We start from the raw sequence: 576,716 nt of genomic DNA on the forward strand, positions 1-576,716 counted from the left end.
CGCTTAAGTTAATTGCAATTAAGCGAGAATCCCCTTGGAGATAGTTCGATCCAAAGTTAGTACGATAGGGCCTGGTAATGGTCTCTAAGGTACGGGTATTAATAATTTCTATCTTCATTATGTGTATTGTACAAGCTTTTGCCACCCACCCACTTTCCGGTAGCTTAATGTCCTCAGCCACTTTGGAGAAGGGATTATAAATAGGCTATATCAGGGACAGAATTCATGCAGGCCAGAGATCGCCAAGTCATGTTGAAGTAAACGGTTTCCTTTTTTAGGGTTTTAGGAGCTTTACCCCGGCAGTTGATCCTTTGAAGTTGTCACTGCGGCGCATTTTTAGAATAAAGAAATAAAAAAATATAAGATATAATAATTTGTTCCTTATTACCTGCTCTTTAGGGCCTACAAGAGGTCACCTAATTTGTTATGTTCTTAATTTTTCGAAAATTTCATTTGCTCTCAGTCTTTCAAATATCTGTGTTATTTTACATGTAACATATAGCGGCCAGGGTGGTTTCTTTGCGGAGTGTTTACGGTGGTTGTTCACCCCTAATTTTTTTTTTTTTTTTTTTTTTTTTTTTTTTTTTTTTTTTTTTTTTGCATCTTCAAACAGGGCTTGGCAAAATTAATAAATAACGATGCAGTTCTTAAAAAAAAAAAAAAGATATGCATAAATGAGCTCCAACGAAGCAGAAGCACGAAAGACCGCTGAAAGGCAAGTGCAAGGTAAAACACAATCACGGTTGAGACACCGAGGCGTCCTTGGTTAACCTCGCGTCAGGTCCGATAATTTACGAGATTCAAAACGTGAATGGAGCCTCTCGTGCTTGTTTTCTGCTCAACCAGTTAGTTTGCCAGCCGTGCCTGGTATGGGGTCCTGGGTTATGGTAGATGATAGGAAAGAACGTACGTCAAAAACTTGGGTGTAGACGACAGTAGTCTAATGTAAGTTTACGCACTATCACTGTGTTTTCTCTACACTTAGCCTAGGCCTAGATCAGTGACAGCAGAATGTAGCCTTGTAAGTTACAGGGCGTGTCTACAGTCACGGCTTACCACGTGGGTGCGTTGAATTTGGTTATCTGTTCCTTTTCTGTCGTGATTACATATAATATTTTTATGCCTTTATGTGCCTGATTGTGGCAATATTGCTGTCTTGACAAATAAGATTACATCGTTAATGTTTTTAATTATTTTAGTAAATTGAAATTTTTATAAATGTAAGTTCAATAGAAAAATCTGTATTCTTTGCACTAGTATATTTATTATATACTAGTATATAACTTCTACAAGTTACAACAGGGCCCCGTATCTCAAAAGCTTTGCTTATGGCGAGCAGGCGCAAGCATGGCAATTCCGCGCTATCGCATATCTAGCAAGCCTCGCAAATTGCGACCGCAGGGCCGTAGCCTCCGGGGGGGCAGGGGGGGCAGCTGCCCCCCCCCCTGGGATTTGAGGTGCAAAAAAAAATAATCGCAAAGGTAAAACAAAATAATTGCGAATTTGGTATCAATTCTGTGAGGAAATGCACTCATGGCCACTAGACAATCATTCAACAATCTGTTTACAAAGGTGTACTGTTTTTAGCCAACTCAGTTCATGCCAAAAAGCTCACCCTCCCTTAGGGAGCTATCCCCTAAGCTGTACTTATGACAAAATGAACCCACAATTTCTGACTTCTGATTGAGCAATAAATAGCAGTTAAAATGCACCAGAATGCAGTATTATACGCACAGTTTTTTAAAACTTTTCCACACCGTTGGAGGGGGAGACCCCCTCCCACACCCTCCCCCCTCGAGGGCTTCACCCCCTCTCGTGTCCGCTTACTGCCCCCCCTGGCATTTTGCTCAGGCTACGGCCCTGGACCGTGCACTAATAGCGAAATCACCATTTGTTTTGAAGGTATTATTTGTCGCAGTGGCCTCATTGTATGCATAATTCGTCATTTTAATGTGTCTTTCATGTAATTAAACATGGTGGCAAGTTTGGGTTGCTAGTCATAATAGCATATAACAAAACATTTAACAAAAACATGGAAGCTTATAATAGATTGAATCACTCGGTACCTCTGATAGAAAAACTTGCTGTAAATATTCACGTGAAGAATGCTAAAGTCATGCTCATGTACAAAACATGAAATGTGGCAAGTTTTATGATAAATGGAATGTGAAAAGCCAGAAATGGGGAACCATGGTAACAGGTAATTGCACGGTCTCCTTCCCTTTCTCCACGAAGAAAAAATCGCCAGTAATCACCTCTTGTGTTTCTTTTGGGTTTGAGTAGTTTTTGTCTTGTTGACCAGTTACTGTAATTTTCCCACTTTCCTTACATTAAATCACAAAAGTGCACTTCAAGTAGTTACAACCAACTGGTGTGCCTAATATTATAGCTTAATATAGATACAGATATTAATATTGATCTCTATTTTTTACTGCTGTAAGGATTTACATGTTCAAGTATCACAAATATTGAAACAGATTTTGCAAAGTTAACATTGTTTTCATTTCTTTCAGTCTGGGAATAGTGCTAGTGTCAGAAGTCAAAGCTGTCACCAGTAGCCCTCATAATGTAAGTACATTTGAATTTTTTTTTTCACAGTCCAGTCACCAAATTAGCTGGGGCAGCCAGCTAGCACACCATGAATTGGAATTTTTTGACAATTGATTTCTTCAATTATTAAAGGGATAACAACTATTCCTTTTGATGAAAAAAAAAGAAAAGATTTTACTGGGGCAAACGACAATTTCCCCATACTTGTACCATGGTTAATGAATCCATTCCTACATTCATTTCTATGAATTGTTTCGTAGAATTTATTACAAAATATGAATCTTATAAGAACAGTTGTTATCCCTTTAAGATAAAGTGTGTCCCTTCACAAATCCACTGTTCCCAGTCAGCCACTTGTGGTCATGAAGGTGTCTGGAGATGTCACCAGAAGACTCCCAACATGGCTTTAACTCCATAGAAATTTCCCCTGGACCCAGTTGATTACAGAGGCACCTGGAAAAAGTGGTGTTCATAGTAGTAACTTGACATTTGTTTGCCAATGTTCCCTATGTGTATATGCATAATCAACCATATAATAATGATTACATGATTCATGTTCAAGGATGTACTTTCTGAATCCGTGAAAATGGCCACAGAATGTAATTATATTTCAGCAGGTGCACTAATACTACCAATACCAATTGACAGATTTTCACAGAGATTGCTTTCTAACGTTATCATGGCATTAAGTCATATGGCACAGTTCATCATGCATATGGGTGGTGCTTGATTTAGAATATTCTTTCTTGCTTTGTTGCATGTTGGATCATGGTGAACCATACTCTTTATTTACCATGTTTTACAGTCATACGGTAATATGCCAAACAATTCGACCAAGATTAATTAATTAATTTCATGGAAATGTCAGTTTGGTCGAATTGATTAAAATACAGCAAATGGAAACCTTTGATATCGTCGGATTGTTAGGGGCATTTGCCAAAACGTCCATCTTTCCGGAAGTATTGCATTTTACCGGAAGTGTTACGCAAGATAAGCCGCAATTTTCGTCTAACACGTGTTTCAGGCATGTTTTATCCTCCTTTTGAAATCTTATTTTGCTGTGTACAATATGTGCTAACATAACTTAACATTAAAAAAGACGACAATTATAATTTCTATTTATATATTTCCCTCACCTACGATTATTTTCATGATGCGCTTCACAAGTGGGACGAGTATTTCCCCGGAGACAGGTGTTGTAAACAAAGGCCGGTCACTTATATTTGAAACCGGTAGCTTTAGTGGACTTAAACTAGTTATGTGATCTACGTACGCCCTATTTGAATTTTAATATGACAACTGAAATCGACCGAATTGAAATTTTTTACCAGTCTGAGATCAGTTGTATTCAACCCGCAAGGCTTACTCAGCGTAGACGTACTTACTTCCGAAGAAAATTCAGTCACCCGTATCAAAGAATACCAACTGGTACTCAAACGGAATTCAGTGTAACTTCAAATTACTTTTAAGTATTTTATTTAAAAAGCATGTCATATTAAAATATATTGAGAAAAGGCAAAATACCGAGCCTACCTGTGCCGATAGACATACCGGTACAGTATCTTGCTGGCACTCTTCCGATTTTCTTACTTATATACTAGTACTCTCGCTGTGCACAAACCACGGTGTATATTGAAAACCCCAATGATACAACGTAAAAAAGCATTTAATCGCCATAATTTTCACAAAACAGGTGCATTTATAATATGACGTGAGAATTGAGCACATGCAGAAATGAGAGACTAGTTTTATCTGGTCTGCTCCAGCATAGCGCAAACCACATGTTAATGAAGACGGTCCCATTTTGGGGGAGGGGGTCACAGGAATGGAGTACTTCGTGGATTACGTTAAATATTATCAACATTTCATGCATCTGGGGAAATAAAAATTGACTCACAGGTAACGTAAATACCCAGTGGAACTCTCTATGAAGCTCCCATGGAGTTAAGGAAGACGTCATTTTTATTGTTGACAAATCAGTTATCCATGTAGGTGAACAGCTACACGTGTTCGTCAGATTTTGACAGCGCGTGGTATTTGGCGCCAAGAAGTCTGGGCGGTCGATCCCGCTGATCTGTCGGGCGATTGTAGTAAATGTAAGATCTTGCGGTGTTGAAGAACATTTCCCCATCTGCATATACTGTATATTACAACTGAACTTGAAAATAAATTGCATATATCCTTCCCAAACTTTTTAATGCTAGCAAACGCTATATATGGTCTATATGAAGGTGTTTACGACGTATTCTACCCACTGTCGATATTTAGTTTCATCCAGAATAGACCTTTTTTAACCCCCCCCCTCCCCCAGATACGGGCGTGATGAATCACTCAGCGAGGGCAAGTCTGCTTAATTTGCACAAATTGTATGTCTTTGAGCACTGTTCGGGGACAAAGGAAATGACAGGTACGTCATGCTTCCAGATTAGATCTTCAATTATTTCTTCTTCATTGACGAGAGCTATTGAAAGGACAACAATTGACAAAAGGCCGAGGCATGCAGCATCTATTTCACTGGCTTGAAAATTTACCGGGACTTGCCGACGATGTGGTCGAACAATCGGAACAAGAAAAAAATTCTGTCGCATGATTTTGACGTATGGACTAAATGTTTGAGCCCAGAAAAATTAATTTTATAAAATAATTTTTGTGGTCGGATTGACTGGGCCGGTCGAAATGCCTGGCACATTACTGTATATGATTGCAGAGGATATTTGAGTTGTTTGCTGGAGTTTTTGTAATGATAGTTTAAAGGGATAATAACTTCCTTTCAGCCAAAAAATTAATTTTCCTGGAGCAAACAACAATTTTCCCATACTTAACAATGTTTAATGAATCCATTTTTACATTCAAAGTTAGTCCCCTTTTTTTTCTAAAAAGTTTGTTTTTTGTAAAAATCTCTTAAGAGATTTTAACAGAGTATAGCCATCAGTGGAGGTCACATGGTCTAAAGACAAGCTCAGATATCAGAATAATAGCTATAACTGCCGTTTTTATGGTAAAACAGTATATATTATATTTCTATGAGTTCTTAACAATGTTTTTATTGTGAAATATAGATCTCATACGAAGAGTTATTATCCCTTTAAGGGAAAAAAACAAGGAACAGGATACATTCTATCCTTGCAAACACTATAAATATGTATAGTGTGACTGCCCACAGCTTATGCATATATATGTATACATTTTAAAATTTCTTATCCTCTAACATAGGTATATGATATAAGTTTTGACCAAAAGACGCATACAGGGAATGTGGCAGGATATGTAGGTCTACCTAGTGTTGTGTCCTTTACATGTGTGCCTGACTTCTTCCATTTGGATTTTAAAAGGGTGTTAATAGATAAGGCTGAACAGGGTACCCTGAATCCCCTAGTAGGTAACTCTGGGACATTTGGCCTTCATTGAACTTCTGCTGGATATTGGATGAGGTTCAAACAAAGGAGTCATGACCACTTTGCCACCCCATTGGTGAATCTGAAATGTTAACTTGTGCTTCCATCTTTCTGAAAAAGTGTTTTTCCCATTTGGGAATAAAGTTGGGAAAGACTGTGCTTCCTTGTTGAATGAAGATTCAGGATGTTGATTTTCTGATGGAGCAAAACATAATATTCTGTCTTTGTACTTATCTAATATATACTGCAACAAATCTGGTTGCAAGCATGTTACAAGGAGTGCACTTGCTTTTGTAACTTCATCTTCAATATTATCATCAATATTATCTGAAAAATGCACTTTTTACTTCAAAGTATTTTCACTATTATTACCTTTATTACTGGCAACTACGCACCGAGGTCTAGTGCCCATTCTCTTCTGGATATGGCCTGTGCATTCTCCTTAAGTAATCTCAATGTCCGGACCATAGGGCTGCTGTTGCTGGACCCTCCAGAAGGCTGAGCTGTCCCCATCCCCTACAAATGGATTGTATCGTAATCCATAAAGTTCCATGGAACGACTGTATAAAACAGACGCACCCTCAGCTTCCATGGCCTGGGCTGAGCCTTCGTGGTTGTGGTGGCACTCCTCTAAGTGTTTCAGTTGAAAGTCAACCTCTTCTGCCGTGGTTTGGAGCAGCTTTAGAAAATTGTCACATGTCCGACACATGGTACACATATAGTGAACGTCCAGAATTTCTCTCGTATCCAAATTGCAGCTACAAATCCATGTTTAGACAAGTTTCTGGTTTGCCAGGAACCGTCGATGGTAACCCCATAGTCCACAATTTCCCCTGGATCGACATTGCTCCCTGGGAAGACCTGCTTCACAGGAAGCGCGGTGCCATCCATGCTTTCCTGAGCTCTCTCCCTGGCAGGGTTGCCTAAGGCCTGGGTGTGGAGACACCAACTGTTGTTTGCCACTGGAGCTGGCATGGAGAGGTACACTGAAATCTTCTCAGCAGAAGTGTTCCCCCTTGCAATAGATGAGGTGCAGCATTCCTAGTACACTTGCCCTGTTGACTTCGAAATACCTCCCTATCTTTCGTGACATAGAATTCCAGCCAAAATATGTTTAACCTGGCCTCATTGACATTACTAGCTTCCTTCTGTCTATAAAGATTGCAGACAAATTGTTCCATCACTTTTGATTTTCTTTCTGCAACTGCGAAGACTGCTCAAAGACAGGAGAAAGCCTCTATGAAGTCACTATTGCCAAAATTCATGTATATATCAAAAGCTTTCTTCTCTCCTTTCCCCAAAAAAAGGGGTTGCAGATTGTTAGAACCACTGGAAGTTTTGGTACGCCAAGCATCGAATATTTGAATTCACTAAATGAGAATAGAATTAATGATTTTTTTTTAAAGTGTGTGGATGTTTCGTTGTAACTTTGCCTGCCTTAAACATAGCCAGCCATCCTGTGTTTTTCAGCAGTTCCTCCAGTTAGTCCATGTATTGAATCTTTGTAGGAAAGTGTGGGTAGTCCTGCCAAAGATTTTGTCTATTCTCTTCTGATACTGGACTGAGCTGGGAGGTCCACAGCTGGCTTCTCCCAGACTCAACCATCTGGATCTGTCACAACATTTCTTGCTGGGTCTGCTTGATACACCTAACTGTAAATCTGTAAATTTAAAAAAATATATATAAGTACAAAAGAAGGTTTTACATGTAGTTTCAAGTCTTTGTTGAATACAATCAGTCCTAAACAAACATATGCATCAAAAAATAAAGAATAATTGTTGACAATGTATTTTTTTCTTCCAACACAATGTTTCAGGCACCAAACAAATTTTGTACACACCAGTCACAGCCGAGTTGTCCATTGTATTGTTTGCAGTTCCTTATCAAAGCCCGTGCAGATGAATGGAAATACGTTGAACCCCTTGAAAATGAATGCATGAAGTGAATAATGAAAAAACTCAAACCTTAATAGATAAAATCACCGAATATTGTACCAAATATCTTTTGGCATACTAAATCAAAATGAAGTTATAATAGCTTGATCTTTGGAGAATTTACCCATTTGACAAAAAAAAAGTGGAATTCCAGGATCCCTGCTGATTGAGTGTTTTGTTGTATAATGAAGTTTCTGATATTAAAAAATTTAAATATGGCTGCCTTGCCAAACTTGCCCACCTGTATGGCAACTATGTGGTGATCAATGGGCATACAAGAATTATCTCTGAACACCCAGCTCAGCATGGCATGGCTTGTTGGCCTCTTCACTGTACATTGCAATCAGACACAACAAAACAGTAACCTGATTTGACAGCACTGAAGTCAAAAAGACCTACTTGGATTTAGGCTATTTGCAACCTTACATCTTTGATCTTTCAAAAGAGAACATTCAGTTTCTGTTTTATCTTATAGGTCTTGGGGGGGCATTTCACTTTCTTTTTGGCATATCTTGCTTTCTTCTCACTTGTGGACTCTTTCAGGGAGTCAGGAAGACGTGTTCTATACTACATATTATGTTCAGTTGCCTATCCAAACAAGGGAAGAAAATATTGTCAGCATAATCATCCATTGTGTTTACACTGGCAGGAAGACTGTGGACAATGGTTGCACCATGTAGCACCTCACAGTCATGTGTTGGTGGTTGATCTGGTTGTTCACATGGCTCGGGGCTTTCAAATATCTGAAAGTGAAGGAGGGAATGACAGGTCCACCTAAAGGACAGGAATTTCCTAGAAGTTACAAAGTTTTGCTTTGAGATGTATAATTGACCATATAGTCATGTTATTCTGTACAAATTTAAGTCTGTAATTTTTCTCAGGATTGATCTTTCTGTTGGCTTTTCTGGAGAGAGCTGAGGAATTCTTCTTGGTAGCAATATGAATAGACACAATGCATCCATGGAAGAGACTATCTAAAGAAACTGCTGGTATTGTTTCTAGCATGTCCATATGAAAATGCTGGGTTCTCAGTCAAATCTTAAGTTTGACTTGTACTTATCTTTTACCATATTGTTCTCCTGCTCATGACCCTGATTGAATGGGATGGCTGAAAACAATTGGCTGTTTCAGAAATCACGCAGTTTGAAGCATTTTCCAGTCCTGCACAGCAGAGACTTAAGGACAGACACCTGCCTGGCCTAGTAAACATGGGCCAAGGCAAAGAAAAGGTGCTGCTTGATCCAATGCTTCAACATGAAAGGTATATTTTCTCTCCTTAAGGGCTCTGCTACACAGTGGAATGTCATCATAATATGTCATGATCTGATCTTAGAACATGAATGTTGACCAGATTCTAATGTAGCAATTAAGTCTTTTCTGCAAGTGTGGATGGGATTTTCATCATTTGAACCTCTATTAAGCTGAGAGATTACACAGGGTTAAGTGCAAGATTATGAGCATCATGTACTTGTTTTGAACCAGTGTGAGGACTTCATAGAAAGAAGAGATCTCTTCAGTCTCAGTCTTCTAAGAGATGACACCAAGGGTCTTTTGGATTGAAATTTTTGTCCAATCTTCTCCCCCCCCCCCCCCCTCCCCCAGTATTAGAATGCTTCCCTTCATCGTTCATTAATTACTATAATTGCACTCGCTGCACTTGGGCAAATAGTGACTGATCAAATATGGTTACTGTTACTGGGATTTGGCCTGGATTCAGATATTCAACTGTTTGGCCAAAAACATCCATGTCATGCTTAATTTGATTGCCTTTATTGTGAATTCTAAAACCATCAGATAATTGATTTTGACTTTATTTGTATAATGTTTATATTTACATGCAGAATATGATTGAAAATGTGCATTTGTCATGAAAAAAAATCACTGCAGCAGTAAAAGAGGTAACAAAAATAAATAAATAGCTCCCATTTAACTACAAAATTTCTTACTGGCTGTATGTGTTTATAAAGTAGGTTTGTTTCAAAAATCAGCCTGGTTGGATCATTATTACATAAATTCTTGATTACTTTTTTGCATTTTTTCAAGCGTCATATCTTTTGGTATAAGTGTATGCCCCAAAAATGCAAAGCTATTTTTGTTTTTACTTAAAATTTGCTGGCTGGCTATATGTTGATAAGGCAGCTTCATATCGATAATCAGCATGATGAATTATTTATGTGAAAGTTCCAATTGCTTTATCGTCTTTCAGACATGTTGTTTTTTCCACGGATCCATTTAATTCTGCATTTTTTATGTGATCTCAGAGCATCTAAGATAAAAAAAATGGGTTAGTTTTTTTACCCCATGATAACTGTTCAGAGGTTATTTTTTAAGACCTCAGCTCACTTTTTACTTTAAATTTGCTGAGTCACCTTATTTGTTATTATGGCAGGTTCAGTTTGAAAATCAACACGATTGAATATCCTGACAAAAATCTTTTCAGAGGTTTTTATGTATATATGTCAGATAGACTAATAATCTGACTTTCAATTTGACCTTGACTTCTGTAACCTGGTACAATCATTAAAAAGTATATAGGATAGACAATTGCCAAAGACATCAAAAGTAAGTTTCTTTATGGAGAAGTATCTGAGATGTGTATATTTTTCATACCATAAATTGCAGGCCCGTAGCCAGCAATTTCAAAAGGGGGGTTCTTTTTCTGAAAAAGTGGACCTTTTTCAATAAAAAATTCATGAACCTAGATCAAATTTTACCCAGAGTGGACCTTTTCTCAGCAAAAGGGCGGTTCTTTCAAACCCTCCGAACCCCCCCTGGCTACGGGCCTGCATTGGTGACAATCTTGAACTATTTGCCCAAATAGGGTTATTCTCCAGAGGGTTAGGAGGCTAGTATGATTTAGTATGTCAAAAGGTATCTATATATATGTACACCTGCAAAATTTGGTGTTTTTGTCTATCTAGCTGCCAATTATAGATGATGCTCTTAAAAATCTATCATGTGCTGAGATTGTGACTGGTTGTGATTGCATTGTGTCCTGTGCGCACTACTGTCACAATCTATGAAAGCAGGGCAAAGTGTTTCTTATTCATTTCAGTACTGTTTACAAATATTAGTAATTTATGAAGATTAATTAAAAGTGTAAAGTAGCCATAGAAATTTGAAGTCAATAATGATATTTTTTTATTTATCAAAGGGGCTAGTAAGAGAACACGTATCAGTATAAATTCATGGTAATCTCTAGTAATCTCAAAGTATCTTATTGTTTCGTAACTTTTTGTCAAATTTGCCATTTTTGAGTACAACTTTTTGGGGAACCAGCTATATTGTTCTATAGTACTGTTAAGATAATATGGACATGCAGTCATCCTTTTAGATTTTAGAGTCATCAAAATTACTTTATAAACTGTCCTTTGAGAAGTCAGTCCATCAATTCTGCAGGTATGTTAAGTTGGATGTTGTCTATGTCCCAGATATTATAATGGACATGGAGATTTTCCATTTATAAAGCACCTTCAGTTTGTCTTTTAGCCAAACTGTGTGAACTGACAGTGTATTAATAAAATGCTTTGTTAATATTCTTATGCTGGCTTATATTTGGCTTTCTGCCTTTCTTTTCTGAAGTATGCCTGCTCATCCCAAGCGCTAAGTTGTTTTCTTAATTTTTTTTTTGTACAAAATTGGAGCAAACTTGCATGAGCAGATGGTCTTTTGGAAAGAACAGTCTGTTACTTGTGTGAACTATTTACTTGAACAGGTTATTGTGTCGTTCTGCTAGCTAAATTCATAATCTTGGCAGATGTTGGGAAATCTGACATAACATTGGAGGTTACTTTGCCTGGTGTTTCAGATATGCCTCCAATGAGGTGCAGATTGTCAAAGTTCCTTAATGTTATCAATAACACAAACACTCCCTAAGTGCAACCTCTACCCATGTTTTAATTAGCTTTAATAAATCATTAATTGATTTTATTTTATTAAACTATTTAACAGCAGATAATATTCATTTAATTTTCATGTAACCCTGCTAACAAAAACACATTTTAATTAGCTTTAATTGAGCATGAATTGAAATTTATTAAATGGCTAATATCATTAAAGAATTCTGGTCACGTTTAAATCCATTTCTCGAAATTTGTAAATTCAACAATCAATCCATACACTATAGATATGTTTGAATCAACACCTACCTTTTAAATAGTATAAAAACCTTCTATTAGTAGAAAAACCATTTTAGTAAACCTCACCTCAATATGCAAAAATGAAGCAACAGATCTGGGTAACGTGATAGTAAGACAATATAGATGATAAAGGAGAAGGGCCTGAAGATTTAAGATTCCAGGATCAAGGAATTGCATAAAAATAAGTATGAACTGAGTAAACAAGTTTTTGGTACACATATTAAATAATTTAACAGAAAACAAGTAAAAACCCTGTCAGTACAATATAATTTATTACACACTGTGTTGATCCCTGAAAATGAATGCTCAAATTGTTATCTGAATATTGGGATTGTAATCAATGATAGTGTGGATTGTACGAAGGACAGCAGAAACAATGGAAGCAGGTGAGGTCACTTCTGTGCTGATGTCATTTTCTCCCAGTTGACAAAAAACTATATCTAAGTTTGCTGCCTAAATAGTTATGAGTTGTCTGTCAAATTCTAATTAAGAAATTCCAAAATAATTACTCATAAAAGATTCATCAAATGCTTCATTTAAGACTTCCATTTGAGGGTTATCAAGAGGGAGATACAAACATTTAAGCACGTTCTGCTTGTTGGCATTATTTGTGCTGAAAATTCTATTCAAGGCGCCAAAGTGAAACTTATTTCTCCTGGATCCCGTGATGAATGCTAGGACATCCTCTAGCATTACTGTCCTTTCATCCGCTGTCTTCTGGCGTCCTGCTGAAACAATGAGACTTGCATAACCAGAAAGACATTGATTTCCAATTATGTTTAGAAGAGGCCTTATATTGGGATGTTTTTAATTGTCTTTCTGTACAAGAACACAATTTAAGTAGTGTAATGACTGAAGTGATTACAAGATCTAGAAGTTTTAATGATTTTCTGTATTGACAAAAAATTAACATCCCAATTGTTATCAAACTATAAACAAAGGTACTTTCTCCTACCATTCAGTATTTTCTAGGTGTGGATCCTCCCACTCGTCAGCTGAAAAATCTCCTTCAAACCTCCGATTCCTCAAATGCTGACTTTCGAGGGAGGGAGGGGGGGAGGTCTTTGTCCAGTTGATACCATTTTTTACTCCCAAAAAATTCTTTGTTCAAGCAAATCTTGCACCATTTTCAGCGCCGATGCTTCTGATGTTAGCAAACATTATAATTACTCCCTCAACCTGGTTTTGAGGAAGTTTTTGAGGACCCAGATTTGGGTGGATATCACCTGAAATTAGGAGCAAAAGACATATATTAGTTTTATAGAACAGACCAGGAGTTGTGGGTAATATAAGCAAAGAGGATGGAACATGGGTACCGGTAAGATCTGGCATACTTATTGACATCTTCACACCTCCTCTCAGACCACAGCCTCCTTAGATGGCCTTTCACTGGCTTGTTCAAGGGGCTAGGTCTTAGAGGTGCAAACTCCTGGGATGATGGCTGGCTTTGCTGACACTCACTTAACACCCAAACCCAATACAGAGGTGCAAACGATGTCACAGGCATGTTCCTAAAAATATTTAGCGCATAGATTACAAACTATGTTTGATTATTTTAGGGTCCCACATAAAGAAGTTTGTATTAAAGTTTCACTTTCCTGGAACCACGAATAATAAAAAATAATTCATCATCTAACCCCAAAAAGGAACATACGTTACTGTCACAAATGCATAACGTCTCGCTGTGGAAACGTTTTAATCACATTGAAAAATCAATCATCACGGGTTTTGTTCTTTAATTTATCTTCTACAAGTATAACGTTGTAAAAAATTACGAAAAGCTTCTGTATTGAGCAGTTAATTGTTTTTTAGCGACTTAAGTTTGCCTGTCACTGAATATTAAAAAAACGGGGAAAATACACCCTACCGATAGTAAAATAAGCATTTAATAAATTATTTTTCCCCTTGTGCTCCAAATATTATATCTGAAATGTCAAACTATCATGGAATCACTATATATTTTTCTGTCAGCAAAAGAAAACATTGTTTTCTGTTGCACCAAGTATTTGTACAAAATGAAACATTTTGTCAATTTTCCTAGGGAACATACGTTACCTAGTATTAGCCATGACGCAGGCCCCATTAGTTACGGTTTTTATATTTATTAAAAACGTCCTTACGTCATATTTAACTTAACATGATCGAATCACTTCAAAATATATAAGAAAACGTTATGAAAATAAAAATTAGGTGGCCTGGAACATACGTTACCGGAACATACGTTACCAGTGAAAATCTACGTGTGCCCGAAACTGGCTCCGAAAGAAAAACTAGCTTCTGTTTGAGATGTCAGGTGGTTCTTTCTGACGTCTGCTCGAGCTAAAGATTAGATGAGGCTAGTTACATGTGTAAATAAATCCATAAAATACTCAGTAACGATGTAGGCGAAGTAAATGATTTTGTCGTAATAAAAAAATTAATTCAAATACAGGAATGAATGTCAAAGACGGAAATAGATGTCAAACAAGACTATGCAAGAAAAAAATAATCGCCAACGAGCGTAGTGAGCGCAGTGCCAAATACATTGATACCGAACGGAACATCATTATTTCAGAAAAATGCGAAAACAAGAGCTGAGATAAAAAAAATATATCGATCTCGTAAAAAAAAAATGAGGGTGACGCTTATTTGGAAGCGACAGAAAACGGGTTCAAAATACTATGTAGGCCTACCTTCTGCCTCCCTGTAAATGTCGTGAAAGACAAAAGAGGCATGCGAAGACTAAACCGCGAAAACGTAGACTTCACCAAAGGAAAGAAGAGCTCCTAGCTGCTATAGAAGTTGCCGAGGCAAGTCCACAGCAATCACCACCTGAGAGACTTGTTGTGTGTGCGAGGTGGCCACAACGTGGAAACGATTGAGAAGAAACTGAAGGCAGTCATAATGAACAATTAAAGAACTACAGTCACAGGTTAATGCCATAAGAAAGAGGGAGAATGCTATCCGGCAACGACTTAGCCATTGTAGAACACGAAATACGGAACCACCTGAATTTCCCACATGCCCCAAAATATAGACAGAACGCATCATACAGCAGGCTATGGACCCTAGCTAACACTGGGCAGTGTCTCCTCCATCCCAGTGTACCACAAACTTTCATAGTCTTATTTATAACAAAAAGAAGGCAACAAAGAATATCGATTGTTCAAGATTTGGTCAAACAAGGCCGCTTTTATTTTATAACCCCACTACCCTATATTATTTTAGCAATAATAACAATGTAGCAAATTGTTGACTTTATCCTTAGGGATAAAAATAATATTATATATACATATAATATCCAATAGGACTCATCATCCTAAAAATATGACTTATATAAAATGATTTTTTAGCTACAGTTACACCTAGAAGTAAGATGAAAATCTTTCATAATATAGTGGCTGAGAAGATTGCGAAGACGTACCGTTGTCTCAGATTTCTTTCAGCTGCTACTGGCATTTGCCGGAATCATTGGTCGAGAACTCGCGAAAAGGGGATGAACTGGTCGAAAAGTCGACGGATGGGAGTAGCAGGAAAAAAAGGCAAGCTGTATACGATTTTTTGAACGAGACGACTATAGTAGAGGCCAAGAACGCCAGTAACAAAAAAAAAAACAAAAAAAAAAAAAAAAAAAAAAATCATCCAGCACGTTGGCAGAGTAAAAACACAGTATGAACATCTAAGAAATCTCAAGGAAACTTTTACAAGAAATCATGCAGCCTATAATTTGTCTTAAATAGCGACTGATAAGGACCGTAGAGACCCTTGAACTCTAAAGTGATATCTGTTTCTTATACCCACTCAATGGAAAGACTTAAAAACGTAATTTTGTGAGCCACTTACTTTTTATAGATGGAACACACATTATATATATATATATATATATACATTTTTTTTAATAGACCTTTCAGAGAGGATAGTAAAGCTCATTTTGAACGAATTCTCTGCTGTACTGGAAAACCTATAGGTGTGTTGAAAAAGGCTTCGTTTAAAGGGGTGGTAAGTTAGATGTTTCTGGGATCTGCCTTTCTTTACATGCAGATGATTAAGACGTTTGATACGCGGATCGTGTTTGTGTAAATATGTTATCACTTTTGATGTCTGAGTTACTTTTAAACACCTCAATAAATTCTACGAAAAAAAAGCGAAAAAATATCTTATCAATATCTATTAAACTCGTGTCCCGTATCTTTTCTATGGCTGTGGAACATACGTTACATTACGGTATGCGAAGGATGCCAGGCGTAGTTGGTATTGTAACTAATACACCCAAAATTTGAAACTGCCAATGAGTTTTAAATTCACGACGAATATGACCAGTGGTAGATAACTTTTAGGTAACAAAGTTTTCAATTCTCTATACAATTGACAATTACTGCTATTGAAAGAGTCATCAACGTGGACATTGTAAAGAAAAATGATCTTTAGTTTGAAAGTAATTTTCCTAGATCTGGTCAATTTAAAAGTATTTTCCTATCACTTTTCCATCATTAATGACTCATAGGGTTCTGATAGTGTTTAGCTTGCACAAATTTCCACAGCGCTCAACTAATGATCGTGTTTGTATCAGGCGATTCAGTGGTAACGTATGTTCTTTCTTACGCTTTTTCACTTCAAACGGTTATCAGTTTATTTGCTTACAAAACAGAAACGCGTGGGCGTAAAATTGGGACATTTGTGGATTTTTGTTCTATACACATGTAAGTTTTAAAAAATTGGATAATACATCAAATTCATTCAATTTCATTTTTTGAGACTTGAACTTGTGAAATGCACCTCTATATTGGGTTTGGGTGTTAAGTGCCTGCACCACTCTCTCAGTGGTATGGGTGGAGAAGGCATTCATACTCAGTATAGAAGGGCGTGGCTCAGTGTAGACTCTAAACGTTTTGGCTACCCATTCTAGCAAGAGGTCTTCTGTCGTCTAGGCTGTAGGACCTTTCCTCTGGACTTTCCACTACTGGATTTCTCTTGCCTTAAATAATGAAAGAATGCCATATTAAATAGTGATATTTATAACTGAACCTCGTAACTTGCATGAAATGTTAATAAGAACAATGCAGGCGGTATCATCCGCAAACTTAAAAATCAGACAATAGGGATTTGAAGCGTCACAGTTTTTCATGCAGTTTAAAAAAGCAGTATCGTGTTAAAGCAGAGCTAAATCCATAAAGAGTACTTGTGCATATTTGGGGATTTTACGTTTTAAAAACGTAAGGACATTATATAAAGTGATATCAACAGCATCCTCAGTAGACCTGTTCTTACGATATGCAAATTGAAAAGGATAAGAATTAACAATATAATTGCTATTATACTGCATGTTTTAAAGGTTTCATAACATACTGGTATAAATACTTTTCTCAATATGAAGTGGCCCTAAAAAGAGCCGTTTGGTGACAGTTTACAAGTACTGTCGGGCTTCCTGTCGATATTGTTACCAACACCCGGTAATACATGTAGAAGCTGAAATGTAATGTCAATCAATCAAGTGGTCGGTCATCACTAAAATATCAAAACCACTTTTTGAAGGCTCAAGGCATAAATAGTCAATGCACACTAGCTCCATTAATTGGTTGAGTTGTCTGAATATTTACCAGTGATGCAGCAGGCATTGAAACAGGGGTTTTTCTTTTCACACAACGACCTCAAGTACTCACTTTTTCTGACACATCTTTTGCCATAGATGGCGAAAAGAACCGATTTCTCACCAACTCTAAAGTGCAATCTCTCCCAAAATGACCCATTTGATCATGCAAAATTTCCAAGCATTTGGGAATTTTTAAACAAAATACATGACTTTTCCATTCTTCAAACTTTCAGTGCAGTAATGCAGAAAGGGGTGGATGATGGTTGAGTGTTGATTTCGCACATTTCGTAAGTTCTGTGGATCTCGTAGAAAGCTTCTGCTTGGAACTCTTGTGCCGAGGCCTCTGCTAGCCTGTTCTTTGCATTCTTGACGAAGTTTGAGATGTGGTTCTCTATGGCTTCTTTAATTTGTGCTGATGCCTTTTCCTGTATTTCAATTAACTGGGTTATTAAAGCCTCATAGTCCAGACATCCCTTGACGCCCACTCTGGCTCGGATGTTGTGAGTGCCCCTCACTAGCTGTTTTGGTAGTGTGTTCGGCCCACTCTTGGCAGCCGGCAGCGTATTGTTTTGCTTCCTTCACCTCCTCTTGGTGGGGGTTGTTTGAGGTGTGCGGCACGGTCAAGAGTGCAGGTTCGTTTGTGTGGAGTGATTCATAATCTACTTGTTCTGCTATGTTCTTGCACCAATTTTTGTCATATCCTTGTTCTGCTAATTTTTCAATTAAATAAGTCTTTTTTATTTCAAATTCTTCCTTCATTGTGTTGTATCTGGCATATGGGGGTGCGTCCTCCTTTAATAAAGCCTTTGAATACCATTGGATTTAAAGCTTTTATATATTAGTTTTTACACCTTCATTGGAATACAGCAAAATGTCCTCCAAAGTGAAAAAAAAATCCAAACTATTTTTGTATCACCTACCTCTTTTTATGGGTGGTGAGTATGGCTTACAGTAAAAGGAAATTAGACCGACTTGATAGCTTTGATGAACAAAACAAAAATAGTGAAAACAAACTAGTGCTTGCAGTTACCACTCCTAGAAATATGTAAACAAACCAAATATTTCATTTTTTCTTTTTTTTTCGACATTCAATAGGTGGAGTAAATGAACATATTTTCTGAATATGAAAAAAACGGGGGAAATATCTTGTGCTTTCGTGTATAGAGGTGTTGTAAGAGAAAACATATCCTGGTAGGACATCATCCCATTTCTTTGGGTCTTCCGTAGATTTAGCTATCATTTTTTTGATTGTTTGATTAAATCTCTCTGAAATGAACACCAAGACATTAAAATGAATGTAAACATGAAAGACATCAAATAGTTTTGTGTCCTCCTTATATGTGAATTATTCAGTCTAAAACAGATGACTGGTTGGAAGGTTTTTCTGAATGTACATGGGACTTCAACAAATGGAAATGCAGGGGTTATCTCACAGAGTCTGGCTTATTACTAGCATGGACAGAGCAGACTTCAGCAAGAAGGGTGCAGTTAGACTTAATGTTGTTCTTAATAGTCCCAAAAAGCTGCTTGCTGTTTTCAGTTTTGCTTGCTGGCTTTGTTCCCCAGTGCCACTGGTATATACATATGATGATAAACATAATTAAACTCATTTTTTGTAATATGTCCTAATGTTAATTCCTATTCACTTTGTTCAAGACAGTGCATTTTTGCAAAAAATAAATTGTTTATTGCTCCTGTTATATACATTTTGTGTGCCCTGTCTCTTATATAATTTAATCTACATTTAGACCTAACAGGACCAGGTACCTTTTCTTTCTCTTCATCTAAAGATTCATGCAAAGAATCATAATGTTACAGCATCAAAAAAGTTAAAGTAGCAAAAATTAGATTAAAAATGAAGTGAAATAAATGTTTTTTGCAACTAAAATTATCACAAACAATAGTCGAAATTTGAATGTAGAGGAAGGTAATCATTTCATTTATGCTGTTAAAATGAGTCAACACGGCCAACAGAGATTACAACTTTTATAACTCCTAAAATTCCTGTTAACTGTGTTCATGGCAGTCACCATTTTGCTCCAAAAGTTGTCTTCCCTATGTTTGGGGTAAAATTTATGGATGGCGTTTCTTATAAAACCTACTCCTTCAACGTCCATCAACACACGTTTGTCTTGGCCTTTGGTTGATCCTTCAACATTCCTTCTTTCAGTAGTAGTAGTAAAAAGGCTGGTGGCCATTACCTTCATGCAGAGGTTTCCTGGTCCTTTGGATTGCATTTTAATTTTTGTCAACCCTAAATTGGAAAGCAAAGGGATGGGACCTTGGGCGGCAGGGATGGGGGCACTGTTTCCAGTGATGAGGGGATATTGGGAAGGCATAATTGGCAAAGGACTGGGGAAGGCAGGGGCGGATTTAGGGCGTCTTCTGGGTCTTCCGGAAGACGGTCAGATTTTCAAGTTTACATTGAAGGGTATCCAATTTTTTCTGTCGGAAGACGGTCAAAAATGAAGAACGGATCAACAAAGATAATTTGGAAGACTGTCAGAAAATATCTCTGAATCCGCCCCTGGAAGGGCACATGAAAGGAGTTGGAGAGGGCAGGAGTGTGAAAGGAGTTGGAGTGGGATAGGGTTGGAAGAAGTTGGAGTGGGATAGGGTTGGAAGAAGTTGGAGTGGGATAGGGTTGGAAGAAGTTGGAGTGGGATAGGGTTGGAAGTAGTTGGTGTGGGAAGGGCAATGGAAGAAGTTGGAGTGGGACGGGTGGTGAAAAGTTGGAGTGGGACAGGTAGAGGAAGAAGTTGGAGTGGGACGGGTGGTGAAAAGTTGGAGTGGGACAGGTAGAGGAAGAAGTTGGAGTGGGACAGGTAGTGGAAGAAGTTGGAGTGGGAAGGGCAATAGAAGAAGCTGGAGTGGAAGGGGCGCTGGGGCAGGCTTCAAGCCTACTATTTTGTCCTTCATGAGTTCTTGTATGGCATACATTTTCTTGTTTAATTCCTCCAGTTTGTCCATAATTTTAATGAGTGCCCCTCTACAATTGCACTGCAACACAGGCGCAGGTTGCTCTTGACCATCGTGTGGCCCTGCTGCACCTAGGGCCTGCAAGGGTCCAGGCTGAATATTCAAATATAACAAGAAATGTAACTATTGGTAATAACTGCAGTCCATCGCTTTCAATTGTTATTAACATGGCGCCAAATTACCAGTCTTTGGTATTTCTTAAAGTCAATCTCTAAAAAAATACATTATATCTCACATGCAGCAAACATACTACAGCTGCCAAGTTCACCATTTTCATGATACTGTTTGGATAACATTATAAAGACGTACACATTAATTACCTCAAATTTATTCGAAAACCAAAATTTTACCTTCATATATAGAAAATTATTGTAATTCTTTTAAATATGAGAGGAAGGAAGTAAGTTTTAACCGTATAATTATATTCCTTCGAAACTCCCCTTTTTTGGTTTTTGGAGCTGGGACCTGATCATTCTCAGTCTCCGAATTTGTCTCTGTCTCAGTTGCGGTCTCTGTAATACCTTCCTCACTATTTTTGGTGTTTCCATTCGAAATTATTGAGTTGTTTGTACCAGTGTAACAGCACACCTTAGCTATGTGTGCTTGTATGGAATCTGGAATAGGGGAAGGGGGTATATTACAAAAAAATAAGGTAATAAAGTGAACCCGAGTGGCTAAACTCACTTATTCTTGTGATAACTACAGTCTAACTAGCAGTGATGCACAAAGGCAGCTGACACACCCTGATCAGGGGCATGAACAACTTCCCATTAATTTTCCACTGTCTGGACTCCTATGCAAACTTCAAAAAGCTCCTAGTCTGTCACTACTATCTGTACCAATTGGATTTATCCAGTAAGAAAAACTTGGGAATATTGGCTTAGTGAAGAATATACGGGCTTGTTTTCCTTGTCGCCAAATTAAGTGAACCCAAGTGGCTTAACTCACTTATTCTTGTGATAACTACATTCTAACTAGCAGTGATGCACAAAGGAGGCTGCAACACCCTGATCAGGGACATGAACAACTTCCCATAAATTCTCCACCTTTAGGCACTGCTCCTATGATCACCATTTAAGGAAAACCATGTCACTTACTGTTCTCAAACTTATAGGAAAGAAACATAAGACTAAAATACAGCTTCAGTAGGCAATGCAGACTGTTTGGTAAATTTTTCTGGCAGATAAACATTTTTTTTGTGTGTGTGTGTTCAATTTTTTACATATTGGTATTTTCAAGGTGTGACTTAGAACCTCCACGGGCTTGAAGACCCATGCTAGTCGCATTTTCTGAAAATCCATGATACGTATATTTTATTATTAAAAATTGATGGTCATTATGCTGTTAAGCATTATGTAATGTTGCATCAAAATGGAAGAAAACACAATTTTTGGTGCTGCTGCCATGATGACCATTATGGGAAAACCATGTTACTTATGACTGTCAAACTTTCAAAAAAGAAACACAGGACTAAAATGCAGCCTGAGCTGGAAAAGCAGTCTAATTGGCTTCTTTTTCTGAAGTTATACATTTTAGTGAAATATTCATTATTGTCCTTTTGGCATATTCATTGTGGGACTCGGAGCTCCCATGGACATGAAGCTGAATGGTAATCAAGTTTTCTACATTTCCATGCTATTTATAGTCAGTTATCAAAAATTGGTGATAATTATTCTGTTATTTATAATTAATAATCCATATTTATTTATAATTGATAAATTGACAAAAATCTTTTTCCACTGCTACTACAAACATAATGAAAAGAAAACTGTGTTACTTATAATTATTTTTAACTTTCAATTATGATTTTAAGGATTGGCATTCAGTTCAAATTAGAAAGCCAGCTCAATTGGGTTATCATTTATTATTTTATTTATGCAATTTTGTGTAAATTTTTTTAATTTTTCTCATTCTGGCATTTTCAAAGTGTGATCTTGAATTCCCATCAGCCTGAAACCTTACGTTTGTTACACATTTTACTTACATCAGTATTACCTGTTGAGCATAATTAAAATTTGATGTTGAATTTGCAGTTAAGCATAATGTACTTTTGCATCAGAATTGACAGTAGCCTATTTTGTGCATTGCTACTTTCTGCTCTTTGTCTGTACATTTGACAGCTTTGCTGCCTTGTTTTAAATGCATCCATTTGTTTTAGTTTTTGTCCGTAGGGATTTTAGCGATTTTCCTAGTTTGCACGTGCTTCTGAAACTCTTCCCTCACCATTTTGGTGAAGTCCAAACCTACACCATTGAAAAGTATCTGATTGGTATATCAGTCTGACATCATTGAAATATGCTAAGGCCAGTTACAAACGAAACAAAGTTTCATGAACAACATTGGGGGCTTGATACTGATATATATATATATATATACACACACACACACACACACACACACACATCACGGCTGGAAAGGGGCATTTAACCTCCAGTGTTGTTGCTTCATTAATAATTCTGTCAGGTGTACTTGCCAAGTATGGATACTGTGCTGATGTACAAACATGCCACATCGCATTGTTCTGACATCTGATGTCTCTTCACATGCTGACAGCTATGTGTTCATACAGACATCCATGTCAGAGTGATGGTGCATCAACCTTCTTATGGCACACAAAAGATTTGGCCAGTTTAATTCTATCAGTTCTAACTGTACACTTGCAAATTTCTACAAAGTTAGAAGAGGTTAAACGGATAAACTAGTCCTTTATCCATCGCTTGTCCTTGCTTTGTTTCCTTGTGTTTCTCTCAATGTCATCGATTGGTACTAGTACAAATTGTATTTGACAGCAAAATATATTTTTCAATATAAAATACCTCTACTTCTCTCTATGATCTGCCTGAGTCTGCTTCCCATCCTTTTCTGTATATGTAAGTAAGTAAGTTTATTAAGACATGGAAACCAAAAGGTTGAAGTTATACATAAAATGGAGTGGGAATAAAATTTACAAATTAAAGTATTGATATATGATATAGGATATGCGAATAGAAATTAATGAGATTAAAAAATAAATAAATAAATAAAATAATTTTTTTACACAGGCATATCTGAAAGTTAGTGTAAAAGAGGATGGAGTAATGAAAATTAAATACAATAAAGGCCAAAATGGGTTTCAAAAATAAAATACAGACCACTAATGGTTTAATAAAGAGGAAAGGAATAAAAGTGTTTTTAAAACGTTCAGTTCTAATTTTTGTTAAACTTTGACAGGCTATTTCTTAGTGTAACAGACGGACTCTCTGGTTGTGTAAAATGACTTTATTGCTACAACTAAAATTTTCACCCTGTAATAAAGGTGACATATGATTAAATAAAATGACATACAACAAATAACTTATAATTCTATAGTTTACCTCTATGATAAGGAAATAATAAATTTGATATATATAACTACGGTTTATAAAGGCTATAACGGCTTACCCTGATCTTATTCAAGGGCGTTTAGAAAGAGTGCTGGATATACCAATACGGCTTGGTCTGAAAACTAAAGAGTAGAAAACGATGTAATACAGTATAGTATAGTGGAGTTGGATACGCAAAAGACAAGATAAAATATAACTAGAATTAACTAGACGACATCCAACTTACCACATAGAAACAGACAGACGAACAGCAACTTCAGCACTATTTGAAAATACGGCGCCAATGCCTTTTATAATGTGAAGTCACATGACAAAGACGCGGGAAGACAGAACAAAGGGACATAGACAAAGGAACAGACAAAGGAACAATTAGAGGGCGTCAGAGTCACATCAAGTCACAAGACAAGACGAGTGACGAGTGCATATTTACACATAGTTACATTAGTCTCCTCTGGTTTGCAGGTTAAAAGGTAGTTCAGCTTGTCTGTGTCATTTTGTATTTTTGCAAAAATTGATTTGCAGAGTTCAAATCTGCACTCTTTTAATATAATAAGTTTTGCTTTGGCTAGAGCATCAACATAAGTTAATTCAGGGAATATGATCCTAAGTGCCCTTGACTGGATGGATTCTTTTATTTTACATTGTTCTCCAGTTAATCCAGAGTGCCACACAGGACAAGCATATTCAACCACGGTCCGAATTAAACTCTGATATACCTGAACAAGATCAGATGAGGACAGTTTAGCACATTTAAGCTTGCGCAGAAAAAAAACGATCGTGTGCATGCTTTTTATGTACAGACACAGATGTGTCTGTACATATTGCCATCACCTGCGTCTGTCGTCGCCGTCGCCGGCGCCGTGCACTTTCCTTGTAAACACGATAAGTGGAAGGCAGTTTTACTTTTTGGCTTTATATTAACAGAGCTGATGAATATTCATAAAATGCAGGTCAAGTTCGAAAATCAGCATGATCGGGCCATTATTGTAGAAGTTATGCTGTTTTTTCACTTTTCAGCATATATGCAACCTTGTAAACACATTTAAAGGAAAACCGTTAGGCCTGTTGTCATGAAACTCACAGGAGTAATCAATCTTACTAAAACGCAGGTCAAGTTCGAAAATCGGCATGATCGGGCCACTATTTTAGTACTTATGTTGTTTTTTCATTTTTCAGCATATATGCAACACTGTAAACACAATATAAGAAAAACATGTAGACCAGTTGTCACTAAACTCACAGTAGTGGTTAGTCTTACTAAAACGCAGGTTGAGTTCGAAAATTAGCATAATCGGGCCATTATTTTAGAAGTTATGCTGTTTTTTCAAATTTCCTCAGATTCAATTCTTAGGCATGTTAACAGTCTCATTATTTAACTAATAAGATACGTAAAAGTGTTTGTTTGACATATCCTGCATCTTTATAACATTGTTAGTTGATTTTGTAAAAATGATGGTAAACTTGTTATCGTGCATTGTGTAATAAAGTTTCAAAAATGGAAATAAACTCATATCATTTCAGTTTGTCAGATTGAATCATTCACTATGTTCAGAATCTCAGAATGGAGGAAATTGGACATGTAACACTATTCTATTGATATTTTTCCCATCTCATCAATTTTCTTAGTTGATCATATAAAAATGGCAGTAAACTGTTAATTTTGTTTTATGTTAAAAAATTGTTAAAAATGGGAAAACACCCATTTCAGAACAGTGCTGTCTTGTTTACATTTTGGCATTTTCAAGGTGTGACTTTGAAGTTCCATGGGCCTGCAGACCTTTGCTAGTCACATTTTCTGAATATCCATGATACTAATATTTTATTATTAAAAATTGATGGTCATTATGCTGTTAAACATTATGTAATATTGCATCAAAATTTGAAGAAACCCCTATTTTGGGCACTGCTTCCATGATGACCATGTAAGGAAAACCATGTCACTTACTGTTCTTAAACTTACAGGAAAGAAACACAGGACTAAAATACAGCTTCAGTAAGCAATGCAATCTTTTTGGTAAATTTTTTCTGGCAATTAAACAGTTTTTTTTTTGTGAAAATTTAACTTTTCACATATTGGCATTTTCAAAGTGTGACTTGGAACCTCCACGGGCTTGAAGACCCATGCTAGTCACATTTTCTGAAAATCCATTATACATATATTTTATTATTAAAAGTTGATGGTCATTTTGCTGTGAAGCATTATGTAATATTGCATTAAAATAGAAGAAAACACAATTTTTGGTGCTGCTGCCAAGATGACCATTATGGGAAAACCATGTTACTTATGATTGTCAAACTTTCAAAAAAGAAACACAGGACTAAAATGCAGCCTGAGTTGGAAAAGCAGTCTAATTGGCTTCTTTTTTTGGAAGTTATACATTTTAGTGAAATATTCATTTTTTTTCGTGTTGGCATATTCATTGTGGGACTCGGAGCTCCCATGGACATGAAGCTGAATGGTAATCAAATTTTCTACATGTCCATGCTATTTGTAGTCAATAATCAAAAATTGGTGATAATAATTCTGTAATATATTACGTAATGTTACATAAAAATGGACAGAAATCTTTTTGCACTGCTACTACAAAAATTATGAAAAGAAAACTGTGTTACTTCTTATTTTTAACTTACAAGTATGATTTTTAAGATTGGCATGCAGTTCAAATTAGAAAGCCAGCTCAATTGGGTTGTCATTTATTATTGAATTATACAATTTTGTGTGAAATTTTCATTTTTCTCATTCTGGCATTTTCAAAGTGTGAACTTGAACTCCCATGGGCCTGAAGCCTTATGCTTGTTACACATTTTACTTACATTGGTATTACCTGTTGAGCATAATTAAAATTTGATGTTGAATTTGTAGTTAAGCATAATGTATTTTTACATCAGAATTGACAGTAGCCTATTTTTTGCATTGTTATTTCCTGCTTTTTGTCTGTACATTTGACAGCTTTGCTGCCTTGTTTATATTTATATACATGTTCAGACCATTTAAGATTGTTAGTGATAAAAACACCCAACAGTTTGAAATGGGATACTTCACTGACACGAGTTCCTCTAATATTAACTGATTGACATTTTGTCTCTGATTGTGTAAAGTTTACTGTCATAGCTTTTGTTTTGTTCAACACACTCCTCCTTGACCAGCTCAAATTCTGGACCATAAGGCTGTTCATGTTGCACACACCAAATGCCAGTCTGTCTCCATCGCCCACAAATGGGTTGTAACATAGACCATACTGCTCCATGGAACTACAAAAGTGCTATGACTGAATATCTTAAACTTTATAGCACAGGGTCATTCCATATCAACTCATCCAGCGAGGGTACCCTCCGTCAAGAAAGTTGCTGATTTTCACATATTTTGTAGATATTATAGGGACTAGAAAAAACCTAAAATTTTAGATTGAGATCTCAACTGGTTTCAGAGTTATGACACTCCAAAGTTGGACCCAGCTGAGGGCTTGCTGTGCCTCACATGAATGTAGGTCATGGTGACCTAGTTAAGAAAAACACTTTAACAATAGTTCTGCATATCCCATTGCTTTGTTGCTTTCATGACTTTATATTTTAACATTTCAGGAATCCAACTATCACACTGAAAATGGTCTGGCATATTTAAAAAGCACTTAATTTTCACTTTGAAAAATCCTTGTCATTTTTTCAAAATGACAGACACCCCACCCTTTTAATCTAATTTTTCTCAATGTCTCCAAAGGGACAGGTGTTTTTGCTTTATCTCATATTAAAGAGGAGGCTTTGAACTTAAAAGTGAAAGTGTTAAATCAAATTGTATATTTTGGAGACAAAAGTAATAAAACATTATAAGAAAATATGTGATATGGGCTATTGCATGGTCACTGATCCAGAACAATGTGCTATCAAACACCCAAATTTAGAAATATCTACATTAGTTTACCTGTTATCTTTCAGAATAAATTGCCTATGATGTTGTTATACTATAAAATATTTTCTTTTGATGTGAATGAAATTGTTTTATGCAGATATTCTTTTAATTATTGACATCCCAGCAATAGACCAGTTTCCATGTCTCCATCCAACCTACTTGTTGTCTCATGCCTTTTAAAAGATATTTAAAACCTAAATAAATAACCATATTATACATGTGCCCAAAAATTTATTGTTTTATTTTAATGTACATGTTTTCTTCTTTTTTGTAGGTCAGAAAAGTTACATGTTTATCATCCAAACCCAATCTAAAGCTGCAAATAATGTTAGAGGCATTGCTCTCAAAAATATTCAATGTATGGATTAGAAACAAAGTTTGGTAATTCTTATGGTCCCACATGAAAAAGTGTGTATCAAAGTTTGTCCTGGAACCACTTGTCATAAAAGTTAATTCATAGTCTGACCCCAAATGTTACTGTCACAAATGGAAATTTTTCAACTATGAAAGTGTTGTGCTCACTTTGCAAGCTCATTAAGTGCTGATTTCTTTTATTATTTCATCATCTAATTTTTACAATTTGTATAAAGTTGTTAAAAACATAGCAATCTTCTCTACAGAACAATAATTTTTGCTGCAATTTTAGTTTGTTTGTCACTGAATTTTATAAATACAAATGCAGCATGCTAACAGTAAAAGAAACATAAAATGAACTATTTTCTATATATGGTGCAAAAATTATGTCAGAAATGCCAAACACTGTGCATTTTATGTATATGTTTCAGTTGATAGCAAAACACCCTTTTACCTACTGCACTAAGGACTTGGTCAAAAATAACCTTTTTTTTTCGAACATTTTTCTGGGAAACATAAGTTACCTATGTTTTAACCATGTGGCAAACCCCCTTGAGTTACAGTTAAAATATTTTGAAAGACATCCTTATGTCAACTTTACATCACAATGTCCCATGACTGGATCATTACAAATATTATATCACCTGGAACATCCATTACCAGTACAGTACATGTTGAGTGTGCAGTACCATTTAGGCTTCTTACATAATGGTACACACATGATAAATATTGCATGTATAAGTAAATTTGAGACAGCAATGCATTTTTGTTCTACAGACTACACACAGGTTATAAAAATTGATTACAATTTCAAAATTCAATTGGTAATATTTTTAATACTACAGCATGTGAAATTCACCTCTATTAGGTTGGGGTAATATGCAGAATGCTTTGTATAACTATTTACATTAAATGTATTCTAAGGATAACATTTTATCTTACATAATCTACTCACCCAGAATTTTCTTTGGTCAGCAAGCATGATATACTTTGCAAAATTATCATCCCTGTTCCTGTCACTGGCAGATTATATAATATTATGCAGGGTGGCCAAAGGAAAATTTGTGAGAAGTCCCTTTAATATTATGTATCATAGGTTAAATTTTTTTAATCATCTTTAACTAAAATAAAAATGGTTATTATGGAAAAATCATATTTTTTAGGTTGTGTAAGATATAATGTTAACTTGAAACTACATGTTACAGTTGTACAAAGTTGTAGCATTCTGTACATGTATATACATGTGTACATGTAACTATTTTGACATTTAGATAAATAGATAAACATGTACATTATAATAAAACAATAAGTTTATGGGCATATGTATGATATGGTTATTTATTTAGGTTTTAAATATCTTTTAAAAGGCATGAGACAACAAGTTGGTATGGATGGAGACATGGAAACTGGTCTATTGCTGGGATGTCAATTTAATTAAAAGAATATCTGCATAAAACAATTTCATTCACATCAAAAGAAAATATTTTATAGTATAACAACATCATAGGCAATTTATTCTGAAAGATAACAGGTAAACTAATGTAGATATTTCTAAATTTGGGTGTTTGATAGCACATTGTTCTGGATCAGTGACCATGCAATAGCCCATATCACATATTTTCTTATAATGTTTTATTACTTTTGTCTCCAAAATATACAATTTGATTTAACACTTTCACTTTTAAGTTCAAAGCCTCCTCTTTAATATGAGATAAAGCAAAAACACCTGTCCCTTTGGAGACATTGAGAAAAATTAGATTAAAAGGGTGGGGTGTCTGTCATTTTGAAAAAATGACAAGGATTTTTCAAAGTGAAAATTAAGTGCTTTTTAAATATGCCAGACCATTTTCAGTGTGATAGTTGGATTCCTGAAATGTTAAAATATAAAGTCATGAAAGCTACAAAGCAATGGGATATGCAGAACTATTGTTAAAGTGTTTTTCTTAACTAGGTCACCATGACCTACATTCATGTGAGGCACAGCAAGCCCTCAGCTGGGTCCAACTTTGGAGTGTCATAACTCTGAAACCAGTTGAGATCTCAATCTAAAATTTTAGGTTTTTTCTAGTCCCTATAATATCTACAAAATATGTGAAAATCAGCAACTTTCTTGACGGAGGGTACCCTCGCTGGATGAATTGATATGGAATGACCCCACATTTTATTTAACGAATGACATAATGACTGTACTTTTTATGATACTATGTTCACATGAGTTCAGCATGAAGAATGTGTGTCCAGCACTTTCCCTGTATCTACTGATATCACTGCAACGAACCCGTGCTTAGAATTGTTGCGGCTCTGCCATGAACTATCTATCGTGATGGCATAGTCCACAACCTTCCCCGAACTACGTCCACGCCATGCAGAAGTTGTTTTACTTGTAGCACCACCTTATCCATGCTCTCCTGGGCAGTCTGTCGTGCTATGTCTCCTAACTGTTTGGTATTGTCCAGCCAGGGATGGCTATGAAGAAGGAGAGGCATGGATAAAAATGCACTCAGTCTTTTAGGAGCATGACAACCTTTTCCAACCGCACGCATGCCCAAAACGCTAGCCCTTTTTATTTTAAAAAATATCCAGTTCTTCTAGAGGTCAATGTCTACCCTTCCTCAGACACGCTGCTGCAGAACACACATGCCCATTTCAATTAACTTGACCATCCCGCTTGGCACCTTGTTGATTTCTCTGTCAGCCGTACCTCATCCCCAAGCTCAGGTGGCACTGACGCTTTGTTGCAACTGGCTGCAGTGCCAAATACTGTATCCAGTACAAAAGCAAACCAGACTTCTTCATGACTTAAAGTAGTGGTTGACTGGACTGTTTTATTTTTTCCAGCATCTTTCTGTATGACATGGTGGCTTCTAGGGCATGGCTTTTTATAATAAAGAACAGATAGTTAAAGACCAGCGAGAACATCCCTAGCCTTCATCTCATCCAGATATACAACACATGGGATGTGACAAGTTTTAGGACAAGTGGGATTTACACAGCCAGAGACAGGCAGGTAATATGGTAAGCAGTGTCATTACAGTAATGTGACAAACAAATTTGAAGTTCACTCAGTTGGAATCGATAAATTATATTCTAAAAAATTTGTTTCTGGACTCCAATATTTGAAACAAAAGATAATCTCCTGCAACTATTACTGTATTTTTTTTTATTTTATTTTGGCAAGACATTATACACATGAAGTATGTGATACTGTATGCAAGCTGGTGAATTGATTATGTTTTCTGCATACCATGTCTCTTCGTATGTTGTTATGCTTTCAGTGGCATGGATGAATTGGTACATTACGGCTTTTTTCCTTATTTGTTTAGGTAATGTAGAAAAAAATATTGCCATGTTATGATTTAAAACTATTGCATCAAATATAACTTCATGCCTCCGGCATGTTTCTTAACCTGCTTGTTGGAAGAAGTTAAACTATGTATTTGTAAGGTACATCTTCATTTTAAGCTGGAAATCCCTGGAATGTTCCATCATAAAGAAAAATACTATAAACAGCTATGACAAGGGGATGTGGATCAAAATAAGAAAAATGATATGTCTGCCCTTAACATATTTTCAGTATTTCATATATTTATTTTAGAAATATGTACAGAGTAAAAAAAAAATTGCATGTACATTTGTGTAAAATCAATCTTGTTACTAGCATCTTTCATAAATACTAACATGAGCTACTGCTATTGTTAAACGTACTTTAACGAAGTTAAAGAAATTCATTTGTACATTCAGCACAAACTTTATTTTTCACTTAGCTACATGGCTGAAATTTGTGTTTTGAAAAATAGGTGTATGATATGAAATAGTTTTTGTATTTTGTTTTTTTTTTATTTTTCCAGGACTTCGACCTACATCAAGGAGGTCCCTGCCCAAGACGACTTGATTGTCTTCTAAGCAGAGTAGGCATATAGAAAATTCTTGAGATATTCAAGAGAGGCTACAGGTAATAATTAAATAGTTTTTTTATTTTAAATTGACAAAAACATTGTTTCATTATAATTTTAAGACCTTTTGTTTCAAAATGTCAGTAAATAATTGGATTGAGTTGTTTGTGTAGAACATTCACAGTGTCTAGGTTGCCCTCTAAGGACCCAATCTAAATGAAACTACTGTTCTACAGAGATAGATCCAAATCCGTGTGATTCTTGCTGAATGCAATCAGATTAACATGCTTCTTCCTTGCATTGAGTAAAATGTAGAAAGAAGCTGGTGATTATACAAGTTTGTGGAAACGAGGTGTGTTAATCTGATTGCATTCAGCCAGAGTCCCTGCAAAGTTGGATCGATCTACATAGAATGATAGTTGCATTAGGAATGTGCCCTAAATCAAAATAGTGGGTAAGTCTACATTTAAGTTTGGGTTTGATTTTGGAAAAATTATGACTGCTGCTGCTTCTTTATTGTAGAAATTTTCTATTGAGGTTTTGACTTTGGCAAGTGCTTTTTATTTTGGGAACAAACTATGAATGAATTGTGTTCATGTTATGCTTACAAGAATTCTAATGGGGCACTACACTATTTCCCTTTCAGCTGGCAGAAGAAAAGGATTAGAGTTTTCAAATATTATGACCTTCATCACTGGACTGATGGACATGCAGTTTCTGGGATTTCAGCGCCAACCAAAAGTCACATTCTCTTTTACTGTGGACTCTTTTTTGCATACCCACAGAAATTATTGCATTGAACTTACAATTGCCCTTGCTATGAGGTGAGAAACATCACCAAAACAACTATTTGATTTGTGGGACTTTTCTATCATTACACATTTTGGACTATGTTACAGAAATGCCATACACTGAGTGTATTGTTACTGCTGTTTCTCTGTTGGAATTGGATTGAGATAATTGTCGTGTTTTAATTCACCGAGAGGAACCTTTATTTCTTTTGTGTGTGTGTGTGTGTGTGTGTGTGTGTGTGTGTTGTTGGGTATTGAGAACTTTCAAATGGCTGTTCAGTGCAAGGAAACGGTGGAGTTTTGGGAAGGACACTAGGTTTATATACACTGTGCTTGGTGTCAGTATACATTTGACAAGTTGATTTTTTTTAATTTGATTTTTACTGAAATATGCCTGATTATGGCAGTGGGAGCCAGTGTGGATGACTACACCTGAAGTGCCCAGTGCATGCTGGGAGCTTATCAGATGTGCATGCAAAGACAACTGTACAGAATGTCAATATTGAACTGGATCAAGATCCATGTTCTCCTCTTAGTAGATGAAATTACCAAATAATAATGATATCAGTTGTTATTAATGATAATCATTTGCATTGAAATCAGTATGAATCTAGCTAATCATACAAATTGTAGGATGACAAATACAGTTATCTTGTTATGTTAGCAGTTCTTCTAAATTTAGTTAAAAGGGAGTAAGTAAGTGCTAGATTTTGTGTTCAAAGATCAAAGTTTGTATGTGATATTAAACTATTTATTTTATAAACAAAATAAATATTGTTAATATTTCAGTAATGCGTTTTTCCTTGTTATTAAAAAAACTCACTCATATGTAAAATAAATGTTTGCTTTTAGAAAAAAATGGATAAAATGGTAGTATTTGTTTATTTGACAAATAAAATGTTATGGCAAATTTGCATTTATAGCATCTGATTTAAGGTTACCTCTAAGTTCTGTTTAAGCGCATAAGTCAGCTTCCCAAATCTTATAATGGTAGCCAGTCTTTTTTCATTTTACCCTTTTTTATATTCAGTAAACCATTATAGAAATGTATAAATGCCTCAAATGGATAGTTCAAAAGCAACATATTCTTTCCTGGGATGGGGGGGGGGGGGGGGGGGGGATTATCCTGAGGAGTGTCCTAGAATCGTCCGACACGCCAGTCGCTGTAAACCGCCAAACCATATTTTGTTTTACTTTAATTTAACTGGGTGGCTTTGTTTGGTCAAAAATAAGGTTCATTTCTAAATCGAATTCTTTTGTAAATATTTTTCCAATGTTGTTTTATTCGGGGTTGTTTATTCGGCCACGTAAAACCACCACCCTGGTCCCATAAATGGACGTTTATCCAAGAAAGTGTGGAATTATAGAATTATATCAACGATCGATGTTGTTGCGATTGTAGGGTAATTCCCCCATACTTGGACCCATATTATACAGAAATAATAATTTTTAGAATGTAGATATTTCGTCCCTGACAGTCTATGAATTATAAGTTGCGCGTCTGCATCCAAAGATATTCAACAGATTTAAAGAAATTAATGGAAGATACTGTATTGACTCCCGCCTATCAATTGGCAAAAATTATCAACCTTTCAAATACATTATTATGAAATTTGTATTTCCTTGAAGCATTTCTGGTGCTTTTTACTGCGTACCATTCAAATAGAATGTAGTCTGCTTTTCAGTTTTGTTGTTACCATGCACTCGACGTCCTCAACGGGAACATTCTGATTTAAAGAAATCATGACAAAAATACAGTGTCCGTAACATTCACAATTATCCTCATTGGAAAGATCAAGTTATTACCGCAATTCATCAAAGATTGTTTCAATAATCCATAGCACTGTGAAATTCATGAAACCTAGGGTTCGTGTACATGCATACAGAAAATGTAGCCCCTTACTTGGGTGTCATCTACAGGGATATTGTCCCACATTTCTGTGTGGTTAAGATTAGAATATATGAAATGGCAGATATGATGAATTTTCACCTGACAAGTAAAACTATAATACTGTCTCCACGGGTGGGCTGCATGAGTAGCAAAACTCGCCAGTTAGGGCAGCGTGGCTGTAACAGCTCTACTTGATTCTACTGGACGTTCACTACCCCGGCTCAACCGGTACTTTGTGTTGGTCGTACGGGTCAATGTCATCGCCTTGTAAAAATCAAATATTTTCCGCCAAATATTGCGAGGAAAGCGATGAAACGGCTGAAACGGCATGTTTTAATCTTAAAGGGATAACTCTTCATATGAAATTCATTTTTCATAATAAATACATTGTAAACAACCCATTAAAATATAATAAATTCCATTTTCCCACCTAAACAGTGGTTAGCGCAATTATTCTGGATTTTGTGCTTGTCATCAGACCAAGTGGGCCTTCATAGATGGCTATATCTCAGTAATAATCTCTTAAGAGAACATTACAAAAAATCGCATTTTTTTTAACCTTATAGGCTAACTTTGCTCACGGGCAAAGTTTTGCTTCTACCTGCCCAAGAAGCACAGAGTCCCAGCAAAAATTTATGTAATACTGACAGTGACATAACTTCGTTACCGCTGTTATTTTCACAAAGATATGCACGGACACGGCACTCCACTGGCCGCAAGCTGACGATCCGAGTTTTATATCTTGACAGTTATGACAGCTTTCTTTATTTTAATAACTGCTATATATAAAAAAAGATATATTAAAAAAGAGATAAGAATGAGCCAGTTTGTTCAATAAATTGCGTGTTTCTACTATAAGGCCACACTTTTTTATTTTTATGGATGACATCCTCTGGGTACCCCAAAATCGGTGCGAGAGGGCGAAAAAAAAAAAAAAAAAACAGTCCAAAAAAAAAAAAACTGCTTAAGTAAAGGAATGCTGTCAGTACACAGCTGGAAACACAAATTTAACCACAGAAACACGTATCAAACTAACAATATGTCTTTATCCATGCTCTCAAAATATTAAAGCATTGTGAATACTTCGTAGAAATGTAAAAAAAAGTCATGAATTGATATACTTCATATTACCAAATCTATTAATTTAAGGTTATTTCATGCATTCATTTGGTATAGCAATCAATAAAACAAATATCAATCAAACAGTGCGTCTTTATTTGTATTCTCAGAATATTAAAACATTTTGAACACTTCACAGAAATGTTTAAAAAATGATGCAAAGATATGCTTAATACTACCAAATCTATTAAAGGTCATTTCAGACGATGCCATTTTGTCAACTTCAACTCACACAAAGCAGCTAAACTGTCAGGTGGCCTGTCCGACCTTCAGCCGACCAAATACCTCGACGCCCTTGTCGACCCTTTTTTCGCTACAGAAAACCTGGTATTAATGTGCTGCTTTATACAGAATGTCACAGAAATGTTTCGGCCGCCTCCAGCCTTTCGCACAATTGTAAAAAGGTGATATCTCCATGCCCAATATCAATGGCATACCAATCCAAAACGATGGCGCCCGTTCTCTTGATGACTTTTATTGTTGTGTAATTTGAAAGTAATCCTAGAGATGAATTTGACAGCAAAGTGGCCGCATTTCCACGTGGCGAAAATACGCATGCGCAGAAAGCTCATTTCCTTGCAAATTCAATAACATCGTTTGCAACAACCGACTTCGTTGGGGGCTGGGGGGGGGGCTTTTTTTTTTTTTTTTTTTTTTTGGAGAACGGGCGAAAATCCGTGCGCGCGCAGGATGTCATCCATAAAATTAAAAAAGTGTGGCCTAACCTAACTAACAGACTAACAGCGACCTCTGTGGCCAACGTTGTAATAAGGGTACAAGTGGGCATTTGAGTACTATACCTGTTGCAAAAAAAGTTGTCCACTGTATATGCGGCATACAAGAGTATAATTATCTTATGTAATTAGTTGAGCCTACATAATTACCTACGGTTAGGGTGGGTCCAAGCCCCTCTCTGACCACAGGGTGCGCTAGTAGTCTGTTACAGCCAGTATTTTAATTTTGTATGGTGTTTTAGTCTATAAGGTGTCCCAATATCGTTTCAAACTATTTCAGTTTTCGCGAGTGTAATTTCTGTTTATAGATTTTGATAAAAAGATGATAAATTAAGACATATTCAAGGCTGTTAATCACACTAAATGTGCCAAATATCCGTAAGTCGTCAGTAAGAAGCAAAACTATTTGTCCTCTCGGAACAGTTTGCACTTTCCAACCAATAGGAAGGCTTATATAGCAGTTTTTATATTGCCGGTAATAATGCTAATTTGTTTTCCTATGACGTCACAAGAAGTAGTGATATCAGAGTCCTAGCTAGGGTGCATTCCCAGAGATTTAGCTCGACCTAACTCCCTGGTGTTTCACGCTAAATTGCAGTCAGCCGAGCGCGCACCATAGTTAATTACCCCCTTACAGCTTTTAGTAGGCGGGACAGACGCTTAAGCCGGCTAAGCTGACAGTAATCTAGTGAGACTCCCCACAGGGGTAGATCGATCTAAAATCTATGGGAATGGGGTCCTAGTTATAGCTATAGCTATTGCATGGGAGTACAATTATTCTATTGTTCCGTCGAGGGATAGATACCTATAAAAGAAAAGTGTGGAAGACAAATTTATCAGGAGCTCAATCTGGACGAATTCGCCGCCAGTTCAACAGCTCTGCTATACAAATACAACTTCCATTTGGACCAAAAAGTTTGAGATTTCTGGACAATGTAGTGCAGCATCTTTGCCTCGATTGTCTAGATTAATAACTGTCAAGTATTTTCAAAAATCACTACATTATGTTGCTTTTATAAAGATGATTTGCCACTGCTTTTGTCACTGTTTTCAGACTCAATCGCTTCTGATAATCAGTAATATCTATGTGTATGATTGAAGATGTTACTTTGATTTGAGATTATTCTTTCTTTATTCAGAGCCATAAAGTTTGAAAAACAATGAAAATTTCACTAGTTGCCGCTGCATTGTTACTGGTGGCACATTTGGTGGAAGCCACCAGTGAGAGATCAGGGAACGAAGTTTATTCTGCCCAGAAACGGTCTTCACTCACGAAAGGTCTTGCTCGCAGAAGAGCTGCAAGTATGTAAATCTGTACTTTGGTGTTAACTGTTGTAGAGCCAATTTAGAATAAAATATCCTGATTGAAGAATATTCTTCACATTTGTCGGGTGCTTATTATTATTATTTTCTGTTTGCTTTTAGAAAAATTTACAACACACAGTCCAATAAATTTTCTAAATGTTGTTACTGTACTAATTTTGTGCCCTTCTCTGCAAGGAAGATTCCAGAAGAAATGATAAATAGAAACATTTTTATACACGTTGGGCCTATATATAACAAATTAATGAATAAAAATAAAGACACACCAGTAAATGAATGAATGATTTCCATATTACTACATGGGAACTGGGGACGCAATAGCCGTCTTTGTAATAGTGCCCAGTTTATCAGATCAAAATTAACTGTTTAATGCATTTTCTACTTTCAGGGTGTCGGGCTGTGAGTCCAGGGGTGGCTGGTGGTTTGTGTCGAATTCCGCCGGCTGGAACATCCGGGGCTCTGACCGCGGTTGCTGTGGCAACTACGGTGGCTGTTGCAAGCATGCTTCAGACTTGTGCTACATACACGACTACACGTGTCGCTGTTGTATACCTAGATTGTATTGTGGACCCCAGTGCAAGAAAAATTCGGGCTGTTGACACCTTGTCCTAAATATCATTACTTGAAACAAACTTGCATTTACCAGGCTACGCCCGGTTTGCCCTTTCTAAAGGACCCTAGACTTTGCTGACATTGGAAATAGTTCCTATACAGATTGTAGTATATTTTTCATTTTAGTGTAAACTTTGTCATATCCACCTTTGGCACGAGCTCCTGAAAATGAAATGACTACATGAATGTTCTAGATCGTCACCACGATTGGCGTTTGTAAAAGAACACTATATTAGACCTTGGACCTAAATAGAGGTCTCTATTTAGGTCCAAGATTAGACCATTAACCGTTTCAGCGGCCAAAATGGTCATCATATATGCATAACAGAAATCAAATAAAACGATGTTTGCCAATAGATAATGCTTCATGCATTGTGTCTTCTGATATCTGCAAGAACCCGTGTATGATATCATTGCTCCCTACACTTTGCAAGATTTGAACTCGAACACCAAATTATGAAGGAAACTCCTGCGCTATACAAGCAAATGTGTAAAGTCACAAAATATCCTTGGACGCAGTCAAATTGATCTCAACTCTGAGACGTACAATGTATTTTGACCGAAAATAAGTGAATCTGCAGTATTTCTCAGATCATAATGGCAAACATGATGATAAATTATCTTTTTAACGTCTGAAATCCATAAAATGACCACTTGACTTAAATAAAAACATATAAACTTAATAAAAGTTTATAGATAAGGATTGTTAAGATATATATTTACGAAAACGCCTAATTCGGAAGAAAAAGTGCAATTTGCGTCAAGGTAAATACTACACACACTGGACAAAAGAAGTGTCACCCCCTAACTCAGAGTAAGAAAAGTAGGCAGATCTGGGGCACTTATGATGCCTGGTCTACTTATAATGTGACTAATGAGTATAAAACCGCTATACCATGGAATTGTATTGTTAGTCTTGTACATGTACAGCAAATGTCATTCCTGTCTTCCTCCAATTTGGCAAGATACAGGCAATTATCTAACGGTTATAGGTGCAAGTTATTAACCTGAAGAGGCGGAATATAAGCAATGTCAGAATATCGATACAATTGAATTGTTCAGTCAGAACCGTGCAGAGGGACTGGTCTCGGTATAAAAACACTGGATCAAGAGACAAATTGCCTCTAATGGGTCTTCCAAGAAAAACTACTGGCCGTGAAGACCGACGACTGATTTTGATGCCCAGGTTGTCAAAGTTCGACATTGCTTGTCAGTTGACAACACAGTGGAACAATTTCACACATAAGAATGTGTCTGTGAAAATTGCTAGGCGTCGGTTACATGCTCATAGAGTGTACAGCAGGGTAGCAAGCCTGAAACCTCTTAAATCGTTACAAAACAGACAACGTAGAGTGAACTAGGGTCAACAGAATCTGGAACTGGACAGTCCATGACAATTGGTCCTATATATTTTTTCTGATGAGTGTCGCTATGGTCTGACCTCTGATGACAGACGGGTTTGATCCTGGCAAACTGCTGGTAAAGCATTTGAACTACATGCACTGAATTTTCGAACCCTGAGCAGCATATTCATCATGGTGTGGGGCTGCATCAGCAACCATGGCTTGGGCGAATTGATAGTGGTTGATAGAAACATGAATCACTAGAAATATATCGATGTTTTGGAGTCAGGCTTGCTACCATCTATTACTAACATGTTTGGTGACAGGAATTATCCGTTTGTTCACCAGGATGACAACGCTCCTTGTCACAGGCCCAGAGCAGTTGATGATTGGTTTGAACAACAGGACATTCGCAGGGTGATGTGGCCTGCCCAGAGTCCGGATGCAAACATAATAGAAAATCTGTGGAATGATATGTCAAAACTTTTTACAAATGCCCGTCTAACCAGCAGATAAACTCTGTTATATTCAGTGTTTCATTCTTGGGCCAGCATAAGTCCTGAACGCATCAGACAATTATATGAATCCTTGCCTCGTATACTGGCACCTATTATTAGGTCACGTGGCTATGCCACTAAGTAATAATTTTGGACTTAAACCTGCAAATTTTGGTAGAATGTATATTTTGTTCTCATTTTGTGATTTTTCGTGAAATTTGATGTTAATAAAATGATACAAGGAGCATATCATTCCACAGTCATTTATCTCCCCCATAGTATTGGCTCAGTAGGGGTGACACTTCTTTTGTCCAGGGTGTGTAGTACGTCCGTCTAAATGGATGTGTTGGCTGGGTTTTATATATAAAAAAAGTATGGGAACCGTTTACCCGAGGAAAATCAATTTTTTTTGCCAAAATGAACAGTTGTTATCTTTTTCATAGAGTTCAAAACTTTGCACCCCACTACTCAGTGCCTTCATCTGTGATACTTACACTCTGTGTTTTTCTGTCCCCTTTGTTAACACAAAGACACGGTACAGGGGCATTCGTGTATATTTAAAATTTCAATCACAACTGTTGTGGAAAAAAACTGATAATTTTTAATGTTTTTGCATTTATGATTTCAGCAAACCCGAATCACCTTCCAGGGATGGGGGGGGGGGGGGGGGGTCATGTTTGCGCCGTATCATTCAACAAAGACTAGTTGAAATCGAGGCTTCAGTATGGAAGGTGGACAAATGTATATAATCGTATGCATCATTTTGGTGAGAGGTGTTCAGAGTGGACCGAGGTCAGTAGAAGGTGGAGAAGAAAGCAGCCTTGTGTTTCATTGCTACAATTTCTACGAAATGGTCGGAAATCTGGGACTGAAATTGGCATCGACCTGTTGTAAGTACTGTGCATGTATAGATGATAGAAGATAACATTTGTGAATGATATTTGCGAAAAATGTGGCATTTTGGACATAAAACATCATGTCGACATTTTGTCTTGACGTCAACAATATTTTCCCTTAAAAGTCCAAAATTCAACTTGACGTTTAAATAGTTAATTTTCTGTTAATTATTTTCAGATGGAATGCATTTGCCAGTAAACAGGTGGTGAGAGGTTTGCTCCAGGAGTGAACGCGTCTTCCGTCTTAAACAATGTAAGGACAATTTGGCAGGTAACTGCATTAGCTTAATTTGTTTTTTTTTTAATTCAAAATCCACCTAAGCAAATCCCTACCCGCCAATGTGCACATGTCGTGACTATGTAGTTCTTCTTTCTAATATCTCATAAATGTTGTTTTTACTACCCTCCTGTCATAAGTTTATTTCTAAAATTTCACTTTATACGTAATGGAAGGGTCACTATCTTTTCAGTAGCACCACTGACGTGTGATTCTAAAGACACAGAATGTTGTCACGTTACAGTGTGTACACGGTGTAAAAGAATAGAAATTATATTGTTTGAAAGTGCATGTTTACATAGAACGTATCAGCTCAGTATATATATATATATTCCTCTAATTTAAAAGTTGAAAAGTGGTTTGTTGAATATTACTATAAGAATCGAAATCGGTTGCCGTAAAATTAAAACTTGCTTCATTTAATCAACCCTTAGACATTGATTTGTAAAGGTGGTTTTTGTTTAATTTCAGTGACTCAACCGTGCACGAGAAGATTGGATATGCTCTCCATCAATGACGTCAGACTCGTGTTCCACAGCGGCTGCATCCATGTCAAGATTACATGTCGCATGTCAGAGTTTGTCCGCTAGTAAATTTGCAGGGTTGAAACTTAATATAAAGTGTAATATTTACTTTGGGTTGTGAATCGGCTGTAGTTATTTTCAAACTATTACAAAGTAGTGTTCAGGAAGAGTATTTTGCTACACGTACATGTTGTAGTGGTATATTTCCGTGTAGGTGTGGAAACATAAACAACAAGCACATGTAGGACGACCGGTTTTCTTTTTGATAGTAACATATTTGTGAGGGAAATCTGCAATTTGGCACTTCTCCGTGAACAGTTATTTATTTAAAATTGATTTCTAGTATTTATTTTGGCGATGTTAACTTTTGGAAAGAAAGAAAACGTCCCAACCGTGTAAATTGCATTTATGGAAGTCTCTGGAAGTTATAGTGTGTTCAGTTTAAGAAAAAAAGAACGAGATGTGCATCCACCAAAAATAAATAAATCACTGTAATTTAGATAATAATGTTTCAGAAATTGCAGCATTATCAAACTGGCAGAATGTGTTATTAGTATTGCAGAGCTGTCCACACGTTTTGAAACGATCTTTCTTAAGTTTGAATGTGCGATTGTGACGCATATAAATAAACTTCGTATTTCTTGTGTTAGATGTGACGGTCCATATTTTCAGTGATGGTAGGGGGTCAAAAGTCACCCTGGCTTTAGAAACGAAACCAAGGAGTTGAAATTTTCCCGAAATTAAAATGCATTTGTTATTGTAGTAGTGGTAGGTTAAAAAGGAAAATTGTTGAATTTTAGAAAATGATTCATTTCGAAATATCATCTTCATTAAGGGGTCTATGTAGGACTGGCATTCATAAGCAACTTTCACATTCTGAATTTTCGACAAATTCTTGACAAATTCGAATCGACCACTGTAGCTTTCACAAAGCCGATTATTTAGAATAATGATTACTCAGTGAAGTTTTTAAGACTGCCAATTTCTGTTAATACTCTCAAAATAGTATGTGATACAACTAGAGCAAATTTTATGGAAAAGTTTGTGGTTGAAATAAGCTAGAAAATTGGTTATGTCTTACATGTATGACGTTTCTGATTCGCATGCTGTACAAATTTCAGTTTTCCCTCAAAGTTGTGTCATGAAATGCATATTTTAGGAATTCGTATGAAAAAGAAACACGTTTGCTTTGGACATGACAATATTGTAAGGAATCTTACAAAATTTTATTATTTTGACCACCTATTTTTGTTTTGTGAACATCAGCAAGACGACATAGTGCTTGCATGTGGGTGCATGCGTCGGGATAGGATGAGGTTATATGCATATTGAATTTTCTATACCGTTCACACCAGTGAATTTAGACAAACATTTTTTGTAATTTTCTTTTTTTTTTTTTTTTTTTGTTAATCTTGTTAGTATTATGTCTATCATAATATTCCTGAACTCCTTCATAAATAAAAAAGCTACGCCGGCCAAAGAGAAATTTTCAAAATGCATAGAATCTCGACATGTTTTAGTTAGATATAGAACCAGTTTTGTTTTTATGTAAAACCTTAATTCACATTTCATAGTACGTTTTATGAAATTGCCATTTATGTAGAAGAAAAAAAGATATTCCAAGTTTTATAATATTTTGTGAAAACAATGCTGTTACTTTTTGTATTCATTTGTGCAATAATAAATGTGCAATATTGTTTTATGAACAAAATAGAAGTTATTTTTCTTAACTACAGAACCGCCGACTCCTCTTACCATTCTGTGTTCGTAGCACTGTTTTGTAGAAGTCGAAATTCTTTATTTGGATTTATTTTTGCAAAAGGTAATTTGCTGGGACCCAGTGGCGCCAGGAATCGAACCTGCAACCTTCTGTCTGAGAGGCAAGCGCGTTACCTACTCCTCTAACTGTTCCCACCCACCCTCCCCAGGTAGACTTTCTTCTTATAGTAACCAAAGGGAATTTTTAAAAAGACTGGGAAGTACTCTGTTTTATCCAAGTACGCGAGCAGGAAAGTGAACCCCAACCCGTGGGTACCAATGAACATGAAAATACAACAAAGCATTGCATAATTTTGGTATTTCTTTATTAAGACCAAAACAAATTTCCATTCCATATATGCATGCATAAATATACATCTTAAAATACCATCTTAAAACATCAGTTTGTGCGACTACATTTGTGATTCTTTTTAAGTTTTGAAGGCTTGAATATAATGATATAAACAGAAATATTGAGATCTTCATTAGAATTCACTAAAAATGTAACAAATTCAATCTATCTGATTTGACAAATAAAACTAACAACTAAACTTCTCATGTTTGATCTTATGCTTGATGTGAAAGAAAATATTTCGGAAAAGACTTTTTTCCTTTAAAAAACAACGCCGGATCTAGTATCCACCCCACCTTTAACCTCAGAAAAAATTTAAAATGGAAAACTACTCTGGTCTAACATTATCAAATACACATAATGTTACAAATTGCCTAGAACTTCACAGTTTGACCACATTTAAATGCCCCGGATCCGACGTTAATGTTATTTCTCTCTTTCTAACCACGCGGTATTATAAGAATTATTTCAGTAACTAAATATTAAATACAAAATACAATGAAGAGCAATTCAACAACTCTTGTGACAAATGTGAACATGAATTAACCTCACATAACACATGTAGAGAGTAATCATTTTTGCACATGCCGATCGATCTAATAAAAGTAAGAGGGGTTTTTCAAAGTTGAGCAGATTTTTAAAAATAGTATCAATAATTCCTATATCTTTACACAGAATCTAGAATTGTTTAAAAAAACATCACGGTCCCACGGTGTACATACTACGAATCTGGACAGTGAAAATTTGGAACGTTAACAAGAACAAATTTATGAAATCATGTATTCTAATCTCTTATCTGAGCATTTAAAGTAAAGCCACCGTTAAAGGCACATAGTGAGCGCAATTTCACTCACGGCGGGAAAAGTTGAAATTGACAACTCCAAAACGTGGTATTATCGTAATGGAGTTAGGCATATAGCAAGCAGCCTTTAAAAAACTTTTATACATCGTACTTTTGTCGACGGTGTTGGATAAGACCGTGCTTTGGCGATGAAGGGGAATTGCTCAATTTTTTCAGGATTTTACTCTCTAGGTAAAGATCTAAGGCGCACTATATGCCTTTGGATTAAAATAAAATCCCGTGAATGCCAAGAGAGTGAAATAATTGTATATGCTGAGTTTAAAGTACTGATGACAAGAAATTAAAAATTGAGCATTTATTATTCAATGTAATATTCCCAATTAATTTTTACTGGAAAAATTATAGCTCACAAGACATAAGCAAAAAATATATCACTTAATGTAATGTGGTTAACTTGTCATAAACTTTATTGGATAAAGGAATAATTTTTAAAGATATTTGCTAACAACTTCAATAACTACCTATTTTTCTACATATACTGTGTCTCCTATAGCAGAGAGAATCAGAAAAAAATCCACACGTAAAACGTTTACTGCTAAGACTACATCTACCAACGGTGTTCAGAATAGTTTACATGAAGTGCAACTGCATTCCTCGTTTTCATGGGATATGAAGAGCTGGCGAAAATGTGGAGGAAGCAAAATTGGGAAATAATGGGGTCTTTCCAATACCAGTTTTAAACATTCAGGCATCAAAACTGAATCACAAATAAGTTATCATCAAATACCTAACATTAATATCTTACAACGTACTACGTTGTACTAAATCAGTTGAAACTGATATATTCGTATACTTAGTATCTGGACCGCCTCGCATCCACTCCCTGGTCACACAGAACTGATGAAGACGTGACATCTCTTTCTGGAGTGTTGGTTACATATGATTCATGGGGGAGGAGGCAGGATATTTTGGACGCATTGTTTACTCAGTTATCTTCATTGTCTGATAGGTAAACCTTCATTGACAATTTATTGCAATAAAAATGCATAGGACGCATTTGTGTTAGATATATTTCAAAACACGCCATTGATAAAATTAATCTCATACCCTAACACCCCCCACAATGAAACATTATTTACGTCACTGGTTATAGTCAAGTGCATTTTTATCTGAACAGAGTTTAGTATATGTGACCAACCTGATCGTACTATGTCGCCATCTGCTGGAATCAACAGACTAAAACTTTATAAACTTTAAATCATGTGATCATATGTGGATGTACGATGTTGTAGTCTTCATTTACCTTCACAATGACAGATAAACTTGCGAATATATGTCTGTGTGTGTGTGCGTGCGTGGAACCTGGTCATGATAACGAAGGCGTTTGTTAAATTATCCAGATTTTTACAGAATTTTGGCCAGTGACAGGAAAGAAGGGTTGATTAGTTGGAGAAAAATACCACTTATCCCGGGAAAATCCGTGCAATATTTTAACAAATCAGCACAAACGCCGTGAAAATACGCTATGCCTATATTTTGCCGAAGGATTTTATTCAAACTGATTTTTCCACTTTACATCATACAACTAGTTATCATAACGCCCGTCTGTACTGTCATGCACAAGTTATAACAGTTTTATTCTACTTCCACAATATCCTCCTGTCATTTCATGCTGTCAATATTGACATATACAAGATTTCAACATATATCATACATCACATGATTCTTTCACATACAGCACTCAATTAACACATTTTATATTTAAAAAAATGAAATTCCATTGGTATAATTTTTTTTTCTTCGGGAATTGATATTTCAAATTGTCACGCCTCCGCCTGGCGTTTGGTAGAATACAGAAAAAGTGGTGATGATACGAGAAAGTTTGAAACAAGAGGAGATGTGTTAATCTGTTAAACTGATTGCATTCAGCAGAGTTGGATTGATCTACATAGAACGAAATGGAATGAAACCTATAGTGTATCTTATTATTATTGTAGTGCTCTTAATATTTTATCTAGAACTTCAACCCACTGGGTTATCAATATCTTATCAATAAATAAGAAATAATCATTATTATACAGGGTGATATTTTGCCGTCTGTTCTGTCTCAACATGATTGTGACGTCTTCCACAGAATTGATGATAATGTGCTAGGTGGGACAAGTCGATGACCGCTTTTGATTTTAGGCAAAAAAAAATAAAATAAATAAATAAATAAAATAAAAATAATAATAATAATAATAAAATTTAAAAAAAAACGAATTTTAACATTTTATTTTTCTAAAAATGCCGATAAAAGGAATTTTAATGCACTTCTCTTGGTGCTTTTTGTTCCTCATCTACGGATCCGAGTTACAAGATCCTTCTATACAAATGTAGAATTAAGTTATTCATGAATATCTAGGATGTAGTATTACTTGTAAGGTGAACTACCAATGCGCAAGACACCGTGCATTTTTTCTATTTGTGTAGAATGTAGTTCAATTGCCTGTACAATTCTCCCATAGCATTATTGATTTTTTCTGGGGTGGAACATTTTAGGGGGAGACGGACGGGAGAGAGAAGTATCAGTTTAACAGCAAAATATAAAAAGAGCGCGGAGAATTTATAATCAGAAGGTTTTACAATATTTTAGAAAAGTATGAAAATAGCCCATGTTTCCAATTTCACTGTGTAGAACTTTGTAGAAAACATGATACATCTCTCTGACGTCTTTGTCTCCCTAAAAATTTTTTGACCACGTTAACTGTTCAACTCCTGTCAGAAGATGAACCAACGATAGTTTTGATACACAGGTGTAGGAGCCGGGATGTGGGGCGAGACGTTGGGGGGGGGGGGGGGGGGGGGGGGCTGTCTCACAATCAACTACGTCAGTCCTAATGAGGGTGTGGAGAGGGGGAGGCACATCGAACACGTTCCTTCTACATGAAGACAGAGTGATCGCAGCACTATTTCCACCCTGGTCCGGCAACCCAAGGCCTTCACTTAGTGGTCAGTTGTTAACAAGTCAAGAAGACAGCACTAGGGACACTCAGGTAAACTGACCATTAGTGATGGGGTCATCAGTTGACCACAATACAGAGGACACTGTGACATGATGATGATGTTTATTTACGTTAATTTAGGCCACCAGCCTATATTACATTACAGTAACAGGAGTCAAATTTATGCCTTCTACATGTATATATCCCTAAGTTTGAAGCACTCATACACATACATTGACAGATTTGTCAAGAGAGTTGCATCTTCAGATTTCATGAGCTTATTAAAGTTGAATATGTTTGCCTGAATGCCGGGAATATATATATTTTGCTCTGTAACCATTATATCGTGGACACACAAGCACGAAATGGTACTCGTCCTCTATGTATGCTTCATTATAAGCGTTGCAGCAGAAATCACAATGTCTAAATTTGGGATCTATATTTTGATGTCTACCCCTCTCGATTTTTAGATCATGACACGAGGTTCTAAGCCGTGATAAGGCATTTCTAATCTTCCATGACGTAATTACAGTTAAATAGCGCTCCACATTTAGCATAGTTTTATACTCACTATAGCTATTCAGCTTACTATTGCCCTTCACATCAGCGGACCACTGTTGAAATGCAGTGTCTTTCAACCGTTGAGTAAACTCACTTAAAAAGAAATCAACATTTCCTATATCTTGTGACAGCCATAACACACCATAGCCGTAGCTGAATAATACATGTTTTATCTTACTAGCCCATGTAATTCTACCGGACAGCTCTAGGTTATATAACATTTGGTAACATTGCCTTGGGTACCTGTCTCGTCCCATACATAATAATTTCAACCAGTATTTAATGCTGCGTGTGAGATAATGCACCGTCAGAGGTAGTCTTCCACATTCTCCTAGGGCTGCAGCGTTTGATGCGGAGCTTGGTAAACCTAAGAAATATTTACAAAATTTGATTTGCACTTTCTCTATCACCTCAACATAATTTGAACCCCATATCTCTGCGCCATATAACAAAATAGGCAGAAACATACTATCAAAGATATGAAAGGCTATATTATATGCTAGCCTCCCGCATTTTTTCTCAAAACATCTCAGCATTGTAATCGCTCGTAGAGCCTTAGCCGCATTATTTCGTTGAGTTGATGACCAATTATTACGTGTTGATACTAGCACCCCAAGATATTTATAATGTGAAACAGTCTCAAGTTTGTTACCCTTGTAGTAAAACTGTTCATATTTACGTAGAGGTCCTCCATTCCTACACACCATGACTTTTGTTTTATTTGTACTGACCTCCATGCCCCATTTATTACAAAATTCACTTAACACATTCAAATGCCGCTGCAGATGTATAACAGTATCTGTAATATTTACTATGTCGTCTGCATATAACAATGCTAGTAAATTTTGACACTCTGGAGATAAATATATACCACGACATTCCTTGTACTCTAAGTCTTTTATATAATCATTTAGATATAAAATGAAAAGCAGTGGACTGACCATGCATCCTTGTCTAGTACCAATAGTACACTCAAAAAAATTAGTTAATCCGGCAGGCGTTCGTACGCAAGACTTAAGATTTGAATACATTGATTTTAATACACTCAGTACCTTTCCGTGTACACCACAATTAATGAGTCTGTGCCATAATAATACATGTTGTACTCTATCAAAAGCTTTCGAGAAGTCTACGTATAATAGATATAACCTCCCACCTTTCTTTGATAGATATTTTTCTTTAATAGCATTCAATGTAAATATTTGATCAATAGTTGACCGACCTGTCCTAAAGCCACACTGGCTTTCATGTAGTTTACCCGACCTTTCTGCCCATTTTAATATCCTATTGTTCATAATTTTGGTGAATATTTTGCTACATACAATCAATAAGGATATACCTCTATAGTTGACAGAGGACACTGTCAATGGGTTATATTTGCATTTTTCATAGATTTTCTATCAGTACTAAGTTTATGATATCAATAATTACCTGTGATCAAACATGAAATTTCTGTCAACAGAAGTCTGTAGCCAGAAAAGCTAGATTTGTCTAGATAGATCATCAAGACAGGGATGGGTTAGCCTCTTTTTTTAACTGCTAAATGTTCCATGTTTGGACATTTTGATTCATTACAATAAGATGTTATGTGGATTTATCATTATTATTATTTTTATTATCATTATGCTAGAAATACATTTGTTGAATACAGCTAAGTATCACGTATGGTTTACTGATACAGAATGTTGTCAGTGTAATATGGTCTGCAGGGTGGATCCAGGATTATTTGAAGGGGGGGGGTCCAGAACAACAGGCCTCGGATGAGAGGTCAAACATCGTCCCCCTTGTGTTTTGGTGTTTTGGAGAGCAGACAGTGCCCTTTGGTACAGTTTAGCTCTATGATTTAACTAGTCTTTCAGAAACCGAAGGGGGGGGAGGGGGGGGGAGGGTGTCAGGAGGGTGTCAGGGGAGGCTGCCACTGCAGCATCTCTTTTGGTGTATTCTGTGGTTCATCTTTCTATAATTTTTACAAAAGGCTACTTTGAAAACTTTACTTGATACTGATCACTGAGACTCCTGCTTCTATTACATAAAACACCTGGATAACACTGCTTCATGTTGAAATGTTCATTAAAACTGTCTGCATTTAGACATACATAGACTTGCAGACTGTGGAGAACTGCAAATCTTGGAAGAGAATATTACATATCAAAGCAATGTTAGGAAAAAGTTATCAAACACTCACAATACATCAGATGTATTCAGCAGATGATAGCAATATGTATCACAGTCAGGAAATTAACAACTACATCCTAGATGTAACTTTTAGTAAAAAAGAATTAATTTTAAAGCTCAATTTAGCGGCTGAATTGGTGTCTGTGTTGCTTTGTGCTTTCAGATTTTAATTCACTTGTATACTATTGGAACTTTATATTTTAATATCTATAATTATAACCAAAAACTGAGTGAAAAGACACAGAAACACCCTTAAAGCAACGACCATGACAAGGATTATATGCAAAATAAAAACCATTTTTGGAATGTTGAAGTTTTAATCCATTTTACCATCACACTGTTTGCACCTTAACAACAACTTTACTATTTGGGACAACAATTTAAGATGACAATTATATCAGATTCTGTAATTTTAGCAGGACTCAAATATGAATTTTTCATTTCAAATTATAAGCAATTTCACTTCCCTTTTTATTTAACAAAAATTGACTAAATCTTTACCCACCACAGATTAAGAAGGAAGAGTCCCAATGCTATAACTGTGGCTGGTTAAGTTGGAAGATAGATAATGATATGTGATTCATTGCCATACCACGCCCCATTTTCCATAGGGGTCACTTTTTGAAAATAGTAAAAAAGAAAATCGCTATCAACAGTTGTCCCTGTTTTAGTTATAATTTGCCAAAATATAGGTTACAAGTGACAATGCAGTTCGTTAAAACGTAATTCAAAAATCTGTCTGCGGTCTCTTCGCCAACCAATCAGCTATCTTTGGGAGAGCTTTAATGCGGTCAATGAATGCTGGCAATTCTTTGCATTTGTCCATGCACTTGGGGAACTTTACCACCAGCCCTGAACATTGATTGAAGACTGCTAGGTCCGCAATGGAGAGCTGAATGTGAAAAGAAATACAGTCAAGTATTTAAATGAAAAATAATTATAAAATGGTTTAGATTTTAATATTTTATGTGTCTCACTTAATTTTGAAAAACTTATAAATAAGACAGCCATCTGCATTTTGAATATAGAAATAAAAATTTCTGTACATTTAATTTTTTATAATATGAGCAGCACGATATAATATTTCAGGAAAAAAGTATTTTGTCTGACCTTGTTTCCTGCAAAGTATCCTTTGCCGCCATTTCCTTTTAAAAGTTTATCAAGGCGTTGCATGGATTCAGGCAGTGTTTCCTCAGCTAGCTTCTTTTCTTTCTCTGCCTAGCAAAAAGATGGAGGACCAATGAAGTCAATAGAACTATTGCTTGTTATTCTACTGACTTGGAATAAAAATGTCCTTTATAACCCGGGTCACTTGTGCAAAATTCCACTATGGCACCATGGTTACCCCCCCCCCCAAGACAATGCCCCTTAAGACAACCCCATCCCTTTTCCAGGAAACAAGATACACAGTTTTTGTACTATGTACTTAAGACATTCACACATTTCTTGAATAGTTTACTGAATATAAGAAAGAAGACAGAAAATGAAATAAAAGCAATGATTGGCTATTGATTATAAGACTCTGTATGTAGGCTCATTACACACTTCAACAGACCTGAGAGGTCACTTTAAACTTTAAGATGCTATTATAGATGCAAATTTGACATTACTTGTCATTTTTTAATAAAACATTTTATCAATTTTTCTATACTAATTTCACTTGATTAAGGGGAAGAGGGGGTGGGTTAAACAATTAGTAGTGTCAGTTCATGAAAGGTATTCCTAGATGAGTGAGAGATGATTTGTTTAACCTGCCTCTACCTGGAGATACATTTTGATTTAAGGCAGGCATTATTTTGTTTCAATATCACGCTGTTCATGCTCAGTTTGATATTTATTACAGGGAGGGGAATTGTCAGGGGGGAGAGATTATCGGGGGAAGTGGGGGTATTGTCCTGATACATTTAATACACCACTTGTCACAATTATTAACCATTACGCCAAATAGACCAGTTACTAAAAATGCTACCTTCTTTGCTTCATCTTTCTCAAAATGCCAATCGATAAGTGGCTTGGTCAAATCATCTAAAGTGTAAAGGACCTGGTCTATCATGGCACCGTCCATGTTACTTTCACCATAAAGACCTAGAAAGAAAGAATAAAGTTGTAAGAAAAACTCTGAAATGACCTTAAAGGGATAATAACTCTTCGTATGAGATCTTTATTTCACAATAAAAACAATGTGAATAGCTCATAGAAATATAATATATTCTGTTTTACCACAAAAATGGCAGTTATAGTTATTATTCTGATATCTTAGCTTGTCTTTAGACCACGTGACCTCCATTGATGGCTATACTCTGTTAAAATCTCACTAGATTACTGTCAGTTTAGCCGGCTTAAGCGTCTGTCCTGCCTACTGAAAGCTGTAAGGGGTAATTAACTAAGGTGCGCGCTCGGCTGACTGCAATTTAGCCTGAACCCCCGGGGAGTTAGGTCGATCTAAATCTTAATCCCTGGATCGATCTAAATCTCTGGGAATACACCCTTAAAAACTTTTTATGTACAGACACAGATGTGTATGTACATATAGCCATCACCTGCATTGTGTCTGTCATCGCCGTCATCGCCATCGTACACTATCAACTATAACCTGATAAGTGGAAAACTCTTTAATCTTTGGTTTGAAACTTACAGAACTAATGAATTGCAATAAAAAAAATGGTGGTCATATTTGAAAGTCAGCATGATCAGGCCATTTTTATTAAAGTTATGCTGTTTATTTTCCACTTTTTTCAGCATATATGTAACACCCATAACACGGTAAGTGGGAAACTCTCTAACCTTTTGGCTTGGAACTTACAGAACAACTGACTATTCATTAAATGCATTTTTTTTTCAAAAGTTATGCTGTTTTTTTTTTTTTTTTTTTTTTTTTTTTTTTAGCATATATGCAACACTGATAACACAAGGAAAACCAATTGGCCTATTGCCTTGCAACTCACAGGAGTGATCAGTCTGACTAAAATACAGATCAAGTTTGAAAATAAGCTTGATCAGTTAAGTTTTGATGAGGTTAAACCTTTTTTATGTACAGACACAGATGTGTCTGTACATATTGCCATCACCTGCGTCTGTCGTCGCCGATGCCGTCGCCGATGCCGATGCGGATGCCGATGCCGATGCCGATGCCGTCGCCGATGCCGTGCACTTTCCTTGTAAACACGATAAGTGGAGGACAGTTTTACTTTTTGGCTTTATATTTACAGAGCTGATGAATATTCATAAAACGCAGGTCAAGTTCGAAAATCAGCATGATCGGGCCATTATTGTAGAACTTATGCTGTTTTTTCACTTTTCAGCATATATGCAACCCTGTAAACACATTTTAAGGAACACCGTTAGGCCTGTTGTCATGAAACTCACAGGAGTAATCAATCTTACTAAAACGCAGGTCAAGTTTGAAAATCGGCATGATCGGGCCATTACTTTAGAAGTTATGCTGTTTTTTCACATTTCCTCAGATTCAATTCTTAGGCATGTTAACAGTCTTATTATTTTACTAATAAGATACATAAAAGTGTTTGTTTGACATTTCCTGAATCTTAACAAAATTGTTAGTTGATTATGTAAAAATGATGGTAAACTTGTTATCGTGTATTGTGTAATAAAGTGTCAAAAATGGAAATAAACTCATATCATTGCAGTTTGTCAGATGCAATCATTCACTATGTTCAGAATCTCAGGATGGAGGAAATTGGACATTTAACACTGTTGTATTGATATTTTTCCCATCTCATCAATTTTCTTAGTTGATCGTATAAAAATGGCAGTAACCTGTTAATTTTGTTTATGTTAAAAAAATTGTTAAAAATGGAAAAAAAACATTTCAGAACAGTGCTGTCTTGTTTACATTTTGGCATTTTCAAGTTGTGACTTTGAAGTTCCATGGGCCTGAAGACCTTTGCTAGTCACATTTTCTGAATATCCATGATACTAATATTTTATTATTAAAAATTGATGGTCATTAAGCTGTTTAACATTATGTAATATTGCATCAAAATTTGAAAAAAACTTATTTTGGGCACTGCTCCCATGATGACCATTTAAGAAAAACCATGTCACTTACTGTTCTCAAACAGTACAGTAAATATGTACAGATGTGTCTGTACATATTGCCATCACCTGCGTCTGTCGTGGCTGGCGTTGCCGTCACTGTCACTGTCACTGTCGCCGTGCACTTTCATTGTAAACGCGATAAGTGGAAGGCAGTTTTACTTTTTGGCTGTATATTTACAGAGCTGATGAATATCCATAAAACGCAGGTCAAGTCCGAAAATCAGCATGATCGGGCCATTATTGTAGAACTTATGCTGTTTTTTCACTTTTCAGCATATATGCAACACTGTAAACACATTTCAAGGAAAACCGTTAGGCCTGTTGTCATGAAACTCATAGGAGTAATCAATCTTACTATAACGCAGGTCAAGTTAGAAAATAGGCATGATCGGGCCACTATTTTAGTTATGCTTTTTTTTTTCACTTTTCAGCATATATGCAACACTGTAAACACAAAATAAGAAAAACAGATAGGCCAATTGTCAGTAAACTCACAGGAGTGGTCATTCCTGCTAAAACGCAGGTTGAGTTTAAAAATCAGCTTAATTGGGCCATTATTTTGAAGAAATGCTGTTTTTTCACATTTCCTCAGATTTAATTCTTAGGCATGTTAACATGCATGTTTCATTATTTAATTAGTAAGATAAGTAAAAGTGTTTGTTTGGCATTTCCTGCATCTTTACAACATATGTAAAAATGATGGTAAACTTGTTATCTTGTATTGTGTAATAAAGTTTCAAAAAATGGAAATAAACTCATATCATTGCAGTTTGTCAGATTCAATCATTGACATTCACTATGTTCAGAATCTCAGAATGGAAGAAATTGGACATTTAACACTGCTCTATTGATATTTTTCCCATCTCATCAATTTTTTTAGTTGATCATATAAAAACGGCAGTAAACTGTTAATTTTGTTTTATGTTAAAAATTGTTAAAAATGGAAAAAAAAAATTCAGAACAGTGCTGTCTTGTTTACATTTTGGCATTTTCAAGTTGTGACTTTGAAGTTCCATGGGCCTGAAGACCTTTGCTAGTAACATTTTCTGAATATCCATAATACTCATCATTATGCTGTTAAACATTATGTAATATTGCATCAAAATTTGAAAAAAAAAAAACTATTTTGGGCACTGCCCCCATGATGACCATTTAAGAAAAACCATGTCACTTACTGTTCTCAAACTTACAGGAAAGAAACATGGGACTAAAATACAGCTTCAGTAGGCAATGCAGTCTGTTTGGTAATTCTTACTGCCAGTTAAACAGTTTTTTTGTGAAAATTTAATTTTTCACATATTGGCATTTTCAAGGTGTAACTTTGAAGTTCCACGGGCTTGAAGACCCATGCTAGTCACATTTTCTGAAAATCCATGTATATTTTATTATTAAAAATTGACGGTCATTATGCTGTTAACCATTATGTAATATTGCATCAGAATAGAAGAAAACACAATTTTGGGTGCTGCTTGAGCATAATTAAAATTTGATGTTGAATTTGCAGTTTAACATAATGTACTTTTGCATCAGAATTGACAGTAGCCTATTTTGTGCATAGTTATTTCCTGTTTTTTGTCTGTACATTTGACAGCTTTGCTGCCTTGTTTGTATATAAGTGTTTTTTTTTTCAGATTTAATTCTTAGGCATATTAACAGTCTCATTATAGAACTTATTGGATATGTAAAAGTGTTCTTTTGACATTTTCTCAGTTTGATCATATAAAAATGACTTATTGATTATTCTTTTTTATGTAAAAAAAAAGGTGTTGAAAATGGAAATTATTTTCAGTACAGTTATCACTTGTTTACATTTTTGGATTTTCAATGTGTGACTCCATGGGCTTGAAGACTTTTGCTTGTCACATTTTCTGAATATCCATAATACTTATGATTAAAAAATTAATGATCATTATGCTGTTAAGCATTATGAAATATTGCATCATAATTGAAGAAAACCCTATTTTGGGCACTGCCTCCATAGTGACCATTAAAGGAAAACCATGTCACAGCTCTCAAACTTTCATAAAAGTAACATAGGCCTAAAATACAGCTTCAGTTCTAAAACCTGTCTTATTGGTTAACTTTTCTTGAATTATATAATTTTTTGTTAGAATTTAAATTTTCACATATCGACGTTTTGTACTTCCTTGGACTTGAGGACCTTCGCTAGTCACATTTTCTGAAAATCCATGATGATTTTATTTTAATATTAAAAACTGATGTTCATTATGCTGTTAAGCATTATGTAATATTGCATCAAAATTGAAGATAACCCTATTTTGGGCACTGGTTTTATTATGACCATTAAAGAAAAAACATGTCACTTACTTTTCTTAAACTTACAGGAAGGAAACATAGGGCTAAAATGCAGTCTGAGTTGGAATAGCAGTCTAATTGGCTTCTTTTCCAGTTGTACATTTTTGTGAAATTTCTTTCTTTCCCATATTCTTAGGCGGATTGAGACTGTCTTCTGGGTCTTTTGGAAGACGGTCAGATTTTTAAGTTTACATTGACAGGTATCTATTTTTTTCTGTTGGAAGAGCATCAAAAATGGAGGATGGATAATTTGGAATACTGTCAGAAAATATCTCTGGATCTGCTCCTGTTATTGACCATGTTACCTGTTGTGCATGATTAAAATTCAGTTTTGATTGACTGCACTATTAAAAGCATTTATTAAATATAGCATCAAAATTGAAAAAATGACCTGTTTTCTGCATCCTGATTTTTTTTTGTCTGTACATTTAACAGCTTTGCTGCCTTGTTTTTTCTAAAAGGTAATCTCTTACTTATTTAAGCAAAAACTACAATACAGGCAAAGTTTAAATATCTGTCACATTCCTTACCGTGTTCTCTTGCCACAAGACGCGCAATAGCCAAACTCTGACCAATCTTCTTCCCCTCCACCTCCAGGAATGGACACTGTCCGGTGGGGCTTACTGTAAAATAAGTGAATTTATCTCAAATGGTAATTCTTGACTCTAAAACCTGATCTGGGTGTCAGGTCCATGCAGCTTCGTAATTTTGAAATATCTGCTTCTTCAGGTAAGCATGGATATGTGAAGATTTAAAAATGAAAAATGCTGGCATGCATAGAACCTAAATCTTAGGGTCTGTTACTAACAAGGCAGAACATGTAACTGGCATAAGGCTTCAGGCCCATGAGAGTTGAATTTCACATGTTAAAATGCCACAATGAGAAAATTTGAAATTTCGCAAAAATTGCACAAATTTTTAAAAAATTTTATCAAGCAGGCTTTCCAATTAAACAATTAGAGCTATATATCAATCCCAAGAATCATTCTTGTCAGTTGGTAAATAATAAGTAACTTGGTTTTCTTTTCAGGGCTTATGTAGTAGCAATGCAAAACAATTTTTGTGAATGTGATGCAATATTATATAATAATTAACTACATAACATGGGCTTGCAAAAATGTAACTGCCATAAGTTTGAAGACAATGCAATGATGTGCATGGACACAGCAAAGATAATGGCTATAAAAGTCAGAAACATAACAATACCAATGCTGCTAGCTACCACTACTGGTTTTATCTAAAATTCATATGCTGTTTCACAGGTTAGATGTAAAATACTGAACTAGTTATCTCCTATTATGCCAAGGGATGTATAGTTTTGGAGTGTCTAGCCATCACTGCTGGCGTACCTGCACAGTATATCACAGAGATGATCACAAGACTTGGAGCAATGGCATGTCCTCTCTATCAAAGGTCAGCAGGGGGATGACATCATTTTCCCAAAAAATTTACACGCTCACGGTACAGAAAAGATTTAGAGATTTAGCCAGAGAAATAACAGTGAATATCAAGTGGAAATTGTCTCCTGGGACCTTGGTAGTAGGTTTATGTAAAGACTTAGCTTTAAGTCCTATTTAAAACACACACAGGTGGGGACAGCTACGTTACGTCACTGCATCCAGGACACTTAAGTCTCGTTTTCCGGTCATAGAGTGATTAAATTCGGTCAGTTGCAAACCTTTATGCAGAGAAGACGTGCTATACTTAATATGGCAAGGACTGGATTATTGAGATTTTGTTCATTATTTTATTACTGTAGATGTAGTGACGTAGCGTAGTTTCGAAGCTATAATAAAAAGCTTCCAACCCACACCTGTGTTGTTGTTTTAAAGGTATATGATACATGGACCTAAGCATAAAATGAGGTAATTGGTTATTATGCTTTGTCCCCTGATTGTTGGGCACGCTGAACCATACACTCGGTACTTCCATTACATGTACCAAGAACTGTAAGAGCAGGTGCCACTGGGTCAAGACTAGTATTTCACAACTGATAGATCAAAGAATCAATTGAATGACCTAAATGTTTTTTATGAGAATCAAACATGTAAGATTACAAATGGAAAAAAACTCACAGTGCTTGTAGTTATTAAGCCAATCATCACGGTCTTTAAATCTGATGTCTTCATATTCCACACCAGCAGCAGCAAACACCAGACGGGTAATCTCTGCGTTCCCTTTTGCATTAAAATAGTACAGCTTGTAGGTTGGCATCTTGGAAGTTAACAAATGCAGCTTAATAATGAAACAGAAGTTCTAGACTTGCTACTCGTACAACTTGGCTTATATGTATGTCTGAATTAATGCTGACTCATGACTAATCCTGCTGACTAACCCAATGTCAACACAACATTGTACACCATTGGTTTACTTGTTGAGGTCATTATATTGGTTCCTCGTTGGAGTCAATATACTTAAAACGACTTACATTTACCTTGGCAGTGACGAGTCACTGGCACTTAGGCCATGCAAACAAAGTAACACACACAAACCCAATATAGAGGTGCATTTCACATGCTAAAGTGTCAAAAAATAAAACTGAATGAATTCAAAGTTGTATTCAATTTTTAAAACATAAATGTGTGTAGAACAAAAATCCAGGACTATCTCAGTTGATATTCAGGTTTGAATTTTTACCATGTCTTTTACATTATGCATAGAGCCCTAAATGTAACATATGTTCCAAAAATGTATGGTAATATTCAAACATAGTTTGCAATCTAAATATATTTTAAATGTCAATTGCACCACTATATTGGGTTTTGGTTTACACTTCTGCCTCAGCTATATAAAGGCCTTGTTTTATTGTTGTAGGTAGGTAGGTGCTAATAATTGGATATAAGAGTTTACAGAGGTATATGGTGCAGGTTGCACAATTCATTTAGTATTTCCTTTACATATGCAGCGACTACAAACTGTATATACAGGGGCAGATCCAGGATTTTTTGAAGGGGGGGGGGGGGGTGTCCAAAGCAACAGAAGGAGATTACAGGCAAGCCTCTCTATTGTCCGATGTCTGTTACTGTGGGCAGAGCTAGCTAGTAGGGGGGAGCTCATGTCTCAAGGTTTTGCCTGTGTCGCTCTCCTCAGCTTGGAGATTAATTTCATATGCGTCATTTTGAGTTAGAATTCGAGATCAGTAGTTGTTACTTGTTGTAGGGTTCAGGCCTGCTTAAAGGCCCCAAAGTTTTTTTGAGTTTGGAGAGCAAACAGGGTCCTTTGGTACAATTAAGAACTATGATTAGCTTTTCAAAATTCTAAATTCAAGAGGGGAATATTGATGTGGTTCCATCCCTATACGTCCCTGCACCCATACTCCCCGCACCGATATTCCCCCACAGTATCGATGCAGGAAAGCAATGATGTGGGGGAGTATCGGTGTGGGGTAATAATAGTGTGCTTTCATCGACAATATTACTGGGAATGTGTTGATGCGGGGATCTATCAGTATGGGGGAATATCAATGTGCATAATACACAAAAATTTACTAAAGGGGAGTAACGGTGCTGGGGAGTATCGGTGTGAGAGAGTAACGGTGTGAGGGAGTAATGTTGTGGGGGAGTATCAGTGTGAGGGAGTAACGGTGCAGGGAGTATCAACATGACCCCATTGGTGTGATATAGGCCTGTTTTTCAGAAACCGAAGAGGGGGGGTTATAACCCCCTGCCCCCCCCCCCTTCTATATCTGCCACTGAACTGTTGTGTTCAGTTGATAACTAAGAATATTAAAATGGTTGGACAGTAATACAGGGAACAGTGATATAACACTGAATTCTTTTCGACAAAACATACAGTATTGCATTACATTTTATAGGTGTTTTTCTTTATTTTCAACATCACACTTGTCTAGCTGTCATTGAATCTGTTTCTTTAAAGTCTGTAATATGTGTTGTCTTCTATGTCTAATTTAATCTTCTTTGGAATTTGATATTTCCAGTGAACAAAATGATGTTTCTTTTTTAAAGGTACTTACAAACCAAGCATCAGTAGAGCGTGGATTCCCAGTAACACATGTAAATTACTTCTACTAGATTCTAATATGCATCAAATAAATTTGACATGCCAAGGGATAAACTGAATAGATCACTCGATCAGCCATAAAAGACCTTTAGACTGCTCCTTTCTTTAAATTTATGGTTGTAAATTTAACCTACTTCCATGACCTACTTTCCTGCCCTTTTGACATACAGCTTAGAATGCCAGCAGAAAAATCTGTTCAAACATCATTTTCGGGTAAAATTAAACAATGCCTTTTGGTAATTCTCTTAGTTATACTACTTGAAACTATATGCTGGCATTTGGTTGGTTTTTGTGACAAAAATGACTTTGTATGCATCTTTAACTGTTTATTCTGTGACAAAGTCATTGAATATATATAAATTTGATAAAAAATGAAATGATTTAAATTGTTTTCATTTAGTAAACACATAAAATAAATGAAAATGAAACACTTGTCTATTTCTCTATCTGTTTTCAACAATAAAGATAGAAGAGAGGCATTTTCTAGTGTAATATCATGTATTTGACTAAGTACAGTTCTTTTATTATATATGATCTGTCATAGATAATGTGTCTGATCATGGAAGTAAATGATCTGATGAAAACTGAACCTACACAGAATAAAAGTAATAATTGTTGATAATCACTGAACAAATAAGAATTGAAGCAGTTACATATGATTATTCCTAGGTTGTCTAAAAATAACAAAATTATAAGGTAAAAGTTTTTTTTTTTTTTTTTTTTTTTTTTGTCATCTGAACATATCATTAAATGTTGTAGAAAGAATTATTCATAATTGTAGTGATGAGACCTGGCGTGGTCCTTTTTATGCCAGTATTTCATAGACATCATTGTCAGTAATGATGGTGACATTCTCTGTGGTAAAAGTGTCATCATCTTTATGATAGTATTCTGTTCTTTCTTCCTTGTATATGTGATAGGTTATGGCATTATTGTCAGTTTATTTTCCACATTTCTTATTTCATCTGTCTCCCCCTCTGAATCTGGAGCATTGTTAGGCTCATCTTCATTGCCTAAAGTTCCATATATATTATTTGAACTGTGTTTTCTTTTGTTGTATGTTGTTTTGTGTGTTCTGCAATTATTCCCTTGATTAAATTCTACTCCACATTTGTCTGGTTTCTCACAAATTCTTTTAAGGCTAATGCAGGCCAATTTTGTTATGAACTCTTTGTCACAGAACTTGCATGTATCATGCTTTTCTCCAACTGTATGAATTGTTTCATGGACAGTGCAAAAACCTTGCTTAAAAGTTTTGTCTCCAGTGTAAATTGTTTCATGGTAAGTGCAATTTCCTTTTGTAGTGAAAGATTTTGCAGCAAGTCTACGCTTCAAATGTTTGTCTCCGGTGTGATTTTTTTCATGAAGTTTGCAAGATTTTTTTAGTGTAAAAGTTTCCTCACAGAATCTACACTTGTAAGGTTTCTCTCCTGTGTGAATTCTTTCATGTTCAATGCAAGCAATTTTGTCTTTAGAAGTTTTGTCACAGAATCTTCACTTTAAAAGTTTCTCTCTTGTGTGAATTCTCTCATGATATATGCAATTTTTTTTCTCTTTAAAATTTCAAATGTTTGTCTCCGGTGTGATTTTTTTCATGAAGTTTGCAAGATTTTTTTAGTGTAAAAGTTTCCTCACAGAATCTACACTTGTAAGGTTTGTCTCCAGTATGAATTCTTTCATGCACAGTGCAATGGCTTTTTTGAGTAAAATTTTTGTAACAGAATGTACACTTGTAAGGTTTCTCTCCTGTGTGAATTCTTTCATGCACATTGCAATGTCTTTTTTGAGTAAAAGTTTCCTCACAGAATCTACACTTGTAAGGTTTCTCTCCTGTGTGAATTCTTTCATGCTCTTTGCAAGAATATTTGTCTTTAAAAAATTTGTGACAGAAACTACACTTGTAAGGTCTGTCTCCGGTATGAATTCTTTCATGCATGTTGCAATGACTTTTTTGAGTAAAAGTTTTGCCACAATATCTGCACTTAGAAAGTTTCTCTCCTGTGTGAATCCTCTTGTGACATATGCAATTTTTTTTGTCTTTAAAAGTTTTGTGACAGAAACTGCACTTGTAATTTTTCTCTCCTGTGTGAATTATTTCATGCGCACTGCATTGGCCTTTTTGAGAAAAAGTTTCCTCACAGAATCTACACTTGTAAAGTTTCTCTACTGTGTGAATTCTTTCGTGCTCTGTGCAAGATTTGTTTTCTTTAAAAGTTTTGTCACAGACACTACACTTGTAAGGTTTGTCTCTGGTATGAATTCTTTCATGCACATTGCAATGACTGTTTTGAGTAAAAGTTTTGTCACAGAATCTGCACTTGTAAGGTTTCTCTCCTGTGTGAATTCTTTCATGCTGTATGCAAGAAGTTTTGACTGTAAAAGTTTTGTCACAGAAGCTGCACTTGTAAGGTTTCTCTCCTGTGTGAATTCTTTCATGCACGTTGCAATAACTTTTTAGAGTGAAAGTTTTGTCACAAAATCTGCACTTGTAAGGTTTCTCTCCTATGTGAATTCTTTCATGCTTTATGCAAGAAGCTCTGTCTCTAAAAGTTTTGTCACAGAAACTACACTTGTAAGGTTTGTCTCCAGTATGAATTCTTTCATGCTCAGTGCAATGGCCTTTTTGAGTAAAAGTTTTGTCACAGAATCTACACTTAAAAGGCCTCTCTCCTGTGTGAATTCTCTCATGATATGTGCAAGATTTTTTGTCTTTAAAAGTTTTGTCACAGAATCTACAACTGTAAGGTTTCTCTCCTGTGTGAATTCTTTCATGCACTATGCAAGAAGTTTTGTCTATAAAAGTTTTGTCGCAGAATCTACACTTGTAAGGTTTGACTCCAGTATGAATTCTCTCATGCTCTGTGCAATGTCCTTTTTGAGTAAAAGTTTTGTCACAGAATCTACACTTGTAAGGTTTGTCTCCGGTATGAATTCTTTCATGCTGAGCACAATGGCCTTTTTGAATAAAAGTTTTGTCACAGAATCTACACTTAAAATGTCTCTCTCCTGTGTGAATTCTCTCATGACGTATGCAAGAATTTTTGCCTTTTAAAGTCTTTTCACATAATCTACACTTGTGAGGTCTCTCTCCTATGTACATTTTTACTGAATGCTGTAAGAACTTAATTGGTGGTATAAAAGTCTTGCCACAGAATCTACACTTGTAAGGTTTCTCTCCAGTATAATTATTTTCTTGAATTTCATGAGACAATTAATTGTTGAAAGATTCTTGTCACAAGTAACATTGAGTCCTGATTCCAAGGTTATTTTCCACATAATTTTTATTAGCCATTGTTACACTACTGTCTAACATTTTGCTGTGAACCTGGACAGAGAGGCTGAAAATTGTTGGACGCCGGCCCCTTCATACTGCTTATGACGAGTGAACAGTTGTCAAAAACAAAAGACCCAGGTGTGGTAGTTCGACTACTGTTCATGCGTGCCGCAAAGACCAAACCTAACCTCAAGGTCACAAAACAATATCCGGTACTGACGGCTGGGCTCGTCATAATCATACAAGCGCGTTTCCACCGACTGCGGAACTACATGGGGGCAGCCATTTTCAGTAGGAACGCAGTATATAGTAGGCCGCAGCATTTACTGTCTGTCGGTTAAATGTGCACAATGTTTACTTGAAATAGGGTAAATATACAAATTAATGCGAAAAACATTCGGGTCAGCAATTTCTTGTCTGGACCTGCAATATTCAGATCTAAGCAGGCCTTCATTGCCCTCAGAGTTTTCAGGAGCTAGTCGATCATTCGCTTGGATAAGGTGTTAGACTTATTCGAGGCTTGATATGTTTTTTCCAATGCTGAAATAGTGTTCGCAATTCAACTCGATCTCACCTTAGAAATATCCATTTGGATTCCATATGAACTTGTAGTTAACAATTCACCCAGTTTTGTACTGAGCAATGCATAAAGTTGTATTAGCAACCCCCTGTTTAAAATCTTGAATCCAGTCTTTCTATTGGATAATGTTAACTGTTGGTTACAGTGGACATATCTGATTGGTTGAAGTCATTTCTCTACAATACTTCAGATGCCATAATTTAAAGATGTTATCTGCACAACCCACTGCATATAATTATCTGTTCTTCACTAAGCATAGGTAAACATGTAACATGACATTCCATCAAGGTACATCTAGTTAGTTAAAAGACAAGAATTGATTTTATCAGTCAGTTTGTATCTGTCACACATGCCAGGCTGATTCTGTAGATGATGTGATGAGTCATTCAATTAATTCAATTTATGAAACCCTTCAGCAGCCAGCATGCAGTTCAAAAGTAGGTTCTTTTTCTGAAAAGTTGACCTTTTACCATGCAATCTTGATGTACTTATGTTAAATTTTTCCCAGAAGGAAATTTTTTTCCAAAAAAAGGGATCCCATGGACACACCCCCAGGGCCTGGCTACTGGGCCAGTTCAGGTTATTGACATTTATAAGTTATAGGTATTAAAACTTTATTCATGAACTCCCCCAAGGCGTGTTACTTTCAAAAAGGAGCAAGAATAGACTTTTTTGGTGTGTGCATGTGCATGTGGAATACTTTTTACTGTTTGTGACTACATTTTTGCCAGCTTTTCTGTTTCAAACATAATTTTTCTCTCTCAGCTTATGTTAATTTTTGTCTTTCAGGTGAGTGTTCCAATAGGCCAGGGAAACACTACTTGAAAATAGCTGTAATATCAGCGAGCCACCACACCATTAAGACAGAGATGGAAACACACCTACAATTAAGGTACCCCAACTTAAAATTTTGGAAGCTTTCTGACATGAAGGCATGCACTGATGATCATAAAACCAAGGAGTTATAACTCCTTGATAAAACCAACAGAGCTTGTGAAGAGTTAAAAAAAACATTAACTTCTTTTACCTGTTGTTAAAGAGAACACTTTGATTGCTTTTAGAATTTTTAAAACTCTTTGCTGATGTTGTTGAAATTATTATGCTGTTTGGTGTCTGTATATTTGCCAGTTTTGCTAATAAGTTTATTTTTCCCTTCAGAATTTTGGCTCATTTCTTGTGGAAGTAGTAACCATGCAAGGACCAGACATTGTGGGTGTTTACTGAGGCTCTTGACGCCATCTTTGATGTGTTTGCAGATGATCATCTGGACCTGTTGTCATGGAGATCAGGGTCACAAACAAACTCCAGACCTTATGGTACCACAGCAAATAGCTAAGGTAAAACTGTTCTCTGTGGTAATTATTTATTTATTTATTTATTTAATGATCAATACAAATAAAGACATATAAGGAGCAGTTGCATTATATGCACAGTGGACAATATGAAAAAGCATCATGTTTTTTTTACAAAAATAATTCCTGCAATTGGGTATAAAATATTTTTGTTCACAGTGTAATGGTAATCTTTATTTTGAAACATTAATGAACGAAAATGGTAGATATCTTTTTAAGGAATATTGTGAAAAATTTCCAGATTAACAACAGATATGAGAAGCTTAGGAGACCACTTGACTATCAGCATAACAGGAAGAACAAATCTCATGTACTGTACTTCATCAAATGCAAATCTTGACCAGTAGATTAACTTGGACATGTTTTTCTTCTTCAAAGTAACTTTAAACTCAGCAGTAATATGGATCAGAGAAATAATTGGAGCGTACCACACCAAGTTCTGTAGTTTTCTGGTGTTCAGTCACTTTAATTTCAGGCAACACTGATATTTAGTATTAAGTTTTTCATTTTTTCCCCACAACTTCTATCATGGTCCCATTGAATGATTCATGTGTTATCACAAGACACTGTTGTAAAATTCGTTTTTAGCCTTTTCTTTTAAAATTAAATATCAAAATGTGTGGGACTGTATTGTGTGTTTAAACTTTGACCCACTAACTGAGACAACCAAATGATTAAATTTCTTTTCAGTTTGCTCACCAGCAATATAATTTTTTTATTATACTTTTGTGAGGCTTAAGTTGTTCAATTATTGTCTACACCACATTGAATTGGTTTGATTTGATTAAACTTTGTATAACACTCTAATAATCTAATAAATTACATTGTTTTAAATGGGTGTAGATGTTAATAAAATATTTTTTTGTTAAACTCAAGATATAAAAATCATAAAACTTGTTGGAAATATAGATTATTAGTTTAATTTAACAGGTATAGATACATTGTATGGCAGTATTATATTCTATAAATAACATAGTTTTAGGATGGGCTGGATGTATAAAAAGAATTAATTCCTTAACTTTTTTTATTTAACCATGGAGGGGGGATATATGGAACCTTTAATGATTCCAATGGCTTTCATTTGTTTTCTAGGTGAATTAAGATGGTTTGCTTATATTACTTTTTTCAAAGCATTTGTTACAATATGTGTTAGTTTACTGTAACTTCAATTTTACCAACAAGTGCACATCATACAATGTAGTTTTGACATGTTTCATAGTCTTCTATTGCTGCATAAGAAGAAAGAAAGGAAAAGAAAGAACAACAAAACATTTGATTACACAAAATTAATATTTTATTGTAAAATTAAGAGAATGTCATTTGAAGTTTGTTACTGGCTGCTACAGAAGCAATAGTAGTACAGCAATGATGACCCTGAAAAATAAGAAGATGAAAATATTAAAACATAATTTAGTTAAAATGTATTAGCTGTAAAAAGATGTTGACAGTAACTTTACAACCACCAGCTATCATATAATTACTGTACAGGTTTTACCAGCTGTTTGACATAGTGTACCTGTTAAAAACTGAAGGTTCACCTAGTTATGATGCCAAAAAAACAAGGAAACAAACAAAAGAACTTCCTTGTGACTGTGTAATGAATCTGTTCTTTTTTGAAATGCTGTCAAATTTCTAAATATCAGGAGTGTTTAGATTTATTTAATAACAACAACAATAATAATAATAACCATTTATGTTCTTGATCTTTGTCTGAAGCAAGATGTAAAAAGACTTAAAAATCTTCTCCACCTAGATGGGCGTATGTCCTTGGGAGCTGAAATATAGGACACAATATTACCTTACTAATATGCAATAATATATAACCTTCAATATGTAGTTAGTGTACCACATTATTTCATGCATGCAACTGTACTGAAAATCTTTTACAATTATTTAAAATAAACAAATTAGACAATTAAAACTACTTGAAAAAAATGCCATACACATCAATACGCAGTGTGTGTGTGTGTGTGTGTGCACATGCTTGCAAGTTGCATGCACAATCACATTCCATCAGTGTAATAAATAAATCCCTATTCTATTGACCCTGATATCTTACCTCTCTCTTTCATGTCCTCTGTCACAGTTGTTATGTCATTGATACTGACTGAAGAAATACAGGAAAACAAATTAAACATTCCATACATGTGCACAACAAAGATTCGATACATATTTAACACTGAAAGTCACACTGAAAGATTTAGATCACTAAACAGTGAATTTAAACTTGTTTGTGCATGAGAATCTCCACCCTAAAGTCCATCTGTGTGTTTACACTTTTTAAATGTGTTAAATGAATTCCTGTTAAATTGACCTTGCTGTCTTACCTTTTTCTTTGATGCCCTCAGCATGTGACAAACTCTTAGTGTCTTTGATATCAGCTAAAGAAAAATGATATCAAATAAAATTTTAACATTCTATATCTGTGCATGTTCAAACAGGATTTAGCATTACAATTTGTTGAAGACACATTCAAAGAATTAATTGGCTTTAAAAAAATAACAATCTTCTAAAGTATACTAAAGACCAGACTTTGCTTGAGCAACATGCTTGCAGTGTGTAATGAAGGTGTGTGTATGTGTGTTTGTTAGTGTATGTGTGTGTGCACACATGTTTCATAAGTATATTAAAATTTATAATTATTCTACTGAGATTCCAGCCTTACCTAGCTTCTCAATACTTAGGGTCTTAACAATTGCTACATTGTTCTCTTCTTTAATATCACCTGAAAGAATAGAATTGAATTGAATTTTAAAGACAACATTATGTGTGTTCAATCTTTACACAGCAAAAGCATTGATTTTTAAGAAGATAAAATATCTTCTTAAGTCTATCAAAGGCCAGATTTTGCTTGTGCAACATGTGTTCATGTACAGTACAAGTACAATATGTGTGTGTGTGTGTAAATGCACAATCATATATCACCAGTGTGATAAATAGATACTAATTCTATTGACCCTGCTGTCTTACCTCTCTCCTTCATTTCCTCTGTCAGGGTTGTTGTGTCTTTGACAACAACTGAAGAAAAAAAAAATGGAACACAAAAAATTTAATGCCTCTCCACAACAAGAATTCAATACATTATTTTACTTAGTCAAAGACACGTTCAAAGATTTAAATCACTGAACAGTGAATTTTAACTGTTTGAGCATGAGAATCTCCACCCTAAAGTCCATCTGTGTGTGTTTACACTTTTTAAGTTTGTTAAATGAATTCCTGTTAAAATGCCCTTACTGTCTTACCTTTTTCTGTGATGCCCTCAGCATTTGACACACTCTTTGTGTCTTTGTTATCGGCTAAAGAAAAAATTAAATCAAATAAAAACTTCTATATCTGTGCATGTTCAAATAGGATTATGTATCACAATTTGTTGAAGAGACATTCAAAGATTTAATTGATTTAAAAATAAATAAAATTTCTTAAGTATACTAAAGACCAAAGTAAGCTTGAGCAGCATGCTTGCAGTGTGTAATGAAGGTGTGTGTATGTGTGTTTGTTAGTGTATGTGTGAGTGCACACGTTTCATAAGTATATTAAAATTATTTTACTGAGATTCCAGCCTTACCTAGCTCCCCAATACTTTGGGTGGTAACAATTGCTACATTGTTCTCTTCTTTGGTGTCGCCTGAAAGAACAGAATTGAATTTAAAGGAATACCAAACATGTTTACCCTGAGTGTCAGAGCAACGTGAAAGTTAGTTTGTTTCATATTTAATATACCTTGGAGTCACTTTTGCGACATGGGTTATATATATGAAATCAAGATCGAGCTGGCAATACCGGAATCTAGAACCTAGGGTAAGCATGTTCAGCAAGCGCATTAATTTTTCTGAAGATAAAGTTTCTACTTAAGTTTGTTAAAAGAGCAGACATACATGTACTGTGCAACATAGTGCGCATGTTCATGTGTGTAGTCATAATTATTTTACTGAAATTCCAGTCTTATCTATCTCTTTAGTGTTAGGATTCTTTACAATTGTTACTCTTACTATGTTGGTATCAGCTGAAACATGAGAATTGAATTGAAATCTAAGGAAACACAATACATGTATTAACCCATTACAGTGACGTCATATTTGCTCCGTAACACTAGTCCTGCGACCATTCTGGAGGGAGAGAAAAATGGCGAACGGTAGCGTTAGAATGGGTGAGCAAAGTGAAACTAAAGAACCTTCGTATCCCAACTGCTTAGGACAAAAAGAACGGGATAGGTATGACGATAAACTTACACTGATCAACGGGAGCGACCCATATGAGATCAATTCTTGGACAAATGATGTGAAATTGCTGCCTAATGTTACGTACCCCGACATTGTGAACTATCTGGTATTCAGCAAAAGTCCATACACGGCAGAGGATTTGAAAAGCTACAAGAGTTTAACAGCTTATACTCAGTTTGTGTCCGGATGGGTGAGGGAGTTGTGTACAGTGGTGATTGAACATCGGCATGTTGTAAAAGCTAAGGTAAGTTTGTTGGTGTAATCTCAATTGTACCATGCTCTTAAACATCCATTCATGCACAAATTGAAACTTTTTACTGACACACATGCACTGTTACCTATCTGTTTTAGCTGTGTACTCCAACTACAATATATACTCCCTAACCAGTAAAGATTTTTCCTTTTACTGTAAATATTGACAATGAACATCGCTAGGAAACATTTCTGATTAGAGTGCTAATATCATTTTTACATTCATAATTGGTGAAGACTTTTTGAATATAACAGTTTTTTTTTCTGTGTAGAAATGGGTAGTATTAACACAAAAATGTTGTGACACCAAGATTCTATTAATTATAACCCACTCACATAAACAGGGGTCAAAACATTATTGTAAATAATGTTTTTTTGTCTGTTATTTTACTTCAAAACAAGTTTTAAGTTCCTTTCTTTTTTCACTTATCTGCAACATTACATTTTAACAGGTACTTCACTCACAGCGATTGAGAGAAAAGCCCTTAACCCCCTGGGTCAGGGCCGTAGCCTGAGCAAAATGCCAGGGGGGGCAGTAAGCGGACACGAGGGGGCGAAGCTACCATGGGGGGTGGGTATGGTATGTAAAATTCCAAATTCCAGGGGGGGCAGCTGCCCCCCCTGCCCCCCCGGAGGCTACGGCCCTGCTGGGTTATAACTGAGAAAGATGGCAATGTAAAAGCAGCCCACTGTAATTGCATGGCTGGACTAGGGGAAGCATGTACCCACATTGGAGCCCTACTTTTTGCTGTAGAAGGTACAGTCAAGCTTAGAAATTCAAAGACGGTAACCCAGGAAGCTGCATATTGGAAGACGCCTTCATCTACACCTGTTCCATATAGTGAGGTGAGGGAAATTGACTTCACAGCAGCAAAGACACACAGGAAAAGAATGATGAGCTCTGCCGAATGCACCCCTGAACCTGCTGCTCTGACAACACCGCCCACAGTGCCACAACCAACAAATGAAGATCTAGAGGGTTTTTTCAAGAACTTGCCAGCAGTCAAAACAAAGTAGCTATTTTGTCAGTCATTGGTGCCCACAATGATAGCTACGTATGTACCTATATCAGCCAGTGACTGTTTCCCAAAGCCTCTTACTGAACTGCGGGATGATAATGCTGTTGGACTAGGTTACAGTGAACTGATTAAGTACTGTCATGGTGTAGACACCAGTGTCACGGCAGAGCAAGCTGACAGTGTGGAAAGAGCTACCAAGGTTCAGTCTCAGACAAAGACATGGTTCAATTTTCGCGCAGGCAGAGTCACCGCCTCAAAGATGAGAGAAGCATGCCATACAGACCCCTTAAACCCCTCCCAAAGCTTGGTGAAAAGGATATGTTATCCAAGGGAGAAACAGTTTCAAACATCTGCCACAAAATGGGGATCTACATGTACTCATGAACAAACTGCCAGGGAAGCACTGTTGTCGTAACTACAAAAGCACCACCAGAATGTTGTTATTGAAGATAGTGGCCTTGTCATCTCTCCTGAACACCCTTACATTGCAGCATCCCCTGATGGCATTGTGCGGTGTGATTGCTGTGGCGAAAGTTGCCTAGAAATTAAATGTCCTTTTTCCTTAAAAGACAAAAAACTATCAAAAACTCAGCACTCAAATTCTTACTTGAAGCCAGCAGAAGATGGGACTTTGACTGTGGACAGGAAACACCCATGCTACTACCAAATGCAGACTCAGATGGGCGTTACAAAGTTGGATGCATGCTATTTTGTAGTGTGGACTTTACGTGATATTCATGTAGAAGTTGTTAACTTTGATGTAGATCTGTGGGACACAATTTGTTTGAAGTCGAAGACATTGTTTGAACAGGCCATATTACCTGAACTGGTAGGGAAGTTTTATTCCACATTAAGCAGCCAACCAGTCTCCCCATGTGTTGATGACAGCCCTAGGAATTGTAATACAGCTGCTAGTGAAATATGGTATTACTGTGGCCAGGGAGAATTCGGGCGGATGATTGCATGTGAAAATGAAAACTGCAAAATTGCATGGTTTCACTTTCCTTGTGTAAAGATCTCAAGTGCTCCCAAGGGAAAATGGTTTTGTGCAGATTGCAGAAAAGAAAATTCTCGTAAAAGGAGAAGAGTCACTAACCCTTGTTCAAAAAGGAGGTAAATGTCAAAGATGACATGTAAGAAATTGAAGACTAGCTCTTAACAGGTCTTGTCAGCATGTGCAAGTGTTGTCTACTCTGAACTGTAATGTTTATATGCAGGAACGAGTTCAATTTATGAATTTGATCTTTACCATAGTTTACACTGTTAAAAAAGCTCTGAAGCTAATTTTTCTCCTAATCGACAGTTGAACAGCAATATCAAATTGGATGTTTATTCTGATTAGAATAATGCCTCAGAACATTGTACCTAACGTTTGCTTATGTTTTACTGGGTATCTATATCACTGTTCCGAGTCAAGTGGAGGGAGATTTTATTTCTCTCAAACTGAAGCCCTGCATGCCTGGACTGAAGTAATTCTAACAGGGCATCGTGATATTGTCCTTAGGATAATTTTTCTTGACACATGAATAAATTATTTGTCTACAAGAAGGTGCTAGAATGTATATTTTAATAGAACACTGGTTGAAGACTATGCTGCTGTATATAATGCATTATCTGTTAGTTATCTGTCTAGTTAAGGGTCTAATAGTTCATTAATTTTAAAGATATAATGGGAGCATTTTTTGTCTGTATCTGTGTTAGAAAGTATTTTTATGATCTTGTAAGTTGTGTTTTGTTATTTGTGTAATAGGAAAATTAAATGAAATAAGTTGTAATGCTTCATCATTAGTTCTAGACATGCTAATTTAATCTTATTATTATTGTAATCAGTAAATTAATTTTTTCACACTTATTTGACTTTTTTTTTAAATGTTGTCATGCATGGAAACTGGTGCAAATTAACAATAAAAAGGTCACAATTCAATCTTTATTATATCTTCATTCATTTACTTAAAAAACTGAGAATATTGCACAATTCACATGAATAAAAGGTGTTGCCAAGCAACCCATATTCAATATATATGGCCATCAAAATTGCACAATTCTAAGACAGCTGCCACAACCATTTCCTTCTGAATGATTACACTGCTGAGAAAAATAATATTTTTTAAATGATACACTTTATAAATATCCACAGATTGCACGAGCAAATAAAAACATAATGGAGTAAAAATGCATAAAGAAAGCTTTTTTTCAGTGCTACCCAGAATAAATATGCATGGACATGTACAAATGATTTCTGTGAATACAATTTCAGTAAGGACCTTTCAAATTAGTTGAAATCAACAATTGGCGGGCACAAATTAACCAATGCACAACAAACATGAGCTATTTTGTCAATTAGAGGCAGACCCCCATTTCTACATATTAAAAAATCAATAGGAAGTGTACTCTCTAAAATGGTGTATTTCTGGCGCACTAATCCAATAACCCTTTCGACATGTATCCTAAGGTGTGCAAGATTTCTTGTGTTTTCTACATCAAGTGGTGCTAGTTGATTTCTTCCCTTTGTAAATGCTGGGATTCTGACCTCAGCACACATGCTCCCTACACTGTCAGCAATGTCAAAACCCCGATCTGCTAGAATCAAATCGCCAGGGAGAATCTTGTCCAAAAACCCGCTATTTTCAGCCTTTGATAAAAATGATACAGTGCCCTGAGGTGTGACGCCCAGGAGAAACTTGATGGTATTATGATGTTTATATGAAGAAAATGTCTGGCTCCTAGGTTTGACATTGGAAGGCTTCTCAATAAAAACTTCAAAGCAATCAATAATCACTGCACGTTTTCTACCACAATACTTCCTAAATTGCATGGGCATAGTTTTCCTTAAACTATCCCTGTCAGGCCACATTACCAGAGGTTTGAAACGTACATACATTATGTCAATCACTATTGCAAAAAGCCTTGAAACAGTAGCGACTGACACTTTGAACTCATATGCAAGATATCTACCAGGGAGGTTTAATCTCAGTTTCATCAAAGTCATGATAAACATCTGGAATTTTGTCAAAATAGAGTTGTTCGGCAAATACTCTTCAAGTTGGCGGAAAATGATCATCAACATAACAAAATTTGGAACACCAGTATAATACAGAACCTTGTCATCATTTCCCTTAAATTCCTCTTCAGACAAATGTTTTTCACTAATATTTTCTTTCAAGCCAATGTCTTCAGTTCTTAGAGTCTGGAGTTCTGGGCTCCGTATCTCGAAAGGTTCGCTATGTCGTGCACGAGCCTTAGTGTCTCGATTCCATAACCGATTCTATTTCGAGATACGGGGCCATGGAATCGAGACACTTGCGCACGTGCAAGTCCAGTCAGACCCAGGGTGGTAAGGCTGAATGAATTATGAATGAATAAATAACTTGATAATATGTTAATGTCTAAAATGAAAAATAAAATGTTTATAAATATATACAATAACTGATAAATCAAATACACTAGAGAAATGAATGAAGGTATAAATAAATACTTCAACATGTTGGATTTTAAATTTTCTATTTAAATTTCAAAGAAAATCATTTTTACCTTAGATTATCATTTTTGTAAAAAGATATAATACTAACATTTTTTGGCTTGATGAATTTCCATTCCATTTTAGAGCCCTTTGGCAGGGGAAACTCTGCCCTTAGAGATGGGACACCCATGCTGGTTGTCCTTGGCATGTTAATGCCGCGCTGGGTGTCCCAGCCTCCAAGGGCAGTTCCCCTGCCCACCACTTTTGCTTTCAACAGGTTTTCTCTCAAAATTAGTCTGACAGTGGCTTTGGCTGTTCAAAATAAAAAGTGAAATAGAAAGAAATCCTATCAATATATCTTTTTGATATTTCCACTACAGATATTCAAATTGACCACTTAATTAATGTAAATAAAGAATGGGATATCTTACTTTCATATTACAAAGAAATTAATTAGTTATTTTAGGCCCATAGTAAGGAATTGCCAGCCCATTTATCAAAAACATACAGTCAAACACACACACACACACACACACACGTACACAACTTACGAGCACACTGTTCTTTTTTGTTTATTTCAATCTCCATATCAGCTGTCATCTGCAATATGTAAAATAAATAAATGAAATCTTAGTTAAACAAGATACAAATAATAGATTTCTGCATCCTCATTTGATTGTTTTTGTAAAAAAAAAAAAAAACATTTGCACCATTACAAGAATGATTCTCAAAACGTCTATGTGACAAGAAATTTTCAAGAATTTCATTTCGAATGTTAAATAATCATAAAAAAAATCATGACCAACACCTTACTTAAAACTTGATACGGTTTTTCAGTTTGGAATAAAAAAAAATCTTACCAGCGATTGTGTAGATCTAGACATTGTCTCTTTTTGCTTTGTTTCAGTTTACAAAACAAAAAATAAGAATAATTATTGTATAAAGGAATTTCATTGGACGGCTCCTGTATTGTTTCCATAACTTTCAACCAATCATATTGACGCTTCGTTGAAGCTCTCGACCTTGAGTCTTTTTGCTAAATACAAATTACAATATTATATCACAATATATAATACAATGCCTGGACCCTGGTAATTTCTGTTGTAGTGCCAGAACCCTCTCCCTCCTTCCACGAGTTTCTTAGAAAGCAGGCGGTGAACCTGTTGCTGATACTGGCTGCAGTCCATTACAAATCCAAAGTCTCACCTCTTGCACATCGCCATCTATACTAATCAATGTTTATAAATATGGCGTATAAGGCAAAGGGTGATGCCGAAAAGCCGAATTTTCATCAAATGTTCTGTACACTAAGTGACATCTTCCACCAGGACACTTTTCTAAGATGGTTCTGTTATAGATTCTTTCGGCAAACTTAATCGGTGAGTTCAGGATGAGACATCTGAAGTGAAGGACACATATGGTATTGACTGTGTCAGTTGTTCACTGTTCACATCACGATGCAATGTGCTTGTGAAGATTTTACAATATGTGCTACAGAATATTGACGTGCAGATAAAAAGTGCTTTTGGAGAACTGACAAGATTGCACACCGTCATCTACTTCAAGTTTTGCCATTCCCTTTTCATCTGTAGTTTTGCATTGGCTTATGAAGGTAAGATAATTAACTGGAGAACTGATGTTGTATCTGATTTATAAGTAGACCTTTTTCCTTCTCAGCCTTGACTTACAACAACGCGTTATTTTGTAAGTTTTTTATATTTATTTCTTCACAGTTAATGTGATGTACACATGTAGAAAACTTACTAAATTACTCTAATATTCTGGATCTTAAAGAAAAAGCTTCAGATCACTGACCTTTTTTTGTCTTTTCCAGTCCATCATCTGACTCCACACTACACTGTACTACACTGTACTAGGAGGTACAGGACTATACTGCCACAATGGAACACAATGACTCCAGACTACTACACTGTACTAGGAGGCACAGGACTATACTGCCACAATGGAACACAATGACTCCAGACTACTACACTCCACTAGGAGACACAGGACTATATACTGCCACAATGGAACACAATGACTCCAGACGACTACACTGTACTAGGAGGCAGAGGACTATACTGCCACAATGGAACACAATGACTCCAGACTACTACACTGTACTAGGAGGCAGAGGACTATACTGCCACAATGGAACACAATGACTCCAGACTACTACACTGTACTAGGAGGCAGAGGACTATACTGCCACAATGGAACACAACGACTCCAGACTTCTACACTGTACTTGGAGGCACAGGACTATACTGCCACAATGGAACACAATGACTCCAGGCTACTACACTGCACTAGGTGACACAGGACTATACTGCCACAGTGGAACACAATGACTCCAGACTACTACACTGTACTAGGAGGGACAGGACTATACTGCCACAGTGGAACACAATGACTCCAGACTACTACACTGTACTAGGAGGGACAGGACTATACTGCCACAGTGGAACACAATGACTCCAGACTACTACACTGTACTAGGAGGGACAGGACTATACTGCCACAGTGGAACACAATGACTCCAGACTACTACACTGTACTAGGAGGCACAGGACTATACTGCCACAGTGGAACACTATGACTCCAGACTACTACACTGTACTAGGAGGGACAGGACTATACTGCCACAGTGGAACACAATGACTCCAGACTACTACACTGTACTAGGAGGGACAGGACTATACTGCCACAATGGAACACAATGACTCCAGACTACTACACTGTACTAGGAGGGACAGGACTATACTGCCACAATGGAACACAATGACTCCAGACTACTACACTGTACTAGGAGGGACAGGACTATACTGCCACAATGGAACACAATGACTCCAGACTACTACACTGTACTAGGAGACACAGGACTATACTACCACAATGGAACACAATGACTCCAGACTACTACACTGTACTAGGAGGGACAGGACTATACTGCCACAATGGAACACAATGACTCCAGACTACTACACTGTACTAGGAGGCACAGGACTATACTGCCACAATGGAACACAATGACTCCAGACTACTACACTGTACTAGGAGGGACAGGACTATACTGCCACAATGGAACACAATGACTTCAGACTACTACACTGTACTAGGAGGCACAGGACTATACTGCCTGCGTAGAGAATGTGGAAACAGATATTTCAGCCAGTGAACAAAATCCACAGTTCTCAGCGAAAGAACAGCCAAAATCACCAGATTTAAGAAGATCTCAAAGAGCAAGGAAAATCCCTGAAAGATTCAAGGATTTTGTTATAAATATATTTTATAATAAAAATGTTTAGTTAGCTACCAAGTGGTTAAGAGTTGGCTTAGAGAGTGATGTGCTGGCAACCTCTCCTCTCTTGTAGGACTTAATTTTTATTTCTTTCTCAAAGTAATTCAAACTGTGACAGTGAACACTAAGATCTCAAAATACAGTAAAGGATTTTAATCATTTGTTTTTAGAGACATTAATTTGTTAGAACAACATTTAAAGTTTCAAGTTTGTATTTAAAAAAATCAGAGAGAGAGAAAGACAATAACACAGTGCTACAATTTAAGTGATTTTATTCAAGAATCGGTAACCAATGGATCAGTGACTGTTTATGTTTCACATTTTCGAAGACTTTTACATGTAAATCACAAAGAGAATTTTGTGAGAGACTGTCAGACACTGCACATATATGATTATTATTTTCAATTTACTTTTCAACCCCAGGTAAAAGTAATTCAAGGGGGGGAAGGATGTAATGTAGTTGTTTGACTTTATGTGTGTGTTACATCTTATATGTAGATCTTACGTCATCTGTTTTACACTTGAGTTAGTATAAACGGAATAAAGAACACATGGTCTCTCAAACCACCAGCTACTCTAGTCACTTTATTATAACTACTACACTGTACTAGGAGGCACAGAACTATATTTCCACAATGGAACACAATGACTCCAGACTACTACACTATACTAGGAGACACAGGACTATACTGCCACAATGGAGCACAATGACTCCAGACTACTACACTGTACTAGGCAACATAGGACTATACTGCCACAGTGGAACACAATGACTCCAGAATAATTTCCAATATGGTTATATAAGATTTCATTTTCATTTTGAATGTTCCTACACAGATCACATTGTTTTCTGGATCTTGACATATTTCAGTAAAATTTTGAATCTGTAATGACGTTTAGTTACAGCCTTTCAGCAAGTTTTTCATCTTTTACAGTACCGGATGATATACAAATGATATACAAAATAGGTTAATTTATTAATTGTAATATAATAATCAATATCAATACTACTCTCAGCAAGTTTGCTGTCATAAATCACCATGCTTCTCAATCTTGTGTCATTGGTATGCTTTATGTATATTTTTGATTGGTTCAATCTTTAATGTTGTCCATCCATGCTGTTTTAGGACTTTTTTCTCCATTTCCATTTAACCCAGAAACCCATTGTAAGGAGTTATCTGCATCTGGCACTGTTAATAAGAAGAAGACTCAACCTCAAATCATTACGTTTGCTGTTTTCTTTCAGAGTAAGAAATACATTGCAATATTGAAATATTTGTTTTGGCTAAGTGTCACTCTTCTTATGATGAATTTCCTATAGTATAAACTTGACATTTAAAGGATAACAGAGACAGCTGATCAGCTTATCACAGATTTTTATTGTTTTTAAGCATTATTTGTACAAATTTCAGAAATACTGGACCAGATTTGACAAAATTATTAACATTTAACTATTTTGAATGATTCAGTTTGCATGTCTTTTCAATGTAATTTTCAGTGTTCCCAAAATATATAGTCCTTAAAAACACTTTTCATTAGACTTGGTCAACTAATCAGCTTATCACAGATTTTTATGGTTGTTAAGCATTTTTTGTACAAATTTCAGGCAGTGAAAGACAGCACCAAGGGCAGCACTATGTCTTATCCATGTGTACAATACATGATATTTGGCAAGATTTAGGACATTGTCAAATACCGTGATAACAACAACCCCTTCCACAAACTCGTTGTAAGGATTGGCATTGGAAGTAAGGAGAAGTCTTGTATGGGCATGTATTGTTTTCCAGATGACAGTTATAGGTACTTTGCAACCTCTTACACAAACAACCTCAAATCATCACATTTGCCGTTTTCTTTTACAGTAAGTAATACATTGCAATATTGCAATATTTGTTTTGGTTAATTCTCACTCTTCTGATGATGAATGACACTTATAAAATAACAGAGACAGCTGATCAGCTTATCACAGATTTTTATTCTTGTTAATCATCATTTGTACAAATTTTATAAACATTGGACAAGATTTGACCAAATTATTAATGTTTAACTATTTTAAGACCTGCGATTTGCCAGTCTTTTCAATGCAATTTTCAGTTTCCCCAAATATATTGTCCCCAAAAAGCACTTTTTATTAGTCCCATAAAACTGATCAGCGTATCACAGATTTTTATATTTGTTAGTCATCATTTATACAAATTTTATAAACATTGGACAAGATTTGACAAAATTATTAATGTTCAACTATTTTAAATCATTGAATTTGCCCGTCTTTTCAATGTAATTTTCAGTTCTCTCAGTATTTTTTTTTCTTTTTCCAGAGTACCCTTACCATGAAAAAGCAGGCAGTGAAAGACAGCACCAAGAGCAGCACTATGTCTTATCCATGTGTACAATACATGATATTTGGCAAGATTTAGGACATTGTCAAATAATGTGATAACAACAACCCCTCCCAGAAACCCATTGTAAGGAGTAATCTGCATCTGGCATTGGTAGTAAGGAGAAGTCTTGTATGGGTATATATTATTTTCCAGATGACAGTTATAGGTAATTTGCAACCTCTTACACAAGCAACCTCAAATCATCACATTTGTCGTAATACATACATAATACAGAGTAAGTAATACATTACAATATTGAAATATTTGTTTTGGTTAATTCTCACTCTTCTGATGATGAATTTCCTATAAACGTGACACTTAAAAAATAACAGAGACAGCTGATCAGCTTATCACAGATTTTTATTCTTGTTAATCATCATTTGTACAAATTTCATAAACATTGCACAAGATTTGACAAAATTATTAATGTTTAACTATTTTAAGGCCTGCGATTTGCCAGTCTTTTCAATGCAATTTTCAGTTATCCCAAATATATTGTCCCAAAAAACAATTTTCATTAAACATAGTCAACTGATCAGCTTTTCACAGGTTTTTATTCTTGTTAATCATCATTGGTACAAATTTCATAAACATTGGACAAGATTTGACAAAATTATTAATGTTTAACTATTTTAAGGCCTGCGATTTCCCAGTCTTTTCAATGCAATTTTCAGTTTTCCCAAATATATTGTCCCCAAAAAACTCTTTTCATTAGTCACAGTCAACTGATCAGCTTATCACATATTGTTATTCTTGTTAATCATCATTTGTACAAATTTCATAAACAATGGACAAGATTTGATAAAATTATAGTTTAACTATTTTAAATCATTGAATTTGCCAGTCTTTTCAATGTAATTTTTAGTTTTCCTAAATATATTGTCCTTAAAAACACTATTCATTAAACACAGTTATTTGATCAGCTTATCACAGATTTTAATTGTCGTTAAGCATCATTTGTTTAAATTTCAGAAGTATTGAACTAGATTTAACAAAATTATTAATGTTTAACTATTTTAAATCATTGAATTTTCCAGTCTTTTCAATGTAATTTTCAGTTCTCTCAGTATTTTTTTTCTTTTTCCAGAGTACCCTTACCATTAAAAAGCAGGCAGTGAAAGACAGCACCAAGAGCAGCACTATGTCTTATCGTTTTGAACAATACATGATATTTGGCAATTTTTGGGACATTGTCAAATAATGTGATAACAACAACCCCTCCCAGAAACTCATTGTAAGGAGTAATCTGCATCTCGCATTGGTAGTAAGAAGAAGTCTTGTTTGGGTATATATTGTTTTCCAGATGACAGTTATAGGTAATTTGCAACCTCTTACACATACAACCTCAAATCATCACATTTGCCATTTTCTTTTAGAGCAAGTAATACATTGCAATATTGAAATATTTGTTTTGTTAAAACTCACTCTTCTGATGATGAATTTCCTGTAAACATGACACTTAAAAAATAACAGAGACAGCTGATCAGCTGATCACAGATTTTTATTCTTGTTAATCATCATTTGTACAAATTTTATAAACATTAGACAAGATCTGACAAAATTATTAATGTTTAACTATTTTAAGGCCTGGGATTTGCCAGTCTTTTCAATACAATTTTCAGTTGTCCCAAATATATTGTCCCAAAAAACAATTTTCATTAAACACAGTCATATGATCAGCTTATCACAGATTTTAATTGTTGTTAAGCATCATTTGTTTAAATTTCAGAAATATTGAACTAGATTTAACAAAATTATTAATGTTTAACTATTTTTAGGCCTGCGATTTGCCAGTTTTTTCAATGCAATTTTCAGTTTTCCCAAATATAATGTCCCCAAAAAAGCTTTTCTTTGGTCACAGTCAACTGATTAGCTTATTACAGATTTTCATTCTTGTTAATAATCATTTGTTCAAATTTCATAAAAATTGGACAAGATTTGACAAAATTATTAATGTTTAACTATTTAAAGGCATGAGATTTGTCAGTCTTTTCAATGTAATTTTCAGTGTTCCAAAATATATTGTCACAAAAAACACTATTCATTAGACACAGTCAACTGATCAGCTTATCACAGATTTTCATTCTTGTTAAGCATCATTTGGTCAAATTTTAGTAATATTGGCCAAGATTTGACAAAATTATTAATGTTTAACTCATTTAAATCATTGGATTTGCCCGTCTTTTCTATGTAATTTTCAGTTTTCTCAGTTAAATTTTTTTCTTTTTCCAGAGTACCCTTACCATGAAAAAGCAGGCAGTGAAAGACAGCACCAAGAGCAGCACTATGTCTTATCCATGTGTACAATACATGATATTTGGCAAGATTTAGGACATTGTCAAATAATGTGATAACAACACCCCCTCCCAGAAACCCATTGTAAGGAGTAATCTGCATCTGGCATTGGTAGTAAGGAGAAATCTTGTATGGGTATATATTGTTTTCCAGATGACAGTTATAGGTAATGTGCAACCTCTTACACAAACAACCTCAATACATCACATTTGCCATTTTCTTTTAGAGTAAGTAATACATTGCAATATTGCAATATTTGTTTTGGTTAATTCTCACTCTTCTGATGATGAATTTCCTATAAACGTGACACTTAAAAATTAACAGAGACAGCTGATCAGCTTATCACAGGTTTTTATTGTTGTTAGTTATCATTTGTTCAAATTTCATAAACATTGGACAAGATTTGACCAAATTATTAATGTTTAACTATTTTAAGACCTGCGATTTGCCAGTCTTTTCAATGCAATTTTCAGTTTCCCCAAATATATTGTCCCCAAAAAACACTTTTTATTAGTCCCATAAAACTGATCAGCGTATCACAGATTTTTATATTTGTTAGTCATCATTTATACAAATTTTATAAACATTGGACAAGATTTGACAAAATTATTAATGTTCAACTATTTTAAATCATTGAATTTGCCCGTCTTTTCAATGTAATTTTCAGTTCTCTCAGTTATATTTTTTCTTTTTCCAGAGTACCCTTACCATGAAAAAGCAGGCAGTGAAAGACAGCACCAAGAGCAGCACTATGTCTTATCCATGTGTACAATACATGATATTTGGCAAGATTTAGGACATTGTCAAATAATGTGATAACAACACCCCCTCCCAGAAACCCATTGTAAGGAGTAATCTGCATCTGGCATTGGTAGTAAGGAGAAATCTTGTATGGGTATATATTGTTTTCCAGATGACAGTTATAGGTAATTTGCAACCTCTTACACAAACAACCTCAATACATCACATTTGCCGTAAAACATACGTAATACAGAGTGAGTAATACATTGCAATATTGAAATATTTGTTTTGGTTAATTCTCACTCTTCTGATGATGAATTTCCTATAAACGTGACACTTAAAACTTAACAGAGACAGCTGATCAGCTTATCACAGGTTTTTATTGTTATTAGTTATCATTTGTACAAATTTCATAAACATTGGACAAGATTTGACAAAATTATTAATGTTTAACTATTTTAAGGCCTGCGATTTGCCAGTCTTTTCAATGCAATTTTCAGTTTTCCCAAATATATTGTCCTTAAAAACACTATTCATTTGTCACAGTCAACTGATCAGCTCATCACAGATTTTAATTGTTGTAAATTATAATTTGTACAAATTTCATAAACATTGGACAAGATTTGACAAAATTATTAATGTTTAACTATTTTAAATCATTTAATTTTCCAGTCTTTTCAATGTAATTTTCAGTTTTCCTAAATATATTGTCCTTAAAACACTATTCATTAAACACAGTTATTTGATCAGCTTATCACAGATTTTAATTGTTGTTAAGCATCATTTGTTTAAATTTCAGAAATATTGAACAAGATTTTACAAAATTATTTATGTTTAACTATTTTAAGGCCTGCGATTTGCCAGTTTTTTCAATGCAATTTTCAGTTTTCCCAAATATAATGTCCCCAAAAAAGCTTTTCTTTAGTCACAGTCAACTGATTAGCTTATCACAGATTTTCATTCTTGTTAATATTCATTTGTTTAAATTTCAGAAATATTAAACAAGATTTAACAAAATTATTAATGTTTAACTATTTAAAGGCCTGAGATTTGTCAGTCTTTTCAATGTAATTTTCAGTGTTCCAAAATATATTTTCACAAAAAACACTATTCATTAGACACAGTCAACTGATCAGCTTATCACAGATTTTTATTCTTGTTAAGCATCATTTGTTTAAAGTTCAGAAATATTGGCCAAGATTTGACAAAATTATTAATGTTTAACTATTTTAAATCATTGAATATGCCAGTCTTTTCAGTGTAATTTTCAGTTTTCCTAAATATATTGTCCTGGAAAACACTTTTCATTAAACACAGTCAACTGATCAGCTTATCACAGATTTTAATTGTTGTTAAACATCATTTGTTTAAATTTCAGAAATATTGAACTAGATTTAACAAAATTATTAATGTTTAACTTTTTTAAGGCCTGCGATTTGCCAGTCTTTTCAATGCAATTTTCAGTGTTCCAAAATATATTGTCACAAAAAACACCATTCATTAGACACAGTCAACTGATCAGCTTATCACAGATTTGTCTTCTTGTTAATTATCATTTGTACAAATTTCATAAACATTGGACAAGATTTGACGAAATTATTAATGTTTAACTAATTTAAATCATTGGATTTGCCTGTCTTTTCTATGTAATTTTCAGTTTTCTCAGTTATATTTTTTCTTTTTCCAGAGTACCCTTACCATGAAAAAGCAGGCAGTGAAAGACAGCACCAAGAGCAGCACTATGTCTTATCCATGTGTACAATACATGATATTTGGCAAGATTTAGGACATTGTCAAATAATGTGATAACAACACCCCCTCCCAGAAACCCATTGTAAGGAGTAATCTGCATCTGGCATTGGTAGTAAGGAGAAATCTTGTATGGGTATATATTGTTTTCCAGATGACAGTTATAGGTAATTTGCAACCTCTTACACAAACAACCTCAATACATCACATTTGCCGTAAAACATACGTAATACAGAGTGAGTAATACATTGCAATATTGAAATATTTGTTTTGGTTAATTCTCACTCTTCTGATGATGAATTTCCTATAAACGTGACACTTAAAACTTAACAGAGACAGCTGATCAGCTTATCACAGGTTTTTATTGTTATTAGTTATCATTTGTACAAATTTCATAAACATTGGACAAGATTTGACAAAATTATTAATGTTTAACTATTTTAAGGCCTGCGATTTGCCAGTCTTTTCAATGCAATTTTCAGTTTTCCCAAATATATTGTCCTTAAAAACACTATTCATTTGTCACAGTCAACTGATCAGCTCATCACAGATTTTAATTGTTGTAAATTATAATTTGTACAAATTTCATAAACATTGGACAAGATTTGACAAAATTATTAATGTTTAACTATTTTAAATCATTTAATTTTCCAGTCTTTTCAATGTAATTTTCAGTTTTCCTAAATATATTGTCCTTAAAACACTATTCATTAAACACAGTTATTTGATCAGCTTATCACAGATTTTAATTGTTGTTAAGCATCATTTGTTTAAATTTCAGAAATATTGAACAAGATTTTACAAAATTATTTATGTTTAACTATTTTAAGGCCTGCGATTTGCCAGTTTTTTCAATGCAATTTTCAGTTTTCCCAAATATAATGTCCCCAAAAAAGCTTTTCTTTAGTCACAGTCAACTGATTAGCTTATCACAGATTTTCATTCTTGTTAATATTCATTTGTTTAAATTTCAGAAATATTAAACAAGATTTAACAAAATTATTAATGTTTAACTATTTAAAGGCCTGAGATTTGTCAGTCTTTTCAATGTAATTTTCAGTGTTCCAAAATATATTTTCACAAAAAACACTATTCATTAGACACAGTCAACTGATCAGCTTATCACAGATTTTTATTCTTGTTAAGCATCATTTGTTTAAAGTTCAGAAATATTGGCCAAGATTTGACAAAATTATTAATGTTTAACTATTTTAAATCATTGAATATGCCAGTCTTTTCAGTGTAATTTTCAGTTTTCCTAAATATATTGTCCTGGAAAACACTTTTCATTAAACACAGTCAACTGATCAGCTTATCACAGATTTTAATTGTTGTTAAACATCATTTGTTTAAATTTCAGAAATATTGAACTAGATTTAACAAAATTATTAATGTTTAACTTTTTTAAGGCCTGCGATTTGCCAGTCTTTTCAATGCAATTTTCAGTGTTCCAAAATATATTGTCACAAAAAACACCATTCATTAGACACAGTCAACTGATCAGCTTATCACAGATTTGTCTTCTTGTTAATTATCATTTGTACAAATTTCATAAACATTGGACAAGATTTGACGAAATTATTAATGTTTAACTAATTTAAATCATTGGATTTGCCTGTCTTTTCTATGTAATTTTCAGTTTTCTCAGTTATATTTTTTCTTTTTCCAGAGTACCCTTACCATGAAAAAGCAGGCAGTGAAAAACAGCACCAAGAGCAGCACTATGTCTTGTCCATTTGTACAATACATGATATTTGGCAATTTTTGGGACATTGTCAAATAATGTGATAACAACACCCCCTCCCAGAAACCCATTGTAAGGAGTAATCTGCATCTGGCATTGGTAGTAAGGAGAAGTCTTGTATGGGTATATATTGTTTTCCAGATGACAGTTATAGGTAATTTGCAACCTCTTACACAAACAACCTCAATACATCACATTTGCCGTAAAACATACGTAATACAGAGTGAGTAATACATTGCAATATTGAAATATTTGTTTTGGTTAATTCTCACTCTTCTGATGATGAATTTCCTATAAACGTGACACTTAAAACTTAACAGAGACAGCTGATCAGCTTATCACAGGTTTTTATTGTTATTAGTTATCATTTGTACAAATTTTATAAACATTGGACAAGATTTGACAAAATTATTAATGTTTAACTATTTTAAGGCCTGCGATTTGCCAGTCTTTTCAATGCAATTTTCAGTTTTCCCAAATATATTGTCCTTAAAAACACTATTCATTTGTCACAGTCAACTGATCAGCTCATCACAGATTTTAATTGTTATAAATTATAATTTGTACAAATTTCATAAACATTGGACAAGATTTGACAAAATTATTAATGTTTAACTATTTTAAATCATTTAATTTTCCAGTCTTTTCAATGTAATTTTCAGTTTTCCTAAATATATTGTCCTTAAAACACTATTCATTAAACACAGTTATTTGATCAGCTTATCACAGATTTTAATTGTTGTTAAGCATCATTTGTTTAAATTTCAGAAATATTGAACAAGATTTTACAAAATTATTTATGTTTAACTATTTTAAGGCCTGCGATTTGCCAGTTTTTTCAATGCAATTTTCAGTTTTCCCAAATATAATGTCCCCAAAAAAGCTTTTCTTTAGTCACAGTCAACTGATTAGCTTATCACAGATTTTCATTCTTGTTAATATTCATTTGTTTAAATTTCAGAAATATTGAACAAGATTTAACAAAATTATTAATGTTTAACTATTTAAAGGCCTGAGATTTGTCAGTCTTTTCAATGTAATTTTCAGTGTTCCAAAATATATTTTCACAAAAAACACTATTCATTAGACACAGTCAACTGATCAGCTTATCACAGATTTTTATTCTTGTTAAGCATCATTTGTTTAAAGTTCAGAAATATTGGCCAAGATTTGACAAAATTATTAATGTTTAACTATTTTAAATCATTGAATTTGCCAGTCTTTTCAATGTAATTTTCAGTTTTCCTAAATATATTGTCCTGGAAAACACTTTTCATTAAACACAGTCAACTGATCAGCTTATCACAGATTTTAATTGTTGTTAAACATCATTTGTTTAAATTTCAGAAATATTGAACTAGATTTAACAAAATTATTAATGTTTAACTATTTTAAGGCCTGCGATTTGCCAGTCTTTTCAATGCAATTTTCAGTGTTCCAAAATATATTGTCACAAAAAACACTATTCATTAGACACAGTCAACTGATCAGCTTATCACAGATTTGTCATCTTGTTAATTATCATTTGTACAAATTTCATAAACATTGGACAAGATTTGACGAAATTATTAATGTTTAACTAATTTAAATCATTGGATTTGCCTGTCTTTTCTATGTAATTTTCAGTTTTCTCAGTTATATTTTTTCTTTTTCCAGAGTACCCTTACCATGAAAAAGCAGGCAGTGAAAAACAGCACCAAGAGCAGCACTATGTCTTGTCCATTTGTACAATACATGATATTTGGCAATTTTTGGGACATTGTCAAATAATGTGATAACAACACCCCCTCCCAGAAACCCATTGTAAGGAGTAATCTGCATCTGGCATTGGTAGTAAGGAGAAGTCTTGTATGGGTATATATTGTTTTCCAGATGACAGTTATAGGTAATTTGCAACCTCTTACACAAACAACCTCAATACATCACATTTGCCGTAAAACATACGTAATACAGAGTGAGTAATACATTGCAATATTGAAATATTTGTTTTGGTTAATTCTCACTCTTCTGATGATGAATTTCCTATAAACGTGACACTTAAAACTTAACAGAGACAGCTGATCAGCTTATCACAGGTTTTTATTGTTATTAGTTATCATTTGTACAAATTTCATAAACATTGGACAAGATTTGACAAAATTATTAATGTTTAACTATTTTAAGGCCTGCGATTTGCCAGTCTTTTCAATGCAATTTTCAGTTTTCCCAAATATATTGTCCTTAAAAACACTATTCATTTGTCACAGTCAACTGATCAGCTCATCACAGATTTTAATTGTTGTAAATAATAATTTGTACAAATTTCATAAACATTGGACAAGATTTGACAAAATTATTAATGTTTAACTATTTTAAATCATTTAATTTTCCAGTCTTTTCAATGTAATTTTCAGTTTTCCTAAATATATTGTCCTTAAAAACACTATTTATTAAACACAGTTATTTGATCAGCTTATCACAGATTTTTATTGTTGTTATGCATCATTTGTACAAGTTTCAGAAATATTGGACTAGATTTCACAAAATTATTAACGTTTAACTTTTTTACGGCCTGGGATTTCCCAGTCTTTTCAATGTAATTTTCAGTTTTACCAAATATATTGTTTGAAAAAAATCTTTTCATTAGTCAAAGTCAACGGATAAGTTTACCATAGATTTTTATCTTTGTTAAGCATCATTTGTACAAATTTCATAAATATTGGTGAAGACTTGACAAAATTATATATTATATTTGTATTTTGATTCGTTTGCAAAGTCGTCTTTAGAAAATTCGTACATTTTTTCAAGTACTTACACCATTAAAAGCTCTTTTACTATTTAAAATTCTCCCTTTGAATGACTTAATATTTTAGGCTGGTTTCTTATAATCATCAAAAATATTTACAAAAAATTCATCTTAATTTTAGACTAACTTTTTGGATCGAAATGTACCATAGATCACAGCGATTGTCCCAAGAGAGGATTGAAGATTAATCCAGCGAACTTTGTAAGTATATTTTTTGGACTTTATTTGAAAAAAAAATACATTTGTCTTTTTTAGAAACCACTTTATTTTCCTATTAAATATAATTTTCAATGGAAATTAGTCTAAAAAAACATAGTTAAAACAAGTTTTGTCTTCCTTTAAATTTCTGTATACTGTCCTTCTAAAATTAACAATAAAATTTTGAAATGCAGCTGTGGTGAGATTTGACACAAATGATTTTTTAAGATATTTAAGAAATAAGTGATTTTATAGTTCTTTAAAGTGCTATATATCAATAATTTTATGTGCCACTTTGAATAAATGGAAATTTGTTGAATCATAATATTTCAGGTGGTCCTACAGAGTGGACAAGAAGCAGAAGCAGGCAGGACCTGCCTAGAAGGGATGGACCTTGTTCTATTTTTTATTTGGTTAGTAAAGTACAATATATGACTGCAATATCATGTTTGTTGTTGATAAACAGATTTAAGAATATTTCTGTTCAGTGACAGAACAGTCACTGAACAATTTCAGAAAAAGATAATTGTTACTGTTCTTACATGCCATTTACAATTTAAAGATATTTGCATATGACTTCAAGTGTAACTCAAAACCTGTCTTTGAAGAATTAATTTAATTTAATTTAATAATAGATTCAATTTAATTGTCTATTGTATTTTTCAGCTGAGGAGACAGTAAAACCCACATCAAGTCAGACATGTCCTTGCAAGAATGGTGTCAAATGTAAGCCAGATCCAGAAACTGGTGGGCTGGTGTGTTTGTGCTTGAATAGTAAGTATCTGGGTTAGAAAAACAATTATAATAAAGAAATTGAAAATGTTGTTGTAATTGAGACGAAAACGTGATTTGTGTCAGTAATCAAAAATCACAGCAAACACATGACGATTTTAATAGGAAGAGGAAATATAGTTGGTGCCAAGCTGATGATTTTACAAATCAAAAATACAATCATGGAGTTTGTGGAGATGAAGAAAACCAGGGTTTGCTGTTGTATACTGGATGTTTATCTTGTGAAATCTACCCAAGTTTATGAATTGATATAATTAAAGAAAACCAGGGTTTGCTGTTGTATACTGGCTGTTTATCTTGTGAAATCTACCCAAGTTTATGAATTGATATAATTAAAGAAAACCAGGGTTGCTGTTGTATACTGGCTGTTTATCTTGTGAAATCTAACCAAGTTTATGAATTGATATAATTAAAGAAAACCAGGGTTTGCTGTTGTATACTGGCTGTTTATCTTGTGAAATCTAACCAAGTTTATGAATTGATATAATTAAAGAAAAATGCAGCATGGCTTGCCTACATCTGAAATGGCAGAGTTTTTGTTTTTAATTTATTTAAAGTCAATAATTTTTGTCACTCTGTATTTGAATAAATTTTATCAAATTTCAGACTATTATGGGGAATACTGTAAAAAGGAGCCTTCACCATTCACTGGAGCTGATGCAAGTTCAAGTAAGGTAATACTACATAGAATCCTTTTCAAGATCCTTTTTTTGAGTTTAAATTTGAAAAACTGTATTTGCTTTTGAATTAAAATTTGATTTTCTTGATTATATCTCTTAATCATATTATATCTCAAGTAAAAAAGCAGTTTTAAAATTCATCAAAGGGTTACCTGGATGTGGGAGATGGTTTGTTTGCCCCACTTTACCTAGAGATATACTCTGGTTAGATTTTTAATAAAAAAATTTTCTCTACTCTACATGAATATAATTTGTTTAATAAAATTAACATTGGCTATCCTTGAGTTGTATCATCACACTAAGAAATATTCATACAATGGATGAAAAGATTTGAACTTTTTATTCTGTACTTAATATTTGCATATATTAAATGTATATTCTTCAAGAGGGGGGGGGATAGTCCTGATACCGTCCATATCTTAATCTGTAATGATATCAAACTATTCCCCTTCATATTGAAATAGTTGTTGCTATGCTTTCAGTATGAGCAAGGCCCTGCATTCCAGTGGTGGGGGCGAGTTCAGACTGGGGCACCTGCAGGAACGGTGGCTTTCCATGGAGGAAATGTTGTGGCCATCAGTATGCCAGACTTTGTATATGACAGCTCTGTGGCACAGAATTGGGTAAACATAGTCATATATTGTATAGAAATGTGGTCAGTAAAAGATTTTAGTGTTGAATTTGGATACTCAGTTGACAAAAAAGACAGAAGATTTGGAACTTTAAAATACTCATTATTTTGCATTTATAGTAGAAAATTGTGTTAAGCTTCATTTTTTATTTATTTATTTTTTTTTTGTTTATTTGTTTTTTACCAATTGCCCATGAAAGCATTTTATATTTATGCTTCGTAGCTGGAAGTTTTCTTTTTATTCATTGATTTAAAATGCTCATCCTTTTTCTCATAGGATGCAATGGAACCAGAGTACAACAAAACAGAATTTTGAAGACCACAACAAACCGACCAACTTCTCCAACCCAATGTATGGCAATATAACAGCATTAGAACTTGTTAAACCTCCTAAAAAAGGACATGACCAGCCCCACTCACTCCAATGGGGTAGCAGACAACCAGTCATCAGAGATCACAGTCCATATACCACATAAATAACTCTGTTCTTCAGATAGAAAAACAATTACGACACTGATGTTTTAGTCACTAATACAGATTTATGAGACTAAAGATTTTTTTTACCATAAGAATTCTTGATGATCGTTCCAAGGCTTGGGAGGGAATACATCTCACAGCAAGCAGATTAGATGTTTGTAGTTATGATGAAACTTTATTATGAAGTGATACCGGGTATATCAAACCCATACAAAATATTTGTTCTTGTGAAACAACTCAATGGATTTAATGTGAAGATTCCATATGAAAACTTTACAGTTTGTTTTGATACATTATCCTAGAAATACATCTTTTGATTTAAAGATGCTTGTGAAAGAGTATTTTTTTTTAGTACATTCATGTCAATATTATGTATGTTCTTCATTATTTCACTGTAATAAAGGATGTTTTTCAAGAAAAAATGTGTGTTAAATTGTTTCTCTTTTTCTCTGATCTTTTTCTTTTCACTTAAATTTTAAGAAAGAAGACTAAAATAATTTTTGTGAAAAAATGGAATAATATTAATAAGCAGATATTCCTATTTAAAATATACAAGTATATAAATTTTGATTACCTCCAAATTAATGGATTATGATTTCTTGTATGAAATGCTTTGCTGAAGGATTGTCTGTATAATTAAATAGTTTTTTTGATGATAACAGACAACTGCCCATGTTTTTCATTTAAATTTCTGCTATGTGTCTGCTCTAATCAGTTTACCTCAAATGATATCCAAAACTTTTAAATATAATACTTATTTCATCATTTTTTATTTCTTCGTGTGATGAGCCCTCTTTTCCTTTTTAATAAATCTTTATATTTTTTTTTCAAATTCGCCTGCAGTACTTTTAAATGACCCCCAAACTGTCACTTGCTAAACGTCTTTCCATTTACCAAAGAATCAAACTAGATCAGAATTTCAGCAACATTTTTTCATTATTTGTCATGTTTTTCTATTCATTCTTTGCTGAATTTTCTCACTTAAAAAAATCTAAAAGCTTTTCCTTAAAATTTCCACTGTAACTTCACTAACTAGCATTTATTTCAGACACAAGTACAATATTTTATCAGTGTTTGGCCATTTCTGCTCATTTTCATTTACTTCCTTCTTTTTTTTCTTTTCTTTTTTTTTTCGTTTTTGTATTTTTCGGTACGTCATGCTGATTGCCGCATAGTTTAAGACCAGGTTTACCAATTAGGGAGGAGGGTCGATCCCCAAAGTGCAATTTTGGTTGATTCTTTTTTTTTCTGGGAAACACTTTCCTGGTATTTCCGGCGTGCCCCCCCCCTTTTTTTTCCTACTGTTTTCGTATTTTTCTGTGCTCAAAGGTAACATGGCTGTTAATTGTAGGCCAAAACAAACCTTTTTTTACATTTTATTTTTCTAAAGAATATCAATAAAGGAATTTTAATGCACTTCTCTTGGTACTTTAGTTCTTAGTACAAGATCATTCTTTATAAATGCAGAACCAAGTTGATTATTAATATCTACCGGGGCTCTCGTCCAAAAGACCTACTCAGCCTTCCAGCTGTTACAAAATTCATCCGTAGGGCGATTCGAGCAATGATTTATAATGAGAAGGAAATTGTTTTATTTCTTGGAGGAAATTACATTTGGTAGCTTCAAATCTATACTATTTTTATCAAATAAAAAAAAAATTGAAGATAGCTTAGATGATCAATATCACCGCTATTTGAAATCTCTGATGTGGACATCACTTCCGGACAGCCTTATATTACCACAGGCAATCTAATTTGCATATAAGAGAAAAATGCATTCTTTTTCTGTTTTTGAGATGTATACAGTTTTTCTTTCATTTTCGTAAATAGCAAGTCCCACTACACTCATAAATTCCAATCATTTCATCGACATGCCCTGTTAATTAATTCATTTATATTAATTATAAAACTTCATATCACAGACGTGAATCACGTTATCACGTCCAAGTCATAACATTGTTAAACTAGCGCCAATAACTGCAGTGGAGAATGTAGGTCAATTGCCTGTACAATTCTCCCATATAGCATTATTGATTTTTTCTGGTGTGGAACATTTTAGGGAGAGACGGACGATAGAGAGAGGTATCCATTTGAACCGCAAAATAAAAAGAGAGAGCGGAGCTGTTATAATCAGAGTCTATTATGCTTTTTGAGAAGAGTGTAAAAATAGCCCACTTTTCCAGTTTCACTGTGTAGCACTTTGCAGATAACATGATAATTCTCTATGCCATCTGTCTCTCCCTAACAATTTGTTGATCACGTTAACTGTTCAACTCCCGACAGAAGATGAACCTGCCAACGATAGTTTTGATACACAGGTGTAGGAGCCGCACCCTGAACTTCAGATCTTAATAGCAATTAACCCTTGCCGTTTCAAGTAACTGGAAACGACAAGGGTATGCCATAGTGTAGATGTTTATTTCAAGTTATCTCTGAAGCTCAGGGTGAGGAGCCGGAATAGGGCGAGAGGGGAGGAGGGGGGGGGGGCTTAACCCTTTCACAACCAACTGCGTCACCCCTGAGCAGTGGGGCGAATGTGTTCCCTCAGCACTAACCAGTCAATTTATTTAAGAATCATTCACTGTTATTATTATTAATAACTGAAAATGATTCCGAGTTTTTTATTTGAAAACTATTTAATGAAACGTAAACAGAACCATAGAAAATATCTGGTTGAAATTATTTTCCTATTTTTAAATATACGTTCACAAATGAAAACGAATAAAATCCAATAAAACATACATGTGTTTGCACTGACCGAGAACCTATCCAGTGGCAGATTTAGAGGGGGGGTCAAGGGGGTCCTGACCCCCCCTTCTTCGATTTCTGTTACCCTCTAGAAATTAGAATTTTGACTAGCTGAATCATGGTTCTAAACCATACCAAATGGCACCTTTCGCCCTCTTAAATACCAATTTTTTTCAGGGCTCTTCATCGGGCCCCGAACCCCACGCCAAGTTGGGGGATGGGGGGTCGGCTTCGCATCCGCGGACCCCCCCTTCAGATAATTCTGGATCCGCCCCTGCTAGCCAACTGATTTCCAATTTATTGGCATAGGGGCGGATCCAGATATTTTTTTTCTGACAGTCTTCTAAATTATCTTTGTTGATGCATCCTCTATTTTTGACCGTCTTCGGACAGAAAAAATTAGAGCGCATTCTCAACGAATTAAGCCAGGCTTTACAAAGCCGGTGACCTAAAAATGGCGGACGTACATGAAAGAAAAACCGCCTAATCTTTTAATAGTCTCTCCGCCTCCCCACACGTCGTCCCTGCGGGGTACAGTAATTAAATCTCGGCTCCGTTCGCCATGCGGAAGCTACCTGAGAAATATTAAGTGCGCATGCTCATCAGTTAAACTCGTGGTGAAGAAGGCATGGCGGCTGAAGGCGATCGAAGGAAAAAAGCTCTTCTTTTCTATTATCTTTGAAAACAGAGACGAAAAAGGAATAATTTTGCCCGTAGAGCAGCAATGAATCGACTATCTAAGGAGATAATATCACCAGAGATATTCACGGAAATATTAATGTTCGGAGCCTATCCTTTGAAATTCCTCCTTCCCCCGCCCCCTCTTTCTACTACTACCATTCAAACAAACCGCTTTCAGCTCTTTGTGTGTAGTGTGCGTCACAAGTTTTCACTTATTAAAATACATATTTGAAAATAACATAATGTAAATAACATGTTTTAAAATATGGGAGAGCAAAAATTATACGGACCATGTTACTACAGTTACTGACAAGGCAACCAGATGATGTCGCTTGATGAGTGGATTGTTCCTTGTTATCAGCAATTTTTGCTTGTTTCTTTGTCGGAGATAAAAAAACCGTTAAAACATTTTTGCATCGGCCGGGAATCGAACCCGGGCCGCCCGCGTGGCAGGCGAGCATTCTACCACTGAACCACCGATGCTTGATACCTAATTCTCTCCCCTCCCCCCCCCCCCCCCACCCACCCCTCATCCCGCCTCTCCCCCCATTCCCTTCAAACCGCGGTGTTCAACGGTTGTCAAAAGCCTGGGTCCGGTTGGGCAACACTTTAAAGATATCACAAGATATTAAAGACTGAGTAACCAATGTTTCTTTTATTTTAAATATCAATAAACATACTTATTTCCGTGGAATGCAGTGATTTACATAATCACAGGTAGTCGTATCTCTGCCATGGCCACTCATAGATGTGCGTGATGACAATGATTACTGGCACAGGTATTCGTTTTACGCGTTCAGTGTATTTTGAACACGGAACATGTATAACATACGTCCTTTAAACAAAAGATGTCCTAAGAGGCATTGTTTATTATTATTATTATTTTATTTTAATTTTTGAAACTACTGCCGACTTTTCCAACACTGTCCCTCTGGCGCAATTATTAATTTCTAAATTTGTGCTATTTAAACGTTATTTAAACATGTCATTGCTCTGCCTGTCCTTGTATTAAGATTCGATGTTTAATATAAACCTTAATATTATAGTTTACCTCTAAATGAATGGCGAATGATTTACAACAACACTTTCCTGGCTAGTACATGTAGGCCTACATCCACAAATCGCATACTGTACCGGGCATGGCTTCGTTTTCCTTGTATAAGCCACAAGAAACTGGCATGTTTTTATTTTTATTTATTGATTTATTCATTCTTTTTATTAAATTTTTTTTCTGACGTGACTTTGCATGGCGTCAAAAACAAACGATTATTTCTGGCTTCAAGTTGTGAGATGTCACGGCTACCTCCATGACTGAGAAGTTTAGAGGAATCCACTTGCAATCCATGAAAGTAAGGCTGGATTCCCCTCCCTAGATCGATCTAACAGGATCGGTTCATGTCCACGGGGTTTCTCGCTAAATTCCTTGCAGCTTAAGTGGCTTAGATGTCTGAGACCCCTACTGAAGCTGCTAAACGATAGTTAATGAATTAATCAGCTTCAGTGGGCGTGACAGACATCTAATTAAGCCGCTTAAGTTAATTGCAATTAAGCGAGAATCCCCTTGGAGATAGTTCGAACCAAAGTTAGTACGATAGGGTCTGGTAATGGTCTCTAAGGTACCAGTATCAATAATTTCTATATTCATTATGTGTATTGTACAAGCTTTTGCCACCCACCCACTTTCCGGTAGCTTGATGTCCTCAGCCATTTTGGAGAAGGGATAAGTACATAGGCTATGTCAGGGACAGAAATCATGCAGGTCAGAGATCGCCAAGTCATGTTGAAGTAAACGGTTTCCTTTTTTTTAGGATTTTAGGAGCTTTACCCCGGCACTTGACAATAATTCCTTTGAAGCTGGCACTGCGGCGCATCTTTAGAATAAAGAAATAAAAAAATATAAGATATAGGCCTAATAATTTGTTCCTTATTGCTTTTTAGGGCCTACAAGGAGGTCACCTAATTTGTTATGTTTTTTTTTTTTTTTTTTTTTTAAGTCCATTTGTTCTCAGTTTTTCAAATATTCTGTGTTATTTTACATGTAACATGTAGCGGCCAGGGTGGTTTCTTTGCGGAGTGTTCACTCTTAATTTTTTTTTTTTTTTTTTTTTTTTTTTGCATCTTCAAAACAGGGCTTGGCAAAATTAATGAATAACAATGCAGTTCTTTAAAAAAATGCATAAATGAGCTCCGACGAAGCAGAAGCGCAAAAGTCCGCTGAAAGGCAGGTGCAAGGTAAAAACACAATCACGGTTGAGACACCGAGGCGTCCTTGGCTAACCTCGCGTCAGGTCCGATAATTTACGAGATTCAAAACGTGAATGGAGCCTCTCGTACTTGTTTTCTGCACTTGTCTCACCCAGTTAGTCTGCCAGCCGTGCCTGGTATGGGGTCCTGGGTTATTTTATAGCAGAAGATAGGACAGAACGCACGGCAAAAGCTTGGGTGTAGACGACAGTAGTCTAACGTAAGTTTACGTGCTATTACTGTATTCTCTCTACACTTAGCCTAGGCCTAGATCTAACAGTGACAGCAATGTAGTAGGTATGTTACAAAAATTTTCAAAGTCCCCAAAACCTCCTAAAATCAAGACAGTCAGATGGACCATAAAAAAAGATGGATTTTGATACCAAAACCAAGTCTGTAGCCCACAAATTGACAAAGATATTGCAAAAATAATCTTTCCAATTTGACGCATTTTTTCCTATTGGTTTAACATTATGAGTTGTGAAAAACTGTGATCATCAAAATTGAAGTGTTACACAAAAACGTCCATTGTTCCCCTAGAAATAAAGATAATTCAATGAAATTTTCAGGAGAAACAGCTTGAAGCATCCTGGATAGAGTACTGTATCTAAATCTGAAATAGATGGAGAAAATCAATTAATTTATAAATTAATAAGCAATTAACCCCCCCCCCCCTCTACATTCCTTAGTCGGGTAATCAATTAAAAATTACTTGGATCTTCTCCCTTATACTTAATCCTAGTTAGGAAACACCTAAAATGAAAAGTGGGAGATAACACAAGCAGATTAATCAGAAATTGGTATGTTTTCATATAGCTAATCAATATCAATCAAGTAATTAGTGATCAATAGGCGATCTGGAAAACTGATGACATTATCTTTGTGAACGAATGTTTTCCCACATGTCAGCTAAAAAAGAGGTATCAGTTAGCAAAATTAGATATTTGCCTCTATTCTATCTCCATGAGCAATGCCAGATCAGCATCATCTTGGCTCTGCTGCTGAAAGGAAAAAAAGACATAATTCTAAGGGATATAAAAGTTCAAGACCCTTACCTTGTTAGTACTGTACATGCGTTTCTAATAGCTAGCTAAATCTAGTTCACCAAATAACAGGTCAATGACTAATTCATATTTTGAAACATCATAGTCAGTTGCATTATCAGGTTCCTCAGACTGGTCCCAGTATGAAATCTTGTACTTGTTTTGTTTGTGTTTACTTTTGTACAGTTTTCTAATCAGTCCATAATACGGCCGCAGAGTACAATCTTCAGACCACACATGGCAAATTTTCCTGCCAACAACCTTTCCTTCAAGTATAGCAGTAATTTCCTCTTTCTTTGAGTAATCTAACTCTGGTTTTTCTAACTTAACAGCTTCCAATCCCGAGTTAGATAGCAAATTTTCCAATCTCTTTCTCTCCTTTTGGTCTTGGGCTTCCTGTTTCCTTTTCTGTCTTTGGATCATCTCAATCCTTAGTTCCTTCTGCGTTTTTTTCCTTTTATTCCTTTGCATCCTTCCATAAGAAATTGCCTTCCTTATCACAGAATCTCTGTGTTCATCTGCCATACTGTCTAAATATGCGATCGTATTGTTTTTACATGCACGCATACGGGAAGACAAGAAACAAACTGTAGCATTTGGTGACTTCTGCTTGGCTGAACTAAACATTCCCATCAACTCTTCAGCATCCATGTTGTGAGACCTGGCAGATTCCGTTTCTTCTCTAAGTTTTTCTGTAATATCCATTGTAAAATATTTCTTATACTGCCGTTCCAAAACTCTGATGATACCCTGGAGGCAACTTCCCATCATTTGACTGAAAAGGTGCATATCCCCTGACACAGACCTCAACTTGATGAGGGTATGGTCCCCAGTGACATCCCCACCCAAGAAATCTTTTTCTGATGTTAAAATACTTTCTGGGTTTTTCTGCATTTCTTTTATGGCCCCTAACACCCCTTGGACAACACTAATTCCATCCACATGATTAATTTCATTATCAGATGAGGTGTAAAACTTTTTCATCCAAGGGCCAGATAGATATTTTCCAATCAGGCCTAATACTTGCAGTTCCATTCGCGTAATATCATTTGAAAAATCCTCGAGAAGCTTCTCTCTTAGTCCATCAAGGGACGTCCCTAAGCAAAATAAAGTTTGCAGCAAAGTTGAAGCAACTAAAAGCAACTAAAAGACTGTGGCAGTGAGTTTGCAAAAAAATAAAAAAAAAAAAAATAATGATAAAATAAATAAATAAATAAATAAAATAAATGAATAAATAAATAAATAAATAAATAAATAAATAAATAAATAAATGAATGAATAAATAAATAAACAAATAAATATAAAGCAAGCAAGCAATAAATAAGAAAAAAATAAAAAATAAAAAAAAAGTAATAATTTGCTACAAATTTGCAAGAACATCTTAAGTTTGCCACAGGCCTGGTGTTTTGGTCAAGTACATACCTTTTTGGAGGTGTTCAGAAAAGGTGTCATGGTGTTCAGTCAATACTCCAGCAATATGAAAGAGAATGTGCAATCTGTTGCCCCTGTACCTAGGAAGAATGCCTCTGGGAAGATTTTTTTCATCAAGAAAGGACAGAAATGCCCGTGGGTCACCCTTACCATCCTTATATCGCAGCTTGTTAAATTGCAAGATACAATTTGCAGACATACAGTCTTTTCCAAAAAGCACCCCTTTAATGCCTTCAGCCTGTTCAACATCTTTCAGTGCAGTCCTGCAGGATGTGGCTATGGAATCCAAAGGATGTAAATGGCAGTTTAACTCATTCAGAGACTTGTTCCACACACCACCCACTATACGAAGAGCTGCATGATTGGCAGCACACCTGTCACTCATTGAGTTGGTAATGTTATCAATGAGACTTTGCCTTGTCTCTTGGTAATCGCTCCCATCATTGAAATAAACATAAGTTTCTGCCATGCTGTCAACTGTCTGGCAAATGTGGCTGGCATAGTCTTCTGCTGTCCCACCAGCCAGTACATCAATTGCTGCAGAAAAACATTCTTTCTTAGTGGTAAAGTGAATGCTATTTATATGGGTTCCTTCCTGAGTTGTAGCGTCAAAACCCAGGGTGACATTTTCTTCTCTAAGAACCATTTCAGAAGCCTGGAGTTCAGCAATTGCACCAAGTTCACGGGCCATTAATTCTACAGCACTTCTTTTGGGGGCAGGCTCTGGCTTTTGTCCTGGTTGTGTCCCTAACTCCTCCATGATGACAGGAATACTTGCAGTGGGGACTTTATTTACAATGCAGACAAATACTTTACGGCGGGCTGATGATGAATAAGTCTTTAGGTCTTGCTTATTACTGATAGTGGGATTTGCTTGCAGCTCATCTACCGTTTCTTGCAGCAGTAGATTTTCATGCTCAAGATTTATTATGGTTTCTTCCTTTTCTTTTAGTTTACTAAGTAGTTTTTTGTACTTATAAAGCGGAACAGTAGGAACACGCTTCTTTTTTTCTCTATATTTCAAAAGATTATAATGGGTGTTTTGGGCTTTGTGTAATTCTGCCTTTGTTTTTGCAAATTTAATATACATTTCATTTGAGTGTAGTTTTCTCTTCAAATCTCTGATGGTGGCATCTTTCTTCTTTATTATCTCAATTTTTCTGCCAATAGCCTGGTTTATTACTCTCTTTGGTGTTTTCATTTTTTGTTTTAGTTCTTTGATGTCACCCTTCAACTTTTTCCTCATTTCAGCACTTGAGGAAGTTAAAAATTTGAGCTGCTTCCGCATCCGAGCTTTTCTGGGGGTTAGTAGTTCAGTACTACTCCTGGTTGTAAATGATGTCGATGGTTCACTGGGAAGGTTTTCAGGTGTGTCCTGTGCATGAGAACTTTGTCTGGTAATAAGCAAGTTATCTACAGTGCAGGGCACACTGTTATCATCTGGGTTGTTTCTAGCTACAGATGCCATTGCATGGTCAGAACTTGTGCTTGGATAGTCCATAGGATCAGTTAAAAGTTGGAAATGTTCATGGCATATACTGTGAAAGGTTTCAAACTCCTTTGGCTCAGTTAATTTTTTGAATTTATCCAATGTCTTTGAAACAATCCTTTTTATATCAGCATTTAAGGTATGAGTAAACGAATGGCCTACAAAATGTTCCTTGAGCTTCCTCTCAGTCTCTGCCCGGCTTTTGTTGGAGGTAACATATAGGTAAAGGACGTGTCCATTTCTCAGATCATCAGCTGTAGGAAGTGTTGAAAATTTATCCTGCAGCAGCATTCTTCCAGGGCCTGAAGGCCTTGGCGGTTCAGAGAGACTTCGCTTCTTTTTGGGGGGCATGATCTTTTATATATATTTAAAGATAGTTTGTCAATGAGAGGTGCGAGATATATATATATATATATGTATGTATATATTTATTCTTTCAGATAAAAAAATTATTATCACAAAAATTATATTTCTGTACACATTTGTGGTGTTTTTGCTGTACAGAATAGAACTGCTTTTTAATTTTGTACTGCTCAATAGGAATGTTCTCAGTTTAAGAAATGAAAACTTTAACAATTTAAATGATTTGTTGTTATTTTTTTATTATCTACCTTTTTTGTAATTATTATCAGGCACTGTTTGCTGTTACTGTTATCATTATTCACCCTATACTAGCTATCGTCATTCAATACATCCGCCATCTTGATTTTCGGTAAGTACCCATGGCACGTTTCGGACAAAAAAAATACCAGTTCTAATGCTCCAATTGTAATGAAACTACGTCAGTTTTTAGATAAAAGTTAATACTCAATGTCCATATACCTAAGATTAGTGTCCATATGCTGGGTCACTGTTTTTGGAGACGTCAAAGTCCGGCAACTTTTTCAAACTCACCGCACACGAGAAATATATCACTGAAATGCAAAAATCGAATTCGAGGCAATAGAGGGGATTCTCCTCTACGTCATTAGCTAGGAATCACTGGGGTATTCCCAATGAGGACCAATCAGCAGTCCGACATTGCGGGCAACCCCTCCGCACATAGCGCAAGCACTACGCATGTGCGATCTGAGAAAATGGCTGCCGCTTATATCGGAGATTGTAACATACCTAAATGTAGCCTTGTAAGTTACAGGGCGTGTCTACAGTCACGGCTTACCACGTGGGTGCGTTGAATTTGCTTAGCTGTTCCTTTTCTGTCGTGATTACATATAATATTTTTATGCCTTTATGTGCCTGATTTGTGGCAATATTGCTGTCTTGACAAATAAGATTACGTCGTTAATGTCTTTTAATTATTTTGATTAATTAAATTTTTTATAAATGTAAGTTCAATAGAAGAGTCTGTATTCTTTGCACTAGTATATAACTTCTACAAGTTACAACAGGGCCCCATTTCTCGAAAGCTTTGCTTATGGCGAGCGGGCGCAAGCATGGCAATTCCCCGCTTTCCCATATCTCGAAAGCCTCACTAATATCGAAATCACCATTTGTTTCGAGGGTATTATTTGAGGCAATACAAGCTTGTCGCAATGGCCTCTGTGTATGCATAATTCGTCATTTTAATGTGTCTTTCCTGTAATTAAACATGGTGGCAAGTTTGGGTTGCTAGTCATAAAAGCATATATAACAAAACATAACAAAAACATTGAAGCTTATAATAGATTGAATCACTCGGTACCTCTGATAAAAAAACTTGCAGTTCATATTCACGTGAAAAATGCTAAAGTCAGGCTCATGTACAAAACATGAAATGTGGCAAGATTTATGATAAATGGAATGTGAAAAGCCAGAAATGGAAACCATGGTATCAGGTAATTACATGGTCTCCTTCCCTTTCTCAACGAAGAAAAACTCACCAGTAATCACCTCTTGTGTTTCTTTTGGGTTTAAGTAATTTTTGTTTTGTTGACCAGTTACTGTAGTTTTCCCCACTTCCCTCACATTACATCACAAAAGTGGACTTCAAGTAGTTACAGCCAACTGATGTGCCTAATATATAGCTTAATATAGATACAGGTATTAATATTGATCTGTTTTTTACTGCTGTAAGGATTTACATGTTCAAGTATCACAAAAATTGAAACAGATTTTGTAAAGTTAACATTGTTTTTTCTTTCAGTCTGGGAATAGTGCCAGTGTCAGAAGTCAGAGCTGTCACCAGTAGCCCCCACAATGTAAGTACATTTGGATTTTTTCATAGTCCAGTCACCAAAGTAGTTGGGACACTTGCCAGGTAGTATACCATGATTTGGAATTTTCTTACAATTGATTTCTTCAATTATTAAAGGGATAACAACTGTTCTTTTTGGTCAATAAACAGATTTTCCCGGAGCAATCGAAGTTTTCCCATAATTATACCTAAGGTTAATGAATCCATTCCTACATTCATTTCTATGAGCTGTTTCAGTAAATTTATTGTAAAAAATTAATCTTATAAGAACAGTTGTTATCCCTTTAAGATAATGTGTGTCCCCTCACTAATCCACTTCCCAGTCAGCCACTTGTGGTCATGAAGATGTCTGGAGATGTCACCAATAGACTCCCAGCATGACTTTATCTCCATAGAAACTTTATTCCCCTGGACCCAGTTGATTGCAGAGGCACCTGGAAAAAGTGGTGTTCACAGTAATAACTTGACATTTGTTTGCCAATATTCCCTACGTGTATATGCATAATCAACTATGTAATTATTATTACAAATATTTAGAATATTCTTTTTTGCTTTGTTAATATTCTTTCTTGCCTAACAATGAAGATTTAAAAAGGGTGTTAATAGATAGGGCCTAACAATGAAGATTCAGGGTGTTGATTTTGTGATGGAGCAAAACATAATATTCTGTCTTCGTACTTATCTGATATATACTGCAACAAATCTTCTGGTTGCAAGCATGTTACAAGGGGTGCACTTGTTTCTGTAACTTCATCTTCAATATTATCTTCAATATTATCTGAAAAATATAAGAAAAATAATCCTATTTATCAAAATATTTTATGTAAATGTAAGTCACTGTCAGTGTTTGTATATATATTCTCATTGGTTTGTCTCTCCGCGTTGTAGCTGTTGCTGTCACTGTCAGACACATGACATATCCCATAACTGTCCAACTGTATTTTTGTTTTACTTTAAATTTACTGAGTGGCTTTTTTTTTTTTTTTTTTTTTTTTTTTTTTTTTTTTTTTTTTTTTTTTTTTTTTTTTTTTGGCTAAGAAGCAGATTGCAAATTTCACTTATCACAGAGAGGTAAAACAACATATCATGGGGCCATGGATCAGTCGTAAAGTTATGTTTTCAAAGTCTAAGCAATAACTAAAGCAGATGTAGTGTTGAAGTTAAGTCAATCCTGTATAAATGCACTTTTTACTTCAATGTATTTTCACAATTATTACCTTTATTTTTGGCAACTATGGGCCGATGTCTAGTGCCCTTCTCTTCTGGATATGGCCTATGCATTCTTCTTTAGTAATCTCAATGTCCGGACATAGGGCTGCTGTTGCTGGACCCTCCAGAAGGCTGAGCTGTCCCCATCCCCTACAAATGGATTGAAGCGTAACCAATAAAGTTCCGTGGATTGACTGTATAAAACAGATGCACCCTCAGCTTCCATGGCCTGGGTTGAGCCTTCGTGGTTGCGAGGGCACTCCTCGAAGTGTTTCAGTTGAAAGTCAACCCCTTCCACCGTGGTGTTGGGCAGCTTTTGAAAATTGTCACATGTCTGACACATGGTACACATATAGTGAACGTCCAGAATTTCTCCCGTATCCACCGACATTGCAGCTACAAATCCATGTTTAGACAAGTTTCTGGTTTGCCAGGAACCATCGAAGGTAACCCCACAGTCCACAATTTCCCCTGGATCGACATTGCTCCCTCGGAAGACCTGCTTCACGGGAAGTGGGGTGCCATCCATGCTTTCCTGAGCTCTCTCCCTGGCGCGGTTGCCTAAGGCCTGTGTGTAGAGACACCAACTGTTGTTTGCCACTGGAGCTGGCATGGAGAGGTACGCTGAAATCTTCTCAGCAGAAGTGTTCCCCCTTGCAATAGCTCGCATTCCTAGTACACTTGCCCTTTTGACTTAGAAATACCTCCCTGTCTTTCACGACGTAGAAGTCCAGCCTTCCTCTGGCATACCACCGCTTGCCGTGCATGCCCATCTCATGATGGGTTCTGACCATAGTTAAATAAGCTTGCCAGTTGCCTTACTTGTTTAAAACTCAGAAACTAGTGGTAATTAATCTAACGAGCACATGCCGGTAAATTTTAAATGACCTAAACATTAAAGATAATCGGTTTCCATATAGTAATAACCCCTTAAGGTAACTCGAGATAACTTGTCCTCTTATAGAGATAACCCCTTAAGATAACTTAAGATAACCTACAGAGATAACCTAAGATAAGCTTTGATCTCATAGAGATAACCCATTAAGATAACTTAAGATAACCTATAGAGATAACCTAAGATAACCTTTGATCCCATAGAGATGACCCCTTAAGATAACCTGGGATAACCTATAGAGATAACCTAAGATAACATGTTCTCTTATAGAGATAACCTAATAAGATAACTTAAGATAACCTATAGAGATAACCTGAGATAACCTTTGATCTTATAGAGATAACCCATTAAGATAACCTAAGATAACCTATTAATATAACCTAAGATAACATGTTCTCTTATAGAGATAACCTGTTAAGATAACTTAAGATAACCTATAGAGATAACCTGAGATAACCTTTGATCTTATAGAGATAACCCATGAAGATAACCTGGGATAACCTTTGATCTTATAGAGATAACCCATTAAGATAACCTAGGATAACCTGTAGAGATAACCTAAGATAACATGTTCTCTTATAGAGATAACCTGTTAAGATAACTTAAGATAACCTATAGAGATAACCTGAGATAACCTTTGATCTTATAGAGATAACCCATTAAGATAACCTAAGATAACCTATAGAGATAACCTAAGATAACATGTTCTCTTATAGAGATAACCTGTGAAGATAACTTAAGATAACCTATAGAGATAACCTGAGATACCGTGTTCTCTTATAGAGATAACCTGTTAAGATAACTTAAGATAACCTATAGAGATAACCTGAGATAACCTTTGATCTCCTAGAGATAACTGCAGTAACATAGACGAACAGGTAAAAGAGAAATTAACTGAACATCACTTAATTACTTGCACAGGGAGTGCAAAACAACAGAAACGGGTAATTAGTGGTGAAAAACGGTTAATAGTAAAAAAAAAAAGGAGGTCATGGGGAAGCTACGCGAAATATCTAAACAGAGAACGTAACTTCGATCTAGCAACTTCTACAAGTTGTACTTACTAAAATTAGATAAAGTTTCATTAAATTCAGTTCCAAACTACATAGAAAATGGCTAATGACAGGCGGGTTACCCCCGCGGGGGCACCCTCTAAATAAAATCTAACTCACTGGTACTAAAGGCTGTTGATTCTAATTCTGTTGAAAGGGGAGTCAGCTTTTCGAAGAACCCACGCTTTGGCTCTGCAGCCCTATTTATAGACTCCGTTACGTCATGCTCGCGCTGCGGTCAAAGGTCGAAGGTCGCGACCTAACAGCATGGCCGCTCTGCATGGAAGTGTCACTAACTTGTGTATTGTAGATTTAGCGCCATATTTCCATTATTTGGGATTTAAATGAAGAATTAACCTATGGGTTTAGTTGGATAAACTCTGGGACATATGTCTCTAAGGAAAAACGAAGTCTTAGGTAAGATTTAATGTAAATCGTGCAGCACATGTTTACATTGTTTCTAATGATTTTAAATAGCAAATTCGTGGCTCCTGTGACCCCCTTTGTTACACTGCCCCCACCCTTTTAAAATTGATTCTCCTGAATCAAGAACAAGTACTGTAGGTAGATAAACACTATTTAAAAAAAAAAAAACGTGAAAACTTTATAACAGATGGCCATGAGTACATTTTAAGTTATTGAATATTGTCCGCAAGAGTATTGTCCCTGTATAGTCTGTGAGAAGAGATTCATTTTTAGTCTAAAAAAATGATTACACTTTGCCTAAAAAAAAATGATTTTAATAGTAATAATAATTCATAACCATCATCTTAGATAAGCATTGCAGTCAACAAAAGAAATTTCTAACGATCATTCATCTTCCATCTGGATAAATTGTTTCCTTTTCAGTGAACCTTGTCACCCTGCCATACAGGGTGGCAATGCTTGTGTTTGACTGATCTACACGTGCAGCAGGTAACTTCCTGGCAGGCATTGGTGTACTCTCACCATCCTCCACGTCCACGTCCTCGTCCGATGACCAACCTCCTGTTGGGGGCTCTGGCGTCATGTTCAGCCTGATACCCTTCCCACCTGTTGTCGGGCGTGGAGCTTTCCTTGGGGGCTCTTCTACTGGTGTTTCCTCAAGGAGGGAGGCTTCCTCCTCCCTCCCCACCATTACCTGCACTGGCTGGTGACGGGCCTGTTGGTGTTTCATCAATTCGCTTTCTGTGGTGTAGGACCTGTCGCAATTCTTCTCCATGCACTTATACGTTTCGTGTATGGCCGCTTCATGCCTCCTGCGGTTCGATCTTGAGGAAAAATGTAAACTGCAGTACTTGCATTTCTGACCTGGCATCACTAAAATAAAGGTGGATTTATTATTCATTTCATTTTATGCGTTCATAAGAGCACAGATAAGGGGGTAGGTTATTCAGTGATTAGTAAAAAAAAAACAAACAATTCTGCCAAATTCCTTTATAAATTTGAATAAAATTAAGTGGATGCGGAAACTCTCACTCCTCCCCTTTCAGTGGCCTGGCTGCCTGACCTTTGGACAGCTCGCCTCGCCCTCCACTCTCAGGGGAGCTGAGAGCTTTGAGCACTTGAGCCAGCCGAGACAGAGTGCCACCGTCTGGGAAGGAATAGAGAGATCCATACATCACACCTGTAATCTACGGGCAGTAGCGTTTCAAATTGTCGTAGTGGACGACACAAAATTTGTTGCGATTTAGTCTAATTCGATAGATCAAATCCGAAATTCTCTCTAAAATTTCAAAAGGGCCAGACCACTTCTGCTGTAACTTCGGGCTGAAGCCTTGCCTAAGGCCTGTGTGTAGAGACACCAACTGTTGTTTGCCACTGGAGCTGGCATGGAGAGGTACGCTGAAATCTTCTCAGCAGAAGTGTTCCCCCTTGCAATAGCTCGCATTCCTAGTACACTTGCCCTGTTGACTTAGAAATACCTCCCTGTCTTTCGCGACGTAGAAGTCCAGCCTTCCTCTGGCATACCACCGCATGCCGTGCATGCCCATCTCATTACACTACCATAGCATGAAATATTTTACTTTTAATACTGCCTTAAATTCTTTAAATAAATTTTGATTTAAATATCCATTGATTTAAATTTCCCATTACAAATTTCCTACATATACATTGAACTACAAACCTTAACAACATGTATTCCTTGCCTTATTACCGTATAAAAACAAATTTTTATGGATACAACAATCCAATACAAACATTTCATATTTAAGAACATAATATTATACATATTCACAATATGGAAACATCTTGAATCCACCTCAACATAGTAAGACTTTTGATATCTCCATTCTTCCAAACTTCTTCTGTCACAATCACCTATAACCAATAAAGATCAGATAAATATAAAAACTAAAAATATATCATTACATCTTTTATCACATAAGTACTAAAATTGAATGATATAAATGATATAAGCTACATATTTACTCCACTAAATCCGTATAACAGATATCCAAATTTCTGTCTTCAAATATATATAATAGTGTTATAAATAAAATCAAGAAAGTATCTCTTACCTCAAAGAAACCTTTTTAGTATAATACAAAAATTCCATAACTTCCCCCATTTTCTTCAAACTTGTAACCTTATTACATTTCCCTAAGTCACCTGTAAACAACAATAAAATAATAAATCAATACATTTATAAATACTTCCAACATACCATATTATATATAACTAAATATTAACTAAATAAAAACATATTATATACACACATAAAAAAATATACCCCTACGGATACATCTTCTGCTCTGCAATAAGAAAAAAGGAAAAACATCTCTACCATACACAAATTCACCTGAAATAATATCTATCCCTCATAAGAAAAGTAACTCTAAGCATTGTTCCGTGCTTATAAAGGTCTTTATCTTTTCTAAATTTTCTACCAAAATTTCTTGTGATTTTACATACAGTCCTTCAAAACCCCATATATTGAAAAAATATATCTAAACAGGTGCATCTTCTGCTCTGTAGCAACAAATACACGTTTTCCCATCCTCAACTTTACAAATTCCTTGGACCTCTTTTTCCTGCAACATTCCAAGATAATCAAAGTAATATTGTTTTCATAAAAAATAACAATTCCAAACATTTCTTACAGGATAAACTGCTCTTCATGCCTCCAAATTCCTAACCAAAATTTCTGCTGAACATTCATACAGCTTTTTATCATTCCATTTTTTGGACAATTGCTCTAATACAAGCAGGTTTACAGCCTTTAAACTGTAATATTTTAAATGCCTTTTCGTAGCAATCAAGAGGGGTATCAACCCAATCACCTTTCTCTTTCATCAAAATGGTGCACACATTTTGGCCATCCATAACTTAAAAATAATCAATGTGCTTACTCCTGCTGGTGGTATAATACCAGGAGGCGGTATCGCCTCTCTGATCCTCTAGTTTTCATTTGCTTAATTCATTTTTGCATGAAAACAAACATTTATCAATAAAATCTGTCCTAATTTCTTCAAAAATACAATGTAAAAATGGTTGACAAGTCAATAGGAAATTATTTCTATTTTTAAATATCTAACAATAGTCCCTCACCTGATAAGGGAAAAGACTTCTAGAAAAGCACTTTTGCTAAAAGATTCATAGGGCAAGACAATTTTCACTGTGAATGCAGATAATCAGTAAACATGACAATTAATATCCATGACCTGAACGCTTTTTTGAATCACATTTTAGAAGCTTTACACTTGCAACTAATGTGGATGACGCAGGACCTAGCCCCTTAAAGTATTTTGCTATCCAGTGAACTTTACTTCAAGTTCATTGTTTTTTTTATTTCTCACCCACTTCCATTGGGATGTGGTGCTTCAATCCACTGCTTGGTAGCAGATCTGTGGATTTTTGTTTGCTAACTTGATCTCTCAATATACAAAATCAGAACATCTTGGGTAAGAGGCATTCTCTGCTCACTTGGGGTTGACAAGCAAAATGTGTTGGACCTGGCCTCGTCGACTTTACTAGCTTCCTTCTGGCTATTAAGATTGCAGACAAATTGTTCCATCACTTTTGATTTTCTTTCTGCAACTGGGAAGACTGCTCAAAGACAGGAGAAAGCCTCTATGAAGTCACTATTGCCATAATTCATGTATATATCAAAAGCTTTCCTCTCTCCTTTCCCCAAAAAAGGGTTGCAGATAGTTAGAAGCACTGGAAGTTTTGGTATGCCAAGCATCGAATATTTGAATTCACTAAATGAGAATAGAATTAATGATTTTTTTTTAAGTGTGTGGATGTTTCGATGTAACCTTGCCTGCCTTAAACATAGCCAGCCATCCTGTGTTTTTCAGCAGTTCCTCCAGTTAGTCCATGTATTGAATCTTTGTAGAAAAGTGTGGGTAGTCCTGCCAAAGATTTTGTCTATTCTCTACTGATACTGGACTAAGCTGGGAGGTCCACAGCTGGCTTCTCCCAGACTCTACCATCTGGATCTATCACTATATTTCTTGCTGGGTCTGCTTGATACACCTAACTGTAAATCTGTAAATTTAAAACAGGGTTCTCCCCAGGATTTGAAAATAGCCCTTATTTTTTTTTACGCGAGAGTACCGAAGCTCGCGAAGCGAGGCACAAAGGGGGGGGATGTGCCCTCCGGAGGAAAAACTTTCATTATTTCATGCAAAAAGGGTGCAATCCCATGCAATCTGAAGCTGTCATTAAATCGTTACGACATAGCCCACTTGCAGGACCAAATCAGGGCTAGACACTAACTTTTATGAGCACCTGTCCGAATTTCAATCCAACCTGTCCAACAAAACTAATATTTTTTCTATTCATACCATTGAACTTTGTAAATAAATATGTGTAGTCATACATTTAATGCATTTATTGCCAAGACATTAAATTAAATGAGCCGGAAAATGCATCTTAAAGTGGATTTATTTTCAGATGAAAAATTGTTTTTTCATACTTGTGAACTCCTGAAGATTTAATCTTGCATATAAGTCTGATTTAACATTATAAAGTTTCAATCAGGGCTTCTCCTAGGATTTTGGGTACAGGGTCTGCTAATTGTAAATCTGCAATTTGATAACAAATTCACATGAAGTTTAACCAAAGCAAAATATAAATACCCTGAGTGGCAGGTGGGGAGGGGGTTCTGTTAGATTAATTTTATTAAAATATTCAAAAGTTCAATGAAAAATTAAAGAATATTCATCTTATAATACTTTACTTATATTTATGTTAACAATTTAAATTTTTAGGGGTTATCTTGGGTTTGATTTTCTTAAATATATGAGTTAAATAAAATCAGTATAAAAAAGTTCCCCTTTTTATTTAAATACTCATATTTGTTATTACTAATTTCTTCCTTACATCAATACCACACTGGTATATGACAGCAATGTTAATTTATCATATTCCAGCACTAAATTTTTAACTGTAAATAATATAGGTGATGATAAAGTCATTAAAGAAAACATCATACAAAATTTCAGGTTATATTTTGGCAAATAAACAACATTCAACAATATCTTCAGTCCCAAAGATTTCACGTTCTGTAGTGAGTAGATAGCATACAACGTATTTGATTGACAGGCAGTATGTTGCCTGGACAACGAACTAGATATAGCCAGTTCATCTAGTCCAATCTGGCTTTGTAACCAGCATAGTACTTGTGTTGTTTCTGTAACGGTCTTTCTCTCTAGAGCACGTAGATTTTTAACCAAATAAATATTCAGTAGTGAGCCTGTTATGTGAATAAATTTTGTCTGATGAAGTTCTGGAGGGTGTTCACTTTCATAACTTGGCGGTAAGTTTGCTCAGACTTCGTTTTGTGACTGCACGTGTTTTGTGCCAAAAGTAGGTCATTCTTCTCAGTACCGTGTAGGAGGAGACAAAAAGACGTTAGTATGCATTAAAAATGATTTTTTAAAAAGATTTTTGCTCCAAATTTCTCATAAACCATGACCTGTCTGTCGGACAGCCAACCCTGCAACTTCACCTGTCAGAGCTGAATTTTTACCTGTCCCGGACAGGCCCTAATGTATTAAATAGCGTTGCATCTTTTCTGACATTTTCTCTTACCGCATGGATACATTTATTTATAAATGATCACGACTGCTACTATTCTTCAGTCAAAATAACATGAAGGATTGACTATTTATTATATTTCTCCAAAAATATAGATAAAGCAAACAAATCTCACAGAATTACATTGATGACGAAACTAATAAGCGGATGTTGATATTCGAAACTTGTCAGTACGCAGGTCCCGCGCCCTCAACATAAGATGTTATAGGCCTACTTGTATTACTGCGCCAGGCAGAATAAAAATAAACAACTTAACGTGCACACAAGAGATCCAAGTACGCACACACTCGTTTTTATTTTACGGTTTACGTCGCGACTGTCAGGAATAAAGGCATTAAAGGCATTGGTCACACACGGAGTTCAAAGAAGCGTATCGGCAAAAAAAGAAGCGTATCGGCAAAAAAAATAGCGTATCGGGGCCGATACGCTATAAAGGCCTGGGGAGAACCCTGTAAAAATATATATGTAAGTACAAAAGAAGGTTTTACATATACTTTGTTAAATACAATTAGTCCTGAACAAAAACATGCATCAAAAAATAAAGAATAATTGTTGACGATGTATTTTTTTCTTCCAACACAATGTTTCAGGCACCAAACAAATTTTGTACACATCAGTCACAGCTGAGTTGTCCATTGTATTGTTTGCAGTTCCTTATCAAAGCCCGTGCAGGGCTGTCTGTGCAACAGATGAATGGAAATACGTTGAACCCCTTGAAAACTGAATGTATGTTCTTCTAGTTGTGTGCATTCATCGATGAAAAGTTTTAAAAATCTATTCATATTGTTGGGCTTGCTATGTCCAAACGAGACCAATTAAAAGAACACTATCAGAGGGAAGATATGGAAGAAGTTCATTTACGAAACACTGCCCTGGCCAAATTTTTCTGATTAAACTTTTAGAGACATGAAGTTATTATATCTGAAATGGCATTGGCAGCCAGCAGTGTCTCTACATTGCAGTTTTGTAGATGGTGAATCAGTTTGTCATTTTGTAAAATATCCAACAACTGTTCCTTTGTGGGAATATATATAGGAAGAATGTCCCATCCTTGATTGCTTGCTCCCAATCAAATGATGCTTTACATGATTCACAGAACTGCCTTGCCTGTTCTCTGCCTGAGTAGGAAGGGCATGATGGCCATAAAAGTAGACCTAAAAATCAGTTAATATCAATTGTTTTATTCATCTTTGTTAATAGGTATGGGTAACATGGGCAAATTTTGACTAGGGAGTCAGATTTTCATTATGAAAATCTGACTGAGGAGACACCTTTTTGGGGAGTTACATTTTCATTGTACATTTGCATACTTCCTATCAGCTGCACATTGCAAATTGTTTTAAATTCCATGAAGTGAATAATTAAAAAAACTCAAGCCTTAACAGATAAAATCACCAAATATTGTACCAAATATCTTTTGGCATACTAAATCAAAATGTATAAAGTTATAATGGCTTGATCTTTGGAGAATTTACCCATTTGACAAAAAAAAAAAAAGAAAAAAATCAAAGATGGATGCCGATTGATGGTTATATTATTTTTAAGTATCTGCTAAAAAGGGTTTTTTTATTTTTGACTAATGGAATTCTAGGATTTTTCTGGGTCTTAAGGTGGCCCAGGATCCCTGCTGATTGAGTGTTTTGTTGCATAATGAAGTTTCTGATATTAAAAAATTTAAATATGGCTGCCTTGCCCAACTTGCCCACCTGTATGGCAACTCTGTGGTGATCAATGGGCATACAGGAATTATCTCTGAACACCCAGCTCAGCATGGCATGGCTTGTTGGCCTCTTCACTGTACATTGCAATCAGGCACAACAAAACAGTAACCTGATTTGACAGCACTGAAGTCAAAAAGACCTACTTGGATTATGGCCAGTTGCAATTTTACGTCTTCAATCTTTCAAAAGAGATTGTTTCTGTTTTATCTCTTAGGTGGGTGGGGGGAGGGAGACATTTCACTTTCTTTTTTTAATATCTTTTTTCCTTTCTTCTCACTTGTACACTCTTTCAGGGAAGACATGCTGTATACTACATATTTTGTTCAGTTGCCTATCCAAATAAGGTAGGAAAATGTTGCCAGCAAAATCATCCAATGTGTTGCCACTGGCAGGAAGACTGTGGACAATGGTTGCACCATGTAGCACCTCACAGTCAATATGTTGATGGCTGATCTGGCTGTTTTCTTCTTAGGATTGATCTTTCTAATGGCTTTTCTGAAGATAGCTCAGGAATTCTTCTTGGTAGAAGTATAAATGGACACTGTGCGTCCATAGAAAAGACTATTTAAAGAAACTGCTGGTGTTGTTTCTAACATGTCCATATGAAAATGCTTGGTTCTCAGTCAAATATAAAGTTTGACCTGTACTTATCTTTTTACCATGTTGTTTTCCTGCTCATGAGCCTGATTGAATGGGATGGCTGAAAACAATTGGCTGTTTTAGAAAATACCCAGTTTGAGGCATTTTCCAGTCCTGCACAGCAGAGACTTAAGGACAGACACCTACATGGGCAAATTAAGGCAAAGAAAAAGTGCTGTTGATCCAATTCTTCAACATGAAACGAAAAAACTTTCTCCTTATGGGCTCTGCTACACATTAGAATAAGGTTTCAATATTTCATGATCTGATCCTAGAACATAAATGTTGGCCAGATTCTTATGTAGCCCAAGCCTTTTCTCCAAGTGTGAACCTCTATTGAGCTGAGAGATTGCACAGGGTTAAATGCAAGTACACTTGTTCTGAGCCAATGTGAGGCCTTCATAGAAAACAAAGAGGTCTGTCCAGTCTTCTAAGAGATGGCACCGAGTTTTTTTTGGATTGAAATTTCTGTCCAATCTTCTTACCGCCCCTCCCCCAGTATTAAAATGCCTCCCTTCACCGTAAGACTTTGTTCATTAATTACTATAATTGCACTCACTGTAATCTGGCAAATAGTGACTGATCAAATATGGTTACTGGAATTTGGCCTGGATTCAGATATTCAACTGTTTGGCCAAAAACATCCATGTCATGCTTAATTTGATTGCCTTTATTGTGGATTCTAAAACCATCAGATAATTGATTTTGACCTTATTTGTAATATTGTCATATTTACAAGCAGAATATAATTGAAAATGTGCATGTGTCATGAAAAAACACTGCAGCAGTAAAACAGGTAACAAAAATAAGTAAATGAATAGCTCCCATAGTTATTAGTTAATAAAGTAGGTTTGTTTCGAAAATCAGCATGATTGGAAAATTTTTACATAAGTGTATGCCCCAAAAAGTACAAAGCTATTTTTTTTAAACTTATAATTTGCTGGCTGGCTATATGTTGATAAGGCAGCTTCATATTGATGATTGAATTATTTTATATGAAAATTCCAATTTCTTTATTGTCTTTCAGACATAATGTTTTTGCCAGGGATCCACCGAATTCTGCATTTTTTACTTGACCTCCTAGCATCTAAATAAAAAAGTTTTTTTTGAAATTATTGTGGTAGAAACATTGCATTGTATAGTTCACCTGACATGGCGCATCACACACTGCAATTTCCCGCTCTTCAAACCCACGTGACCAAGACGCAACACACCAAGCTTCAGGCACATATTACAACACTGTGTACAATCACTATAAAGTATATAGGGTAGACAATTGCCAAAGACACCAAAAGTAAGTTTCTTTATGAAGAAGTATCTGAGAAATGTATATTTTTGTAGAATTCCATAAATTGGTGACCAACTTGAACGATTTTCCCAAATGGGGTTATTCTCCAGAGGGTTAGGAGGCCAGTATGATTTAGTATGTCAAAAGGTATCTATATATGTACACCTGCAAAATTTTGTTTTTATCCAGCTAGCTGCCAATTATAGATGATGCCCTTAAAATCTATTATATACTTAGATTGTGACTGGTTGTGATTGCATTGTGTCCAGCATGCACCACTGTCACAATCTATGAAAGCAGGGCAAATTGTCTCTTATTCATTTCAGTACTGTTTACAAATATTAGTAATATATGAAGATTAATTGAAAGTGTAAAGTAACCATAGAATTATGAAGTCAATAATGTTGTTTTTTATCTATCAAAGGGACCAGTAAGTGATCACCTACCAGTATAAATTCATGGTAATTTCTACTAAAATATACAATACTTCTTAGTACTTCTTTACAAGTATCTTCTTGTTTCTTAACATTTTGTCAAATTTACCCATTTGAATCTAAGTTTTCTGTGGAACCAGCTATATTGTTCTGTTATACTGTTAAGATAATATGGAAATGCAGTCATCCTTCTAGATTTTAAAGTCATTAAAAAATACTTTATAAACTGTCCTTTGAGAAGTAATTGGTCCATCAATTCTGCAGGTATGTTAAGTTGGGATGTTGTCTATGTCCCAGATATTATAATGGACTTGGAGATCTTCCATCTTTTAAAGCACCTTTGGTTTCTTTTAGCCACACAGTGTAAACAGACAGTGTAATAATCAGTATTACAATGTCCCTTTTAGACCTTTGCTTTGTTAATATTCTTATGCTGGCTTATATTTGGCTTTCTGCCATTCTTTTCTGAAATATGCTTGCTCATTCCAAGCGCTAGGTTGTTTTCTTGATTTTTTTTTTTTTTTGTACAAAATTGGAGCAATTTTGCATGAGCAGTCAGTTTTCTGGAAAGAACAGTCTGTTACTTGTATGAACTATTTACTTGGACTAGTTCTTGTGCCATTTCTGCTAACCAAATTCATAATCTTGGCAGATGTTGGGAAATCTGACATAACATTGGAGGCTACTTTGCCTGGTGTTTCAAATATGCCTCCAATGAGGTGCAGGTTGTCAAGGTCCCTAAATGTTATCAATAACACAAACACTTTCCCTAAGTGCAACCTCTACCTGCACTAACAACAAAAGTGTTTTAATTAGCTTTAGTAGATCATTAATTGATTTTATTTTATTAAACTATTTAATGGCAGATAACATTAATTTCATTTTTGTGTTATCATGCTAACAACAACACATTTTAATTAGCATGAATTGAGCATGAATTGAATTTTATTAAATGGTAGATATCATTAAAGAATTCTGGTCACATTTAAATCCATTTCTCGAATTTTATAAATTCAGCAATCAATCTGTACACATTAGATATGTTTGCATCAACACCCACCTTTTAAAAAAGTATAAAAACCTTCTGTTAGTAGAAAAAAAACATTTAAGGAAACTTCACCTCAATATGCAAAAATGAAGCAACAGATCTGGGTCACATGATACTGTGACTACATAGAAGATAAAGGAGAAGGGCCGGATGATTCAAAATTCCAGGATCAAGGAATTGCCAAATAATAACTATGAAGTGCGGAAACAAGTTTTTGATACATATATATAATTTAACAGAAAACAAATGATAACCATGTCAGTACAATATAAGTAATTACACACTATGTTGAGCCCTGAAAATGAATGCACAAATTGTTATCTGAATATTAGGATTGTAATCAATGATAGTGTGGGTCATACGAAGGACAGCAGAAACAATGGAAGCTGGTGAGGTTACTGCTGGGCTGATATCATTTTCTCCCAGTTGACAAAAAACTACATCAAAGTTGGTCAGAAGAGGCAAAAAATTGGGATCATACAAGAAACTAGTGAGCATTGCTCCCCCTGAGCAATAAAAGTTCGTCGTGAGGCCATCAACACTAACATTGTCTGGTAGGGATGGCTCCTGGTGTAAACACTTTAAAAAGCTGTGCCCCATGAGTAGAGTCGGTCATGAACTGGTGCCTATAAAGACGTCTGAGTTATCATGGTCTTGCATACTTGTGCAATTGCATACTGTGTGCTCCTCGGATGGAAATGTCCCTCTATTTTATATACAACACAGGAGGGAATAACCATTCTCTTTTTCCTTCCTAAATTATGGTGGATCTACCTTGTAAAGGAGTGATAAGCTATGTAACTAAATAACCTGGAACAAATGTTCGTAAGAAAATTTTAGCGAGGAATGTATGAAGATAAAAATGCCACAGCCACAAAACAGACTGTGTGGTAATTGTAATTTAATTTTTGTTTATTTATTTATTTTTTATTTATTTATTTTTTTTACATTTAATTTTTTTTAGTACAAAAGGAAATGCACTTATAATATATACTTAGAATAATGAAAAACAGTGCTTGTTCATATTTATCATTATATCTGACTTGGTAATTTATTTCAATAATATGGACATTACGTAAAAACGACCTAGAATAAAAGTAAAAAAGTTACTTGTTGATGGGCACATTGTCATCAGTTGGTCCTTCCTGTTCCACATTCTGGTACATATTCACTTCAATCACGTCTCTGTTAAGACACACACTGGAGAAGGTAGCCATGTGCAATGCGTGGTGCAATTTTCATTTTCTAGTCTTTCTTCTATGGGGCTCAGCTCATGACAACATATGCATTCTAGTCCATCAGACATTGGATGACATGAACAACACAAACACCTGGAATATATTTTTGAATAGTAAAGAGAGATAAATGTCTACCACTTCAACTGAGCTTCATTGTCTACCTGTGAGATGACTTTTCAAACTCCTGATAACAGTACATACACATTCAAATCTCTTACCCGAGGAATCTAAAACCTCTTTAAGCCGTGTGAAGCCATTTTCCTGTTTATTCAATTCTTTAACCTGCTTGGCTCTCTACTCTGGTGGCCTTATGTCATCATCAGACAACTTGACCACATAGCTCATTAACTCCCCGACTGAGCAAAAAGGACATTTTTTAAAGCCCAATTTTTACAAAATGAGCTTTTAATTTGTGTATTTTGCATAAAGATACGTATCATTAGCAGGACATGTTTTCTGAAGAATGTGATTTGTTCAAGCCATTCTGACGGTCTGGCGTGAAACCTTTAATTTCAATTTTGTATAACCTATTTGTGTATAAATAACTCATAGTCCTTACCGTTCAATCACCACTGGCATGACTTTCCTCAGGTGGCCAAGGTATTTCTTACATTTCTCGTTGTCCACAGTTCTCCAAAAGTCTCTTAGACTGCAGCCAACTCTTCTTTTCTTTTGTGTTTGGTGTTTCCTCAGGTGATGCTTCATCTCAGCCCAGAGCAGTTCAGTTGGGGCTTTCAGGGGGGTCTTCGTCCAGTTGACACCATTTTCTTCCAAAAATATTCTTTGGTCAAGTGGCTTGTGTGGGTTTTGGTGTTGTCTTGAAAAAAGCGATGACCTTCAGGGAGAGTTTCACTTAGGAATGGAAGAAGGAAGAAGGAAGCCACCCACTATAGGATCCTATAAGATTTCCTAAGATTTCCTAAGGTCAAGGACGTTTCAGAGCACTGACGGTGCGCGCGAGCCATCTGGTGTTAAGTCTGCGAATGACCGTTTGCGGTAACTGATTGAGTTGGGGTAACTGACTTTTGAATCGTTTATTGATTGTTAGATTATGACGAATGATTAAAATGACCAAAACTAATTTAGTAGAATTAAGTTTAGATAGTTAAAGTAGGTTTTCGCTGTTAAATAGTGCCGATAGATTGTTGAATTGAGGTCTGCATTTTTTGCGTGAATGGCGTTTAATACCGATGCATCAGGGCACTCTACATTTGTCAGAAACAATTTACTTGGCTTCAATTCAGAGGAAATTATTTGCGCATAAATAACTTATCTTATGTTGTTTGCGATGTCTGTGCTTTCATCAGCAAGTGCTTTAACTACTGGTGATTCCCTGAGAGACTCCGTTATTTTTCTATCTACAACATTTGAAAGACTGTCTAAAAATCCGGAGTAATTCGTTGCTGAGTCATACATGATGTTGGACTGTTTCAGAAGTGATATTGCTTTGAGATCATCCAGGGTTAATTCATGAAAGAAATTGTCAATGACTTAAGCCTTGTATTTTAGGGGTATGTCTTCTGTCGCCAACCAATGGACGCATTTCAGAAGCACAGTCATAGCAGTGTCCAATTTTGAAGATCGTTTCCCTTCAACTGCCTTTCTGTCAGCTTGGAGAAGGGATGCTTCAATAAGCATCTTGTGTTCCGGCAGATTTGCGTGCCTTGTCAGGGTTGAATTTTGGAAATTTGTATTCCCCAATTTGCACAAGTTGCAAAACATATAGCTGGCCAACTTGTCCTCTGAAAAACACAACCAGCTGTATTTTTGTAGCCAGGAGTGATTAAAATTTTGCTTCAGTTTACTTGCGCCTTGTGTTTCAGACTGAGAGCTAGGTTTCGTCGTGAGATACACTGATATTCCCGTTCTCAAACAATAATGTTCCTTGTTTTGGATCATATTTAAGTCTTTTGGCCGCCATATGTTCTCATTCTTGTTCTGGCGTGCTGGAGGCTGGGAGCATATGTTATACGTTCTGTTCTAAAGAGCTCTCAAATGTACTTTTGTTTTTCATTGACGAAGCTTATGATTGGTTCACGTAAACTAACTTAGACCAATCAAATGTAACGAAACAAAAGCAAGAAAAACACAACAACAAACAGAAATATTTTAGGCCTAGGTTTTTAATCGGCAAGATTACAACACTTTTGAAAGTAATTAGTTGTGGCTGTCATACATTAGGCTCAAATGACACAATAGATCATATTTTTTGCATCATTTTTAGGATTTATACGTATTTTACACTTGACACAAACATAAATAAAACACTGAAGTTGCTAGCTTCTTTTCTTTAAGTTGCTCTTCATTGACCTGCATTTCTAATGACTTGAGTTCCTGGTTCAGTGATCCCAGTTTACAAAGCCCACCAGCACACTGCTGCTTTTACTGTAGATAAGGTCAGATTTAATTTTAATTTCATCGAACAGAAGAGAAACATTCTTCTGATGTTCTGCAAGCTCTGAAAACTTGACAGCAGTAAGATGTCATTTTAAACTACTTGGACTCACACCACTAGAGATTGTGCCTAAATTCTCATAATCAAACAAAGTTCTACAAGTGGGAAGTTTCATAAAACCACTTTGTGAAATGAATTCATATGCAGTAGATGACATGGCCCCCAGATTCATGCACCATTTCATCATGGTTAAATGCCACCTCATTTGTTTTGCACTTTTCTTTTGGGTTGCCTGCAGGGGTGCGCTTCGCTATGCCGAAGGTTCGCTGTGCCGAGGGTTCGCTATGCCGAAGGTTCGCTGTGCCGAGGGTTCGCTATGCCGAAGGTTCGCTGAGCCGAAGGTTCGCTATGCCGAGGGTTCGCTATGCCGATTGTTTTTATTTTGTGCCGAAAGGTTCGCTGCGTCGACGGCTCGCTATGCCGAAGCCATCGTAGAGTTAGATAGCCCATACTTTGAAGAAAATATTTTGAAAAAAAATACCTTTTTTTCCCGGGAAATTTTCACAAAATCTTGAGACAGATCTCACGATTTTGCACCCGTCGGAGGCGCTCTCCGGACGCCTGCGGGTTGTCGCAGATTTTTTAGACATCGCCACACCCGTCGCGGTCCCCAACTTTGAACTTAAAATTTTAAGATTGCTCGCAAGATTTTTCACCCAGTTTGGGCATCCCAGACACAATCTCCGATGACCTACGATGCCCTCCGATTAATCGGAGGCGTCCTCCGAATATATACCCATATATAACCACATATACCCAGGGGAAAAAAAATTACGAGAAAAGACGCTCGCAGAAATCGTCTCCGATCGCCTCCGATGCAATCGGAGGCTAATCCCACGATTTTTCGACAAAACCGGGTCAAAATCCTTGAAAAAATCTCTGTGACAATGTGACTGCTCCACTTTTATTAGGATTATTGCTAGGATTGTTCAAGGATTCTTTATTTTCTACGACGACCCCCGGCCAAAACTAATCAAATATAAAACTATATGTCATTAAATAAATAATAAATAGTAATTAAATAGATAACAACAAAAATACGAAGCTAAAATAACTGCATGTGACAATAACGACTACTAAAAGTATAATGATAATAAATAAAAAGATGTTAATTTTACACACACCCAATAACTACAAGTTCGCCAAAAATAATTAGAGAATGTTTTCTTTCAGTAATTTCCTAAAGTGGGTGACGCCCATAGTGCCAAAAATAATTAATAAATTAACTTACAGAACTGATTATTTAAAGCGATTTAAGATGTTTATGTCCATTAGGATTAACTTTCAATGCGCAGTTTTAACAAATTCAAATGGTACGGATGGAAGAAGAGAACTTTTTAAACTCGTTTATTTTAAAAAAAAGGCCACTGCTCGTCACGTTATATAACAAGCACAATGGGTGATGGGTAGCCGACTTTTTCGGCGCAGCGAACCCTCGGCACAGCCAAGAAGTTATAAAGAGAAGGAGTAGAAACAAGGGGTTTCCTTTCATCCTATCCTCGTAACGGGCTTAATCCTAATAATAGAGAGTTTCCGTTGCCGGTGAGATACGCCGGCCAGATTGTTACGTATGTTACGTATGTGCAAAGGTATCGAGTAACGCGCTACTCTTTTCACGTTCCGGTAAAGTCCCGGAATGCTGGCGCTTCCCGCCATAGGTGGCGCTCATTTCAATATGGCGGCAGCCGCGGAGTATCAGCATGTTATGCTTTCAGCGATGGAAAATGATGATGATGAGATGCTTTTAATGCTTTTACAAGACCAAGAAAGAACAGGACATGTAACTTATGATCCCGAATGGCCAAGGTAATTTTTGCTGTCACAGAAATCGTATAAAATTCTTGGTACAATTATTTTTTTTACCAATAGGAGTTTCGTACATAACAGTGAAAACATACAGTAACTTCAGAACTGCGGATGGACTTCTGTTGTCGATTGACGATACGTAGTAACTTATACTGGCGATAAACGAACGATGTTATACATCTATGAACTAATGATGTAATTATTTAGATATAATTGGTGGCAATTGCATAGGATGTGAGAACATGTAGGCCTAGTTTGAAGTTCCGTTTTAATTCCTGCAAATCTGGCACTTTACCCGAATTTTGTTCTTATTCCAGGTTTGATTTGGAGACCTTGACAGATGACCAGTGTAGAGAATATTTTAGGTTTTATAAAGATGACATCAAGAGGCTGGTCAGGGTTCTACACATTCCCAATAAAATAATATGTGAAAATGATGCCTTTGCTAGTGGCACAGATGCCTTTTGCATTCTTTTAAGGAGAATGGTTTATCCAAATAGACTGGCAGATTTGGAGCCAATGTTTGGAAGACCCAAGTCCACACTGTCCATGATTTCGAAAGAAATGTTGAACTTTATTTTACAAGAACATGGGCATCTTTTGGAAAATTTTGACCAGCCATGGTTGGATCAGGCCCATTTGCAGACGTATGCAGATGTTATCCATGCTAAAGGGGCACCACTAAGGAATTGCATTGGATTCATAGATGGGACTGTGCGTCCCATATCCCAGCTTGTGGTCTTAGGGAGAGCTTTTGCCTAATACATATTCAAAAGACCGTTCACGTGGGTTGCTTCAGCCAATTGGGATAAAGCCTCGCGAAGTCTCTAATAATCTCACAGAGAAAACATGGTGGGATTACAGAAGGGTGTAGAGAGAGATTTCAAGCCTGGACGCAACCATTTTGGGAAATAAAACTCAAATCATGCGAGATACACCTTCATTTGATCTAGAGCCGATCAGTTATACAAAAATTAGTTTCACATCAAGAATGTATGAGAACAATTTCACAAACCCACCTTCAACGCTAAAATTTGCACCTGTAGAAGTCTCACATTTATTTTAAATTCTTTTTGTCGTGTAAAGGAAATTTACCTTCATCTAGGAATGACACATTCAATTCAGAGCCGTGTACACAAAACAGTAGTACTTGCAATTTCCGTATGCCAGCCTCGTTTCTTTCTTTTTTGGCACATTATTGCTTATATACCAGGTAGAGCTTAAACAGGAAAATTGGGGAAATGAAAATAAGTTATTGCACTTAATATGAATCTAAATAACATACATATTTTTGTTTATATCTTTGTCTATTACATGAGGCCAACTAATATTAGACTGATAGTTTAAATTCATTAGAAGAAAAAATCATAGAAATATTTTTATTGATTGATATTGCTTTATTTCAACATTCGAGCAACTTGTATAATATCTAAAACAAAGTACCAGCAATGAAAATATGTCAATATTGTTACACCCAACAGTGATTAAAGCAATACAAAAATGGTTAGTTTTTATTTTGATGTGGTGATTATTTTATTTTATACTTTAGACAATTAGCCAGTGAACACTAAATTTCCTTTTAAAACTTGGACCACTAAATTTCCTTTTAAAACTTGCACCTCTTGTGCACTATAGTTTAATATTAGTGGCGGTAAGAAAACAGAGCCTTGTGCCTCATCAAGTTGCTGCTGGAAACAATCATTTTGGCTGTTTAATTATGGCTGTTTAAACATTTTGGCTGTTTAAACATGTACAGCTGCCAGCAAAACTAAAGATCTTTCACCTGCATTCTCTTCAACCTGAAATGAGTAAGTGCGGAATTCATTACAAAATATAACTCTACATCATAAACGAAACTCTGCAAACATCATATTGCAATAAAAAATTGAAAAAAATTCCGAGAGTTCCCTGTCATCAAATTTTGGACCCACCATTTTGAAAAAGTCCCATGAAAAGTTGTTTATTTGAAACGATGTTTTTCATCTGAAGGATTGATTCATTTAATATCACAATGTTATATTGTAATGGTGCACGTGCTTAACTAACCAGAAAAACATAAATTATGTGCTTACACCACGTTAAAATTACCAAAAATTGTCCCAAACTGTCACCCAACTGTCTCTAACCAATTAAGGGACCCGCCATTTTGAAAAAGTCCGATGAAAAGTTGTCTATTTGAAACGATGTTTTTCATCTAAAGGATTGATTCATTTAATACCAGAGTGATGTATTGTAATGATGCATGTGCTTAACTAACCAGAAAAACATAAATTAAGTGCTTACACCACGTTAAAATTACCAAAAATTGTCCCAAACTGTCACCCAACTGTCTCTTACCAATTTAGGGACCCGCCATTTTGAAAAAGTCCGATGAAAAGTTGTCTATTTGAAACGATGTTTTTCATCTAAAGGATTGATTCATTTAATACCAAAGTGATGTATTGTAATGATGCATGTGCTTAACTAGCCAGAAAAGCATAAATTATGTGCATACATCACGCACTTAAGAAGAAAAAAGTCCTTAACATAGAGGTCCCGCTGAATCGGCCTCAGATCTTTGAGGTAACGCTGCTTTCTGCACAGACAAATTTGACTGACAGTGACAGCCACCGTATGAACATAAAACAATGCTCAAAGCAGATTATCAACTCTCACTCACCTTTATATCGCTCGACTTGGCGTTTTTCTAAGTATAACTTCCAAATATTCGCATTAAACATGAATAAATCAAGACGTTTACGCACTGGTTCAGCTTCTCCATCTTGAGTCACGCGGTGGCGAGCGGAGGATTAGACCAGTTACGAGGATCGAATTTCAAAGGACGCCGCTTTGAAAAGAATGCTGCGATCTGATTGGACGAGAGAGATAATTGATGTTCCGTTTCTACTCCTTCTCATTATAACTTCTTGGCACAGCGAACCAGATCCTTTCGGCACAGCGAACCTTCGGCATAGCGAACCTTTGATTTTGGGGCTCCGGAAAACTTAGCCGATTTTAGACCAATTTTCCGGTTTTGTCGGCACAGCGAACCCTCGGCACAGCGAACCCTCGGCACAGCGCGCTGTCCCCGCCTGCAGCTGCTCTGTCCACAGGAGTTCTTGTACGGAACCTTCTGGAAACTCTGATGTGTTTGACTGAAGGATGTCAACCAACTTATCATGCAAATCTGGTGAGACACTGACTCCTTCTTCCACACTCCGATTTTCAATTTTCCTCAGCTTTTCTTCTCTCTTTTTGTTCTGCTTCCGTCCAGCCTTTTCCACTTCCTTCACCATTTTTAAGTGTTCACTGTACAGTTAGGCTATTGATGGGGGCATGGCTGCTTGGACTGGTGTTGGACTTGTTTTCTTTGTTGGTTTCTCTATGGAAGATGCTCAGTAGCGTAGGCCTGCATTTGGCACAAGGTGCACATTTTTCATGATTACTGGTAATTAACACTGGACATTCAGATTGTCTTACTGTTGAAAAAAGGTTTGGCCCCTAATCTTGATGGAAAAATTGCTTTCCTTGGCAATGACTATTTACACAGGAATATATAGAAAACTGCAAGTCCATCTTTATTGTGGTTCCTGCATAACTGAATAATGCTGTCCCCACTGCTCCCTACACAGATTGTACCACATTTCTGATGCAGTAAAATCAATTCAGAGTTCGAAGTTATCTTCTCTGGTACATCACTGAAGATAGGATTCCTGGTGTTTGAGGTTTTGCTTGAGCACAGCCCACAAATTCTCAATTTGATCAAGGTCCGTACCCTCTAGAGGCATTTTAAACTAGTTGATATTATTGGCTTTATTGAATTGCTTTGCCAATAAAGTGTTTTACTCTATTTCTAACAGCAGTAAAATACACTGCTGGTACTTACTGAGAGTATTGCCTGTTCCTCCTGTTTAGTAGGGACAGCACTGCTTTGTAGTACAATTTATGGAATCTTCTCTAGAGGGAGCGTGATGTGCTGTCTTGAGCACTGATCTGGGGGGGATCTTGGACCTCACATGGTTGGCTGTTACTTTATAAGTGCAGTCCCCATAAGCGCAACCGGAATTCAAGGATCCTCTCAGCAGTGACAGATAACACTACACCAATTTGCTGGTGTGCTTTTAGTCATATGTTTATCTGTCATTTTGTCAGTAAAGAATGGAACCAGATATCCCCGTAAAATCTCCACAAAAAATTCATTGATTTTCACTTTTCCAATGTAAATATGTGACAATGCATTTAACTCACCTATGCCTATCCTTGAAATTATAAATTTTAAGTCACAATCTTGAAATTAAAAAATAACAAAATGTGAAGTAGGTCTTTCTCCTATGAAGTCACTGGGTGGAGTGAAATGAAATGTCCAAACTGATGGGAGTACTGTATCCCTAAACTTATAAGTTATCATTTATGCAAATGAATGTTGCATCAGATGTGCCAAAACGCTGGCCTCTCAAGCACAATATAAAGGTTAACTAAATTCTACAATGTTTTAATATCAAGTATCACCAATTAGTAATCTCAACTATTTTTTGCCTTGACAAAATATGAAATTATGACAAATCTGCTGTCACTTTGCTAGAATCAGTTTATCACAAATACAGGGTGTATAAAAAAAAAAGTGAACACTTAATAAATGTCTCGAATTAAAAAAATTTATTTCATATAACAAATGTTAATGTTAATATAGATTTGTAGGGAAATTATGCTTTAATGCACACCATAGATTGTTGTGTCTTTCCATGCATAACTGAGCAGTGTCAAATTACATCATGAGGATCAAATTTTTATTTCGAGAACTTTTTTTCTCAAAAGGTTGATCAGTTGCCATAAAATGGTTCTATCAATGGTTTTCAAAATAAAAGCCTGCCAATTAACCTTTTGTTTCCTGTTATCTGCCACTTATGTTATTTTGTCATGAACATCCAATGTTACAAGAACTTCTCCACTACTTTTAACTGAAGCCGCATCAATATGCACAGTTTGTAAGTATACATGTGTGATAACTTCAAAGTTTTAACCATTAGTCTTCAACATGCTGTCCATTTCTGTCCAAGCAGATTTCGGGCTCTTCTCCTCATGCCATAAGCTGCACGTCATACTGTGGCTCTATCCCGTTGAAGAACATCCACCTCATCCCTGATACGCCTGTCAAGGTCATTCAAGTCTCGTGGTGGGGTTAAATAAACCTTGGGCTTGATACATACATTTGCAAATGTCAAATATCAAACAAGGTAATTTTTGATGATAGCTGCTGTCAGTAGCCAACTGCTACCCGGGTATTTGTTGCTCTGCTTGCAGTTACTTGAGTTTTCTTTTACAATCATCACAAGTATAGGAGTTATTGGTGACTAGCGTAGCAGCAGACTTGGCATCTATTCTTATACACATGTAATGATAGAAGTTATAACAGTTGGTACATCTTATCACTGGTGCCCCAGGACGGTGGGTCAAACACTTACAGTACACACTTATGGTATGAACCATTTCTTGTGCACTATGTCTCTGAGTTGAGGGTCTTTCACAGGGAAATAAAGTCAGTTTCTGACTCTCAAAGCTCTGCAAAAGGTGAGACCTCATCTCATAACCATTCTAAGAATATTTAAGTCTTGAGCACCCATAAGAAAATTAAACAGTTCATTAAAGCTGAAGTCGCCTAGGGATAGGAACTCTGACAGCTGCCCTCTGAAGGGATCACGTATTGAATCAAATGCTTTGCACTCTAGCAGCAGGTGGAACTCATCTACTTTATTCAAATGGCAAAGTTGACAAAATCCTAGGTATAATACGATTAAAAAAATGAAAAGATAAATTAAAAAGTAAATAAAAATTATATGCTATATTCCTAGTTATTATACGATTTAAAAAAAAAAACAATTGAACTGTGTTTTGATCGGCACTAAAACATTCGACTATCAGCCTTAGCATCTCATCGCTAGGGGCCGCCATGTTGGATTTCTCACTTCCGTCCCGCTGCCGTCTATGATCTACTGCTGACCCTATGAAAAGTGTATGGTACTGTCCAAAGAATCTTTTCCTCTCTATCCAAGGTCACACCCAGAATCGCCCAGCTCTTGGATGGCTCTGTCTCTCTCGCTCTCTGATTAAAGCCATCAAAACTAGGTTGTGTTGTGCTCGTGTGCAATTTTGTAAAAAAAAAATTGGTTTTGTTTCTGTTATGCACATTTTGTGTGCCATGTCTCTGATATAATTTGGTCTATATTTAGATCTAACAGGACCAGGTGCCTTTTTATTTTCTTCAGCTAAAGAATCATGCAAAGAATCATTATAATGTTATGGCAAAAAAAATTAAAGAAACAAAAATTAGATTGAAAATGAAATGAAATAAAAGTTTTTTCCAACTAATCTTATTACAAATAATTGTCAAAATTTGAATGAAGAGAAAGGTAACCATTTCATGTATGCTGTTAAAATGAGTCAACATGGCCAACAGTTACAGTTTTTTTTAACTCCTAAGATTCCTGTTGGCTGTGTTCAGGGCGGTCACCATTTTGCTCCAAAAGTTGTCTTACGTTTGTTCTAGGTAAAATTTACGGACAGCATTTCTTATGAACTCCCCTCTAACAATGTCCATTGGGGCGCGTTTGTCTTGGCCTTTGGTTGATCCTTCAATATTCCTTGTCAGGTCCATTCTTTAAGCAGTAGTAAAAAGGCTGGCCATTACCTTCACGCAGAAGCTTACTGGTCCTTTAGATTATATTTTAATTTTTGTCAACTCTAAATCAGAGAGTAAAGGGATGAGACCTTGGGCGGCAGAGGTGAGGGCACTGTTTCCAGTGATGAGGGAATTTTGGGAAGGTGTGGTTGGCAAAGGACTGGGGAAGGGCACATGAAAGGAGTTGGAGTAGGACAGGTGGTGGAAGAAGTTGGAGTGGGACAGGTGGTAGAAGAAGTTGGAGTGGGACAGGTGGTGGAAGAAGTTGGAGTGGGACAGGTGGTAGAAGAAGTTGGAGTGGGACAGGTGGTGGAAGAAGTTGGAGTGGGACAGGTGGTGGAAGAAGTTGGAGTGGGACAGGTGGTGGAAGAAGTTGGAATGGGTCCGGCGCTGGAAGAAGTTGGAGTGGGACGGGCGATGGAAGAAGCTGGAGTGGCACGGGCGATGGAAGGAGTTGGAGTGGAACGGGCGCTGGGGCAGGCTTCGAGCTCTACTATTTTGTCCTTCATGAGTTCTTGTATGGCGTACATTTTCTTGTTTAATCCCTCTAGTTTGTCCATAATTTTAATGAATGCCCCTCTACAATTGCACTGCAACACAGGCACAGGTTGCTCTTGACCATTGTGTGGCCCTGCTTCACCTAGGGCCAGCAAGGGTCCAGGCTGAATATTCAAATAAACAAGAAATATAACTATTGGTATCAACTGCAGTCTGTCGCTTTCAAATGTAATTAACATGGTGCCAAATTACCAGTTTTTGGTATTTCTTAAAGTCAATCTCTAAAAGAAATACATTATATCTCACATGTAGCAAACATACTACAGCTGCCAAGTTCACCATTTTCATGATACTGTTTAAATAACATTATAAAGACAAACACATAAATTACCTCAAATTTATATTTGAAAACCAAAATTTTATCTTCATATAGAAAATTATTGTAATTCTTTTAATTGTGAGAGGCAGGAAGTATGTTTTAACCATATAATTATTTTCTTTCAAAACTCACCTTTTTTTTTGTTTTTGGAGCAGGGACCTGACCACTCTCAGTCTCAGAAGTTGTCTCTGTCTCAGTTGCGGTCTCTGTAATACCTTTCGCACTATCTTCAGTGTCTCCATTCGAAATTACTGAGTTGATTGTATCGGTGTAACAGCGCACCTTAGCTATGTGCGCTTGTATGGAATCTGGAATAGAGGAAGGGGGTATATTACAAAAAAACTATAAGTAATAAAGTGAACCCGAGTGGCTGAACTCACTTATTCTTGTGACAACTACAGTCTAATTAGCAGTGATGCACAAAGGCGGCTGCCACACCCTGATCAGGGGCATGAACAACTTCCCATAAATTTTCCACCTTTAGGAATCCTATGAGATCTTCAAATAGCTCCTAGCCTGTCTCTACTATATACACCAAGTGGTTTGATCCAGTAGGATGAGCGTAGGAATGCTGGCTTATTGAAGAATAGCTGCACAGGACATGTTGTCTCTATGGCGGTCTTGTAGGATTGATAACAGATGCCTGATGGCATACACAGAGTCACCACTACCCATTCCACGGCAATGCAGCACTAACACCTTGCTGTCAATTACTGAGGGCAGTAAATCATTGAGCAGATCTTCCTGATCCTGCCAGACATGGGAGGACTCTGAAAAATCAAGACTGACCTCTCTGATGGTGGTGACATGGTGACATGAACCATCGTCCTGAAGGCTGTGAGATTTTGCTCCCATAAAGCAGGGGTTTGGACGGCCTTTTTTGGGTGAAAGCCTATAGCTACGTACATGTTCTCCGGCTTATTTAACAAGACACTCCGAGTCAGATACCTCTCCGGATCACAATATACCGCTACTGAGCCCACCAGATTAACCTCCTTGCCCTCTGGCATAGGAACTTTCTCCCGCAGACTCAAGGTCCCATTGGACGGCAGATTATAAGCTTGGAGAGTCCTGTCCAAGTGGAAATGGCTATCGAAAGCCTGGACTCCGACTCCCATCACTACATCTGCCACTGATGTCCGTTGGATACCTGCAGGCACCTTGAAATTGTTGAGCCATAAATCCCGTTGGGCTAGATTCATGTATGAAGCTAACTTCAGCCAATAAAATATTTACTATTTTCTTTTCTGAGACATCATGGCTGCCTCACGGACTTTGATACCCTTCTCCTCCTTTTCAGCCTCCTCTTTCTTTTTGTTCTGTCTCTGGCTGTCCTCTGCAGCCGCATTCTCTTCAAGAACATCAGTCAGTTCTTGAAGCAGATGCTCTCTTTCCCCAACTTCCTCAGCTGTTCCTGTTCTACAAAAAAATGAAGTAAAATCAATGTGCTTCTAAAGCCTTACTCTATGCAATTGTTAGCGATAAAAGAATTTTACTGGCAAATGAGGTATACATAAAAGTCTTGGATACATGAACCTATTAATTAATTTTTGCTGACATTAATTACAAAGCTATATATATATATATATATATATATATATATATATATACTCACGCCTTTAAGGACTCTACAGTTTTCTGGCTGAAAGCAAGTTTTAGGGCCCTAATTCGTGCTTGGCAACTTTTTATGCTAAAGCTGCCTTCTGTATCAGAAAAACTGTTGAGGTTGGTGACCACCTCCTCCCATTTGCCCCTCTTTCCTGCAAATGGGTTGAGGGTGATGACCTCCCTCAATAGCATCAAATCGTCCTTCACAGTGAACCTATTTTGAGACATGTTGGTTAACTATAAAAAAGGAAACAAAATTATTATTTCATTTCATGCACGTACATATAACTAAAAACCATTGCTTATCTCAAGAAAATAGCAAGCAAGTTACAGAGGAGCATATGCTAGGTTATGCCTCGCCTTTCTACCACAAATATAATAACAATTTACGGTCCTGTAGCCATCTATTTCCAAGGGGCAGTTTCTTTTTTTAATGACATTTTACCGGCAAAAATGGCGGTTAGTAAGAACCCCCTGATCAACTCCCGACTACGTGCCTGATAAACCAAAACTAGTGACTCCTCTCTCTTTAAAAGTCGGAATTTGCATGAAGGTACACTTGAAGTATTGTAAAAAAAGTATATATAGCATATAAATTAGCAAACATTACCTTAAATAACTATTTATAATAATCTTCTGCACTGGCTAGATAGGAGCGCTTGTATTACGCAGACTAGATAGGAAGATGGTATATATATAATGAACTCGTTGAACGTCACAAGTGTGCACAAACTGATGACATATTAATCAAGCCGGCGTATCTAGCCTGAAGATGAAGGGAGTGGGAGCTATATAAAGGTCTCCTGTGAAGAGAGGATCAGTCAAAGTTTGAAAATTTTGGTCTCCATTTTTGGCTGCCATGGCCATTTTCTCTAAATTCAAATTCATCTTTTGATCTCTGGCAAAAGTGTTTTGGCAAAATCGTGCTCAAACAATTGGAATGGTGGGATGCTGACATTTAATGTTTTTTCAAAAGTTGAATGACCTAGAATATAATGAAAATAGTCTTCATCAAAGAAGTATTGTAGAAGTGCCAAATTAATTGGACGGGCTCTTGTGATTGAGTCATTATAGTGACAGTTCTGGAGTCTGGGTGAGAGATATAGATAATCTGTGGTAACTGAACACTGACATGGTACGTACATTCATGATGCAGAACTGACAACCTTGTATTAGGAATGTTTTTCTATTTGGGCAATGAAATACCATTTTGCTAACATTTGAAACCAAAATTTTACCTTGTTCCAACTCTCGAATTTCCTGTTTGCTTGCATTATGTACAAATTGGAAGTTACATAATGTTTTGACTTGCTTGTTAAGTCTCAAAAATAGTGACATAATGCATCATTTCTGTGAAATAGGGGTAAGGGTTTTAGAAATAGGGCAAACTTTTAGGGTGGACCCATAACAGTTTTCATACTCTTCCCATGACATCTCCGTAGAGTACTGCCTATCCATGGTCACGACTAATAAATTTAGGGTATTAAAAAAATGAGTTGCATGTGATGTTGAATCATTTAATGGGACTGGAAAATTGGAAACTTTATAAATCTGGAATTTGCTTTTTAATGGAGTGAGGGTACCTTGATTGTAACAAAATAGTGTTATTGATTCTGGATGTCGCGAGCTTGGCATGTGAAAAGTTAAAGCTGGGTTGAGTGATTGCAATGTTAAAGTCTGTGTTATCTGTTTTTAAATGTTTTTGGATCATTTCTGGCATTGTTTTGATCATATCTATCGAAACTATGTCTGGGGATAATTTATTTGTGTGTTCTGTTATGCCCTGGGTGAAAGTGTCTAAATTCCTGGGGATTTCAGTGGCTAAGTGTGTTTGATGCTGGGTTTTCGCTAGAATGTTTATGATCAATTTAGTCTGTTCTTGTATGGTATCAATGTTGTTGTGTAGCTGTGTTAGTTCCATGTGATTTTGTCTGATGGCCAAGATGGTGTTACTGACTCTTGTGTTAACTGCTGGAAAAAATGAACCTAACTTTTGTGTTTGCCTGTAAAATGCAGTTGTTGTAATTGTTTGTCTTTTCTGCAGTGCGTTTAAGTGGTCAATAACCTTGTTTACGTCATCTTCTGTGGCTGTCCCAAACAGTGAATGTGACAAATGTCCAACAAACGGTAGCAGCGATCTTTTCTCTCTGGAGTTACCGTGCTCTTCTGCCAGAGCTTTCAATTGACAGAGTTTATGGCCTTGAAGAGTCTGTCCTTGGCTTGTTTGTGCATTTGGAATATCTGACGTTCTGCTGACTTCACAGCGAGATATTGCGGGTACTTCTGTGTTGCAAACAGATCAATTTCCAATTTCTTCCTTGAGGGGTTGTGGTAAGGGGACTTCAAATGTGTGGAGCCATTAATCTTTTGATGTCCGTGTGATTGCTACTTCCTTGAACTGGACTCCATAATTAACTTGGGTTAATGTGGAGATAGCTGATGCTGGATGGAGTAGCATTATTATAAGAGTGCACATGATGATGATGAGGCTTCCTGGGAAAAGAATGATTTAGCCATTACCTTTTATTGCTTTTTGAGTTCTAATTGATTTGCTATAGCATTTAATCTAGGGTATCTCACCAGCAATGGAAACTCTCTAATGTACAAGTGCACCCACAGAGTTGGCTGGCTTTAGGGTTACTTGCAGGGGCAGAGTGATGCCAAGATCTTGACAGAAGGCTTGCATGGCTTGCCGTTGGGCTTCGCCAATCCCCCTGATTTTTTGTTGCCTGATGTGGATATAAAATCAGATAGGCTTTTTAGGGGTTTATTGATACCAAATATGAGCGAGGTGTTTTTTTTTTCCGGATTGGGATTTCTCTCCCGTACTTACAAATTCAGAAAAGGGGTTCTTTCCAGTTTGGGATACTTGCACAACTGAATGTGCTTTCTCACCCGTACTAGGAAAAGAAGGGAAGGAGAGGCTCATAAGGGATGGGATTGGCCTTTGATCTTGCTTTCTGCTTTGGGATATCTGCCCAATTGAATGGGTTTTCTCTCCCGTACTAACAAAGACAGAAGCAGAAGAGGGGGTGGTAAGTTTGCGGCAATGCGCACCAAAGCTGCCCGTCTACTACCCTCCATGGAAAATACAAGGGACTTTTCCAAAGCAGACTCGGGGTTTAGGGCTCCCTTTGGCAGCAAATCCATCTGAGGATCCAAGCAATTCCGAAGAATTGCAAGACTCCCAAGAATAGACCTCCCCCTCCAGGACGTCCACCTCCATGGCCTCTGTTGATGTTGAAGGAACTGGTGTGGAAGTCCCCCCTCCCCCAGACACCACAAAAGAGGTTTGGGTAATTGTGGGGTCAGTTTCCAACCTTATATCCCTGACTGGTCCCGAGAAAACACTTGGCTCCCCAATATGTTTGGGTCTCACTGGCGTCTTGGATTTCCCAGTCTTAGAATTAGGTGGGAGTTATTTTTTCCACCCAGTTTTTATTGGAAATCCCCTTGGAGAGTACTTCAGACGCTAAGTTGTGCAGCCACGAGTAGTACTCACCCTACTTATTATCTTTGGCCATTTGGATTTTACATAAGTCCACAACGTCTTGTACTAAGTTCTTAGATATACCGCGGGTACAATCTAGTCGCTAAGGGCTCTAATCCACCGTTGAAAGATTCTAGGTTCAGTATGCTATTCCCGACTTGGGTTATGCCCAGAGAGAAGAGTAACGCAACACCACTGTTTGGTTACAAAAATCAAAACTCATTTATTTCCAGGTCGCAGCCTGATTTTATACCTAAATTTGCATGACAGACTTTATTGAATATCTTTATTGAAACTTTATAATTAAAGGAGATGAGATATGAAAAGAGATTAACTTTAGATATGAGCTATAAACTTTAAAGGACATGAGATATGAACAGGGATTATAAGAGCTATAAACTTTGACACGTATTACGAGTCGTGCGCTCAAGCCCGCGATTCAGGTTGAATAAATTCCTAGTCTGAACAGTCTTATACTGACTGTTAGATCTTGTCAATATCCCCAGGCAGAGCTTCTACCAGATCACAGACAAATTTCCCGGGCTGGATGACTGGAAACACACGGTATTTTATCTACGGTAAAGTGCCATGAATTTCGAACGGCTCTTGAATTTCGAACGATCTTAAAATCGGCCGTCTGGAGTTTTTTCTGGACCATGAATTTCGGCCAGTCAGCAATTTTGCGCGATCTTGATTTCGTGAATTTCGTACACCTTAAAATCGGCCACCGGGCTATTCTCGCGCTTGTAAAGATCTAACAGTCGGCAATGTTGCCCTAGCGTACCTTTACCTGAGTACTACGTGTGCGGCCCAAGGTGCAAGATAACGATCAGTACAGTTAGTTTAGGACGCTAAACAACATCGTCATATCCATTCATTCAGATAACAGGAGAATCTATTAAGAGTTGTACCGTCGGGCTGTTGTTTCTTTACCGCAGTATTCGGTGTGAGATAGCGATCGGTAGTTTTGCTGAGGCGCACAATAGCATTGTTAACAGTAGAGACTTCAGTAACAGAACAAAAGAGCAATATTAAGAGCTGCAATAAAGATTACCATTATTGCTTTCTTGTCTCGCTCAGATCGTTCACGATCTCCCGCTGACGATCTTCCGCTAATGAGGTCCCTTGAAATGTACAAATGAAATGAAAAATATTTTTAAAAATTATAAATTCCAATGGGGAGGGATAGAGGGTTAAAAACAATCGAGAACGATCTCCGGCTGACGATCTGCCGCAAACGAAAGCCACTGAACGAGTATGAGCTTTCTCGTTTCACTCGGATTGCGACGCTGATGATACGAAAATTGCGTTCTCGTCTCGCCCTTTGGCTTACGAAGTCTCTTTAACAAATATGAAAATTGCCTCCTGGTCTCTCTCGGATTGCGATCGATCTCTCGCTGAAAATTTGAAATTTTCCTTTTTGTCAATCAGCTTTGTCAGTTGCCGTGCGTATGAAGGTCCGGAAGGTGTCCCCTTTCACAAATTGGCCTGTAGTTTGCTTAGTGTTTTGTACCGCATGAAGGTCACTCTTGTCACTGCTGCATACGGCGTGGAATGTGTATCTTAAGGTTCATAGAAACATTTTATTGTGTTTTGTAAGCTTTAGGAAGTAGTTTCGTCGTGACTGAATATCAGCGTACACTACAAAGTAGTACCATTCATCTGTGACGCATCATAAAAGCTAGGTATGTCAAATTACTCTAAGAAAATTTCTTACAACGTCCACGGCTGTCCCGACAAGCCAAGACGTCATTTAAAAAAAGTCGCAAGCCGTCTAGCCGTCTTTGAAAATATAGGCCGTCCGGTGATGTCAGCGGCCGTCCAAATGACGGCTGGACGGTTCGCTGGGAAAAGCCTTGCTCATAAGGGTATATTTATTTAACTAGGGGCTTACTGACATCACCCAACTTACATGCGGGTGCATGCCTCCCAAAATTATATTAAAGGATAAAATTGTAATATATCTAAATATAATTGTTTGTAAATTTTGTAAAAATTGCCCATGCCACCCCGTTAGTTTGGAGGGTTAAGCTGGATCAAGTCCGTGTCAAAATTCTTTGAAACTATGCAGGATAAATCAATCTTCCTTTGTTTCTCTGGCTCCTTGTTTATCCCGATGATCAGATTTATCTAGTGCCCCCAGGTCTGCTGGAGCAGCTCTTTGAAATAATACACAGGTAGATTTTTATCTGAGATAAATATCGCGTTCGATACACTCAAGACAAAAGCTACATTGTACCTGTGAGCTGAAGGGCACTTTACCCTTTAATTAAGAGGTAAAGCAAGTTCCAGCTAGATGGACGATTAAGATCGGACTTCAGATGGTAACTAGTATTGTTTACCTCAGTTCTGTGAAAGCTAACGAGAAGGGTGTCAGAACAATGGTGCATATATAAATTATACAGAGAATTTGTACATTCAGGTGACATTAACTTATAATCGAAGGGGATTTTCGATAATATTCCTTGAAAAGTACACTAGATTTATAGAGAATAATATCATGGTTGGCCAAAAAATTATATACGCACAGTGTATCCGTGCGTATGCCTGGTTACGCCCCTGTCGCAAACCAGCAAACCATATCCTGCTGACTACATGAAAATTGCCTTCTAGCATGGACAAAAAGTCCAAGCTTCTATGCTTGCTCGGATCGCTGACGATCTCTTGCTGACGAATATAGTAACGAAGTCCCTTGAACTAGTGTGGAAATTGGCTTATTATCGCACTCAGATCGCTCACTATCTCCCATTGACGATCTTCCAGTCCCTTGAACGAATATAAAAACTGCCTTTTCGGTTTACTCTAGATTACCTATCTCTCGCGTTTGTTTGAAGATGACAAAACGTACACGCTTTTCAAATGCGTACATTGACGCAACTATGCGCCAGGAAATCAGTTGCTGCTGCTGGTTAAGATTGGGTTGCCTGAGCGAAAAAAAAAAACGGCCCTGCACCCCCCCCCCCCCCCCCAAACCTAGTATATTTGATCGCAGACAACAATCAGCGGTCATCTTGGTCGCAGCGCACGACGGAGAGAGACCGTAATACACAGTTCTGCTGCCGTGGCGAAGGCTACCTGTGCCCCGCACATACCGATCTGCCGTCGTAGGGGCCTCCCCGCACGGAGGAGAGGCCGTAGTGCAGAGGCCGGCTTATGCAGCGAAGGCTACGTATGCGTCGGAGACACCGACCCGCGAAAGGCGAGATGAGGACGCATTCGCGCGTAAAGCTCCGCCCAACTTAAACAGTAAAGGCAACGAACCTGGTCGCGGAAGACACTTATCGCAGATGAAGGCTACCTGCACGTGCGCCATAGACATTGATCGGCTGTCGTCTCCGTTTCAGTGCACGGAAAGGAGCAACGGTAACACTAAGCTTCCATAGTAAAGGTTATCTGGCCGTGGCAGACGCTAATCGTCAGCCGTCTCTCCCTCCGTCCACTCCCGTTCTGAGCGCCAGGAGCGTTTTTGAAAAACGACACTAGTTTCTGAATGTCAGAATCGCTTTTGAAAAACGACACTACTGATAACGATGCTGTTTTGCGGCCCTAGACAAGAGTACCGCTCTATCTATGGGCCATACACAGTGATCGGGTGAAAGTACGTGTATACCTTTGGTCGCAATTACCGACACTCACACATCATACATTATGGTAACTCTAAATAGATCGTCGGGAGAAGATAACAGAAGGCCTAGCGACGAACAGACAACTTCCGGTCAAAATTGACAGAATTCCATGAAATTCGAACTTTCAGGAGTTTTGAGCACCTCCTTTTCATGAATTTCGGCCATAACGATCTTTTCCCAAATTTAATTATTTTTTACTGTTCGAAATTCATGGCACATTACCGTATGTAGCCAGTTCATACACAACTGTATTTTTGGACTTGGGGGTTTTTGCTGCTGGGCCATCTGAAATGATAAATGAACACACATGTATTAGGTTATATGTTGTTCAGCTTTCTTGCAACGAGGACATTTATACTTATCAATATCCCAGGCATCAGTCACTGTGATATTAACACAGGACCCATGATACCATTCATCACAGAAATCACACTGAATCATGAACCTTCCACCATATGGTTCTCTACAAACAACATAAAGTGGTGACAGTAGTATCATTAGGAAGTAAATGGCTACAAATATACAAAGAATCAATACTTACTGGTTGTAGCTAAAACTGTTTCTTTTCCCTCTGAAATCTTGAAATCCATATGAAACAAGCACACCTTGTTGGATTTTCTCATTTGCAGTTAATTCTGAAGTCTTCATTCCAGAAATGGTTTTATCATCCCATTCAATGACCGCATAGGCATCTGAAAGCACAAACGACATCTGTGTATTAAACTTTGTAACCAAAATTACAATATTGTATGATATTCACAGCACAATCACTGTTCCTCAAGATATACCAGTAGGTCCATGTGAAAAAATATAGAGGAAAAAAAATTACAGATCAAGAATTTAATGACACAATCACTCTTCCAGCACTTTACCCTCACTACAAATGACCAAACACACCTACCTGACACAATATTGAAGAAAAAAATTTTTCATCCCTACCTGGCCAAAATTGAAGAAAACTGCCATATCCGGACCTTACGAAAATCTCTCAAAATCACCCAAAAATGACCCGTCACCAATTTTTCCAAAAAGTGATGAAAATTAATTTACCACACCTGACATTCATAAAAAATGTGGAAACGCGCCCGGGTCACTTCATTAAAGCCCCCAATTTCAGCTTTAAAGATTGCCAGAAAGCACACCTGAGAACAGGATTTGGAGAGAGGGGGGGGTGGAGAGAGTTTTTGCTCTATTTCTTCCTAAATAATGACACAATCACTCTTCCAGCACTTTACCCTCACTACAAATGACCAAACACACCTACCTGACACAATATTGAAGAAAAAAAATTTTCATCCCTACCTGGCCAAAATTGAAGAAAACTGCCATATCCGGACCTTACGAAAATCTCTCAAAATCACCCAAAAATGACCTGTCACCAATTTTTCCAAAAAGTGATGAAAATTAATTTACCACACCTGACATTCATAAAAAATGTGGAAACGCGCCCGGGTCACTTCATTAAAGCCCCCCAATTTCAGCTTTAAAGATTGCCAGAAAGCACACCTGAGAACAGGATTTGGAGAGAGGGGGGGTGGAGAGAGTTTTAACAGTACATCGACATAGATAGCCGTTCACCTTACAGTTGTATTACTTGCCTTCTGACACACCGCAAAGGGTGATTAAGTGTTAATGGGTGACGGTAATGTCACAATATCCGGAATGCACCAGTGGTGTGGAATTTTATGAGATTACTCATATCTGCATAGTTAAAATAAAAACAACACTCATGTTCCTTTAGTCAGGCCAAGCCAGAGACATGTCGGTCTAATAGCCAAGGCACTGCAACGAAAAAGAAGTGGAATTAAGCACTGCTCTATAAATTAAAATTTTGAATTTAAAAATTATAAACATATGATAAATATATACACTATTTATACATGTCCAACCAGTAAGAAATAGTTTGAACAGATCTGCACTTATGACATCCCATCACTAGATGCTGTTATGAAGTTGACAATGAAGCTGCGAAAAATATAGCAGCGTTTTCCATTACAGAATCTGATGATGTCGCGACAGGAGTGTAAATCTATTTAATCGTCCCCTTTTTTTGTAAAGCAGTAAACTGTAAACTACACTAAATATATAAAAATAATATATAAATAAATGTAAAATAAAATACTGATTTGAAACATTTTCCTTTAAATTAAACATAATATAATACATATACATATACAATGTTGGTGTTGAAAAATAAATACAAAGTATATACAAAGAAAAGAAATATAAATAATCTATAAATAATCTTAATTACAAAAAAATAACCCAAACAATATTGTACATATTTACAAAGTCAAAGCCTAAAAATACCTGGACAGACATGGCAGTAACTTAATAACCTGTGGCTCTGCCTTCAACACAAATTACTTCGGGCAATACCTTCTGAATGTGGTTAATATACTTAACACACTTAGCCTGATCCACAGTGGTCCAGAATTCTTCAATGGCAGCCACAAGTTGATCTTTCGTTCTTGGTTTCACCCGGTTCCTGATGAAGTACTTTAGTTCAGCCCAAAGCATCTCAATGGGGTTTAGATCAGGGCTCTCGGGGGGCGTCTTGAACCAGTTGATATTGTGCTGCTCAAAGAACGTGGCCGTCGACCTGCTGGTATGCACGGGGGCATTGTCTTGCTGGAACCTGTGTCCCAGAGGAAGTCTGTGGTTAAATCAGAAGAGATACGTAAATGTTACTATTTTCCGAACTTTCAGCTGATGGACAAACATTAGCAATGCATACTCTAAATCGCTACTGACTCTTTATTATTTTAATTGCTGATTTCCGCTTACCTTTCTTGCAGAAACGGATTAAGAGTGTCCCGAAGAATGTCCTGGTACGCCTCGCTGTTCATCGCGTCAGTAAACATAACAATGGGAGTTGCCCCTCTTTGCAAAATGCCTGAAATAGAAAATATCAGTCCGTTAGTTTACATGAACATGCGCTTTTATTTTAAAAGCCTAGTCATAATCTTGGCGAATTAGTTTTCAGACCCGGAGTGTTAAATTACACTTGTTAAATTTTGATTCATTACATTTCAACAAGCAAAGTTTACCCTTTTTTATCACAACAGTATTAAACATTTTACTGTAGTGTCTCACCTGCCCATTCATGAACCTTGTAGGGGAGCTTCGGTTTGCTGCGCAGTGGGCGGGCGGACTTATGTCGTTGCCGTCTTTATCCCTGATGACTTTCTGAAAAATTTATCGACCATTCGTGTCCATCTCCACGGTACACTCATCTGAAGTGAATGCGCAAATAAGATAAATAAGACACATTTTGAAATTCAAAAGGCAAATTCAAGAAAAGAAATAATGTTTGTATACCTTTTTAACAACGGTGCTAATATATATACATGTAGTTTTACAAAGTGAGCGGAATATTCGGGAATAGATCTTAAACAACAATACATGTACATGTTGTTTTTTTAATGCAGATCTGTGGGTTGTGGCTTACCAGAAAACACAACGTCCTCAAACTTGTCCTCTACTGCCAGGGCCTCCTGGCACCAGTTCACTCTTTTCGGACGGTTCACAATGCTAACAAGCTGGCAGTAGCCCTTCGCACTTTTCACCCAGCCAACCTTCTTCCTTAATCTCCGCACAGCACTGGATGACACAATCAGATCTGTTAAAACGAACGAAAAAGAGCGGTATTTATATGAACATTCGGTCAATAATTTATTATTTCTTCACTGTATGAAAAAATCAATTTGACAAATTACAGTGTATGTTAACCACTATGTGATGTACCAGATGCTTTCTCTTGTTTAGCTCAATGAGGAGTAGATTTCCTAACATTTCCTCCATTTGATGCGCGATGATCGCCACGGTAATATTTCGATGTGCGTCATTTTAAATACATCTTCAATGGTATTATTACATAATTATTACCTGTACCTTAGTAACTTTTTTTTGGTATCAAATAACAATTTAGCTATGCTTTTTTCCATCTTCATTAGATTAGATTAGATTAGATTAGGGTTGATTTCCAATTCAGGTTCCTACTGGATCCTCTTTATCGGACTCTTCCTCCAAAACTAACTTGTGACTTCTGATGATGTTGATTTCGGACCTATAACTGTTGGTAGTCCAAGTTTACATAATTTTTCTGGGTAACTAAGGTTATTCATGTCGTCCTATAAGTTAGTTGTGAGAAGACACATTTCTTCTTGAACAACGACTCTCTCTGATACGATGCATAATGTCCTTGCCTTCATCATCTATCTAAAATATGATAGTTATAAGTATACATTTAGAAACATGTACCATCTTTACCTGCTTTGACGATCTTGTCCTAACTAACTGAGGCATGTATTGCCATGGGCAATTCACTTGTTATACCCTCCTCGCTTGTTATTAAGAAAAGTCCCTCAGCAATTTCTTTATTCATTGCTGTTTCCCCCTCTAACTCTTCAGTTAAGAAGAGGAAATCCCCATCGTCAGAGGAGGAAAAACAGCAATCAGAGTCAACTGTTCCTCCACATCCATGCTTGGTTGTATCTGAAATGAACAAAGAATACATACCTAAAACATTGTATTTGTTATTTATTATATAAAACATTTAATTGTAGTGAAATTACAGGTCTAAGGACAGTGTTGACCTGGGTACAGTACCAGTATGTGTATTCTTGCTTGTTGGGATGAAATCATGCATGTATGGTTTATATTCAAGTTTTAAGTATGGAAGCACAGTTTTAAAAAGGAAAAGACGTCGACATGGATAAATGAAAACACTGAGATGTGTTTGATAATTTTTGGAATCATGTTTGTGGGTATTAACACTGAAAGTTTCTAAATTGCATAAAAATTGTATTGATGAGAACAATATAAATTGCACGGAGGGCAATTTTTTGTGTGAAATGAACTGAATTTTGGTGCCATTCTGAACAGATTTTAAAACATTTATTCCTAGTAAAATGAAGTAGTTATTGACATCTTTGCATGGTTTAATTTAATATAGTAATAATTATTAATGGATGGATATACAGTGATATGGAATTGTTTGATTGAAATACCCTCATCAACATATAAAGAATGTTTAGTATGGATTACAAAAAAAAAACAAGTTGTTACCTCCACATCTTTTGCATCATTAATTTGACATACTAGGCGTTTTTCAAATGAGTTGAAACTTATTCTTCCACGAAATTCTGCAGAACTGCCGACCTTGACTGGTGAAGATGAGGCATCACACCACAAGTTTACAGGAATTGAATCTGTTCCATCTTCTACTGTGATGGTAGTCATTTTGGTGGCTACTCCTTTTACCATAAGGTCCTTTGTCCTTTTTCGTCTAAATGTGACTGTCCAACTTGCTGGAATATAGTACAATAAGATGCATATGCATATAATAACAGTGGTGATGTAGATGTAGAGCAAAATTAGGTATAATAGAATGTTATGAGATTAACCTTGATTTCAGCCATTTGAAGCAACTTTATGTGAATGTGGTAATAGTTAACAAAAATTATAGAAATAAGTTTTGTATGAATCAGTTTAAAAAATAAAGACAGGTAGTTGAAATCACAGAAATAAAACTATTAATAACCTTTGTTACTTTTCTTTTAAATAGTGCCTTAATGCACCCTTTTCCATGCATCTTTTTCACTTTTTCAGTGGATGATATTTTTGGTAACACCATGTTGAGTGCAACATCCACAAAATCTTTGGGAATTTCCTCATCGCAATTTGTCCTACAATAGAAGAGGAGTAGAAACACTTGTATAAATTATTATTATTCACAAGTATCTTTAACCATTCTAAAACCACATGGACGCTCAGTGTTGTTGTACTTTCTTTTTGTGAAAAGGACAAAATTTTACAACGATCACAAGATCTGTCTTGGTATGGGAACGATGCCTTAGCTTCTCCTGTGTGTTCCAAACCAACTTGGTCATTAGCCAGCCTTCTTAGTAAAATGGTAGAACAACACTTAATGTTAATGAATAAATTCTTTTTACTGCTTGTCTAGGGAGATAAAAATCTGTTTGTCCCTGATTTACCACTTGTGAAATATGAATATGATAAAACTCAACAGACTGCAACCAAAAGTGTCACTAAAGTTGTCAGTTTGTTTTGGAGACAACACTAGAATTTGTCTTCTCTTGACTGTCAGTTCTTCAATTAATGTCCCTATGTTTTGTAGCTTTCTCACAGGATGTATGTCATCAAATCTGTCGAATGCAGCTGTATGAGAATGCCTAAAATCAACATCATTTTAGCAACATTTCAAGAGAGTCTCCATCAGATGTCTCTTTCACCTTAAAACAATCCTGCCACTTTTTTAAAAAAGATTTCTATGTGCTTTTATGTACCAATTAAAACCTTTCAGTTTTGTACTGATATTTTGGTATTTTTCTCGTTATGTACAGTTACAGATCTGAATTTTAAAAAAATCAAGTTCTTTCTCTGGTGAAGAAAACACAGCCAGCAAAACCCACACTGCATTGGGTTTTGACATGTTTTGTATCTTGGAGGAGCCTTTGCAGTTTGGTAAAATTCACCAGACCTGTATGCATCTTAGCATTTTTTAAATGCGTCCATTTGTTTAAGCTTTTGTCCGTAGGCATGTTGGTGATTTTCCTAGTTTGCACTTGCTTCTGAAACTCTTCCCTCACCATTTTGGTGAAGTCCAAACCTACACCACTGAGAAGTATGTGATTGGTATAACAGTCTGACGTCATTGAAATATGATAAGGCCAGTTACAAACCAAGTTTCAAGTACAACATTGGGGGTTTGATACTGGTATATATATACATCATGGCTGGTAAAGGGGCTTTTAACCTCCAGTGTTGTTGCTTCATTAATAATTCTCTCAGGTGTACTTGCCAAGTATGGATACTATGCTGATGTAAAAACATGCCACATGGCAATGTTCTGACACCTGATGTCTCTTCACATACTTGCTGACAGCTATGTGTTCATACAGACATCCATGTCAGAGTGATGGTGCATCAACCTTCTTAGGGCACACAAAAGAATTGGCAAGTTTAATTCTATCAGTTCCAACTGAACACTTGCAAATTTCTCCAAAGTTAGAAGAGGTTAAACAGATAAAATAGTCTTTTATCCATTGCTTGTCCTTGCTTTGTTTCCTTGTGTTTCTCTCGATGTCATTGACCTGTACTAGTACAAATTGCATTTCTACTTTGATGGTAATAGAACATAAACTACATTTGACAGCAAAATATATTTTTCAATATAAAATACCTCTACTTCTCTCTATGATCTGACTGATTCTGCTTCCCATCCTTTTCTGTATATGTAAGTAAGTAAGTTTATTAAGACATGGCAACCAAAAGGTTGAAGTTATACATAAAATGGAGTGAGAATAAAATTTACAAATTAAAGTACTGATATATCATATAGGATATGCGAATAGAAATTAATGAGTTTAAAAAAAATAAATAAATAAAATAAATTTTTTTACACAGGCATCTGAAAGTTAGTGTAAAAGAGGATGGAGTAATGAAAATTAAATATAATAAAGGCCAAAATGAGTTTCAAAAATAAAACTCGACCACTAATGGTTTAATAAAGAGAAAGGAATAAGTGTTTTTAAAACGTTCATTTCTAATTTTTGTTAAACTTTGACAGGCTATTTCTTAGTCTTCTGTGTGGATTGCAGGTTAAAAGGTAGTTCAGCTTGTCTGTGTCATTTTGTATTTTTGCAAAAAATGATTTGCAGAGTTCAAATCTGCGCTCTTTTAATGTAATAAGTTTTGCTTTGGCTAGAGCATCTACATAAGTTAATTCAGGGAATATTATCCTAAGTGCCCTTGACTGGATGGATTCTATTATTTTACATTGTTCTCCAGTTAATCCAGGGTGCCACACAGGACAAGCATATTCAACCACGGTCCGAATTAAACTCTGATATACCTGAACAAGATCAGATGAGGACAGTTTAGCACATTTAAGCTGGCACAGAAAAAACGATCATGTGCATGCTTTTTTATATTTATATACATGTTCAGACTTGTTAGTGATAAAAACACCCAACAGTTTGAAATGGGATACTTCACTGACACGAGTTCCTCTAATATTAACTGATTGACATTTTGTCTCTGATTGTGCAAAGTTTACTGTAATAGCTTTTGTTTTGCCCAACACACTCCTCCTTGACCAGCTCAAATTCTGGACCATAAGGCTGTTCATGTTGCACACACCAAATGCCAGTCTGTCTCCATCGCCCACAAATGGGTTGTAACATAGACCATACTGCTCCATGGAACTACAAAAGTGTTATGACTGAATATCTTAAACTTTACAGAACATTTTGTTTAACGAATGACATAATGACTGTACTTTTTATGATACTATGTTCACATGAGTTCAGCATGAAGAATGTGTGTCCAGCACTTTCTCTGTAACTACTGATATCACTGCAACGAACCCGTGCTTAGAAATGTTGCGGCTCTGCCATGAGCTATCTATTGTGATGGCACAGTCCACAACCTTCCCCGAATCGAAGTCCAAGCCATGCAGAAGCTGTTTTACTTGTAGCACCACCTTATCCATGCTCTCCTGGGCAGTCTGTCGTGCTATGTCTCCTATCTGTTTGGTAGCCAGGGATGGCTATGAAGAGGGATAGGCATGGATAAAAATTCACTCAGTCTTTTAGGAGCATCACAACCTTTTCCAACTGCATGCATGCCCAAAATGCTAGCCCTTTTAATTTTAAAAAATATCCAGTTCTTCTAGAGGTCAATGTCCACCCTTCCTCAGACACACTGCTGCAGAACACACATGCCAAGTTCATTTCACTTGACCATCCCGCTGGTACCTTGTTGATATCTCTGTCAGCCGTACCTCATTCCCAAGCTCGGGTGGCACTGACGCTTTGTTGCAACTGGCTGCAGTGCCAAATACTGTATCCAGCACAAAAACACACCAGACATCTTCATGACCAAGACTAGTGGTTGACTGGACTGTTTTGTTTTTTCCAGCACCTTTCTGTATGACATGGTGGCTTCTAGGCAGCAGCTGGCTACATGGACATGGCTTTTAATAATAAGGAACAGACAGTTAAAACTAACGAGAACATCCCTAGCCGTCATCTCATCCAGATATGCAACACATGGGATGTGGCAAATTTTAGGACAAGTGGAATATACACAGCCAGAGACGGGAAGGTGATATGGTAAGCAGTATTATTACAGTATTATTGCAGTAATGTAACAAACAAATTTGTGAGGAACCATGTTCTAAAATGATATTTTGCTAGACTGCAATGTTTGAAGCAAATGATTATCTCCCACAACTGTCATCTTTTTTTCATTTTGACAGTATCATTATATATACATAACATATACTGGGGTAGCGCTAGCAATTTTTTTCGCTTAGCCAAATCATCACTTTTTTGTCAATTTCTTATGAAAATAGTTTTTATTTGACTAAAATTTGCCAAATCAAGCCCTTTTTGTTAAACCAAATTAAGTCAGTTTTAGCATTTGGCTAAGTTGGCGAGTGCTAGCGCTACCCCAGATATATAAATATATACATATATAAATAAATTTAAAGCATTTTCAAGCTGTTGTATTGATTATGGATTCTTCATGCTGCGGTTCTTTGTTAATTGTTATGCTTTCAGTGGTATCACTTAAGAGAGATTGATTGTTACATTTGGGTTTTTTCCTTATCTTCTTAGATAATATGGAAAATAAATATTGTCATGTTATGAGATAATCCTGCTGCATCAAAAATAAATCGGGGTGAATTTGCCAATTTCATGGTGTAAAAACAGCATTCTTGGGTTGAAAACTGTAATATTAAATTCAGATATATCTCCCTCATCATCTGAACAGCTAACAGCACTGTTTTAACACCCATTTGATCACGACAACAAATACTGCAAACTGATGCCGGAAAAAGTTCTGGAAAGTTTTACTTCGGATTTTATCACAAAAGATGCAAAATAATGTCTTTGTTTAAATAAATTATTTAAATGATTAATGAAGCATTATGATTAAGGGTTCATATCTCCTATCACTTAGTTACAGAGCTATGTTCAATTTTTTTCCCACAGTGTCCACTGGGAACTAAATGCGCATTTTATCATTTAGCTTTAAGTGGCCCTATTAATGTCATTTATTATTTCAGCCCCAGCCTGCAGGTATCCTAGGTTGGAACATCTCTCTGGCCCATCTCCTAGGAGTATTTTTTTATGTACAGACACAGATGTGTCTGTACATATTGCCATCACCTGCGTCTGTCGTCGCCGTCGCCGTCGCCGTCGCCGATCATGTCGCCGTCGCCGTGCACTTTCAGCGTTAACACCATAAGTGGAAGACAGTTTTACTTTTTGGCTTTATATTTACAGAGCTGACTAATATTCATAAAACGCAGGTCAAGTTCGAAAATTAGCATGATCGGGCCATTATTGTAGAATTTATGCTGTTTTTTCACTTTTTAGCATATGTGCAACACTGTTAACACATTTCAAGGAAAACCGATAGGCCTGTTGTCATGAAACTCACAGGAGTAATCAATCTTATTAAAACGCAGATCAAGTTCGAAAATCGGCATGATCGGGCCACTATTTTAGTAGTTATGCTGTTTTTTTTTTCACTTTTCAGCATATGTGCAACACTGTTAACACATTTCAAGGAAAACCGATAGACCTGTTGTCATGAAACTCACAGGAGTAATTAAACTTACTAAAACGCAGGTCAAGTTCGAAAATCAGCATAATCAGGCCATTATTTTATACGTTATGCTGTTTTTTCACATTTCCTCAGATTCAATTCTTAGGCATGTTAACAGTCTCATTATTTAACTAATAAGATTCGTAAAAGTGTTTGTTTGACATTTCCTGCATCTTTACAACATTGTTAGTTGATTATGTAAAAATGATGGTAAACTTGTTATCATGTATTGTATAATAGAGTTTCAAAAATGGAAATAAACTCATATCATTGCAGTTTGTCAGATTCATTCATTCACTATGTTCAGAAACTCAGAATGGAGGAAATTGGACATTAAACACTGTTCTATTGATATTTTTCCCATCTCATCAATTTTCTTAGTTGATCATATATAAATGGCAGTAAATTGTTAATTTTGTTATATGTTAAAAAATTGTTAAAAATGGAAAAAAACACATTTCAGGACAGTGCTGTCTTGTCTACATTTTGGCATTTTCAAGGTGTGACTTTGAAGTTCCTTGGGCCTGAAGACCTTTGCTAGGAACATTTTCTGAATATCCATGATACTAATATTTTATTATTAGAAATTGATGGTAATTATCCTGTTAAACATTATGTAATATTGCATCAAAATTTGAAGACACCCCTATTTTGGACACTGCTCCCATGATGACCATTTAAGGAAAACCATGTCACTTACTGTTCTCAAACTTACAGTAAGAAACATGGGACTTAAATAAAGCTTCAGTGGGCAATGCAGTCTATTTGGTAAATTTTTTTGGCAGTTAATCAGTTTTTTGTGAAAATTTAATTTTTCACATATTGGCATTTTCAAGGTGTGACTTAAGAACCTCCACGAGCTTGAAGACCCATGCTAATCACATTTTTTGTATTTTTGTGTAAGATATGATATATACGTAGTATTTGTATGTTGTAATTTCACAGGAGTTTGGCCTACTTCAAGGAGGTCCATGCCCAACATTCCTTGATTGTCTTCTAAGCAGAGGAGGAAATTACATGTGGAGAATTCTTAAGATATCCAAGAGAGGCTACAGGTAATAATAAGATAGTTTATCATTTTAAATTGACAAAAACCTTGTTTTGATATTATGAATTTAAATCTTTTGTTTCAAATTGTCGGGAAATAATTGAATGAAAATGTTTCTGTAGAACACAAACAGTGTAGGTTGCCCTCTAAGGACCCATTCCCAATGAAACTACCATTCTACATAGATAGATCCAACTCCATGGGGACTCACGCTGAATGCAATCAGGTTAACATGCCTCGTGGCATTGAGTAAAATATATATAAAAAAAGCTGGTGATTATACAAGTTTGGAAACAAGAGGTGTTTTAATATGATTGCATTCAGCCAGAGTCCCTGCAGAGTTGGATCAATCTGACTACATAGATTGATAGTTCCATTGGGAATGTGCCCTAAATCAAAATAGTGGGTACGTCTACATTTAAGTTTGGGTTTGATTTTGGAAAAATTATGACTGCTGCTGCTTCTTTAGTGTAGAAATTTTCTATTGAGGTTTTGACTTTGGCAAGTGCTTTTTATTTTGGGAACAAACTATGAATGAATTGTGTTCATGTTATGCTTACAAGTATTCTAATGGGGCACTACACTATTTCCCTTTCAGCTGGCAGAAGAAAAGGATTAGAGTTTTCAAATATTATGACCTTCATCACTGGACTGATGGACATGCAGTTTCTGGGATTTCAGCGCCAACCAAAAGTCACATTCTCTTTTACTGTGGACTCTTTTTTGCATACCCACAGAAATTACTGCATTGAACTTACAATTGCCCTTGCTATGAGGTGAGAAACATCACCAAAACAACTATTTGATTTGTGGGACTTTTCTATTATTACACATTTTGGACTATGTTACAGAAATGCCATACACTGAGTGTATTGTTACTGCTGTTTCTCTGTTGGAATTGGATTGAGATAATTGTCGTGTTTTAATTCACTGAGAGGAACCTTTATTTCTTTTGTGTGTGTGTGTGTGTGTGTGTGTGTGTGTGTGTGTGTTGTTGTTGTTGGGTAATGAGAACTTTCAAATGGCTGTTCAGTGCAAAGGAAACGGTGAAGTTTTGGGAAGGGCACTAGGTTTATATACACTGTGCTTGGTGTCAGTATACATTTGACAAGTTGATTTTTTTTAATTTGATTTTTACTGAAATATGCCTGATTATGGCAGTGGGAGCCAGTGTGGATGACTACACCTAAAGTGCCCAGTGCATGCTGGGAGCTTATCAGATGTGCATGCAAAGACAACTGTACAGAATGTCAATATTGAACTGGATCAAGATCCATGTTCTCCTCTTAGTAGATGAAATTACCAAATAATAATGATAACAATTGTTATTAATGATAATCATTTGCATTGAAATCAGTATGAATCTAGCTAATCATACAAATTGTAGGATGACAAATACAGTTGTCTTGTTATGTTAGCAGTTCTTCTAAATTTAGTTAAAAGGGAGTAAGTAAGTGCTAGATTTTGTGTTCAAAGATCAAAGTTTGTATGTGATATTAAACTATTTATTTTATAAACAAAATAAATATTGTTAATATTTCAGTAATGCGTTTTTCCTTGTTATTAAAAAAACTCACTCATATGTAAAATAAATGTTTGCTTTTAGAAAAAAATGGATAAAATGGTAGTATTTGTTTATTTGACAAATAAAATGTTATGGCAAATTTGCATTTATAGCATCTGATTTAAGGTTACCTCTAAGTTCTGTTTAAGCGCATAAGTCAGCTTCCCAAATCTTATAATAGTAGCCAGTCTTTTTTCATTTTACCCTTTTTTATATTCAGTAAACCATTATAGAAATGTATAAATGCCTCAAATGGATAGTTCAAAAGCAACATATTCTTTCCTGGGATGGGGGGGGGATTACCTCTAACTTAGGTTACCTCTAAGTTCTGTTTAAGCGCATAAGTCAGCTTCCCAAATCTTATAATAGTAGCCAGTCTTTTTTCATTTACCCTTTTTTATATTCAGTAAACCATTATAGAAATGTATAAATGCCTCAAATGGATAGTTCAAAAGCAACATATTCTTTCCTGGGATGGGGGGGGGGGATTATCCTGAGGAGTGTCCTAGAATCGTCCGACACGCCAGTCGCTGTAAACCGCCAAACCATATTTTGTTTTACTTTAATTTAACTGAGTGGCTTTGTTTGGTCAAAAATAAGATTCATTTCTAAATCGAATTCTTTTGTAAATATTTTTCCAATGTTGTTTTATTCGGGGTTGTTTATTCGGCCACGTAAAACCACCACCCTGGTCCCATAAATGGACGTTTATCCAAGAAAGTTAGTCCAGTTGCTTAGGGCAAAAAAATGGCCAAATCGTGACACAGCGGATAAAAGCACCAAACTTTGCATGTGGGTACCTTTTGACATACTAAATCAAATTAGAGCCGTAGCCCACGGAAAAAATTTACTGTTTGGCCAAAAAATCCAAAATGGCCGCCAATTTGTGAAATTTTGTAGAAATATATACATATCTATGTTGATTTTTATCAAATTAAGTATTTTCTCAATGTTTTCCACATCGTTATTACCCATATTATGCATATGTGTCAGATACCAAACTAGTGTCCTTGGACTTATTGAAAAATCCAAGATGGCCGCCGTATGGCATAGGAATACTAGACCATATACAAGGGTATTCAACTAACTAATGCCAACTAGGAAGATGCATTGCCCACTATCTAATTAATTTTGTTTCTTATTACACAAATAATATATTTGTGGTGAGTAACTAACCTTTATTCACAGGCAATTCGAGAAAAATCCAAGATGGCCCCCATATCAAAGGAATACTAATATACACATAGGGCTTCTTCTGCCATGGAGATATAATATTAATTGATAAATTAGGTTTGTTTCTGAGTATTTTCCACATCTTTTTAATTCATATAATATATATGTGATGAGAATGTTATGTGTATCATTTTTGAAAACAAAACAAAATGGCTGCCATTAGCCATAGAAGGTGGGGTTCAGTTAATACCTGCGAGAGATAGGCTTACAAATAAAAAAGCTGAATTCAGTTGTTATTCTGTTTTTTAGTATTATTATCCCATGATACATATCTGTTAGGTAATTAATGTCCATATTTTATCATTTTGGGGAAATCCAAGATGGCCTTCTTTTCCCCATAGGAAAAGTGGTGCATTAGATTTAATAGGCACTTCTAAGGCAAATGAGGGTAATCATGATATTTTTTCAAAATACTTAAGGGTATACACTTGTTATCCACCAGATAGATATCTAAAAGTCCAAAAAGAATGTGGGAAATACAGAGAAACAAAATTCATTTTATATTGAACCCAATGTCTCTCTGGCAGTAGTTGACTGTACTATTCCTATTGTGAATTGCAGCAATCTTGAATTTTCTCAAATACGCAAGATGCACACTTGTTACACACCAGATTTATAAAGAGTAAGGTTAATAAGGTTGTCAACATGTTTAAACATCAAACAGCTTTATTTCATGTTGGAATCAATGTTTGAACTGTTTTATTAATTGACACCTATGTGCATTTGAATGATATATTCCTATGACAACTGGCAGCTATCTTGGATTTCTCCGAATAATACTCAAGGATACATACACTTTCAAAACACACAGATTCTTTCATAAGGATAAATAGGATATGAAAAACATTAAAAACAACCCAACGTTAACTACGTTTAAATCGTACTCAGTGTATTTCTAGCATTATTTGATTATGTGTTCGAAAATTCTAATGACAAAAGGCAGACATCTTGAATTTTTTCAGAATACCCAAAGATACACACATGCTACAGACCAGGTATACATCATAGGAGTAATAATAAATGGAATGAAAAACATAAATTATTTTTAAAACAAACCCATGGAAATGTAAATGTATAATGAACCATATGCCTCTCTAGCAGCAATTGAAACCCACCCATTAGTATTCCTATGTTAAATTGTAGGTATCTTTTTCTCAGAATATCCAAGGATGCACACTATTTACCCACCAGATATATATCATAAGACTAATAAGGATGGGCAAAACTTGATAAGCAAACACAAATTCACCCTGGTAGTAGATGAAAAACCATGGATGTGCAGTTGTAATTCCAGTAGTATTCCTATGGCCAGTGACGGCCATCTTGGGTTTTCTCAAAATGATCAAATATGCACATTTATTACCTGCTAGATATGTATCACAGTGTAATAATACTGTGTAAAGCACTAAAAAATAAACTGAATTTGATAGTGAATTCGCTGGCATTAGTTCCAACCCTTTGTAATACTATAAGTATTCCTATTACATATGACGGCCATCTTGGATTTTCTTAAAATGCCCAAGAATACTGTTAGTTACTCACCACATACATATTGTGTGGGTAGAAAGGATGTGGAAAAACACTCAGAAACCAGCTTAATTTGATAGTGAAAAATTAATCTTTCCAGTTGCCATTAGTTGAATCACCGTATACTAGAATTCCTGTGGCACATGGCAGCCATCTTGGATTTTCCAAAATGCCCAAGAACACTTCGTAGTTACTCACCACAAACATATTATGTGGGTAACAAAGATCTGAGAAGCAGACTTAATTTGACAGTGGGCAACGTATCGTTCTAGCTGGTAATAGTTGTGCACTAGTATTCCTATGGTTGTTTCTATGACAAATGACAGCCATCTTGGATTTTTTCAAAAAGTGCAAGGGAACTTGTTTGCTATTTGACATATATGAATAAAATGGGTAATAAGGGTGTGGAAAACTTTGAGAAAATAATTTATTTGATAAAAATCAACATAGGCATATACATATTTCTAAAGAATTCAATAAATTGGCGGCCATTTTGGATTTTTGGCCAAACGGTAATTTTTTTCCGTGGGCTACGGCTCTAATTTGATTTAGAATGTCAAAAGGTACCCACATGCAAAATTTGGTGCTTTTATCCATCGTGTCATGATTCTTTCCTTAAGCCACCGGACTAAGTGTGGAATTATAGAATTATATCAACGATCGATGTTGTTGCGATTGTAGGGTAATTCCCCCCCTACTTGGACCCATATTATAGAGCTATAATTTTTAGAATGTAGATATTTCGTCCCTGACAGTCTATGAATTATAAGTTGCGCGTCTGCATCCAAAGATATTCAACATATTTAAAGAAATTAATGGAAGATACTGTATTGACTCCCGCCTATCAATTGGCAAAAATTATCAACCTTTCAAATACATAATTATGAAATTTGTATTTCCTTAAAGCATTTCTGGTGCTTTTTACTGCGTACCAATCAAATAGAATGTAGTCTGCTTTTCAGTTTTGTTGTTACCATGCACTCAACGTCCTCAACGGGAACATTCTGATTTAAAGAAATCATGACAAAAATACGGTGTCCGTAACATTCACAATTTTTCCTCATTGGAAAGATCAAGTTATTACCGCAATTCATCAAAGATTGTTTTAATAATCCATAGCACTGTGAAATTCATGAAACCTAGGGTTCGTGTACATGCATACAGAAAATGTAGTCCACTTACTAATGTGTCATCTACAGGGATATTGTCCCAATTTCTGTGTGGTTAAGATTAGAATATATGAAATGGCAGATATGATGAATTTTCACCTGACAAGTAAAACTATAATACTGTCTCCACGGGTGGGCTGCATGAGTAGCAAAACTCGCCAGTTAGGGCAGCGTGGCTGTAACAGCTCTACTTAATTCCACTGGACGTTCACTACCCCGGCTCAACCGGTACTTTGTGTTGGTCGTACGGGCCAATGTCATCGCCTTGTAAAAATCAAATATTTTCCGCCAAATATTGCGAGGAAAGCGATGAAACGGCATGTTTTAATCTTAAAGGGATAACTCTTCATATGAAATTCATTTTTCATAATAAATACATTGTAAACAACCCATTAAAATATAATAAATTCCATTTTCCCACCTAAACAGTGGTTAGCGCAATTATTCTGGATTTTGTGCTTGTCATCAGACCAAGTGGGCCTTCATAGATGGCTATATCTCAGTAATAATCTCTTAAGAGAATATTACAAAAAATCGCATTTTTTTTTTAACCTTATAGGCTAACTTTGCTCACGGGCAAAGTTTTGCTTCTACCTGCCCAAGAAGCACAGAGTCCCAGCAAAAGTTTATGTAATACTGACAGTGACATAACTTCATTACCGCTGTTATTTTCACAAAGATACGCACGGACACGGCACTCCACTGGCCGCAAGCTGACGATCCGAGTTTTATATCTTGACAGTTATGACAGCTTTCTTTATTTTAATAACTGCTATATATAAAAAAAAAGATATATTAAAAAAGAGATAAGAATGAGCCAGTTTGTTCAATAAATTGCGTGTTTCTACTATAACCTAACTAACAGACTAACAGCGACCCCTGTGGCCAACGTTGTAATAAGGGTACAAGTGGGCGTTTGAGTACCTGTTGCAAAAAAAGTTGTCCACTGTATATGCGGCATACAAGAGTATAATTATCTTATGAAATTAGTTGAGCCTACATAATTACCTACGGTTAGGGTGGGTCCAAGCACCTCTCTGACCACAGGGTGCGCTAGTAGTCTGTTACAGCCAGTACTTTAATTTTGTATGCTATTTTAGTCTATAAAGTATCGTTCAATATCGTTTCAAACCATTTCAATTTTCTCGAGGTTAATTTCTGTTTATAGATTTTGATAAAAAGATAATAAATTAAGACGTATTTAAGGCTGTTAATCACATTAAATGTGCCAAATATCCGTAAGTCGTCAGTAAGAAGCAAAACTATTTGTCCTCTCGGAACAGTTTGCACTTTCCAACCAATAGGAAGGCTTATATAGCAGTTTTTATATTGCCGGTAATAATGCTAATTTGTACTTGGCGATTTTGACGGGTCTGGCTTGATTTCTGAGTTGTACTCACTCACGTTTTCCTATGACGTCACAAGAAGTAGTGGTAACAGAGTCCTAGCTAGGGTGCATTCCCAGAGATTTAGCTCGATCCAAAGATTAAGATTTAGATCGACCTAACTCCCTGGTGTTTCACGCTAAATTGCAGTCAGCCGAGCGAGCACCATAGTTAATTACCCCCTTACAGCTTTTAGTAGGCGGGACAGACGCTTAAGCCGGCTAAGCTGACAGTAATCTAGTGAGACTCCCCACAGGGGTAGATCGATCTAAAATCTATGGGAATGGGGTCCTAGTTATAGCTATAGCTATTGCATGGGAGTACAATTATTCTATTGTTCCGTCGAGTGATAGATACCTATAAAAGAAAAGTGCGGAAGACAAATTTATCAGGAGCTCAATCTGGACGAATTCGCCGCCAGTTCAACAGCTCTGCTATACAAATACAGCTTCCATTTGGACCAAAAGGTTTGAGATTTCTGGAAAATGTAGTGCAGCATCTTTGCCTCGATTGTCTAGATTAATAACTGTCAAGTATTTTCAAAAATCACTACATTATGTTGCTTTTATAAAGAAGATTTGTCACTGCCTTTGTCACTGTTTTCAGACCCAATCGCTTCAGTAATATCTATGTGTATGATTGAAGATGTTACTTTGATTTGAGATTATTCTTTCTTTATTCAGAGCCATAAAGTTTGAAAAACAATGAAAATTTCACTAGTTGCCGCTGCATTGTTACTGGTGGCACATTTGGTGAAAGCCGCCAGTGAGAGATCAGGGAACGAAGTTTATTCTGCCCAGAAACGATCTTCACTCACGAAAGGTCTTGCTCGCAGAAGAGCATGCGGCTCCATTAACTGCAAGTATGTAAATCTGTACTTTGGTGTTAACTATTGTAGAGCCAATTTAGAATAAAATATCCTGATTGAAGAATATTCTTCACATTTGTCGGGTGCTTATTATTATTATTTTCTGTTTGCTTTTAGAAAAATTTACAACACACAGTCCAATAAATTTTCTAAATATTGTAACTGCACTTATTTTGTGCCCTTCTCTGCAAGGAAGATTCCAGAAGAAATGATAAATAGAAACATTTTTATACACGTTGGGCCTATATATAACAAATTAATGAATAAAAATAAAGACACACCAGTAAATGAATGAATGATTTCCAGATTACTACATGGAGCTGGGGACGCAATAGCCGTCTTTGTAATAGTGCCCAGTTTATCAGATCAAAATTAACTGTTTAATGCATTTTCTACTTTCAGAGTGTCGGGCTGTGAGTCCGGGGGTGGCTGGTGGTTTGTGTCGAATTCCGCCGGCTGGAACATCCGGGGCTCTGACCGCGGTTGCTGTGGCAACTACAGTGGCTGTTGCAAGCATGCTTCAGACTTATGTTACATACACGACTACACGTGTCTCTGTTGTATACCTAGCTTGTATTGTGGACCCCATTGCAAGAAAGATCCGGGCTGTTGACACCTTGGCATAAATATAATTACTTGAAACAAATTTGCATTTACCAGGCTACGTTCGGTTTGTCCTTTCTAAAGGACCCTAGACTTTGCTGACATTGGAAATAGTTCCTATACAGATTGTAGTATATTTTTCATTTTAGTGTAAACTTTGTAATATCCACCTTTGGCACGAGCTCCTGAAAATGAAATGACTACATGAATGGCGATTGTAAAAGAATACTATATTAGACCATTAACCGTTTCAGCGGCCAAAATGGTCATCATATATGCATAACAGAAATCAAATAAAACGATGTTTGCCAATAGATAATGCTTCATGCATTGTGTCTTCTGATATCTGCAAGAACCCGTGTATGATATCATTGCTCCCTACACTTTGCAAGATTTGAACTCGAACACCAAATTATGAAGGAAACTCCTGCGCTATACAAGCAAATGTGTAAAGACACAAAATATCCTTGGACGCAGTCAAATTGATCTCAACTCTGAGACGTACAATGTATTTTGACCGAAAATAAGTGAATCTGCAGTATTTCTCAGATCATAATGGCAAACATGATGATAAATTATCTTTTTAACGTCTGATATCCATAAAATGACCACTTGACTTAAATAAAAACATATAAACTTAATAAAAGTTTATAAATAAGGATTGTTAAGATATGTATTTACGAAAACGCCTAATTCGGAAGAAAAAGTGCAATTTGCGTCAAGGTAAATACTAGTACGTCCGTCTAAATGGATGTGTTGGCTGGGTTTTATATATAATAAAAAAAAGTATGGGAACCGTTTACCCGAGGAAAATCAATTTTTTTTTTTTTTTTTTTGCCAAAATGAACAGTTGTTATCTTTTTCATAGAGTTCAAAACTTTGCACCCCACTACTCAGTGCCTTCATCTGTGATGCTTACATTCTGTGTTTGAGGTGGGGTATTTTCCTGTCCCTTTTGTTAACACAAAGACACGGTACAGGGGCATTCGTGTATATTTAAAATTTCATATCACAACTGTTGTGGACAAAAAACAGATAACTTTTAATGTTTTTGCCTTTATGATTTCAGCAAACCCGAATCACCTTCCAGGGATGGAGGGGGGGGGGGGAGGATGGGGGGGGGGGTGGTCATGTTTCCGCCGTACCATTCAACAAAGACTAGTTGAAATCGAGGCTTCAGTACGGAAGGTGGACAACTGTATATAATCGTATGCGTCATTTTGGTGAGAGGTGTTCAGATTGGACCGAGGTCAGTAGAAGATGGAGAAGAAAGCAGCCTTGTGTTTCATTGCTACAATTTCTACGAAATGGTCGGAAATCTGGGACTGAAATTGGCATCGATCTGTTGTAAGTACTGTGCATGTAAAGATGATGGAAGATAACATTTGTGAATGATATTTGCGAAAAATGTGGCATTTTGGACATAAAACATCATGTCGACATTTTGTCTTGACGTCAACAATATTTTCCCTTAAAAGTCCAAAATTCAACTTGACGTTTAAATAGTTAATTTTCTGTTAATTATTTTCAGATGGAATGCATTTGCCAGTAAACAGGTGGTGAGCTGTTTGCTCCAGGAGTGAACGCGTCTTCCGTCTTAAACAATGTAAGGACAATTTGGCAGGTAACTGCATTAGCTTAATTTGTTTTTTTTTTAATTCAAAATCCACCTCAGCAAATCCCTACCCGCCAATGTGCACATGTCGTGACTATGTAGTTCTTCTTGCTAAGATCTCATAAATTTTGTTTTTACTACACTCCTGTCATATGTTTATTTCTAAAATTTCACTTTATACGTAATGCGAGGGTCACTATCTTTTTAGTAGCACCACTGACGTGTGATTCTAAAGACACAGAATGTTGTCACGTTACAGTGTGTACACGGTGTAAAAGAATAGAAATTATATTGTTTGAAAGTGCATGTTTACATAGAACGTGTCAGCTCAGTATATATATATATATTCGTCTAATTTAAAAGTTGAAAAGTGGTTTGTTGAATATTACTATAAGAATCGAAATGGGTTACCGTAATATTAAAAATTGCTTTATTTAACCAACCCTTAGACATTGTTTTGTAAGGTGGTTTTTGTTTAATTTCAGTGACTCAACCGTGCACGAGAAGATTGAATACGTTCTCCATCAATGACGTCAGACTCGTGTTCCACAGCGGCTGCATCCATGTCAAGATTATACATGTCGCTTGTCAGAGTTTGTCTGCTAGTAAATTTGCAGGGTTGAAACTTAATATGAAGTGTAATGTTTACTTTGGGTTGTGATTCGGCTGTAGTTATTTTCAAACTATCACCAAGTAGTGTTCGGGATGAGTACTTTGCTACACATGCATGTAGTAGTGGTTTATTTCCGTGTAGGTGTTGCAACATAAACAACAATGCACATGTAGGACGACCGGTTTTCTTTCTGATGGTAACATATTTGTGAGGACAAATCTGCAATTTGGCAGTTCTCCGTGAACAATTATTTATTTAAAATTGAATTCTAGTATTTATTTTGGTGATGTTTAGTTTTGGAAAGAAAGAAAACATTCCAACCGTGTAAAATGCATTTATGGAAGTCTTTGGAAGTTATTGTTATATTGTTATATTGTCAAGTCGTCAAGTTATATTGTCAAGTACGCGCCATATTTGATCCACGGACTAGATAGACGGTGGTTCAACTGGTTGTGAACTCGGTCTAATGCTTTAGAAAGTGTCAGGAAGTTGCAGTGTGCGTTCAGTTGTTCTTTGGAAGAAAAAAAAAACAGCGAGATGTGCATCCACCAAAAATCAATAAATCGCTGTAATTTGAATAATTATGCTTCAGAAATTGCAGCATAATCAAATTGGCAGAATGTGTCATTAGTATTGCAGAACTGTCCACACACATTGAAACGAACTTTCTTAAGTTTGAATATGCGATTGTGACGCATATAATATAAACTTCGTGTTTCAATGAGGGGAGGGGTCAAAAGTCACCCTGGTTTTAGAAACGAAACCAAGGAGTTGAAATTTTCCCGAAATTAATGTGCATTTGTTATTGCACGGGTGGTAGGTTACAAAGGAAAATCGTTGTATTACAGAAGATATTTTATTTCGGAATATTTTCTACATTAAGGGGTCTATATAGGACTGACATTTATCAGAAACTTTCACATTCTGAATTTTCGACAAATTCTTGACAAAGTCAAATCAACCATTTTAGCTGTCACTTAAAGCCGATTTTTTAGAATAATGAGTACTTGATGAAGTTTTTTTTAAGACTGTCAATTTCTGCCAATACTCCCAAAATAGAATGTGATGCAGTTTAAAGAGAAATTTATAGCAAGAGATGAAAAACTAAGGAAATATTTTTCGTAAATTTACTTAGATTTTGGCTAGCAGTTATTTATCTTTTAAAAATATCCAAAAGTGTTTAGATCAGCGCTCTGTTAAAGGTTGGCATTGTACTTTGTATTTTTGTAGTTTATTCTTTGGTAGAGATCAAATGGTGATTCAAGAATAACTTCTTATATGTCAGTCCTGCATGTCCTGTTGAATTATAATGTCGAATGTCGTTAGATCACTTAATACCGGAGACCAGTCTTAAGTTTATTAGCATTGTCTTAGTAAGTGTGGATTTCAAGTAAACTGATATTTACGTATTCTTTTCCGTTTTCTTTGAAATGTATGGGCGGCCAAAAGGGCAAAAATTCATGTCGTCGATTCAGTTATGTTTCGTCGATTCACTGCCTTCCCATCGATTCAGTTTCAAGTTAAAACGATCCTGTCATAAATTCAACATCTACTTTCGTCAATTCAATTGTCAAACATTTCTCATCTATGGTGTATTAAAACCAATGCTGTCACTATTTTCGTCGATCGTGTAACTAATCTCGTCGATCGTCAAACTGTTTTCGTCGATCGTGTAACTATTCTCGTCGATCGTCTAATCTCGTCGATCGTGTAACTATATATTCTCATCGATCGTCTCATCGATCGATCGCCAGAGGGCGCTGCGGTAGCAACACGTGCTTCTGTCTGTCAATCACGCGGTAATTTTTAACTCGGCCAGCCATGGTCAGAGTTAAGCACAACTAGAAAATAATGTCCCTACAACCGAATATCTTTTAATTATTAACAACTAAAATTGAAATTGTTGAGAAAATGTTCTTATTTCACTAGCAATCATTTTGTTGTCTGCCATTTTGATAGTCATGTGAAAGGCCAATGTGCTACCGCAGCGCCCTCTGGCGATCGATCGATGAGACGATCGACGAGAATAGACGATCGATGAGAATAGTTACACGATCGACGAGATTAGACGATCGATGAGAATAGTTACACGATCGACGAGATTAGTTGGACGATCGACGAGATTAGACGATCGACGAGAATAGTTACACGATCGACGAAAATAGTGACAGCATTGGTTTTAATACACCGTAGATGAGAAATGTTTGACAGTTGAATTGACGAAAGTAGGCCCTAGATGTTGAATTTATGACAGGATCGTTTAAACTTGAAACTGAATCGATGGGAATGCAGTGAATCGACGAAACATAACTAAATCGACGACAGGATTTTTTGCCCTTTTGGCCGCCCATAGAAATGGCTATGGTTGAAATAAGCTTTTTAGTTGGTCATGTCATGTGACGTTTCTGATTCGCATGCTGTATAAATTTCAGTTTTCGCTCAAAGTTGTGCCATGAAGTACATATTTTAGGAATTAAGAAAATACGTTGATTTTGGACATGACAATATTTATCGATGAACTAAACAACCAGGAATCTTACATAATTTGATTATATTTGAACACCAATTTTTGTTTTATGTGCGAGTATCAGCAAGACGACATAGTGCTTGCATGTGGGTACATGCGTCGGGATAGGATGAGGTTATATGCATATTGAATTTTCTATATCGATCACACCAGTGAATTTAGACAGACGTTATTATTATTTTTTTGTAATCTTTTGGTTAATTTTCCAGTTTGCCTGTAAATTTTGACAAAAACCTATAAATTCTACCTTCTTGTTGGTATTATGTCTATCATAGTATTCCTGAACTCCTTTGTAAATTAAGGCTACGTCGGTCTAGTAAAAGTTTTCCAATATGCATAGAATCTCGCCGTGTTGTACACTAGTTAGCTACAGAACCATTTTTGTATGTAAAAGCTTAAAGCAATAATAACTCTTCCTTTGAGATTCAAAATTCCGCATGAAATACATTTTAAACAACGCATGGAAATATATTCTATCGTATTTTACCACTAAAACGGCCGTTATTGGAGTAAAACTAAAATCTGTGCTTGTCAATGGGGCTTACGATGCCATTTTTCCCAGTCATCAAGGCATTCGTTGCTAATGACGTAATGGTGTCACGCGGATTCTCGCGTTCATTCGAGACCAAAATAACATGGCGCCAAACACATTAATGCGGACGCAGACGTAAGTTGCGAGTTTTTGTACAGTGCGTCGGATAACGTAAAGCCCAGAATGGCACACATTGTGGATATAAATGCATTTTTAACAAAAAGACGAATATATTTCATGAATCTTATATAGTGTTGTTGTTGTCTGCTTTTCCCGCGGTTTTAAGTAGGTCACCAGTGACTTTGCAATGTCAGAGAGAGCTCCGTCAGTTAAAATCTCTTAAGAGATTTTAACAAAAAACCGTACGTTTAGGAAAAAAACCCTGGATTAACTTTGAATGCAGGAATGGGGTCGTTGACCATTGGTAAGTACGGGAAAATTGCCGTTTTTTCCAGGAAAATCCAATTTTTGGCCAAAACGAAGAGTTATTATGACTTTAATTTACATGTCATAGTACGTTTTATGAAATTGCCATTAATGTAGAAGCAAATGATATTCCAAGTTTTGTAATATTTTTGAAAACAATGCTGTTACTTTTTGTATTAATTTGTGCAATAATAAATGTGCTATATTGTTTTATGAACAAAACAGAAGTTATTTTTCTTAACTACAGAACTATCGACTCCTTGCTATTCTGTGTTCGTAGCACTGTTTTGTAGTAGTTGAAATTGTTTATTTTGGTTTATTTTTGCAAAAGATAATTTGCTGGGACCCAGCACCGCCAGGAATCGAACCTGTAACCTTCTGTCTGAGAGGCAAGCGCGTTACCTACTCCTCTAACTGTTCCCACCCACCCTCCCCATGTAGACTTTCTTCTTATAGTAACCAAAGGAAATTTTTTAAAGTCCTTGGGGAAAATACTCAGTGGTATCCAAGTACGCGAGCAGGAAAGTGAACCCAACCCGTGGGTACCAATGAACATGAAAATACTACAACGCGCTGAATTATTTTGGTATTTCTTTATTAAGACCAACACAAAATTCCATTTCATATATGCATGCATATTGAACCATCTTAAAACATTGATTTGTGAGACTACATTTCTGAAAAATCATAAGTTTTGAAGTTGGAATATAAAGATATACACAAAGTTATTGCTATCTGCATTAGAACTCACACAAAAATGTAACAAATTCAATCTATTTGATTTGACAAAATAAAATTATCAACTAAACTACCCGTGTTTGACCTCATTAATATTAAAGAGAATATTTCAGAATAAAACTTTTTCCTTAAAAAAACAACGCCGGATCTGGTATCCATCCCACCTTTAACATCAGAAAAATCGAGAAGGAAACCCACTCTGGACTAACATTATCAAGTACACATAATGCTACAAATTACCTAGAATTTCACAATTTAACCACATTTAAATGTTCCGGATCCGACGTTCTTTTTTCTGTTTCTCATTGAATCATTTCAATAACTAAATACGTACAATTATGAGCAATTCTACAACTCTCGTGCTGTGTTGTGCTGTAAACCGAACATGAATGAACCTCACATAACACATGTAGAGAGTAAACATTTTTTCACCTGCTGATCCATCTTATAAAAGTTATTGTTTTTTTTTTCAAAATTGAGCAGATTTTAAAAAATAGTATCAATAATTCTTTAAACTTTACACGAAATCTAGATTTGTTTAAAAAACATCACCGTCCCAGTTGCATTTTTACAAAGATCATAGTGTACAAACCACGAGTCTGGACAGAAGACAGAACATTAACAAGCACAAATTTATGAAATCAAGTATTCTAATCTCTTATCTGAGCATTTAAATTAAAGACAACTTTAAAGGCACATAGTGAGCGCTGGTCCCGTAAAAAGCAAACATTTGATTCCCTATAAATTTCATCAATAAATCACCAAGGTATCCGATATCCAAAAACAGTTCACAGCAATTCGATCCACAAAGTCATTAAGTTTTCCTAAAATTTTTTACAATAAATAAAGTGCATGGTGTCCAAAAGCAGTTCACAACAATACGATCCTTAAACTCATTTTAAGCTCCAAGCAAGTCTCTCTAATAATGAAAATAGAGAATGGTCAATTTCGCTCACGACGAGAAAAGTTGAAATTTACAACTCGAAAGCATGTTTAAAACGTAATGGAGTGTAGCATATAACAAGCAGACTTTAAAAAACTTGTACATCGCACTTTTGTCAATGGTGTTGGATAAGACTGTGCTTTGGTGATGAAGGGAAATTGGTCAAATTTTCAGGATTCTAGCTAAAGTCTAATGCGCACTATATTCCTTTGGATTAATATAAAATTCCATGAATGTCAAAAGTGAAATTATTTTATATGCTGAGCTCAAAGTACTGATAACAAGTAATTAAAAATTGAGAATTTATTATTCAATGTAAAATTTCCAATTAATTTTTACTGGAAAAAAAGAACACATTTTTAATAACAGCTCACAAGACATTCAATGAATATTGTCAATTTGTCATAAAGTTTAACTGGATAAAATAATAAATTTTCTTAAAGATATTTGCTAGCAAGTACAATAACTACTTATTTTCCTTCCTTTACAATCTCTCCTATAGCTGACTACATCCACCAACAGAAAAGTTTTAACATGAAGTGCAACTGTATCCTCATTTTAATGGAGGAAGCAAAATGGGGAAAATACTGATGTATTTTCAAAACCAGTATTAAAAGTTCAGGCATCAAAATTGAATCATAAACAAGTTATCATCAAATACCCAACATTAATATCTTACAACGTTGTACTAAATCGGTTTAAACTGACATATTCGTATACTTAGTATCTGGACCGCCACGCATCCACTCCCTGGTCACTCAGAACTGATGAAGACGTGACATCTCTTTCTGGAGTGTTGGTTACATATGATTCCTGGGGGAGGAGGCAGGATATTTTGGGCGCATTATTTAATCAATTATCATCATTATCTAATAGGTGAACCATCATGTACAATTTACTGCAATAAAAATGCATAGGACGCATTTGTGTTTGATATATTTCAAAATACGCCATTGATAAGATTAAACCTATACCCTGACACCCCCACAATGAAACATTATTTACGTCACTGGTTATAGTCAAGTGCATTTTTATCTGAACAGAGTTTAGTATATGTGACCAACCTGACCGTACTATGGCGCCATCTTCTGGAATCAGCAGACTACAAATTAATAAACTTTTAAATTATGTGATCATATCTGAATGTACGATATTGTAGTCTTCATTTATCTTCACAATGACAAATAAACTTTCGCCGGAATATATGTCTATGTGCGTGCGTGCGTGTGTGGAACCTGGTTATGATAACAAAGGCATTTGTTAAATTATCCAAGACTTTTACAGAATTTTAGCCAGTGGTAGGAAAGAAGGGTTGATTAGTTGGAGAAAAATACCACTTATCTCAGGAAAATCTGTGCAATAATTTAAAACGTCAGCACATACGCCGTGAAGATACGCTATGCCTATATTTTACCGAAGCATTTTATTCAAATTGACTTTTTTCACTTTGCATCATACAACCAGTTATCATAACGCCCGTCTGTACTGTCATGCACAAGTTATAACAGTTTTATTCTACCTCCCCAATATCCTCCTGTCATTTCATGCTGTCAATATTGACATATACAAGATTTCAACATATATCATACATCACAAGATCATTTCACATACAGCACTCGAATAACACATTTTATGTAATAAAAGAAATGAAATTCCATTCGTATCGAATATTTTTTTCTTCGGGAACTGATAATTCAAATTGTTACGCCTCCGCCTGGCGTTTAGTAGAATACAGAAAAGGTGGTGATTATACAAGAAAGTTAGAAACAAGAGGAGGTGTGTTAATCTGTTAAACTGTTGATCTACGTAGAACGAAATGGAATGAAACCTTAGATTCATTAAAATGTATCCTATCATTATTGTAGTGCTCTTAATATTTTATCTAGAACTTCAACCCACTGGGTTATCAATATCTTATCAATAAATAAGAAATAATCATTATTATACAGGGTGATATTCTGGCGTCTGTTCTGTCTCAACATGATTGTGACGTCTACCACAGAATTGATGATAATGTGCTAGGTGTGACAAGTCGATGACCGCTTTTGATTTTAGGCTAAAACAAACGCATTTTAACATTTTGTTTTTCTTGAAATGCCGATAAAGGCATTTTAATGCACTTCTCTTGGTGTTTTTTGTTCCTCATCTTCGGTTCTGAGTACAAAATCCTTCTATACAAATGTAAACTTAAGTTGTTAATAAATATCTAACATATATGCATGTAGTATTACTTGCAAGGTGAACTACCAATGCGCAAGACACGGTGCATTTTTTCTATTTGTGTCATACGCCAAAACGTAACACCAAATATAATCCACAAATCATGATTTGGCCACTTATTCAATGTCAGATTTAAGGGAGATAGCGTGCCTCTCACTTTTACGTTTTGTTTCACATGTTTTTTCTCCCCCCCCCCCCCAAAAAAAAAGAGGATAAAAGAAAAAATTCTATGTGAAATCTCAAGAGGGGCTGGTTTTCCCTTATGCGTACATGAGTATGTGACAAAAAGATAATAAAATCAATTAAAACATTATAACAAGCAAAATGAAACAAATCCAAGACTTTTTACCGTCACTGTGCACTACATATGAGAATAAAATTGCCTTCCTCTACTATTTTATATCCAATGTTTATAACCACGTCAACTATAAAACAGCTTTGTTTTAAGGTGACACGTTGAGTGTCTTCTCTCTTTGTCGGGGTAGATTCTACTGTATTTTGAATAAGACTGGTTGTAGGTTGTGCCTCACGACAACCATGACTGAATTTTTACCGCGTTCGCTTTTCATTTGAGTTTCACCAGGATCGACACGCTTATCTATTCCATGTATTAATGGGAGGTTAATTTTCACGAGACTGGACACAGGTAACTGTTATGTCTCTATATGCAGTAAAAAAATAAAATAAAAAATAAAAATAATAATAATAAGGTATCAGTGACACATTTAATTTTTAGAAACGGGAAAAATGAGTACGTTTTCAGTTGAAAAACCAAAATAAAGTCAACTGGTAAATTATTGCATTTGGATTTTGTGGAAAATAGAAATGCAATCTTTCTTGAATTTGATTTTTTCATTTTTCTCAATTTCTTTATTAATCACATTATCTTGTTATCTAAATCTTATTGCCGAATTGATCATTCAATATGGACATGAAAGTTATGGAAATTTCATAGCAGTTAAATACCACATCCTCGGATCTAACGTTAGACAGATTCTCTCTCTCTCTCTCTCTCTCTCAAAAAATCAGCAGAGCCACAGACAAAATGAAAAAAAAAAAAAAAAGCATTGGAATATGAGTTATTTATATCTTTAAAACAATCATGATCAGTTTTTCCTATTCGCTGGAACATATTAATAAAAGTGATCTTTACAGTACCTCTCGAGGGGAGGGGGGGGGGGCGTACACCGGGGCTCTCGTCAAGAAGCCCTTCTCAGCCTTCTAGCTGTTACAAAATTCTTCCGAAGGGCGGGTCGAGAAATGATTTATAATGAGAAGAAAATTGTTATTTTTCTTTGGGGAAATTACTTTTGCTAGCTTCAAATCTATATTATTTTTATCAAATAATAGAAATTAAGATAGCTTTGGTGATCAAGATTGCCGCTATTTGAAATCTCTGATGTGAACATCACTTCCGGACAACCTTATATTACTACAGGCAATCTAATTTGCATATAAGAGAAAAATGCATTTTTTTCTGTTTTTGAGTCATGTACAGTTTTTATTACTTTTGTAAACAACGATGTCCCTTTACCCTCACAACTTTCCAATTATTTGATCGACACACCCTGTTTATTAATTCATTTATATAAATTATAAACCTTCATATCACAGGCGTGAATCACGTTATGTTTATACACATCATGAATACAAAAGAAATGGATGTGATTACGCCCCTCCTCATATTCGTACAGAAATGCATGGAGAAGAGAGTAAGTCTTTCTGCGCATGTCCAAACCAGATCATAGTACCAGTGTGAGACCCGTTATGCGCTGTCAGCAGAGACTGGGCGTGTAGATCAAACCTGGTAAATTGATTATGGAATGCGACATTCGTATACATGTGTACAGTCACTGATTTCAACAATTGCTAATCTATATGTGTATATATATATATTTATTTATCTATTTATTTGTCTGTTCTATGTTCTAGCCACTAGTATCGTATTGTAATTGATTGTACCTTTATGTGAAGGTGTTTGTCAATAAAGAATCTGAATCCGTTATCGCGTCCAAGTCATAACATTGTTAAACTAGCGCCAATAACTGCGGTGGAGAATGTAGGTCAATTGCCTGTACAATTCTCCCATAGCATTATTGATTTTTTCTGGAGTGGAACATTTTCGGGAGAGGTGGACGGGTGAGAAAAGTATCAGTTCAACAGCAAAATATACAGAAAGCGTGGAGCTGCTATAATCAGAGGCTTTTACAATCTGTTAGACAAGTGTAAAAATATCCCACTTTTCCAGTTTCACCTTGTAGCACTTTCAGACAATATAATACATCTCTATGCCATCAGTGTCTCCCTAAAAATTTGTTGACCACGTTAACTGGTCGACTCCCGGCAGAAGATGAACCAGCCAACGATAGTTTTGACACACAGGTGTAGGAGCCGCACCCTGAACTTCAGATCTTAATAGCAATTAACCCTTGCCGTTTCAAGTAACTGGTAACGCCAAGGGTATGCCATAGTGTAGATGTTTGTTTCAAGCTATCTCTGAAGCTCAGGGTAAGCAGCCGGAATAGGGCGAGGCGGGAGGAGGTGGGGGGGGGGGGGGGGGGGGGCATTTAACCCTTTCACAACCAGGGGCCGAATGCGTTACCTCAGCACTAACCAGTCAATTTATCTATTAAGAATCAGTCACTATTATTATTATGCATTTTCAAACTTTAATTAGGCGTAAGAGGGGGAAAGTGGGTCAACTCTTTCACAATCAACTACGTAATATTTATAATATTTTTGTCCAAGTTCTACATGAAGACAGAGTGATCGCAGCACTATTTCCAACCTGGTCCGGCAACCCAAGGCCTTCACTTAGTGGTCAGTTGTTAACAAGTCAGGAAGACAGCACTAGGGACACTCAGGTAAACTAACCATTAGTGATGGGGTCATCAGTTGACCACAATACAGGGGCCACTGTCAATGGGTTAAATTTGCATTTTTCATAAATTTTATATTAATACTAAGTTTATATATGGTATCAATTATTACCCGTGATCAGACATAAATTTTCTGTCAACAGATTTCTGTAGCTAGAAAAGCAAGTTTTTGAGATTTGTGCAGATAACAGATAAAAATCAGTAAGAAGACAGGAATGGGTTAGCCTCTTTTTTTTTTTTTACCAAATTGTCTATGTTTTGACATTTCGATTTGTTACAGTAAAATGGTAAGTGGATTTATTATTATTATTATTCATATTATTATTATGCTAGAAATTCATTTGTTGACTACAGATCAGTATTCCTTATGGTTAACTGATACAGAATGTTGCCAGTGTTAGGTGGACTGTAGTGTTCAGTTGATAACTTAAAATATTGAAATGGTGCTGACAGAGAACAGTGATAAAACATTGAATTCTTTCTGGCAAATCATATAGTATTACATTTACAGGTGTTTTTCCTTTATTTTTCATTTTTCTTTCTTTTTATTTTTTTGAGATTTTAAACTCTTCCAACATCTCATTTGCCTAGCTGGCATTGAATCTGTTTCTTAGACTGGGTTCCCATGCCTAGATCGATCCATCTGGATCGACCTTACTCCCTTTCACACTAAATTGTTATCAGCTTAAGAGGCTTAAATGTCTGTCACACCTACTGAATCAGCTCAGGGAGGGGGTAATTAACATTCTTGTACGCTCGACCTCCCCGATAGCAATTTAGTGAGACTTGCAGTGGAGATCCAACTCTCTGTGAGAATGGTCCCTTTAAAGTCTGTAATATGTGTCATGGTTTAATCAAATATTCATTTGGAGTTTGATATTTTCTTAAGTTAACAAAACGATGTTTCTTTTTTAACTGTTTATTCTGTCACTAAGTCATTGGATATATATATACATTTGATACATTAAAAAATGAAATGGTTTAAATTGGGTTTTAACTAGTAAACACTTGAATTCTTTGAAAATGAAACCCTTACTTATTTCCCTTTTGTTTTTCAACTGTAAAGATAGATGAGGGATTTTCCTGCGTAATATCATGTATTTGACTAAGTACAATTCTTTTTTTTATAGATAATCTATCAAGACAATGTATCTGATCATGGAAGTAAATGGTCTGACGAATACTGAACCTACACAATATAAAAGTAATAATTATTGATTAACAATGAACAAATAAAAATTGTATCAATTACAAAATATGATTGTTCTTTAGTTATCCAAAAATAGCAATGTTTTAAGGTAGTAGTTTGTTTTCTGTTTCTGTTTCTGTTTCTATCATTGAGAGTTATAGAAAGGATTTTTTATGATTGTTGTGATGACACCTGGTGTGGTCCTTTTTATGCCAGTTAGTATTTCAAAGACATCATTGTCAGTAGTGATGGTGATATTCTCTGTGGTAAATATGTCATCACCTTTATGACAGTATTCTGTTCTTTCTTCCTCATATATATGTTGGGTTATAGCATTATTGTTTGTCAGTTTATTTTCCACGTTACACATTTCTTCTGTCTCCCCCTCTGAATCTAGAACATTGTTGGGCCCACTTTCATTGCCAAAATTTCCATGTATTACTAACTGAATTATGTTTCCTTTTGTTGTGCATTGTTTCATGTGTTCTGCAATTATTCCCTTGACTGAATTCTACTCCACATTTGTCTGGTGTCTCACAAGTGTGCATTCTTTTAGGGCTAGTGCAGGCCAGTTTTGTTATGATCTCTTTTTCCCACAGAACTCACATGTATCATGCTTTTCTCCAGTATGAATGGTTTCATGGACAGTGCATAAACCTTGAGTAAAAGTTTTGTCTCAAGTGTAAACTGTTTCAGGGTAAGTGCAATTCCCTTTTGGAGTGAACGTTTTCTCAAAAAAATTACAGATATTTTTGTCTCCAGTGTGATTTTTTTCATGAAGTTTACAAGATTTTTTTTGTGTAAAAGTTTTATCACAGAATCTACACTTGTAAGGTCTCTCTCCTGTGTGAATTCTCTCATGATGTATCCAATTTGTTTTGTCTGTAAATGTTTTGTCACAGAATCTACACTTGTAAGGTCTCTCTCCTGTGTGAATTCTCTCATGATGTATGCAAGATTTTTTTTCTGTAAATGTTTTGTCACAGAATCTGCACTTGTAGGGTTTCTCTCCTGTGTGAATTCTCTCATGATACATGCATTTTGTTTTGCTTGTAAATGTTTTGTCACAGAATCTACACTTGTAAGGTTTGTCTCCAGTATGAATTCTTTCATGCACAGTGCAATTGCCTTTTTGAGTAAAATATTTGTCACAGAATCTACATTTGTAAGGTCTCTCTCCAGAGTGAATTCTTTCATGCTTTATGCAGGAAGTTTTGTCTTTAAAAGTTTTGTCACATAATCTACACTTGTAAGGTTCTTCTCCTGTGTGAATTCTTTCATGCTTTATGCAGGAAGTTTTGTCTTTAAAAGTTTTGTCACAGAATCTGCATTTGTAAGGTTTCTCTCCTGTGTGAATTCTTTCATGCCTTGTGCAATTTGTTTTGTCTATAAAAGTTTTGTCACAGAATCTACACTTGTAAGGTTTGTCTCCAGTATGAATTCTTTCATGCACAATGCAATGGCCTTTTTGAGTAAAAGTCTTGTCACAGAATCTACACTTGTAAGGTCTCTCTCCTGTGCACATTTTTACTGAGTGCTGTAAGAACTTAATTGGTGGTATAAAAGTCTTGTCACAGAATCTACCTGGTAAGTCACTTGGATAAGGTGTAAGACAAGGCTTGATCTGTCCTTTCCAATACTGAAATTGTGTTCACAATTCAACTCTCAGAGCACCATAAGAATATCCATTTGAATTCTGTATGAACTTGTTGTTAACATTACCAATGCACCCAGTTTTTGTACTGAGCAATGCATAAAGTTGTACTAGGAACCCCCTGTTTAAAATCTTGAATCCACTCTATTGGATGATGTTAACTGCTGGTTACAGTGGACATATCTGATTGGTTGAAGCTAAGATCTAATATCCGTTTATTAGATCTTAGGTTGAAGTGATTTCTCTCCAATACTTCAGATGCCATAATTTAAAGATGTTATCTGCACAACCCACTGCATATAATTATCTGTTATTACTTCACTAAGCATTTATAAACATGTACCATGACACCATCAAGCTCATATCTAGCTACAGTAGACAGGAAGTGATTTTATCAGTCAGTTTGTATTTGTCACACATGCCAGACTGGTTCTGTAGATGATGTGATGAGTCATTCAGCAGCCAGCAGTTTCAAAAGGGGGGGGGGGGAGGTCTTTTCTGAAGAAAATGGACCTCTTACCATCCAATCTTTGTGTACTTAGATGAAATTTTACTCAGAGGGAACATTTTCCCAGCAAAAAGGGACCCCACACCCCCTGGCTACTGGGCCTGTTTAGGTTAAGAAATTTATGAAAAATTTAGTTCAGTTATACAGTACAGTAGGTACCTGTATATTACAACTTTATTCATTAACTCCACCAAGGTATGTTACTTTCAAAAAGGAGCAAAGAATGGACTTTTTTAAAGGGATAATATTTGACAGTTTTTGCATTTACTCCACCAAAGCATGTTACTTTTTAAAATGAGCAAGAATAGACCTTTTTAAAAGGGATAATAAAGGGATAATATATGACAGTTTTGCTGGCGTTTTGGCCAAAAAGCGAATTTTCCTGAAAAAAACAACAATTTTCAAATACTTAACACTGTGTAGAGTTCACAAATATAATTCCCAGACTTTTTTATTAATTTGATTAGAGTCGATTGCTTGTGCACTTGACTAGTTAATGACCTTACCTGTAAAGAGTTAATGCTTATACGGTATATGCATATTAAAAAAAGGAGTAATGGTATATGTATGTTGAAAATAGATAAACTGAAGGGGGGTTTAACTTAAGAATGAAAAAAAAAAGACAATGAAACTTTGTTATAACGAAGAAAGTTTATTTTCCCCTGTGTCTTGTTTCAGGTGACAGTGAATGGTCCTTGCATCACCGTGCCTGTGTCATCCCCTCCGACCCACCGCCTGCCCCGCATCCAAGGTGGAGGGTTTCCAGCGCTTCGATCCATTAGACCTATCAGTCCTGGGCCCTGGAACCCAAGTAACTCTACAGCCAAGAGTGGTGGACTATGGAGCGCCATTCACGCAAAAAATGCAGACGTCAATTCAACAATCTATCGGCACTATTTAACAGCCAAAACCTACTTAAACTATCTAAACTTAATTCTACTAAATTAGTTGTGGTCATTTTAATCATTCATCAAAATCTAACAATCAATAATAACGATTCAAAAGTCAGTTACTGCAACTCAACAATCAGTCACCGCAACTCAACAATCAGTCACCGCAAATCAACAATCAGTTACTGCAACTCAACAATCAGTCACCGCAACTCAACAATGTATCAATGTATTTTTGCGTGAATGGCGTGAAAGCATGGTGCGCCATTCACGCAAAAAATACAGACGTCAAATCAACAATCTACCGGCACTATTTAACCAAAACCTACTTTAACTATCTAAACTTAATTCTACTAAATAAGTTGTGGTCATTTTAATCATTCGTCAAAATCTAACAGTCAATAAACGATTCAAAAGTCAGTTACCGCAACTCAACAATGCATTTTTTGCGTGAATGGCGCGAATGCATGGTGCGCCATTCACGCAAAAAATGCAGACGTCAACTCAACAATCAGTTGTCGCAAACGGTCATTCGCGGACTTAACACCAGATGGCGCGCGCGCACCGTCAGCGATCTGAAACGTCCTTGACCTTTTCCATGTTTTCAATTCCGCATATTATGGGAGTACATGTGGTTCATCGTGTTCGTATTGTCATGATATAGTTAAGTATATAATAGTAGGATTGCGTTCAATCACATCATACTGAAATTAGATATGGCAATGAACCACATGTAGTTCCTACTCGAATAATATGCGGAATAGCACAGGTCTCAAACTACTGCGCATGCGCGATAAGTACGCTGTTTGAAATAAACAAATACATTTATTTTCTCTTCACAAATAGGGTAATTCCTTTCGCATTTATAGTGTTATATGTGGCACCAAGGGGATTTTCCACCCCTCCCCCACTCTTGATTAATAAAATTATCCATCGGGAGGAATGAAAATTATATTGCAAAATACATTAAAAATTGCAGATAATGCTGTGAGGATATTCTAGGGGGTCATGCCGATACTCCCCCGTACTAATACTCCCCCGCACCGATACTTCTCCTTAGTAAATTTTTGCATTATGCACGTCGATACGACCTCACACCGATAGATCCCCGCATCGATAAATCCCCTCTAGAATTGCCGTTAGGCCTATACGCGCACCGTTACTCCCCCGCAACGATAGGCCTACTCCCCGCATTATTAGGCCTACTCCCCCTATGCAATTTCCACGAAACTGAGGGTCTGGGTAACGGAGAGTCATCCATCCATTTAATTATAGGCTACAGGTTAGGGTCAATCGACGTAAGTGGGTCAAAATCTAGGGCGGGGCTGAATTACCTATATGCAAATTGATGGGAACCGGACTGTCTATCATGGGAGAGTCTGTCACCTTGCATCGATTTTTTTCACATATAGATTTGAAAAATTGGTCAACGACTCGGAAGCACGGCCTACATTGTATAAGAAATACTTTTTTCAAATGGAAAAACGCTTTGGATATTGGTGAGATAAGTGAAAAAAAATGGCCACAGGGAGATCCTTGGTGATGTTGTTTTTATGCTATTGCGCAGTGCATACAAATCTTAATTGCTTACAATTGAGCATCGGTATTATACAAAAGAAGCCGCAAAGTTCCTAAAAAATCTTGGGCGACAACACATTAGTCTCGGTCACAACCGGCCGCACGGGCTCTTACGACCCGTTTGAGTCCAAATTTTGCGGAGAATCTCACGTGCCACGCAAGTCCTTTATGCGAAATTTCGAGTTCGCACGTATGTAAGCACGTACGGAGGATACTAAACATTTCCAATAGATTCTACAAATAATCTTTGTTACGCTTTATTCTACAAATAATCTCAAGTTACGCTTGCGGCCTCGCTGTTTAAATAATCTTTAAACAGCGAGGCCGCAAGCGTAACTTGCTCCCTTCGCAAGGAGTTTGCGAGGAGTTTTCAAGTGAGACTTGCGTGGTCCAAGATGCACGTCGCAAGCAATGAAAGAGAAAGTGCCCTTTGCGTGTTGAGTACGGCGCACGCCCTCACATCTATGACGAAGTAAGTCGAAAACACGGCGGGACTGCGAGAATAAAAGGTGTGCTCACGACGCATGCTCGTGTCTCTACAATTTCGTTGTCCAACAATTTTCAAAAATTTTGAATTTTGCTCAATTCAGATTCTAATATGCCTCCAAAAGACAAGGGAAAGAAGTTTAAGAGCAGAAAAGAAGGTTGGAGGAAGATAACAGAAAACGAAGCGCTTTAGCACTGCTTTTTTATTATTTAATAATTAAACAAAATCATCGTTGCCTGAGGAAAAGACATAGCTGCGTCATCTTAGATTAAAACTAACTTTGCCTTAAGTAAATAAATAAAAGGGCGTATAATATAAATACGGTAACTACAGTAGGAGAACAATATTAATTTTGCACAAACATTTCTCAAATTTACAAGGCATAGCTGTAGGCCTACGGACTGTTAAGCTGCACGCAAAGTCTGAGATCGACTTCGAGTAACGCCCTTTATTTTCCCCAATATATTTCGAATAAAATGTGTCAATTATGTGTCCCAAGAGGGTTGTGCAACTTTGAAAAAAATAGCATAATAGAAAGGGTTTTGAAGCACGATTTGTGTCTACAAAGCCCAAGGAATCTTTGCTTTGGGGAATAGTGTTTTTGCGGAGTATTGGTACGCGGGAGTATCAGGGGGGGGGGGAGGGGGGGTATCGATGCGGGGATGTAAAGAAGCGGGGGAGTATCGGTGCGGGGGAGTATTGGTGCGGTGATGTAAAGAAGCGCGGGAGTATCGGATGAGGGGACTTATAGGCATTCTAGTCGGTGGCGAACTCGGCCAATATAAAAATTTTAACTTCGTCTTACGATTTTGGAGCGCCTGTTCCAATTTTTGAAAGCGAGGCAATGGAACCAAACGATACGAATCTCATAAAAATTGATATTTTTTAATAGAGGTTATAGCCGGGCGTACATCAAAAGGCGACTCGTTTATTATTGTGATATGTAATAATAATTAATATAAAAGATACGATATAATAGGTTCTTGTCGAATAGCTTTATTGATTTTTTTAAGTATTTGGAGATTAAAAAAAACACTTTAAGCTGAATGGTTTCAAATCGAGGCACCACGTATTTTAATACTGTTAAAACGATGGAAAAGGTCAAGGACGTTTCAGATCGCTGACGGTGCGCGCGCGCCATCTGGTGTTAAGTCCGCGAATGACCGTTTGCAGTAACTGATTGTTGAGTTGCTGTAACTGATTGTTGAGTTGCGATAACTGATTGTTGAGTTGCGGTGACTGATTGTTGAGTTGCGGTGATTGACTTTTGAAAAGTCAATTGACTTAAGAAATCTTACTTAAAAATCATTAACTGCATTTAAAAGTCTGAAGCCTACTGGTGCAATTGCTGTGTAAATCGAAAAAAAAAAAGAACTTGCTGCATGTGTGGGATCCACATAATACATTTTGTTTTCTCTATTATGTCTTTCATGTTATACAATTTTATGTCATATTTAATGTTATGCAATGTACATTATAAAGAAAATACATGTCAAATGGATGAGATCCTTTGTGTATTTGTTACTAATTATTTGTGTTTTATTATAATAACCTTATTTATCTATTGTAATTAAACATGAACATACTTGAATATAAAAGCAAAAGTGTAGTTATCAATAATTCAGCCATTTGGTAGGGTATGTGAATGAGTGTTTATGTGTGTAACTCAGTATAGTTAAATGTTTGTTCAATGTAAAGTTCATTTCTTAAGTTTAATAGAAGGCATTTAAAAACAAATTTAATTTAACAAGGCAGCAAAGCTGTCAAATGTACAGACAAAAAGCAGGAAATAACAAAATAGGCTACTGTCAATTCTGATGCAAAAGTACAGTATGTTAAACTGCAAACTCAACATCAAATTTTAATTATGCTCAACAGATAATACCAATGTAAGTAAAATGTGTAACAAACATAAGGCTTCAGGCCCATGGGAGTTCAAGTTCACCCTTTGAAAATGTAAAACTTCCAGAAAAAGAAGTCAATTAGACTGCTTTTCCAACTCAGGCTGCATTTTAGTCCTGTATTTCTTTTTTAAAAGTTTGGCAATCATAAGTAACATGGTTTTCCCATAATGGTCATCATGGCAGCAGCACCCAAAATTGTGTTTTCTTCTATTCTGATGCAATATTACATAATGGTTACCAGCATAATGACAATCAATTTTTAATAATAAAATATATGTATCATGGATTTTCAGAAAATGTGACAAGAATGGGTCTTCAAGCCTGTGGAACTTCAAAGTAACACGTTGAAAATGCCAATATGTGAAAAATTAAATTTTCTCAAAAAAAAACTGTTTAACTGGCAGATTGCATTGCCTACTGAAGCTATATTTTAGTCCCATGTTTCTTTCCTGTAAGTTTGAGAACAGTAAGTGACATGGTTTTTCTTAAATGGTCATCATGGGAGCAGTGCCCAAAATAGTTTTTTTTTCAAATTTTGATGCAATATTACATAATGTTTAACACCATAATGACCATCAATTTTTAATAATAAAATATTAGTATCATGGATATTCAGAAAATGTGACTAGCAAAGGTCTTCAGGCCCATGGAACTTCAAAGTCACAACTTGAAAATGCCAAAATGTAAACAAGACAGCACTGTTCTGAAATGTTTTTTTTTTCCCATTTTTAACATTTTTTAACATAAAACAAAATTAACAGTTTACTGCCATTTTTATATGATCAACTAAAAAAAATAATGAGATGGGAAAAATATCAATAGAGCAGTGTTAAATGTCCAATTTCTTCCTTTCTGAGATTCTGAACATAGTGAATGATTGAATCTGACAAACTGCAATGATATGAGTTTATTTCCATTTTTATGTACAGACACAGATGTGTCTGTACATATTGCCATCACCTGCGTCTGTCGTCGCCGATGGCGATGCCGTCGCCGTGCACTTTCCTTGTAAACATGATAAGTGGAAGGCAGTTTTACTTTTTGGCTTTATATTTACAGAGCTGATGAATATTCATAAAACGCAGGTCAAGTTCGAAAATCAGCATGATCGGGCCATTATTGTAGAAGTTATGCTGTTTTTTCACTTTTCAGCATATATGCAACCTTGTAAACACATTTTAAGGAAAACCGTTAGGCCTGTTGTCATGAAACTCACAGGAGTAATCAATATTACTAAAATGCAGGTCAAGTTCGAAAATCAGCATGATCGGGCCACTATTTTAGTAGTTATGCGGTTTTTTCATTGTTCAGCATATATGCAACACTGTCAACACAATATAAGAAAAACAGAAAGCCCAATTGTCATTAAACTCACAGGAATGGTCAGTCTTACTAAAACGCAGGTCGAGTTCGAAAATCAGCATAATCGGGGCATTATTTTAGAAGTTATGCTGTTTTTTCACATTTCTTCAGATTTCCTCAGATTTAATTCTTAGGCATGTTAATAGCCTTATTATTTAAGTAATAAGATACGTAAAAGTGTTTGTTTGACATTTCCTGCATCTTTACAACATTGTTAGTTGATTATGTAAAAATGATGGTAAACTTGTTATCGTTTATTGTGTAATAAAGTGTCAAAAATGGAAATAAACTCATATCATTGCAGTTTGTCAGATTCAATCATTCACTATGTTCAGAATCTCAGAATGGAAGAAATTGGACATTTAACACTGCTCTATTGATATTTTTCACATCTCATCAATTTTCTTAGTTGATCTTATAAAAATGGCAGTAACGTATTAATTTTGTTTTATGTTAAAAAAGTGTTAAAAATGGAAATAAACCCATTTCAGAACAGTGCAGTCTTGTTTACATTTTGGCATCTTTAAGGCGTGACTTTGAAGTTCCATCGGCCTAAAAACCTTTGTTAGTCACGTTTACTATTTGTCCATGATACTAATATTTTATTATTAAAAATTGATGATCATTATGCTGTTAAACATTATGTAATATTGCATCAAAATTTGAAAAAAACCTATTTTGGGCACTGCTCCCATGATGACCATTTAAGAAAAACCATGTCATTTACTTTTCTCAAACTTACAGAAAAGAAACATGGGACTAAAATACAGCTTCAGTAGGAAATACAGTCTGTTTGGTAATTCTTACTGCCAGTTAAACAGTTATTTGGTGAAAATTAAATTTTTCACATTTTGGCATTTTCAAGGTATGACTTTGAAGTTCCACGGGCTTGAAGACCCATGCTAGTCACATTTTCTGAAAATCCATGATACGTATATTTTATTATTAAAAAATGACGGTCATTATGCTGTTAACCATTATGTAATATTGCATCAGAATAGAAGAAAACACAATTTTGGGTGCTGCTGCCATGATAACCATTATGGGAAAACCATGTTACTTATGATTGCCAAACTTTCAAAAAAGAAATACAGGACTAAAATGCAGTCTGAGTTGGAAAAGCAGTCTAAGTGACTTCTTTTTCTGGAAGTTATACATTTTCAAAGTGTAAACTTGTCACATATTTTAATTACATTGGTATTACCTGTTGAGGATAATTTAAATTTGATGTTGAATTTGCAGTTTAACATAATGTATTTTTGCATCAGAATTGACAGTAGCCTATTTTGTGCATAGTTATTTCCTGTTTTTTGTCTGAACATTTGACAGCTTTGCTGCCTTGTTGAAACTTTATTACACAATACACGATAACAAATTAACCATCATTTTTACAAAATCAACTAACAATGTTGTAAAGATGCAGGAAATGTCAAACAAACACTTTTAATATGTTATTAATTAAATAATGAAACTGTTAACATGCCTAAGAATTGAATCTGAGGAAAAGTAAAAACAACATAACTTATAAAATAATGGCCCGATTATGCTGATCTTTTAACTCAACCTGCGTTTTAGCAGGATTGACCACTCCTGTGAGTTTAATGACAATTGGCCTAACTGTTTTTCTTTTATTGTGTTAACAGTGTTGCATATATGCTGAAAAGTGAAAAAAAAAGCATAACTGCTAAAATAGTGGCCTGATCATGCCGATTTTTTAACTTGGCCTGAGTTTTAGTAAGATAGATTACTCCTGTGAGTTTCATGACAACAGGCCTATCAGTTTTCCTTGGAATGTGTTTACAGTGTTGCATATATGCTGAAAAGTGAAAAATAAAGCATAACTACCAGAATAATGGCCCGATCATGCTGATTTTTTAACTTGACCTGCATTTTATGAATATTCATCAGTTCTGTTAATATAAAGCCAAAAAGTAAAACTGCCTTACACTTATCGTGTTTACAATGAAAGTCCACAGTGTCGGCGACGGCGCTGACGGGGACGACAGACGCAGGTGATGGCAATATGTACAGACACATCTATATATATTTACTGTACTGTTTGAAAACAGTAAGTGACATGGTTTTTCTTAAATGGTCATCATGGGAGCAGTGCCCAAAATAGGTTTTTTTCAAATTTTGATGCAATATTACATAATGTTTAACACCATAATGACCATCAATTTTTAATAATAAAATATTAGTATCATGGATATTCAGAAAATGTGACTAGCAAAGGTCTTCAGGCCCATGGAACTTCAAAGTCACAACTTGAAAATGCCAAAATGTAAACAAGACAGCACTGTTCTGAAATGTTTTTTTTTCCATTTTTAACAATTTTTAACATAAAACAAAATTAACAGTTTACTGTCATTTTTATATGATCAACTAAGAAAATTGATGAGATGGGAAAAATATCAATAGAGCAGTGTTAAATGTCCAATTTCTTCCATTCTGAGATTCTGAACATAGTGAATGATTGAATCTGACAAACTGCAATGATATGAGTTTATTTCCATTTTTGAAACTTTATTACACAATACGCAATAACAAGTTTAACATCATTTTTACAAAATCAACTAACAATGTTGTAAAGATGCAGGAAATGTCAAACAAAAACTTTTACGTATCTTATTAGTTTAATAATGAGACTGTTAACATGCCTAAGAATTGAATCTGAGGAAATGTGAAAAATATGCTGAAAAGTGAAAAAACAGCATAACTTCTACAATAATGGCCCGATCATGCTGATTTTCAAACTTGACCTGCGTTTTATGAATATTCATCAGCTCTGTAAATATAAAGCCAAAAAGTAAAACTGCCCTCCACTTATCGTGTTTACAAGGAAAGTGCACGGCGCCGGCGACGGCATCGGCATCGGCATCGGCGACGACAGACGCAGGTGATTGCAATATGTACAGACACATCTGTGTCTGTACATAAAAATTGGAGATAAATTTGAATCAGATATCAAATGTTGGTGTATTTTATTTATTGTACATAAAAGTCAAGTGCTGGCTTCTTACCCCACATTTCAAATGCCTTAAAGCAAGAATCACTATATTGTTTTTTAAAACATTTTAATTAAAAGAGTCCCATCAAGTTTTTTTTTGTTACCTTTGAAAGTCACTTTTTATTTCCCTGAGATGCATGAAATGTTCATATTATTTAGCTTGATCTGTGAAGCACCTTATTCCTGTGACTTGTTAATACACCATTGTATTCTTTGCTATTATATATATATATATATATATATATATATATATATATATATATATATATACGGTAATTCTCCAATCTATACGAACGATTAAAATTAATTATTTTTGGAAGATAATCATTTTGTTCGTAAGGCTTGAAATTCAGTCTGCTAAAAATTGCCACGCGTTCGTATCCATTGAAATACGAATGGAATACGGCTGTACCGGAAATTATCTCCACTTACCTACATTGCTAAGTGTAAGCATTACTTTCAGATTAAATCATTGTGATCAGCTTTTAGCACAAACAAATTATTCTTGCGATATTGCAATGAATTAAAACAAACTAAACAAAAGTCGGGAATTCAAGTTAAGAAACAATTTCTTCATACTAAAGAGGTACATTTCTCCCAAGACAAGACAACATCGTTTTTCCCTGTTATGTTTTACCAAGACAGGACAACATCGTTTTTCCCAACTTCTGTCAAAAACAGACAAGAATATTTGCGTATCCAGTTGCATATTTTATTTAATGCGCATTTACTTTTAATATGATTTCACATATAGAAAATCTGCAATATTAATAATGTCACCCCCCCCCCCCCCCCAATTAGGCCTACATAAATTTCTTCCGCCAAAACAAAATACTTGAAACTCCTCACAGTTGATATCACTGACGTTAATAGAGATTATACTTGATATGAAAAATAACATCAGCTCAATTCACGTCTATTTATGAAAGTATTTTACAGCATATTAATTTGCACGCAATCAATGTAAACTTAATTAGAAAAAATACAGAAAACTGCAGGTAAATTTGTATAAAGTCATACGGCACCTTTATTTTTCACAATCACCAATATCAGTAAGGTTTACCTAATAGTTGTTCATGAGACAAGGTCTTTAACAAGGAAAAACAAACAAACAAAAAAGCATGAACTTTATCACAACTCAAATTAGAAAAATAAATACAATACAAGACAGAACTCCTCTTAAAAAATTTAATTTCCTAATGACTACCAAAAACAAAGAAAAACTCGATCATTGACTATGGATTTCTCATACTCTTCTGTTCTGCGTGGGTTTCACGTTTATAGATTTTACTGAAAACCAGTTATCGGTGAAACACCGATGGTGGATGTTGATGATCCAGTCGGCCGGCAGAAGTTAAAAAATGATAATAAACAGTAAGTAATTTATGTGTACTGATGCTTTCAATAATTTCTAAATAACAATAGGGTTTTAAAACTGGCCTGCAGCTGCCGGCGGGCAGGTTGAGTCCTTTTATCGTCTCATTCAAAAACAGCACAAATACATGATAACAATCTCTCCTGTCAAGTGGCAGTTCCTTTGTTTGGAACGGTGGTCTGAAAACTCGCTTTGACGAATCATGGGGCGAGTTTCAATTGGGCACACTTTCTTGCGTTCGGAAAATTTAAATTGTGCCCAAGGTGAGTTTAGCGATCGTTCGTACAGAACGGAGACAAAAAATTCAGATTCAGAGAAAAAACGTTTCGTTCGTAATTATTGCGGCGTTCGTATAGATTGGAGAATTACCGTATATATATTCTGTTGCATATACATATCCATTTGTTTTACTTATTTAATTTTTTGGAGAGCATCTAATGCTTTAAGTGCTTTGCCTCCATTTCTTTTGAATAAATATTTTTTTAAAAAATTATTCTTTGCCCTACATGAAACGAAGTATTATACCTGGTGATTCATGATTTTCATGATTTTCAACAGCATTGTCAGTGAGATATGCATAAAGTTTTGCATGCTGTGATTTTTAAATTTACTTTATTTCCCCCCAACTGTGATCACCCCTCCCCAATGCTACCCTCAATTAAGAAAAGAAAGAAAAACAAAACACATTTGATTACACAAAATTAATATTTTATTGTTAATTTAAGAGAAAAACATTTGAAATTTTAAACTGGCTGCTACAGAAGCAATAGTAGTTCTGAAATGATGACCCTGAAAAATAAGAAGATGAAAATATTATAATATAATTCAGTTAAAATGTATTATCTTAAAATGTTGTCAGTAACTCTCTGACCAGCAGCTTCTGGCTGCTATCATATAATTATGTACAGGTTTTACCAGCTGTTTGACATAGTGTACCTCTTAAAAACTGAAAGTTTACTTAGTTATGATGCCATCAAAACAAGGAAACAAACAAAAGAAATTCCTTGTGACTGTATAATGAATCTGTTCTTTTTTAAAATGCTGTCAAATTTCTAAATATCGAGAGTGATTAGATTTATTCAATAACAACAACAAAAATAACAACAACAACAATAATAATAACCATTTATGTTCTTGATCTACGTCTGAAGCAAGACGTGAAAAGACTTTAAAATTTTCTCCACCTATATAGGCGACTGTCCTTGGGAGCTAAAATATATGACTCAATATTTAACTTACTAATATGCAATAATACATAACCTTCAATACGTAGTCAGTGCACCACATAATTTCATGCATGCAACTGTACTGAAAATCCTTTACAATTATTTAGGATAAACTGGACAAGTAACACTTGAATAAAGGCCATACTGTGTTTACACATCTCTACGCAGTGTGTGTGTGTGTGTGTGCGTGCGCGCACAATCACATTCCGTCAGTGTAATGATAAATCCCTATTCTATTGATCCTGCTATCTTACCTCTCTCCTTCACATCCTCTGTCAGGGTTGTTGTGTCATTGATACTGATTGAAGAAAGACAGGAAAACAAATTAAACATCCCATACATGTGTGCACAACAAAGATACAATACATTACTGAACATAGTCAAAGATACATTGAAAGATTTAGATAACTGAACAGTGAATTTTAACTCAGTGTTTGTGCGTAAGAGTCTCCACCCTAAAGTCCATCTGTGTGTGTTAACATTTTTTAGGTGTCGTAAATGAATTCCTGTTAAATTGCCCTTACTGTCTTACCTTTTTCTTTGATGCCCTCAGCATCTGACACACTCTTTGTGTCTTTGATATCAGCTAAAGAAAAAATGATATCAAATAAAATTTTAACATTCTATATCTGTGCATTTTCAAATAGATTTCAGCATTACAATTTGTCAAGAACATTCAAAGATTTAACCGACTTAAAAAATTATCTTCTTAAGTATGCTAAAGAGCAGACTTTGTTTGAGCAACATGATTGTGATGTGTGTGTGTGTGTGTGGGCACGCGCATGCATGTGTCATAAGTATATTAAAAGTCAAAATTATTTTACTGAGATTCCTGTCTTACCTATCTCCTCCATACTAAGGGTCTTTACAATTTTAACATTTTTCTTGGTTTTTGTATCATCTGAAAGAACAGAGTTGAACTGAATTGAATTTTAAAGACAACATTATGTGTGTTCAATCTTTAAACAGCAAAAGCATTAATTTTTCAGCACATTAAGTATCTTCTTAAGTCTGTCAAAGGCCAGACTTTGCTTGTGCAACATGTGTACAAGTACCATACCTTTCTTTTGTGTGTGTGTGTTTGTGTATGTGTGTGTTTGTGTGTGCACATGTACATGCACAATCATATTCCATCAAATTGAATGTGATAAATAAATCCCTTTTCTGTTAACCCTGCTGTCTTACCTCTCACCTTCATGTCCTCTTGTAATAGAGATGATTTTAAAATTTGAAACTCATTTTAATTTCATAAGATATCTAGTAAAATGCCTTCATGGTGACCTTAATCTGCAGTCGGGATCATTAAATTATATTCACTGTGTGTTGATAACATCACAGGATAGATAGCTATTGTTGTTTTGGAACAATTAACTGATCCCGTCTGGAGATGAAGATAGAGTTCTAAAACATCAAAGTCAAAGTTTAAGATTTATATCACATCTATTGCGTATTGTTGGCTGGGGATAATTTAATACTGAACTGACCAATGAAAGGGAAGGGGACCACCCCTCACCTCAAGAGTGCCACTGGACTTTTAGGACAGTTGAGCTTCAGCCACGACTCTGTTAACATCATTTTTAGTTGCTCAGCTTAGCTTAATAAAGTTCTATAACTACACGAAATCTTGTTGGTTATACTCTGTCAAGGTTGCTGTGTCTTTGACATTGACTGAAGATAGACAGGAAAACAAATTAAACATCCCATACTGTACATGTGCACAACAAGGATACAGTACATTATTTAGCATAGTCAAGGATACACTGAAAGATTTAGATAACTGAACAGTGAATTTAAACTCAGTGTTTGTGCATGAACGTTTCCACCCTAAATTCCACTTGTGTGTGTTACATGAATTCCTGTTGAATTGCCCTTACTGTCTTACCTTTTTCTTTGATGCCTTCAGCATCTGACACACTCTTTGTGTCTTTGATATCAGCTGAAGAAAAAATGATATCAAATAAAATGTTAACATTCAATATCTGTGCATGTTCAAATACAATTCAGTATAACAATTTGTTGAAGACACATTAAAAGACTTAATTGACTAAAAAAATTAATATATTATCATATTATGCTTAAGACCAGAGTTTGCTTGAGCAACATGCTTGCAGTGTGTTTGTTAGTGTATGTGTGTGTGTTTGTTAGTGTATGTGTGTGTGCACATGTTTCATAAGTATATAAAAATTCATAATTATTTTACTGAGATTCCAGCCTTACCTAGCTCCTCAATACTTAGGGACTTAACAATTCCTACATTGTTCTTTTCTTTGGTATCACCTGAAAGAACAGAATTGAATTTTAAGGAAAGTGGTTCAATTAAAAAAAGTTAAAATTTAAAAATTCAATTCAATTCTGTTCTTTTAATTTTAAATTGTGTTCAATAATAACACCACAAGAGCATTAATTTTTCTGAAGATAAAGTATCTTCTTAAGACTGTCAAAGGCCAGACATACTGTGTGTGTGTGTGTGTCTGCACATGTGTATGTTTCATGCAGGGGCGGATTGAGGCCGTCTTCTGGGTCTTCCGGAAGACGGTCAGATTTTCAATTTTACATTGACGGGTATCTAATTTTTTCTGTCGGAAGACGGTCAAAAATGGGGGATGGATAAACAAAGATAATTTGGAAGACTGTCAGAAAACATATATCCTGGAACTGCCCCTGTTTCATGTGTGTATTAAAGTCATAATTATTTTACTGAGATGCCAGTCTTATCTATCTCTTTAGTGTTAGGACTCTTTACAACTTTTACTATGTTGGTATCAGCTGAAACATGTGAATTGAATTGAAATCTAAGGAAACACAATACATGTGTTTGTTTTGTCTAAACTTAACACATCAAATACATCATGGCATTGAGTAAAATACAGTAAACCTGGTGATTATGTGTGTTGGAGACAAAGGGGGTGTGTGTGTTAGCCTGTTAATCTGATTGTATTCAGCAAGAGTTTCCATGGAGTTAGTGTATATTAACTAGGTCTTCCAATTCATTGTGAACAGGCCCTGAAGGTCCAGACTTGCACCCTGAGAGTCAGGGTGTTGTTGTCATCAATAATTTTATTTCATGAATCTTTGCTAGTAGATAAAAAAAATGCACCAAGTTGATTCCTAAATCTCCTAAATTATTGTCTTGAATAGAGCAATACAATTATATAATGCAATTCACTTACCACTGGTGTGGACTTCAGGCTTGTACATGTAGTTCAACTCTGGAATAAGATGTCACATTTATTTGTCATTCACATATTATGATATAGATTAAAATATAGTCTAAAATGTATTTGACAGAATTAAAGGACCATTTCATCATTTCATTCCATAGGTAATATTTCATAAGATTATAAGATCAAATAATCTTTTTTCCATAGATATACATAACAAAATAAAAAGTTTAATTCACCTTTTATTTCCATTGGTTATATCAAATACAATAATAAGATCAATTAAGCACCTTTTACTTCCATGTCCAGTTCTCTCCAAGTACAGGTCACTTCCATGCTGTCCTTGGTGGTCACCTGGAGGCACCTGTTCCTAAAGGGTTCAGGCTCCCATGTCCAGCCAGACCCAGGGTGGTAAGGCTGAATGAATGATGAATGAATAAATAAACAATTTGATGATATCTTAATGTCTAAAATGAAAAACAAAATGTTTATAAATATATACAATAACTGATAAATCAAATACACTAAAGAAATGAATGAAGGTTTAAATAAATACTTTAAAAACATGTTTGACTTTAAATTTTCTTTTCCAATTTCAAAGAAAATCATTTTTTACCTTGAATTACTTTTTTAAAAGGATATAATACTTACATTTTGTGGCTTAATGAATTTCCATTCCATTTTTGAGCCCTTTGGCAGGAGAAACTCTGCCCTTAGAGACAGGACACCCATGTTGGTGGTCCTTGACATGTTAATGCCACGCTGGGTGTCCCAGCCTCCAAGGGCAGTTCCCCTGCCCACCACTTTTGCTTTCAACAGATTTTGTCAGAATTATTCTGACATTGGCCTTGGCTGTTCAAAATAAAATGTAAAATAGAAAGAAAACCTATCAATATATCTTTTTGATATTTTCACTACAAATATTTAAGTTGACCACTTATTTAAAGTAAATAAAGAATGGGATATCTTACTTTTAAATTACAAAGAAATTTATTAGTTGTTTTAGGCCCACTGTAATGAATTGCCAACCCATTTAACGAAACACATACAGTCAGTCACACACACACACACACACACACACACAACTTACAAACACACTGTTCTTTTTTGTTTATTTCAATCTCCATATCAGCTGTCATCTGCAATTCTAAAATATATTAAAATATATTAATAAATGAAATCTTAGTTAAACAAGATACAAATTATAGATTTCTGTATCTTCATTTGATAGTTTTTGTATAAAAAAAAAACATTTGCACCATTACAAGACATGAAGAATGATCATCAAAACGTTGTGTGACAAGAATTTTAAAGAATTTCATGAAGAATGTTAATAATCATTTAAAAATCATGAACAACACTGTAAAAAGGCGCTATGTGCGCTTACTTTATACTTGATACAGGGTTTCAGTTTGGAATAAAAAAAATAAAACTTACCAGTGACTGTGTAGACATTGTCTATTTGCTTTGTTGTTTACAAAACAATAAAAAATTATTGTATAAAGAAATTTCATTGGACGGCTCATGTATTGTTTCCATAACTTTCAACCAATCAGATTGACGCTTCGTTGAAGCTCTCGACCTTGAGTCTTTCTGCTAAATACAAATCACAATATATCACAATATATATAACACAATGCCTAGACCCTGGTAATTTCTGTTGCAGTGCCAGAACCCTCTCCCTTCTTCCACGAGTTTCTTAGAAAGCAGGCGGTGAACCTGTTGCTGATACTGGCTGCAGTCCATTACAAATCCAAAGTCTCACCTCTTGCACATCGCCATCTATACTAATCAATGTTTACAAATATGGCGTATCAGGCAAAGGGTGATGCCGAAAAGCCGGATTTTCATCAAATGTTCTGTACACTAAGTGTCATTTTTCTCCAGGACACTTTCTAAGATGGTTCTGTTATAGATTCTTTCGGCAAACTTAATCCGTGAGTTCAGGATGAGACATCTGAAGTGAAGGACACATATGGTATCGACTGTGTCAGTTGTTCACTGTTCACATCACGATGCAATGTGCTTGTGAAGATTTTACAATATGTGCTACAGAATGTTGACGTGCAGATTAAAAGTGCTTTTGGAGAACTGACAAGATTGCACACCGTCATCTTCTTCAAGTTTTGCCATTCCCTTTTCATCTGTAGTTTTGCATTGGCTTATGAAGGTAAGATAATTAACTAGAGAACTGATGTTGTATCTGACTTATAAGTAGACCTTTTTCCTCCTCAGCCTTGACTTACAACAACGCGTTATTTTGTAAGTTTTTTATATTTATTTCTTCACAGTTAATATGATGTACACATGTAGAAAACTTACTAAATTATTCTAGTATTCTGGATCTTAAAGAAAAAGCCTCAGATCACTGACCTTTTTTGTCTTTTCCAGTCCATCATCTGACTCCACACTACACTGTACTACACTGTACTAGGAGGCAGAGGACTATACTGCCACAATGGAACACAATGACTCCAGACTACTACACTGTACTAGGAGGCAGAGGACTATACTGCCACAATGGAACACAATGACTCCAGACTACTACACTGTACTAGGAGGCACAGGACTATACTGCCACAATGGAACACAATGACTCCAGACTTCTACACTGTACTTGGAGGCACAGGACTATAACTGCCACAATGGAACACAACGACTCCAGTCTACTACACTGTACTAGGAGGCAGAGGACTATACTGCCACAATGGAACACAATGACTCCAGACTACTACACTGTACTAGGAGGCACAGGACTATACTGCCACAATGGAACACAATGACTCCAGACTACTACACTGTACTAGGAGGCAGAGGGCTATACTGCCACAATGGAACACAATGACTCCAGACTACTACACTGTACTAGGAGGCACAGGACTATACTGCCACAATGGAACACAATGACTCCAGACTACTACACTGTACTAGAAGACACAGGACTATACTGCCACAATGGAACACAATGACTCCAGACTGTCGCACTGTACTAGGAGACACAGGGCTATACTTCCACAGTTGTTCCAGAGTACCCTTACAATGAAAAAGCAGGCAGTGAAAGACAGCACCAAGAGCAGCACTATGTCTTATCCAAGTGTACAATACATGATATTTGGCAAGATTTAGGACATTGTCAACTATTGGGATAACAACAACCCCTTCCAGAAACCCATTGTAAGGAGTAATCTGCATCTGGTATTGGTAGTAAGGATAAGTCTTGTATGGGTATAAACTGTTTTCCTGATGACAGTTATAGGTAATTTGCAACCTCCTACACAAACAACCTAAAATTGTAAGGAGAAGTCTTGTATGGGTATATATTGTTTTCAGATGACAGTTATAGGTAATTTGCAACCTCTTACACAAACAACCTCAAATCATCACATTTGCTGTTTTTTTTTTTTTTTTTTTTTCAGAGTAAGTAATACATTGCAATATTGAAATATTTGTTTTGGGTAATTCTCACTCTTCTGATGATGAATTTCCTATAAACTTGACACTTAAAAAATAACATAGACAGCTGATCAGCTTATGTCAGATTTTTATTATTGTTAAGCATCATTTGTACAAATTTCATAAACATTGGACAAGATTTGAAAAAATTATTAATCTTTAACTATTTTAAGGCCTGCAATTTGCCAGTCTTTTCAATGCAATTTTCAGTTTCCCAAATATATTGTCTCCAAAAAATGCTTTTCATTAGTCACAGTCAACTGATCAGCTTATCACAGATTTTTATTCTTGTTAATCATCATTTGTACAAATTTCATAAACAATGGACAAGATTTGACAAAATTATTAATGTTTAACTATTATAAGTCATTGAATTTGCCAGTCTTTTCAATGTAATTTTGAGTTTTCCCCAAATATATTGTTCCAAAAAACACTTTTCATTAGATTCAATCAACTGATCAGTTTATCACAGATTTTTATTGTTGTTAAGTATCATTTGTACAAATATCAGAAAAATTGATCTAGATTTGACAAAATTATTAACATTTAACTATTTTAAGTCACTGAATTTGCCAGTCTTTTCCATGTAATTTTCATTTCTTTCAGTTATATTGTTCTTGTTCCAGAGTACCCTTACAATGAAAAAAGCAGGAAGAGAAAGACAGCACCAAGAGCAGCACTATGTCTTATCCATGTGTACAGTACATGTCAACTATTGTGATAACAAAAACCCCTTCCAGAAACCCATTGTAAGGTGCTACCTCCTACACAAGCAAACTCAAATGATCACATTTGCTGTTTTCTTTCAAAGTAAATAATACATTGTAATATTAAAATATTTGTTTAGGTTAAAGGGATAATAACTCTTTGCATCAGACCTATATTTACAAAAAAAAAAACAAAAAACATTGTGAATAACTCATAGAAATATAATATATTCTGTTGTACCACAAAAACGGCAGTTGTAGCTATTATTCTGATATCTGAGCTTGTCTTAAGACCACGTGACCTCCATTGATGGCTATACTCTGTTATAATCTCTTAAGAGATTATAACAAAAAAACAAACTTTTTAGAAAAAAAACATGGACTAAATTTGAATGTAAAAATGGATTCATTAACCATTAGTAAGTATGCAAAAATTGTTTACTCCAGGAAAATTCATTTTTTGGCCAAAACGAAGAGTTATTATCCCTTTAATTGTCACTTTTGTGATGATTAATTTCCCATGAATTTGACACATAAAAAAGTCATAGACAACTGATCACTTTATCCCAGATTTTTATTATTGTTGTTAAGCATCATTTGTACAGATTTCAGAAAAATTGGACAAAATATTCTAAATCATTAATGTTTAACTATTTTAAGTCATGGAATTTTGTAGTGTTAATTTTCAGTGTAATATTCATTTTTCTCAAATAACTTTTCATTAGTCACAGTCAATTGATCAGCTTATCACAGATTTTTATTGTTGTTAAGCATCATTTTGTACAGATTTCAGAAGTATTTGACAAGATTTGACAAGATATATTATATTTGAATTTTGGTTCCTTTGCAAAGTCGTCTTCGGAAAATTCATACATTTTTATCAAGAACATATGCCATTAAGACCTCTTTTACAGTGTATTTAGAATTCAATGGACAAGATTTGACAAAATTATTAATGTTTAACTATTATAAGTCATTGAGTTTGGCAGTCTTTTCAATGAAATTTTCAAGTTTCCCAAATATATTGTCCTAAAAAACACTTTTTATTAGATACAGTCAACTGATCAGCTTATCACAGATTTTCATTGTTGTTAAGCATCATTTGTTCAAAGTTCAGAAATTTTGGTCTAGATTTGACAAAATTATTAACGTTTAACTATTTTAAATCATTGAATTTGCCAGTCTTTTCAATGTAATTTTCAGTTCTTTCAGTTATATTGTTCTTTTTCCAGAGTACCCTTACCATGAAAAAGCAGGCAGTGAAAGACAGCACCAAGAGCAGCAGTATGTCTTATCCATGTGTACAGTACATGATATTTGGCAAGATTTAGGACATTGTCAGATATTGTGATAACAACAACCCCTTCCAGAATCCCATTGTTACAGTAAGGATTAATCTTCATCTGGCATTGGTAGTAAGGAGAAGCCTTGTATGGGTATATATTGTTTTCCAGATGACAGTTATAGGTAATTTGCAACTTCTTACACAAACAACCTCAAATCATCACATTTGCTGTTTTCTTTCAGAGAAAATAATATATTGCAATATTGAAATATTTATTTTGATTAATTCTCACTCTTGTGATGATCAATTCCCATTAACTTTACCATTACAAAAAGACACAGACAACTGATCAGCTTATCACAGATTTTTATTGTTGTTAAGCATCATTTGTACAAATTTCAGAAATATTGGAACATTTTTGACAAAATTTTTTGCGTTTAACTATTTTTAGTCCTCGATTTCCCAGTCTCTTCAATGTAATTTTTAGTTTTCCCAAATATATTTTCCAAAAAAACACTTTTCATTATAAACAGTCAACTGATCAGCTTATCGAAGATTTTTATTGTTGTTAAGCATCATTTGTACAAATTTCAGAAATATTGGACCACATTTTACAAAATTATTAACGTTTAACTATTTTAAGTCATTGAATTTGCCAGTCTTTTCAATGTAATTTTCAGTTCTTTCAGTTATATTGTTCTTTTTCCAGAGTACCCTTACCATGAAAAAGCAGGCAGTGAAAGACAGCAGCAAGAGCAGCACTTTGTCTTATGCATATGTGCAATACATGAAATTTGGCAAGATTTAGGACATTGTCAACTATTGTGATAACAACATCCCCTTCCAGAAACCCATTGTAAAGAGTAATGTGCATCTGGCATTGGTAGTAAGGAGAAGTCTTGTATGGATATATCTTGTTTTCCATATGACATTTATAGGTAATTTGCAACCCCATGCACAAACAACCTCAAATCATCACATTTGCCGTTTTCTTTCAGAGAAAATAATACATTGCAATATTTAAATATTTGTTTTAGTTAATTCTCACTCTTCTGATGATCAATTTCTCGTAAACTTAACACTTAAAAAAAAACACAGACAACTGATCAGCTTATCACAGATTTTTATTGTTGTTATGCATCATTTGTACAAATTTCAGAAACATTGGACCAGATTTGACAAAATTATTAACTTTTAACTATTTTAAGTCATGGAATTTTGCACTGTTAATTTTCAGTGTAATATTCAGTTTTCCCAAATATATCATCGAAAGATAACTCTTATCATTAAACACAGTCAATTGATTAGCTTATCACAAATTATTATTGTTGTTAAGCATCATTTGTACAGATTTCAGAAATATTGGACCAGATTTGACAAAATTATTAACGTTTAACTATTTTAAGTCATGGAATTTTGCACTGTTAATTTTCAGTGTAATATTCAGTTTTCTCAAATATATCATCCAAAGACAACACTTATCATTAAACACAGTCAATTGATTAGATTATCACAAATTATTATTGTTGTTAAACATCAATTGTACAGATTTCAGAAACATTGGACCAGATTTGACAAAATTATTAACGTTTAACTATTTTTAAGTCATGGAATTTTGCACTGTTAATTTTCAGTGTTATATTAAGCTTTCTCAAATATATCATCCAAAGACAATACTTTTCATTAGACATAGTCAACTGATCAGCTCATCACTGATTTTTATTGTTGTTAAGGATCATTTGTTTAAATTTCAGAAATATTGGACAAGATTTGACAAAAAAAAAAGACACAGGCAACCGATCAGCTTATCACAGATTTTTCTTGTTGTAAAGCATTATTTGTACAGATTTCAGAAATATTGGACCAGATTTGACAAAATTATTAACGTTTAACGATTTTAAGTCCTGCAATTTCCCAGTCTATTCAATGCAATTTTTTAGTTTTCCCATATATATTGTTCCAAAAAACACTTTTCATTAGACACAGACAACTGATCAGCTCATCACTGATTTTTATTGTTGTTAAGGATCATTTGTTTAAATTTCAGAAATATTGGACAAGATTTGACAAAATAATTAACGTTTAACTATTTTAAGTCATTGAATTTGCCAGTCTTTTTTATGTAATTTTCAGTTCTTTCAGTTATATTGTTCTTGTTCCAGAGTACCCTTACAATGAAAAAGCAGGCAGTGAAAGACAACACCAAGAGCAGCACTACCGTATGTCTTATCCATGTGTACAATTCATGATATTTGGCAAGATTTAGGACATTGTCATATAATGTGATAACAGCAACCCCTTCCAGAAACTCATTGCAAGGAGTAATCTGCATCTGGCATTGGTAGTAAGGAGAAGTCTTGTATGGGTATATATTGTTTTCCAGATGACAGTTATAGGTAATTTGCAACTCCTACACAAACAACCTCAAAACATCAACAACCTCAATCATATTTGCTGTTTTCTTTCAGAGTAAATAATATGTTGCAATATTGAAATATTTGTTTTGGTTAATTCTCACTCTTGTGATGATCAATTTCCCATAAACTTGACACTTAAAGGGATAATAACTCTTCATATGAGATCTTTATTTCACAATAAAAACATTGTGAATAACTCATAGAAATATAACATATTTTGTTTTACCACAAAAACAGCAGCGATAGCTATTATTCTGATATCTGAGCTTCTCTTTAGACCATGTGACCTCCATTGATGGCTATACTCTGTTAAAATCTCTTAAGAGATTTTAACAAAAAAACGAACTTTTTAGAAAAAAACCAGGGACTAACTTTGAATGTAAAAATGGATTCATTGACCATTGGTAAGTATGGGAAAATTGTTGTTTACTCCAGGAAAATTCATTTTTTGGCCGAAATGAAGAGTTATTATCCCTTTAAAAAAAAGACACAGACAACTGATCAGCTCATCCCAGATTTTTATTGTTGTTAAGCATCATGTGTACAGATTTCAGAAATATTGGACAAGATTTGACAAAATTATTAACATTTAAATATTTTAAGTCCAGTGATTTCCCAGTCTATTCAAGTAATTTTTAGTTTTCCCAAATATCTTGTCCTAAAAATACTTTTCAGTAGACGCAGTCAACTGATCAGCTTATCACAGATTTTTATTGTTGTTCAGCATCATTTGTACAAATTACAGAATCATTGCACAAGATTTGACAGAATTATTAACGTTTAACTATTGTAAATCCTGCAATTTCCCAGTCTTTTCAATGTAATTTTTTAGTTCTCCCAAATATATTGTCTTAAAAACACTTTTCATTAGATACAGACAACTGATCGGCTTATCACAGATTTTTATTGTTGTTAAGCATCATTTGTACAAATATCAGAAATTTTGGTACAAATTTGACAAAATTATTAACATTTAACTATTTTAAGTCACTGAATTTGCAATTATTTTCAATGTAATTTTCAATTCTTTCAGTTATATTGTTCTTGTTCCAGAGTACCCTTACAATGAAAAAGCAGGCAGTGAAAGACAGCACCAAGAGCAGCACTATGTCTTATCCATGTGTACAATACATGATATTTGGCAAGATTTAGGACATTGTCAAATATTGTGATAACAACCCCTTCCAGAAACGCATTGTAAGGAGTAATCTTCATCTGGCATTGATAGTAAGGATAAGTCTTGTATGGGTATATATTGTTTTCCAGATGGCAGTTAAAGGTAATTTGCAACCTTCTACACAAACAACCTCAAATCATCAACAACCTCAATCACATTTGCTGTTTTCTTTCAGAATAAATAATACATTGCAATATTGAAATATTTAGACAGCTGATCAGCTTATGACAGATTTTTATTATTGTTAAGCATCATTTGTACAAATTTCATAAACATTGGACAAGATTTGACAAAATAATTAATGTTTAACTATTTTAAGGCCTGCGATTTGCCAGTCTTTTCAATGTAATTTTCAGTTTTCCCAAATATATTGTCCAAAAAAACACTTTTCATTAAACATAGTCAACTGATAAGCTTCTCACAGATTTTAATTGTTTTTAATTATCATTTGTACAAATTTCATAAACATTGGACAAGATTTGACAAAATTATTTATGTTTAACTATTTTAAGGCCTGCGATTTGCCAGTCTCTTCAATGTAATTTTCAGTTTTCCCAAATATATTGTCCAAAAAAACACTTTTCATTAAACATAGTCAACTGATCAGCTTATCACAGATTTTTATTGATGTTAATTATCATTTGTTTAAATTTCATAAACAATGGGCAAGATTTGACAAAATTATTAATGTTTAACTATTATAAAGCCTGCGATTTGCCAGTCTTTTCAATGCAATTTTTAGTTTTCCCAAATTTATTGTCCCAAAAAACGCTTTTCATTAGTCACACTCAACTGATCAGATTATCACAGATTTTTATTGTTGTTAAGCATCATTTGTACAAATTTCAGAAATATTGGACCAGATTGTACATAATTATTAGCGTTTAACTATTTTAAGTCCTGCAATTTCCCAGTCTCTTCAATATAATTATTAGTTTTCCTAAATATATTTTCCAAAAAAAAAAAAACACTTTTCATTATATACAGTCAACTGATCAGCTTATCACAGATTTTCATTGTTGTTAAGCATCATTTGTACAAATTTCAGAAATATTGGACCAGATTTTACATAATTATTAGCGTTTAAGTCATTGAATTTGCCAGTCTTTTCAATGTAATTTTCAGTTCTTTCAGTTATATTGTTCTTTTTCCAGAGTACCCTTACCATGAAAAAGCAGGCAGTGAAAGACAGCACCAAGAGCAGCACTATGTCTTATCCATGTGTACAATACATGATATTTGGCAAGATTTAGGACTGTCAAATATTGTGATAAGAACAACCCCTCCCAGAAACCCATTGTAAGGAGTAATCTGCATCTGGCATTGGTAGTAAGGATAAGTCTTGTTTGGGTATATACTTTTTTCCAGATGACAGTTATAGGTAATTTGCAACTCCTACACAAACAACCTCAAATCATCACATTTGCTGTAAGTAATACATTGCAATATTGAAATATTTGTTTTGGTTAATTCTCACTCTTCTGATGATGAATTTCCTATAAACTCAACACTTAAAAAATAATATAGACAGCTGATCAGCTTATGACAGATTTTTATTATTGTTAAGCATCATTTGTACAAATTTCATAAACATTGGACAAGATTTGACAAAATAATTAATGTTTAACTATTTTATAGGTAATTTGCAACCCCATGCACAAACAACCTCAAATCATCACATTTGCTGTTTTCTTTCAGAGTAAATAATACATTGCAATATTAAAATAATTGTTTTAGTTAATTCTCACTCCTCTGATGATCAATTTCCCATAAACTTGAAACTTGAAAAAAGACACAGACAACTGATCAGTTTATCTGAGACGTTTATTGTTGTTAAGCATCGTTTGTACAAATTTCAGAAATATTGGCCAAGATTTGACAAAATTATTAATGTTTAACCACTTTAAGTCATTGAATTTGCCAGTGTTTTCAATGTCATTTTCAGTTTTCCCAAATATATTGTCCCAAAAAACACTTTTCATGAAACATAGTCAACTGATCAGCTTCTTTATATTATATAAGCCCATCTCATAAAATCAAGTGCAAATTGCATTTGATGCTGTATTCAAATAGCATTCAGTAAGATATTTTTATTTCTGTTGCAGATATTAATCAATGTGAAGAGACTCCCAGGGTGTGCAGCTTGTGTGGGTATCAATGAACACTTCTTCATCACTTCAGTGATTGCACCAAATGTATCTGGAGGTCAGTGCTCACTACAACATGGGAAAACATAAAGTTATGTTTCCATCTGATATGTTTCAAGAAAGCTGGAATTTCTTTTGACTTGCTTTGACTTGCACTAGCTGTCACAAATTAAAACAGAGGCAAAAGCTAAGTACAATTAGAGTCGTAAATTGTGCCATATTTTGTTTTGCATTATTAGTTTTCCTGTGCGGTCCATGTGTCATGAGTGTTCAAAACAGGAAGTTAAACCTGGAATTTTTTAGCGTGGGATTAAGTTTTGCTCTGCGTGTGTGAACAAGCAAGTGAATCTGATTTTTACCAAAAATTTGAATTTAAAATATCCAGATTTTTCAGATGGCAGTGTGAATGGGGTACTAGTGTTCTCTACTTTATCAGATGCACTGATTCTAGGCATATCTAAGCAGAGTAGTTTGAATTCATCATTTATTTTTTTTATCATTATTATTATTATTCTTTGGACAAGGCTATTTGCAATACTGATTTATTCCTCTCATTTTGTTTTTTGCCATAATAAAGATAAATGGAATTATGATCTAATTGCTTAAAAAAAAGAACTTAAAAAATTCATAAAATAGATATTTATAATAATAATAAATATTTAACGTTGCGATAAAAAAGTCAGTGACCAATACTCATGTTTGATATTAGCAGTTGATTTAAATTACTAATTTAAATTATGTATGACATGCTAAGCATTTTATTCCAGATATATTTACTGGACAGACTGGGATCATATCCCTTATGTTGTTTGTGTGAGAATGGACGTCACCAACTGGTCATCTATGATCACAGAGAATCTGGGCTAGCCTAATTCCTTGACCATTGACTATGTCACCAGGAAGATGTGGTGGGCTGATGCACATCTGGATTATATTGAGTTAGTATCAGCTTTGAGTTATTGATTTTCTAGGAAAATGTGATGGAATACTCCCATTTTTTGCGATTGGAAAAATGTGGCTAAACTATATTTGTTTACATATCCTTATGCCTTTCCTTTGTTTTGATAAAATGTGTCATATTTATAACATCTTCAGTTGGTGAATGTAACCAAATTTGGTATGTTGTACTGTCAAAGGTTATTACCTGCACCACAGCCAAGCATTCTGGAGGTTGTTAATTTGATCTTCTAACGGAGACATAAACAGTTCACTGCAGGTTCTGTAGTTTTTCTTGTTTCATTTAATATATATAAAATGACATGAAATCTAATACATACATACATTACATTTCAGGTATGCCAACCTTGATGACAGCAACAGACAGTTGGTCATATCAGGAGTCAGAACATCTGAAAAATACAACTCTTACAAAGGCCATTGAGCGTAATGTGTCTTCAACTCCTGATTGGAGGCCATACAATGTCGAAGTTTGGAGACAACTACATGTAGGTCAGTTCTTATAAATTGTAAAGTTTGTGAGTGAACTAAATATTTATTTGTAGTGGCTTTTTATGGTACTGCCAATGTGTGTTTTGTAGAATATTGTAAAACTGTAGGGCCTGGTTTCATCAAGGCTGGATAGCGCTATCCTATGGATAAAAATGGTCGCTATCCTCTGGATAGTGCTATCCATAGAATAGTGCGTTTCATCAACAGTGGATAGCATTATTCAGGGAATAAATCAGAGGATAAATTTCATTTGTTTACTTGAAATAGGTGGGATAAATCTGCTATCATGCTGTTAAATCATCCAAAATGGCGAACCTGCTGGGTTTGGCAGTAAATCCTTTGAGATTTCACAGACGTAGAATGATTAGAGAGAAAACTTTGTACTGGTTGCTATAAACATTGTAAAAGTCATGATAGTTGCTGACAACAGAAGTGATCTATGCCATATTTGGGAAATAAATTACCCACAATACCCCTGTGTTCTGGTGCCATCTGTCGTCTGCTTTTCTATCTTGCAGGATGGAACCTGCTTCAACAAGCAAGAGGAAGAGAAAGGCAAACTGGACGAAAGCAGAAACAGCACTTTTAATAGAGTTTTGTGAGAAACATCATGCCATGATAAGGAACAAATTTCTTCCACCTTGGACAACATGGCCAAGGTGGAAGTGTGGAAATCCACTGCAACTGAAATATCATCAGTCGCAGTTTCAACAAGAAGTTCAGCAGAGTGTTGGGATAAGTGGAGGCACCTGGTTTCCTCTGTTAAGAGTTGTCTCAGTGAATTAAATAAGTCCAGACACCTAACTGGAGGTGGTCCACCACCCCAGGGACTCAGTCCAACCAAAAACAGAACAGTGAACATATATGCTGGAACTCCAGCCTTTGAAGGTTTGAAAGGTGGTAAGATCAGGTTGCCACTGTTTGACTCTTTATAAATTTAATACACTTATTGTTGTTACAGACATCACCCTTTGAAATATCAAAGTTACTGTGATGAGGAAGCAGCATCTGGTTCAGAAAGGTTAGTTTCCCCCATTTATTCATGTACCTTGTATGTAAAGAATTTGTGCTCATAGTTTAATCTGTTATGAATCAAACAGTTTAGTATGAACACAGAGGATATTCCAGGATTCCTCGTGGGGGGATGCTGGCTATACTCTGCACCCATATCTGATGACACCAAAAACAAAGCCTCTGACAGAGCCAGACATAACATACAACAGGGCTCATATCTCAACTAGAAACACCATGTGTGTAATTTTCTCTTTTGAGACATGATACAGTTACTACTTTATCTCTTTCTTGAGAAATGATACACAATCCATTGATTTGATTAATTTAGTAGGATTATTTAGCTTTTACCCAGTAATAGTAAAAAACAATCTTTAATTAATTTTTTTACTATTAAAACAACAATATTTTTGTTCTAAAATATAGCAGGACAGCTGTACTAGGTCAAATTATTTGGGAGCTTTTACATAATAGATTCAATTTAATTGTCTATTGTATTTTTTAGCTGAGGAGACAGTAAAACCCACACCAAATCAGACATGTCCTTGCAAGAATGGTGTCAAATGTAAGCCAGATCCAGAAACTGGTGGGCTGGTGTGTTTGTGCTTGAATAGTAAGTATCTGGGTTAGAAAAACAATGACAAAATATTGAAAATGTTGTTGTAATTGAGATGAAAATGTCACAAAGCGCGGCAAACACATGAAGACTTGAATAGGAAGAGTTGTAAACTACTTTGTATCTTGTAAAATCTCAGGCCTGTAGCCATCAATTTCAAAAAGTTTTTTTTTTTGTCTGAAAAAGTGGGCCTTTTCCAATGAAACCTTTGTGTACCTAGATCAAATTTTACCCAGAATAGACCTTTTCCTGACAAAAAGGATGCTTCTTTTGAACCCTTGAACCCCCCCCCCCCCCCCTCCCTGGCCACGGGCCTGAATCTACTCAAGTTTATGGGATGGTATTAAAGAAAAATGCAGCATAGCTTGCTTACATCTGAAATGGTGTAGTAATGTTTTTGTTTTTATTTTATTTAAGTCAATATTTTTGTCACACTGTATTAAAATTAATTTGATCAAATTCCAGACTATTATGGGGAATACTGTGAAAAGGAGCCTTCAGCATTCACTGGAGCTGATGCAAGTTCACGAAAGTTGAAATGACCATAGAATCTTTTCTTAGATCCTTTTTGAGGTCAATTTGAAAGACTGTATTAACTTTAAATTTTAATTTTTTTGATTATCATATCTCACTTTTAAGAAAAATTTGTTAAGCCATCTAAATGATATCAAATGCATCTTAGAAAATAAGGTATTCAGTATCAAGCTGTTTTTTCTTAAAGGCACATAAGGTATAATCATTGTAGCAATTATTAAAAGATTCATTTAATATTTATTAGAAGTCCAGATATTAATTTTTTGGTAATGATATCAAAGGATTACCCCGCATATTGAAATAGTTGTTGCTATGATTTCAGTATGAGCAAGGCCCTGCATTCCAGTGGTGGGGGCAAGTTCAGACTGGGGCACCTGCAGGAATGGTGGCTTTCCATGGAGAAAATGTTGTGGCCATCAGCATGCCAGTCTTTGTATATATGACAGCTCTGTGGCACAGAATGGGGTAAACATAGTCATATATTGTATAGAAATGTAATTAGTAAAAGATCTGAAGGTTGAATTTAGCTACTCAGTTGAGACATAAGACAGAAGATTTGGAACTTTGAACTTGAAGTATTCCATATTTTCATATATAGTTGAAAAGAATGTGTAAAGATTCATCTTTTTTTTTTTTTTACAAATCATCTGTGAAAACATTTTATATCTATCTATGCTTCATTTACTGGACATTTTCTTTTTATTCATTGCTTTAAAGTGCTCATCTTTTTTCTCATAGGATGCAATGGAACCAGAGTACAACAAAACAGAGAATGTTGAAGACTGCAACAAACTGACCAATTTGTACAACTCAACATATGACAGTATAACAGGATTAGAACCTGCTAAACTCCTAAAAAGAACATGACCAGCTCCACTCACTTCAATGGGGTAGCAGACAACCAGTCATCAGAGATCACAGTCCACATACCACATACAAAAGTCTGTCCTTCAGTAACGGAAAATGATTACAACACTGATGTTTTAGTCACGAATACAGATTTATGAGACCAAAGATTTTTTACCATAAAGTTCTTGATGATCATTCCACAGATGAGGCAAAGCTCAGAGGAAATATATCTGGCACAAAGCAGAATAGATGTTGGTAGTTATAGTGAAACTTTATTATGAAGTGATATATCAATGAAACCCATACAAAATATTTGTTCTTGTGACACAACTCAGTCAATGTAACAGTGGAGTTGATATGAAGATTTCTGATGAAAATACAAAACAGCACTTTGCAGTTTGTTTTGATACATTATCCTAAAAATACATCTGTGTTGGCTTCTTTGGTGTACTCAACATTCCAAGAACTTTTGTCTTGCTTCAGAAAAGGGTAGAAGATAAATTTATATTTTACAGTGTACAAGACATGTTAATGTTTTTTTCTTTTGGCTTTGAACTGTATGTTATGTGACATTTATATAGATGTCTTCAGATGGATATTTTATTAATACTGTATAAATGCTTTTAGGAAACTGGAAAAAAGTTTGTCCCACACCATTGCAACATTCACTTACATGTAATTTTTATTTACAGACAGAAATCTGATGTGTCTGTTCATATTGCTGTCATCTGCGTCTGTCACAAGGCTTATTCAGAGTTATAATGATAAGTGGAAAACTATTTGACTTACACAAATAGCATTAAAATCATGTCGAATTTTGCTTTAAAACTTAGAGGGCTGTTTCATATGTACAGGTTTAATTTGAAAATTATCTTAATTGGTTAAGCTTTGATGAAGTTATCCTTTTTTTGTATATATATTAAGTGGTTTTTCCTCAGATTCAATTCTTAGACACGTGAAAAGTCTCATTATTGAACTTCTAACATATTTAAATGTGTTCTTTTGACTTTTTCTGCATCTTTAGAATTTTGTTTATTTTATAAAAATGATGTTTAATCTGTTATCATGTTTTATGAAATAAAGAGTCAAAAATGGAAATAAAATTATATCAGTACAGATCGTCAAATTCAATCATTCACTGTGTTCAGAATCTCTGAATGGAGCAAATCAGATATTTAAAAATCTTCTATTGATGTATTTTTAAAAATTTTGTTTGAATAGAGGCTTACAGATACTGTAATACTGCACTTCAGATTTTGTAATTCTTTTGGTGTTAGTGCATTATTCTTTATACATGAAGATGTATTAATTTCAATTTTTAGATATTAGTGCAAGAGTATTTTTTGTTTGTTGAGTACATGCATGCCAATATTATATATGTTCTTCATTATTTCACTTTAATAAAGGATGTTTTTGGGGGGAAATGTGTATGTTTAATTGTTACTCTTTTTCTCCCCCTAATCTTTTATTTTTCACTTACATTTTTAGAACAAAAATTGAAAAAAATAGAATCATATCAATAAGTAGATTTTCCAATTAAAAATATGCAAATTGAAAAATTCTGATTACCTCCAATAATGGATTATGCTCTGTATAATTAAATAGTATTTTTGATGATAACAGAAAACTGTGCATGCTTTTTCTTTTGATTTCTGCTATGTGTCTGTTCCAATCAGTTAACTTCAAATGATAATAAACACTTTTAAACTTTATACTTATGACTTCATCTTTTCATTTCTTGGTTTGAAGAGCCTTTTAATATAAATTCTTATTATTATACATTTTTTTTCAAATTCGCCTGCAATACCTTTAACTGCTATATCATATTTTTGTTCTACTTTATACTAATTAGTAATTTAGTCCTATTTGTTTTGTCTGAAAGACAAGGTAGATTATCTTTTTTTCTAGCTATGAGTTATAATATTGAATCTGACTATAAGATATTATGTTTAATGACCATAACGTTTTTCCTGGGTAGATTTTAAAATTTATTTTGCTGTTGCCCTGAGTAGCCAGCCATGATGGAATATACAGGATGGGTGTCCTGTGACTTGGGAAACTCACAAGGTTTCATTTGCAACAAGGCAGTGTATTGTGTGTATGACGGAAATGGTGTTTCTAGAATTGGAAAGGGTTTAAGTTTTTAACAGTAATAAACTATTTTTAAAAACCATTTTCAGTTCTGTGCTTTAGAGGATTACATCTTCAAATAAAGACGTTTTCTACATTTGGCAAAACATTTAACCCACTTATGATTTCTTCTCACATTTTCATTAATTCTGAGAGAGGTGTGATTTTTGTATCTCTTCGAAACTTTCCAAAATACTTGTCTGATATTCCACATGCTGACAAAATAGTTATAACATCATTATTATCTTCATTAATCAGACATGTACCCAATGGATATAGTATGGATGGAGTACTGTGTTCTGAGGTGAAGTGGTTAATTTGTCTCTTATTAATTAATCCACAGGCAAATGGAACCAAAGAAGAAGTGCCTTGCTTTTCTTTCGGCGGGTGTCTAGATGAGTGCCACATGGTAAAAGCAAAACTTATATAGTCTGTGAGCAAACCCGTTTGTCTCTGAGCAGGAAGCAACTCCACAATTTTGCACCTCAATGTGCTAACTTTTTGATTGATAGTGATAACAAGATTTATTTTACAACAAAAACCTACTGCCAATCTTGAGCATTGAGGAGAAATTTTATCTATACACAAAAGTTTATTTATTTATTTTTATTTTTTTTTTGTATATGTAATGCCATTAAATATACAATCACCACCACCAGTTGAAGTGGAAGGCTGCATCCTTAATAACACCAGCTGCTTTACATATCTAGGAAGCATTGTAGCCACGGATGGAGGAACCAGTAGAGATGTCAACAACAGACTAACCAAAGCCAGAAATGCCTTTAAGAGCTTAAACAAAATCTGGAAATGCTCTCAATATAGTATAAAAACCAAACTCCGAATATTTGAGAGCTGTATACTATCAACTCTTCTCTATGGTTCGGAATGCTGGCGCATAACTGAAGAAGATATAAAACAGTTGTCTACTTTTCACACTTCAAGCCTCAGAAAAATATTAAAAATATTTTGGCCAAGAACTATATCTAATGATGATCTGCTAAAGCAAACAAACCAGAGAAGTATAAGTGAAATCATCAGGACAAGAAGATGGAAATGGATTGGCCATGTTCTGAGGAAAGACCCAAATTCCACCACTAAAGTAGCCATGTACTGGACACCAGAGGGGCATAGAAAAAGGGGCAGACCCAAGACCACATGGAGGAGGACAGTTGAAGCAGAATTGAAACAACTGGGTGAAAGTTGGGGGACAAATTCAACACCTAGCGAGAGACAGAGAGGAGTGGAGGACCTTTGTTGACGCCCTAGACGCCCAACGGCGTAACAGGAGATAGTAGTAGTAGTAGTACAAAAGTTTATTTTTTATTTTAAATATGTGTTTATCTTTCACAGTTCTCTATGAAATTTCCTTGTTTTAATGTTTTCATTATGTATCTAATAAAATATCTTGAAATAATATCTTGCTTAAGTAATTACATTAAATCTGAAAATGTAATAAAACAGGAGATATTTTTGATATAGGCATGCAAAGATTTTTTAAATACAAAATAAAAGCAAAATACATGTTGATCTTGAGTGTGTGTAAACAATGAAAATTGATACAATACCCTACAATATCTAAACCGATTATTTACCAATGTGGACTTGAGACTATGGATGGAAAAGTGTTCATGTAAAATTATTCCAGTTATGTATGTAGAAATACACAATTTACAGGAACTATGGAATTCTAAGAATAAAGATGTGTTAAATGTCAAGTCTGCAATTGGGATGTAGAAAATTTAAAAGAGTTCATTCAAATCACGACTTTCAAAACCCTTGAAAGTGTTTTATTTGAAAACATTACTAATTCAAATTTAATTTGGACGATACCAGAGGATGTAGTACATTAATTCAGACCTTCCTCAGACTGTTATTTTGTTTTACTCAGATCTATTTGGCAAAAATTAATATACCTTATAATTTTGCACCTCACTGCTGAATGCCTGATACTTATTTACACACTGTGTTGGGGGTGGGGTCATTTTCCTGTCCCAAGTATTAACAAAAAACATGGAAGGTTAGGGGCACTTGTGTATGTTGAACATTTCATATCACAACTGTTTTGGGGAAAATATAAGATATGTTTAAAGGGATAATACCTCTTCATTTCGGCCAAAAAATGAATTTTCCTGGAGAAAACAATAATTTTCCCATACTTACCAATTGTTAATGAATCCATTTTTACATTCAAAGTTAGTCCCTGGTTTTTTTCTAAAAAGTTTGGTTTTTTGTTAAAATCTCTTAAGAGATTTTAACAGAATATAGCCATCAATGGAGGTCACATGGTCTAAAGACAAGCTCAGATATTAGAATAATAGCTATAACTGCCGTTTTTTTGTGGTAAAACAGAATATATTATATTTCTATGAGTTATTCACATTGTTTTTATTGTGAAATATAGATCTCATACGAAGAGTTATTATCCCTTTAATGTTTTTGCCATTTTGATTTCAGCACACCCAAATCACCTTCCAGGCATGGGGGGGGGGGGGGGGGGGGGGGAGGGGCATGATTGCACCGTATCATACAACAAAGACTAAAATTAAAATCGAGGCTTCTGTGCGGAAGGTGCTCAACTGTACATTATTATGTAACCCAGGTGAGCATTTTGGTGAGAGGCGTTCAGGAAGGACCGAGGTCAGTAGAAGATGGAGAAGAAAGCGGCCTTGTGTTACATTGCTACAGTTTCCACGAAATGGTCAGAAATCTGGGACTGAAATTGGCATCGATCTGTTGTAAGTACTGTATAGATGATGGAAGATAACAATGGTTATTTGGCGTTGATGATATTTGCCCAAAAAAGGTGCAATTTGCAAATAAGGCATCATGGCGACATTTTTTTTCTTGGCGTCAACAATATATTTCCTTGAAAGTTCAAATTCAACTTGGCGTTTAAATAGGTTATTTTTTGTTAATATTTTCAGATGGAATGCATTTGCCAGAAAGCGGGCGGTGAGAGGTTTGCTCCAGTAGTGAACACATTTTGGCAGGTAATTACATTTGTAGGTCCTGATTTGATTTTAAAATATCCAAAATCCACATGAGTAAATCCCTACCCGCCAATGTCGTGACTGTATTGTTCTTCTTTCTAAGATCTCATAAATTTTGTTTTACTACCCTCCTGTCATATGTTTATTTCTAAAATTTCACTTTATACGTAATGCGAGGGCCACTATCTTTTAGTAGCACCACTGACGTGTGATTCTAAAGACACAGAATGTTGTCACGTTACAGTGTGTACACGGTGTAAAAGAATAGAAATTATATTGTTTGAAAGTGCATGATAACATAGAACGTGTCAGCTCAGTATATATACAGTATATTCCACTTATTTAAAAGTTGAAAAGTGGTTTGTTGAATATTACTATAAGAATCGAAATCGGTTGCCGTAAAATTAAAACTTGCTTTATTTAATCAACCCTTAGACATTGATTTGTAAAGGTGGTTTTTGTTTAATTTCAGTGACTCAACCGTGCACGAGAAGATTGAATACGCTCTCCATCAATGACGTCAGACTCGTGTTCCACAGCGGCTGCATCCATGTCAAGATTACATGTCGCATGTCAGAGTTTGTCCGCTAGTAAATTTGCAGGGTTGAAACTTAATATAAAGTGTAATGTTTACTTTGGGTTGTGAATCGACTGTAGTTATTTTAAAACTATCACAAAGTAGTGTTCAGGAAGAGTACTTTGCTACACGTACATGTAGTAGTGTTTTTTTTCCATGTAATGTAGGTGTGGCAACATAAACAACAATGCACATGTAGAATGACCGGTTTTCTTTTTGATTGTAACATATTTGTGAGGACAAATCTGCAATTTGGCGCTTCTCCGTGAACAATTATTTATTCAAAATTGAATTGTAGTATTTATTTTGGTGATGTTTAGTTTTGGAAAGAAAGAAAATATTCCAACCGTGTAAAATGCATTTATGGAAGTCTTTGGAAGTTATTGTTATATTGTTATATTGTCAAGTCGTCAAGTTATATTGTCAAGTACGCGCCATATTTGATCCACGGACTAGATAGACGGTGGTTCAACTGGTTGTGAACTCGGTCTAATGCTTTAGAAAGCGTCTGGAAGTTGCAGTGTGCGTTCAGTTGTTCTTCGGAAGAAAAAAAAGCGAGATGTGCATCCCCCGAAAATCAATAATTCGCTGTAATTTAAATAATTATGTTTCAGAAATTGCAGCATTATCAAACTGGCAGAATGTGTCATAAGTATTGCAGAACTGTCCACACGTATTGAAACGATCTTTCTTAAGTTTGAATGTGCGATTTGACGCATGTCAAATAAACTTTGTGTTTCAATAAGGGGAGGGGTCAAAAGTCACCCTGGTTTTAGAAAAGAAACCAAGGAGTTGAAATTTCCCGAAATTAATATGCATTTGTTATTGCACAAGTGGTAGGTTACAAAGAAAAATCGTTGTGTTACAGAAAATATTTTATTTCAGAATATTTTCTACATTAAGGGGTCTATATAGGACTGACATTCATCAAAAACTTTCACATTCTGAATTTTCGACAAATTCTTGACAAAGTCAAATCAATCATTTTAGCTGTCACAAAGCCGATTTTTTAGAATAATGAGTACTCGATGAAGTTTTTAAGACTGTCAATTTCTGTCAATACTCCCAAAATAGAATGTGATGCAATTTAAAGCGAAATTTATAGCAAGGGATGAAAAACTAAAGAAACATTTTCGTAAATTTACTTAGATTTTGGCTAGCAGTTATTAAGCCTATTGTTTGAAAATTCTTTTTAAAATATCCAAAAGTGTTTAGATCAGCGCTCTGTTAAAGGTTGGCATTGTACTTAGTATTTTTGTAGTTTATTCTTTGGTAGAGATCAAAGGGTGATTAATGAAGAACTTCTTATATGTCAGTCCTGCATGTCCTGTATAATGCCGAATGTCGCTAGATCACTTAATACCGGAGACCAGTCTTAAGTTTATTAGCATTGTCTTAGTAAGTGTGGATTTCAAGTAAACTAATATTTCGTATTCTTTTCCGTTTTCTTTGAAATGGCTATGGTTGAAATAAGCTTGTAAGTTGGTCATGTCAAATGACGTTTCTGATTCGCATGCTGTATAAAATTCAGTTTTCGCTCAAAGTTGTGCCATGAAGTACATATTTTAGGAATTAAGAAAATACGTTGATTTTGGACATGACAATATTTATCGATGAACTAAACAACCAGGAATCTTACATAATTTGATTATATTTGAACACCAATTTTTGTTTTATGTGCGAGTATCAGCAAGACGACATAGTGCTTGCATGTGGGTACATGTGTCGGGATAGGATGAGGTTATATGCATATTGAATTTTCTATATCGATCACACCAGTGAATTTAGACAGACGTTATTATTATTTTTTTGTAATCTTTTGGTTAATTTTCCAGTTTGCCTGTAAATTTTGACAAAAACCTATAAATTCTACCTTCTTGTTGGTATTATGTCTATCATAGTATTCCTGAACTTCTTTATAAATTAAAGCTACGTCGGTCAAGTAAAAATTTTCCAATATGCATAGAATCTCGCCGTGTTGTACACTAGTTAGCTACAGAACCATTTTTGTATGTAAAAGCTTAATTTACATGCCATGTAGTACGTTTTATGAAATTGCCATTAATGTAGAAGCAAAAGATATTCCAAGTTTTGTAATATTTTTGAAAACAATGCTGTTACTTTTTGTATTAATTTATGCAATAATAAATGTGCTATATTGTTTTATGACCAAAACAGAAGTTATTTTTCTTAACTACAGAACTATCGACTCCTTGCTATTCTGTGTTCGTAGCACTGTTTTGTAGTAGTTGAAATTATTTATTTTGGTTTATTTTTGCAAAAGGTAATTTGCTGGGACCCAGCACCGCCAGGAATCGAACCTGTAACCTTCTGTCTGAGAGGCAAGCGCGTTACCTACTCCTCTAACTGTTCCCACCCACCCTCCCCAGGTAGACTTTCTTCTTATAGTAACTAAAGGAAATTTTTTAAGTCCTTGGGGAAAATACTCAGTGGTATCCAAGTACGCGAGCAGGAAAGTGAACCCAACCCGTGGGTACCAATGAACATGAAAATACTACAACGCACTGAATTATTTTGGTATTTCTTTATTAAGACCAACACAAAATTCCATTTCATATATGCATGCATATTGAACTATCTTAAAACGTTGATTTGTGAGACTACATTTCTGAAAAATCTTAAGATTTGAAGTTGGAATATAAAGATATACACAAAGTTATTGATATCTGCATTAGAACTCACACAAAAATGTAACAAATTCAATCTATTTGATTTGACAAAATAAAATTATCAACTAAACTACCCGTGTTTGACCTCATTTATATTAAAGAGAATATTTCAGAATAAAACTTTTTCCTTTAAAAAACAACGCCGGATCTGGTATCCATCCCACCTTTAACATCAGAAAAATCAAGAAGGAAACCCACTCTGGACTAACATTATCAAGTACACATAGTGCTACAATTTACCTAGAATTTCACAACTTAACCACATTTAAATGTTCCAAATCCGATGTTGATTTTTTCTGTTTCTATATAACCATACGATATTATAAGAATTATTTCAATAACTAAATACCTACAATCATGAGCAATTCTACAACTCTCGTGACAAATGTTTTACCATTAACTGAGCATAAATAGACCTTACATAGTTCACGCAGGAAATATTTTAGCCCCTGCTGGTCGGTCTAATAAAAGCAAGAGCCTTCTTTCAACGTTGAGCAGATTTTGGAAAATAGTATCAGTCCCTTCAACTTAACACATTATTTGTTTTGTATACAAAACTCTCTTCCGTTTCTAAGAAAGTCTCTCTAGTAATGATAATAGAAACTGGTAAACTTCACTAACGGCGGCAAAAAATTGAAATTTACAACACGAAAACGTGTTTATATCTATTGTAAACGGCATTGCGGCGTAATGGAGTACGGCATATAACAACTAGACTTTCTTTAAATTCTATACATCGTAATTTTGTGAACGGTGTTGGATAAAACTGTGGTTTGGTGATAAAGGAAAATTGCTAAGTTTTTCAGTATTTTACATTCTAGCTTCAAGTCTAGCGCACACTATCTCCGTTGGAATTAAAATAAAATCCTATAAATTTGAAGAGAGTGAAATTTTTTTGTATGCTGAACTCAAAGTACCAAAAAACAAGAAATTAAAAATTGACACTGTCAAAAATTATTATTCAATGTGATATGGTCAATTTGTCACAAATGTTAACTGGATAATGTAATACATTTTCTTAAAGATATTCAGCAGCTGCCTATTTTCCTATATATACCGGCTCCCCTATAGCAAAAAGAATCAGAAAAAAATTCTACACGTAAAACGTTTACTGCTAAGACTACATCTATCAACGGAGTTCAGAATAGTTCACATGAAGTGTATTCTTCATTGTCATGGGATATGAAGAGCTGGCGAAAAGTGGAGGAAGCAAAATAGGGAAAATATTTCCAAGACCAGTTTTAAACATTCAGGCATTAAAAACAAATCGCTAATAAGTCATCATCAAATACCTAATATTAATATCTTACAACGTGGAACTAAATCGGTTGAAACTGATATATTCGTATACTTAGTATCTGGACCGCCTCGCATCCACTCCCTGGTCACTCAGAACTGATGAAGACGTGACATCTCTTTCTGGAGTGTTGGTTACATATGATTCGGGGGGGTGGGGGGTGGGGTGGGGGGGGGGGGGGGAAGGCAGGATATTTTGGACACATTGTTTACTCAATATATCAACATTATGCGAACCTGACAATTTACTGCAATAAAAATGCATAGGATACATTTGTGTTTGATATATCTCAATATGCGTCATTGATTAAATTAATCTCATAGCCTAACACCCCCCACAATCAAACATTATTTACGTCGCAGCTATGATCAAATGCACGTTTTTATCTGAAGAGTGTTTGGTATGTGACCAACCTGATCGTACTATAGCGCCATCTGCTGGAATCAGCAGACTAAAACTATATAAACTTTAAAATCATGTGATCATATCTGAACGTGCGATGTTGTAGTCTTCATTTACCTTCACAATGACAGATAAACTTGCGAATATATGTCTGTGTGTGTGTGTGTGTGCGTGCGTGCGTGCTTGGAACCTGGTCATGATAACGAAGGCGTTTGTTTATTAAATGATTCCAGATTTTTACAGTTTTGGCCAGTGGCAGGAAAGAAGGGTTGGTTAGCATTATCCCAGGAAAATCCATGCAATATTTTAACACGTCAACACAAACGCCGTGAAGATACGCTATGCCTATATTTTGCCGAAGCATTTCATTCAAATTGATTTTTTTTTTCATTTTGCATCATACAACCAGTTATCATAAGTTATTAACGCCCGTCTGTACTGTCATGCACAAGTTTTAACAGTTTTATTCTACCTCCCCAATATCCTCCTGTCATTTCATGCTATCAACATCACATATACACGATTTCAACATGATATCATTTTATATAAAGAAAGAAATGAAATTCCATTCGTATCAAATATTTTTTCTTCGGGAATTGATATTTCAAAATGTTACGCCTCCGCCTGGCGTTTGGTAGAATACAGAAAAGGTGGTGATTATACAAGAAAGTTTGAAACAAGAGGAGGTGTGTTAATCTGTTAAACTGATTGCATTCAGCAGAGTTGGATTGATCTACATAGAACGAAATGGAATGAAACCTTAGTTTCATTAAAATGTATCTTATTATTACTGTAGTGCTCTTAATATTTATCTAGAACATATCAATAAATAAGAAATAATCATTATTATACAGGGTGATATTCTGGCGTCTGTTCTGTCTCAACATGATTGCGACGTCTTCCACAGAATTGATGAAAATGTGTTAGGTGTGACAAGTCGCTGACCGCTTTGTTTTAAGGTGACACGATGAGTGTCTTCTCTCGAGGTAGATTCTACTTTATTTTGAATAAATTATGGAAATTTCATAGCAGTTAAATACCACATCCTCGCGATCTAACGTAAGACAAATTCTCTCTCTCTCTCTCTCTCTCTCTCTCTCAAACTCAGCAGAGCCACAGACAAAATGCGAAAAAAAGCATTGGAATATGAGTTATATATATCTAAACTTTTCTTATTCGCTGGAACATATTAATAAAAGTGATCTTTACAGTACCTCTCGAGGGGAGGGAGGGGGCGTACACCGGGGCTCTCGTCAAGAAGCCCTTCTCAGCCTTCTAGCTGTTACAAAATTCTTCCGAAGGGCGGGTCGAGAAATGATTTATAATGAGATGAAAATTGTTATTTTTCTTTGGGGAAATTATTTTTGCTAGCTTCAAACATGAAATAATAGAAATTAAGATAGCTTAGGTGATCAAGATTGCCGCTATTTGAAATCTCTGATGTGAACATCACTTCCGGACAACCTTATATTACTACAGGCAATCTAATTTGCATATAAGAAAAAAATGCATTTTTTTCTGTTTTAGAGTCATGTACAGTTTTTATTACTTTTGTAAACAACGATGTCTCTTTACCCTCACAAATTTCCGCTTATTTGATGGACACTTCCTGTTTATGAAATTATTTATATAAATTATAAACCTTCATATCACAGGCGTGAATCACGTTATTATGTCCAAGTCATTACATTGTTAAAATAGCGCCAATAACTTCAGTGAAGAATGTAGGTCAATTGCCTGTACAATTCTCCTATAGCATTATTGATTTTTTCTGGAGTGGAACATTTTAGGGAGAGGCGGGCGAGAGAGAGGGGTACCCATTGAACTGCAAAATAAAAAGAGAGCGTGGAACTGTTATAATCAAAGTCTATTACAATCTTTGCAAAGAGTGTAAAAATAGCACACTTTTGCAGTTTCTCTGTGTAGCACTTTGTAGACAACTTGATAATTTTCTATGCCATCTGTCTCTCCCTAACGATTTGTTGACCACGTTAACTGTTCAACTCCCGGCAGAAGATGAACCAGCCAACGATAGTTTTGACACACAGGTGTAGGAGCTGCACCCTGAACTTAAGATCTTAATAGCAATTAACCCTTGCCGTTTCAAGTAACTGGTAAGGCCAAGGGTATGCCATAGTGCAGAGGTTTGTTCAAAGTTATCGCTGAAGCTCAGGGTAAGCAGCCGGAATAGGGCAAGACGGGGGGGGGGGGGGGGGGGGGGGGGGGGGGGGGCATTTAACCCTTTCACAACCAGGGGCCGAAAGCGTTCCCTCAGCACTTACCAGATAATATATTTAAGAATCATTCACTATTATTATTATAATGCATTTTCAAACCTGAATTAGGCGTAAGAGGGGGAAAGGGGGGGTCAACTCTCTCACAATCAACTACGTAATATTTATGATATTTATGTCCAAGTTCTACATGAAGACAGAGTGATCGCAGCACTATTTCCACCCTGGTCCGGCAACCCTTCACTTAGTGGTCGGTTGTTAACAAGTCAGGAAGACAGCACTAAGGACACTCAGGTAAACTGACCATTAGTGTTGGGGTCATCAGTTGACCACAATACGGGGGCCACTGTCAATGGGTTATATTTGCAGTTTTCATAGATATTGTATTAATACTAAGTTTATATATGGTATCAATAATTACCCGTGATCAGCCATAAAATTTCCGTCAACAGATTTCTGTAGCTAGAAAAGCAAGTGTTTGAGATTTGTGTGCAAATAGCAGATAAAAATCAGTAAGAAGACAGGAATGGGTTAGCCTCTTTTTTTAACCAAATTTTCCATGTTTTAACATTTTGATGTGTTAAGATAAAATGGTATGTGGATTTATTATTATTATTATTATTATTATTATTATGCTAGAAATTCATTTGTTGACTACAGCTCAGTATTCCTTATGGTTAACTGATACAGAATGTTGCCAATGTTAGGTGGACTGTTGAGTTACATGTCAATACGTCCCCGCACCGATACTCCCCCGCACCGGTACATCCCCGCACCGATACTCCCCCACAATTACAGATATACTGAGGGGGAGTATCGGTGTAGGGATGTACCGGTGCGAGGTTGTATCGATGCACATAACACAAAAAATTACTAAGGGGGATTATCGGTGCGGGGGAGTATCAGTGCAGGGGAGTAACGGTGCGGGGGGAGTATCGACATGACCCCGACTGTTGTGTTCAGTTGATAACTTAAAATATTGAAATTGTGCTGACAGAGAACAGCAATAAAACATTGAATTCTTTTAGACAAAGCATAAATATAGTATTACATTTACAGGTGTTTTTCTTTCTTTCTTTTTTTTTTTTTTTTTTTTGAGATTTTAAGCTTTTTCAACATCTCACTTCCCTAGCTGGTATTGAATGTTTCTTTAAAGCCTATAATATGTGTCGTGGTTTAATCAAATATCCATTGATATTTTCTTAAGTGAACAAAACGATGTTTCTTTTTTTATTGTTTATTCTGTTGCTAAGTCATTGGATATATAAAAAAATAAAATAATCTAAATTGTTTTCATCTAGTAAACACATAAATTACATCAAAATGAAACACTTGTCTATTTCTCTTTCTGTTTTCAACAATAAAGGTAGGAGAGAGGGATTTTCTAGTGTAATATCATGTATTTGACTAAGTACAGTTCTTTTATTATAGATGATCTATCATAGATGATGTGTCTGATCATGGAAGATAATGGTTGGAACTTACACAGTATAAAAATGATAATTATTGATAAAAATTGAAGCAGTTACATTTGATTGTTTTTAAGATGTGCAAAAATAGCAAAGTTAAAAGGTGATAGTGTCTTTTCTGTTTCTGTCATCTGAACATATCATTGAGAGCTGTGGAAAGGATTTTTTATAATTGTTGTGATGACACCTGGTGTGGTCCTTTTTATGCCAGTAAGTATTTCATAGACATCATTGTCAGTAATTATGGCAATATTCTCTGTGGTAAAAGTGTCATCATCTTTATGATTGTATTCTGTTCTTTCTTCCTCATATATATGATGGGTTATGGCATTATTATTTGTCTGTTTATCTTCCATGTGACTTATTTCATCCGTGATCATGATGTGATTTTTTTCATGACGTTTGCAAGAATTTTTTCTTGTAAAAGTTTCCTCACAGAATCTACACTTGTAAGGTTTCTCTCTTGTGTGAATTCTTTCATGCTCTCTGCAAGTCTTTTTGTCTCTATAAGTTTTGTCACAGAATCTGCACTTGTAAGGTTTCTCTCCTGTGTGAATTCTTTCATGATAGATGATAGCTTTTTTGTCATTAAAAAGTTTATCACAGAATCTACACTTGTAAGGTCTCTCTCCTGTGTGAATTATCTCATGCTCTGTGCAATGGCCTCTTTGCGTGAAAGTTTTGTCACATAATCTACACTTGTAAGGCCTCTCTCCTGTGTGAATTCTTTCATGGTATATGCAAGAAGTTTTGTCTTTATAAGTTTTGTCACAGAATCTACAATTGTAAGGTCTATCTCCTGTGTGAATTTTTTCATGATATACGCAAGAATTTTTATGTGTAAAAGTTACCTCACAGAATCTACACTTGTAAGATTTCTCTCCTGTGTGAATCCTTTCATGCCCACTGCAATTACTTTTGACTCTAAAAGTTTTATCACAGAATCTGCACTTGTAAGGTTTCTCTCCAGTATGAATTCTTTCATGCAAAGTGCAATTGCCTTTTTGAGTAAAAGTTTTGTCACAGAATCTACACTTGTAAGGTCTCTCTCCTGTGTGAATTCTTTCATGACGTATGCAAAAAGTTTTGTCTACATAAGTTTTGTCACAGAATCTACACTTGTATGGTTTGTCTCCGGTATGAATTCTTTCATGCACTGTGCAATGGCCTTTTTGAGTAAAAGTTTTGTCACAGAATCTACACTTGTAAGGTCTCTCTCCTTTGCACATTTTTACTGAATGTTGTAAGAACTTAATTGGTGGTATTAAAAGTCTTGTCACAGACTCTACACTTGTAAGGTTTCTCTCCAGTATAATTATTTTCTTAAATTTTATGAGATGATTAATTGCCAAAAGATTCTTGTCACAAGTTACTTTGAGTCCTGATTCCAAGGCTACTTTTCACATGATTTCCTATTTTTGGTTTGTCATTCCTTTTCCTGCCATTGTTACGTACACTACTGTCTTACATTTCACTGTGAGCCAGTCACTTGGATAAGGTGCTAAGACTTATCAAAGCTTGATATGTCCTTTCTAATACTGTAATTGTGTTCACAATTCAACTCTCAGAGCACCATAAGAATATCCATTTGGATTCTGTATGAACTTGTTGTCAACATTACCAATGCACCTAGTTTTTGTACTGAGCAATGCATAAAGTTGTATTAGGAACCCCCTGTTTAAAATCTTGAATCCAGTCATTCTATTGGACAATGTTAACTGCTGGTTACAGTGGACATATCTGATTGGTTAAAGTCATTTCTCTCCAATACTTCAGGTGCCATAATTTAAAGATGTTATCTGCACAACCCACTGCATATAATTATCTGTTATTACTTCACTAAGCATTGTTAAACACGTACCATGACACCATCAAGCTCACATCTAGCTAGCTAAGACAAGAAGTGATTTTATCAGTTAGTTTGTATTTGTCACACATGCCAGGCTGGTTCTGTAGATGATGTGACAAGTACTTCAATTAATTCAATTTATGAAACCCTTTCAAAAGTGAGCTCTTTTTCTGAAAAATTGACCTTTTGCCATGCAATCATCGTGTACTTAGAAAAGAAATTTACTCAGAGGGAACATTTTCCCAGAAAAAAGAGACCCCACACACCCCCTGGCTACTGGGCCTGTTCAGGTTAAAAAATTATTAAAAAATTTAGATCAGTTATAGTTTATTTAAAAAAAACCTATTAAAAAATTTACTCCACCAAGGCATGTTACTTTCAAAGAGGAGAAAGATTGAATTTTTTTGATGTGTGCAATATTTTTACTGTTTGGTGACTGCATTTTTGCCAGCTTTTCTGTTTCAAACATAATTTATCCCTAGTGTTAATTTTTGTCTCTCAGGGTAGTGTGCCAATAGGCCAGGAAAACACTTTTTGTTGATAGCAGCTGTAATATCAGTGAGCCACCACACCATTAAGACAGAGATGGAAACACACCTACAAGGTACCCCAGATAGGTACATGTATATCGTACCCTGTATATGGTTACGTTCATGTTTTAATCACAGGGAATAGTATCAGTGGTAAATGAACTGTTTTTTCTAGTTGATAACAACTTAAAATATTGAAAGCTTTCTAACATGAAAGTGTGTACGATGATCAGAAAACCAACAGAGCTTGTGAAGAGTAAAAAACATTTACTTCTTTAGCCTGTTGTTAAGGTCTTGGACATAATAAGATTCCTTTTTATGTCCAAGTTAAGGTGAACACTTTTATTGCTTTTAGAACTTTTAAAACTCTTTTTGCTAATCTTGTTGAAATTTTGTTTGCTGTTTGGTGTCTGTATATTTGACAGTTTTGATGTTGAGTTTTTTTTTCCTTCAGAATTTTGGTACATTTCTTGTGGAAGTAGTGACCAAGGACCAGGAATTGTGGATGGTTGCTGAGGCTCTGATGTGTTTGCAGACGATCATCTGGACCTGTTGTCATGGAGATCAGGGTAACAAACAAACTCCAGACCATATGGTACCACAGCTGACAGCTAAGGTAAAACTGTTTCTTGTGGTATAAATTAATTTATTTAATCATTAGCAATTCATTAGCAGTTGCATTATCTGCATAGTGGACAATACGAAAAAGTGTCATTTTTTCTTACTAAAATGATTCCTGCAGTTGGGTATTTAATATATTCTTTTACAGTGTAACAATATCTTTATTTAAAGACATTTTGATCAATTTAAGTGATGGATATCGTCTGAAGACATATTGTGACATTTTTCCAGATTAATTAACAGAAGAGAAGCCTATAGGAGACCACCTTCCTATCAGCATGACAGCAAGGACAAATCTGGTGCACTTCATCAAATGCAAATCTTGACCAGTAGAACTAAGACATGTTTTTATTCTCAAAGTGACTTTCAACTCAGCAGTAATTTGGATCAAAGAAATAATTTAGAGTGTAGCACTTCAAGTTTCATAATTTTCTGTTGTCAAGTCAGTTTTATATCAGACAACACTGATATTTAGTATTATGTTTTTTCATTCTTTATTCCACAACTTTTATGATAGTTCCATTGAAAGATTCATATGTTATATCAAGCAATATTAATATTTGGCAATAAGATTATTTAATTTTTCCCCACAACTTTATAGTAGTCCCATTGGATGATTTATGAGTCATCGCAAGAGACTGGTGTAGTAAGTAAAACTTATTTTGGTTTACAGCTTTTTTTCAAAATTAAATATCAAAATGTGTGGGGCTGTATTGTCTGTTTAAACTTTGACCCATTAACTGAGACAACCAAGTGATTAAAATTCTTTTCAGTTTGCTCACAAGCAATTGAATGATTTTTTAAAATAAATTGTTTTTGTGAGGTTTAAGTCGTTGAATCATTGTCTCAATTAAGAAAAGAAAGAAAAACAAAACAAATTTGATTACACAAAATTTATACTTTATTGTAAAATTAAGAGAATGTCATTTGAAGTTTTTAACTGGCTGCTTCAGAGGCAATAGTAGTTCAGCAATGATGACCCTGAAAAATAAGAAGATGAAAATATTAAAACATAATGTATTAGCTGTAAAAAGATGTTGACAGTAACTCTATAACCAGCAGCTCGCGGCTGCTGTCATATAATTACTGTACAGGTTTTATCAGCTGTTTGACATAATGTGCCTCTTAAAAACTGAAAGTTCACTTACTTATGATGCCATCAAAACAAGGAAACAAACAAAAGAACTTCCTTGTGACTGTATAATGAATCTGTTCTTTTTTGAAATGCTGTCAAGTTTTCCTCATTTCTAAAGTATCCAGAGTGATTACATTTATTTAACAACAATGCAAAAAACAATAATAATAATAATAATAATAATAACCATTTATGTTTTTGATCTTCGTCTGAAGCAAGACATGATAAGATTTAGGAACCTTCTCCACCGAGATGGTTGACTGTTCTTGGAAGCTGAAATATATGACACAATATTACTTACTAATATCATCATTCCTCTTCATCCTATGTGGGACATAAGGCCACACTTACTAATATGCAATAATATATAACCTTCAATAAGCAGTCATTGCACCATATTATTTTACGCTTGCAACTGTACTGAAAAAATTTACAATTAATAATCTCATAATTATTAAGAATAAACAAATTGGACAAGTAAAACTTGAATAAAGGCCATACTGTGTTTACTCATCAATGTGCAGCTGTAAGTGTGTGTGTGCATGCTTGATATCTTACCTCACTCCTTCACATCCTCTGTCGAAGTTGTTGTGTCTTTGATATTAACTGAAGAAAGACAGGAAAACAAATTAAACGTCCCATACATGTGCACAACAAGGATACAATGCATTATTTAACATAGTCAAAGAAAAGATTAAGATAACTGAACAATGAATTTTTACTCAGTGTTTGTGCGTAAGAGTCTCCACCCTAAAGTCCATCTGTGTGTGTTAACATTTTTTAAGTGTCTTAAATGAATTCCTGTTAAATTGCCCTTACTGTCTTACCTTTTTCTTTGATGCCCTCAGCATCTGACACACTCTTTGTGTCTTTTATATCAGCTGAAAAAAAAATGACATCAAATAAAATTTTAACATTCTATATTGTGCATGTTCAAATAGGATTCGGCATTACAATTTGTTGAGAACATTCAAAAATTTAATTGACTTTAAAAATTATGCTAAAGATCAGACTTTGTTTAAGCGAGATGATTGTGGTGTGTATAAATGTGTGTGTGTGTGTGTGTGTGTGTGTGTGTGCATGCATGTGTCATAAGTATATTAGAAGTCAAAACTATTTTACTGAGATTTCTGTCTTACCTATCTCCTCAATACTTAGGGCCTTAACAACTGTTACATTGTTCTTGACTTTGTTATCATCTGAAAGAACAGAATTGATTGAATTTTAAAGACAATATTATGTATGTTCAATCTTTACACAGCAAAAGCATTAATTTTTAAGTAGATGAAGTATCTTGTAAAGTCTGTCAAAGGCCAGACTTTGCTTGTGCAACATTTGTACAAGTACAGTACCTGTGTGTGTGTGTGTGTGTTTGTGCATATGTGTGTACATGTACAATCACATATCATCAGTGTAATAAATAGCTACTTATTCTATTGACCCTGCTGTCTTACCTCTCTCCTTCACGGCCTCCGTCACAGTTGTTGTGTCTTTAATATCAACTGAAGAAAAAAATGGAACACAAAGTTAACATTCCACACCTGTGCACAGCAAGGATTCAATACATTATTTTACATAGTCAAAGACAAATTCAAAGATTTAGAATTAAGTGTTTGTCAGATTCAAGTGCGTTAAATGAATTCATCTTAAATTGCCCTTACTGTACTACCTTTTTCTTTGATGTCCTCAGCATACGACACACTCTTTGAGCGCATTCTCAACGAATTAAGCCAGGCTTTACAAAGCCGGTGACCTAAAAATGGCGGACGTACATGAAAGAAAAACCGCCTAATCTTTTAATAGTCTCTCCGCCTCCCCACACGTCGTCCCTGCAGGGTACAGTAATTAAATCGCGTCTCCGTTCGCCTTGCGGAAGCTACCTGAGAAATATTAAGTGCGCGTGCTCATCAGTTAAACTCGTGGTGAAGAAAGCATGGCGGCTGAAGGCGATCGAAGGAAAAAAGCTATTCTGTTCTATTATCTTTGAAAACAGAGACGAAAAAGGAATAATTTGGCCCGTAGAGCAGCAATGAATTGACTATCTACGGAGATAATATCACCAGAGATATTCACGGAAATATTAATTTTCAGAGCCGAGATTTAATTACTGTACCCCACAGGGACGACGTGTGGGGAGGCGCGTGAGAGGCGGAGAGACTATTAAAAGATTAGGCGTTTTTTCTTTCATGTACGTCCGCCATTTTTAGGTCACCGGCTTTGTAAAGCCTGGCTTAATTCGTTGAGAATGCGCTCTTTGTATCTTTGATATGGGCTTAAGAAAAAAAATTATCAATCAAAACTTAACATTCTATATCTGTGCATGTTCAAATAGGACTGAGTATTGCAATTTGTTAAAGACACATTCAAAGATTTAATTACTTAAAATTAAATAAATAATCTTCTTTAGTATGCTAAAGACCAGGTTTTGCTTGAGTAACATGCTTGCAGTGTGTAATGAAGGTGTGTGTATGTGGGTTTGTTAGTGTATGTGTGGGTGCATGTACGGTAAAGTGCCATGAATTTCGAACGGCTCTTGAATTTCGAACGATCTTAAAATCGGCCGTCTGGAGTTTTTTCTGGACCATGAATTTCGGCCAGTAAGCAATTTTGCGCGATCTTGATTTCGTGAATTTCATACACCTTAAAATCGGTCACCGGGCTATTCTCGCGCTTATAAAGATCTAACAGTCGGCAATATTGCCCTAGCGTACCTTTACCTGAGTACTACGTGTGCGGCCCAAGGTGCAAGATAACGATCGGTACAGTTAGTTTAGGACGCTAAACAACATCGTCATATCCATTCATTCAGATAACAGGAGAATCTATTAAGAGTTGTACTGTCGGGCTGTTGTTTCTTTACTGCAGTATTCGGTGTGAGATAGCGATCGGTAGTTTTGCTGAGGCGCACAATAGCATTGTTAACAGTAGATACTTCAGTAACAGAACAAAAGAGCAATATTAAGAGGTGCAAAAAAAATTACCATTATTGCTTTCTTGTCTCGCTCAGATCGTTCACGATCTCCCGCTGACGATCTTCCGCTAATGAAGTCACTTGAAATGTACAAATGAAATGAAAAATATTTTTAAAAATTATAAATTCCAATGGGGAGGGATGGAGGGTTAAAAACAATCGAGAACGCTCTCCGGCTGACGATCTTCCGCAAACGAAAGCCACTGAACGAGTATGAGCTTTCTCGTTTCACTCGGATTGCGACGCTGACGATACGAAAATTGCGTTCTCGTCTCACCCTTTAGCTTACGAAGTCTCTTTAACAAATATGAAAATTGCCTCCTGGTCTCTCTCGGATTGCGAACGATCCCTCGCTGAAAATTTGAAATTTTCCTTTTTGTCAATCAGCTTTGTCAGTTGCCGTGCGTATGAAGGTCCGGAAGGTGTCCCTTTTCACAAATTGGCCTGTAGTTTGCTTAGTGTTTTGTACTGCATGAAGGTCACTCTTGTCACTGCTGCATACGGCGTGGAATGTGTATCTTAAAGTTCATAGAAACATTTTATTGTGTTTTGTAAGCTTTAGGAAGTAGTTTCGTCGTGACTGAATATCAGCGTACACTACAAAGTAGTACCATTCATCTGTGACGCATCATAAAAGCTAGTAACGTCAAATTACTCTAAGAAAATTTCTTACAACGTCCAAGGCTGTCCCGACAAGCCAAGACGTCATTAAAAAAAAGTCGCAAGCCGTCTAGCCGTCTTTGAAAATATAGGCCGTCCGGTGATGTCAGCGGCGTGTCAAAATTCTTTGAAACTTTGCAGGAAAAATCAATCTTCCTTTGTTTCTCTGGCTCCTTGTTTAGCCCTATGATCAGATTTATCTAGTGCCCCCAGGTCTGCTGGAGCAGCTCTTTGAAAATAACACACAGGTAGATTTTTATCTGAGATAAATATCGCGTTCGATACACTCAAGACAAAAGCTACCTGTGAGCTGAAGGGCGCTTTACCCTCTAATTAAGAGGTAAAGCAAGTTCCAGCTAGATGGATGATTAAGATCGGACTTCAGTTGATAAGGAGTATTGTTTACCTCAGTTCTGTGAAAGCAAACGAGAAGGGTGTCAGAACAATGGTGCATATATAAATTATACAGAGAATTTGTACATTCAGGTGACGTTAACTTATAATCGAAGGGGATTTTCGATAATATTCCTTGAAAAGTACACTAGATTTATAGAGAATAATATCATGGTTGGCCAAAAAATTATATACGCACAGTGCATCCGTGCGTATGCCTGGTTACGCCCCTGTCGCAAACCAGCAAACCATATCCTGCTGACTACATGAAAATTGCCTTCTAGCATGGACAAAAAGTCCAAGCTTCTATGCTTGCTCGGATCGCTGACGATCTCTTGCTGACGAATATAGTAACGAAGTCCCTTGAACTAGTGTGGAAATTGGCTTATTGTCGCGCTCAGATCGCTCACTATCTCCCATTGACGATCTTCCAGTCCCTTGAACGAATATAAAAACTGCCTTTTCGGTTTACTCTAGATTACCTATCTCTCGCGTTTGTTTGAAAATGGTTTCAATGACAAAACCTACACGCTTTTCAAATGCGTACATTGACGCAACTATGCGCCAGGAAATCAGTTGCTGCTGCTGGTTAAGATTGGGTTGCCTGAGCGAAAGAAAAAAAAAACGGCCCTGCACCCCCCCCCCCACCCCCCACCCCCAAACCTAGTATATTTGATCGAAGACAACAATCAGCGGTCATCTTGGTCGCAGCGCACGACGGAGAGAGACCGTAATACACAGTTCGGCTGCCGTGGCGAAGGCTACCTGTGCGCCGCACATACCGATCTGCGGTCGTAGTGGCCTCCCCGCACGGAGGAGAGGCCGTAGTGCCGAGGCCGGCTTCTGCAGGGAAGGCTACGTATGCGTCGGAGACACCGACCCGCGAACGGCGAGATGAGGACGCATTCGCGCGTAAAGCTCCGCCCGACTTTAACGGTAAAGGCAACGAACCTGGTCGCGGAAGACACTTATAAATCGCAGATGAAGGCTACCTGCACGTGCGCCATAGACACTGATCGGCTGTCGTCTCGGTTTCGGTGCACGGAAAGGAGCACCGGTAACACTCAGCTTCCATAGTAAAGGTTATCTGGCCGTGGCAGACGCTAATCGTCGGCCGTCTCTCCCTCCGTCCACTCCCGTTCTGAGCGCCAGGATCGTTTTTGAAAAACGACACTAGTTTCTGGCTGCCAGAATCGCTTTTGAAAAACGACACTACTGATAACGATGCTGTTTTGCGGCCCTAGACAACAGTACCGCTCTATCTATGGGCCATACACAGTGATCGGGTGAAAGTACGTGTATACCTTTGGTCGCAATTACCGACACTCACACATCATACATAATGGTAACTCTAAATAGATCGTCGGGAGAAGATAACAGAAGGCCTAGCGACGAACAGACAACTTCCGGTCAAAATTGACAGAATTCCATGAAATTCGAACTTTCAGAAGTTCTGAGCACCTCCATTTCATGAATTTCGGCCAGAACGATCTTTTCCCAAATTTAATTATTTTCTACTGTTCGAAATTCATGGCACATTACCGTATGTTTCATAAATATATCAAAATTCATAATTATTTTACTGAGATTATCATTCCAGCATTACCTAGCTCCTCAATACTTAGGGTCTTAACAATTGCTACATTGTTCTCTTCTTTGGTATCACCTGAAAGAAAAGAATGTGCTGATTTGATTGCATTCAGCGAGAGTTTCCATAGAGTTAGTGCATATTAGCTAGGTCTTCCAATTCATTGTGAACAGGCCCTGAAGGTCCAGACTTGCACCCTGAGAGTGAAGGTGTTGTTGTCATAAATAATTTTATTACATGATTCCCTGCTAGTAGATTTAAAAATGCACCAAGTTGATTGCTAAACCTGCTGAATTATTGTCTTGAATAGAGCAATACAATTATATAATGCAATTCACTAACCACTGGTGTGGACTTCAGGCTCCTACATGTAGTTCCACTCTGGAATAAGATGTCACATTTATTTGTCATTCACAAATTATAATATAGATTAAAATATAGTCTAAAATGTATTTGACAGAATTAAAGGACCATTTCATCTTTTCTTTCCATTGGTTATATTTCATAGGATTATGAGATCAAGTAATCTTTTTTCCATACATAATACATGACAAAATTAAAAGTTTAATTCACCTTTTATTCCCATTTATTTGTCATTCACAAATTATGATATAAATTATGATATAAATTAAAATGTATTTGGAAGAATGAAAGGACCATTTCATTATTGCTTTCCATAGGTTATAATTTATAGGATTGTGAGATCAAATAACGTTTTATTTCCATATGTTATACATGACAGAATTGAAAGGTTAATTCAAGTTAAATTTCCATTGGTTATTTGGTTATATCAAATAGAATAATAAGATCAAGCACCTTTTATTTCCATGTCTAGTTCTCCCCAAGTACAGGTCACTTCCATGCTGTCCTTGGTGGTCGGTCACCTGGAGGCACCTGTTCCTAAAGGGTTCAGGCTCCCATGTCCAGCCAGACCCAGGGTGGTAAGGCTGAATGAATGATGAATAAATAAATAAATAAATAACTTGATAATATGCTAATGTATAAAATGATAATATAATTTTATAAATATATACAATTACTAATAAATCAAATACTCCAGAAAAATGAATAAATAAATACTTAAACATGCCAGACTTTTCAATTTCAAAGAATATAATTTTACCTTAGATTATTACTTTTGTAAAAAGATATAATACTTACATTTTGTGGCTTAATGAATTTCCATTCTATTTTTGAGCCCTTGGGCAGAAGAAACTCTGCCCTTAGAGACGGGACACCCATGCTGGTCGTCCTTGACATGTTAATGCCACGCTGGGTGTCCCAGCCTCCAAGAGCAGTTCCCCTGCCCACCACTTTTGCTTTCAACAGATTTTCTGTCAGAATTATATTGACATTGGCCTTGGCTGTTCAAAATAAAAAGTAAAATAGAAAGAAAACCTATCAATATATCTTTTTGATATTTTCACTACAAACATTCAAATTGACCACTTAATTAATGTAAATAAAGAATGGGTATCTTACTTTCATATTATGAAGAAATTAATTAGTTATTTTAGACCCACTGTAATAAAATGCCAGCCCATTTATCAAAACACATACAGTCACACACACACACACACACACATACACACAACTTACAAACACACGGTTCTTTTTTGTTTATTTCAATCTCCATATCAGCTGTCATTAAAATATATTATGTTAGCTGTTATTAAAATATATTAATAAATGAAATCTTAGTTAAACAAGGTACAAATCATAGATTTCTGTATCTTCATTTGATAGTTTTTGTAAAAAAAAAAAAAACATTTGCACCATTACAAGAATGATCATCAAAATGTTGTGTGACAAGAAATTTTAAAGGATGTGTGGGCTTACTATGTGGGCTATGGGGGCTTACTTTATACTTGATACAGGGTTTCAGTTTGGAATAAAAAATTAAACTTACCAGCGACTGTGTAGACATTGTCTATTTGCCAAATGTTTACAAAACAATAAAAAATTATTGTATAAAGAAATTTCATTGGACGGCTCCTGTATTGTTTCCAGAACTTTCAACCAATCAGATTGACGCTTCGTTGAAGCTCATGACTTTGAGTCTATTTTTGCTAAATACACAATATATAACACAATGCCTGGACCCTGGTAATTTCTGTTGCAGTGCCAGAACCCTCTCCTCCTTCCAGGAGTTTCTAAGCAGGCGGTGAACCTGTTGCTGATACTGGCCGCAGTCCATTACAAATCCAAAGTCTCACCTCTTGCACAGCGCCATCTATACTAAACAATGTTTATAAATATGGCGTATCAGGCAAAGGGTGATACCGAAAAGCCGAATTTTCATCAAATGTTCTGTACACTAAGTGTCATCTTCCACCAGGACACTTTTCTAAGTTGGTTCTGTTATAGATTCTTTCGGCAAACTTAAACCGTGAGTTCAGGATGAGACATCTGAAGTGAAGGACACATGTGGTATTGACTGTGTCAGTTGTTCACTGTTCACATCACGATGCAATGTGCTTGTGAAGATTTTACAATGCGCTACAGAATGTTGACGTGCTTTTGGAGAACTGACAAGATTGCACACCGTCATTTACTTCAAGTTTTGCCATTCCCTTTTCATCTGTAGTTTTGCATTGGCTTATGAAGGTAAGATAATTAACTGGAGAACTGACGCTGTATCTGATTTATAAGTAGACCTTTTTTCCCCTCAGCCTTGACTTACAACAACGCGTTATTTTGTAAGTTTTTATATTTATTTCTTCACAGTAAATATGATGTACACATGTAGAAAACTTACTAAATTACTCTAAAATTCTGGATCTTAAGGAAAAGGCTCAGATCACTGTCATTTTTTGTCTTTTCCAGTCCATCATCTGACTCAAGACTACACTGTACTACACTGTACTAGCAGGCAAAGGACTATACTGTCACAATGGAACACAGTGACTCCAGACCACTACACTGTACTTGGAGACACAGGACTATACTGCCACAATGGAACACAATGACTCCAGACTACTACACTGTACTTGGAGACACAGGACTATACTGCCACAATGGAACACAATGACTCCAGACTACTACACTGTACTTGGAGACACAGGACTATACTGCCACAATGGAACACAGTGACTCCAGACTACTACACTGTACTTGGAGACACAGGACTATACTGCCACAATGGAACACAATGACTCCAGACTACTATATTGTACTAGGAGGCACAAGACTATACTGCCACAATGGAACACAATGACTCCAGACTACTACACTGCACTAGGAGGCACAAGACTATACTGCCACAATGGAACACAATGACTTCAGACTAATATATTATACTAGGAGACACAGGACTATACTGCCTGAGTAGAGAACGTGAAATCAGATATTTCAGCCAGTGAACAAAATGCACAGTTCTCAACAAAAGAACAGCCAAAATCACCAGATTTAAGAAGATCTCAAAGAGCAAGGGAAATCCCTGAAAGATTCAAGGATTTTGTGTTATAGAAGTGTTTAGTTAGCTACCAAGTGGTAAAGACTTGGTTTAGAGAGTGATGTACTGGCAACCTCTCCTGTCTTGTAGGACTTAATTTTTATTTCTTTCTCAAAGTAATTCAAACTGTGACAGTGAACACTAAGATCTCAAAATACAGTAAAGGACTTAAATCATTTGTTTTTAGAGACATTGATTTTGTTAGGACAACATTTAAAGTTTCAAGTTTGTATTTAAAAAAATCAGAGAGAGAGAAAGACAATAACACAGTGCTACAATTTAAGTGATTTTATTCAAGAATTGGTAACCAATGGATCAGTGACTGTTTATGTTTCACATTTTCAAAGACTTTTACATGTAAATCACAAAGAGAATTTTGTGAGAGACTGTCAGACACTGCACATATATGATTATTATTTTCAATTTACTTTTCAACCCCAGGTAAAAGTAATTCAAGGGGGGGAAGGATGTAATGTAGTAGTTTGACTTTATGTGTGTGTTACATCTTATATGTAGATCTTACGTCATCTGTTTTACACTTGAGTTAGTATAAACGGAATAAAGAACACATGGTCTCTCAAACCACCAGCTACTCTAGTCACTTTATTATAACTACTACACTGTACTAGGAGGCACAGAACTATATTTCCACGATGGAACACAAATGACTCCAGACTACTACACTGTACTAGGAGGCACAGGACTATACTGCCACAATGGAGCACAATGACCCCAGACTACTACACTGCACTAGGAGACACAGGACTATACTGCCACAGTGGAACACAATGACTCCAGAATAATTTCCAATATGGTTATGTAAGATTTCATTTTCATTTTGAATGTTCCTACACAGATCACATTGTTTTCTGGATCTTTACATATTTCAGTAAAATTTTGTATCTGTAATGCCGTTTAGTTACAGCCTTTCAGCAAGTTTTTCATCTTTTACAGTACCGGATGATATACAAATGATATACAAAATAGGTTAATTTATTAATTGTAATACAATAATCAATATCAATACTACTCTCAGCAAGTTTGCTGTCATAAATCACCATGCTTCTCAATCTTGTGTCATTGGTATGCTTTATGTATATTTTTGATTGGTTCAATCTTTAATGTTGTCCATCCATGCTGTTTTAGGACTTTTTTCTCCATTTCCATTTAACCCAGAAACCCATTGTAAGGAGTTATCTGCATCTGGCACTGTTAATAAGAAGAAGACTCAACCTCAAATCATTATGTTTGCTGTTTTCTTTCAGAGTAAGAAATACATTGCAATATTAATATATTTGTTTTGGCTAAATGTCACTCTTCTTATGATGAATTTCCTATAGTATAAACTTGACATTTAAAGGATAACAGAGACAGCTGATCAGCTTATCACAGATTTTTTAAGCATTATTTGTACAAATTTCAGAAATACTGGACCAGATTTGACAAAATTATTAACATTTAACTATTTTGAATGATTCAATTTGCATGTCTATTCAATGTAATTTTCATTGTTCCCAAAAATATAGTCCTTAAAAACACTTTTCATTAGACTTGGTCAACTAATCAGCTTATCACAGATTTTTATGGTTGTTAAGCATTTTTTGTACAAATTTCAGGCAGTGAAAGACAGCACCAAGGGCAGCACTATGTCTAATCCATGTGTACAATACATGATATTTGGCAAGATTTAGGACATTGTCAAATCATCGTTTTAGAGTGAATGGACTTGCACTTAGTTGGTTTACCTCTTACCTGAAAAACAGAACACAAAGGGTTTCAATAGAGTCGGTTTTATCTCAGCCAGTTAACTTGGAGTACGGTGTCCCACAAGGGTCTGTTTTAGGTCCGATCCTATTCTCATTATACATGTTACCTGTAGAAGATATCATACTAAAGCATGGTCTGAACACTGTTATTTTTGCAGATGACACACAAGTATATATTACATGCAAGAGCAGCCAGTCTGCAACAATCACTTCTATGGAGACTTGTCTTGCAGAGATTCGAGAATGGATGAAAGTGAACATGTTGGCTTTAAATGATAGTAAGACTGAGTTGATATGGTTTACATCAAGGTTCAAGGCAAATAGAAAAAATGTAGCAAATGCCAACATTTGCATAGGAGATGTTCTTATAAAACCATCTAGTTCTGTAAAAGATCTGGGAGTTACCCTCGATGAAAATGGCACTATGGGCAAGCGTGTATCTGAAGTGTGTAAATCAGCATCTTATGCACTATGGCGCATTGGAAAAATAAGGAAAGTGTTAGATAACAAAACCACTGAAAAATTAGTACATGCATTTATATCATCAAGATTAGATTACTGCAATAGTCTCCTCTTTGGTATTTGTGACTATCAGATTAAAAAGTTACAAGTTATTCAAAACTCAGCTGCAAGACTGGTTTGTCAAATTAAGTACAATAGTACACACCATATCACTCCCATTCTGAAAGAATTACACTGGCTGCCTGTGAAGCAGAGGATTGATTTTAAAGTACTCTGTATTATTTTTAAGGCGATCCATTCACAAGGACCATTATATTTATCTGATCTTATCTGTTTTAACTTACCACGGCGGTCCACACGTTTTAATACTGAGAATGATTTTATTTTAGAACATTCTGTTTTAGAGAAGGGGTGCCTAAAAAGTTATGGAGATCGTGCTTTTATAATCTACGCCCCAAGAGTGTGGAATGGTCTACCAAATTTTATTAGGAAAACAGAAGACTTTGACAATTTTAAATCTCTTTTAAAGACCCACTTTTTTAATTCTGTCTATATCTCTTAGATTTTGTTTTAATATATATATGTTTTTTTTTTTTTTTTTTTTTTTTTTTTTTTTTTAATAGGATTGATTTTTAGTAGTGTAAATTTTAAATGGTTTCCAATGAGAGTTTATGATTAAAATATTGTAGTCATTTTAATGATTTTAGTATATTAGCCATTATTGTAAGGCGCCTTGAGATAGAATGTAAGGCGCCATATAAGAATCTTATTATTATTATATTATTATTACCGTGATAACAACAACCCCTTCCAGAAACTCGTTGTAAGGATTGGCATTGGTAGTAAGGAGAAGTCTTGTATGGGTATATATTATTTTCCAGATGACAGTTATAGGTAATTTGCAAGCTCTTACACAAACAACCTCAAATCATCACATTTGTCGTAATACATACATAATACAGAGTAAGTAATACATTACAATATTGAAATATTTGTTTTGGTTAATTCTCACTATTCTGATGATGAATTTCCTATAAACGTGACACTTAAAAAATAACAGAGACAGCTGATCAGCTTATCACAGATTTTTATTCTTGTTAATCATCATTTGTACAAATTTCATAAACATTGCACAGGATTTGACAAAATTATTAATGTTTAACTATTTTAAGGCCTGCAATTTGCCAGTCTTTTCAATGCAATTTTCAGTTATCCCAAATATATTGTCCCAAAAAACAATTTTCATTAAACATAGTCAACTGATCAGCTTTTCACAGGTTTTTTTATTTGTTAATCATCATTGGTACAAATTTCATAAACATTGGACAAGATTTGACAAAATTATTAATGTTTAACTAATTTAAGGCCTGCGATTTCCCAGTCTTTTCAATGCAATTTTCAGTTTTCCCAAATATATTGTCCCCAAAAAACTCTTTTCATTAGTCACAGTCAACTGATCAGCTTATCACATATTGTTATTCTTGTTAATCATCATTTGCACAAATTTCATAAACAATGGACAAGATTTGATAAAATTATTATAGTTTAACTATTTTAAATCATTGAATTTGCCAGTCTTTTCAATGTAATTTTTAGTTTTCCTAAATATATTGTCCTTAAAAACACTATTCATTAAACACAGTTATTTGATCAGCTTATCACAGATTTTTATTGTTGTTAAGCATCATTTGTACAAATTTTAGTAATATTGGCCAAGATTTGACAAAATTATTAATGTTTAACTATTTTAAATCATTGAATTTTCCAGTCTTTTCAATGTAATTTTCAGTTCTCTCAGTATTTTTTTTCTTTTTCCAGAGTACCCTTACCATTAAAAAGCAGGCAGTGAAAGACAGCACCAAGAGCAGCACTATGTCTTATCCTTTTGAACAATACATGATATTTGGCAATTTTTGGGACATTGTCAAATAATGTGATAACAACACCCCCTCCCAGAAACCCATTGTAAGGAGTAATCTGCATCTGGCATTGGTAGTAAGAAGTCTTGTATGGGTATATATTGTTTTCCAGATGACAGTTATAGGTTATTTGCAACCTCTTACACAAACAACCTCAATACATCACATTTGCCATTTTCTTTTAGAGTAAGTAATACATTGCAATATTGAAATATTTGATTTGGTTAATTCTCACTCTTCTGATGATGAATTTCCTATAAACGTGACACTTAAAAATTAACAGAGACAGCTGGTCAGCTTATCACAGGTTTTTATTGTTGTTAATTATCATTTGTACAAATTTCATAAACATTGGACAAGATTTGACAAAATTATTAATGTTTAACTATTTTAAATCATTGAATTTTCCAGTCTTTTCAATGTAATTTTCAGTTTTCCTAAATATATTGTCCCCAAAAAACACTTTTCATAAGTCACAGTCAACTGATCAGCTTATCACAGATTTTTATTCTTGTTAATCATCATTTGTACAAATTTCAGAAATATTGGACAAGATTTGACAAAATTATTAATGTTTAACTATTTTAAGACCTGCGATTTGCCAGTCTTTTCAATGCAATTTTCAGTTTCCCCAAATATATTGTCCCCAAAAAGCACTTTTTATTAGTCCCATTAAACTGATCAGCTTACCACAGATTTTTATATTTGTTAGTCATCATTTATACAAATTTTATAAACATTGGACAAGATTTGACAAAATTATTAATGTTTAACTATTTTAAATCATTGAATTTGCCCGTCTTTTCAATGTAATTTTCAGTTCTCTCAGTTATATTTTTTCTTTTTCCAGAGTACCCTTACCATGAAAAAGCAGGCAGTGAAAGATAGCACCAAGAGCAGCACTATGTCTTATCCATGTGTACAATACATGATATTTGGCAAGATTTAGGACATTGTCAAATAATGTGATAACAACAACCCCTCCCAGAAACCCATTGTAAGGAGTAATCTGCATCTGGCATTGGTAGTAAGGAGAAGTTTTGTATGGGTATATATTATTTTCCAGATGACAGTTATAGGTAATTTGCAACCTCTTACACAAACAACCTCAAATCATCACATTTGTCGTAATACATATGTAATACAGAGTAAGTAATACATTGCAATATTGAAATATTTGTTTTGGTTAATTCTCACTCTTCTGATGATGAATTTCCTATAAACGTGACACTTAAAAAATAACAGAGACAGCTGATCAGCTTATCACAGATTTTTTTTCTTGTTAATCATCATTTGTACAAATTTCATAAACATTGCACAAGATTTGACAAAATTATTAATGTTTAACTATTTTAAATCATTGAATTTTCCAGTCTTTTCAATGTAATTTTCAGTTTTCCTAAATATATTGTCCTTAAAACCCTATTCATTAAACACAGTTATTTGATCAGCTTATCACAGATTTTAATTGTTGTTAAGCATCATTTGTTTAAATTTCAGAAATAATGAACAAGATTTAACAAAATTATTAATGTTTAACTATTTTAAGGCCTGTGATTTGCCAGTTTTTCAATGCAATTTTCAGTTTTCCCAAATATAATGTCCCCAAAAAAGCTTTTCTTTAGTTACAGTCAACTGATTAGCTTATCACAGATTTTCATTCTTGTTAATAATCATTTGTTTAAATTTCAGAAATATTGAACAAGATTTAACAAAATTATTAATGTTTAACTATTTAAAGGCCTGAGATTTGTCAGTCTTTTCAATGTAATTTTCAGTGTTCCAAAATATATTGTCACAAAAAACACTATTCATTTGACACAGTCAACTGATCAGCTTATCACAGATTTTTATTCTTGTTAAGCATCATTTGGTCAAATTTTAGTAATATTGGCCAAGATTTGACAAAATTATTAATGTTTAACTCATTTAAATCATTGGATTTGCCCGTCTTTTCTATGTAATTTTCAGTTTTCTCAGTTATATTTTTTTCTTTTTCCAGAGTACCCTTACCATAAAAAAGCAGGCAGTGAAAGACAGCATTAAGAGCAGCACTATGTCTTATCCATGTGTACAATACATGATATTTGGCAAGATTTATTACATTGTCAAATAATGTGATAACAACACCCCCTCCCAAAAACCCTTTGTAAGGAGTAATCTGCATCTGGCATTGGTAGTAAGGAGAAGTCTTGTATGGGTATATATTGTTTTCCAGATGACAGTTATAGGTTATTTGCAACCTCTTACACAAACAACCTCAATACATCACATTTGCCATTTTCTTTTAGAGTAAGTAATACATTGCAATATTGAAATATTTGATTTGGTTAATTCTCACTCTTCTGATATTGAATTTCCTATAAACGTGACACTTAAAAATTAACAGAGACAGCTGATCAGCTTATCACAGGTTTTTATTGTTGTTAATTATCATTTGTACAAATTTCATAAACATTGGACAAGATTTGACAAAATTATTAATGTTTAACTATTTTAAATCATTGAATTTTCCAGTCTTTTCAATGTAATTTTCAGTTTTCCTAAATATATTGTCCTTAAAACCCTATTCATTAAACACAGTTATTTGATCAGCTTATCACAGATTTTAATTGTTGTTAAGCATCATTTGTTTAAATTTCAGAAATAATGAACAAGATTTAACAAAATTATTAATGTTTAACTATTTTAAGGCCTGTGATTTGCCAGTTTTTCAATGCAATTTTCAGTTTTCCCAAATATAATGTCCCCAAAAAAGCTTTTCTTTAGTTACAGTCAACTGATTAGCTTATCACAGATTTTCATTCTTGTTAATAATCATTTGTTTAAATTTCAGAAATATTGAACAAGATTTAACAAAATTATTAATGTTTAACTATTTAAAGGCCTGAGATTTGTCAGTCTTTTCAATGTAATTTTCAGTGTTCCAAAATATATTTTCACAAAAAACACTATTCATTAGACACAGTCAACTGAACAGCTTATCACAGATTTTTATTCTTGTTAAGCATCATTTGGTCAAAATTTAGTAATATTGGCCAAGATTTGACAAAATTATTAATGTTTAACTAATTTAAATCATTGGATATGCCCTCTTTTCTATGTAATTTTCAGTTTTCTCAGTTATATTTTTTTCTTTTTCCAGAGTACCCTTACCATGAAAAAGCAGGCAGTGAAAGACAGCACCAAGAGCAGCACTATGTCTTATCCATGTGTACAATACATGATATTTGGCAAGATTTAGGACATTGTCAAATAATGTGATAACAACACCCCCTCCCAGAAACCCATTGTAAGGAGTAATCTGCATCTGGCATTGGTAGTAAGGAGAAGTCTTGTATGGGTATATATTGTTTTCCAGATGACAGTTATAGGTAATTTGCAACCTCTTACACAAACAACTTCAATACATCACATTTGCCATTTTCTTTTAGAGTAAGTAATACACTGCAATATTGAAATATTTGTTTTGGTTAATTCTCACTCTTCTGATGATGAATTTCCTATAAACGTGACACTTAAAAATTCACAGAGACAGCTGATCAGCTTATCACAGGTTTTTATTGTTGTTAATCATCATTTGTACAAATTTCATAAACATTGGACAAGATTTGACAAAATTATTAATGTTTAACTATTTTAAGGCCTGCGATTTGCCAGTTTTTTTCATTTCAATTTTCAGTTGTCCCAAATATATTGTCCTTAAAAACACTATTCATTTGTCACAGTCAACTGATCAGCTCATTACAGATTTTAATTGTTGTAAATTATAAATTGTACAAATTTCATAAACATTGGACAAGATTTGACAAAATTATTAATGTTTAACTATTTTAAATCATTGAATTTTCCAGTCTTTTCAATGTAATTTTCAGTTTTCCTAAATATATTGTCCTTAAAACACTATTCATTAAACACAGTTATTTGATCAGCTTATCACAGATTTTAATTGTTGTAAAGCATCATTTGTTTAAATTTCAGAAATATTGAACAAGATTTAACAAAATTATTAATGTTTAACTATTTAAAGGCCTGAGATTTGTCAGTCTTTTCAATGTAATTTTCAGTTTTCCCAAATATAATGTCCCCAAAAAAGCTTTTCTTTAGTCACAGTCAACTGATTAGCTTATCACAGATTTTCATTCTTGTAAATAATCATTTGTTTAAATTTCAGAAATATTGAACAAGATTTAACAAAATTATTAATGTTTAACTATTTAAAGGCCTGAGATTTGTCAGTCTTTTCAATGTAATTTTCAGTGTTCCAAAATATATTTTCACAAAAACACTATTCAGTAGATACAGTCAACTGATCAGCTTATCACAGGTTTTTAATGTTGTTGAGCATCATTTGTACAAATTTCAAAAATATTGGACAAGATTTGACAAAATTAATAACGTTTAACTATTTTAAGTCCTGCGATTTCCCAGTCTTTTCAATGTAATTTTTAGTTTTCCCAAATATATTGTCCTTAAAAACACTTTTCAGTACATACAGTCAACTGATCAGCTTATCACAGATTTTTAATGTTGTTGAGCATCATTTGTACAAATTTGAGAAATATTGGACAAGATTTGACAAAATTATTAGCGTTTAACTATTTTAAAGCCTGTGATTTCCTAGTCTTTTCTATGTAATTTTTAGTTTTCCCAAATATATTGTCCTAAAAACACTATTCATTAGACACAGTCAACTGATCAGCTTATCACAGATTTTAATTGTTGTTAAGCATCATTTGTACAAATTTCAGAAATATTGGACTACATTTGACAAAATTATTAACATTTAACTATTTTAAGTCACTGAACTTCCATTCTTTTCAATGTAATTTTCAGTTCTTTCAGTTATATTGTTCTTGTTCCAGAGTACCCTTACCATGAAAAAGCAGGCAGTGAAAGACAGCACCAAGAGCAGCACTATGTCTTATCCATGTGTACAATACATGATATTTGGCAAGATTTAGGACATTGTCAACTATTGTGATAAGAACAACCCCTTCCAGAATCCCATTGTAAGGAGTAATCTGCATCTGGCATTGGTAGTAAGGAGAAGTCTTGTATGAGTATATATTGTTTCCAGATGACAGTTATAGGTAATTTGCAACCTCTTAAACAAATAACCTCAAATCATGACATTTGCTGTTTTCTTTTAGAGTAAATAATACATTGCAATATTGAAATATGTTTTGGTTAATTCTCACTCCTCTGATGATCAATTTCCCATAAACTTGACACTTAAAAGAAGACAGACAACTGATCAGCTTATCCCAGATTTTTATTGTTGTTAAGCATCATTTGTACAGATTTCAGAAACATTGGACAATTTTTTTAAAAAATTATTAACGTTTAACTATTTTAAGTCATGGAATTTTGCATTGTTGATTTTCAGTATAATATTCAGTTTTCTAAAAAAATATTATTATCCGAAGACAAGACTTTTCATTAGTCACAGTCAAATGATCAGCTTATCACAGATTTTTATTGTTGTTATGCATCATTTGTACTAGTTTCAGAAATATTGGACTAGATTTCACAAAATTATTAACGTTTAACTTTTTTATGGCCTGGGATTTCCCAGTCTTTTCAATGTAATTTTCAGTTTTACCAAATATATTGTTTCAAAAAGATCTTTTCATTAGTCACAGTCAACAGCTTACCATAGATTTTTATCTTTGTTAAGCATCATTTGTACAAATTTCATAAATATTGGTGAAGATTTGACAAAATTATATATTATATTTGTATTTTGGTTCGTTTGCAAAGTCGTCTTTAGAAAATTCGTACATTTTTTCAAGTACATACACCGTTAAAAGCTCTTTTACTTTTTAAAATTCTCCCTTTGAATGACTTAGTATTTTAGGCTGGTTTCTTATAATCATCAAAAATATTTACAAAAAATACATCTTAATTTTAGATTAACTTTTTGGATTGAAAAGTACCATAGATCACAGCGATTGTCCCAAGAGAGGATTGAAGATTAACCCCATAGGATCCAGTTAATGCTGACCCATAAAGCTCTGCTGTGCCCAATTAATTCTGTGAGCTAGCCTTGAAAAGCCGGGTCACCTTAGTAAATTGGTCATAATTTATTTGTTAGACTTTATTACCCATACAAAGTATACATTTTTAAAAAGCCAATATTTCAGGCTAAATGAAAATAGAATTACATTTAAATTTTACATGCAGTATCAAAAGTTATAGCCGGTTAAAAACTACATTTTCATTTGGTAATGGGTAAAATAAAACAAAGTTGATTTATCTTCTGCACATCAATTTTTTATTTCTACATACATTTGCCTGAAAATTCACAGGGATGATGTCAATTATAGTAATTTTCAATCCAGGAAATTTCAGCAAATTATCTCTATCAATTTTCAAGTTATGATCGTTTTGCTATCAGGTATACCAGCTTTTCAGCTAACCTGAACATCGTGGCCAGAGCTAAATAGAAGTCAAATTTTTTCACCACCTATGACAAAAACATCTTTAAAACTTATATCATGAATAAAGAAGTTAAGCCATCTTAGATGATATCAAGTGCATCTTAGAAAATAAGTTATTAAGTATCAGCATTTTCTTAAAAGCACATAAGGAATAATCTTTGCAGCATTTTTTAAATATTAATTTGATATTTATTACAAGTCCAAGTCTTGATCTTTTAGTAATGATATCAAACAATTCCCCTGCATATTGAAATAGTTGTTGCTATGATTTCAGTATGAGCAAGGCCCTGCATTCCAGTGGTGGAGACGAGTTCAGACTGGGGCACCTGCAGGAACGATGGCTCACCATGGAGAAAATGTTGTGGCCATCAGCATGCCAGACTTTATATATGACAGCTCTGTGGCACAGAATGGGGTAAACATAGTCACATATTGTATAGAAATGTGATCAGTAAATGATTTGAGGGTTGATTTGGATACTCAGTTGAGACAAAAGACAGAAGATTTGGAACTTTGAAGTTTTCAGTATTTTGCATATATAGTAGAAAAGCATGTATATAGCTTCATCTTTTTTTTATTTTTTGTTTGTTTGTTTTTTACCAATTGCCCATGAAAGCATTTTATATTTATGCTTCGTAGCTGGAAGTTTTCTTTTTATTCATTGGTTTAAAATGCTCATCCTTTTTCTCATAGGATGCAATGGAACCAGAGTACATCAAAACAGAATTTTGAAGACCACAACAAACCGACCAACTTCTCCAACCCATTGTATGGCAATATGACAGGATTAGAACTTGTTAAACCTCCTAACAAAGGACATGACCAGCTCCACTCACTCCAATGGGGTAGCAGACAACCAGTCATCAGAGATCACAGTCCATATACCACATAAATAACTCTGTTCTTCAGATAGAAAAACAATTACGACACTGATGTTTTAGTCACTAATACAGATTTATGAGACTAAAGATTTTTTTTACCATAAGAATTCTTGATGATCGTTCCAAGGCTTGGGAGGGAATACATCTCACAGCAAGCAGATTAGATGTTTGTAGTTATGATGAAACTTTATTATGAAGTGATACCGGGTATATCAAACCCATACAAAATATTTGTTCTTGTGAAACAACTCAATGGATTTAATGTGAAGATTCCATATGAAAACTTTACAGTTTGTTTTGATACATTATCCTAGAAATACATCTTTTGATTTAAAGATGCTTGTGAAAGAGTATTTTTTTTTAGTACATTCATGTCAATATTATGTATGTTCTTCATTATTTCACTGTAATAAAGGATGTTTTTCAAGAAAAAATGTGTGTTAAATTGTTTCTCTTTTTCTCTGATCTTTTTCTTTTCACTTAAATTTTAAGAAAGAAGACTAAAATAATTTTTGTGAAAAAATGGAATAATATTAATAAGCAGATATTCCTATTTAAAATATACAAGTATATAAATTTTGATTACCTCCAAATTAATGGATTATGATTTCTTGTATGAAATGCTTTGCTGAAGGATTGTCTGTATAATTAAATAGTTTTTTTGATGATAACAGACAACTGCCCATGTTTTTCATTTAAATTTCTGCTATGTGTCTGCTCCAATCAGTTTACCTCAAATGATATCCAAAACTTTTAAATATAATACTTATTTCATCATTTTTTATTTCTTCGTGTGATGAGCCCTCTTTTCCTTTTTAATAAATCTTTATATTTTTTTTTTCAAATTCGCCTGCAGTACTTTTAAATGACCCCCAAACTGTCACTTGCTAAACGTCTTTCCATTTACCAAAGAATCAAACTAGATCAGAATTTCAGCAACATTTTTTCATTATTTGTCATGTTTTTCTATTCATTCTTTGCTGAATTTTCTCACTTAAAAAAATCTAAAAGCTTTTCCTTAAAATTTCCACTGTAACTTCACTAACTAGCATTTATTTCAGACACAAGTACAATATTTTATCAGTGTTTGGCCATTTCTGCTCATTTTCATTTACTTCCTTCTTTTTTTTCTTTTCTTTTTTTTTCGTTTTTGTATTTTTCGGTACGTCATGCTGATTGCCGCATAGTTTAAGACCAGGTTTACCAATTAGGGAGGAGGGTCGATCCCCAAAGTGCAATTTTGGTTGATTCTTTTTTTTTCTGGGAAACACTTTCCTGGTATTTCCGGCGTGCCCCCCCCCCCTTTTTTTTCCTACTGTTTTCGTATTTTTCTGTGCTCAAAGGTAACATGGCTGTTAATTGTAGGCCAAAACAAACCTTTTTTTACATTTTATTTTTCTAAAGAATATCAATAAAGGAATTTTAATGCACTTCTCTTGGTACTTTAGTTCTTAGTACAAGATCATTCTTTATAAATGCAGAACCAAGTTGATTATTAATATCTACCGGGGCTCTCGTCCAAAAGACCTACTCAGCCTTCCAGCTGTTACAAAATTCATCCGAAGGGCGATTCGAGCAATGATTTATAATGAGAAGGAAATTGTTTTATTTCTTGGAGGAAATTACATTTGGTAGCTTCAAATCTATACTATTTTTATCAAATAAAAAAAAAATTGAAGATAGCTTAGATGATCAATATCACCGCTATTTGAAATCTCTGATGTGGACATCACTTCCGGACAGCCTTATATTACCACAGGCAATCTAATTTGCATATAAGAGAAAAATGCATTCTTTTTCTGTTTTTGAGATGTATACAGTTTTTCTTTCATTTTCGTAAATAGCAAGTCCCACTACACTCATAAATTCCAATCATTTCATCGACATGCCCTGTTAATTAATTCATTTATATTAATTATAAAACTTCATATCACAGACGTGAATCACGTTATCACGTCCAAGTCATAACATTGTTAAACTAGCGCCAATAACTGCAGTGGAGAATGTAGGTCAATTGCCTGTACAATTCTCCCATAGCATTATTGATTTTTTCTGGTGTGGAACATTTTAGGGAGAGACGGACGATAGAGAGAGGTATCCATTTGAACCGCAAAATAAAAAGAGAGAGCGGAGCTGTTATAATCAGAGTCTATTATGCTTTTTGAGAAGAGTGTAAAAATAGCCCACTTTTCCAGTTTCACTGTGTAGCACTTTGCAGATAACATGATAATTCTCTATGCCATCTGTCTCTCCCTAACAATTTGTTGATCACGTTAACTGTTCAACTCCCGACAGAAGATGAACCTGCCAACGATAGTTTTGATACACAGGTGTAGGAGCCGCACCCTGAACTTCAGATCTTAATAGCAATTAACCCTTGCCGTTTCAAGTAACTGGAAACGACAAGGGTATGCCATAGTGTAGATGTTTATTTCAAGTTATCTCTGAAGCTCAGGGTGAGGAGCCGGAATAGGGCGAGAGGGGAGGAGGGGGGGGGCTTAACCCTTTCACAACCAACTGCGTCACCCCTGAGCAGTGGGGCGAATGTGTTCCCTCAGCACTAACCAGTCAATTTATTTAAGAATCATTCACTGTTATTATTATTAATAACTGAAAATTATTCCGAGTTTTTTATTTGAAAACTATTTAATGAAACGTAAACAGAACCATAGAAAATATCTGGTTGAAATTATTTTCCTATTTTTAAATATACGTTCACAAATGAAAACGAATAAAATCCAATAAAACATACATGTGTTTGCACTGACCGAGAACCTATCCAGTGGCAGATTTAGAGGGGGGGTCAAGGGGGTCCTGACCCCCCCTTCTTCGATTTCTGTTACCCTCTAGAAATTAGAATTTTGACTAGCTGAATCATGGTTCTAAACCATACCAAATGGCACCTTTCGCCCTCTTAAATACCAATTTTTTTCAGGGCTCTTCATCGGGCCCCGAACCCCACGCCAAGTTGGGGGATGGGGGGTCGGCTTTGCATCCGCGGACCCCCCCCTTCAGATAATTCTGGATCCGCCCCTGCTAGCCAACTGATTTCCAATTTATTGGAATAGGGGCGGATCCAGATATTTTTTTTCTGACAGTCTTCTAAATTATCTTTGTTGATGCATCCTCTATTTTTGACCGTCTTCGGACAGAAAAAATTAGATACCCGTCAATGTCAACTCGAAAATCTGACCGTCTTCCGGAAAACCCAGAAGTCGGCCTCAATCTACCCCTGCATTCTCCACCCGAAACAAATTTTCTCAATTCAGGACTTTTATTTAAAAAGAAATGATTTATTGTATGAAATGAATGACTTCGTTATCTTTAAGTAAAAGCTACTCATGAACTAAGAAAGACCTATCTTTTGAAATTCCTCCTTCCCCCGCCCCCTCTTTCTACTACTACCATTCAAACAAACCGCTTTCAGCTCTTTGTGTGTAGTGTGCGTCACAAGTTTTCACTTATTAAAATACATATTTGAAAATAACATAATGTAAATAACATGTTTTAAAATATGGGAGAGCAAAAATAATACGGACCATGTTACTACAGTTACTGACAAGGCAACCAGATGATGTCGCTTGATGAGTGGATTGTTCCTTGTTATCAGCAATTTTTGCTTGTTTCTTTGTCGGAGATAAAAAAACCGTTAAAACATTTTTGCATCGGCCGGGAATCGAACCCGGGCCGCCCGCGTGGCAGGCGAGCATTCTACCACTGAACCACCGATGCTTGATATCTAATTTTTTTCCCTCCCCCCCCCCCCCCCTCATCCCGCCTCTCCCCCATTCCCTTCAAACCGCGGTGTTCAACGGTTGTCAAAAGCCTGGGTCCGGTTGGGCAACACTTTAAAGATATCACAAGATATTAAAGACTGAGTAACCAATGTTTCTTTTATTTTAAATATCAATAAACATACTTATTTCCGTGGAATGCAGTGATTTACATAATCACAGGTAGTCGTATCTCTGCCATGGCCACTCATAGATGTGCGTGATGACAATGATTACTGGTATGGGCGGCCAAAAGGGCAAAAATTCATGTCGTCGATTCAGTTATGTTTCGTCGATTCACTGCCTTCCCATCGATTCAGTTTCAAGTTTAAACGATCCTGTCATAAATTCAACATCTACTTTCGTCAATTCAATTGTCAAACATTTCTCATCTATGGTGTATTAAAACCAATGCTGTCACTATTTTCGTCGATCGTGTAACTAATCTCGTCGATCGTCAAACTGTTTTCGTCGATCGTGTAACTATTCTCGTCGATCGTCTAATCTCGTCGATCGTGTAACTATTCTCATCGATCGTCTCATCGATCGATCGCCAGAGGGCGCTGCGGTAGCAACACGTGCTTCTGTCTGTCAATCACGCGGTAATTTTTAACTCGGCCAGCCATGGTCAGAGTTAAGCACAACTAGAAAATAATGTCCCTACAACCGAATATCTTTTAATTATTAACAACTAAAATTGAAATTGTTGAGAAAATGTTCTTATTTCACTAGCATTCATTTTGTTGTCTGCCATTTTGATAGTCATGTGATAGGCCAATGTGCTACCGCAGCGCCCTCTGGCGATCGATCGATGAGACGATCGACGAGAACAGACGATCGATGAGAATAGTTACACGATCGACGAGATTCGACGATCGATGAGAATAGTTACACGATCGACGAGATTAGTTGGACGATCGACGAGAATAGTTACACGATCGACGAAAATAGTGACAGCATTGGTTTTAATACACCGTAATACGTAGATGAGAAATGTTTGACAGTTGAATTGACGAAAGTAGGCCTAGATGTTGAATTTATGACAGGATCGTTTAAACTTGAAACTGAATCGATGGGAAGGCAGTGAATCGACGAAACATAACTGAATCGATGTCAGGATTTTTTGCCCTTTTGGCCGCCCATACACTGGCACACGGACAGCAGCCAGGTAGCCCCCCCTCTCCGCAAACTGTGGGTATTATAGACGGTAGGTGAAAGGCCTATTGTTCCCAGGGATTTTGTCAGTCTATGGCGGAAGCTCGCAGACGTGAGGTAGACCGTAGTATCGTCCTTTAGGGTAGCGAAGAGGGGCGCCGATTCTGGCGTCTCGAGCGACAGTTTGAAAAAAGCTGTCAGTGCTGTAGTAGGACATAGTGCGTTCCCTGGCATGAAGGGAAGGGTGATGATGTGAGTTCTTTGGCCGAACTGGTTGGTTTTTGACTTAGTCACCCGTATGGTGCACCCTCTCTTAGTGAAAGTCACGTCACGCCGCAGGATAGAATGACCCGGATCTGATTGCGATTTCGCCGTGAAGTTGCTGACTCTGAGCATGCCGAAAAACGCAGTTAAGCAAGCTGCCCACGTCTGCAGCTGGTCTAGGTCGCTTAAAATAAGGGTAGAACGCAGTTGGAGCAGGTGGAACGGGAGTATTGGTGATTTCTGTCGGCTGGGGTCCTGTTTGTGCCGTTTTATCCCGCCGATGGTAGCCTTAACATCCCACGAGGAGAGAGGGTTTGGGAACCCGAATTCCAAATGAATAATCCTAACTATGTTCAGGTACTGGCGAAGCGTAGATACGCCGCATGTGCGAGCCCGATACGCTGCATATCTGCAGAGATTTGCGGACGAGATAGGAACGGGCACACACTTTATCTCGGCGCAGAATTTGGCGTAGGCGCGAAGGTGGGATTTGTAAGTGCTCTTAGTGGACGGTGCGAATAGCTGGGATCTCCAAAAGACTACCTCCTCATCTAGTTGCTGGCGCAGCCGCACGTGATCTGAGTGAAGAAGAGAGAGAAAATAAAGATAAGTCAGTCATGTGATTCCTAAGATTGTAAAAAGGAGGTTTGGTATTGTGGTACATATAAAAAACGGACACTAAGTTAATGAAGCGCGCACAAGAGTTCAGGTCGTGTATTCTTGATACGGCGTCGGCCATCCCATTGTCTTTTCCTGCGATATGAGCCGCCTGAATTGAAAAACAATGCTTCAGGGATAAATACGATAAGTCCTTAAGGAGGTCGTTACACATGTGATTGGGTGACGCTCCTTTGTTTAAGATGTGCATGGCGACCTCGCTATCTGTGTGGACAATGACCCGGCATGAAGACCACAGGTGTCCCCATCTGTAAGCTGCAAGGACAATGGCTGCAAGTTCCTTTACGTTGATATGGCTGGCGCCAAGGCGGGGGGCATCCTGCTCCCAGTTCGTGTAATACCAGTCTCCATTGTGGAAGGCTCCACCTGCAAAAACACTGGAGTCTGTGAATACATGACATTCTGGACGGAAATCCCAGATTAGTCTGGTGTTGTTTCCTGCAATAAGCCATTTATTCCACCAAAGGAAGTCCCGGCGAAGAGAATCGAGTTTGCACTTGTGTGCCGCCTTTTTAAGAGTTGAAATCGCGTTGAAAATGGGGCGCACATGAGTTTTGCCCCAAGGGATAACATTTGAAGCCCACACGAGTTTCCCTGCGAGAGATTCAAGCTGGCGCCGCGACGCACGCTTCCGGGCCATGTATTGTTTTAAGCATGTAATCAGAGCCGACACCTTCTGCTTTTCCAGGGATAGCGTACCCGCGACAGTGTCTATGACGGTGCCCAGGAACGTAAGCCTTGTCGTAGGGTCGCACACTTTCTTCCAATTCACACTAAAGCCGAGCCGCCTCAGGAGATTAATCAAGGCGTTGTAAGCGTCCCGACACTCATTAAAGGTCTCTCCTATCACTAGAAAATCGTCGAGATATACTACCACATTAAAACCTCTTCTCTCCATCATTCGTTTGACGCTTTGTGAAATCCGATGAAAAATTTCAGGAGATTTGGTAGCACCGAATGGCAGTCTTGTATCCACTAGAACACGTGGCTCCCTATCGTCACTGAATTTCCATTTTAGCCCTGTGAGCCGGAACTGGGACGGGTGCAAGGGAACGGAGCGATAGGCTGCCTCGAGGTCCACTTTCGCTAGGTAATGACCGGGTTTGATCAGATTGAGGGCCGTCTGTAAAGTCTCACACTTAAAAGTGTTCTTAGTAGCATAATCATTGACAGCCTTACCTTCAGGACGACTGTAATCGTGAATTAGGCGTATCTTGTCGTCGGACTTAGGCACTGCTGATAACGCGCTGATAATTAAGGGGTCTGCCTTGGGATATATGTAGCGACCTTCTCTTATCTCTTCTAGAATCTGCCTTTCCACCATGATTTTTGCACCTCCGCAGGTGGCAGATTTACTGTTAATAGTTTCGACTCTTGGTATGCTATCTAAATCAATGTCATCCACAATGCGAAAGCCCTCAGAGATTCCCCTTAAAATAAAAACATTGTCAACGTCTCCGCTTAGTTCCTCTCCCCACGCTCGAAGGTTTTCGCGGAGCGGAGAATCCCTCGCGCTTTGTAATGGTCAGTGGGTTGTGTTTCTGCTTTCTTGCTGACTATGTGTGAATTCCCCGTGTGACGAGCTTTGGCATGTCAAACAAATGTGCGCAAAGCGGCAGTTTTGGAGAGAGCACCCTTGTCGACCATTGTACTTGAGACATATGGGGCGTCCTGACGATGGGTCTGTCCTGTTCGGCTTTCGTCTGTGTCCCAGGGAAGGAGGCGATGAGCGATCCTGGACTGGCTTAAGTAAGAGTTGCATAAGGAAAGGGCTGTCGCTTCCCCAGGGAAAACCCATGGAGTTTTGTGCCCTCCTGTACTCCGCATCGTACCGCAATACCGACGACCACGTAAACGATTGACCCATACACGCTACCTTCGTGATGTAGCCGACATATTGCATGGCTGTCTTCATGTCCGCGCCGTCTTGCTCCACCATTTCCTTCAGAATCTTCATTGATGCCTCGGTGAATTGCAGGGGGGTGATTTTCTCCAGTGGGATTTTCCGTTCCGTGAGAGATAGTTCTATGTTGCCTACTCGTAGTGGTACGTCGCTCTCTATCTTGCCTTTTTCGTAGGCCTGTGAAAACATCACGTAGTCGCGGATCTCACGGAGCTTTGCAGTTTGCTTTTGTGGGATTGAGATCGAAAAGGGGTCAAAAATTTTACCTAGTGGCTCACCTGTTGTAGGTGTTTTGCTGTCCTGTTTCTCAACTCCTAGTAGCTGGCACAGCTTGGCATAATCTAGTTCGGAGTCAATAGGGTCTGGCTCCGTTTGTTTCCTCTCCCTCAGAACTTCCCTAGATGTAGATGGCTGATTTCCCTCACTTTCTGTGGCTCCTGTTGAATCACCCTCCCCCGCACCCGGACCCTGGTTGATCCGTGGCTGCGGAGGCTGCAGTGACTCCACTGCATCCTGCAGGAGTAGCAGCTGGGCCAAGGAAAGGGATCGTCCGAAATGTTTCTGAATAAGTGATTCAGAGAGCTTTTTGCAGCTCTTCAGAGATACAAAACCCGCGTCCTTTAAGATGTCTACCGTCTCTGGGGATAGCTCATTTTCCTGGACCCAAAGCTCGAAATTCTCTGCCATAGTTTAAAATAAAAACGCAATAACTATGAAGCACCGGAGGAAGAGGGAGAGCGCCTGCTCCCTACACGCTTCTTCCTTGCTCGCTGCCAACGCTCTAATTGCCGATTTTAAAAGAGTCACGTGGCTGCTTTTCGGCTAACGGCCTTAAATTTGATAGGCTCCCACGACGGGGACCGCGCGCGGCGCGCCCTCCAGTGGCGGTTTTAAATAGCTTTCCGTTAAACGAAAAGAGTACTTAATATTATACTTTACCTCTAAATGAATGGCGAATGATTTACAACAACACTTTCCTGGCTAGTACATGTAGGCCTACATCCACAAATCGCATACTGTACCGGGCATGGCTTCGTTTTCCTTGTATAAGCCACAAGAAACTGGCATGTTTTTATTTTTATTTATTGATTTATTCATTCTTTTTATTAATTTTTTTTTCTGACGTGACTTTGCATGGCGTCAAAAACAAACGATTATTTCTGGCTTCAAGTTGTGAGATGTCACGGCTACCTCCATGACTGAGAAGTTTAGAGGAATCCACTTGCAATCCATGAAAGTAAGGCTGGATTCCCCTCCCTAGATCGATCTAACAGGATCGGTTCATGTCCACGGGGTTTCTCGCTAAATTCCTTGCAGCTTAAGTGGCTTAGATGTCTGAGACGCCTACTGAAGCTGCTAAACGATAATTAATGAATTAATCAGCTTCAGTGGGCGTGACAGACATCTAATTAAGCCGCTTAAGTTAATTGCAATTAAGCGAGAATCCCCTTGGAGATAGTTCGAACCAAAGTTAGTACGATAGGGCCTGGTAATGGTCTCTAAGGTACCAGTATCAATAATTTCTATCTTCATTATGTGTATTGTACAAGCTTTTGCCACCCACCCACTTTCCGGTAGTTTAATGTCCTCAGCCATTTTGGAGAAGGGATTATACATAGGCTATATCAGGGACAGAAATCATGCAGGTCAGAGATCGCCAAGTCATGTTGAAGTAAACGGTTTCCTTTTTTTTAGGATTTTAGGAGCTTTACCCCGGCACTTGACAATAATTCCTTTGAAGCTGGCACTGCGGCGCATCTTTAGAATAAAGAAATAAAAAAAAAAAAAGATATAATAGTTTGTTCCTTATTGCTTTTTAGGGCCTACAAGGAGGTCACCTAATTTGTTATGTTTGTTTTTTTTTTTTTTTTTAAGTCCATTTGTTCTCAGTTTTTCAAATATTCTGTGTTATTTTACATGTAACATGTAGCGGCCAGGGTGGTTTCTTTGCGGAGTGTTTACGGTGGTTGTTCACTCTTAATTTTTTTTTTTTTTTTTTTGCATCTTCAAAACAGGGCTTGGCAAAATTAATGAATAACAATGCAGTTCTTTAAAAAAATGCATAAATGAGCTCCGACGAAGCAGAAGCGCAAAAGTCCGCTGAAAGGCAGGTGCAAGGTAAAAACACAATCATGGTTGAGACACCGAGGCGTCCTTGGCTAACCTCGCGTCAGGTCCGATAATTTACGAGATTCAAAACGTGAATGGAGCCTCTCGTACTTCTTATGTGCACTTCTCTCCCCCAGTGCCTGGTATGGGGTCCTGGGTTAGAGCGTTGGACAGAACGTACGACAAAAACTTGGGTGTAGACGACAGTAGTCTAACGTAAGTTTACGCACTATCACTGTGTTCTCTCTACACTTAGCCTAGGCCTAGATCTAACAGTGACAGCAGAATGTTGCCTTGTAAGTTACAGGGCGTGTCTACAGTCACGGCTTACCACGTGGGTGCGCTGAATTTGCTTAGCTGTTCCTTTTCTGTCGTGATTACATATAATATTTTTATGCCTTTATGTGCCTGATTTGTGGCAATATTGCTGTTTTGACAAATAACATTACGTCGTTAATGTCTTTTAATTATTTTAATTAATTAAAATTTTATAAATGTAAGTTTGATAGAAGAATCTGTATTCTTTGCACTTGTATGTAACTTCTACAAGTTACAACAGGGCCCCGTATCTCGAAAGATTTGCTTATGGTGAGCGGGCGCAAGCATGGCAATTCCTCGCTATCCCATATCTCGAAAGCCTCGCTAATAGCAAAATCACCATTTGTTTCGAGGGTATTATTTGCGGCAATACAAACCCCAGACAGCCTCAGTGATCTGGCCCACGTCTGGCCCAGATCTGGCAACGTCTGGCAATGTCTGGCAAAAGGTATGGCCCACGTATGGCTTGCCACATGTGGGCCAGATGTGGCAATGTTTGGGCCAGATCTGGCCCAGACATTGCCACATCTGGCCCAGTCCACATTTGCTCATATGGCCAGATGTCGGCCCAGATCTGGCAATATCTGGCAAAGGTATGGCATGCCAGATGTGGACCAGATGTGGGCCAGATCATATTCAAATGGGCCAGATTAGGGCCAGACATGGACCACATATGGCCCAGATTGTTTTTTTTTTTTTATTATTTCACATTTGCTCATGTGGCCAGATGTCGACCCAGATCTGGCAATATCTGGCAAATGTATGGCATGCCGGATGTGGGCCAGAAGTGGGCCAGATTAGGGCTGGACATGGACCACATATGGCCCAGATTGTTTTTTTTTTTTCTTTTTTTTAATTATTTTTAATTATTCAATAAGATTACTATAAAAAAAGACATACAAGATTCAAGATTCAAGTATTTATTCTGTGCTAAAACCCTAAACAAAATTATTACACATTATATAACCTTGCTGGCAACTAACATGTAACAAATTAAGGGCCACTCCTTGTCTTTTCGTACAAAAAAATGTATGTTTGAAAAAAAAAAAAACTACACTGCAAAAAGGCAAATATACAGACACTTAACAGGAGGAAATGTCACTTACATACATGTAAAGAAAACAGTTATAACAACAATTTTTTTTCAACACAAAGCTGCTCATCGAATCTGAATTAACACAAATTACAAAAATTGTAATTAATTATGCATGTACATGGGGGAGGGGTTTGAGGGAGAAATATTTTTGCACACCTCAACCTAAATAATATTATACATTGTCATTTTTAAACTAATTCAAACATATCATTAATAATAATAATCACTAATGAATATAGTTTTGTAATGAATAAATCTTGAATAATGAATGAAAAAACATTGTTTTTTAGATGATGGAGAGTTATAACAAAATTATAAATAACCATGCAGTAACTGTTTCAATTCAACTTGCATGCTGGCTACAGTACTGTACATACATGTAAATTCTGAAAAAAAAATATGTAGACTCCAGCACAGATATAGACGTACAATTAAAAGAGAATTACATGTGCACAAAAACAAACCCCAGTATCAATGCTTTTGAATTAAATCACATCACTAATCAAATCACTCAATGAATTGAACCAGTTTGCAATGCTTGCGCTTTTTTCAAATCCATAACACTAAGAAATGATACTTCTTGACAAGCTTATAATTATTAAAGGAATCAACAATGGAACAAGTAACTCTACCAAGTTAACAACAGTTCATTCAAATGTCAAGTCAAAACACAACATCCCTTCCTTTCTTGGAGAGAAACGGTCCTTTCAAAACATGTTAATTGACAGTTCAGTCTTTAAAATGTCTTTTCAAACATTTGCAGAATAGCATATGAACTCCAACTTTTATTCCTTAAACCACACTGAAAATTCTCAAAACTAATCAACTCATATCAAATCCCATGTCCTTTTACTGCTACTGGTCTCTTCCTTTGCTTGCCTTTGCGTCACATTCAAATGTTCCCTTCACTTTTAAAGGTTTCTCAGACGTGTATGAATAATACTGTTAGTTTTCTGGTCCTCCACAAGAGCCACATTTATTTTTCTTGGATTTCAGCATTCTCCATGTATTTTCATCAATGATATTACAATATGCACCTGAATCTGGTAATACACTGAGATTAAAACTCTATTTCCTACATGTCTTCTGTGTATATTGCATTGGTTCCCACACCAAATGTATATGCACTCCTGGATTATCATGTTCAAAGCTGTCATTTACATGAATAATAGTTTCAGTTTTGCAGACTTTTGCAAAGTGATCCAACGTTCCATGTTTTCTCAGTCAGGGAGTTTCTACTTCGTTTTTCATGTCTAAACTCCTAATGTTTAGACTGGTTTGGTTTGTCAAATGACTTCGGTTTCATCATACTCACAGTTTCTGGTGTTCCAATTTCATTCAAAGCGTTAACTGTCTTATGTATATTCATGTTTCTAACCTGTGTTTGGGAGAGTCCTGGAAATATCTTGTACACCTAACCCTGCTGAATACAACATAAGCGCGCGTCTCCTCTGTCACGTATTTTTAATTTTCTATCTTTGTTCATTATTCATGCCGTCCATTGGTTTTGAAAAGATCAATCTTTTCCGTCAGCGAAGAGGTTAAAACTGTCTAGCCATCGCGTCGAGCGTGACCCTAATGTCTCCGGACTTCTGTACGGTTCGAATTCCGTAATTTCACATTTTTCTTCCATTTTTTCAAAGAAAGTTGGCTCACAGTTTTGCACTAGTGTTAATCCTCGTCGCCAGTGTTGATGCCTTCGAAATAAATCGCATCACGAATCAAATCACTCAACGAATTGTATCAGCTTGATACGCTTGTGCTTTTTTCATATCCATAACTATAAGAAACGCTACATCCGGGTCCTTCACCGGCTTAGCATAAAAAGCGGAATCTTACAACAGCGGAACGAGTAGTTCAAAAAAGTTTTAGAACAGTGAATTCATTCAAATGTCAAGTCAAATTAAACAAATAGCACACTTATGAGGGGACTTTGAAGAAAAGAGAGAGAGATAAATTAAATCAAAATTTATCAAATGACGTCAGTTCAATGCATTCAGCTCACTGGTCAATAAAAAATAAATAAATAGAAAATAAAAATTGAAAATGAAAGTACCATATCTGGCCCAAGTCTGGGCAGCATCTGGCAAAATGTGGCATAAATGCCAGACTTTGCCAGACTTGGCCCAGATCTGGCAAGTGTCTGGCAAAATGTGGCATAAATGCCAGACTTTGCCAGACTTGGCCCAGATCTGGCAAGTGTCTGGCAAAATCTGGCCCAGATATTGCCAGACGTTGCCAGATCTGGGCCAGACGCGGGCCAGATTACTGAGGCTGTCTGGGACTAGTCGCAATGGCCTCTGCGTATGCATAATTCGTCATTTTAATGTGTCTTTCATGTAATTAAACATGGTGGCAAGTTTGGGTTGCTAGTCATAATAGCATATAACAAAACAACAAAAACATGGAAGCTTATAATAGATTGAATCACTCGTTACCTCTGATAGAAAAACTTGCAGTAAATATTCATGTGAAGAATGTTTAAATCAGGGTCATGTACAAAACATGAAATGTGGCAAGTTTTATGATAAATGGAATGTGAAAAGCCAGAAATGGGGAACCATGGTAACAGGTAATTGCATGGTCTCCTTCCCTTTCTCCATGAAGAAAAACTCACCAGTAATCACATCTTGTGTTTCTTTTGGGTTTAAGTAATTTTGTCTTGTTGACCAGTTACTGTAATTTCCCCACTTCCCTCACATTACATCACAAAAGTACACTTCAAGTAGTTACAGCCAACTGATGTGCCTAATATAGCTTAATATAGATACTGATATTAATATTGATCTGTTTTTTACTGCTGTAAGAATTTACATACATGTACAAGTATCACAAATATTGAAACAGATTTGGCAAAGTTAATATTGTTTATTCTTTCAGTCTGGGAATAGTGTCAGTCTCAGAAGTCAGAGCTGTCACCAGTACTAGTATCCTCCACAATGTAAGTACATTTGATTTTTTTTCACAGTCCAGTCACCAAAGTAGGTGAGACACTTGCCAGCTAATACACCATGATTTGGAAATTTGCTTACAATTGATTTCTTCAGTTATAAAGGGATAACAACTGTTCCTTTTGGTCAAAAAACAGATTTTCCTGGGGCAAACAACAATTTACCCACACTTTACCTATGGTTAATGAATCCATTCCTACATTCATTTCTATGAGCTGTTTCAGTGAATTTATTATAAAATAGTCTTACAAGGACAGTTGTTATCCTTTTAAGATAAAGTGTGTCCCATCACAAATCCACTGTTCCCAGTCAGCTACTTGTGGTCATGAAGATGTCTGGAGATGTCACCAGAAGACTCCCAACATGGCTTTAACTCCATACAAACTGAATTCCCCCGGATCCAGTTGATTGCAGAGGCATCTGGAAAAAGTGGTGTTCACAGTAATAACTTGACATTTGTTTGCCAATATTCCCTACGTGTATATGCATAATCAACTATGTAATTATTATTACGAATATTTAGAATATTCTTTCTTGCTTTGTTGCATGTTGGATCATGATGAACCATACTCTTTATTTACCATGTTTTACAGTCATATATGTTTGCAGAGGATATTTGAGTTGTTTGCTTGGATTTTTTGTAATGATAGTTTAAGAAAAAAATAACAAGGAACAAGATACATTCTATATTTGCAAACAAAATAGATATATTATTGTGTGACTGTCCTCAGCTTATGCATATATACATGTACCTTAAAATTATCTTATCCTCTGACATAGGTACATGATATAAGTTTTGACCAAAAAACACATACAGGGAATGTGGCAAGATGTAGGTCTACCTAGTGTTGTGTCCTTTACATGCATGTCTGACTTGTTCCATTTGGATTTAAAAATGGTGTTAATAGATAGGGCCTAACAATGAAGATTCAGGATGTTGATTTTCTGATGGAGCAAAACATAATATTCTGTCTTTGTACTTATCTGATATATACTGCAACAAGTCTTCTGGTTGCAAGCATGTTACAAGGGGTGTACTTGTTTCTGTAACTTCATCTGTAATATTATCTAAAAAATATAAGAACTATAACCCTTTTTATCAAAATATTTTATGTAAATGTAGGTCTTTGTTAGTGTTTGTATGTATTCTCATTGGTCTGTCTATCTGCGTCGTTGCTGTTGCCGTTACTGTCAGGCACATGACATATCCCATAACTGTCCAACTGTATTTTTGTCTTACTTGAAATTTACAGAGTGGCTTTTTTGGTTAAGAAGCAGATTGCAAATTTCACTTATCACAGAGAGGTAAAACAACATATCATGGAGCCGTGGATAAAGTTATGTTTGCAAACTTTAAGCAATAACTAATTTAAAAGCAGATATAGCATTGAAGATAAGTCAATCCTGTACAAATGTACTTTTTACTTCAATGTATTTTCACTATAATTACCTTTATTTCTGGCAACTAAGGGCCAAAGTCTAGTGCCCATTCTCTTCTGGATATGGCCTGTACAATCTTCTTTAGTAATCTCAATGTCTGGACCATAGGGCTGCTGTAGATGGACACTCTGGAAGGCTGAGCTGTCCCCATCCCCTACAAATTGATTGTAGCGTAACCAAAAAAGTTCAATGGAATGACTGTATAAAACAAAGGCACCCTCAACTTCCATGGCCTGGGTCAAGCCTTCGTGGTTGTGGTGGCACTCCTGGAAGTGTTTCAGTTGAAAGTCAACCTCTTCCACCGTGGTGTGGGGCAGCTTTTGAAAATTGTCACGTCTGACAAAAGGTACACATATAGTGAATGTCCAGAATGTCTCCCGTATCCACTGAAATAGCAGCTACATATCCATGTTTAGACAAGTTTCTGGTTTGCCAGGAACCATCCAAGGTAACCCCACAGTCCACAATTTCTCCTGGATTGACATTGCTTGGAGGACGGTGCCATCCATTCTCTCCAGAGCTCTCTCCCTGGTGCGGTAGCCTAAGGCCTGTGTGTGGAGACGCCAACTGTTGTTTGCCACTGGAGCCGGCATGGAGAGGTACGCTGAAAGCTTCTCAGCAGAAGTGTTCCCCCTTCAGCAAAAGTGTTCCCCCACATCTTCTCTCTGCTTGCTTCATTATGGGCCGTCCTTGTGGGGTGGGCTCAAAGCTGACCGATTTCTGTGGGTTTTCTAACAGATTGATGCGATGCATCAAACTTTGGATTATGCTGCCTTCCGCAGTAGCTGTAGTTGCTAATGCTGTCCTGAAGTTTACTTCCACCAAGGCTGCTGCTTGGTGAAGTTCAGCCATTGTCTGTACCTGTTTTTGTATTATGAAGGGCAGGATTTCAGGTCTGAGTCCATTGATGCAGGCACAAATTAGGCTATTGTCATCTGGCGTTGTGTTCCTTCCTAGTTTCCTCATCCTTGTGAGAAAATCTACAGCAGTCTCTGTTTCTCCCTGTTTTTGGTGAAACAGCTCTACAGTTTTTTGTAGCTTCATCTGCTGTGTCTGTTGGAAGGAATTAAGAATTTCTTCCTTAAACAAGCCGAAGTCTTTTCTAACTCTTTCTGGCAGAGTTTGAAACCAAATATCCCCTCAATAAAATCTGTCTTAATTTCTTCAAAAATACAATGTAAAAATGGTTCTTTTTTTTTTTAACTGTAACAATAGTCACTCACCTGATAAGGGAAAAGACTTCTAGAAAAGCACTTTCGCTAGAAGATTCATAGGGCCAGACAATTTTCACTGTGAATGCAGATAATCAGTAATCATGACAAAAATTTTAATATCCATGACCTCACCACCTTTTCGAATTACATTTTAGAAGCTTTACACTTGCAACTTATGTGAATGACACAGGACCTAGCCCCTTAAAATGTTTTGCTATCCAATGAACTTTACTTCAAGTTCATTGTTTTTTATTTCTCACCCACTTCCATGGAGATGTGGTGCTTCAATCCACTGCTTGGTAGCAGATCTGTGGATTTTTGTTTGATAATTTGATCTCTCAGTATACAAATTCAGAGCATCTTGGGTAAGAGGCATTCTCTGCTCACTTGGGGTTGACAAGCAAAATATGTTCAGAACCTGGCCTCATTGACATTACTAGCTGCCTTCTGGATATAAAGATTGCAGACAAATTGTTCCATCACTTTTGATTTTCTTTCTGCAACTGCGAAGACTGCCCAAAGACAGGAGAAAGCCTCTATGAAGTCACTATTGCCATAATTCATGTATATATCAAAAGCTTTCCTCTCTTCTTTCCCTAAAAAAGGGCTGAAGGTAGTTAGAAGCACTGGAAGTTTTGGTATGCCAAGTTTCCAATATTTGAATTCACTAAATGAGAATGGAATTAATTATTTTTTTAAAGTGTGTTAATGTTTCGATGTAACCTTGCCTGCCTTAAACATAGCCAGCCAACCTGAGTTTTTTAGCAGTTCCTCCAGTTAGTCCATGTATTGAATCTTTGTAGAAAAGTGTGGGTAGTCCTGCCAAAGATTTTGTTTATTCTCTACTGATACTGAACTGAGCTGGGAGGTCCATAGCTGCCTTCTCCCAGACTCTACCATCTGGATCTATCACAACATTTCTTGCTGGGTCTGCTTGATACACCTAACTGTAAATCTGTAAATTAAAAATATCAAAATATCATTCCTATCAGTGGCAAATTGCAAGTTGTTTCATATTCCATGAAGTGAATAATGAAAAAAATCTACCCTTAACAGATAAAATCACCAAATATTGTACCAAAAGTCTTTTGGCGTACTAAATCAAAATGAAGTTGTAATAGCTCTATCTTTGGAGAATTTACCCATTCAAAAAAAAAAAAAAAAAAAAAATGGAAAAAGAAAAAATCAAAGATGGATGCCAATTTATGGTAATATTATTTTAAAGTATCTGCTAAAAAGAGTTTGCTTTTTTTTTTTTTTTTTTTGACTAATGGAATTCTAGGATTATTTTGGATCCTAAGGTGGCCCAGGATCCCTGCTGATTGCATGAGTGTTTTGTTGTATAATGAAGTTTCTGAGATTAAAAAAAAAAAATGGCTGCCTTGCCAAACTTGCCCACCTGTATGGCAACTCTGTGGTGATAAATGGGCATACAAGAATTATTTCTTGACACCCAGCTCGGCATGGCATGTTGGTCTCTCCACAACAAAACAGTAACCTGATTTGACAGCACTGGAGTCAAAAAGACCTAATTGGATTTTTGCCAGTTGCAATTTTAGGTCTTTGATCTTTCAAAAGAGAATAAGTTTGTTTTATCTTATAGGTGGGGGGGGGGACATTTCACTTTCTTTTTTGCATATCTTGCTTCCTTTCTTCTCACTTGTGCACTCTTTGAGGGTGTTAGGAAGACCTGTTCTATACTCCATATTTTGTTCAACTGTCTGTTCAAATAAGGGAAGAAAATGTTGCCAGCATAATCATCCAATGTGTTGCCACTGGCAAGAAGACTGTGGACAATGGTTGCACCATGTAGCACCTCACAGTCATATGTTGATGGCTGATCTGGCTGCTCACAATTGGCTCAGAGATTTTTAAGAGATACAAAAATCTACTGCCAGGCAGGTGAAGTTTTCCAATATCTGAAAGTGAAAGAGGGAATGACTGGTCCATCTAATGGACAGAAAATTCTCAGAAGTAAAGATCACAGTTTTGTATTGAGATATACAATTAAACTTAGGGTCATGTTTTTCTGTAAAAATTTAAGTCTGAATGCTGTAATTAGAAACAATGAGACTTGCATAACCAGAAAGACATTGATTTCCAACTATGTTTAGAAGAGGCCAAAAATTGGGATCATTCAAGAAACTAGCGAGTGTTGCTCCCCCTGAGCAATAAAAGTTAGTCGTGAGGCCATCAACACTAAAATTGTTTGGTAGGGATGGCTCCTGGTGTAATCGCTTTAAAAAGCTGCGCCCCTTGAGTAGAGTCGGCCATGAACTGGTCCCCAGAAAAACGTCTGAGTCATCATGGTCTTGCATACTTAAAACCTCTGTACTCCTGGAATGGAAATCTCTCTCTTATGTTAAATACAACCCAGGAGGGAATCACCATTCTCTTCTTCCTTCCTAAATTATGGTGGATCCACCTTGTAAAGGAGGGGTAAGCTATGTAATGATATAACCTGGAACAAATGTTTGAAAGAAATTTTAGCGAGGAATGTATGAAGATAAAAATGCCACTGCCATAAATCAGACTGTGTGGTAATTGTAATTTAATATTTGTTTATTTTTTATTTATTTATTTATTTTTTTACATTTAATTTTTTTTAGTACAAAAGGAAATGCACTTATAATATATACTTAGAATAATGAAAAACAGTGCTTGTTCATATTTATCATTATATCTGACTCAGTAATTTATTTCAATAATATGGACATTACGTAAAAACGACCTAGAATAAAAGTAAAAAAGTTACTTGTTGATGGGCATATTGTCATCAGTTGGTCCTTCCTGTTCCACGTTCTGGTACATATTCACTTCAATCACGTCTCTGTTAAGACACACACTGGAGAAGGTAGCCATGTGCAATGCGTGGTGCAATTTTCATTTTCTAGTCTGTCTTCTATGGGGCTCAGCTCATGACAACATATGCATTCTAGTCCATCAGACATTGGATGACATGAACAACACAAACACCTGGAATATATTTTTGAATAGTAAATAGAGATAAATGTCTACCACTTCAACTGAGCTTCATTGTCTACCTGTGAGATGACTTTTCAAACTCCTGATAACAGTACATACACATTCAAATCTCTTACCCGAGGAATCTAAAACCTCTTTAAGCCGTGTGAAGCCATTTTCCTGTTTATTCAATTCTTTAACCTGCTTGGCTCTCTACTCTGGTGGCCTTATGTCATCATCAGACAACTCCCCGACTGAGCAAAAAGGACATTTTTTAAAGCCCAATTTTTACAAAATGAGCTTTTAATTTGTGTATTTTGCATAAAGATACGTATCATTAGCAGGACATGTTTTCTGAAGAATGTGATCTGTTCAAGCCATTCTGACGGTCTGGCGTGAAACCTTAAATTTCAATTTTGTATAACCTATTTGTGTATAAATAACTCATAGTCCTTACCGTTCAATCACCACTGGCATGACTTTCCTCAGGTGGCCAAGGTATTTCTTACATTTCTCGTTGTCCACAGTCCTCCAAAAGTCTCTTAGACCTGCAGCCAACTCTTCTTTTCTTTTGTGTTTGGTGTTTCCTCAGGTGATGCTTCATCTCAGCCCAGAGCAGTTCAGTGGGGTTAAAGTTGGGGCTTTCAGGGGGGTCTTCGTCCAGTTGACACCATTTTCTTCCAAAAATATTCTTTGGTCAAGTGGCTTGTGTGGGTTTTGGTGTTGTCTTGAAAAAAGCGATGACCTTCAGGGAGAGTTTCACTTAGGAATGGAAGAAGGAAGTCTTTCAAAATTTTAACACAGAATTCTGCATTCATCAGGCCTGAAAAGATTCCAAGTTTGGTTGCACCCCTTTTGGAGATCCCTGAAAAAAAAAAATTTTAACATGATTTCTTTGTTTTATTTTGCGAAAGCACATATACCAGGTAATTTCTCTAAAGTTAGTTATTAGTATTAATCATCAAACCAAAGGAATAATGCAGTTTTGGTTCCACAACAAACATTTTCTTTATTGGACTCTCTTTTGGTTTGAAGAATTGGGATGCTAAGTTTCTCAGGGAGGCAAAATGGGTGTTAGAGTCATTGGCGAGGGTGGACATGAAGGGAGTAATAAATCTTTAGATAAAAACCCCACAGTCCTCGAGCATGAAATAGATAATTGCGTGTCAAATCACTGGAGGCTGTCACATGAACAGTAAAGACAAATACATGTGGGATAAGAAAATCATTTTCATCATAGGTGAAGAAAATTATATTAAATTATATTTTTTACCTTGTACTCTGGAAATTTAACCACTTCCAAAAGGCGTGTCTACATGGGACATCTAAACTTCATGGACATTTGGGAGTTCTGGCATTTTGAATATACAAAGTCGGACTCCTGATCGTTTATCTGAAAATGAAATTTAGCATTAGTAGCTATAGGCTTTTGTCTTTTGTCCCCCTTCCCCCTCCCATGCAACAAATTATATCCCTTATGAATAGGCTTTAACACCAATGTTAATAAAATTAAAGCCCTATAACATATATATTTTAGCAACCTTGTCAGCTTTCACAGCAGCAATTTTCGCCTTGACTGCATTTTTTCTATGAGGTCCACGGTGGCAGTCTGTGATGATTTCACTGAAGATCATGAAAGGCATCACGTCAAATTCTAACCATTCAAATGAAGTATCCTGTCTTTGATTCTTTGATTCCATCTAATCTTTTTGGTTGGGACTTTCCAGTCTGCAATATAAAATATGAACAATTATAGTATTTGTTTTAAACAAACACTTATCTTACAAATTACACCATTCCAAATGAAGTAACTTGTCTTTGATTCTGTAGTGCATGTTTAAGACATACTTAGTGTTCACACCTCAAACAATCCTTTTACTTCTTTATTGGCAAATGCTTTCCTTATCAGATTGGTGCTAATTTCAGTGCCAAATTTTCAACCTACACATGGAAAGTGTAAGTGTTGCACCATGTTGGTCCATTTTTCTTCATTCTCCTTTGATCTTGATCTTGACCTCTCACTATGATGCTACAGTGCCACTGGAATTTAACCTTACCAGAAGGCCGCATCTCTTTTCTTAAGTACATTAAAGTCTAATCTGGACATGCATGGGGCAATAAACATCATATCAGAAAAAAAATAAAACCATGGATTTATGATTTCTCTCCATACCCCTGAGCTAGAAACTGTCTTATCCACTCCTCAAAAGATGAAGTGTCTGTCTCAGCACAGTACCAGTTTCCATAGTATTGTTCCATAGTATGTGCAGGGGCCTTGCATTCTGTATTAAACTTTTTACAGACATATACACAGATGAAGTCTTTTTGTATGCCCTTTTAAATACACCCTTCCTCTGCCTTCCTCTTCCTGTAATGTTGTGCAGAGTATGGAACTTTAGAAACAGAAATCTGTTCAGTACTAGTTACTGTTGTCACAGGCAGGGGTAAAACAAGAAGGGGTGGTTGGGGCAAAAGTGGTCTCAAAGGTGCAGTTGGAGCCTTAGTTGGCCTTCCTCTTTTTTTGGGAAGTGAAGCAGTGCCTGCTGTGTTTGGTGGAGTGACAGGCCTCATTTCAGTCTATTTATCTTTATCTTAATTATTATTTTTCAACATCCCAGCCACCTTGCTTAATAAAAAATATATATTTTTTTCAGATTTAATCTTGATCTTTTATAATGTATGCCTTGTGTGAAACCATGGATACAGTAGCAGTAGTAGTAAAATGTTACTAGTATGCATGCACTGTACATTACTTTTGCCTTTTGGCTCATCCGGTTGAATATGGGTATTTCTAGATTTGATTTGCTTCGTCATCTACAAAAAAGTTCCCTTTTATTACTCCTCATTTCTAATGTTAATAAAGGAAATGGAAATAAGACTTGCTTTTATCAAAAACATCTCTGTGAATGCACGGCAAGAATTGTCATCCCGTTTAGACTTACTTTCCTAAATTATTGCATGTTCACGGATTGTGATCAGTGCATTTTAATCAAAATATCAATAAAATGGACAAACTCCACTTGATTCTTGATTCTTTTTGTCTGTAAGACATCTGCAATAGAAGATATCTGGAGGAAGAAGTGTCTTGAGGCTCATATAGTAAGACTGGCTGTGCACTTATCCTGACTCCATTTCTGCATCAGTTGCAGGCAACTGATACACCTCACTCTGCAACTGCAATCCAAAAGTAATATTTAAAATCCTACATTGTTAAAAGAGATTACAATAATTTGCATTAAGACCAAATGGCACAAGATGTATTCTTTAATGTGATGAACTATTTTCCCCTTTTTGTATGTTCCCAAAAAGATTTTTTTCTTTAGCAGTTGGAAGGTCTGCACATGAACACTTACATCATCCTCCATGCATGTTGTCATGTTTAAATTTTCACTCCACTTTCTCATCTCCTCCTGATTTGTGAAAGTCCTTACTTTCCTACAAAACAGAAAATAAATTATACCACCAGGGTTCTGCCAAGGTCTCAAAAAAGGGGGGAGAATTCTCCCCTCTGAGCTTAAAAGTTGGGGAGATTTTGAGAAATAGTGGGAGATCAGGAAAAATGATATTTTACGTAAAAACATACACTGTTAGTCTGTATTGGTATTTAATTAAAGTTCACAAACTGAACTGATTCAACTTTGAAAGTGATTTTACATAGACTGTATGTATATACAGTTGCAAATGATTTTTTATAAAAACTTTCACTTTAAGGCTATGTGCCAACAATGATACACTGCTAATCTGTACTGTTCATAGCATCTTCCTCATTATCATAGCGGAGCCAAGAATAATCTCTTAACCAATCGTGTTGAAATTTCTGTGGCACTACTTTTGGTTTCTTTCTTTCAGGCCCTTCGATGGTATTTGGTCTGCAGACCTAAAATTTAAAAAAAAGTTAAAATTTCTCCTACTTACAAACTTATAATTTCTGGAACCAGACACCACAATCCAAAAGAATTTTTAGGTTTTGATGATTAATCATGACTAAATTAACACTTTAATCAGGAAAAATTGTGTTTGGGTGTTAGTGTTTGGGAAGGACATTTTTATCTTTGATTTATCGTTTTCACAATATTGACTACTTTTTAAAATAAAGGCTAAAGTAAAAAAAATATAGGTCACCCATTTGGTTGAGTTCATTCTATGAAAATATCCTTGATTAGGAGGCCCTAACTTTTTTTCAAATTAGTATTCTCACACATATATACAGAGGAATAAACAGATCTCCTTACTTCTTCATTGAAGTTAAACATTTCCTTTTTTCAAATTTTTATTCTCACACACACACATATATGCATTATAGAGAGATAGGAATAAACATATCAAAAATGGGCCTCCTAACTTTTTAAACTTCTTTTTCATATTATCATACTCACATAGGAGGAATAAACATATCAAAAACGGGCCTCCACTTCTTTTTCATATTATCATACTCACATAGGAGGAATAAGCATACCAGAAACGGGACCCGTCATTTTTTAACGTTTTTTTTTTTTTTTAATTTTCATACTCACATATAGAGGAATAATCGTACCAAAAACGGGCCTATTACCGTTTTTTTACTTTCTTTCACATTTCCAAACGATGTGTCAAGTGTCCTTCCAAAACGTAAAATAAAAATGCCACGGAATTGGACCATACCTTTATCGTCGACGAACTGTCAGTTTCATCTGGAGTCGCATCTTCAGAAATTTGTTTCTTCCTTTTCTCAGACTTGTCAGGCGGAATGACGGATTCACCTGACTTTGGCATAAAACTTAAAATAGATCTCTGTTTTTTAACTTTCGCTTTCGGCAGGGGTAATCCTATTCGGCAAGGAAGCCGCCATTTTAACCACGCCTGAATATCACTGTCACGCTGTCTATCATTGGTTGACTGTCCCGCGAGTGAGAGAACCAATAAAACCGCTCAATCGCTCAACCTACTTTAGGCCGAGTGCAGCGGAGTCACCCGAGGATTGCCGATTGGACTGTAGTCATGAAGAGGTACTATTGATATTACGACAACAAATGACGACGCTGCCTGAAACGATCTCTTACGAGGGTACACATGCAGTTAAACTTCGTCGCAATATGACGACGTTAAGGACACTGTGTTAACAAGTCAATGCAGCGGGTGATGCAAAGAAATTTATACCGGTGATGATAATTTAGATAAACAATTTTAGACGCCACTCTCAATGTGTCTTTTATCATCTCAAGAACAATGATAGCACCCTCATTCGGTTTGTATGCGAGAATTTTCGCATCTTTGGTAATTTTTGTGCGAGAATTTTATTTTTTTGGCGAGAATCTCGCAGAATCGCGGCCTCGGCAGAACCCTGTACCACCTAAATAAAACAAAAATCTTAATGGTTACATGGGATGCAAACAAAAGGACAAAGGCAATTTTAAGTTGTACTGTCATAACTTTATCAGACTTTGGTCCATTATGGAAAAAGTATGAATTAAGAGCATCAAAAACTCAGTTGTTATATATAAATAACTTATAACTTTTTTTATTTTGCACTGAATGCTGTGGATCTGTTGTTCTATTTTTAATGGATTTATGGATTTTTACCTGCCGCTGTAGTGATGTTTATTTTGTTGGTGTCTTCTTATCTTCATTTTTAAAAACTTTCTTGTGTTTGGACTGTTGCTCAGGCCAATCTCCTCTGTGATCTGGATAAAGAATAAAAAGAAATTATCACTGTATCAATCAAAATTTGTACATTCAGGTTTTATAATTTAGTATAATCTGTCTGATTAAATCATACTTTTTTTTTCAAGCTCATTTTATTTCACAGTATAATTTTTATTAAGCAAGGTGGCTGGGATGTTGAAAAATAATAATTTTGATAAATAAATGTATCCAAAAATTTGTATAAAACTAGCATATTACAGTGGTATCATAATATACCCACAGCAATGATGGCAGAATGCATCTTATCTGCATCTTTACTCCCTCCAACGCCAGTCCTAACAGTCCAGGTCTTGACGGATTGCTGAATTTGAAAAAAATGTGGAGAATAATAATAATAATCAAAGTAAATCCAAATCTGCTGAGAAAGGGCATTTTGCTAAATACTGTCTTATTTGACAATGTTCTGCTTTTATAATATGCAGGTATTAATCATTCCAGTAAAATTGTGCTATAAATACGCAAAGAAAAAACATTTCATTGAAGAAAAATGTTTGTTAAACGTCTTAAGACAAAAAAGCCTTGTAAACTTTGGTAAACTCACATCATCATCAGCTGCATAACATATTCAGCTACTGATGAAGCATTCTTGTTCTGCAGTGCTGTAGCAGAAGCATGTTTCGTTAAATAACAATTCACAGTGCATATATATTTGTACCCTCTGTGCGATTCTTCCATGGTTACAATTTCTTTATTCCTATCTGTAAGTGCAAAAATAAAAGTGTTGCTAAATGTAAGAAAACTATGCATTTTTGCACTTAAGGCATACTTAATTGATTTCTAAGTCAGGGTGTTCTTTAGATATACGTTGTAATTAAAACTTCTACTTATGTAATTATAACTTTTATAAGGCTCAAAATGCAATCCACGACTCCATAGTTTGTGTCAGCTTTACGCATTGCCCCTCAAAGAAAACCCAAGGACACATAATGACCAGTTTAATGGTTTATTTCTTGATGCTCTCTACATTCATATTAAAAAATATATTTAAAAAGTATATTAAAAAAGTATATTTAAAAAAAAAGCACCAATCAGATGCATGAAGGGCTTATGAACATTTAGTCATTACATACATAGTGAGAAAGCATTGTGCTGCACTCCAAAAGGAACAGAAGAGTAATAGATGTAATTTACTTTGTATATAAATAATTAAAAAAAGTTATTTTGATAATAGTGTTGGAACTGTAATAATTGGATAAAATGGAAACATGTTCCATCTTTACTTGCTTTGACGATCTTGTCCTCACTAATTGAGGCATGTATTGCCATGGGGCAATTCAGTCCTTATGCCTTCCTCGCTGGTAATTGAGATAAGTCCCTCCGCAATTTCTTTATTCATTGCTGTTTCCCCTTCTAACTCTTCAGTTAGGAAGGGTAAATCCCCATTGTTAGAGGAGGAAAAAGCAATCAGTGTCAATTGTTTATCTATATCCATGCTTGGTTGTATCTGAAATGAACAAAGAAGACATACCTAAAACATTGTATTTGTTAGTTATTATATAAAACATTTAATTGTAGTGAAATTACAGGTCTAGGGACAGTGTTGAAAAGAAAAACAGTTGTTACCACATCTTTTGCATTGTTAATGTGGCATACTAGGCGTTTTTCAAATGAGTTGAAACTGTTGTCATGGAATTCTGCAGACCTGCCGACCTTGACTGGTGAAGATGAGGCATCACGCCACAAGTTTACTGGAATGGAGTCAGTTGCATCTTCTACTATGACGGTAGTCATTTTGGTGGCTACTCCATTTACCTCCACATCTTTGGAATTGTTGATGTGGCACACCAGTCTTTTTTCAAAAGAGTTGAAACTTATTTGTCTCTTAAATTCTGCCAAGCTTCCAACCTTGACAGGAGAACTAGAGGCATCTCGTCATAGATTTCCAGTTATTGAGTCTGTTTCTTCTTGCACCATGAGGGTTGTTATCTTTGTCAGTTGTCCTTTGACTATAAGGTTCTTTGTTGTTTCAATCTGTAAAAAGAGAATTCAACAAAAGAAACTATTTACAAATAAAATATAAGCCTGCATTATGATGCATTGGTTTTGAAACCCCTTACGAAAATTTCCTATAGGATTTCCTATAGGAAATCTTATAGGATCCTATAGGAAATCCTATAGGATCCTATAGGAAATTGTCCCTTTTTCCTATAGGATCCTATAGGAAATCTTATTAACTGCTTAGAATATTTTTACAGCTCTTTATATATTGTGAAGTACTTGGCAAAAATTGGTAGCTCTGGTCCTTCAAAACAAAAGAGAGTATCATGTTTATATCCTTTATTCAATATGTACAAAGTGTGTACATCTTCAACATACAACATATAATTCTGATTTAGGGTAGTAGTTCATCCCTTGAGTTATGACTAAGAATTTTAAACATAAGTCTTTTGTACATTGTTAAGCTTCTCAGTAATTGCTTTCTTTACTTCTGTTGATGACATGTTAAACCATCTGCAGACGTATTCTGAAAAAAAAAAAAACATTGTTTGTTCAGTTTGCTGTTTACAAAAATGCAAAATAAGGAGGAAAATTTTTCTAATCAGATAAATAATAATTGCACCAATTCTATTTCGAGCAATTCATTGCCTTTATCAGTTAACAGCATTTTATCAAAGACGAGGGATTAAAGTAAAAATATGAAGAACCAAATTGTTTAAAAGTGATACTGGCTGCTAGAATTTTATGCAAATGGAACCCATTATTATTGCACAATCTAAATTATTAGCGAAACATAAGGATATCTGAAACAATAAGATTTGTCAGCTTTTGTAGAAATCAGCCACAACTTATTATCATGCTTACCACACAATGCCACCACCTTCGTCTGGTCAAGCTGTGGCTTAACCATTTTTTCTCTGTGCGCATTGGAACTCTTCCCAGTCAGAGAATGTGTTGCTAGGAGCTCTCTTGTCCAAATCATGTCCATTAAAACAAACAAATTTCCTCGGATCCCTATTCAAATCCAACACTTGCTTCTCCTCCCTCCTGATCTTTAATCCTGGGTGAAGCAGCACCTACAAAGACAACAGAAAATATCAATCACTTATACACCTTTATGGATTAGTAAGCTGGATTAACAGACACCAACAATATAGATACATATTCAACTACCAAATTAACATGTAAAAAATTCTATCAAAAATAATTCTAAATACAAACAAGGCACCAAAGCTGTTAAATATTTGTAAAGACTGATTCCCCATAAAATACAGGAAGCATTTTTACTAATTTACTAATCAAGTTGAACAGTTTATGTAAATTTATGTCTGTGAAATAAAAAGGTCCATTCCACTGATGAATTGTTTCAAAAATAAGACAATGCAATTTGCCAAATCCTAGACCACGTTCTCATCAAGATAGTCAGCAGCTCAGCTAAGCCATGGCTCAAATATTTTCAACAGTAAATGAAAAGAAGAATGTGCCTCAACCAGCATTTTCCTTGCAGGGCCCGGGGCACAGTTCTTAAATTTCAGCTCCAATGTAAAGAGGCAGAGAAAGCATTACAGGATTGGGATTTTCTTTTTATCTACTGTTCACCATACCTGAGCCATGACTTATCAGCCTTTTCATTGAAATAATTTTCTGTAATATGTACATTACAAAATTATTCATATAGATGAAATCAAAATTTACCATGTGTTCATCCTCATTGTCAGAGGATCCCGAGCTGGAGGATTCCTGTCTCACTCTTGATTTTGGAGCGAACAGTGTGGAGAAATATGATTGGCCAGACGTTGATGGAGTGGGTGATGGCGTGGGTGACTCTGACCTTCTGAACGCCTGCACTCTGCTCACTGTGGTGGAGAGATCTTTCACGAGTTTCTCTACTGATACCAATCCTGATAAGTAAAATCAATCTTTATGTAGACATTTCACACAGTCATTTAAATAATAAGTAGAAACACTTGTATAAATAATTATTATAAGTATCTTTAACCATTCTAAAACGATGTGGACGCTCATTGTCATTGTACTTTCATTTTGTGAAAAGGACAAAATTTTACAATGATCACAAGATCTGTCTTGGTATGGGAACGTTACTTTAGCTTCTCCTGCGTTCTATTCTCATTGCAAACTTTACATGTTGTTGCTTCTTTGCTGCCAAGTTCCAAACTGACTTCATCATTAGCCAGCCTTCTTAGTAAAATGGTAGAACAACACTTAATGTTAATGAATAAATTCTTTTTACTGCTTGTCTAGGGAGATAAAAATCTGATTGTCCCTGATTTACCACTTGTGAATTATGAATGTGATAATACTCAACAGACTGCAACCAAAAGTGTCACTTAAGTTGTCAGTTTGTTTTGGAGACAACACTAGAATTTGTCTTCTCTTGACTGTCAGTTCTTCAATTAATACTCCTATGTTTTGTAGCTTTCTCGCAGGATGTATGTCATCAAATCTGTTGAATGCAGCTGTATGAGAATGCCTAAAATCAACAGCATTTTAGCAACATTTCAAGAGAGTCTCCATCAGATGTCTCTTTCACCTTAAAAAATTCCTGCCACTTTTTTTTAGATTTCTATGTGTTTTTATGTACCAATACGTACCAGTTTATGTACCAATATGTACCAATATATGTACCAATATGTACCAGTTTATGTACCAATTAAAACCTTTCAGTTTTGTACTGATATTGTGGTATTTTTCTCATTATGTACAGTTACAGATTTGAATTTTAAAAAAATCAAGTTCTTTCTCTGGTGGAGAAAACACAGCCAGCAAAACCCACACTGCATTGGGTTTTGACATGTTTTTTATCTTGGAGCAGCCTTTGCAGTTTGGTAAAGTTCATCAGACCTGTATGCATCTTAGCATTTTTTTAATGCGTCCATTTGTTTAAGCTTTTGTCCGTAGGCATTTTGACGATTTTTCTAGTTTGCACTTGCTTCTGAAACTCTTCCCTCACCATTTTGGTGAAGTCTAAACCTACACCATTGAAAAGTATGTGATTGGTATAACAGTCTGACGTCATTGAAATATGATAAGGCCAGTTACAAACCAAGTTTCACGAACAACATTGGGGGTTTGATACTGATATATATATATATATATATATATATATATATATATATATATATCACGGCTGGTAAAGGGGCATTTAACCTCCAGTGTTGTTGCTTCATTAATAATTCTGTCAGGTGTACTTGCCAAGTATGGATACTGTGCTGATGTACAAACATGCCACATCGCAATGTTCTGACACCTGATGTCTCTTCACATACTCCAGCACTTTCTCTGTATCTACTGATATTACTGCAACGAAACCATGCTTAGAATTGTTGCGGCTCTGCCATGAGCTATCTATCGTGATGGCACAGTCCACAACCTTCCCCAAATCGACGTCCACGCCATGCAGAAGCTGTTTTACTTGTAGCACCACCTTATCCATGCTCTCCTGGGTAGTCTGGCAAGCAATGTCTCCTAACTGTTTGGTATGGTCCAGCCAGGGATGGCTATGAAGAGGGAGAGGCATGGATAAAAATGCACTCAGTCTTTTCGGAGCATGACAATCTTTTCCAACCACATGCATGCTCAAAACGTTAGCTATTTCTATTTTTAAAAATATCCAGTTCTTCTAGAGGTCAATGTCCACCCTTCCTCAGACACACTGCCGCAGAACACACATGCCCATTTCAATTCACTTGACCATCCCGCTTGGCACCATGTTGATTTCTCTGTCAGCCGTACCTCATTCCCAAGCTCAGGTGGCACTGACGCTTTGTTGTATCCAGCACAAAAACAAACCAGACTTCTTCATGACAAAAACTGGTGGTTGACTGGACTGTTTTATTTTTTCCAGCACCTTTCTGTATGACATGGTGGCTTCTAGACAGCAGCTGGCTACATGGACATGGCTTTTAATAATAAGGAACAGACAGTTAAAGACCGGCCAGAACATCCCTAGCCTTCATATCTCATCCACATATGCAACACATGGGATGTGGCAAGTTTTAGGCCAAGTGAGATTTACACAGCCAGAGAAGGGCAGGTAATATGGTAAGCAGTGTTATTACAGTATTATTGCAGTAATGTATCAAACAAATTTGTGAGGAACCATGTTCTAAAGTGATATTTTGCTCTTGAATATCTTAAGAATTCTCCACATGTAATTTCCCTTAGCAAAATGAAAAGTGTGCAGCACATGTGCAGCACACTCTAGAGTGTGCAGTAGACAGCTTTGGGGAGTGTGCAGAAGTGTGCAATAAAAATTCTTTCTTGTTGCACACCTACTGCACACTTCCATAAGTACAGATAGTGTGCAGAAAGTATGCAAGAGACTTGGTATTTCAATAGAAGCATGCGGAGAGTGTGCGAAAATCTTAATTTTAGAATAAAAATCTTATCATTTGATTTTTTTAATATGTACCAATACATAATACATGTATATGCAATGCCATTGACAATTATACAAACAAAATACTTCAGTACACATTTTACTTTATATCTATCAATTAGAAATAATCAATGCTTATATAAAATTGTAATTATTATCATATATAAGTGGCAAGTACACTATGATGAATAATACACTATTGTGAGCTATAGTGGGTATTTATGTCGCAGGCCAGAGAGAAATCCAGCCAAATTAGTCCAACAAACAAATCAATAACATTGTGTAAAGCTAGTTATAAATTGTTTTGTTCTAACAAACTATGGTGTTTACCTCGATCACTCAAAGTATGAGAATAAGTGGCCCTATTAATGTCATTTATTATTTCAGCCCCAGCCAGCAGGTATCCTAGGTTGGAACATCTCTCTGGCCCATCTCCTGGGAGTATTTTTGTTGTATTTTTGTGTAAGATATGATATAGTATTTGTATATTGTAATTTCACAGGAGTTTGGCCTACTTCAAGGAGGTCCATGTCCAACATGGCTTGATTGTCTTCTAAAAAGAGGAGGAAATTACATATGGAGAATTCTTAAGATATTCAAGAGAGGCTACAGGTAATAATTAAATAGTTTTTTTTATTTTAAATTGACAAAAACTTTGTTTTGATATTTTGAATTTAAATCTTTTGTTTCAAATTGTCAGTAAATAATTGAATTGAGTTGTTTCTGTAGAACACAAACAGTGTAGGTTGCTCTCTAAGGGCCCATTCCCAATGAAACTACCATTCTACAGAGATAGATCCAACTCCACGGGGACTCCAGCTGAATGCAATCAGGTTAACATGCCTCGTGGCATTGAGTAAAATATATATAAAAAAAAGCTGGTGATTATACAAGTTTGGAAACAAGAGGTGGTGTTTTAATATGATTGCATTCAGCCAGAGTCCCTGCAGAGTTGGATCAATCTGACTACATAGATTGATAGTTCCATTGGGAATGTGCCCTTAATCAAAATAGTGGGTATGTCTACATTTAAGTTTGGGTTTGATTTTGGAAAAATTATGACTGCTGCTGCTTCTTTAGTGTAGAAATTTTCTGTTGAGGTTTTGACTTTGGCAAGTGCTTTTTATTTTGGGAACAAACTATGAATGAATTGTGTTAATGTTATGCTTGCAAGTATTCTAATGGGGCACTACACTATTTCCCTTTCAGCTGGCAGAAGAAAAGGATTATAGTTATCAAATATTATGACCTTCATCACTGGACTGATGGACATGCAGTTTCTGGGATTTCAGCGCCAACCAAAAGTCACATTCTCTTTTGCTATGGACTCTTTTTTGCATACCCACAGAAATTACTGCATTGAACTTACAATTGCCCTTGCTATGAGGTGAGAAACATCACCAAAACAACTATTTGATTTGTGGGACTTTTCTATCATTACACATTTTGGACTATGTTACAGAAATGCCATACACTGAGTGTATTGTTACTGCTGTTTCTCTGTTGGAATTGGATTGAGATAATTGTCGTGTTTTAATTCACTGAGAGGAACCTTTATTTCTTTTGTGTGTGTGTGTGTGTGTGTGTGTGTGTGTTGTTGGGTATTGAGAACTTTCAAATGGCTGTTCAGTGCAAAGGAAACGGTGAAGTTTTGGGAAGGGCACTAGGTTTATATACACTGTGCTTGGTGTCAGTATACATTTGAAAAGTTGATATTTTTTAATTTGATTTTTACTGAAATATGCCTGATTATGGCAGTGGGAGCCAGTGTGGATGACTACACCTAAAGTGCCCAGTGCATGCTGGGAGCTTATCAGATGTGCATGCAAAGACAACTGTACAGAATGTCAATGTTGAACTGGATCAAGGTCCATGTTCTCCTCTTAGTAGATGAAATTACCAAATAATAATGATAACAATTGTTATTAATGATAATCATTTGCATTGAAATCAGTATGAATCTAGCTTATCATACAAATTGTAGGATGACAAATACAGTTCCCAGCAGGCATAGTTGTGTTGGATCAACGTTGAAAACAGGTTGATATGTTGAATTGCCGTTGATCTACCTAAATTCAAAGTTAAATCAACGTTGATCCAACCACGTTGACTCAACATTGTATTTTGGTCAATGACACAACCTTGCAGTTATGGATTGTAATTTAAAATATAAATTATTGAAAACGTGATACTTTGTTTATCAATACTGTAACTCATCATTTCATCATCATCATCATTTAGAGCCTATAGTGTTCCACTGTTGGACAAAGGCCTCAGCATGCTTTTTCCATTGTTTCCTATTCTGAGCCTCAGATTTCCAGTTTGGCCAAGGTTTCTTCTTCCAAGACTTCCAGTAGTCATCTAATTCATCCCTCCATCGTTTGACCGGCCTTCCTCTTTTTCTTTGTCCATACCTTGGGGTCCATTCTGTAAGCCTGATTGTCCACCTATTGTCCTTCATTCTTTATCAAAATAATAACAAAATGGGTTTAAATTTAAAGTGACAGTTGTTTTGTGTCTTTAGTTAACTAGTGAATTTTCTTAACTTGTTATTCAGAAATACATTCCAATAAACTGAATTGCTTGCAAGGTCAGCTAACACTAGGATGAATAAGTTGCTGTAAATATGATGGAGTTCACAGGTCTTGGTAACCTGTTATAGATAGACAGGTTGAGGTGACTGTGATCTTGTTATATATATAATTCTAAACCTTGGAAATTTTAACTTAAAGGCCATACATTTATACCCTACATATATTTAGCCATCAAACATGTCCTACTGCTAAACACATCCAGGCAAATTTCCCGCTGGGTGGGGTTGATATAACATTGTTTTCTGACGTTGATACAACGTTGTTATCTGAGGTTGACACAACTTTCAAATCCAACGTTTCTTCAATGTCTTTTCAACGTTATGGTTCAACGTTGTTTCAATGTTAAAACAACATAATTTGCCCGCTGGGTTGTGTCTTGTTATGTTAACAGTTCTTCTAAATTTAGTTAAAAGGGAGTAAGTAAGTGCTAGATTTTGTGTTCAAAGATCAAAGTTTGTATGTGATATTAAACTATTTATTTTATAAACAAAATAAATATTGTTTATATTTCAGTAATGCGTTTTTCCTTGTTATTAAAGAAACTCACTCATATGTAAAATAAATGTTTGCTTTTAGAAAAAAAATGGATAAAATGGTAGTATTTATTTATTTGACAAATAAAATGTTATGGCAAATTTGCATTTATAGCATCTGATTTAAGGTTACCTCTAAGTTCTGTTTAAGCGCATAAGTCGGCTTCCCAAATCTTATTATAGTAGCCAGTCTTTTTTCATTTTACCCTTTTTTATGTTCAGTAAACCATTAAAGAAATGTATAAATGCCTCAAATGGATAGTTCAAAAGCAACATATTCTTTCCTGGGGGGGGGGGGGGGGGGGGATTATCCTGAGGAGTGTCCTAGAATCGTCCGACACACCAGTCGCTGTAAACCGCCAAACCATATTTTGTTTTACTTTAATTTAACTGAGTGGCTTTGTTTGGTCAAAAATAAGGTTCATTTCTAAATCGAATTCTTTTGTAAATATTTTTCCAATGTTGTTTATTCGGCCACGTAAAACCACCACCCTGGTCCAATAAATGGACGTTTATCCAAGAAAGTGTGGAATTATAGAATTATATCAACGATCGATGTTGTTGCGATTGTAGGGTAATTCCCCCCTACTTGGACCCATATTATAGAGCTATAATTTTTAGAATGTAGATATTTCGTCCCTGACAGTCTATGAATTATAAGTTGCGCGTCTGCATCCAAAGATATTCAACAGATTTAAAGAAATTAATGGAAGATACTGTATTGACTCCCGCCTATTCAATTGGCAAAAATTATCAACCTTTCAAATACATAATTGTATTTCCTTGACGCATTTCTGGTGCTTTTTACTGCGTACCATTCAAATAGAATGTAGTCTGCTTTTCAGTTTTGTTGTTACCATGCACTCAACGTCCTCAACGGGAACATTCTGATTTTAAGAAATCATGACAAAAATACAGTGTCCGTAACATTCACAATTTTTCCTCATTGGAAAGATCAAGTTATTACCGCAATTCATCAAAGATTGTTTCAATAATCCATAGCACTGTGAAATTCATGAAACCTAGGGTTCGTGTACATGCATACAGAAAATGTAGTCCACTTACTAATGTGTCATCTACAGGGATATTGTCCCACATTTCTGTGTGGTTAAGATTAGAATATATGAAATGGCAGATATGATGAATTTTCACCTGACAAGTAAAACTATAATACTGTCTCCACGGGTGGGCTGCATGAGTAGCAAAACTCGCCAGTTAGGGCAGCGTGGCTGTAACAGCTCTACTTAATTCCACTGGACGTTCACTACCCCGGCTCAACCGGTACTTTGTGTTGGTCGTACGGGTCAATGTCATCGCCTTGTAAAAATCAAATATTTTCCGCCAAATATTGCGAGGAAAGCGATGAAACGGCTGAAACGGCTGAAACGGCATGTTTTAATCTTAAAGGGATAACTCTTCATATGAAATTCATTTTTCATAATAAATACATTGTAAACAACCCATTAAAATATAATAAATTCCATTTTCCCACCTAAACAGTGGTTAGCGCAATTATTCTGGATTTTGTGCTTGTCATCAGACCAAGTGGGCCTTCATAGATGGCTATATCTCAGTAATAATCTCTTAAGAGAACATTACAAAAAATCGCATTTTTTTTAACCTTATAGGCTAACTTTGCTCACGGTCAAAGTTTTGCTTCTACCTGCCCAAGAAGCACAGAGTCCCAGCAAAAGTTTATGTAATACTGACAGTGACATAACTTCGTTACCGCTGTTATTTTCACAAAGATATCCACGGACACGGCACTCCACTGGCCGCAAGCTGACGATCCGAGTTTTTATATCTTTACAGTTATGACTGCTTTCTTTATTTTAATAACTGCTCTTTATAAAAAAAAAAAAAGATATATTAAAAAAGAGATAAGAATGAGCCAGTTTGTTCAATAAATTGCGTGTTTCTACTATAACCTAACTAACAGACTAACAGCGACCCCTGTGGCCAACGTTGTAATAAGGGTACAAGTGGGCGTTTGAGTACCTGTTGCAAAAAAAGTTGTCCACTGTATATGCGGCATACAAGAGTATAATTATCTTATGTGATTAGTTGAGCCTACATAATTACCTACGGTTAGGGTGGGTCCAAGCCCCTCTCTGACCACAGGGTGCGCTAGTAGTCTGTTACAGCCAGTACTTTAATTTTGTATGCTATTTTAGTCTATAAGGTGTCCCAATATCGTTTCAAACTATTTCAGTTTTCGCGAGTGTTTATAGATTTTGATAAAAAGATGATAAATTAAGACATATTCAAGGCTGTTAATCACACTAAATGTGCCAAATATCCGTAAGTCGTCAGTAAGAAGCAAAACTATTTGTCCTCTCGGAACAGTTTGCACTTTCCAACCAATAGGAAGGCTTATATAGCAGTTTTTATATTGCCGGTAATAATGCTAATTTGTACTTTGCGATTTTGACGGGTCTGGCTTGATTTCTGAGTTGTACTCACTCACGTTTTCCTATGACGTCACAAGAAGTAGTGATATCAGAGTCCTAGCTAGGGTGCATTCCCAGAGATTTAGCTCGATCCAAAGATTAAGATTTAGATCGACCTAACTCCCTGGTGTTTCACGCTAAATTGCAGTCAGCCGAGCGCGCACCATAGTTAATTACCCCCTTACAGCTTTTAGTAGGCGGGACAGACGCTTAAGCCGGCTAAGCTGACAGTAATCTAGTGAGACTCTCCACAGGGGTAGATCGATCTAAAATCTATGGGAATGGGGTCCTAGTTATAGCTATAGCTATTGCATGGGAGTACAATTATTCTATTGTTCCGTCGAGGGATAGATACCTATAAAAGAAAAGTGTGGAAGACAAATTTATCAGGAGCTCAATCTGGACGAATTCGCCGCCAGTTCAACAGCTCTGCTATACAAATACAGCTTCCATTTGGGTCAAAAGGTTTGAGATTTCTGGAAAATGTAGTGCAGCATCTTTGCCTCGATTGTCTAGATTAATAACTGTCAAGTATTTTCAAAAATCACTACATTATGTTGCTTTTATAAAGATGATTTGTCACTGCCTTTGTCACTGTTTTCAGACTCAATCGCTTCAGTAATATCTATGTGTATAATTGAAGATGTTACTTTGATTTGAGATTATTCTTTCTTTATTCAGAGCCATAAAGTTTGAAAAACAATGAAAATTTCACTAGTTGCCGCTGCATTGTTACTGGTGGCACATTTGGTGGAAGCCACCAGTGAGAGATCAGGGAACGAAGTTTATTCTGCCCAGAAACGGTCTTCACTCACGAAAGGTCTTGCTCGCAGAAGAGCATGCGGCTCCATTAACTGCAAGTATGTAAATCTGTACTTTGGTGTTAACTATTGTAGAGCCAATTTAGAATAAAATATCCTGATTGAAGAATATTCTTCACATTTGTCGGGTGCTTATTATTATTATTTTCTGTTTGCTTTTAGAAAAATTTACAACACACAGTCCAATAAATTTTCTAAATATTGTAACTGCACTTATTTTGTGCCCTTCTCTGCAAGGAAGATTCCAGAAGAAATGATAAATAGAAACATTTTTATACACGTTGGGCCTGTATATAACAAATTAATGAATAAAAATAAAGACACACCAGTAAATGAATGAATTATTTCCAGATTACTACATGGGAACTGGGGACGCAATAGCCGTCTTTGTAATAGTGCCCAGTTTATCAGATCAAAATTAACTGTTTAATGCATTTTCTACTTTCAGGGTGTCGGGCTGTGAGTCCAGGGGTGGCTGGTGGTTTGTGTCGAATTCCGCCGGCTGGAACATCCGGGGCTCTGACCGCGGTTGCTGTGGCAACTACGGTGGCTGTTGCAAGCATGCTTCAGACTTGTGCTACATACACGACTACACGTGTCGCTGTTGTATACCTAGATTGTATTGTGGACCCCAGTGCAAGAAAAATTCGGGCTGTTGACACCTTGTCCTAAATATCATTACTTGAAACAAACTTGCATTTACCAGGCTACGCCCGGTTTGCCCTTTCTAAAGGACCCTAGACTTTGCTGACATTGGAAATAGTTCCTATACAGATTGTAGTAGATTTTTCATTTTAGTGTAAACTTTGTAATATTCACCTTTGGCACGAGCTCCTGAAAATGAAATGACTACATGAATGTTCAAGATCGTCACCACGATTGGCGTTTGTAAAAGAACACTATATTAGACCATTAACCGTTTCAGCGGCCAAAATGGTCATCATATATGCATAACAGAAATCAAATAAAACGATGTTTGCCAATAGATAATGCTTCATGCATTGTGTCTTCTGATATCTGCAAGAACCCGTGTATGATATCATTGCTCCCTACACTTTGCAAGATTTGAACTCGAACACCAAATTATGAAGGAAACTCCTGCGCTATACAAGCAAATGTGTAAAGTCACAAAATATCCTTGGACGCAGTCAAATTGATCTCAACTCTGAGACGTACAATGTATTTTGACCGAAAATAAGTGAATCTGCAGTATTTCTCAGTTCATAATGGCAAACATGATGATAAATTATCTTTTTAACGTCTGAAATCCATAAAATGACCACTTGACTTAAATAAAAACATATAAACTTAATAAAAGTTTATAAATAAGGATTGTTAAGATATGTATTTACGAAAACGCCTAATTCGGAAGAAAAAGTGCAATTTGCGTCAAGGTAAATACTAGTACGTCCGTCTAAATGGATGTGTTGGCTGGGTTTTATATATAATAAAAAAAGTATGGGAACCGTTTACCCGAGGAAAATCAATTTTTTTTTGGCCAAAATGAACAGTTGTTATCTTTTTCATAGAGTTCAAAACTTTGCACCCCACTACTCAGTGCCTTCATCTGTGATACTTACACTCTGTGTTTGGGGTGGGGTATTTTCCTGTCCCCTTTGTTAACACAAAGACACGGTACAGGGGCATTCGTGTATATTTAAAATTTCATATCACAACTGTTGTGGACAAAAAACAGACAACTTTTAATGTTTATGCCTTTATGATTTCAGCAAACCCGAATCACCTTCCAGAGATGGGGGAGGGGGGCATGTTTGCGCCGTATCTTTCAACAAAGACTAGTTGAAATCGAGGCTTCAGTACGGAAGGTGGACAACTGTATATAATCGTTTGCATCAGGTGAGCATTTTGGTGAGAGGTGTTCAGATTGGACCGAGGTCAGTAGAAGATGGAGAAGAAAGCAGCCTTGTGTTTCATTACTACAAATTCTACGAAATGGTCGGAAATCTGGGACTGAAATTGGCATCGATCTGTTGTAAATACTGTGCATGTATAGATGATGGAAGATAACATTTGTGAATGATATTTGCGAAAAATGGGGCATTTTGGACATAAAACATCATGTCGACATTTTGTCTTGACGTCAACAATATTTTCCCTTAAAAGTCCAAATTCAACTTGACGTTTAAATAGTTAATTTTCTGTTAATTTTTTTCAGATGGAATGCATTTGCTAGTAAATAGATGGTGAGAGGTTTGCTCAAGCAGTGAACGCGTCTTCCGTTTCCAACAATGTCAGGACATTTCGGCAGGTAACTGCATTAGCTTAATTTGTTTTTTAAAAAATTCAAAATCCACCTCAGCAAATCCCTACCCGCCAATGTGCACATGTCGTGACTATGTTGTTCTACTTTCTAAGATCTCATAAATGTTGTTTTTACTACCCTCCTGTCATATGTTTATTTCTAAAATTTCACTTTATACGTAATGGAAGGGTCACTATCTTTTTAGTAGCACCACTGACGTGTGATTCTAAAGACACAGAATGTTGTCACGTTACTGTGTGTACACGGAGTAAAAGAATAGAAATTATATTGTTTGAAAGTGCATGTTTACATAAAACGTGTCAGCTCAGTAGGCCTATATGTATACAGTGTATTCGTCTAATTTTAAAGTTGAAAAGTGGTTTGTTGAATATTACTGTCGAAATCGGTTACCGTAAGATTAAAAATTGCTTAATTTAATCGCTCCATAGACATTGCTGACCCATTGCTTTGTAAAAGTGGGTTTATTGTTTAATTTCAGTGACTCAACCGTGCACGAGAAGATTGAATACGTTCTCCATCAAAGACGTCAGACTCGTGTTCCACAGCGGCTACATCTATGTCAAGATAACATGTCGCATGTCAGAGTTCGTCTGCTAGTAAATTTGTAGAGTTGACACTTAATATGAAGTGCAATGTTTGCTTTTGGTTGTGAATCGGCTGTAGTTATTTTCAAACTATTACAAAGTAGTGTTCAGGAAGAGTACTTTGCTACACGTACTTGTAGTAGTGGTTTATTTCTATGCAGGTGTTGCAACATAAACAACAATGCACATGTAGGACGACGGTTTTCTTTTTGATGGTAACATATTTGTGAGGACAAATCTGCAATTTGGCAGTTCTCCGTGAACAATTATTTATTTAAAATTGAATTCTAGTATTTATTTTGGTGATGTTTAGTTTTGGAAAGAAAGAAAACATTCCAACCGTGTAAAATGCATTTTCGGAAGTCTTTGGAAGTTATTGTTATATTGTTATATTGTCAAGTCGTCAAGTTATATTGTCAAGTGCGCGCCATATTTGATCCACGGACTAGATAGACGGTGGTTCAACTGGTTGTGAACTCGGTCTAATGCTTTAGAAAGCGTCTGGAAGTTGCAGTGAGTGTTCAGTTGTTCTTCGGAAGAAAAAAAGAGCGAGATGTGCATCCACCAAAAATCAATAATTCGCTGTTATTTGAATAATTATGCTTCAGAAATTGCAGCATTATCAAATTGGCAGAATGTGTCATTAGTATTGCAGAACTGTCCACACGTATTGAAACGATCTTTCTTAAGTTTGAATGTGCGATTGTGACGCATATAATGTAAACTTCGTGTTTCAATGAGGGGAGGGGTCAAAACTCGCCCTGGTTTTAGAAACGAAACCAAGGAGTTGAAAATTTCCCGAAATTAATGTGCATTTTTTATTGCAGTAGTGGTAGGTTACAAAGGAAAATCGTTGTATTACAGAAGATGTTTTATTTCGGAATATTATCTTCATTAAAGGGCCCATATAGGACTGACATTCATCAGAAAATTTTACACACTGAATTTTCGACAAATTCTTGACAAAGTCAAATAAATCATTTTAGCTGCCTTTTTTTTAAATGAGTACTCGATGAAGGTTTTAAGATTGCCAATTTCTGAATGTGATACAATTTTTAAAAAGCCAAATTTACATTTTTCGTAAATTTACTTAAATTTTGGCTAGCAGTTTTTTAGCCAATTCTTTGAAAAACCATCGAATTATCGTACAAAATTACTTTTTAATTGTATTTTGCTTCTTTAAACAAAAAATGAATGATTGTAATTCACTCAGTATAAAAATATTATACAAAAGTGTGTAGATCAACGCTCTGTTAAAGGTTGGCCTTGTGCCTTGTATTTTTTTAGTTGACTTTTTGGTCGCAATCAAAGAGTGATTGAAGAATAACTCCTTATCGGATGTCAGTCTTGCATGTCCTGTCGAGTTATAATGCCGAGTGTCACTTGATCACTGAACACCGGAGACCAATCTTAAGTTTATTAGCATTGTCTTAGTAAATGTGCATTTGAATAATCTTTTTTCCGTTCTTCTTTGCACATTATTCTTTAAAATAGCTATGGTTGAAATAAGCTTGTAAGTTGGTCATGTCATTATTACGTTTCTGATTTGCATGCTGTACAGATTTCAGTTTTCGCTCAAAGTTGTGCCATGAAATGCATATTTAAGCAATTCGTATGAAAAAAAAACACGTCTGTTTTGGGCATGACAATATTTATCGATGAACTAAACAACCAGGAATCTTACTAAATTTTATTATTTTATCTACTTTTTTTTTTTTTTTTTTTTTTTTTTGTGAACATCAGCAAGACGACATAGTGCTTGCATGTGGGTGCATGCGTCGGGATAGGATGAGGTTATATGCATATTGAATTTTCTATACCGTTCACACCAGTGAATTTAGACAAACATTTTTTGGTAATGTTTTGTTTTTTTTATTTATTGATTTTGTTAATCTTGTTGGTATTATGTCTATAATAATATTCCTGAACTCCTTTATAAATAAAAATGCTACGCCGGCCAAGTAGAAATTTTCAAAATGCATAGAATCTTGACACGTTTTAGTTAGATAGAGAACCATTTTTGTTTGTGTGTAAAAGCTTAATTCACATTTCATAGTACGTTTTATGAAATTGACATTAAGAAGAAAAAAGGTATTCCAAGTTTTATACTATTTTGTGAAAACAATGCTGTTACTTTTTGTATTCATTTGTGCAATAATAAATGTGCAATATTGTTTTATGAACAAAATAGAAGTTATTTTTCTTAACTACAGAACCACCGACTCTTCTTCCTATCCTGTGTTCGTAGCACTGTTTTGTAGAAGTCGAAATTCTTTATTTGGATTTATTTTTGCAAAAGGTAATTTGCTGGGACCTAGTTGCGCCAGGAATCGAACCTACAACCTTCTGTCTGAGAGGCAAGCGCGTTACCTACTCCTCTAACTGTTCCCACCCACCCTCCTCGTGATAGACTTTCTTCTTATAGTAACCAAAGGAAATTTTTAAAAAGACTTTTGGAATTACTCGGTTTTATCCAAGTGCGCGAGCAGGAAACTGAACCCCAACCCGTGGGTACCAATGAACATGAAAATATTACAACTCGTTGCATACTTTTGGCATTTCTTTATTAAGACCAAAACAAATTTCCATTCCATAAATGCATGTATATTTAACCATCTTAAAACATCAGTTTGTGGGACTACAATTGTGATTTTTTTAAGTTTTGAAGGTTTGAATATAATGATATCAACAAAGTTATTGAGATCCTCATTAGAATTCACTAAAAATGTAACAAATTCAATCTATTTGATTTTACAAATAAAATTATCAACTAAACTACCCGTGTTTGACCTCATTAATATTAAAGAAAATAATTCAGAATAAAACTTTTTCCTTTAAAAAACAACGCAGGATCTGGTATCCACCCCACCTTTAACATCAGAAAAATCGAGAAGGAAACCCACTCTGGACTAACATTATCAAGTACACACAATGCTACAAATTACCTAGAATTTCACATTTTGACTAAATTTAAATGTTCCAGATCTGACGTTGATTTTTTTCTGTTTCTAACCATACGATATAATAAGAATTATTTCAATAACTAAATACCTAAAATCATGAAAAATTCTACAACTCTTGTGACAAATGTTTTGCAATGAACAGAACAAAAATTAATTTCACATAGCACATGTAGAGAGAAAACATTTTTGCACCTACTGATCGATCCAATAAAAAGTAAGTTTTTCAAAGTTGAGCAGATTTTGAAAAATGGTATCAATAATTCTTTCGTCTTTACACAGAATCCAGATTTCTTTAAGAGACATCATCTTTCAGTTACATTTTACGAAAGTCATAATGTACATACTACGAACCTAGACATCAGAAAATTGGTTCATTAACAAGAACAAGCTTATGAAATTAAGTTTTCTAATCTCTTCTCTGAGCGTTTAAAGTAAAGCAAAGGCACATCCCCCCCCCCCCCCCCCCCCCCCCCCCCCCCCCCCCCCCCCGTAGTGAGTGCTGGTCCCATATGTAGCTAACATTTTATTTTCCTAGAAATTTCAACAATAAATCACCAAGGCATACAATAACCAGAACAGTTAACAGCGATTCAATCCATAAAGTCATTAAATTGAAAAAAAATAAAAATAAATTAGCAATAAGTCACCAAGGTATACGGTATCCAGAACAGTTCAAAGCAATAAGATCCTTAAATTCATTTAATTTTCTTAGAAATTTTAACAACAAATTATCAAAGTGCAAGGTATGCGGTATCGAAAACAGTTCATAGCATTGCGATTCATTAATTCGTTTACAGCTTCAGAAAAGTCCCTCTCGTATTGAAAATAGACAAAGGCCAATTTTACTTATGGCGGCAACATTTTGAAATCTACAATTCAAAACGTGTTATTATCTATTGTAAACCGCACTGGGAAGTAACAGAGTACGGCATATAACAACTCGACTTTTTAAAACTTTCATGCATCGTGCTTTTGTCCTCGGTGTTGGATAAGTGTGCTTTGGTGATAAAGGGAAATTGTTGAATTTCTCAGGATGTTATTTTCTAGGTAAAGGTGTAACACGCACTATATATGCTTTTGAATTGAAATTAAAACCCATGTTTTTGAAGACAGTGGTATAATTTTATATGCTGAACTCAAAGTAATTAAGAACAAGAAATGAAAAATTGACATCAGCAAAAAATATTATTTAATGTAATATTCCCAATTTGTCATTAATTTTTATTGGATAAAAGAACACATTTTTAAAAGTATAGCTCACAAGAAATTAGCAAAAACAATATTATTCAATGTAATATTACCAATATGTAAATAAATTTTAACTGGACAAATCAGAGAAGAATATTATCAGCTGTTTTATCTTATAAGAATGAACTTTCTTCAATCAACAGCTTATATTGAAATCAGAGAATGAGGCTATCCAGGTGAGAAATGATGAATGTTCTATTAGACATCAAAATATTGGAGGTAAAGGTCAACTATTTCAATATTAAGCTGTTGATTGAAGAAAAATTACTTCATTCTTTACTGGATAGAGGAATATATTTTCTTAATGATACTACAAACAAGTTTTATAACTACCTATTTTCCTACATATACTATCTCTCTCCTTCGCAAAAATATTGAGAAAAATGACACACGCAAAATGTTTAATTTTACCCCTACGACTATATCTACTAACGCAGTCCAATTAACATGAAGTGCATATGAGATATGAAGAGCTGGCGAAAATGTGGAGGAAGCAAAATGGCGAAAATATTGGGATATTTCCGAAACTAGTTTTAAGCATTTAGGCATCAAAAATGAATCACAAATAAGTTATCATCAAATATCTAATATTAATATCTTAAAACGTTGTACTAAATCAGTTGAAACTGATATATACATGTATTCATATACTTAGTACATGTATCTGGACCGCCTCGCATCCACTCCCTGGTCACTCAGAACTGATGAAGACGTGACATCTCTTTTTGGAGTGTTGGTTACATATGATTCATGGGGGAGGAGGCAGGATATTTTGGACACATTATTTACTCAATTATCATCATTATCTGATAGGTGAACCTTCATTTACAATTTATTGCTATAAAAATGCATAGGACGCATTTGTGTTTGATATATTTCAAAAGACGCCATTGATAAAATTAATCTCATACCCTAACACCCCCACAATGAAACATTATTTACGTCACTGATTATGATCAAATACACGTTTTTATCTGAACAGAGTTTAGTATACGTGACCAACCTGACCGTACTATGGCGCCATCTTCTGGAATCAGCAGACTACAAATTAATAAACTTTTAAATTATGTGATCATATCTGAATGTACGATGTTGTAGTCTTCATTTACCTTCACAATGACAAATAAACTTTCGCCGGAATATATGTCTGTGTGCGTGTGTGCATGCGTGCGTGCGTGGAACCTGGTCATGATAACAAAGGCATTTGTTAAATTATCCAAGACTTTAGCAGAATTTTAGCCAATGGCAGGAAAGAAGGGTTGTTTAGTTGGAGAAAAATACCACTTATCCCAGGAAAATCCGTGTAATAATTTAACACGGCAGCACAAACACCGTGAAAATATGCTATGCCTATATTTTGCCGAAGCATTTTATTCAAATTGATTTTTTTCACTTTGCATCATACAACCAGTTATCATAACGCCCGTCTGTACTGTCATGCACAAGTTATAACAGTTTTATTCTACCTCCCCAATATCCTCCTGTCATTTCATGCTGTCATTATTGACATATATCATACATCACATGATTCTTTCACATACAGCACTCGAATAACATATTTTATGAAATAAAAGAAATGAAATTCCATTTGTATCAAATATTTTTTTCTTCGGGAATTGATATTTCAAATTGTTACGCCTCCACCTGGCGTTTGGTAGAATACAGAAAAGGTGGTGATTATACGAGAAAGTTTGAAACAAGAGGAGGTGTGTTAATCTGTTAAACTGATTGCATTTAGCAGAGTTGGATTGATCTACATAGAACGAAATGGAATGAAACCTTAGATTCATTAAAATGTATCTTATTATTATTGTAGTGCTCTTAATATTTTATCTAGAACTTCAACCCACTGGGTTATCAATATCTTAATAAATGTAACGGGGACGGTTGTTTGGCGTGTGCGCGAGGTTCGTAAGAATGAAACAACAGTATATGATAGGTTTCCCTATTAATACAGTTTATTTCTCAAACCCGTTACATACATACAGGGACATCTAGCTTAGGCAAAGCACAGCGCTACGGTAAGACGGTGACCCAGTCGTTCCCTCGATCTTGACTCTGATTGACCTGGCCGTCCTCGGTCCTCAGTCTCCCTCTCGTGCTGTCATTGTTGCTGGTCACTCTGACATTAATTCCCTGCTCTGACGTCCCTGGGCGTTCGTCTCTTGTGTTGAAATCAGGACGCCCCTTTATACTGAATTTGAGGGTGAGGTGACTGTTTACCGTGCCTGATGGTGCCAGGATAATTCTCCTTATATAAACAGTTACTAGTTATACTGGCTACTTGGCCTTAAACTTCTACTCTATATTATGCACGTTGATAAAACAATACTTTCACCCGGAATTGATAATTAATAAACATAATACTGGGCGCTTACTATAATATATGTGCGGCCCTTCGAATGTATATTCTTATAAGGTTCATTGGTCACATTTGCATCTCCTGTTAAGGTAGCACCTTCCAACACCGACTTTCAAGATAGATTAAGATTCCTCTGTACCTTTGAGAGATTAAAAGCTCTTGTAGAAAATCTGAGATACAGATAGAGATGACAGCGGTGTGACTAATATATTCACAGGAAGCCGGGTGTGGCATTGGCCTATATTACACAGAAGTTTTAATTACTAAATGTTACGTAAAGGCTCAATTTTCTACCAACTGTGTTACATGTCCGTCGGGCCTTAGAAGATTTTGCTCCTGCAAAAGTAACTAGTAATAACTAAACCTAAGATGTAAAAAAAAAAAAAAAAAAAAAAAAAAAAAAAAACACACACACACAACACCAGGTGATATCTTCAGACGTAATTTTTCTTTATTTGACCAAAAGGGGAATAGAAGGCATTTCTTTCTCTCTCTTTTTTTCTTTTTGTTATCTTAAAGTTCCGCCTATGCTTCTTCCATGTCGGGGTCATCATCAGAAAGGTCCGCTGGGCGTTAGGCTCCGGCCTCTTAGGTCCCCCATTTGGTCTGGCCCATCTGCTTCTAGGAGTCATTCGCTAATCATTTCATCTTCAGACGGGACAAGGAGAGGGTCGTCTCGAGTTCCTCTGGGTATGCGTCTCATAGCTGCAGCAGGAAGTCTTGCCTGGGGTGGTGAAGGTGGGAAACGCAGGGCGGCGGCCAACACGTCCCTACACTGAAGGGCTACTTCCTCCGGGTCCCTGGAACCGAACCACGAAGGAACCAAAGAACGCGGGCGTACAATGACCACGTCCCGCATTAAAGAAGCCGCCCTCATAAGTTGCCGTTAAGGCGCACGGAGGGTAGAATAACCACCCTCGCCTTCTGCCGAGTAGTTGGTGCAGCCATCGTCCCTAGTGCCCTGAACAGCAGATGAAGGAGATAGCCTACCTCCGAGGTCAGGTTGGGCGAGGTGACCATCCAACCATATAGAATCAGTAGTGTTGGAGCAATCGCTCTAATGGCTGGCAGCGCCTCTTCCAGAGTGGTGTTGCACACCGGTGTTGCCTGGTGCCCTTGAATGATGGTACCTCGAGGAACCCACGGGGAGTCCTTTATTTGGCGCAGGGAATCAAAAGGTCTAGTGACGTTGTCTGATGACATAACGAGAACATTCATGATGTTGTCTTGGTGGTGGTCCAAAGCAGAGTGGATGAAGTGGTCGTTGAAGGAGGCCGACTTTATAGAGGTGTTGGAATGAAGGGAACGAGGGGATGATTAGGTGCTGGGCAAAAAGGAAGTGGAATACGTCTGAAGATTTCACTGTATGATATTACGTGGCAACAGATAATGAAGATGTCTGTGAGCGATAATAGAATAAGCAATTCTCGACTATACAGTATGATTTCTGAACAATTACATAGAACTGATATTCATGTACCTGCATCGATATGACCTGTGAAAGTATCATGAATGTCAACTAGACAGACAGCTATTTGAAAAAAGGAAAATATACATATAAAGCAGTTAAAATACAAATAAGAATAAACGTGTAGTAACAAATTCAAAGTAAAGGTAAATGATTAACCTGTATCAAAAGCGATGGCTCTTTTACAGGGACTAAGACGATGCTATCAAAACACTGATAAGATATCGCACCGGACGTCGAGTGTAACATCGTACCTTTAAATAATTATAGAGAGCTGAATAAAATACGGTCACTAGGATAAAATGGATAGTAAACAATATTATTACCATAACCCTTACAATTCTACCGCATAATGCTATCTAATAACGAAAATTATTATGAAAGTAGTATACAAATAAGTTCACCGCTAAAAATAATTGATATATTTTGAGTTATTATTAAGAAATGAATATGAAGCTGATTAAATATGTCTATCCCTAAAGATAAAATGTCAAAACATTTAAGCATAACAATGGAGTGAGTTTCATTCAAGATTTCTGTCCTGAAATTTTCAAATCAATGCATGAACAGTGTCGCAAGAGTTCAGCTTTTTGGAGGAAGTATAAAAAAAAACAAAAACTTCAACAGGCATGATATCGAGCTTGTAAAGCCAACTACACTACTGAATAATTAAGAGTGCAAAGAATGGCTGAGCAAACATCTTTTTCAATGTATACGTTTGGCAGTATTTTGAGGAAATCGGATTGAAAAGAGTGATTGAATGATCAATTTCGTAATTAGAGAGACAGATACCGTTCCAATTTATGTGCAACATGAGATAAATACAACCATGGATCTCAAAATTATCGAACAATGTGGGTGTGTGGGCTTTCCAGGCCGTTACACTACCCTGAAGGTGCATAACAGGCAAAACAACAGCATCATCTAATGTCGAAATCTGTAAGACCAGGACAGGTCTATGTCCATAGAATTTGCGAGAATGACAATTATAACGAAAAGCAGCAAAATAACAAGTGATTCGGTGATATAGGGCAATGCAAAAATCGGGGAATCAATTTTAAAAGTAGTTGGAAGTGAGGTGGTTTCAAAGGTTAGATGAAAACCTCGAACAGAGAAAATGTTCTGAAGGGAAGTTATGATAACAGATAATCTAGCGAATTTACAAGATAAAAAGGCGGTTAAGAGAATGTTAAAAACTGATAGACCAATAGCGATATTAAGGGATAAGGGGTGTAAGGTCGTCAGATTGCTGACTGACGGGTAATGTGTCCGCTATTGAGTGGTAGACTGGTTGCTTCCGTTTTACCGCATATATGATGCGTTCGAAATTTAAATGGTCAGTCCGTTCGGAGGCGATGATAGAATCAATTTTATTGTGGAGAATCTTGATTTTCGGAATGGTTAAGGAAGGAGGCTTAGATAACAAGGTATCTCCCATGAGATCGTTAATGCGCTCTTCCGCAAACAAGTGTTGTAGAGCAATGAGGTTAAAGGGGTATTTGACGGTCTCATCAAAGGAAAATTATGACAATTATATAAACGTTCCGGAAAATAAGCCATCTTAGTATTGATTGTGCAGTGACAGGGTAGGTGCACGACACAATGATGACAATTGAAGATATGGGACGTCTTGGTATGGGAGCATTATGACGTCCACGTTGGTGAATAATATGGTGTCTTTGGTAATGAAGTGTGCGGAAGAGGAAAGGGCACTCTGTTGAAATGTAAAATACGCCCTAATATTTTTGGGCGTAAGTTCAGGAAAAGACTGCTAACACAGCTCTCAAAAAAAAAAAAAAAAAAAAAAAAAAAAAAAAAAAAAAAAACTAACAGGAATCACAATAGGATATTGTGGACAAGATTTGAGGAATGAGCCTCGACATAAAGACCAATCTGTATGCGTGAGGATGGAATAGTGAGTTTCATCATCGGAAATTGGCAAAAATGGATGGTAGTTTGATAAAAGTACCATGAAGACACTTGCGCTGGAGAGGGACCGGATATGTGGTGACTGAGTGTGCGGTGAGCGAATGAGGGTAAGTCGTTATGGGGAATTTTAGTCTAATGAAGAGTGACTGATTGTGAAAGGCAGTGACGAAATGTGGATGCTTATAGTAGAAATTTGTAGTGGTGTGATTCAAAGTTGAGCTTGGTCATTAAGTTTTGACTGAATAAAAATTATAGTTTCTTGTATAAGTTGTGAAGTTAAAATCAACGGACTCAATATACCCTGCGCTAACTGAATAATAGCTGTTTGATACTTGTCCATATGAGAATATAACTGAATTGCTGTTATTCATGCGATTGTAAATTGTACATAATTGCTGCCAAATTTTGTGATACTTCCGTCGCTATTATTCTCGTCTCATTATAAAGTGCTTCAGAGATATCCATCGCCTTGTCTACCCTATCATCTAAGAGCGACAATAGCGATTCATAATTGGAATTACATGTAGTTGAAGACAGTTGAGTAATAAGCTTTTACTGATTTTCTGCAATTTGGGCTACGTGACGGGGGGGGGGGGGGGGGGGGGGGGGGGGGGGGGGGGGGGCGTGTGCATCTCACTTTTATTTCTCCCCCCCCCCCCCCCCAAAAAAAAAAAAAGGTTAAAACATTAAAAAATCTATGGGAAGTCTGAAGTGGGGCTGGTAAATGTGTGTATAACTTTTTAGATAACAAATTCTCTCCACCCCCACCCTCTACAAAGTATAAGATACTGTAGTAATATGAATTAAACATTTCAACAAGCTAAACGAAACAAATCCAAGACGTTTTACAGTCATTATGTCCTAAATATCAGAATAAAATTGTCCTCTTCTACTCTTTTACATCCAATGTTTTATAACCGCGTCAACTATCAAACAGCTTTGTTTTAAGGTGACACGATGAGTGTCTTCTCTCTTTGTCGAGGTAGATTCTACTGTATTTTGAATAAGACTGGCGGTAGGTAGTGTCCCACGACAACCATGACTGAATTTTTACCGCGTTCGCTTTTTATTTGTGTTGCACCACGATTAACACGCTTATCTATTCCATATATTAATGGCAGGTTAATTTTCACTAGACTGGACACAGGTAACTGCTAAATCTCTACCTGTAGTAAAAAAAATTAAGATATCAGTGACACATTTTATTTTTAGAAACGGAAAAAATGAGTACGCTTTTAGTTGAATAACCAAAATAAAGACAACTGGTAAATTATTGCATTTGGATTGCGTGGAAAATTAAAAATGCAATCTTCCTTGAATTTGATTTTTTTTATTTTTTTCAATTTCTTTATTATTCGAATAATCTTGTTAGCTAAATCTTATTGATGAATTGATAATTCAATATGGACATGAAAGTTATGGAAATTTTATAACAGTTAAATACCACATCCTTGCGTTAAACAAATTCTCTCTCTCGCTCAAAATCAGCAGAGCCACAGGCATAATGCAATAAAAGCATAGGAATATGAGTTATTTATATCTATAAAAAAATCAAATTTCCTATTCGCTGGAAAATATTAATAAAAGTGATCTTTACAGTACCTCTCAAGGGGAGGGAGGGGGCGTACACCGGGGCTCTCGTCAAGAAGCCCTTCTCAGCCTTCTAGCTGTTACAAAATTCTGCCGAAGGGCGGGTCGAGCAATGATTTATAATGAAAGGAAAGTTGCTTTATTTCTTTCGGTAAATTACATTTGGTAGCTTCAAATATGTATTAATTTTATCAAATAATAAAATTTAAGATAGCTTAGGTGATCATGATCACCGCTATTTGAAATCTCTGATGTGGACATCACTTCCGGACAGCCTTATATTACTACAGGCAATCTAATTTGCATATAAGAAAAAAAATGCATTTTTTGTGATTTTGAGTCATTTACAGTTTTTATTACTTTTATAAATGACGATGTCCCTTTACCCTCACAAATTTTCAATCATTTGATCGACACGCCCTGTTTATTGATTTATTTATATAAATTATAAACCTTCATATCACAGGCGTGAATCACGTTATCATGTCCAAGTCATGACATTGTTAAACTAGCGCCAATAACTGCAGTGGAGAATGTAGGTCAATTGCCTGTACAATTCTCCCATAGCTCCCATTGATTTTTTCTGGAGTGGAACATTTTAGGGAGAGTCGGACGGATGAGAGAAGTATCAGTTCAACAGCAAAATATAAAAAAGGCGTGGAGCTGCTATAATCAGAGGCTTTTACTATCTTTTAGACAAGTTGTAAAAATATCCCACTTTTCCAGTTTCACCTTGTAGCACATTCAGACAATATGATACATCTCCATGCCATCAGTGTCTCCCTAAAATTTTGTTGACCACGTTAACTGTTCAACTCCCGGCAGAAGATGAACCTGCCAACGATAGTTTTGATACACAGGTGTAGGAGACGCACCCTGAACTTCAGATCTTAAAATAGCAATTAACCCTTGCCGTTTCAAGTAACTGGTAACGCCAAGGGTATGCCATAGTGCAGATGTTTGTTTCAAGTTATCTCTTGAAGCTCAGGGTAAGCAGCCGGAATAGGGCGAGGCGGGAAGAGGGGCATTTAACCCTTTCACAACCAGGGACCGAATGCGTTCCCTCAGCCCTTACCAGTCAATTCATTTAAGAATCATTCATTATTATTATGCATTTTCAAACCTTAATTAGGCGTAAGAGGGGGAAAGGGGGGGTCAATTCTCTCACAATCAACTACGTAATATTTATAATATTAATGTCCAAGTTCTACATGAAGACAGAGTGATCGCAGCACTATTTCCACCCAGGTCCGGCAACCCAAGGCCTTCACTTATTAGTGGTCAGCTGTTAACAAGTCAGGAAGACAGAACTAGGGACACTCAGGTAAATTGACCATTAGTGATGGGGTCATCAGTTGACCACAATACAGAGGTCACTGTCAATGGGTTAAATTTGCATTTTCCATAGATTTTGTATCAATACTAAGGGACCATTCACATGAAAAATCTATTTTCTAAAAATCTATTTGCGGTATCTTGTGATCACGGTCTGTGCCCTGAATACCCCACGGCATAATTACGGGCAGCGCGAGCCAGTTTCTTCCAAAGCTGTAATTTTAATAAAAATTCTCGTCGCTGCCAGTAATTATGCAGCTGGTATTCAGGGCACAGACCGTGATCACAAGATACTGCAAATAGATTTTTAGATTATTAGAAAATAGATTTTTCATGTGAACGCAGCCTAAGAGAAAACAGCTGTAATATACATATACAGATAGCAGATAAAAATCAGCAAGAAGACAGGAGTGGGTTAGCCTCTTTTTTTAACCACTAATTTTTCCATATTTTGACATTTCAATTCGTTACAGTAAAATGGTATGTGAATTTATTATTATTTATTAATTTATTCATAATTTATAATTATGAATATTATTATTATCATGCTAGAAATTCATTTGTTGACTACAGCTCAGTATTCCTTATGGATAACTGATACAGAATGTTGCTAGTGTTAGGTGGACTGTAGTGTTCAGTTGGTAACTTAAATTAAACCACGGCTAGCACGTAGAACAAAAGACTCGGCCGTGCTGTATTCGACATACAAGCACGTCATGTACGAGTGCGTTCCACGGTCTGTTGCACTACTAGTGTAGAAGCCAATCAGAGGCCGTGGTTTAAGCCAGATACAACACTCGTCGCCGAGCTGTACGTGAAAATTACTCGTGTATTGTCTCGCCTGCGGCTCGCCAATACACTCGTAATATTTCACGTACAGCTCGGCGACTCGTATTGTATCTATCACATATTGAAATGGTGCTGACAGAGAACAGTGATAAAACATTGAATTCTTTTAGGCAAAGCATGTAGTATTACATTTACAGGTGTTTTTCTTTTTTTCATTTTTCTTTCTTTCCATTTTTTGAGATTTTAAACTCTTTCAACATCTCACTTGTCAAGCTGGCATTGATACTTTAAAGTTTGTAATATTTGTTGTGGTTTAATCAAATATTCATTTGGAGTGTGATATTTTCTTAAGTGAACAAAACAATGTTTCTTTTTTTACTGTTTATTCTGTCGTTGAGTCATTGGATATAAGAAAAATTGATACATTAAAAAATTAAATAATCTAAATTATGAAAAGGCAATTTCTCTTTCTGTTTTCAACAAAAAAGATAGAGGAGATGGATTTTCTAGTGTAATATCATGTATTTGATGTAGTACGATTCTTTTATTTTAGATGATCTATCATAGATTAGGGGCCATAGCAATAGTCCGAAGGTTCAATAGTCCGAAGGTTCATTGGTCCGAATATTCACTATAGAACCTTCGGACCAATGAACCCTTGATTAAAAAATCGATGAAAATGTTACCACTTTTCGGACCAATGAACCTTCGGACTATCGAGACACCCCATAGATTATGCGTCTGATCATGGAAGTAAATGGTCTGATGAATACTGAACCTACACATTGTAATAGTAATAATTATTGATAATCACTGAACTAATAAAAATTGAAGCAGTTACATTTGATTGTTCTTTAGTTGTCCAAAAATAGCAAATTTATAAGGTAATAGTTTGTTTTGGTTTTTGTCATCTGAACACATCATTAAGAGTTGTAGAAAGGATTTTTTATAATTGTTTTGATAAGACCTGGTGTGGTCCTTTTTATGCCAGTAAGTATTTCATAGGCCGCATTCTCAACGAATTGAGCCAGGCAAATCCTGATAACTAAAAATGGGGGACGTACATGAAAGAAAAACCGCTAATCTTTTAATAGTCTCTCCGCCTCTCATACGCCTCCCCACACGTCGTCCCTGCGGGGTACAGTAATTAAATCTCGGCTCCGAACATGAATATCTCCGTGAATATCTCTGGTGATATTATCTCCGTAGATAGTCGATTCATTGCTGCTCTACGGGCCAATTCATTCCTTTTTCGTCTCTGTTTTGAAAGATAATAGAACAGAAGAGCTTTTTTCCTTCAATCACCTTCAGCCGCCATGCTTTCTTCACCACGAGTTTAACTGATGAGCATGCGCACTTTATATTTCTCAGGTAGCTTCCGCATGGCGAACGGAGCCGAGATTTAATTACTTTACCGCGCAGGGACGACGTGTGGGGAGGCGTGTGAGAGGCAGAGAGACTATTAAAAGATTAGGCAGTTTTTCTTTCATGTACATCCGCCATTTTTAGTTCTCAGGATTTGTAAAGCCTGGCTCAATTCGTTGAGAATGCGGTCATAGACATCATTGTCAGTAATGATGGTGATATTCTCCGTGGTAAAAGTGTCATCTTTATGATAGTATTCTGTTCTTTCTTCCTCGAATATATGATGGGTTATAGCATTATTGTTTATCAGTTTATTTTCCACGTTTCTTATTTCATCTGTTTCCCCCTCTGAATCTGGAGAATTGTCAGGCCCACTTTCATTGCTGCCTAAAGATCCATGTATATTATTTGAACCATTTTTTCTTTCGTTGTACATTGTTTTGTGTGTTCTGCAATTATTCCCTTGATTAAATTCTACTCCACATTTGTCTGGTTTTTCACAAGTGTGCATTCTTTTAGGGCTAGTGCAGGCCAATTTTGTTATGAACTCTTTGTCACAGAACTTACATGTATCATGCTTTTCTCCAGTATGAATGGTTTCATGGACTTTGCAAAAACCTTGTTTAAAAGTTTTGTCTCCATTGTTAACTGTTTCATGGTAAGTGCAATTCCCTTTTGGAATGAAAGTTTTTGCAGAAAGTCTATGTCTCTCAGAGGGGGAAACAGATGAAATAAGAAACGTGGAAAATAAACTGATAAACAATAATGCTATAACCCATCATATATACAGATCCAAGTACCTTAGTAGATCTGTATAATACGTCTCTCAAGATCATGGAAGATATTGCACCAATGCAGACCAGAGTCAAGTTGGTGAAACAGAGGGCTGAATGGTTTACATCTGAACTCAGCGAAGAAAGGAAAAAGATCAGGAAGCTTGAACGTCAGTGGTGCAACTCAAAAATGGAAATACACCGGGAATTATTTAAAACTGCCAGAGCTAACTATCACACCCTCCTTGAAAAGCAAAAAACTGTATACCATCGGACCTGTATTGAAGGTGCTGATCAAAGGGAACTCTTTAGGATTGTGGACAAGATTTCAGAATCTAAGTCAAGCCAGCTAAGTGTGCTTCCTGACATGGAAATGTCAACACTTCCTCAAGTTTTTGCAGATTTCTTCACAAACCGGATCAAGGATATTCGTAAGGACTTAACTCAAAATGGATCCTCAGAATCAGATCCATTACCAAGTGAATTTCAAGACAGGTGTGCCAGTCAGGGTGGTGGGGCCCAACTGAGCAATTTCCTACTGGTCTCAGAGAAGGATATTATCTCTGTTATAAAGGGGATGAATTCTAAGTTTTGTGCTCTGGATCCCATGCCAACATATATAGTGAAAGAGTGTATTAGTGTGTTATCTCCAGTTCTCCTGAGATTAGTAAATCTGTCTTTCTCAACAGGTATCTTTCCATCAAACTGCAAAACTGCAATTGTTAGACCATTACTTAAAAAGCAAGGGCTGTGTAAAAATGTCCTGAAAAACTATAGACCAATATCAAATCTACCCTTTTTAGGTAAATTTCTTGAAAAAATGGCATGTTCCCAACTAAGCAGCTATCTATCTGAAAATAAACTCTTTGGGAAATTCCAGTCTGCCTATAGAGAAGGCCACAGCACTGAGACAGCTCTACTTCAAGTCCACAACGACATAATGCTTGCCCTGGATAAACAAAGAGATGTCATTTTAGTTCTTCTAGACCTTTCAGCGGCTTTCGATACCATAGATCACAATATTCTTCTTCACAGGTTGCAGCATCGTTTTAGAGTGAATGGACTTGCACTTAGTTGGTTTACCTCTTACCTGAAAAACAGAACACAAAGGGTTTCAATAGAGTCGGTTTTATCTCAGCCAGTTAACTTGGAGTACGGTGTCCCACAAGGGTCTGTGTTAGGTCCGATCCTATTCTCATTATACATGTTACCTGTAGAAGATATCATACTAAAGCATGGTCTGAACACTGTTATTTTTGCAGATGACACACAAGTATATATTACATCCAAGAGCAGCCAGTCTGCAACAATCACTTCTATGGAGACTTGTCTTGCAGAGATTCGAGAATGGATGAAAGTGAACATGTTGGCTTTAAATGATAGTAAGACTGAGTTGATATGGTTTACATCAAGGTTCAAGGCAAATAGAAAAATGTAGCAAATGCCAACATTTGCATAGGAGATGTTCTTATAAAACCATCTAGTTCTGTAAAAGATCTGGGAGTTACCCTCGATGAAAATGGCACTATGGGCAAGCATGTATCTGAAGTGTGTAAATCAGCATCTTATGCACTATGGCGCATTGGAAAAATAAGGAAAGTGTTAGATAACAAAACCACTGAAAAATTAGTACATGCATTTATATCATCAAGATTAGATTACTGCAATAGTCTCCTCTTTGGTATTTGTGACTATCAGATTAAAAAGTTACAAGTTATTCAAAACTCAGCTGCAAGACTGGTTTGTCAAATTAAGTACAATAGTACACACCATATCACTCCCATTCTGAAAGAATTACACTGGCTGCCTGTGAAGCAGAGGATTGATTTTAATTTAAAGTACTCTGTATTAATTTTAAGGCGATCCATTCACAAAGACCATTATATTTATCTGATCTTATCTGTTTTAACTTACCACGGCAGTCCACACGTTTTAATACTGAGAATGATTTTATTTTAGAACATTCTGTTTTAGAGAAGGGGTGCCTAAAAAGTTATGGAGATCGTGCTTTTATAATCTACGCCCCAAAAGTGTGGAATGGTCTACCAAATTTTATTAGGAAAACAGAAGACTGTGACAATTTTAAATCTCTTTTAAAGACCCACTTTTTAAATTCTGTCTATATCTCTTAGGTTTTATTTTAATAATAAATGTTTTATTTTAATAAGATTGATTTTTAGTAGTGTAAATTTTAAATGGTTTCCAATGAGAGTTTATGATTAAAATATTGTAGTCATTTTAATGATTTTAGTATATTAGCCATTATTGTAAGGCGCCTTGAGATAGAATGTAGGGCTCCATATAAGAATCTTATTATTATTATTATTATGTTTCAAAGGTTTGTCTCCAGTGTTTTTTTTACATGAAGTTTACAAGAATATTTTTGTGTAAAAGTTTCCTCAGAGAATCTACACTTGTAAAGTTTCTATCCTGTGTGAATTCTTTCATGCTCTATGCAAGAAGTTTTGTCTTTAAAAGTCTTCTCACAGAATCTACACTTGTAAGGTTTTTCTCTGGTATGAATTCTTTCATGCACAATGCATTGGCCTTTTCGAGTAAAAGTTTTGTCACAGAATCTACACTTAAAAGGTTTCTCTCCTGTGTGAATTCTCTCATGATATATCCAAGAAGTTTTGTCTGTAAAAGTTTTGTCACAGAATCTACACTTGTAAGGTTTATCTCCTGTATGAATTCTTTCATGCACAGTGCAATTGCCTTTTTGAGTAAAAATTTTGTCACAGAATCTACAATTGAAAGGTTTCTCTCCTATGTGAATTCTTTCATGCTCTATGCAAGAAGTTTTGTCTTTAAAAGTTTTGTCACAGAATCTACACTTGTAAGGTTTTACTCTTGTATGAATTCTTTCATGCTCAGTGCAGTGGCCTTTTTGAGTGAAAGTTTTTTCACAGAATCTACACTTAAAAGGTTTCTCTCCTATGTGAATTCTTTCATGCTCTATGCAAGAAGTTTTGCGTGTAAAAGTTTTGCCACATAATGTACACATGTAAGGTTTCTCTCCAGTATGAATTCTTTCATGCACAGTGCAATTGCCTTTTTGAGTAAAAGTCTTGTCACAGAATCTACACTTGTACGGTCTCTCTCCTGTGCACATTTTTACTGAATGCTGTACTACTTTATTGGTGGTATAACAGTCTTGTCATAGAATCTACACTAGTAAGGTTTTTCTCCACTATAATTATTGTCTTGAATTTCATGAGATGATTAATCACTGAAAGATTCTTGTCAATAGTAACAACGAGTCCTGATTCCAAGTCTACTTTTCACAAAATTTCCTTTTTTTTTTTGTTTGCCATTCCTTTTCTAGTCATTGTTATACTACTGTCTTACATTTTGCTGTGAGCTTATGGAGGCTTGATATGTCCTTTCCAATGCTGAAATTGTGTTCACAATTCAACTCTCAGAGCACCATAGGAATATCCGTTTGGATTCTGTATGAACTTTTGTTAACATTACCAATGCACCCAGTTTTTGTACTGAACAATGTATAAAAATGTATTAGGAACCCCCTGTTTAAAATCTTGAATGCAGTCATTCTGTTGGACAATGTTAACTGCTGGTTACAGTGAACATATCTGATTGGTTGAAGTGATTTCTCTCCAATACTTCAGATGCCATAATTTAAAGATGTTATCTGCACAACCCACTGCATATAATTATCTATTATTACTTCACTAAGCATTGGTAAACATGTACCATGACACCATCAAGCTCACATCTACATGTAGCTAGTTAAAAGACAAGAAGTGATTTTATCAGTTTGTATTTGTCACACATGCCAGGGTGGTTCTGTTGATGCATGTTGTGATGAGTCATTCAGCAGCCAGCAGTTTCAAAAGGAGGATTCTTTTTCTGAAAAATAAAATGGGATCTTTTTCATCCAATCTTTGTGTGCTTAGATAAAATTTTATTCAGATGGAACATTTTCCCAGAAAAAATGGACCCCGACACTCTCTGGCTACTCGGCCTGTTCAGGTTAAGAAATTTATAAAAAAATTAGTTCAGTTATAGGTATTAAAACTCTATTCATTAACTCCACCAAGGCATGTTAATTTCAAAAAGGAGCAAAAATAGACCTTTTTAAACTGAAAAGGGATAATAAAGGGACAATATTTGACAGTTTTGCTGGCGTTTTTGCCAAAAAGTGAATTTTCCTGGAGTAAACAACAATTTTCAAATTCTTACCAATAATCTTTATTGGAAAATCGCAACCCGAAGGTTGAAGTTATACAATTATGTAATTTATTTATTTAAATAAAATGAATATTCAAGTCAAGGGTCATTTTTGCACTGGTGCACTCTGTAGACGGTCTCACCTCCCTGGGGAGGATACAACTCAGAGCTAATTTATCATTTCTGCATTGCCTGACCAGGCCCCTGCTTCAACCCCTTAATGCTGATTGCCAAGCGGCAGCAGGTACCATTTATAAAGGACTGGTATGTCCCCGGACGGGTTTTAAACCCATGTCCTCCCGCTCTGGAGGCGAACACTCTAACCACAAGGCCATCCGGTCAGTTCATACCAATGGTTAATGAATCCATTTTTACATTCAAAGTGAATCCCTGTTTTTTTTTTTTTTTTTTCTAAAAAAGTTTGTTTTTTTGTTATAATCTCTTAAGAGATTATAAGATAGTATAGCCATTAATGGAGGTCACGTGGTCTAAAGACAAGCTCAAATATCAGAATAATAGCTATAACTGCCATTTTGTGGTAAAACAATATATTATATTTCTATAAGTTGTTCACAATGTTTTTATTGTGAAATATAGATCTCATACAAAGAGTTATCCCTTTAATGAGTGCATGTGCAATTTTTTTTACTTTTTGTGACTGCATTTTTGCTGTTTCAAGCATAATTTATCCCACGTGTTAATTTTTGTCTCTCAGGGTAGTGTGCCAATAGGCCAGGAAAACACTTTTTGTTGATAGCAGCTGTAATATCAGTGAGCCACCACACCATTAAGACAGAGATGAAAACACACCGACAAGGTACCCCAGATATGTACATGTACATGTAAGTCATGTATGGTTAAGTTCATGGTTTACTCTTAGTCAATAGTACCAGTGTTAAATGAACTTTTTTGTCTAATTGATAACAACTTAAGATATTGAAAGCTTTCTAACATGAAAGTGTGTACTGGTGATCAGAAAACCCAACAGAGCTTGTAAAGAGAAAAAACATTTACTTCTTTTACCTATTGTTAAATGGAACACTTTGGTTGCTTTTAGAATTTTTAAAACTCTTTTGCTAATGTTGTTGAAATTTTGGTTGCTGTTTAGTGTCTGTATATTTGCCAGTTTTGATGTTGAGTTGTTTTTTCCTTCAGAATTTTGGCTCATTTCTTGTGGAAGTCATGAGAAAGGACCAGAAATTGTGGGTGGTTGCTGAGGCTCTGGATGCCATCTTTGATGTGTTTGCAGATGATCATCTGGACTTGTTGTCATGGAGATCAGAGTAACAAAAAAACTCCAGACCATATGGTACATGTACCACAGCTGACAGCTAAGGTAAATTGTTTCTTAATTAATTAATTAATTAATTAAATCAAATACTTATGTCAGGAGCAGTTGCCTTATCTGCATAGTGGACAAAATGAAAAAGTGTCCCATTTTGCTCATTGAAATGATTCCTGCAGTTGGGTATTTAATACATGTATATTCTTTTACAGTATAAAGATATCTTTATTTAAAGACATTTTGATGAATTAAAGTGATGGACATCTTCTAAAGAAATATTGTGATATTTTTCCAGATTCACCAACAGAAGAGAAACCTAGGAAACCACCTTCCTATCAGCATGACAGCAAGGACAAATCTGGTGCACTTCATCTAATGCAAATCTTGACCAGTAGAACTAAGACATGTTTTTATTCTGAAAGTTACTTACAACTCAGCAGTAATTTGGATCAAAGAAATAATTAGAGTGTAGCATGTCAAGTTCCATAGTTTTCTGGTGTAAAGTCAGTTTTATATCAGGCAACACTGATATTAAGCATTAATATTTATTTATTATTTTTTCCACAACTTTTATGATTGTCCCATTAGAAGATTCATGTGTTATCACAAGAGACCGATGTAAAACTTGTTTTTGTTTTTAGCCTTTTCTTTTAAAATTAAATATTAAAATGTGTGGGGCTATATTGTCTGTTTAAACTTTGACCCACTAACTGAGACAACCAAGTGATTAAATTTCTTTTCTGGTTGCTCACGAGCAAAATAATTTTTTTAATTATGCTTTTGTGAGGCTTAAGTTGTTCAATTATTGTCTACACCACATTGAATTGGTTTGATTTGATTAAACTTTGTATAACACTCTAATACTCAAATAAATTACATTGTTTTAAATAGGTGTAGATGTTAATAAATTTTTTTATTTTTGTGAATCTCAAGATATAAAAGTCATAAAACTGTTGTTGGAAATATGGATTATTGGTTTAATTTAACAGGAATAGATACAGTGTATGGCAGTATGATATTCTATAAATAACATAGTTTTAGGATGGTGTAGATGTTTAATTCCTTAATTTTATTTATCTGTCCATGGGGGGGGGGGGGGGGATATATGGAACCTTTAATGATTCCAATGGCTTTCATTTTTTTTTCTAGTTGAATTAAGATGGTTTGCGTCTATTACTTTTTTCAAAGCATTTTTTTCAAAGCATGTGTTAGTTTACTGTAACTTCAATTTTACCAAAAAATGCACATAGTTTTGTCATGTTCCATAGTCTACTATTGCTTCGTTAAAATAAAAAGAGAACTTGTGGGATGGGTGGGGTCCCCATAATCTTTGTTTTTTCCATTCTGTTCTCATGATATATGTATAATTTTTTGTTATATTTAATGTTATACATGATAAAGAAAATGGATGAGATCCTTTGTGTATTTGGTACTAATTTTTTGCATTTTATGATAACCTTAGTTTATCTGTTGTAATCAGTAATTGAGCAGTATGGTAGGGTATATGAATATGACTGTTTATGTATGTATTTGAGTATAGTTAAATGTTTGTGCAATGTGTAGTTTAATTCTTAAGTTTGATAGAAGAAATTTTAAAATTAAATTTGGAAATAAACTTGAATCAGAAATCAAATGTTGGTGTATTTCATTTATTGTACATAAAAGTCAAGTGCTGGCTACTTGCCTGATGTTTACTGTGATTTTTTAATTGGTGATTTTATTTTCCATAAACTGGAATCACCCCTCCCCAATGTTACCCTCAATTAAGAAAAGAAAGTTGGTGGTCCTTGGCATGTTAATGCCGCGCTGGGTGTCCCAGCCTCCAAGGGCAGTTCCCCTGCCCACCACTTTTGCTTTCAACAGATTTTCTGTCAGAATTATTCTGACATTGGCCTTGGCTGTTCAAAATAAAAAGTAAAATAGAAAGAAAACCTATCAATATATCTTTTTGATATTTTCACTACAAACATTTAAATTGACCACTTATTTAAAGTAAATAAAGAATGGGATATCCTACTTTCAAATTACAAAGAAATTAATTAGTTGTTTTAGGCCCACTGTAATGAATTGCCAACCCATTTATCGAAACACATAAAGTCACACACACACAAAACTTACAAACACTGTTCTTTTTTTGTTTATTTCAATTCCCATATCAGCTGTCATCTGCAATTTTAAAATATATTTAAATAGATTAATAAATAAAATCTTAGTTAAACATGATACAAATCATAGATTTCTGTTTCTTGATTAGATGGTTTTTGTAAAACAAAAAAAAAAAACATTTGCACCATTACAAGAAAGATCATCAAAACGTGTGACAAGAAATTTTAAAGAATTTCATTAAAGAATGTTAATAATCATTTTTAAATCATGAACAACACTGTAAAAAGGCGCTATGTGGGCTTACTTTATACTTGATACAGGGTTTCAGTTTGGAATAAAAAATAAAACTTTCCAGCGACTGTGTAGACATTGTCTATTTGCTTTGTTTACAAAACAATAAAAAATTATTGTATAAAGAAATTTCATTGGACGGCTCCTGTATTGTTTCCATAACTTTCAACCAATCAGATTGTCGCTTCGTTGAGGCTCAAGACTTTGAGTCTATTTCTGCTAAATACACAATATGTAACACAATGCCTGGACCCTGGTTATTTCTGTTGCAGTGCCAGAACCCTCTCCCTCCTTCCACGAGTTGCTTAGAAAGCAGGCGGTGAACCTGTTGCAGATACTGCCTGCAGTCCATTACAAATCCTAAGTCTCACCTCTTCCACATCGCCATCTATACTAATCAATGTTTAAATAAATATGGCGTATCAGGCAAAGGGTGATGCCGTAAAGCCGAATTTTCTAAGTGTCATCTTTCACCAGGACACTTTTCTAAGATGGTTCTGTTATAGATTCTTAATCCGTGAGTTCAGGATGAGACATCTGAAGTGAAGGACACATATGGTATCGACTGTGTCAGTTGTTCACTGTTCACATCACGATGCAATGTGCTTGTGAAGATTTTACAATGTGCTATAGAAAGTTGACGTGCAGATTAAAAGTGCTTTTGGAGAACTGACAAGATTGCACACCGTCATCTACTTCAAGTTTTGCCATTCCCTTTTCATCTGTAGTTTTGCATTGGCTAATGAAGGTAAGATAATTAACTGGAGAACTGATGTTGTATCTGATTTATAAGTAGATCTTTTTCATCCTCAGCCTTGACTTACAACAACGCGTTATTTTGTAAGTTTTATATATTTATTTCTTCACAGTTAATATGATGTACACATGTAGTAAACCTACTAAAATTACTCTAATATTCTGGATCTTAAGGAAAAAGCCTCAGATCACCGACCTTTTTTTTTTTGTCTTTTCCAGTCCATCATCTGACTCCACACTACACTGTACCAGGAGGCACGGGACTATACTGCCACAATGGAATGCAATGAATCCTGACTACTACACTGTACTAGGAGGCAGAGGCCTATACTGCCACAATGGAACACAATGAATCCTGACTACTACACTGTACTAGGAGGCAGAGGCCTATACTGCCACAATGGAACACAATGACTCCAGACTACTACACTGTACTAGGAGGCAGAGGACTATACTGCCACAATGGAACACAATGACTCCAGACTACTACACTGTACTAGGAGGCACGGGACTATACTGCCACAATGGAACACAATGAATCCTGACTACTACACTGTACTAGGAGGCAGAGGCCTATACTGCCACAATGGAACACAATGACTCCAGACTACTACACTGTACTAGGAGGCAGAGGACTATACTGCCACAATGGAACACAATGACTCCAGACTACTACACTGTACTAGGAGGCAGAGGACTATACTGCCACAATGGAACACAATGACTTCAGACTACTACACTGTACTAGGAGGCACAGGACTATACTGCCACAATGGAATGCAATGACTTCAGACTACTACACTGTACTAGGAGGCACGGGACTATACTGCCACAATGGAACACAATGAATCGTGACTACTACACTGTACTAGGAGGCAGAGGCCTATACTGCCACAATGGAACACAATGACTCCAGACTACTACACTGTACTAGGAGGCAGAGGACTATACTGCCACGATGAAACACATTGACTCCAGACTACTACACTGTACTAGGAGGCAGAGGACTATACTGCCACAATGGAACACAATGACTCCAGACTACTACACTGTACTAGGAGGCACGGGACTATACTGACACAATGAAACACAATGACTCCAGAATAATTTTCAAGATTTTTAGATAACAACATGAACTTCATTTATCAAATCTTCTCACGTAGATCACATTGTTCTCTGGATCTTAACATATTTTAGTGAATTTTTGAATCTGTAATGCTGCTTAATTACAGCCGGTCAGCAATTTTGTATTTTGATCTGTTTGTGCCCCTCCGGGCCAAAACAGCTGTAGGAACTTTTTAAATTAAAATGGAGAGAACAGACTAATTTGTTCGGTTCCTTGTCTTTCTATACTAGCTCCCAATGGTCCGTCACCATGGCGAGAGCACTTTTCCATAGTGTATCAACTTTATTCTCCGTGATATATATATATATATATATATATATATATATATGTATATATGTATGTATTCAAATGATCAATTCTGTTTAACAGATAGTAGAGGACTATTATTGCCTGTCTGACACAGAGGAGGAAAATGACTCTCAAGGATTGCAAAATTCAAGGAAACCAAAAATAAATATGTGCATTTTCAAAGAAGGCAGTAAAGCAGTCAGATGTACATACAAAGAGCATAAAATAATGATACAGTTTATCAATTCGGATACAATAATCAACATAGGGTGCCACCCACTCTCAGCAGGTTGGCTGTCATGGATTACCATGCCTCTCGATCTTGTGTCATTGGTATATGCTTATTCTATATTTTTGATTGGTTCATTCTTTAACGTTGTCCATTTAACCCAGAAACCCATTGTAAGGAGTAATCTGCATCTGACATTGATAGTAAGGAAAAGTGTTCTATGGGTATATATTATTTTCCAGGTGACAGTTATAGGTAATTTCCAACCTCCTACACAAACAAACCCAAATCACATTTGCTGTATTTTTTTTTTTTTTTTTTGAGAGAGAGAAAATAGTACTTTGCAATATTGAAATATTTGTTTTCGTTAATTCTCACTCTTCTGATTATCAATTTCCAATGAACTTGACACTTGAAAAAAGACACAGACAGCTTATCAGTTTATCCCAGATTACAAGTGTTGCTAACATTAATTTGTACTAATATCAGAAACAGTGAAAAAGATTTGACAAAATTATTAACATTTAACTTTTTTAAGTCATTGAATTTGCCAGTCTTTTCAATGTTATTTTCAGTTCTTTCAGTTATATTGTTCTTTTTCCAGAGTACCCTTACCATGAAAAAGCAGGCAGTGAAAGACAAGACCAAGAGCAGCACTATATCTCATCCATGTGTACAGTGCACTATATTTGGCAGGATTCAGGACATTGTCAGATATTGTGATAACAACAACCCCTTCCAGAATCCCATTGTAAGGAGTAATCTGCATCTGGCATTGGTAGTAAGGAGAAGTCATTTATGGGTATATATTGTTTTCCAGATGACAGTTTAGGTAACTTGCAACTTCCAATGCAAACAACTTCAAATCATCACATCTGCTGTTTTCTTTCAGAGTAAATAATACATTGCAATATTGAAATATTTGTTTTAGTTAATTCTCACTCTTCTGATGATCAATTTCCCATTTACTTTACCATTACAAAAAGACACAGACAACTGATCAGCTTATCACAGATTTTTCTTGTTGTTAAAAATCATTTGTACAGATTTCAGAAACATTGGACAAAATTTTTTAAAATTATTAACGTTTAACTATTTTCAGTCATGGAATTTTGCAGTCTTAATTTTCAGTGTAACATTCACTTTTCTCAAATATATCATCCGAAGACAATGTAATTTTATAGTTGTCCGAAATATATTGTCCTAAAAAAAAACTTTTCCTTATATACAGTCAACTGATCAGCTTATCACAGATTTTTATTGTTATTAAGCTTTATTTGCACAAATTTCAGAAACATTGGACAAGATTTGACAAAATTATTAACGTTCAACTATTTTAAGTCATTGAATTTGCCAGTCTTTTCAATGTAATTTTCAGTTCTTTCAGTTATATTGTTCTTTTTCCAGAGTACCCTTACCATGATAAAACAGGCAGTGAAAGACAAGACCAAGAGCAGCACTATATCTCATCCATTTGTACAGTGCACTATATTTGGCAGGATTTAAGACATTGTTAGATATTGTGATAACAACAACCCCTTCCAGAATCCCATTGTAAGGAGTAATCTGCATCTGGCATTGGTAGTAAGGAGAAGTCATTTATGGATATATATTGTTTTCCAGATGACATTTTAGGTAACTTGCAACTTCCTACACAAACACCCTCAATTCATCACATTTGCTGTTTTCTTGCAGAGTAAATAATACATTGCAATATTGAAATATTTGTTTTGGTTAATTCTCACTCTTCTGATGATCAATGTTAATGATTAATTTTTTAGTTTATCATCCAAAGACAATAATTTTCATTAGTCACAGTCAACTTATCAGCTTATCACAGATTTTTATTGTTGTTAAGCATCATTTGTACAAATTTCAGAAACATTGGACAAGATTTGACAAAATTATTAACATTTAACTATTTAAAGTCCTGCGATTTCCCAGTCTTTTCAATGTAATTTTTAGTTTTCCCAAATATATTGTCCTAAAAAAACACTTTTAATTAGTCACAGTCAGCTGATCAGCTTATCACAGATTTTTATTGTTATGAAGCATCATTTGTGCAAATTTCAGAAATATTGGAACATTTTTGACAAAGTTATTAGCATTTAACTATTTTAAGTCCTCTGATTTCTCAGTCTTTTCAATGTAATTTTATAGTTGTCCGAAATATATTGTCCTAAAAAAAACTTTTCCTTAGATACAGTCAACTGATCAGCTTATCACAGATTGTTATTGTTGTTAAGCATCATTTGTACAAATTTCAGAAACATTGGACAAGATTTGACAAAATTATTAACATTTAACTATTTTAAGTCCTGCGATTTCCTGGTCTTTTCAATGTAATTTTTAGTTTTCCCAAATATATTGTCCTTAAAACACTTTTCATTAGATACAGTCATTTGATCCGATTATCACAGATTTTTATTGTTGTTAAGCATCTTTTGTACAAATTTCAGAAATATTAGACCAGATTTGACAAAATTATTAACGTTTAACTATTTTAAGTCATTGAATTTGCCAGTCTTTTCAATGTAATTTTCAGTTCTTTCAGTTATATTGTTCTTTTTCCAGAGTACCCTTACCATGATAAAACAGGCAGTGAAAGACAAGACCAAGAGCAGCACTATATCTCATCCATTTGTACAGTGCACTATATTTGGCAGGATTTAAGACATTGTTAGATATTGTGATAACAACAACCCCTTCCAGAATCCCATTGTAAGGAGTAATCTGCATCTGGCATTGGTAGTAAGGAGAAGTCATTTATGGGTATATATTGTTTTCCAGATGACGGTTTAGGTAACTTGCAACTTCCTACACAAACAACCTCAAATCATCACATTTGCTGTTTTCTTGCAGAGTAAATAATACATTGCAATATTGAAATATTTGTTTCAGTTAATTCTCACTCTTCTGATGATCAATTTTAATGATTAATTTTTTAGTTTATCATCCGAAGACAATACCTTTCATTAGTCACAGTCAACTTATCAGCTTATCACATATTTTTATTGTTGTTAAGCATCATTTGTACAAATTTCAGAAACATTGGACAAGATTTGGCAAAATTATTAACATTTAACTATTTTAAGTCCTGCGATTTCCTGGTCTTTTCAATTTAATTTTTAGTTTTCCCAAATATATTGTACTTAAAACACTTTTCATTAGATACAGTCAACTGATCAGATTATCACAGATTTTTATTGTTCTTAATCATCTTTTGTACAAATTTCAGAAATATTGGAACATTTTTGACAAAGTTATTAGCATTTAACTATTTTAAGTCCTCCGATTTCTCAGTCTTTTCAATGTAATTTTATAGTTGTCCGAAATATATTGTCCTAAAAAAAACTTTTCCTTAGATACAGTCAACTGATCAGCTTATCACAGATTTTTATTGTTGTTAAGCATCATTTGTACAAATTTCAGTAACATTGGACAAGATTTGACAAAATTATTAACATTTAACTATTTTAAGTCCTACGATTTCCCACTCTTTTCAATGTAATTTTATAGTTGTCCAAAATATATTGTCCTAAAAAAAACTTTTCCTTAGATACAGTCAACTGATCAGCTTATCACAGATTTTTATTGTTGTTAAGCATCATTTGTACAAATTTCAGAAACATTGGACAAGATTTGACAAAATTATTAACATTTAACTATTTAAAGTCCTGCGATTTCCCAGTCTTTTCAATGTAATTTTTAGTTTTCCCAAATATATTGTCCTAAAAAAACACTTTTAATTAGTCACAGTCAGCTGATCAGCTTATCACAGATTTTTATTGTTATGAAGCATCATTTGTGGAAATTTCAGAAATATTGGAACATTTTTGACAAAGTTATTAGCATTTAACTATTTTAAGTCCTCTGATTTCTCAGTCTTTTCAATGTAATTTTATAGTTGTCCGAAATATATTGTCCTAAAAAAAACTTTTCCTTAGATACAGTCAACTGATCAGCTTATCACAGATTTTTATTGTTGTTAAGCATCATTTGTACAAATTTCAGAAATATTAGACCAGATTTGACAAAATTATTAACGTTTAACTATTTTAAGTCATTGAATTTGCCAGTCTTTTCAATGTAATTTTCAGTTCTTTCAGTTATATTGTTCTTTTTCCAGAGTACCCTTACCATGATAAAACAGGCAGTGAAAGGCAAGACCAAGAGCAGCACTATATCTCATCCATTTGTACAGTGCACTATATTTGGCAGGATTTAAGACATTGTTAGATATTGTGATAACAACAACCCCTTCCAGAATCCCATTGTAAGGAGTAATCTGCATCTGGCATTGGTAGTAAGGAGAAGTCATTTATGGGTATATATTGTTTTCCAGATGACGGTTTAGGTAACTTGCAACTTCCTACACAAACAACCTCAAATCATCACATTTGCTGTTTTCTTGCAGAGTAAATAATACATTGCAATATTGAAATATTTGTTTCAGTTAATTCTCACTCTTCTGATGATCAATTTTAATGATTAATTTTTTAGTTTATCATCCGAAGACAATACCTTTCATTAGTCACAGTCAACTTATCAGCTTATCACATATTTTTATTGTTGTTAAGCATCATTTGTACAAATTTCAGAAACATTGGACAAGATTTGGCAAAATTATTAACATTTAACTATTTTAAGTCCTGCGATTTCCTGGTCTTTTCAATTTAATTTTTAGTTTTCCCAAATATATTGTACTTAAAACACTTTTCATTAGATACAGTCAACTGATCAGATTATCACAGATTTTTATTGTTCTTAATCATCTTTTGTACAAATTTCAGAAATATTGGAACATTTTTGACAAAGTTATTAGCATTTAACTATTTTAAGTCCTCCGATTTCTCAGTCTTTTCAATGTAATTTTATAGTTGTCCGAAATATATTGTCCTAAAAAAAACTTTTCCTTAGATACAGTCAACTGATCAGCTTATCACAGATTTTTATTGTTGTTAAGCATCATTTGTACAAATTTCAGTAACATTGGACAAGATTTGACAAAATTATTAACATTTTACTATTTTAAGTCCTACGATTTCCCACTCTTTTCAATGTAATTTTATAGTTGTCCAAAATATATTGTCCTAAAAAAAACTTTTCCTTAGATACAGTCAACTGATCAGCTTATCACAGATTTTTATTGTTGTTAAGCATCATTTGTACAAATTTCAGAAACATTGGACAAGATTTGACAAAATTATTAACATTTAACTATTTAAAGTCCTGCGATTTCCCAGTCTTTTCAATGTAATTTTTAGTTTTCCCAAATATATTGTCCTAAAAAAACACTTTTAATTAGTCACAGTCAGCTGATCAGCTTATCACAGATTTTTATTGTTATGAAGCATCATTTGTACAAATTTCAGAAACATTGGACAAGATTTGACAAAATTATTAACATTTAACTATTTTAAGTCCTGCGATTTCCTGGTCTTTTCAATGTAATTTTTAGTTTTCCCAAATATATTGTCCTTAAAACACTTTTCATTAGATACAGTCATTTGATCCGATTATCACAGATTTTTATTGTTGTTAAGCATCTTTTGTACAAATTTCAGAAATATTAGACCAGATTTGACAAAATTATTAACGTTTAACTATTTTAAGTCATTGAATTTGCCAGTCTTTTCAATGTAATTTTCAGTTCTTTCAGTTATATTGTTCTTTTTCCAGAGTACCCTTACCATGATAAAACAGGCAGTGAAAGACAAGACCAAGAGCAGCACTATATCTCATCCATTTGTACAGTGCACTATATTTGGCAGGATTTAAGACATTGTTAGATATTGTGATAACAACAACCCCTTCCAGAATCCCATTGTAAGGAGTAATCTGCATCTGGCATTGGTAGTAAGGAGAAGTCATTTATGGGTATATATTGTTTTCCAGATGACGGTTTAGGTAACTTGCAACTTCCTACACAAACAACCTCAAATCATCACATTTGCTGTTTTCTTGCAGAGTAAATAATACATTGCAATATTGAAATATTTGTTTCAGTTAATTCTCACTCTTCTGATGATCAATTTTAATGATTAATTTTTTAGTTTATCATCCGAAGACAATACTTTTCATTAGTCACAGTCAACTTATCAGCTTATCACAGATTTTTATTGTTGTTAAGCATCATTTGTACAAATTTCAGAAACATTGGACAAGATTTGGCAAAATTATTAACATTTAACTATTTTAAGTCCTGCGATTTCCTGGTCTTTTCAATTTAATTTTTAGTTTTCCCAAATATATTGTACTTAAAACACTTTTCATTAGATACAGTCAACTGATCAGATTATCACAGATTTTTATTGTTCTTAATCATCTTTTGTACAAATTTCAGAAATATTGGAACATTTTTGACAAAGTTATTAGCATTTAACTATTTTAAGTCCTCCGATTTCTCAGTCTTTTCAATGTAATTTTATAGTTGTCCGAAATATATTGTCCTAAAAAAAACTTTTCCTTAGATACAGTCAACTGATCAGCTTATCACAGATTTTTATTGTTGTTAAGCATCATTTGTACAAATTTCAGTAACATTGGACAAGATTTGACAAAATTATTAACATTTAACTATTTTAAGTCCTACGATTTCCCACTCTTTTCAATGTAATTTTATAGTTGTCCAAAATATATGGTCCTAAAAAAAACTTTTCCTTAGATACAGTCAACTGATCAGCTTATCACAGATTTTTATTGTTGTTAAGCATCATTTGTACAAATTTCAGTAACATTGGACAAGATTTGACAAAATTATTAACATTTAACTATTTTAAGTCCTACGATTTCCCACTCTTTTCAATATAATTTTATAGTTGTCCAAAATATATTGTCCTAAAAAAAATTTTTCCTTTGATACAGTCAATTGATCAGCTTATCACAGATTTTTATTGTTGTTAAGCATCATTTGTACAAATTTCAGTAACATTGGACAAGATTTGACAAAATTATTAACATTTAACTATTTTAAGTCCTGCGATTTCCTGGTCTTTTCAATGTAATTTTATAGTTGTCCAAAATATATTGTCCTAAAAAAAAAAACTTTTCCTTAGATACAGTCAACTGATCAGCTTATCACAGATTTTTATTGTTGTTAAGCATCATTTGTACAAATTTCAGTAACATTGGACAAGATTTGACAAAATTATTAACATTTAACTATTTTAAGTCCTACGATTTCCCAATCTTTTCAATGTAATTTTATAGTTGTCCAAAATATATTGTCCTAAAAAAAATTTTTCCTTAGATACAGTCAACTGATCAGCTTATCACAGATTTTTATTGTTGTTAAGCATCATTTGTACAAAATTCAGTAACATTGGACAAGATTTGACAAAATTATTAACATTTAACTATTTTAAGTCCTACGATTTCCCACTCTTTTCAATATAATTTTATAGTTGTCCAAAATATATTGTCCTAAAAAAAATTTTTCCTTTGATACAGTCAATTGATCAGCTTATCACAGATTTTTATTGTTGTTAAGCATCATTTGTACAAATTTCAGAAATATTGGAACATTTTTGACAAAGTTATTAGCATTTAACTATTTTAAGTCCTACGATTTCCCAGTTTTTTCAATGTAATTTTTAGTTTTCCCAAATATATTGTCCTAAAAAAACACTTTTAATTAGTCACAGTCAACTGATCAGATTATCACAGATTTTTATTGTTGTTAAGCATCTTTTGTACAAATTTCAGAAATATTAGACCAGATTTGACAAAATTATTAACGTTTAACTATTTTAAGTCATTGAATTTGCCAGTCTTTTCAATGTAATTTTCAGTTCTTTCAGTTATATTGTTTCTTTTTCCAGAGTACCCTTACCATGATAAAACAGGCAGTGAAAGACAAGACCAAGAGCAGCACTATATCTCATCCATGTGTACAGTGCACTATATTTGGCAGGATTTGGGACATTGTCAGATATTGTGATAACAAGAACCCCTTTCGGAATCCCATTGTAAGGAGTAATCTGCATCTGGCATTGGTAGTAAGGAGAAGTCATTTATGGGTATATATTGTTCTCCAGATGACGGTTTAGGTAACTTGCAACTTCCTACACAAACAACCTCAAATTATCACATTTGCTGTTTTCTTTCAGAGTAAATAATACATTGCAATATTGAAATATTTGTTTTGGTTAATTCTCACTCTTCTGATGATCAATGTTAATGATTAATTTTTTAGTTTATCATCCAAACACAATAATTTTCATTAGTTACAGTCAACTTATCAGCTTATCACAGATTTTTATTGTTGTTAAGCATCATTTGTACAAATTTCAGAAACATTGGACAAGATTTGACAAAATTATTAACATTTAACTATTTAAAGTCCTGCGATTTCCCAGTCTTTTCAATGTAATTTTTAGTTTTCCCAAATATATTGTCCTAAAAAAACACTTTTAATTAGTCACAGTCAGCTGATCAGCTTATCACAGATTTTTATTGTTATTAAGCATCATTTGTGCAAATTTCAGAAATATTGGAACATTTTTGACAAAGTTATTAGCATTTAACTATTTTAAGTCCTCCGATTTCTCAGTCTTTTCAATGTAATTTTATAGTTGTCCGAAATATATTGTCCTAAAAAAAACTTTTCCTTAGATACAGTCAACTGATCAGCTTATCACAGATTTTTATTGTTGTTAAGCATCATTTGTACAAATTTCAGAAACATTGGACAAGATTTGACAAAATTATTAACATTTAACTATTTTAAGTCCTGCGATTTCCTGGTCTTTTCAATGTAATTTTTAGTTTTCCCAAATATATTGTACTTAAAACACTTTTCATTAGATACAGTCATTTGATCCGATTATCACAGATTTTTATTGTTGTTAAGCATCTTTTGTACAAATTTCAGAAATATTAGACCAGATTTGACAAAATTATTAACGTTTAACTATTTTAAGTCATTGAATTTGCCAGTCTTTTCAATGTAATTTTCAGTTCTTTCAGTTATATTGTTCTTTTTCCAGAGTACCCTTACCATGATAAAACAGGCAGTGAAAGACAAGACCAAGAGCAGCACTATATCTCATCCATTTGTACAGTGCACTATATTTGGCAGGATTTAAGACATTGTTAGATATTGTGATAACAACAACCCCTTCCAGAATCCCATTGTAAGGAGTAATCTGCATCTGGCATTGGTAGTAAGGAGAAGTCATTTATGGGTATATATTGTTTTCCAGATGACGGTTTAGGTAACTTGCAACTTCCTACACAAACAACCTCAAATCATCACATTTGCTGTTTTCTTGCAGAGTAAATAATACATTGCAATATTGAAATATTTGTTTCGGTTAATTCTCACTCTTCTGATGATCAATTTTAATGATTAATTTTTAAGTTTATCATCCGAAGACAATACTTTTCATTAGTCACAGTCAACTTATCAGCTTATCACAGATTTTTATTGTTGTTAAGCATCATTTGTACAAATTTCAGAAACATTGGACAAGATTTGGCAAAATTATTAACATTTAACTATTTTAAGTCCTGCGATTTCCTGGTCTTTTCAATGTAATTTTTAGTTTTCCCAAATATATTGTACTTAAAACACTTTTCATTAGATACAGTCAACTGATCAGCTTATCACAGATTTTTATTGTTGTTAAGCATCATTTGTGCAAATTTCAGAAATATTGGAACATTTTTGACAAAGTTATTAGCATTTAACTATTTTAAGTCCTCCGATTTCCCAGTTTTTTCAATGTAATTTTTAGTTTTCCCAAATATATTGTCCTAAAAAAACACTTTTAATTAGTCACAGTCAGCTGATCAGCTCATCACAGATTTTAATTGTTATTAAGCATCATTTGTGCAAATTATAGAAATATTGGAACATTTTTCACAAAGTTATTAGCATTTAACTATTTTAAGTCCTCCGATTTCTCAGTCTTTTCAATGTAATTTTATAGTTGTCCGAAATATATTGTCCTAAAAAAAACTTTTCCTTAGATACAGTCAACTGATCAGCTTATCACAGATTTTTATTGTTGTTAAGCATCATTTGTACAAATTTCAGTAACATTGGACAAGATTTGACAAAATTATTAACATTTAACTATTTTAAGTCCTACGATTTCCCACTCTTTTCAATGTAATTTTATAGTTGTCCGAAATATATTGTCCTAAAAAAAACTTTTCCTTAGGTACAGTCAACTGATCAGCTTATCACAGATTTTTATTGTTATTAAACATCTTCTGTACAAATTTCAGTAACATTGGACAAGATTTGACAAAATTATTAACATTTAACTAGTTTAAGTCCTGCGATTTCCTGGTCTTTTCAATGTAATTTTTAGTGTTCCCAAATATATTGTCCTTAAAACACTTTTCATTAGATACAGTCAACTGATCAGATTATCACAGATTTTTATTGTTGTTAAACATCTTTTGTACAAATTTCAGAAATATTAGACCAGATTTGACAAAATTATTAACGTTTAACTATTTTAAGTCATTGAATTTGCCAGTCTTTTCAATGTAATTTTCAGTTCTTTCAGTTATATTGTTCTTTTTCCAGAGTAACCTTACCATGATAAAACAGGCAGTGAAAGACAAGACCAAAAGCAGCACTATATCTCATCTATGTGTACAGTGCACTATATTTGGCAGGATTTGGGACATTGTCAGATATTGTGATAACAACAACCCCTTTCAGAATCCCATTGTAAGGAGTAATCTGCATCTGGCATTGGTAGTAAGGAGAAGTCATTTATGGGTATATATTGTTCTCCAGATGACAGTTTGGGTAACTTGCAACTTCCTACACAAACAACCTCAAATCATCACATTTGCTGTTTTCTTTCAGAGTAAATAATACATTGCAATTTTGAAATATTTGTTTTGGTTACTTCTCACTCTTCTGATGATCAATTTTAATGATTAATTTTTTAGTTTATCATCCGAAGACAATACTTTTCATTAGTCACAGTCAACTTATGAGCTTATCACAGATTTTTATTGTTGTTAAGCATCATTTGTGCAAATTTCAGAAATATTGGAACATTTTTGACAAAGTTATTAGCATTTAACTATTTTAAGTCCTACGATTTCCCAGTCTTTATAATGTAATTTTTAGTTTTCCCAAATATATTGTCCTAAAAAAACACTTTTAATTAGTCACAGTCAGCTGATCAGCTTATCACAGATTTTAATTGTTATGAAGCATCATTTGTGCAAATTTCAGAAATATTGGAACATTTTTGACAAAGTTATTAGCATTTAACTATTTTAAGTCCTCCGATTTCTCAGTCTTTTCAATGTAATTCTATAGTTGTCTGAAATATATTGTCCTAAAAAAAACTTTTCCTTAGATACAGTCAACTGATCAGCTTATCACAGATTTTTATCGTTGTTAAGCATCATTTGTACAAATTTCAGAAACATTGGACAAGATTTGACAAAATTATTAACATTTAACTATTTTAAGTCCTGCGATTTCCTGGTCTTTTCAATGTAATTTTTAGTGTTCCCAAATATATTGTCCTTAAAACACTTTTCATTAGATACAGTCATTTGATCAGATTATCACAGATTTTTATTGTTGTTAATCATCTTTTGTACAAATTTCAGAAATATTAGACCAGATTTGACAAAATTATTAACGTTTAACTATTTTAAGTCATTGAATTTGCCAGTCTTTTCAATGTAATTTTCAGTTCTTTCAGTTATATTGTTCTTTTTCCAGAGTACCTTTACCGTGATAAAACAGGCAGTGAAAGACAAGACCAAGAGCAGCACTATATCTCATCCATTTGTACAGTGCACTATATTTGGCAGGATTTAGGACATTGTTAGATATTGTGATAACAACAACCCCTTCCAGAATCCCATTGTAAGGAGTAATCTGCATCTGGCATTGGTAGTAAGGAGAAGTCATTTATGGGTATATATTGTTTTCCAGATGACGGTTTAGGTAACTTGCAACTTCCTACACAAACAACCTCAAATCATCACATTTGCTGTTTTCTTGCAGAGTAAATAATACATTGCAATATTGAAATATTTGTTTCGGTTAATTCTCACTCTTCTGATGATCAATTTTCATGATTAATTTTTTAGTTTATCATCCGAAGACAATACTTTTCATTAGTCACAGTCAACTTATCAGCTTATCACAGATTTTTATTGTTGTTAAGCATCATTTGTACAAATTTCAGAAATATTGGAACATTTTTGACAAAGTTATTAGCATTTAACTATTTTAAGTCCTACGATTTCCCAGTTTTTTCAATGTAATTTTTTATGGAATCCCAGGAGGGCCAAGCGAAAAAAAAAATTGAAAAAAAAATTTTTTTTTGAAAAAAAAAATTTTTTTTGAAAAAAAAAAAAATTTGAAAAAAAAAATTGAAAAATAATTTTTTGTTGAAAAAAAAAATTGCGAAATTTGCGAGATCGCGTGTAATCCCGCGAGATCGCGCGTAATCCTGCGTGGCCACGTGAAATCCCGCGATACCGAGCAAATTTTATTTCAAAAGGAAATCAAGAAAAAGAGAAAAAAAAAATCACGATATCTCACGAGAAATTGCGAGAATAGAAACATGGCGGAAGAAGCCACGATGTGTTTAAAATGCCAACATAGCACGGACTATGAACAACAGGCTCACATTCCCATTTGTAAATCATGCGGATGTGATAATATATTGCACGTAAGTTGTTTTCTCTTTATTCTTTATGCAGATGATAGTATGACGTATAGTATTATTAGTGAATCAGGGACGAGTGTCCTCTTAGTATTAGAACGTACTAGGGGCAATAAAAGAAGATAGCAACACCGGTTAAATAAATATGTCGCCTTCCCTGACACAGTGACACTGACTGGTTATGCAAACGTCTTCATTGGGTATTTAACTTATTTTACATACATGTACATAAATTTACAGTATTTTTCATTAGACTTCCTCGAAACAATTATTAAACCACACGTGTACAGTTCCCGTTAAGGATAGGAATGTTGAAAGTATTGCTTTTCATTTGTAATTTACGTTTGTAGAGTGTCGTCGGTGCTTGTAACAAAAGGCAATGTCGATGTCCAGGATACCGAAAAATTAGAACCATCAGACATTGTGTCAACTGTGGGCACTTGCCCATGGATCAGGACTTCAAATTTGGTGAGCAAATTCAGTGTTTGTCTTTTTTCAACATGGATCTACCAAGTTATTTGTGTTAAAATACAATAAGAATTGAAATAGTTTCATATATGATATATATGATATATATGAGAATTGAAATAGTTTCATATATGATATATATATGATATATTGTTCAAAATATTTTTAATTCTTGGGCTTCAGTTTGTCAATTCAAATAATAGTTATTTTATGAGAGCATGAAACAGAAGTTGATTTAAGAAAATATAAAATATAAATCATAAAATTGAATTAGGTGGATTTAGCCTGTATAATTCACCTTTTATGTTGAGGCACACATCTCCAGTGTTATTATCAAAGCTTTTCTTTGGGCTACAATAATGATATATATATATATATATATATATATATATATATATATATATATATATATATATATATATATATATATATATATATATATATCACTGTAAAAGACTGTTATTCATATGTGATTGGCTCTCGAGGAGAAATCTCAGAAAAAATTCACATCCATTTTGTAATAAACAAAAGAGCATACTAAATGAAATTGCCTTATAATGTGTGTATGTTTAATTGTATCTCTTATAAGTCATCTATAGTCTGTCATTGCTTCATGTAAAAAATTCATTTTATTTTTGAATTTCAGATTTAAAGGTTTTCCTCAACAATCTAGTGGAACATTATAAAAGCCAAGCTTTGATATTAGAATATTTAAAGGACATTGGTTTTACCTGGAGGTAAATATTTTTGTGTAGAATTCTTTGTGGCAACAAATGCTTATTTATATTTGCTTTTTTGTAGAGAAATCTTTGTGTCAGTCAATGTCATGTTTAATTCTTATTGTTAGTGAAGCTCATTGCTTATCGCCCACGTCAAGTCTTTTCTTGGTGACAAACTTAACTATTAATTGGACAGCTGCTGACATCACTGGATAGTTTTTTTTTTTTTTTTAATGATGGCTTGGACTCCTGGAATTTTTGTTGAAAATTACAAGTGGTGATCTTAAATGGCATGAATCCCCAGAAAAGTCTTGGTCCGTGTTATCATTTTCATATAGATTCCCATAAAAATCTGCAAAATCCTATTGCATGAAGGGCAAACTTTAAAGTTGTCAGCTCACTGAATATCTTAAAGGGGGTAATAAGTTCAGAAAGGATCTAATTATTTTTAATTATTTTGTTTTTCACTGTCAGTGAAAGAACCCTCAAGAGAAGGTTAAATGTTCTTGAAATCAAGCGACATGAACATGTCCCTGTCCAAGAATTAAGGGTAAGCGATAATTTTGATGCTGCCTACTTTGAATCAATCTGTATATTGAAATAATATCTGTAGTATTTTGATCACTCAAGTCTTAGAATAGAGGAGATTGTTGCATATTGTAATGTAATTAACATATCTCCCATAATGCATTGTTCTTTCTCTACCAGTTAGCCAGCATGGCTGGATGTGTTATGTAATAAATGAGTTATTAAAAAATGTTAACTTGAGTTACATAACAACAGAAAAACTACGACATGGTGTCAGAATCGGGATCTACATTGGATGTAGCATAATTTGGAGATTGGATGACCCACAAACTACAAGATAAAAACGGATTTAGAATCACTAAAAAAAAAAAGGAAAAAAAAAAAATGGAGCACATGTATGGGATACAGCCGCCTCACATGGACTGGGAATCCATGGACTTACCGCGTACGTTCAAACTTTTCAAGGAAAAGTGTGAATTGATATTTGAAGGACCTTTAGATGCTGTAGCAGAGGAAAGACAAGTGAAATTTCTTCTCCTTTGGATCGGAGAAAAAGGCCGCGAAATTGTGAAAACTTTTAACATTGATGATCCAGATGTGTTGACCTCGTATTGGCAAAAATTGGAAGAATACACAAAGCCCAAGAGTAACTTTCGAATTCAGAGATTTAAACTTAGAGCATGCAGACAAGAAGCAGGTGAGAGCATTGATTCTTTTGTCAGACGAATCAGACTCGTGGCAAATGAATGCAAATATACCGATGTTGATCAACACATAATTGACACTCTCATTTTTGGCACTAACTCAGAGCGAATTCAAGCGAAATTATTACAAAGAGAGGACGATTTGACTCTAGATCAGGCTCTTGTCATTGCACGAACAGAGGAAGCAACTAAGAAACAGATTGAGGATCTTCACAGTACATCGGCAAAGGAAATTCACGCACTACGGCCAAGTGGAAACAGTCAAAGAGGGAGACCGCGTTACAGACAGCCACAACATCGCACTCCTCGCCAGCAAACTCAATCAAAGGTACCAAACAAACAACGCTCACGACAGCCACTGCAAGAATGTGGTAAGTGTGGAACTGAACATGTTTTTCAACAGTGCCCAGCTAAAGGTACAATTTGTCTCAAATGTGGCAAGCCAGATCACTGGAAAAGGGTATGTAGAACAAAAACAGTAACTGCATCGACCCATAGTAAAACTGTGCATTCAGTAGCAAATGAAAGTGACAGTAGCAGTGTAAACTTTGACTCTATATATGTAGATAGTATTCAGTCAAAACAGTCCCCAGTCAAGCCATTTGCTGACATTGAAGTTAAAGTTGGGAACTCTACTTCAACATTACGTTGCAAAATAGACACTGGTGCTGAGGGAAATGTAATACCACTGTCTTCTTTCAAAAAACTTGCAATTCAGCAACCATTAAAGCCTACGAATGACACGATTACTGCATATGGTGGCAGTAAGTTACCAGTATGTGGAATAGCAACATTGACATTCACAAATGACAAGGTCATGGTGACCTCAGACAGCTATATTGTGGACTGTGAAGGACCAGTTATACTAGGAATGGAAACCAGTCAGAAACTGGGACTTGTTACTCTGAACATAAATACAGTGACAAGACAGTCCATACTATCAGAGTATAAGGATATCTTTGAAGGTATCGGGAAATTGGATGGGGAATATCACATAAATATTGACCCCACTGTTTCTCCTGTTGTTCACCCACCACGGCGTGTACCTATTGCATTGCAGCCAGCACTCAAGGAGGAGTTGGACTCTCTCGTTGAGCAAGGGATCCTGTCACCAGTCACACAACCAACGAAATGGGTAAACTCGTGTGTATGTGTTACCAAACCCAATGGAAAAATACGTCTCTGCCTGGATCCAAAAGACTTAAATGCGGCAATTAGACGTCCACATCACTACACACCAACACTGGATGACATCCTACCTCAACTGAGTGGCGCGCGTTATTTCAGTATACTTGACCTTCAGAGTGGGTATTGGAATATCACGTTAGATGAAGAAAGTTCTCTTCTGACTACCTTCAATACGCCCTTCGGAAGATTTAGATACAACAGACTACCCTTTGGCCTCTCGCTATCTCAAGACGTCTTCCAGGCCAAGATTGAAGAAGTATTTAAAGACATTCCAGGGTGTACCGGAATCGCCGACGACCTCATCATAGCAGGTTGGCAGAAAGACGGATCTGACCACGATGCGACTCTGCGCGTAGAATTAGATACAGCCAGAAGAAAGGGGATACGCTTTAATGAAGACAAGATGATTCTTAGAAAGGAGGAAATTCCATTCTTCGGTCATATTATAGGAAAAGACGGGCTAAAACCAGACCCAGCAAAGGTAGAAGCCATTAATGTAATGAATGAGCCGAGAAATGTATCGGAACTACAAACATTCCTTGGGATGACCAATTATCTAAGCAGATACATTCCCCACATGTCGCAACTTACAGCCAGTCTCAGAGACCTGTGCAAGAAGGATAGTGTTTTTCAGTGGAATGCTGAACACAGTATTGCATTCAATGAGATTAAAGGAGAAATAGCAAATGCAACCAACCTACAATTCTACGACAGTAGCAAGTCACTTACACTCCAAGTTGACGCTTCATCTTATGGATTAGGAGCTGCCTTAATCCAGGATAAAGGCCCAGTTGCATATGCTAGCAAAGCACTCACAGAAACAGAGTCACGTTACTCCAACATTGAACGCGAGATGTTAGCAGTAGTGTTTGGTCTTGAAAAGTTTCACCATTATGTCTATGGTAGACATGTTAAAGTAGAGACTGATCACAAGCCTCTAGAAGCCATTTTCAAGAAGCACCTACACAACGCACCACCGCGTCTGACCCGCATGTTGCTGAGAACGCAGTGTTATGACACAGAGATTGTGTATGTCCCAGGCAAAAATATAGGACTAGCTGATGCCCTCTCTCGCATGAAACCTTGTGATGGTGACGACATCAAAGGACTTGACATTACAGTACATGAATTACACTCGTACATGAACGCAAGTCCAACACGCATTGAGCAAATTCGCGAGGAAACTAGTAAGGAACCACAGCTAGCAGCTCTTCGTGAAATGATTTCTGTAGGATGGCCAGCTACACGCAGCGAGTGTCCAGAAATTCTTCACCCATACTGGAACTACCGTGATGAGTTAGGCATCGCAGATGGAATCATAATGAAGGGGAATAGGATGATTATTCCTACAGTACTTCGCCCTGACCTACTTAAACAGCTACATTATGCCCACCAGGGAGTGGAGAAATGTAAGCTACGTGCAAAATCGTCTGTATTCTGGCCTGGCATGAATAATGATATTGAGCACACAGTCGGACTGTGTCCACCTTGCCAGAAACACCAAGCTGCCAACAGTAAGGAACCCTTATTGCCAGCAGATGTACCTCCCCGCGCATGGCACACATTAGCAGCAGATTTGTTCTATTGGAGACAAACTGACTACTTATTAGTTGCTGACCAGTACAGCAAATATCCCTTAGTGCGGAAACTTCCAAGTACATCATCAGGCAGTGTAATTGCACACTTAAAGAGCATATTCGAGGAGCATGGCATTCCTGAGATTCTTAAAACTGACAATGGACCTCAGTTTTCATCAGAAGGATTCAAAAACTTCGCAAACACTTGGGGATTTACGCACATTACATCCTCACCTATGTATCCGCAGTCAAATGGATTCATAGAACGAATGGTACAGACTGTTAAAAGTCTATTTCAGAAAGCATGGGAATCAAATTCAGATCCCCACCTATCCATGTTATGTCTTCGCACAACACCCATTGATCACAACCTACCAGCGCCTTGTGAGTTATTGAATAACCGGAAGTATAAAACAAATATTCCCGCTGGACAGTCACAGTTGAACTCCGACTACAATGTAGCATTACAGAAGAGACAGAACGCAAGTAAAACACACTATGATCAGCATGCCAAACCGCTTGAACCTTTACATGAAGGAGAATTTGTTCGCATGTATGACACTCAGAATAATACATGGCAACCTGCCAAAGTTAAAACTGTATCAGACAAACCCAGATCTTATTATGTGGAATCCAATGGTGGAATTTACCGACGCAACAGAAAACACATTCATAAGACAAAAGAACACTTTGATTTCAGAAACAATGAGATTGAGGAAACTGATGAACCTCTTGTTGACATTACAAACACAGAGACTGTTACAAAATGTGAAACACCTCAATCTCAACCCTTACGCAGATCAAGCAGGAACATTAAACCTCCAGAGAGACTGAACTTATGAATAAATTCAGTAATAGTGACTGTAACAAGTCAGTTGTGAAAGTGTCACAAATTGACTGTAATTTGAATAAGCTTAATCATAATTGTTTCATTTATGAACTCTGGACTTGAGATTCTGTTGACTTTTGTGTTAAAACAAAAAAACAAAAAAAAAAAAAAAACATTTACATGTGCCTATGAACTGTGAACATTGAAATGTCTTGGAGACAAAGACAACACGGACAGTGAACTGATTATGTTTATTAGCAACTTTAAAAAAAAATAATAATAATTCCAGGATTTATTTTTATTAAAAAAAAAAAAAAGGGAGATGTTGCATATTGTAATGTAATTAACATATCTCCCATAATGCATTGTTCTTTCTCTACCAGTTAGCCAGCATGGCTGGATGTGTTATGTAATAAATGAGTTATTAAAAAATGTTAACTTGAGTTACATAACAACAGAAAAACTACGACAGAGATGGCATAAATACACCAACCAACCAGTACAGTACTAGTATATAGATATGTCTGATAGAAAGTCTGTTACAATCCAAAACTTAATTTTCCCCCTTGTACAAATAAAATAAAAATATTGACATCTTACAGTGATTTATATTTCCAATTATAATTTAATAAGGTTATATACATAATAAATGGTCATTTTAATGTGTGAGTCATATCTTTTTATGTAGGATATTATTCAATAAGAAGTCGTTGTTTGTGGGGGACTGGCAGGTGTAAGGCAAATATATGATCAGTGTCGCCAGAAATATCACAAGAAAGTAAAAAGGTTAGTTAAGCAAAGGATTAATTTTTGCAATTAAGCAGTTAATTAAAAAATGAAAGTAAAAATCTATATTTGTTTCACTTCTATTAAATTATATTATTCTGTTACTCTATCCTAAGAATTGATGTGCAAGAGATATTGCATGAAGTTGATCATGATCGGAAACTAAGGATACGAAGGGCTTTAAATCGACAAGTTTTTAAATCACAGATAAATATTATTTTTATGTATAGACACAGAGACCTATCTGTCTTGATCATTTAAGCCATGCACTTTCAGCGATAACACAATATGTGGAAAACTATTTAGTCTAAAACCCTTTTCTGGTCACAAAAATTGCCAAGTCATCATACTGTCAGTTTCAACTAACTTAAGATTATAGAAAGATAATTGTATGATGGAGCCACTTATCAGTAAAAGTTGTTTGATTCGTTCATTTGAGGAATGTATCAGTCAGATTATTCACATGTATATACTTTCAAAATGACATTTCATTTTAGGTTTTCATGTGATAATATCAACTATTTCTTTTCAGGGACCAAATTGGATTTGGTCTGTGGATGGTAATGACAAGTTTCAGTTCTTCCATATTTACATACATGGATGCATTGATACATTTTCACGCAAGATTTTGTGTATGTATATAATGTACTGTTTTAAGTAAAAAACCAATTTGAAAAACTCTATCCCTTATCTAACCACACACTACTGGGTTTCAAAGAGTTTACTAGTATTATCCATTTCTGATTTTGCCATTGTAACATACTAGTTTGGGGTATATTTCAACACTGTGGTCTTCTTAAACATCTGTGCTAATAGTTACCGTTTTTTAATAGTCTGCCCTAATAGAACTAGAAGTGACCCAGGGACAGAGAATGTAGACTTAATTGAATGCCAAATGTTCCTAAGAAGAAATAGCAGTGATCAGCATGCTTTCTCCGATAGTCACATCATGGGGCCTTCACCACTGAACTAGGTATGTAAATTTCTTATTATATTTACCCATTTGTCACAAGGATGTCTATTAAAGCCTGTAGTTGGATCACGCACTATTCTGATGTCATGCATTTATTTCAGAAAATAGAGTGTTTCTGGTCAACTTTCCTAAAGAGAGTTTTAATCCGTTGGCATATCATAGAATGACTGATAAATTCACAAGTATTATACTTTTCAGGGTTTGCACAGAGACGGTTGGTATGACAGACACAGTTGCATTGACAAGTGGTGCATGGTATTTGTTTACTTGCCTCTGATACAACATGATATAGATGCATTTCAACTGTGGTGGAACAACCACAAAATAAGACACCAAAGGCAGGTGTGGTTACCCACTGGTGCTGCTCCAAATGACATTTATGCATTTCCACATTTATATGGTAAATTTGGCAATTTCAGTTACATGTTTAGCATATAAAAGATTGAAATATTTAAAACTTAAGACATTTTTGTATTAAAAATCTTTTACTTTAAATATGAACACGTAGTCAATTTTACACATCACCATGTTCTTGTGGCATTGGCTATGTGACTAAATGGAACAACTGGCTTAAGGTATATCAACCTACATATTTTATGCAATATATATTTGCAGGCGGTCACCAGTGTGGATTCACTGTCAGTGATAGAGATTTGGCAGAAGTTGCATGAGAAAAAACACTGAACTATGAACAATCTGCTCGTGTGCCACAGGACTTCTATAATGAAGCAACTAACTTCACTGCCACTAACCACTTGACAATAGAAATATCCACTGAAGAGGAGAGTTATATTCAACTAAGGAGACACTTCATCCTAGAAAGATCTGCATTACAGTCATCTACATATGTGTAAAATGTAATATTAATGTTTCTGCACCAACCTACAAATTCCAAATTGCTGTACAGGAAAAAAGAGAATAAAGAATCACAAAAGAGGTTATTTTCCTTTTTTTGATACATTAATACAATGCGCAACAGGCTACACAACCCATTTTTATGAAACCACAAGTTCTGTAAGACAAAAAGGTAAATTGGTTTTCCCTTGATGGTGTTATCTCTTTATGTGCATGGAGATGCTGGTGTCACACCTGTCAGTACATAAAAATTCAACCACTTTTCAATAAACTTGACAATACATATAATTCAAAGTCTCTATCCCAGCATAGCTGTCAAAACTACAAAAAAAGAATTAAAAAAATGCACAAAGTAGGTAACTGTCAATACTAATGCAAAATACAGTATGCTTAACAGGAAGTCGAACAGCATTGTAGGTATATGTCTGTTAGGAATATGTTACTAGCAGACCCATGTCAGTTCAAATTCACAGTTAAAATATGCAAGCAAGAGAAATATGAACATTCAAATAAAAATGCATAAATTTCAGAAAAAAAAACAATCAAGCTGGGTTCCCAATTTGATCTGTGCTTAAGAATTATTATTGGATTTTCAAACTAATATGTCACTGTTTTTTCTTTATAATGTTACTATTGGCAGTACACAATTTGTTTTGCCAAATCTGATACAATTTTACGTAATGATACAACCTTGAACTGTCTATCATAATAGTATAATGTATAAAAGGTCACTGCCATTTGACTTCATGCCTTTGGGGGTTAAATCCCTCAATAAAAATGCTAATATTTTAAAAATATTGAACGCACATAAAAGGCAGTCAAACTGGTGCAAGTCTAGGTACAATTCAGACCAAGAACCCTTTCAGTAGGTTTGAGAGCCACGAGTAGCATGACGTTAATGGCCATTAAGGTGAGAGTGACCAAAATTTATTTTCCCTCACTTTTGATGCTATATTACATAATGCTTAAGAGCATAATCACCACCAATTCTTAATTATGCAATGCAGTTAAAATGGTATTTATAAAAAATTAATTAGCAAAGGTATTTAGGCCCATGATACTTGAAAATTCCACTACGTACACAAGTGAGAACTATAACTAATGAGTTTACTTCCATTTTCAACAATTAAGTCAATGATAAAAACAGCACAACTTTAATAAAATTGTCCTATCATTTTTGATTACCAGTTTACTCCTTCCTATTCAAGTTCAGTAGTAACAATGGGTGTATCTCTGCTAATTTTGGTGTATTTTACATTTTATTTTCACATCTGAATATTGGATGTTGAACTATTTGATACAGAACAATGCCCGAGCCCTAACGAAAAAAAAAAAAAAATACAAAAAAAAAAAAAAAAAAAAAAAAACTGCAGTGTTGCGCATGCAAAGCTCTACAAAATGAAAAAAACAAGGTCTCTAGCAATGCTGGTTCCAGAATAAGAGAGTTTTTAGTTTGGCATCTAATAGCCACTACTCGTCTGAAAATGCCCCAATTGACCCCAAACTCACGAAGATCAAAGATTACCATAAGGGTAACACCTGCCCATTGTATTATAGATTAGATCTGTTTAGTTTCTGAAAATAGACAATAACAACTGTTTTTCACAAGAAAGTTAGCAATTTTAGAAAAATGTGACCTGTTTGACCTTGAAATAATGCGCTCTAGGAGGAGAAGCGGTAACGGTGACTTGTAGTTCACGACACCCTGCAGAGCCATATGAGATAGGTCGGGACTAAAGCCATGAATACTACAATACAATACAATACAATAAATTTTATTTCATGTCGGTTACAAATTGAATGGAAACATTAGCTTTACAGCTATTCTCCGACTGTATAAGGACAAAAACATATCTACAAAAATGCAATATTACACATGAAGTCTAGTAAAAAAAAAAAAAAAAAAAAAAAAAAATCTACAAAGAGTAAACAAAAACACGAAATCTATTAAGATAACAATTTAGAAAAAAGAGAAAAAAGTTTTTTTTATGGAAAATGTGCAGAATGCTATACCTAAATCAACTGTGAAAAACAGACAATTTTACATACAATGCTCAATGATACAGTTATATAAACAATGTAAACATGACGTATTATTACACATTTTCACTAAAAGCATATAGGTTACACAGGCTACATCTGCATTTGGGTCCTTCCCAAAGCCTTAAAAGTGATTTAAACTCATTTGAATTGATGCTTTGCTTTAAGTCATTTGAGAGATCATTCCATATTTTTGGCCCAAGATATGATAAGGATTTTTACTGCCAGCGTACATGCTGGTGGTACTAAAGAGTGTTTTTTTTTTAATATTCTAGCTCCATAAAATCCCTTCTCATCGTGGCATTGGCCTAGCATGGAACCAATATCCCAGGCTGTTGGGCGGTTTTCCCTTTACAAATCACATCCTCCTCTTCATGTTCGGTGCAATGTCGGAATTTGGAACAGCCCCTCCCTGCCTCATTCGCCATTGCTTTTTTCTTTCTCGCACTTTCTCGCGAGATTTTGTGTTTTTTTTAAATTTCATCTTGAAAATGAAACACGATTGATCTCTCGGGATTTCGCACGACCGCGCGGGATTACGCGCGATCTCGCGGGATTACACGCGATTTCGCAATTTTTTTTTCAAAAAAAATTTTTTTCAATTTTTTTTTAATTTTTTTTTTCAAATTTTTTTTTTAAATTTTTTTTTTTTTTTCTTCCGCTTGGCCCTCCTGGGATTCCATAAATTTTTAGTTTTCCCAAATATATTGTCCTAAAAAAACACTTTTAATTAGTCACAGTCAGCTGATCAGCTTATCACAGATTTTAATTGTTATTAAGCATCATTTGTGCAAATTTCAGAAATATTGGAACATTTTTGACAAAGTTATTAGCATTTAACTATTTTAAGTCCTCCGATTTCTCAGTCTTTTCAATGTAATTTTATAGTTGTCCGAAATATATTGTCCTAAAAAAAACTTTTCCTTAGATACAGTCAACTGATCAGCTTATCACAGATTTTTATTGTTGTTAAGCATCATTTGTACAAATTTCAGTAACATTGGACAAGATTTGACAAAATTATTAACATTTAACTATTTTAAGTCCTACGATTTCCCAGTCTTTTCAATGTAATTTTATAGTTGTCCGAAATATATTGTCCTAAAAAAAACTTTTCCTTAGATACAGTCAATTGATCAGCTTATCACAGATTTTTATTGTTGTTAAGCATCTTTTGTACAAATTTCAGAAATATTAGACCAGATTTGACAAAATTATTAACGTTTAACTATTTTAAGTCATTGAATTTGCCAGTCTTTTCAATGTAATTTTCAGTTCTTTCAGTTATATTGTTCTTTTTCCAGAGTACCCTTACCGTGATAAAACAGGCAGTGAAAGACAAGACCAAGAGCAGCACTATATCTCATCTATTTGTACAGTGCACTATATTTGGCAGGATTTAGGACATTGTTAGATATTGTGATAACAACAACCCCTTCCAGAATCCCATTGTAAGGAGTAATCTGCATCTGGCATTGGTAGTAAGGAGAAGTCATTTATGGGTATATATTGTTCTCCAGATGACAGTTTGGGTAACTTGCAACTTCCTACACAAACAACCTCAAATCATCACATTTGCTGTTTTCTTGCAGAGTAAATAATACATTGCAATTTTGAAATATTTGTTTTGGTTACTTCTCACTCTTCTGATGATCAATTTTAATGATTAATTTTTTAGTTTATCATCCGAAGACAATACTTTTCATTAGTCACAGTCAACTTATCAGCTTATCACAGATTTTTATTGTTGTTAAGCATCATTTGTACAAAATTCAGTAACATTGGACAAGATTTGACAAAATTATTAACATTTAACTATTTTAAGTCCTACGATTTCCCAGTCTTTTCAATGTAATTTTATAGTTGTCCGAAATATATTGTCCTAAAAAAAACTTTTCCTTAGATACAGTCAATTGATCAGCTTATCACAGATTTTTATTGTTGTTAAGCATCATTTGTGCAAATTTCAGAAATATTGGAACATTTTTGACAAAGTTATTAGCATTTAACTATTTTAAGTCCTTCGATTTCCCAGTCTTTATAATGTAATTTTTAGTTTTTCCCAAATATATTGTCCTAAAAAAACACTTTTAATTAGTCACAGTCAGCTGATCAGCTTATCACAGATTTTAATTGCTATTAAGCATCATTTGTGCAAATTTCAGAAATATTGGAACATTTTTGACAAAGTTATTAGCATTTAACTATTTTAAGTCCTCCGATTTCTCAGTCTTTTCAATGTAATTTTATAGTTGTCCGAAATATATTGTCCTAAAAAAAACTTTTCCTTAGATACAGTCAACTGATCAGCTTATCACAGATTGTTATTGTTGTTAAGCATCATTTGTACAAATTTCAGTAACATTGGACAAGATTTGACAAAATTATTAACATTTAACTATTTTAAGTCCTCCTATTTCCTGGTCTTTTCAATGTAATTTTTAGTTTTCCCAAATATATTGTCCTTAAAACACTTTTCATTAGATACAGTCATTTGATCAGATTATCACAGATTTTTATTGTTGTTAAGCATCTTTTGTACAAATGTCAGAAATATTAGACCAGATTTGACAAAATTATTAACGTTTAACTATTTTAAGTCATTGAATTTGCCAGTCTTTTCAATGTAATTTTCAGTTCTTTCAGTTATATTGTTCTTTTTCCAGAGTACCCTTACCATGATAAAACAGGCAGTGAAAGACAAGACCAAGAGCAGCACTATATCTCATCCATTTGTACAGTGCACTATATTTTGCAGGATTTAGGACATTGTTAGATATTGTGATAACAACAACCCCTTCCAGAATCCCATTGTAAGGAGTAATCTGCATCTGGCATTGGTAGTAAGGAGAAGTCATTTATGGGTATATATTGTTTTCCAGATGACGGTTTAGGTAACTTGCAACTTCCTACACAAACAACCTCAAATCATCACATTTGCTGTTTTCTTGCAGAGTAAATAATACATTGCAATATTGAAATATTTGTTTCGGTTAATTCTCACTCTTCTGATGATCAATTTTAATGATTAATTTTTTAGTTTATCATGCGAAGACAATACTTTTCATTAGTCACAGTCAACTTATCAGCTTATCACAGATTTTTATTGTTGTTAAGCATCATTTGTACAAATTTCAGAAACATTGGACAAGATTTGGCAAAATTATTAACATTTAACTATTTTAAGTCCTGCGATTTCCTGGTCTTTTCAATGTAATTTTTAGTTTTCCCAAATATATTGTACTTAAAACACTTTTCATTAGATACAGTCAACTGATCAGATTATCACAGATTTTTATTGTTCTTAATCATCTTTTGTACAAATTTCAGAAATATTAGACCAGATTTGACAAAATTATTAACGTTTAACTATTTTAAGTCATTGAATTTGCCAGTCTTTTCAATGTAATTTTCAGTTCTTTCAGTTATATTGTTCTTTTTCCAGAGTACCCTTACCATGATAAAACAGGCAGTGAAAGACAAGACCAAGAGCAGCACTATATCTCATCCATGTGTACAGTGCACTATATTTGGCAGGATTTGGGACATTGTCAGATATTGTGATAACAACAACCCCTTTCAGAATCCCATTGTAAGGAGTAATCTGCATCTGGCATTGGTAGTAAGGAGAAGTCATTTATGGGTATATATTGTTCTCCAGATGACAGTTTGGGTAACTTGCAACTTCCTACACAAACAACCTCAAATCATCACATTTGCTGTTTTCTTTCAGAGTAAATAATACATTGCAATTTTGAAATATTTGTTTTGGTTACTTCTCACTCTTCTGATGATCAATTTTAATGATTAATTTTTTAGTTTATCATCCGAAGACAATACTTTTCATTAGTCACAGTCAACTTGTCAGCTTATCACAGATTTTTATTGTTGTTAAGCATCATTTGTGCAAATTTCAGAAATATTGGAACATTTTTGACAAAGTTATTAGCATTTAACTATTTTAAGTCCTACGATTTCCCAGTCTTTATAATGTAATTTTTAGTTTTCCCAAATATATTGCCCTAAAAAAACACTTTTAATTAGTCACAGTCAGCTGATCAGCTTATCACAGATTTTAATTGTTATGAAGCATCATTTGTGCAAATTTCAGAAATATTGGAACATTTTTGACAAAGTTATTAGCATTTAACTATTTTAAGTCCTCTGATTTCTCAGTCTTTTCAATGTAATTTTATAGTTGTCTGAAATATATTGTCCTAAAAAAAACTTTTCCTTAGATACAGTCAACTGATCAGCTTATCACAGATTTTTATTGTTGTTAAGCATCATTTGTACAAATTTCAGAAACATTGGACAAGATTTGACAAAATTATTAACATTTAACTATTTTAAGTCCTGCGATTTCCTGGTCTTTTCAATGTAATTTTTAGTGTTCCCAAATATATTGTCCTTAAAACACTTTTCATTAGATACAGTCATTTGATCAGATTATCACAGATTTTTATTGTTGTTAATCATCTTTTGTACAAATTTCAGAAATATTAGACCAGATTTGACAAAATTATTAACGTTTAACTATTTTAAGTCATTGAATTTGCCAGTCTTTTCAATGTAATTTTCAGTTCTTTCAGTTATATTGTTCTTTTTCCAGAGTACCTTTACCGTGATAAAACAGGCAGTGAAAGACAAGACCAAGAGCAGCACTATATCTCATCCATTTGTACAGTGCACTATATTTTGCAGGATTTAGGACATTGTTAGATATTGTGATAACAACAACCCCTTCCAGAATCCCATTGTAAGGAGTAATCTGCATCTGGCATTGGTAGTAAGGAGAAGTCATTTATGGGTATATATTGTTTTCCAGATGACGGTTTAGGTAACTTGCAACTTCCTACACAAACAACCTCAAATCATCACATTTGCTGTTTTCTTGCAGAGTAAATAATACATTGCAATATTGAAATATTTGTTTCGGTTAATTCTCACTCTTCTGATGATCAATTTTCATGATTAATTTTTTAGTTTATCATCCGAAGACAATACTTTTCATTAGTCACAGTCAACTTATCAGCTTATCACAGATTTTTATTGTTGTTAAGCATCATTTGTGCAAATTTCAGAAATATTGGAACATTTTTGACAAAGTTATTAGCATTTAACTATTTTAAGTCCTCCGATTTCTCAGTCTTTTCAATGTAATTTTATAGTTGTCCGAAATATATTGTCCTAAAAAAAACTTTTCCTTAGATACAGTCAACTGATCAGCTTATCACAGATTTTTATTGTTGTTAAGCATCATTTGTACAAATTTCAGTAACATTGGACAAGATTTGACAAAATTATTAACATTTAACTATTTTAAGTCCTACGATTTCCCAGTCTTTTCAATGTAATTTTATAGTTGTCCGAAATATATTGTCCTAAAAAAAACTTTTCCTTAGATACAGTCAATTGATCAGCTTATCACAGATTTTTATTGTTGTTAAGCATCTTTTGTACAAATTTCAGAAATATTAGACCAGATTTGACAAAATTATTAACGTTTAACTATTTTAAGTCATTGAATTTGCCAGTCTTTTCAATGTAATTTTCAGTTTTTTCAGTTATATTGTTCTTTTTCCAGAGTACCCTTACCGTGATAAAACAGGCAGTGAAAGACAAGACCAAGAGCAGCACTATATCTCATCTATTTGTACAGTGCACTATATTTGGCAGGATTTAGGACATTGTTAGATATTGTGATAACAACAACCCCTTCCAGAATCCCATTGTAAGGAGTAATCTGCATCTGGCATTGGTAGTAAGGAGAAGTCATTTATGGGTATATATTGTTCTCCAGATGACAGTTTGGGTAACTTGCAACTTCCTACACAAACAACCTCAAATCATCACATTTGCTGTTTTCTTTCAGAGTAAATAATACATTGCAATTTTGAAATATTTGTTTTGGTTACTTCTCACTCTTCTGATGATCAATTTTAATGATTAATTTTTTAGTTTATCATCCGAAGACAAAACTTTTCATTAGTCACAGTCAACTTATCAGCTTATCACAGATTTTTATTGTTGTTAAGCATCATTTGTGCAAATTTCAGAAATATTGGAACATTTTTGACAAAGTTATTAGCATTTAACTATTTTAAGTCCTTCGATTTCCCAGTCTTTATAATGTAATTTTTAGTTTTTCCCAAATATATTGTCCTAAAAAAACACTTTTAATTAGTCACAGTCAGCTGATCAGCTTATCACAGATTTTAATTGTTATTAAGCATCATTTGTGCAAATTTCAGAAATATTGGAACATTTTTGACAAAGTTATTAGCATTTAACTATTTTAAGTCCTCCGATTTCTCAGTCTTTTCAATGTAATTTTATAGTTGTCCGAAATATATTGTCCTAAAAAAAACTTTTCCTTAGATACAGTCAACTGATCAGCTTTTCACAGATTTTAATTGTTATTAAGCATCATTTGTGCAAATTTCAGAAATATTGGAACATTTTTGACAAAGTTATTAGCATTTAACTATTTTAAGTCCTCCGATTTCTCAGTCTTTTCAATGTAATTTTATAGTTGTCCGAAATATATTGTCCTAAAAAAAACTTTTCCTTAGATACAGTCAACTGATCAGCTTATCACAGATTTTTATTGTTGTTAAGCATCATTTGTACAAATTTCAGTAACATTGGACAAGATTTGACAAAATTATTAACATTTAACTATTTTAAGTCCTCCTATTTCCTGGTCTTTTCAATGTAATTTTTAGTTTTCCCAAATATATTGTCCTTAAAACACTTTTTATTAGATACAGTCATTTGATCAGATTATCACAGATTTTTATTGTTGTTAAGCATCTTTTGTACAAATGTCAGAAATATTAGACCAGATTTGACAAAATTATTAACGTTTAACTATTTTAAGTCATTGAATTTGCCAGTCTTTTCAATGTAATTTTCAGTTCTTTCAGTTATATTGTTCTTTTTCCAGAGTACCCTTACCATGATAAAACAGGCAGTGAAAGACAAGACCAAGAGCAGCACTATATCTCATCCATGTGTACAGTGCACTATATTTGGCAGGATTTGGGACATTGTCAGATATTGTGATAACAACAACCCCTTTCAGAATCCCATTGTAAGGAGTAATCTGCATCTGGCATTGGTAGTAAGGAGAAGTCATTTATGGGTATATATTGTTCTCCAGATGACAGTTTGGGTAACTTGCAACTTCCTACACAAACAACCTCAAATCATCACATTTGCTGTTTTCTTTCAGAGTAAATAATACATTGCAATTTTGAAATATTTGTTTTGGTTACTTCTCACTCTTCTGATGATCAATTTTAATGATTAATTTTTTAGTTTATCATCCGAAGACAATACTTTTCATTAGTCACAGTCAACTTGTCAGCTTATCACAGATTTTTATTGTTGTTAAGCATCATTTGTGCAAATTTCAGAAATATTGGAACATTTTTGACAAAGTTATTAGCATTTAACTATTTTAAATCCTACGATTTCCCAGTCTTTATAATGTAATTTTTAGTTTTCCCAAATATATTGTCCTAAAAAAACACTTTTAATTAGTCACAGTCAGCTGATCAGCTTATCACAGATTTTAATTGTTATTAAGCATCATTTGTGCAAATTTCAGAAATATTGGAACATTTTTGACAAAGTTATTAGCATTTAACTATTTTAAGTCCTCTGATTTCTCAGTCTTTTCAATGTAATTTTATAGTTGTCTGAAATATATTGTCCTAAAAAAAACTTTTCCTTAGATACAGTCAACTGATCAGCTTATCACAGATTTTTATTGTTGTTAAGCATCATTTGTACAAATTTCAGAAACATTGGACAAGATTTGACAAAATTATTAACATTTAACTATTTTAAGTCCTGCGATTTCCTGGTCTTTTCAATGTAATTTTTAGTGTTCCCAAATATATTGTCCTTAAAACACTTTTCATTAGATACAGTCATTTGATCAGATTATCACAGATTTTTATTGTTGTTAATCATCTTTTGTACAAATTTCAGAAATATTAGACCAGATTTGACAAAATTATTAACGTTTAACTATTTTAAGTCATTGAATTTGCCAGTCTTTTCAATGTAATTTTCAGTTCTTTCAGTTATATTGTTCTTTTTCCAGAGTACCCTTACCGTGATAAAACAGGCAGTGAAAGACAAGACCAAGAGCAGCACTATATCTCATCCATTTGTACAGTGCACTATATTTGGCAGGATTTAGGACATTGTTAGATATTGTGATAACAACAACCCCTTCCAGAATCCCATTGTAAGGAGTAATCTGCATCTGGCATTGGTAGTAAGGAGAAGTCATTTATGGGTATATATTGTTTTCCAGATGACGGTTTAGGTAACTTGCAACTTCCTACACAAACAACCTCAAATCATCACATTTGCTGTTTTCTTGCAGAGTAAATAATACATTGCAATATTGAAATATTTGTTTCCGTTAATTCTCACTCTTCTGATGATCAATTTTCATGATTAATTTTTTAGTTTATCATCCGAAGACAATTTTTCATTAGTCACAGTCAACTTATCAGCTTATCACAGATTTTTATTGTTGTTAAGCATCATTTGTGCAAATTTCAGAAATATTGGAACATTTTTGACAAAGTTATTAGCATTTAACTATTTTAAGTCCTACGATTTCCCAGTTTTTTCAATGTAATTTTTAGTTTTCCCAAATATATTGTCCTAAAAAAACACTTTTAGTTAGTCACAGTCAGCTGATCAGCTTTTCACAGATTTTAATTGTTATTAAGCATCATTTGTGCAAATTTCAGAAATATTGGAACATTTTTGACAAAGTTATTAGCATTTAACTATTTTAAGTCCTCCGATTTCTCAGTCTTTTCAATGTAATTTTATAGTTGTCCGAAATATATTGTCCTAAAAAAAACTTTTCCTTAGATACAGTCAACTGATCAGCTTATCACAGATTTTTATTGTTGTTAAGCATCATTTGTACAAATTTCAGTAACATTGGACAAGATTTGACAAAATTATTAACATTTAACTATTTTAAGTCCTACGATTTCCCAGTCTTTTCAATGTAATTTTATAGTTGTCCGAAATATATTGTCCTAAAAAAAACTTTTCCTTAGATACAGTCAATTGATCAGCTTATCACAGATTTTTATTGTTGTTAAGCATCTTTTGTACAAATTTCAGAAATATTAGACCAGATTTGACAAAATTATTAACGTTTAACTATTTTAAGTCATTGAATTTGCCAGTCTTTTCAATGTAATTTTCAGTTTTTTCAGTTATATTGTTCTTTTTCCAGAGTACCCTTACCGTGATAAAACAGGCAGTGAAAGACAAGACCAAGAGCAGCACTATATCTCATCTATTTGTACAGTGCACTATATTTGGCAGGATTTAGGACATTGTTAGATATTGTGATAACAACAACCCCTTCCAGAATCCCATTGTAAGGAGTAATCTGCATCTGGCATTGGTAGTAAGGAGAAGTCATTTATGGGTATATATTGTTCTCCAGATGACAGTTTGGGTAACTTGCAACTTCCTACACAAACAACCTCAAATCATCACATTTGCTGTTTTCTTTCAGAGTAAATAATACATTGCAATTTTGAAATATTTGTTTTGGTTACTTCTCACTCTTCTGATGATCAATTTTAATGATTAATTTTTTAGTTTATCATCCGAAGACAAAACTTTTCATTAGTCACAGTCAACTTATCAGCTTATCACAGATTTTTATTGTTGTTAAGCATCATTTGTGCAAATTTCAGAAATATTGGAACATTTTTGACAAAGTTATTAGCATTTAACTATTTTAAGTCCTTCGATTTCCCAGTCTTTATAATGTAATTTTTAGTTTTTCCCAAATATATTGTCCTAAAAAAAACACTTTTAATTAGTCACAGTCAGCTGATCAGCTTATCACAGATTTTAATTGTTATTAAGCATCATTTGTGCAAATTTCAGAAATATTGGAACATTTTTGACAAAGTTATTAGCATTTAACTATTTTAAGTCCTCCGATTTCTCAGTCTTTTCAATGTAATTTTATAGTTGTCCGAAATATATTGTCCTAAAAAAAACTTTTCCTTAGATACAGTCAACTGATCAGCTTTTCACAGGTTTTAATTGTTATTAAGCATCATTTGTGCAAATTTCAGAAATATTGGAACATTTTTGACAAAGTTATTAGCATTTAACTATTTTAAGTCCTCCGATTTCTCAGTCTTTTCAATGTAATTTTATAGTTGTCCGAAATATATTGTCCTAAAAAAAACTTTTCCTTAGATACAGTCAACTGATCAGCTTATCACAGATTTTTATTGTTGTTAAGCATCATTTGTACAAATTTCAGTAACATTGGACAAGATTTGACAAAATTATTAACATTTAACTATTTTAAGTCCTCCTATTTCCTGGTCTTTTCAATGTAATTTTTAGTTTTCCCAAATATATTGTCCTTAAAACACTTTTTATTAGATACAGTCATTTGATCAGATTATCACAGATTTTTATTGTTGTTAAGCATCTTTTGTACAAATGTCAGAAATATTAGACCAGATTTGACAAAATTATTAACGTTTAACTATTTTAAGTCATTGAATTTGCCAGTCTTTTCAATGTAATTTTCAGTTCTTTCAGTTATATTGTTCTTTTTCCAGAGTACCCTTACCATGATAAAACAGGCAGTGAAAGACAAGACCAAGAGCAGCACTATATCTCATCCATTTGTACAGTGCACTATATTTTGCAGGATTTAGGACATTGTTAGATATTGTGATAACAACAACCCCTTCCAGAATCCCATTGTAAGGAGTAATCTGCATCTGGCATTGGTAGTAAGGAGAAGTCATTTATGGGTATATATTGTTTTCCAGATGACGGTTTAGGTAACTTGCAACTTCCTACACAAACAACCTCAAATCATCACATTTGCTGTTTTCTTGCAGAGTAAATAATACATTGCAATATTGAAATATTTGTTTCGGTTAATTCTCACTCTTCTGATGATCAATTTTAATGATTAATTTTTTAGTTTATCATCCGAAGACAATACTTTTCATTAGTCACAGTCAACTTATCAGCTTATCACAGATTCTTATTGTTGTTAAGCATCATTTGTACAAATTTCAGAAACATTGGACAAGATTTGGCAAAATTATTAACATTTAACTATTTTAAGTCCTGCGATTTCCTGGTCTTTTCAATGTAATTTTTAGTTTTCCCAAATATATTGTACTTAAAACACTTTTCATTAGATACAGTCAACTGATCAGATTATCACAGATTTTTATTGTTCTTAATCATCTTTTGTACAAATTTCAGAAATATTAGACCAGATTTGACAAAATTATTAACGTTTAACTATTTTAAGTCGTTGAATTTGCCAGTCTTTTCAATGTTAAAACAACGCACGGATGGTCTTAAAAGCTTTATTGCTTTCTCTAAAAACTACAATAAATACAACTAATCTAAAAATAATAAAAGTAAAAAAGCCACTTAAGCTGACGGAATCATAGCACTGAAGCATTTAAAGCATGTAAATTAAAGAATTGAAAACACAATCCAATTGAAAGCACCACACCATCCCAATACGTTCATTGGCAATTACTGTATTACAATAAGCAGTCACTGAAATAAGGTGTGGGTGGGTGGGAAAATCAAAGTATGCCGCTGCGAAGCTGACGCAAGCGTGCGTCTTGTTCAGTAACAAACTAGCGACTGCAGATTTCAAATTACCGCACGTTGAGCATCGGCCAATGAGAAACGATGTCCGTTAAGCAGGCTGGTCCTATCAGGGGAGAGAGAACGATGTCTGTTGTAATCTCTGCCAATAGAAGATCGTTTACATAAAGTCCGTTAAGCGGGCTAACCAACCAGCGGTCGGGAGAAAGGTAACAGGCACGCTGCGTGAGCGTGATAAGCGTACCATCTGTGCGTCATTTTAAATCCGACTTATAAATAAGTCTTAACTTAAAACAACGCACGGATGGTCTTAAAAGCTTTATTGCTTTCTCTAAAAACTACAATAAATACAACTAATCTAAAAATAATAAAAGTAAAAAATGCCACTTAAGCTGACGGAATCATAGCACTGAAGCATTTAAAGCATGTAAATTAAAGAATTGAAAACACAATCCACCCATAGTATGTAGGGAAATATATATATATATACGTATCCAAAAACAGTTTTTAGATTGAGTTGAATCTAATGTCCGTTCTTAGATATTAGCCAGAGTCAATCGGTTATGAAAAGGCTTTTACTATGAGATCTGCAGTTGTGGAAGTGTCTGGAGCAACGTAAGCGAACACGGCGTCGCTCTTCCAGTCCCCTAGAGCTTTTACGACGGGGAGAGGGACGCCTGCGGTGATCAGCCAGGTAGCTCCTCCCCGCCGTAGGCTGTGCGCATTATATACATCGCTTGTCAATCCTATAGCGCGGACGGCATGTTTGAGTCGTGCTCTAAATACCTCTTGGGTGAGGTGGAGAAGGCTATCGGATTCGCAGATGCTGAAGAGGGGCGCGTCGCTCGGTAGTGTGCCGCTTAGTCCAACGAATCGCGTTATAGCCGCCACTGGGCAGAGAGGAGAGCGCAATGTTGGTAGAACGACGGTATGGGTGCGGTCACGAAATTGAATAGTCTTTGAAGCGTTGATCTTCACGATAATCCCTTTCCTGTGGAATGTCGTATCCTTGCGACGGATTGATTTATTCTCTGCTGGGTGTCGGCTTGGGACAGTAAAGTTACTAACGCGCAAAAGTCCAAAGAATCCCGTCAATATCGCGGCCCAGAACTGGCAGTCTCCTATCAAGTTAAGGTCCAAGGAATCCCTTATGGCGCTGAGGTGCTCCAGTTGGAAAGGCGCTTTGTGATTTGTACCTCCTCTATGGCGTTTGATCCCTCTAAGAAGTGATTTGATTGTCCAATTACTGGTCAGAGGGTTGGGGAGATCGTGCTCTCTATGCAGTAGCTGGATTATATTAACATATTGCTGAATCGTCGAGAAGGATTTTGACCTAGCAAGGAAAGCTATATATCTGGCTATGGTACAAGTGTCTGCTGGCACTGGCGGTTTCCTAACGAGTTTACAAAAGTCCCGATAACTCTTTTCCTGTGTGGCATACGCGCGTCGAGTGGTGGGTGCCCAACATTGACCGCGCCAAGTGGCTATCTCCCCGTCCAGATCCTCGAGCAGCTTATCCAACTGTCTATCTGAGGAGAGAGAAATGAGATGGCATCATTAGACATGTGTGCCGGCAACCATATGTACTCTGAAACTTGATCACATGTTTTATATAGTAAATTTATAAATCTACTAATCTGACCATGCTCGTGTAACCGGCTGATAGCGTCTGCAACTGAGTTACTCTCGCCCGGAATAAAGTGCGCCTCCAGTTTGAAGTCGAACCGGTGTGGCGTGTACCGCTCGGAGCGTGAACCATCCGTTCTGCTCATGCGCACAAAGCGCAGGCAAATCTGAGAGACTTCCGGCGTGTACAGTCCGTCTCTATCGAGTCATCAATACATTCTTAGCCTTCTATAAACATGCGCTGTTGAAAACATACCGCTAATTCTAACATAATCTTTACAAGTATTCATATCTTATTCTTTGTTCAACTCTGCTGTGATATCCCTCAGGTAGCCATATCAACACACTAGCCTAGTAAAATCAATACTAAAATAGTAGCCAGCAGCTGTATAACGACGGTCCGTCCAGGGTAGGTTCATTCATGCGTCTAACTGTAATTTGACGCTGGTTCTCAACCAAAATTATCAATTAACACATATGAATTTTATCCCCATCATAGTAAATGTATAATGAGGTAGGAAATGAACTAGCCGAAGATAACAGTGCAGCAGGTGAATAACAACGGATCATTCACGGAACGGCTCATACACGCGTCTGCTGCGTGTACAATCGGTCAGGACGGATGGTTCACGCAGAACGGACCGTACACGTGACACCGGGCAGACAGGAGGTATAATTGCTCTAATAGGGCAAAGGCGGTAGGGCTAGTCGTAGTCCCATTGTTAATCATATATACGGAGGCAATGTTATCGGAATAGAAGTGTACGTGCTGTCCCTTCCAAAGCCTTCCCCAGCGTCGCGCGGCTAAGACAATTGTAGCTAACTCCTTAGCGTTAATATGTTGGTCGGCGAACGAAGGGGCGTCGACATCCCAGGCGTAGTAGAACCAGTCTCCCAAGCAGAAAGCTCCGCCGGCGACCGTACACGCATCTGTGTGTACTTCAACTTCTGGTCTATCGTTCCATATTGTCCTCCTACTATTGCACTGAATTTGTGTAGCCCACCAAGCTAGATCGCCGTGGATGGCACGCAACAGACACTTGTGCGATGCGGCTTTAGTCGACGACATAAGGCTGTATATCCTCCTCAGGTGAAGTTTTCCCCAGGGGATGACGTTGCTAGCCCAGACCAGGTGCCCGGCTAGTCGCTCTAACTGCTTCCGCGTCGCTCGTTTACGCTTTAAAAATGTGAATAATAAGTCCTCAAGTTTCGTTAACTTAGTGTGTTCGAGGGATACTTTTCCCGCGCACGAGTCAATTTCAATACCCAAGAAAACTATTTTCTGTGTCGGGTCATTCACTTTCTTCCAGTTTATGGCAAAACCCAGCGAGCGGAGCAATTGTACGAGAGTGTTGTATGCTGCTAAACATTCCGCAAAATCTTTTCCCGCTACAATAAAGTCGTCTAAGTAGGCTACTACAACCGGGAAACCTCTCCTTAACATCATCCGGCGCACAGCCTGAGTGAGTGTATTAAAAATAGCCGGACTTTTACGTCCACCGAAGGGGAGTCTTAAATCAACAAGGGTGGTAGGTTTGCTTTTTCCAGTAAACGTCCACTGTAGCCCTGTGTATTGGTGATTGCTTGGATGTAGTTCTACGGAGCGATACGCGTTGGCTAAATCAACTTTTGCAAGGTACCAGTGGGGCTTGATATTACATAATACTTCCTGTACTGACTGATAACTCACACTGTCCTTAGTCGCGTAATCATTCACACTGGTTCCTTCCGGTCTGCTACAGTCATGAATTAATCTTATGTTTCCGTCCGGCTTTGGCACCGCATGGAGTCCACTAATTATACGAGGAGTAGTTTCCGCTATGGCATAATGACCCTCAGCTATACCTTCTAACAGTTTTGCCTCTACTTGTTCCCTCGCTCTAATAGCTGTAACTGAATTGGGAACGTATGCCCTATCCGGAATAATAGAGTCATCATCTATAATTGAAAAACCATACCGTATCCCGTTAAGAATATATTCACGGTCCGGATCGTCTGCTAGCTCTTGTTCCCACACGTGAACAGCTTTTCTTAGCGTGGAATTGTCCTTATCTACCACTTTTTTGAATCCGGGACGTGTTCTGGGGTTGTTTTCTGGGGGTAGGTTTGCTTATGGTCGAAATCCCCGTGGGTGGGCGAGAAACATTTTAAGCAAATGTGAGAATATTTGCATACGCGGAGACTACAGCCGTTGCGCCCGTTGAATCTCTCGCAGATTGGCCTTGCTGTATTTGGGTCTACTTTACCGCGCTGGATGAAATTTTGGCCTCTTGGATTCTGATGTCCTGTGGGGCGCTTGTTCTCTCCCCTCTGTAGTAGGAGTTGCATCAGGTATTGGTCATCTTTTCCCCAGTCGCTGTTCTCCCGTGCCTGTTTCTTCCTGAACTCGTAGTCGAAGTTCACGATACTCTCCCACGAAAACGCCTGTGCGAACGTAGCGATCTTGATGAGATAATCGATGTGCTCATCCGTCGTGCTCTCCCCGGCATTGCGCATTTCTCTGAGGATCCGTAGCGACCCCTCCATGTACTGGGCCAGTGACAGTTTGGCCAGTGGGATTTTGGTATCCTTAACCTTTATTTGAAAGGGGCCCATGTCTACTGTATTGGAGTTGGAAGTTTCTGCTGCGAGTGTCACAAAGTCTCTAACATCTCGGAAGATACCCGACTTCCCCTTTCTTGCCTCCCCCACTTTAAGGCACATACCTGTAAAATCCTGTGAGGTAGCTTTCTCCTGTTCCGCTGCGGCGGAGGTCATCAAACCCAGGATCTCATCTACAGTCAGGGCACCTCCGTTTGCCAGTCTCTGTCGAACGTCGACTTCGGTGCTCTTTGGCTGGACGTCTGCTACGCTTGGGGTGGTCGCGCTTGGGGCACTGCTTTCTGCACTCGAGTTTAACTCTTTCACAGCGTCCTCTAGAAGAAAGAGCTGGGCTGGGGGGAGATCTTCGCCATACAGCCTTTCAATTCTCTCTGGGGTGAGCTTCTTTAATGATTTAGCGGAATCGAATCCTTTCTCCATTAAGGCAGCTAGTGTCTCTGTCGAAAGTCCGTTCTCTTCTTTCCATACGTGAGGATCGAATTCTTCTTCTGCCATGATAAACACGTGTTGTCCGACAGATAAAACCAAGATCGTATAGTTAGGGAAAAACCCGTTAGATATCAAAGTACAAAAACGAGAATTCAAAAATCAAAGTATGCCGCTGCGAAGCTGACGCAAGCGTGCGTCTTGTTCAGTAACAAACTAGCGACTGCAGATTTCAAATTACCGCACGTTGAGCATCGGCCAATGAGAAACGATGTCCGTTAAGCAGGCTGGTCCTATCAGGGGAGAGAGAACGATGTCTGTTGTAATCTCTGCCAATAGAAGATCGTTTACATAAAGTCCGTTAAGCGGGCTAACCAACCAGCGGTCGGGAGAAAGGTAACAGGCACGCTGCGTGAGCGTGATAAGCGTACCATCTGTGCGTCATTTTAAATCCGACTTATAAATAAGTCTTAACTAATTTTCAGTTCTTTCAGTTATATTGTTCTTTTTCCAGAGTACCCTTACCGTGATAAAACAGGCAGTGAAAGACAAGACCAAGAGCAGCACTATATCTCATCCATTTGTATAGTGCACTATATTTGACAGGATTTAGGACATTGTTAGATATTGTGATAACAACAACCCCTTCCAGAATCCCCTTGTAAGGAGTAATCTGCATCTGGCATTGGTAGTAAGGAGAAGTCATTTATGGGTATATATTGTTTTCCAGATGACGGTTTAGGTAACTTGCAACTTCCTACACAAACAACCTCAAATCATCACATTTGCTGTTTTCTTTCAGAGTAAATAATACATTGCAATATTGAAATATTTGTTTCGGTTAATTCTCACTCTTCTGATGATCAATTTTCCATGATTAATTTTTTAGTTTATCATCCGAAGACAATGCTTTTCATAAGTCACACACCCCATTCTCATAGATTAGATCGACCTACATTGGATCGACCTAACTCCCTGGGGGTTCACGCTAAATAGCTGTCAGCCAGGCGGACACGAAAGTTAATTACCCCTTAAAGCTTGTAGTAGGCGGGGATGGACACTTAAGGGGCATTATCTGACAGTAATCTAGTGAGACTCCCCGCGGTGATAGATCGATCTAAAAGTTGTGAGAACAGAGCCACAGTCAACTTATCAGCTTATCACAGATTTTTATTGTTGTTAAGCATCATTTGTGCAAATTTCAGAAATATTGGAACATTTTTGACAAAGTTATTAGCATTTAACTATTTTAAGTCCTACGATTTCCCAGTCTTTATAATGTAATTTTTAGTTTTTCCCAAATATATTGTCCTAAAAAAACACTTTTAATTAGTCACAGTCAACTGATCAGATTATCACAGATTTTTATTGTTCTTAATCATCTTTTGTGCAAATTTCAGAAATATTGGAACATTTTTGACAAAGTTATTAGCATTTAACTATTTTAAGTCCTCCGATTTCTCAATCTTTTCAATGTAATTTTATAGTTGTCCGAAATATATTGTCCTAAAAAAAACTTTTCCTTAGATACAGTCAACTGATCAGCTTATCACAGATTGTTATTGTTGTTAAGCATCATTTGTACAAATTTCAGTAACATTGGACAAGATTTGACAAAATTATTAACATTTAACTATTTTAAGTCCTACGATTTCCTGGTCTTTTCAATGTAATTTTTAGTTTTCCCAAATATATTGTCCTTAAAACACTTTTCATTAGATACAGTCATTTGATCAGATTATCACAGATTTTTATTGTTGTTAAGCATCTTTTGTACAAATGTCAGAAATATTAGACCAGATTTGACAAAATTATTAACGTTTAACTATTTTAAGTCATTGAATTTGCCAGTCTTTTCAATGTAATTTTCAGTTCTTTCAGTTATATTGTTCTTTTTCCAGAGTACCCTTACCATGATAAAACAGGCAGTGAAAGACAAGACCAAGAGCAGCACTATATCTCATCCATTTGTACAGTGCACTATATTTGGCAGGATTTAAGACATTGTTAGATATTGTGATAACAACAACCCCTTCCAGAATCCCATTGTAAGGAGTAATCTGCATCTGGCATTGGTAGTAAGGAGAAGTCATTTATGGGTATATATTGTTTTCCAGATGACGGTTTAGGTAACTTGCAACTTCCTACACAAACAACCTCAAATCATCACATTTGCTGTTTTCTTGCAGAGTAAATAATACATTGCAATATTGAAATATTTGTTTCGGTTAATTCTCACTCTTCTGATGATCAATTTTAATGATTAATTTTTTAGTTTATCATCCGAAGACAATACTTTTCATTAGTCACAGTCAACTTATCAGCTTATCACAGATTTTTATTGTTGTTAAGCATCATTTGTACAATTTCAGAAACATTGGACAAGATTTGGCAAAATTATTAACATTTAACTATTTTAAGTCCGGCGATTTCCTGGTCTTTTCAATGTAATTTTTAGTTTTCCCAAATATATTGTACTTAAAACACTTTTCATTAGATACAGTCAACTGATCAGATTATCACAGATTTTTATTGTTCTTAATCATCTTTTGTACAAATTTCAGAAATATTGGAACATTTTTGACAAAGTTATTAGCATTTAACTATTTTAAGTCCTCCGATTTCTCAGTCTTTTCAATGTAATTTTATAGTTGTCCGAAATATATTGTCCTAAAAATAACTTTTCCTTAGATACAGTCAACTGATCAGCTTATCACAGATTTTAATTGTTGTTAAGCATCATTTGTACAAATTTCAGTAACATTGGACAAGATTTGACAAAATTATTAACATTTAACTATTTTAAGTCCTACGATTTCCCACTCTTTTCAATGTAATTTTATAGTTGTCCAAAATATATTGTCCTAAAAAAACTTTTCCTTAGATACAGTCAACTGATCAGCTTATCACAGATTTTTATTGTTGTTAAGCATCATTTGTACAAATTTCAGTAACATTGGACAAGATTTGACAAAATTATTAACATTTAACTATTTTAAGTCCTACGATTTCCCACTCTTTTCAATGTAATTTTATAGTTGTCCAAAATATATTGTCCTAAAAAAAACTTTTCCTTTGATACAGTCAATTGATCAGCTTATCACAGATTTTTATTTTTGTTAAGCATCATTTGTACAAATTTCAGTAACATTGGACAAGATTTGACAAAATTATTAACATTTAACTATTTTAAATCCTGCGATTTCCTGGTCTTTTCAATGTAATTTTATAGTTGTCCAAAATATATTGTCCTAAAAAAAACTTTTCCTTAGATACAGTCAACTGATCAGCTTATCACAGATTTTAATTGTTGTTAAGCATCATTTGTACAAAATTCAGTAACATTGGACAAGATTTGACAAAATTATTAACATTTAACTATTTTAAGTCCTACGATTTCCCAGTCTTTTCAATGTAATTTTATAGTTGTCCGAAATATATTGTCCTAAAAAAAACTTTTCCTTAGATACAGTCAATTGATCAGCTTATCACAGATTTTTATTGTTGTTAAGCATCATTTGTACAAATTTCAGTAACATTGGACAAGATTTGACAAAATTATTAACATTTAACTATTTTAAGTCCTGCGATTTCCTGGTCTTTTCAATTTAATTTTTAGTGTTCCCAAATATATTGTCCTTAAAACACTTTTCATTAGATACAGTCATTTGATCAGATTTTCACAGATTTTTATTGTTGTTAAGCATCTTTTGTACAAATTTCAGAAATATTAGACCAGATTTGACAAAATTATTAACGTTTAACTATTTTAAGTCATTGAATTTGCCAGTCTTTTCAATGTAATTTTCAGTTCTTTCAGTTATATTGTTTCTTTTTCCAGAGTACCCTTACCATGATAAAACAGGCAGTGAAAGACAAGACCAAGAGCAGCACTATATCTCATCCATGTGTACAGTGCACTATATTTGGCAGGATTTGGGACATTGTCAGATATTGTGATAACAACAACCCCTTTCGGAATCCCATTGTAAGGAGTAATCTGCATCTGGCATTGGTAGTAAGGAGAAGTCATTTATGGGTATATATTGTTCTCCAGATGACGGTTTAGGTAACTTGCAACTTCCTACACAAACAACCTCAAATTATCACATTTGCTGTTTTCTTTCAGAGTAAATAATACATTGCAATATTGAAATATTTGTTTTGGTTACTTCTCACTCTTCTGATGATCAATTTTAATGATTAATTTTTTAGTTTATCATCCGAAGACAATACTTTTCATTAGTCACAGTCAACTTATCAGCTTATCACAGATTTTTATTGTTGTTAAGCATCATTTGTGCAAATTTCAGAAATATTGGAACATTTTTGACAAAGTTATTAGCATTTAATTATTTAAGTCCTACGATTTCCCAGTCTTTTCAATGTGATTTTTAGTTTTCCCAAATATATTGTCCTAAGAAAACACTTTTAATTAGTCTAAGTCAGCTGATCAGCTTATCACAGATTTTTATTGTTGTTAAGCATCATTTGTGCAAATTTCAGAAATATTGGAACATTTTTGACAAAGTTATTAGCATTTAACTATTTTAAGTCCTCCGATTTCCCAGTCTTTTCAATGTAATTTTATAGTTGTCCGAAATATATTGTCCTAAAAAAAACTTTTCCTTAGATACAGTCAACTGATCAGCTTATCAGAGATTTTTATTGTTGTTAAGCATCATTTGTACAAATTTCAGTAACATTGGACAAGATTTGACAAAATTATTAACATTTAACTATTTTAAGTCCTGCTATTACCTTTTCTTTTCAATGTAATTTTTTAGTTTTCCCAAATATATTGTCCTTAAAACACTTTTCATTAGATACAGTCAAGTGAAAGACAAGACCAAGAGCAGCACTATATCTCATCCATGTGTACAGTGCACTTTATTTGGCAGGATTTGGGATATTGTCAGATATTGTGATAACAACAACCCCTTTCAGAATCCCATTGTAAGGAGTAATCTGCATCTGGCATTGGTAGTAAGGAGAAGTCATTTATGGGTATATATTGTTCTCCAGATGACGGTTTAGGTAACTTGCAACTTCCTACACAAACAACCTCAAATCATCACATTTGCTGTTTTCTTTCAGAGTAAATAATACATTGCAATATTGAAATATTTGTTTTGGTTACTTCTCACTCTTCTGATGATCAATTTTCATGATTAATTTTTTAGTTTATCATCCGAAGACAATACTTTTCATTAGTCACAGTCACCTTATCAGCTTATCACAGATTTTTATTGTTGTTAAGCATCATTTGTGCAAATTTCAGAAATATTGGAACATTTTTGACAAAGTTATTAGCATTTAACTATTTTAAGTCCTCCGATTTCTCAGTCTTTTCAATGTAATTTTATAGTTGTCCGAAATATATTGTCCTAAAAAAAACTTTTCCTTAGGTACAGTCAACTGATCAGCTTATCATAGATTTTTATTGTTGTTAAGCATCTTTTGTACAAATTTCAGTAACATTGGACAAGATTTGACAAAATTATCAACATTTAACTATTTTAAGTCCTGCTATTACCTTTTCTTTTCAATGTAATTTTTTAGTTTTCCCAAATATATTGTCCTTAAAACACTTTTTATTAGATACAGTCAACTGATCAGATTATCGTAGATTTTTGTTGTTGTTAAACATCTTTTGTACAAATTTCAGAAATATTGGAACATTTTTTACAAAGTTATTAGCATTTAACTATTTTAAGTCATTGAATTTGACAGTCTTTTCAATGTAATTTTCAGTTCTTTCAGTTATATTGTTCTTTTTCCAGAGTACCCTTACCATGATAAAACAGGCAGTGAAAGACAAGACCAAGAGCAGCACTATATCTCATCCATGTGTACAGTGCACTATATTTGGCAGGATTTGGGACATTGTCAGATATTGTGATAACAACAACCCCTTTCGGAATCCCATTGTAAGGAGTAATCTGCATCTGGCATTGGTAGTAAGGAGAAGTCATTTATGGGTATATATTGTTCTCCAGATGACGGTTTAGGTAACTTGCAACTTCCTACACAAACAAACTCAAATCATCACATTTGCTGTTTTCTTTCAGAGTAAATAATACATCGCAATTTTTAAAAATTTGTTTTGGTTACTACTCACTCTTCTGATAATCAATTTTCATGATTAATTTTTTAGTTTATCATCCGAAGACAATACTTTTCATTAGTCACAGTCAACTTATCAGCTTATCACAGATTTTTATTGTTGTTAAGCATCATTTGTGCAAATTTCAGAAATATTGGAACATTTTTGACAAAGTTATTAGCATTTAACTATTTTAAGTCCTACGATTTCCCAGTCTTTATAATGTAATTTTTTTTTTCCCAAATATATTGTCCTAAAAAAACACTTTTAATTAGTCACAGTCAGCTGATCAGCTTATCACAGATTTTAATTGTTATGAAGCATCATTTGTGCAAATTTCAGAAATATTGGAACATTTTTGACAAAGTTATTAGCATTTAACTATTTTAAGTCCTCCGATTTCCCAGTCTTTTCAATGTAATTTTATAGTTGTCTGAAATATATTGTCCTAAAAAAAACTTTTCCTTAGATACAGTCAACTGATCAGCTTATCACAGATTTTTATTGTTGTTAAGCATCATTTGTACAAATTTCAGAAACATTGGACAAGATTTGACAAAATTATTAACATTTAACTATTTTAAGTCCTGCGATTTCCTGGTCTTTTCAATGTAATTTTTAGTGTTCCCAAATATATTGTCCTTAAAACACTTTTCATTAGATACAGTCATTTGATCAGATTATCACAGATTTTTATTGTTGTTAATCATCTTTTGTACAAATTTCAGAAATATTAGACCAGATTTGACAAAATTATTAACGTTTAACTATTTTAAGTCATTGAATTTGCCAGTCTTTTCAATGTAATTTTCAGTTCTTTCAGTTATATTGTTCTTTTTCCAGAGTACCTTTACCGTGATAAAACAGGCAGTGAAAGACAAGACCAAGAGCAGCACTATATCTCATCCATTTGTACAGTGCACTATATTTGGCAGGATTTAGGACATTGTTAGATATTGTGATAACAACAACCCCTTCCAGAATCCCATTGTAAGGAGTAATCTGCATCTGGCATTGGTAGTAAGGAGAAGTCATTTATGGGTATATATTGTTTTCCAGATGATGGTTTAGGTAACTTGCAACTTCCTACACAAACAACCTCAAATCATCACATTTGCTGTTTTCTTGCAGAGTAAATAATACATTGCAATATTGAAATATTTGTTTCGGTTAATTCTCACTCTTCTGATGATCAATTTTCATGATTAATTTTTTAGTTTATCATCCGAAGACAATACTTTTCATTAGTCACAGTCAACTTATCAGCTTATCACAGATTTTTATTGTTGTTAAGCATCATTTGTGCAAATTTCAGAAATATTGGAACATTTTTGACAAAGTTATTAGCATTTAACTATTTTAAGTCCTACGATTTCCCAGTCTTTATAATGTAATTTTTTTTTTCCCAAATATATTGTCCTAAAAAAACACTTTTAATTAGTCACAGTCAGCTGATCAGCTTATCACAGATTTTAATTGTTATGAAGCATCATTTGTGCAAATTTCAGAAATATTGGAACATTTTTGACAAAGTTATTAGCATTTAACTATTTTAAGTCCTCCGATTTCTCAGTCTTTTCAATGTAATTTTATAGTTGTCTGAAATATATTGTCCTAAAAAAAACTTTTCCTTAGATACAGTCAACTGATCAGCTTATCACAGATTTTTATTGTTGTTAAGCATCATTTGTACAAATTTCAGAAACATTGGACAAGATTTGACAAAATTATTAACATTTAACTATTTTAAGTCCTGCGATTTCCTGGTCTTTTCAATGTAATTTTTAGTGTTCCCAAATATATTGTCCTTAAAACACTTTTCATTAGATACAGTCATTTGATCAGATTATCACAGATTTTTATTGTTGTTAATCATCTTTTGTACAAATTTCAGAAATATTAGACCAGATTTGACAAAATTATTAACGTTTAACTATTTTAAGTCATTGAATTTGCCAGTCTTTTCAATGTAATTTTCAGTTCTTTCAGTTATATTGTTCTTTTTCCAGAGTACCTTTACCGTGATAAAACAGGCAGTGAAAGACAAGACCAAGAGCAGCACTATATCTCATCCATTTGTACAGTGCACTATATTTGGCAGGATTTAGGACATTGTTAGATATTGTGATAACAACAACCCCTTCCAGAATCCCATTGTAAGGAGTAATCTGCATCTGGCATTGGTAGTAAGGAGAAGTCATTTATGGGTATATATTGTTTTCCAGATGATGGTTTAGGTAACTTGCAACTTCCTACACAAACAACCTCAAATCATCACATTTGCTGTTTTCTTGCAGAGTAAATAATACATTGCAATATTGAAATATTTGTTTCGGTTAATTCTCACTCTTCTGATGATCAATTTTCATGATTAATTTTTTAGTTTATCATCCGAAGACAATACTTTTCATTAGTCACAGTCAACTTATCAGCTTATCACAGATTTTTATTGTTGTTAAGCATCATTTGTGCAAATTTCAGAAATATTGGAACATTTTTGACAAAGTTATTAGCATTTAACTATTTTAAGTCCTACGATTTCCCAGTTTTTTCAATGTAATTTTTAGTTTTCCCAAATATATTGTCCTAAAAAAACACTTTTAATTAGTCACAGTCAGCTGATCAGCTTATCACAGATTTTAATTGTTATTAAGCATCATTTGTGCAAATTTCAGAAATATTGGAACATTTTTGACAAAGTTATTAGCATTTAACTATTTTAAGTCCTCCGATTTCTCAGTCTTTTCAATGTAATTTTATAGTTGTCCGAAATATATTGTCCTAAAAAAAACTTTTCCTTAGATACAGTCAACTGATCAGCTTATCACAGATTTTTATTGTTGTTAAGCATCATTTGTACAAATTTCAGTAACATTGGACAAGATTTGACAAAATTATTAACATTTAACTATTTTAAGTCCTACGATTTCCCAGTCTTTTCAATGTAATTTTATAGTTGTCCGAAATATATTGTCCTAAAAAAAACTTTTCCTTAGATACAGTCAATTGATCAGCTTATCACAGATTTTTATTGTTGTTAAGCATCTTTTGTACAAATTTCAGAAATATTAGACCAGATTTGACAAAATTATTAACGTTTAACTATTTTAAGTCATTGAATTTGCCAGTCTTTTCAATGTAATTTTCAGTTTTTTCAGTTATATTGTTCTTTTTCCAGAGTACCCTTACCGTGATAAAACAGGCAGTGAAAGACAAGACCAAGAGCAGCACTATATCTCATCTATTTGTACAGTGCACTATATTTGGCAGGATTTAGGACATTGTTAGATATTGTGATAACAACAACCCCTTCCAGAATCCCATTGTAAGGAGTAATCTGCATCTGGCATTGGTAGTAAGGAGAAGTCATTTATGGGTATATATTGTTCTCCAGATGACAGTTTGGGTAACTTGCAACTTCCTACACAAACAACCTCAAATCATCACATTTGCTGTTTTCTTTCAGAGTAAATAATACATTGCAATTTTGAAATATTTGTTTTGGTTACTTCTCACTCTTCTGATGATCAATTTTAATGATTAATTTTTTAGTTTATCATCCGAAGACAAAACTTTTCATTAGTCACAGTCAACTTATCAGCTTATCACAGATTTTTATTGTTGTTAAGCATCATTTGTGCAAATTTCAGAAATATTGGAACATTTTTGACAAAGTTATTAGCATTTAACTATTTTAAGTCCTTCGATTTCCCAGTCTTTATAATGTAATTTTTAGTTTTTCCCAAATATATTGTCCTAAAAAAACACTTTTAATTAGTCACAGTCAGCTGATCAGCTTATCACAGATTTTAATTGTTATTAAGCATCATTTGTGCAAATTTCAGAAATATTGGAACATTTTTGACAAAGTTATTAGCATTTAAATATTTTAAGTCCTCCGATTTCTCAGTCTTTTCAATGTAATTTTATAGTTGTCCGAAATATATTGTCCTAAAAAAAACTTTTCCTTAGATACAGTCAACTGATCAGCTTATCACAGATTGTTATTGTTGTTAAGCATCATTTGTACAAATTTCAGTAACATTGGACAAGATTTGACAAAATTATTAACATTTAACTATTTTAAGTCCTCCTATTTCCTGGTCTTTTCAATGTAATTTTTAGTTTTCCCAAATATATTGTCCTTAAAACACTTTTCATTAGATACAGTCATTTGATCAGATTATCACAGATTTTTATTGTTGTTAAGCATCTTTTGTACAAATGTCAGAAATATTAGACCAGATTTGACAAAATTATTAACGTTTAACTATTTTAAGTCATTGAATTTGCCAGTCTTTTCAATGTAATTTTCAGTTCTTTCAGTTATATTGTTCTTTTTCCAGAGTACCCTTACCATGATAAAACAGGCAGTGAAAGACAAGACCAAGAGCAGCACTATATCTCATCCATTTGTACAGTGCACTATATTTTGCAGGATTTAGGACATTGTTAGATATTGTGATAACAACAACCCCTTCCAGAATCCCATTGTAAGGAGTAATCTGCATCTGGCATTGGTAGTAAGGAGAAGTCATTTATGGGTATATATTGTTTTCCAGATGACGGTTTAGGTAACTTGCAACTTCCTACACAAACAACCTCAAATCATCACATTTGCTGTTTTCTTGCAGAGTAAATAATACATTGCAATATTGAAATATTTGTTTCGGTTAATTCTCACTCTTCTGATGATCAATTTTCATGATTAATTTTTTAGTTTATCATCCGAAGACAATACTTTTCATTAGTCACATTCAACTTATCAGCTTATCACAGATTCTTATTGTTGTTAAGCATCATTTGTACAAATTTCAGAAACATTGGACAAGATTTGGCAAAATTATTAACATTTAACTATTTTAAGTCCTGCGATTTCCTGGTCTTTTCAATGTAATTTTTAGTTTTCCCAAATATATTGTACTTAAAACACTTTTCATTAGATACAGTCAACTGATCAGATTATCACAGATTTTTATTGTTCTTAATCATCTTTTGTACAAATTTCAGAAATATTAGACCAGATTTGACAAAATTATTAACGTTTAACTATTTTAAGTCGTTGAATTTGCCAGTCTTTTCAATGTAATTTTCAGTTCTTTCAGTTATATTGTTCTTTTTCCAGAGTACCCTTACCATGATAAAACAGGCAGTGAAAGACAAGACCAAGAGCAGCACTATATCTCATCCATGTGTACAGTGCACTATATTTGGCAGGATTTGGGACATTGTCAGATATTGTGATAACAACAACCCCTTTCAGAATCCCATTGTAAGGAGTAATCTGCATCTGGCATTGGTAGTAAGGAGAAGTCATTTATGGGTATATATTGTTTTCCAGATGACGGTTTAGGTAACTTGCAACTTCCTACACAAACAACCTCAAATCATCACATTTGCTGTTTTCTTGCAGAGTAAATAATACATTGCAATATTGAAATATTTGTTTCGGTTAATTCTCACTCTTCTGATGATCAATTTTCATGATTAATTTTTTAGTTTATCATCCGAAGACAATACTTTTCATTAGTCACAGTCAACTTATCAGCTTATCACAGATTTTTATTGTTGTTAAGCATCATTTGTGCAAATTTCAGAAATATTGGAACATTTTTGACAAAGTTATTAGCATTTAACTATTTTAAGTCCTACGATTTCCCAGTTTTTTCAATGTAATTTTTAGTTTTCCCAAATATATTGTCCTAAAAAAACACTTTGAATTAGTCACAGTCAGCTGATCAGCTTTTCACAGATTTTAATTGTTATTAAGCATCATTTGTGCAAATTTCAGAAATATTGGAACATTTTTGACAAAGTTATTAGCATTTAACTATTTTAAGTCCTCCGATTTCTCAGTCTTTTCAATGTAATTTTATAGTTGTCCGAAATATATTGTCCTAAAAAAAACTTTTCCTTAGATACAGTCAACTGATCAGCTTATCACAGATTTTTATTGTTGTTAAGCATCATTTGTACAAATTTCAGTAACATTGGACAAGATTTGACAAAATTATTAACATTTAACTATTTTAAGTCCTACGATTTCCCAGTCTTTTCAATGTAATTTTATAGTTGTCCGAAATATATTGTCCTAAAAAAAACTTTTCCTTAGATACAGTCAATTGATCAGCTTATCACAGATTTTTATTGTTGTTAAGCATCTTTTGTACAAATTTCAGAAATATTAGACCAGATTTGACAAAATTATTAACGTTTAACTATTTTAAGTCATTGAATTTGCCAGTCTTTTCAATGTAATTTTCAGTTTTTTCAGTTATATTGTTCTTTTTCCAGAGTACCCTTACCGTGATAAAACAGGCAGTGAAAGACAAGACCAAGAGCAGCACTATATCTCATCTATTTGTACAGTGCACTATATTTGGCAGGATTTAGGACATTGTTAGATATTGTGATAACAACAACCCCTTCCAGAATCCCATTGTAAGGAGTAATCTGCATCTGGCATTGGTAGTAAGGAGAAGTCATTTATGGGTATATATTGTTCTCCAGATGACAGTTTGGGTAACTTGCAACTTCCTACACAAACAACCTCAAATCATCACATTTGCTGTTTTCTTTCAGAGTAAATAATACATTGCAATTTTGAAATATTTGTTTTGGTTACTTCTCACTCTTCTGATGATCAATTTTAATGATTAATTTTTTAGTTTATCATCCGAAGACAAAACTTTTCATTAGTCACAGTCAACTTATCAGCTTATCACAGATTTTTATTGTTGTTAAGCATCATTTGTGCAAATTTCAGAAATATTGGAACATTTTTGACAAAGTTATTAGCATTTAACTATTTTAAGTCCTTCGATTTCTCAGTCTTTATAATGTAATTTTTAGTTTTTCCCAAATATATTGTCCTAAAAAAACACTTTTAATTAGTCACAGTCAGCTGATCAGCTTATCACAGATTTTAATTGTTATTAAGCATCATTTGTGCAAATTTCAGAAATATTGGAACATTTTTGACAAAGTTATTAGCATTTAACTATTTTAAGTCCTCCGATTTCTCAGTCTTTTCAATGTAATTTTATAGTTGTCCGAAATATATTGTCCTAAAAAAAACTTTTCCTTAGATACAGTCAACTGATCAGCTTTTCACAGATTTTAATTGTTATTAAGCATCATTTGTGCAAATTTCAGAAATATTGGAACATTTTTGACAAAGTTATTAGCATTTAACTATTTTAAGTCCTCCGATTTCTCAGTCTTTTCAATGTAATTTTATAGTTGTCCGAAATATATTGTCCTAAAAAAAACTTTTCCTTAGATACAGTCAACTGATCAGCTTATCACAGATTTTTATTGTTGTTAAGCATCATTTGTACAAATTTCAGTAACATTGGACAAGATTTGACAAAATTATTAACATTTAACTATTTTAAGTCCTCCTATTTCCTGGTCTTTTCAATGTAATTTTTAGTTTTCCCAAATATATTGTCCTTAAAACACTTTTTATTAGATACAGTCATTTGATCAGATTATCACAGATTTTTATTGTTGTTAAGCATCTTTTGTACAAATGTCAGAAATATTAGACCAGATTTGACAAAATTATTAACGTTTAACTATTTTAAGTCATTGAATTTGCCAGTCTTTTCAATGTAATTTTCAGTTCTTTCAGTTATATTGTTCTTTTTCCAGAGTACCCTTACCATGATAAAACAGGCAGTGAAAGACAAGACCAAGAGCAGCACTATATCTCATCCATTTGTACAGTGCACTATATTTTGCAGGATTTAGGACATTGTTAGATATTGTGATAACAACAACCCCTTCCAGAATCCCATTGTAAGGAGTAATCTGCATCTGGCATTGGTAGTAAGGAGAAGTCATTTATGGGTATATATTGTTTTCCAGATGACGGTTTAGGTAACTTGCAACTTCCTACACAAACAACCTCAAATCATCACATTTGCTGTTTTCTTGCAGAGTAAATAATACATTGCAATATTGAAATATTTGTTTCGGTTAATTCTCACTCTTCTGATGATCAATTTTAATGATTAATTTTTTAGTTTATCATCCGAAGACAATACTTTTCATTAGTCACAGTCAACTTATCAGCTTATCACAGATTCTTATTGTTGTTAAGCATCATTTGTACAAATTTCAGAAACATTGGACAAGATTTGGCAAAATTATTAACATTTAACTATTTTAAGTCCTGCGATTTCCTGGTCTTTTCAATGTAATTTTTAGTTTTCCCAAATATATTGTACTTAAAACACTTTTCATTAGATACAGTCAACTGATCAGATTATCACAGATTTTTATTGTTCTTAATCATCTTTTGTACAAATTTCAGAAATATTAGACCAGATTTGACAAAATTATTAACGTTTAACTATTTTAAGTCGTTGAATTTGCCAGTCTTTTCAATGTAATTTTCAGTTCTTTCAGTTATATTGTTCTTTTTCCAGAGTACCCTTACCGTGATAAAACAGGCAGTGAAAGACAAGACCAAGAGCAGCACTATATCTCATCCATTTGTATAGTGCACTATATTTGGCAGGATTTAGGACATTGTTAGATATTGTGATAACAACAACCCCTTCCAGAATCCCGTTGTAAGAAGTAATCTGCATCTGGCATTGGTAGTAAGGAGAAGTCATTTATGGGTATATATTGTTTTCCAGATGACGGTTTAGGTAGCTTGCAACTTACTACACAAACAACCTCAAATCATCACATTTGCTGTTTTCTTGCAGAGTAAATAATACATTGCAATATTGAAATATTTGTTTCGGTTAATTCTCACTCTTCTGATGATCAATTTTCATGATTAATTTTTTAGTTTATCATCCGAAGACAAAACTTTTCATTAGTCACAGTCAACTTATCAGCTTATCACAGATTTTTATTGTTGTTAAGCATCATTTGTGCAAATTTCAGAAATATTGGAACATTTTTGACAAAGATATTAGCATTTAACTATTTTAAGTCCTACGATTTCCCAGTCTTTATAATGTAATTTTTAGTTTTCCCAAATATATATTCCTAAAAAAACACTTTTAATTAGTCACAGTCAGCTGATCAGCTTATCACAGATTTTAATTGTTATTAAGCATCATTTGTGCAAATTTCAGAAATATTGGAACATTTTTGACAAAGTTATTAGCATTTAACTATTTTAAGTCCTCCGATTTCTCAGTCTTTTCAATGTAATTTTATAGTTGTCCGAAATATATTGTCCTAAAAAAAACTTTTCCTTAGATACAGTCAACTGATCAGCTTATCACAGATTTTTATTGTTGTTAAGCATCATTTGTACAAATTTCAGTAACATTGGACAAGATTTGACAAAATTATTAACATTTAACTATTTTAAGTCCTACGATTTCCCACTCTTTTCAATGTAATTTTATAGTTGTCCAAAATATATTGTCCTAAAAAAAACTTTTCCTTATATACAGTCAACTGATCAGCTTATCACAGATTTTTATTGTTGTTAAGCATCATTTGTATAAAATTCAGTAACATTGGACAAGATTTGACAAAATTATTAACATTTAACTATTTTAAGTCCTACGATTTCCCAGTCTTTTCAATGTAATTTTATAGTTGTCTGAAATATATTGTCCTAAAAAAAACTTTTCCTTAGATACAGTCAACTGATCAGCTTATCACAGATTTTTATTGTTGTTAAGCATCATTTGTACAAATTTCAGAAACATTGGACAAGATTTGACAAAATTATTAACATTTAACTATTTTAAGTCCTGCGATTTCCTGGTCTTTTCAATGTAATTTTTAGTGTTCCCAAATATATTGTCCTTAAAACACTTTTCATTAGATACAGTCATTTGATCAGATTATCACAGATTTTTATTGTTGTTAATCATCTTTTGTACAAATTTCAGAAATATTAGACCAGATTTGACAAAATTATTAACGTTTAACTATTTTAAGTCGTTGAATTTGCCAGTCTTTTCAATGTAATTTTCAGTTCTTTCAGTTATATTGTTCTTTTATTGTTGTTAAGCATCATTTGTACAAATTTCAGAAACATTGGACAAGATTTGACAAAATTATTAACATTTAACTATTTTAAGTCCTGCGATTTCCTGGTCTTTTCAATGTAATTTTTAGTGTTCCCAAATATATTGTCCTTAAAACACTTTTCATTAGATACAGTCATTGTTGTTAAGCATCTTTTGTACAAATTTCAGTAACATTGGACAAGATTTGACAAAATTATCAACATTTAACTATTTTAAGTCCTGCTATTACCTTTTCTTTTCAATGTAATTTTTTAGTTTTCCCAAATATATTGTCCTTAAAACACTTTTTATTAGATACAGTCAACTGATCAGATTATCGTAGATTTTTGTTGTTGTTAAACATCTTTTGTACAAATTTCAGAAATATTGGAACATTTTTTACAAAGTTATTAGCATTTAACTATTTTAAGTCATTGAATTTGACAGTCTTTTCAATGTAATTTTCAGTTCTTTCAGTTATATTGTTCTTTTTCCAGAGTACCCTTACCATGATAAAACAGGCAGTGAAAGACAAGACCAAGAGCAGCACTATATCTCATCCATGTGTACAGTGCACTATATTTGGCAGGATTTGGGACATTGTCAGATATTGTGATAACAACAACCCCTTTCGGAATCCCATTGTAAGGAGTAATCTGCATCTGGCATTGGTAGTAAGGAGAAGTCATTTATGGGTATATATTGTTCTCCAGATGACGGTTTAGGTAACTTGCAACTTCCTACACAAACAAACTCAAATCATCACATTTGCTGTTTTCTTTCAGAGTAAATAATACATCGCAATTTTAAAAAATTTGTTTTGGTTACTACTCACTCTTCTGATAATCAATTTTCATGATTAATTTTTTAGTTTATCATCCGAAGACAATACTTTTCATTAGTCACAGTCAACTTATCAGCTTATCACAGATTTTTATTGTTGTTAAGCATCATTTGTGCAAATTTCAGAAATATTGGAACATTTTTAACAAAGTTATTAGCATTTAACTATTTTAAGTCCTACGATTTCCCAGTCTTTATAATGTAATTTTTTTTTTCCCAAATATATTGTCCTAAAAAAACACTTTTAATTAGTCACAGTCAGCTGATCAGCTTATCACAGATTTTAATTGTTATGAAGCATCATTTGTGCAAATTTCAGAAATATTGGAACATTTTTGACAAAGTTATTAGCATTTAACTATTTTAAGTCCTCCGATTTCTCAGTCTTTTCAATGTAATTTTATAGTTGTCTGAAATATATTGTCCTAAAAAAAACTTTTCCTTAGATACAGTCAACTGATCAGCTTATCACAGATTTTTATTGTTGTTAAGCATCATTTGTACAAATTTCAGAAACATTGGACAAGATTTGACAAAATTATTAACATTTAACTATTTTAAGTCCTGCGATTTCCTGGTCTTTTCAATGTAATTTTTAGTGTTCCCAAATATATTGTCCTTAAAACACTTTTCATTAGATACAGTCATTTGATCAGATTATCACAGATTTTTATTGTTCTTAAGCATCTTTTGTACAAATTTCAGAAATATTAGACCAGATTTGACAAAATTATTAACGTTTAACTATTTTAAGTCATTGAATTTGCCAGTCTTTTCAATGTAATTTTCAGTTCTTTCAGTTATATTGTTCTTTTTCCAGAGTACCTTTACCGTGATAAAACAGGCAGTGAAAGACAAGACCAAGAGCAGCACTATATCTCATCCATTTGTACAGTGCACTATATTTGGCAGGATTTAGGACATTGTTAGATATTGTGATAACAACAACCCCTTCCAGAATCCCATTGTAAGGAGTAATCTGCATCTGGCATTGGTAGTAAGGAGAAGTCATTTATGGGTATATATTGTTTTCCAGATGATGGTTTAGGTAACTTGCAACTTCCTACACAAACAACCTCAAATCATCACATTTGCTATTTTCTTGCAGAGTAAATAATACATTGCAATATTGAAATATTTGTTTCGGTTAATTCTCACTCTTCTGATGATCAATTTTCATGATTAATTTTTTAGTTTATCATCCGAAGACAATACTTTTCATTAGTCACAGTCAACTTATCAGCTTATCACAGATTTTTATTGTTGTTAAGCATCATTTGTGCAAATTTCAGAAATATTGGAACATTTTTGACAAAGTTATTAGCATTTAACTATTTTAAGTCCTACGATTTCCCAGTTTTTTCAATGTAATTTTTAGTTTTCCCAAATATATTGTCCTAAAAAAACACTTTTAATTAGTCACAGTCAGCTGATCAGCTTATCACAGATTTTAATTGTTATTAAGCATCATTTGTGCAAATTTCAGAAATATTGGAACATTTTTGACAAAGTTATTAGCATTTAACTATTTTAAGTCCTCCGATTTCTCAGTCTTTTCAATGTAATTTTATAGTTGTCCGAAATATATTGTCCTAAAAAAAACTTTTCCTTAGATACAGTCAACTGATCAGCTTATCACAGATTTTTATTGTTGTTAAGCATCATTTGTACAAATTTCAGTAACATTGGACAAGATTTGACAAAATTATTAACATTTAACTATTTTAAGTCCTACGATTTCCCAGTCTTTTCAATGTAATTTTATAGTTGTCCGAAATATATTGTCCTAAAAAAAACTTTTCCTTAGATACAGTCAATTGATCAGCTTATCACAGATTTTTATTGTTGTTAAGCATCTTTTGTACAAATTTCAGAAATATTAGACCAGATTTGACAAAATTATTAACGTTTAACTATTTTAAGTCATTGAATTTGCCAGTCTTTTCAATGTAATTTTCAGTTTTTTCAGTTATATTGTTCTTTTTCCAGAGTACCCTTACCGTGATAAAACAGGCAGTGAAAGACAAGACCAAGAGCAGCACTATATCTCATCTATTTGTACAGTGCACTATATTTGGCAGGATTTAGGACATTGTTAGATATTGTGATAACAACAACCCCTTCCAGAATCCCATTGTAAGGAGTAATCTGCATCTGGCATTGGTAGTAAGGAGAAGTCATTTATGGGTATATATTGTTCTCCAGATGACAGTTTGGGTAACTTGCAACTTCCTACACAAACAACCTCAAATCATCACATTTGCTGTTTTCTTTCAGAGTAAATAATACATTGCAATTTTGAAATATTTGTTTTGGTTACTTCTCACTCTTCTGATGATCAATTTTAATGATTAATTTTTTAGTTTATCATCCGAAGACAAAACTTTTCATTAGTCACAGTCAACTTATCAGCTTATCACAGATTTTTATTGTTGTTAAGCATCATTTGTGCAAATTTCAGAAATATTGGAACATTTTTGACAAAGTTATTAGCATTTAACTATTTTAAGTCCTTCGATTTCCCAGTCTTTATAATGTAATTTTTAGTTTTTCCCAAATATATTGTCCTAAAAAAACACTTTTAATTAGTCACAGTCAGCTGATCAGCTTATCACAGATTTTAATTGTTATTAAGCATCATTTGTGCAAATTTCAGAAATATTGGAACATTTTTGACAAAGTTATTAGCATTTAAATATTTTAAGTCCTCCGATTTCTCAGTCTTTTCAATGTAATTTTATAGTTGTCCGAAATATATTGTCCTAAAAAAAACTTTTCCTTAGATACAGTCAACTAATCAGCTTATCACAGATTGTTATTGTTGTTAAGCATCATTTGTACAAATTTCAGTAACATTGGACAAGATTTGACAAAATTATTAACATTTAACTATTTTAAGTCCTCCTATTTCCTGGTCTTTTCAATGTAATTTTTAGTTTTCCCAAATATATTGTCCTTAAAACACTTTTCATTAGATACAGTCATTTGATCAGATTATCACAGATTTTTATTGTTGTTAAGCATCTTTTGTACAAATGTCAGAAATATTAGACCAGATTTGACAAAATTATTAACGTTTAACTATTTTAAGTCATTGAATTTGCCAGTCTTTTCAATGTAATTTTCAGTTCTTTCAGTTATATTGTTCTTTTTCCAGAGTACCCTTACCATGATAAAACAGGCAGTGAAAGACAAGACCAAGAGCAGCACTATATCTCATCCATTTGTACAGTGCACTATATTTTGCAGGATTTAGGACATTGTTAGATATTGTGATAACAACAACCCCTTCCAGAATCCCATTGTAAGGAGTAATCTGCATCTGGCATTGGTAGTAAGGAGAAGTCATTTATGGGTATATATTGTTTTCCAGATGACGGTTTAGGTAACTTGCAACTTCCTACACAAACAACCTCAAATCATCACATTTGCTTTTTTCTTGCAGAGTAAATAATACATTGCAATATTGAAATATTTGTTTCGGTTAATTCTCACTCTTCTGATGATCAATTTTAATGATTAATTTTTTAGTTTATCATCCGAAGACAATACTTTTCATGAGTCACAGTCAACTTATCAGCTTATCACAGATTTTTATTGTTGTTAAGCATCATTTGTACAAATTTCAGAAACATTGGACAAGATTTGGCAAAATTATTAACATTTAACTATTTTAAGTCCTGCGATTTCCTGGTCTTTTCAATGTAATTTTTAGTTTTCCCAAATATATTGTACTTAAAACACTTTTCATTAGATACAGTCAACTGATCAGATTATCACAGATTTTTATTGTTCTTAATCATCTTTTGTACAAATTTCAGAAATATTAGACCAGATTTGACAAAATTATTAACGTTTAACTATTTTAAGTCGTTGAATTTGCCAGTCTTTTCAATGTAATTTTCAGTTCTTTCAGTTATATTGTTCTTTTTCCAGAGTACCCTTACCGTGATAAAACAGGCAGTGAAAGACAAGACCAAGAGCAGCACTATATCTCATCCATTTGTATAGTGCACTATATTTGGCAGGATTTAGGACATTGTTAGATATTGTGATAACAACAACCCCTTCCAGAATCCCGTTGTAAGAAGTAATCTGCATCTGGCATTGGTAGTAAGGAGAAGTCATTTATGGGTATATATTGTTCTCCAGATGACGGTTTAGGTAGCTTGCAACTTCCTACACAAACAACCTCAAATCATCACATTTGCTGTTTTCTTGCAGAGTAAATAATACATTGCAATATTGAAATATTTGTTTCGGTTAATTCTCACTCTTCTGATGATCAATTTTCATGATTAATTTTTTAGTTTATCATCCGAAGACAAAACTTTTCATTAGTCACAGTCAACTTATCAGCTTATCACAGATTTTTATTGTTGTTAAGCATCATTTGTACAAATTTCAGAAACATTGGACAAGATTTGACAAAGATATTAGCATTTAACTATTTTAAGTCCTACAATTTCCCAGTCTTTTCAATGTAATTTTTAGTTTTCCCAAATATATATTCCTAAAAAAACACTTTTAATTAGTCACAGTCAACTGATCAGCTTATCACAGATTTTAATTGTTATTAAGCATCATTTGTGCAAATTTCAGAAATATTGGAACATTTTTGACAAAGTTATTAGCATTTAACTATTTTAAGTCCTCCGATTTCTCAGTCTTTTCAATGTAATTTTATAGTTGTCCGAAATATATTGTCCTAAAAAAAACTTTTCCTTAGATACAGTCAACTGATCAGCTTATCACAGATTTTTATTGTTGTTAAGCATCATTTGTACAAATTTCATTAACATTGGACAAGATTTGACAAAATTATTAACATTTAACTATTTTAAGTCCTACGATTTCCCACTCTTTTCAATGTAATTTTATAGTTGTCCAAAATATATTGTCCTAAAAAAAACTTTTCCTTATATACAGTCAACTGATCAGCTTATCACAGATTTTTATTGTTGTTAAGCATCATTTGTACAAAATTCAGTAACATTGGACAAGATTTGACAAAATTATTAACATTTAACTATTGTAAGTCCTACGATTTCCCAGTCTTTTCAATGTAATTTTATAGTTGTCCGAAATATATTGTCCTAAAAAAAACTTTTCCTTAGATACAGTCAATTGATCAGCTTATCACAGATTTTTATTGTTGTTAAGCATCATTTGTACAAATTTCAGTAACATTGGACAAGATTTGACAAAATTATTAACATTTAACTATTTTAAGTCCTCCTATTTCCTGGTCTTTTCAATGTAATTTTTAGTTTTCCCAAATATATTGTCCTTAAAACACTTTTTATTAGATACAGTCATTTGATCAGATTATCACAGATTTTTATTGTTGTTAAGCATCTTTTGTACAAATGTCAGAAATATTAGACCAGATTTGACAAAATTATTAACGTTTAACTATTTTAAGTCATTGAATTTGCCAGTCTTTTCAATGTAATTTTCAGTTCTTTCAGTTATATTGTTCTTTTTCCAGAGTACCCTTACCATGATAAAACAGGCAGTGAAAGACAAGACCAAGAGCAGCACTATATCTCATCCATTTGTACAGTGCACTATATTTTGCAGGATTTAGGACATTGTTAGATATTGTGATAACAACAACCCCTTCCAGAATCCCATTGTAAGGAGTAATCTGCATCTGGCATTGGTAGTAAGGAGAAGTCATTTATGGGTATATATTGTTTTCCAGATGACGGTTTAGGTAACTTGCAACTTCCTACACAAACAACCTCAAATCATCACATTTGCTGTTTTCTTGCAGAGTAAATAATACATTGCAATATTGAAATATTTGTTTCGGTTAATTCTCACTCTTCTGATGATCAATTTTAATGATTAATTTTTTAGTTTATCATCCGAAGACAATACTTTTCATTAGTCACAGTCAACTTATCAGCTTATCACAGATTCTTATTGTTGTTAAGCATCATTTGTACAAATTTCAGAAACATTGGACAAGATTTGGCAAAATTATTAACATTTAACTATTTTAAGTCCTGCGATTTCCTGGTCTTTTCAATGTAATTTTTAGTTTTCCCAAATATATTGTACTTAAAACACTTTTCATTAGATACAGTCAACTGATCAGATTATCACAGATTTTTATTGTTCTTAATCATCTTTTGTACAAATTTCAGAAATATTAGACCAGATTTGACAAAATTATTAACGTTTAACTATTTTAAGTCGTTGAATTTGCCAGTCTTTTCAATGTAATTTTCAGTTCTTTCAGTTATATTGTTCTTTTTCCAGAGTACCCTTACCGTGATAAAACAGGCAGTGAAAGACAAGACCAAGAGCAGCACTATATCTCATCCATTTGTATAGTGCACTATATTTGGCAGGATTTAGGACATTGTTAGATATTGTGATAACAACAACCCCTTCCAGAATCCCGTTGTAAGAAGTAATCTGCATCTGGCATTGGTAGTAAGGAGAAGTCATTTATGGGTATATATTGTTTTCCAGATGACGGTTTAGGTAGCTTGCAACTTCCTACACAAACAACCTCAAATCATCACATTTGCTGTTTTCTTGCAGAGTAAATAATACATTGCAATATTGAAATATTTGTTTCGGTTAATTCTCACTCTTCTGATGATCAATTTTCATGATTAATTTTTTAGTTTATCATCCGAAGACAAAACTTTTCATTAGTCACAGTCAACTTATCAGCTTATCACAGATTTTTATTGTTGTTAAGCATCATTTGTGCAAATTTCAGAAATATTGGAACATTTTTGACAAAGATATTAGCATTTAACTATTTTAAGTCCTACAATTTCCCAGTCTTTTCAATGTAATTTTTAGTTTTCCCAAATATATATTCCTAAAAAAACACTTTTAATTAGTCACAGTCAGCTGATCAGCTTATCACAGATTTTAATTGTTATTAAGCATCATTTGTGCAAATTTCAGAAATATTGGAACATTTTTGACAAAGTTATTAGCATTTAACTATTTTAAGTCCTCCGATTTCTCAGTCTTTTCAATGTAATTTTATAGTTGTCCGAAATATATTGTCCTAAAAAAAACTTTTCCTTAGATACAGTCAACTGATCAGCTTATCACAGATTTTTATTGTTGTTAAGCATCATTTGTACAAATTTCAGTAACATTGGACAAGATTTGACAAAATTATTAACATTTAACTATTTTAAGTCCTACGATTTCCCACTCTTTTCAATGTAATTTTATAGTTGTCCAAAATATATTGTCCTAAAAAAAACTTTTCCTTATATACAGTCAACTGATCAGCTTATCACAGATTTTTATTGTTGTTAAGCATCATTTGTATAAAATTCAGTAACATTGGACAAGATTTGACAAAATTATTAACATTTAACTATTTTAAGTCCTACGATTTCCCAGTCTTTTCAATGTAATTTTATAGTTGTCCGAAATATATTGTCCTAAAAAAAACTTTTCCTTAGATACAGTCAATTGATCAGCTTATCACAGATTTTTATTGTTGTTAAGCATCATTTGTACAAATTTCAGTAACATTGGACAAGATTTGACAAAATTATTAACATTTAACTATTTTAAGTCCTGCGATTTCCTGGTCTTTTCAATGTAATTTTTAGTGTTCCCAAATATATTGTCCTTAAAACACTTTTCATTAGATACAGTCATTTGATCAGATTATCACAGATTTTTATTGTTGTTTAGCATCTTTTGTACAAGTTTCAGAAATATTAGACGAGATTTGACAAAATTATTAACGTTTAACTATTTTAAGTCATTGAATTTGCCAGTCTTTTCAATGTAATTTTCAGTTCTTTCAGTTATATTGTTCTTTTTCCAGAGTACCCTTACCGTGATAAAACAGGCAGTGAAAGACAAGACCAAGAGCAGCACTATATCTCATCCATTTGTACAGTGCACTATATTTGACAGGATTTAGGACATTGTTAGATATTGTGATAACAACAACCCCTTCCAGAATCCCCTTGTAAGGAGTAATCTGCATCTGGCATTGGTAGTAAGGAGAAGTCATTTATGGGTATATATTGTTTTCCAGATGACGGTTTAGGTAACTTGCAACTTCCTACACAAACAACCTCAAATCATCACATTTGCTGTTTTCTTTCAGAGTAAATAATACATTGCAATATTGAAATATTTGTTTCGGTTAATTCTCACTCTTCTGATGATCAATTTTCCATGATTAATTTTTTAGTTTATCATCCAAAGACAATGCTTTTCATTAGTCACACACCCCATTCTCATAGATTAGATCGACCTACATTGGATCGACCTAACTCCCTGGGGGTTCACGCTAAATAGCTGTCAGCCAGGCGGACACGAAAGTTAATTACCCCTTAAAGCTTGTAGTAGGCGGGGACGGACACTTAAGGGGGATTATCTGACAGTAATCTAGTGAGACTCCCCGCGGTGATAGATCGATCTAAAAGTTGTGAGAACAGAGCCACAGTCAACTTATCAGCTTATCACAGATTTTTATTGTTGTTAAGCATCATTTGTGCAAATTTCAGAAATATTGGAACATTTTTGACAAAGTTATTAGCATTTAACTATTTTAAGTCCTACGATTTCCCAGTCTTTATAATGTAATTTTTAGTTTTTCCCAAATATATTGTCCTAAAAAAACACTTTTAATTAGTCACAGTCAACTGATCAGATTATCACAGATTTTTATTGTTCTTAATCATCTTTTGTGCAAATTTCAGAAATATTGGAACATTTTTGACAAAGTTATTAGCATTTAACTATTTTAAGTCCTCCGATTTCTCAATCTTTTCAATGTAATTTTATAGTTGTCCGAAATATATTGTCCTAAAAAAAACTTTTCCTTAGATACAGTCAACTGATCAGCTTATCACAGATTGTTATTGTTGTTAAGCATCATTTGTACAAATTTCAGTAACATTGGACAAGATTTGACAAAATTATTAACATTTAACTATTTTAAGTCCTCCTATTTCCTGGTCTTTTCAATGTAATTTTTAGTTTTCCCAAATATATTGTCCTTAAAACACTTTTCATTAGATACAGTCATTTGATCAGATTATCACAGATTTTTATTGTTGTTAAGCATCTTTTGTACAAATGTCAGAAATATTAGACCAGATTTGACAAAATTATTAACGTTTAACTATTTTAAGTCATTGAATTTGCCAGTCTTTTCAATGTAATTTTCAGTTCTTTCAGTTATATTGTTCTTTTTCCAGAGTACCCTTACCATGATAAAACAGGCAGTGAAAGACAAGACCAAGAGCAGCACTATATCTCATCCATTTGTACAGTGCACTATATTTGGCAGGATTTAAGACATTGTTAGATATTGTGATAACAACAACCCCTTCCAGAATCCCATTGTAAGGAGTAATCTGCATCTGGCATTGGTAGTAAGGAGAAGTCATTTATGGGTATATATTGTTTTCCAGATGACGGTTTAGGTAACTTGCAACTTCCTACACAAACAACCTCAAATCATCACATTTGCTGTTTTCTTGCAGAGTAAATAATACATTGCAATATTGAAATATTTGTTTCGGTTAATTCTCACTCTTCTGATGATCAATTTTAATGATTAATTTTTTAGTTTATCATCCGAAGACAATACTTTTCATTAGTCACAGTCAACTTATCAGCTTATCACAGATTTTTATTGTTGTTAAGCATCATTTGTACAATTTCAGAAACATTGGACAAGATTTGGCAAAATTATTAACATTTAACTATTTTAAGTCCGGCGATTTCCTGGTCTTTTCAATGTAATTTTTAGTTTTCCCAAATATATTGTACTTAAAACACTTTTCATTAGATACAGTCAACTGATCAGATTATCACAGATTTTTATTGTTCTTAATCATCTTTTGTACAAATTTCAGAAATATTGGAACATTTTTGACAAAGTTATTAGCATTTAACTATTTTAAGTCCTCCGATTTCTCAGTCTTTTCAATGTAATTTTATAGTTGTCCGAAATATATTGTCCTAAAAAATAACTTTTCCTTAGATACAGTCAACTGATCAGCTTATCACAGATTTTAATTGTTGTTAAGCATCATTTGTACAAATTTCAGTAACATTGGACAAGATTTGACAAAATTATTAACATTTAACTATTTTAAGTCCTACGATTTCCCACTCTTTTCAATGTAATTTTATAGTTGTCCAAAATATATTGTCCTAAAAAAAACTTTTCCTTAGATACAGTCAACTGATCAGCTTATCACAGATTTTTATTGTTGTTAAGCATCATTTGTACAAATTTCAGTAACATTGGACAAGATTTGACAAAATTATTAACATTTAACTATTTTAAGTCCTACGATTTCCCACTCTTTTCAATGTAATTTTATAGTTGTCCAAAATATATTGTCCTAAAAAAAACTTTTCCTTTGATACAGTCAATTGATCAGCTTATCACAGATTTTTATTTTTGTTAAGCATCATTTGTACAAATTTCAGTAACATTGGACAAGATTTGACAAAATTATTAACATTTAACTATTTTAAATCCTGCGATTTCCTGGTCTTTTCAATGTAATTTTATAGTTGTCCAAAATATATTGTCCTAAAAAAAACTTTTCCTTAGATACAGTCAACTGATCAGCTTATCACAGATTTTAATTGTTGTTAAGCATCATTTGTACAAAATTCAGTAACATTGGACAAGATTTGACAAAATTATTAACATTTAACTATTTTAAGTCCTACGATTTCCCAGTCTTTTCAATGTAATTTTATAGTTGTCCGAAATATATTGTCCTAAAAAAAACTTTTCCTTATATACAGTCAATTGATCAGCTTATCACAGATTTTTATTGTTGTTAAGCATCATTTGTACAAATTTCAGTAACATTGGACAAGATTTGACAAAATTATTAACATTTAACTATTTTAAGTCCTGCGATTTCCTGGTCTTTTCAATTTAATTTTTAGTGTTCCCAAATATATTGTCCTTAAAACACTTTTCATTAGATACAGTCATTTGATCAGATTATCACAGATTTTTATTGTTGTTAAGCATCTTTTGTACAAATTTCAGAAATATTAGACCAGATTTGACAAAATTATTAACGTTTAACTATTTTAAGTCATTGAATTTGCCAGTCTTTTCAATGTAATTTTCAGTTCTTTCAGTTATATTGTTTCTTTTTCCAGAGTACCCTTACCATGATAAAACAGGCAGTGAAAGACAAGACCAAGAGCAGCACTATATCTCATCCATGTGTACAGTGCACTATATTTGGCAGGATTTGGGACATTGTCAGATATTGTGATAACAACAACCCCTTTCGGAATCCCATTGTAAGGAGTAATCTGCATCTGGCATTGGTAGTAAGGAGAAGTCATTTATGGGTATATATTGTTCTCCAGATGACGGTTTAGGTAACTTGCAACTTCCTACACAAACAACCTCAAATCATCACATTTGCTGTTTTCTTTCAGAGTAAATAATACATTGCAATATTGAAATATTTGTTTTGGTTACTTCTCACTCTTCTGATGATCAATTTTCATGATTAATTTTTTAGTTTATCATCCGAAGACAATACTTTTCATTAGTCACAGTCACCTTATCAGCTTATCACAGATTTTTATTGTTGTTAAGCATCATTTGTGCAAATTTCAGAAATATTGGAACATTTTTGACAAAGTTATTAGCATTTAACTATTTTAAGTCCTCCGATTTCTCAGTCTTTTCAATGTAATTTTATAGTTGTCCGAAATATATTGTCCTAAAAAAAACTTTTCCTTAGATACAGTCAACTGATCAGCTTATCACAGATTTTTATTGTTGTTAAGCATCATTTGTACAAATTTCAGTAACATTGGACAAGATTTGACAAAATTATTAACATTTAACTATTTTAAGTCCTACGATTTCCCAGTCTTTTCAATGTAATTTTATAGTTGTCCGAAATATATTGTCCTAAAAAAAACTTTTCCTTAGGTACAGTCAACTGATCAGCTTATCATAGATTTTTATTGTTGTTAAGCATCTTTTGTACAAATTTCAGTAACATTGGACAAGATTTGACAAAATTATCAACATTTAACTATTTTAAGTCCTGCTATTACCTTTTCTTTTCAATGTAATTTTTTAGTTTTCCCAAATATATTGTCCTTAAAACACTTTTTATTAGATACAGTCAACTGATCAGATTATCGTAGATTTTTGTTGTTGTTAAACATCTTTTGTACAAATTTCAGAAATATTGGAACATTTTTTACAAAGTTATTAGCATTTAACTATTTTAAGTCATTGAATTTGACAGTCTTTTCAATGTAATTTTCAGTTCTTTCAGTTATATTGTTCTTTTTCCAGAGTACCCTTACCATGATAAAACAGGCAGTGAAAGACAAGACCAAGAGCAGCACTATATCTCATCCATGTGTACAGTGCACTATATTTGGCAGGATTTGGGACATTGTCAGATATTGTGATAACAACAACCCCTTTCGGAATCCCATTGTAAGGAGTAATCTGCATCTGGCATTGGTAGTAAGGAGAAGTCATTTATGGGTATATATTGTTCTCCAGATGACGGTTTAGGTAACTTGCAACTTCCTACACAAACAAACTCAAATCATCACATTTGCTGTTTTCTTTCAGAGTAAATAATACATTGCAATATTGAAATATTTGTTTTGGTAACTACTCACTCTTCTGATAATCAATTTTCATGATTAATTTTTTAGTTTATCATCCGAAGACAATACTTTTCATTAGTCACAGTCAACTTATCAGCTTATCACAGATTTTTATTGTTGTTAAGCATCATTTGTGCAAATTTCAGAAATATTGGAACATTTTTAACAAAGTTCCAATGCATTTAACTATTTTAAGTCCTCCGATTTCTCAGTCTTTTCAATGTAATTTTATAGTTGTCCGAAATATATTGTCCTAAAAAAAACTTTTCCTTAGATACAGTCAACTGATCAGCTTATCACAGATTTTTCTTGTTGTTAAGCATCATTTGTACAAATTTCAGTAACATTGGACAAGATTTGACAAAATTATTAACATTTAACTATTTTAAGTCCTACGATTTCCCAGTCTTTTCAATGTAATTTTATAGTTGTCCGAAATATATTGTCCTAAAGAAAACTTTTCCTTAGGTACAGTCAACTGATCAGCTTATCATAGATTTTTATTGTTATTAAGCATCTTCTGTACAAATTTCAGTAACATTGGACAAGATTTGACAAAATTATTAACATTTAACTATTTTAAGTCCTGCGATTTCCTGGTCTTTTCAATGTAATTTTTAGTTTTCCCAAATATATTGTACTTAAAACACTTTTCATTAGATACAGTCAACTGATCAGATTATCACAGATTTTTATTGTTCTTAATCATCTTTTGTACAAATTTCAGAAATATTAGACCAGATTTGACAAAATTATTAACGTTTAACTATTTTAAGTCATTGAATTTGCCAGTCTTTTCAATGTAATTTTCAGTTCTTTCAGTTATATTGTTCTTTTTCCAGAGTACCCTTACCATGATAAAACAGGCAGTGAAAGACAAGACCAAGAGCAGCACTATATCTCATCCATGTGTACAGTGCACTATATTTGGCAGGATTTGGGACATTGTCAGATATTGTGATAACAACAACCCCTTTCAGAATCCCATTGTAAGGAGTAATCTGCATCTGGCATTGGTAGTAAGGAGAAGTCATTTATGGGTATATATTGTTCTCCAGATGACAGTTTGGGTAACTTGCAACTTCCTACACAAACAACCTCAAATCATCACATTTGCTGTTTTCTTTCAGAGTAAATAATACATTGCAATTTTGAAATATTTGTTTTGGTTACTTCTCACTCTTCTGATGATCAATTTTAATGATTAATTTTTTAGTTTATCATCCGAAGACAATACTTTTCATTAGTCACAGTCACCTTATCAGCTTATCACAGATTTTTATTGTTGTTAAGCATCATTTGTGCAAATTTCAGAAATATTAGACCAGATTTGACAAAATTATTAACGTTTAACTATTTTAAGTCATTGAATTTGCCAGTCTTTTCAATGTAATTTTCAGTTCTTTCAGTTATATTGTTCTTTTTCCAGAGTACCCTTACCATGATAAAACAGGCAGTGAAAGACAAGACCAAGAGCAGCACTATATCTCATCCATGTGTACAGTGCACTATATTTGGCAGGATTTGGGACATTGTCAGATATTGTGATAACAACAACCCCTTTCAGAATCCCATTGTAAGGAGTAATCTGCATCTGGCATTGGTAGTAAGATGAAGTCATTTATGGGTATACATTGTTCTCCAGATGACAGTTTGGGTAATTTGCAACTTCCTACACAAACAACCTCAAATCATCACATTTGCTGTTTTCTTTCAGAGTAAATAATACATTGCAATTTTGAAATATTTGTTTTGGTTACTTCTCACTCTTCTGATGATCAATTTTAATGATTAATTTTTTAGTTTATCATCCGAAGACAATACTTTTCATTAGTCACAGTCAACTTATCAGCTTATCACAGATTTTTATTGTTGTTAAGCATCATTTGTGCAAATTTCAGAAATATTGGAACATTTTTGACAAAGTTATTAGCATTTAACTATTTTAAGTCCTACGATTTCCCAGTCTTTATAATGTAATTTTTAGTTTTCCCAAATATATTGTCCTAAAAAAACACTTTTAATTAGTCACAGTCAGCTGATCAGCTTATCACAGATTTTAATTGTTATGAAGCATCATTTGTGCAAATTTCAGAAATATTGGAACATTTTTGACAAAGTTATTAGCATTTAACTATTTTAAGTCCTCCAATTTCTCAGTCTTTTCAATGTAATTTTATAGTTGTCCGAAATATATTGTCCTAAAAAAAACTTTTCCTTAGATACAGTCAACTGATCAGCTTATCACAGATTTTTCTTGTTGTTAAGCATCATTTGTACAAATTTCAGAAACATTGGACAAGATTTGACAAAATTATTAACATTTAACTATTTTAAGTCCTGCGATTTCCTGGTCTTTTCAATGTAATTTTTAGTTTTCCCAAATATATTGTACTTAAAACACTTTTCATTAGATACAGTCAACTGATCAGATTATCACAGATTTTTATTGTTCTTAATCATCTTTTGTACAAATTTCAGAAATATTAGACCAGATTTGACAAAATTATTAACGTTTAACTATTTTAAGTCATTGAATTTGCCAGTCTTTTCAATGTAATTTTCAGTTCTTTCAGTTATATTGTTCTTTTTCCAGAGTACCCTTACCATGATAAAACAGGCAGTGAAAGACAAGACCAAGAGCAGCACTATATCTCATCCATGTGTACAGTGCACTATATTTGGCAGGATTTGGGACATTGTCAGATATTGTGATAACAACAACCCCTTTCAGAATCCCATTGTAAGGAGTAATCTGCATCTGGCATTGGTAGTAAGGAGAAGTCATTTATGGGTATATATTGTTCTCCAGATGACAGTTTGGGTAACTTGCAACTTCCTACACAAACAACCTCAAATCATCACATTTGCTGTTTTCTTTCAGAGTAAATAATACATTGCAATTTTGAAATATTTGTTTTGGTTACTTCTCACTCTTCTGATGATCAATTTTAATGATTAATTTTTTAGTTTATCATCCGAAGACAATACTTTTTATTAGTCACAGTCACCTTATCAGCTTATCACAGATTTTTATTGTTGTTAAGCATCATTTGTGCAAATTTCAGAAATATTAGACCAGATTTGACAAAATTATTAACGTTTAACTATTTTAAGTCATTGAATTTGCCAGTCTTTTCAATGTAATTTTCAGTTCTTTCAGTTATATTGTTCTTTTTCCAGAGTACCCTTACCATGATAAAACAGGCAGTGAAAGACAAGACCAAGAGCAGCAATATATCTCATCCATGTGTACAGTGCACTATATTTGGCAGGATTTGGGACATTGTCAGATATTGTGATAACAACAACCCCTTTCAGAATCCCATTGTAAGGAGTAATCTGCATCTGGCATTGGTAGTAAGATGAAGTCATTTATGGGTATACATTGTTCTCCAGATGACAGTTTGGGTAACTTGCAACTTCCTACACAAACAACCTCAAATCATCACATTTGCTGTTTTCTTTCAGAGTAAATAATACATTGCAATTTTGAAATATTTGTTTTGGTTACTTCTCACTCTTCTGATGATCAATTTTAATGATTAATTTTTTAGTTTATCATCCAAAGACAATACTTTTCATTAGTCACAGTCACCTTATCAGCTTATCACAGATTTTTATTGTTGTTAAGCATCATTTGTGCAAATTTAAGAAATATTGGAACATTTTTGACAAAGTTATTAGCATTTAACTATTTTAAGTCCTACAATTTCCCAGTCTTTATAATGTAATTTTTAGTTTTCCCAAATATATTGTCCTAAAAAAACACTTTTAATTAGTCACAGTCAGCTGATCAGCTTATCACAGATTTTAATTGTTATTAAGCATCATTTGTGCAAATTTCAGAAATATTGGAACATTTTTGACAAAGTTATTAGCATTTAACTATTTTAAGTCCTCCGATTTCTCAGTCTTTTCAATGTAATTTTATAGTTGTCCGAAATATATTGTCCTAAAAAAAACTTTTCCTTAGATACAGTCAACTGATCAGCTTATCACAGATTTTTCTTGTTGTTAAGCATCATTTGTACAAATTTCAGAAACATTGGACAAGATTTGACAAAATTATTAACATTTAACTATTTTAAGTCCTGCGATTTCCTGGTCTTTTCAATGTAATTTTTAGTTTTCCCAAATATATTGTCCTTAAAACACTTTTCATTAGATACAGTCATTTGATCAGATTATCACAGATTTTTATTGTTGTTAAGCATCTTTTGTACAAATTTCAGAAATATTAGACCAGATTTGACAAAATTATTAACGTTTAACTATTTTAAGTCATTGAATTTGCCAGTCTTTTCAATGTAATTTTCAGTTCTTTCAGTTATATTGTTCTTTTTCCAGAGTACCCTTACCATGATAAAACAGGCAGTGAAAGACAAGACCAAGAGGAGCACTATATCTCATCCATGTGTACAGTGCACTACATTTGGCAGGATTTGGGACATTGTTAGATATTGTGATAACAACAACCCCTTTCAGAATCCCATTGTAAGGAGTAATCTGCATCTGGCATTGGTAGTAAGGAGAAGTCATTTATGGGTATATATTGTTCTCCAGATGACGGTTTAGGTAACTTGCAACTTCCTACACAAACAACCTCAAATCATCACATTTGCTGTTTTCTTTCAGAGTAAATAATACATTGCAATTTTGAAATATTTGTTTTGGTTAATTCTCACTCTTCTGATGATCAATTTTAATGATTAATTTTTTAGTTTATCATCCGAAGACAATACTTTTCATTAGTCACAGTCAATTTATCAGCTTATCACAGATTTTTATTGTTATTAGGCATCATTTGTGCAATTTCAGAAATATTGGAACATTTTTGACAAAGTTATTAGCATTTAACTATTTTAAGTCCTCCGATTTCCCAGTCTTTTCAATGTAATTTTATAGTTGTTCGAAATATATTGTCCTAAAAAAAAACTTTTCCTTAGATACAGTCAACTGATCAGCTTATCACAGATTTTTATTATTGTTAAGCATCATTTGTACAAATTTCAGATATATTGGACCTTTTTTGACAAAATAATTAGCATTTAACTATTTTAAGTCCTGCGATTTACCAATCTTTTCAATGTAATTTTTTAGTTGTCCGAAATATATTGTCCTCAAAGACACTGCTCATTAAATACACTCAACTGATGAGCTAATCACAGATTTTTATTGTTGTTAAGCATCATTTGTACAAATTTGAGAAACATTGGACAAGATTTGACAAAATTATTAACATTTAAGTATTTTAAGGCCTGCAATTTGCCAGTCTTTTCAATGTAATTTTTAGTTTTCCCAAATATATTGTTCTAAAAAAACACTTTTAATTAGTCACAGGCAGCTGATCAGCATATCACAGATTTTTATTGTTATTAAGCTTTATTTGCACAAATTTCAGAAATATTGGACTAGTTTTGACAAAATTACTAACGTTTAACTATTTTAAGTCCTGCAATTTCCCAGTCTTTTCAATGTAATTTTTAGTTTTCACAAATATATTGTCCTTAAAACACTTTTCATTAGATACAGTCAACTGATCAGCTTATTACAGATTTTTATTGTTGTTAAGCATCATTTGTACAAATTTCAAAAATATTGGACCAGATTTGACAAAATTATTAACGTTTAACTATTTTAAGTCATATGAGATTTTTCAGTTTTTTCAATGTAATTTTCAATGTTGTCAGTTATATTGTTTTTTTTCCAGAGTACCCTGTTTACTCTTTTAGAATATTGTAATTGTTGAATTGACTTTTGTGTTATTTAAAATATTGAAAGTGTGCTGTAACATTGGTGTGAATTCCTGATTGCTCAGAGAACCTAAACTTTGGGAACAATGATAAAACCTTTTGATACAAGCCATACCTGTTATTGGGGTGAAAATTTCTGATTTTTTAAAACATTTTAAAATGTGTGTCATTTTTCGTACCTGGATGACATTGAAACTGTCTCTTTAAAATGATTTGTTTAATGTGCCAGTATGTTCACATACAGGTGGTATATTTGTCTATATATTCTGGTCACTTTGTCTGTCTATGCCATTACTGTTTAACACACCTGTAATGTCCACCCTAACTTAACAAACTACAGAACCATTTGCTTTCATAATGTAAAACTTGCGGTAGATATCTCTTTTCTTTTTTTTATTTTTTACTTTATACAATATTATTTAAGCTAAATAAGTTTTATGTAACGTTTTGCTCTTGGAAAGTGTGCTGACACATTGTACCTGTAATGTGCCGTTTTTAGTGTCTGGTGTAAGCTGTATTAGTTTTATCCAAGTTTACTCATGGTTTAGTTATAAAGAATACTGCCAGTGTTAAATGAACTGTTTTATACATAACATGAAGGATATATATTGAACATGTGCTGACACTGTATAAGTTGTATGTAATAAATAATTATGGTTGGCCAGAAGAGTTGTTGTTGTATTTATATGATATTTTTTTCAAGATATTTTATATTGGTCTCAACCATATAAAAAGAAGTACAAAATTCAAAGCAGTAAAACATTGTAGTTTTTTATAGAACTCTGAGAGACTGGATATCACGTAAAATATACCCTTAAGTATTATTTATAGATAAAATCTCTCATTATTTCTAAAAATCGGCTGCAGGTCTTGGCAACGAAATTAAACATGTTATCATTACTAATCAAAAATAAAAACTTAAATCATTTAACATAGTAAATAGGCCGTACATAACATTGTACTGGGCAGGACTATACAAATACAAATTGAGATTGTGATTAAAAATGCAATAAAGAAAATAATGCTGTTTTTCTGGATTATTCTAGCACTGTTTTTTTTATTTTTATTATTATTATTATAAAGAAAGAAGCTTCCTACAGTGCCTAAATGAGTACCCCACACGTTGTAAATATGTTATGTTAAAAAAAATAAATAATAATTAATAACTAATTAAAATTGATTGGCCATAGCCATTGCAGGGTCTCCGTTTAAGTGCCTCCTATGTAATAGCCCTACTGTCAAGCCCTATTTGTCAATCTCTCAGAATACAAAAGCTGGACATGATATATATATATATATATATATAATAAATTTCTTTAACTTCTACTAAGAACATATTCACGTTAGGTCGCTTTTAAACCCTTGCTTTATTGTCATTTTAGTGGTGTTTTGGCAACATCCCCATATAACGCAGTGTAATAAATGTGGCTTTTTTCGGTACGCAACCGCCTCGAAAACGCGCCGGATTATCCCCACTCCCACCCCCCTCCCCGTAATACCTTTTCATATTTATTACTCATATGGTCTGCAGATTACGTCTTACAATTTTTATCAAAATCTCTAGGGTAGAAATGGTGTTTCTGCAATTCCTTGGACCCTACAATATGAGTACAGCTCTCTGTAAGGTGGGCCTAAAGAGCAGTTGATACCTTTAAGCTAACCTTCAGGCATGGATTGAAATTTTCGAAGTTATTGCCAAGATACTGGCTAAAAGTATGACATTAAACAAATGATATTTGTTCATTCGCTTAATTCTTTGTCACAGGTTTATAACTTTAAGAATTTAGAGACATTCCGATCATGTTCCACTTTCGTTTGGTGAATAAACTACGAAAGAAAAATAGTAAAGGTTCAGAATGTATTCAGCCCAAGCAAGTATTTTAGTTTCGGGTTCTTAGATCTGTAAAAAAGCACATTACTTACAAAGCCAAACTTGTTTATCTTCTCTACAAGTAGTACTTATTCTCTTCACGTTAATCATTTTAAGTAAATATTCATATAAAAGAAATGCGATTCGCTTTGATTATAGTCCTACACTAAAATTCTCCTATGGTATATGAACGGTTATCTTCTCACTACGCATCTGACAATAAACGGGACCTCTAATTAATGTATTTTATTAATAATTATATGATCAAATTCAAAGTGCGAAGTTTTTATGACGACGATATTTTTGTAGTTTGCCACTCTTTCAGTAGTCTAATACATGAAGTAACTTGTTTGAATATTACAATAATTAAGATTTTTCCTACAGACCTAAAGCTAAGCACATGTGGGATCATATATAAGCAAGGAGTTACAATAACTCCTTGATATGAGTAAGCGTATAAATGACTTTAATGAAAATGACAAGACACTTGAGGGGCGTCATTAACCGAATGTGATATCTTAGTGCTTGAGCAGTATACGACGCTATGTTGTAACTGCGTTGTGTCAATAATAATAATAATAATAATAATAATAATAATAATAATAATAATAATAACCTCATTCATTGGGAATGAAGATCTGTCTTAGGAATTTACAGTCATGACAAGATGGTTTGTTGGGGTTTGGGTAAAATTCGCGTCCTGTCTTCTCTACCACAATCCCGCGTGTTTGTTCATTCATTCGACCTATAAAATCTGATTGCTCTGCCTGATCCCCTGACAGCAAGTATCAAGATTACTAAAATAGGATTTTTGCCATTGCACTTTCAGCAAACAGGAATCTCTTGCCGGAATAGGTACCCATGACTGTGTTTTATCAATAACAAAGACTAAATCGAGGCTTCCGTGCGGAAGGTGGTAAACCGTTTATTATTATTATGTAATCCAGGTGAGCATTTTGGTGAGAGGTGTTCAGAAAGGACCAAGGTCAGGGGAAGATGGAGAAAAAAGTAGCCTCATGACGCACTGCTACAATTTCTGTATGAAGAACGAGATTTTGGCAATGAAAACTGCAGCAGTTTGTTGTACATACACATGTAAGTACTGTGTTGACGATATAAGATAACTCTGTGTATTTTGCGTTGACGAAATGTTTCCCCAAATTGGTGCATTTCCCACATAAGGCATAGCGTGCCATTGGCTACATTTTACTGGCGTGAATGCTTTTGAGGTCCAAAATGAGCTTGAAATTTCAATGAATTATTTTCTGTTACTTTTCCAGAGGGAGCGAATTTGAAAATAAAGTGAATGGTTTATTCCTGCTGTCCAAAGTTCTGAACGCGTAAATCCGTCTTAAACACGACTGGACAGGTAACTACATCCATACCTCCTTAATGGCACCCTTTTCATTATTCACGACAGCGATTTTTTAGAGTAAAATACACACACTGGACAATAGAAGTGTCACCCCTAATGGACCAATACTTTGGGGGAGATAAATGACTGTGGGATGATTTGCTCCTGGTATCATTTTATTAATATCAAATTTCACAAAAAGACCAACAATACAATTCCATGGTACAGCAGTTTTATACTCATTAGTCACATTATAAGTAGACCAGGCATTATAACTACTCAAGATCTACCTATTTTGATTACTCTGATTCAAGGGGTGACACTTTTATTGTCCATTGTGTGTATACTCAGATTTACAGTAAACCGAAAACAAACAAAATTTCTCTGTAGAACTAGCCGTGATATATATATTTTGTTGGTACTATCAGGTTCCTTTATTAACTTAAATGTTCATGATTACATTTACAATCCGCCCCATAATCTTCTAATCTGTATTAAAATATTTGCGTAAAGAATTTGATTTAAAAAGATGGCCTAAATTCGCTAGCACTCCGAAAACGGAATTATCTATGTAAGTGCATTGGAATATAAAGAAGATCAAAGTTTATCATACTACCTATTGCGTTGAAAAATCCTATCATTTAACTAAAGATTTATATGTGAATATGTAATGAAATATCAATCTGTGGCCCTGGAAGAGGGTAGTAACGCGTTTTCATGTACCTGGGGGGGGGGGGGGGGTGCAGCAGGCGCGTAGCCCTTCCCTAGCTTAGGAGGTAAACCTTCTCCTCCAGGAATTAACAGCATTACGAACGAAACGATACAAAACTCTACGTCCCTGCACACTGAAACAAATTACAGTTGAATTATCCTAGTCAGCCAACCGGACCCTTCTGTCAAATACCTATCGAAATTTACTTCTATCACTCAGACGTTTTCTTTTATCAGATTTTTGCCCTAAACCTTTGCGTAATCCGAGGACTGGTAACTTTGTAACTCTCCTGGTATACAGGGCACGGCGGTTTAAGTGTAAAATGTTACGTGTGGGCACCTTTGCCATCATCACGATATTCCTCATGGAGGGATACGCCTTATAGCCTAATAAATCTACCTGAAGTCTACTATATTGTCGTGTATAAATTAAATAGTATTTTTGTAACGATTATATGTTTATTACTATATCAAACCCTTAGGCATCGTCACTTTAATATGAATTTCTCTGTTTATTTTCAGTGACTCCTAACTACCGCTTACTGGGTGCCTGGATGGGTCTTCCATCAAAGACATCAGATTTAAGTGGCCAGCGCCGGCTCCCTTGTCAAGATTGTCTCGCCCGCGAAGTTCGTCTTCTAGTTAATTTGCAGGGTTGCCGTTTGTTATGAAATGTAATATTTGCTTTGGGTAATAATATTTTGTACCAATATGTGTATCAGCCCAAGAATCGAACTTAACGAGCGTTTTATTCACGGACTAAGTCCAAGCGCCAAACCAGAATATTGCTGGTTTAATACAGTGGCGGATTTAGGGGGTGTCAGGGGTCCCCCCCCCCCCCTTCGATTTCTGAAAAAAATCACACCAGTGGTCCCCTCTTGAAATTAAAATTTATACTAGCTGAATCATAGTTCAAAACCCTGCCGAATGGCACCGTTTGACTTCTAACATACTAAATATTCGCCTTCGCACCCCCCTTCAAATAATCCTGGATCCGCCTCTGTAGTACTGTGTGTGTGTGTGTGTGTGTGTGTGTGTGCGCGTGCTTCTTAGTCGCAGTACAGTGCTCTCTCTTCATCAGTTCTCAAACCTGAACCTGAAACGGCACTTTCGGAATAGCTCTTAAACAAAATTAATGTCGATAAAATCTGGCCTTGGTTAAGAGATGAATGGAAACAATATGATTAACTGATCGTTACAAAATTATCAAAAACGATCAAGTGATTGCCATAAAATTATCAGTAAGCCATTGCAGAGCACTGTGCAAGTACGACCGGCTTTCTGTTCGGTTGTAAAATATTAAACGTGTGGACAAATATGTAATAAGACGAAGTTCTCTTGAAAAAAATTGCCTGTTTATCTAAATATAAAAAAGAAATTTTAATAAAGTTAACTTTTGGAAGGAAAATGCGTCGCAACTCCATCACTTAAATACATACAGGAAGCTCTCTAGACATACTGTGTTCAGTTGAAGACGAGAACAAGATGTAAATCTACAATTTATTGAAAACACTGTATTATAACAAATAATAACACTTCTGAAATTACAGGATTATGAAGTTGCAGATGTGCTCACGTTATTTCAATTTGCCCACACGTATTGGAATCTTAATAAAATTGTGAATATGCGGTGTGATACTAGCTAAGAATAAACTGACTTTGGTTCTCGGTGTATTGACGGTGTGTGTCTACCCAGTGACAGACCAATATTGTCAGTGCTGGAAGGGGACAAACTGTTGCTTTTGCGCTATGAAACTAAAGGGTAGGATAGATTTTTTTCGAAATTAATATACATTTGCTACATGTATTACAGCGAGGAGATACGAGTATATTTGATGAGAAAAACTTTTCTGATTGGACTACCAAAATTCCCAGCATAGTGTCGATTTGTGTGTCATTCAAGACTTAGTCAATATCATAAAGAAAATTTATAGATCTTCACCAAGAAATAAGTAAATCATAGAAGGTATTATTATGATGACATATTTTGATTAGCACATAAGCTGTGGCAAAGAGTAATGAGTTTTCCTAATTATCAAAATGAAGCTTTGTAGACGGTCATCTTTTTCAGTCCTCTTCAGCAAATAATAAAAAAAAAAAAACAATTCAACAGGAAATTTTGAAAAAGTAATGATGATAATAATAAAAATAACACAAATTAAAAAATACATAAACATGTCCTTGTTTTTGGTAGGGTTCAAGGGGTGATTTAGATCAAAAGTCCTAATTAGATATCAGTCCTGTTGGGTTGTTTTTGCTGTTGCTTGATCACATAACACTGGAGACCAGAGTCGAGTTTATGAGAATTTGCTGAATGAATGATTTAACTTATTTTGAGAAAAGGGATCTTTGTGTAAACTTTTCACTGTGTTGCATATAATTCTTAAAAATGGCTATAACTGGGATTAGGTTGTAAACCGATCATGTCTTTATGCTGCCTTTGTTTCGCACGACAAACTAGTGTTAACTAAAAATGTGCCATTCACTGCAACCACGTTTTTTTATGATTTGATGCGAAGGATAGAAAATGCCGCAACATACGAGCTACATATACAATTATCATATACAAAGGGCCACTAATCTTAACAAAATTAATTTTTAAGGTGTTGCGTGCGATAATCAGCATGACGACATGGAATAAGGTGTGTAGTCCTGAGTGCATGCGTGCTTGTGGAGGTAGTACGTAGAAGAGATCCTATGCATTTTGAATTTTTGATATCGTAGATGCCACTGCATTTGGATAAAATGTTCCTCCGTGAAATTTGCAATCATTTATAAGACAATTACACTGGTGTCACTTTTGAACAGAAGTTTACTGTATTACACGGTCAATCTTCTCATTTATTTATTATTTCTGGGTAAAACCCTGGGAATTTTATGTTCTTCTTAGTATTATGTGCACCGTAACATTTTTCAAGAAAAAAAAATCAAAAGAATTAGTCGTTTGAGCAGCTAATTTCAAAATGCATAGAATCACCTATGTGTTTTAGTTGGAAATAGTGGTAGTTGTTTTAAGCTCGATTTGTATTTTTTTAAATTAAAATTTGTAATGCTATGTTGTATCGGGTGCGGCTATTTGTATAGATAAAAAATACGATTTTCAGTTTTTTGAAATCCTGTGTAAGATGTAAAATTTTAATAACGTTTATTTACTTTTCAAATTATGCAAAAAGTCAATGTGGTGTTTATTATTGTCGTTACCTTCAGCTTAATTCGAACCCATGGCTTTCTGCTTTCCACATAGTCGTGCTTGGCGTATAGCCCATTAGCCTGTCGTCTTACCGAGTGAGCTATCGACTCGATTTGGTTATTAATAAATCGTATGGTCCTCTTGTAGTTATCCAAGGTGCTTATTTGATTTTGCAAAAGGTAATTTGCTGGGACCCAGGAATGCCAGGTTTCGAACTGGCGACCTTCTGTCTCAGAGGCAAGCGCGTTACCTACTCCTCTAACTGTTCCCACCCACCCTCCCCGGGTAGACTTTCTTCTTATAGTAACCAAAAGAAAAACAAATTATAAGCCCCTCTTCCTTATTTCCAAGTACCTTAGCCAGGAATCGAACCCCCAAACTCGGACTTTACCGCTGAGTCGTGTAGTTACAAATGAAAATACAAAGACATTTTGCATATATTTGAGAAGTTTTTTATTGAGAACAAAACATATTTACATTATGTATTCATGTATTTCTAAAACATCTTCCTGTTGAACTACATTGTCTTTTCAGAATATGTTCATCATTACAAGCGTTGACTATGTTGAACAAAATAATTGATATCTGCTTTATTTGAAAATGTAAAAGACACCAACTTTTCCGTATTCGATTTGATTAATAAACTATGAACTCGACTACTTGTCTTATGGTTGATCTTATTGATACTAAACTAAGTATTTCAATATCTACAAAATATCCGAATAGTCTATCTCACTCTCTCTCTCTCTCTATTTACATATTATAAAAACATATGCAACATGTACAGGTATGAAATCTGGGTAAAAATCCGAGGGACAGATCATAATATTCCCTTCATCTATTTCCAAATAAGGAAATCTTGTTACAAATGGTATGCAACTGTTATAATATTCATTTTTCTAAATGCAAGAATATAAACATTTTACTAATGTTCGGCATCATCTGGTTGATGAAATGGAAGATGCTGGTAAGAAAACAGCAAAATTTACAAGAAATAACTTTCAACTACATAATTGGCCTCTTCATCTTAACCCAACTCTGAGATTTGTTCAGCAAATGAATGTTACAAATTTTAGTTATATATAAGAATAAAACGTTTCGTACTGTACATGCATACATATTCACACCAGACTTGACACTTAGAAAAATATAAAATAAATAAAATACAGCAACTTTCGTAAAAATTATCCGGTCATGCCGATTTTCAACAGAAACCTTCCTTATCTTCAAAATGCCCAAGGGGCATTATTCATTCCAGTCAATGAATTAAGCAATTGTCTCGATCTTTAAATTTAAATGTCATTCAAACTTGTTAACACTAAAAACTGTGCGTAATATCGCTACTTTTTCTCTCGTTTTACAAGCGTGGCACCACATTGACCTACTTACGTCAAGACGAAAAGCTATTATTGCAAGTGTTACCGTCTAAAGCGATCTGGCAGTTTTGAGATACAAGAGCCCCAACACTTGCCTGTATACCGAGTATGAGTATAATAATGTTGATATGCTAAACTTTCGTCTCTATGAGGACACTGAATACAGTGACAAACAGGGCACAATAACTAGGGTTTTTCAAGGGCCACTCCACAGTATTTTCCCCTTCTTGATTATTTCTCAAATACAAATATTGACTGTCATTATTTTCTACAAACTATACAAGTTTTATATAGTTATCGGAAAAGCAAAACTGTATTTTTCAATTCTATGGACAAGCATAGATGAAATTATGGTGGAAGCGAAATTTTACGTGGGGAAAATATTGGAGAATGGCCTAACCACTTAAAAGCATGCACGTGTCCAAATACTTTTCTAAAATGAGTCACAAATAAGTCATTATGAAATGCTAAAATTAAATTCCATAAAATGATGCTCTGAATCGGTTGAAATTTAAATATCCATATACTTAGTTTCTTGGCAGCTTCATATCCACTCCCTGGTCACTCAGAACTGAAGAAGTGACATCTCTTTCTTGATTGTACGGTCCATTAGTTTCATGGGGGAGGGGGGCAGGATGAAGTTTTTTTTTTCTTTTCAGTACTGATCAATAACTGAAACGCGAAGAACACCATTTAGTATTAATCAAACTAAAAATAAACAGGACCCATTATTGTTTAAAATATTTTCACATATACAAGAAGAACAAAATCCCAGACCCTTACCCTCCCCAAAATGTCACGCCATTATGTAGGTCACTGGCTGTCCGTGGTCCACTGAACAGTTTTTGACATGTTTGACCAGCAGACTACTATAATATATTCTTTAATATATTAAAATGATATGCTTATTATAAGTCTAAAATCCATTTAAAATGCTCTGTAGACTTAACATAAAAAGTGCTTAGGAACACAATTCTCAAGATATATAAAAATCCAAAATTATAGCGCCATCTGGAGGACAAACATCCTTTGCTGCAGTCGCAGACAAAGCAGATTGTTCAGATTTAATTGTTTTAGTTTCATGAGCATTTAAATCCATTAAGAACAATGCAACACGACACACACAAATACCAATAAACACTCACAGACATCCACTGTATATAGCCTCTTTCTCGAAAATTACATTTCCCAGACTCAATTTTGAATTGTTTTCTCCTTTGAATAGATGTCTCGGGTGTTGTCATGGATGCTGGTATAGAAACACGTGTTGAATAACTTAAATTCATTACACACTGCGGCTATTAAGTGTATATTACTGGCCACATTCATTAAAAATAGTAAATAAATAAATAAATAAATGAAGAAATAAATAAATAAATATTATACGTAGAATTTAAAAGAATATATAACAGTAAATATACAATATATCAAATAATAAGTATATCATATACATAAAAAATAAACAAAAATATCGTATTCAATAGTGTCTAATAAAACAAAAACCATGAAAATCGATTTACATGTATGTTATTGACGCGTCCTTAATTGCCTCGCCTCTTATCACATCCTTCTTACATTGGCCCAATTGGCATCATGAAGCACAATTTTAATCTTTTTATTCTGAAAAGTGGGAAAATAACAGCAATCCTGATATTGACCAGGAAAATTGGACCGGAAAACGGTGACCGACGAAGATGCTGGAGGAATTGCAATATGAACTCTGCCAGAAAACTAACAGCGATAACCAAACTTTATTCTCGACCATGAACCATATCAATAATTTTTAACTGAGCAGATTTTTTCCACACTGACAGGTTTTTCTTAACTTCACGCAATGAGACGAGACACTTCAACCGATTGGTAATTACTTCCTTACAACTGTCTGTTCACTGGAATCCCCATCATAAAGATATCTATGGATCCCACATGAAACCTTTGAAATTAAACTGTATATACTTTATTATTTTGTTCCTGCAGCAAGGGGTGCTTTTGAAAACACACGTCCTCAGGGTCCAGCCCTGAATCGTATTATTTTGATAAAGTAAGTATTTTAACTAATCACAAATGTGCGGCTCAAATTTGAAAAACGTCGACTTCCTAAAGTATAATTATAAGGCTTGGGGTCACACTTTGAGAGACATGTTCGACGGACGGGACCGTGAGAGAAACGCGGTCATTGTATAGGATTCATTTTTGATCAAAATAAAAACTCTATATACGACCTTATTCTTATATCAAACAGCATGGCATGCACTTGCTTTTTTGAAGACAACTACCTTGTGGTCCGGTCCTAAACGCATGTACACGTATCCTGAGCGTCCTTGGGTTCGTTTTCTCCTGTCATTTCGACTAGTTTTACATAATTTTAAAACTCCTTCTTGCTTGACATCAGAAAAACGAAAACAAAGCAAATGTTTAATTTGCTTTACGGGAGAGTGAGTGTAACCCACCAGTAGCTTGTCGAAAATGACGACCCTAACTTGTTACAAACTTGTCCACATCTCATTGAAAATGCAGATAACACGAGTTGCAAACCAAAACTCACCGCATATAATGTCTTGTTACACGAATGATGAAAAATAAAAGGTCGCATTCACGAGTCACGGATCACACTAATTAATATGAACGTTTTACAATAAACATTGGCTTTCGGGGGGTAACAAAAACACCCAGTAGAGCCATCCAAGGGCTCATTCCCAATGAAACTATTGTTCTACCTAGATCTATCCAACTCCAGGGAGACTCTCGCTGAATGCAATTAGATTTTTAAGCTGTACAAACCGATTAACACGTTTCTTCTTGTTCCCAACGGACTCATTTTATCAACAGCTTCCGTATTCTACTCAACGTCAGTAGGTGTTTTCATTGGGACTGAGCCCTAAGAATTTTATACATGTATATACAGTATACAATAGGTAGATCGGGTGCAAGCATGTATGTAAACTGACAAATCTTCAGCTAATATTAAACTTAGTAAAATACCCACTAGCAGTAAAACGGCCATTGCTTATGTCGAATGGTGGAATAATTACGAAAGAGTCATCTGTGGATATCGACATTCCTCGTTCAGTTTGACACAATCACACACACACACACACACACTTGGCTACTTACTGGACAGCCTAAATAATGCTCTCTGTGAGCATCAACCCCAAGTCACCGATTCAGAACTGAGATTAACCACTGCGCCACCAAGTCTATCAGTGACAGGGGCGGATCCAGAGATATTTTGTGACAGACTTCTGAATTATCTTTATTGATTCACCCTTTATTTTTGACCGTCTTCCGACAGAAAAAAATAGATTCCCGTCAATGTAAACCTGAAAATCTGACCGTCTTCCGGAAGACCCAGAAGACGGCCTAAATCCGCCCCTGAGTGAGGACTAGCAAACACACGTACGGGCTCATAGAAAGTCTAAGTACTCGAGTCGAGGGACCACTGGCAAAATATCAACCTCAAAAATGCGGGCTAGTCTGGACAGTAGTGGCCGGGCCACTTACGACACCCAGGCGTAGGGATTTTTTTCCATTCTTTTTTCTTTTTAAAACAGACAAAGATAATTTTTTAAAAATTGCTTGGTTTTGCCTAATTCCCCTTGTTATATTATGTTATTCCTAGATTTTTATTCTGGAAGGGAAGAGGAGGACCCTATGAAGCTACTGTACCGGGCTCCACCGTTGATGTCACCTTGAAGTACACGGTGACCGCAGAGAGATTGTCTTTGATGTCACCCCTGTGACCGACCTAGCTAAAGATTACATTTAGAGCTAGTTTGATGATGGGCCCTTTTTCTTTATTTAGTTTTTAACCAGGAATATTAAGCTTCAAAAGTGTTTGATATTCATGTTTTAGTGGGAAAGAAAATTACGTTTTACAAATTTCAAATTTAGTTTGTATGATTTAAGCGTCATAATTTTTAGGAATTTTATATTATATACCAGTCAAGTGCATTGGTATGTATCTTAATTCAATGTGCATTTTAATGAATAAAAATAAATAAATAAATAAATCAGTTATATTTAAAATTAATTATGATAACATGTACATCTACCCTCGCGTCGCAATAGTAAACATTAGATGTATCTCTCTGCTGCGTGGTACATGTAATACAGGTAGATAAAGAGCGAGTGGCGTCTCTTAATGGATTTTCTCAAACGTCTGAACAACGCTTTTTTATAAAGGTCAATTGCCCGGGCGTGCCTGATACAAGAGGTTACCGACAAAATTGCGGCACTTTTTTCAGTCGCCTTAATAAAGAATTCCAAACAGTCTGAAGAATGTCTTGGTAACGGTCTACCGTCACATCAATGTGTTTTAAAAAGTCTTTTAAGCAAACATTTTACTTGAGCGTTTTAGAGACGTTACACTGCCGATTTCCTTACCAGGTGATGTCTCATTTAGCAAGACGAGAAGTTGACTGGAGGTGACCCTGATTGCGACGCTTTCCACTAAAGACATAGGAATGTGGTAGATGAGACAAGGAATGGACATAGAAGGTAAAAAAAAAAAAAAAAAAAAAAAAAATATATATATATATATATATATATATATATATATATATATATACGTAAAATTAAAATTTCTACATTTTACGGTGAAACCCAAGATATTGAATATCAACGGCGGATCTAACAATATCTATGAACTGAATAAGACAAGCACTTACTAAATTACTAGACACTAATATCGGCATCTAAGCAGAAGTTTTATCAAGCGCTCGTGTGTAATAGTAGTAACAATATACCGCACATGTAATATTGGGTGTGAATGTACAGGGTATGAAAGTAATAATTTCAATTGATTTACGGGGTTTCGGCATCATTGGAGAAGGGCCACTAGTTTTACTGTAAAATTGCAAAAAAAAAAAAAAAAAAAAAAAAAAAAAAAAAAAAAAAAATCGGATCGGTAAACTTGATACTTTCATTGACATGTCAGCACGTGGAGGTATCGGTACAAGGGCTTCTAGGTACGAGTTAGTGAATCTACACGCCGACGTACTGGGAAGTTTATCTATCGCGGCCGATTTCTATGACATCGTGAATTTATTGAGAGGTTTACCTAGAGAGCTACAAATATATTCGTTTTTGCCCTTAGGTTATAATATCTTTTATGATTGACAGCCAATTATCCAATTCATTCAGTTTGATGGAAGCTGTCAAGTGCACACGACTTTGATTGGCAGTTTTATAAACAAACGTCAATCACAATCATTACACAGCGGATCACTATAGTCGTCGAACACGTAAAATTCCAGCTTCCTACATCCTTTGATTGACAAGGTGCCAATCAAAGTTAATTAGTTTTGACAGTTGCTGTCAAGTAATAACAGCTTGATTGACGGGTTATATAAACAAACGTCAATCATTTCCGATATGATCACTATTGCTCTCGAACAGTAAGTGTGCCCAGCGAAAGAGAAAAAAGTGATTTTGAGTGGGAGAAAAAGGGATAACTTCTTGTTTCATTTGTGAAATTTGGACAATTTGATTTACTTGCAAAATCTACACATTTTCCAATTAAAGCTACTAATTCATGTTCATCAAAATCCCTGATGTAGTTGAAAATAGATATTATTTGAGTTTTGTAATAATTTTTTTGCTATACTGAAAGTTAGACATGTCCCCGAGTTGATTATTAGTAAAAAATGTTACTGTAAAAAGCTCTCATGATCTTGTTATGTAAGGCACACATCCCCATCATCTTGCTTTTGTGAATACCTTGGTTAGATTATTTCACTGCAGTAAAGTGTGGACGACTTAGTACAAATCGCCAGCACATTGTCGCTGTATTTGCGGCTCAGCTGTTGGCACAATGTGAAGAGGAGGAAGGGTGCAATCAAATAACACTTCCATGAACTCCATGTAGTTAAATAAATAGACCGCTAAGGACGCGCAAGCATTTCATTATTCATTTTTTATAAACAGCGGTTTCTTTAAATGATTGAAATTTACCCCTGAGAGTAACTGTAAAGCTGCACATAGCGGCATCGTGTTATCCAGGCCTGTAACCAGCAATTTTAAGGGGTGGGGGTCCTTTTTCTGAAAAAGCGGATCTTTTTACCGTGGAACACATGTGCTTTACTTTTATGGTTATTTCATTTTATTATTATGTAGTCTTCGTAGAAGATGGATAAAAGGAAAGGTTTGGCGACTTTTAAATCATTTTAATGCGCTGAAAACTCGTTGCAATTAAAATCCTTGACTAAAAGACAGTGAAAGCGAAAAAGACATTCGGTAAATCAGGAAAAAAACAACTTGTTATGAAAAATTTATACTTAATTATTACCAAAATGTTATAAAAGGGTGCCATTAGCAGTGTTTTTTCCTTCAATTTTGATTGAACATGGTAATTTAAATAATAACATAACAGGGGGGGAGGGGTCGACCCCCCCATCAAATAATCCTGGATCCCCCCTGCTTTGCCTATGGGAGGTTTCCTCACATTCAGGTGGAAATTTTTTCTGAAATACAAAACAATACAGCACACACTTTAAACATTTACAAGAAAATGAAATAATAAACGTTATGTAATGATAAACGTTATCATGTAATGATGTAGTGTAATGATGATGATGATGGATTACTCATCTTTAATAAAGTTTCAAAATTTTATATTAATTGGGCACACAAAAACTAAACAAGACCTCGCGTTTCAAAAACTTCTATTTTTAACACGTGTACTTCCCCTAACGGAAATCTCCAATGGGGTAGGACCATCCTATAATTTTTTGTTTGTTTTCTGCTGTTTTTCATTTTTCAAATGCTACGTTCAACATGAAATAAAGAGAGGAGAATTGTACCCAATTCGGTACTTTTGTAGTATACCCCCCACCCTGTAACTTCTTGAAACTTTAATTTTTCAAACATTTTTTTACATTGTCTTTTTCACCTATGTCAAAACTGTTGAAATAAAATGTTTTTGTAATTACCTGTGGTCTTTTTATTAGTTTTAATCACGTTTAATCCACCCCATTGAAATACAATGTGAAAATTTACAATGTACCCGCAGTCAATAACTTGCCGCGTTTTCGTTGGCTAACTCTACCTTATTTTATGTGAACATAGGATTGATACATTGTATACTTGGACTTCCTCTGTGAAATTATTATGAGCTACTTGTTCACATAAAATTACTTAAGAGTTAGCAAACGAAAACGCGGCAAGTTATTGACTGCGGGTGTAAATTGAAGATTCTAACATTGTGTTTCAATGGGCTGGATTAAACGTGATTAAAACAAATAAAAAGTCCACATGTAATTACAAAAGCATTTTATTTCAACAGCTTTGACATAGATGAACAAGAAAATGTAAAAAACTGTTTGAAAAGTGAAAGTTACAGAAAGTTACAGGGTGGGGGGGTATACTACATAGAGACAGTAAAAGCAACTTAATTAACAAAAACTGCAATAGTCGGTATTTCTTTCTTCTCCCATCCGACTGCATCATGGCATATTTAAAACAGATGTGCTTGTGAAAGACCAATGAATTAAATGTTGATACTCAGCTTTGACCACCATCCAGTCACTGATATCACAAAATCATAAAAATCCGTCCACTCATTGATCAATATGGATTTTTCATAAAATCGTGTGACCAATTGTGAATTTTTTATTAAAAGCGTTCTTAAATAATTCTTTTAATATAAGACCGACTTTTTGGCAATAAAACTGAAGATAAATTTAAAGAACAGTCAGACTCAAAATATGCGGTTCTTTATGCCAACCTTCCTGTTCACCCTTTTCACATCGAGGCGCCCAGCTCTTGATTTCAAGACTCCGATCCAAAAAGAGCTAGTCTTCCAAAATGGAAGGGATAGTGTGGCCCAATAATAAGGAAGAATATGATTTACAGGACGTGATTGGTACGTAGATTGGGTAACATGAACAGCAGACATAAGTATCGATCTTTGTGAATTAAGACTTTCATTTTAAGGGATATTCTTGTTGCAGTTTTGCTTGCCGCAAATTGCACTTTTACCGGCATTCCTTGGTCATTTCTGGCTACACAAGTTGTAAGCACACAGAGTTGGCTTGTACAGCCACACAACACCGGAGTGTCCGACACTGGGTCCCTGACATGCGTGTATGTAAAAGAAAATGTCTTTTTTGTCACTTAGGTTACACAAGGTGACCAGCGCCAAATTTATCTTATCTTGACCTGATAAGAGGGGGGAGGGTTGTAAAAAAATAAAATAAATACCGAACTTTGTCAGTAAGGGTGGCTTTATGGAAGTTTTATGGTGGTTTTATGGATATTCTGTGTTCTTACATGAATAAGGAGTAAGGACTGAGATCTCTCTCCTGCTCTCGCTTTCTCCATCTCTCTCTCTGTATATGTATCTGTCAGTATACGTCTAAAGAAACCACTGCTGGTATATGATTGACGGGAAGAGAGAGCACATGGGAAACTTAATCCTGTGTAGGCCTGATCTAAAGCCTTCCACAGTTTCTGCATTAACTTGTTTATCACTCAGTTCATTCCACTCGGAGACTGTTCTGAGAAAGGAAGCTCTAGATTTTTCTAACTGGCATGTTGCAGTGTTGTAAGCGACTGTTGTTGGCACTATTTATAATGTTTTCAGTGTCAAAGTCAGTGAATGATTTGGCCCTTATATGACGTTTGTTAGAAGCTGGTATTAAATAAGTATCAGAGGGTATCACTGACACCAACCCCACAACCACCTTGAAAAGAAAAGCTAGCCCCAGTTCCTTCCTCCATTGCTGCAGCACAGGGAGATCCAGTGATTTTAACGTGGAGGTAACTCTACCTGAAGACTGTGACTTATCATCCCCAGTGATAAACCCCGCAGCCTTCCTTTGAATTTTTTCCATTTTGTTAATGTCCGATTGTAAGTAGGGGTCCCATATGATGTCACCATATTCTGAAGTGGAGCGAACAAGAGCTATGTATGCTGACATTTGTGTGAGTGCTGGGCGAAATATGTAACTAGGTAATTAATATCATGGATACAACTAAACAAATCCATCATATTTGCATGAGGCTCTCCTTGGAAATATGGCGGATGACCCGACATTTATAAACAAATGGTACTAATTTACTGGTTTAGTGATATACACGGTACATATGATCTCTGTTCTCCTGTAGGTGCTGGGGCCACTGCTGTGGTACAGGCTGCCCTGTGTAAACCAAAGAACCAGAAATGTGCCATCAAGAGGATCAACCTGGAGAAGGCCAGCACCACTGTGGAGGAACTTCTGGTGAGTTCATGGCAGCCTCATCTTCAGCCTCCTGCATTTAATGTCTTTAGTTTCTTCAGTTTCAAAGTGAGGCAAACACCTGTCTACTACATGTAGTATATCTCCCCACCACCACCCTTGCAAAACCCTGGATTTGTCTCAGTTAGTCTGAAATAAATTTCCAGTTTTAACCATGGAATGTGTTTCATTTTTCAGCCAATTTATTAATAATAAATTTACATCTTTTCTTAAGTCAAACAGCAAGTTGAGTTCAAAAGACTGTATAATCAGCTTTTTAGTATGTACCCTATATTTTGTTCGTTCCATAACTTCCAAACTGTATTTTTGTTTTACTTTAAAGGATGTCTTTCCGCTGTAGACGCTTAAATAGGCCTTTCTCTGAAACTTTACCTATTTGATCCTGAACCCCGAAGCATGTCTCACACGGAACCGTTGAGAAAATAAAGGTCAAGGTATAGGTTTTTAAGATCACTTAAAGAAAAAAAAGCGCAGCATTTTTTTTTCGTCTAAACTTCTCGCCATTACTCCCCTACGCGTGGAATTCTGGGACGTGCCTCAATTTGCATATGACTGAATACTACTAGCACTTTTACTACGGTATGACGAAGACCCGGATGTTAATGTAATCCAATATGGAGGGTACTCCGACTACACGTGGATTGAAAAGAGGGAGGAAAAAACTCCCCACGCCAGTGAAAAAAGAGAGAAAAAGAGAAAGGGAAAAGCAGAGAACGTTGATCTCACTGGGAAGCCAATCAACTAGATGGACTGAGCTAAAAAATGAACTAAAACTAACACACGAGCGACTTGCGAAAATTCTGTTGGACAGGTTAGTACGATATCTCAAATGAATTGTAGAAAATGTCACGATACATTTTAGGCAGAGCACCCGTGTCGCACGTAGAATGTTTTGAGTATATTTATTTAGGGAAGAAGTGTGGGCAGGTTTGTATCAAAACGGCTAGATTCTCACTTTCTTACGTAATGTCCTACTTGACTCTATCTCCCCACTACAAGTAGCCTACAATCTTAGATTGTGTGCACATTAATTTTGGAGTATGTAAGCGAGGTAAACATCCATGATTTAAATTTTATTCGCCATAAACGTTTTGAATTGTTGAATGCCGGGGATATAATGACTCACGCCGTCATGGTAATTTTTTAAAACCCTGCAGGTATTATGCACAGCGGACATCTACCAGTAGGCCTACCAGTACCCCCACAGCCAGCTCAAAACCACTGCCCCCTATACAGTTGAGTGACATTGGGTCAAAATCAGAGTCAGAGTAAGTGTTTGATAACTTAACAGCCATCAGGATAAATTTTTAGGCTCTGACGGTCTGGAGGACCTGCATTATTAGAAATCTTCATGTCCTCCCAATCTGATACTGGTCTGAACTAAGTAATTGATTTCCATTAGACTATGTTTTACTTGTAATTTATTTTTTTCACATAAACTTTACTTATCCAGAGCGCATGCTTTCACAAAAAATCTTGCCAGTCCTGTAATAGCTGTTTATTTCACCATTCATTGTAAACCTTGCAGTAGAAACAAGTGTAATGCATGTTATTATTTGACCCCATTGTCATAGATACCATTGGTCTGTGTAGATGGATCCACCTCTGTAAGAACTCTCTCTGGTGCAATCTGAATGACTGTCACTTTTTGTTTCCAACATACTCATATAATCACCAGCTTTTCTGAAACTGTATTCAGGAAGAGTACATATTGAGTTACAATGATCAGTGAAGACTGATGACATCCATGGGTAATGGAGCCTTTAATATGATACTATTTTACAAGTTTTATAAGTCCGATGGCTGTTTTGCCATGGGACTTATACCACCAGTTAGTTTGAGCTATATCCAATAGCACGTGAAGTGTTTTACTAAAAATATTAATTTTTTTTTTTATTTCCTTTATTCAGTGCACCCATGTCAGGTGTAGAAAGTGCTGGTAGTGGACCAGAAGCAGCTGCAAGGGAAAGCAAAGTTTCCATGTTTGATCCCAATGATATGAGGTATGTTTACCTCCTTTTTAGTTATAACTGTGAAAAAATAGTTTATTTCATTAACTTTTGTATTTGTCAAGTATTATGAAATCTGGTATGACTCCACCTGTCATTTAATACATATGTAGTATAGTTACATCCTCATTGCCAACTGGACTTTCTTTTCATTTCAGTGTTAATCTCACATATGAAGAAATTGAAGATGAATATAATGAGGATAATGATGATGATACCTATCCAAATTACAAAGCTGACATATCTTTCCAGTGCGTATATTTTTTTTACAATCTCCTCTATATGTTTTGATATAATTATAATTTTTAACTTAATACCTTTCTTTTTTTTTTTGGGGGGGGGGGATGTGTGGAGATATTTCATTAGTTTCATATCAAAATTCCAAAGTTATTACACATGCAATGTGCAAATGTACATGAATTCCCATTAATAGACTTGAAATTACTATATATACTATTTTGTGACAAAGGTATTTAAAAAAAATAAATAAAACGTATATATTTATTCCAGACACAACAATATTGAAGAGGTGATGAAACTGCCAACAGTCACTGGAGATGATGATATTTTACCTGGAGATGAGGAAGTAGAGATAGGCCCTATTCCTGATGGCAGCAAGCTGTTCAGTAAAGTGACATCAGCTGAAGAAATTGTGGGGCAAAGTTGTTTTCTGACATATGAATCATCTATTAGACTGCTATTGGAAGAGTTGTTGCCACCTTGCCCTTGCAGCAAAAAGTATGTGGTGTCCTTTCAGAAGTCTGGCACAGGAACATATGTGAAGTGGGTAGGTTACATTGTCCTTTTCACTTTATTTCAGAATATCTATGATTATAACCAAAATATTTCTTGGGTTAATCTTTATAAATGTATTTCTGATATTATTAACGATGGTGCTCTGTCTTTCTGATACTGGGAGTTCAACTGAGTTACAAGCTATATTGAAGCTGCAGAGGTGAGGGGTGGTCTCCCTTGCTCTCACTGGATATTTAATTAATAAATATAAAATTAAGGCACTATTTCAGGTAAAAGACCTTTGTGACTACATTGTAATACGGGGTTAGTAAATTGTACCAAGTCTTCTACCATTAAGTAATAATTTTAAAGAACATTCAGGAATTTAAATGAAGTATCACAGGTTTTAGTCTCTCATTACCCTAAGTAGGATATAGGTTTTATTTTTTATTAAACGTGAGATGTAATAAGATTATTATCAATGACTATGTGCTGGTATCCTCAAACAGTGGGCCTATAATCTTGTCACACATACACTGCTTATGTTCATTATTATTAATACAGTTTTTCTAAAATCTTCTCTTTTATATATCATATTTTCATGCAGAAAACCGGTCAAATGTATTACACTAATGTAATTTTGTAATATGTTTACACACCACATTAAGATGCACATTTGAAACATTAATGTACAGCATTTTTTCATATGATCAAAATGTAAACAATTTTAACACATTTTTTATAATTAATTTTCAGGTGGGCATTTGCATATCTTGATAAGAAATTGAATATATATTTCTTTTTTTTTTTCAGTCATGCCCAGATGGCCATGAAGGTGGTCAGTGGTGCTCTCAACCCAAGTTGAACCTAGGCATGTTGGCTGGGGATTTTTTCTGGTCCACTAGTCTTCTGTTTAGTGGGAACAATTACAGGAAAGTTCGGTTTATGTCCCAGTGGATGAACAGTGGATTTGTTAGTGAGAAGACCTATTATGCTATACAGAGGGATTATGGCATACCTGCTGTAGAACACCATTTTCGACAAATGCAAGATGAGATCCTTGCCTCTTGCCAAAATAAGGAAGTGATTATTGCTGGTATGAAGATATCTCTGATGTATTAACAATTAAAATAAGACAAGAGAAATTGGTAAAATAGTGTCTCAAGTATTTATAACAAATAAATATTTTGCCTCAAATGAGTGTTATTGATTTTTGATGGAAAACTGTATATATTTTCAGGTGATGGAAGGATGGATAGTCCAGGACACAGTGCCCAGTACTGTACTTATGTAGTCACAAATTATGAGACAGGGGATGTCCTGGACATTCAAGTTGTAGAGAAGAAAGAAACCCAACTAAATAGCAATGCCATGGAGAAAGAGGGCTTGCTGAGGTCACTCAGGTTCCTTAGAGAGAGGGGTATCAATGTAGTGGAGATTGTCACGGATGCTCATGTTAGCATTGCTGCACATATAAGTAAGTTCAAACATATCTTTATGTGATGACATTGACAAACAAGTAATGCAACCTCAATTGTTGTCCAAGTTCAAATTAACAATAAAGAGCAAGGTTGATTTCCCCTTACACAAAATGCCACTGTTGTGACATGATAATTTTTTATATCTGAAATTTTAGGGAAAAACGAGCCTGGCATGAAACATTCTTGGGATGTGTGGCATGGTACCAAAAACTTAGCAAAGAAAATTATTGCGGTAAGTTTTGAAATTTATCTATTTTGATCAAATTGTATAAAGACCAACAGTGACCCATAGAATTTTAATTTACGAATGTCTTATTTTGATGCTGATAAATTCCTGAAAATAATTCTTATTTGGCAGGTAGTTATTTTCACAAATAAACCAAAACATATTGTTAAAAATATAAACATAAAATACTTGTACAAAACATTGAATGCTGCATATTGGTATATTTCCATGTTTAAAATGACATCTTATTTACAATCACAGGCAGGACAGAAAAAGGCTACGCGCGATATTATCCCATGGAGCAAGGACTTATGCACCCATTTTTGGGAATGTGCTAGGACTTGTGAGGGAAGTCATGGAAAGTTCCTGGTGAGTTTGATCCTGCCTTTAACATCATTGACAAGAAATGTTCATTGTTTCTTTTGAACTGCCTATATAGACATTTTTAATTTTTCACATTTCTTGTTTACTAAATGAATTCTGATTTTTTATTTAGTCAAAGTGGAGAGGTGCAATGCACCATGTGCAAAATGAGCACGAATGGTTATCAGGTGATGGTTTTGGGACAGCCAAGTGTGAACACGACCCCCTACCGCCTGATGAAGAGAGAATGAAGAAGTGGTTGGAACCATCTTCACAGGGACTGGCTGCATTGGGGCAGATTCTACTTAACAAAAGATTCCAAAAGGACATTGGACACTATGTCAATAACAGGTGTGGAAAAGAACAAAAATTAACAATGGTGTTAATTATTTTTGTTGGTATTTGTAATTGATTGCAAAGTTTTTTATTTCAATTCAAGGCAAGGGTATTATTTCAATGCCAAATATGACTCCATTGATAGAAACCAATAAATAACACCGCTTATTACAAATAACTGGATGTTCAATTTTTTTTCTTTTTTTTAGACACACGGGACACATTGAGAGTATTAACTCTCACATTCTAATGTATTGCTCAAAAAGAAATTCCTACAAGCCACCTGGATACAGGGCACGTAATTACTTGGCAGTCATGGATTATCAGAACCATAAAGATAGAGGAGCTGCAGTTGACTTGGAATCCGGTGAAATAAGGTAAACGGCAAAAATTAATATATAATTCTGTTTTTAAAGTCTATGTGCCAAAGAAAACTTGTTACTATGGTTATTTTCACTTGTAAACTCATATTTTAAAGGTTATTACATGCAAAGTCATTTTCATGAAAATGAATTAAAGTCTTGCCACTGTTTTATTTCAGGTATACTAAGTGTTACAGCAAACATGCCAAATCATGGATAGTGAAACCTCAAGCCATTAAAAAGACTTATGACTACATCCACATCTTACAAACTCTGGCATTTGACATGAGAATGACAAGTGCACGGCCTTTAGCAGCTAGGGTGCTGTTGGAACCATGGGACCCAAGGAACCTTGGGCCAAATACAGCCCCAGTCCCTGCACCCCCCAAAGATGTTCTAGTCAGAGACAGAAAGTCCAGATTTAAGTAAATTTTGTGACATTTTTTTTTATCAGTCTCAGCAGTGAATACAGTTATTACATTGAATATAGTTCATGTTCAATAATGTGATCTGCAGAAAAGAATAAGCACTGTAAATCTTCATTATTTACAAGAGATGCTCACTTTATGAACATATAAATTAGATAAAATAGTTTAATGCCAGCATGCATGTTCATTCATTGCAAGATCTTGCTTTTGACAATTATTGATAACAGTTACAAGTATGAGTAGACTTCATACAGTTTATGTTTTAAATGTAGAAAATAAATGTAACTTTACCATAGCTGTTTTTCTTACTTCCCTAATCATAAACCAACATTGATTACACTGATAAATAAAAATGATAATATTCTCTTTACTTTACTGTTTAAACAGATTTAAAACAGGCCTCATGGTAATCTGATAACATTATATTAATTGATGTGTTTCTTTTATACAATATCTCAACACAAACTTATCTTGAAAGATGATGTTGAATAAGTAATAAATATCTATACTATAAATAAATATCTATACTAAGGCATGAAAGGCATTTTTAAAATATGAAGTTATATACACATGGAGTCACATACCAAAAAACAAACTTTTAACATTTAAAAGATTAGACACTGACATTTTTATGTAATCAAAATTACAAGAATGATGAGTATATCTTAAATCAACAACAGATTTAAAATGGCGCACATGATAAACTGATAACTATATATCAATTAAATGCATGACTTCTAGTAAAAGTGCAACAAGTACAAAATCTTATCTTCTAAGACATCTTGAAATACAAATTTCTACACTAAAACCAATAAGGAAATGATAACCAGATTTGAATCTCAGATATCCACAGAGAGTTTGATAACACATGATGTAGAAAATAAACTATATGTTTGAAAAGAATGACATGTAAACAGACTAACTCCTGGTGACAATTGTTCTTCTTTAATCATAAAAAATCTATTGAACTTATTAGCAGACAAATGCAGTGGACATACACAGCAGGTGAGTGGGAGATGGCCCATTCCCATCCCCTTACTGCTGCAGCAAGTCACCAATGGATGAGTGGGAGATGGCCCATTCCCATCCCCTGTCCATTGCTCTTCTAAACTATACGCCCTGGATCAAATCCCCTATACTGACCTGTGGGAGAGGGGAACTTATTCCTAATGAACCAAACACAACAGGACGGAATTACTCTGCGGTCACCAGGAGTTAGCCTGTTATATTGCCACATTATGAAACTACGATAGGCATTGTGCCGCATGGCAGCATTGTCCTCTTCTCCTGGCTGCCTATCTTCATTTTGGAAGCCCAGGATGTCCCCCCTTGCTACTCGCATAATCCCAAGATGAAATTCGTCTGTTACATTTAATTCCATTACCTGCAAATAAAATAACAACAAAAAAATAATAAAAAAAAACTAAGTTCATGATTGTAAGAAGGAAACATGTTAATCATAACTGCATTTTTAATTGATTTTAATTTGTCATTATACAACATGAGGAAGATATTACAAATAAATGTCGAATGAAACATTTCTTCTTAAAAATTGTAAACATTACACCTGCATTTTAAACATTCTTAGCCACTTACAGGGTCTCTGCTTTTACACTCAGCAGGAGGCTTTTGACAACACAGCCTCTCTGCTTCAGTGGGCATTTCTACACATGCACCACACATGCACCAATCTGGTGAATCAGGCTGTGGAGGTAAAGGTTCTGGGTCACTGCCACCAGGTAGGTTTTCCTGCAAAATCTTCTTTATGTCCAGTGCCAGGGCAGGATTCCGGTCACACACTTTCACCACTATACCTTTTAGGACCTCCTTGTCCACACCATCACACATGCTCTGTCAATTTATAAAAAGTCAATATTAGCCTTTTTGGTCTGACATTTCTAGTGATATTAGATAATTAGAGTAGTTTTTGGAAAAAAAGACATATATAAATACTAAACACTAAAGAAAGGGATATATCAATGGCAGCTGTGTATGGTTATATGGCAACACCTAAAATTCTTATATCCAATGTAGATTTCAACATAATTCATACCTCTAGTTCTTTGTGCCTGGCCTCTCGGAGATCTCTTATTCTTTCTTCTTGTTCCTCAGTCAACTGAAATTCCCTTCCTCTTCCTCCTGATCTCCTGCCTCTTCCTCTTGATGTCCTGCCTCTTCCTCCTGATGTCCTGCCCCTTACTCCTGATCTCCTGCCTCTTCCCTGCCTCAAACCACTGGTGCTTGGACCTGCCACTGGCTCTGCTCTGCTGCCTGCACCACGACCAACCCCCCTTAATCTTGTTGGTGGTCTCCCTGATCTTCCTTCTCGTCTTTCTGGCTTTCTTTGGCTGGTACCACCTGAACTGGTACTGCTTTACAATTAAAAAGAAAGAAAGAAAGGAAATAAATGCTACTGAAGTAATTACATGCTTGTCTTCAGTTAAAGTAAGATTAAGAAGCACTAAGGTCTAAGTCATTTATAAATATATGGCATACTAGGTAAGGTTACGCTAGGGCCTACATGACGCGTAAAAATGATGGCTACTGATCACATTTGACAGTAAAATGGAGATCCTTACCTGGAAGGTTCTTCTTGTTCTGGGCTGCTCGGACTGCTTGTATCATCATCCGACTCAACAATTCTTTCAATCTAAAAGGTATGAAATTGGTAAAACTGAAAAGTTGCAACAAATATTAGTCAAATTGAAACAGAAAACAGGCAAGCAAACAACGGACTTCAATTGACGTTCATAGCTATCTATGAAAAGGTGTAATCCAACTGATATGTACAGTACGACTGTCTGTTATGATGTCGCTGATGCGTTTCCTCCTCAATTCTTCTTCGTTTTCGGTGTTTGACTTCGACATGACAAATTACGATATCAAGCACTATCGTCCGGCTCTCACGCATCAATTCCGAAATATTTTTGACTTTCTAGACTATTCCACCGACCAAAACTTAAACTTTAAATCTTTATGTTCTCATATGTTGAAAATAATAAAGGATAAACGATGTAACTAACGCGTATACATATGAAAGCAACTTACTTCGAACTCCTCCGCCATAAATTCTTTCTTCTTGCCCGAATGCGTGTATTACCTGGCATGCGCACTATCATTGGCTAAAACCGTGTGTACACCTGCACGTGACGTCTTGTCTATTTTTGGCCAGAGAGCTTAGTAATGCAGACTCTGATTGGCTAAGACCGTGGGAACATCTGCATTTGACGTTCGCTCTATTTTGGGGAGAGGAGGTTCTCCAATACAGACTCGAATGTGAAATAATTCATTATTTTGATTGCCGTCTACCTCAAAGGCGAATTTTGGTTTAGATCGTGACCTTCATATATAAGAAAAAGTTTGGGATATGTTTTATTTTCCCTCATATCGGAAAGACCCCCTTTAAATTTACTGAGTGGCTTTGTTTGGTAAAGAGGCAGGCTGCTTTTGAAAATTGGCATGATTGATTGACATAAGTGATAAATATCTCTCTCTTGTACGGTGTCTGTATATTTGCCAGCTTTGCTGTCTAGTTTAAATGAAAGTTTTTGTTTCTTCTTTGTTTATTTTAAATTCTTATTCATTTATACAGCTTTCGCCCTAGAAATACATGTTTTTAACTGCAATTTTGTTTTACTTCTTGTTTTACTTCAATCTACCAACCAAAGTGCTTTTAATTATAAAATAAAAATGCATACATGCATGTTTTCTTTGCCAGTTATCCTGTATTGTTATCCCAGCCTTTTTAGGACTAGTCAGGGATCATTTAGAAATGTCAAGATTGTTTATTTTTAATTGTTTTGTTTACTTGTAGAAAGAAATTCAAGCCATGAGCCAGTGTCATCACGAGAATGTGGTGTCTTATTACACTTCATTTGTGGTCAAAGATGAACTGTGGGTGGTGATGCAGCTGTGTGAAGGAGGTAGGCTCCCTCCCCCCCTCTCTCTCTCTCTCTCTCACACACACACACACACACACACACACACACACAATCTCTCTCTCTCTCTCATGCTGTGTTTAATATGTCCCCTATTTCCACCTCACACCTCGTCGCAAAGGAAGCTTCCAGCACACCAATTATTTAAATGGCAGCAAGATGAATGATGATATTATTTATAAGTTTTCTTGTGTTGTTGCCTGTTGTCAAGACACTACCACAATCACAGCATTCTCTGCTGTATGACTTACAGTGAATTTTTACTCAAATATGTATACTGTAGGTAAAGAATGCAAATGTTCTGCACAGTAATAGGTAATTGTGAGTAGCATTCAGTGATGCAGATGAAGCCAAAGAAAAAATACAGTTATGGCATAGGTTTTTATGTAAATTATGTTGCTGTGTACAATTGAGCAACAAAATTAATAACATTTAGATAAGTTGGATTTTATTTTCTTGTGCTGTTACCTGTAGTAGCTGGCAGTTGAAGAATTAATATTCAGGTCGTTGGTTGTACCATGTGGTGAGGCTTTCTCAGTGTTGTTCTCACTGAGGTTACCAGTACTAAACAATCAATTTTCTAGTTCTTTTACATTGATTGCATGCACCAAGGTCATTAGGACACTCTGGTTTATTGTTGGTCTTATCCTAAGTCAGGGGAAATACATTGTTACGTAGTATCACCAAATAAGCAGTAATGAATGTTTTAACGTAATTGATGGACAAAAGATATTGTACTTGGATCTCTCAAACATATTACTTTCAGTAATTGTACCACCAGCGTAGGCGCTGGCGGTACACATGGTTTTAGTCCCGACCCGCATGTTCCGCCGGCTCCTGCGGCTCCGCCGGCTCCTCTGGCTCCGCCGCCAAGTCACCGTTACCGCTTCTCCTCCTAGACGGTAAGGGCCCCCGTACCCATCTCATGGATTTAGGTCACCTATAATCTCAACTCGTTCCACGTAAAATTTGGGCTTTGTCGGTATTGGGGTCTGGGTGTGGCACTCATTGCAATGCACCCTTGTCTAAAAATGGCAAAATTAAATGCTAATTATCTACCCTACGGAAGGAATTATGGGAAAAATTTCTACAGACAGCTTTCCAAAAGTCATATGTGTAGATTTCAAATATGCCCTTGGATTTGACCTTTGACCTTTACTTCAAGGTCAAATGGGCCAAAATTTTCAAAAAAATGATATTTTTTCCGAAAATTTTTTTTTTTTCCCTGTTATTCAGACACCACACAGACTTAACCAATAATATTATTGGAAAGTGTTACCCTTCAGGTCATCTTTCATCTCCATGAATTTGGGGTCAATCGGTGCATTTTCATGGGAGTAGCGGCCATAAGATACCGAAACTGAAAACTGTCTCTAATTCGGGAACCGTTAATGCTAGAGACCCATTCTTTTTTGCATTTTGTAGAGCATGTAAAGCCCAACACTGGAGGTGGTCTCGGTTTTTTTGTATTCCATACGGTTTTCGAGTTACGCTGTATCAAAAAGTACATATTGGTGGTAAAAGCAAAATGTGCAGTACGGTATTGGATAATAAATTTTGAACTCTGGAAAAATAAAACGTAAGGCTTGGCAAAGCAGACAACTTGTATTCAAAAATGACATTATTTCATCAAATTTGAACTTCTGAAACTTCAGAGCACCTCCTATTTCAAGAATTTTGACCAAAATGACATTTTCTTTATTTTAATTAATTTTTTCTGTACGAAATTTAAGGCACATTGTGGTAACTCCAAAATTAGAACATTTAGTCCCTTATATCTCCAAAACTGGCAGAGATAGGTCCATAGTTACTATTGAAGTTGAATAGGAAGTCATATACTGGCAATCTTACTGTGACCTTGAAATTGACCTTTGACCTACTTTTCACCATGAACTGAACTTTGCAAATTTTGCTTCCCTTTTATCTCCAAAACTGGCTGAGATAGGTCCATAGTTACTATTGAACTTGAATAGAAAGTCATATACTGGCAATCTAAATGTGACCTTGAAATTGACCTTTGACCTACTTTTCACCATGAACTGAATTTTGCAAATTTTGCTTCCCTTTTATCTCCAAAACTGGCAGAGATAAGTCCATAGTTACTATTGAACTTGAATAGGAAGTCATATACTGGCAATCTAAATGTGATCTTAAAATTGACCTTTGACCTACTTTACACCATGAACTGAACTTTGCAAATTTTGCTTCCCTTTTATCTCCAAAACTGGCTGAGATAGGACCATAGTTACTATTGAACTTGAATAGGAAGTCATATACTGGCAATCTAAATGTGACCTTAAAATTGACCTTTGACCTACTTTACACCATGAACTGAATTTTGCAAATTTTGCTTTCCTTTTATCTCCAAAACTGGCTGAGATAGGACCATAGTTACTATTGAATTTGAATAGGAAGTCATATACTGGCAATCTAAATGTGACCTTAAAATTGACCTTTGACCTACTTTTCACCATGAACTGAACTTTGCAAATTTTGCTTTCCTTTTATCTCCAAAACTGGCTGAGATAGGTCCGTAGTTACTATTGAACTTGAATAGGAAGTCATATACTGGCAATCTAAATGTGACCTTAAAATTGACCTTTGACCTACTTTTCACCATGAACTGAATTTTGCAAATTTTGCTTCTCTTTTATCTCCAAAACTGGCAGAGATAGGTCCATAGTTACTATTGAACTTGAATAGGAAGTCATATACTGGCAATTTACTGTGACCTTGAAATTGACCCTTGACCTACCTTACGAAGAACTTAAATTTGATTGTACCATATATATTTTTTGCAATAGTTTTAAAATTCTTGTTGATTGCATTTTTACAGCTTGTCAAGCACAAAACTGGTGGCTGTGTCCCTTATTTTGTGTATGTGGGGGTCTATACGAATGCGCTTGCTCCAGCTGGTGGTACAATATTCGGAGGCGGTATCGCCTCTCTGATCCTCTAGTTTAATTTAGTTAACTGATATTTTCCCTCAGGTTTATATAAGTTATGAATGATGATAATTAGCCAGGTATATTTCTTAAATAATATGATGTCTTAGTAACCAGCATTTCAGACTTTATTGAAGTGTCTACCATTGCACCGAGACATGAAAGCTAATCCAGTGTGACCTCAGACACTGTAAGTGTGAGCCAAAGATCACACACAACAAAGCAGAGTATTCTGCCCTGGAAAACTGCCATCACATGTGGACTTTAAGAGCAGAATCATTATTTACTCTATGTGCATGCTTGTGTGCCAAAAAGTGCCAAGAATTAACATTGTTGGGTCATGACTTTTATTATAGAATATGTTAAGGGGTACATAGTTACCAGAGTCTTGTCATTAAATCTCTCTCTCTCTCTCTCTCTCTCTCTCTCTCTCTCTCTCTCTCTCATTACCGTTTGTTTGCAAGCCACATACAACCATTTTGCATTACTTGCATTACATGACCATTTAGCACCAGTGATTGGCTGCTTTGCTTTCTCTGTTGCTAGGCAACCTTGTGGCAAACTGCACAGAAGAGGCAGTAATCAGCAAGGCCAGGTAGTGCGTACTGGCAAGGTGTTCATATCCATTACAAATAGTGCTGTGTAGGAAATATATGGTGATAATTTGTCTGTAATTTATGTCTGGAAAGTTCACCAAAAGTACTGTAGGTGACCTGTAGATCAGGGATTATTTGAAACAGATTGCAGAGGGTTTGATGTGGATAGCTAGATAATACCAGTTTGGCAATAATGGCCAAGTTGAATCTATAGCTTGTTTATTAAACAAATTTGGAAGATGATTTTCAATAGCTAGAAGAAATTAAAAACAAATTGATCCTTTTCCAACTATGATTTGTCATTAAAAATATCATGACAACTTTAATCAGTAGAATAATATTTTCCCAAACACATGTAATTCATAGTTCTATAATTCTCCCTTGCATATTTAATTTTGCCTCACCCCTTTACCTTGGTTACTGTATGTACTTTTAACTGTTTTGCCTTTAAAGTAGACATTTGAATAAAGTGGTCGAAGAAAACATCTGTTTTGTTTTATAATATAGTTTTGCCTTTGCTTTAAAGAGATATAAGATTAATAATAATATGATATAATATCAGACAGATGTTCTGTGTATATGTGTTAATGGTTATGTAGTGGAAGAGTGAAGTGCTCTGACCTGAGAGAGGTGAGTGGAAGGTGAAGTCAGGGGCAGCACCTCAGCTACCTCAGCCTTAGTGGAGCTAGGTTAATTTGTTCAACAGCTGCTACATAGGCCTATATCACTCTATACCATAGACATCTAGTGATACTCTTCACACATATATCATGAATTTTGTATACTAGAGCTGTTGTACATATATCTTTTCTATGTGTTTGGTTGGATGTATATTAGTTCACTGCAAGTATATTTAAAATGATCATAACCCAAGAAATATATAATGAAGTGATAATGATGTGTTGCAGTAATGCTTTTCAGTAGGTTAACAAAGTGTTCAGCTAGTTCCACTGTATATCTTAGCAGTTATTGACATTATAAATACAGGAGTTTGTGTTGATAGAACTTTGGTTGTTATTCAAGTGGATCAGGATGACAAGGGGGTGACCTTCATAAAGATAATATGATGTCTTGATGAGTTGACTGTAGTACAGTGTATCTGTTCATGTAAACTGTGTGGCCCGTACTCTGCCAGCCAAAACAAGTTTTACATAAAACTTACAAAAATATTCTTCCTTCAAATTTTTGTGGAGGTTATATGTACTGTCATGATGTAGATCAATGGAAGATCGGCAGCTGGATTTTTTTCCAACAAAGTTTTCACAGAGATATCTTCTTTGTTTTCCCCACCAGCTAAATTCCATATTTCAGTTTAATTTTTAGTTGATTATGATTATGGTTATGATTACCTTTAGAAACAAACCTTTTTTCTGAAATCATTTTAAACAGACTATTTATTAATAAATGATAACAACTATATTTCACTCTGTCCTAGGATCTCTCCTTGACATTATAAAACAACGAATGCGAGGCGGAGCCTGTAAAAATGGCGTCCTGGATGAGGTTACCATAGCAACAGTATTAAAGGAGGTGTTAAAGGGGCTGGAGTACTTCCACAACAATGGCCAAATCCATCGTGATATCAAGGCAGGGAATATCCTACTGGGGGCAGACGGCTCTGTCAGGATAGCAGGTCCAGTCTATATGCTACAGAATTACTTTAATATTACACAGAAGACAAGCATTGTCTATTTGTTTTTTCATGAAAGAGAACTAGTTTGTGAATTTGGTAATATTTAGAACATTGAATGACGAAAAAATAGTCCACTTCTGCTGGTATAAAAGAGAATATTTCTTAGCTCTAACCGGATACAGTTTTCTTAATTGCTAAGAATTTTTCCGATCATTTAAACAGTGGTAGAAATCTTATTATTTATTTGTACTATTCAGATTTTGGCGTCAGCGCATGGCTGGCCACAGGGAAGGATTTGTCGCGGGACACTGTGAGGCACACTTTTGTGGGGACGCCATGTTGGATGGCTCCAGAAGTTATGGAACAGGTGAGGGGTCAAAGGTCAGGTCAAATCACAAAACATTTGTTTTCTTGTAAATACCTCAGGATTATAGTTGCATAAGAATTTTTAGGGGAGGTGATGTTATTATTGTATTTGATTTAAACCATAATTTGACTATTTCACATTATTTTTTGGTGACTTGGCTAAAATGTAAATGTGCCAGTTGGAACAACAGTGGCGCTTGGTGGCAGATCTCCCACTGACACACCACTGAGATATCTGGGAATTATTGTCAACACTTTTGTTAACATATATCTTTCAGGGTTGGCCTACAAGTAAAATAACAATAATCATAATAATAATAATGAATAAATAAATAAAATCTGCATGGAAAAATTGAAAAATAAAAATGCTGGCACTAAAAGCTGCACCTAAAACTACAAAGACTTCAAGGAACCACTGAGAAGTAAATTCACGTAACAGTAGAAAAAGTATATGTCAGTAGTAATCATTTTTGTTTATTTTCTCAGGTGACAGGTTATGATTTCAAGGCAGATATCTGGAGTTTTGGTATAACAGCCATAGAGCTGGCCACGGGAACTGCTCCTTATCATAAGTTTCCTCCTATGAAGGTTAGTCCATGCTGTAGTGTGTGTGTGTGTGTGTTTGTGTGTGTGTGTGTGTTTGTGTGTGTGTGTGTGTGTGTGTGTGTGTTTGTTTGTGTGTGTGTGTGTGTGTGTTTGTTTGTGTGTGTGTGTGTGTGTGTGTGTGTGTTTGTTTGTGTGTGTGTGTGTGTGTTTGTGTGTGTGTGTGTGTGTGTGAGTGTTTGTGTGTGTGTGTGTTTGTGTGTGTGTGTTTGTGTGTGTGTGTGTGTGTGTTTGTGTGTGTGTTTGTGTGTGTGAGTGTTTGTGTGTGTGTTTGTGTGTGTGTGTGTGTGTGTTTGTGTGTGTGAGTGTGTGTGTGTGTTTGTGTGTGAGTGTGTGTGTGTTTGTGTGTGTGTGTTTGTTTGTGTTTGTGTGTGTGAGTGTGTGTGTGTTTGTGTGTGAGTGTGTGTGTGTTTGTGTGTGTGTGTGTTTGTTTGTGTGTGTGTGTGTGTGTGTGTGTGTGTGTGTGTGTGTGTGTAGTTGTTTGTATAAATTATAAGATAAGAATAAAATATTAATATACATAGTTTTCTTTTATGAAAAAAAGCAGAGAAACTGGCATTACCTTTTAGTTGGAGTTCTTTTAGAAATTGACGTGTCAGTTAATAATAAAATCTGAACATTGTGTGTAGGTTTTAATGCTGATGTTTTGATCTGAATGTTGTGTGTAGGTTTTAATACTGATATTTTGATCCAATGTTGTGTGTAGGTTTTAATGCTGATGTTTTGATCTGAATATTGTGTGTAGGTTTTAATGCTGATGTTTTGATCTGAATGTTGTGTGTAGGTTTTAATACTGATATTTTGATCCAATGTTGTGTGTAGGTTTTAATGCTGATGTTTTGATCTGAATGTTGTGTGTAGGTTTTAATGCTGATGTTTTGATCTGAATGTTGTGTGTAGGTTTTAATACTGATATTTTGATCCAATGTTGTGTGTAGGTTTTAATGCTGATGTTTTGATCTGAATATTGTGTGTAGGTTTTAATGCTGATGTTTTGATCTGAATATTGTGTGTAGGTTTTAATGCTGATGTTTTGATCTGAATGTTGTGTGTAGGTTTTAATGCTGATGTTTTGATCTGAATATTGTGTGTAGGTTTTAATGCTGATGTTTTGATCTGAATGTTGTGTGTAGGTTTTAATGCTGATGTTTTGGTCTGAATATTGTGTGTAGGTTTTAATGCTGACCCTGCAGAATGAGCCGCCAAACATAGACTCAGCGGCTGAGGACAAGGACCAGTATAAAAACTATGGCAAACTGTTTCGCAAGATGATAGCTGAGTGCCTTAAAAAGGAACCAGAGAAAAGGTTAACTGTCAACTTTTAATAGAATTACTAGCTCTGAGTCATTTAGAAATTACAGTGCTGTTTTATTAAAGGCAGAAACTAAGTACAAAAATGATGGTAAAATGTACTGAGAAGGTTACAGATGAGTGCAGTAAAGGGATTCAGTGTAAATGTATGAATTGCCTGCAAAAACAAGTAATGTATTAGTTCTTTTTGATTAATATCTTTAAATAGATATTTTTCATGATGTAGCATTTAATTGTTACAAACTGATTTGAATATACATGTATGTGCTCATGGGCTGGTCTAACACAATATTTTGCTTTTCCAGACCAACAGCAAAACAGTTACTGAAAAATGAATTTTTCAAAAAATCCAAGGTTGGTAACAGTTTTCATTATCTTGACTCAGTACCTTATGATATGGCTAAATTGTGCATTAATTTTGTTTCTTTTATACATCATACTTAGATTCTCATTTTGATTTTTGTAAATGATGTTCCATGTATTAATGGTATAAACAGAGGGTATTGACAAGATAATGAAATTAAAGAAAAGATCAGTTTTAATGTGAATATTTGGAAATGTCAATAATTATACTGCTACAGTTGAATACATAGGATTTCCTGTGGTTTTCAGGACAAGGCACATTTGGTCAAACTGCTCACAGACCAGGGACCCCCAGTCAAGCCACAGAAGGTAAGTTGTGCTGGATATGAGCGATTTCAGAACAACTGACTAGCAGTTCCGCAGATCAAATATGGCTGACCCACTCGAATGCTTTGTTGTGTAATACCCATGGGGAATTCATTCAGTGTCTAATCAGGAATTAAGTGGCAAGCTTTTTAGTGGGTCACCATATTTGATCTGTGGATATGTTAGTGTGCTGTTCTGAATGCGTTCTGTCACATAAGGAGAGGGAATACTGGGAAAAGAATTATGTTGAAACTGACACTGCCTGGAAGTTAAGGTAGCTTTGTGAGGGTTCCTTTGTAGGTTGGTCAACCACTTTCCTAAATTTCTTCAGTAAATTGTGCATTCTATAGTTTTGTTGTCTCAGATGTAAATTTAAAAAAATTGCTAAATTTGTGAAACATGCTCATTAAAAACGTATACATATTTTTCTCTATGTAAAACAATACTGATCACTAGAACCGAATGGTGTCTTTTGTTGTTGTTGTAAACCAATGTATTTCAATTAAAACAATTTGTATGCATTTAAAATTATAGCTTGTTACCAGTGTGTGTGAACTTCATTTTTGTTGAAACGATACATGCTTCTGCAGTTGTTGATGTTATTAAACAGTTTTCTGAAATGATTACCAAATGACATGTAGAAAGAGATTAAAATCATAATGTGTGTGAAATCATATAGTGATCTCAGCTTTACGTAAGAATACTTTTTTGCTCATAATCACAATAATAATCATGTTTAGCTCATATATATTTGTAGCAGCAGATTTCCCCCCTGAAATAACTGATATTCCCTAACCATCATCTGGCAGTAGTATATATACATAGTACTGTGATTCACCCCACAATCTCTGTAACCTGACCCAGTCCCCATACAAGAATCCTTTTTTTGCTATGTTTAGCTCATATATATTTGTAGCAGCAGATTTCCCCCCTGAAATAACTGATATTCCCTAGCCATCATCAGGCAGTAGTATATATACATAGTACTGTGATTCACCCCACAATCTCTGTAACCTGACCCAGTCCCCGTACAAGAATCCTTTTTTGCTCATAATCACAATAATAATCATGTTTAGCTCATATATATTTGTAGCAACAGATCTCCCCCCTGAAATAACTGATATTCCCTAGCCATCATCAGGCAGTAGTATATATACATAGTACTGTGATTCACCCCACAATCTCTGTAACCTGACCCAGTCCCCATACAAGAATCCTTTTTTTGCTATATTTAGCTCATATATATTTGTAGCAGCAGATCTCCCCCCTGAAATAACTGATATTCCCTTGCCATCATCAGGCAGTAGTATGTATATATACATAGTACTGTGATTCACCCCACAATCTCTGTAACCTGACCCAGTCCCTGTACACCCAGCCAACATATCGCTACCCCAGCATGACCTTTACTGACCTTATCTTGTTATCTAAAGAGGGATATAAGCTAACACTGAAGTGAAAGAGGAGCTGACACTGTAAACAAGAAGCACTGAAGTAGTTTGTTTACCTGGATGGGCTGTGTACTGCACTATGGACGGCAGGGCACACATTTATATGGCTTTAATGATTGTAATGTTAAATATTTGTAAGGGAGAGAAAATACTTCTTTTCCCATTCTCACAGATATTTAACTCAAGAACCATGAATGTAGAGAAAATCGCTATCTTGCTAAGGGACAGTAATCATTCTGTCAGTATGTTGGTCAGTGACCATTACCAGCCAAGCAGGAATATAGACAGTGTGCATTTGATTCGGTACAAAATGCCGGAGGTGTGGATCAACCAAGGCGGAGAGCTGGACTTGACCACTGCTCTCAGCTACATTGACCAGCCAGCCATCCCCCTCCTCAGAGACACAGACATCATGGAGTTTACCCTGTGTGATGCTTTATTTGGAGACCAAACCTTAATTCAGAGTCTGAAACAGGAAAACTTCTCCCTCTATTTCTTTGATTTTGTAAACTTTGGTCCAGGGATATTCCTGAATGAATACTTGCAGGTGCCGTCCATTGCCTACTCTAACTATGGGTTCTGGAACTCGTGGTGGGTCTTCCACCAGCCCATCTTCTACTCTTACATGCCATTTCCTTTGGGCAGCCTATCAGATCACATGACTTTCTGGGAACGAATCCAAAACATTTACGACCACTGGGAAGGCATGAAGTGGATGAACGACAAAATAGAAGATTTAGAGAGAAAAAGATGGGAATATTTTCCCAACGAGAAGTGGCCCCACATGCGACATGCTTTTGAACGTGTTTCGCTGGTCATTGCAGCCAATGTCCATTTTGCTTTTAATTACCCGTGCCCTGTCATGCCTCATGTCAAACCCATTCCTGGTCTCCTGTGGACACCACCCCAACCTCTGTCTCAGTATTACAGTGACATGGTCTCCTGGGCTGATCACGGCATTGTTCTCATGAGCTTTGGTACCTTGGTTCCAACCATGCTTGAAGAAAAAGCAGAACTTTTTGCCAGAGTATTTGCCAAACTTCCCCAGAAGGTTCTGTGGCGCTACAAGGGAACACCTCCCAAATTCCTGGGCAGGAACACCCACCTGGTAGAATGGTTCCCCCAGAATGACCTCCTGGCCCACACTGCCACCAGACTGTTCATCAGCCACTGTGGAGTGAGCAGTACCTGGGAGACGCTGTACCATGCTGTCCCTGTGGTCGCCATTCCTCTGCTGTTTGACCAGCATCACCACGCCAGAACACTAACAGACAGGGCCGGGGTGGGAGTGAGACTGGCCTTCAGTACTTTGACTGAGGACATCCTGGAGATGGCCATACGCAGTGTTCTGGGGAATAAAGTGTTCAAGGAAAACGCTGTTAAGCTGTCAGAGCTCCTCAAAGACACCCCTATGTCTGGGCAAGATGAACTGTTATATTGGATAAACTATGTCATGCGCCATAATGGCTCCAGTCACTTTCACTCACAAGCAGCTTACAGACTGAACTGGGTCCAGTATTTCTTACTGGATGTCGCAGCCCTCATGGCTGTGCTTGCTTTCACTGTTATTCTTGCTGTAGTTCTTATGGTGATATTTGTGCATAAGTTGTCCAAGAACATACTGCCTTTACTTTTTAAGAAGAAACTGAAGACTGCATGAATGGTAAGTGTCATTGTAGGAGACCTCAGTTTTTTAAACTGTGAATTATTTTTGTCATCAGTATATGGTTAATAAATTAAAACTAAAATTTTGTAAAAAGAAAACAATATGTGGCTTTTATTTTCTTTTTCTGTAATTGAAAGCACATGATCCAAGGTGTGTGGTAAGGAAAATTTACAAAGCTTCATGAATTGAGAATAAACAGCAGTCTTTTTTATTTTTTGAAGTAAAGGTTGGAGTAACATTCAACTCTTCAGATCTGCATTCAAGTTAAGTTGATATTATGTTTTCTCCCAAGTACTTTGTGAACTTGAATGTGAGTCGTGTACGACTTCTTGCTCTTATCTAATTATTTCACCAACACCAGGATTTTTCAGTGCCATTTTACAGTAGAGATATTCGACCAGTGGCACACTGATAATCATGATGCCCTATAAGTGTTATTAAATCTTGTGTGTTTGCTACCTCCATGATGTGATATGAAAAAAATACAATTTTATTTAGTATAAAAATATCGGTCAGTCTTAAATGAGATATGCTTGCGCATGCATACTCAGTTAGCTTGTGACATGTGGCTGGTGCAGACAGCCTAAATAGATGCGATCTATTTGCTATCAGAATCAGTCTAAAAACAAATGCAGTTTGTTGCTTGAGTTGTAATACCTTAATTTGCAACGGAGTTGCAAACTTTTATGCGACATAAATTGATCTGTAACGTAGTTACACACTTGTACGAATCAATTTTAAACTGTCACCATGACCCAGTAGCCTGCATGGCAGTAGTACAGTTTCCAATGACCCCTGAGTTTCAGGGTGTCTAACAACATGCAGGGTGTCACAGGGGAGTTACTGGGGAGCATCCCTGGTGTCTACCTCTTGTTTTATGGAATGTTTGTGCCTGTAAACGTTTTTTTGAAACCCTTTAAAACATAAATAAAAATGGCTTTACAAGATATTTTTAAAGCAAAAGAAAAACATGACTGTTTTAGTACAGTTGACTTTCAGTTCAAACAAATATGTGTTAGATAGAGGCTCTCTTACATTAACATGTGATTGCAAAGACTTTAACACCTTGTAACTAAATGTGAAACACAGACCAAATAACATATTGTGTGATTTTTTTTTTTCAGATTAAAATCCGCACATCAGTGGGACTTAAACTTAGTTTGCCCATTTTGACTTTACTTGACCCAAGATGGATAACAAGGGAAGGGGATCAGAATCATAATTTGTAATCATAATGTGTAGATGCTAACGGTTGATAACAAAGTAAATATTGATGGTCTGTTTTCCTACCTTCAGGTGAAGAGAGTTCCTGGGTCCAGTGGACGCCTGCACAAGACAAAAGACGGCACGTGGGAGTGGTCAGATGATGACCTGGACGAGAACTCAGAGGAGGGTCAGTTAGCCAAGCAGTCTGACAGGGTAAGTACACAGATGGGAATGATCTACCATTTTATGTGGTAGTAAAAGGTTGCTGGCTTTTCAGTTAAGACATATTTGTTTAGCTTTCATCTTGTTCAGTTAATCTTTTGATGAATCTAATAACTACAGAAAATGACTTTTAGCACAATTTATCTACTATAAAAAAGAAAGCCAATCTCATATGTAAAGTGATGTTGTTTGTATCAGGGAGAATGTAGCCAACACACAACCCCCATGCTGAGCTCTGAAAGTGACAGTTATCTTTATTTATTTATCAATGGTACATATATTATGTTGACATGTGTAAATAGTTTCTTCACAAATTCCACATCTTATTTCAACTTTGAGACACCTACTTCCACACACCCAGATATAAACAAATTATACCATTGTTTTTATAAAAGTATGTGAGGAGATCACCTCCACACTGAACCAGCTTACACCAACATACTGTATCATATGAATCTCCCCCTGGCTGCCAGGCTAATAAACCTGCAGCAAAGCTGTTCAATGTACAGACAGAAAAGCAAATAATGATGCACAAAATGGGTTATTTTATCAATTTTGATGCTATTTTACATGATGCTAAGCAGCAAAATCAGCACCAAATTTTAATCATGCAAATGAGTTGTACTTGTCCAAAGACATTTGTAGGACAAACCAGTTTAGTCTGTATTGTTCTCTTTCAGTCTCCACGTGTCAAGGAAGAGACTCCGGTGCAGAAAGAGATTGAACCAGTATGTATTTTTTCTTTGTAAGACTTATTTTATTTATCATGTTGGTATAATTTATTGATTGTCATGACTGTATTGCACATCTGCTACAGCATGCTTTTGCCACTCACCTCCATGTTTTGCAAGTTTTGTAATCAGCAGCTGTGTATGAATATTAACAGTCAGTTGAGTTTGTTGCTGTTTATATCAAAGCTTTGTTTTGTGTAATTGAAATCTATGAAGTTGGATTTTTATTAGTGTTTTAAGTTGTTCCTGAAGTAGACTTTTTTTGGATAGTCTGGTAGTTTGCTTCTTACTAGTTTATTTAATTTTTAGTTTATTTAATTTGATTCCTTTTGCATATTTTATGTGAATTCAGTTTAAAATTACAAATGATTATTTTAATAAGTGTCCTAAATTATTCCTTTAGTAGACATCTGTGGTTTGCTTCTTTAGTTAATTTAATGTTTAGTTTATTTAATTTGATTTCCTTTTGTTTTAAGTGAATTCAGTTTAAAAGCTAAATAATTTTTGAAGAAAAAGTTGTTTTGAACATGTTTTTACATTTAAATGGATAATCCTAATAGCACAGTTAATTTTTATAAATGTGACATATAACATATTAAATTATTAGTTGATGCTGCTTATACTCTTGGTTTTTTTTAAAAACCTTGAAAATTGTGTTTATAAGGCACAGATATTTGTTAACAGCATGCAGATACAATGATATACAAAATTACTTTTCATCATTTTGTTGATTTTTATGATCACCCTATACTTAATTAAATGTTAATTAACTTGTTGCTGACAGACTAAGTAACTTGAGTGTTGTATTTAATCTAATATTTAAAGCTAATTTTAAATGATTTCCAAACCTCAGTCATAACATCAATTTTGCAACTAAATGCGATAAGGAAAGGCAACTGCTTGCACTCACAGCGATGTCATCCACACAAACTGCATTGCATGATGGGATATTTCTGCTCTTCAGGCCAGCTCGCCTCTGCCTGCGCCTGTGGTCAGTGTGGCAGCCTCTGGATTGTCCCCTCCCCCCTCCTCCTCTTCTGCCAAACCCACGACTACACCCACTTCTACCATACCCCCAGTCCTAACTAGTGTGCCAGACCCTGGGGCTCAGACGTCTGCCCCTGGGGACCTGGCAGCCGATCAGGTACAGTATTGTTTTATAGTGTGTGGCTAAAACCAAAGTGCTGGCTCTTAGGTTCTCAGTAATATTCAAAACTATTCCTGTATAGAAATATAGACATCAGATGTGCTTGAGATAACCTTATATTGGAGGGGTTTAGACATTTGTAAAGTCTGCATTTGGAAAGATAAAAAGCTACGTAAAACAAAAACATGACATTGGGATATTTTCAAAGGTGAAGAGGATACCTGCAAATACCTTATAAGAAATTAAAATTATTTGACAAAACAGGAAACTCTTGGCAAACATAACTTAATACATAAAATACCAGCCCAAGGTTAATTGTTGGTCTAGTAAGTGTCATATGTGAGATATTACCAGGACTTCAGGGAATAATGACCAGATCTGATATTTACTGCAACCAGTTGAATTCTGTTGGTTAAAAATAAATTGTTCCATGGCTACGTGTGTACACAGCAGACATGATGCCTTGCCTAGTCCAACCTCAGTAAAGAAACCAAGACTTTTAATGCCACATCAGCTGACTGCTGCTTTCATTTGGCTGCACCTCTGGCCCAGCAGCTGTCTTTTTTTTAGCAAAAACATGCGTGTGTGGTGAAAAAGTTTGTGTTCCTTTTATTTTGGGGAGGACGTCTTCACAGTGTTTTATAATATCAAAAATAACAATTTGAACACATAGCCAAGTCATTACTGGCTTAAAATAGAGAAAAACTTTCACCTACAACAGTCTTGATGAAATTGAAGTGATAATTTGTATTTAATGTGTTTCATGTTTAAAGTTATACTAATATTATAGTTACCATGGTGAATATATATTTGTGTACATTGTTTACAATCTTATATCAATTTGGCTATAACACTATCACTTGATGTGTATATGTAGTTATGAACTAACAGCTGAATTCTTAACTTTAACAAGAATATATACAATTCAACTCATTAAATCCATCAGTGGTTCTGATGCAATGATTTGATGACATTTGCTAATTGTTCACCTGTGATTCCAGGAATTGCCTCTTGTCACATACAGTATGGTGCTAAGACTGAGGTAAGTGATTGTCACATACAGTATGGTGCTAAGACTGAGGTAAGTGATTGTCACATACAGTATGGTGCTAAGACTGAGGTAAGTGATTGTCACATACAGTATGGTGCTAAGACTGAGGTAAGTGATTGTCACATACAGTATGGTGCTAAGACTGAGTTAAGTGATTGTCACATACAGTATGGTGCTAAGACTGAGGTAAGTGATTGTCACATACAGTATGGTGCTAAGACTGAGGTAAATTTATGGATTTTTGTTGTACATTATATTCCAACATTTAATTGTTGAATTGTGATAATTTCTAAATTAATTAGTTCAAGGATGCTACAAAATCTATGGCTTGGGAGTCAATTTTTATATTCCAGAGACATTACATGGCGCAGTATATAAAGAATAAGTTAATTGTGTTCAGAATTTAAATATTCAATAATTTAGATAGTTTTATATTTGTGTGCATATTATTCATCACAACAGATAAATTCATAATATTTCTGTAATAAATTGTCTGCTGATTAACCACTTACGTTATCTTGGAGAAAACGTAAATTCTTGTAATTGTGGACTATATCAAAGTTATTGTCTTTTAGGAATGAAAGTAAAGAATTAAATGATATCAAGTTTGACTTCACCACAGGACAAGGTGGGTATAGAGTTAGGACCTTATAAGGAAAGGAAAATTGAGGGAGAAAAAAAAAATATTTTTTTCAACAAACTTTGATGAAATACAATTTTCAGTTGCTTGACTAGAAAGAAAACTTGTATCATCTTTGCAGTTTTCATCCATTCATTTTTCTCTGACAACAGTGTATTCTTTATTCGTTGTTTATATATCAACAAAAACTGCTAAAATGCTTTATGATATTTTAAAAATAATTCAGAGTCACTGCACAACTGTTCAGTTTCGAACCATTTTAATCAATTTTAAATTAGTGCATGGCTTTTATGATGCTGATAAATGTTGGTCAGGTATGATGGAATTCAAATAATGTACCAGTTACAAATAATAATTAAAGGCGTGCTGTGTGTCAGACCTTTGTAGAGCAAAAAGTCCATTTGGTTATTAATTCCAACTTGGGGTCACCTTATCCAGCCTGGCCACACTGTGAACTGTTCACCTGGCTTGGACTGGTTAGGCTCCATTCAGAACAGCAGATTAACTAGTCCATGACTCAAATATGGCGACACACTAAAAAGCTTGCCATCTAATCCAGTAATAGACACTGAATAGATTCCCTGCATGGATTACGTAACAAGCATTCATGTGGGTCGGCCATAGATCCATGGATTAGTTAGTCCGTCATTCTGAATGCGGTCTTAGTTCCCATTGTTTGAGTTAGCTTAATGTCATGAAGGTGGAGACTGTTGAATGTTTCCTGTACCAGTGGTAAGTTAAGTTATTTCTGTTCCAGACATTCTTGCATTCTTCCATTGATTTACTTGTCCATCTTTTGATGTCAGTTATAATGAGAGTTGGACACTATAGTTATATCTCCTGTACCTGTAGTTATAGTCTAGTTATTAATGTTCCAGACACAGCAGACAGTGTGTCCAGAGAGTTGGTGGACAGCAAGGACACTATAGTTATATCTCCTGTACCTGTAGTTATAGTCTAGTTATTAATGTTCCAGACACAGCAGACAGTGTGTCCAGAGAGTTGGTGGACAGCAAGGACACTATAGTTATATCTCCTGTACCTGTAGTTATTGTCTAGTTATTTATGTTCCAGGACACAGCAGACAGTGTGTCCAGAGAGCTAGTGGACAGCAAGGACACTATAGTTATATCTCCTGTGCCTGTAGTTATAGTCTAGTTATTTCTGTTCTAGACACAGCAGACAGTGTGTCCAGAGAGCTGGTGGAGGCAGGCCTGGTGGACGGCAAGGACACTATAGTGGGTGAGTTGGCTCATCATCCTTGGCTGTTGAATATCAGTAGTTTGATCTCAAGAATACAGTAGCAATATGTTTTATTTAATAGATAGTTGTGCTATTTAGTAAGTATGTCACTAAGGATTATCTGTCGGTGTCTCTGTGTCCAAAAAACAAAACAAAACAAAACAAATGAACAGTTTAAACTAAATAAATCAGATATCAAGGTGAAACCTCTTTCTAGTGTGAAAGCAGTTTTGTTTTCATTTTCTTCCTGCAGCACACTGAATAATAATAATAATAATAATAATAATAATAATAATAATAATAATAATAATATTAAAAAAATAATTTAATAATGATAATAGTTTAATAATGTTTATTCAGCTTATATATGTACAAAATATAAATCAGAAATTTGAATACCAAAGAAGCTCTTTAAAGTGAAAAAAAGTAACGATAATTATAAAATCCTGAAGTTTAGGATATAAAAATAAAGTGGTTAATAAGATATTGCATTTAAAGATAATTAGAATCAAAACTTTATTTAATAAAAAATATCTTACTGCCTTTGAAAGTTTAAAGTCAACAACACATAAAAAACGCGACTCTGGTAGATACTGTTTCATCTATCTACTTGTACAAATTCTAAGAAAACGATTTGCAGTAGCAAAACGGGTGCTTCTTCAGGTGTGCAAACTACTGGTACGCCTTCACAATGAATAACGATTCAGTTGATGATTGTTTATAATTAGTAGTTGGATGTGCTTGGGTTTGGGTGTCATCTTGGGTGTTAGCATATTATGGTAGTGTAGCATGAAATATCACATGCATGATAAACAGCAGAGAGAGACAAAATGACAATTCTATGTATAAGATGCATTTTAAAATGTGATCAAATATTTACTAAAGAACAAACAAAAACTGATACTTGGTCTTATAGAGAAATCAATCATTAGTTCATGCAGATGCTATATATATACCCAGTGCATATTCTATTAATTTCTAACATATTTAAGAATAATAATATAATATAACAGTATGGAATATTTGTGATTGAAGTATTAATGTTGTGTGTGGTACCACATAAAGAGTTTATGTACTAAATTTCAATTCAAGCTATGACATAGGTTTTGAAATAAAACACTTTAAATTTGCTGCAAACCTTATTGATAACCCCTTGAAGATCTAAACAAAAACTAGAAGTGCATCATGATACCAGTCTCAGTATTTGAGAAGCTGCTGGATTATTTCCAAATGAAGACTTTATAGCTTATACAGAAATTTAGAAAATAAGCAGATTATAGTAGTTAAGGTCAGCACATCACTCTCTTACAACTCCAGGAGAGGAAAGGGTTCAGCACACTCTCAAGACAGTTGCTGGTTCACTTTACATAAATATGCTGTGTAATATATTGTATTTAAGGCTTGGCAAAACAGTCAATCTGACATTAGAATTTTAGCATTTCCCAGAACCTTATTATCATAATAATAATAATAATTATTATTCTTTATGTTTCAGTTGCAGCCAATCTTCAGAAGATTCTAGACAAACCTCCAGCCAGCAAGTCCCTGACCTTTGCACTGGTAGGAACTTTATTTTCCAAGGCCGTGTTTACATAATGACCAAATTGGACAGGAAATGTATTGGTTATTGTCACCAGTTGTTAATTCAGCTGTAGGGTGGGAGATGGGACTGCTATGTAATCTGGTCACCAGAGGACATCAGCAAGTTAACTCTGGTTTAAGTTGGACCTGTTGTGAACACAGTCATAATGTTGACACTAGGGGTCTCCATGGTGGATAGCCTAAATGATATATTTGAGTTTTCTTGTCACTAACTGAAAATGGTAATTAAAAACTCACAAATGAATCCAAGAAAGATGAAGTAAGGCATAGATTCTGTGATATGATATAATTGAACAATTGTGTATTTGTATATAACCTTTTTTTGAAGTTCCTTAAGAATTGCAGCATATATTGCATGATATTAGAAATGGTGAAATTGGAAGATGACATTCTTTTTTCATATGGATTTAATCATCTTTACTTTTATATCCCTTTTTAAGCATTTTTCTATGCAACAATTAATATATATATATAATAATGTTTTGCAAAATAAATTGAGACCATTTGTTAGCCTTTCTGTGATTAGTCACACAGTGAGTGAGTTCACCCTTGTGTTTATTATCTTTACTACAATTTGACACTCATTTGATGTGTGTGTGTGTGTGTGTGTGTGTGTGTGTGTATTTGTTAAGTATCTGATCTTCCTGTTATATCCTCCATTCCAGAACTCTGGTTGTGGTCCCAATGAGGTTCCAGATGACAAATCTCTGATAGGCTTTGCCCAGTTAACTCTCAGCGATGCTTCAGAAGCTGCCACAGACTCTGAACCCTCCACGCCCAACCCAGCCTCTTAGCCATGGGTCACCAGAATGAGGTCAAAGAACGGAGTATGTGCCAGTGTGGCCAGAGGGGGATGCCCTCTGCACCTGCAGGAAGCTAAAGCTATGGGACCTTTGGGTCAAAAACTCTGAATTCATGGAATCATATACCATTAATTGATTGTTTTCTTACAGCCAGAACAAAAATTCTCATTAACATGTAGACATTTATTAAAATACATGATATCTAAAGACTAATTTGATGGCAGTTTAACAACCAAAGTCTTGCAGTACTGTTGTCTTTCTGATGACAACACAGTGTCATTGAGAATTGTTGCTGAGACTACTTACAGCCATATTAACTTTCTGACTAATATACAGTATGAAGCAGTCATCTGTATCATTCACAGATGTGCTGTATTCATTGGTTCATGGCACTGGAACAGTTGTCATTGTCCATGCTGTGTTCTCTGTGATGTTAGTTTGTTATCAAGACTCTGGTTGAAGTGTCTGTACACTAAGTGTTCATGAACCAACACAACCAACATGAGAAATCCTCTCACCATGTTATCAAATGCTACTAACCTCTGCTTCATTAAAAAAAAGGACTAAATGAAGTATTTACAGAAATCCCGAATATTCTCTTTGTTCCTATCCCAAGGGGATAAGTGTATCTACCTTGCACGTCATGTACACATGTTACAGAATCCATTGGATTTTTCATTCTGTGCTTTACTTACACTCCTTATATCCACATTGGACAGATTGCTTGTGTATAAGAAAAACAGATGAACCATCTTTATGAAAGGCAATTTTTGCAACAATACTCCCCATTGCAGTATCACTGTAAAAGCTTGTCCCCAGCATCTGTCAGTAGGACCATGTGTCTGTCTCACAGAACAACTGGAGCCCCAAGAAACATTGGAACTAAAGCCGTTGCCTTCTAAAGCCTAAGAAAATTGGCCTTTGTCTCATAAATGAAATATTGTGCCTGTTTTATATCAAGAAAGAAATGTCAAATATGTCAGGACATTACTTTGTACCTTATTTCAGTGGACTACTATTGATGTTATCTTGAACTGAATTGGTTTAGAAGAATTTAGTTTAAGTGAAAGTTATTTTGTGGGATCAAGGCCCTGGCATCCCCAGCTTTATCACTGCCTTACACAGACACTACTTGACTGGAGCCGTACTTTGAACATGGGCATTTTCTTTCTATCTGCACACACCAAGCATTTGTACACAGTTCCTGGCAAAATTCATTTAAGGACAAAGAGAGTCAAGATTAAAAAAATATTCAGCCCAGCATATTCATTATCACAGACTGCTCAGTTTTAAGCACATTCATTATAAAGACCTGAAAGAAAGATATTCAAGATATTCAACAGACCACATTGACTGTAACAGAGAAGAAGGGTGAATTCGCCAAAGATGAGGTGACACGTAGTTCTACGTTTGGTATATCACCTTTCTGCATATGGTGAAACTTTTGTTTGAAAAAAGAGAAAAGTGAATTAGAGTGAGGAAGCAAGTATATGATATATTTCTGATGATTTCTTAGCACATTGAATTTGATGTCAGGAAGCACTGAGTTTGTTTATTTACTTATTTCAAAGAGGACTGGTAGTCCATAAATGAAGGGAAATGTAATTAATATTATGAGCTCAAATGGTTTGTTACGTTGTTTAGTTATGTCACGTTTGTTTCAAAGTATCTAGAGCTGAATAAAGGAACGCCAAGGGTGGGGCTAAGCTTTGATTCGTACTGTTCAGAGAGATGTATTGTTGCCAGTGGTTTGCCAGTGATTCCTGGTCTCATTACTGTGGCGGTGTGTGATACTTCAGAAGGCCTTCATTGGCCACGCCTTGTAAGATGAAACAGTGTTAACAGAAAAAAAGAAATAAAAGTCGACAAACATTTTGTCAGAAAAGAGTGGTCTTTTAGTAAATATAAGTACATATATCCAAATAATCCAAAATAGATAAAAGGCGACTAAGAAACTTGACAGACAAGCATCACTGTACGTTAGCGGTTCAACGTGAAATTGTTTTTATACTTTAAATGCATAAAAATCTCAGAACACGTTTGGCTTTTAATTTACATCCTGAATAAATTTTAGCTACATATATATTATTACATACATATATTTACATTATATTGTAAATTGAACCTTAAGAGTCCGGACTTCTTTAGACTTTACGCAACGTATCATGAAGAGTTACAAACTATACACAGAGACATTACGTGAAATTACCGAAAATGCTCGTGAAAAATGATGTGCTTACGTCCCCGAAACTGAGTGGGTGATTTCAAACTCTGGTCTATACTTGATTGCCTGGCGTTTTGGTCCTAAAAGATGAATTCACACTTAACCCGACAAAATATAACCTATTAATGTTTCAAGTAGTATGATTCAAAGGAATATGTCACAGGATTTCGTTACATATTTCCTGAAAAATGATGTTTGCACTTATTTTGCTTTCTTTCGTCGCTCTGTGGAAAAATTCAGGGGGGAGGGGTGCTCACTCATATTTCAACGATAAAATTAATAAGCTGAAAAACGATTGACAGAAAAGAGAATAAAAGTAAGTTTTCAGAATTATACCATTATACAAATTGAATTAACATTTTATAATCTACAATTAAAATAACAAATATTTCAAGGTTGTGGCTTGAAGACCTAAGCAAAATTATCAGTCTGATATGGACAAATAGACAACGCTAGGCCTATTTCTACAGTATGTGTAAGGTTTTTCCAAGAGTTGTCGGAGTTTGTTATTTGCACCAAGAGTTCGTTGGTCTAGCGATATTTGTCATATTTATCAGACCTGCCGGTCAGATTCAGTATTTAAAAGGATAATAACTGTTCATTTTGGAAAAAAAAATCCTGGGGTAAACGATAATTTCCCCATACTTACAATGGTTAATGAATCCATTTCTCAAAGTTTGTACCTGTTTTTTTTAAGTGTGTGTCTGTTTCTTGTAATAATCTCTTAAGAGATAATTACAGAGTATAGCCATCTATAGAGGTCACGTGGTCCAGTGACAAACACAGATTTCAAAATAATTGCTATAAGTGCCGTTTTTGTGGTAAAATAGAATATATTATATTTCTATGAGTTGTTTACAATGTATTTATTGTGAAATATAGAACTCTCACGAAGAGTTGTCACCCCATTAATCTTCATATTTTAATCGTTCAAGATTTAATGCGTCCACTTCTGCAGACAATTCTTCAGTTTGCTTTCCCTCGGTTCCTTACAATGCACGGTCTCTTTGTGTTTTAAATAAACTGAATTACTCCTTTCAATGTATTTTCTTTTATTCGTAAAATCCTCAGCAACAACAAACCGTCACTTGCGTCGCATTTTAACATGGACACACATTAAAATAGGTCCGTCAGACGCTGAGTAGGTGTAAATAACCAGATTAACCCACGTCATGATGTAAGACAGACCCATCTGTAGATCAGTCAGGTTAACCAACCTTAAAAATGACAGACTACACGTTCACTATCATTGCAGGGCTCGTGGTGATTCTGTTGGCTTTAGTCTCGCTCTACTGGTCGAAATACAAGGTAGGGAATATTGCTTTAACCCATGCTCGTCCTATACATATGTGCCTGCATATTCCTGTGAGTGTGAGTGGAGCTTTGGACACGTCCCGGGCCAGAGATATCATCTTCATTCCCAATATGCTGGTATACATATAAACATTGGTCACAGTGTATGCATGATGGATATAATATTTCTCAGGTGTGGTTACCGTAACGTACCCCCCCCCACGTGCTGCAGCTGTACATGTGGGTCTTCCATGTCAGCAAGTAACCCCCCATCTCTCTCTCTCTCTCTCTCTCTCACACACACACACACACACACACACACACACGTCACACACACACTTCACTAAAATGTACTATAGGTGCCAACTTTCTGCTAGTCACTCGGATCAAATATGCACTATGTAGAGTTACAAGGGACACATGTATATGCCGGATACCGGTATTCATAGATGATCCCTATGCGCCATAATGCGGGTTTAACCTATTTGCACATAGCACCTGTGCACTGGTGAACGGTGGAGACTGTTATTTATCATATATAAACAGAACAACATCATGTAAGATAAGACATACATTTCACTGGGTTAGGCTGAATATCACCTGCTGGAAATGAACCCAAGACCTCCACGACCGGTAGAATGCGGGCCTTTTTATGGCGAGTATTGTCCTTGGAATTTATCATGATCGAGTTCTAATTCCCGAGTCTCTTGGTTTATTCGGTTTATTAAATGTAGCTCATGCTAAAAATGCAAACAAATAAGATGAGGTTAGACCATGTCATTTAGCTTCGCGTTACTTTCAAGATGCGTGCGGCTGTCAAAACTCGTAGCTGTGAAGGCCCACGTTATTTACTGTGCATTACTTATTTATATATATATATATATTTCAGTCTCGGCAAACAAGTGCGGTCCAAGGCTCAGAGAAGATTCTGGGACTAAAGCCAAAACATCCAAAGTAGGTTTTACGTACCTTCATGTTTGTTACCTTGTATGGGAATTATTAGACCAGGCTACTATAATATGAATAACCTGTAACGAGTGTGCTATTATTTTTCCGTGTCTCACCAGCTTTTACATCACCTCATATCTTTTTGGTGAAGAAGTATTTTACCAGCTATTCTACCAGCTATTTAGACTGATGCATATATGCGTAGCTATTTCAAAATGTTCTCGCAATATTATTATTATTTTTTTTATATAAAAAAAGATGTTTAGATTAATTTTATTATTTAATGGATGGGGGTGTATAAATTGAAAAAATAATAAAAGCGTTTTCTCACTGCGCTTTACCCACTTTGTACTTACGGTGTTCTGAAACCCACGCACGCACGCACGCACGCACGCACACACACACACGTGTACACACACACACATATATATATATATAAATAACACTACTGTGTAGTGACAACATTCTGTGAGTGTGCTGTACCGGAGATAATTTTACTTTTCAATTAAAATTCAATTAAATAAAACCATATAGTAAAGTGTAGTTTTCCGCCCCAGATAAGGAAACCTGGACGATGTCAAGGCACATAGAAGTATGCAGGAGTTTCTCGTATGGCTTCATCAGGAATTCGGCCCCATCGCCAAATTTTGGTACGGAGAACAGTTTGTGGTGAGCGTAGCCTCACCAGAGCTGCTGAAGCAGCATGGCAACTTGTTCGACAGACCTGGTAACTACAAGGATTTCTTCTTTAGGTTATTTTAAAGAATGGGATTTCTTAAACATAAAAATTACACCTGCAAGTCAATAAAACCTACAGCCCTCCAAATAACGTGTAAGTAAGGCATGTTGTTGTTGTTAAGACACGATATAAACGTAAGATCTTTATGTGACCTTAAATATAATTTTCCTGGAAATTAAATATTCAAAACATATACAATACATAAACAGCCATAAACAGCGTTTTTGTACACTTAAATTATTATGAAGGGAAAGGAGATAATAAATCATTTAACGAAGTAACTTTCATCATCGTAGATTTATTTCTGAAATCCGCTGAGGCAATTCTTGAGCCGCAGAGCGTTCAGTTCACCAACGGCGAGGAGGGGAGACGCAGAAGAAGGATTTACGACAAATGTTATAGCCACACCATCGTGATGGACTTCCTGCCAACTATACAACAGGTGATCTCTCTCTCTCTCTCTCTCTCTCTCTCTCTCTCTCTCTCATACCACACCTTGTATAGTCCAGACTGGGCTAGGTGAAATAATACAAAATACCGGTATATGTTCAAGCTCGTGATTGAATAATTGTTTTTGGTTTTATCAATGTCTCGGCTAAATCTATTTCACTTTTATTCTAATTATACTCTCTCTCAGTTTCTTTCTCTCTCTCTCTCCTTTTTTCCTTCACCCAAGACATATTCTCTGCCACTGTGACCACATTTCATGTTAGCAATCTCTGTCAATAAGGGTAATGTGCCATAGGCTGCGGTGTGTTGATTTTGACACTGTCTCAACCATGATTGTGACGGACTCCACAGAAATCACACAATTGTGTTAGTGAAGACAACGTGAGACCAGTGGATTGGGTCCCTCCCAGAGTTGACCCTGTGGAGGGCCCCTCTTGGTCTACACGGCCCCGTCGGGACTAATATAAAACGGATAAAAACATTGTCTTGCTATAAGATGATAATGCCACATCAATTTAAATTCGGTTGGTTTTGCTAATTCGAGCTGATGACATAACAGCAGCGTATTTGAGGGGGGAGGGGTCAAATATCAATTTCAAACATATGTTCCTCACCTGAACAGTTACCAAAGGCCTATTTAATCGTAACAATAAGTACTCCGAGTGCGTGATGTGGAGAATGAAATAACAAAATGACGTTTATCTAAAAGAGTTTACTTTTATGCTCTCCTTTGAGATGAGAATTGTATATGAAATTACAAGAAAATGATAATTTCCCAATTGTAGACCTTTAAAACGTATCAAATGCCTTTAATTATAAAGTCATTAATTCGACAGCTGCAATCATTTATCTGCGTCTCCAAGTCGCCAATGGCAATTTTATTTACAAGGCCTGAAGAAAGCTACGAGGCCGTCTGGAGACAGCAGCCTCTTTCAACCCCTATGTTTCTTTTCGTATTTGGGACGCTGTTTAAAGATAAATTATGTCCACTTTTCAATCCACATGTAGGCATTGCTGACGTCTACAGATAGATGCTGTGGGCTTCATATATCTGTACATTATTTGGTTCTGTCTCGTCATGATTGTGACGGGGTCCACAAATTTCATCAAAATGTGCTAGTGAAGACAGCAATGAATGATAGAGGTTTGCTCATCAATGCGCATTCGCATATCTACATGTCTTGATTTCATAAATGTGCAACTTATATTTTCCAAGTGTTTAAAAAAACACTGGACAGCTTTTCAGTTGGTGGGACTGTCGTCAGGTTAGTGTCTGTTGAATCTGTTGTTGAGTGGCGCAAATATATGCTCTTATATTAAATGGAAGAAAAACAAGGGAAATGTTAGTACATCTCAGGAGTTAAAATACAAAACACCGCTCTGTTTAGAGAATTCTGTGTTAAGGAGAGTAGAGGAGTGTAAACTCCTGGAATTTCGTATGGAAAGACAACATCGAGAAGAGCACAAATAAGAACAATTAAAAGACTGCCCTGTTAAGATCACTGTGAAACTTGACAAACAATAAGAGCCTTTTAAATAAGCTTAATTAGTATAAATGTGTTCTTGAGAGCATTTGAACGTTTGGTATTAGCACATTGTTACTAATGTTATCAACACCGTCAGTCAAATAAACAGGAAAGATATCCCGGCTGAATGGCATCACAAAAGAATGGAGAAAACAACAAAACGAACCATGTGAGACCCCACCCATTCAGACAATTTTTTCTTTTTTACATTATTGTCTTACCGTATAATGATAGAGTTTTGATTTTTAATGGAGCAAACGTATTTGAAAAAGTGTTTTATCCCTGTGTAGTATCCAAGTTCCACTTAGGCTAATTCATAAACACTTTTATTATTTTTAGTTGTTAATGTTGGTCCTTAGCTCTCAAGGGGGAATGGTTTTCGATACTTGTATATGCTTAGTGGTGTAATAAATACTTATAGACTATTATGCCATTGAAGAAAGTGGTGTTATGGCTGTGAGGGTCCATTGCAAGGTACCTGTCACCTGCCCACTTATTCTATTCTATTCTATTCAGCATTGTGAAGAGCTGATAGAGCGCTGGGCCGGCTACCCCCCAGGTCAACACATCGACTGCCTTGAGGAAGGCCAGGAGATTATCGTGAAGATAGCCGCTGAGAATGCGATTGGGGCTGATTTCTTTCAGGATGAACAACACTTGAAGGAACTAGTCAGAGCCTTGAAAACGGTAAATCATTAATGCTTACAAAGATTGCCCTTGAGAGTACTCCGTATACCATACAGCAGTAGAGTTAAAGGTTGCTCCGTCGGTTAAAATTGAATGAGACAGTTTTAGAGGTTCGTGAGATCGCAGTTGGGGTTTTTTCGTGCCAAAAAAAGCAACTTAATAATTTGCTAAAATGATAGATGTTTAACCTCTGCTTATCTTAACTGGTGTCCATATTTTTCCCAGGCGGACAAAGACCTGACGGACCGTCTTCTGGACTCACAGCGAGGCAGCAGTGTGGAGTTTGAGAACGGTACATAGTGGCACAGTGTATGGGCAGTATACTACGCCACCCAGTGAATTAGAGCTTATTACTTTAGGCTTAATACAAGAGAATATTGACTCCGTATCAAACTGGCCATCTTAATGCAGTATTTGATGTATATGCCCAATACTAAATTAGTTTTTATATACTTAACGTGGGGTGCTATAGGATTTTCCCGTGAACAGTCATACAAGACAGTAGTTTTTTCCGACTTAAGTCATCTTATGATTTCTGTCTCCTGACACTTGCCAAAGCTCCGTAACAATCTGGGAAAATTATAAAGTCCATAACCCACGCATGCGCTTAAAGAATTGTTTTTCAAATTCCGACATCCCTTTCAGCTCAATATTTGCACTTACTATCTATCGGCTTCCGCGCGATTAAAAGCTGATGGTTGACGGGCGGCGAGCTTCGTCAGGGTGTGGTAAATTTGATATTTTGCGACATAAGTTCCTGCCAATTATTTTGTTAAAGCATTAGCAAAAGATATTACTTGTCCTCAAATAAGTTTTTACAAGTGATTTAAAATTTTGCTTAACGCATGTCACTGGATTCCAATTTTTCCCTTCCAGCAAAGAAATACATCTTCTCTGCTGTGAAGACAGCTGTTGACAGAAGAAAAAGTGGAATAAGACCACCTTCTGGCGGCCAAGTTCTTGACGCCATGTTGGAAAACAACCTCCCTGTTCACGTGATCCTCAGTGACCTAGTAACAATGATCTTTGGGGGTATGATCACTCCCCTGAACAGTGAGTTTGAATTTATGATGAAGGAAATTAAAATGGTGAACAAGAAGTGTTAATGAATTTAAAGGAAAATTAATTTACATCTTTATCTATTATTATTCCCCTTCTGTTGTGCTCATTGCATTTCAAACATTTTGGTGTCTTTTACTTGTGATGCACATGTATCCTGTGGACATTTTAAGTCGTCGTTTATGTTTTTCATTATTATTATTATTATTATTATGATTATTAATTTTATCATTATTATTATTATTATTATTATTATTTGTCTCTCCCCGTAGCGTTCACGCTGGCCCTAGGCACGCTGGCGTCTCGCCCTGACATCCAGGACCGGATATACCGGGAGGTGGCAGCAGTGCTGGGTACTGACGGTCACGTGACCAGCAGTAAAATAGCTAACCTCACGTAAGCCATTTCTTTTGACTTGGATAATTGGTATCAGTATTTACTTATATGCTTCCAATGCACACATTTTACCACAAATAATTTGTTTTGCCTAAAATATATATCTTCATGTCTTTTTATTCACTGTTATTAGGATTTTATTAGGAAGTCAGATAAGATTTTGTTTGGTTGGTACAAAATGAAGATTTCAATTTTGATTTTGTCTCCCCTTTCCCCCTCCAGATACACAAGACAGGTGCTAAATGAGATATTTCGACTGGAAGTAGTCGCTTTCGGTGCAAGATCTAGTGAAGATGACATTATACTCGGTGGATACTCCATTCCAAGAAAGGTACGCGTAGTCTGTCGCATCTGAAAGCCAACGATGTTTTTCTGAAAACTTCATTTACAGTACATATCTCAGCTAAAACCAAGTTAGCAGTAAAAACCCTTTTCAAAAATTCACCCCATTATTGTATTTTCCAAACATTCTCGTTTCTTCTGATTTCAAGAACTCCCGAAGTGTTAGTTAATGTATTATACTGGTCCTATGATTGTTTTATAGACGCCCATTATTGCTGCCATAAACGTGGCGTGCCATGATTCCAGAATATGGAAGAACCCTTACCAGTAAGTATGCACATATCTACACCGGCGGCTTCAGGATTAAATTGCCAGGGGACGCAAAGATTTTTTTCGCGAGGCAAAATAGAAAATAACCATAACAAATGAGGGCAATATGACTATAAATTATGACTGTAATGCCTGTATTTAGGACACAAAGATGGACAATGTGTTTGGTTTTGTCTGTGTTTGCTTATTTAGACGTTTTTAATCTCTTATTTATTTATTTTTGGAGGGGGGGGGGGTTGATGGAAAAGCGGCATCTGAACCTAAGGCAGAGGGGCACGTGGCGACGATATCTTTGATGAATTGCTCTCTGGTCCCCTTTTTTCCACATAAGTATACGGAGATTTTACATTAAAACGTTTGTCTTAACTTTGTTGAGCAAGCTAGGCCTTGAGCATAGAGGCATCTTCCAATAACAGCGGGCATCGCCCCGGGAGTACCAGAGTGAATAAGGGGAACAACGGCTATTATTCATTTATTTTATGTTCATATTCCAGATTTGACCCTGAGAGATTTAGCAGCGAAGCAGAAAAGACCAGACCAAAGTTTGTGTTTGAGCCGTATGGTATTGGGAAACGCAAGTGCCCGGGATATCGGCTGGCCAACGCTGAGCTTGTCACCATACTGGCTAACATAATGCGTGTTTTTAAGGTAAAAGGCCTAACTGTTCTCCGTGCGTTCGAATTCCTTTTCGAGCTGGAAAAGTGGAATTTCAAGTTTTTGTAGAAATGTATTTACTTAGAAGGTTTGGTAGGAACAGAAAGAAGAGGGGCCATGACAAACAATGAAAATACCGCTAATATAACGACAAAGCTGTCAAATAGACAGACATAATTATGAAAACTGACATAAGCAGTGAGACTGAAACAGAGTAAAAAAATTGATCATGAAAGAACGGTGACGGCCACGACAAAATTTGATCATGAAAGAACGGTGACGGCCACGACAAACGCTGAAGATGGGCATACACATATTTCAAGAATAATAGTGCCCATATCTTAAGGGGTTTTTAATATCATGCGTAAATATCTGATGGGAAATTGTCTGCTGAAAATACCAATCAAACTATCCTTCTGTGAACGTTAACCTTTACATCGATATTTTTCTTAAAACTAATAAAACTAACGCTTAATTCCCCGTAAATTAATGTATGCTTTTTCTTTATTTTTGCGTAGCTCCACCTAGTGGAGGGTCAGGAAGTCAAGGTCAACTATGGGGTAACTGGGCAACCGGACGGAGATATCTGGATCACGGTGACGAAGAGAAACTCCGACTGTCAACGGTGACGGTGCTTTTCAAAGAGCGGAACCCAGCTTGTCTATTGCAGTTGAAGGGACTTCAATGTCAACGACTTATTGCATTTGGTATAGACGGACATAATTTTTACTTTATCTATGATTTTGTTCATCCTGAGGACCTCCTTACCCTTTAATGAGTGGATTTCGTTGTTTACTGCCATCACTTTCAAATCTGCATACACAAAGCGGAGTGATCTGAATTTGAAAGTGGGGGTGTTTGTTCCCGTTGTCAGGCGGGAAATTTAAAAAAACTGTATTAACATGAATAGTAGCATCTGCTATTCATTAAAAAACTGACATACATAAATAAAATCAGTATCATATGTCTGCAAAAGTCGGATAACTAACGCCGCTAGCCGACAATTTCCTCACTCCTGTTTATTGCTGATGACTAAATTAACAGGTTGTAGTAACAATTCGGCTGAGAGTTGATAACTTCTCACCAATTATTTGACATAGCTGAAAAATGGGGTTTTCTGTATTCCGGTAACCAGGTTTTGCTTAATAATAATTACAGTTATTTAACTATTGTATATATATAATATAAAATACACATAAAAGAGGAATTGTTTTACCAACTCAGATTTAAGAAAAATGAAACAGATAAATAACAATAGAATAAACTAGTACGAAACAATACCGGCAGAAATAAGACGAATGGTTAAGAATAGCTGTTAAAATTATTGGATTTACTATTAAAAAGAGGTGAGCGGTCGGATAAAAACTTTTTAAAAATCGTTTGCTTTTTCTATAAGTTAAAAGTCTATACTTGCTTGGGAGAAAGTTTTAAAAAGTTTAATGGCAGCGTGAGTGGTATCTTTCATAATCTTATCGGTTCTGGAAGCCACCTTTCAGTGTAAAATCTTCTAAGAGTTTGGTTTTGGGAGTGACGTTGTACAGGGTAATATTTCTTTAAGTTTCAAATTTTGTTCAAGTTAAAATCTGATGCAAAATCTGGGGTCAGAGATTAGGATATACAGGGGCGGGTCCAGAATTATTTGAAGGGAGGTCCGCGGATTCGAAGCAGACTCCCCCCCCCCCTTTGGCGTGGGGTTCCGGGCCCCTCCAAAGGGTACCGAAACGTTTTGGTATTTTAGAGGACGAACGGTGCCTTTGGTACGGTTTAGGACTATGATTCAGCTAGTCCAAATTCTAATTTCAAGAGGGACCATTGGTGTGAATTTTTCAGAAATCTAAGGGGGGGTCAGGACCCCTGACACCCCCCTCAATCCGCCAGTGGATATACCTTAAGGCATTTTTCTTATTTGATTTTTTTCTTTTTTAAGTTATATTATGTGGACTTAAATTTGCTTACATTATACTTCGTGGTTTGTCATTCCACCTACATATAATGTTGAACAAATTCAAAGTCCTCGTCACGGACATGGTACACATGTACATGTAGAACAGCATGTTACCTGACATTGAAGTAGCACCTTTCTAAACATCCTTGCAAATTTAACAGAAGCGTCATGAATAAGCGTCCTTAAAGGGATAACAACTGTTCGTAAGATATCCATATTTCACAATAAATACATTGTAAAAACTCATAGAAATATAATAAATTATATTTTACCACCAAAACGGCGGTTAACACAATTATTCCGGAATTTGTGCTTGTCAATCCATCACGTGACCTCCATAGATGGCTACACTCCGTAATAATCTCTTAAGAGAATATTACAAAAAAAAAAAAAAAAAAACTTTTTAGAAAAAAAAAAAAAAAAACAGGGACCAACTTTGAATGTGGGAATGGATTCGTTTACCATTGCTAAGTATGGGGAAATTGTCCTTTACCCCCAAAAATGTTTTGGTCAAAATAAACAGTTAGGCCTACATGAAAATCCCTTTAACCAAGCACACACATTGACTTCGACTTTCTTCCTTTTTAGGGTCCCTTCTGTAAATTAAGATCGTCTAAGTGAGGCCTGTTTACTTGTACGTTAGAGCAGCCCAAATGGTACAAATATCAAAGCTCGTCTCCCAGAGGAGGGGTGTTAAAGATGACCTTTTCAATTTTCTATGAAATCTCTGTGTAAGAGCCTTTAAATATGTAACAAGTTTATTGGAGTCTGCAGAGGTAGATTGGGAAACGGTGTTAAAGGAAAAAAAGATTATCAAAAACTGGATCCAAAATTTTACTTTCTACCGAGAGACAATAAATCCTCAGTTAAATGCTTGACAAGATGTTATTTTTTGCCATTATGATGCCAGCAAGCCCGTTCCGCGTTTGAGATGCTTAAAACTTTATCAAATCTAACAATTTTGAATCGACGCTTGACTGCGGAAATCAGGTGACCTTGTACATTATTATGTAATCCAGGTGAGAGGTGTTCAGATAGGACCGAGGTCAGTAGAAAATGGAGAAGACAGAGGTTCATGGAACGTTGCTGCAATTTCCACATGTAAACCAAAATTGAGCACAGAAAATGACAGTAAGCTGCTGTATAAGTATTGTATAGATGACATAAGATAACGTTGCCTATTTTGTGTTGATGACGTTCACCAAAATGGTGCATTTCGCACTTTAGTCCTTCTGAACACGGAGAAAATGTACTAATGTCAAATGCACTCCATTTCAGAAGTCCACAAAGGTTAAGTAACTTATTTTATATTATTTTAGAGAGGAAACGCGATCGCCAGTGGTGAAGTGAAGGGCTTATTCCAGCTGACCAAAGGTCTGAACGAGTCCTCAACAAATAAGACGACTGGGCAGGTATCTACATTTCCCTTATGGGTTATGTTTATTGGCGAGGACATCAACTTGTTTCTCAAAGTATGAAAAATGTGTTGTTTATTTAAATAAACGTTCAACAAACAAATGCACATATAGCAATGTTGAAATGTTTTATCACTACACTCCTGAACACGACAGAACCAGGTCGGGTGGGTTGGCGGAAAGAAACTAGACAAAGTCCAGCTATTTTCCATCGATATGCCTTACAAATAACAGTAAATGTATCCTCGTCTTCTGTGTTTGTTGCCCTCGCCCCCCTCCCCCAGAAAACCCTGGATTGGCCAGTAAAAACGTGCCCAGATCTATTTTAGATCCTGTAGATTTAATGCAAATTGGGCCATCGCAAAATGTTTTTATTTACTAACTTGTGCATTCGCGAATATCTCCTTAATCCGAGCGCCTGGTATTTTCATCTAGCATCATACATATGAATATGAAGGAGTAAGTTGACGTTAAATAGAGTGTTTAGGAAAATGAATGACACCGTTGTAAAGTGCGCGATTGCAGAGAATGTAATGCTTCATAAACATGTTCATATTATTCTAATGTTCAATAGTGTTTTTTTTAATGTACTGACATGCGTAGTGAAATGAGGTGCTGTAATGATATCCATACTGTTTTATCAAAACATTCCTTGAATGTAATTTTCTTCGTTTAATTTCAGTGACTCCTACCTACTGTTTACCGGTTGATTGGCTGCATCCGCCATCGAAGACATCAGTGCCCACTCCCATGCCAAGATTGTCTGATTCTCTTTTCGAAGTTTGTCTTTTAGTTTATGTGCAGGGTTGACATTTAATGAGATATGCCATGGTTTTGCCTTGGTTGCAATATTCGGTATAGAATACGTATTAACTTACTTGTTGGACACAGCCAGCATTTTACATAAGAAACTTATGATCAGAAAAAAGATAGAAATGGACTAAACAGACACCTTGCCTATACTAAGCGTCAACCCTGCATGTCGCTGGCTATATATTATACATATGCCTGTAAGTTGTAGTACAGTACTCTATCCGCCCATGGCAGTTTATTTAAACATTTGTGTTGGGAGAAGGTACCCATCAGTTATCGAATAAAAATATGCTTTTTTTTTTTTTTTAGTAATAACAAAAATAATGTCAATGAAATGATGTTTTGCTTAAGTGATGGATGCAATCAAAACTGCTAGCTGTGCGATGTTTCGGTAGAGTACTGTGCTAGCACCATTTGTTTTTCAAATATTTGAGGGCAGTTATTTTCTGAGGACAAATCTTCAGTTACACACTTAGCTGTGCATTTGTTTTTTTAATATTATTGATTTTGATGTAAAGTAAAACTCTGGGAAGAAAATATTTAAACTCCAATACAGAAATTGTTTAAACATGAAGTATTTGGGAGATAATCAGATAAGTATATTGGCTGTTCAGTTTAATAAAAGAGCATGTTGTTAATCTGCAATAACTGTAAAACACTACTTTACATTATTATTACGCTTCAGAAATTACAGCGGTATGAAAATGACAAAATGTGTCCACGTGACTGCAGTATTCCCCACGTATTAGAACATTTTTTTTTAATTGTGGATATGCTTAGAATAAGATAACTGGTTCCCGGTGCTTTGATATTGTGTCTCATCAGATGTTTCCCAAAATAATTGTGCATTCGATATTGCAGTAATGGTATGTACATTACCCACGTGATAAGTAAAATTGGTCCTCCATATGGGCCAACAAAATTTGCATGAGCTCATTTGTGTAGTGAACAAAACTGTTTGCCAAAACAGAAATGTAAGTGTTCTCCTAGAAAAATATCTTTGTCAATTTGCTTTATAATATTGATGTGAGACTGGCATTTATCATAACATTGACATTTTTAATTTAGAAAAATTCTCATACAATTCAAATTAATCATTTCAGTCGTCGCAAAATTCTCTTTTTTGGAGGGGAGGGGGGGGGGGGGTAATGAGTTTTCCGAAATAATTCGATGAAGTAACATCAACCTATGTTAAATCTTGCTTAGAAAAATATAAAACAATTAGATAAGAAAGTTTCAGGTGAGTATGAGGGAATTATAGTAACATTTATTTTTATATCTGATACATACTGTTGTTCAGCGGTTCTTATACATGTGGTTTGGTCAGTTATTTTTAGAATGTACCTAATAATCACAAAAGTCTCTTTCTTTGAAGCAATTACTATCTTAAATTGTGCAAAATTGACTCTCTATCAAAATATACAAACGATAACTACTTTGTGATTTGGCGTTTTTTGAGTGAAAAGTTTTACCAAAATTTTGCAGGCCAGTGTTCTGTTTAAACTTGGTCTTGTATCAGTACCTAGTGCCTTTAAAATTTTTTTGTTGGTAATTAGGAGTGATTGAGGAAAAAGGTCTGATAAGATGCCAGTCTCTCACGTCCTATTGGGCTAATTCACTGGATGTTTCTTGATCACTGAACACCGGGGATCAGATTTGAGGTTATTAGCATATAAAGTTATCTAAAGTAACTGATTTTTGTGTAATATTTTATGTGTAGTTTGTATATTATTCTTAAAGATTTCTTTGACTGGGATTAGTTTGTTAACCGACTTGTCTGTATGCCGTTCCTGATCGTGATTCGAATGCTGTTCAAATTTAAGTTGTGACTCAGAATTGATCCATCAAGTGCCTATTTTAAGATTTAATGAAAAGAAAACGATATGATCTTATTCTTAGCTGTCAGTTACATTTATCGATGAGCGAACAAACACAGAGCTTATGAAAATGAATTACTTTTGGCTATTGTTTAGATTTATGCGTGCGAATCAGCAAGAAGGCAGAGAACAAGGTGTATGTGAGTGCGGGGGGAACGCAAACTTGAGATTTTATGCATTTTGAAATTTTGATATTGCTAACAACACTAAATTTGGACAAAGATCTTTCTCGATTAATTTTACAATCAATTATAAGACAAATGCACGAAGGTCAGCTTTGAACGAAAGTTGCAAACTGTGATACAGTTTATGTCCCAAATTGTCTATCAGTTCTGGTCAGATACAACTATATCTTCTTTCTAGATGATGCTATGTCCACCATAGTACCCCAGCTTTTAAAATGTCGTTTGAGCAGTGATTTTCAAAATGTAAAGAATCTCCGACACGTTTTAGTTAGGACTTAAATATATTTATTATATATTATTATTTCGGAATTCGATGTTGTTATAGAAACTGCTTTGACTGTAAAAAAAAATATAACTTTGTTTTTATTAACTCTGTGTATTCTCTTGCATTCGTTAGGACAATAATAAACGTATATATGTTGTACTTTAAAAATCTGCAAAAAAAAAAAAAATGCTTCAGTTTTCATTGTTTTCTTCAGCTCGACGCGAACCCCTAGTATGCCAGTTTCGAGTCTGTCGTCCCTGGTCAAATACGTGCCGTCTTACCTACTGAGCTATCAACTCAACTTACTTTTCGTTATTCGTGTGCTCCACTTGTAATCGCCCAAATTGATTATTTGGAATTATTTTGCAAAAGGTAATTTGCTGGGACTCAGGAGCGCCAGGTTTCGAACTTGGGACTTGCTGACTCAGAGACAAGCGCGTTACCTATTCCTCTAACTGTTCCCACCCACCCTCCCCGGTGAGAATTTCCTCTTATAGTAACCAAAGAGAAAACTCTAAATAGGCCCAATTTGAAAATCATTCACCGATTTCAAAGTTCCCGAGTCAGGAAACGAGCCTCAACCAGTGAGGTACCACTGAGACAATGAAAATGCTACAATGTTTTACATCTTAAAAATTCTTTATTCAGAACAAAGCAAATTTCCATTATGTACACATCCATTCATTTTAAAGCATCTATGTGCAATTGTTCATTTTGGAAAAATATTTAAAGGTTAGACAAAGTTACTGATACTCCTACGGCACCAGAAATCACCCGAAAGTGTAACAATTTCAAACTTTCTATTTATTTGATTTGACGAATAAAATTATCAACTAAACTGTAGTATTTGAATTATGTTTGATCTTATTTCAAGCAAAACATATCACAAAAATGCATTTTACAGTCTTTTTAATAAAAAAGCGTCGGAATTATATCCTTCACATCAATAATGCCACCACAAGAAAAAGAAACAGAAAAGAATCTGGACTCGCATAATCAACTCCCCAAAACCCTCCACATTGCCCAGAATTTCAGAATTTGGCTTAAGTGAAATGTCCCCGATCTGGTGGTGTTTCTTCTGTCTTTATAACTATTAAGTATTATGGAAAAATTCAGTAACTTTAGTGCTACAATGGAGTGTGATGGTTATTAATGGGAAGGATAAAGGCGCTCGCTCTTACTTCAATGTCAAAAATTATGTTACATAAAAACAATTATGTAGAAAAGTATGTGGAACTTGAACATGTTATCAAATCTGGATAATTGTCGAGGGACAAATCAATAAATATGTTATACTAGCTACATTCATTGCTAATGCCAAAAAATCTCGTACCAGATGTTTTGTAACTTTCCAAGCATAACTTGTTATCACATATGAGCAAATAAACGTCATTTCTGCATCAACTGGTCGACAGAATGGAAGTTGATGATCAGAGAAGTTTCAAAGAATAGCAGATTTTGGAAAATGTAGCAACTTTCAACCAAATGAATGTCCTCTTCAACTTTACGCAGAATCCAGATTTGTTCAACATTGTCACTATTGCCAGTTTTACCAGTGTTTTCGTTCAAAAAGTTTCACAATGTACACTCTACAAACCTTTACTTTAGAAAATGGATGTTACTGATCTAAATGTTCAACATTACCTTAATCATTCAGTTTACAATTCTGATGAACAAATTAAAATGAGTTCTAAAAAACGAGTTTTTATTTTCATTTAATTCATTTAAAAACAGATATATTTATACTTGTCAAAGCGGCTTTACAAGTTAAGGAATCAATTGCTGACGAAAACTGAAATTCGTCAACTCTACATTCACGACCTTCTAAACAAAACAATTGATCGGTGTGTTAAAACGACAATGGACAAGAACAAAACAATTTTTTGTAATTTCTTAACCGAGCATTTAAAATAAAACAAACGTTGAAGGCACACACTGAGCGTCAGATCCTTATGTAGCAAACATTTAATTTCCTTGAAAATGTCAACACTCTTTATCACCAAGGTACAAGAATTACAATCCGTGCACCACTTTTACGGTTCTGAGGGTTCCCTCGTAATGAAGTTAGACATTGGAGAATTTCACTCGTGACGACAAATTCGTGAAATGCAAGACTCAAAAGCTGATTTATATTTATTTTTAACTACAGTGAGACTTAGTGGAGAGCGTTATTACAGACCTTGACTTTGCCTTATAAACTTAAAGCGTACTTTTTCCCAAAATAGATAAGGGTGTTTTCGTGAAAAAGCAAATATTGCTGAATTATCTAGGTTTTATTTTGGATAAAGATCTAACGCTCATTGTCTGCCTTCAGTTAAATAAATTTGTGATTTCAAAGAGAATGGAATTATTTCACATGATGGGCTCAGACAGGCGGTTTAACGTGAAATTACAAATTGACTTCAGTCAATTAATTCATTCAATGTTATTTTGCCGATTTTTAATTAATTGTAACTGGATAAGGGAACTATGAAAGCATGCTAACAAGATCAATAACTAAAGGCTACTCTATACATATATACATATATTTCATATACATATATTTCTCCTGACATCATGAAAAACAATGATCAAAATGTGAAAAAATGCCCGAACAAACTTTCCGAGTATAGTTTAACTACAACTCGACTCAAATGTTTTAACGTAGTAAAAGGTTAAAACTTTAAGTTATGAACTTAAATTAATACTTGTATACGAATATCATGTTTTAAGGACACAGGCAGGGCTAAACAAAAACTCCCAAATAAGTGCCTTTACGTACATACATGTAGTTTGGGTAACAGACAGCAGGATAACCCACAGTTCCTTGGCATGTACATAAATTATATTTTACTGATGACGTCATTACTACAAATTGGGGGCAGAAATTGTAAAATCACTTTCTCAAATATCTGCTATAACTTATCTCAAGCGTTTTAACGTATTGAAAGGAAACAACTTCATAAAATTTAATGATTATACCTATAATGCGTTCTTCTATTTGAAAATGGAAATATAATACTCAACCACCAGCCGGTCACTCAATATGAACACGCTTATGACGATGGTTTCAAACTGGCCATTCCAAAGCATTTCCCCATTCTTGACTACATTCCACGCGTGAAACATTTACTGATACTGTTATTTCTTATCTCAAAATTAATAACATGAGGTGCAACTGTATTTGTCATTTCCATGGGATGTGAAGAGCTGGTGAAAATGTGGAGGAATCAAAATGGGGAAATCTTGGGACACTACCAAACCCAGTTTTTTAAAAGCATTTAGACATGAATAATAAATCACAAGAAAGTTATCATCGAATGCCTAACATTAATATCTTAGAACGTTGTACTAAATTGTTTAAAACTGATATATTCGTATACTTAGTATCCAAAGCTATCTGGACCGCCTTGCATCCACTCCCTGGTCACTCAAAACTGATGAAAAGTGACATCTCTTTCAAGAGTGCGAGTTCAATAAGATATTTGGGGGAGAAGGCAGGATGTATTGACCGCATTTTGATTCAATACTTAAAGCTATCTGACAGGTGAACTTTCATTTTCAATTTATTGTAATAAAAAATTGTAGGACGCATTTGTGTAAGATATATTTCAAAACACACCATAGATAAAATAAATCCTATACCCTAACACCCCCTTAATGAAACGCCATTCTGAAGGTCACTGGCTATGGTCAAATGAACAGTTTTTAGTAGTGTGTATGGCCGCTTTCACAACCAAGTTGATCTGCGGACTAACTAACCGCGGATCAAATATGGCGCGCACTTGACAAAGGATTCCCGCCTCCCACACGCGCCGTCCAAGCAGGGGCAGGGCAATAAAATCTCGTCACGCTTTAAAGTGGGGCGACTCATATTTGATCAGTGTACTAGTTAGTCCGGGGATCAACTGGTTCTCAATGCACCCTGTGTTTGACCATCTTTAGCGTACTATAGAGTCCTCGTGGGGGGTGGGGGTGGGGTGGGGTGGGGTGGGGGTTGCGGAGGAGGAAAATTATCGTCTCTGCCACAATCGGCAGATTAGCATATCTTTTAATTAAAATATATAATTTCAGGGTCATGAAATGACCAATGAATTATATCTGTATGTAAAATATTTCAGCCTTCTTCACAATAAACTTTCTTGTATGCACTGCGTTTGCTCTAATGCGTTCATTCATTATTTATTTATTAACTTGACGTGAAATTATACAAATCACCCGGCCTCATGGTCCTACAAGTCACCATAAGTTGTATAATTATCAAAACCTGTTAAATCTCACAACTTAAAGCAGATGTCTTATCTTTTTGCCGTTTGTACTATGACGAATTGCATTAAATTGTTTTATACTTTCTATTCCAAAGGATTAATTGTCAAATTATTATCATTTCAGTTTCCACCATTTATTCAAATTTGAACCAGGTCTGCCAGTGATATTGACTACGTCCTCTTTTAACGATGTTTTGTTCAAATTCCATTCTGAATGATATCAATTTGTAATACCAATACGTAACATAGAAACTACATAGTGCGTGACAGCTTTTATTATTATTTTTTACTTTCTTACGCCCCTGTGTTTAAAACGACAGCAGCTAGAATAGCCTACACCGTGAGTGTGAAGATGAAAAAGAACTTCTTTCAATAATTTAAAACCATGTATTGTATAACTGACTCATGAAGCATACTAATTTTGGTCTCTTTGATTTTTAAATTAATTAAAAAATATACTCATTTATATTTTATCACAGATGTGATTGAAAAAAATTGTAAAATGCATGATGAACTTGTGAGAGCTGCTTAAAATAGAAGAGGTTAAAACCAAGCGTTCGGTTACCTTTTCTACACCTGAATTACGTTGGATTAGGAAAGGGAGAAGAAATTGTAAATTTCGAAGTTTTATGGCCTATCAATCAAATTACATGTACTACTTTAGCAGACTTGATTGACGGTTATATAAACAAACGTCAATCACCAACATTCCACCTGGGAAGTTTTACCTTCCTTGATTGATAGGTGTCAATCAAATCTATTAAAAGCGGTTTGATTGACAATTATTTAAACAAACGCCAATCATCACACTGATAATTAAGTATAGGCGTAGGACAGTGAATACATCTAAAGAAAACACGCTATCTCTAGGAGTATTGGTATAAGTGGGAGAAAGACAAACTTTTTTTCTTTTTCTAAATTTAAACATGTTCATTCGCCTTCAGTTTAGTTTGCAACTCAGCTGTTGAGATTGTGTGATGGGAAGATGTACCGTACTCGTTCCATGTTATTTTGAAAGGTCATTACATGTAATACTTCCATGCACGAGTTATAACAGTTTTATTATACCTCATCTAAAGCCTTCCATTCATGCAGGCAGTTTTGCATGTACAAGTTTTCAACACGTATTATATATATATATAACATGATTTTAGTCACTACATAAATATATAATTATTATTCCACATACAACACTCTTTCATCTAATAAGAGAAATGAAATTTGATTTTCCACATATTCCACATACAACACTTTTTCATCTAATAAGAGAAATGAAATTTAATTGGCCGATGGTATTTTATTCTCGGGATAAGATATTTCAACAGTTTACCTCAAGGCTCGGCCTATGTTATATGACAAGTATTTACTAAGCACATATTCTGTCTTGAAATATCGTTTCTACAAACTTGCTCATTTGTTCAACCTGGATATTTCTAAAATACTAGATTAAAAATTCCATGCAAAGGAATATATATCACGATATTCATCCATGTACGTGTCTACATACAATGACCAGTAACTTATTACCATTACAAACAATATGCACTTCTTTTCTTACTATATACGACCAAGGCGGACACATTTTGAAGTCTGTTCTGTCACAACATGATTGTGACATCTACCGCAGAATTGATAGAAATGTGCTAGATGTGACAAGCCGCTGGTCGCTGTAAATTGTCGGACATAATAAACGGATTTTAACTACTTTAATCGTTACTGAAGAATATCGTTAAGGGGGTTTTAATGCAAGCCTCTTCGCATTTTTCCTCATCTATCTTCTGAACAGATACATCCCCGTATCGCTACATCTCCTGTAAAACTACCGTTAAACTCTTACTCCCCCACACCGATACTCCCTTGCACCGTAACACCCCCCATGCAATTTACATATTACCGGCGTCGTTATTCACCTTCATCGATATTAGATTTAAAATGTGCTTATGTCATGTAAATTCATAAATTGTCCAACGGGGCTAAATTTGAGGATATCACTTTTTTCAAATGGCAAAGATGCATTTGTTATTGATGTGGTACGTTGTTTTCATGTTCGCCTACTTCTTGGATTGGACACAACCCCCCTTAAATAAATTTGGGGAAAAATGACTGATCATAGAATTTGGTTGCTATGCTCACTAAAACAAAATTATACGAGTTTCCGGATTTCATACTACCCCGGTGGTCCACCATTCCTGACATAACCCGTTCTTTAAGATTTCGGATGTTACATTACAATCATCAACTTTTACTGGTTTGGGTTATCAGAAATAGTTTACAAAATGTACAAGGGATTCCTAGCGCTACAATTGCAAACGTGCGCGTGCCTTCAGCTTAAAAGACGAAACCCGAAATGACAAGTTTGGCGTTATTGTACACTTGTATAAACAGACTAAGCATGATCAACTCTTTAAAATCTTCAGTTCTTAAACTTGTTAAAAACGACGACCAACAAATTAACGAATTATAAATTAAACAAAATCATCAAAAACATGCAACCTAAAAATAAAAAGCAAGGCACAACAGAGGAGGATGCAAGAAAGGTGGGGCATCGCTAAAGAGGTGGAGGCACTGGAGAGAGCTAGAGAGGCGCTTGGTGGACAGTACTTGCAAGGGCGCTGTAATCTAGATGAGTGCTGGGTTGCTGCAAGGAGTTATAACATTTTTACTATTATGTATATTATCAAATGATTTAATATCAAAATAAGTAGTAATCAAGAACACTACCTTGGAAAACTCTGCTATATATGATAAAAAAAAAAAAACCTTCCTCTTGGCAACCCGATAATCTAATTTGCATAAAGAGAAAATTTATTTTTCCTTGTTTTGGATTCTTTATAATTTTTTCGTTATTCTTCTGACACACTGATAAATATTTTATCAATATAAGCAGATTATTGATTATATAAACAAAAATAATTTTCACATTCCAGGCGTGTATGATGTAATCCCTTTCAATCCAAGTCATCAAAACTGGTTAAAAATGTAACGATATATATGAAAAGTAAGTCCTGTATAAATCTTCCATGCGAGAGTTGATTTTTTTCAACTGAGGGAGAGATCGACAAGAGAGAGGCGTCAAATCAACCTCAAAAATATTTGACAAGAGTGGGATTACCGAAAGCAGACTATATTGCGAAGTTTTAGAAAAAAAAAAAAAAAAAAAAAAAAAAAAAAAAAAAAAAAAAAAAAAAAAACAGCCAACGTGCTTCAACTCCAACGTGCTGAAATTTTTTAGATGTCATGAGACCTTTTTGTTTCATCTGTCTCTCCCTAAAATGCAGCTGACCGCGTTAACTTTCAGCTCCCAGGAAGTCGAGAATCCGGCGAGAAGTGGCAACACAGTGACCGGGACAGGGGCCGGTTACCACCCCCCCCTCTCCTCCTCCTCCTCCCTCACATTCTCCAACCATGTGAGTCCTTCGCCGGGAAACGTGTGGTGGACTAACATTGAATACCAGCCCTGGGCTTGAAGCACTATTTCTGCCCAGCAACCCAAGACCCTAGAACACTGCAGTTTTGGTGAGTGCGCCACTCGTAGTGGGCAGTGGTCAACAAGTTGAGGTGGGGTGGGGAGGGGGGGGGGCAGTATAAGGGGCTTTCAGGTAAACTAACCATTAGTGATGTCATAAGTTGACCACAGTACAGAGGTCACTGTCAGTGGGTTATATTTGCATTAATTGTAGATCTTTTTTGTATTTTTATACATGTATTATATTAATAGCACTATGTTTATATATATGCCACAGGCAAGATGGAAATCCAGGCAGGTTATAAATCCACCTTGGCGAGATTGAAATCTCAGGTCACAGACATTAATACAATAATCACATCCAAATATAGGCATTTTAGGGTTAGTACAGTCTGTGGTTAAGAACATCTTGTAGTAACTTTCTTGCATATAGGGGGATACAAAACAATTTAATTTTTTTTTTGCCTTGGCAAATTTAAAATCTGCCTGGATTTCAGTCTTGCCTGTGACATAATATTATTAATGCCTCTTTGCAGTTAGACATAAGATTTCTGTCATTATTTTTCTGTTTAAAAATCCATTGCTAAGATCTGTGCAGATAGGATGTACCAGGTAAAAACCAGGGTGTGGAGAGGAATAGGAGTTTTTTCTGAACCATTTGTCATGTTTTGAAATCCAACATTTTCAGTCATAAGTCGGTAGAACTGTCTGCTTATTAGAATGCATAAACTTTTTTGAAAAAATATGAAAAAGGATTTTCGAGATGTCCCATTAAATTAATAGCAGTCAAAGCTATATTAGTGTCCAGGTAGCCACAGCTTAGTAGATCTTATGGTTTAGAGAATTTGACCTGCTTACTTTTTGATTTTTTTATTAAAGGAAATAATTTTCTTGCTCAACCCTATACATGTATTTGTTGAAAAGAAAAAAAAACTTAAATTTCTTTCTACTTAAAAGTGACTTTATTATTTAATATTTGTATATCAATAATTGATATATCAACTTTAAATCTTGTTAATGTAGAAGTCATTTAGGTTTTTAAAAATGACATATTGATAAACTTGATAAAAAGAAAGGTAGATGGCAGCATTGATGTTTGTGACAAAACTGTGTGTTAAGACTCCACTGTTGACACTTCTCAAAGATGGCTTATTTTAAATAAACTCTCATAGATTTTGTAAAAGTTCCTGACATATCAAATTTATAAAATCCTTTAAAACTATTAGTAAAGCATCTAAAGGTGGAATGCAGGCATTTGAAATTTTTTCCAAAGTCATATTTTCTTTGCCTACATGAAGAGCTACTAATATTTTTCATGTCTGATATGGACTTCAAAACAGGTTAACAGTGGAGTCTAATTTACCTGAAAAAAAAAAAAAAAAAAAAAAAAAATCATGCCTACATTGAACATTGTGGCATCAACAATTGCTGTTGTATTATGGGAAAACATTTAACATTACAAGACATCAACAATTGCAGAACCTTGTATTATGGAAATACATTGAACATTGTGACATCAACAATTGCAGAACTTTGTATTATGGAAATACGTAGAACATTGTGACATCAACAATTGCTGTTGTATTATGGGAGAACATTGTGACATCAACAATTGCTGTTGTATTATGGGAAGACATTGAACATTAAGGCATCAACAACTGCTGTTGTATCATCGAAATACATTGAAAATTATAAGACATCAACAACTGCTGTTGTATTATGGGAGGACATTGAACATAATTGTGACATCAACAATTACTGTTGTATCATAGGAATACAGAATCATGACATCAATAATTGCAGTTTTATTATGGGAATACATAACATTGTGACATCAACAATTGCTGTTGTATTTTGGGAGAACATTGTGACATCAACAATTGGTGTTGTATTATGGGAATACATAACATTGTGACATCAACAATTGCTGTTGTATTTTGGGAGAACATTGTGACATCAACAATTGGTGTTGTATTATGGGAAGACATTGAACATTGTGACATCAACAATTGCAGTTGTATTATGGGGACACAATGAACATTGTGACATCAACAATTGCTGTTGTACTATGGAAAGACATTGAACATTGTGACATCAACAATTGCAGTTGTATTATGGGAGGACATTGAACATTGTGACATCAACAATTCACCAGTTATAGGAAGACAGTGAACATAGTGACATCAGCAATTGCTGCTGTATTATGGGAAGACATTGAACATTGTGACATCAACAATTGCAGTTGTATTATGGGAAGACAATGTGAACATTGTGACATTAACAATTGCTGTTGTATTATGGGAGGACATTGAACATTGTAATAATAATAATAATAATAGTAATATGTATTTATTTGCAACTTAAAAAGTTGGATTTTACAATAAAAACAAATAGTCGTGAGATGCACAATCTTAAAATGTGTTAAAATGATTCGATACAGATTAAAAATTCATAAAAAACTCAGTTCTTAAAATTTGATAAAGCCCATGGGATAAAAGTTTTTGGCGATCGTACAGTCCTCAATTTTGGCACAGTGTACTTTTAAACCCGGCGCAAAGTGTAGGAACTTTCATTTAACTCTGGTAGCAAATGATGGATTTTGTGTCCTTCAGAGTATATGTTATGCAATAATGTTTTAGATAGTTCATCTCTTCTACAAGCAAGAGTGATAAGTTTACATGTTTCAAGTGCCCCATCATAGGACAGCTCTGGGAATATAATCTTACATGCTGTCATCTGGACGGATTCAATTTAATCAATTTGTTGTTGTATAAGACCTGGGTGCCACACCTGACATGCATATTCTAATGTAGGTCTGATTACTGATGTATAAAAGCTTACAAGTTCATTGGTTGGAATACCCGTTCTTTTCAGAAGCTTAAGATTGTGTAGCCTTTTACTTGCTTTTTATGTACAGACACAGACACACATATTGCCATCACCTGCATCTGTCGTCGTCATCGCCGTCACCGATGCCGATGCCGTCACCGGCGCCGTGCACTTTCAGCGTAAACATGATAAGTGGAACACAGTTTTACTTTTTGGTTTTATATTTACAGAGCTGATGAATATTCTTAAAATGCAGGTCAAGTTCGAAAATCAGCATGATCGGGCCATTATAGTAGAAGGAAAACCGTTAAGCCTGTTGTCATGAAACTCACAGGAGTAATCAATCTTACTAAAACGCAGGTCAAGTTCGAAAATCAGCATGATCGGGCCACTATTTTAGTAGTTATGCTTTTTTTCATCTTTCAGCATATATGCAACACTGTAAGCACAATATAAGAAAAACAGATAGGCCAATTGTCATTAAACTCACAGGAGTGGTCAATCTTACTAAAACAAAGGTTGAGTTCGAAAATCAGCATAATCAGGACATTATTTTAGAAGTTATGCTGTTTTTTCACATTTCCTAAGATTCAATTCTTAGGCATGTTAATAGCCTTATTATTTAACTAATAAGATACATAAAAGTGTTTGTTTGACATTTCCTGCATCTTTACAACATTGTTTGTTGATTATGTAAAAATGATGGTAAACTTGTTATCGTGTATTGTGTAATAAAGTGTCAAAAATGGAATCAAACTCATATCATTGCATTTTGTCAGATTCAATCATCCACTATGTTCAGAATCTCAGAATGGAGGAAATTGGACATTTAACACTGTTTTATTGATGATTTCCCCATCTCATCAATTTTCTTAGTTGATCATATAAAAATTGCAGTAAACTGTTTATTTTGTTTTATGTTAAAAAAGTGTTAAAAATGGAAATAAATCCATGTCAGAACAGTGCTGTCTTGTTTACATTTTGGCATTTTCAAGGTGTGACTTTGAAGTTCCATTGGCCTGAAGACATTTGCTGGTCACGTTTTCTGAATGTCCATGTTACTTATATTGTATTATTAAAAATTGATGGTCATTATGCTGTTTAACATTATGTAATATGCATCAAAATTTGAAGAAACCCCTATTTTGGGCACTGCTCCCATGATGACCATTTAAGGAAAACCATGTCACTTACTGTTTTCAAAATTACAGGAAAGAAACATGGGACTAAAATACAGCATCAATAGGCAATGCAGTGTGTTTGGTAAATTTTTCTGGCAATTAAACAGTTTTTTGTGAAAATTTAATTTTTCACATATTGGCATTTTCAAGTTGTGACTTAGAACCTCCACGGGCTTGAAGACCCATGCTAGTCACATTTTCTGAAAATCCATGATACGTTTATTTTATTATTAAAAATTGATGGTCATTATGCTGTTAAGTTATGTAATGTTGCATCAAAATAGAAGAAAACAATTTTTGGTGCTGCTGCCATGATGACCATTATGGGAAAACCATGTTACTTATGACTGTGAAACTTTCAAAAAAGAAACACAGGACTAAAATGCGGCCTGAGCTTCAAAAGCAGTCTAATTGGCTTCTTTTTCTGGAAGCTATACATTTTAGTGAAATACTCATTATTATCGTTTTGGCATATTCATTGTGGGACTCAGAGCTCCCATGGACATGAAGCTGAATGGTAATCAAGTTTTCTACATTTCCATGCTATTTATAATCAATTATCAAAAATTGGTGATAATTATTCCGTTATTTTTTATGTAATGTTGCATCAAAATTTACAAAAATCTTTTTGCACTGCTACTACAAACATTATGAAAAGAAAACTGTGTTACTTATAATTATTTTTAACTTACAAGTATGATTTTTAGGATTGACATGCAGTTCAAATAAAAAGGCCAGCTCAATTGGGTTATCATTTATTATTGAATTTATGCAGTTTTGTGTGAAATTTTCATTTTTCTCATTTTGGCATTTTCAGAGTGTGAACTTGAACTCCCATTGGCCTGAAGCCTTATGCTTGTTACACATTTTACTTACATCAGTATTACCTGTTGAGCATAATTAAAATTTGATGTGGAATTTGCAGTTAAGGTATTTCCATACTGCATGTATAGAGGGAGCCACTGCAGCATCAAGCTCTCCTGCACTGGAGGACAATATAAGCATGCACTTCCTCTAGTCACCAGCTTTTATTTACCATGTGCTGTGTTGTTTTGAAATTATAAATCCCTAAAGATGAGTAATATTCCACCCAGAAAGGCTGGCAAGTTCATTTCACAGGGCAATTTCACGAACCCCCTCCCTAAATAGAACCCCCTCCCAAGAATCCCTGGATCCCCCCTGTCTTTCATTATATTCTCAATTATGAAATATTCAGCAACTAAATATAGTGAGAAATACCATGAATGCTACTTTGAGGGCTATAGAGTTGAAGTGATGTATATTTGGGGCTTGAACTGAGGTGACATTACATTTTTCGGCATTTTTTGCCTTTTTTTGATAATTTCAATTGACTATATTTCAATATTTAGCCTGATGACCTACTATTTTTTTAACATCATGTCATGAAGTACTCATAGGAGAGTGTTTTTGCTCATTTTCATGAAAATTAAATTCAGGGATTGGGTACAATGACCAATTTTGTGTAAAATTGTTGGTTTCCAAACTGGCCACCAGGTGGCGTAGAAACATGATGAGGTCAGTTCTAAAAATAGAAACAACAATAAATGTATGAAAAAATGTAAAAATATTCTCTTTTCTCTTCATTAAAATCTTAACAGGTGTAATTATCCCCCTCAGGAGTGATATACTGGGCCTGAAAACTTATTTATATAGAGGCGCTGCGATATCCAATTCTAGCATTTTAGTCCATATTTCAGTTGGCTGTGGTGAGGAAACTAAACCGGTGACCATATCAAAAAAAATCATTTTTATTACCAGTTTCACCTGTACTTCATTGGTGCAAAGTTTGGAGACAATTAAATTAGAGAATCTAAAAGTATGGAAATACCTTAAGCATAATGTACTTTTGCATCAGAATTGACAGTAGCCTATTTTGTGCATTGTTATTTTCTGCTTTTTGTCTGTACATTTGACAGCTTTGCTGCCTTGTTTTACAAATATCACAGATGTGACCTTCCTAGCTCAAATCACTACTGATCCTAACCCCTAAGAAGACAGCAGACCCCACTATCTCAATCCTTTGATTATCTATTAGTAAGGGTGTAGTTTTGCGTCCTTTTTTGGAGAAATCAAATATGATCTCTTTGGTCTTGGTAGTATTTATTGTTAGTTTATTAGCATGGGACCAGAGAGTGAGTTCTGTTGTTGCATCAGGGAGATTGTCCTGCAGTTTGGTATTCCCGTAGCTTAGAATTGTGGGATCATCTACATATTTGAATGTGTCACATTTGGTGCTCATATCGTTAATCATAATGACAAATAAAACTGAACCAAGTTTTGTGCCTTATGGCACACCAGCATTAATGCATTGCCAGTCTGATTTCACACTACCTATCTTCACACTTTGTTTCCTCTCAGTTCGGAAGCTGTAAATCCAGTTTGAAATAATTCCTGGGATACCTAATTCAGGCAGTTTTTGATAAAGCAGGGTATGGTCTATTCTATGGAATGCTTTGGTATAATCGACCAAAAGCATTCTGGCATATTGTCCTAGAAATAAGGTCAATAGCTTCGATCAGTGTGTATGTCGTACAGTTCCCTTTCATGCTGCCATTGTGACATCAACAATTGCTGTTGTATTATGGGAAGACAATAAACATAATTGTGGCATCAACAACTGCTGTTATATTATGGGAAGACATTGAACATTGTGGCATCAACAGCTGCTGTTATATTATGGGAAGACATTGAACATTGTGGCATCAACAACTGCTGTTGTATTATGGAAAGACGTTGAACATTGTGACATCAACTATTGCAGTTGTATTATGGGAAGACATTGAATATTGTGACATCAACAATTGCAGTTGTATTATGGGAAGACATTGAACATTACAATACATCAACAACTGCTGTTGTATTATGGGAGGACACTGAACATAATTGTGACATCAACAATTACTGTTGTATTATAGGAATACACTAAGTATTGTTATATGAAAAATTGCTATTTTAATATAGGAAGACATTGAACAATGCTACATCAACAGTTGGTGTTGTATTATGGGAATGCATTGAACATTGAGACATATTGCAGTTTTATTATGGGAAGACATTGAACATTGTGACATCAACAGTTGCAGTTGTATTATGGTAAGGCATTGAACATTGTGACATCAACAATTGCTGTTGTATTATGGGAATACATTGAACATTGTGACATCAACAATTCTATTTGTATTATGGGAGGACATTGAACATTGTGACATCAACAATTGCTCTTGTATTATGGAAAGACATTGAACATTGTGACATCAACAATTGAAGTTGTATTATGGGAGAACATTGTGACATCAACAATTGGTGTTGTATTATGGGAAGACATTGAACATTGTGACATCAACAATTGCTGTTGTATTATGGGAATACATTGAACATTGTGACATCAACAATTGCTGTTGTATTATGGGAGAACATTGTGACATCAACAATTGCAGTTGTATTATGGGAAGACATTGAACATTGTGGAATCAACAACTGCTGTTGTATTATGGGAAGACATTGAACATTACAAACCATCAACAATTGCAGTTGTATTAAGGGAAGACATTGAACATTGTGGCATCAACAACTGCGGTTGTATTATGGGAAGACATTGAACATTGTGGCATCAACAACTGCTGTTGTATTATGGGAATACATTGAACATTACAAAACATCAACAATTGCAGTTGTATTATGGGAAGACATTGAACATTACAAGACATCAACAACTGCTGTTGTATTATGGGAAGACATTGAATATTGTGACATCAACAATTGCAGTTGTATTATGGGAATACATTGAACATTACAAGACATCAACAACTGCTGTTGTATTATGGGAGGACATTGAACATAATTGTGACATCAACAATTACTGTTGTATTATGGGAATACACTGAACATTGTGACATCAACAACTGCTGTTGTATTATGGGAATACATTGAACATTGTGACATCAACAATTCTATTTGTATTATGGGAGGACATTGAACATTGTAACATCAACAATTGCTCTTGTATTATGGAAAGACATTGAACATTGTGACATCAACAATTGGTGTTGTATTATGGGAAGACATTGAACATTGTGACATCAACAATTGCTCTTGTATTATGGGAGAACATTGTGACATCAACAATTGGTGTTGTATTATGGAAAGACATTGAACATTGTGACATCAACAATTGCTCTTGTATTATGGAAAGACATTGAACATTGTGTCATCAACTGCTGTTGTATTATGGGAGGATGTTGAACATTGTGGCATCAACAACTGCTGTTATATTATGGGAAGACATTGAACATTGTGGCATCAACAACTGCTGTTGTATTATGGGAGAACATTGTGACATCAACAATTGCTGTTGTATTATGGGAAGACATTGAACATTGTGACATCAACAATTGCTCTTGTATTATGGGAAGACATTGAACATTGTGGCATCAACAACTGCTGTTATATTATGGGAAGACATTGAACATTATGGTATCAACAACTGCTGTTGTATTATGGGAAGACATTGAACATTATAAAACATGAACAATTGCAGTTGTATTATGGGAAGACATTGAACATTGTGACATCAACAATTGCTCTTGTATTATGGAAAGACATTGAACATTGTGACATCAACAATTGCAGTTGTATTATGGGAAGACATTGAACATTGTGACATCAACAATTGCTGTTGTATTATGGGAGAACATTGTGACATCAACAATTGCTGTTGTATTATGGGAAGACATTGAACATTGTGACATCAACAATTGCTCTTGTATTATTGAAAGACATTGAACATTGTGACATCAACAATTGCAGTTGTATTATGGGAAGCCATTGAACATTGTGACATGAACAATTGCTGTTGTATTATGGGAGAACATTGTGACATCAACAATTGGTGTTGTATTATGGGGAGACATTGAACATTGTGACACCAACAATTGCTCTTGTATTATGGAAAGACATTGAACATTGTGACATCAACAATTGCAGTTGTATTATGGGAAGACATTGAACATTGTGACATCAACAATTGGTGTTGTATTATGGGAGAACATTGTGACATCAACAATTGGTGTTGTATTATGGGAAGACATTGAACATTGTGACATCAACAATTGCAGTTGTATTATGGGAATACATTGAACATTGTGACATCAACAATTGCAGTTGTATTATGGGAATACACTGAACATTGTGACATCAACAATTGCTGTTGTATTATGGGAGAACATTGTGACATCAACAATTGGTGTTGTATTATGGGAAGACATTTTACATTACAAGACATCAACAACTGCTGTTGTATTATGGGAGGACGTTGAACATTGTGGCATCAACAACTGCTGTTATATTATGGGAAGACATTGAACATTGTGACATCAACAATTGCTGTTGTATTATGGGAGAACATTGTGACATCAACAATTGGTGTTGTATTATGGGAAGACATTGAACATTGTGACATCAACAATTGCTCTTGTATTATGGAAAGACATTGAACATTGTGACATCAACAATTGCAGTTGTATTATGGGAAGACATTGAACATTGTGACATCAACAATTGGTGTTGTATTATGGGAGAACATTGTGACATCAACAATTGGTGTTGTATTATGGGAAGACATTGAACATTGTGACACCAACAATTGCAGTTGTATTATGGGAAGACATTGAACATTGTGCCATCAACAATTGCAGTTGTATTATGGGAAGACATTGAACATTGTGACATCAACAATTGCTGTTGTATTATGGGAGAACATTGTGACATCAACAATTGCAGTTGTATTATGGGAAGACATTGAACATTACAAGACATCAACAACTGCTGTTGTATTATGGGAGGACGTTGAACATTGTGGCATCAACAACTGCTGTTATATTATGGGAAGACATTGAACATTGTGGCATCAACAACTGCTGTTGTATTATGGGAAGACATTGAACATTGTGGCATCAAGAACTGCTGTTGTATTATGGGAAGACATTGAACATTACAAGACATCAACAACTGCTGTTGTATTATGGGAGGACATTGAACATAATTGTGACATCAACAATTACTGTTGTATTATGGGAATACATTGAACATTGTGACATCAACAACTGCTGTTGTATTATGGGAATACATTGAACATTGTGACATCAACAATTCTATTTGTATTATGGGAGGACATTGAACATTGTGACATCAACAATTGCTCTTGTATTATGGAAAGACATTGAACATTGTAACATCAACAATTGCTCTTGTATTATGGAAAGACATTGAACATTGTGACATCAACAATTGCTCTTGTATTATGGGAAGACATTGAACATTGTGACATCAACAATTGCTGTTGTATTATGGGAGAACATTGTGACATCAACAATTGGTGTTGTATTATGGAAAGATATTGCACATTGTGACATCAACAATTGCAGTTGTATTATGGAAAGACATTGAACATTGTGTCATCAACTGCTGTTGTATTATGGGAGGACGTTGAACATTGTGGCATCAACAACTGCTGTTATATTATGGGAAGACATTGAACATTGTGGCATCAACAATTGCTGTTGTATTATGGGCGAACATTGTGACATCAACAATTGGTGTTGTATTATGGAAAGACATTGAACATTGTGACATCAACAATTGCTCTTGTATTATGGAAAGACATTGAACATTGTGTCATCAACTGCTGTTGTATTATGCGAGGACGTGGAACATTGTGGCATCAACAATTGCAGTTGTATTATGGGAAGACATTGAACATTGTGACATCAACAATTGCTGTTGTATTATGGGAGAACATTGTGACATCAACAATTGGTGTTGTATTATGGAAAGACATTGAACATTGTGACATCAACAATTGCTCTTGTATTATGGAAAGACATTGAACATTGTGTCATCAACTGCTGTTGTATTATGGGAGGACGTTGAACATTGTGGCATCAACAACTGCTGTTATATTATGGGAAGACATTGAACATTGTGGCATCAACAACTGCTGTTGTATTATGGGAAGACATTGAACATTACAAAACATCAATTGCTGTTGTATTATGGGAAGACATTGAACATTTTGGCATCAACAACTGCTGTTGTATTATGGGAAGACATTGAACATTACAAAACATCAACAATTGCAGTTGTATTATGGGAAGACATTGAAAATTGTGGCATCAACAACTGCTGTTATATTATGGGAAGACATTGAACATTATGGTATCAACAACTGCTGTTGTATTATGGGAAGACATTGAACATTACAAAACATGAACAATTGCAGTTGTATTATGGGAAGACATTGAATATTGTGGCATCAACAATTGCTCTTGTATTATGGAAAGACATTGAACATTGTGACATCAACAATTGCTCTTGTATTCTGGAAAGACATTGAACATTGTGACATGAACAATTGCAGTTGTATTATGGGAAGACATTGAACATTGTGACATGAACAATTGCTGTTGTATTATAGGAGAACATTGTGACATCAACAATTGGTGTTGTATTATGGGAAGACATTGAACATTGTGACATCAACAATTGCTCTTGTATTATGGAAAGACATTGAACATTGTGACATCAACAATTGCAGTTGTATTATGGGAAGACATTGAACATTGTGACATCAACAATTGGTGTTGTATTATGGGAGAACATTGTGACATCAACAATTGGTGTTGTATTATGGGAAGACATTGAACATTGTGACAGCAACAATTGCAGTTGTATTATGGGAATACATTGAACATTGTGACATCAACAATTGCAGTTGTATTATGGGAATACATTGAACATTGTGACATCAACAATTGCTGTTGTATTATGGGAGAATATTGTGACATCAACAATTGCAGTTGTATTATGGGAAAACATTGAACATTACAAGACATCAACAACTGCTGTTGTATTATGGGAGGACATTGAACATTGTGGCATCAACAACTGCTGTTATATTATGGGAAGACATTGAACATTGTGGCATCAACAACTGCTGTTGTATTATGGGAAGACATTGAACATTACAAAACATCAACAATTGCTGTTGTATTTTGGGAAGACATTGAACATTGTGGCATCAACAACTGGTGTTGTATTATGGGAATACATTGAACATTGTGACATCAACAATTCTATTTGTATTATGGGAGGACATTGAACATTGTGACATCAACAATTGCTCTTGTATTATGGAAAGACATTGAACATTGTAACATCAACAATTGCTCTTGTATTATGGAAAGACATTGAACATTGTGACATCAACAATTGCTCTTGTATTATGGGAAGACATTGAACATTGAGACATCAACAATTGCTGTTGTATTATGGGAGAACATTGTGACATCAACAATTGGTGTTGTATTATGGAAAGATATTGCACATTGTGACATCAACAATTGCAGTTGTATTATGGAAAGACATTGAACATTGTGTCATCAACTGCTGTTGTATTATGGGAGGACGTTGAACATTGTGGCATCAACAACTGCTGTTATATTATGGGAAGACATTGAACATTGTGGCATCAACAATTGCTGTTGTATTATGGGAGAACATTGTGACATCAACAATTGGTGTTGTATTATGGAAAGACATTGAACATTGTGACATCAACAATTGCTCTTGTATTATGGAAAGACATTGAACATTGTGTCATCAACTGCTGTTGTATTATGGGAGGACGTCGAACATTGTGGCATAAACAATTGCAGTTGTATTATGGGAAGACATTGAACATTGTGACATCAACAATTGCTGTTCTATTATGGGAGAACATTGTGACATCAACAATTGGTGTTGTATTATGGAAAGACATTGAACATTGTGACATCAACAATTGCTCTTGTATTATGGAAAGACATTGAACATTGTGTCATCAACTGCTGTTGTATTATGGGAGGACGTTGAACATTGTGGCATCAACAACTGCTGTTATATTATGGGAAGACATTAAACATTGTGGCATCAACAACTGCTGTTGTATTATGGGAAGACATTGAACAATACAAAACATCAATTGCTGTTGTATTATGGGAATACATTGAACATTTTGGCATCAACAACTGCTGTTATATTTTGGGAAGACATTGAACATTATGGCATCAACAACTGCTGTTGTATTATGGGAAGACATTGAACATTACAAAACATCAACAATTGCAGTTGTATTATGGGAAGACATTGAAAATTGTGGCATCAACAACTGCTGTTGTATTATGGGAAGACATTGAACATTATGGTATCAACAACTGCTGTTGTATTATGGGAAGACATTGAACATAACAAAACATGAACAATTGCAGTTGTATTATGGGAAGACATTGAACATTGTGGCATCAACAATTGCTCTTGTATTATGGAAAGACATTGAACATTGTGACATCAACAATTGCTCTTGTATTATGGAAAGACATTGAACATTGTGACATCAACAATTGCAGTTGTATTATGGGAAGACATTGAACATTGTGACATCAACAATTGGTGTTGTATTATGGGAGAACATTGTGACATCAACAATTGGTGTTGTATTATGGGAAGACATTGAACATTGTGACATCAACAATTGCAGTTGTATTATGGGAATACATTGAACATTGTGACATCAACAATTGCAGTTGTATTATGGGAATACACTGAACATTGTGACATCAACAATTGCTGTTGTATTATGGGAGAAAATTGTGACATCAACAATTGGTGTTGTATTATGGGAAGACATTTTACATTACAAGACATCAACAACTGCTGTTGTATTATGGGAGGACGTTGAACATTGTGGCATCAACAACTGCTGTTATATTATGGGAAGACATTGAACATTGTGACATCAACAATTTCTCTTGTATTATGGAAAGACATTGAACATTGTGACATCAACAATTGCAGTTGTATTATGGGAAGACATTGAACATTGTGACATCAACAATTGGTGTTGTATTATGGGAGAACATTGTGACATCAACAATTGGTGTTGTATTATGGGAAGACATTGAACATTGTGACACCAACAATTGCAGTTGTATTATGGGAAGACATTGAACATTGTGCCATCAACAATTGCAGTTGTATTATGGGAAGACATTGAACATTGTGACATCAACAATTGCTGTTGTATTATGGGAGAACATTGTGACATTAACAATTGCAGTTGTATTATGGGAAGACATTGAACATTACAAGACATCAACAACTGCTGTTGTATTATGGGAGGACGTTGAACATTGTGGCATCAACAACTGCTGTTATATTATGGGAAGACATTGAACATTGTGGCATCAACAACTGCTGTTGTATTATGGGAAGACATTGAACATTGTGGCATCAAGAACTGCTGTTGTATTATGGGAAGACATTGAACATTACAAGACATCAACAACTGCTGTTGTATTATGGGAGGACATTGAACATAATTGTGACATCAACAATTACTGTTGTATTATGGGAATACATTGAGCATTGTGACATCAACAACTGCTGTTGTATTATGGGAATACATTGAACATTGTGACATCAACAATTCTATTTGTATTATGGGAGGACATTGAACATTGTGACATCAACAATTGCTCTTGTATTATGGAAAGACATTGAACATTGTAACATCAACAATTGCTCTTGTATTATGGAAAGACATTGAACATTGTAACATCAACAATTGCTCTTGTATTATGGAAAGACATTGAACATTGTGACATCAACAATTGCTCTTGTATTATGGGAAGACATTGAACATTGTGACATCAACAATTGCTGTTGTATTATGGGAGAACATTGTGACATCAACAATTGGTGTTGTATTATGGAAAGATATTGCACATTGTGACATCAACAATTGCAGTTGTATTATGGAAAGACATTGAACATTGTGTCATCAACTGCTGTTGTATTATGGGAGGACGTTGAACATTGTGGCATCAACAACTGCTGTTATATTATGGGAAGACATTGAACATTGTGGCATCAACAATTGCTGTTGTATTATGGGCGAACATTGTGACATCAACAATTGGTGTTGTATTATGGAAAGACATTGAACATTGTGACATCAACAATTGCTCTTGTATTATGGAAAGACATTGAACATTGTGTCATCAACTGCTGTTGTATTATGCGAGGACGTGGAACATTGTGGCATCAACAATTGCAGTTGTATTATGGGAAGACATTGAACATTGTGACATCAACAATTGCTGTTGTATTATGGGAGAACATTGTGACATCAACAATTGGTGTTGTATTATGGAAAGACATTGAACATTGTGACATCAACAATTGCTCTTGTATTATGGAAAGACATTGAACATTGTGTCATCAACTGCTGTTGTATTATGGGAGGACGTTGAACATTGTGGCATCAACAACTGCTGTTATATTATGGGAAGACATTGAACATTGTGGCATCAACAACTGCTGTTGTATTATGGGAAGACATTGAACATTACAAAACATCAATTGCTGTTGTATTATGGGAAGACATTGAACATTTTGGCATCAACAACTGCTGTTGTATTATGGGAAGACATTGAACATTACAAAACATCAACAATTGCAGTTGTATTATGGGAAGACATTGAAAATTGTGGCATCAACAACTGCTGTTATATTATGGGAAGACATTGAACATTATGGTATCAACAACTGCTGTTGTATTATGGGAAGACATTGAACATTACAAAACATGAACAATTGCAGTTGTATTATGGGAAGACATTGAACATTGTGGCATCAACAATTGCTCTTGTATTATGGAAAGACATTGAACATTGTGACATCAACAATTGCTCTTGTATTATGGAAAGACATTGAACATTGTGACATGAACAATTGCAGTTGTATTATGGGAAGACATTGAACATTGTGACATGAACAATTGCTGTTGTATTATAGGAGAACATTGTGACATCAACAATTGGTGTTGTATTATGGGAAGACATTGAACATTGTGACATCAACAATTGCTCTTGTATTATGGAAAGACATTGAACATTGTGACATCAACAATTCAGTTGTATTATGGGAAGACATTGAACATTGTGACATCAACAATTGGTGTTGTATTATGGGAGAACATTGTGACATCAACAATTGGTGTTGTATTATTGGAAGACATTGAACATTGTGACAGCAACAATTGCAGTTGTATTATGGGAATACATTGAACATTGTGACATCAACAATTGCAGTTGTATTATGGGAATACATTGAACATTGTGACATCAACAATTGCTGTTGTATTATGGGAGAATATTGTGACATCAACAATTGCAGTTGTATTATGGGAAGACATTGAACATTACAAGACATCAAGACATCAACAACTGCTGTTGTATTATGGGAGGACATTGAACATTGTGGCATCAACAACTGCTGTTATATTATGGGAAGACATTGAACATTGTGGCATCAACAACTGCTGTTGTATTATGGGAAGACATTGAACATTACAAAACATCAACAATTGCTGTTGTATTTTGGGAAAACATTGAACATTGTGGCATCAACAACTGGTGTTGTATTATGGGAATACATTGAACATTGTGACATCAACAATTCTATTTGTATTATGGGAGGACATTGAACATTGTGACATCAACAATTGCTCTTGTATTATGGAAAGACATTGAACATTGTAACATCAACAATTGCTCTTGTATTATGGAAAGACATTGAACATTGTGACATCAACAATTGCTCTTGTATTATGGGAAGACATTGAACATTGAGACATCAACAATTGCTGTTGTATTATGGGAGAACATTGTGACATCAACAATTGGTGTTGTATTATGGAAAGATATTGCACATTGTGACATCAACAATTGCAGTTGTATTATGGAAAGACATTGAACATTGTGTCATCAACTGCTGTTGTATTATGGGAGGACGTTGAACATTGTGGCATCAACAACTGCTGTTATATTATGGGAAGACATTGAACATTGTGGCATCAACAATTGCTGTTGTATTATGGGAGAACATTGTGACATCAACAATTGGTGTTGTATTATGGAAAGACATTGAACATTGTGACATCAACAATTGCTCTTGTATTATGGAAAGACATTGAACATTGTGTCATCAACTGCTGTTGTATTATGGGAGGACGTCGAACATTGTGGCATAAACAATTGCAGTTGTATTATGGGAAGACATTGAACATTGTGACATCAACAATTGCTGTTGTATTATGGGAGAACATTGTGACATCAACAATTGGTGTTGTATTATGGAAAGACATTGAACATTGTGACATCAACAATTGCTCTTGTATTATGGAAAGGCATTGAACATTGTGTCATCAACTGCTGTTGTATTATGGAAGGACGTTGAACATTGTGGCATCAACAACTGCTGTTATATTATGGGAAGACATTAAACATTGTGGCATCAACAACTGCTGTTGTATTATGGGAAGACATTGAACAATACAAAACATCAATTGCTGTTGTATTATGGGAATACATTGAACATTTTGGCATCAACAACTGCTGTTATATTTTGGGAAGACATTGACATTATGGCATCAACAACTGCTGTTGTATTATGGGAAGACATTGAACATTACAAAACATCAACAATTGCAGTTGTATTATGGGAAGACATTGAAAATTGTGGCATCAACAACTGCTGTTGTATTATGGGAAGACATTGAACATTATGGTATCAACAACTGCTGTTGTATTATGGGAAGACATTGAACATAACAAAACATGAACAATTGCAGTTGTATTATGGGAAGACATTGAACATTGTGGCATCAACAATTGCTCTTGTATTATGGAAAGACATTGAACATTGTGACATCAACAATTGCTCTTGTATTATGGAAAGACATTGAACATTGTGACATCAACAATTGCAGTTGTATTATGGGAAGACATTGAACATTGTGACATGAACAATTGCTGTTGTATTATGGGAGAACATTGTGACATCAACAATTGGTGTTGAATTATGGGAAGACATTGAACATTGTGACATCAACAATTGCTCTTGTATTATGGAAAGACATTGAACATTGTGACATCAACAATTGCAGTTGTATTATGGGAAGACATTGAACATTGTGACATCAACAATTGGTGTTGTATTATGGGAGAACATTGTGACATCAACAATTGGTGTTGTATTATGGGAAGACATTGAACATTGTGACATCAACAATTGCAGTTGTATTATGGGAATACATTGAACATTGTGACATCAACAATTGCAGTTGTATTATGGGAATACATTGAACATTGTGACATCAATAATTGCTGTTGTATTATGGGAGAACATTGTGACATCAACAATTGCAGTTGTATTATGGGAAGACATTGAACATTACAAGACATCAACAACTGCTGTTGTATTATGGGAGGACATTGAACATTGTGGCATCAACAACTGCTGTTATATTATGGGAAGACATTGAACATTGTGGCATCAACAACTGCTGTTGTATTATGGGAAGACATTGAACATTACAAAACATCAACAATTGCTGTTGTATTTTGGGAATACATTGAACATTGTGGCATCAACAACTGCTGTTGTATTATGGGAAGACATTGAACATTGTGGCATTAAGAACTGCTGTTGTATTATGGGAAGAATTGAACATTACAAAACATCAACAACTGCAGTTGTATTATGGGAAGACATTGAACATTGTGGCATCAACAACTGCTGTTATATAATGGGAAGACATTGAACATTGTGGCATCAACAATTGCTGTTATATTATGGGAATACATTGAACATTACAAAACATCAACAACTGCTGTTATATTATGGGAAGACATTGAACATTATGGCATCAACAACTGCTGTTGTATTATGGGAAGACATTGAACATTACAAAACATCAACAACTTCTGTTATATTATGGGAAGACATTGAACATTATGGCATCAACAACTGCTGTTGTATTATGGGGATACATTAAACATTGTGGCATCAACAACTGCTGTTGTTTTATGGGAAGACATTGAACATTATGGCATCAACAACTGCTGTTGTATTATGGGAAGACATTGAGCATTTCAAAACATCAACAATTGCAGTTGTATTATGGGAAGACTTTGAACATTGTGGCATCAACAACTGCTGTTGTATTATGGGAAGACATTGAACATTGTGGCATCAACAACTGCTGTTATATAATGGGAAGACATTGAACATTATGGCATCAACAACTGCTGTTGTATTATGGGAAGACATTGAACATTTCAAAACATCAACAATTGCAGTTGTATTATGGGAAGACATTGAACATTACAAGACATCAAGAACTGCTGTTGTATTATGGGAAAACATTGAACATTGTGGCATCAACAATTGCTGTTGTATTATGGGAAGACATTTAACATTACAAAACATCAACAACTGCAGTTGTATTATGGGAAGACATTGAACATTGTGGCATCAACAACTGCTGTTATATAATGGGAAGACATTGAACATTGTGGCATCAACAATTTCTGTTATATTATGGGAATACATTGAACATTACAAAACATCAACAACTGCTGTTATATTATGGGAAGACATTGAACATTATGGCATCAACAACTGCTGTTGTATTATGGGAAGACATTGAACATTACAAAACATCAACAACTGCTGTTATATTATGGGAAGACATTGAACATTATGGCATCAACAACTGCTGTTGTATTATGGGAATACATTAAACATTGTGGCATCAACAACTGCTGTTGTTTTATGTGAAGACATTGAACATTGTGGCATCAACAACTGCTGTTGTATTATGGGAAGACATTGAACATTACAAAACATCAACAATTGCAGTTGTATTATGGGAAGACATTGAACATTGTAGCATCAACAACTGCTGTTATATTATGGGAAGACATTGAACATTATGGCATCAACAACTGCTGTTGTATTATGGGAAGACATTGAACATTACAAAACATCAACAATTGCAGTTGTATTATGGGAAGACATTGAACATTGTGGCATCAACAACTGCTGTTATATTATGGGAAGACATTGAACATTATGGTATCAACAACTGCTGTTGAATTATGGGAAGACATTGAACATTACAAAACATCAACAATTGCAGTTGTATTATGGGAAGACATTGAACATTACAAGACATCAAGAACTGCTGTTGTATTATGGGAAAACATTGAACATTGTGGCATCAACAATTGCTGTTATATTATGGGAATATATTGAACATTACAAAACATCAACAACTGCTGTTGTATTATGGGAATACATTGAACATTGTGACATCAACAATTGCTGTTGTATTATGGGAAGACATTGAACATTGTGACATCAACAATTGTTGTTGTATTATGGGAAGACATTGAACATTGTGACATCAACAATTGCTGTTGTATTATGGGAAGACATTGAACATTGTGACATCAACAATTGCTGTTGTATTATGGGAAGACATTGAACATTGTGGCATCAACAACATTCTTCAGATGGATATACACATGAGCATCTCATTACACTATACATTTTATTGTTGAATGCCAGTAATTTAAGACTCTTTTAAGAGAAACTTAAAAGTTTCAAATGGAAATGATTTTAGGTCCATCTTTAATTTGGTCTACTTTAATAGTATATATTTATAGTATATGTTTTTAAATATTTTTAGCTAGCAATTAGGGCAATGTCCATAGCACTGTCAAAAGATTCCAGGCATTGGCAATTTGACCACAGGTTTGTTGCTCGTTGTGTTACATGTACTAGCCTGATCCATGTTTCATTGGTCAAGGTCTTAAAGAAAAGTTTTATATTTTCACACTCAGGTGATAAACCATAAACCAGCTTATTTCCCATATTAGCACAGACCTTATTGTCAGTTTACAGATAGTGATATACTTCGTATAGAGAGCCATGAAGTGTAAGCAATTTTCAAATGAATTTTCCTTTAATTATAATTTGACTTTCTCATTTTTCAGTTTTACCTGTGACAGAAATTCGGAACTGACAGAGTAGGTGGTCAGGGAGGTTAAACAATTCTATCTACCTGTTGATGGGAAGACCTGATGGCCAGTAGCAGATATATACAGTGAGTTTTTCCAACCTGTTGTTAAACAGTGGCAAGCTATGTTGTAGAAGTCAGTGGAACAGGTGTTTGGAATTGCGTCAATTTGAAGTGTTCATTAAAGGTTCTGACTCCCCCCCCCCCCCCACCCATGAAATTTTGACTCCCCCTCACAAACCTTTATAAATCTTATTTTATTTGAATATAGAACTTTTATCTTGAAGTATGCATAATGGGGGATACATTGGTACTTTTTGAAAATTTTCATGAGGAAATAAGAAAATTTAAATAATTTTCTCACCCAATGACTCCTATGAAAAGGATATGGGAGTCCAAATCCTACAGTTAGTAAGATCAATACTTGTTTCAAAAATTATCAAGTTTCACCAAACTTTTCACCACTAAACTTTTAAATACTAACAAAATATACATCACAATGCAAACCATGTGAAAAACAATGGTATGGTGACTTAATATAAAATAGTGCCTTTTCTTCATTAGAGTCCAAAATCCCATGTGTATGAATATAAAGATTTTTCAAGATTATTTTTTTCATTATTTGCACCCAATATTTTACCACCAAACTTTCAAATATTTCCAATATATTCTTCATAAAGTATACTAAAGGGACACATGTAGAAATGATCACCATGTAAATATCAAATAAAAAGCTTTTTCATAGGGGAGTCATTGGGTGATAAAATACACATTTTTGATTTTCTTATTTTCTCATTAAAATTTTCACCTGCAAACTAACAAAAAGTGCAAATGTATTATCCATTATGCATACATGTACCACAATATAAAAGTCATATACTCAAATAAAATAAGATTTATTAAGTTTTTTTGGGGGGAGTCAAAATTTCATGGGGGGGGGGGTCACATTTTCATTATGAAAAGATGACCTATAAAGGGAAGAGGGTGGAGGAAATGAAAATAACAAGACAAGAGTTAGAAGGTACTGGTGCGAATGTTTGAAAGCAGTTTTTTTTAATCCACCTTATTAACTTGATGTCACAGGCAAGTTAGAAAGCCACCTTTTTGCCTCACAAATGTTTTTTTCTTATTCTTTCTTTGGCTGCATATTAGTCTTGTTTATTTGACAAATATTTTGATTCGTTTTCACTTTCTGAGGCACAGTGGTCGGGTGACATACATAATTATATTCAATTAATGAGGGAGAACAAAGGGCTAGGTAAAAGTGTCATAAATCACCCCAAATTCTAAAGTAAATGTTTTACCCGAGTCTTCTCATCTAAGTATCTTATTGATACATATTATCCCTACCATTTTCAGACAGATAACAGTAAATTTAGCTCTGCCTCAGAAATTACTTTTTTGTTTTTACATTCATGGGAAATGAAAAGGGAAAAAATGAATACGGATAAGAAGTTTGCCTGTAGTAATTGTGTAATGTAATCTTGGTAAAATGTTGGATAATGTCGGAATAAAGTTAGATGAAGAAATGCAAAAAATTAATGGTAACCACATAATTAATTTTTTTTTAATATGTAAATTGAGCTGCCTGCTGCGGAGGTGTGTGTTTTTTCAGCACTTCTGCGTGAGGTGTGCACGTAAACTTTCTGATCCCGAAATTTCTTTAAAAAAACAGCTTGACTGGAATCAGTTCAATGTTATTGACCACTAAATCGATTGTTTTTTTACCTTTGCAGAAACTGCACAGAAGAAGGACTGCCCTGCAGATGGCAAACTGGACAGATAAGAAAAAAGAAAAAGTTGGACAAGTAATAAAAAGAGAGTATATGTCTAGTGATGAAGAAAAGGAGTTGGGAGAGCAGGTAGTTAGGGAAATTCAGTGGGAATCAGACAAGCTGCAACACTATAAACGAAAATTAGACAGTCTTTACAGAAAACAACAACCTGAGCGTATGAGGTGTGTGACCATCGTGCCAAAAAGGGACGGGGCCCTGTCTGAAAGGAGAAAGCCCCAAGACTGCCCAGCATGGACATGCGTTTAGACTTCAAATTATGACAATTTTGTTTTCGCATTCATGGGAAATGAAAAGGAAAAAATGAATATGGATCAAAATTGGTCATAAGGATAAAAAATAAATTATATAGTAAATGGAATAATAGTTGGTGGTTCTTTAATGTTGATTATAATATAAATGTGGTATGTGTGATATAAAATTTTCAAAAGAAACACTTTCGGATTTTCGTTTTTTTAATTTTTTTTTATGGAGCTACTGGATTAAAATAAAAGCTATGTATTTATTTATGCTCTGTCTACATTTGTTTTGCAATAAATTGTTATCATTTTAAATTCACAGACCTTCTCATGTTTATTGAATGGATTGGGTTGAGCAAGTAACACCAAGTAGTAAAAACTGACTAAGAATTGAAAATGTCGTAATTGCCTTTATGTGATCATTAGCGGGTTATAAAGACGTAACAAAAACACCTTTACTTTCAGAGAAAAGGGTTATGAAGATGTAACCACAAATCGCTTTTACAGTTGTACTTGCTCAGAAAAGGGTTATAAAAATGTACGACCCATCAGAGGCAATTTGTCTCTTGATCCAGTGTTTCTATACCGAGACCAGACCCTCTGCACGGTTCTGACTGAACAATTCAATTGTATCGATATTCTGACATTGCTTTTATTCCGCCTCTTCAGGTTAATAACTTGCACCTATAACCGTTAGATAATTGCCTGTATCTTGCCATATTGAAGGAAGACAGGAATAACATTTGCTGTACATGTACAAGACCAACACTACAATTCCATGGTATAGCGGTTTTATACTCATTAGTCACATTATAAGTAGACCAGGCATTTTAAGTACCCAAGATCTGCCTACTTTTATTACTCTGAGTTAGGGGGTGACACTTCTATTGTCCAGTGTGTGTAGTTGCAACAGCATACTGAAAAAGATTTCTGAAAAAGATCACACGAATGTTCCCCTTCTGAAATGCGAATTTTGACTAGATAAATCATAGATCTAAACCGTACCAAATGGCACTATTCGCCCTCTAAAAAACAATTTCGGGGGGCTTAAGCGGGCCCCGAACCCCACGCCAAAGGGGCCGGGGCGGGGGGGGGGGGAGGGGATGGGCGGCTTCGCATCCTCGGACCCTCCCTCTTCAAATAATCCTGGACCCGCCCCTGCACACCAATCTTTTTTCGACAAAATTCATTGGAGAAACATACAACGATGTTTTGCTGTTTACAGTGGGTTCCTCAGAGGTCGTCTGGTATTCTAACCTGCTAAAACCAGTTTGGTGTTCGTTAAAGGCCTTGAAAATGCGTTTTGGTGGCAATTTACCCCTCATTCTGAACGGACTGGGTGGTTTTCGTTTAGTTGCAACAGCATACCCCGAAAGAAAGTGGGTCCTGTACCCTGGTGGTAAGATTTCAATACATTGGGTATGGCCTCTGTGTAGGTACATCAGTCTGGGCATTACTCTATAAAACTGTGCGGACCGTTTGGCGCAATTATCTGTCTGGCAATGTCTGGCTTTTTCGCGTCATTCTGCCACAGATTAACAAATTTGTAAAGTACTGCATAGCTCATTTTACACACTGCGAAACCAACTACTTGCATGCAAAATTTCAAATTCTTCTATGCAGTAGTTGCTGACATATGGATACTTTTTTGACAGAACCATGCTTTGCCTTGGCCAACCTTTGACCTGCCCAAAGGAGCACTATCCATGTTACATAATACAGCAACGCAACGCAACAAACCTGGAACTCAGTTAATTGGTAGCCACACCTGACTACACACTTCACCATTCACATATCTTATATGAGATCGGAGTTTTTTGAAAAAAGAACGCATTTTTACCTAGGCATATATTCAAAACTGAAATATTCCATATTAAATGTCAAGTCTGTACGTGTGAATATGTACATAAATAATTACAAAAAGTAAATAAATAACAAAGAACGTAATCACAATATTAAAATGAACTTGATTCTTTCTCGTGCAATTTGAATGAGATTCAATTACTGTGCAATCTACTCAATGGGTTAAGTTTTAAATACAAATAAAACGTAAGTGAACAAGCGCATGGTAGCCTGTAGAAACTATACTACCATGAATTAACTTTGTGGGGCGAAACAGGCAAGAATCAAAATAAGGTTGGTAAAGATGGTATAGGGACATATTTTTGAATAGCGACTGTGCGTGTCGTTCTTACGGGAACATTGTCTTTGCCACAGGGTCTCTGACACAAACAGGCGTCTTTGATCCTCTTACCTATTGGAATATTTTTGGTTGTTCAGAGAGGACGAAGACCAAGTGACATTTACTCAGGACGCCATGACGGGAGGGAAAGAACTCGAAAGGTGGTCACGATCCTTGTGGACGAAGCATGGCATTCAATGCGTCCTGCTCTTAGATGGACAGCTTGTACCGCAGTGAGCACGGCTTGTATCGGTGTACAGCTTGTTGGAGGCTTTTCTCGTTACTGTCACAAGGACAGGAGCGCAAATATTCTATGAAGGGGGAGAACTAAATACTTTTGCCATTATTTGAGGTTATTTGCGTAGTTGTAATCACCCGGGCGACAAGCCTTGAAGGAGATGATCGAGAGCCATTTATCGTAAATAAAGACTTTTGCCCTGTCAATGTTGCAGGGTATCAGTACACACACCCAACCACACCTCCGAAACTCAGTTTCACAAAATATCCTAGGATCTTTATCTTTCATCATATTTGCCTCCCCCCCCCCCCCCCCACACACACACCGTACACTCTCCTCATAACACTGGTTATTTTGTCAACGGCTGTTTTCATCACATTTTCTTTTCATATACAGTGTAGTATATGTTAGATTCACTACATTAACTCTTAAACTAAAATAGCTTTCCAACACTATCCATGAAATATTACTTAAAGAACATCTTTACTACCCCAGCCCCGTCTCACGTTGTCTTCACTAACACAATTGGGTGATTTTTGTGGAAGCCGTCACAATCATGGTTGAGACAGCATCATAAACCATACACCGCAGCCTGTGGCACATTTTGTTCTGAGCAAGGATTGTTCACTTAAAATGTCTACACAGTTGCAGTTAGATTAAAGGGGAATTAGAAAGAGTTAAAGGGCAATAGTAAAGTAGATTTAGCAAAGACATTAATAAAAATAATTACTTCGTTTAAAAGCGGGGGCTGCCAGGCCTTATAAACGGATTCTAGGCGTTAACTAACCCTACCGGCAGATCTTTTAGCTATAACACCCATCTAAACCACATAACCGGAATTAACCAGCACACCGTACATTTATTTACCACTGCGCTCTTCAATTAAGTTTTCAATATCTTTTAGCTCTAACACCCATCTAAACCACATAACCCGTGATAAACCACTGCGCTCTTCCATTTGGCTTTCAGTACAACAAAACCAGCCTTCAGTGTGTGTGTGTGTGTGTGTGTGTGTGTGTGTGTGCGTGCGCGCGCGCGCGTGTCTGTGTGTGTGTGGCGCGCGCGTGTATGCTGTAACACACTTTTTAGCGGAGTCGTAAGCTCTCCTGACACATCTACTGACACTTTGCCCCCCCTTTCCGGGTCAATCACCGACCAATCCACCAGTACCCATGAATTATTATTTCATTACTTTTAGAACATCCCAATCCTTCGTCTCGAGTTATGTCTTCACTAACACAATCGGGTGATATTTGTGGAGTCCGTCACAATCATGGTTGAGACAGCATCAAACTCAAAACATATCAGCTAGCGGTAACTTTTCCTTATGAACAGAGATAATTTACTTGAAAATTTTCACAGTGGCAGATAGATTAGAAATAAATAAATAAATAAATAAATAAATGAGAGAAGAGGATGAAAAAGAGTTGGCTTTTTTGTTATTATGACAAGTATGGAGCGCAAATTTTGAAGGTGGAGAATTAAGCAGTTTATTTGCATAGTTCGTTTTGTAATCTCCCGCCCGACAAGTTATTTTCGTTGGAGAATGGCTGTTGAAGGGTTTTCATGACAATCTCCCCAAATTTCATATTAATTGTCAGTGCACAGACTCGTTGGAGAATGGCTGTTGACAGAAAATATCCAAGAAACAATAGCTAGAGGAGGTGGTTCCGCAAGCAGCCCAGATGCATACCCAATTCAGCACAAGTGGGACGACCCTGGTTGTGCTATTCAAAGGAGAAACCCTTCCGCTGCAAAGTTAGATCAACTTCGAGATGCCCTTCAAGTTGAATGGACCAGAATTCCTCTCCAAAGTGCTGTAACTCTAGTTCACAGTATGCCACGCCGTCTGGCGGCCATAATCCAAGCTCGCGGTGGAGTATTCCCGCTACTGAGATAAATAATGAAGTCTGAAGGGTTTTCATGACAATCTCCCCAAATTTCATATTAATTGTCAATCACAATACAATTTCATATTTAATTTTTCACTTGTTACTGTTGTATAAAAAAAATACTCATTTCGAGGGGCATGAGAAAAAACCCTTAATAAATAAACTCTTTTCTTAGATTTGCATTTTTTGTTTCTCTTTCACTTTGCTAATCTTTCGTGTACCAACCATTTTGGGCAAGAGTGTATATGAAGGTTTTTACCCTGTCAGTGGTGAATGGTATCAGTACACACATTCAACCATACCCGAAACTCAACTTCCCCAAATTTCCTCAGACTTTAATGTGTCATCATATTTGACCCGAACCCCCCCCCTCCCCCCAAACACACTCAACCCATATCGGACACTCCTCCTGCCGTACAGTATGTGTTAGTTTCACGACATTTACTTTTAAACTAAAATATTTTCCGGACAGTACCCGTGAATTATTATGTCATTACTTTAAGAACATCTTTACCCTCCCTTGCCCTGTCTCACGTTGTCTTCAATAACACAATTGGGTGATTTTTGTGGAGTCCGTCACAATCATGGTTGAGACAGCGTCATAAACGAGACACCGCAGCCTATGGTATATTTCCCTTGTTGACAGGGATTGTTCATTTGAAATGTATTCGCAGTGGCAGATAGATTAGCGGATCGGATGAAAAAGGGGATGAGAAAGAATTTTAAAAGGCCAATAAGATTAAAGTACCAACAGATTTAGCAAACACATTACTATATCGAAAGAATCAGTTCATTTAAAAGCAAGAGCTGCCAGGCGTTAAAAAACGGATTAGGCGTTAACTAACCCTACCTGCAGATCTTTTAGCTTTAATACCCATATTAACCACATAACCCGCGACTTAACCATCCAATCGCAAATGTATTTACCATTGCACATTTCCATTAAGTTTTCAACATGTTAGATTTCCATTGGGTTTTCATTATAACAAACCAGCCTTCAGTGCTGTAACACAATTTTTAGCGGAGTCGTAAACCCTCCTCACACATCTACTGACACTCTCCCCCCCCCCCCCCCCGGGAGCTGGATATGCTGGAGAGACGAATTAATTACACACAAAGATCAGAGCTTTTCCATTACGTTTTCAATGTCGTAAAAACAGCTTTCGATGTGTTTTTATGTGTGCGTGTGCGTGATTGGGCGTGTGCGTGCGTGCTTTAACACAATTTTTGTCGGAGTCATAATCTCTCCTGACACGTGCTGACACTTTGCCCCCCCCTCCCCTTCTCACCCCACCCGGCCCACCCGGCCCAAACACCAACCAATCCGCGACCCAGGTACAGTTACAGTTTACTTGAGTTCATCATATCACTAAATCTTTTTTATCTACCCTTCAGTACAAGTGATGGCCTTTAATTTTAAGTTAAAATAACATGTCATCACTGCCCATGACTTATTACGTCATTTCTCTAAGAACATCAGTATCCGAGTGAAATTGAATTTTTCTATACAAATATCTCATACATCTCTACATATATCTCAGAGAAATATTTTCAGTCCTTTATTTTGCTCTTCGTTTATTGCAATGAAATGAGCATTCGCATTTTTTGAATGCAGCCGCAAACATTTTACGGCAATGGGCATTGAATGGGTAGAGAGCGGCGAACATGTTCTAGCTTGGCGCCCGCGTTGCATATGGCCCACTAGATTCCTATTTCCATATTTGGCCATGTACTGTCGCACACATATCGAATGAAAAATATGACCTCGGCTTCAGATGTAAAGTTTTAGTGAAATGTTATGTATCTTTGATCGCTGATCTTTGTGAGTATTATTCGTAAAGTCTGTTAGCGTTTCTGTATAATATACGCAAGGGTACGCTTCATCGATGTTGAAGGGTATCAGTACACACACACTCAAGCACACCCAAAATTCAACTTCCAAAATTTCCTCACACCTTTATCTGTCATCATGTTTGACCCCCCTCCCCCTCCCCCCCCCCCACACACACACAACCCACACCGCACACTTCCCTCATAACACTGGTTATTTTGTCGAAGGCTGATTTTATCACATTGTCTTTAATCTACCGTACAGTATATGTTAGTTTCACGACATTTACTTTTACACTAAAATAGTTTTCCAACAGTACCCATGAATTTAATAGGCGAGATAGGGAGGGCGGAGATGTTTTTAAAGTATTATTTTAAAAACATCTCCCCCTTCCCTATCTCGCCTTATGCCTTCACTAACACAAATTGTGAACACCTTGTTTATCAGTTGTAGTAGTCATTGTTGTAATTCGTGTAGTCAGTCTCATTTGTTTTCCTACATTCAAGTTCTTGTGAGTTATGTGAAATAAACTGGCTATGGGACGTTGAGTGACAGTACTCGTCAACGGGCTGGTTCCTTTCAGCCGAGATAAAGGAGACCTCGTAGAAAAAGTAGTTTTCTTATTGGGTCTCTTCCTGGGGTGCAACACTATGAATTTTCTCTTTCTTCAAGGGCAAGTTTTTTACTGCCCTTTTCTCGTATATAAGGCATACTAACATGAGTACTAGTCCGTCTAGTGCGCAAGCCGATCCAATTTACAACGTCGCAAGTCTGAAAGGATGCAAGAGTTATATCCAAAACGAACGACAGAGTCAAGACGCACGCAATCCATAGAGCCGAAGGTTTTTGAAACCTAATATTCCGCATTCTTCTTTGAGTTTATTACATAAATAAAAAATAACTGTCAATCAGCACATTGTGATGTTACATGTAGGTACTATTCACTAAGCTCATTTAGCCCATTCGCTGAAATCATTTTCATTATTCACAAACACTTGAATCCAATATTCCAGAAAACTAACATACATATCATCGTATATAGACATTTGGACTTTATACTTGCCTCGCCCTAGCGGGAGCCTCTCACTTCCTAGGTGTAATAAAATGTAGTTCTTGTAGTTTCAACGCAAAGAGTTACATGTAATTAACGACGCACCTCTCCAAAGGAGGCATCATTCTACTACAATCCTAAGTTATCCGGAATACTTAAATTGATAAAAGTTATCTCCAAACAAATTTAACCCGTTTGTGCAAATAGCTACTATGTTAGCTCCGTCCATAGAAGATCAAATGGTTTTTCGGCTGCTATCAGAACGAGTAAACACTATGAATTTAATTCGAAACTTTGATAAATTATGGGGCCCTCACCCTTAGTGAATTTCAAGATTACGCAAGCTTACTTATTTCAACCAGTATGATACACTTTCTGATAACATACATTACTTTCATTTGCCCACGTCTAATCTTTTAATTTTGGTGCAATCTTCATTGATCGTTTATCTTAACTTAAGAAGTAACTCTTTTCATACGAAAAAGCATGTTTTCTTTCAAAATAACCCGTTTAGAACAGGACATATAACCTGATTAATTAGCCTAGATACAGAACAGTATCTCTTACTACCTTAAAAAAAACTTGCACTCTGGGATATGTCACCTAATAGTACATATGAAATCAGGGGACAAAATCCAAATACGCAGTATCTTCTTTAATTTTTAGAAGATTCGATAATAAGGTAATTTTGTATTCCCAGACGTGGAGGTCATGTATCATTGTTATATTTTTTATTGTTTAACTATGAATTCAAAATCGTATTTAAAGATGCATTGCTTAAGTCAAGCGCAAAGGAAGCAAAATACCGTGCATTTAAAAGTAAAGGTTGGGGGTGGGGTGAGGTGGGGTGGGTGGGGTGAGGTGGGGTGGGGTGAGGGAGGAGGTTAATGGGGATACATGTAACAACAAAAAATTCGGCTAACGACGTATATGTAATGGCTTCTTTATGTTTACAATTGGATTTCAAAAAGTGAAGAAAAGACAGGGCGGTCTCCTCATCCCCCACCGAACCCTCCGCTTCCTGATTGGCTTTTTTTTAAAGGCTTGTATGACATTTTGTGACGTACATGTAGTCTAAAGCGTGGTGTGTTACGTGTTTACATCTGTTGATGCAATACCTATTTGGTCACCCCCCCCCCCCCCCCCCCCCCCCCCGACAATTTTTAATTGTTGAATTGTTTGATTTTAAACTTTAAATATCAATGAAATTCTGTTCGGAATGGTTATATATATTTTTACTGCACTCATGACCGCAATTGTAACATTTATCACTAGTAATGACCTCGAGGAAGCCTGCATTACGCGTCACGTTGCAATAAAAACAATTGCGAACTTAGACCTTACAACTTCACAATGGCGGGGGAGCAAAGGAGTAATAGCAACAGCAGCTTAGTGTATTGTATTTCATGTAAAACTATGGCTATTTTGACTGTAATATGTGTACTGAGTCTCATAACGCATACTCAAGCTGTGGATCCAATACAAATATGTGGTGCTGATGGATACGATATTACGAATTTAACCAGGTGAGATGCAAGGATCTATATATGGCTTGTGCAAACTTTTAAATCACGGGCATTATCTGAGAACATGGTCATGTGACCGATGTGCTAGCACCAAACTTTAAAGTTATATATAAATATCTTATGTCACCCATTTTCTTATATAAAGTCTGCGATGTTGACGCTTACACTTTTACTGGGTATGTGTACCATCCATTCCTTATATCTGTAATATAGGGCTACCAATATCAAATGATGTCAACTCGTACTTTATCTTTAAAATGTCAGGTCGTCATGTTGCCCCATTCAGGCCGTATAGTACTGTGTGTAGGTTGGGGAGGAAAGCGGCTTATCCTGAGCACAATAGTCACTGACATGTCTTAAGTCGGGCTTCCTTACGAGAGCATTCCTTTTTCACATTCACATACTCTCCGTGCTTAAGCTACCTTCAGTACTTTAGTACACGAGCGGAAAAACCCGGAAGTCACTTATGACTAAATGGTTGACAACAATTTTCACTGAGTCAAATATACATATTTCTAAACAACATGCGTGCTGTGCTTGCACTGACCCAACACACGACATTATTTGCCTGTTCGCTGGTAACATTGTCTCAGCAGTGGCCCAGGCTACTATACACAGACCATTTCAAGTCCTATACCATTGCCACATACAGGTATAGTCGACCTCTCGCGGGTTAGATGCCTTATATATATATATATATATATATATATATATATATATACAGTTTACATATATATACATTCTCGATATATTTTAAGTGCTGGTTTTTTATCCTAATTACAGTGCTGACTACTGGGAGTTCTCTACAAGTCAAAAGTGTCTTCATTTGGGCAACACCACCACTTCAAACTGTACGTTTTTCATGGCGTTTTGTAAGCCTTTGCAAACAGGAGGAGCCAATTGTACCAACGCAGGCATCTGCCAGATGGATGATGACAACACAGAAAATGTTTATAGAATAGGTGGATACCGGCAAAACCCTTTCGTGGAACAAGGTTAGAAAACTTTCACACTAGTTCTTATATAAGACTATATCTGTTCATAGCGCATTGATTCAGTTACTCTTGGCACCGAGCGTTAGGCACGGTTGGGAATCTCGCTTCACATGTTCATTTTCTTCTTTTGCAGTAACGAATGGCTTTTACGCTGGATTTCCGAACGGACAACCCTTCACAACTTCTTTTGGAAAACCGTGCAATCTTTCCATTTTAATTGAGTTTAAATGCAACAAGAATGTACTGTGGAGGGCAAATATTGATACTTCTACTGTAAATCCCTCTGAGGCTCCGAATCCAACGAAGTTAGTGTACCACCCAACTTCTTGTGCTGTAAGTAGGATATTCATCTATTACCTTGTATTATGTCGTGTCTCGTGTTTCGGACCAGCTGAAAACAATAGGGACAAGACGCCATAGTTTTATAAAATAGCTCTACTCTTTGCAATTATATTTTCCTTCTTTTTAGGAAAAAATGTGAATTTTTATTTATTTATTTCGATGTTATCAATATAAAATAATCTTTCATAACCCGCTTATCGTTAAGTGGTCATGCACAGTGTTGTTGCCTTCTTTATTTCAGTATCAGCTAACTTTTGACTATGCGGGTGCATGTCAGAAAATTAGTCCAGCAACAACAGTAACTTCTTTAAGTGGATCAAGGACGTATATTGAATATACGTCCTTGAGTGGATGTACAGTGCTAATCATCATGTGAGTAGACAGAACAATTCATTTAATTATTAACTATCAACCATAATAAGCTATACAAAAGCTTGTACTTTATTTGAGAGCATTATATATTATTTACGTTATTCGGTAATCAGATTGCAGTGTCACCCACAATTAATTCGGAGGACACTGGAAACTAGCAGTGTTACGTCACACACCAAATAATAGTGAATAAAAACTACTTTTTTCTATTTTCCTTTTTCTTTCAGATTTTTGTCTCATTGTTTCTTTACATCCTTTTCGGCAGTCTAGCGAACGCGTGTGTGTTTGAGCAGACAAGGGTTCAGGTCCGTGTATGGTGGGGCAAAGTTATTTCCATTTGGTCAGAAAATGAAAAATCGGCCGTTTTTCATTTTCATTTGATAAATGGTCAAAATGAAATGGAAAATTAACCCCGATTTTCGTTTTTCCTTTTAAAATGAAAAATGAACAAACGATATTATTTTTCTACTTTTTTATGAAATATCCTCTGATTACCCATGTCTAGAGAGTGAAAAATATTAGAAAACACGCCCTTTCTCCTGTTGTGAAGAATTGAAATATCGAAACATGTTCATTTTTGCTATTATTATATAGTTTCAATTTTCAAGTTAGTTCGTTTTTCTGATTTTCATTTCAGAAATAAAAATGGTAAAACGGAAGTATACATGTATATAGACACCCAGACAGAAAAATTGCAGCCCTTGAAAGTTTGACTTCACAAGACTCTAGGATTATCCCTGGTTTTGTATAAGTATTAGGAGTTTTAGTAAATAACTTCAAGAAGAATGAATTAAGGAATTTCAGATATTCTAAAAACTGTGGGCAATTATGGAAAAACAATGCGCCATCGCTGTGTGTGGTTCAGAAATATGAAATAACCCCCGTAAGTTAGTGCCTAGGTCTAAGTGGAGAAGAGATGAAGGTTGGATCTGTTTTCGTTTTCTGACGAAATGGAAAGCACTTTGCCCCGCCATACACGGATCAAGTTGGACCCTCATATTGACCACAATCCTTTGTGCGCAACAGCGCTACAGACCATTGTTGAAACAAACTTTATGGTTTGTTAAATATATAATTAGACTACCAGTTTAAAACTGAACTTGTGAGATTCTTTTTAAACGAAAATTTATTATTCGATTTCATTCATAATAAAGCTGCTTTATTCCATTATTAATTAATTCTTAATTAAAACAAAAAAAGTTTTATTGATAGATATTTTGGATCTTGCAACACATACAACGTGACGTACGGAAACCTCAATAAATCTGCCTCATTTGAACTATTTGTTCATCAAAGACTCTCAAAAATCAATTTGATAAATTAAAAATGTATAACAATGTATTTCAAGGCGTTTACATGGGATTCTTACTTCATTTTCGTATAGGGTGCCAACTTAGCCCGACCCTGGGGCCAACTTGCCCCGTAGGGGGGCAAGTTGGCCCTCCTGACGTCAATTGCGTCAATTTGTGAGCCATCTGGCATTATATTTGAAAAATAATAACCCCATGACGTCAAATTGTGAGCCATCTGGCATTATATTTGAATAATAATAATAATAATAATCTTCATCGAGCAATAAAATGTGTACGAGTTACATTTTGCAGGCTCTCTACTCTAGTCATAACAACTTAACAACAACTATACAAAACTATACAAATACTACTTACAAAGTCTACTTCTTCTGTCACTATGTTCTTCACATTTCCGTAGAAAGTGGATTTCCGTTTCAATTTCATTACAGTGGGGGCATTTACGATTTTCAGTCGTTTTAGGAGACGTGTAGCGACCCCGTTCAATTTCTAAGTCGTGGTCACTAATCCGCATTTTTGCAATAGTCTTTATTTCTGATGGTGTGACTTTCATTAAGAGATATTTTCAGGGGTGTCAGTTTTTTTAAGTAATCTGTATGTCCTAAGTTTACTGTAGTCATCACTTTCCAGGTCTTTCCAAAATAGTTCCTCAATTTTATTGTTGATAGCATCTCTTAGGTTTTCAAAATTATCTAGTGTTTGTGTATCAGTTTTATGACCCTAACCCCAACACTGTATAAAAGTTCTTATTGATTAAGACCAATTCAGACCAAAATTATAACGTTGCACACGTAGCTCAGTTCATGGGGCTTACTTTGAAACCGGTTTTGTTGTTCTAACTCATTTCTATTTGGCTCTACAAGGCCAAAAGTGTCTAACTGGGCCGACTAGCCCCGGTCTTCCCTTTATATAGAAATCTTTAACATAAGAAATCAATTTTTGAATTCGACCGATCCATGCCAATCTTTTTTCGAGAAGCTGTTATATGAAATGTTTATGACTTCAAATACTTTCCAAATGCACAATATTTCAGAAACTTTATATGTATAACTTTTCCCTCAGTATTCCCCCTTCCTTAATTGTTTCTCACTCTTTACTGTAATAATGATTTGCTCGGGATTTGGTGTTACGGCACATTCTACTCAATGGGTTTAGTTTATATAGGAATGAAACAGTAGTGAGCAAGCGAATGGTAGTCTATATTTACTTGCCGTGAACTAACTTTGTAGGGCGAAAAGAGAAAGGCCAGGTAAAGTTGGTATAGGGACATATTTTTGAATATGGACTGTGCGTGTCGCGCTTATAGGATCGTTGGCTTTGCCACAGGGTCTCTGACACAACCAGGCGTCTTTGATCCTCTTACCTGCTGGAATATTGTTGGTTGTTCAGAATACGAGGTACAGGTGACATTTACTCAGGACGCCATGACGGGAGGGAAAGAACTCGAAAGGTGGTCACGATCCTCCTGGAAGAAGCATGGCATTCAACGCGACCTGCCCTAAGATGGACAGCTTGTGCCGCAGTGAGCACAGCTTGTATCGGTGTACAGCTTGTTGGAGGATTTTCTCGTTTACTGTTACAAGGATGGGAGCGCAAATTTTCTATGAAGGGGGAGAAATAAATAGTTGTGCCATTATTTGAGTTATAATCACCCGGGCGACAAGCCTTGAAGGAAATGATCGAGAGCTATTTATTGTATATAAAGACTTTTACCCTGTCCATGATGAAGGGTATCAGCACACACACTCAAGCACACCCACACCGTACACTGTCCTCATAACACTGGTTATTTTGTCGACTGCTGTTTTCATCACATTTTCTTTTCATATACCGTGTAGTACACTGTATATGTTAGATTCACGACATTAACTCTTAAACTAAAATAGCTTTCCAACACTATCCATGAATTATTGCTGGAAGAACATCTTTACTCCCCCAGCCCCGTCTCACGTTGTCTTCACTAACACAATCGTGTGATTTTTGTGGAGTCCGTCACAATCATGGTTGAGACAGCGTCATAAACGAGACACCGCAGCCTGTGGCACATTTTGTTGAACAAAGATTGTTCACTTAAAATATTCTTCACAGTGGCAGATAGATTAGCCAAAAAAGAGGAAAGAGTTAAAGGTCAATAAGAGTAAAGTACAAGTAGATTTAGCAGAGACATTAATAAAAATCGAAAGAATCACTTCATTTATAAACAGGAGCTGCCGGGCAGACGAATAAATTACTTACAAAGATCGACGCTCTTTTATTACGTGTTCAACATATTAGCTGAGAGACATATGGGAATACCCTGTTAATTACGTAATTTGTACTCGATATTTGGCCTCTAGATTTGATTTAAATATAACTGGAGTCAAAAATACTAATTTAAATCAAGAGATCAACCTATACGTGCAACAGGCAGAAACAGGATTTTAACGTAGAAGTTTCCAATGCACCTTTGCCTTACTAATGGTTTCAATGTAAGAAGACTGCGACGTGCAAATAAAGTGACACAGGGATGCAGGAGTAGTGAAGACCGATGTGTTCACTTTTGATGTCATTTTAGTAACATAACTATTATGGAATTGCTATGAAAAGGAGTGCATAATTACAATGACCGCACATGACTGCAAGATTCCTACATGTAAGTGTGTGTTTGTAATATTATCAGTAATATAACACTAGTCCTTTACAGATTGTTTATCTAAGCCTGGTGACGGCCAATTTGCAAGAGTTACTGGATTTGAAAACATTTTGATTGCATCTGAAAATCTGTATGTAGAAGTACTAAACTCAACGCATATATATTACAATATTTTCACCTCTATATAATACGCAACTGTGTACAATATACATATATCCGTTATAGAATATATTACTTTTGAGTTACTATCTGTATCAGAATTCATAACATCGCATATCGAAGATCCGTTTTAAATTAGCGAAATTGATGTTGATGATTCGGATGGCGTTTACATTTTCGTGTATAAAAAAAATTGATATTTCAAAGCCTGTCAGTCATATTTGTTAGCACATAAAGTGGCCTCTGCTTTTTATAATAATTGAGTTCCATAATATAATGGTATTCAAGGCTTGGTTGGTATTCGCCGGCTAGGTTGTTTCCACAAAGGTTACATATATTGTTTTGCATCTCTGCATTTTGAGTTGTTGTAATTTTATTTATATCTTATCTACAGTGTACAGTAGTCATGTCAAAAACTCTAATTAGTGAGTGGTGGATACAATGCAAGTAAAAATTGAAATGCTTTTTATTTTTTGTCTTAATTGGGATTCCGTTTTCTATAGCCTAGTTTTTATTCTACTGGATGGAATTGCCACAAAATCAATTAGTTATAATGGAACATAACAACATAACATTCAAGATGTTCTCTGAAGGACGACCTCGTGCCACTGAGATACTAAGCACGCCTGGCCGTGAGCTCCGAAGAAACTAATGAAAAGCTAGGGTACACAGTAAAAACACGTCCTGGGGGGAGGGGGGGGGGGTATAAAGTGAAATGATTTTCCTTTTACCTAGGTCATCAGAAGGCTGTAACATTTTTCAAGGCAGCGTGTACTAGTAGATGAGTATCACAGGCAGTAGAAATAACCTACAACTTTTTGCCATGTATACTGTACATAGGTCTACAAGTTTACTCCTGCTCCGTGTTTCTCTGCTTTGTCCCAGAAGAAATAGAGTGGACTTTTTAAAACACTCCGGACATTAACATTAATGAAAAAAAGGCAAAAATGTAGGGGGGGGGCGTGGAGAAGGCCGTTGGGAGGGGTAGGGACGTGGAAAAGACCGTGGGGAGGGGTAGGGACGCGGAGAAGGCCGTGGGGAGGGGCAGGGACGTGGAGAAGGCCGTGGGGAGGGGTAGGGACGTGGAGAAGGAGGTGGGGATTTGGCAAGAAGGGACCAATACTTGGCTCTGCAATGATGGCAACGTGCTATTCTTGACTGAATGGATATTCATATGAGCTCTAAGATTATCCTATACTTTAGACGCTGATGAATCAGAACAATTGCAGCTTTCTTTTTAAATAATAGGTTCATAGATTTGTAAATTTACAAAAATTGACGACCTTGTCTTATAGGTTATTGAAGTTTGACTTAGTGTTATGCTTATTTTAAGATAAAATTTTTCAAACGAGGTTCACGAAATTACTTTGGGAAGATTAATATTAAAAAAGTTAGGTTGAAATATTAATTCGCATCATTAATGGCAGTAGTTTCAATTAGATTATATTTGAGACTTTGAAGCTGTTGACCAATTTGACTGTTTTTTTTTTTAGTTAATCAACCAATGCAGCGCCCATTAAGTAGTACAGATACAGTATGTCGACCAGCTGTGGTACTTGGCACACCTCTCCAATTTAGTTATGAAAGAACAACAACAACAAAAAATGTCTTGTGGTTTATGCCTCGCGTGGCAACTAAAAGTAGAATAATTCAATACCATCGTGACATATTTACCGAGAATGCTTCTTTTTCATCAACATCTCACGCGTAACTTAGCATATTTTATTGAATATATTGTACCATGGTTGCTCTCCAAAACACCATTTTTTTGTTGGGGCCGTTAAGCAGGCCCCAAACCCCACACCAAGAGGGCAATGGTCAGCTTCGCATCCGAGGCCTGTCGTTCCGGCCCCCCCCCCCCCATCTAATAATCCTGGATCCTAAGCCCTGCAGCTGAACGGCACTGTGAGGGCGTTTTGAACTATTTTATCCACGCTTTACTGCACTAAAATAAACTAACAAAATATTTACAAGAGCGAATCAGCGGTTTCTTTGTTAAATAGGATAGTAATATTTTTGTTTACAGTTATATTTTTGTTTCCCATCCACTTATTATCACAGGCCCTTGCTAACATTTAGCCCCGCAAAAATTAAACCACTTACCTCAACCACAACACGAATGTCACCTTTAATGAAGATGAATTAGTATCGTTTTATTTATTTATTTATTTATTTATTATTTTGCAGAAAGTAGACTTTGACAGTAAAAGAATCTGTCAGTATTCCACACACAATGCAAAAACATTTATTCTTCCTACTTTCGCTCACATACTGGGGCACATAGTTGTACTAATTTTGAAATAACCTCCAGAATAACATCAAATGTCATATTTCTTTACTTGAATCGTTTTTAATTGGTTTCTTTTGCTAAATTCTTCTTTTTACAAAATAGTTCGTAATCTAGAGTGTCGTGTTAGACTCGCTGAAGGGTTCAGAAAGAGAACTACTTTTAGAAACATTTTGTACATGTATTAATATTCTCTTGAAATATTTTGCAAGTTAATTACTAACTTCAGATTTTAGCGCTCTCTTTCGGCGAATTCACTCTTTCGCAGCAAGAGAAATCACAGTGCGCGATGATTGACGTTTAAGCTGTTATAACTTGACAGCTGCTATCAAAATTAACTGAATTTGATTGGCACCTTGTCAATCAAAGGATGTAGGACGCTTGAACTAAACGTGTTCGACGACTATAGTGATCCACTGTGTAATAATTGTAATTGACGTTTGTTTATATAACCCTGCCAATCAAGCTGATATTACTTGACAGCAGCTATCAAAACTGATGAATTTGATTGGCATCTTGTCAATCAAAGGATATTGGAGTTTTAGATGTTCGAAGAGAAGAGTATAGTAATTGTTGTGTTGTCGTTTTTTTTACAAACTGTCATTCATAATCGTGTGCGCTTGACAGCTTCCATCAAACTTGAGGTAGCCTGTTTGAATTTGATTCATACGTGTCTTTAACAATACATGTCGTAACATTCTGGAGGTAGGGGGTATTTTATTATTATTTTTATTTATTTATTTATTTTTTTTTTGCAGCGCGGTAAAAAAACGTCGGGTTCTTTATTTCAACCGAGAGACTGAAAAACAACGTGAAAGAGTTCCAGGTTCTTTCACAGGCGTTTTAATTATACTAAAAATCAGTTGTCATTCTTTTTTTGGATATGATGTATAATGACTATACATGAATTAACGTCGTTGTCGATGTTTGTTGCTCCATAATCCTTTCCTTGGTGCTCGTTCGAAATAGGCACTTCGTATACGAACTGAAAATATTACTTTAATCATACTTCTTTTACACCCAATGAATATTTTTGGAACATTTTTAAAAAACGAAAGGTATAAAAAGTAAAACCTTGTCATTTTTAAAAAGAGCTACCGAGAGAAATAGGCAGAGATAATAATGTTAGTGGGCAGATAAAATAAAATAGTACCGGTTTTGTTCGTTCCCTTATAAAGGGTGTTATGGAAAGCACTTTTGACTTATGCGTTAATTAAATGGTCTAAAACTACAGATGACAAGTGGCGTGATTGGAACAGATTTTACTTCTATTCTTATCATAAAAATGTTTGTTCTTGCAACTAAAAGATGGATTTTATGTTTAATTTATCTTAAGAGAGTAGTAAACAAAACAATGATTGTCATAAACGGCAGTTTCAATTCAGCTCACGACCTTTCAAATATTTACAAAAGAACTCTAGGCTTCCAGTTTTTAAAGGTGATGAACGGTTTTTTGTATCTTTTATCCTAGCTGTATCTCATTTTAACAGTTTTAAACTTAATTCTTTATACTTTATAAAGTTTGTAAACATAACGCTTTAACAATATATATATATATATATATATATATATATATATATATATATATATATATATATATATTTTTTTTTTTTTTTTTGATAAAAATTCATGTAAGTGATGCTTCTCAAATTTGGAGTGCTATATTTATTATTGTGTTACTTCTTTTTTAAGCAACAATGAACAACATTTCAAACATGCTGATCATACACAAAAACAAAACTCAAAGTGTACATTCCTCAATAAACTGGAGTTTATTCCACTTTAAAATGATTCAGGTGTAATAATTATTATAAATGATGATAAATAATTAATATATCACTTGTCCTATCATGCATCAGCATCCTCAATGTTATCAAAAACATTGATGACAAAATCTAGAGAGAGCAATTTCTCCACAAGTTTTGTGGCTGCCTCAAGCTCCAGTCCAGAAAGTGTCCTGTAGGTGTGAGGTATGAAGGCGATGCTCTCAGAGAGAACTTGGTACTGCTGATTCCGCAGACTGGCGCCCACTTCACTCAGAGAGTCAGGGTCACAGATAAACTGAAGAGAACAAATACAATATCAGTGGAAATGTGGTGAAGGCAGAGGTTAGTGACCTTTAGGGTGACTTTATATAAATATGCTTCATTCCATTTATCTGTAACTTTTCCTGACCCCAATGAAAAAAATAAAATAAATTGCAATATCCTGATTACAATGAAGCGGTAAAGATTGGATTAAATAATCAAAGATCAATCAATTAATCAATTCAAAACAAAATGGGCAAAACAAAATTTGTCACTGCCTTTAAAAACTTACCCCCACCTACTATCACAGAGAGAGAGAGAGAGAGAGAGAGAAGAGTACAAAAACTGTACCTCCAGGATGTCTTGCCCCAGTTCATCACTGTCTTCAGAGACTTCCTCCGCCTCTACTTCAATGGCGATCTCCTCTGCTGCGTCCAGGGTGAAATCATCATGCACTGGTCTCAGCACCTGAACCAAACCTTTACGGTGGAAGGCAAACTTACTGGGAGACTGGCGACCTCTGCAGAGAACACACACATGTGAACAGAAGTGTAATATATCATTTTTATTACTGAAGAATTCTAAATATCTGTGGAATCTCCTGTCACTCTGACCAGTTTTTTTTCATCTTCATTTAATTTATCTATTAACACAATCGTGTTCTGTAATCTAGGACTTTAAGATAATTCCACTGAATTTCTGATGAATTATACCTGTATAACTTACCCCAATTTCTTAAGATGCCTTTGGATTACACTTTTTGTGTTCTGAAGATTATCTTGAAGCCAGCATTCCAGAACAAGACAGCAGGCTCCAGGCCCCACTACCTCTAGCAGCACTGTCTCATTGGATTTCTTGTTGGCCTGGAAGGAAAAAAACTTACTCCATTACTGGGGACAATGTGGACAGTGACAGGTGAAACAAGGCACTATCAATACTGGCCTCTGACATTTTTTTTGCTCTAAAAACATATTTTATGTACCAATCTAAATATTATAGAAGTATTTTTCTTCATTTTATTTTTCTACCCCTTTTTCAAAATTATTTTAGCGTTAAGAGTGGACAAATTCTAATTGCACTTTGAATTACAGAGTATTATGTATAGTATATAAAAAAGACTCACAATTCTGTCAAGAGCTTTCAACAGAGGCTCTTTTGGAACTTGTGCTGTGCTGGCTTCAGCAAGAACTCTGCCAATAGCTGGGTTGACGTTCATGTCAGTGCCTCCCTCTACACCAAAATAGACAACATTTGATCTTTTTATCATCAAGGTTTTGAAAAAGAACCACAAATTTTACAAAGAAATATATTTTTAATGATTCCAAAATTATGTTTCTGAAGGATTAATAATTATCCCCATTGAAAAAATGAGTCATTACCATAAGTTTCTTCTTTTCTACAAGCATAAAACTGACTATACTATTTAACATTACTTGTGAAGTGTTACAACTGGGCAGCAGCCATGGTTACCTTTACATGCTACCTCCAGTTTGGTAATGTAGGCTACAATCTTCTTGGACTTGGCCAGGTCTGCTGCTGGCTTGGTGTGCTTCAGTTTGGACCACTTGTTGTGTCCAGAATACAATACATTACCACAGTGTAGTGCACATGTTGGACTATAGAGGGAAACTCTGGATGTGCCCCTCAAAAATGGAAGATTGATGGTGGTAGGGTGTAAACTCCACAAGCCCAAACTGAGACTGACTTTACAGTGGGATATAGAATATGTCTCAATGTCTTTGTTATGTCTGAGTATCCCTTTTATGCTTTCAGCTGCTTTTAGCTCTTCCTTCTCAATACTGTATCTACAGCCATGCTTCTCACTTAACTTTAAATACAGGCTATCCATTCTGATAAAGACTTTATCTGAGCTCCTTGGAACATTATGTTTCACAGTTACAGAGGACTTCAGAGGTAAAAAGTTGCCTTTGATCTGAGCACAAGCTAGTTTCTTCTCAAACACACAAGAGAAATTATTGTTCTTTTCAGCATAATTCAAATCAGTTTTCTCCTCTTCATAATTGCCTTTTTTCAGACATCTTTGTAAATATCTTCTGATACCATCAGTGCACCGTTCTGAGGATGATCTGCACAGCCACAGGCTATTGTAGCCACCCCTCAACATGTCCACTGCAACACAAGGAGGGTTTCTGTCTGAAAACAAAACAGGCCAAGGGAATAAATAGAAAACAGATTATGGAGTCATGATTATTTAAAATAGCTGCTTCACTAACGTACAGGAGTTAGACAGATTACTACTAATAATCAATTCAAGAAGTTACTATTAGGAACTTAGCACTGAGCAGCAGTAACTTAATTAATTACTGTACATTTAACTTACAAACCACGCCTGGTTGTCACCTTGATTAGGAAATGAACCTAGTTAATGAACCTAAAAATAGTAAAAACCACGGGAAAAAAAAACCCAGTAGTAATATGGCTCCTTTACCCCAGTTTCATCTGAACTCCGAGGTTAACGTCCAGGTTAACGGGGGTCTTGAATGGCAAATTTCACTCGACAGTAGTGTTTAGGCCAGATTCAAAAATTAGATACGAAATTTACAACTGAAATAAAAGGTAATTAATTAAGTGAACCAATTTTGCAGGTATCTAATTACTGATCCTGTGTTTTCGGCATTATCGTGGACAAGTGTGAGGACTTAAGGGCCAGCTGAGTGTAGGCTAGCCTGGACCATGATCATTTCTCAAGGTGATGAAATCCGATCTAGTGTTTTGCTTGGGCCTAACTTACATAAATAATAATAAAAAGTATACCTTTCAATTTTACCCGAGTAAACGCAGTAGTAACAACATAACAACGCCATCAACTCACAAACAACCAACATCAAGAGCTCTGTACACTGTGCATGCTGGAAGCGTGACACAAATCTTGTGACCTACTTTTGAGGTTACAAGATAGCCTTATTTGAAATTTGGCAAAAATGTCAATAACGTTGTTTTTTTTCTTTGTTTTCATGGTGCTTTACCAAATTGATATTTTATTTATAAAGTGCGAGTACAATTTAATATGACTGACATTTCCCAAAATTAACAATTTACATCGTTTTCAGTGTTATCCTTATTGTAGCGCCCTCTATAGCTATGTTATGATAACAGCAAAACAACGTGGTGGAGGAAGGCACGAGTACAGGATTTATATGTTCCACCATTAGACGATTTCTGGGACTCTGATTGAAAGGATCACGATAGCAGACTAATATTTCACGACTATAGGTAATCTCTTATGTTGGAATTCTGAAGCAGCAAATCCAACTTGTAATATCTTTTCCGCAAGCACTGCACAACTAAACCTTGGGTTCATGATAATATACTGGCACATGTACATGTATATGTATATTCCTTTATCAGTATGAACATGACCGGAGGGTATATTATTGTGGCAGAAAGAATTTTAGTTAACCTGTTATTCTGAAAGAAATTATAACTCCCGAGAAATTAACTTTTGAAGAACACAATGGATATAAGTGTTAAAGCGCTTTTTGTGCTATCCTCAGTTGTTATATATTTATTTATTGCAAAATGAATCTATCTCTCTATCTATATAATGCAAGAAAACGAGTAGATTTTATGTCTAAAGATTATAATATAATAAGTTAACTGTTTATACTTTGTTTTAAAAAATTCACTTGATTGAATAATTACATGTATTTACTAAGATAATAAATGGATGGTCAAAACAATTATGTTGCACCCGTTTGTGCTTTAGCAATTTTGTATCTTGCTAGTGATAAGGACATTAACCTTGCTTAATTGTATTTATAAACCTCCTCAAATCTTAAATCTGTTAATGTTACCTCAAAGATGTTTTTACTTTCAGAATGACAAAGAGAAAAGGTCGAGGATTTGACCAGCCAAATTTGAAGCGTTTCCGAGCTTCTGTTGAGGAGTTAGCAGCAGCGACACCTGCTGGTATTGGCAGTCATGAGGAGCAGGGAGCCAGGAAAGGTATGGTGAACCTGAGGGCAGGGGACCCTGCAGAACTGGGACAGAATACTGGGAATTAGATACAGAAATAAATTTGATTTAAGACTGATTCAAAACGGTGGACAGAGGGTCAGATATGGCGTCCCACTACAAAGCTTGCCATCTAATCCCCTAATTTTAGACTCTGAATAGATACTCGTGGGGAAGTATTCAAGTGGGTCGCACCATATTTGACCCTCAGACTAGTTATTCCTCTGTTTAGAATGCAGCCTAATTAAAATGGGAATTGATATTACCTGCATAGAAGTTGTTGTTTGATCACAGATGTGGTTGTACACGATCAAAAGGGTTTATGTTGATAACCCAATTGCCATTACCATACTGGTTTGGATGATGTTTCAGAAAAAGTGTGACACTCAAAAACTGCAGTTTAATGTTAGTGAAAGCTTCACAAAATGCACATTTGACATGTGTCTTTTTTATTTGCAGTTAGCCATATGCCAAGGAAGGCAAAAAGGAAAGAAATGCGAAAACTTAAAAAAATGAGAAAAGCTGCATACTTGCAGAAAAAGACAGTAAGTAGTGTGATTAGACCTTTTTCCAAAGTGACAATTTCATTTTAGCTTCATGGTGTTGAATCATCATTACAGTTTATTGATATCCATTGGGATGAAATTTTTGTCTTAAACATGCAAACTGGTGAACACAGAACCTAGAGAATGGAACTTGTATGACATGACCTTTGACCAGACCTGTGACCTGGCCTGTGACCTGTCTTGACCTCACTTGACCTGACTTTGCTTGACCTGACCAGGTTCACAGTTGTCATAGTGAGACAGATGATGATGAATGTGTTTTTCTGCTACTAGCAGAATTAAAGATTTACCAATAAATATATCAGCAAAGTTTTTAGTACAAGTTGAAATTTGTTGTCACTATTAGCTTACAACCAACTCGGCAGGGGGCCTACTTCAGATTGTTGTGAGTAGATGTTGTATCTCACTGACCACTAGAACAATGAACAAAAATAACTTTTATTATTTAAGACAGTAAAAGCAAATGAATAGATAATCATGGTTATTGTAAAATACACAGTTTCCCTTATATTGCACTAGAATTTGCTCATGAAAATCAGTACAGTTATGAAAAAATTCAAAGTTTTGATTAGGATATAATTCTAATTCATAATCTTCCTCAAATTCAGCTACCTACTATGGAGAGCCTGAACAAGGAAAAGGAGGACATCAGAAAAGCTGCTAGTGATAAGCGTAAGAAACAAAAGAAGAGACAGAAAGAGAGAGAAAGAAAGAAAAAGAAGAAAGCAGAAATTGCTGAGGTATTGCAGCAGTGAAGCTGTAGTGTACATAACAGGTGGTATGTCCAAAAGTTGGAGAATAAAACCACCTTCAAGTTTCATAGCAGTCCCTCCAGGATAATACAAACAAAGGGAAATATTGAAACCCTGCAGTATAACTTAGTTAATATACTTGAAACTCTATGGTTGAATATCTGGTGTAATGTCAATAATTTGACATGTCTACTTGCTGAATATTTATTCAAAATTTTTATATATCATTTCAAAATAAAGCAATTTTCAGTGTTGTAATAATAATAATAATAATAATAATAATAATAATAATTATTATTATTATCATTATTATTATTATTATTATCATGACATCATTGTCAAAATTGTTTTATCTGATTTGCTTGCTCTCTTCTCCCCAGGAGGAAGATAGTAGAATCCAAGGACTCCGAGAAGCCAACAAAAGAGAGGAAAAACAGATCAAACAACTAGAGAAACAACTGAAACTAAACAAGAGGAAAGGCAAGAACTTGCCCAAGAGTTTTGAAGAAGATGGTTTAGGGTGTATCCTTTAAAAAAAAATTCGAAGAAAGATTTGTTTGAAAAGATACTATTAAAATAATAAAAAATTACTACTATTAGACAGTGTTTTCTACTTTCAGTGTATTTTTTATTTAAATTTCATTTATCAATGTGTTGTTGTACTTTGAAAAAAGCACAGTATTTGACATCATCTAAGTCCAGGGCTCCGTATCTCGAAAGTTTCTCTATGTTGCGCATGTGTGCAAGTGTCTTGATTCCATAACTCGCCCATACTCGTCCCATATAATACATTGTAGCCTCTATTTAATATAGCGATTTGCAAATTGCGATGCTTTCGAGATACAGGGCCCTGTAGTGTCTCATCCCAAGTCAGGTGTAGAATTGAATGTCCTGTGAAATTTGAAGTAATAATAAAGTAATATTGAATAGGAACATCTATTACTGATTGTAGGGTAAGATATTATTTGAACTTCTACTTTAAGTTATAACATAAAAGCAGATTAGGTATTAGGTGACCGTTTTATGATGTGGAAAAGAAGTCATCATAGTTTGTCAATTCCTTGACTGACTTACACAGATATACTTGATGTAGTGGACTCGGAAAAGATCAAGGCTATCTATGAAGATGGCTCTGACCTTGAAGATGACCTTGACCTTGGATCTGACCTTGGGTCTGCTTTTGATTCTGATGGTAATGCTTGTGTGTTGCTTTCCTTTAATACATATAATTTTATACATATATCACTTTGTTAGTAAAGAGGATTGACCTTTTTTTTTTAAGTCATAGATCCCCTGACTGGAAAACAGTAGACATTTTAGTAAACAGATATCCTTACTGTATGAAGATGTCATATGCTGCACAGTTTATGTTATAACAATCTCTACACCTTTTCCAAAACTTTAAATGCCGAAACAAGGAATGTATGTGCTACAAAATGCTAAATTCAATTTGAAAAATCTGAAACCAAGCTTAAGGTGGAGAATGGCACAATGACATGGTTCTGGTTTGTTAAACTTAAAGTCCTGTGGATTCACGAAAACTGGAGTACAATCTATGAAATGAGTTGCATTATTCTTCAAATTCCTTAATTTGACCATGTAAAATGTTCATTTAATCCTAGTTTGTGTTGTTGCTGACACATCATATGAAGAAATGGCAATATTAAGAATGACATTTAGAAAGATCTTTAAAAAAACTTTTTTAAAACCTGTAAAAAGGCAAGATTTTCAACTTAATAATTTTAATTGACATAAATGTCTTATTGTGTTTATGCCTGGAGTACATTTTAGAGTCATAAAGTAGTCCTGTAATACCAGATATGAAAAGGTTAATGCCAACACTTATTTCTTTCTCAGGTTCTGGGGATGATATTGAAAAGGATGATGAAGATGATGATGGAGGTCCAGAAGGGATCAATACGGATGATGATAAAGAAGAAGAAGATGTTGATGATGATGAAGAGGAGGATGAGGAAGATAACAGTCTTGGCAGTGAGCAGGAAGATGACAGTGACAGAGATGAGGTGATGACAGGAGATGACAGTGACGATGATGACATTACTGGTGACATTGTAGAAAACAGTGGGGGAGATGATGATGAGTTGAATGATTCAAGTAAACTGTTAAAGAAAACTAAGGATGGCAAGTTGAAAAAAACTACCACAAATTCTATGCAAGAGAAAGAATTAAAAGTAAGGACTACCGGTAAAACCAAAAAAGACAAATTGAGCAAAAATACAAAAAGTACAAGGTGGAAAGATGGTGAACAGACAGAAAGTAGTGAAATGGAAGAAAGTGACACGGATGATATGGCAGTATGTGGTGAAGAGGCAGGTGAAGATAGGGAAGACTCTGAACAGACGGAATATCGTGAAGATATTTACGGTAGATTGAGGGATAGACATGGAAACATTGTCCAGGGTAAGGGACACAATGCAGCATATGTTCCACCAGGAAAGAGACTAGAAATGATGGAGGGAAGGAGTGAAAAGAAGAAAGTGGAACTAGAAAGATTGAAGAAGCAGCTGAAAGGTTTGGTTAACAGGTGAGAGTTATTTGATACAAGCCTTAGCATTAGTTGTGGTGGTAACTTGTTGAAATTAAACCATTGACAAACATGCTTTCATTTTGACACTACAAAAACACATAAACTACTTTTCTCCATTTTATCTAAATGATTTACCATTTGGGTTAAAAAATATAATTTGACCAAATGCAACCAATTTCATAAATAAAATGAATTGCCAACAAAAAATTTTAAGAAGTTTAATGTTTATAAAGCTATTGTAATACAATATGATTTATCTTATTGCTTGTTATTATGCTTTTTTTAAATGAAATATTTCTTACAACCTTATGAAATCAAAACATTAAGACCAATTTTTGGCTAATTTAGATCTTTTACAAGCCCAGCCCCAGGTGTGATGGAGAATGTTGAATGATCGAGAACTTCAGTTTCTGTTCAAACTGTTGATGACGTTTTCAGAGTGTCAGAGTCCAATATGCAGCCAATTAGTCATCAGATTGAGGACTTATTCCGTAGACACAGTAGAGCAGACATGAATGGGATTCTGACGTCTTTAGTCTTGGAATCCTGTACGTCCAATGTCCTGGTGCCAGAGAGGCTTGTTTTGGATATAGTGATGTTGGTGGCCATTTTGCATGGGAATGTTGGGAGTGAAGTTGGTGCGTAGAAAACTGATTTTTCTTCTTCTAAATAACAAAATTGTGTCAGATTTTTTATATTTACTTTTTAAATGTATTATCAAAACATAAATGATACCGAGCCATGTATTTTAAATGACATGTACATCTCTCAAGATATTTAAGATACATAATTATGATCATTGACTAATTCTGAATCATCTTAATATTTGACTCCCAGGTGCTCACTTCATACAAACAATTGCTGTAAAATTTAACAGTTTGTTCAGGAGCAGTGACAACTATGGTGGAAACAAGGAGGCAGACAACTTACTGCTGATCTTGGCACACTTGTACAACTTCAAGGTAAAACCTACCTGTGATGTTAACTGACTCTTTGCAAAATGCCAGTTAGATTATAGCATGACTAGTAAAATTTGGTAAAATGTTCAGTTACTGGGCACTGTCTTAATTTTGCTTTGTGTGGGTGGATTCTAAGACCTTGGTGGCTGGAAGTCACTGTACACTATGAAGCCTTTGGCAAGGATTGTAAAACTGAAACTAGCATGAATAGGCATGAATTATCACTCAATGCTACAGTGGGAGCATGTGGGAATCGAGGTTTATTTTTAATAGCAAATTTGTGTTATAATTGTTGAAGTGTTAGGTGTTATTTTTTTCTGTAAGTTTTTGTAAAACAATTTGCAGACAATCAGATTGGCCAGTAAAGGCTGCAAAGTGCCACTGTTATAACTGTTTTTCCAGTTTGCCTGAGTTATAGCATTTATCACTGCCCCTTACAATCTGCACACAGAATATCTGTTCTTTATTTTGTTTACTGTGGCATGCTAGACATTTTTAAATGATAAAACATTTAATAGACCACAAGTACACAATCAATTAAAAAAAAACAAAGTTTGCACTAGTCACCAATGTATAATGTTGCGCAGCTTTGGGCCTTAAGAACTTTGGAGCTATTTTATGGTATTGTTAAACAAGCATAATATTAAGTGACCTCCATATTTTCACAGTAGTTACTGGCTTGATGTGTTCTCTGACCCCAGGTCACTCACTGGGTCCTCGTAGTGGACGTGATGTCCAGGCTGGCTGACCGCTTCCAGGAGAAGGACATTGAGCTGCTGCTACTGCTGTTGAAAAGTAAGTATCACTGGGGGGTGGGGTGGGGGGGGGGGGGGGGAGGTGATGGTTAGCTAGGAATAGGTTTCTGCCAAAACACTGAACTTTTATAACTGTAGTTAACGGTAGTTTAAACCAAGAGTTCTGACTTAGGATCTATTGTTGGGTTAAGATGTTTTTTTCTTTGGTGCACTGACCATGTGTACACTAGTTAGTGTAGAGCTGAGCAGTTTTAAAGAGTGTGTTAGATCTTTACATAGACTAGTAAAAAGTGAAATTTTCAGGAAATTTCAGCAATTTTCCCTTTAACACCAGCATGTACACTTTCCCCAGACTGATGTGAATATTACTATTATATAACATTTGTGATGATTTTCTGAGTATTAACTTCTATCTTCACTTTAAGAGTAATTCAGTACCTTCCCCTAAAATGTTGATGAATTGAAATGTTAGTGTTACTTTTGTGATTTAGGTAGAAGAGTTGAAAACTCCAGGAGAATTTTTGCTATAAAAGTCTGACGATAATTGTGCATTTTTTAAATCAGATTCCATTTGTTTTTATAATAATTGTAATCAAACGAAAATTGGCAAAATTAAATTTTGTGATCCAATATTTTCAAGCAAGTAATTATTTTAAATCATTTAAGGAACAAGTACAAATCAGACTTGAGACCACAATAGAATATATGGGCAGTTTATTTCAGTTTCTTCTCATATATTTAAGATGCTGGCTTCAGTCTGAGGAAAGATGATCCTGCGGCTCTACGAGAGATTATTGTGAAAATCCAGTCTCAGGCTAGCTCAGTGGACACTGCCCAGTTTGAGGACAGGTAAGGGGTTAGAGGGTGGTCTCAGGCAAGCTCAGTGGACACTGCCCAGTTTGAGGACAGGTAAGGGGTTAGAGGGTGGTCTCAGGCCAGCTCAGTGGACACTGCCCAGTTTGAGGACAGGTAAGGGGTTAGAGGGTGGTCTCAGGCCAGCTCAGTGGACACTGCCCAGTTTGAAGATAGGTGAGGGGGGAGATGGTGGTCTCAGGCCAGCTCAGTGGACACTGCCCAGTTTGAAGATAGGTGAGGGGGAGTGGGGGAGAAGGATTTCAGCACAATCAGCTTGAAGAAAATCAAAACTTTTAGAGCAAACTTTTTTATTGCAAAATTCTGTCTCCCTGCACAAATAACCAAAGTGAGGAAAGTTTTCATTTAAAAGAAAACATGCCAACAATGAATTTTCCTATTATGATTTCATGAAAGGTTATAACTACCAAATGAAACAATTGAACTGTAATGTATGATAATGTCACATTTACCTGGAGGTCCAATAATTGAAGTTATTTCACTAATCAATCAATATATTTTTAATTGCAAAGTATTGTATACATTGCAACAAGTGTAAAACTTGATATGTTTACAAGTGTTATTAAACAGTTCACAACATTATCTGTTTTTTTGTTTTTTTCTGATTTAAAATCATTTGTACCATTTATCAGGAGATATGAAATATAAAAAATCTTGTACAGAAGTAAGAGGTCCTCAACATCCTAGTAATATAGTAAGAATATTGGAGGGATATACCTAGCATATACATGATATATGTAATTGCATTATGAAAAAAGTATATAGTATGCGTTGATAAAGGAATAATGGAATTGTAGATCAAGTATTGCTGTGTGTAGAATTGACAATGTTCAGCTCAGCAGAAAGCCTGTCCAATCCTGGTCTCAGCTCCACTGACATCATAGTCATCACTTTTCTAGTAGCCACCACTTTGGCAACTGAGTAATTAGAGTTTTGGGTTTATATATCAGCAAGTAGATTGCTGTATGGTAAGTTAAGACTTTGTATAATTGTGCATAGAAAGACAGCATGTGGAAAAGTAAGTTATTGCCCAGGATGTATACCATCCAGTTACTGCAACAGCTCCAAGTAGTCTGGTATATTCTGTTTTTGAGGAGCAATGGCGTTTACGTCATCACAGTAGCTATAATTGTTCTGATACACAGGGTGATCAGGTGGATGCATTACCTCATACTGAGCCTCTCCTGTCTCGTTATTAACTGGCGTAGGGGGCAGGGTACGGAGCTGTGTATAGATGTGCTGGTGAGAAGCATCATGAGAGACTGGTGGCTCGTATCCAGCTTCACCCCCTAAATGCTCTGTTCCATTGGCCATGGAAATTGGCATGCTCATCTGGTGACCTTCACCTTTGAGTGGGTCATGTCCTTGACCACCTATTCCCATTTGGCCTTGACCTATATTAGTCATGGTGTGCTGTTTGTGTCTCATCCAGCAAATGACTACAACTGCCACAATAACGGAGATGATCACAACGCCGATCACCACCACAATGGCAACTATTATCACTGTGTTGTCTTGATTTTCCATTGTTGAATTTTGGTCCTTTGCCACTTCCATTGTTGAATTTTTGTCGTTTGCCACTGTAACAGCTGTTGTAGTTGTAGTTGTTTGATTCATTGTGGCTGCAGGTTTAGATGAGTAGCCACAGTTAGGTGGAGTGCCACACTGAAGACTTTCAGGTAGAACCCTGTTATCTTTCCCCTGGCTGCAGTAGACTGGGGTTGACGCTGAAATCTGGAGCTTTACTCCTCCGTCTATCATCCACTTGAGATCACAGGTGCATGATAACTGATTGCCATCCATTTTCACATACTGTAAGTTAGGAAAACCAGCAAGAGTACAAATGTTGAGGGTATCTATATTGTTATATCTGAGGTCCAGGACACGGAAGATGTTAGGAAGACCCAGAAGTGCGTTGGTTGGAAGAGAGGTCAGCTGGTTGTTTTGGAGTTTCAGCTCCTCCAGGCTCTCCATGTAGCCCTGAAATGTCATCGCAGGGAACGTGTTGATTTTGTTGAAGGATAGGTGGAGCTCTGACAGAGCAGCTAGATAACGCACTGCTTCTCCAGGGACTGTAGTCAGATGGTTATAGTCCAGGAACAGGTAATCCAACTTGTACTTCAAGACAAAGAAAGCATTTCTGTGGATGTAGCTGATCTGGTTGTGTGTCAGAGACAAGCGGACTATCCGCTGTGCTGTAGTCAGTTCTTGAAAAGCACCATCTTGTATGGAAGTGATGTTATTGTGAGAAAAGTCGATGAGTTCGTATGTGAGGGATGCTGGGTTTCCTGAGCTAGGAGGGATGGCTTGAAGTTGCCTGAGAGTGCAGTTGACCGTGTATTTCGGCTCGACTTGCTTTGCCTGCTCGTTTGACGTGCTAGATGATGAGCAGCTGCAGGTACCAGACCATGGGCATGGTGCTTCAGTTTGGGTTGTCATGGCAACAATTAATAATATCTTCACATAAACTAACATATTTTGTGTTGGTCAGTGTGTGCTTGATATGAACACGTTTAAATACATCAGCTGGAATTACCTGAAATGGGTGAAAAGTAAGTTAAACAAACCTTTTACAAATCAGCATAATTGTAAATTAGAAAGCCAAATAATGGCCATGCTATCATTCAGCAAAAATTAAATAGAAGTATCTTACCAAAAGGTTAATTTTGAAGTCACATTCCTGTATTTCAAAAATTGTGCTAATTTAGATAAGATTTTGACCAAGTAATGTTACCTGTTACACCAGTTGGTCAGTATACAGAGACAGCAGACCTGCATGAATGAACTTTTTCCCTCCAAAGTGAGACTCTGTTTTGTTTCATATAAATAGTATTTTTCAGTAAATGTTATTATGGTAGTGACTCGATCTTTTCAATGAGGAAAAACTAACAATTTTTCATATACATAATTTTAAAATCATTAAAAATATATTTCTTTGTAGCATCTGTAGTGCTTTTTCTGTATACAATAGAACTATAAGGTAGCCTGTTTATCAGTTTTGTTGCTAACTTTAAGAATTTTTGACTTCAAAAAATACAATATCTGTAAAATTCATAATTTTCCCCATTGAAAAGATCTAAGTCATTACTGTAGCTGTTGGCATGGTGGTCAAGCAGCCTACTATGAAGGCAGGTTAAAAGTAGTGTGCTGTAAAGTTTTTATTTAGCCATTCATCAACAAACCAGTAAATCAGTGAAGTATATAAGGTGTATCACTTACACCAGCTCATGCTATGGTCTGAGGTGGACGGTCAATACACTCCTCTCAGCCTCTTGCTCTTCTTAAAGCTACTCTTTAAACTCCTGTGCTGAAGATAGCAGTAGGTACACTATGGACTAAGTCTTACAGTGCAGTGAACATTGGGGTCATCTGTAATTTATGGCTTGTATCCTGGTTAAGTATGACTATCACCATCTCTCTGCTCTGCAGGATGTGCTGTGACTCAGACCAAAGAAATCTAGGTTACCACAATCATTATAACCAACAAAGGCTAAGACCATGGAACTACTGTTATGCATTTAAGGTCATTATATCTTCAGGCTTGTGTATTGTATTGCAAGATGTTATTTTGTATAATGGTTTTTAAAAATAATTTTTGATGTTTTTTTTGCACTGACTATGATGTCAATTTGTGTCTTTCACATGCTTTAATGTAGCTGTAACAGTCATTTTTTATAGTCTGCAAAATTTTTTTTTCAGTGTCAGAAGTTTCTTGAAAAAAAAAAAAAGAAAGAAAACTATCACTGTGTCTCTCTTGGTAGTTACCATGACTTATGACGTATATCTGGCACTATCTGGCATTCTATTAATGCCAAACCGTACATGTAAAGTTGTTTTACTTTAGATTTTCTTAAAGACTGATATTCAAAAATTTAAAAGACTAAATCCTTTAAAAATAAGAAAAAATCAGCATGATCAGATTATTTTTATGAATTTTTTTTAACTTTTGGACATTTTAAAATACAGACAGGGTCAGTGTTGATTAAGGCAGGGTGCCTCATCTGGTGATAAAGGAACCTTCATGTATATTAAGCAGTACTTCAAGTGTATTCTACTGGTTACAGTGCTTATCAGTGTTCATCAGATGTCACTATATGAATTATTAAGCTCATGATTGTAATCTCTATTCATGTACTGCTATGAGGGGGTTACCTTTGTGTCACTTGTGGCTTAGATTGGCTGGACTCAGCTGTAACAGATTGTCCTATGCACAGGCGCAAAGCACTGTTATGCTGATGCCTATCAAGATTTTCAGTTGGTGATTTAACCAGTTTAAGTGTCATAAAAATTTTACCATGAAATTTTAGCTGTTTTTCATATCACCATTTCTTAAAGCTTAAATGTAGGTTTGCATATCATTTCTTTACATCTGGTATAGGTCTCTTTGCTGCCAATGGAGAGAAAAATGTTCTAGTGAAGGTTGAAATTATTACAACCCATCAAAGCAGTTTATTTTAGTAATTTATGAAATATAAAGGTCACTTTTTTAGATATCATTAAATATACATGAATAAATTTGTTCTTTTGTTTTCCCTTTTCACATGTGATTTTAAAAATCATAATTACATTGTTATTTCTAGATCCAGAGTTCAGTTTATGTTGGATGTGCTCCTTGCCATTAAGAACAACAACATGAGAAAGATTCCCAACTATGACCCCAGTCACATGGAGCATATGAAGAAATTACTTAGGAATTATGTGAGAGGTAGGTCAGGTTTAAACTAAATGCTAAATTATGCCATTAAAAATATAAGCACTTAACACAAACTGCATACACTATTGACAGTAGATGATATGGTCCATGTATTTATGCCTATCCCATGTGTTAACTGCAGCTCCTATCCCATGTGTTAACCCCAGCTCCTATCCCATGTGTTAACCCCAGCTCCTATCCCATGTGCTAATTCCAGCTCCTATCCCATCAGTTAAGTCCAGCTCCTATCCTATGCTTAACTACAGCTCCTATCCCATGCATTAAGTCCAGCTCCTAGCCCATGTGTAAAGTTTGACTCCTATCCCATGTGTTATGTTTGGCTCCTATGCCATGTGTTAACTCCAGATCCTATCCCATGTGTTATGTTTGGTTCCTATCCCATGTGTTAAATCCAGCTCCTGTCATACATGCTATGTTTGGCTCCTAATCCATGCTGTCTTCTCCAGGCACAGCAGACACCCAGCTCAGGATATCTCTACAGGATCTGCTAGATGCTGAGGAACACGGACGATGGTGGATTGTAGGCTCAGCTTGGAGTGGGAAGCAGATGGAACAGCAAGAAGCTGGTGAGTACAGAGGGAGGGCAGTGGAATGGCAGTTGTAATGTTGTTTCAGTTGTAATGAGACAGTGAGACAATGATAATAATGAACACATTGATAAATTGATTAATCACATTCATTGGTATATAAGAGATACATAATAGTAACTAGATTTCTTCCATATACATTTGAATAAAATTTGAAATTTAAAACTTGAAACCGTTAATGAGAAGGTCCTGGAGACAATTTTTACCAGTGGGGAGAGATGTTAATAGATTGGAAGGGTTAGACTTTATAAAAAGCTTTTTCTCTCTCTCTTTTTCTTTCTCCACTAAATTATGTTGAACAAGGTTCATATGTGATAAAATTGGAAATTAAAAAAATAAAATAAAACAGCATAATAAAAATTTCAAATTGAAATTTAATGATAATCAAATGAAATAAGGTATTATTTACACACACACACACACACACACACACACACACACACACACACACTATAAATAACAAGGAAATATATAGGATTTTTGTAAAGAGAAATTATTACGTTGTTTGATGATTTGCTTGTAAATGGCTTCAGTGGAATTGTTTTGTAGCTCCAACAAAAATGGATTCCAGTGTTCTAAGTGATGTCAGCAATGAATATATTCTAGAGCTGGCTAGAAAACAAAGAATGAATACAGATGTGAGGAAAAACATCTTCTGTATTATCATGACAAGTGAGGTAAGGTTCTTTTCACTCATGGGATTAAATAACTAATATAACAGATAGGAAGCTAACCAGGTTTGGGGGGGGGGGGGGGGGGGAGAGGGGGGCTGTATGGTCTCTAAGCATTTGGAGTCTGCCAGTGCCTCTAACTTTTACTGAACCACATGCAGCCATATGCCTTTACAAGATAATAATGATGAAGGTAATGATAATAATGATAAAAGATAAACATTTTGTATTTGTTATTATCTGTTAATTTATATTTGATAATGTATATACTTTTGAAATTTATTTTATAATTGCAGGATTTTGTTGATGCATTTGAGAAGCTCCTTCAGTTAGGACTGAAGCACCAGCAAGAGCGTGAGATTATCCATGTGATTCTGGACTGCTGTGTGCAGGAGAGAGTCCACAATGCCTTCTACTCCTACCTGCTGCAGAAGTTCTGTGAATATGACAGGAGATTTGAGGTAAGCAGTGTTTTTTTGTGAATATGACAGGAGATTTGAGGTAAGCATTGACAACACTTTCTACTCCTATCTGCTGCAGAATTTCTGTGAATATGACAGGAGAGTGATTCACCATTTTAGCTGTTGTATTTACTTATTATATCTGTACATTTTTTATCAGATTCATCTGATGTAAATATTACTGGGTAAATTATAATTATAAATAATTATTTTTTTATTTATAATTACAACATGAAGTAATTTATCCAATTTTTTTGACAAATTTGATTTGCAATTCAAATCTTATTACGACAGACCTCATAACCAAAGTCATATAGCTGTGTGGTGGCATATTTCAGATGACCCTGCAGTTCAGTTTATGGGACAAGTTCAAGACAATGTCAAGTGTCACCCAGACAGCAGCTACCAACCTGGCAGCCATGATTGCTCATCTCCTGGCAACCAAAGCCTTGTCCTTGTCTATATTCAAGGTAGGGTCTTTACATTATTTGGTATGATTATAATTGACTATTTCATTTATTTTTCCATTCATTTATTTTCATTTCTTCATTTTTATGACATTTGGGGAGAGGGGTTTCACTTTGGCATTCTGTTGCTGTTGATTCAGCAAATAGATAATTCCTCTCAAAATCAGGGATGACTTGGTAGAAAATAATAAAAAGATGATAAATATAACAGATGTATTGTATGAATCCCTGTCTATGCCAGTGCTGTCAATTGTTGTTCACCTTATCACTGCTAATCGGTGCTCTTTGTTTTAATGAAAATGTACCAATATGTGTTGTTTAGGAAAATGCTGTTTTTTTTTAGAAAATCCACTAATGAGATTATTTTTTGTGAAAGTTATTGCATTTTTTGTTTTTCTTACGTGTATTTTGGAGTCATTCACCCCATTGGTGAGAAAAGGTGTTTTTGATTTGCTACAAATTTGCTAACAAGCTTTAATTGATAAAATTGGATTATTTTTTATAAAAGTTACTCTTTTGCCTTTTTATGAATCATATATTCGGTGGCTTCCCACCCATTAGTGCCAGGCGATATAATAATTTTAATTGAACATCAGATTTAATAGAGCTGAAAATGTACCATAATGTAGGATTTAGATAGAGAACTTGTGAAGTTAGGTTGGAAGGAAGCAGTTACATCTTGGAAGGTAGAGGCAGTTCATGAGGTCAAGTGGCTGGAAACTTGACACAGCTGTTTTTTTCAATGTTTACTGGAATTTACCTGTTCATATTAAGATGCCACAATGGGAGTAACTTTTGTCTTAGTGTCAGTATACTTGCCTGTTTTCCTGGCTAGCTTTCATTTTTGTTATGGTAGAATGCTTGTCTGTCATATTTAGAAAATATATTCAAAGGAAATGATTTTCAAGGGGAATGAATTGTATTCATAATATTCAAAACAAATGATATTTAAGATATTCAAAGGGGATGATAATTGTACTCAGGCATGCTGATTTTTTTCTTGATTTCTAATGACTTCAAAAAATTATATATACTTACAAATGCACCAGAATGGAAATGAATTTTAACAGCTTGAACAAGAAATTGCATTGATCCTGAAATGACCTCATAAGGTCAAAGTAAAATTTTTTCAGTGACGATTCTTATCAAATATAATATATATTTCAGTTTTACAATCTAGTAAGACATCACCCTGCTCAAGTAATAACAAACAGCAGAATGTTTTGTCAGTGTTTTTTAAAAAGTTTTTTTTTTATCTGAAACATTGGAGAAGATTTCATGAAATTCACTTTCTCTCTTTCAGGTTGTGGAGTTTTCCGAGTTGGACAAAAGTATGGTCAAGTTTCTGAAAGATGTTCTTGTTGGTCTGCTGACGCTCTATGATGAAACCATTGTGAAAGAAACATTTTTACGAATTGCGCCTTTTCCTAAGCTACACATGCTTCGTGAAGGATTGAAACTGTTTTTAGATCACTTCATTCTTAGGAAAATGAATAAAGAACTTTTAAACAAGGATGACCTTGAGGTCAAGGTCAGTATTGCTAAAAGGGCACTTAGTGCTGGTGAAAGTTCATTGAAGTTGTAATTTTCAGAAGATATTTGTATTGACATTTAGACTGCAGATTTATACCTTTCAACTTAAAAAATGTTAATTACACAGACTTTTAAAACAAATGCAGAAATGCAGCATTGAAGAATGGCTTCAAAACTGCAGCTTTGGCCAGGTATTCTCCTTTCTTTAGATCATATTTATTTTAAAGTTTTATCAGCGTTGGAAGAGGCGATTAGTATACATTGAAGTAGCAGAGTAGTGTTTCTGTTGTTGACAACAGGAAAACAAAGTTAGTGAGACTTCTGAAATTAAGTGGTACAGACAATTGTATAAAGTAAACTTGAGGCTTTGTACAATAGAAGACAAAGTACATGTAAATGCTGGCTAGTTTTCATGCAGATGTGAGAAATGTGCCTTTTTTCCTGCTCAGTTCACAGTTAACATGTAGGTCTAAAATACAGCAGATCCCACTTACTATTACTTCATATCTGAAAAAAAAAGACATTTTATTTTGCTCCATTAAAAATGGCAAACCATTCTTTTGGATTTTTAATGAATTGACAGTAATTTCTTACATGAGCAGAGAGTGAGGTGAGCTGTTGGCACTGGAAGAGAGGTGCAGGGTACACGTGTTTCCTAAACTATCTGGGAGGAAACTTCATTAAATACTGTGTATACTACATGTACACCATGAAGGAGCCATGAAGCTGACGGTACTTAGCTTTGTGTTGTCATGTACCCAGTATAAGTCAACCCAGTCATCACCCGTCAAATAAACCTCATTCTTATGTGTGTTGTACTTGATATGACCAGGGAATTTATATCCGATATAATTCCCTGATATGACTCAATCGTTCATAGCATACAGTACAGAAATATTTTATTATGGAGACATTTTGTTATTGAGACCGGAATGTATTGTTGTTGTGTAGAATGATTTATTCTATTGTAATATGAATAAACATTGGCAAACAGTCTGTTTATACTTATATCATCATTACTACAAAACATGCATCATTCAACAGTAAAAAAAACCACTGGTCCTCTTGCTCTGCTTTAAAAAAATGAAATTTGATAAACAACCTTTGAAGACCTAGTGCTATATTAAATGTTGATGATATAACAAACGTACATGTAGGAACCGTGTAGCTGTACTAGCACGTACAGTACCATGATCAGTAAGCAAGCACTCATTTAACCACTACTTCCATAATCGTTGTGTGAAGTTGATCTACTGAGTGGAATAAGTATTTCTGCTGTTGACTGAATTTCACACGTTATATTTAAACCATTTCAAGGCCAAATGTCTTTGAAATACGTCATTAACAGGGTATTTCCATCTGTCTCTCAGCTAATATGTTGAACACATAATGGAAGAGCGTGGATCTTTCTAAGTAATTTATTCGTCTGCCCGGCTGCTCCTGTTTATAAAAGAAGTGATTCTTTCGATTTTTTTAAATGTCTTTGCTACACGTACTTTACTCTTATATACCTTTACCTCTTTTTCAACCCCTTATTTTCGCTATTCTATCTGCCACTGTGAAGAAATTTCAAGTGAACAATCTTTGTTCATAACAAAATGTGCCACAGGCTGCTGTGTCTCGTTTATGACGCTGTCTCAACCATGATTGTGACGGCCTCCACAAAAATCACTCAATTCTGTTAGTGAAGACAACGTGAGACGGGGCTGGGGGAGTAAAGATGTTCTTAAAGTAAAAACTCATGGGTAGTGTTGCAAGCTATTTAAGTGTAAAAGTTAATGTCGTGAATCGAACATAATCTACGCGGTATATGAAAAGAAAATGTGATAAAACAGCCGTCGACAAAATAACCAGTAGAGTGTACTGTGTGTGAGATATATGTAGGGTGTATGAAATATTTGTATAGAAAAATTAAATTTCACTCGGATACTGATGTTCTTACAGAAATGATGTTATGTATACATGTAAGTCATGAGCGGTGATGACATGCTATTTAAACTGAGCGGTAGATAAAAAAGATATAGTGTTATAATGGACTCAAGCAAACTGTAACTGTACCTGGGTCGTGGATTGGTCGGTGCTTGGCCCGGTGGGGCTAAGTGTCAGCTAAAATTGTGTTACGGCGTGCACGCACACACACACACACACACACACACACACACATTGAAGGCTGGTTTTGTTACATTGAAAACTAAATGGAAAGCTAATATATTGAAAACCTAATGGAAGAGCGCAGTGCTAAATACATTTGCAAAGTGTCAGCACATGTGTAGGGAGAGTTTACCACTCCTCTAAAATTGTGTTACAACACACACACACACACACACAACACACACACACACACACACACCGAAGGCCGGTTTTGTTATATTGAAAACCAAATGGAAAGCTAATATGTTGAAAACTTAATGGAAGAGTGCAGTGGCAAATGTATTTACAGTGTGCCGCTTAATTCGCGGGTTATGTGGTTAGTATGGGTGTTTGAGCTAAAAGATCTGCGGGTAGGGTTAGTTAACGCCTAATCCGTTTATGAGGACTGACAGCTGTTGCTTTTAAACGAAGAATGAAGCGATTATTTTTAATATAATGTCTTTGCTAAATCTACTTGTACTTTACTCTTATTGGCCCTTAACTCTCTATCATACCCCTTTTTTCGCTAATCTATCTGCCACTGTGAAGAAAATTCAAGTGAACGAACTTTGCTCATTAAAAAAAAAAAAAAAAAAAAAAAATGTGCCACGGGCTTCGGTGTCTCAACCATGATTGTGACGGACTCAACAAAAATCAGCCAATTGTGTTAGTGAAGACAACGTGAGACGGGGCTGGGTAAAGATGTCGTTAAAGTAATGAAGTAATTTGTAGTGTCAGCTAAAATTGTGTTACAGTTTGCACGCACACACACACAAACACACACGCACACTGAAGGCTGGTTTTGTTATATTGAAGACTAAACGGAAAGCTAATATAATAAAAACCTAATGGAAGGGTCAAATATGTACATCTGTACATTAAAGGCATACACTCTGTACATACACTTTTATGGGAATTAATAATTATAATAATTATGATAATAAATTTCATAGAAATCACAACACATTTTACCCAACCTAAGGTATATCCTTTCAAGAACTGCTGAGAATACCATTGCATTTCTGAACGGTGTTTGAGCGTACCGAGTAAAAAATTCAAGCTGTGTCTTCGTCATTGTGCCGTAGGTATTGTTGGGCCCTTTCCACCCTTTGGTCACCTTCTTAGCAAAACCTTGGTCCGACCAGTGAAAACACCCCTTGATTTATCCGAGCGTGTTCCATTACAGCTCATTGGGTACCACAGAGGCGATGTCTAGCCGACGTTGCTCTCACCGATGCGCTCCTATGTGGACGACCTGTTCAGCGGCTGGGGCGACGAGCCCAAGGCAGAGGGGAGAGGAGACGATCAAGAAAAGAAGATGGAGGAGACTTAGGCGGAAAATGGAGTAAAAGGTGCCACGTTTTAAAGCATAAATTGAGCCACATACACATGCTCTCTCTCTCTCTCTCTCTCTCACACACATTCACACACACACACACACACAAACACACACCCTACGGCGATACAAACATGCAAGTACATTGTACACACACATACTCACACACACTAACACACACACACACACACACACAGGCCTATGTAAAAGATAGTTTGTGTAATGAATATCATTGCACAAAATGCGATCAAAAGGCACCATAAAAATTAATGGGTCTCGTGGCGCTGTTTTAACAGGCTGGCGACTGCGAAAAGGCCGGACACTTGCCATCCCTTGTCCCCACTGCTTCAAAGATGGAGCTTTGACAATTTTGTAAGAGTGGGTCAACATGATTCTTCAAGCTATCGAAACCCAATGCAAAGAAAGACTTTATATATACATGTATACCAAATATTCTGAATAATCTCTGCCATCTAAGGACAATCCGACTGTGGAACATCGTGGCTGTGAGAATACTGTCGGATCAAGACAGGCGTGTACGAGAAGCTTTTTATCGCTTTAGTTTGATAACCGCACATTCATTTGAAACATAAACTAAGCATGGTTTCTATATTTTGATGTTGTTTTCATTATCAGTTGTATGTCAATGCATTTACGTCATTCAAATTCTATTAGTTTCTTTAGTAAAATATTTGTGTTATCTTAAACCACGTGGCAGGAGGATTAATATCTACACTAGCAGAGCAACAACAACAACAAAAGAAAAAAAATGAAATCCATCAAACTTCTGATAAAGTGAATCAGATGTCACGAATAATTTATTTTCAGTATGTATTTAAAAGGCGTGGGTTAAATTCCACAGTCCATAGACATTTCTTTCATTACAATTAATTGTATTCGTATAAATAGGCGGCATTCAATAAAAGAATAGGTGCAGTTAATACATGGATGTGCTAAAAGTGATCCAAACAACCAAGACATTGGAAGTTTTTAGGGATTTTATTCACTGTATGATCATCTACACGTGTGCAAGCGATATTCTGACATGTTTCAAATATCCACTCGTCATGCCATCGGAAGACGCTTAATATCAATTAAGCTGGGATGATTATTTGGTTACCGGAAGCGCTTGCTACAATCCCGCGTTCCAAAAGATAGATAACGACAGGTTGAAGGTCGCTTAGACCTTCCACTGCTAAAATCCCCGGATTCTGAAAGAAATGTGAGAAACGACAGTGTTAGGTATAGATGACAGGTGGTAGTATTTGTCGAATGGCAGCTACTTGTGATGCTCCGCCTTCTTGGATTCACTGAATGACACAGTAATTGAATAACAACTGATATGAAATGACACATTAATGTATTCAAATGTATGCGTGTGTGTGTGTTTTTTTTTTTTTTTTTTTGAAGTAATACCACTCAATTCTTGGATGCATAAAAGTGAAACAAGCTATAAAAATCGACTCTAAGAACATAACTTGATTTAAAAGAAGACTTATTTAAAGTCAATATTTCAAGATCAAGTACTTATGTGCATGGCATATTAACGTTATAGCTCATGTACCTGGTATTGGATAATGATCACAACCACAGAGAAATGATTTTGTATATCAGCTCTAAGTGCGTCCATATCCGGTGTAGAATACACAGTTCTGCCTGTAAGATAAATAACAGTGACAGTGAACCAACAATTAGGTGTAGAATACACAGTTCTGCCTGTAAGATAAATAACAGTGACAGTAAACCAACAATTAGGTGTAGAATACACAGTTCTGCCTGTAAGATAAATAACAGTTACAGTTAACCAACAATTAGGTGTAGAATACACAGTTCTGCCGGTAAGATAAATAACAGTTACAGTAAACCAACAATTAGGTGTAGAATACACAGTTCTGCCTGTAAGATAAATAACAGTGACAGTAAACCAACAATTGAAGAATGACTCGTTTATCGATAACCTCCCACTGGTCGTCAAACGATATCCCTTCCAATTTAATTTTTCAAGGCATACTACCCGCGTTTAATTTTTTAGCGTTTGTCTGTATATTCTACAAAGCTATTTTTTCTTAAAAAGATATAACCTCTTAAACAAAAGTACTTGATGTCCAACAAACAGACGAAAAAAATCTCTTACCAAGTGAACAGAAAGCTACCAGGAAAAGTAAGACATACACCGCCTTCATGTTGGAATATCTGTAAGATAATAATAATAATAATTTTGGACCATTATTTTGGGAAGTAGTAATAATGTTACTAATCCTTTAATACTTATAGTTGTTTTCAGTAGTTCTTGAAAAAATCACAAGTTAACTTTTAAACTTAACCTGAAGTCAGTTTTGTTAAAAACATCAGAAGACTTCTACCAAGCAGTGTAATTTTTTTGTGTTATAGTGTGTGGATTCATGTCTGCGTGAATGCGTTATATACATTATGTTATACCTAATACTAAATTGCATTTTCATTTATTTGCTGTATCATCTATTTGATGAGGAATAAAAAATTACCGTATATAAAAGAGTACACAAAGACTGATACTTTAACACAATCGAAACCATTTATATACATGCAGTAAGGCCACACTTTTTTATTTTTATACCGCGCACCGATTTTCGTCCGTTCTCCAAAAAAAAAAAAAAAAAAAATCCCCCCCCCCCCCCCCACACACACAAACACACACACACAAGGAAGGCGGTTGTCGCAAACATAGTTATTGAATTTGCCGGAAAATGCAATCGGCAATTCTCGGCTAATTCCGCAAGCTCCATACTGTCATTGACGACTGCGGAGACATCCGAGTAGTTCCGAGTGCGGAAAATGAGCTTACTGCGCATGCGTATTATCACCACGTGGAAATATGGCCGTTTTGCCGTCAACTTCATCTCTAGCATTAATTTCAAAATACACGACAATTAAAGTCATAAAGAGAACGGGGGCCGTCGTTTTGGATTGGTTTGCCATTGATACTGGACATGAAGATATCACCCTTTTACAATTATACGAAAGGCTGGCCGCGGCCAGCGATCATCGCCCGGAAAATTTCAGTGACATTCTGTCCAAAGCAGCACATAGACCCTACCAGGTTTTTTTGTAGCGAAAAAAGGGTCGACAAGAGCGTCGTGGTATTTGGTGGACTGAAGGTCGGACAGGCCACCCGATAGTTGGCTGCTACGTGTGAGTCGAAGTAGACAAAATGGCATCGACCGAAATTACCTTAGTAGTAGGAAGCATAGGCCTATCTTTGCTTCATTTTTTTAACAATTCTATGAAGTGTTTACAATGCTTTAATTTTCTGAGAGTACAAATAAAGACATTTATTTGATATTTGTTTTATTGATTGCTATACCAACAGAATGCATGAAATAACCTTAAATAGATTTGGTAATATGCAGCACATATATTCATGACTTTTTACCTTTCTACGAAGTAGGCCCTATTCACAATGCTTTAATATTTTGGTAGCATGGATAAAGACATGTTGTTAGTTTGATACGTGTTTCTGTGGTAAATTAGTGTTTCCAGCTGTGTACTGAAAACATAACTTTTCTTAAGCAGTTTTTTTTTTTTTTTTTTGACTTTTTTTTTTTTCGCCCGCTCGCACCGACTTTGGGGTCCCCAGAGGATGTCATCCATAAAAATAAAAAAAGTGTGGCCTAACAAGTTTTTTAACCATGGTATTTCTACTATCCAATGCTGGCGAGAAGGTTACGATCTATAGAGCCAATTACCACTTCTTAAGGTGACGACTTTTTATCTACCTCAATTTGAGGTATGCCTGTGGTACGTATGATGAAGAGTAAGATCTTGCAATGAAGTAACAACCTAGTCGGAACCTAAACTATAACATCATGATCACAAACTTACCGTCGTTCCTTGTCTCTTTGAAAGTGAACTGCGCGCTTGGACAGGTGTCACTGACAAAAAAAAACCTAGATGCATGCTTATATGTGGATTGCGTCTCTTGAAGATAAATTATCATGAAAAACTGTAAACCTCAGACTAATTTTTGCGGCTGTCTGGAGCATCAAGGTGTTATTTATTAGTTACTTGTACCGGGTACCTATTGTAAACTCACAGAACCACTTTCATTAATCAATAGCTGTAGAAAAATCGACTCACATTTACTAGTCAATATTTCATCTGCTGACAGTCAGACTTCATCAGGGAAGTGAGGGCTGTGATATGTATTACGACCCATCACCCCTCAGGTGTGCTGGTTAAGTCAAGTGCCACCCCTTCTTCTGCTGGCACCTCAATGCTGAGGAATACAAGATAGAGTAACATATATTAACTGTTAATTGACAGAACTATTTTACAATTGCAAAATGCAAAATTATTTCTAAGAAATTCATCGTATTAGCTGGGTCGGTCCAACTCTGAAGGGGATTTTCGCCAAAGTGCAATCAATGAAATCAGCTTAGTTTTCTGACACGTCTCCTCGAGCAGCTAGCCGGTAATTAACCACAGTGTGTTGATTAAGCTTATCCCACTGATTGCACTTTAGCGAGAACTCCTCGCAAAGTTGGACCGACCCAGCTAATACGGTGTGTGAATCTGAATGCGGCCAGAGCCCTAACTCGCAACCAGGCTCGGGTCAGGTAGTGCCACTGAATAACGTCACGTACTCCCCTAATACCCAGTTGCTTAGATTCAATTTCTATTTAGGGATTTCTATTTAGTGAATTAAATAATTGATAGTTTCAGGTCACTAAATTATTAGTTTATTCATCTCTTACTTAAGAGGCGTTTTTGCCTACAGCTATTTACAAACGTTTAAAATGTTACATGTTAAATGTTTATAAAATCAGATAGAAAAAAACTACCAAATGTAGAGATCACGTAGGCCTTAAACAAAATACATATGTCTCTTACCTAAGTCACAAATGAATTTCGATTAAATTGTTTTTTCTCCTTGTGAACATACGGATATTATGAGAAGTTTTCAATTCTGCATCTGCTGGGCGTTCCTCTAGCACCCGTGACTCGCCAAATGTAATTTTTAAGAAAATCGAAAGCTTTTATCAGGAGGTTGTCCATATTAACGAACTTTTACAGGTGTATTATAGAAAGTATTTTAACTAATGCGTTAATTGTACTGGTGTGGGCAGGCACATGTAGAGGAAAAACAAACGGAAAAAGTTAATTTCGTCAACAAGTGATATAATTGGGACAGATTTTACTCCTGTTGAATCAAGTAATTTGAGAGGGTAGCAACTGAAACTGTCTATCATTAGTAACAGTTTCCATTGTGCTCAAAACCATGTAAATTTTGAACAAGCAACTATGAAGGGTAGTAAACAGTTTTTATAAAGCTTTTATCCTTCAGTCCTATTCTTTAAAAATACAGTTTAAACTTGTTTTTTTTTTATGCAACATTAACGTTTTAATACGCTTTCAAGGGTCAATTTATTCCCGGTATTATATTTTTAAAATATTTATTGGCTAAATTAAGCTTAATATAATCTTAGCTTGTCCCCCCCCAAGACCATTGTCAAAACGATTTATGTACGCTCAACCTGTGTAATGATTAACTTGGAAATATTGTATGCTACGCAGAATTTCCCTACTTCTAATGCTTTACTCGTGATCTCCGATTTTTGGCATGACAAAATAGCGAACATATGGATCAAAAAAGACCTTCACGTGACTGCTCTTTTGAAAGCATCCAATACTTCAGACTGACAATTTCGTTTTAGTATCAACTAAAAAGAGTTGTTTAATGTACCCATTGCTTGTTAACGTTTCTGGACAACGACAATGAAAACATTAAAAATTATACATTATTTAACTTTATACATAATACATTAATATAACATTATACATTGCTATGTTTATTATTTCAAATTCCTAATATAACCACAGTCGGGTAAGGAAACCACAGCATTTACATTTTCTGGAGAGCAATTAAGTGCACCATGTGCACACCTCCGCACAAATTTATGTAACGCATAACCATGAAATTAGGAAAAAAGACTTCTCAGTAGTTCTACATAGTAGCAGTAGAGAAGTTCTTGAAGGCGTACTTTTAAGAAAAAATGTGTAATTTGGTTAAATAAGGAAAGGCAAATTCTTAATACTAAGAATTAAGAACACAGAGATATGGGGCTATATTTTTAACATCTTGCTGTACTAAATGAGTCTTTTCTCCCATTTTTTAAACGTACGTATGAACCAAGCATCGATGGAGCGTGTATAACCTCAAACAGTAGGCTTTCTGTTACTTTTATTGTAATTATGAAGACGGTACCAGGGAGCGGGATATTTGAGGCGTTTGTACGTGAGACGAGGGACGTGGCTTCTGTCTCCACAGAGAGCCAATACACTGTTATCACACCAATTATACGACTCAGTGTCTATGACAACAACTGTTGCTGTACAGAGGACAGTCGCATAAAGAAATACTGTCATTGTAAGGTGACACGAAGACAACTTCGCAGAAAGGTCGCCCCGAAAGATTATTAACAAAATTAAGGAGCGGTTGCATTTAAATCTTACACTGTTCACAGATTGTTACGGGTAGAGGTTAGAGAGTCAGGCGACATGAGCCAAATGAAACAAATTGAAAATGTGTTGTTATGTGTTCAGCTCAAGATTGTCAGCAAAGCGGTCCTGGACCTCCTTTGGATTACACTTTTTAACATTTAAAAATTATGCACACTGGAGTATCTCATCATTCGGACAGAAAACTTCAAATATCAGGACTGAAGGAGACAGGGGTTATTCCGCATTTGAACTCGCAGATTTATCATTCTGTTTTTATTTTCTCAATGAATTTGCATCAGGTATGTCTATGGTATTAATGAGAAATCTGGTAACATTTCAGGGAATTTCTTAAAAATATGGTAGAATTTCCCTGAAATTTTAATTTTAAGGTGTCTATGTCGCCGAGAACCATTTAGCAAATCATAGGCAATACATTTTAAAATTGGTGGTCAGTCTATAAATTTATTATTTTAAAAATTGGTGGTCAGTCTATAAAATGTATTATTTTCATTCATTAAAAGAAGAAAATATACGGACGAGCCAAATTTTAAAGAATAGTTACATAAAATCAAAATGGACATACAAAGTAGTACAGTAAAAAATGAAAGATAAAGGTAACATACAACTTTACAACCTAGCATCCCCTCCGGCGTGCATATTTGGTGATTTCTTTCACAACCTCATTCCATGATGAAGTCTGACTGCAAGCAGACGATATTCGGTGGTAAGACCAGACAAATATATGTAGTTATAGACAAAAGAATCTTCACAAGTCTGTTAAAAGTATATTTTGAAGGCATTTTCAAGCCTTCCGTAATTTCCTTAAAGCTTAGGTATGTATGAGGGAAACATATACTGTCAATAATACGATAGCGGTGGCCTAGTGCCAAACGTCGTTGATCGCCAACCACGGTGGAATGAGTTTGATTCCAAGTAAGTCACTTTTCTTTCTTGTATTTTTTAAATTTTATCGTTATAGATATAGATTAACATAAAATGATTGTTGATAATTTTTTTAAGCACCAGTAAGCAGGGTATAGAGGTTGGTTTATATTTTTTATTGTTAAAGCTTGGACATGTCAACGTTGAAGTTCAACATTGTTTCAACATTGGAACAGCATAATTTGCCCGCTGGGTGCGGTACTCGCTGTCCATCTTCGGGCAGCAGGTAGCATTGAATGTCATGCTTCTTCCAAGAGTCAGCACACGTAGGCCTTTTAGAAGAGTTTACAACTCTGCTAAAATTGTGTTACAGCTTGCATGCACGCACACACACACACACACACACACACACACACACACAGTGAAGGCTGAGATTGTTATCTTGAAAACTATATGGAAAAGCAATGGTCTTTGTGGTTAGTTCATTCGTGTATCCAAAAGCTCCAGCTTGTAAATGAAGAATTTTTTCGATTTTTATTAATGCCCGGCTTAATCTACTCTTATTTGCCTTGAACTCTTTTTCATTCACCTCTCTTGTTTATTTATTCATTTATTTTATATATTTATTTCTTAATTACTTATCTATTTGCCACTGTGAAAATTTTTCAGGTACAATCTCTGTTCATATGGGAAATGTACCACAGGCTGTTATGTTTTGATTTTGATGCTGTCTCAACCATGATTGTGACGGACTCCACAGAAATCACACAATTGTGTTAGTGAAGACAGAGCTTGAGACGGGGCTGGGATATAGATGCTCTTAAAGTAAAGAAGTAATGGGTAGTGCTGGCAAGCTATTTTAGTTTAAGAGTTAATGTCGTGAATCTAACACAGGGTAAAGGCCTCTCATATACGATAAATGATTCGCAACCCTCTCTTTCAAGACTAGTTGCGCGGGTGATTTTTAAATTAAAATATTAAAATATTAAAATACAAACTATGCACATATCCTGGCATAAGGGCACAACTGCTTAATTCTCCACCTTCAAAATTTGCGCTCACGTACTTGTCACAATAATGATAAAGGCCTCCAACAAGCTGTACACGGATACAAGCCGTGCTCACTGCGGTACAAGCTGTCCATCCTATAGGGCAGGTCGCGTTGAATGCCATGCTTTTTCCTCGAGAATCGGGACCACCTTTCGAGTTTTTTCCCTTCCGTCCTAGGTGTTGTTATTTGTTATGTTGTTATTTGTCTTTTTTATCTTTTTTAAATTGGTTAGATTTTCTCTATAATGTGTCCATGTGAAGCGATGAAGCGATGAAGCGTATCCTTGCGTATATTATTACCACTATTTTTTTACGTTGTTCCCAGTGGTAATAAATGTATATACAATTGATCAACACAAGTCCAGAGTCCGGTTAAATATGGTGCTTTATTATTTCCTGTAAAATGATTTCTTTACACATGTATTCTGGAAGGATCTAGAACACGGTGATAAGGCAAAACTGTGTATTTCTCTGATTTAACCTGTCTTCTGTGCTTCTTGAATAGATGTGAGAAAGAGGATGTATCTCTACTGATGTTACTGCTATTACTGTTCAGTGGCTAGTAGGAATAGTGCGCACAAAGACTTCCGACCAAAGATACATAACATTTTACTGAAACTTTACAACTGAAACTTTACAACTGAGGTCATATTTTCCATACAATGTGTGTACGCCACGAAACGGTCAAAATACAGAAATAAGAATCAAGTTGGCCATATGCAACGCCAGCGCCAAGCTAGAACACGTGCACCGCTCTGTACCCGTTCAATGCCCCTTGCAGTAAAATCGTTGGGACTGCATACAAACAATGCGAATGCTCATTCCATGGCAATAAATAAAAAGCAAAATACATTACAAAAAATATTTCTCTGAGATATTTGTAGGATGTATGAGAAAATTAAATTAAGAAAATTAAATTTCGCTCTGATACTGACGTTCTTAGAGGAATGAAGTAATAAGCCACGGGCAGTGATGACATGTTATTTAAACTTAAAATTAAAGGTCGTCACTTGTTCTGCACGGTAGATAAAATAAAGAAAGTGTTACGATGGACTCAAACACACTGTAACTTTACCTGGGTCGTGGATTGGTCGGTGATTGGCCCGGAAAGGGGGGGGGGGGGTGGCAAAGTGTCACCAGATGTGTCAGGAGAGTTTACGATTCAGCTACAAATTGTGTTACAACACTGAAGGCTGGTTTGTTATAATGAAAACCCAATGGAAAACTAAATTGTTGAAAACTTAATGGGAGAACGCAGTGGTAAATACATTGTATTTTAAGGTGCGGGTTATGTGGTTAATATGGGTGTTAGAGCTAAAAGATCTGCGGGTAGGGTTAGTTAACGTCTGATCCGTTTTTATGGCCTGGTACCTGCTTTTAAATGCAGTGATTCTTTCGATTTTTTGAACATCTTTGCTAAATCTACTCGTACATTACTCTTATTGACCTTACTCTTTTTATCATCCCCATTTTTCGCTTATTTATCTGCAACTGTGCAGAAATTTTAAGTGAACAAACTTTGTTCATAAGAAAAATGTGCCATAGGCTTAGGTGCCTCGTTTATGATGCAGTCTCAACCATGATTGTGACGGACTCCATAAAAATCACCCAATTGTGTTAGTGAAGACAACCTGAGACGGGGCTGGGGTAATAAAGAAGTTCTTCAAGTAATATTTCATATTTCATGGGTAGTGTTGGAAAGCTATTTTAGTGTAAGAGTTAGTGTCGTGAATCTAACATATACTACACGGTATATGAAAAGAAAACCTGATGAAAGCAGTCGGCGACAAAATAACCAGTGTTATGAGGAGAGTGTATGGTGTGTGTGTGTGTGTGGGGGGGGGGGGGGGGGGGGGGGGAGGGGTATGATGAAAGATAAAGGTCTGAGGATATTTTGTGAAACTGAGTTTCGGGTGTGGTTGGGTGTGTGTACTGGTACCCTTCAACATTGACAGGGTAAATTTTTTTATTTACGATAAATGGCTCTCGATCATCTCCTTGAAGGCTTGTCGCCCGGGTGATTACAAGTACGCAAATAACCTGACATAAGGGCACAACTGCTTAATTCTCCCCCTTCATAGAAAATTCGCGCTCCCGTTCTTGTCACAGTAAACGACAAAAGCCTCCAACAAGCTGTTACTGTCCATCTTTGAGTAGGTAGCGTTGAATACCATGCTTCTTCCACGAGGATCGTGACCACCTATCGAGTTCTTTCCCTCCTGTCATGGCGTCCTGAGTCAATGTCACTTGGACTTCGTCCTCTCTGAACAACAAATAATATTCCAGCAGGTAAGAGGATCAAAGACGCCTGGTTGTGTTAGAGATTCTGTGGCAAAGACAACGTTCCTGTAAGAGCCACACGCACAGTCGCTATTCAAAAATATGTCCCTATACCAACTTTATCCGCCCTATCTTGATTCTTGCCTCTTTTCGCCCTACAAAATTAGTTCAAGACAAGTAAAGATAGGCTACAGTGCGCTTGTTCACTTCCGTTTTATTCGTATTTAAAAGTAAACCCATTGAGTAGAATGTTCTGTGCTCTGTAATATTATTGTACAAGGTAATCTCGCTAAAATCTTACATGAATAAGAATTAATATCATTTTAATATTGTAATTACGTATTTTCCTAGTTATTTATCCACTTTATGTAGTTATTAATGTAGTATTTACATGCGTTTATTATGCATAGACATACAAGTAGTATAGATAGCCAACGTTGTTAACACGTAACATCAAATCCCGAGTAAATCATTATTAATGTAAAGAGCGGGGAACAATGTCACGAAGGGGGATACTGAGGGAGAAGTCATACATATAAAGTCTCTGCAATATTATGCGTCTGGGAAGTATTTGAAGTCATACATTTTATATAACAGCTCGTCGAAAAAAGATTGGTATGAATCGGTAGAATTCCAAAATTGATTTCTTATGTTAAAGGTTCCTATATAAATAGGCCTATGTGTTTAATAGATTGAAAAGCTTAACAGAATATCTGCAATTAATTTCATTTGTTGATTTTGGTTATCCTTTTATCTTTTTTAATTTATTAATTCTGTTCTATACTGTGTCTATGTGAAGCGATGAGGCGTACCCTTGCGTATATATTATACATGTCTGCCCACAGACTTTAGGAAAAGTGCGCACAAAGCTTTCCGACCAAAGATACATAACATTTTACTAAATCTCCACAACTGAAGCCGAGGTCATATTTTCCATTCAATGTTTGTACGCCACGAAGTGGTCAAAATACGGAAATAGGAATCTAGTGGGCCATATGCAATATATCCATATTCAATGCCCCTTGCCGTAAAATCTTTGCGGCTGCAAACAAACACAGGTAAATGCTCATTCCATTGACGCACTCAAGCAAACTGTAACTGTACCTGGGTTGCGGATAGGTCGGTGCTTGGCCCGGGGGGGGGGGGGGGTAAGAGTATCAGGAGAATTTATTACTCCGCTAAAAATTGTGTTACAGGATGCACGCACGCACATACACACACACACACACACATACAGTGAAGGCTGATTTTGTTATGTTGAAAACCAAACGGAAAAGCAATTATCTTTGTGGGTAGCTCATTCTTCTGTCCAAAAGCTCCATCTTATAAATGAAGAATTTTTTTCAATTTTTAGTAATGTCTTGGGTAAATCTACTTTTATCGGCCTTGAACTCTTTTTCATCCCCTTCTCTTATTTAGTTATTTATTTATTTTCTCGGGTTATGTGGTTAATATGGGTGTTAGAGCTAAAAGATCTGCTGGTAGGGTAAGTTAACGCCTAATCCGTTTATAAGGCCTGGCAGCTCCTTGTCCTTGATCTTTGTTCATAACAAAATGTGCCACAGGCTGCGGTGTCTCGTTTATGACGCTGTCTCAACCATGATTGTGACGGACTCCACAGAAATCACGCAATTGTGTTAGTGAAGACAACGTGAGACGGGGCTGGGGGAGTAAAGATGTTCTTCAAGTAATATTTCATGGGTAGTGCTGGAAAGCTATTTTAGTGTAAGAGTTAATGTCGTAAATCTGACATATACTACGCGGTATATAATTTGAAAATGTGATGAAAACAACCGTCGACAAAATAACCAGTGTTATAAGAAGAATGTACGGTTTGTGTGTTTGTGTGTGTGTGTGTGTGTGGGGGGGGGGGGGGGGGGTCAAATATGATGACAGATAAAAGTCTGAGGAAATTTGGGGAAGTTGAGCTTCGTGTGTGCTTGAGTGTGTGTACTGATACCCTTCAACGTTTTCAGGGTTACAGCCTTCATATACGATAAATGGCCCTCGACCATCTCCTTCAAGGTTAGTTGCGTGGGTGATTACAATACAAACCATGCAAATAGTATGTGTACCAATGTAGACCCCCCTCCCCCCCCCCTTAGTGATTTTCATTAATTATGTTTTTATGACAGCTTAGGTCTTGAGCTTTTATTTTCTGCTCGTTTGCCATTAAACTGGTGGTGGGTGTGTGTACTACAGCCGTTGCTATGGTAACGCCTGAGATTAAAAATTGAAATTTCTGAGACCAAAAAAATATTAAATAATTCAAATGTAGTAAGTAAATGGAATTCAAAATCATTTCAGATGTATAGTTTAAGAGTTATGCACTAAGGGGGTGGGGGGGGGGAGGGTTTCGGTATTTGGCCCATGGACTAAAATGACCTCACATAAGGGCACAATTGCTTAATTCTCCACCTCCATAAAAATTTGCTCTCCCATACTTGTCACAATAACAAAAAAAGCCTCCAACAAGCTGTACACCGATAAAGCTGTGCTTACTGGGCGCGGTACATCCATCTTAGGCCAGGAAGCGTTGAATGCCATGCTATTTCCAAAAGTCAACACATGTAGGCCTATCAGGAGAGTTCACCACTCCAATAAAATTGTGTTACAGCATGCACGCACGCACGCACACATACACACACACACACACGCACACACACATGCACACACACAAACATACACACACAAACACACACACACGCACACACACATACAGTGAAGGTTGATTTTGTTATCTTGAAAACTATATGGAAAAGCAATGATCCTTGTGTGTAGCTCATTCGTGTATCCAAAAGCTCCATCTTTTAAATGAAGAATTTTTTTTCGATTTTTATTATTTTATTTATTTATTGCTAATCTATCTGCCACTGTGAAAAAATTTCTAGTAAACAATCTCTGTTCATAAGGGAAATGTACTGCAGGCAGTTACGTTTTGATTCATGTCTCTGCAATATCTACTCTTATTGGCCTTGAACTCTTTTTCATCACCCTCTCTTATTTATTTATTTATTTTTTGTTGTTAATCTATCTGCCACCGTGTAAAAAATTCAAGTAAACAATTTCTGTTCATAAGGGAAATGTACTGCAGGCTGTTACGTTTTGATTCATGTCTCTGCAATATCTACTCTTATTGGCCTTGAACTCTTTTTTATCACCCTCTCTTATTTATTTATTTATTTGTTTATTTATTAATTTTTTTGTTGTTAATCTATCTGTCACCGTGTAAAAAATTCAAGTAAACAATTTCTGTTCATAAGGGAAATGTACTGCAGGCTGTTACGTTTTGATTCTGATGCTGTCTCAACCATGATACTGACGGACTCCACAGATATCACCCAATTGTGTTAGTGAAGACAACCTGAGACGGGACGGTGGGGGGGGGGGGGGGGGGGGGGAGGGGGGAGGGGGGGTTAGGATATATGACATATTTGTATAGAAAAATTAAATTTCTCTCGGATACTGATGTTCTTACAGAAATAATGTTATACATGTAAGTCATGGGCGGTGATGACATGCTATTTAAGCTTAAAATTAAAGGTCGTCACTTGTTGCAGATAAAAAAGGAAAGTGTTATGACGGACTCAAGAAGACTGTAACTGTACCTGGGTTGCAGATAAGTCGGTGCTTGGCCCTGGGGGGAGGGGGGAGGTAAAGAGTCAGCACATGTAGGCCTATCAGGAGAGTTTTCCACTCCTCTAAAGTTATGTCACAGCATGCACGCACGCACACAAACAAACACACACAAACACGCACACACACACACACACACACACACACTGAAGGCTGGTTTTGTTCTATTAACAACCAAATGGAAAAGAGCTGAACTTTGTGTGCAGTTTATTCGTCTGACAAGAAGCTCTAGCTTAGAGATGAAGTAATTGTTTCGATTTTTATTCATGTCTCTGCTATATCTACTCTTATTGGCCTTGAACTCTTTTTCATCTGATTTATTTATTTATTTATTGTTAATCTATCTGTCACTGTGAAAAATTTTCAAGTAAACAATCTCTGTTCATAAGGGAAATGTACCGCAGGCTGTTTCGTTTTGATTTTGACGCTGTCTCAACCATGATTGTGACGGACTCCACAGAAATCACCCAACTGTGTTAGTGAAGACAACGTGAGACGGTCGGGAGGGGGGAGGTAAGGATATTCTTAAAGTAATGAAGTAATAATTCATGGGTAGTACTGGCAAGCTATTTTAATTTAAGAGTAAATGTAGTGAAACTTACATATACTGCACAGCAGATTAAAAGAAAATGTGATGAAAGCAGCTTTCGACACAATAACCAGTGTTATGGGTGAGTGTCCGGTGTGTGTGTGTGTGTGTGTGTGTTTGGGGGGGGGGGGGGGGGCAAATAAATTGACAGACAAAGGTTTGAGGAAATTTGGGGGAGTTTAATGTGTGCACTGATACCCTTCAACATTTTCAGGGTAAAACATGTTTTATGTTTTATGACTGATAAACAACCACCTCGACAGATCAAAAGATTCCCAGAGGATCACGGAAAGATAAACGCTCAATATATCAAAGAAGGGCAAGATCCAGAATGAAGTAATGAGATCAAAAACAAAGGTGGAAGACGCTGTAAGCATAGCAGAAACTGCAAAGGGCCTGGCAGGGTATCTGACCAGAATGACCAGCAGGAGGAGAATGCATTATACTGTGTTCTGTAATGTTCCATTCAGGAAGATACAATTTAATTGAAAAGGAACTGAAGCCACAGAGTCACTGACAACATGACAACATGATTATCGACCTATTTATTTCGTTCGAATTTTTACCGTCACAATTATATTCACTTTTAAGAGCTCCATCAGTATTCAGATTTCTGATATATATTTTGCATATATACATTCGTTGAATTATTATTAATTATTATTATTATTATTATTATTAAAAAATCAAATTCACCAGCCTGTCTTCGTTTTGAAAACGACTCAAAAACCAGTTTCTGCAGAAAAAGGGTACGTAATTTTATGAGCGGTTTTGGTCATGGCATACTTTAGTGATTAGGAACTACTGTTCTTATTTCACGGAAAACCAAAGTTATGCCATATAAAGGTCATAAATGAAATTGCGTGCCCTGTTCCAATTATTTCTGCAGTGCCAAAGCGACGTTTAATATGCATGTAAGGGCAGCATCATCTCGGAGCTGCAAGAAACGTGATGCTCGCATGTATCATAGAGACTCATTGTTGATTTGCAACTCTATCTTGTCAGTCACGTTTTGAACATATAAAACACGTCACTGTGCACGTGGAGCCCAGCCCCTCCCCAGGTGAGCCCACGCAGTGGTGGTAACACGGGCATTGCCTTTGTCATTTCCTTTGTCATTTCCTGCACTATCTTGACAGCATGCACCGCCGGCGTGCAGGAACTGATATCTATACCTCTTCACTTTATGACCTCCTCTCTCTTTACAGTAAAGCGCCATTGTTTGGTGGCACGCAACCAAGGAAACAAATCTGCCCTTTTCTCTTCTTTTGTTAATGGTTATATCGTTATGTTTAAAGCTATATAGGATACAAACATCATGTCAGGATACAAAAAATCATGAGAATCTAAATTTGATAAAATTTGCGAGGCCAATTTTTCGTTTAGGGACAACAGAAGTACACAGGGCTTTGCCTTTTAGTTCTATTTTATTTCTTTATTTTTATTTGATCTTTTTATCTGGAAACAAGAACAATTTTATAGATAATAGCACAGGAGTATTCAAAGTTAAAAATATTTTCCGAATGGCTGCTTTGTTAGAAGCTACCATAGTTTAAACTTCGCCAGCATGCACACGTACTGGCAAACATATGCATATGCATATACAGGTGCTCGTATATAAAAGCATTTTGAATACACAACACTTAACTACTATATAATAACTACAAATGTAAGATGGGTATCTTAAGTAAATCTGCTTCACGAAGTAAATATATAGTAGTAGTAATAACAAAGACTGGATGTAGTTTAGTATAGAAAAAAAGCCTTTTATCAGAGGCTTAATTTATTAACGTGCCCAGTGCAGTTGTCATCAGCTACGGCTGTGTTCTTTGCTGCAACAAATATTAGGCAGATTTTATACCTGACATCGGGATCCAACCAGTTTTTGTGACTAAAGTTTATGTTAACTTCTTGCAACTTTGTTAGGCATTCCTTTCAGATATCTCAGTAGTTTTTCTATCGAACTTGGTTTGTTAGAGGTATCGGTACGTTATAAAGGTTTATATTTGTGCAAAATTGCTTACTTTTCGTTTCTTTTTCATCACATTCTTATCTTAATATTATTTCTGTGAAATTGAACACATTCAGATTGCAAACTCCTTCCTTGTTGCTCTTTTCACCGTCTCACGCACTTTAGCAGGTGGGGTAACCAAGCGTTAATCACCAATTTCACAGCTTTGTTCACTGGCGTGAGATAGTGATTGGTTCCCAACGTAACGCCCTACCTACATAAGATATTATCACGAAGATCGGCATGGTTGACGAATATGGTGTGCGCCACAATCTTGAGGCAGCGTTTGGTTTTTTAACCGTTTTGTTTAGCTATAGGAGATACACTATATGTTACGATACACAGACCCGTAGCCAGCAAATTCAAAAGGGGGGTTCTTTTTCTGAAAAAGTGGACCTTTGACAATGAAACTTATGTCTACCTAGATCAAAGTGGACCTTTTCCTGACAAAAGGGGCGGTTCTTTCGAACCCCCCGAACCCCCCCCCCTGGCTACTGGCCTGATACATTAAACGAAGGCATTATATCTGCTTTCTGCTTATAAAATCCGACGTAAATCTTCCAAGAAAATACCCTGGCATCAGATTGCAGTACGTGCTGTTGCGATAAAATAGATATTGTAAACTGTACTTTTTAGGGAGATGTGATTGGAAGTGGTGTATTACAGTTTTCAACCTCCAAAACCGCCGCTGTCACGTCACGGACTTGAGTTAGGAAATTCCCCCTCTCTATATATTGGATGTGGTGGCATTATCGAATGATATGATATTGTATATTTCCGTGCTATTTAAGCGGATTGATAAGGGAAAATCCTACTAGTAACATAAACTGGCATTGAATTGGATATTGCCAAGAAGCTAATATGCTATAGTGTCACAGCTGTATATACAGTAGCTATCAATTAACCCTTTCTTAAAAAACCATGGGAACGTTTTTCTATGCCTTAGAGTTAAAAAAACAGTTATCTCCAATTCCATGTTAACAAATGACCTTTTTGACGCCCTCAGGTGGTAATGATCAAAGTTGCTTACAGGTGTACCAGGGGTGCTCACAAGGTTGTCATAAAATGTGAAGTTGGCAAGTAAAGGCAGGACGGTTACAATATAATTTACGGCAGAGCAAACAATAAGCTGCGGCGCACACCTCATGTCGTGGTTCCCAGCTTGCCGCTGGTGTAATTTTGCCGGGAAGAATCTTATCGATTTATCTCTGCTCTTACAGCAGTAACAGTGTTTTCTGAAGATTTCTGCTGAAACTGGCATGCTTAAGTTTCAACGACAAGCAGGCTTGTCAACGTACGCTATCATTGCATGAGCTCCATAGTAAATGATTCCATTTGAGAGAGCGTAGGAAGGGTCACTACTCCATTGTATGGGCACATTTGGGACGAAGAAAGCCAAAACATCCAGTTTCTCCATGCAAACAATATTTTGAGATAAAGAAGACAAATGATTCACCTCCCAGTCAGAGGACTGCCTGACACTCTCTATACTCCCCCCTCTCCCTCTCTCTCTCTTTCTTTCTGTTTGGGATTAAGAAAGTACCAAGCATGTCTTGTTTACGTTTGAACATCATCTTCACGATTTTTTGTCTTTCTTAATTGCACACTGGGAATCAAGCCATCGATATCATATCTAAATGTTCCTGCATATAATATTATGAGCAAACAGCGATCCACTGTTGCAATATTGATATGGATGACTAGATTTGTGAAAATATAAAAAAAATAAATCAGGAAATTATTTTTCGGTGACTTTTTTTTACTTCAAGCATTTCTACTTACTTTACAAAAACATGTTTGTACAGGATATGAACGTTTGGAAAACAAATTTATTTTGTAAGTAAGAGAACTGGTAATCTTAAAAATGTGTTACGACATACTGATCCATACGGGAAGTAAAAATACAACGCATGCTAATGTAAATGAGTCTTGCCAATAGAGAGACTGCGTGTGGTGGAGTTTGGACTTGGAACTGCTATATAACAATGACAGCCAGAACAATCATTACTTACAACAAGGAAGTGCGCTTTTATGGCGTAGTCACCGGTTCCGTATACAGTGCTGGTATATGTGGATCGTGAGTTGTTTTTACGTAATACCTACGAACGACGTTTTTCAGTTTTACTAAAAAAAGCTCAGTAGTCTATTGAATGCTAATTTGAAGTTACTATTCATCACACCGTATATGAACGGGTTGACGGTGGAACTTACATACAACAGTTCAACTCCGATGTTCCGAAGAACTACAAACACCAAATTGTCCGCCTCAAAGTACTTCTCGCACCAGTGGAGAATCGAATAGGGTGCAAAAAGTATCACCAAAAAGAACCACGTTAATGCAGTCATCTTTAAAACCTTAACTTCCGCATTCTTAACGCTAACAGTTGAAGGAGGGATTCTAAATCTTATTTTTTTCTTGTTCATTTCCATTGGTTTATCACCTTCCAGTGCTGGGATCATTTTACCTTGCGTCCTGTGCGACGCCACTGGAACCCTTGTATCAACATCTTTCTTTACAGTATCCAGTTTCTCCTGTGGTGTGTGGAAGGGCAGATGAACACAAGGCAACCCCGGGTTCCCACAGAAAACCACATCACGAATTTCTGTCGACGGTTTTATGATGTTTGTCAAGAACAAAGGGTTCTCTTTAGTAAGGTTCTTCATGTGTTTGCGCAATGTTGATTTTCCTATCCCTTTCCCTTTGCTGCCACATGGGAGGTAAGGGGACTCGTTTGAGCTCGTGGGACAGCGACAATCTTTATGGAACACTGGCATTATTTTCGGTTGAACTATTGTTGAAAGGCGCCCATCCTTGCGTCGTGCACCCTCACTCTGCCCTGAAGGCCCTGCCTGATCTAGCTCCACTGGCGCCAAAGTTAAATGCGTTTTTTCACTGTTTATTTGAGCTTGGTTAATGTTGCCGCCGTCACCGATTTCAGCACTAACTGCACGCATACTTTTCTTCACCCTCCACAGGACGGCCGTGTAGAAGGCCAGTGGAAGGAGGATACCCACGGGAACGTGGGGGATCACGGCATACCGGTAGAAGTCGGCCACTGTGTGTTTGACATGGCACTCAGTCCCGGGACTCCATGTATTCCAACCCATAAAAGGGAGACTATGTAACAGTACCATGTACAGCCAAATACCTACAGTCACCACAACGATTCTCCGCTTTGTCACGAATGAATGATATCTTTCGTGGTGACAGATTTTAATATATCTTTCCATTGATATAAGCACCTGGATGAAAAGCGAAGTCCCAAAAGTCATTCCGAGTAGCCACATTTTTCCCAGGCAGTAGTACTTGTTGTATAAAAGATGGTGCAGGGACGGTACCATCTCCGTCAAGTAGCCGCACACTATACTGTAAGGCATGCAAACCAGACCTGTCACGAAGTCAGTTAGGGCCAGGGTGAATATAGCAATGTTCACGTTCGTTCTCAGCGCTTTGAATTTGGTGAAAGCTATCAAAACAAGAGAGTTCGACATAATCGTTGTCAGCGAGATTGCACTTTCCACCACGATGAATGGTGTACATGCTATCCTCTGGCAAGTACTGGGAATAGAAACGTTCTCTTGGTAATTATATAACGTTGCATTAGTCTCCATAGTAAATGTTTTTGATTCTTGCTGATGCAGGGTTTCCAGTGCTTCCCGCTGTATTATAAGTTACATTGTACGGTGGACCATTTCTAGATAATGAAAGCTTTTTGAATTTGTTGGATTTGTTTTCTGTTCCTTATCGCAGCTAAATTTGCACCATGTCATCTTTAAAAAATAAATCGCAATCGAGACAGAAGTGAAAAATGTGAGCGTAAATCTACTGTTCTGCTGAAACAAATCCTCTAAGTCAGCCGGAGAGGGAATATCCGTTGTATATATGTCGCCTAGCTGGGTGCCAAACTCAGCTAGGGGATATATCACAGTTGTCTTATATGGAAAATAGCCATTCCTTATATTGCTACCGATCCCCCATCAACTAAGTCATGAATGTGATAATTAAGAGGATCGGAATATACAGCCAAGATTTGTTCACAAAGCCGATTACGCACGGTTCTGTTGTGGTAGCGTGTTTGTTTTGCATCGAACAAATTCCATGTCTGCAATATTCACGCCTCTGTCCACTCCTCTCCCCAAACATGTATACATGAATCTTTAGACAGCTCAAACTATGAATGCCTGCCGGAACGCACCATCAAGTCACACATTATGAGGGAAATCCGGCAAAGCAGGTATGACGCATCGTGTTTGTTGTTTAACCTTTATCTGTAACATCAGACTATCATTGTGTATATCCAAGACAATTCCGTGGAGATATAACTTTTTTTTTCTTCACACAATAAAAACGACAGGAATGGTTCGATAAAAAGGATGATATAGTAGTGGTGACATTCAACAAAATGTGAATAAATGAAATCCATTCCTGAACAACGTGCACATCATAACTGTCAGTGTTATCTTAAAGTTCTCTTCCAGTGCCGACACTGACCACTGACCACCTGTTGTCACCGCGCTCAGCCTTTGGTTGCTTAGAGCATCCGTCAGCTTCAGCTACAGGTATAATGACTGTTTTCATTTTATAGATAATGGTATCTTGTCACGTATTACCATGCAGCGTCCTTTTTATTTCACTGTCCGAAATCAATCGTATTTGTGGTTTGTGTCCACTTCAAATCCTTGCCATTTACGCCTACTTCTGGCTGCCAATCATCAACAAATCCAAACCAACCGGTGTGCTGCCTCTGACACCGCTGACACGCCTCTGCATCAGCATTAATTCCATCATAACCTGTGATGTGAAAGATGATCATAAAAGTTTTCTATTAAATGCAGCTCACATGAAGGGTTAGTTTAATAAAGAGTCATGTTTGTAATGACAACGTGGAATGCAAATGATGCCTCGTTTCTGCACAGGAAGTGTTCCTACCTGTTTGAATATCTGGGAAATAGGAGGTTTAAATTGGTATTTTAGGTAAATATTCGTGAAAATAAATCCGTTTTAAGTGACGTCAGAGAATTATCTTGTCTCGTTATCCCAGTTACAGTTGATATAAGGCAGTTAGAGATGTATAAACAGATGTAATATTATATTAGTCATGATAAGTTAGAGTAGAACAACACAACTCGATATAAATTTTTTTACTGGTGCACTTAACATCAGTGGTTTACGCAACAGCTGTCCCACCCTTGTACATTTTATGATTTGTGACCGACGGTATTCAGACGCTTGGTTATTAATACCAATAATTGAATTAACTGGTTCGTTATCAATATGCCACGTATTAACCGATTGGTACGCTAATGGTTAACGATATGCCACGTGTAAACTGACTGGTACGCTAATGGTTAACGATATGCCACGTGTAAACTGACTGGTACGCTAATGGTTAACGATATGACACGTGTTAACCAATTGGTACGCTAATGGTTAACGATATGCCACGTGTAAACTGACTGGTACGCTAATGGTTAACGATATGCCACGTGTAAACTGACTGGTACGCTAATGGTTAACGATATGCCACGTGTAAACTGACTGGTACGCTAATGGTTAACGATATGCCACGTGTAAACTGACTGGTACGCTAATGGTTAACGATATGCCACGTGTAAACTGACTGGTACGCTAATGGTTAACGATATGACACGTGTTAACCAATTGGTACGCTAATGGTTAACGATATGCCACGTGTAAACTGACTGGTACGCTGATGGTTAACGATATGCCACGTGTAAACTGACCTGTACGCTAATGGTTAACGATATGCCACGTGTAAACTGACTGGTACGCTAATGGTTAACGATATGCCACGTGTAAACTGACTGGTACGCTAATGGTTAACGATATGCCACGTAATTGCCATGTAATTTTTTCTTTTAATTGTGAATTTTATAAATATGTAAAGTCTATTGAACATACGTTGGATTTTAGACTATAAATAAACATTATTATCATTATTATTAATATTATAATTGTTATTATTATTTTTGTTGTTGTTATCAATACGTCACATACAAACTGATTGGTACCCTAATGGTTGTCAATATGCCACGAAACCACTGATTGGTACGCTAATAATGGTAGCTAATGGTTTTCAATATGTCAGGAGTTCACTGATTGGTTTATTACTGTCGAAACAGTATTGTCCGCGGTTCCACAATTTATTGACTGTAAGAGTGTAAACACTCTGGCTTATCCAACATTTTATGGTAGGATTACGTATGATCAAAAAACTTATTTTACATGCATATTCTAGTTAAACCGATGATAACGATTACTTAATCTTATGACCGTAGCTTCAGGTACGATGTACGTAATATAGGGTTGTCCAAAAAGATGTTGCCACTTTTTATACAGTAGCATTTTCAACTGAAAGGAAAATTTATCAATTCTTTTTTCTCAGACCTGTCTTACAGACATGAAAGTTTTGTGTGATGTAAGTTTTTGCATTGTATACAGAGGTATATATCATCATTTTTAAAAGAACACAGACCAGTCTTTTTGGGCCACCTTGTAATATACCTTCATGAAACAAGGATATAAAATACGGACAATAACTCACAAACATTTGTCTTTCAACTATGTAAATATTATTTTTAGAAACGAAAGTCAACACTTTCAGAAGGCCTTCTGCTCAACATTTTTAAAATGCATGTGTAAGTCATAGTTGGTAAAGTTGGCTTATTATTTATCAGTTTCAGTTGAATGTAAGTGAGCAGCCTTTGTACCTTAGGCTCTCTGTTGCATATAACTGGATTCACTGATGTTTAACAAGGCATGATCTCCGCCGACGCAATGGCCAGAATCTTCTCTAGTGGGACCACCATGTCACGATGGAAGAACATTCGGGTTGACCCATAAAGCACCTTGAGCGTACTTTTATTTTGACTCAATAATTCCTGCAGAACCTCACTCCCGACCGGCGCCCACATGTCAATGACCTCCCCATTACTAGCTCTGCTGATTAACTTGACAAGTAAAGTCTTGATGATGTTTGGACTATCTCCGTACAGTGGTGCTATGATATTACACTTGGCACCGCGCTGAATAACGCCATATCCAACAATATCTCCTGCTCTACTGCTGGCAACCAGGGTCAAGGTGAACTCCTTGTCGAACCACGCTCTGAGAAACTTTCCTCGTTCAATCCTGTGGATTTTAGTGTCATACTGAAGCAAACGGTGAAAAGGGACATCATAAGACGAGATAACAGAAACGGTGTTGTCAGGATCCACATTTAACTTGGCCAAAGCGATGATGCCGGATATATGACATACTTTCCATGACTCTACAGTGAAACCCAATTTTCTGTTGGGTTCAACTCTATCGCCCACCGAAAATATGCCGAAGTTCCTCAAACCTATGTGTTCTTTTCTTCTTTGCCACAATCTTGTGCCTATTCAATCAAGAGAATACGTTTATCACGGTTTATCAAATAAGTATATTTCACTCGCTCATCGTATGTACTGCGGCCAAACGCACGAATTGTAAGCTAAACAGTATAATCAACTCCCGTGGCTGTTATGAATGGCGCCGTGTACACTGCACTGTATTAGTTACCGATTTTAATTTTCCGCTTGATCAAGCATGTGCTGTACTGTACGTATTATATATCACACATGGCGTACCCCACAATTAAACCATACATGTATGTAAAAGGAGAAAGACGGACAACAAAGGCTGAAAAGAAAGATGACTGTCGCCATCTTTCGTAATTCATGAATAAAACTTTTTCAAGCATGAGGATCAGTGTGTGATCAATACAAATAATATGACACAAAGGCTTTATCCCCCTCGAACTAGGCAAGTAACTATAATCCCTGCAATAATTTCAGCACATATATATATGAATTGCAAATTCGATAATTGGAACTGGACTACTATATAAAGGAATTTTCTCAGTAAACAAAACAGATTCATACATATTGTGTCTTCACACCAGATATCTAAAACCAAGATGTCTGCTTACCGACACGCTGCCCGCGTTGCTTCTGACTGACGATCCACATTCCTCCAAATGATTCCTCTTCATTCAGGATAAACCCCATTATTACACCTTAAAACACACAAGAAATCATTTGATATAGGGCTCTATACTGATACTCTGTTTTTTTTGTTTCCCGCGTGCATATATGTCTTTGTGCGTGTGTTTTTCTGTGTGTGCGCGCGCGTATGAAGAGAGAGAGAGGGAGAGAGAGAGAGATAAATAGCCAAGGGAACTGTTGAAGCTTTCTAAAATATAAAGCAGGTGTACAGCCACATTTTGCAACTGAACCGTTTTGCAACTTCCACCCATTTTATAATCAAGATTCTGAAACGGTTTGAAGAACGAAACAGGTAGAATTCGAATAGGAACGGGTTTTCCTCGAATCTTGTTAGGCTAGCCCTGGGCGGACGATAATATATAATTTATTTCACACTGTAATTTCCTAGACCATTGAGTGAAAACGTTGAAACGTCAGGGCTTAATAAACCTATTGTTAGGCATGTGCATGGGCACTTCAGATTTATTGTGACTTGGTGTGTGATTATCCTTGGGATTGGTTGATTGTAATTTTTACATAACGATTTCTGCTACCTACGCTGGACCTTATATTGAGAAGGTTGAAACGTCGGGGATTAATAAACCTACCGTTAGAGTACTTAAAGATATGCTTGGGCATATTGGGATTTTTGATGACTTGGGGTGTGACCGACCCTGTGGATGGTTGACTGCAATATATGCATTTTCACCTTAATTTCTTTCATCTCCTCGTAGACCATTCGAGCTACCCTGTCGGTGATTCCCAGATAGCATGCATACGTTGGGGTAAGGTTGGGAAATGGTTGGTTTGTTGGCATATAGTTGGTGTTGGCAGTAATACATTGGCACAACCACATCATTATATGCATATCCTAACTGCAAAATACACACGTTGGCACAACGTCTGACCAACGTATGCAATAGTTGAATCAAGAGTGTTTCTGTTCACAACTGAGAACAACATGTGCTAATCTTTTGAACAGTTAATACAGTTTTACTGGGCTTAAAAAATAAGTTTTCCTCCAAACTATATATATATATATATATATATATATATATGTGTGTGTGTGTGTGTGTGTGTGTGTGTGTAGTGCTTCACTTTAAAAAGATAACTAAGTGAACATTTTTATTTTCTTAAATAATGCTTATTTATAAATTATTTTAACCATTAGGTTTATTTATTTTTAGAGCAATATAAGATGCAATTCTCATGAAAAATAACAGACTAATGACTGAAATAAATGAAATTGCATAAAGATTTTAAATCTCATTTTTAACATCAATTTCAGTCTGACATTAAAATTAACTAAAATTAACTGATTAAAATTAACTATTAACAACGTTTTTATAGCACAGATTCATTTCAAGCCAGGTGTTTAGCTGTAACTGTCAGTTTGATATAAACACTTTGACCTTAGTTTGCAGAAGTAGGTCACAAACGGAGCACCTACCGTTTATCTATCCAGAAGGTTTCATGTTCCTAACTCTAATGGCGTAAAGGTATATAACAAGAATAACGATGTTAAATATTGATAATTAATCCTCAGCGTCACCAGGGAGCGCCACACCCAGAAATTACGTTGTAAAAACAAAATCAACCACCCCCAGGGACGGCCACACCCAATGTCACAAAACACCCAGAAGGACCCGTACACATCCCAAAGACAGGTTTTTCAATCCACATGCAATGCCTTACGTTCCTTACTCTGCTGATCTAGGGGTAGGTAGCTGTGCTTACCAACAACTTTCCCATTCAACTCGGCAATAAACGACCCTTCTGCGTTGCATTCAAAGAGAGCCTGCACTATCTCCTGACTGTAATTCCAGCCCTCCAACTCTGCCTGACCAGTCACCTCCGCCACGTCTCCACGGCACATCCGTCTTAGCGTTACTCCGGCCATGATGGCTTGTCCCCAAAAAGACCGAGTCAAAACGGGAATTCAAGTATCCCTTCCAATCAGATCGGACCATTCTATCCAGAGCAGCGTCCTTTGAAATGCAATCCTCATAATCGGTCTAATCCTCAGTGTTACTCGAGATGGCGAAGACCGGAATTGAACGAGTACAGCGCATAACAATGTATTCAATCTATTGGAAAAGAAAGTGGATAAAAGGTGGGACTGTGCGGTCTTCAGGTAAGTGAGAGTTGATTCTCTGCGTTGCGCATGGTTTCAAGTTCTGCAGCTGTCAATCAAAATTTATCAGTGCAGAAGCCAACGTATCCTTCGTTGGCTCGACATGTTTATACGTATGCAAGGTCTGAGCCTGATCAGCGCGACCTCCATGTTACGGCTTATGTTTTTCTATAATACCTGATGTATAAAAAAATTACAATGTAAAATTATCAGAGAAGAGTACACTTTACTAATAAAGTTGGGAAATCTCCCTGCGATTCTGAATCGACTGTTTTTCGTGAATTACACGCCAAAAAAGTGGGGACCGGATATAGCAAATTTAATTAGCCTAATTTAATATTCATGTGACCTGCTCATTACGTCATCAATAGAAATCTCCACTCTTTACGCCAAGTCTGTTAAGGTGCATCATAGTACATTACCAGTTCATGGGATAAGCATTACTACTTTATGATAGAAGGCGACTTCATTGGTTACAAAAATAAGGACCCTCAGGAGACATGGCGATATTTGACACTTCATGGGGCATTTGTATCTTAATACACATCCACGATACTGGGTAATAACAATGGCGTATCATCTTTGAAAGTGAATGGGGTGCTTTCATGTGAAAGGGGTGGATTTGTCTTATTATAAAAACAATTTTGTGCTTCCAAACATTTCTGTGTGTTTTTAATTCTTAGCAGAAAATGTAATTGTAAATCAGTGACAAATGCAAAGACAAAGGTGACGTTCTGACAGCATTTTATCTCAGATAAAAATCACAAGCAAAAGAGACTGGCTTTCAATTGCCTCAGGTTGGCAATCAGTAGCCTTGAGAAACTGATAATGTTATAGCTAATCTACCTGTCAGAAGCGCTTAACCAATAGAGTACAGACTTGACATTTAATATGGAATATTTTTTCCAAATCATAATTCATCAGTTTTTTTCCTATTTTGCCGACTGATAAATGAAAATAAGGATCAAAATCGTGTTTTAATAACTTCTGATAAACTGTTCCATGTCATTGTGACATCAGTTCTTCAATTGACTTCGCCAATGATGCAAACAAAAATACATTGCCAATTTTAAGTCATACGACAACCATTGAAAGCGATATTTTGGATCTCCATATTTTCCAAATTATCGTCTTTAAAAGTGTTTCACGACCCACAAAGGACCTTCATGTCAGTGTCTAGTCACAGTAACGGTCGCCGCTATGCCTGACCTTATCTTTCTGCTACCAGAGCTTTCAAGAGGCAAGGCATTTCTTGCGATAGTTTTTTTAGAATTTAATCTGGAATAAAATTCCAGGCAACGGTTAAAGCTTGTCCAATGTGGTTCAGTTTTGTTGTAGGACATGCAGGCCGTTGATTTAGCGACTATTGACCTAACCACATATTGTTAAAGTGGTTCAAATATGGCGATTTTGATGACCAAGGTAGCTGCTCATTCCCTTGGTTCTGTAAGTTATCTTCTATTAAAAGTGCTCTGTGTGAACCAGCAATCTGATCGTGCAACCTAAAACTGTTCCTAAGGTGCCCCTATCAAATGATAGTCAAGTGGTTCCCAGATTATTCCTTTATTTGATCTGGTTCAGGTTTTAATCGATGACTTCCATTGGTGTTTTGGCACCAATGTGGTATCAACTCCAAATATTGACGCTGTCAATGGCCCTAGTCATTTCAGAAGGGGCACACATCTTGTCGTAGGCCTCTTGAAGATGTCCGGAAACTCTTTTTTGACCAATTTAGCGGTACAGGTGAAATCTGACCTCAATAAAGAAAACAACGCGGTTTCAGTGTTCTACCCAGAAACGGTCATGGTCCCCAATTCATTAGAGTTTTGCTGTTTTGCTGTTTTGCTGTTTACAGTGGCCTCCTCAGAGGTGGGCTGGTATCCTAATCTGCTTAAACCAGTTTGGTGTTCGCTAAGAGCCTTGAAAAACGCGTTTTGGTGACAATTGGCCCCTCATTTAAAACGGACTGGGTGGTTTTGGTTTAATTGCAGCAGCATATCCTGAAGGACATTGAGTCCTGTATTCTGGTGGTAAGATATTGATACATTGGACGTGGTGTCTGTGTTGGTACATAAGCCTGGGCATTACTCTGTGAAACTGTGCGGACCGTTCCTTTTGGGGCAATAATCTGTCTGGCAATACGTCTTTTTCGCGCCATTCTGGCACAGTTTAACGATTTTGAAAAACAGTGCTTAACTCATTTTACGCACTGCAAAACCGACCGCTTGCATGCAAAATTTCAAATTCTTCTATGCAATGGTTGCCGACATATGGATACTTTTTTGACAGAACCATGCCTCGCCAAAGCCAAGCTTTGACCAGCTCAAAGGAGCACCACCCAATTAAATCAATGCGTATTTAACAATGCAGCAGTGCATCAGACTTGGTAATCAGTTAATTGGTAAAGACACACCTTTCTGCATACTTCCCCAGTCAGATATCTTATATGAGATCTGAGTTTTTTCAATAAAGAACGCATTTTTACCTAGGTATACCTTTAAAACTGAAATATTCCATATTAAATGTCAAGTCTGTATATTCTTCACAGAGAACATGGGCCTTCATTATGTTTTCTTCATTTATCTTTAGTAAATTCCCTCTCTATTACAACAATTTAATGGGGTTTCGGGAGCTTTTTTATATGGTAGGAAATTTAAAACCAATAAAATAGCTTCAAATCAGTTTAGTTCCTGTGTTAAAAAAGGATTTTGGAGAGAAAATTGTTATTCCATTTCATATTTATTCTAACTCTGCTCTGATTCATTTTCACGAATAAACCTTGCGTGTGCATTTATTTTTGCCAATAATAAAAGATAAAAATAAAAAATAAATGTAGTATGAAAGAGACTGCTAGTAGCGAGCAACTACCGTTCAGACATCTTCAAAGTCATCCTATTCACGTAAGCATGCACATTTTTTTTTACATCAGTAAGAGAAATGAGAAGGATTGTATGTAAATGGTGGCCTGATGTTTGGACAGTCCATTTGCCAGTTGGGTTGCTCTGTTTGGTTTGAAGTAGACAAAAGTGGACCACATGTACTGAGATAAAGCAGATGGCTCCTGACTCTTTAGTGTTCTCAGCAACAATAATGATGCTTTGTTTGTTTGATATACTGTTTTATGTGATTCTATGTGCGTAATTTTCATCTGTTCATTACTGTACATTAGCAGCATATTTTTTTTGCACTCTAACATAGGCTTCGAGGTCTCCAAATGATGTTGTCCATGAAATGAAATAAGTGTGGCCTAACAGTAAAATAAAGATTCTGCTGCTATTGTTTAATGCTGTTTTAAGTGCTGTTAGAGCCATCCTTGGGCTGCAGGTGGTAGACGAAACACACTGTTAGGCACCGAATATGCCTATGACTGACTGGTAGCTGTGCGTTCCTACCAGAAGTGATGAAATGTATAATCACTTACACTTGTGCCAACTGAACTCACGGACGAGTTAGCTTTTATGTATTAAAATATAAAAGCAAATGCAAAATAATTCTCCCTCACATCAAAATCACTGTAAATCTATAATTAATATTGAAACATATTTTATAATAAATTTGATAAATATATTTTGAAAATTTTTAACTTACAAAAGTACCAATGCTGCAAATATTGGTCCTGGGTCTGTATCAACATCTTAAGTTGTATAGTATAGGTGTGTATGATAATTTTTTGTCTACACTGCATTGTTTTAATTGTGTTTTGGGGAGTTTATTTCATACTAAGTGAGATGTGTGATTGATATACTACACAGGTTCACTTTAATCACCAAGAAAGGGGGTAGGGAAAGGACATTGTTCATAGGTTTCAACACTTTCTCAATTGTGTGATACACATGTGCACTTTTGACATATCACGTTATAAAGTGACCCGCCAAAGTAATGTAGCGTAAATTTTTTGTTAAGTGGATCATTATTAAAAGTAAAAAAGTTTTAATGTGTCTTCGAGGTCCAAATTCTTGTTTATGACTTTGTGTGATTAATGTGCCTCTGCATTGATCTAATTAATCACAGCCGTCTCACCATTCCTTAGGATGGTTAAGTGTCAATAAATAGTGATGGAAACCTCTACATGATTGAAGGGTTCTTACCCTTCATCTCAAAATTGCTGACTGGAAGCTGTAGAAGACTAGAGAAGACATTGAACTTAAAAGATTATTCTGTATATGGCTGTATCGGCCCTATACGATGACCTAATGAAGAAATGTTTAGCATATAGCATTGGGGCCCTCTTTGGCATCCAAAACCGTCAGAAATCCAAAGTTGACATGTGGTTGGCCCAAGGCTTGATGCCTATGGTTGTGCACTCACAGTGGGCCAAAGTTTGTGCATAGTTATGCCAACGTTGGCACAGTGGTGCAAGTTGGCATTTCATGGTTGAGCAATGACAGTGGGCCAAAGTCTGTACAATGATATGCCAACCTTGGCACAAAGCTTCTGGTTGGCTTTCCAACCTTCAACCAATATTGGCCTTAGAACCAGCCATGCGTTGTACAGGGGTAACAATCTTGGGCTAGGAATACAAAACTTTTTATGCATTATCACGAAAATCAACCAATAAAGTATATTCTTCACAGAGAACATGGGCCTTCATTATGTTTTCTACATTTATCTTTAGTAAATTTCCCTCTCTATTACAACAATTTAATGGGGTTTCGGGAGCTTTTTTATATGGTAGGAAATTTAAAACCAATAGAATAGCTTCAAATCAGTTTAGTTCCTGTGTTAAAAAAGGATTTTGGAGAGAAAATTGTTATTCCATTTCATATTTATTCTAACTCTGCTCTGATTCATTTTCACGAATAAACCTTGCGTGTGCATTTATTTTTTCCAATAATAAAAGATAAAAATAAAAAATAAATGTAGTATGAAAGAGTCTGCTAGTAGCGAGCAACTAGCGTTCAGACATCTTCAAAGTCATCCTATTCACGTAAGCATGCACATTTTTTTTTACATCAGTAAGAGAAACGAGAAGGATTGTATGTAAATGGTGGCCTGATGTTTGGACAGTCCATTTGCCAGTTGGGTTGCTCTGTTTGGTTTGAAGTAGACAAAAGTGGACCACATGTACTGAGATAAAGCAGATGGCTCCTGACTCTTTAGTGTTCTCAGCAACAATAATGATGCTTTGTTTGTTTGATATACTGTTTTATGTGATTCTATGTGCGTAATTTTCATCTGTTCATTACTGTACATTAGCAGCATATTTTTTTGCACTCTAACATAGGCTTCGAGGTCTCCAAATGATGTTGTCCATGAAATGAAATAAGTGTGGCCTAATAGTAAAATAAATATTCTGCTGCTATTGTTTAATGCTGTTTTAAGTGCTGTTAGAGCCATCCTTGAGCTGCAGGTGGTAGACGAAACACACTGTTAGGCACCGAATATGCCTATGACTGACTGGTAGCTGTGCGTTCCTACCAGAAGTGATGCAAGAAATGTATAATCACTTACACTTGTGCCAACTGAACTCACGGACGAGTTAGCTTTTATGTATTAAAATATAAAAGCAAATGCAAAATAATTCTCCCTCACATCAAAATTACTGTAAATCTATAATTAATATTGAAACATATTCTATAATAAATTTGATAAATATATTTTGAAAATTTTTAACTTACAAAAGTACCAATGCTGCAAATATTGGTCCTGGGTCTGTATCAACATCTTAAGTTGTATAGTATAGGTGTGTATGATAATTTTTTGTCTACACTGCATTGTTTTAATTGTGTTTTGGGGAGTTTATTTCATACTAAGTGAGATGTGTGATTGATATACTACACAGGTTCACTTTAATCACCAAGAAAGGGGGTAGGGAAAGGACATTGTTCATAGGTTTCAACACTTTCTCAATTGTGTGATACACATGTGCACTTTTGACATATCACGTTATAAAGTGACCCGCCAAAGTAATGTAGCGTAAATTTTTTGTTAAGTGGATCATTATTAAAAGTAAAAAAGTTTTAATGTGTCTTCGAGGTCCAAATTCTTGTTTATGACTTTGTGTGATTAATGTGCCTCTGCGTTGATCTAATTAATCACAGCCGTCTCACCATTCCTTAGGATGGCTAAGTGTCAATAAATAGTGATGGAAACCCCTACATGATTGAAGGGTTCTTACCCTTCATCTCAAGATTGCCGACTGGAAGCTGTAGAAGACTAGAGAAGACATTGAACTTAAAAGATTATTCTGTATATGGCTGTATCGGCCCTATACGATGACCTAATGAAGAAATGTTTAGCATATAGCATTTGGGCCCTCTTTGGCATCCAAAACCGTCAGAAATCCAAAGTTGACATGTGGTTGGCCCAAGGCTTGATGCCTATGGTTGTGCAATCACAGTGGGCCAAAGTTTGTGCATAGTTATGCCAACGTTGGCACAGTGGTGGAAGTTGGCATTTCATGGTTGGGCAATGACAGTGGGCCAAAGTCTGTACAATGATGTGCCAACCTTGGCACAAAGCTTCTGGTTGGCTTTCCAACCTTCAACCAATATTGACCGTAGAACCAGCCATGCGTTGTACAGGGGTAACAATCTTGGGCTAAAGTCGTCCTACTGTCTAGGAATACAAAACTTTTTATGCATTATCACGAAAATTAACCAATAAAGTAGACTCTTCACAGAGAACATGGGCCTTCATTATGTTTTCTACATTTATCTTTTGATAAATTCCACCTCTATTACGATATTTGAATGGGGTTTTGGAAGCTTTTTTATATACAGACTTCACATTTGATATGGAATATTTCAGTTTCGAAGGTATGCTTAGGTAAAAATGCGTTCTTTTTTCAAAAAACTCCGATCTCATATAAGATTTGTGAATGGAGAAGTGTGTAGTCAGGTGTGTCGCTACCAATTAACTGACTTTCATGTCTGTTGCGCTGCTACATTATGTAATATACAGTGATTTAATTGGGAAGTGTTCCTTTGGGCTGGTCAAAGCTTGGCTTAGGCAAAGCTTAGTCCTGTCAAAAAAGTATCCATATGTCGGCAACTACTGCATAGAAGAATTTGAAATTTTGCATGCAAGCGGTCAGTCTTACAGTGCATAAAATGAGCTAAGAAGTGCATTACAAATTTGTTAATCTGTGGCAGAATATCGAGAAAAACACAGACATTACCAGACAGATTATAGCGCCAAATGAAACGGTCCCCACAGTTTTATAGAGTAATGCCCAGACTGATGTACCCACACAGAGGTCACCCCCACTGTATCAAAATCTTACAGTTTCTGGGTAGAACACTGAAACCGCGTGGCTTTCTTTATTGAGGTCAGATTTCACAAGTACCGCCCAATTAGTCAAAACAGAGTTTACAGACAGCCAGAAGAGGCCTACGACGAAGTATGTGCCGGGTCTAAAGTGACAAGGGTCATTGACAGCGTCAGTATTTGGAGTGGATACCACATCGGTGCCAAAACACCAATGGTAGTCATCGACGAAAACCTGAACCAGATCAAATTAAGGAATAATCTCGGAACCACTTGACTATCATTTGATAAAGGGCACCTTAGGAACAATTTTAGGTTGCACGGTGAGGTTGTCGGTTCACACAGAGCACCTTTAATAGCAGATAACTCACAGAACCAAGGGAATGAGCAGTTACCCTGGTCATCAAAATCGCCACATTTTAACCACATACACGATATTTGGGTAGGCCATTACTCTCCAAATCAACTGCCTACATGCCCTACAACAAAACTGGACCAAATTGGACAATATTTGACCGAAGCCTGGAATGTTATTCCAGATTGAACTCTAAAAACCTACCCCAAGGAATGCCTTGCCGCTTGAGAGCGCTGGTAACAGCCAGTAGAGGCCAGGTGTAACAACAACCATTACTGTGACTAGAAACTGACATGCGGGTCTTTTGTGGAGCGTATAACTCTTTTACAGACGATAATTTGGAAAATATGGAGATCCAAAATATCTCTTTTAATGGATGTCGTATGACATAGAATAGGCAATGTATTTCTGTTTGCTTCACTGTCGATTCCAATCAATGAACTGATGTCACCATGACATCAAAGAGATCATTTAAAGCTATTAAAACACGGTTTCAATCCTTATTTTCATTTATCAGTCAGCAAAATAGGAAAAAACTGATAAAAAATTACTTGGAAAAAAATATTCCATATTAAATGTCAAGTCTGTAGTAGGAAATTAGAAACCAATACAAGAGCTTCAAATCAGTTTAGTTCTAGTGTTAAAAAAGGATGTGGGAGAGAAAATAGTTATCCCATTTCATATTTATTCTATCTCTGCTCTGATTCATTTTCATGAATAAACCTTGCATGTGCATTTATTTTTGCCTGTACTCAATAAAAAAAGATTAAAAAAATGCAGTATAAAAGAGACTGCTAGTAGCGAGCAACTAGCGTTCAGGCATCTTCAAAGTCATCCTATTCAGGTAAGCATCCACATTTTTTACATCAGTAAGAGAAATGAGAAGGATTGGAGGTAAATGGTGGCCTGAAGTTTGGACAGTCCATTTCCCAGTTGGGTTGCTCTATCTGGTTTGAAGTAGACAAAAGTGGACCAAATGTACTGAGATATATCAGATGGCTCCCGACTCTTTAGTGTTCTCAGCAACAATAATGATGCTTTGTTTGTTTGGTATACTGTTTTCTGTGGTTCCATGTGCGTAATTTCCATCTGTGCATTACTTTACATAAGCAGCATATTTTTTTGCCTTCTAACGTAGGCTTCGAGGTCTCCAAACGATGTTGTTCATGAAATGAAATAAATGTGGCCTAATAGTAAAATACAGATTCTGCTGCTAAAGTGCTGTTAGAGCCATCCTTGAGCTGTAGGTGGTTGACGAAAAACACTGTCAGGCACCGAATATGCCTATGACTGACTGGTAGCTGTGCGTTCCTACCAGAAGTAATGCAAGAAATGTATAATCACTTACACCCGTGCCAACTGAACTCACGGACGAGTTAGCTTTTATGACTTAAAATATAAAAGCAAATGCAAAATAATTCTCCCTCACATCAAAATCACTGTAAATCTATAATTAATACTGAAATATGTTTTATGATAAATTTGATAAATATATTTTGAAAATTTATAACTTACAAAAGTACCAAGGCTGCAAATATTGGTCCTGGGTCTGTATCAACATCTAAGTTGTATAGTATAGGTGTGTATGATAATTTGTTGTCTACACTGCATTGTTTTAATTGTGTCTTGGGGAGTTTATTTCATACTAAGTGAGATGTGTGACTGATAGAGGTTCACTTAAACTGACCCGCCAATGTAATGTAACGTAAATTTTTTATTAGGTGGATCATTATTGAAAGTAAAAAAGTTTTAATTATGTGTCTTCGAGGTCCAAATTCTTGTTTATGACTTTGTGTGATTAATGTGCCTCTTCATTGATCTAATTAATCACAGCCGTCTCACCATTCCTTAGGATGGTTAAGTGTCAATAAATAGTGATGGAAACCTCTACATGATTGAAGGGTTCTTACCCTTCATCTCAAGATTGCTGACTGGAAGCTGTAGAAGACTAGAGAAGACATTAAATTTAAAAGATTATTCTGTATATGGCTGTATCGGCCCTATACGATGACCTAATGAAGAAATGTTTAGCATATATCATTGGGGCCCACTTTGGCATCCAAAACCGTCAGAAATCCAACATTGGCATGTGGTTGGCCCAAGGCTTGATGCCTATGGTTGTGCAATGACAGTGGGCCAAAGTTTGTGCATAGTTATGCCAACGTTGGCACAGTGGTGGAAGTTGGCATTTCATGGTTGTGCAATGACAGTGGGCCAAAGTCTGCACAATGATGCGCCACCCTTGGCACAAAGCTTCTTGTTGGCTTTCCAGCCTTCAACCAATATTGGCCTTAGAACCAGCCATGCGTTGTACAGGGGTACCAATCTTGGGCTAGGAATTCAAACTTTTTATGCATTATCACGAAAATTAACCAATAAAGTATATTCTTCACAGAGAACACGGGCCTTCATTATGTTTTCTACATTTATCTTTTGGTAAATTCCATCTCTATTACGATAATTGAATGGGATTTTGGGAGCTTTTTTATATAGTAGAAAATTTCAAACCAAAACAAGAGCTTCAAATCAGTTCATTTCCAGTGTTAAAAAGGGATGTGGGAGAGAAAATCGTTATTACATTTCATATTTATTCTAACTCTGCTCTGATTCATTTTCATGCATGTGCATTTATTTTTGCCTGTACTCAATAAAAAAGATTTAAAAAAATAAATGTAGTATAAGAGAGACTGCTAGTAATGAGCAACTAGCGTTCTGGCATCTTCAAAGTCATCCTATTCAGGTAAGCATGCACATTTTTTACATTAGTAAGAGAAATGAGAAGGATTGGAGGTAAATGGTGGCCTGAAGTTTGGACAGTCCACTTGCCAATTGGGTTGCTCTGTTTGGTTTGAAATAGACAAAAGTGGACCAAATGTACTGAGATAAAGCAGATGGCTCCTGACTCTTTAGTGTTCTCAGCAACAATAATGGTGCTTTGTTTGTTTGGTATACTGTTTTCTGTGGTTCCATGTGCGTAATTTCCATCTGTGCATTACTTTACATAAGCAGCATATTTTTTTGCCTTCTAACGTAGGCTTCGAGGTCTCCAAACGATGTTGTTCATGAAAAGAAATAAATGTGGCCTAATAGTAAAATACAGATTCTGCTGATATTGTTTAGTGCTGTTTTAAGTGCTGTTAGAGCCATCCTTGAGCTGCAGGTGGTAGACGAAACACACTGTCAGGCACTGAATATGCCTATGACTGACTGGTAGCTGTGCGTTCCAACCAGAAGTAATGCAAGAAATGTATAATCACTTACACCCATGCCCACTGAACTCACGGACGAGTTAGCTTTTATGACTTAAAATATTAAAGCAAATGCAAAATAATTCTCCCTTACATCAAAATCACTGTAAATCTATAATTAATACTGAAACATATTCTATGAAAAATTTGATAAATATATTTTGAAAATTTTTAACTTACAAAAGTACCAAGGCTGCAAATATTGGTCCTGGGTCTGTATCAACATCTTAAGTTGTATAGTATAGGTGTGTATGATAATTTTTTGTCTACACTGCATTGTTTTAATTGTGTTTTGTGGAGTTTATTTCATACTAAGTGAGATGTGTGACTGATAGAGGTTCACTTAAATCACCAAGAAAGAGGGTAGGGAAAGGACATTGTTCATAGGTTTCAACACTTTCTCAATTGTGTGATACACATGTGCACTTTTGACATATCACGTTATAAAGTGACCCGCCAAAGTAATGTAAAGTAAACTTTTTGATAGGTGGATCATTATTGAAAGTAAAAAAGGTTTAATTAGTCTTCGAGGTCCAAATTCTTGTTTATGACTTTGTGTGATTAATGTGCCTCTTCATTGATCTAATTAATCACAGCCGTCTCACCATTCCTTAGGATGGTTAAGTGTCAATAAATAGTGATGGAAACCTTTACATGATTGAAGGGTTTTACCCTTCATCTCAAGATTGCTGACTGGAAGCTGTAGAAGACTAGAGAAGACATTGAATGTAAAAGATTATTTTGTATATGGCTCTATCGGCCCTATACGATGACCTAATGAAGAAATGTTTAGCATATATCATTGGGGCCCACTTTGGCATCCAAAACCGTCAGAAATCCAACATTGGCATGTGGTTGGCCCAAGGCTTGATGCCTATGGTTGTGCAATGACAGTGGGCCAAAGTTTGTGCATAGTTATGCCAACGTTGGCACAGTGGTAGAAGTTGGCATTTCATGGTTTGACAATGACAGTGGGCCAAAGTCTGCACAATGATGCGCCACCCTTGGCACAAAGCTTCTGGTTGGCTTTCCAGCCTTCAACCAATATTGGCCTTAGAACCAGCCATGCGTTGTACAGGGGTACCAATCTTGGGCTAGGAATTTCAAAACTTTTTATGCATTATCACGAAAATTAACCAATAAAGTATATTCTTCACAGAGAACACGGGCCTTCATTATGTTTTCTACATTTATCTTTTGGTAAATTCCATCTCTATTACGATAGTTGAATGGGATTTTGGGAGCTTTTTTATATAGTAGAAAATTTAAAACCAAAACAAGAGCTTCAAATCAGTTCATTTCCAGTGTTAAAAAGGGATGTGGGAGAGAAAATCGTTATTACATTTCATATTTATTCTAACTCTGCTCTGATTCATTTTCATGCATGTGCATTTATTTTTGCCTGTACTCAATAAAAAAGATTAAAAATAAAAAATAAATGTAGTATAAAAGAGACTGCTAGTAGCGAGTAACTAGCGTTCTGGCATCTTCAAAGTCATCCTATTCAGGTAAGCATGCACATTTTTTACATCAGTAAGAGAAATGAGAAGGATTGAAGGTAAATGGTGGCCTGAAGTTTGGACAGTCCACTTGCCAGTTGGATTGCTCTGTTTGGTTTGAAGTAGACAAAAGTGGACCAAATGTACTGAGATAAAGAAGATGGCTCCTGACTCCTTAGTGTTCTCAGCAACAATAATGATGCTTTGTTTGTTTGGTATACTGTTTTCTGTGGTTCCATGTGCGTAATTTCCATCTGTGCATTACTTTACATAAGCAGCATATTTTTTTGCCTTCTAACGTAGGCTTCGAGGTCTCCAAACGATGTTGTTCGTGAAATGAAATAAATGTGGCCTAATAGTAAAATACAGATTCTGCTGCTATTGTTCAGTGCTGTTTTAAGTGCTGTTAGAGCCATCCTTGAGGTGCAGGTGGTAGACGAAACACACTGTCAGGCACTGAATATGCCTATGACTGACTGGTAGCTGTGCGTTCCTACCAGAAGTAATGCAAGAAATGTATAATCACTTACACCCGTGCCCACTGAACTCACGGACGAGTTAGCTTTTATGACTTAAAATATAAAAGCAAATGCAAAATAATTCTCCCTTACATCAAAATCACTGTAAATCTATAATTAATACTGAAACATATTCTATGATGAATTTGATAAATATATTTTGAAAATTTTTAACTTACAAAAGTACCAAGGCTGCAAATATTGGTCCTGGGTCTGTATCAACATCTTATGTTGTATAGTATAGGTGTGTATGATAATTTTTTGTCTACACTGCATTGTTTTAATTGTGTTTTGGGGAGTTTATTTCATACTAAGTGAGATGTGTGACTGATAGAGGTTCACTTAAATCACCAAGAAAGAGGGTAGGGAAAGGACATTGTTCATAGGTTTCAACACTTTCTCAATTGTGTGATACACATGTGCACTTTTGACATATCACGTTATAAAGTGACCCGCCAATGTAATGTAACGTAAACTTTTTGATAGGTGGATCATTATTGAAAGTAAAAAAGTTTTAATTAGTCTTCGAGGTCCAAATTCTTGTTTATGACTTTGTGTGATTAATGTGCCTCTTCATTGATCTAATTAATCACAGCCGTCTCACCATTCCTTAGGATGGTTAAGTGTCAATAAATAGTGATGGAAACCTTTACATGATTGAAGGGTTTTACCCTTCATCTCAAGATTGCTGACTGGAAGCTGTAGAAGACTAGAGAAGACATTGAATTTAAAAGATTATTTTGTGTATGGCTCTATCGGCCCTATACGATGACCTAAAGAAGAAATGTTTAGCATATATCATTGGGGCCCACTTTGGCATCCAAAACCGTCAGAAATCCAACATTGGCATGTGGTTGGCCCAAGGCTTGATGCCTATGGTTGTGCAATGACAGTGGGCCAAAGTTTGTGCATAGTTATGCCAACGTTGGCACAGTGGTGGAAGTTGGCATTTCATGGTTGGACAATGACAGTGGGCCAAAGTCTGCACAATGATGCGCCACCCTTGGCACAAAGCTTCTGGTTGGCTTTCCAGCCTTCAACCAATATTGGCCTTAGAACCAGCCATGCGTTGTACAGGGGTACCAATCTTGGGCTAGGAATTCAAACTTTTTATGCATTATCACGAAAATTAACCAATAAAGTATATTCTTCACAGAGAACACGGGCCTTCATTATGTTTTCTACATTTATCTTTTGGTAAATTCCATCTCTATTACGATAGTTGAATGGGATTTTGGTAGCTTTTTTTATATACAGACTTGACATTTAATATGGAATATTTCAGTTTCGAATGTACGCCTAGGTGAAAATGCGTTTTTTTTTTCACAAACTCCGATCTCATAGAAGATATGTGAATGGAGAAGTGTGTAGTCAGGTGTGTCGCTACCAATTAAGTGATTACCAGGTTTGTTGCGCTGCTGCATTATGTAATATGCAGTGATTTGATTGGGTAGTGCTCCTTTGGGCAGTTCAAAGCTAGGCTTTGACAAAGCATGGTTCTGTCAAAAAAGTATCCATATGTCGGCAACTACTGCATAGAAAAATTTGAAATTTTGCAAGCAAGTCGTCGGGTTTGCAGTGTGTAAAATGAGCTATGCAGTGCTCTACAAATTTGTTAATCTGTGGCAGAATGGCGGGAAAAAGACAGGCATTGCCAGGTAGGCAATTGCGCCAAACGAAACGGTCCGCACTGTTTTACAGAGTAATGCCCAGACTGATGTACCTACACAGAGGCCACACCCAATGTATTGAAATGTTACCACCAGGGTACAGGACCCACTGTCTTTCGGGATATGCTGTTGCAAATAAACAAAAACCACCAAGTCCGTTCAGAATGAGGGGTAAATTACCACCAAAACGCATTTTTCAAGGCCCTTAGCGAACACCAAACTGGTTTTAGCAGGTTTGAATACCAGACGACCTCCGAGGAACCCACTGTAAACAGCAAAACATCGTTGTATGTTTCTCTTTTGAATTGAGGACCTTGGCTGTTTCTGGGTTGAACACTGAAATCTCGTGGCTTTCTTTATTGAGGTCAGATTTCACCTGTACCGCTCAACAGTCAAAACAGAGTTTACAGACATCCAGAAGAGGCCAACGACGAAGCGTGTGCCGCGTCTAAAGTGACTAAGGTCATTAACAGCTTCAGTATTTGGAGTGGATACCACATTGGTGCCAAAACACCAATGGTAGTCATTGACGAAAACCTGAATCAGATCAATTAAAGAAATAATCTGGGAACCACTTGGCTATCATTTGATAGGGGACAACTTAGGAACAATTTTAGGTTGCATGGTGAGATTGCCGGTTCACACAGAGCACTTTTAATAGCAGTTTACTTACAGAACCAAGGGAATGAGCAGCTACCTTGGTCATCAAAATCGCCATATTTGAACCACAGAGACAATATGTTGGTAGGCCATTACTCTCCGAATCAATGGCCTACATATCCTACAACAATATTGGACCAAATTGGGCAGATTTTGACCGATGCATGGAATGTTATTCCAGATTAAACTTTAAAAACCTATCCCAAGGAATACCTTGCCACTTGAGAGCGCTAGTAGCAGCCAGAAGAAGTCAGGCGTAACAGCGACCTTTACTGTGACTAGAAACTGACATGAGGGTCTTTTGTGGAGCGTTTAACTCTTTTACAGACAATAATTTGGAAAATATGGAGGTCCAAAATATCCCTTTTAATGGTTGTCGTATGACATAGAATAGGCAATGTGTTTTTGTTTGCTTTTCTGGCGAATTCCATTGATGAACTGATGTCACAATGACATCAAAGAGATAATTAAAAGTTATTAAAACACGATTTTAATCCTTATTTTCATTTATCAGTCTGCAAAATAGGAAAAAAACTGATGAAAAATGATTTGGAAAAAATATTCCATATTAAATGTCAAGTCTGTAGTAGAAAATTTAAAACCAAATCAAGAGCTTCAAATCAGTTCATTTCCAGTGTTAAAAAGGGATGTGGGAGAGAAAATCGTTATTACATTTCATATTTATTCTAACTCTGCTCTGATTCATTTTCATGCATGTGCATTTATTTTTGCCTGTACTCAATAAAAAAGATTTTAAAAAATAAATGTAGTATAAAAGAGACTGCTAGTAGCGAGCAACTAGCGTTCTGGCATCTTCAAAGTCATCCTATTCAGGTAAGCATGCACATTTTTTACATCAGTAAGAGAAATGAGAAGGATTGAAGGTAAATGGTGGCCTGAAGTTTGGTCCACTTGCCAGTTGGGTTGCTCTGTTTGGTTTGAAGTAGACAAAAGTGGACCAAATGTACTGAGATATATCAGATGGCTCCTGACTCTTTAGTGTTCTCAGCAACAATAATGATGCTTTGTTTGTTTGGTATACTGTTTTCTGTGGTTCCATGTGCGTAATTTCCATCTGTGCATTACTTTACATAAGCAGCATATTTTTTTGCCTTCTAACGTAGGCTTCGAGGTCTCCAAACGATGTTGTTTGTGAAATGAAATAAATGTGGCCTAATAGTAAAATACAGATTCTGCTGCTATTGTTCAGTGCTGTTTTAAGTGCTGTTAGAGCCATCCTTGAGCTGCAGGTGGTAGACGAAACACACTGTCAGGCACTGAATATGCCTATGACTGACTGGTAGCTGTGCGTTCCTACCAGAAGTAATGCAAGAAATGTATAATCACTTACACCCGTGCCCACTGAACTCACGGACGAGTTAGCTTTTATGACTTAAAATATAAAAGCAAATGCAAAATAATTCTCCCTTACATCAAAATCACTGTAAATCTATAATTAATACTGAAACATATTCTATGATAAATTTGATAAATATATTTTGAAAATTTTTAACTTACAAAAGTACCAAGGCTGCAAATATTGGTCCTGGGTCTGTATCAACATCTTATGTTGTATAGTATAGGTGTGTATGATAATTTTTTGTCTACACTGCATTGTTTTAATTGTGTTTGGGGAGTTTATTTCATACTAAGTGAGATGTGTGACTGATAGAGGTTCACTTAAATCACCAAGAAAGAGGGTAGGGAAAGGACATTGTTAATAGGTTTCAACACTTTCTCAATTGTGTGATACACATGTGCACTTTTGACATATCACGTTATAAAGTGACCCGCCAATGTAATGTAACGTAAACTTTTTGATAGGTGGATCATTATTGAGAGTAAAAAAGTTTTAATTAGTCTTCGAGGTCCAAATTCTTGTTTATGACTTTGTGTGATTAATGTGCCTCTGCATTGATCTAATTAATCACAGCCGTCTCACCATTCCTTAGGATGGTTAAGTGTCAATAAATAGTGGTGGAATCCTTTACATGATTGAAGGGTTTTACCCTTCATCTCAAGATTGCTGACTGGAAGCTGTAGAAGACTAGAGAAGACATTGAATTTAAAAGATTATTTTGTATATGGCTCTATCGGCCCTATACGATGACCTAAAGAAGAAATGTTTAGTATATATCATTGGGGCCCACTTTGGCATCCAAAACCGTCAGAAATCCAACATTGGCATGTGGTTGGCCCAAGGCTTGATGCCTATGGTTGTGCAATGACAGTGGGCCAAAGTTTGTGCATAGTTATGCCAACGTTGGCACAGTGGTGGAAGTTGGCATTTCATGGTTGGACAATGACAGTGGGCCAAAGTCTGCACAATGATGCGCCACCCTTGGCACAAAGCTTCTGGTTGGCTTTCCAGCCTTCAACCAATATTGGCCTTAGAACCAGCCATGCGTTGTACAGGGGTACCAATCTTGGGCTAGGAATTCAAACTTTTTATGCATTATCACGAAAATTAACCAATAAAGTATATTCTTCACAGAGAACACGGGCCTTCATTATGTTTTCTACATTTATCTTTTGGTAAATTCCATCTCTATTACGATAATCAAATGGGATTTTGGGAGCATTTTTATATAGTAGAAAATTTAAAACCAATACAAGAGCTTCAAATCAGTTCATTTCCAGTGTTAAAAAGGGATGTGGGAGAGAAAATCGTTATTACATTTCATATTTATTCTAACTCTGCTCTGATTCATTTTCATGCATGTGCATTTATTTTTGCCTGTACTCAATAAAAAAGATTTTAAAAAAATAAATGTAGTATAAAGGAGACTGCTAGTAGCGAGCAACTAGCGTTCTGGCATCTTCAAAGTCATCCTATTCAGGTAAGCATGCACATTTTTTACATTAGTAAGAGAAATGAGAAGGATTGAAGGTAAATGGTGGCCTGAAGTTTGGACAGTCCACTTGCCAGTTGGGTTGCTCTGTTTGGTTTGAAGTAGACAAAAGTGGACCAAATGTACTGAGATAAAGCAGATGGCTCCCGACTCTTTAGTGTTCTCAGCAACAATAATGATGCTTTGTTTGTTCGGTATACTGTTTTCTGTGGTTCCATGTGCGTAATTTCCATCTGTGCATTACTTTACATAAGCAGCATATTTTTTTGCCTTCTAACGTAGGCTTTGAGATCTTCAAACGATGTTGTTCATGAAATGAAATAAATGTGGCCTAATAGTAAAATACAGATTCTGCTGCTATTGTTCAGTGCTGTTTTAGGTGCTGTTAGAGCCATCCTTGAGCTGCAGGTGGTAAACGAAACACACTGTCAGGCACTGCATATGCCTATGACTGACTGGTAGCTGTGCGTTCCTACCAGAAGTAATGCAAGAAATGTATAATCACTTACACCCGTGCCCACTGAACTCACGGACGAGTTAGCTTTTATGACTTAAAATATAAAAGCAAATGCAAAATAATTCTCCCTTACATCAAAATCACTGTAAATCTATAATTAATACTGAAACATATTTTATGATAAATTTGATAAATATATTTTGAAAATTTTTAACTTACAAAAGTACCAAGGCTGCAAATATTGGTCCTGGGTCTGTATCAACATCTTATGTTGTATAGTATAGGTGTGTATGATAATTTTTTGTCTACACTGCATTGTTTTAATTGTGTTTTGGGGAGTTTATTTCATACTAAGTGAGATGTGTGACTGATAGAGGTTCACTTAAATCACCAAGAAAGAGGGTAGGGAAAGGACATTGTTCATAGGTTTCAACACTTTCTTAATTGTGTGATACACATGTGCACTTTTGACATATCACGTTATAAAGTGACCCGCCAATGTTATGTAACGTAAACTTTTTGATAGATGGATCATTATTGAAAGTAAAAAAGTTTTAATGTGTCTTCGAGGTCCAAATTCTTGTTTATGACTTTGTGTGATTAATGTGCCTCTTCATTGATCTAATTAATCACAGCCGTCTCACCATTCCTTAGGATGGTTAAGTGTCAATAAATAGTGATGGAAACCTTTACATAATTGAAGGGTTTTACCCTTCATCTCAAGATTGCTGACTGGAAGCTGTAGAAGACTAGAGAAGACATTGAATTTAAAAGATTATTTTGTATATGGCTCTATCGGCCCTATACGATGACCTAAAGAAGAAATGTTTAGCATACAGGGTTGCTACTTAATATGGAATATTTTTTATCATTGTTATTTTTGGGTGCTGATTAATTTTTTGGCTTGAGTCATTAAAAAAATATGTCACTGAGTGATAAAAACATCCAGTCTTCTGTTGTGAGATATTTTGGTCAATGATATCAAATCTGACATAAGATGCCATTCAAAAGAAAGGAACACCCCCAGAAAACCATATCAACAGTTTGATGTCAGTATTAACTTTAAGATAAGATATTAAAGAAAATGATAGCCTCCGGACAGTGATATGTTACACAGTCAAAGAACTCACTACAGTAAATCATGAAAAGTCAGTAACTGCGAGTATGACCTCCAGCAGCCGCTTGCAGCGCCCTCATCCTACATGGCATACCCTGTGACACGTTTTTTAGAGTTTGGATGGGGATATCATTCCACGCAGTGATATTTGCCTGTTGCAGTTCATCACTATTTACCGGCCGATGACCATAGCTATTAATTCTGTGCGTTATTTTTGTCCCAAGTTTTTCAATTGGGTTCATATCTGGAGAGTTTGCAGGCCAGGGCAGTTGCTGAACCCATTGGTTTTGAAGAAAAACAGTGATTCTGCGGCCTCGATGTGGGGTTGCCCAGTCGTCCTGGTACACAAAGTTGTTCCTGAAGATGACTCTTACCAATCGAGGCATTGTTTGCCGTAATATGTCTCTGTAGGAATCCTGGATGAGGTTGCCTCCTAGAAAAACCAACTGGTTCTGGACACCGACATGAAATGCGCCCCAAACTGAGACGTTACCATCCCCTGCTTGCACCCTAGGCAGTACACAATCATCGTTTTATGCCCCTCGTACACGTCGGTGGACACGGATTCGACCATCAACCCTAAAAAATCCATATCTGGCCTAATCACTGAAAACGACGTGATTCCAAGGTTTTGGCTGCAAATGCACGTGGTTCACAGCCCATTGCAGACGTCGCTGTATATGACCTGCTGTTAACAGTGGTTTCCCTACTGGCCTTCGTGCAAAATAACCGGCTTTCAGTAATCTCTTGTTCACGAGGGACCTTGAAACGGGCGTTTGAATGACATTCTGCCTCTCTTTTCTGAGGACACTGGTTGTCTTTGTACGACCAGCACGGCGTCCTCTAAGGAGAAGGCGATCCTGTCTTTTTGGTGTGATACGCGGGCACCCTGGTCGAGGTATTGGAGAAGGTGCCCCTGTTGCAGCATTTCTTTGGAGGACTTTACAAACGGTTCCTGATAAATCTTGAATTACCTGGCAATGACTGTCCGTTTCTGGCCATTTTCTCTGAGAGCGAGAATCCCATAGTAAGCTGCGTTGCTTAGCTATCGAACCATATCTTCACTAAGGTACCTGTCAAGTTTCAGAGCGATCCCTTTGTTGCTTCTCTAAATACACTCCAAAATTTGACCAAACCCATGCGTTTTTATACAAGGGCAGAAATTGCCGAAAAGACCACCCCTCACATTTCTGACCACAGAACATGCAGCTGCATGCATCAATTGTTTCGAGAGTTGTGTGGTAATTAGGTAACACACCTGGCTACACATGGAGTGACACCTCAGTTTTGGATTTAAAGTAGTTAGAGAGAAATTAAATATTTTGTAGAAAATTTACTCGCCAAAAAATAATATTCCATATTAAGTGGTAACCCTGTATATCATTGGGGCCCACTTTGGCATCCAAAACCGTCAGAAATCCAACATTGGCATGTGGTTGGCCCAAGGCTTGATGCCTATGGTTGTGCAATGACAGTGGGCCAAAGTTTGTGCATAGTTATGCCAACGTTGGCACAGTGGTGGAAGTTGGCATTTCATGGTTGGACAATGACAGTGGGCCAAAGTCTGCACAATGATGCGCCACCCTTGGCACAAAGCTTCTGGTTGGCTTTCCAGCCTTCAACCAATATTGGCCTTAGAACCAGCCATGCGTTGTACAGGGGTACCAATCTTGGGCTAGGAATTCAAACTTTTTATGCATTATCACGAAAATTAACCAATAAAGTATATTCTTCACAGAGAACACGGGCCTTCATTATGTTTTCTACATTTATCTTTTGGTAAATTCCATCTCTATTACGATAATCAAATGGGATTTTGGGAGCATTTTTATATAGTAGAAAATTTAGAACCAATACAAGAGCTTCAAATCAGTTCATTTCCAGTGTTAAAAAGGGATGTGGGAGAGAAAATCGTTATTACATTTCATATTTATTCTAACTCTGCTCTGATTCATTTTCATGCATGTGCATTTATTTTTGCCTGTACTCAATAAAAAAGATTTTAAAAAAATAAATGTAGTATAAAAGAGACTGCTAGTAGCGAGCAACTAGCGTTCTGGCATCTTCAAAGTCATCCTATTCAGGTAAGCATGCACATTTTTTACATCAGTAAGAGAAATGAGAAGGATTGAAGGTAAATGGTGGCCTGAAGTTTGGACAGTCCACTTGCCAGTTGGGTTGCTCTGTTTGGTTTGAAGTAGACAAAAGTGGACCAAATGTACTGAGATAAAGCAGATGGCTCCCGACTCTTTAGTGTTCTCAGCAACAATAATGATGCTTTGTTTGTTTGGTATACTGTTTTCTGTGGTTCCATGTGCGTAATTTCCATCTGTGCATTACTTTACATAAGCAGCATATTTTTTTGCCTTCTAACGTAGGCTTTGAGATCTTCAAACGATGTTGTTCATGAAATGAAATAAATGTGGCCTAATAGTAAAATACAGATTCTGCTGCTATTGTTCAGTGCTGTTTTAAGTGCTGTTAGAGCCATCCTTGAGCTGCAGGTGGTAAACGAAACACACTGTCAGGCACTGCATATGCCTATGACTGACTGGTAGCTGTGCGTTCCTACCAGAAGTAATGCAAGAAATGTATAATCACTTACACCCGTGCCCACTGAACTCACGGACGAGTTAGCTTTTATGACTTAAAATATAAAAGCAAATGCAAAATAATTCTCCCTTACATCAAAATCACTGTAAATCTATAATTAATACTGAAACATATTTTATGATAAATTTGATAAATATATTTTGAAAATTTTTAACTTACAAAAGTACCAAGGCTGCAAATATTGGTCCTGGGTCTGTATCAACATCTTATGTTGTATAGTATAGGTGTGTATGATAATTTTTTGTCTACACTGCATTGTTTTAATTGTGTTTTGGGGAGTTTATTTCATACTAAGTGAGATGTGTGACTGATAGAGGTTCACTTAAATCACCAAGAAAGAGGGTAGGGAAAGGACATTGTTCATAGGTTTCAACACTTTCTCAATTGTGTGATACACATGTGCACTTTTGACATATCACGTTATAAAGTGACCCGCCAATGTTATGTAACGTAAACTTTTTGATAGATGGATCATTATTGAAAGTAAAAAAGTTTTAATGTGTCTTCGAGGTCCAAATTCTTGTTTATGACTTTGTGTGATTAATGTGCCTCTTCATTGATCTAATTAATCACAGCCGTCTCACCATTCCTTAGGATGGTTAAGTGTCAATAAATAGTGATGGAAACCTTTACATAATTGAAGGGTTTTACCCTTCATCTCAAGATTGCTGACTGGAAGCTGTAGAAGACTAGAGAAGACATTGAATTTAAAAGATTATTTTGTATATGGCTCTATCGGCCCTATACGATGACCTAAAGAAGAAATGTTTAGCATATATCATTGGGGCCCACTTTGGCATCCAAAACCGTCAGAAATCCAACATTGGCATGTGGTTGGCCCAAGGCTTGATGCCTATGGTTGTGCAATGACAGTGGGCCAAAGTTTGTGCATAGTTATGCCAACGTTGGCACAGTGGTGGAAGTTGGCATTTCATGGTTGGACAATGACAGTGGGCCAAAGTCTGCACAATGATGCGCCACCCTTGGCACAAAGCTTCTGGTTGGCTTTCCAGCCTTCAACCAATATTGGCCTTAGAACCAGCCATGCGTTGTACAGGGGTACCAATCTTGGGCTAGGAATTCAAACTTTTTATGCATTATCACGAAAATTAACCAATAAAGTAAATTCTTCACAGAGAACACGGGCCTTCATTATGTTTTCTACATTTATCTTTTGGTAAATTCCATCTCTATTACGATAATCAAATGGGATTTTGGGAGCATTTTTATATAGTAGAAAATTTAGAACCAATACAAGAGCTTCAAATCAGTTCATTTCCAGTGTTAAAAAGGGATGTGGGAGAGAAAATCGTTATTACATTTCATATTTATTCTAACTCTGCTCTGATTCATTTTCATGCATGTGCATTTATTTTTGCCTGTACTCAATAAAAAAGATTTTAAAAAAATAAATGTAGTATAAAAGAGACTGCTAGTAGCGAGCAACTAGCGTTCTGGCATCTTCAAAGTCATCCTATTCAGGTAAGCATGCACATTTTTTACATCAGTAAGAGAAATGAGAAGGATTGAAGGTAAATGGTGGCCTGAAGTTTGGACAGTCCACTTGCCAGTTGGGTTGCTCTGTTTGGTTTGAAGTAGACAAAAGTGGACCAAATGTACTGAGATAAAGCAGATGGCTCCCGACTCTTTAGTGTTCTCAGCAACAATAATGATGCTTTGTTTGTTTGGTATACTGTTTTCTGTGGTTCCATGTGCGTAATTTCCATCTGTGCATTACTTTACATAAGCAGCATATTTTTTTGCCTTCTAACGTAGGCTTCGAGGTCTCCAAACGATGTTGTTCATGAAATGAAATAAATGTGGCCTAATAGTAAAATACAGATTCTGCTGCTATTGTTCAGTGCTGTTTTAAGTGCTGTTAGAGCCATCCTTGAGCTGCAGGTGGTAAACAAACAAAATGTCAGGCACTGCATATGCCTATGACTGACTGGTAGCTGTGCGTTCCTACCAGAAATAATGCAAGAAATGTATAATCACTTACACCCGTGCCCACTGAACTCACGGACGAGTTAGCTTTTATGACTTAAAATATAAAAGCAAATGCAAAATAATTCTCCCTTACATCAAAATCACTGTAAATCTATAATTAATACTGAAACATATTCTATGATAAATTTGATAAATATATTTTGAAAATTTTTAACTTACAAAAGTACCAAGGCTGCAAATATTGGTCCTGGGTCTGTATCAACATCTTAAGTTGTATAGTATAGGTGTGTATGATAATTTTTTGTCTACACTGCATTGTTTTAATTGTGTTTTGGGGAGTTTATTTCATACTAAGTGAGATGTGTGACTGATAGAGGTTCACTTAAATCACCAAGAAAGAGGGTAGGGAAAGGACATTGTTCATAGGTTTCAACACTTTCTCAATTGTGTGATACACATGTGCACTTTTGACATATCACGTTATAAAGTGACCCGCCAATGTAATGTAACGTAAACTTTTTGATAGGTGGATCATTATTGAAAGTAAAAAAGTTTTAATGTGTCTTCGAGGTCCAAATTCTTGTTTATGACTTTGTGTGATTAATGTGCCTCTTCATTGATCTAATTAATCACAGCCGTCTCACCATTCTTTAGGATGGTTAAGTGTCAATAAATAGTGATGGAAACCTTTACATGATTGAAGGGTTTTACCCTTCATCTCAAGATTGCTGACTGGAAACTGTAGAAGACTAGAGAAGACATTGAATGTAAAAGATTATTTTGTATATGGCTCTATCGGCCCTATACGATGACCTAATGAAGAAATGTT

The 576,716-nt window shown here is 35.6% G+C and overlaps 24 protein-coding genes, 16 long non-coding RNA genes and 1 other non-coding gene across 76 annotated transcripts; 22 read left to right on the forward strand and 19 right to left on the reverse strand.

The window, feature by feature from the left end:
- The first annotated feature begins 773 nt into the window (after nt 1–773).
- On the forward strand, nt 774–154,158 carry LOC106152492 (uncharacterized). Of its 4 annotated transcripts, none has more exons than XR_015334680.1 (5): nt 774–945; nt 2,514–2,568; nt 149,871–150,064; nt 152,514–152,623; nt 153,215–154,158. It is a non-coding gene; the product is annotated as an uncharacterized LOC106152492 (long non-coding RNA). The 4 variants fall into 4 exon arrangements; XR_015334681.1 differs by lacking the exons at nt 149,871–150,064; nt 152,514–152,623; nt 153,215–154,158 and adding exons at nt 31,028–31,204; nt 32,038–32,141; nt 32,729–33,789 and having other exon boundaries at nt 775–945; XR_015334682.1 differs by lacking the exons at nt 149,871–150,064; nt 152,514–152,623; nt 153,215–154,158 and adding exons at nt 31,028–31,196; nt 32,038–32,141; nt 32,729–33,789 and having other exon boundaries at nt 775–945.
- On the reverse strand, nt 12,274–13,463 carry LOC147761835 (uncharacterized). Its single transcript, XR_015334733.1, has 2 exons — nt 12,974–13,463; nt 12,274–12,746 (listed from the first exon to the last, which is right to left on the reverse strand). It is a non-coding gene; the product is annotated as an uncharacterized LOC147761835 (long non-coding RNA).
- LOC147761836 (uncharacterized) lies at nt 47,855–68,016 on the forward strand. Of its 5 annotated transcripts, none has more exons than XR_015334683.1 (4): nt 47,855–48,036; nt 65,760–65,862; nt 66,129–66,307; nt 66,564–68,016. It is a non-coding gene; the product is annotated as an uncharacterized LOC147761836 (long non-coding RNA). The 5 variants fall into 5 exon arrangements; XR_015334687.1 differs by lacking the exon at nt 47,855–48,036 and adding an exon at nt 60,434–60,460; XR_015334686.1 differs by lacking the exon at nt 47,855–48,036 and adding an exon at nt 65,227–65,407.
- LOC106163330 (glutathione S-transferase 1-like) lies at nt 51,001–59,465 on the reverse strand. Of its 2 annotated transcripts, XM_013540888.3 has the most exons (5): nt 59,172–59,434; nt 57,627–57,719; nt 52,691–52,806; nt 51,832–51,939; nt 51,001–51,613 (listed from the first exon to the last, which is right to left on the reverse strand). In XM_013540888.3, the coding sequence occupies exons 1-5, from the start codon at nt 59,308–59,310 to the stop codon at nt 51,449–51,451; spliced, it is 621 nt and encodes a 206-aa protein (XP_013396342.2). In that variant the 5' UTR covers nt 59,311–59,434; the 3' UTR covers nt 51,001–51,448. The 2 variants fall into 2 exon arrangements, with proteins under 2 accessions (XP_013396342.2, XP_086869824.1); XM_087013698.1 differs by lacking the exon at nt 57,627–57,719 and having other exon boundaries at nt 59,172–59,465.
- Nucleotides 60,898–64,958, reverse strand: LOC106155539 (uncharacterized). The gene has a single exon (XM_013530423.2). It carries the CDS (start codon nt 64,214–64,216, stop codon nt 62,672–62,674), a length of 1,545 nt encoding a protein of 514 aa, XP_013385877.2. The 5' UTR covers nt 64,217–64,958; the 3' UTR covers nt 60,898–62,671.
- On the forward strand, nt 70,353–72,410 carry LOC147761837 (uncharacterized). The gene is made up of 3 exons (XM_087013694.1): nt 70,353–70,786; nt 71,247–71,287; nt 71,442–72,410. Exons 1-3 carry the CDS (start codon nt 70,445–70,447, stop codon nt 71,809–71,811), a joined length of 753 nt encoding a protein of 250 aa, XP_086869820.1. The 5' UTR covers nt 70,353–70,444; the 3' UTR covers nt 71,812–72,410.
- LOC106179362 (uncharacterized) lies at nt 90,329–209,159 on the forward strand. Of its 4 annotated transcripts, none has more exons than XM_087013700.1 (6): nt 90,329–90,470; nt 90,801–90,880; nt 91,134–91,241; nt 91,866–91,933; nt 92,422–92,562; nt 92,848–93,459. In XM_087013700.1, exons 4-6 carry the CDS (start codon nt 91,872–91,874, stop codon nt 93,044–93,046), a joined length of 402 nt encoding a protein of 133 aa, XP_086869826.1. In that variant the 5' UTR covers nt 90,329–90,470; nt 90,801–90,880; nt 91,134–91,241; nt 91,866–91,871; the 3' UTR covers nt 93,047–93,459. The 4 variants fall into 4 exon arrangements, with proteins under 4 accessions (XP_086869826.1, XP_086869828.1, XP_086869829.1 ...); XM_087013702.1 differs by lacking the exon at nt 92,848–93,459 and adding an exon at nt 207,337–209,159 and having other exon boundaries at nt 90,330–90,470; nt 91,866–91,928; XM_087013703.1 differs by having other exon boundaries at nt 90,333–90,470; nt 91,866–91,928; nt 92,848–93,457.
- On the reverse strand, nt 96,889–96,959 carry Trnag-gcc (transfer RNA glycine (anticodon GCC)). The gene has a single exon. It is a non-coding gene; the product is annotated as a tRNA-Gly (tRNA).
- Nucleotides 98,628–280,898, forward strand: LOC147761839 (uncharacterized). 4 transcript variants are annotated; one of them, XR_015334648.1, is made up of 5 exons: nt 98,628–98,940; nt 260,085–260,145; nt 277,259–277,447; nt 278,295–278,404; nt 279,002–280,898. It is a non-coding gene; the product is annotated as an uncharacterized LOC147761839 (long non-coding RNA). The 4 variants fall into 4 exon arrangements; XR_015334647.1 differs by lacking the exon at nt 98,628–98,940 and adding an exon at nt 255,848–256,006; XR_015334649.1 differs by lacking the exon at nt 98,628–98,940 and adding an exon at nt 255,856–256,006 and having other exon boundaries at nt 277,259–277,455.
- Nucleotides 98,932–103,793, reverse strand: LOC106161101 (uncharacterized). The gene is made up of 2 exons (XM_087013736.1): nt 101,186–103,793; nt 98,932–100,860 (listed from the first exon to the last, which is right to left on the reverse strand). Exons 1-2 carry the CDS (start codon nt 103,032–103,034, stop codon nt 99,800–99,802), a joined length of 2,910 nt encoding a protein of 969 aa, XP_086869862.1. The 5' UTR covers nt 103,035–103,793; the 3' UTR covers nt 98,932–99,799.
- LOC106156134 (uncharacterized) lies at nt 124,471–125,430 on the forward strand. Its single transcript, XM_013531242.2, has 2 exons — nt 124,471–124,668; nt 124,986–125,430. Exons 1-2 carry the CDS (start codon nt 124,499–124,501, stop codon nt 125,428–125,430), a joined length of 615 nt encoding a protein of 204 aa, XP_013386696.2. The 5' UTR covers nt 124,471–124,498.
- On the forward strand, nt 159,802–161,284 carry LOC106153358 (uncharacterized). Its single transcript, XM_087013706.1, has 3 exons — nt 159,802–159,961; nt 160,178–160,356; nt 160,765–161,284. The coding sequence occupies exons 2-3, from the start codon at nt 160,199–160,201 to the stop codon at nt 160,973–160,975; spliced, it is 369 nt and encodes a 122-aa protein (XP_086869832.1). The 5' UTR covers nt 159,802–159,961; nt 160,178–160,198; the 3' UTR covers nt 160,976–161,284.
- Nucleotides 172,908–309,989, forward strand: LOC106169132 (uncharacterized). Of its 12 annotated transcripts, none has more exons than XR_015334692.1 (5): nt 172,908–173,087; nt 173,328–173,443; nt 223,588–223,768; nt 224,070–224,231; nt 308,652–309,989. It is a non-coding gene; the product is annotated as an uncharacterized LOC106169132 (long non-coding RNA). The 12 variants fall into 12 exon arrangements; XR_015334690.1 differs by having other exon boundaries at nt 223,588–223,708; XR_015334691.1 differs by having other exon boundaries at nt 223,588–223,702.
- LOC147761840 (uncharacterized) lies at nt 188,107–189,766 on the reverse strand. Its single transcript, XR_015334728.1, has 5 exons — nt 189,702–189,766; nt 189,483–189,542; nt 189,174–189,227; nt 188,896–188,939; nt 188,107–188,204 (listed from the first exon to the last, which is right to left on the reverse strand). It is a non-coding gene; the product is annotated as an uncharacterized LOC147761840 (long non-coding RNA).
- On the forward strand, nt 202,739–206,745 carry LOC147761841 (uncharacterized). Its single transcript, XR_015334673.1, has 5 exons — nt 202,739–203,046; nt 203,756–203,926; nt 204,282–205,458; nt 205,954–206,061; nt 206,530–206,745. It is a non-coding gene; the product is annotated as an uncharacterized LOC147761841 (long non-coding RNA).
- Nucleotides 220,989–222,947, reverse strand: LOC147761842 (uncharacterized). Its single transcript, XM_087013689.1, has one exon. It carries the CDS (start codon nt 222,463–222,465, stop codon nt 221,377–221,379), a length of 1,089 nt encoding a protein of 362 aa, XP_086869815.1. The 5' UTR covers nt 222,466–222,947; the 3' UTR covers nt 220,989–221,376.
- On the reverse strand, nt 224,999–227,182 carry LOC147761843 (uncharacterized). The gene is made up of 7 exons (XR_015334653.1): nt 227,041–227,182; nt 226,826–226,873; nt 226,511–226,570; nt 226,199–226,252; nt 225,930–225,977; nt 225,559–225,644; nt 224,999–225,217 (listed from the first exon to the last, which is right to left on the reverse strand). It is a non-coding gene; the product is annotated as an uncharacterized LOC147761843 (long non-coding RNA).
- On the forward strand, nt 245,192–246,332 carry LOC147761844 (uncharacterized). Its single transcript, XM_087013728.1, has 2 exons — nt 245,192–245,442; nt 245,721–246,332. The coding sequence occupies exons 1-2, from the start codon at nt 245,303–245,305 to the stop codon at nt 245,917–245,919; spliced, it is 339 nt and encodes a 112-aa protein (XP_086869854.1). The 5' UTR covers nt 245,192–245,302; the 3' UTR covers nt 245,920–246,332.
- On the reverse strand, nt 250,780–254,606 carry LOC147761845 (uncharacterized). 2 transcript variants are annotated; one of them, XM_087013687.1, is made up of 2 exons: nt 253,960–254,606; nt 250,780–251,678 (listed from the first exon to the last, which is right to left on the reverse strand). In XM_087013687.1, exons 1-2 carry the CDS (start codon nt 254,366–254,368, stop codon nt 250,795–250,797), a joined length of 1,293 nt encoding a protein of 430 aa, XP_086869813.1. In that variant the 5' UTR covers nt 254,369–254,606; the 3' UTR covers nt 250,780–250,794. The 2 variants fall into 2 exon arrangements, with proteins under 2 accessions (XP_086869813.1, XP_086869812.1); XM_087013686.1 differs by having other exon boundaries at nt 253,948–254,606.
- Nucleotides 264,866–268,165, reverse strand: LOC147761846 (uncharacterized). The gene is made up of 5 exons (XR_015334650.1): nt 267,315–268,165; nt 267,047–267,166; nt 266,231–266,638; nt 265,565–265,785; nt 264,866–265,270 (listed from the first exon to the last, which is right to left on the reverse strand). It is a non-coding gene; the product is annotated as an uncharacterized LOC147761846 (long non-coding RNA).
- LOC106169080 (uncharacterized) lies at nt 269,138–270,606 on the reverse strand. Its single transcript, XR_015334654.1, has 2 exons — nt 270,415–270,606; nt 269,138–269,650 (listed from the first exon to the last, which is right to left on the reverse strand). It is a non-coding gene; the product is annotated as an uncharacterized LOC106169080 (long non-coding RNA).
- LOC106153409 (uncharacterized) lies at nt 283,675–285,180 on the forward strand. The gene is made up of 3 exons (XM_087013705.1): nt 283,675–283,834; nt 284,051–284,229; nt 284,639–285,180. Exons 2-3 carry the CDS (start codon nt 284,072–284,074, stop codon nt 284,847–284,849), a joined length of 369 nt encoding a protein of 122 aa, XP_086869831.1. The 5' UTR covers nt 283,675–283,834; nt 284,051–284,071; the 3' UTR covers nt 284,850–285,180.
- Nucleotides 286,053–289,259, forward strand: LOC106161634 (uncharacterized). Its single transcript, XR_015334712.1, has 3 exons — nt 286,053–286,183; nt 286,367–286,459; nt 286,953–289,259. It is a non-coding gene; the product is annotated as an uncharacterized LOC106161634 (long non-coding RNA).
- Nucleotides 305,162–306,372, reverse strand: LOC112042717 (uncharacterized). The gene has a single exon (XM_024077743.2). It carries the CDS (start codon nt 305,990–305,992, stop codon nt 305,306–305,308), a length of 687 nt encoding a protein of 228 aa, XP_023933511.2. The 5' UTR covers nt 305,993–306,372; the 3' UTR covers nt 305,162–305,305.
- A 997-nt stretch (nt 309,990–310,986) lies between the features above and the next one.
- On the forward strand, nt 310,987–312,835 carry LOC147761847 (uncharacterized). The gene is made up of 2 exons (XR_015334422.1): nt 310,987–311,501; nt 311,729–312,835. It is a non-coding gene; the product is annotated as an uncharacterized LOC147761847 (long non-coding RNA).
- Nucleotides 312,836–325,620: 12,785 nt separating this feature from the next.
- On the forward strand, nt 325,621–334,526 carry LOC147761848 (uncharacterized). 5 transcript variants are annotated; one of them, XM_087013592.1, is made up of 8 exons: nt 325,621–325,823; nt 326,168–326,285; nt 326,932–327,022; nt 327,479–327,554; nt 333,149–333,248; nt 333,450–333,589; nt 333,788–333,989; nt 334,205–334,526. In XM_087013592.1, the coding sequence occupies exons 1-6, from the start codon at nt 325,716–325,718 to the stop codon at nt 333,587–333,589; spliced, it is 633 nt and encodes a 210-aa protein (XP_086869718.1). In that variant the 5' UTR covers nt 325,621–325,715; the 3' UTR covers nt 333,788–333,989; nt 334,205–334,526. The 5 variants fall into 5 exon arrangements, with proteins under 5 accessions (XP_086869718.1, XP_086869719.1, XP_086869721.1 ...); XM_087013593.1 differs by having other exon boundaries at nt 333,149–333,176; XM_087013595.1 differs by lacking the exon at nt 333,149–333,248 and having other exon boundaries at nt 325,630–325,823.
- Nucleotides 334,527–347,887: 13,361 nt separating this feature from the next.
- LOC147761849 (uncharacterized) lies at nt 347,888–353,279 on the reverse strand. The gene is made up of 2 exons (XM_087013414.1): nt 352,486–353,279; nt 347,888–349,683 (listed from the first exon to the last, which is right to left on the reverse strand). Exons 1-2 carry the CDS (start codon nt 352,874–352,876, stop codon nt 348,716–348,718), a joined length of 1,359 nt encoding a protein of 452 aa, XP_086869540.1. The 5' UTR covers nt 352,877–353,279; the 3' UTR covers nt 347,888–348,715.
- A 37,664-nt stretch (nt 353,280–390,943) lies between these two features.
- LOC106151469 (uncharacterized) lies at nt 390,944–393,498 on the forward strand. The gene is made up of 3 exons (XR_001237227.3): nt 390,944–391,120; nt 391,306–391,394; nt 392,613–393,498. It is a non-coding gene; the product is annotated as an uncharacterized LOC106151469 (long non-coding RNA).
- Nucleotides 393,499–404,390: 10,892 nt separating this feature from the next.
- Nucleotides 404,391–437,539, forward strand: LOC106151456 (STE20/SPS1-related proline-alanine-rich protein kinase). Of its 4 annotated transcripts, XM_013524721.2 has the most exons (17): nt 404,392–404,517; nt 405,762–405,874; nt 415,647–415,755; nt 420,747–420,944; nt 421,202–421,311; nt 421,797–421,898; nt 423,086–423,219; nt 423,530–423,578; nt 423,837–423,896; nt 428,307–428,429; nt 429,119–429,166; nt 430,134–430,313; nt 431,318–431,358; nt 431,943–431,995; nt 433,181–433,249; nt 434,745–434,809; nt 435,517–437,539. In XM_013524721.2, exons 1-17 carry the CDS (start codon nt 404,460–404,462, stop codon nt 435,643–435,645), a joined length of 1,641 nt encoding a protein of 546 aa, XP_013380175.2. In that variant the 5' UTR covers nt 404,392–404,459; the 3' UTR covers nt 435,646–437,539. The 4 variants fall into 4 exon arrangements, 3 of the variants coding, with proteins under 3 accessions (XP_013380176.1, XP_086869050.1, XP_013380175.2); XM_013524722.2 differs by lacking the exon at nt 430,134–430,313 and having other exon boundaries at nt 404,391–404,517; XM_087012924.1 differs by lacking the exons at nt 433,181–433,249; nt 434,745–434,809; nt 435,517–437,539 and adding an exon at nt 432,886–432,983 and having other exon boundaries at nt 404,391–404,517.
- LOC106154126 (uncharacterized) lies at nt 406,190–412,127 on the forward strand. Its single transcript, XM_013528377.2, has 12 exons — nt 406,190–406,703; nt 407,050–407,160; nt 407,803–407,895; nt 408,060–408,152; nt 408,412–408,688; nt 409,450–409,732; nt 409,877–410,113; nt 410,273–410,349; nt 410,605–410,712; nt 410,840–411,057; nt 411,252–411,419; nt 411,584–412,127. Exons 1-12 carry the CDS (start codon nt 406,507–406,509, stop codon nt 411,831–411,833), a joined length of 2,112 nt encoding a protein of 703 aa, XP_013383831.2. The 5' UTR covers nt 406,190–406,506; the 3' UTR covers nt 411,834–412,127.
- Nucleotides 411,831–415,234, reverse strand: LOC147761850 (uncharacterized). 2 transcript variants are annotated; one of them, XM_087012926.1, is made up of 5 exons: nt 414,881–415,234; nt 414,412–414,482; nt 413,886–414,201; nt 413,429–413,683; nt 411,831–413,216 (listed from the first exon to the last, which is right to left on the reverse strand). In XM_087012926.1, exons 1-5 carry the CDS (start codon nt 414,896–414,898, stop codon nt 412,938–412,940), a joined length of 939 nt encoding a protein of 312 aa, XP_086869052.1. In that variant the 5' UTR covers nt 414,899–415,234; the 3' UTR covers nt 411,831–412,937. The 2 variants fall into 2 exon arrangements, with proteins under 2 accessions (XP_086869052.1, XP_086869051.1); XM_087012925.1 differs by having other exon boundaries at nt 413,886–414,204.
- A 1,513-nt stretch (nt 437,540–439,052) lies between the features above and the next one.
- On the forward strand, nt 439,053–447,461 carry LOC106151460 (cytochrome P450 20A1). The gene is made up of 12 exons (XM_087014163.1): nt 439,053–439,186; nt 440,061–440,125; nt 440,677–440,846; nt 441,155–441,300; nt 443,351–443,521; nt 443,747–443,813; nt 444,398–444,574; nt 444,853–444,976; nt 445,199–445,307; nt 445,521–445,585; nt 446,083–446,236; nt 446,761–447,461. The coding sequence occupies exons 3-12, from the start codon at nt 440,714–440,716 to the stop codon at nt 446,869–446,871; spliced, it is 1,257 nt and encodes a 418-aa protein (XP_086870289.1). The 5' UTR covers nt 439,053–439,186; nt 440,061–440,125; nt 440,677–440,713; the 3' UTR covers nt 446,872–447,461.
- Nucleotides 447,462–449,164: 1,703 nt separating this feature from the next.
- LOC106151468 (uncharacterized) lies at nt 449,165–452,901 on the forward strand. Its single transcript, XR_001237225.3, has 3 exons — nt 449,165–449,318; nt 449,507–449,599; nt 450,285–452,901. It is a non-coding gene; the product is annotated as an uncharacterized LOC106151468 (long non-coding RNA).
- Nucleotides 452,902–481,018: 28,117 nt separating this feature from the next.
- On the forward strand, nt 481,019–483,698 carry LOC147761851 (uncharacterized). Its single transcript, XR_015334408.1, has 3 exons — nt 481,019–481,181; nt 481,424–481,533; nt 483,183–483,698. It is a non-coding gene; the product is annotated as an uncharacterized LOC147761851 (long non-coding RNA).
- An 8,295-nt stretch (nt 483,699–491,993) lies between these two features.
- Nucleotides 491,994–495,487, forward strand: LOC106157659 (uncharacterized). Of its 2 annotated transcripts, none has more exons than XM_087014260.1 (5): nt 491,994–492,198; nt 492,982–493,193; nt 493,327–493,526; nt 493,777–493,907; nt 494,545–495,487. In XM_087014260.1, exons 1-5 carry the CDS (start codon nt 492,026–492,028, stop codon nt 494,618–494,620), a joined length of 792 nt encoding a protein of 263 aa, XP_086870386.1. In that variant the 5' UTR covers nt 491,994–492,025; the 3' UTR covers nt 494,621–495,487. The 2 variants fall into 2 exon arrangements, with proteins under 2 accessions (XP_086870386.1, XP_013388828.2); XM_013533374.3 differs by lacking the exon at nt 494,545–495,487 and adding an exon at nt 494,135–494,390.
- Nucleotides 495,488–502,044: 6,557 nt separating this feature from the next.
- On the reverse strand, nt 502,045–505,238 carry LOC106157690 (uncharacterized). The gene is made up of 6 exons (XM_013533410.2): nt 505,098–505,238; nt 503,793–504,476; nt 503,446–503,552; nt 503,049–503,185; nt 502,674–502,842; nt 502,045–502,356 (listed from the first exon to the last, which is right to left on the reverse strand). The coding sequence occupies exons 2-6, from the start codon at nt 504,445–504,447 to the stop codon at nt 502,144–502,146; spliced, it is 1,281 nt and encodes a 426-aa protein (XP_013388864.2). The 5' UTR covers nt 504,448–504,476; nt 505,098–505,238; the 3' UTR covers nt 502,045–502,143.
- A 137-nt stretch (nt 505,239–505,375) lies between these two features.
- Nucleotides 505,376–522,179, forward strand: LOC106157688 (nucleolar MIF4G domain-containing protein 1). The gene is made up of 17 exons (XM_087013056.1): nt 505,376–505,556; nt 506,161–506,288; nt 506,757–506,842; nt 507,472–507,603; nt 507,996–508,137; nt 508,694–508,807; nt 509,473–510,160; nt 510,602–510,801; nt 511,001–511,125; nt 511,824–511,917; nt 512,621–512,726; nt 517,331–517,455; nt 517,911–518,030; nt 518,601–518,728; nt 519,019–519,183; nt 519,522–519,653; nt 520,954–522,179. Exons 2-17 carry the CDS (start codon nt 506,162–506,164, stop codon nt 521,233–521,235), a joined length of 2,766 nt encoding a protein of 921 aa, XP_086869182.1. The 5' UTR covers nt 505,376–505,556; nt 506,161; the 3' UTR covers nt 521,236–522,179.
- Nucleotides 512,575–516,190, reverse strand: LOC106157689 (uncharacterized). Its single transcript, XM_013533408.3, has 2 exons — nt 515,970–516,190; nt 512,575–515,286 (listed from the first exon to the last, which is right to left on the reverse strand). The coding sequence occupies exon 2, from the start codon at nt 515,223–515,225 to the stop codon at nt 513,801–513,803; it is 1,425 nt and encodes a 474-aa protein (XP_013388862.2). The 5' UTR covers nt 515,226–515,286; nt 515,970–516,190; the 3' UTR covers nt 512,575–513,800.
- Nucleotides 522,180–525,428: 3,249 nt separating the features above from the next.
- On the reverse strand, nt 525,429–528,606 carry LOC106157664 (uncharacterized). Its single transcript, XR_001237837.2, has 4 exons — nt 528,511–528,606; nt 526,784–526,842; nt 526,214–526,305; nt 525,429–525,860 (listed from the first exon to the last, which is right to left on the reverse strand). It is a non-coding gene; the product is annotated as an uncharacterized LOC106157664 (long non-coding RNA).
- Nucleotides 528,607–543,340: 14,734 nt separating this feature from the next.
- LOC147761852 (histamine H1 receptor-like) lies at nt 543,341–546,330 on the reverse strand. Its single transcript, XM_087012446.1, has one exon. It carries the CDS (start codon nt 545,187–545,189, stop codon nt 543,702–543,704), a length of 1,488 nt encoding a protein of 495 aa, XP_086868572.1. The 5' UTR covers nt 545,190–546,330; the 3' UTR covers nt 543,341–543,701.
- Nucleotides 546,331–547,670: 1,340 nt separating this feature from the next.
- LOC106157667 (uncharacterized) lies at nt 547,671–551,542 on the reverse strand. The gene is made up of 3 exons (XM_013533381.2): nt 551,343–551,542; nt 549,551–549,637; nt 547,671–548,977 (listed from the first exon to the last, which is right to left on the reverse strand). Exons 1-3 carry the CDS (start codon nt 551,503–551,505, stop codon nt 548,349–548,351), a joined length of 879 nt encoding a protein of 292 aa, XP_013388835.2. The 5' UTR covers nt 551,506–551,542; the 3' UTR covers nt 547,671–548,348.
- Nucleotides 551,543–576,716: the final 25,174 nt, after the last annotated feature.

This window comes from Lingula anatina, chromosome 5, assembly GCF_051362555.1.
Source record: "Lingula anatina isolate TDL-2025a chromosome 5, LinAna3.0, whole genome shotgun sequence".
NCBI classification, from domain to species: domain Eukaryota; kingdom Metazoa; phylum Brachiopoda; class Lingulata; order Lingulida; family Lingulidae; genus Lingula; species Lingula anatina.

What these genes read in the sequence shown, in the direction of transcription:
- LOC106163330 (XM_013540888.3), bottom strand. Translation starts at nt 59,310, where the DNA reads ATGCCAACCTACAAGCTGTACTATTTTAATGCAAAAGGGAACGCAGAG. An exon ending in GCTTAATAACTACAAGCACT is followed by an intron (nt 57,720 to 59,171) that starts GTGAGTTTTTTT and finishes CTTATTTTACAG; the next exon opens with TAAGCCCCACCGGACAGTGT. An exon ending in TCTTGTGGCAAGAGAACACG is followed by an intron (nt 52,807 to 57,626) that starts GTAAGGAATGTG and finishes CTTTCTTTCTAG; the next exon opens with GTCTTTATGGTGAAAGTAAC.
- LOC106155539 (XM_013530423.2), bottom strand. Translation starts at nt 64,216, where the DNA reads ATGTACATAGGAGAGAGACCTCACAAGTGTAGATTATGTGAAAAGACT.
- LOC147761837 (XM_087013694.1), top strand. Translation starts at nt 70,445, where the DNA reads ATGGCGAACGGTAGCGTTAGAATGGGTGAGCAAAGTGAAACTAAAGAA. An exon ending in GGCATGTTGTAAAAGCTAAG is followed by an intron (nt 70,787 to 71,246) that starts GTAAGTTTGTTG and finishes ACATTTTAACAG; the next exon opens with GTACTTCACTCACAGCGATT. An exon ending in AGAGAAAAGCCCTTAACCCC is followed by an intron (nt 71,288 to 71,441) that starts CTGGGTCAGGGC and finishes GCTACGGCCCTG; the next exon opens with CTGGGTTATAACTGAGAAAG.
- LOC106179362 (XM_087013700.1), top strand. Translation starts at nt 91,872, where the DNA reads ATGGGGAATACTGTAAAAAGGAGCCTTCACCATTCACTGGAGCTGATG. An exon ending in CTGATGCAAGTTCAAGTAAG is followed by an intron (nt 91,934 to 92,421) that starts GTAATACTACAT and finishes CTATGCTTTCAG; the next exon opens with TATGAGCAAGGCCCTGCATT. An exon ending in GCTCTGTGGCACAGAATTGG is followed by an intron (nt 92,563 to 92,847) that starts GTAAACATAGTC and finishes TTTTTCTCATAG; the next exon opens with GATGCAATGGAACCAGAGTA.
- LOC106161101 (XM_087013736.1), bottom strand. Translation starts at nt 103,034, where the DNA reads ATGCCCCCCAAAAAGAAGCGAAGTCTCTCTGAACCGCCAAGGCCTTCA. An exon ending in TTCTGAACACCTCCAAAAAG is followed by an intron (nt 100,861 to 101,185) that starts GTATGTACTTGA and finishes TATTTTGCTTAG; the next exon opens with GGACGTCCCTTGATGGACTA.
- LOC106156134 (XM_013531242.2), top strand. Translation starts at nt 124,499, where the DNA reads ATGCTGGCGCTTCCCGCCATAGGTGGCGCTCATTTCAATATGGCGGCA. An exon ending in TATGATCCCGAATGGCCAAG is followed by an intron (nt 124,669 to 124,985) that starts GTAATTTTTGCT and finishes TTCTTATTCCAG; the next exon opens with GTTTGATTTGGAGACCTTGA.
- LOC106153358 (XM_087013706.1), top strand. Translation starts at nt 160,199, where the DNA reads ATGAAAATTTCACTAGTTGCCGCTGCATTGTTACTGGTGGCACATTTG. An exon ending in TGCGGCTCCATTAACTGCAA is followed by an intron (nt 160,357 to 160,764) that starts GTATGTAAATCT and finishes TTCTACTTTCAG; the next exon opens with AGTGTCGGGCTGTGAGTCCG.
- LOC147761842 (XM_087013689.1), bottom strand. Translation starts at nt 222,465, where the DNA reads ATGTGCAAAGGAGAGAGACCTTACAAGTGTAGATTCTGTGACAAAACT.
- LOC147761844 (XM_087013728.1), top strand. Translation starts at nt 245,303, where the DNA reads ATGAGCAAGGCCCTGCATTCCAGTGGTGGAGACGAGTTCAGACTGGGG. An exon ending in GCTCTGTGGCACAGAATGGG is followed by an intron (nt 245,443 to 245,720) that starts GTAAACATAGTC and finishes TTTTTCTCATAG; the next exon opens with GATGCAATGGAACCAGAGTA.
- LOC147761845 (XM_087013686.1), bottom strand. Translation starts at nt 254,368, where the DNA reads ATGGCAGAGAATTTCGAGCTTTGGGTCCAGGAAAATGAGCTATCCCCA. An exon ending in TACAACAGGTGAGCCACTAG is followed by an intron (nt 251,679 to 253,947) that starts GTAAAATTTTTG and finishes TTCTTCACTCAG; the next exon opens with ATCACGTGCGGCTGCGCCAG.
- LOC106153409 (XM_087013705.1), top strand. Translation starts at nt 284,072, where the DNA reads ATGAAAATTTCACTAGTTGCCGCTGCATTGTTACTGGTGGCACATTTG. An exon ending in TGCGGCTCCATTAACTGCAA is followed by an intron (nt 284,230 to 284,638) that starts GTATGTAAATCT and finishes TTCTACTTTCAG; the next exon opens with GGTGTCGGGCTGTGAGTCCA.
- LOC112042717 (XM_024077743.2), bottom strand. Translation starts at nt 305,992, where the DNA reads ATGTGCACAGGAGAGAGACCGTACAAGTGTAGATTCTGTGACAAGACT.
- LOC147761848 (XM_087013592.1), top strand. Translation starts at nt 325,716, where the DNA reads ATGGCGGAAGAAGCCACGATGTGTTTAAAATGCCAACATAGCACGGAC. An exon ending in GACATTGGTTTTACCTGGAG is followed by an intron (nt 327,023 to 327,478) that starts GTAAATATTTTT and finishes TTTCACTGTCAG; the next exon opens with TGAAAGAACCCTCAAGAGAA. An exon ending in TCCCTGTCCAAGAATTAAGG is followed by an intron (nt 327,555 to 333,148) that starts GTAAGCGATAAT and finishes ATTTCTTTTCAG; the next exon opens with GGACCAAATTGGATTTGGTC.
- LOC147761849 (XM_087013414.1), bottom strand. Translation starts at nt 352,876, where the DNA reads ATGGCAGAAGAAGAATTCGATCCTCACGTATGGAAAGAAGAGAACGGA. An exon ending in TACCTCACAGGATTTTACAG is followed by an intron (nt 349,684 to 352,485) that starts GTATGTGCCTTA and finishes CTCTCTCCTCAG; the next exon opens with ATAGACAGTTGGATAAGCTG.
- LOC106151456 (XM_013524721.2), top strand. Translation starts at nt 404,460, where the DNA reads ATGGAAGGGATAGTGTGGCCCAATAATAAGGAAGAATATGATTTACAG. An exon ending in TGCAGAAAGAGATTGAACCA is followed by an intron (nt 429,167 to 430,133) that starts GTATGTATTTTT and finishes TCTGCTCTTCAG; the next exon opens with GCCAGCTCGCCTCTGCCTGC. An exon ending in AGTCCCTGACCTTTGCACTG is followed by an intron (nt 434,810 to 435,516) that starts GTAGGAACTTTA and finishes CCTCCATTCCAG; the next exon opens with AACTCTGGTTGTGGTCCCAA.
- LOC106154126 (XM_013528377.2), top strand. Translation starts at nt 406,507, where the DNA reads ATGGAGGGTACTCCGACTACACGTGGATTGAAAAGAGGGAGGAAAAAA. An exon ending in TAGCAAAGAAAATTATTGCG is followed by an intron (nt 410,350 to 410,604) that starts GTAAGTTTTGAA and finishes TTACAATCACAG; the next exon opens with GCAGGACAGAAAAAGGCTAC. An exon ending in GGACACTATGTCAATAACAG is followed by an intron (nt 411,058 to 411,251) that starts GTGTGGAAAAGA and finishes TCTTTTTTTTAG; the next exon opens with ACACACGGGACACATTGAGA.
- LOC147761850 (XM_087012925.1), bottom strand. An exon ending in GAACAAGAAGAACCTTCCAG is followed by an intron (nt 414,205 to 414,411) that starts GTAAGGATCTCC and finishes TTAATTGTAAAG; the next exon opens with CAGTACCAGTTCAGGTGGTA. An exon ending in CCAGGCACAAAGAACTAGAG is followed by an intron (nt 413,684 to 413,885) that starts GTATGAATTATG and finishes ATAAATTGACAG; the next exon opens with AGCATGTGTGATGGTGTGGA.
- LOC106151460 (XM_087014163.1), top strand. Translation starts at nt 440,714, where the DNA reads ATGCAGGAGTTTCTCGTATGGCTTCATCAGGAATTCGGCCCCATCGCC. An exon ending in AGTAAAATAGCTAACCTCAC is followed by an intron (nt 444,977 to 445,198) that starts GTAAGCCATTTC and finishes TTCCCCCTCCAG; the next exon opens with ATACACAAGACAGGTGCTAA. An exon ending in ACATAATGCGTGTTTTTAAG is followed by an intron (nt 446,237 to 446,760) that starts GTAAAAGGCCTA and finishes ATTTTTGCGTAG; the next exon opens with CTCCACCTAGTGGAGGGTCA.
- LOC106157659 (XM_087014260.1), top strand. Translation starts at nt 492,026, where the DNA reads ATGGCGGGGGAGCAAAGGAGTAATAGCAACAGCAGCTTAGTGTATTGT. An exon ending in GATATTACGAATTTAACCAG is followed by an intron (nt 492,199 to 492,981) that starts GTGAGATGCAAG and finishes TCCTAATTACAG; the next exon opens with TGCTGACTACTGGGAGTTCT. An exon ending in TGTACAGTGCTAATCATCAT is followed by an intron (nt 493,908 to 494,544) that starts GTGAGTAGACAG and finishes TTTTCATTTCAG; the next exon opens with AAATAAAAATGGTAAAACGG.
- LOC106157690 (XM_013533410.2), bottom strand. Translation starts at nt 504,447, where the DNA reads ATGTTGAGGGGTGGCTACAATAGCCTGTGGCTGTGCAGATCATCCTCA. An exon ending in TGAAAGCTCTTGACAGAATT is followed by an intron (nt 503,186 to 503,445) that starts GTGAGTCTTTTT and finishes TTTTCCTTCCAG; the next exon opens with GCCAACAAGAAATCCAATGA. An exon ending in AGGCATCTTAAGAAATTGGG is followed by an intron (nt 502,843 to 503,048) that starts GTAAGTTATACA and finishes TGTTCTCTGCAG; the next exon opens with AGGTCGCCAGTCTCCCAGTA.
- LOC106157688 (XM_087013056.1), top strand. Translation starts at nt 506,162, where the DNA reads ATGACAAAGAGAAAAGGTCGAGGATTTGACCAGCCAAATTTGAAGCGT. An exon ending in GTATTATCATGACAAGTGAG is followed by an intron (nt 518,729 to 519,018) that starts GTAAGGTTCTTT and finishes TTATAATTGCAG; the next exon opens with GATTTTGTTGATGCATTTGA. An exon ending in TGTCCTTGTCTATATTCAAG is followed by an intron (nt 519,654 to 520,953) that starts GTAGGGTCTTTA and finishes TCTCTCTTTCAG; the next exon opens with GTTGTGGAGTTTTCCGAGTT.
- LOC106157689 (XM_013533408.3), bottom strand. Translation starts at nt 515,225, where the DNA reads ATGTTAGTTTATGTGAAGATATTATTAATTGTTGCCATGACAACCCAA.
- LOC147761852 (XM_087012446.1), bottom strand. Translation starts at nt 545,189, where the DNA reads ATGGAGACTAATGCAACGTTATATAATTACCAAGAGAACGTTTCTATT.
- LOC106157667 (XM_013533381.2), bottom strand. Translation starts at nt 551,505, where the DNA reads ATGGCCGGAGTAACGCTAAGACGGATGTGCCGTGGAGACGTGGCGGAG. An exon ending in GTTGAATGGGAAAGTTGTTG is followed by an intron (nt 549,638 to 551,342) that starts GTAAGCACAGCT and finishes GTGTGTTTTAAG; the next exon opens with GTGTAATAATGGGGTTTATC. An exon ending in GCAACGCGGGCAGCGTGTCG is followed by an intron (nt 548,978 to 549,550) that starts GTAAGCAGACAT and finishes TTGATTGAATAG; the next exon opens with GCACAAGATTGTGGCAAAGA.